The sequence below is a fragment of the Lepisosteus oculatus genome, chromosome 1, assembly GCF_040954835.1.
Source record: "Lepisosteus oculatus isolate fLepOcu1 chromosome 1, fLepOcu1.hap2, whole genome shotgun sequence".
Classification (NCBI taxonomy): domain Eukaryota; kingdom Metazoa; phylum Chordata; class Actinopteri; order Semionotiformes; family Lepisosteidae; genus Lepisosteus; species Lepisosteus oculatus.
Window position 1 is genome coordinate 68,310,903 of NC_090696.1, and position 504,045 is coordinate 68,814,947.

The following is a 504,045-nucleotide window of genomic DNA, read 5'->3' on the forward strand; positions in this document are numbered from 1 at the left end:
CGTGTGTAAGGCATTATGTGCATGCAGTATTTAACAGACCACCAGCTGGCTTTGTTAAGGTGCTGCATGTAACTTCCTTGTTTTACTGCTTAGTCTTGGTTGGCCTGTGAAACTGACAGGGAGGTGGGATAGAGGGAGACTGCTTTACTCTGGCGCAGAGCAGGCTGGAAAGCTGAGGTGCACTTGCTAGGCAGAACACGAGTAAGTAAGAGCACTTTGTAATACTTGCGCATAATCTTGAGAAGCTGCACTGCTGACTGACATTTTGCTTTTTTCACTCCTAAGTGGTCTGAGCATTCAAGTTTTGATTACAAATATATATATATGTACTTTTCACATTCCACAAAATGGCATATCTGGAAGGGGGTGGATAATAAGGCACTGTACATGCTCCCTGTGTTTAGAGAGACTCCTGGTGTTGTCCAGTGAAGATATAGTATGTCCTTGTTACTTCTGAGCATCAGGAGTGAGAGTCCCAGTGTCACTTTGCTTATTGTTGTGATTTAAACTCAATTCTGTTCACATACAGCTGCTACTTCATGATTTATGACACTTGTACCCATCGTGACACGCTTCCTTTTACTGTTTCTGTGGTCAGCAACACCACCTGAAAGGTCTTAACCATGGCAAGTCGACAGCCTGCATAAATAAGTTCAAAGGAGGTTCGATGCAGCATAAAGGATCCATCTGCTTGTTGGTCCTAATGCACAAAGGTTTTGCAGTAACGCTAAATCGCTGCAAATGAGGAGTGAGCTGGCTGGTAGGCCTTCATCAGACGTGAGTCTTGTGAAAACCCAAGATCGTCCTCACTCTCGAGTCGCACCGCAGCACTGCTGGTGTTGGGGTGTTTGTCGGTGCTTCACGGACAGGTAAAGGGTGATGATGGGTGGGAAGAGGCCATCAGCTTGGACCTGGCCTTTCCAGTGACTGACAAGTGTCGAAAGGAAAGGGTGCCTCTTGGTTGTAGGTTCTTGGCTCTTCAGATGGGTTTGCCTCCAACAATATAATTAAGTATTCTACTGGCGTGGATCACAACCCACATGCCTTTGTATCTGTCGGTATGTGGAAATTGAGCTGGATGGTTTCTGATTTGCTTTATAATAATAAACTTTATTTTATATAGTGCCTTTAAAGGTGGCTTCTCAAAGCGCTTTACAGGATGACAATAACAATAAATAAGAAGACCACAACAATAAATAAGATTTCACAAGATGAGACACAATTACAATTAAAACAATACAACAATAACAATAGAGGAGACCGTGGAAGATGGTATTAAGAAGAGCAGAGGGGTGAAGAATGGAACCAGTTAAGTAAAGGCTTTTCTGAAGAAGAAGAAGAAGGTTTTGAGTCTGGATTTGAAGGAGTTGAGAGAAGGTGACTCTCCGATACACTTGGGCAAAGAGTTCCAGGGCTTGGGGGCATAGCAGGAGAAGGCCCTGTCGCCCATACAATGTAGACGGGCTTTGTACTGTAAGTATACGTTTCCTTCTATTACAACCCCCCCCCCCCCCCCATAGTTTTTACAACAGGAAATCCTAACAGTACACTCCTTCATCCTCCCGTTAAAACATCAAAAGCATTTGCTTTATATCAAATGTTCAGGAGCTGTATCACCTTATAGTCCCGAGTACAGATGTGCTTCTCGAACCTTAAAAGGGGGAGAATACAGAATCGAACTGGGTTTAGAACGCTCCTGTAAGCACAGGAGTGAACTGTAGGTAATAGGTGGTATGTTGAGTTTGCTAGTCCGCTCCACTTCGTCTCATCACCTTTTCATCAGCATTTAACAAAATTAATGTAACTCAGGTGTTGGTTCTAGGAGGGATACTTCAGTAAAAAAAAAATTAAATACCAGTAAACTTATTACAATAATATGGCAATTTTAGTTGCTTTCCTGATTTGCAATTAAGGGCCTGTGCTTTGCAATAAATATATATATATAGAGAGAGAAACACTTTGGACAGTCTCTGCTTCTCAACTTATTTTAACATATAGCTATCCAAAAGATGCTTGGAGAACTACAGAACATTTTCTTAGCCTACTGATCTTTTCCTTCCTTGCAGCATTTATTGCTACCAATGTAATCAATCCACCCGTACACAAGAGGTCACAGATTTGTTTTATTTGAAATCTGAGTTGTTGCTACATGTTGTACACACCACATGCATTTTCAATCAATGGTGCTTCAGACGACGTGGAGAACTCCTGTAAGCTGGACAGTGCCAGTTGTAAGTCTATGCCGTAACCCGACTGGCCCAAAGATTGTTCAATCAGCATGACTGTGTGCGGCCCGAGTCTCGTCCTTGGTCTAGACCCTGTGGGGCTGCAGTGCTCAGTGCAGACAGCACCTGATCAGTTCAGGCACGGCTCTGGGTCCATGGGACTTGACAGTGAACCCTCTTCATCTGGGGGTGACATCGGGGCTTTTCAAGTCAAGTCGAGTTGGTGGACAAATTACAATCCCAACTGGGCCATGTATTTAAAAAAGGAAAACGAATGGGCTTTTCATTAAGTCAATATAAATCCCAGTATATACATCAGCATATGTATTGGCCACCTGAATCTGTAATGGTTGTTGACCAATTCATTGAATGATCAACTGCTGTTCATACGAGATACAAGCTACTATCTGAACTTTCTCATTCAGCACTGTAATGGTGGAGGGTCAATACTTTCTTAACGATGAGGGATTCCAACGGCTGCCTACTGCTTGTGTAGAAGTACAGCATTCAAACAACAGCGCTACAACCTCCTTTGGCTGCTACGGCAACCTTATTGTTTCTCCTAGTATTTAATACTTCATTGCTGGAAAAGGGAGGAAAAAAAAAACCTATACAGCACCATCACAAATGTGTTTTAATGTGAAGATCATATCTGATGCGTGACTAAAACTTGAGGCAATGGACAACAGAAATCATCCGATCATACCAGGTCAGCTAGATTAACACCTTTTTTTGCTTTGACACTGAATAGCATTGACAAAATATTAAGCCAAAGTTAAAATTGTATAGTTTTTGGTGGACATGTTTTCATCTCGGGCAATGAGGCTTAATCCCCTTTCAAAAATGCTGAATGCAAGACATCCCAGTGAAAACGGACTTGTTCTAAAAATGTTTCAATTGCCTCAGCTTCAGCACTTCCTTAAAACACATCCCTCCTCTTATTACAAGTATTTAATTTTTGGCTTTTGCAAGTGTTATGGATCTCCACAGAACCTAGCTTCTGCTGCGGTCGCACCTTTGTGTAAATGACATCATAAATTTTCTATAAAGGAGCTGTGTAGCTCACCAAAGAGGAGAAAAAAAAAGTATTTTGCTGAAGTGTGGCCTTTCTCTTATTCTTTTAACCAGAAATATGAGTTTGACAAGAACCATGCAGTGCTGCTGCCTTTAATTGGACTTTGAAGAAGACAGGAGAGTCAAACACCATTTTCAGCTCTTTTCTTTACTGAAAAGCAGAGTGGAAAAGAGTCAACTTCATACCTGTGAAACAGCAACCATTTTCGTGCAATATTGATCATACCAAAATACAACAGGAACAAGAGAAAAATCATTTTCATTTTTTTTTTACAAAAAATAACTGCAGCCATCAATAGTGCATTCTAAGATGAAATGTCATTTTAATATGAAACGTGTGTGGCTGTATGTACAAGAGAAATAGGGAATCTTTTTTTTTTTGCTGAAATAGCAGAACTGTGGCCAATAGCAATTGTCTGTGCATTAGATCTTAAAGTATATACAGGTGAAGTAACAGCATCATCACAACCCTCCCAGAGTGCAAGAAAGAAAGGAGATGAGACCAAGCAAAATGACAAACATGTACCTGATAAGCAAACCCCACTTCAATTTCTCAACTAGAGCTAATTGGGATCAACTGAAGGTTATGAAGTCCTTGAGTGTGTCGTAGTACGTGGCGGAAGGAGACAACTAAAACAGGGATAGTCTCTGTATTAAATCTTGAGAGAGAGAAGTGTTTTATAACAGAAGAGCTGGTTAGACTTGGCTAAAATTGAAAGTTTACCTTGTAAAATACACACTGGATACTTACAGTGTGAGCGCAACTAACATTTTCTCATTTAACATAAAAAATATCAATCTGTAGGATGGGTGAACTACAACTGCAGAGCTGTCGTCTGGCTCTTCCTACTGTCCTACTAGGCTGTGAAGGAATGGTGGCTTCCTTACAGCTGGCAATTTAGCTGTAAATGTCCAGTCCAATACAACGCATTTGGGGGAAAAAAGTGGTTAGTAAGCCCATCACCCCTCCAGGAATCTCAGGATATTCTGTACTTCTGGAGGGAACAGGGATCTGCAGAGCTGGATGAGGTGGGTCCCATTCTATTTGGGATGAAAAGCGCTGTGTAGATGCCACAAATTAGTAGCTCAATTAAATGTTCCCCTTTCCCCCTGACTGCATGCCTGCATTGTACCATGCATGCTGCTGGGAAACAAAGCAGCTTTAACGCAAGAACTTGGGAGTCGCAGATTCCGCATGATTTTGCAGGATATTTCACCGATTGGCACCTTCTGGTGTGTCACTCTTTTTGAGTTACCCTGAATGTTGTGAAACAAGTCCAACTCCAGGGTTGTGTTCTCAACAACGAGTCCCGAGTACCCTCCCTGTCAGTCTGACGCGTGATCGAGTAGTTTAATACCCACATGGCTGCACACAGTACCATACTGGCGTCCTCACTTATATGAAGATGTAAGATTTACCACATAAAGCAGTATAGGTTTTAAAATCAGGTGCTGGTTAGACCACAACTTCCGACTGGCAGACAGATCAAGAGCCTGATGTGGTGCAACATTTGGCTTTGTGCAATGTAAGACGACTTTTTGTTTTTGACAAACCATTTATCGAGGTCCTTGGCGATATTAAAACCCCAGAGCAGAGTACCTCCTGGGTCAAGGATCCAGTCTATGTGACCTCAACACATGATCTGCGCTATTCCACCAATTTGCTATGTGAGTCAATTCAAAACAGGCTACTGCTACAGAACTAACAGTTAAGGATCCACAGTGATAACACCGTGGAGATCAGCTACCAGCGAAGAGACAGGAGTAAATCTATGACACATTCAATACATACCTGTTGAAAAATAGCAGTACATTGCAGTTCTGGAAAGCAAAAGGAAATTGAGAAATACTCTTACAAGTATTGGTCACATTGTCTTTACATACATATAAAAAAAAACTATAGGGTTAGTTATCTCAACCGTAACCACAGTTCAAATTTATAGTGATTCTTTACAATATTACGTAAGAAAAAAATTAAAAGTATTTCCCCGGTTTTAATTTACACAGACTTTAATAGCTTTATTTACAGAGCAATTTGCGTTTTTTTTAAGTTTTGTCTTTTTCCAGTCTCAACTTGCAGCTAGTTAGCATTATCAGGAATTACACAGTGCCGTGTTCTTTTTAAAAGGGAACCTAGATGTTATACTAAAAGAAAAAAAAAAAAGAAAAAACGAGGGCAGATGGGCCAGTTCGAAGGAGGGATGGGGGGAAGGGCAAGCCTACAGGAGCAGCCTTCATGAATTGCTCAGTTACTCAGAAGTAGCTCTGTCGCACTCTCCACATCCCATGATTTCGAAGACAAGGCCACTATTACTGCGTTCTGTGGGGAGAAAAATAGAAGAGGCAGGAGTTATAGCACTAGTACTGCAAACACTACAAGGTTATTTTTTCTACCAGTGCCAAAAGTGCCGTTCGCCCCGAGTTGTTTCTAACCCATCCTGGAGGGGGCGATAAAGAAACTACCCCAAGCCCTACAGGACCCCAGTGAATTTGGGCGGACATGTTTGAGGGACCCCAGGACCCAGGGAGATACAGGAAATGCAAAAAAGGATGTATGACATTACAAAAGTAGCTCAGAGGGTGCAGAGCATAACGCTAAACAGTGACTTGTCTGCAATTTTATTTTTAGAATCACCCATTATTTGCCTTTGTACACATTTCTCCATTTTGGAAATGGAGAATTTCTACTCAATGAGGTTTTCTGCTGCCAACAGGAGACAGTTAAGAGCAAGAGTGGGCAGTCCTGGTCCGGATGGGCCCCCGTGCCAGCGGGTGTTCATTCTAACTCGGGTCTTAACGAGCTCAATCAGTTCATTACTGGGTTAATGAGACCTCTTTTAACACCCCTTTCCAGCCCTTCAAGTGTTGGTGCTTTCAAGAGCCCTAGGAATCCCACAGGCACCTCGCGGGAAGGACAGGTGCACAGGAACGGCACTGGAAGCAAACTGGCCCAGTCACTGGGGTTCACTGGTGCTCAATCAGGCTGACGACAGGCTGGTCAGCTTCAGAACCAGCCCAGCCCCACCAGCTGTGTGGTGAGAATGTCCACAGCGTTTCTGTCATTCTTCGATTACCGAGATTCTTTTTCAACAAAGGTCAGGGAGCATTGCCGCACGTTGTGCTTACTTTATCGAAGCCCATTGCACACAGTTTGTCTATTTTTCGGGTGTATTCGGGACTGGAGACAGGCGCCCCAGCGTACACGTGCGCCCAGAGTCGTGCCGTCTGTTTAAACATTTCTGGATTTTGCTTGTACTGTGAAAAGAGCAAGAGTGTTCATTAAATACCAAGGAGAACTGTGAAAGCTGACAGACAGGAGGGGAGGGTACTGCATGCACAGCACTCTCTATATCCCACATAGCAAATCCTGTTTTTGGTGTTTGTGTGTCTTTAGCAGAACGTTTGGAAAATGTTGACATTTTTTTTTTTCATTAAAAGTCACGCAGACCTCAATCATACAAAATCTGAGTCTGGAATCGCACCCAGACAACAGGGGGGAGGGGAGGTGGGGAACAGGGACAGAAACACAAAGCCTGAGGCAGGGCAAGACCGAGATGGCAGGAGATGAGGACATGGACAGGGAGGGAGAGGGTGACCACAACGGAGGCGGAGAAAGGGACAGAGAGAGGCTGGATGGGCGAGGGAGGAGGACGAGATCACTGGTGGGTACAGAGAGACAGAGAGACCAGGGACGGACAGAGAGACAGAGCCCGAGAGCCCTACCTGGTTCGCCACCACTGCGTCTTGTGGATCGTCTGGCTCTGCCGCCGCAAGCAAGGCTTGTAACGATAATAACACTGTCCTGAGGGTCATTGCAGCTGCCCTGAAGGGGTCAGAGCAAAGCATTTGACACAGGTCACTTCGCAGCCACTCCTACTCTATTCCTCATCATCCTTACCTCATATAATAAAAGGAAGAAAAATGGGCAGCATCTGAAGTTTTGAGAGAAGTATGGAATCACTTGAGTGCAATACTACTAAAACCACACAACACACCAGTAGATCTGCATCTAGACCACTCATCACTGCGTTACAAGCTGCCATCTTGAAAAGATTTCTTATGACGGTAACAGGAAACGGTTCCTGTTGTCAAAGGAAGATCACCCACAGATCGGTTAAAGGAACTGGTATCCCTTCAACAGAGAAGACCGCAAGGGGCTTTGATTCAAGTACTCAAAGTCCTGGAAGGTGCTGACAGGGCATGGGGACCACTTCAGGCTTCACAATAAAATAAAATCTGACACGAGGTCGCAATTTCTAAATTAAGAAAACATGCGTTGAAGGCGGAACTACTGTGGTATTTTTGTATTGCAGGGTTAGAAAGAATCATGAGTAAATTTCGAACCACAATAAAAGTCAAATGTACACAGAAACATGTAAAAAAACCTCCAATTGACAACACAAAATAGATTCAATTTCCTGTTACTTGCAGCCTGCGACTCAGAATGAGGCAACAAAACCTCCGGTGAAGTGAGGCAGCCTTATTACGTTGTGAACAAGCAGGCTTGTGAAAACATCCCTTTTAATCCAACAGAAATATTGCTCTCGACTTCAAGACAGTTTTGCTGACAAATACTACTTGCTTGTTAACTCTGCATACAGATCACCTTTGTGGGGCGAAATGTTTGCTGCACAACCTGTGCTCATTTATTCGTACATCACGTTACATTAGTCATGACAGGGACTAGTGAGCAGGAAGGGCCGCACCACGTCACGGGTCATGCGAACTCTCGCTCTCACCGTGGCAAAACCAGTGGCTTGCGACAATAGAGGTGATTGTACAGTACTGTCACAAACTTAATTTTGTGCTAAATTCAAAATTTGTGAACATTTTCTATACCATCAATGATTTTATTTTGTTATGAGATTGAACAACCATCCCTTTAAGGGAAGACAACACACCGTCATGATGCCTATAACAAACTGCACTACCTTCAGCTTGTACAAAGAGCTTCACATGATCTTTGCCAAAAAAAAAAAATGAAACCAGAGAAAGCAGCTTGTCCCACCTTATACTCGGTGAAAGCTTGCTTTAGTTTTGCTCCAGAGACTACTCAGTAAAATGTCCTGCGGGAATTCTTTGGGCAATCGTGGTCATTCTGAGCTCCCTCCCATACTAATTATTCTGTAATTTGGGTTTCACAGAGGTTTAAAAACAAGATTTAAGGTATCAAAAGACAATCAAAGGTCCATCTGATCAGACATGTCAAGAGAAAATGGTTAAACAAACCAAAACAACCGTAGAATTGCTCAGCTAATGCAAAGAAGTTGATCTTTTTCTGAATTCATTTGCCTCCTAGAGAATTTTATGGAGCTGTGTGAACGTTTTTTTTTCCCAAAACAAACTTTGTTTGAACATAGTACACCAGGGTACAAAGGTGAAAAGTGAAGTGGTGCAGATTGAAAGAGCTCTCTTTTTCTTTAAAAATCCAGACCACAACCAGATTTCACGGGCTCCTACAATACTGCCCAGTTATTCTGCATTAACCTAACAGTCACAGAACAACACAGCTATTGCTGCTACGCTGAAAAGGGATTCATGAGAGGCTCTTGATTTCTGGGATTGTGGCCAAGGAACCCTGCTGATAATCAATTACAATTCCAGGGTGATCCCCAATGAAAACCTACAGAGGAACGTACAGCGAGAGAGTTACAACTATATCCAAACAGATCCCCTGTAACTGATATGTTAATAGCTAACGGGGAAAGGAAATTAATACCAGCAAGTAAAGGCTAGAGTTATTTTTCCATGCTATAAAAATATCTTCCAAAAGAAGATCTTAAATATGTTCTAGGAACTTACCATTGATCTTTTAGAATGTCCAAGCATATTGCACCAGTGACCGAGCTAATATTTGGATGCCATATTTTAGTGATAAATCGAACCTGAAACACAAGGAAAGACAGTTACACAGTCATATGTACAAAAAGTCCATTGACATTGAAATGCACAGATCTGACTGTGGAAGACGTAAGATGTACAGTACTGCACTGACGTTTAACTTTCATAAATGAACTGGTCCTCAGCTGTCCATAACGCAGACAGCTTTCAGGCTACAAATGCAGCTAAAAACACTACTTGCAAAGTGTCTGATATGGACTTAACCCACATAGTTTTTGGAAGAGGGTAAATCAGTCAGCTGCCCAAAGACACAAAACGTGTCTCTCCTAAGTTGAAGGTGTTGCTTTAACTAGACTGTCCAGACACTATTTTCTGTTCAGTCAGTGTAGTTTAATTATGTTCCATGGTAGTTTAATCATTTCTGATTGCCGGTGCTCTGTGTCTTAGCTGCAGAGTCAGGCCTCACATAGAGCAGGCTGGCCACACTCCTAGAGGATACAAGCGGTGATTTCAGAACATACGATTTTGGGGTTCCCCCTATACTGTACGTGCAATAAGCAAACTTCAATTCTCTTACATCTGGGCCAAAAAAACTTACAAGCATCAGAAAAAGCGTAATACCTTAGGTGACAGTGTGAATAATCACCACTGCAAGCTGCAACAGACAGCCTGCAAAGTGACTTAAACCCTCACATGACCGGGACTGGCTGAACAGGACATACTCTGTATTTACACCTACCTTTGGAGGATTAAATGGATATGTTTCTGGAATTTTTATTTCTAGCTGATATCTACCACCTGTCGAAAAAGCACAAGAGAAAGGGGAGGTTCGGTTAATGCACGCAGCTATAACCCCTATGCATTCTCAAAAAAAAAGAATTCATGATGTATAAAAATGTTGCTTAACATATAACCACCCTGCCACCACATTACAACCTCATCGGATCAAAGAAGCTCAGCAAGGCTGGGCCTAGTCAAGTTCACTTTGATTATTGCTGTAAATGGCACTGTTAGAAGCAGTACGTCCTTCCTTTTAGACTAAAATAGGTGTCTCCAACTCCTGGTGTCCTGGAGAGTCTCAGTGCAGTTCTTCTTACAGGTCACCCTAGATCCCCTGTTATTTCAAAGACTGGGAACACTTGTTTAAGCAACTGATCAATTCACAAGAAATGTTTCAATGAAGAAAACACCAGTCCTTGAGGCTGAACAAGTTCCAATTACATGTAAGGTTCTCAAAACAATTCTTGGACCAAACTTTTGGATCAACTATGAAAAAGTATATCCTTGGGAACACTCCACATGGATTTAGAAAAGGAAGGTCATCCCTAACCAACCTGCCACGGGTTCTTTAAACAAGCAACAACAGCAATGGATACCCACAGGGCATATGATGTGGTTTATTTCGATTTTTGGAAGGCTTTTGAGAAAGTTAATCCTTAACAAGGAATTGTCAAACTACGGAGAACAGACATTCAGGGAATTGAGAGTATCTGGATTGAGAATGAATTAGTAGAAAATGGATAAGGTCATGATTAGGAATGAATATGAAGTTAGTGGAGTACCACAGGGATCTATCATTGGGTCTGCTGCTTGACCCAATGATCTAGATTCTGATACAGTTAATAAACTAGTCAGATACCAAATTAGCAGGATTAGCAAACATTATAGGAGCAGGAAATTAAATTTGAAAGGACTCTGATAAAATCCAAACCTGGGAAAACATTTGGAAGATGATATTTAATACAGACATGTGCAGATTTGTGCTTGCAGGCAGCAAAAATATTAACATAAAAATACATCATTTACATATTTTAGACAATGTTGGGAAACAAACAGGCAAGCAAAATATTGTAATATGTAGTTAAACATCTTCATTTGGAATACTGTGCATTTTTGTGGTCGACAAGCTTTAGAAAATATATTGCTTTTCTTGAATTAGTCCAGATACACTGCAGGATTTAGGAACGTCCTACACTGACTGGCTGAAGGAACTGAATGTTTTTAGTTTCGGGACGATGATGGACGGACGTGATACAAGTATTTAAAATCCTCAAAGACACTTAGAAAATCAACCCAGATTTCTTGAGACTGTGCAAGGGAACACAAACCTGAGGACAGATGTGGAGACGCAGTAAAAAAAGTGTCGTTTCCATTGAATCACCTCAGAAAACACAACCTACACCGAGTGAAACCTGCGCATGATACCTAGAAGGATTTGGTTGAATTTCAACACGGGTTACAGACAAACGCCTCAGTGTGGCACTGAACATTTTTTCAGTAAGTGCTTCCAGTCTGTGGGACTATTTCTCAGTACGTGTCTGGTCTGGACAGCTGGAATTTCCTCATTCTTATTTATCATCCAGGGCACACCTTAACATAAAACAAACATTTATACAATGTTATGTTAGAAATATAAATAACTCTAAATATAATAATGCTAATATATCACAAAGAGTGTGCTTCTCACGCTTAACGTCTTATTCTGTGGTTCCTAGCACTTTCTATGATGTTCTGTATTTCACTCTACCTTCTTAATTTGTCTGGCCTGCTGACAAATTTCAACGCAGTCCTTGACAGCAGGCGCGTTGTATTATTCTGAAGAGTACTGTGACAACATCGGTGTCAACACACATCAAATGGAGGACGGAGATCAGATGGACACAGCCAGCTTTCCCCAGTTCACCACCACGCCGCCTTGACTGAAGCAGGGTCCAGTCCGAGACACAAGGGGGCGCCAATCCCACCTGCAGCTACACGTGTCGCCCAGAACAAGGAAGTCGAGAAGAAACCTGCCCTCCCCGACTACTACGTGAAGCAGGCAACCACAAAAAAAAAAAAAGGCAAAATGGTTAACAGGAAACCTCTGTCCGTGTTCACCCGGACATCAAGAGACGCAGAGCTGATGTCGGAGCTGGCTCGGGACACGGGACAGAGCAAGTCGTGTTTCTGCTCTGCAGGAACTGGCCCGTCTTGGGGGGGGATCTCTGCAGCCCCCTGGTTGGAACTGACTGTGAGGACTGAAGGCTCCAGCACAATAAGATAAGATCACTTTATTAGCCACATACAATTTCTTGTATTAGGACTTAGTCTTTTCGCATACCCCAGCTTGCTCTCCATGAGACACACAGACAGGGAGAGAGAAGCTTGGGGTCAGAGCGCAGGGTCAGCCATTGTACAGCGCCCCTGGAGCAGTTGGGGTTAAGGGCCTTGCTCAGGGGCCCAACGGAGTAGGATTCCTCTGCCGGCCGTGGGATATGAACCGGCAACCTTCCAAACACAGGTACAGATCCTGAGCCACAGAGCCCCCGCTCCGCCCCAGTGGAATAAATGTGCACTGCAAGCCGTGGGGGGTGCATTGCTGTGGGCACTGACCGAGCCCCATATTCACCTTTCTGCCTGAGTGATCACCACTAAAACGCCCCACTGTCCAATCACAAATGAATTTGGACAACGTGACTTTCAAACACACTGCAGTTAGTTTTTAGAGAGCAATGGCGTTAATTACTAGTCACAAACTAAGTCACCTGTTTGAAGAACACATTTAGAATAGTTAAAAAACGAATTGCCCGGCAGATCAGGTGGAGAAACGAGAAAGTGCCCCACCGACTGAATTAAAGGGAAACATTACCCAGGCCAGACTGTTCAACCCTGAGAGTTAACACGTATTCTCCTTCAGCACGTCCCCAGTCCCCACGCTGGTCTGGAAACACAGGCTCAAATGGAAGAGTGCCACCTACTGGTTCCCCTTATTGTAGCAGCCCGGTTTTCTTTACAAATCCCCATCCTGTCTTGTGAGGCCATGCTGAAGGTTGAAGGTTCAAATACAAAGCAAGGCACTGCTGTAGCTCCCTTGAGCAAGATACGTCCCTGCTCAAGCAATGCGGCCACCATCTCAAGAATAGCATGGGCGCAGCAATACAACTTCCATATGCACAGCACCCAAGGGCGTCGGACCGGATCTTCCCTGTGTTGCCTCTATTTACAGCTGCCACACGAAGCGGAAAGCTGGGGTGTCCACAAACCCCTTCCAATCTACTGTTTTAAACTTCTCTGTTCGGGGAGGAGGCTTCAAAACATCAAATGCAGTCTTGCTCGGGGCCGAAATAGCACCTATCAAGAAGAGGCCATCAAGCGCCTGAGTATGTTGTATGTGTAGGTGTGATGCGTTACGTATCCTGTGTGTCAGTGTGATCTGTGTTGTTTTGATCTGGGCTGCACTGGAGCAAATTCCAAACAACTTTGTTGACATGGCAATAAAACATTGAAATAAAATACCTAGCTGTATAAATGGTCCAAACACAAGTTGCTCTTGGATAAAAGTGTCAGCCACATCATAATTCAGGCTTGCTTAGCTTCTGAAATCTGAAGGAGAAGACTAGGCACCAAGAAGGTAATGCTGCTGTGCCAAACGTTTTGAAATTCTTGTTCTGTTACTGCTGTAACTTTTACTGCTAGTGGTATTTAAGATGCGACCTTTAAGCAGTTATCGTCAGTGCTGCTGGTTTGTCATAATACTTGTCGGCTCTCGGCCTCAAAGGTTGTAAAGTGAATTTAGTCTCTACTCTTGTGGGGGCCTCTCATCTGATGAGGTAGCCCTGACCCCGTGCAAATTCACCAACAATCTTATCTCCTTTCATCCAGACATTCCCATCATTCTGGCAGTATGGCAGCTCAGGAGAAATAATCAATACGGATATCCAGTGTGCCAAACAGAACAGAAACAATATTTCTGTAAAGCACATCGTGTGGCAATACTGTCTTGTATTCAATTGCCACTTCGCTACATTTCTATTGCATCATGGACAGCGAATAAAAAGTCAAAACAAAAGTGAAAATATGCAAAATGTTTTTATTACAATCTTCTACGGTTTCAATATCGACACATCATTTCTGGGACTTAAGTGTAAGCTTGTAAAAAAACGTGTCTCTTCTCACCAACACTTAATCTGCAGTCAGTGCATTAAAATCACATAACAGTCGAAAGACTGTGAGCACATATTCTGTTCATCACTACTTATCCACTAAGCTAGTATCTACTGTTAAGCCATATTTAATATTTAAAATGATGCAAGAATTTCATACTCTTACATGACTTTAGGCCACCACTTTAACACATTAATGAAATCCCATTAATCCTCTAAACAGTGACATTTTGAAAAACGAGGTGTTGGTGACGGGGTGCTCTCGTTCTTAAAATGTCTCCCTGGTTAAAGCGCAAAGCATCTTCCACAGAAGAGACAGCTCATTCGTCCACTACAGGCCTACACAGGTCGCCTGGAGAAAAGTACTGCTGATGTTGCTTCTACTGGACACATCACTTCACAACCCAAGAGTCGGCCCGGCGAACTAGCAGCCCGAGAGCACGGTAGGTAAGTTTAATCAAGGAGGGAAAACACCGATTTTCATCTGCATTCGAACACAGGAAAACGTTTTCAATGAGTTACGGTGTGATAGATGACCGTCTGTCTGCTGGGGCCTTATACCATGTTCACGAACCTTTCTGCAAACCTTGCAAATCGCAAACTCAATATCTGAATACTCAGCCCTTTAAAGCTAAGAATATTTGGGTACCTCATTGTGTGAACCTCCTTCATCGAGTGGAAAGAATTAAAAAGTCGGAACTCTGTTTGAGACAGATGTTTCTTTTCCTTTGTAATCCGCCCGTTCCGTGTTCCTGCTCCAGCCCTGTGACTGCTCTCTGCTGTCCAAGCTGTGATGAGCATTCCTCCGCAGAAGAACGTCAACAGAGCCGCACCGCAGGAGAACAGTTACATTTTAACTTTCATCTCCCATGGAAAGTATTCGCAAAACACACATGAAGCAAACAAAAGGCTATTATTTCCATTCTTTTCCACTGAGAATAACCGATTACTGCAACCTTTAAAGCTCGGTTCTCAGACAACCTCCTTCCTTATTCACACAGCCCGCAGGTATGGAACGGAGATGCAGGGTGTCCGAGGAAGGACAGCACACTTCAAAACAGCTCACACAGGCCGGGCAATCCATGAGAGTCACTGCTGCACAGCAAGCAAAGAAAAACCCAGCCAAGTCTACACCCGGTTAACCAAACAGATCATAGCCAGGCAGAACCACCGATGTCCGAACCACACAGACCTATCAACCGTGCTTCGAAATGTGCTCCTTCACTGCTGAGCCTCTCGCCACGAACATTTCCAGACACAGGCGTCTGCAGAGAGAGAGAGGGCGCTTACCTTCATAAGGTGTGTCAGGGGGTCCTGCGATTTCTCCCCGGAGTTCTGTGAAATTCTCATCTACAAGATCGACCTTTATCTGATTCTTGCTCGTCTGCAAGAGAACATTGAAAAGATGAAATGATTTTTCTGTTTGTATCCAACTTGCATTCCCGGACTCTGGGGAGCACTGTGTATGTCTCTTTTCTGATGCAGACATCCCTGGTCCTGTTCAGCCAGACCGCAAACTATACTGGCAAGGTTCTTACTATATTGCATTGTTACAGCCATTCAAAGAGTGCACCACATGGGCAGACTATGGCACAGTCTTCCAAAAACACGGTTCAGCAGATTATATTGCTACAATAACATTTTCCACTCTTTCACCTGTTTCCTCTGATCATTCTACCATAATGTCTTCATATGGCCCCAGTGAACTTTTTGTTTCCTTATAGGAAAACCACACAATGGGTTCTGACATATTTCACATTTTAGAGTATGGACTGAAAAGTCCCTATGAAGTCTATGCCCCCTGAAGAACCTCTATCCGTCATGGTTTGTAGGAGTCTTAAAAGAGCTGCTGAAGATCACTTTGACTAATCTGGAAAGTAAATGGCTTAAATTCTTGAGAGCTGAGCTAGAACAAAACGAAAAAACAGAAAACACTGTGGCTCTCCAGGACCAAAGCCACCATTTGAATTTTTAATTGCAGTTTTTTTTTTTTGCAGTGTCTGCCAAGTCTCAGTTTGAGAATACTCAATCTGATCTGATCTCAAGGTTAATTCCGAGATCAAACCAGCGCATGTTTGTACTGAATCAGAGACTCCTATCGTTCCTGCATTTCTGGAAGCCCAGTGGGTCAGTAAAGCCCTTCAGCAGCTAACTCAACTATCACAACGCCTGCAGTGGTATCGGCACAGCAATCACTACTGAGTTTCTGGAATTTTAAATGACCACGAGACGTCATCATATCCATGGCTGACTCTTTCCGATGATGCACAGATGACCGGGAGCTCTGCGCGGCCTACACCTAACTCTTACTGGGGATCCAAGATCTTCATTCTTCCACACCTCAGTGCAGCCGTCGACTGCAGGCAGGTGGCTTTTAAGGATGTCAATTCACTGGCAAAGCAAGTCCGCCCTGCTTTGTCCATTCAGGCTCTCCGTCACTTTCCATAAATGGAATCTCCTTCTTTCCTCCCCAGCTAGAGGCCGAGACCTTTCAGAACAAAATAACTCTGCAGTCCCTGGAAACTGGCAACAATCAGCTCTCAAGCCTTGCAGTCAGTTAACTCTTAATCTGTGTTGAATACACTTTTCTCCTTGACTCAAGAGTGAGGACTTCGATCTGCTGGTTGAGCTTTAAGATTTTTCTTCCTCGTGGTCAGTGGTTCTGAATTAGGCTTTCTATTACAAATTCAATTACAACTATTACTCGTTGTTATTAATTAAGGCCGATTGCCTGTATCCACTATCTTGATATATGTGATCAGTGGAGATTTTAGAATTCTATGCATTCTAGATGTTTTTATCCTAGACGTTTTACTGGATATTTAATACTATTATTGTTTGATCTTCCAGTCACAATTTTCTTTGCCCAGTTATTTTTTTGTCATGTTTTTTTCAAGCGTTTAGGTACGTACTTTTTGTACATTAGCGATAGCTACATTGGGAAACATCCTATAGCACCGTAATCTTATTTTTTCTTGTTTGTACCCTTGATGCAGACTTTGGCTTTATTCAGACTTTTCTAAACGTACATTTTAAGGGGGAGTTGAGGTAGAGACTTTCACTGTTGGCATATGATGAAAGCCTCCAATGCCATCATTGATGAACTGCCATTTTCTTGATGTTTCCCCAGATCTCAATGCTTTTGTTTTAGAATACTTTTTTTTTACTATTCTGTAACAAGTGGAAAAGAAATTACACAGAAACACTGTATGATGAAAATGTGTTTCTAACATGGCCCAGTTGAACTATCGGAGCTTTTTAAAGCTTTAAACACAAACAAGAAGAAATATGATAAAACAACAAATTACGCCTGCCTGTCCTGATGCACACTGATATGTGCAAGAAAAAAACGTTTGAACCCAAGCCCACGATGGATCCATGGATCCAATCAGCACACTGCTCTTCTTTTTTTCAGTACCTAACCGATTCTGCTGGGACTCACATCAGAATCTGTTCAATACAGTCAAACAGTGAAGCCCTGACCATCAGTCTTGTTTCAGAGATTATACTGATCTCTCAAAGACAGTCTAAACTTGATGAATATTCATTCATCCTAGAAAGCCATAATTCACGGATCACAGGATCAAACTATTGGGCAACGGGGTCCGATTTGCTTTCCCATGCTGCAATAACGGGAAAAAACGGATCATATAGGAGCACCAGCATAATGCACACTGTGCTTCCTACTTGTACTGGATGGAGGACATTTCTGCTACGAATAAAAATCAAGAAAAAGGTTTTACTGCAAGATGTGTTGTCTGCTGAATGTGAATATGTCACTGGAAATGTTCGTCCTCTCTGTGTTGCATGTCCTTGCTGGTGATCGCCGAGCTAAATTAAGATCAACCCCAAGACTAAAAGTGGTTGTTCAGAGATCCAGCAACCAAGACATTCCTAAGGAGGTTTGCTTCGGGAAGGGAAGAATCAGCCTAACGCAGGCTGTTAACTCCTAGCTGCCTGTGGAAAGTCACATCCTGAAGCTGGCATCACACCTATGAGAATTTGGGACCTTCACACGCACAGTAGTAAAGAACTGTCTTCGTCACTTTCTTATTTTGTCCGAGACGGCTTCTCAGCCAGAAAAACAAACCTCCCAAATCGTGACAAAATCACTTTATTGTAAAGAGTGTTTGTTCAATGCATGCTCTCAGATGGTATGTGTCAGCTCATGGTAGCATACACGAGATACTCCAAACCCCTTTTCTAAAAGAGTAATGTATTGCAATTTTCTTTTTTAAGTGATCTTTAAACAAATAAAATCTATTTCCATCTGAAAACTGGCGACTAAAGCTGAAGGTAAATACAGGCCAGCGCTCCTGACTGCCTCACAAAATAGTCACAGAGTAGATGTTGGCACAACAACCATGATGGAAAATGTGTCTATAGAAAGAAAAAACAGACTAAAGAAAAACAGGGTCACACTGGAGAATATGGAATTTAAAACCCTTCCTGCAATTATAGGATTCAGAAAAGAAACCATCCAAGGCAAAAGAAATGATTAAATCAAAATAATAAGGGGATTTTATTCAACCAGACAATTGTTAGAAAATTGAGATCTGAAGCAGATTTGAGAGGTGTATTTTCTAAATTTTTGTCTATTTCAGAAGCAAAATCACTTCAACAAAAGTGATGGCCTGGAAAAGAGGCTTCAAGCAATCACATCAGGATTTATGGAATACAGCGAATGCTTGAGGAAAGACAGTGAAGGTTTTGTTGCAAAACTGCTCAAAGAAGAGGGGGATCAAACGGAGAGACCCTCAACACAATTCAGACATAACAAGCTCTCTTCCCTGAAACCAATGATCCCAGAGCCCAGCCCAGATCACTGACGGTGTAGCTCCTGAACACCAGCACCAGACAAATGGTCCTGTAAGCAGTTTAGGCAAAGAAGGAAACTAGACAGAAGGCACCAAGATCGATTTTAACCAGCGCTTTTCTGCAATTACAAAAGGAGCCGAGCCTCTACAAAGTGATGTGAAAACAAATCAAGCACGATCACATTCAATCCTGAATTTCAACTGCTGTAATTAAATAGAATATAATTATATCCTGTCCAGAAGACAAGATGTAAATGTACAAGAACCCTAGATCATCAGCAAAGGGCCTGGATGAATTGACAAGATGAATTCACAATTCACCTTGACCAAGCCAGTGATTAGGGAGGACACAGGGAGGAACAGTGCTGGTTTTGATTTAACCTCTGAGAAAATGTATTTCAAAGCTCACTAATCTGTGTAATGAGCATATTTTCAACGTTTACCGTGTGTTTTGGTAGAATTCTTTTGAAGTTAAACAAAGAATCTGAGTTCTTCTGTTTGATGTCACTATACTATATTATAATATTATTATATTATAGTGTATCGTTGTTGTTAGCAATATGAGGGACTGGATATCCACTGAGAAAATAAGTAGAAAAGGCTTTGAAAAGTTTACATTTGCTGAATGTGTGTAACACACCAGAAGATGCACAGAACGTGTGTAATGTTACAAAACTATTACATGGTGAAACTAAAGAGGTAGGTCCATAACTATTTTAACTGGAGGTTTGAACTTAGTAATGGTCTTGAAATTAGATACCCAATGCTATGTAAAACACAAATCAGATAAAACAGCGGCCAAAACAGGATAAAAAATTAGACAGTAAACTATTTTGGCTGCCTCCCACAAGGAGATTTCCCTTCTGAATCGTTTAAATGTACAAAGCACTTTCCAGAGTAGGGAGAAAAATCATATGGGATATTTAAAAAAGTAAGAGGAATAAAAAGACCGGCGTCAGACAGATAATGGCTCTCCAGAAGACGCATAACACCAAGGGAAAGGAAATGAAAAGGCAGGGGATAGAAGGCAGCTTCACAGGTGCCATCAGCATTGAGAGCACCCTGGTATTTGCCAGACACAGAAATGTTATTAATGTGAGCCAAAGACCTCCAACCTTTCAGCTTTCAGGCTCAAAGAAGACAAATCCCCTATTCCAAAACCAGATAAAAAAAAAGAGCGTGCAAATTTCACCAGGGAGACGTCAAATTTCATCCCGAATTCTACAGCACACATGGCGTGGAGGATACATTTTCAAAAAACTAAATTCACCTGAAGTGACAAAGGAGCAACGTTAACGAACGTGCCTGGCTGCAAACTGAAGGCAAATTGAGAAAAATATTTACACAGCTCACAACAGAGAAACATTCCGTTTCAAGTGACAGATACACTAACGGATTCAATACTCTGCCTGAAGTGTCTAGTTGGTCTTTAGCAACTGAAGCCACGGGCTTATAACAAACAGACCATTATCTAATAAGACCTGATGTACACCTGATTTTATTAAGCACTCATTTGGCTGGTTCAAGGCTTCTTAACACTCCAAAGACTTCACATTGTACATTATGAGACCAAGGTTTTTTAGTATCGTCCCTCGACTTTGGAATATTCTTCTGACCATATTAAAAATGCAGTTTCTTTTGACGTTTTTAACGTCTTACAATCTTAATCTTTTGCTTTAGTGTCTCAATTATATATGATTTTATTGTATGTTCTGTACACTGTACTGATGTTTCTGGTCTACTTTCTGTAAAGTGGCTTGAGAATGCTCTGTATTGAAAGGCACTATATAGGTATAAAACTGATTGATCACTATTGCCAGAGCTAGAGAGGGAGTTCCTATAACAGAGGAATCACATAAGGACACTTGGTCTGCAGGCAATCTTGTTAGATATACCTAACACCCAACAAAATCTGCATCTCTCCTTTTGACTGTTATTACACAATACAGTACATTGTCAGGAAGCACACTAAAGGAAAAACACAAGCAACGGCCAGAGAACCTATACCAGAGGAGATTAAAAACAAATTCCGGTTAGAATTATGGGACGGGGTAAAATATTTTAAGTAACACAATACCGCAACATGTGGAAGATGTAAATAAGTGCAATTGTGATGAGCCAGAAAATCAAGAGAAGAAAGACTGAAAGAGATGGCAACAGATATTGCTCTTGGTCAAGGGAAGGGCTGAACCAATAAGAATGAACATACAGCAGTTATCACCAAAAGATTTAGTTCTCTTCTGAAACGTGACAGTGGTGTGCTGTTGGGTGAAGTTCACAGCCACCCAGCCTAGCTTCATAACATCAAAGAGACAAACGTTGCAAAAGACTGAAATCTGACTGTAACAACCTTACAATTAAACAGCACAGTACACTAATTAGCATGACTGGCTCAAATTGCCAGTCAGCACTGAGGGGTAGAAAGGGTAGTTAACCAGGGAAAGATTCGGAAAACATGATTTCGGAGCCCGATTTCGGGATTTGTTCAAACTGAGAGGGTCTACACACTTGTCTTTGGGGAACAAATGTCGTGTACTTTTAATGTTCTGCAGTGCGGAATTTCATCTCTTCCTACTACACTAATAAAAGAAGAACAGACTGTCCGCAGAACGTCCACTGGTATCCTGGGACATCTCCTCTAACAAATGGCGGAACGGAGAAAAGCAGGAGTATGCTCAACGCCCCTTAACACAAGGAAACTTCGGCAGTCATACCTCTGTTGTCTCGAAGACCCTGCTTAAGTATAAAAGTGTTCAATATCACGAGCTAGCTCAAGTATTCCAAATGTGGGAAACGACAGGAATTCTTTCTCGGGTTGTTTTTTTCCCAATCTTGAAATCCCGAAGTGCCACATCTGGGACTTCAAATGTCTTCTGCCTGAACTGAGTCTTCCTGAGGTAGAACAGGAGACCCAGGCAACAACACTGACAGGACACGTGGTAGCACAATGGCACACCTTTAGCAAAGATGCTCAAAACATGGTATAATAGCTTAACACACGTCTCATTTCAACAGCACCATTCATACAGTATGTGGATAAGAATTTATGACACGTCTGCAGATTCATGTCTATCGAGGATTGTAGTCTGAATCTGAATTGGAGCAGACACACAAAAGCTGCAGAATTCTAGCTTCTTTTTAACTTTTCATTCTCAGTCCTGTACAATCATGACCTCGAGACTCAATAATACTGCATCATTTACACTGCATTTACTGCAGCAACTTCAATCAAGTACCTTTGCTCAAAGATACAACAGCATCCTTCCAGTCTTGAACCCAGAGCCCAGACCACTGCTCTGCATCGCTGCCTTATTAAACTTATTAATTGCTTAAGGATTCATTTTAGATTCTTACCGAGCAGGTTGAGGTGGAATCACTGACGTACAGTTTTACCTCGAGTCTAAAGAAATGCACTACCTTGCGGTGGCTCAGCTTTCATTTAGCTTTATTACAGAAGTACATTCAATCATAAAGCAAGACACTTTTAAAATGTCTATGATTTGTAGAATGGTGACTCTCAGATGCACCATAACTGAGGCGACAATGTTTCAGGCTGTAAAACAAATTATTCTCCAAACAGTGGCTGCTGACTTCAGACAATAAAAGATGGATATTGGATAGCTGGATTTCGATTCATAAGAAGATATTTTTTTACATGATACGGAAGCATATTCTGACATTGAAGTCTCAAAGCTCTTCTCTCCCTAACAAAAGGAGGACGCAAATCTTTATACGCACTGAAACAGCGGAGAAATAACCGGCGGTAATAAAACGGTAGTACGAAAAGGTTCAGGCTGATTAATAACGTGTTCAGGGTAGCACAATGATGCTGAGTGCCTGATCCGTACAGTGAGACAGGCCCCTTCTCTGTGCTCTACTTTCAATACGTCTGTATGCACTCAACACACATGGCGTTGTCGGCAGAGCTGCAGTTCAAAATGTGTGAATGAGAAAGGGATGACACCTCTGCAACAGCTGTTACAGTCTTTACGATCGTGCTTTCTCAACATTCAAACCCAATATCGATGAGCTTCGTAAAAAATCCCCGATAACCACAATAAAGGAACCAGCTTCTGTGTTTAGCTAAGGAAGCCGCTTCGCGATCGCTGGATTCGTCCGCTTTGTTACATAACTTTGTGGCAGTGAGGATGTGGGTTTGTCCAGAACCGGATCAGGATTGGAGATCACGATCGGGTAGTTAACTGGGACAGAAATGGAGCTCCCGTCTTAATGACAGCCACATTTTGAGTTCTGGTGCAGGACCACGCTCCCCTTTCACGCCAACCTGAATTTCTACAAAGTGATCCAGGACATCTTTTTTTCCCCCGAAACCGAGAGAGGAAGCATGTCACTTTGGCTTAGTTTACAAAATCCACTACCCCCGTCACACTGGAATTTTTATTTTTTTTAAAAAACCACTATACCGTATAAGCGAAAAGGCTTTCACAAACACAGGGAAGTCCAATCCCACTGACTGGGCTCTTATTTTTAATTTTACTCCCTGCACTCGGCCTAACCTCCTTCCTGATCCCCGGTATTTCCTGAACCCCTCCCCGGCCGTCTCCGTCAGCCCTAGGAGCTGCCCCCTCTGGACGGCCCCGGTCGGGATGACATTAACTTCCCCTTCCCGGGGCCTCGGTAGCCCTTTTTCAACTGTTAAATTACTCTCTATTTTTTTCTTATCTGAGTGTCGTGTACGTGGCTCAAGCGTTCAGAGAAGCAAGAATGGCTAACCTCTTCGCTTTTAAGGACCTCTTTGAACTCTCGTTTGATCCTCTGCACTGCGATGTTGGCCATGGCTTTGCCGTCTCCTCTCTGTCGCTGTTTGCTGATACAGGCCTACAGCTGCAGCGTCGCTCTGCTCCTCTTTTTTTTTTACAACAAAAACAGACACCCCCCCCCCCTACCCGCACACAAATGGCGATCCGCGGAGTCTGCGCACTGTGCCAAAAGAACAATATGTTACAAACTGGAATAAAACAACTTCCTTCAGGGATATGCTAGGTATTCTGAGATGTAATATGTGTCATGTTTTTACGGATTCCGAGGAGAGGAGCTCTGCTTAATGGCGTTTTCCCATTCCGGGGCTACACAGTCAAAGCTAGGCGTTTTATTATAATAATGTCACTACTCAACTGAAATAGGTGCTGGAGCATAACCTGCTTAGCTTATTTTTGTAATCGATTTGTTTTTTTCCTTCCAGGTGTGATGTTCGAGATAGGGCCCATCTTTTGCACATATTTAATTTTGTGCTTTTTATATTTGTATTTTATTTACATTTTATCTACGTTTCCACCCACTACATACACGAACATGAAATTCAGTGAACGATATTTTTGCCGAATGATTAACCGAGTGTGTGGCAATATGTACTACAAACGGAGGAACGCGGGACCATTTTAGTTGTAAAAAAGTGCTGTACGAAATGTTAATGTGACAAGTACAGAGGGGCCTATGAAAAGTCTCATTTGAAAGATTTCGATCTTTACAGCACCTTGCCCTCTCATCTAATAGGGAAGAGTGCCACCTACTGATGTACCAAAACAAGTTCTGTCAGCCATCTAATTTTCCTTTTACTGACGAGGCCAAGTCTTGCTTAGCTTCTGACATGTGACAAGATCCAGTTTTAAAGTGTCATAAAGCAAAAACATAATCAATGTGACTCATATTTGTCAGAACCGTGGTTCAATTAAGTACCTAAGAAGAGTTCCAATACTATAACTGAATAACGTTTATGACTGGATAAAAAAAAAACAGAAATACTGCTAACTACCTCAGACTTAATTCATGTCTCATTAGGTCTACATAGAACAATTCTAGATTGCTGTTTTTACCACTCCGAATAACCACTCCAAACTACTCCCCAAAACATCTCTCTGAAATCTAGGCCTCCAGGAAGTAACAATGGGCTAGAGATTAGTGGTGCAGCATATTCAGCAGTCCATCAGTGAAGCACTGACCTTTTGACCTTGTGCAGTACTGATACACAACACAAAATGGATAACAAAGAGTACAGCAGGGCAAGTAAGAGAGAACCACCGAGAAGACAGTTGCCAATAATACAACCCCGAGCGCCATATTTATTTATTGTATCCTGAAAATTTCATATGAGCATACAGAATGTGACAGAATAGCCCTGAAGTTCAAACCCTTTAACAATGCTACACAAGTACGGCCCAATCCAAAGTTAATCACAGAGGAATCCAGAATAGTCTCCACGCTGCACACAAGATATGATTCACAAAAGCGACATGCAAACAATGATCATTATTTAACAATGTTACAGAAAAAGCTAACATCTTTCTGTTTTGTTCCTAAGGTTTTGTGTGAGAGCTTCGCTTTGGATGCTGACATTCCCTGTCAGAGCCCGAATTATTACACTTAATAAAGAGTATGTCTGGTCAGATGGCAATGATATCATTTGAGTGCTGCATTGGACCCACACTAAACTCCTTTGATTGAATGTAAAGTTGAAAAGATCATGATTACGAGGAGGAGGCCCAAGAATATGTCCACAGGGGCTTTGGGGAGACCCCAAAAGTTCCGCTCTTTAGATTGTTTCTGTTACTCACGAAAAAAAGGATTTGCTGTTGTGTCTCCTTAACGGCTCAAAAAAAAAAAAACACGGAAGAGCAATTCCTTTGAGAATTATTTTGGAATTTAAAAGTTTAAATTCCAGAATCAAAATCAGCTTTTTTTTTAAACATAGAGTCGGGGAAACTAGTCTCCTATGCAAAGCCGGCACTTATTTGCATGTGTGGGTCTATGCAGGTCATGTTTTAAGCGAAAGCTGCAGTCTGAACTGCAGGCATACTTCCTCATTGCAGAAGAAAAAGGCTTGTTAACGATCTCATGGTTATCTCACAGAAGCCAAGTCAGCAGTAATGCCTCCATATTTACATGTACATTATAGCTCCATACTAAATGTGAAAAGAACAAATGTTGATTTCTCACAACACCATCTTGGCCCCTGAATTCACCTTGCTTCATCTGAGTCAACTCTGTAATATTCACAAAGAATTTCAAAGTACACCTTGAAAACCCAAACTTTGACAAAGTGACTCGTTTGGAAAGTGGCTCGAGTCCATATACACCTGTTTTTGTGTTTTATATTATTTTCTCTTTAAAACAGTTACTACCATTTAAGTCCCTGTTGCTTAGTCTGTATTTTAAAAACCAGATTGCAGCTTAGGAAAGTTGCATCACCCCTGTTTAGACAATACAATGGGCATCAAATTTTTCTACTTCAAATTAACTTATACATACATACATATACTTATATACAGCTGTTGCACCTGTGGTGAGAGTGAAACCATCCACCTAACAGCTCTGGAGTTTCAGCTGTAAATACTATACTCTTATTTTGTTAATGTCACATTCAAATAACTTTATTGGTGTGACTTTTGAAATGCCCTGCTGCCAAGCAATATCAATTAGTAAACATTAACACACATTCCGGACAATGATATAATATTGTATTGAAACTTTCTCTTAGTTCCTCAGACTGTGACAGGAGATTACATATTGGGATACCAGCTCTATTGAATTTCATCCCCCCCTTCCCTAGTTGTTTAGGGTGAATGGAGATGTGCATGCAAGTTCATTCGGTGAGGAAGCACAGAAAATAACATGCCATACTTTTCTCTGGAATGACAGGTCAGGAAAACCAAAAATTATGGAAAAAGCAAGTCAAGTGGAGAAAAAGAGCTTAAATAAAAAATGTCCCTCAGGGGAATAATAATAAATAAAAATCTTATCTTAAACCTACATAAATGGCTGACTCTGTGCTCTGACCCCAAGCTTCTCTCCCTGTCTGTGTGTCGCATGAAGAGGTACAGTATGTTCAAGCTGAGGTATGTGAAAAGACAAATTCATAATATAAGAAAATGTATTTGGCCATCAAAGTGATCTCTTATGTCACAGCTGGCTGGGACACGGCCCTGAGCAGAACTTGCAACAACTTGAAGATCATGGAGAAGCCCAGCCAAAAACAAGACTTTAAACACTAGGACAATGCTGGCAAGAGAAAAAGTGTTCCTTTTCACTGTCCAACCTTCTTCTCTTTGACTAATAAGCCCGAAGGGGCTATGGACCTGTGCCACACCAGCTTCTCAATTGTATGTGACCTGCAATAAATAATAAAAAGGCTGCATGAGCTAAAATCCTGCAAAAGAATGGCTTGATGGATCTTATTTTATTATCCCCGCAGAGGTGACTCACAGAGGTCTTGACCAATGAAAGATCGCTGCATTAAACTTATGTTTTTTATTCAGATTTCCCAAATTATCCACTTTGTTTTTATTTTGCTTTTCAGTGTCATACATTCATACGTCTTCCTGTCTTCTCTCTATTTATAATAATAATAATAATAATAATAATAATAATTGCTTAAACTTATATAGTGTTTTTCTGGACACTCCACTCAAAGCGCTTTACAGGTAATGGGGATCCCCTCCACCACCACCAATGTGCAACATCCACCTGGATGATGCGACGGCAGCCATAGTGCGCCAGAACGCTCACCACACACCAGCTATCAGTGGGGAGGAGAGCCGAGTAATGAAGCCAATTCACAGAGGGGGATTATTACGAGGCCATGATTGGTAAGGGCCAATGGGAAATTTGGCCAGGACGCCGGGGTTACATCCCTACTCTTTTCGAGAAACGCTCTGGGATTTTTAATGACCACAGAGAGTCAGGACCTCGGTTTTACGTCTCATCCGGAGGATGTACAGACGCTACTGTACTTTTAAAATGGTTGCCTGAGAACCCTCTGGTCATGAGGAATTTTAAGTAATCCAGATTGAAAACTCCAGCCAATAATTAATTTGCAAGGTCTCAGTCAGATTTTAACTAAATACCTCCGGGGGGGGCGGGGGGTCGCTACGACTACTGTCTCTGTTCCTCTGTCCTCATTTTCGTTTGTCAAAATTTAAAAACAAAAGCACCTGCTCAGAAAGGTGTTTCCTCACAAGTATGCAAAGCAATTCCGGAAAGATGAAGCATGTGACAATGTCTTCTGTCAAGTTCATCGTCATACTTGGAACAATTTGAAAAAAAAAACACAATGAATGAAGCTTTGTTAGAATTTCGATATTAAGTGATTGGTAAGCGTCATTACCATATTCTTCATAATAACACGCTACAAGAAAATGTAAAAAGGATTGATCACAAAGTAGCAGTACTGGTACTGCAGGTCTCAGTGGCCCAATACGTGCCGATCCGCAATGCTCTGTAATAATTCAGCCTCCGCGATTTTTCTTTACACGTTTCGTCCTCGTATCAGCAAGACACGTAAAAGAACTTAACTGTTACGTGTGGGTTTTTTTTAAAAAAATTCCACCTTTTTAAGATACTTTATTTGAATAAAAGCACCCTGTGAGAAGGAGAGCAAATATTTGCATCCCTCAGCGCCACCCAAGCCTCCAGCGCCTGCACATCTGTATCTGTAGGACCAACGGATCTTTAATCTACGCATCAGCGGCTATGCTCAGCGTTACGAGGCCGTGCGAGACGCCACTTGCAGGTCAACAGACAGCTAAAAATACGCAGACCGGACGCTTGGGTTACTGTCGGGGCTTTTCCCACTATTTTCATGAACAGATCCGCCTGGCCGCGCAGCGCAGCCCGACGCGGCTGTAGGCGGCCGCCTGCGAGGAGGCGTCTTGCGTGAAACCCGGATCTCTCGCGTTACAGGAGTGACGTGGACGATTGTATCCAAACAAGACTGCAGCTGCGGGGTGTGCAACAGCAGCAGCAGCTGGGTCCTTTCCTGGTTTGGGGATCGCCGGTGCTGGGAAGAAAAAGTGGATTGTCTGCTAATTTTAACGACTCACCCACCCTTCGTAGTCTCGGGCGTCACTCGTCGTTTTTCGTAAGTTGTCAGTTTTTCCTCGGGTATGTTTCTGTTTTGTTTTTTTCTCTCTCCCCCCTTAATCCGTCCGGGTTCATTGGAGTTCCTGGAACGAGTTTGTATCCGATGTCAGGAATGCAGATACACAAACAACACATTGTTGCAAAAGCCGGGCTTCTATTTTACTGGAGAGTGAGGAATGGTTTTGTGTTCGTACTTCCAGACTATGCATGCGCATAGAGCTGTGCTTGTTTACCTTTGTAAACGCATTCATCAAAGCTAAGAAACACGCGTTAATCGTGATTTTTAGTTAGGAATCCGTAGTTTTAAGATTGATTGCGAACAAAGTTGTGCTTAACCATTGCAGAGATAATTATCAGCAGATTGGCTTTTTACCACGAAAATACTTCAGACGCCGGTTCCCATAATGAGCCGTCCAAAATGTAAAGTTTAAAGTTCTGTTTGTTTTCGAGGCCGTGCTACGAAGCTTAGTGCATCTGTTTTGTTAACCAACGAAAAATACTATCTTTGGCAAAAAACAAATATATTAACTCGATGTAGAATTGCGCAATTGTATTCTAAATAATACGTTTAGCGTCAGTAAACTATGCAGCCTTCACTAAAAATCAAGAGTTGGGTTCAGATTATTTTTTACGTGGTCATTTACACTTAAGTGGATTGTTTAAAATGATACAAATACTGTGCGGTTATGATTTGAAGAGTATGTATACAGTAGATTTAGTTTTTATTTTTCATTGGTCTTTGAACTGTTGAAGTCGGCGTTGTCCAATCCTGGTTTTGGATCTCCAGTATCTCATCAGGTTTTCTTTAAAGCAGCGGCAGAACCAGGAAAATGCATTACACCTGATCCAATCAAGACGATAATGACTGACCTACTCCAGATCCCAGCGGAGCTCAAAACCAGTATAGTACAGATACCAGCCTTCCAGGACCAGAACTGGGGACCTCCGATCTGAAGCATGTCCAAACATGAGCCAATCCAGCTAGTTTTAGAGGTTACCATTAAATCATAAATTACTAAAGATGTGGAACTATCTAATGGTGGTGGGTTAGGCAGCACGTTCAGTAGTTGAGATCATTTGGAACCAACGTTAAGGTTTCAGTCTTCAAGGAAAATAATTCAATTGTTTGGATAATGTGTTGGTTTTGAATTGTTCCTAGTCCTTACACATCTGTAATATCAGATGCCCTTTATGGTTTACTGGATATGTACTCTCCAGAACAATATTGGAAACTCCTTTGAAGTCTCTGGTCCAGAGCTTTCATGTTTATGTTTAATGAAATGGACATGTTGCATTTGTTAATGGACAAAATTTCCAGTACCAAAAAAATCATGAACATCCTCAAAATCATAACTGGACACTGCGGTCAAAAAAGGCTGGTAACCCTTACCTTTCTCCAAGTCTTGACATTGTAGCTGAGGGTCTCACTTCATCTTAGCCCTCGATTACTGAAGTCTATTAATGTCCTCATGTACTGGATGTCGTTTTAAAAAGCCCTTCAGGCTCCACGAGCTTTAAGCAGAAAGCTAAGTGGCCTCTTTTCAGTGGGTTAGTAAACAATTTGAAGAACAAGACCAATTGGATAAGAAACATGTCAACAGGAAAATCACTTTTTTTGTGCAACAAAACCGCTGGGGAGTTCAGTGCTGTTGAAATCCCAAAAGGCCGATGTAGGCATCACAGCTTGGGTTTTCGGGTAAAATGTGAAGTATTCTACCTCAGTTGCACTGTTTTTCTTGGTTTCCTGAGCCGAGTGGTCTGGGCAAACATAAATGTGTGCCTACATTTTCTTAGCTGTAGCTGAACAAGGATATTTTTTTAACCCTGTAGGACTATTGGGGAAAAATGCTGCAAAAATATGAGATAAAATGATTTTTGTTCTGGATCATCAACTAAACGTCAGTCGATGACCCAAGTTTTTTTTCCCCACCTCACAGTACTGTTCCTTTACGGTTTACAACAGAGTGCAATGATCTTAACCTCATTGAATTGCTTTGTCCTGCATGGACAAAAAAGCAGTTATACAGAAGTCGCGCCCCCACCTTTCTTTAAAAAATAATTCTCATAGGAAGGCAATTAACTATTGGGTGCTGGAAGATTCATTTTTCCCGTATCCAGCCACAGAGTTCATGCACAGCCCCACAGTTATAATCAAACACATTTTAACTGAAGGGAAAAAAAGTAGGGCGTTAGTTTGCAGGTGACCCTTCTACTCACTCAAGGTCCCTTCACGTTGTTTCTGTTTTAATGACATGGTGCAAATCAAGATTTTATACCGCTTTTGAAATGCAGTATAAAATCCCACTGAAAGTTGTTTCAAAGGAGAAATTAATTTGGACAAATTCTGAGGCACGTAATGCATTTCTTGTTTTGAAGAGAATGTCCTGGAAGAGAGATGGCTCAGGCTGAGCTTTGTTCATGCAGTGAAACCAGCGGGGAGCAGTGAAATATATGAACATTCAGTAATACTGACTGAAACAGAGTAAGATGTTCATAGCGCTCACCCGCTGATCAAAATGGCGTTATTCTAAAGGCAGAGTCTTAAGACTTATTTGGTTTGGAGGTGAGTTTCAGTTTTTATTGTCTCTTGTCAAAACTGCCAAGAGAGAAGAGAAAGTTTCTCCGAAAAGAGTTGGCTGAGTGAAAGACAGGTTCGGGGAAACTGAGCCAGTCAGGCATGGGGTGCAGCTGAGCTGTGGCGGAAATGAGGCCTTGTCTCCCACTGCTCTGTAATATTGTAGCTTTTGTTTAGGAGAAATGGCTAACGTTCCCAGACAACAGTTAAACTTGAAACTGCTGAAAAGCTCTTTGTAATGCAGTCAAGATAATGTGTCCATTATTATTAACTGGAATGCTCTAGTTTTTCAGTATGGTCTCAATAGGGAGCATTTTGAAGGGCCTGGGCAGGCCAGGTAGTTGAAGCACAGCTCCGATATTTTTGGGGTTCGTATTCAATCCTGAGTCCCTCTGAGGAAAGAAGATGGGCACTCCAACATACTGTTTGCCTGTCACTCTAGTCTCTTCTCCATGGTCTGAACAGGTTAATGGCTGGTCATATGTTACACAAGTAAATAACATTTACAGTTAGCATCGCTGCCTTGCCACACTGGAGCTCTGGGTTCAATTCCTGGGGTGCTATCTGCTTGGAGTTTGTATGTTCTCCCCGTGTGCCTGTGGGTTTCTGCCAGGTGATCTGAGTTGGCTTCTGGGAAAATTGGCCCTGGAGATTGAATGTGTATGTTTGTGTCTTTGTGTCTGCCCTGCAATGGATTGGTGTCCCGTCCAGGATGGGTCCAGCCTTATGCCTGTTGCTTGCTGGGGTAGGCTCTGGCTCTCCCAGGACGCTGTATTGTGTAAAGTGGTTAGAAAACAGACGGATGGGTTCCTGTAACAAATATGTGCGCTGTTGCAAATATTAGAAGCGCCATCGTCCATTCGACAGCTTTAGAGAAGGTTTGTGTACCTGAAAGAAATAGAGAATGAGCAGCATTATAGTAAAGATGGTTACACTGAGAGATCGTGGCACTGAATCTGGACTGTTTGCAGTTTGTCACATTTATTTGAATATTTTTCTGTTACTTTAGGGTGTTTTGTGTGCTGCTCTTAAATCACTTGCCTGACCTTCCATTTCCTTTATGAAAGCGATCAATATTAAAAGTAAAGTAATAAACACTTTAGAAATATTATATACTGAAAAGCATGTGTGTGTTGTATTTGGTCAAATTTAAGATTTGTTTATTAGCTTTTTGGACAAAGAGCTAGGCGTTCAAACTAATAAATGTCAAGAATAAGTACCTCAAGAACCCATGTGTAAAGCTGTATACCTAGAAAGGCTGCTGCCATCCCGTATCTCCACCTTGCATCCAGACACCTGCTGTGTTTTGCTGTTTAGCCAACGTATGATTTAGAGTCTCTGTTCTTCACAGCGTCCCTGCCAAGGCATGTAATTTTCTTCAGCTGCGCGTGAAATGCCCTGCTCACCCATCTGCTGAGTAATAGATACCACGTACTTCTTCAAACTGGAAACACTCCCTGGGGTCTTCAGGAAAGTATTCACAATCTGGTGGCTTCCTCCTCTTCAGATTTTTCTCTCACTGTTTCTTTTTTGTTTTCTGTTCTTTATGGGGTCACTTTCTCCCCCGCCCCCCTCCCCCCCCCACTTACAGTGTGTATCCCCTCCCCCTCTCATTTTACTGGCTCTTTAAGATTGTGTGTACAGTTTCCTACTTGGGCCATGACTGCCTATTCCACTAATTTGCCAGGCAATCCATCTAATTCATCTGCTGTGCTGTGGGTAGCTTGTGCTAAACGTGGAGCTCAGGGCAGATTGGATAACAATAGTATTTTTTCCTTATAAGAAATGATTTCATTCCTTGCTATATGGCTGGAATCTGTTCCCACCCTCATAAATGCAGTTTCTGTCCTGAGGGTGTTGTTTTCCTGGCGAGAGACTGAATCTGAATCTGTATCTGAACGGCAGTAGAGTGTCAGAAGTTTCGGTCCTTTGCTAGCTCTCAAAGTAAACAGGCCCTCAGCCTGGGAGTGTGATGGAGCCCCAGCAACGAGAAACTTTAGGCCCATTGGTCTGTGCCTCACCACTGGAGAGGGGCTTCATTATCTTTAACTAGCTTTTCTCCAGAGGGTAGCAAATCCTGCCGTCTCTTTGCAGATACTTGCGATTCGGTGTTTTAGTTCCGATTGTACAGTACCTTCCTCTGTCTCTTCCCGACTACCCCACTTACTGTTTTCCTTAAAGCTCACCTTAATGGAAGGAAGCCAATCAGCAGCAGAGTGCAGGTCATATGCCCCTCCGCGTCTGTGTCCTCACCTCACAAAGCTCTTTTCCTTTGACTTCTGCCATTTTTCTTTGCGGATCAATCAGGCACCTGTGCTACAAGTATTCTTTCAGTCTGTGTTATGACGGCACCTCTCCCTGCCTGGATTCGATCCTGGTTGCTCACAGGCTTCAACCCTGCACACAGCAGCACTCCCTATACAACAGATAGCTCCACCAAACCAAAAGACTGCTTCTGTTTCACTGTCCACAAATCTGAGAGGGGTGACATTACTTCTGTGGCTTGCCCAGTGCCCTGAGCCCTGTTACAGTTGCTCTGTGATGAGGACCTTTGGTTACTGTGTGTAAATTGCTAGCTCCAGAAACACTCTTCAGATGAATTTGTTCTTTGAGACTGAGCATCAGATGTTGATTAATGTTAAAACGCGGAACAGAAAACTGAATTCGTCTGGTGGCTTTTCATCGGCTGATCTTGTTGGGGGCTGGACAGGGATGTGCCTGATAATTTGTCTGAAGGCACATCAGCTCTCTCAGCTGACTTTTCACTGGATTGTGCGTGTGGAGAGACTTGATCAAGTGTCCAGCAATGCTGAGAGGCACATATTGGTACTTTCATTTGTTTTTGCATGTTTTGGGGATTGGAGAACTCGCGTGTACCATTCAAATGCTTCCTACTGTATCTGTTTTCGCTTTTTTTATAGCATTTGGCAGCATGTTATAAAAGTTGTGCATATGCTTTACATCCTTTTTTTTCCCACAGATTATTCAGTTATATTTATTCACTGTCCTGTTTTAATGCATTACAAATAATTGTGTAGAGGCTAATTGACAATAAGTCCACCACTGGGCTTCAGTTCCTGCAGTTCTAAACATTCCATTAAAAAGTGTTTAGCTTAATCAGCTTTGTTGTTATGGCTTAACACTGTGGAGGGGGAAGAACTTAAAAAAAACCTTTCTCTCTGAAATGAGACTACAGTGAAATGCGGTCATGACAGTTTCAGGATTAAAACTGTTTACTTTGAAAAGTAAAAAAGATCATTGGATCGTTATCACTCTTCCTTCCCATCACACCAGTGAAACTATTAAAAGCTGCATCATTCTGAAACAGGGAACATTAAAAGCTTTGGTTTTGTTTCTGTGCTTAAAAAAAGTACAGAGGAAGAAGAATCCTTATTTTTTAAACCAAAAAAAGGTTAGGAAAACAATTCATAAAAGCACCAGAAAGCATGGAAACAAAGGTGACAAAAATAGTACTATAGAACTAACTTACACAATATAATGAAACGGTGATGAAATCTGTGGAAATGAACAGGTATTAGTGAGATGCATTTTGTTACCTGGGATAGAATGAATATTTAACCAAATATGTAAATTCTTGTGTTAAGTGATATCAGCTCTTGTTAGCAACAAGGGTCTGTAGTTGCAAGCTTTATTTTCTAAAATGTTTTGCTTTCCTACTTTGCCTGTAGATCCTTGCACAAATGACTTTATAAAAGTAAGCCTTAGTACCTAAAAAACAAAGTCTGCAATGCAGTTCATGCACTAATATAAATAATTCAGAATATACTCAAGTGATCCTCAAGACACTATAATTTAATTTATATTATATATAGTATCTATAAATTGTAAACTATAGTTTATAGGAACCCATCTGACAATAGGAATCGTGCTTAGGGTATGCAGTTGCCTAAACAAAGGGATTGATTACAAAATACTGTACTGAAAGGTTCTGCATAAAGCTGTTGTTAATTATTTTCTCTTATGCAAAAAATTAAATGATCACTTAACTTTATTGGCCATATACAATTTCTTGCATTAGGACTTTGTCTTTTTGCATACCCCAACTTGCTCTCCATGAGACACACAGACAGGGAGAGAAGCTTGGGGTCAGAGCGCAGGGTCAGCCATTTATATGGCGCCCCTGGAGCACTTGGGGCTAAGGGCCTTGCTTGGGGCACCAACGGAGTAGGATTCCTCTGCCAGCAGCAGGATACAAACCGGAAACCTTCCAGCCACAAGCGCAGATCCTTAGCCACAGAGCCACTGCACCGCCCAAATGTAGAATGGAGCTGCGTGTGACCTCCACAATGAAACCTATCTTTCTTGCTTTAGGTATTTGAAGACCAAAAGCCTCAAAGAGCAAAGTCAAAATCGAATTCCAGAGCTTGTAAAACCTCAAAGAACAAAGTCAAAATCGAATTCCAGACCTGTTACCTGTTTCTGATCTTGGGTAACTGAAGCAGTTGTTTTCCTTCTTTTCTAGGAGCGATTCTGGAGCCATGGCAGAAGGAGGATTTGACCCCTGTGAGTGCATCTGTTCCCATGAGCATGCCATGAGAAGACTCATCAACCTGGTATGGCTGATCTTCCTTCACTGACCCTTCCTTCTGGGGATTTACTGTATGAGTATCTGTAGCAGTACATTTCTCCGTGTTTGCAATGGTGATCTATGTATAGGTTAGGACATAGGTCGCCATTAATCATCATTTGTCACCAAAAGTCCCCATTTGTAGGTTATTCATGTCTGTTTAAAGCAGCAGCACCTGAAGAGCTGGGAGAAGCAGTTTAACTGGTCCAGTTAAGCCAAAATCGTGTGGATTCACATCTTTACAAGCTGAAAACTTAGAACCACACCAGCCCTCCAGGATCTCTGAGTTAGGACGTTTTGTGGAGCAATTTGAGTGAAAACCACACTATTGCAGCTGGAATTCGGACCCAGGGCACTCCAGTCTGGAGTCCACAGCCCTATCTGTCCCTCTATACTGCATTCTCAACCCTGAGGAATAAGGACACTCTCACAATCCTGACTCTCAGTGCTAAACCTTGGTGCAGGGAAAGACCTGAGCTGTGAGCTCTTGTTGTCAAAGGTATTCGCACTAGGAATCTTCATTAAATCAATTCACCCGCATGTCTTAGGTATTCCTCACCAGGGTGGGCGAATTTTCTGTACGTGTAGAAGAGACATTGCTGCCAAATAGGGTTAATACAACAAACTATATTTATTACACTTGACAAAATAGTGAAACGTGTTGCATATAGGAGCCTGGAAGTGCGTGTGAAAGCTGTAACTGGAGTAATTAACTGGGCAGTTAAGTCTCCACCACAGCAGGCAGGAGTTCCTTGTGAATGAGAGTGTTTACAGCAGAAGTAAATCCTTCTGGCTTCCAGTAGGCAGAAGGATGTTATTCCAATTCACTTCAATTTTTGTTTGGAATAGAGCCCTGTGCAGCATATTGTTAATCAGGACAGTACATCGCAGTAGCCAGAACCTCCATTATGTGTGGAAGAGAGAAAAAGAAACAAAATCTCGCAAAGGAAAAAATGAATAAATCTCTAGGGATCAAAGATTTACTGGTTTGCCTTCCCACCAGTTTCCTGTTTAAGGTTCTTAACTGTCGGTGTTTTGATACCGGGCTTAGTCGGTGTATTATGTTTATTTAATGAAATGGGTTTCTGGAAAGGTTTGGTATATATATATAAAAAACATTTCTTCACTACCATCTTTCAAAGCTGATCGATGTGGTACGTGGGACTGTTAGATACGGCTGTTGTAAATATCAGATTTTGTATTTCAAAGGTGTCTGTAGGAAGGAGAGGTCTTGGGAGTTTTCAGCCTCCTGACTTCAGACGTCTTCTGAGAGCAGTGGTTTAACAAGCTCACACTCGCAGCTTCTGGACTGGTCTGTGCTAGTTCCCATTGTCAAGTATATTTATGACACAGCGGGTGGCTGTCTCCTTCATTATATGGGTGTCATACGCCTCACCGTCATTACAGGGTAAGGGTAACAGTTCATCTCTTAAATCTGTTTTCTGACCCCTAGACGGGGAGTCGCTTTGGGGTCCTGTGACATAGTCAAGTTTCAGTATTGGGTATCTTTTGTTATGCCAAGGGATCCAAGAATAACGAATATTCTTTTTAGTGTCACAAGTGATGGTAGTTATTTTTTGTGCATCTGAAGAGCTGGCAAAATTCTAAACCGCTCCAGTTAAGCCTATAATGAGGCTGGTTCTGGTTAAGGTCTTTGTTGAAATAAATACCTGCGGGCTTGTGACCCTCTTGCTTAATCAGATTCTGGTTCTTTTTTTTTTTTTTACCTCAAAATACCTTTTAACACCTTCCCCTTTCACTCGACTCGTGTGATGCCGGAAGTGGGTTCTTTAGTGGGGCTGGCCGAGCACCGGCGTGGAGTCGTCACAGGTGCTTCCTGTTAATTGCGAGAGGTGTCTGAGGGTTTGAGGGAGGGCCATTCTTCCCCTTTTCACCTCTGTAGAGTAGCTCTCCCTGTGGTGCCTGTTCCACTAGGGTGCGGTTGTCTGGTTCCAGTATGAGGAACAACTGCAAGGCCATAGAGCTGCAGTACTCTTGGCCAGGCTGCTCGCCATTGACAGTACATACAGAATTAGGAGGACTCGGAGGAAACAGAAACAGCCGTTTCAACCGTGGATTAAACATTTCACCATTCCTGACAGTCTCGATCATTCTCCCGTTAGCATTTCCCCTCTAGATCCTGAACAGTAGCATCCAAAAACCCATCCGTCCGGTCGATGCCTCGTTGAATGTGTTAAAAACGGCACCAGAAGTTTAAAAAAGTCATCTTCAGGAAGTTCTAGTAGCATTGGTGATGGTTGTGTCAGTGGGTGGAGTAAATAAAATGTTGAAGACAATCTTTGATAGGATGAGTTAATTGAACCTTAGTGTAGCTGTTCCTGTGGTACTGTACTTCAGTCTCGACCTCTTCTTTTTGGAATCCTTTAACCAGTGCGTTTAACTTACCTGCATGAGAGTGAGGAGCTGTTTAAGGTTTGAGCACTGTGCTTCACCTGGGCCAGCGGAGAATTTGCCCTCCTGTTCGGAAACCCTTCACCGGCTTCAGGCCAGACTGCGACAAGCTGGAAGTTCGGAAGAGTGCAAGCTAACCTGGAATTTGAAACAAAAGCATTAGGCTAAAACGGACACCCAGAGCATTTGTGGCCTCTGGGATCCGGGATCCACGAGCTGATGTTAGACGCCGTTGACTCATTGTGTGTGAAAGCAGCAGCTGTTCAGTTACGTTGGCAAACAGATGTTTACGTAGTTAGCCGGTATGCCGTATAGATGTGTGGGGATCTAATTGGTTGACTTTGCAGTAATGTTTCTGAAGGATATGGCTATAAACCTTTGTGTGCACAGCACTTCTCGATAGAGACAAGCAGGGGTGGCTCTGAAGTGGTGTAGGCACTCCCCACTAACCAGCATTTGTTTTCCACGGAGCAAGAGTTTGCACATTATGTGAGTCACCTGTGTCCTTATCCAGCCTGTATAGGATGTGCTGTCTGTACAGCACGGTAAGAAACCCTGATGGGCACTGACATCCTCTTTTGTCATGAATGGAGTTGGTACTTTCCAGTGCTGGGACCTTACAATCGGCACACCCAGTAAACTATGAATACATTTTTTGTGCTGAAAACATGCAGCGCCTAACTGGTTACTTTGGTCTACTTCAAATCATTTTTTTTAATTTCTGTAATTCCCCATGTTCTTGATGGGGGGTTGTCTCCAGGTTCCACCTCCCAGAAACAAGGCGGTTAGGGTAAATATCTCTACAAGTGTACAAGCGCTCTGTGATTGACAGGCATCCGGCCCAGCATGTAGATCTGCCTTGCGCCCTAGTATAGACTCTGAATTGCTGAAATTCTTACCACAAATACGCTCCTTTCTGATACTCAACAGATGTATCTCCCCATTCTTTAATATTGCCTAGTTGTTCTTAACTTCCCGTAGATTAGGCTGGTCCTGAGAATCGTGGGGTGATTTGCTTAAATTGTGATGTTTGGCATGGTCTCCCACCACGTCGGCTCATTTCCACTGGCCACGCGCGGGACACCTGCCTGCCCTGAATCAAAGAAACATTTCCGCTGGTCCTCCGCCACAGGGACAGGACACAAAAGAAAGTGCTGCTGGGAAGAGGAAGCCACAGCACAGCCCCTCAAATCGACATCCCACACCAGCTAGCTGCCAGCTCATTGTTTGAGCAAATCTGCCTGCTCCAAACTAGGAATCCGAGAACTTGAGCGAGGGAGTTCAACAGAGGCAGCCTTATTCGATCTGCAGGAAGGGAGGTGGCATAGCGACCAGGTCTGCAAGCGCACACAAACCATTCTTCCCTTTTATTGCATCGCAAAAGCGTGTTAATTTAGCAAAAGGCTGTTCCTCCTAACAGGTGTTTTTACTGTTCATCTCAGGAGCCCAGTCAAGCGCATTCTGTCCTCTGCCTCCCAGTTACACTTCTTTTATTTTTCCTTTCCTGCGTCTCTCGTGTGGTTCTCGTTAGTACGTCTTTCTCACGCTAGTTAGTGTGCTCGGCTTCAAGGTTGCACGTTCGGCCTGCACACCCCCAAGCCTTTCAAATATTCCGTCCTACGAGGTAGTGGTCTAAGAACAGGTGGCTTAACATTTTGGTCAAAGGTTTGGCTTTTTTCATTACCATTTGTACATGTCAAACTAAACAAATGTGATATTTAACATAACTATTTGCTGTGATACAATCTACCCCATCAAAGCAATGCCCTCTTAACTAAACATGCTGCAGTCATTTGTGAAACCAAACAAGAGTACAAGTATATGTATGTCTTATTATATTGGACATACTATGTGTAAGTAGTAATATTCTGACACGGCTATCCTTATCTAAAACAAATCCCTGATCACATGATTGAGACTACAGACAAGTCATCCAGCTAAGTCATCATGATTATCTGTATGGTTCTTCAGAATCTGATGGAAGGGAATAATTAAAATGTAGCACCGTGTCCACATAAACATTAATTCTAAATTATGAACACAACAACAGGGCAATATTTAAATCCCTTGTTAAGCATTGAAATGAAGCTGCCTAAATGATCAAGTTTCTTTCCACAATTAACCAAATTATTAACGTAGTACAGCGATTTTCTGCATGTATCCAAGTATCACTGTAAGATGTTAAAGAAAATCAAACCCCTAAATGCTCTTGACCTCTCAATTGCAGCCATCCATGCAGTCTCCAAGACCAGTGCAGTTTTTGATTAAATGTGTATTTTTTCCCCATTGAGGTGTTTAATTTGAGCATTCAGTAGTATTCACTCAAAGAGAATACATTATTTGCAATTCGGGGAAGATGAGACGACATTGGAAGGGGTGAATTCTTGTGTTGACTGTCTGTTTTGACTGACTGAATGCCCTTTTGGCACAAATTATTTTATTACATTATTCCTTCCTATATAACACTATAGTGTTATTTTTACACAGAAGTACAGATTAATAAATATGTGAATCATGCTTATTCTGCTTTCATTTACTCTTTGGCTAGTACCACCACCTGTATAAACAAACATTTTTTGCATTTATGAGTGAAAACAGTGTTGTACACATGGGCTTTGACAGACATTTGTCAAAATATAGCACAGAAACCTGCAGCACTGTCTGTAGCTGATGTGATGGTAAGTCCTGGAAATTGCAAAAACCACTATTGTTGAGTGTATCTACAAGCTGCTCTTGTAGGAAAGGAGAAGGGGTGATTTCTGAAGCACAGCACTGTGAAAGCGAGAATCTGAATACCCCTAGTTCTTTTTTTTCTCGCATTTTTATAATGTTTCACTGGAAAATCCTCAGTTCCTTTATCGAGGAGGACGTTTTTGTAAATGGAATAAAAGGCTCGTTCACTTCTTTCAGGTAAAGCTGGTGCGTCACAAGTGGTCTGTTGTGTGTCTGGTGCTGGATGGATGTTCCTAATGGAGCCGCCTGTTAACACAGCCAGTCTTGTTGTGTTCATGGAAGCCCAGAACCAGCAGGTGGCAGCACTGAGCAGAGCAGGGGACTCTATAGTGAACCTGCGAGCTCTGGGACACAAATTCACGTGGCTCTATCCTGTTATAGCAGGTGCCTCCACCCGTTTGTGGGCTGAAATTAATGAGATTACGCTTTTGAATGTATCCTGCAGAACAAGGTTTGGACAGCAGTGGTGTTTCTCTTCAATGAAGCGATAACCAGGTGCATCAACACTCTTTTCTCGACTTTAGAAGCTTGGCTTCGGAAAGGAATAAAAAGCAGTAGTTGAGTTGTAGGCAGGAAAGATGCATTATCGTTTTTCATCTCCAGTCCAAGGCCACAGGGTTTTCTGGTTTTTAATTCCACCCTTTATATTAAATGAGCTTATTCAGCTAAGGAGTTGGTTAAGTCCCTGTAATTCTTCCCCCGGGACTAAAGCAGGTGTTGTTGTAGAGAGAACTATAAATACTGCCAGACCTGAAGAACCGTGTTGTCATGAAGCTCATTTGTGTGAAATATTTGGGAAATTATAAGGCTGGGTTGATCATCTGGTTATCTTTTTTGTTTATCTTAGTTCTAACAATTAAGTAAGTGTCCAGTACTGCTATCTGCTCACCAGAGCTCCCATGGAATAAGATTGGCTAATGAAGAGGTGTTAGTGGGGCCAGCAGGGGTGCTTACCCTGCAGTCTGTACAGCTCCTAATGCCCCAGTAAAGGGATGGGGACACTATATTGTAAAAAAGCGCCATCCTTCAGATGAGATGTAGAAGTGAGGACTTGACTCGCCATAGTCAATAAAAAATCCCAGGGCGTTTCTAGAAAACAGTAGGCATTTGAACTCTGGGGTCCTTGGCAAATTTCCCGCTGGCCTTTACCAATCATGGCCTCCTGATAATCCCCATCTATGAACTGGCTTCATCGCTCTGCTCTCCTCCCCACTGCTAGCTGGTGTGTGGTGAGCGTGAACCACCATTCAGAAACTTCCAGTGCTACATTTTTTAAAATCCTCCTTTACCACACAAGTAACAGCGCGTTTCAGAAAAAGAGGGTCTCTTTTCTCCAGTTTGCTTTTTTGTTGGTTTTCCACATGCGGAGTCGCCAGTCCTTTTTCTTAACTGCCTCCTCAAGTTTGGAATCGCAATCTCAGTTTCTGTATTCCAATCTGCTCTGCCGCAGAACAGACGAGGGCTCGTCTGTGAAGTGGGCAGTGGGCATTGCTTTTCACTCCTAAAGCTTGGCTCCGTCTGCAGGCGACACAGCTCTTCCTGAGAGCCTCCCGAGAGCAGAGGAGACTAGCAGGTTGCAGAGCGTGCTGATGGAAGACCGAAGAAGGAAGCTGTGCATCTCAGGGCCTGTACACTGCTGCCTGCTGAATCCCTGGGGGCTAAAACTGTAGCCCTGGTTCAAACTGGTGGAGGCTGGACTGTAGAGCTCAGCATTTGTTTCTCGCAAGATGCCAACTAATGTTTCTATGTCACCACTTGGAAATGGTGACCGCCACACTTCTGAGACAGAGATGGCGGTCACCAAGTGTCTAAGCTGCCTTGAAAACTAAATGAAGAAGATTAGGATGTTGGTATTACGTTGCAGTAAAACAATATCATTTCTTGTGCTGTCTGCTTCCAAAAAAATGTCCAAAAGGAGCATGATTCAGTATAATCCTATGTGATTTTTTTTTCCCCTGCATTCCTAATGCTTATTTTAAAGACTTATATTGTCTTTGTCAAAATGATCCTTTTATAACCCTGATGGTTTCCAAATGGTACAGTTCTTCAATTAAAGATGCAGACCTTGTGATTTCCAATGATGCTTTTTATAAGTTTTTTGCAAAAAAAATGTCCATGCAGTTTGTCCATCTTCTCACACAATTTCCTTTTGTTTTTCATCCATTTCTAGCTAAGACAGTCCCAGTCCTACTGCACAGACACGGAATGCCTGCAAGAAAGTATGTATGATCATTCTTTCATTATCATCTAACCAAACCTAAGAATTTGAGGATCCTTTCCCATTTAAATAATTTGGGCAAACCAGTCTTGAATTCTTATCATCATGGCCAGATAGCTAGAACCCAACCTGCAGAGGAAAGCTGATGGTGAGGTACAGTACTCGCTTTCCCGAAAGAGCGATTGACTGGTCCTCCACATCAGATGTGTGCTGCGAGCCCAAAGTACCAGAGAGTGTGAGAGCTGGTGCTTGATTCTCGACGCGGTGTGAGTGAGGTGAAACTAGGACTTTGATACAGCAGGAGCAGGTGATGAAGATTTAGTGGACTGGGTACTATAGGCATAAGTCTATAAGTCAGCGCTTAGAAATAAATTTCACAACAGTGCAGATTTTCATTTCAGTGGTACGTTCTAGGCATTCACTTGGATTTCCGACTTCCACGTCTTTCTCTAAACATTTAGAAACCGTGCTTCACGCCCGATGAGAGAAACGTACAGGTCTCGTGAAGAGTTCTGATTAAAGTTTGCCGATTGACCTTTTTCTTTCCACAGTGCCGGGACCCAGTCCATCGAGCAGTGGTGACCTGACGGTGCCCATGATCATGATGGCCTGGGTTGTGATTGCCCTGGTACTGTTTCTCCTGAGGCCAGCCAGCATGAGGGGGCCTGGGGCCGCAGGCAAACCTCCTGGTCCACACAATGTAAGAGAGAGGGCAGTTGAAGCTAAGCTTGAACTTTATTGCCATATGTAACCGGTACATGTACTGGTACAATGGAATTCTAACTTGCAGAAAGTCTCTCGATTTGTTAAAAAAACCCAACATTAACACAAAGTGGAGGCAGCGCATTTAGACAATAAACAAGCAAACGGTAGGCAAAATACAACTAAACAGTTCCGATGTAAACAATGCAGACACATAAACCATGACTCCAGATGTGCAATAATTACATTACAGTGAGGTAGATGGTGTAGGTGTGGTCCGAGGGGCATGGCCAAGTGTGTTCGCCAACTGCACCGCTTGTGGGTAGAAGCTATTGAGGAATCTGGTGGTGAGTGTCCGTATGCTCTTGTATCTCCTGCCTGAGGGCAGTGGGGTGAAGAGTTCATGCCCGGGGGTGGTGACTGTCCTCTGGAGAATATCTGACTAGGTGGGCAACAGCTGTCTTATGAGTCACTTGACTACGAAGCCGCCATCATTGTTGCACATCTATAGTTATGTCAGAGTGTGGCTTCACCTTTTATACCGGTGTCCCAGTATTCCCATGGAGGAGTGCTTCTCTTGCCAGCTTCTGCAGAGTCACAGCCTCCCAGAAAACCACAACTCCTCAAAGATCTGTAATTTGGACAATTGATAACTGACTTTTTTGGCTGCTTTGCTTTGGAACACTGTACTCCCGGCCTGCCCGAGCAAGGCGGTCACCAACATGTCTAAAGAGAATCGGATCATTGCCAAAACTCTGGTCCCCTACTGATTACACACTGATATGCAGTGCCACATTTATGATAACTTTTTCTAATAAATTATTTATTGCAAATGCATGTATACATGATATAAATAAAATCTGTTGTTTTTGGACAATATATTTAGACACAATATAAACGTTGGAACCATCCATCCATTTTCCAAAGGCTTCTTCCAGTTCAGGGTTACACTCTGGATGGGGTGCCAGTCCATCACAGGGTACATTAACACGAACACGGATGTGCATTCACAACAGGGCCAGTTTTCCCAGCAGCCAGTTAACCTACCACTATGATTTTGGACTGTGGGGAGGATACTAGATCCCCCCATGAACACAGAGAGAACAAGCTCCATGCACCCCAGTTGAATTAAAACCCAGGACCCCATCACTGTGAGGCAGCAGTGCTAACCACTGTGCCATCGGGGTGCCCTCAGTTAAACCCAAAAGAACGAAAATCCCTCCAGCTCCATGAGGTCCCTGTCCTTCCTAAGAAAATGCGTGCGCTGAAATTTCCATCTCTGGCCTTTTCTGAAACACTAGAACTCCTCCTCTTTTACATTTTTAGTAGGTTGTGAAATGTCTTTTTACACACAAAAAAAAGCAGGTTCAAGCCTCCTAGAAATGTCTTTCTACGGATGGGTTTTGCAGCAAGGTTTTATAGGAGAGTGTGGCACGGCTGTAGACTGACCTCACCGGTTGACGGCGGCTTTGTTTCTCCAGAACCACGGCCGAGAACCCCCGGCGCCCCCTGTGGATTAGACCTGCCTCGGAGCGGGTTTCGGCAGCCAAGGATTCCTACGACCAAACCAGCTACTGTGACCTGGACGAGCCTTGGGAATGTTTTCGTCTCCATCGGGCCCATTTGGTGTTTTGTTTCTTTTCTCATCCTAGTCCTGTCCTCAGCCGGCCATTTTCTCGCCTCTCCTTCCCTCTTTCGGGCCGGCACACCTGCAGAGGGCCGTGATAACTGGGGGGGTTGGCAGTTGGGCAGGGGGGGTGAGGATATTTGATTGGACGGCGTGAGGGCAGGTGCCCCTTCATTTTGGTGTGTTGAGCCCCCCCCCGTCAACCCGTTTGAAACTCGGCAAGGCAATGTCCAACGTGTTTTTGCCCATTATTTTGTCAAATCAAAATGTAGAAATTGGAAAGCTGAGATATAGAAAGAGGCATGGAAACTAAGAAATGTATCCAGTACTTCCTCACTGTAGTACCACCAAATTTGTTTGGTTGTGTTGCCAGTTTTAGGTCTCATGTGAGTCTGCACCAATATCTCAACATTCCTCTTTATTTTGCCTCCTTTGTATTATAATCCTGATTTCTACCAGACACTCACATTGCCAGTTTAAGTGCCAGACTTGGAGGAAGAAGTAGGGAGGACAGTGCCATTTTCAGTTAAATTTTGTGAAAACTCACTGGAGTTCACTTACAGAAAAAAATACTTTAAGAAACTGTAACAGGAGTGTGTAACCCCACCAACACCAAAAGAAAAATGTGCTGATTTACATTTAGCTGTGAGCAGGCTTACATTGCTCACAGTTCAGTTACTGAATAACTTGCCAAGTCTCCCAGTACAGACCTGTCACTACAAATCACAGGCATGTAAACACCCTGCCCCCACAGCCCCTACCAGCTCTGGATGTGCTTAGAAGAAAGACTTCCTTGAGGCTTTAATAAACCCATATAATATAATTACAGAATTTCTTCTTAAGGTCTTTTTTTGTGAATAAATGGCTGTACTCGGGTGCTAACGATAAAGCTCCTGTTAAAAACCCAAAGCATATGTGTTGTCAGGGGGCTCTAATATCCATATCTGATGATGGAATTGAAGGAGGGAGATGTTTATTCAGCTTGCCTCCAAGTCAAATTCTGATCTTCCTGCGGCACGCTTCTTTTTTTTTTTAGCCATATTTTAGCAGCCGTTCTGTTTTCAGACCTGCTCCTCCCTAAGAGACACAGCTGTGGGGAAGAGAGTCTGAGGTGTTGTGGGTACTAAATCCTTCTGACAGGAAGATCTCAGTACAAAGCACAGTGTGACCGGCGCAGAGCCTCCACTGCCATCTCAAAAGACACTGAGGGGGAAACATCGGGCTTTTTTAGTGCCTTCTCTTCACTTCCCAGAAAAAAAACAGTGGTTAGTTACCCAACGGAGATCATAATGCTGTCATTATGGAGTGCAACTTACTGGATTCCCTTCTGATTTGTGTGTCTCCACTCTATCTATGGTGTATAAATAGGCCCATAACTCAAGCAGGTCATTTCTTTTATGTTATTGTCAAAGTTGTAAGGGCCTATCGCCTGGCATCTTTGTCTTCACAGATTGAGCCTTAAGAACAGTAACAAAATTTGCCAAAGTCAAAATCAAACAAATGTATTTTCTTAGGCCCTAGTTCTTAAAGAGTGACTCGAGGGACAAATATATTTCGTTTGCGTATTGTCTCGGTGTGCACCACCCATCTGCCAATCCATGAAACCCCCTCTCTTCCCCCTCCCCTCAATTCACGTGCCATTTCTATTTTCATTAGTCTTTCACTTGCTAAAATGGTGGTGCGAATTTGGGTTCGCTGAGAACGTTAGTACACAGCCACCTCTCTGTACTTCAGCAGCGTTACATGTGTTCTTAGTCTCTTTAAAAACTCGCGCCAGACATGGAGTGGGCATGTTTGGTCACTGCACTCTTTTCCACCCTTGGGTAGAGCTTAATTTTTTTGCATGATCTCCATTGCATTATGTAGCACTTTTGATGACCAGTGCAATAGGATAAACTTTGTAGGACGTACTTCTGTTGGTTCCATGTTGGGCCGATAGTTATCCCGCTCTGAAAAGAGAGTGGGATGTTGTACTTAGTTCCCGATCACGAATGTTTATCCTTGCAGGATATGGTTGGACAACATTTACCCTTCCTTAATTTACTCGAGCACTTAGAATAATTACAGCCAAGGTCCTTATCTCTCAGCTGGGTGGAAACCCTTTGCGCTTGTTGTTTGCAAGTTTCCAGTCTTAACCATTTTGCCAGTTGAGATCTTCATGGAGTGAGATTAATGAAAGGTGAGAGAAACATTTCTCGACTAGTTTTACAGGGGGGAAAAGTTGGTTCATGATCTTCATTTTGTTCTTATTAAAAATGAAGGGATTGTAAATATGCCAAATTTGTGGATGTTTTATTTTCTGTCTGTAGTGTCATTTGTGGCATTATCTAACACTGTAACTTGGTTGTAATATTGAGATAAAGGGCTTACACTATGCACTTTCTTAACTATTAAATAAATGAGTAGCTCACTGCTATACAGTCTGGTTAAATATCAGTGTGTCTGTGTGCATCTCTGCAGAGCTGTGAATTGAATAGTACTAAATCACTGTTAAAGCTTGATTCTGGTACCACCGACAGGGGGCGATTAAGATCAGTGTCTGTACCTGGAAAGGCGGGCTCTGTGTATCAAGCTGTCAGCTGTCAAAGGTCTGTGACTGTTTAGCCCTCTGGTGTCTCAGTCAAAGTCACACAATCACACCAGCCTCAATTTTCCCAATACCCAGTTAACCTACCAGTAGGTCTGTGGACTGTGGAAGGAAACCAGAGCCCCCAGAGAAAACCCATACAAACACATGGAGAAATGACAAACTCCAGCCAGAGCACACTGGAAATTGAACCCAGGGCCCCAGAGCTATGGAACAGGAAGATAAGATCACTTTGTTGGCCATATACAATTTCTTGTATTAGGAATTTGTCTTTTCACATTCCCCAACTTGCTCACCATGAGACACACAGACAGGGAGAGAAGCTGGGGGTCAGAGCGCTGGCTCAGCCACCCCTGGAGCAGTTGGGGTTAAGGGCCTTGCTCAGGGGCCCACCGGAGTAGGATTTCTCTGCCACCCACGGGATACGAACCAGCAACCTTCCAGATCCTTAGCCACAGAGCCAGCACACTGCCCTTATGATGCCCTGTTGGCCAATCATCTATGCTTCAAATCAAGAAATTGTAGAAATTGTCATCACTTTACATTTTTGTTCTGGGAAACTAAATGCATTCTGGGGTCAAAGGAGCTAAACCTTTTCATTCTGAACAGAGAAGATTATGAGGTGAACTGATTCAAAATATTCAAGATCCACCCAGACTGGGGCAAAGGAGAATCAAAAGAGACTTCCCCAGACCCCACACTGAAACACGAATCAAGGAAGATGAGTGGAAAATGACAGGAAGTGTATTCCTTATACATAGCCAGCAGCCATATCACCCTGCATCTCACAACTGGCAGCTCACTGAAGCTCAGTGGGTGTGAGCCTGGCCAGTACCTGGATGAGAGACCTCTGGGGAAAAACTAAGGTTGCTGCTGGAAGAGGTGTTAGTGGGGCCAGCAGGGGGCGCTCACCCTGTGGTCCATGTGGGTCCTAATGACCCAGTATAGTGACGGGGACACTATACTGTAAATAAGTGCCGTCCTTCGGATGAGACGTAAAACCCAGGTCCTGACTCTGAGGTCATTAAAAATCTCAGGGTGTTTCTCAAAAAGAGTAAGGGTGTAACCACGGTGTCCTGGCCAAATTTCCCATTGGCCTTTACCAATCATGGCCTCCTAATAATCCCCATCTATGAATTGGCTTCATTACTCTGCTCTCCTCCCGTCTGATAGCTGGTGTGTGGTGAGTGTTCTGGTACACTATGGCTGCCGTCGCATCATCCAGGTGGATGCTGCACATTGGTGGTGGTGGAGGGGTGTCCCCATTACCTGTAAAGCGCTTTGTAAGTCTAAGCAATTATTATTATTATTATTATTAATTACACGTATCACTTTAGTAACTAACAGACAAATATAGTTAGAACGAATCAAACAGTAAAGTGACTGTCCATTTCTTTAGAAATTTTTGGTTCATCCGCAAAAGGATTTTCCATGTTTAAAGCGCCTTTAGTATTTATAGGGTTAATCGAGAAAACGTCACAGGTGTACCCAAGGAGTGTGACGTAGCGGACTGCAATTGGCTGCTGCTGTGCTCCTGCCTCAAGCAGCGCTGTGCCCAGGAAGGGCGCATTTCGGCGTGACTCTTCAGAGCTGGTGCTGTTGACTGAGGTATGGTGACAGATTTCGTGTTTTTATTAACGGGAGAAATAGCTCGGGTCGCTCATTTCCATGAAAGTGCAAGAGCGGATAGCAGATGCAACATACGTGACTGACACGCCTGGAAAAAAAAAAGCTATTAATTATCCTGAGGTCTCAGCATTCTTATCTCTGTATTGGGTTCGTGTTTTAAGACGCGTGGTATTTCTGCCACTCATACTATTATTTCTTGTAATTTTGGGAGGTTTATTTCTAGTCTAGGAATCGTCCAGGTTATTCTAAGGATTCAGTGTGTTATGTTGGAAACGCAAGAAGTTTGAAGTGGTGAGCCTGCTTGGTTAAAAGTTTGAAACAACCCAGAGTTGCATTGACAGGTATTATGACTACTTTTTACCCTGTCCCAAACGTGTAAGATTTATTTTCATGAATCGAAAGCTGGGACTCTTGTTGCACGTCAGTGCTAAGAAAATGGGAGGGGAGGAAAATCTTTTCGACAATAGGCAAAGTTATTGCGAAACATCTAATGGGTTGTTGCAAAACTTTATCCAGAACCTGTTTTAGAAATCGCGTGCATTCCATAATTATTATTTCTACATGAGTACGTCCTCCATTCACGCCTGTTCATCACATTAGTGCAGTATCACCTGATTTATGTATATAGCAACAGATTTAACACACGTGCCGTTCTTATCAGAAACAAAGATAGGTGGAGATTAGGTTTTACGGTATGTTTAATAGACACAAAAGCTAATTTCTGTAATTTACCTGCCCACACCCACTCTGCTCTCCAGGCGTTGGCCTTTCTGTCTTTCTGTGAAAGTTTTTTTTTTACTTTAGACGCCAGAGTTCCACGTTCCTGTCAGCTGAGGACCCACTTTCAGTGAATATAGCGGTGCAAACGTGAGAAAATCAAAATCCTTCCTGCTTCCTCCAAAAATTAAAAGGTTCCGGCTTTACCATCAAGAGTTTTAGACGGCCAGATTAATTATTGAGTTAGCAAAGGTGATTATTGTGTGAGAATTGTTCTAGGGATGCTTTGTACTGGGCGGAAGGTGTGAGGTTAAAGACTGCAGTCTAAGGTTGTATTGATGTAAGATTTCTCTTCGCAGAACTGCAATGTTTAAAATTAAGAAGATCTGCTGTATCGGAGCTGGGTATGTTGGCGGGCCGACCTGCAGTGTCATTGCCCACATGTGCCCAGAGATCCAAGTGACAGTGGTGGACGTCAACGAGTCCCGAATAAAAGCCTGGAACTCTGAGACACTGCCCATTTATGAGGTAAGAGTGGGGAAAAAACCCTCAAAAGTTTGGTTTATATACTGGGATTTAACCCCTTGATGAACGAAGAGGCCTTTATAGAGAGTGCCTGTAATTTGCTTGAGACCTTAGATTAATTTTTTATCTTGAATTGAAGTCCAAACGGCTGAATGTATACTAAAATGAAATTAAGAAAGCACAGCAAATGTAAAGTACTTGACTTGACTTAAGTATTTTTTTATGAAGCCAGAAAGCTAGACATAATCTTTCTGTTTTCCTTAGCATCTGATACATGTTACCATAATCCACTTGGAAATGAACAAGCAAACAGTTTTTCTTAGTGATAAACTGTAGAAGTTCAAGATCAAACATTGTACAGATCCACAGTGCAAGTCTGACTGTTGTGTGTGCCACCAGTTCACCTTGTGAAATGCAGTCTTGAAGCTAATGTCGTAAGCCTTAAATGCACAGAAGTAACCCCTGCCTCTCAGTGTGTGGAACAGTAGACCGGGCCGGATTTTCAGCTAAAGTGTATGTGTCCTCCCTAGCCTGGTCTAAAGGAGGTGGTAGAGTCCTGCAGAGGAAAGAATCTCTTCTTTTCGACGGATATCGACGCTGGCATCAGAGACGCGGACCTCGTTTTCATTTCTGTGAGTCTTCACGCTGCTGTTTGCCGCTAGTGTTCCCAGGAAAGGACAGAGGTCAGGTCCTCAGTGGCCAAAGGCAGTCCTCGTAGTCTGACCTACCTGCTGAGCCTATAATGAGCCTCACTGGAGTCGTTTTCAATTAACGATTGAATAAGAGCCATCACATCAGCTAGAGGGACAATAATAAGCAGTACAGAAAACATTCTGTTGTTGTTGATGTTGGTAACATCTTTTTTTCCCCCGCTAGTGATCAAAAGTGTTGCTTTACAGTATCACTACAAGTCTGTCCTAAGTTTCTGTCTGACCACCACTGTTCCCGTTTGTGTACAGGAACAGAGCAAAGTGACAATGCAGGTCGGGAATTGGGACAGTGTTTTTGAAAGCCTGTAGCCTTTGTTTAAAGCTTGGAAAAGGTGGATACTGGCATTTAATTTGTGCTCCTGAACTATAGTTTTGAGTCTGTCGGACACATTTCCTGCAAACAAAATCAGCACAGTTTGAAACTGCCATGAGCCCAGTAGGGATGTGATGTGAGTCATATCAGCTCTGAAAGATGTGATGTGACAGTGTGTTGAAATGGGTTAGACTATTGTTATTTGTACGTCTTATGATCACGAAGGAGGACAAGTTAACACACATCGTCTGAGCAAGGCCTGTCACGCCTTATTTCTAGAACGGACCTGTTTCACCAACTTGACCTGTTTGAAAGATATCTCTGGCTATATTAAATGGATGCCTTCCGATGGCCGTGAAACTTAGCGAGCTTCTGAGTTGCACCAGGAGGTGCTGCCACAAAACGACCACTGAGCTTCAGCGGCTGTGCTCAGCAGTGGGTTATTTTCTCCTTGCTCTTCCAGGTCAATACCCCGACAAAGACTTACGGGATGGGCAAAGGCCGGGCGGCCGACCTGAAGTTCATCGAAGCTTGCGCCCGCCGGATAGTGGAGGTGTCGGATGGCTACAAGATCGTGACGGAGAAGAGCACTGTGCCGGTGCGGGCAGCCGAGAGCATACGGAGAATCTTCGACGCCAACACCAAGCCGAATCTGAACCTGCAGGTGAGCGGCAAAGGCTACTTTTGTGAACAAAGCAACATGATCAGATACATCACTTGGCATGAAAAGACAGCCCATCTGGTCCATTATTATGCTTAGCAACCAGTCTCTATGAACCCACACCACTTAGTTACCCCACCCCAAAACTGCTTCCCTGTGTCTCTACTCCCAGCTTATCCTAATAGCTCCACCACCGTCTCAGAGGTGGCCCCCATCAAAATTAGAGTTGAAGATGCAGCCTTGCAGAGGAGAGTCCCATAGGAGTCATGTCTTTCGGTGCAAACATGCATAGAAATCCGGTGTCTGCAGGACAACAGCTGAGCTCCATCTGTGGCAGCGATATTTCAGATCTGCTCTGCCCACGGTTTTACCTCTGTAGTCTCAGGTTGTTTTTGAATTGGGTCTCATTAAGAATTTAGCCTGTGACTGAACGGAACATGCTTGGTAATCAGTAAGAGCTGTGGCAGGTGCTGTCCAACCCTGAGTTCCTGGCAGAAGGCACCGCGGTGAGAGACTTGAAGAACCCAGACCGTGTGCTGATCGGAGGGGATGAGACGCCGGAGGGTCAGAGGGCAATCCAGGCTCTGTGCGCTGTGTACGAACACTGGGTGCCCCGGAACAAGATCATCACCACCAACACCTGGTCCTCTGAGCTGTCCAAACTGGTTAGAACATTCCTCGAGTCATTGTCCAAGACTTAGAAACCAGAATGCAAGTATCAGTGGATACTAAGTTGCATTAATGGCCTGTTATGAATTAATACTACATCACATTGCTTCCCTTAGTGTTTAGTGTCGATTTTCCTTGAGTTGTGTACAAATAGGCTTAGTTCAGTTCATGCGCTTTACTGTCAACGTTAGTGGCTTGGCGCTGAAGCGAAGACGTGCCTTCCCCTATTGTTTGCTGAACAGAAGGAAAAAAGGCAGAACTGCATCGGCAGTGTAAATTTCACAGGCCGTCCGCGGGACAGGCTGTAGTCTGGTGGAGTGGGTGAAAACACCATCAGTCACTGTCTCTGCCTGTCTTCTCCTGCAGGCGGCCAACGCGTTCCTGGCTCAGAGGATCAGCAGCATCAACTCCATCAGCGCGCTGTGCGAGGCCACTGGCGCGGACGTGGAGGAAGTGGCCAAGGCCATTGGGATGGACCAGAGGATTGGGAGTAAATTCCTGAAGGCCAGCGTGGGTGAGCCGCTGTCCCAACTGAGCTCCCTCGCTTCTTGAGCAAGTCGTTCGCTTTGTGTGACCTGTGTGTTTGTTTTCTAGCACTAATCCAGCTGGAGAGGTCCCGTTAAGTGACGTTTTTAAATTTCTTTCAAAAGACTAGTCGCAAAATCTTTCTTTTAAAGCTCGGTACGAGCTCAGACTCTTAAAAGGGTCTGAGGAAGCAAATCACTGCTCCATTTTCCAGGATCCCTGCTCTAATTTCAAGGCTGCTTTCAAATGACTTGTGCTGCAGTACAGGTGCAAATAGGTTCATCTGCTCAGTAATGAAGCTGTGTCCTGTCGTCTGCCTTATAGCACCTTGACAAATGATGTACTATATGGCCGACAAGCTGAGAGTGTTTTCAGTATTATGATATTACCATCTTATACAGATTCATAAAATTTAAAATAAAAAAGGTTTAGAAAAATGGCAGAATTTCTGCACCTCATGAATTATACAAGTCAAGCCACAAAATTTCATAGCTTAAAATACACAGGGATGTATGATATTCAGTTGATTTTTATAACAGGTAGATGGACATTCTAGAGGTTGTTTACCAGGTTAATATTACCTAACCTGGCTTACAAGCTGAGGCGTTTGTAAAACCTCTTCTTCAGGGTTTGGTGGTAGCTGTTTTCAGAAGGATGTCCTCAACCTGGTGTATCTCTGTGAGGCGCTGAATCTACCTGAAGTGGCCATGTATTGGCAGCAGGTACCGTCTTGAACGTTCTCAACTTCATGAGGTCTTTGTGCTATGTGTGATGTGCCCCAGTTTATTTTGCACGGACAGACTGTTTTAGTGTTAGACATGCTTTTAGGCTGAGGATGCAAAAATAGCAAAGCTACACTGCCGGCAGGTCTAACATTATTATGATTAGCCTTTACTTAACTGGTTCCATTCTTCAACCCTCTGCTCTTCTTAGTACCACCTTCCACGGTCTCCTCTATTGTTATTGTTGTAATTGTAATTGTGTCTTATCTTGTGTATTCTTCTTATTTATTTTTTTATTCTTATTTATTGTTATTGTCATCCTGTAAAGTGCTTTGAGAAGCAACCTTTAAAGGCGCTATATAACATAAAGTTTATTATTATTATTATTATTATTATGATTAAGTAATAGGTTTATTCCATGCTGAAAAGAGAAGCAAAGAAAACATGTTTTCTATCACTTGTTCCTTTGCAGCCTACGCGTGCTGACGCAGCTACCCACCTCAATTATGATGATTCGTTTTTTTTTCGATATTTTTTAAAAAGTCCAATGAAGTTTGATGGCTTTACCATAAGCTAAGTTTCGACATTGTAATGCTTATAGAAGAGAATGATTGTTTGCGTTTTGTGAGTTTCTTGAGTTTGGATATGGATCCCATTCCAGTTACCTGAGGTCTCCATTTCCTTCAGGCAGCGCCTTTTGTCACTTTGCCTGCATTACACATTTGCGGTGATGCATCGGGGCCTTGTAGATGATCTCTCTCTCTGTGTTTTCAGGTAATAGACATGAACGAGTACCAGCGTCGGCGGTTTGCCTGCCGTATTATCGACTGCCTGTTTAATACCATCACCGGGAAGAAGATCGCTCTTCTGGGGTTTTCGTTCAAGAAAGACACAGGGGACACACGGTACCTGCCGCGATCTCTTCATCTCTCGCTGCTCCTTCCTCGCTCTGAGCTCCTCTTTGTCCCATTGCTCTTTGGTCTTCATTGCCCTGGTTAATCCTTAACTCCCTGCGCAGTGGAACTGGAGACGAGGGTTCGTTCAAATGTGTATCCTGCACAAGCCATTCTGGTGCCTGTTTTATTCACAGGGCGAGCTGTGATTGAATGTGCCTTTCAGTTTGGCCGAGCCCTTTCATGTCTCTGTGTGATAACGCAATTGTCACCGTCTTTTCTGGCCACTTCTCACTGGTCCCTTGTGTTCGGATTTGACCATGGGGCTGGGGAAACAGTTCACTGCTTAACTACACTCTGAGGGGGGGAAAAAGATACAACTGTCCTATATCTGCTTTTTTAAGTCTTCCGTTTATACCGTTTTATTTAAAGAGTTACTCTGCTGTTCCATCTCCAAGTAATATCCTGAGTGGTGTGTTTTTGGAAGTGAGAATTGCTCTTCTGGGGAGGGGTATTTGGTTGTGGCACACAGTTTAAACAATATCTGCAACACTGTGTGTGTGCTGTTGGACCTACCATTACCTCTGCCCTATACCACAGAGAACAGTATCGTGCCAGCAGCAAATTGTCACCTGTGCATGAGTCAGCACTGACTTGCATTTCTTCACAGCACTGCCCACAGCAAGAGCTTGGCTAAAGGCTTCCTGTACAACCAAGCGAAAGTGAGGCTTTTCAGCGTCACAGGGAAAAGGCAACTTACAATCTTCTATAGTTAAAGACGAGGATTATTTTAGACCAACTAAATTAAACGTTGATTGAATTAAGTAATTTAAAAGCCGTGGATTGCAGAATAAATTAGATGAGTCCTTGTACAGTGCAAGAACTTAGTTCCTATTCTGCAGCACAGCAGAAACAATAGTGTTTGATCTTTGACCTGTGAAGACATTTCCAGCTCCCCCATGCAATGTTCTGCCAAGTGTTCCCATTGGCTAATGTGAAACACTGATGTCTCTTTCAGAGAATCCTCAAGTATCTACATCTCCAAGTACTTGATGGATGAAGGGGCTAAGCTGCAGATCTTTGACCCCAAGGTGCTGAAGGAACAGATCATCCAGGACCTGTCTCATCCCAGCATTTCGGAGGACAACCCTGAAAGAGGTAGAGACCATTGGGATTTTACTGCAGGGATTATTTCATCTACACATCCCAGCAATCCCAGGATCCCATTGCCACTGTCAGAAATGAGATGGAAACTATCTATTAATTTCTTCATTTCAAAGGTAAACCAAAAAGAGAAGTGTTCACGTCCCAAGAAAGTACTTTTCTTTTTTTCCCTCTTATCTGCTATGCACCCTTCCAGTGAAGAAGGAATCTCGGTGTTGGGGATGCTGATCACATCAGTTTTATTTTGATCGATACTGACTGTATTAGTTTTGTACTGATCACTGATTCAGATGGACAGCGGTGCATTGGAGTACTGAAGTGAAGTAGCTCGGAAGAGCTGCAGGTTGAGTGGCCCGCTTTACACAGTGTTGGCGAGGCTTATGTCAACTTACCAAATCGCTAGTGAAATGCTTTCTTATTTTTTACAGTTGTGCACAGGACCGATTTTACTATATTTGACTAATCTCAGCGTGTGTTCACAAGCCTGGTCTCAGGATCTGAGGGCAAGACCAGACCTAAGACTGATTGTGTAGATCAGCAAAATCCCTGAGTTCCTCCCTGATTCTGAATTCTGAGTTCAAGGAGGCGTGTCTTTCTCCTTATGGAGGAGGAGGTGAAACCAGGACGTGCACCTGCTTTACACTAAGGGTTGTGAGGTGGGAAACAAACCTCCCAGCGATGTTATTGAAACGGGTTCTCTCTTCGGCAGTAAACAGCTGGTTAAGATCCTTTGATCAATAAGCTGTTGGCAGCCCAATCAGGACAGACGAAAAGTCTTCTTTAATTCAACTTTATTTGTCATTATACTTACACGGGCGCATAGTATAGTGAAAAGTGTTTCTCATGAGTCTCTCAGGTGCAGTATATAAATAGAACCGCAGACAAGACAATAGACAGAAATACAGTAACAACAACAGTGTGAACACCAGTATGGTGCCAGTGCCAAATTGTGCAAATACGCCAACAGCGAAAAGTATACAAACAGGACAAAAACAGTGCAAAAGTAATACGGCGAACAGTGCAAAAATAATATGGCGATTAATAAATCGTACAACTAGTACAGTTTTAAGTATGATTTCGGCTTGCGTTCAGTTGTCGTGTCTGTAGTGGTGTAGGAGTACAGGATGAAGTGAGGAGAGATCATATTCTTGGCCGTGACATCTGTTCTTCTGGTTGGGCCTGGTTATGTTTGGGTTCTTGCATTTTCCAATGATGGCTGAAATGGCTGAGAGAGTCAGAAAGGAATTCGATTCCAGCAGTAGTGGCGACGGGCGTCGAACCTGACGTTCTATCCTGGGTTCTTGGTTTCAGTGTCTCAGCTGGTGACGGTCACAAAAGATCCCTATGAAGCTTGTCACGGAGCCCACGCCCTGGTGATCTGCACGGAGTGGGACATGTTCAAGGTCGGTTTCCCCTCCTCTTTGCCCAGTGTACATGGCCAATGTTTTCTTATTCCAGCTTTTCTCCTGCGACTTTGGAGAATATATTTCAATTCTAAGGTTCAAAATATTTGGAAAATGGTCATTTTCTTAGCTTAAAATATATATATTTTTGTATATTTTTTAAATAACAAGCCACTGGCTGCTACCCTCCTTGTTCAGAGGTGTATATTAATCCCACAAGTATTTTTTCCTGCATTTCTATAAAATGTGGTAACCTACTGATTCAGATACCTTCTGCTTTTTATGTTCCCACCTCAGTCACAAAATAATGATAAATCGCGTTGTAACAAAAGATGCAGATGTGTGTTGGATTTGTCTGTCCCAGGGAACATTTTAAATGTGGTTTGTGCTTCAGCAGAAATGCATATAGGCCCCATGGAGCAGTATATCTTGGGCAAGTTGCCAGATGTTGTTTTATGTGCTGGATTTTTCATCTTTAAAATTTTGTCAGATTTGCAACTTATTGCTTTAAAATGGGGATGTTAAAAAAAAGTAATATAAATATTTAATATAGACTCATGGGGTTAATATGAATGCACTCATCTAGACTATCCACGCACAACTCCAGTCCTACAGGGCATTTTACTCCATCCTAGGCTTTTAACTATTTCATTATTGACCAGTTTAAAACCCATCTCAAGTGCTGGAGATGCAACGTGACCTACAGTAGAAGCCCTGCTGAGCTGTTGCCCTCCTGGACTTGGTTTGTATCCTCTGATAGAGGTAGAGGGTCTGTCTAATCATTTTGCAGGGGATAGACTGTGAGCAGCTGACTGTCCCACCCGCGCCTCTCAGCCAGAATCAGAGGAAAGACCAACAGGCTGCTCAGGGGGCCGAAAGATCCCGAGCTCAGCGGAGTTTTCCTTCATCCTTACATTTTTCCGTTATTTGATGCACAGGAGCTGGACTTCGAGAGAATCTATCGCACCATGCTCAAACCAGCCTTCATCTTTGATGGTAGAAGGGTCCTGGACGATCTCCACACCGCTCTACACAATATCGGATTCCAGGTAAAGAGATTGCAAGGCGGTTTCTAGCCTCTCTCTGTGTCGGGGGGACTGGAGGGTGAGAGCTGTTGGAACTGCTGGTAAGATGGCAGCATTTGTGATATGATTTTGTTCCCAGTACGGATGTGGAGATCACCAGGACACTAGCCAGTGTATTCACGCACGACACATTTAGGGTTTTCCTCAAGTATCCCGTTGCAGAGTGACAATGTGACAAGCGGTGGCTCAGAGGTGCGTTTTCAGTTTTGGTGGAACAAAGTGGGGGTCCTGCTCTTCAGACACCCCATGTTCTCACTGTTGCCTCCAGTTTTCCTCTCCAAGTCTGTCTGCGCGTCATTTCCTGTGTACACAGCAGCTCCACATACCCGTGTTGATCACGTCTGTATGTCGCTAGATTTCCAGGACTGGTCTTGCGCCCCTCGTGACGATTTGCCTTCCGTTTCGCCCCCTTTTCTCTCGCAGATTGAGACGATCGGGAAGAAGGTGACCACCCCCAGAATCCCCTTCACCCCCCCAGCCGGCGTCCCCCGCGTCAGTCTCAACGACCCCCCGGCCAAGAAGGCGAAAGTCTGAGAGCTCCCTGGCGCTCGGGGCCGTGCCGCCGCTGAAGCGCGAGTGTGTCTCGTCTCTCGGCGGCAGAGCCAGGGGGCTGCCAGTTCGGTGTTCTCGTTTCGTTCCACTGCAGGACCAGGGCCGCCGGGTGCAGTGCATCTCCGCCAGCACAAGCATTGCAGGTGGCACCCTAGACCTAGAAATCGCTGGTCCGTATCTGGGCTCTGGGGATGGGCCTGAGTGACCCGGTTCCCCCCAAGCAGTGGTGTCCAATTATCCCAATGTCACTAGGGTTGGGTTGGGAGGAGTTGTGGGGGGCGGGGTGTGTTCAAGTTAGATAGGGAATCATCACCAGCAGTAACCCCTATGGATGTTCCATTGTGGGAGCCCTGATTAACAGGGTGGTGCTATCAGATAATCGTTTGTCCTCCTGCTGGCTGAAGGCCTGGAGAGCGAACGTTCCAGGAGAAACGCACCTGTTGTCTGGGGGGTCTGTCCGGCGTTGGAGAGAGGACTCGGGCAGTGGTTCCCTCCCGCCTTCATGAGATCCCTGAAGCCTGACTATTGACCTAAGAAGAAGTTGCCTCCGTTGAATATTTGCATTTTGTTTCTAGTCGCCAGTTTGGGATTTTATTCCACTGACAAAAATACGCCAACGGGTTTCAGGGATGGGAACAAACAATTCCGGTGAATCTTGTTATCATTGAGCCAGTGAATGGTTTGGTGGTGTAACTGAGGGCTTGCCTGGGACAAAAACCCAACAGGTGTGGGGCTCAGCCGGACCGGGAATTGGAACCACTGGCTTACACAGGGAGCCGGGTTGATGTAGAATCTTGGGCACAGAAAACGGCTTAAACAGGTCTTGCAATGGAATGAAAGAGATGAGGCTGCTCGTCTCTGGTCTAACACAGCCCTGGGGCTGGCAGAATTGATCAATTTCAATCTTTTCCCCTTTCACCAGCACAAACTATTTCTGTCTAAAAAATTGTTCACGGTTAACTCTTTGTGAGCTTCTCAAAGCATTATAGAAATGCTGCATATAAACGTTTATTACAGTGATTCCTTTTATACAGTTTGTACATTTGGTAACTGTAGACTGTATACGTGCAGTATTGGTTCGTAACGTGTTTGTTTACAGCTGAATACACAAGTTGTCTCTCCTTTAGCTGTGTGAATGCCGAGTCATATGTGTAGAGTACTTAAATTGTATTTTTTAAACCACTTTCTCAGCCCTAGTTGGATTTTCCGAGTCTTATACCTTGCTCGTTCTACAGCTGTCGTGACAGTTTCCCAGTGAAACAAAAATGTTTTTTCCCCCAAGCTGAATCGCCACTTTTTTCTTATTCCCAGCCAGTTGGGAATAACCAGCTGTGTGGTTTCCAAATCTCAGCTCCCACAACCGCAGGAGAGAATGAGGACATGGAAACGGACTCCTCAGCCCCCACACCACTCATCCCTTAGCACATTAGAGGCAGTTTATCCCTGCAGCAGATGTTCAGCGCTGATTCGTGGACAGGCATGACCACCCAGGCTTGAACCCTGTGATCACAGAGCTCATCCTGCTCTTTGGCAAGCACTTTAGCTGGATGTCCCTCTCTCGAGGTCCTCACCTGAGGCACAGTTCAGTCGGGAAGCAATCGAAGGTTCAGTTTTCTCTGCAGACATGCAGAGTAGTTTACCCAAGACTTTTAGTTTGCACAGGTATTTGTTTCCTTGTTTCTTCATAAAGCCCAATTACTTGAAAATATACACATTTCACAGTCCTATTTTTTTAGTGCCTTTTAAAGTGTTTCCTGTATGTATTTTTGCTCCAAGGTGTTGACACTTTTGGAGCGATTAAAATTGTTCCAGGCACGATTTAAAACCTTTTGAAAACTGGTCACTTGCTTTGTTGTTCCCAGATGGGAAATGTGCTATGCAAGCAGGTAAAAGACAAAGCACAATACCCAGCATGAACCCATTAACAAGTAAAAGACATAAACAAATAGGTTTGTGTGTGCTGTTCACAAGGTACATAAAGATTTGGATTGAATTATGTTTGAAATCTAACCTAGTGTGTCCCATGTTTTTCCTTGGGCGTTGTGGTGGAGTGGTTGTGACTACTGCTACCTCACAGCTCTTTGGTCCGGGTTTGATTCTGGACTGGGGACCCTTCAGTGTAGTTTCTGGTTTCCTCCTACTTCCCAGAAATGCCTCTGAACTGAAGTGATGTGCTTCCGTAAAGTTAAACCCTTCGTGTTCTGGACAGGCTGTGGGCTTCTGTGACCTTTTCCAGGGCTAACTCTTTCTGAATACAAGTGGCTGGGTGTGTTGTATCAAGATCTTGGATCCGTGTTATAAAACTTGTCTATTTTTACCTGTATGCATTTACAATGGTTTGTAATCCATTGTGCCCAATGCTCAAAAGCTTTGTAAGCACAGTAAATGTGTGGTAGAAATAACATCACTTTAAACCACTTTTCAGATGAATTAACCTTTTTCTCCAAAAATGTATTTTTTCTATTGTACAGAATTTTAAAATTTAGCAATAAAGAATGTTTCACCAATACTCTCCATTTTCCCTTTCAAACAGAGGAAAAAGGACCATTAACTTCCACAGGCATGTTTTGTGCTCACCGCCACAAGAGCTTACTTGGTTATTTTTTGTCTCTGATGTTTCTGTACCTCAACTGAACCCATAATTTGAATGGTCAACTGCTCATTGAATCAGTTGAGTTTTAAATCTCCTGAGCTGTCCAAATGTCAAATTACTGCAAAACCCTGTGAATCATATGGCACCATTAATTTTTTATGAGTATTAAAGTGTACATTTTTTTTTAAATCAGCCCTTTGATTGGCTCTATACCATAAAACCCTGAGAGCTCAGGCTTCCTAGATAATTGTATGTTTTGTAAATTGTAATGCTTTTTCTGTTATGGTGCTGCTAAGTTACTCCACAGGAGAACCCATCATGATGGCAGTACCTGTTCATACTGTGGGGTCATAGACTGGTACTGTATCTCCAGGCACTTCGGCTCCCAAACCCAGCCTGTGTGATCGTTGTTGTTGTTTTTTTCCTCATGACTGCACTACAGCTGTACGCTAACATTAAAACCGAGTGGTTTCAAGTAACAATACTGGGGCAGGAGAGGGATTGGGGGAAAAATGACAAATACAACTCCATTATTTTGTATGAAGAGACTTAATTTATTTAGATAAATTACCAATAATTTGCACAGTTGGAATACAGGTGATTGTATGCTGTTCAGTGATGAATATGTGCTGTAGATGGAGTTTCCAGACACATTTCTTGACCACAAGGCCACTGTGGTTCAGTGTTCACTAGATCAGCTTAATAGGAAACTACCACTGCCCAAAGCAAACAAAAGAACAACATTTACAGACTTCAAAGTGATAGTTCTCTCACCTGCAAGTAGCATGTTCAGTATTATTTGTGTCACTTCTATGAATTGTCAGGAGAACATTTTGGAAAAAACAACAGTTGTGGTTAATTCAGTCAAGATGTGAATCCCCAGTTTCAAACAGTTCTGACTGAAAACAGCTAGTTTTCACCACCAAGCTGATTAAAGAACAGCTGCATGAACTGTAGGTTAAGCCAGATGTATTTTTGAGAAAAGTGCCCCACCAGTTGACTTTTAGTATATTTTACCTTAACAGGAAGCAAGAAGCCACTGAGTTCACAACTATAATGCAGTCACCCAATGTAAAAGGAAATTTGGAAGGAAATTTTGTTCTACTTTGCCTTTGATGTATGAAGCCCAGTTTCTGCTGAAGCACCACAATGAAGCAGGACACTGTTTTTAATTGTCAGTCATTAAGCAAGATATTCCGACCAAGCAGAAAGCTTGAATTGCTTTCCTAGTGTCTCTTCAAAACCTCTAACCAGGATGGAAACAGCCTAAGACATTCTGATCAGTAGCTAACCATGCGGAAAATAAGGTGTGCCCTCAAACTCAAAGTTGATTTAATTCCCTGGAAGCTCAGATCAATGGACAATTGTTCTCAAAGACTGGGAAGCTGACATTCACCCACAGAATGGACTTGATTAGGTGTTACATTCCACTCTCTGATGGAGTTTCCAAGGTGGTGAACAAGTGATGCACAAGAGATAACAGCAGAGTGGAAAGGCATGTCCTAGCTGCCCTGGTCATCCTTTCTCACAGACTTGATCAGGTTCTTCAGGAAGAATTCACCTATTAGAGAGACAACAAGCTGCCATTAACAAAAGTATCAAATTAGACGGTAGAAACTTCCAAAGTCACCAAAGCATTTTATCACTAGTTCATGTTTGATCAAAAAGCACTTTCTGTGTTTCAGAAAGAAACCCCCTTTTCAGGGAAGAGACAGGACAAAAACAGGTCTTCATTTCATCAATGTTAAATAACTTTTCTCACCTTAAAATACGGTCTATGGGCTTAAGCCTGACGTACGTTCTTTCTGTTTTAAAGTAGGAGGAGTTAAAAGTAAAAGGAAGTACAAAAACTTGGACCTAATTTTGTTCTTTGTATCTCTGCTCGGGTGTTCGTAAAGACTGAGGGGTCAGTCTGTGGCACATACCCACTGTAATTTTGGGAAAGTCTTTTATACCACTGCATTTCTTTATATTCACTGTGAATGACATATTTGAGATCATATTAACTAGATCCATGCAATAATGAACGCTGTCGGCATATCGGCACACCTGCTTTATAGGAAGAGCGCACTAGGGGCCCACTGGCTGTGTACATGAAGCCCAGCTCTTTCCCAATGTTTTCCCAGTGCCGGAACTTCTCCGGAGTCACATACTCCTCCACCTGTGGAGACAAAGCCATCGTTGGCAGGGGGAGACAAACAGAAGCGTGCAGAGTGGGAACGCGTCTGGGAGTCAAGACAAGAAAGTTAATTCGCTCTTTAATGTCTTTTACAACAGGACAGAGGATTAGGAACTGTCTTACACACCTTGCTTTTCAGCTTTTTGAAGACCTATTTTTTCCCCCCGAGCTAGCTCTTGACTGTGAGCCGTGATCTCCCCAGTCACGTGGCTACATTTACTGGTTGAGTCCCACTCTGTGCTTTTTGTATGACAGGTTGTCGGAGTGCTAGAATTTCTCCTTTTGGTTGCAGTGAATCTGCTTTTACAGGGGAGGCCTGACACACAATAAAATGCAGACCGCGCATCTCCCAGCTGAATCTTTACTGCAGCACTGAGTGAAATGACTAAGACCGCTGTGTGTGTTAACTGGAATATCCACCACCGAGGTCTCCAGCCCTGGTCCTGGAGGGCCCCAGTCCAGCAGGTTTTCTAACAGGTGCCCTGGAAGACTAACTGGACTGGGGCCATTCAGGACCAGAGTGGGGGGAACGCTGATCTAGATTTACAGCTAAGGCTTCCATTGGGGATGTTAGTGGCAGCCTACTTGAATGCGATACAGGAAGTCTGACCTTGAGGTGGCGTTTCGTTGGCTGCATGTACTGTCCTAAAGTGAGACAGTCCACTCCAGACTCCCGCAGCTCTGTGTGGGGACACACGCACAAACAAACAAACAACACTTTAGAACATCCGATCTTGAAAACCACAAGGCTTGCTAACTTTACAATTAGTAGCCTTTTCATCTCAAAGAAAAACATCTCTTTTAGATGGCAGCACTGGACAATTCTTCCTATACACTGGGGAAAGAGCTGTTTGATTGGTGAGGCTCTTGGAATTGCAACACAAAAACAAGCTCACATTTATACACTGGGAAACCCCCTTGAGTGAATTCTGAATTCTATTTGTTACAAGTTATACATTACCCCTCTATATACTGACCATCAAAAAGAAACTTCAATCTGTTCATGCATGTATTCTTTTAGAAAAGTATTGGGATTTTGGATCTTAAATACTTTTACCATCATTTTGATTCCAGTGTCTTTTGTACTACCAATATTGTAAATGAAGTCTTACTTGCGCATTGCACAATATGTGTTCTTCAATAGTCAGCATTAGAACAACATTATGGATAAACATATGCACAAGACTGGAAAAGATTGCTTCTGTCCTGTTCTCCCCAAATCAGGCTCTGTTTAGAACAGGAGAAAGGTTACAGATGACAGAAGGCCATTCTGCCCAGGTAGTTCATCGGGTTGCTAATAGCTGATTGATCTGAAGGTCTCTTCCAGCTGTACAGTATGTTGAAAGAATCCAGGGTTTCGTTTGCTCCAGACTCTCAGGCTTCCTTCAAGAAAAGTCTAGTTGAGGATCATTTTCATCACTAAACCTTTGAAGTTTACCACATCGTGTCATGCAAATAGAGATATTTCATAAGCAGGAATCTAGATATATACTGAACTTGAACTTCATATGGACAGAATAACTGAAATAAAAATGGTGGTTTTGTCTCCTTCTCCAAATTCCTCAACAATGAGACTGACCCTGACAATCGATTTCAAAGATCGGCTCTTCGGGAGGGCAGGCCAAGCTGGTGTAAAATGTCACCGTTGTTCATACTGGGGTTCCGAGACTGGGGGGCCCGCCCAGTCCTCTCTCTCAGCTGTAGCTGCTGGGGGGGGGGTCTCACCTTTCATGGCCGCGTACACCTGCCCATCCGTCTCCCCCAGGCCCAGCATGATGGAGGTCTTCGACAGCAGTGAGGGCTTCACTTTCTTGGCGTGCTTCAGGACGCTCAGGGACTGGTCGAAATTGGCCCGCGGGTCACGAACCAGCCTGCAAGCAAAGCAGATCGCGTCACCTTGACGTTACACTACCCACACCCCGAGGACTTGATGACCATCTGATGGCGACACTGCCAGAATCACAAAATCCTGAAAATTGGCCTCAAAGAGATTGGTTTTAGGAGAGCTGATTGTGCCCGAGTTCTTACATAAAGTCCTCATACAGCGTTAAATATACAAAAATAAAGAATAAAACGAGGTCTCAGACCATCGTATCATAAATGTCCCTTCAGTGGGGTTTGTAAGTCTTCTCAGAAAGCCGGGTAGGTGTTCTGAGAGGATTCTCCCCACCTGCTGGGCTCGACTGGTTCTGCAGCCTCAAGACAAAGGGAGTGAGAGCAGCGTTCGGCGTACCGCTGCCCTTTTTTTCTGGAAGTTTCACTGTCTCATCCGAATTTTTTTCTTCTCCCCGAGTCGCTGGCGCCCTCTGGTGGTCTCAGGGACACATTGGCAAAAAAGAGACGCTTAACGCGACCTACTTTTTTTTTTGTGTGGCGGGTGCGCACCCACCCGACTAGAAAAAAATAGACTAAAATCTCCTCACAAGTGCCTATGACGGTATCAGGGATAGCTACACACTCTGCGCCTCACTCTCATAAGAACAGCTAGGAGCTAGGATTATATCTATAAGGGAATATGCGGTTCCTATTTTAAACACAGCGAAGTGTGTTTCCGACAGCTAAAAGCGAGTTATTCTAAACCTATTTAGTTTAGAATAAAGTCACTAAGCATGAACTTCTGAAGTGGTTCTAGTCTCATATTAATCTAATGTAGCACAGACACAGATTTATACTTGCTGTACTTAATTAGGGGGTCACTAGCCCCAAACCCCGGTACACTTCTGCTTTCAGATAGCTTCCACTGAAAGGGTAATCCACAACTCGGAACTCATCTCCCAACCCAGACACTTTAAAGCCCATCATTTATGCCTGTTTTGGTTTCTCCGTGTAAGGCAATTATGCTCTACAGGGATTAAAAGACGCAGAGTTACGTGGAACACGGGCCTCATCTGAGAGATAATGAAGTATTATACAGTATGTCCTGGTACGGAAAAAGATGCCTGCAGTTGTTCATGTTGAAACAATATTATATAGTCAGGATCTCTAACTTGACTTGACTTGCTATCAGATAAAACAGACAAGCAAATGTAGAAATCAGGAGTCAGGTCAAGCAGGACATCTGACCTTTGTAATTCTCTGACAGTTTCCACATTGTGGGCGTACACGTCTAACCCAGACAGCGCCACCTTCTCCACAGCCTGCAGGTCTCCGCGGAAGTCTGGAGTCAGGCACTCCACCAGGATTTGAGGATTCCTGAGAAAAATGCATCACAGAGAAGACATCAGCCTTTTCTATGTGAGTCACCTGGCAACTATGGTATGGTGATGTAGCCTCCTAGCGCTGATTTCTTCTGTGACAGGAGGATGACCTGTTTCTTGGGATTACTGGGATTTTTTCTAGATCCGCAGCTCCCCAGCAAGACAAGGAGCAGCTCCTGAATCTATCAGGGGAATCCAAGAACCGATGTCATGGTTAATTCCGACTGTTTCCCAGATGACAATGTGGTACTGCCACCCCAGGACCAAATATCAGTGGGAAAACTGGTCTTTTATCACAAGAGCTTAAAACGTCTGCACAGGAGAGAGTGCAAAAAATCTAACTATGGTAATTCTGGTACACAATGGTATGTCATACACTGCGAGGTTAAACTAAAGTACTTCCTGCAGCATGAATCAGAAACATACTGCTGAGAGGTCGTCTATGAGGAAAGAAAATTAACCTTTGTTTCAGGTATGCCCACAAGCAAAAGGTAATTGTGTCATTCATGGGTCACTCCATCTAATTAATTAAAAATGGAACAACTTTGTAATTGTCTGTGCAAAATGAATTTCAAAACAGCAGTACAAAACAATAGGACTACTGTCCCAGAAAAAGACAACTATTACAAAGCTGTCAGCTCCACACGCGTGACTAAATTTCAAGGTCTCAGAGCAAATTAAAAAATTTCACATTAACGGCATCGAGTCCCTTCAGCCCACAACTGAAAGGGGGAAGTCGGCAAAGAAAAAGGAAGAAAACACTGAAATCTCACCTCTCCTTCAAGTGGGACACCGTCATCGCAAAGTGTTCTGCACCTCCGTCTGCAAGATCTGATTGAAAAAAGGACAGAGGCACATAACGACTAAGTATTTCGACTGGCTGCACTGTAACACTTGTGCCGTCACTTCACACTGGCCATCTAGTAGTCTCATAAGATGGTGTTAGAATGAAGTGAATCTTCAGAAGTGAACACAAGGTCACTATGGAGTCTTCTACTACAGAAGAACAGGCCTGATCCTCCTGAGTGACATGTCCTGACACTCTTTCAGGGCCCTCAGGCACGTCAGCTCCTTACCGTCTCTGTCCACGGATGTCAGCACCACGTAGTCCAGGCCCCAGTCCGCGATGGCCTGGGCGGTGCTGAACGGCTCCTTGGGGTCAGGGGGCGGGGGCTTCCTGGCCGTCTTCACCGAGCAGAATCTGCAGCCTCTCGTACACGTGTCGCCCATCAGCTGGAGGGAGAGGGGGAGAGGGGGAGGGAGGGAGGGAGAGGGCTCTTACAGTGATGGCAGGTCAATGACCACTCCCTCCTCCATCTGATGTCATCTGACTCCGTGAAAGGATTGACGGGGTGAGTGTGAGCCAGCCCATTAGCGACGGCTTTTAAAATCACGAGCAAACAGCCACTGCACATCCTCGGACCAGGAGAGGGGAGGATAACCTGGCTCTCTGGTGGCATCCACCACCGTTTCTCTGAAAACATCACCGATAGACTCATGTAGACCCTACACCTTGCTTCTCTATTTTGCAGCTGCTGACGGATTGTCCTTGCTGCCAAAATCTTATTTCAGGTCCCATTTAAGATGCATCAGCCTGTGCTGGTGCATCATACTGTGCGTATCTCCTGGCTCTCTGGGGTAACCTCTCGAGGTCTTCAACTCTAGCACATCATTTCTGTATCCTGACTTCAGAAAGACCACCACTGCTTAGGTAACAAAGATGGCGTTTCCTAAGTAAGACTGATGACTCAGCATGGTGGAGTAAACTGGAAGACTATTTTGGAGAACGTAGGTAACAGACAACCGGGTGCTGTAACGGCCTGTCTCGCCACACTGAGCGACGTTGGTTGGTGTTTACTCACCATGATGGTGGCTGTAGCAGTGGAATACTCTCCCCCACCCCAGCACTCCCCAATATTGGGACATTTCGCCTCTTCACAAACCTGTGAACACAAGACAGCAGGGAAGCAACAGACTACAGTGACAGAAACATAACCTTTAAACTGCAACCTTTTCATGGACTACAGTGTATAATAGGCATGACCATAAAACGTTTGTCAATTAGAAGAATCCACTAGACCATCTCTAGTATCTAACTATAGACATTTAAATAGGATTTACAGATAGCTATTGGTTCATTTCAGCTTAATGCTTCAGTTCATCTTTAAAAATCCGTTATTGAGGACTAAATCACATCCACTCTGCAGGTCTGTTACCACTGCTTATTTGTCTACATATTCACACAGAGATCAGCTGAAACACTGATTTCACCAATTTTGGGATTCTATGGACCTAACATAGGCACAGGACGCTGATATATGAAACTTATCAAGCTCCAGATAGTCGAAGAGTTTTTCAGAACAGTTTTGGTTATCGCTGTGTTCAGTTTACTGCAGTTTAACCTTACTGGAATGGCCTTGGACTGAATAAAAGAACAATAACAACACAGCTGGTTTAAAGTACAGGAGTAATTCAGTGGGTATCTTACTGTGTGCAGGTTTAAATTCCGCAAAGTGTTTTTCAGCTTGTTGTAGTTTTTCCCAATGGGAATCTCGGTCTTCAGCCAAGGGGGCAGCCTTAACCTGAGACAGAAACAGAACAGGTGACTCTCCTATTTCCTAAAGCCATCAGAACTAAAAAAAAAACAGTCTGCCTAACAGCAATTGCTTCGTTTTTAGACAGAAGCCATATCAACCTGTAACTCAAAGCTGGCAGCCCACTGAAGCTCAGCAGGTGTGAGCCTGGTCAGTACCTGGATGGGAGACCTCCTGGGAAAAACTAAGGTTGCTGCTGGAAGAGGTGTTAGTGGGACCAGGAGGGGGTGCTCACCCTGTGGTCTGTGTGGGTCCTAATGCCCCAGTGTAGTGACAGGGACACTATACTGTAAAAAGGCAGTTTTAAAACTGAGGTCCTGACTCTCTGTGGTCATTAAAAATCCCAGGACATTTCTCAAAAAGAGTAGGGGTGTAACCCCGGCATCCTGGCCAAATATCCCACTGGCCTTTACCAATCATGGCCTCCTTATAATCCCCATCTATAAACTGGCTTCATCGCTCTGTTCTCCTCCCCACTGATAGCTGGTGTGTGGGGAGTGTACTGGCGCACTATGGCTGCCGTCGCATCATCCAGGTGGGGCGGAACACTGGTGGTGGTGGAGGGGATCCCCATTACCTGTAAAGTGCTTTGAGTGGAGTGTCCAGAAAAGCGCTAATAGAAGTGTAAGCAATTATTATGATTCACACAGATCTTGGCAGTACTGCCTCTCCTTCGGAAACGGGCAACAACGGGTTTGTTTCTGGCCTTCCTTCATCGTACCTCTCTCCTTTCTGCCGTTTCAGGCTGCCTTTGTACTCGGCCCATTTGCTCTTCTCGGATAGCTCTCCAGATATGAAGTCCTGCAGTCCTGGTCCGTGATCTAGCAAATCCCTCTTTCCGTCGGTCGCAGTAGAGGACGTGGCACCTGCTGGAGTCGTCAGGCTGTTCGCACAGACCTGCCAGGGAGATGATGCACCCACAGGCCTCAACCCACATGCCGAGTCCTGACTTACACGCTAAGACCAGGCTGGGGGTAAGACAGTGGTTCTCTCAGTGGGACTCTGCTGGTCACCGTTACAAATGGGCACTTAATCTTCACTGTTAACTGATGTATAAAACTCATTTGTTTGCTTCCTAAGGTTTCTTTTCACCCTCAGGCCTTGATTATGTCATTAACGCATCACCATTTAAGCAACAACTTTAGCATGCAGAACTTTATGCAGTGTCTCATTCAACTTGCTAACATTTAATGTGCTTTCTTTTTTCCAACAAAGATATCTAAGTGATCAATTTATGACGGAAAAACCATCAGTAGGAAGTGTATCTGTATCAACCACTCTTTGCCCTGGGAGTGTTTTCTTCTCCTTAGGTCCCAAACCGGAAAAAACAACAGGAAATTGAAATAAATTGATCTGCCATTTAAAAACTTAACCGGAGAAGATTAAGTTTAAACAAAGAATATACAGGATTGAGAACTACTGCCTTGATGGATCTATAGGCAACTTAATTTCAGAGTTCACTGTCAGGTTATGTACAGTTTACGCAATGTGTCGCGAAATAACATCACACTTTTGATTACAAAAGTACAAGTATCCATCTCAACCTTCCTTTGCCGTACATATTTACCCAGACAAAACCAGTTTTTTTCGTTCAGAAGATCAGTTCTATAGAAAAATATCGGTTCCCTTTTCTGATATTTCTTTACAAACAACTACACTGTACACAAATCACAACAGAAAATGCACTTTGGTGCCGAGGAGTCTTGACGCGCAATGCCAGCTGGGACGGGAAGCTGAACGTTTTGATGTTGCGACATTCTGACTTTTCATAATTTCATATTTTGAAACACACATATTTTGTAACGACACATTTGTGTTACAACTGCATTACAACTCTTGCAAACGTTCGTGTTCATTATACAACTCTCAGGGGAAAAAGAGACCTTCTAAACATTATGCTAAAGTTAAAAGGCTCGTCCTGGCTCACCAAAACTCTGCAGAAGTCCGAAGGTTATTCTGAGTTTCACTACAATCAAACGCCTCACTGCCATTATCCACATTGTATATATACTTCAACGCCATATTTAAAACGTAAGAACCAAATCATTAGTCAAAGTTGAGAGAAAAGAGGGTCAATCCAGAGAAATCATGTAGCATCAAGCACAAGGATAACCTTGGTCCTCTGGTGAAAACACTCATCTGTCCATATTCCCGAGTACAGTAGCAGTGAATATGAAAACACTTACACGGATCACATCGAGACCAGTCGTTTTAAAGCCAAAACGGGAGCTGGAGACGCGGCTAAACAGCCTTGTGTGCGCAATTAACGCCATGTCCTCACAACTCTGCAACAGCAGCACAGCACACAACACACATCAGCGGCGCTGACATCAACTGCTCGTGACTGGTGACGGCAGCGCTCCTGGAGAAATGGGAAGATTCAGCGTTAACTGAGTTGTGTTACATGTTATGTTTTCAAGTTACATGATACACCGAACTATTACTTGTAGTTATTCGATTTGCAGTCATTACGAGGTGTGCTTAAAAACTGCACGCAAATTTTATACTGACACTTTATCATTCTCACTGCTTTAACCTCTCGGAGACTTTACAATCTGCAAGTGATGTCTGGGAATAGAAGCGCCCTGACCTTATGACGTAGCACGCTACGAGGGTACAACTGCGTGATGACGTCCTTCCTTCTTCCTTTCCTCTACCAGCACCAAGGTAAGGAGAGTGAGAATGATTTCAGATGCATTGAAATCTTTTTTAATCTAAGCACTGTGGGCAATATACAAATATACGAGAGCCCGTAAAGCGTTCCAGAACTCTCCTTCGATGTATTTTGATGTGTATTAGGGTGATTAAGCACAGATGAAACGGACAAAAGTGATGTTTAAAGTGCCCGTCGGGTTTCTTTCTGTGCATGATAAGTAACAGTAGGGCCTTTCCCTCCTACCCGGGAATATTCCGACCTTTTGACGTTTTAGTCGCGGGACTGCATTCGCCTTCTCACGATGCATGGTTTATATTTTTCCTCAAAGTGTGTTTTCCCTAACGGACAAGATTTGTCGGGATCGCTAGAGACGTTAGACGTTAAGAACTAAGTTATAACTCCTGATCGTCGCTTCCCTGACTCGTTGAAGTGTTTTGGAGTCGCATTAGGTACACAAGTATAAAACTTCTTAACCCCTTAATTTTTACATTTTAAGATATGCTTGGACAGAGGGGAGCACACTCGCCCTACTGTTGCTTAAAATGACATTCTAACTGAAGAAACGTGTTCTTGTTTTATTGGACGCGTATGAAGTGGGTTTTTTTTTAAAGCGGATACATCGCAATTATTTTGTTTGCGTTATTGTGAGAGTGAGGATTGTCCAGGCCAGGTCCTGGGCTGTAACTCCAGTGGGTCTGTTTTCTGAAGGCACCTGTTCAGCTGTTGCACCTCTGAGCTGTGTTCCCCTCAGCTTGTTGAGAAAACCCCTTTCTGTACTGTACTGTACCCTTGCAAAGAGCTTTAAAGATGCTGATGGAAATTGTATCCGGAAACGCTCCCATCCAAAATGTCAGTTCTGGAGTCGACTGCTCCAGAAAGGAAACCCATAATGATGTTGAGCTAAAACTCGGGTCTTGACACAGAACCAATATGAATGTCTAACCTACCCTTGTGACTTTGTTTTTCCAAAGGAATTTGGTTAGAAATCTAAAATCCGGTTCTAGAGAGTAGCTGGTTTGTAGTAGTAGCAGCTTAGTGTTTTAGTTTCCAGGTGGACTAAAATCCGGGTGAAAGCATCTTGTAGCTCTGTGGGTTGTGGAGCCTTGTTGTAAAAGTTTTGAAGTTCAGCCACAGAGTGACCTTTAAGTGGCGAATAACAAACAGGACTACGACACCTCCTGCACTGTGGCTCTTGAGCTGGGGTGTGTGTGTGTTTCTGCACAGTGTACAGGCTAGGAGTTTTATTCCTTGAGGAGCGGAAGGCGCTACAGTAGTTTTGCAGTTCATGCAGACGTGTAGTGAAATGTTCATGTTGTCGTTTCCTCTCAGAATGAAGACCATCCTCAGCAACCAGACCGTCGACATTCCCGACAACGGTAAGCAGTGGTAAACCTTTGTCTATGATGGAAAAGAGACGAACTGCAGAGGCTCCAGAGAGTACAGCCTTCGTATGTGAAGTATGGTGCAGGCAATGTCATGGTTGACCTCCTGTGAAACTGGCTCGCTTGTATTTATTAGTTGTTTAACTCGTGATGGCAGTGGCAGAGTGAATTCTGAAGTTTTCTGAAGTCTCCTTTTCCGAAGAGGAAAAAAGGTGGACCATCTTAGACTGATCAGATCAAATCAATCTCCATTCTGGAATCCAGATGAGCATGCTGATGGGGGGGAGTAAATTAGTGATCATGCCAGTAAAGGCAAGATCTCAATTTGGCTTGGCAGAGCACCTCAAATGATTACTCGAAGGGTGTTTGGTGTGCCCAGTGAGCCACAGACTAACCCGGCCTCTCCGGTTGTGTCCGCAGTCGACGTGACGTTGAAGGGAAGGACCGTGATCGTGAAGGGACCCCGCGGGACTCTGCGGCGGGAGTTCAACCACATCAACCTGGAGCTGAGCCTGCTGGGCAAGAAGCACAAGAAGGTGAGGGGCTGGGCTGGGGGAGCGTGCTGGTACCTTGTTAACCCCTAGGATGTCTTCCAGCTGTTTTGAAATCAAGGCAGTGAACGTCTTCGGGATAAACTGCAGAACAAGATGCCGAGGACACAAGTGAAAACTAGCATAGAAGTGCATTCACAACTGAGAATGGGAGCCATTTACGCAAAGAGTTGTGGGAGTGTGGAACATGTTAACCAGCTATGTTTAAGATGATACCCAGGCTTTTGTCAAATAACAGCTGGATGAAATCCATGGATCAATGACCTACTGTGTAACGGACTGCATGGGCCAAATGGCTTCCCCTTGATTATGAACTGTTCTTGTTTCCTGAAAAATCTCATGGGATCTTTTTCAGCCACTTGGCTGGGTGACTTGTTCCAGGCACTCACCACCTTGTTGAGTTAAAGGGATGTTCTGGAGAGCTGGTGTGTCAGCAGACTTTTTATGTCTTCTTAAACTCGTGGCTGAAGAGCTAGGAGAAATTAAACAGTTCTATTATTGGTTGAAAGGGCCAAACGTGATGCATCAAGGGCTGTGTTAGAATGAGAACTTGCAAAGACACCAGATCTTCAGTTCCACGATTGACCATCACTTCTTTTACGGACTTAATAAGGGAGCACCTGCAAGAGATGCAGGAAAATAATGTGCTCTCCAGCGCTTGCATGAGTATTTCTTTAGTATTGTATTCTAATGGCACGCTGTGTTTGACTGCTTCTGCCTACATTTATTGCGCTAAGCAACATGTAACACACAAGTGCCTTTTAAAATTGCTGTGTGTTGGGAAGCATAAAGTACAACAAAGTTTTTTGTTTGGATTGTTAATCATTTACTTAAGTCGCTAATCTGTTCGGCTGTAAATGTACTAAGCTATTTATCTCTTCAAGGCTGTAGTACTTCTCAGTAGACTTTCAGGTATTAAGCAGAGTTTCAGAGTGATGGTTGCAGGGGTCTGCAAGATTTTATTAATGCGCTTAACCTTGAACAGTTTTAGTTTTCTGGGGGTTGTTCATTTGAAGTTACCCCTGATTTGTCTTGTGGTGTGCTTTTGTTGATACTAACAAAGTGGAATGGTTGGTGGTTAAGGAACAAATCTAGTTGTTTTAAATCTCTGAAAGAATTGAATGTATTGAAGTCCATTGATGTGTTCAACAAACAGTTAAATTTAACAAATGACATCTGGGTTCTAGTACATGTCTCATAATTGTCAGATTTGGACTGAAACCACAGTGCACTTAACAGTCATGTGACTGTTTAACATTTTAATTAATCTGTTAGTGTTGAACAAGTGTGATAGGATAAGGCTCTGTCCAATATTGTGTGATTTTGGTATTCTGTTTAATGTCAGGGAGGCACCTGATATTTCACACTATAGGTTGACTTACCGTGGACTTGCAACTAAATTACTGCTCCTCTCTTCTCCAGCTTCGAGTCGACAAATGGTGGGGCAACAGAAAAGAGCTGGCTACAGTCCGAACCATCTGCAGCCACGTGCAGAACATGATCAAGGGCGTGACGCTGGTGAGTTTTTGCTGACCCTTCCTGTAGCACAGTGAGGAGAATTAGATCAGCTGACAGTGGTGGATTGGGGGAAATGTATTCGAGTTGTTTGTCTGACAGTCAGTCAAAAATAGGTCAGCGGTGTTCTCTTAGGAACAAGCTTTCCTGTGACCTGAAGAAATAGTTTGGAAAGTTGTGCGTCTGTAAATGCTTTCGCATGCAGTAGGACATATGAGCAGGCCACAGAGCTAGCTACTGGGTGTATCTGGCAGCACAGTTAGAGTCTGAACTCTGAATCTGGTAAGAAGACCTGTCCTTCACCAGTATACCAGCAGGTCCCTTTAACTTGAGGACTCATCTGTCCCAGCCAACAACAACACCCCACACACTGGGTGCGCTAAGCTAAATGTTGATAAGATGGAGGCTGAGCGTCTTGTTCCTTGCGCAGGGTTTCCGGTACAAGATGAGGTCTGTGTACGCTCACTTCCCCATCAACGTGGTGATGCAGGAGAGTGGAAGCCTGGTGGAGATCAGAAACTTCCTGGGCGAGAAGTACATCCGCAGAGTGCGCATGAGGCAAGGTGTGTGCTTTGTATTGAGCTGTGGGATTTTTTTTTTAATTTCATAAAGAATTGCCCTATAGTATTTGATTTTGGAAAGGATAGCTGGACTAGTGAATGACCCTTTTGATATTTGAGGTGTATCTGTAATTTATTGTGAAGTGGAGTTTAACTTAGAGCAAGTGAATCCTACTGTCTGCATGCAGCTCTTGAGTGTAAAGAACTGCATCTGGATCTTCCTGATTATCAGCTACTTAAATATAGCTGCTACTTTGTTGTTTCTAAAGAAGTTCTTAACCGTAGAAATTTCTTCTTAAAATCCTTGGAAGAAATAGATCTAAGTGCATGTCAATTCACATTGATGTTTTGTGGAAACTTGCTGTGAGGTTTGTCTTTTCCCTGTGGTACAATTTTTCGGAGTACACTGCCCTATAGTTTTGATGTATCCTTGTCAATTTAAAATGAGCTGCTGCTGCCTCTGAGGAGGCATACAGGTGACCTGTCCTGAACTCTTTCCTGTTGCTCAGGTGTGTCATGCACAGTCTCCCAGGCACAGAAAGACGAGCTGGTCCTGGAGGGAAATGACATCGAGCTCGTGTCCAACTCAGGTCAGTGCGCTGTCTGGGGGTCTCTGGTCATTTGTGGTTTTAGACTTGATCATTTTGTTTGACTCTTTTGCAGCCCTGCAACAGCTCAGTGCCAAAGTGTTTGTGTTTGCAGTGACAGTGGAGGATTTGTTGGATGAATTAACAATAGTGTTGGCTGAAGGTTCCCATTTCCAAGTGCAGCAATAAGTGTGATCTGCTGTCTTCATGAGTGGATTGTATTTTGGTGTTACTAACCTTTTTTAAGCATACTCCTCTTGCTGTAATCCTGGATATTACCGTGTGGAGTATGGCTTTGGATAGAACCAGACGAGTGTTAAACCAATGCTGGGCTTAGTTTTGGTGAAAAACCCTCGGACAGCATGCTCCTCCAGGGTATTCTGCCATATCTGTGGAAGGGAAATTCCAGGCTCCTCCTTGGATCAACTGGACTTAAATTGCGAACATTCATGTGCATACTAAGTATAATTGGTTATTTACTATTTAGTATCTTCCTTATAAATGGCAGAACATCAATGTGCAGAGTGCAAATCAGATATTTGTACTGTACATCCATCATTATTCTTACACTTTCATGTTTCAGAATTTGAACCTGTTATGGTGTTTTAGGCAGGTTTCTGAAAGTTTTTACTTTAAGCCATGATCTTCAGGTAAAAAAAAAAAGAATTTTGTCACAGAAAAAACACAGTACACAAAATAAATGGCCACTAGGAGCAGCAATTGCTGGCCAGATGCTGCAGTGCAAAACATGCCTGGCTCTTAAAAACCAGGTACCTTCTGGGTAGATCTGAGGAGAGCAGGTTGCTTCTCAAACTCTTAAGTCAGTTTTCCTGTGAATGCACCATGGAACATAAGTTGCCTTTCTTTGCTATTTCTTTGCTGGTTTGGGATGAAACAGGAATTTATTGTACTGTATTTCAGAATCCTCGGTCTTGTGTTTTTCTATGATGCCATGGCTGCATGTTCTGTTTGACTGACCTGAATATTGTATTTTCCAGCGGCTTTGATCCAGCAGGCAACCACAGTCAAAAACAAGGATATCAGGAAATTCCTGGATGGCATTTATGTCTCGGAGAAGGGAACAGTTGTGGAACCAGAGCAATAAACCTCTAAGGTTAGAATGTGCTTTATTACCAAAGCTTTTTTTTTTTCCTTGCCCTTTTGAGCAATTAAGTGCCAAGTGTGTCCTTGGTAATTTGTGCCACATTATGTGATGTGCAACACTCCAGGTGTATATTCAAAATATTATCTGGGAAAACAGGTCCAGTGCGTGCAAAAAACTAGAATATATGCAAGATTTCAAAGAAAAGTCAGGAGAAATATAAGCACCAGAGTATTTGTTAGTTGTTCTTGGATAACTGTTGAGTGTAAAATGTTTGGAATTGGAAAGCTTGAATTTTTTTCCTGGCTTCAAGATGAATTTTTGATTGGTACCTCAGAATTTAAATGCTTTTTGCCAGCTCTAGTCCCGGAGAGCCGAAGCTGAGCTTAATTAACTGAGGTTGACACCTTGCTCACTGTTCTTTTTAGGCTCCTTGTAAAACCTGAAGAAGATTCCATGGGCAAAACGTCTGCTTTTTATTTTTCAGTGTGGTATTAACATTTATATTTCTAAAACCCACAGGAAGATATTTCTCACACCTGGGTTTAACACTTCTTAGTTTAGACAGTATAAACATTAGGGTTAAAAGGTAATAAATTGTCAGACTTTCAGAATTGTGGTGTAAAACTGAGATAGATTGCTGCTGGGTTTTCTGTGTTGGTAATCTGTGCTTCTCCTGTACAGCTGCCCTGATCCAACAAGCTACAACAGTGAAGAAGAAGGATATCCGAAAATTCCTGGATGGCATTTATGTGAACAAGAAGACAACTGTTATTGATTTGCACAGCGAGTAAAATCTGTCCTCTTTGAGACAATAAAACCATCTTTTTTGCCACCAGATGATGCAGAGAGTTTGTTTTCTAAGGAATACACTTTCTTGTGTAGTGAAATGTGGGAGTGTTCAGGCAGACCTTTCTGAACTGTTTATCGAGGATGCTCATATAAGAGCTTACGGATTACATTTTGGCCCATCTTGTGAACATCCAGTGTTGGGTAGCTCAATATTCAAGTGGTATGAAGAACAAACAACATTGACAAAGTCAACGCAGTGGATGTCATCTGAACCAGAACCAGATTAGACAAGTGAAAATGTAGGCGCATTTAAATGAAAACTGATACCGTTTCCTTTATAAATGACACAAAGTATTGTAGGAACACAGACCAAATTACCCATCCAAGTTGTTGACACCAGCATGCTGTGGCTGTCCTTCTGTACTTGCCTTACTAAAAAAACCGAAGTAGATTCCAGCTTCAAATTGTTTTGAGCTCAGCTGCACAACTCCAGTCCTTGAGGGTTTTGGGGGCTGCTTTGTACCTGGGTTTTCAAATACCCAATTGATCTAATTGCTATAAATTGCCCTGTTGCAACGCCTGTTTCCCAAATACTTCAAGCACTGGAGATGGAAATCTAGCTATAAGAACTGAAACAAAACCAGAATCGTGCACATTCCATGTCTGGGTGTCCTCTGAAACAGGGGAGTAAGTAAAGGACATTCTTGAGCAATTTACTCCCAGGGGACTATTGGGACAATTCATTTTTGAACATGGAACCCAAGGGTCCCATCTCATTCATTTGGTAGGAAATTACTTTTACCTGTGTGGCTGGATATTTTGTTCAAGTGGTCTTGGGGAATGCATTTGCTGGTACAATTTATTTTGAATATTGGTTCCAAGTGTACAGTAGTCCTTAAATTCTTCCTAACATTTCATCTGGTCTGGCATGAGGATACTGATGTGAAATGAAATTTTTAAAAAATTCCTTTAACACATGGGGAACTGCACTTAATTATTACACATCTTGGGAATAATATGCGGTTTAAATAATCCAGTTCTCTGTTGTATAGTAGTGTTCGCAACATATCTTTATTAATATTTATTCTCGCAGCAGAACATTTCTGGATTTGGTCATTTCCCTGCATCTTGAGCGCCTACAATGCTGTCTGCTGAAGATATCACAGATAAAAAATGTCTCCTTTTAGTCTCTAAAATTAAATAAGTCACCATGAGAAGAAACTACACAAGTTTGTACAGAAGTGTAGTTCAGAGTTAGGACTGGAGTGGAAATACTTCAGTTTACTTGCATTCAGCTCGATACACGTTTCCTTGGGTCTGAAAAAAGTTGCTTTCAAATTTGATTAAAAAGTTTCTCTTAAGTGCTCAGATTGACCCCCTGTAATTAATTTCTAAAACCATTAGATTGAAAGCAAAAATGTAAAACTGAATTTTATTTGGTTCATAGTAATTTTATCACCTTGGGTAACGCCCCAAAGTAACTTAAAACCTTTTTAGATGTCGACAGGTTCGAAGATGTGTTTCTACAGCAGCGGAATTGATCCCCCAGAAACATTTAGAAATAATAGTTGATATCTTGGTAAAAACAATGTCTGAATAATTAGTCCAGTATTTCCACTTTAAGTACAAAGTGAAAAACATTCGGCATATTAACCAGAGCTGAATACGTTCTGAAGGTCTTTCCTTAATGCGTACAGTACCTACCGAATAAATATACACGTTAGGTATCCACCGTCTTGGATGACACGTCCCTAAAACAGGATTAAAACGCCCGTCAATTCGTCACGGATTAGTTCTTCCTGAAGCAGCTCTGCTTCACGTTGCTCCCGAGCTGGAGCAGGGTCGCTCTCTCCCACCTGGAACGCGCCCGGGATCTGCGTTTCGGCTTCCTTCTCCTCCTCCTGGCGACGGCGAGCACTGTGGTGAGCAGACTCAGAGTGACGAAGAGGCAGATCCCGAAGAAGAAGAAGGGCTTCCTCTCCAGGACGAAGGCACAGACTGAACAGCTGCGCCCTTCCTCTTCCTCACAAGACACTCCCAGCTGCCCCGAGGCGGGGAAGCCCCTGTTGGCGATCAGTTCTCTGTACGTATTGACGGAGGACCGGGCAGTTGATTGGAAGAGCTGGGAGTTGAAGAGCCCAAACTGAGGGATATGTTTGTCCTGGAGCTTCCACACGTAGTACCCTTTCACATTCACGTGATCAAGCTGATGGGCTGAAAGGCACAAGAGGAACGAGTTTCATTTAGTTCACTGAATGAGCTGAACATGTAGAGACTAGAGACGTGTAGATTACAGTATGGATTTGGCACTTCTACACCTTTTTAAATACAGGGGCCTTTATACGATGTCCCAGCGATGAAAAACGTAACGTGTCGGTAATGATCGTTTTAGGTTTCCAAAAAAAAAGCACCTGTAAAAACCTTTTAACATCGGGGTTGAGCTTCTGGCTGCTCCAATGTACAGTGTTCCAGGTCAGATGATTCTCGTTGCCCCAAGTGAAACTTGCAGGCTGATTCATTCTGAACATGAGGCTGACACTGACCTTCCAGATGATCACACCCAGTCACTAGCTGGACACATTTTACTGGGGGTTCACTGTTCTGCATGATTTTGAGATCAAAGGTATAGGTACACAATAAAACCCACTAGTAATTCATTAAACTAGATTAAACCCGTATAAATGGCTGACCCTGCGCTTTGACCCCAAGCTTCTCCCTGTCTGTGTGTCTCATGGAGAGCATGTTGGGGTATGCAAATATTGAGATTAGAGGAGATAATTATTGTGTTTAACTGCAATATGTTTTTCTCCGTGGCACTATTAGGCTACCAATAAGAGATTTCAGTACCCAAAATCAATTAAATGCAAGTTAAATGTTAAGAAGAACTAAAAAAAGTGTATGTGGGACTATGTACACATCCCTGCATGAGAATGCTCCTTATAGACCCGGCAAAGCTAGCTAAAATGTTAATGGATAGGTTGTATAAGATTCCAACTTGAGGCTTCAAGATTATCTTTCTACAGTGATAAACTGTGAGTGGTAAAATACCTGTTTGGAGCGCACATTCACAGAAGTCTTGTGACTGACAGAAAATTAAGACTGACTAGCAGAGAAATACTGTTGTTTCAGTAATGATGCTCTCACTCTGTGAAATGGTATCTCATTGGTATCTGCTTCGGGTTCTAACTATGAATAGTACAGTCGGCTGCAACAGTAGAGTGTTTGTCCAGACAGCAATCTTCCCTCTGCAAGAAACTGATTGACAAGGCTCTGCACGCTGTCGGTTGCTGCCAACTATAGCCACAGGGCTACACCCAGGGTCTCACCTTTCAGCACTTCCTGCAGGTAGCTCCTCATGTAGTACTGTCTCACCACGTCGTTGTCCCGGGACCGCTCGTCCACGCCGTTGGCCGTGATGTAAATCTCCACCTCCTCCCCGTACCGTTCCCTGACCCAGGCCAGAACTCTGCGGACCCCCCAGGGCACCACAGAGAGGCCCAGCTGGGAGGCAGGAAAGGTGATGTCGGACATCAGCTCGCAGTCCCGGTCATCCAAGTTCCGGCTGCCGTTGGCGCGCCGGTGGGTCACCAGGCGCGTGGTGAAGTGGTTGAGGGCCACAAAGTCCAGGGCGCCCCGGAAGGCCTCCCTCTCCTCCGGGGTGACATCCGGGAGGGCAGAACGGGAGAGGCCGGCCCCGGTCTTCTCCCGCAGGTAGCGGCGCAGGGGTGCCGGGTAGTCGCCGGGGCCGAGGAGCGGATCGAGGAAGTAGGCCAGCTCGAAGAGCAGGAAGCGGCGGGCGGCGGACGCGTGGGAGTCCAGGTAGGGGTTGGCGGGCTCCGCCCAGTCAGCGTGCAGAGAGAGGGACACCCGGCCCCCCTGCCGGGCCCGGTACTCCCGGTCGTAGAGGCGCCAGGCCGCCGCATGCGCCAGGAGCAGGTGGTGCGCGGCGGTGTAGGCGTCGCTGCCGCTGGCGTTGTAGGCGTGGCTCAGGCGGTTGGGCTCGTTGAGGGTGATCCAGTGCTTCACCCACGGGCCCAGTTCTCGGAAGCAGAGGGCGGCGTAGTCCCGGAACGCCTCAATGGTGGTCCGGTTCAGCCAGCCTCCAGCCTTGTGTAGGGGGGCGGGGAGGCCAAGCTGGTGATGGAACGTAGGGTAGTACAAGGTCAACATCGTCCGGACCCCGCGTTTCCGCAGCTCGGTCACCACGCACCTGTAGTACCGCACAGCCTCTCGGTTGACGGCGGACAGGTCGCCGCTGGGCAGAAGAAGGGACCAGTTCAGCGCGAACCTGTAGTGGTCGGCCCCAGACATCTGGACCAGCTGGAGATGCTTCGGGATGGCCAGGAAGTCTGTGCACTGGGGGCCGCGAGTTTCCATCCGGATCCCGGAGATCGGACGCAGGGCTCCATCTCCCGTGACATTCCACAGGTACAGGTTCGGATCCAGGAACTGTGGGGACGAGGGGCTGAACCGCACCTGCAGAGAAATGGGACCCAGGGACTCCAATGAGTAAGTGATGTTCCTGTATTCATTTTTTTGATTTAGAAGTCTGCACTTTTCATTGTAAGAAGGATTTTTTCTGTCTTTAGTGCAGCGGTATACATGGATAACTGCAATTTATGGAATTCTAAACAGCCATTAGACTGCCTTTTCTGATTACTGAGTCTTTTGCTGATCTCTGCCTTGTTGTTCATTGTACTATGGGTCAGCTAAGCTATAATCAGCATGGCAGAGAAGATCAAACAATCAAAAACGAAGGAAAAGGTCAGAACGTAATATTGTGATATTGACAGAATATAAGAACACCCTTAAATTTCCTCTTGAGCACAACTGTTTGAATTGTTTCTCATGTCTACTTTAATTCAGAAGAAATTGTGAGAAATGTCTCAGTCTGTAAGATCACAAAAAAGGCTACAAATGAAGAGGAGGTAAAAAACAACAACATTTAGCTCATTTGATTGCTAACAGTTTGATCTCAGGATCTCCTCTGTCTGTTTCCAGACTCAAACAGCCTTTTGTCTGCAAATGTCACCTATTCTCTTAAGTGTTAAATCCACTTCCCCCTAGTTTTCACTATTATCATTAGGTTCATGTTTCTCTGTTGTAGTTAGTGAGAAATAAAAGAAACGTATTTTTAATGGTGAATAACCTGCTCTTCATCACAAGGGTTCACTGGAATCTTTTTTTACATCAATACATAAGTAATTCTCTCAATTACTTATTTTTATTTCCATGTGCGTGAGATCAGTATCTCCTGGCAGGACATCTTTTTTTGCATGAAACCGTGTCATCAGCAGGTCATCTGTTGATTGAGAATGAAGTGGCAGGAGCTCTTTGTCAAGAATAATCACACTGGTTTTGATCTTTGCTGTTACAGCTGCTGCTGAAAGTTGGCTTCCTGTATCTGACGTGAATCCACTGCATTATGAAATTAACAGAGCACTGATTTCATCCAAGTATGAAATTTAGGGGCTCTGGTATAAACACTAAAGACCTGTATGAGGGCTTATTTATGTTGTTTTTGTGAAAGTTGAACTGTCTTGAGAAAAACCTGAAGCTGAAGACATGCTAGCTTAGAATTCAAGTAAAACGACTTCACCCATGCCCTGAAGATTTTAGTTTCTATCGTACGTAACAAGGCTCAGTGCACTGAAAGAGTCCCATGAAATCTAGACAGTGTAGAGTTCTCCAGCTGTAGGTGAGATGCTGGTCTAGCATAGAGGAGTTATCTGCTGATAACTGATTGTCCATTGTATGTGACTCAAGCAGGCGAAAGCGAACGGAGATCCGGTCATCACTCTTACACCACAGAAAAGCCTAACTGTCAACATTTTAAAAATTGGGTTTAAACTTTCACGGTTAACCCTGAACCTAAATATCAGTGTCCCCACCTTTTCAATATTTACAGACGCAGGGCAATACAGCACAATATTTGGTAAATGCGATAAAAAAATGACACACACACACATGTACATTGCTGCAAATTGTTAATATAACTGTTTCCAGACAGTCTTACACTGTCCAAGTACAAGTTCCTAAGACAAGTACTTGTTTTATGTGGGTGCTTGGCCTAATCCAGTAGCAGTTCATCATTTTGGGGAGAACACTATACAGCACACAGAAATGCAAATATCCAAAACACTTGATTTGCAGGCGCTGTTACTTGGCGATGTGAAGATCATACATCAGAATTTGCTCTCCATGACACACTTATGGAAGTATCTGGTAGCATCGACGTCATGGTTTTCTTTTTGGTGAAGCGTGCTGCACTGTATCATGAGATCTACTGTATCTTGCATCGCCGCACAAGTGCATGAAGACGGCAATGATGCTGTGTCAGACCCAGTGCGTACTCGGTGCAAAGTGGGTTGCTGGCATATCTTGCAATGCTTGAGCCGTAAGGCGGGAGCACTAGGACCTTTGCTTTATTACAAGTTACCCCCTGATTATTCCCAGAGAAGTGCACATTGTCTCCTCCTGCCCTTTTCACTTGCCTGCAGTACGGAGTCGGAGACGCCCCAGTGAAAGTCGCAGGGGAACTGGCCCTGGACAGCCTCGTCCCCCTCCCTTCCAGGGAAGCCCCCGTCTTTGATGACCTGTTTGTAGAAAGCAGCTGATGTCTTGGGGATTCTTGCTTTGTCTTTGCTGTTGGGGTCCACGTAGAACAGCCCTCTCCTGACTGAATAGCCGTAATTCCACTCAAAACCATCCACCAGAGACCACAAGGTATAACCCAGGACTTGCACACCATCGTGTAGCATTGCTGAAAGATAAAGACAAAGCCGAAACATGAAGCTTGGCGTTCTTCTCTGTAAGGTTGTTAAAGGCTCACCTCTCCCTGATAAAGTGAAGTGCACATCAAGTACCTGTACATCTGACAATAATGCAGTTATAATAAGTCTAACTTTTATTAAATACCTGTGCTTTCCTAAAATACTCTATCAGTTTCTGGAAGAGTTGAAACAGCAACACAATCCTTCACACAGATTATGGTTCTGAAACTTACACAAAAAATGAATTGTGGAAACGATATTACCGACCAAGTCATGAACAGCAGCACCCAGCAGGACCCTACACCTAATACTCACCCTGCAGAACTTGGTTTATGAACTTTTTCATCACGTAGATGGCCACAGTGTCTTCCGTAGTCACGCTGGTGTCTGAGAACCACCCATTCTCCAGAATGAGAATTCTGGGATTGTTGTATTGAAGTTTAATCCAGTTCAGCACCTGTCTCAGGCTCAGTGACACGTGTTGGCCAAACCTCACTGAACTGTGTACTAGCCTTAGGCTGTTGGGCCCAAACGAAAAAGCGAAGAAGTCTGCAGTCCCCTTAATGTTGTCCTTCTCTTCTGCAGTGAAGGCAGGGAGGAGGCCATGTGTGCTGTTTTTCAGGAGGGTCGGGTAGTCCCCTTGTCCGTATATGGGCTCTGCAAACCAGCCCAGAACAGCCTCCATAGACTCCTGGCATTTTTCCACGTTGAATGGGCTGGCTTTCCCTCCCTCCGGCTCTATCCAGTGAGATCCCAGAGCTATGGACACCTGTCCGTGCTGGAGTTTTCGAAATCTCCTGTCGTACGTGTGCCACGCTTTTGCATGGGCCTAAGACGAAACAGGCAATCAAAAGAGCAAGAAGAAGCATCAGTGTTTCAATCGTCAAGGATTGAGTTTTTTTTTAAATAGCCTTTTAAGGAAAAAGAACACATTTTTGTTCAATTTGAGGGTCATCACAAATAGAAATTATTTATTATTCAGAAGCATTAGCGATCCACTCAAGTGGAATTTCATTACACAACACAGGGTCACAGGTGAGATTCTTTAACAGAAAATGTTCTAATAAAAGGCTACTAGAAAAACCTTTCAAGCCCTCTGCTGTACACCTGACTTTTCCAGAAACTCGGGGCTCAGCAAGGGGTCCCCGTGCTGTCAATCATGACCTACCCTGTCATCGCAGTTTTCAAAACTAACGCTAGATGGCAGCTTTTTATTTTGCTAGAGGCTGCTTCCTGCGTAACGGAAACCTGTCAGAGCCTGGGTTTGTAATCACGAGTCAACTCTTACAGAAATATAGTATCATATCAGCGCTTTTCATTTTCCCCCCTGTGAAATCAGAATTGTCATTCATCAGTATCTTTTCATCGTGCCCAAAAATGATATATTTTTCTTACTCGAAATCTATTATATATCTCAAGTAATTTAAGACTGTCATAATTCCCGGACTTTAATTCCTGTTTTTAAATCTCATTTCTTCACTTACGTGTCATTTAAGTGGTGTGCCTTTTCTGGTGTGGGCATAGTACAACACGAGAAAGCAGTAAAAGAGTCACTGCAAAATGGCAGTTGAAAGAATTGGAAGTAATTGTTGCTGGTTATGTATTAAGTAAAGATTTTGATAGGTACTCAAACTCTAAACAGGCTGCTTTGGAAAATCTGAACAATGTTTAATATAACCATGTTTTTGAGGCACATGACAACAGCAGGTTATTCCTTGCAGGTTATATTTATATATAAAATACAGGAAATTAGTTTTTAGGATTATTCTGAGACTCCTAATTCTGTCTTTGTCAGGGTGAGAAAATGAAGCCAGCAGTGTGGGCTGATGTTGTTTCATTCAGACACGCGGCAAGTTTTAAATGAGTTTTGTTTTAGCACGAGCTTTAAAAACTACAGTGATCTGTGTTTGTCAAGCTATCACTATTATACAAGATGAAGTTGGGCTGTTGCTGCAAAATGCAGGAAACAGGGGAATTGAGGTTTAAAGAACAATTCTAAAAACAAATGGAAAAGAACTGAACTCTTCAGAATCCTCCCCTATGGATTTCATTACCTCTCGGTGTCTGAACCAAAAGACCAAAGTCCTGACTATCATGATAAATAAATCATAGGCGCTGGAGAAGTGTATGCTATGCTGTCTGTGCATTCCCTTCCCCATTCTCCACTGAGCCTTAAATAAATAATCATTATGACTGACCCGTAGAGCAGACTATGCAGTGCACATAACAAAAAGGCAACCGCAGCAGCTTCACTTGAGAAACAAAGTCAGGCTTTGTGTGAGAGCGACTGGGTCCTTGAATGAATGATGCCAGGCTGCAGATAGATCAGGCACGGAAAAAAAAAACCCATTACGTCTTATCAGCCGCGCTACCTCACCTTGATTAGATTGTGAGCCACAGCAAAGACAGCTGTGAGGTTCCCTCTCTCTCCGGGGGCATGCACGCCTGTCCCATAGCCGTGCCAGGCCACCGCGTAGGGGTTGTGCATTGTCACCCAGTACTTGACGCGATCCCCGAAGCTCTGGAAGCAGAAGGCGGCATAGCTCTCGAAGTCATCCACCAGGGCGTCGCTGTGCCACCCGCTGTGGCGCTGCTGGAGTGCCAGGGGCAGGTCCCAGTGGTAGAGGGTGACCACGGGCTCGATGCCCTCCTGCTTCAGCCGGTCAATCAGCAGATTGTAGTGCTCCACCCCCGGCAGGTTGGGGGCCCCGCCGGTCCCGTTGGGGAACAGCCGGGGCCACGAAATGGAGAAACTGTAGGTCCGCACCCCTAGGTGCTTCAGCAGCTCCACGTCCTGCTCCCACAGCCTGTAGCTGTCGCTGGAGGTGCCAGACCCCGGAGCCTGCTGGGAGCGAGTGAAGTGATCCCAAATGGAGGGGCCCTTGCCGTCCTGGTCCCAGGCTCCCTCGCTCGGAAAAGCGGCGCTCCCGGCTCCCCAGAGGAAGTCCTGGGGGAACGTGCCGTGCAGGAACAGCTGGCTGGCGTCCACGGGGGTTGAGCTGGACTGCGCTCTCCACACGGCTCGTCCATCTCCTGGCAGGCAGACCACGGCCCCCCGGCTACACAGGAGCAGCACAAACAGGCTTTTTAAAGCAAGGGGACCCATCCTGTGCTCCCCTGGGACTCAGATCCAGCCCAAACCGAGGGAGACGAGCATGACGGCTGGAGCAGAGGACAGGGAAAGCACACGAGAGCTCAGCCAAGCTGAGCTGGGGCCATCTGAAGACCTGAGCTGCTGGACTGCCTTATCGTGCCAGTGGGAAAAAAAAACACAACAATCTTCTGTTGCAAGTTGGACCTCTGTCAATGATTAGCCTGAACTGTGATCCCAAGGATGAGTTAGGAGGGAGAAGTGTGCTCCGGGAAGGCAGCTCGGCGGCTCCTAGCACGCTCTGCCCTGGGAGACTGCTCAGACACACACACACTTGCAGCACAACGGAATAAAGACACACAGGCTGAGCAGGCAGAGCACTGTATGTGCACACACGGTGCACAGAGACTGCATGCCATCTGAGAGACCCCCTTCACTGCAGGTGTTGAGCAAATATCGGCGTTCACTGGAGACTGGCAAGAAGCAGCCAGTGAAAATGACAGGATTTAAAAAAACAATTTGGAGTGGAAGAGCAGCAAGCTTGGACCACCACTGGAAGGGTCTCACCTTCTTTTCTGTGCAAATACTTCTTGCACAGAGGATGTCATCTTTTGGGTAATGTCAAATGACTGGTTTAACATAAATGTTTAAACCACGTGACAAGCCAATCATTTACCTCATCAGCTATGAACAGATATTACATTGTCCTACAAAAGCAATATTGTTTTGCTAAGACCACATTGCTTTATCCAATGTGGATGTGGATATAATACAATATATTGGTAGGTGGTAATTTTACCATATATACATAATAAGTCAATTGTAAATATTTTGCCTTCTTCTCACATTGTACCAAAACATTCAAAAACTGATTATTTGTTGTCAATTGTTTTTTTAACTCTTTACAGATTTTTCAGGGACACTGAATCAATCTCTCACTCAGATTAGAAACAGATACAATTTATTTTTCGAGTGATGAGCTACAAATACAGTATTTCTCCTGGGAATATATTTAAATGTTCTGTACTAATTTCATGGGCCATACTGTGTGAATTCAGACTTTGTCTAAGCCTAGGGGATATTTGATCATTTTTCTTTCATCGCCCTTTCAGGGCTATGTGAAAAGAATTAAAGGGATATTTGGAAAAAAATCTCGTCTGGCTCTTTCTTCTTCCAGAAGATAGATTAAATGTGACTTGCAGGAGAGGGCATCGTAAATTTCAGATGAAACAGGACTCATTTAAACTCATTGACAGTGTCCAGACCCTCCTAATTAGAGCTCACATTTGATTTCAGTGTTTTGCCATCAGTTATTTCTTTAATTGAAGTTTCATTTGCTGTTTATGCTGGCAAGAGCAGATAATGAAATATGACAATTTAAAAATTCAAATTAAAACTCTGTGTAAACAATTACAGACTACAGACAATAAAACTACTATTTTATAATACTAAAATGTGTGATGTACAGTATATATGTAAAACTATATAAAAATATTTCCACTGTGTACCATTCTGAAAGTACTATTACTGCCAATAATTATTCCTTACACTTATATGTACACTTTTCTAGAAACTCCACTCAAAGTGTATTACAGGTAATGGAGACTCCCCTCCACTACCACCAATAAGGAGCCCCAGCTGGATGATGCGACAGCAGCCACAGTGCACCAGTACGCTCCCCACACACCAGTTCTCAGTGGGGAGGAGAACAGAGCGATGAACACAGTTTATTAATGGGGATTATTAGGAGGCCATGACTGGTAAAGGCCAGGGGGAAATTTGGCCAGGACTGGGAGAATATAATTAGAGACCTAAACAGGATATGATCAAAATAGATTCTAGCGGAAAGGTACAACTTGTTAGAGTTCTTTGAACAAGCAACAACACTAATGGATATGTCAGCACACTGTTTGGTATATTTAGATTTTTGGAGGGCTTTTGATGAATTTCCTCCTGCCAGATTAATACTCAAATTGCAGGTGTCAGACATTCAATGAACTGTGTGTACCTGGATTGTGAGCTGGCTAATAGACAGAAAACTGGGTACTGATAAGGGGTGAATACTCAAATTGGTGTTATTTGTTAATTTATTAATTATTAATTATATGCCCACTGGGATTTGTATAATGATTACTGCTCCTCCAAACACCTCTAACTATTATGGAAAACTAGTCGAGTTTGCAAAATTAGAGTCTCCTACAACATGATGGTATTAAGCGTGAAATTGGATACAGCATTGGTTAATAGAAAATTGAGAGCACAGATGAGCTGTGCAGCAAAAGCTACATTTCGGGAGATATAGGTGTCTGTTCTTCCTAAATCATTTAAATGAACTAATCAAGTTTGAAAATGATACCAGATCGGCATAGTACATGGAAAGGAACTTAAAAAAATGCACCGCAGCTGGATGAACATAGGTCAAAGGGCATTCAATACTGGCACGCCAAAAATGTTGCAGTATATTGACAGCTATATACTAATATCAGGAGAACTGAAAAGACCATTGGCCATGTCTAAAACTACAATAACACAAACGCTGTTGTGCACATGGCAATAGGGTGCATGTCCAGCACGCGCGCTGCACCTGTCCGTCTGCGGCGCGCTCCTCCGCAGCTTCAGGGCCGCACTGCGCAGGCACCCTCGGCCCGCCTCGCGCTGACAGCGGCCGCGGCTTGCGTCATTTCTCAGCGACCTGGGAGGAATGCACTTGGCGCCAAGCTGGAAGAGCACTGGAGGTGCACACTGGCTTTAAACATTCAAGAAATCGTATATAATATACGATGGTGAGTATAACTTGCGGCGTTCGTGGCTTTGCAAGCACTGTTACAGCTGCAAGTTTCGAAATGTGCCATTTCGCTTACAGAGAAGTACGTTTGACTTGGAAGTAGCTCTGGCTTAAACCGAGATTTAAATTAAAGTGGTGGGGTAGTACTTTATTCACACCTTTTGCAAAAATGCCTTATTTTTGCAAGCATCTAACACACACATTTTTTCTTAGAGTTGGCACTTAACATGAATGCGTAGTTCTCATGCACTAAAAGAGGTGTGCGCTTGCAGAAACAGAGACTAATCGCATTAAGACGTTCGAGAAACGTGCTCAATGTAATACTGTTTTTCTGAACGCATACGGATTCGCAAAGTACATTTCGATTTAGAATGTACATTGCGCTTACTAAAAATATCGTGCGCTGCAGATCTGCGATCTGTCGTTTGACTGGAACGATGTTTTGATTCGGTAGAGTTATCACAGCTGTGACGAATTTATAATTCAATAATTGCTTTCAAAATCAATTCTGTTAAATGCTGCACGTTTCAAAACCCCTTAGCTGGAAAACTGAGAGATACGGGAGAGTCAATTACCAAAGCTCTGGGTACGCGGGAGGGGAAATTGCAGATGTGCACATATGTTCTTCCTGTCCACATGTCAAAGACGAGTGAACTGCAGGGGCTGATTGTAACAGTTAAGTAATTGGGGGTTGTGTAGAAGACTGTAGCCTTCCGGGACCCGTGTTGGACATCCCTAGTTTTCACATATGCAGATCCTTTTGGGTTCAACCTTACAGTAGCTGCATCCACATGAATCCCGTGGCTGTTTCTCACCTCATTACAGGATGCTCATAAAGCATTTGTATTGAGAGAACTTGTTGAGTATTTCCTAATGTAAAACAGATCAAATACAAATTTCCCTATCGTGTACAGATCTTTTTTTTAAAAAAAACCAACATTGTCCCACTCTCGCATTCAGCCAGGTTGGAAAGTCCAGCTCTCATGACGGGGGACCAACTGACACGTTATTTTGGTTCGGAGTGCTAACCTTGCGTGGCCGTGTGTATCGTTTGCAGGACATAAGAAAGTATTTCCAGTCTCAGTTGCAAAACCAAGCTGGGGAGAAGGAGAGGCTGACAAAGAACAGGTCCTCCAAAGCTGAGGGTGATGTGAAGGTGAAAAAGTCTGGATCCAAGGTCAGTGCTTGACAGGAAACTGATAGAGAGAGCGGTCACCTGTCTGGGCCAGCGTGTCCCAGAGGTCTTCGTGTATGTCCGCAAGGCATGGCACGCAGGCCTGGATTCAATGAAAGAGCTCTGGACTCGCCCACAGGTCGCTGCAGCCAGGCCCGGTTCTGAATCATGATTCTGTTGGGGGGTGTTTGGCATTTACCCCACATAAATCAAACAGCAAATCTGGGGTAGGGAAATTGGGCTTGGAGGGTGGGTCCCAGCTGCGTTCTAGTCTGGGTCCCGTCTAGTCCAGATTGTAATGTGGACAACAATAACATCTTGGTGTTGGCAAGTCCTTAAAGGGGAACTTCAACACTGTTTTTATAGTTCCGTGGTTCAAAAGAATCACTTGGGTGAGTGCATTTCCAACCACAGTAAAAGTAGTTTGCAAAAATTTTGTTACACCACAATATAGATGAAATTTCCAAGTATCCACGGCGCTGAGTCCTGCGATTCAGAATGAGACAACAAAACTTCCGGTGACGTGATGCAGCTTTTTACATTGTAAACAAACAGGCTTTTGAATCCAATTTTAATCCAGTAGAAATATTGCTCTCGATTTTGTGACGGTTTTGCTGACAAATGCTACTTATTTGTTAGCTCTGCACGCAGATGACATTGGAACATTTCTGAGGTGAAATAGCTGCGGTACAACCTGTACTTATTTGCTCATACATCGCACTACATTAGTCATTATAGTGACTAGTGAGCAGGAAGGGCAACATCACGTCTCAATTAGTGGGAACTCGAATGCGAGTTTGTGACAACATTGAGACTTAGTGCTTTCTAGAAAGTTCACAATTGTATGCTTAATTTGGAATTTGTAAATCTTTTTATAAAGTCAATGCATTTATTTTGTTACTGAGATCTAATAACCAGTATGAGAAATTGGGAGTGCAGTTCCCCTTTCAGCACGAAATACGTGTTAAAACACAATAACAGGCACTGAATGGTGCAAATCAGCGTTGAGAAACTACTTGAGCAAGCTTACAAACCAGGGGTCACCATTCTAGCCTGTATAGAAAGTGACAGGTTCCGAAATCTGCATGGTTGTCTCAAAGATGTTTTTGTTTTGTTTTTTAGCAGTTCCTATAGATCCTTTCATTGATCTCAGGTGAAAATTGACAGTGTTCATTTTAAAGGGAAATTGTCCCCATCCATTGGGATGGACCTCATCTTTAAGGGAACGCATCACTTCTGTTACAAAACAGTTTGACAGGTTTCAACAGCTGTAGGTCACTACTAAAGCCAGAAAGCAGTGTGTTTCATTAGTAGTATTGCAGTACTGGGTGTACAAATGTACTGTATAAGGTAAATTAAATTAATAAACCTGAACATCTCAGCATCTGTGGATGTTGGGATTCTTGATGATCATGCAGTTCATCAACCAGAAATGGGTCAGACTGCAGTGCATTGAGAACCTTATCTGTTTCCTCATCTGCATCTGTGTTGTGTGTTTCAGGGGAAGAGTCCCAAAAGTGATGATAAGTCATCGGTAAAGCGAAGGAAACGTAACATCATCAACTCAGGTGTGTCCGCTTGAAGTCCCCTCCTGACATGGCAGACGGATGGCTCTGATGATGGCCCACACTCTGGTCTCGCACATTTCCTCTATTAATGGCAGAATTGAATTTCTGTGATGTGGGTCAGCTGGAGTTTAGGCCTTCAGGCCAGCGTGCTGATACTTATTGTTTCTTGGAAAAGCTGATGAACGCCCTCTGAGTGGGTGTCAGATTGGAAGCAAAAGATCATAATGTTTCCTGGGCAAAATTGCTTTTTTTATCACTTTCTTCCACCATCGTAGTCTTCATGACTTTCAAATATGAGTACAAATGGGTTGACAAGCTGTGTTGTTCTGTTGCCTGGCCAGCATAATAGTAGGCAATAACGTGGCCCCCTTACATATAGCCTGAAGCTCTAGAGAGATGGTCCTTGGGGTGAAATCCCTGGATTTTAGAAGCACTAAAAGTAAATGGCTTGATAAGCACCTTCTCTGTTGACGAGTTTTGTATGAATGATATAAACAAGTGTCACGTAGAGGCATTGGTAATTCAATTCAGTGAGTGTTGAGAGAATGGTTCGAAACAGTGCTCACTTTTGCAGTTGAAACTGAAGCAAAAGAGAGATGCTTTCTCTATCGCTGACATTTCTCAATATTGTTGCAGATAAAAAAGACAGCTGCATTTTCATTTTTACGCATTATTCAGGATTGCACATCACAATGTGCCATTATTCATGAGTAAGTTATGTTAAGAAAATATTAATTATTTATCAAGGGCCAAAAGATCTTAAATGCAGTGTGCTTATCCTGTTTTTCTGCTAAGAACAACTGCTGCTGATCGCTGCAAACAAGTACTAAATACTGAGGGTTTATGCATAGATTACACCACAACAAGGCACTCATTCATTCATCTGATACCTGCTCGTAATATACTAAAACATAATCTGTATTTATGGAAAAAATAGACATAAAATGATTTTTCTTGTAATATATATTTTGCATGTAGAAGGTATTGAAATGTAGGACTATGTTATTTAGCCACTTCCTAACTTAACTTGCACTGCAAATTGTAGCATTGCGATGAATTAAATAATAATGTTAAAAATATGTGAGTATGCCAGTAAGGAAGTACTGGTGATCCCTACGTAATATTCCATGGGATTCAGCTCTAGGGCGAGCTTAGTAAGTGATCTATCTGGAGACCGAAACTGCCAGAAAATAATTCACAACCTTTGGAAGGGCTGCTTCAGCTCTGTATCTTTATCTAAACTAGAAACGTGACTAAAAACCTTCATAGAGCTTAATAGATGCAGTCGAGCTGACCCTGCCTCATACATACTTTTTGCATGTAAAGGCAAATTGAGAATATTGTGGTAGTGATGTTCTTGAAGGTCTAGGCCTGATTCTGTTTGACACAGATGTCAGAGCAGGAGAGCTTGCATCTGCTGGTACACGACAAGAGTTAAGGGACTCATTGGTGAGGTTAGAAATAGATAAAGAACACAGCAGCTAGGTCCGGACAGGGGCATAGGACTAGTGTTCGAAATGCAGTCAGTAAGTCCCATTTTACTCCCATCTCAGTCACATATGTATCACACGCAGCAGTGACACTGAGAGAAGCCTAAACCTGTGACAGCAGGAGTGGGTGTTGTTGTCATGACTGCTGTGTGTCATCTTGTGCAGGAATTGCAAGTGTGCCACAGTTTGAGCAGTGGGAGCAAAGGAGGACTTACTAGCTTGTAGGACAACTGTGACCTCTCTCACAAAAATCGGAATAGGAGGAGGAAATTGTTATTTTTGTTTCCCACTGAGTTGTGCCATTTACCCGAAGTGCATTTTCTACAACTTGTAAGTCAGAGTGTGCCCGGACCAGTAGTATGAAAATTGGGAATGGTGTACATGAAGATCTTTATCCTGCCTTTTGAGTGTTTGCTCAGTTGGCAGTGTGTTTTATGTGTTGCCCTGTTCTGCTCTTGGTATGTATTGTCAACTGCAGATTCAGAAGAAGAAGTGCCAGACAAGAAGCCAAAGATATCCTCGAAAGAGATCAAGAAACCTGCAGCCACCCCCAAAAAGGATCCTGTGGAATATGTGTCAGATACAGGTAAAAAGCAGTGTTTTCTAAACTAAAACAGATGCTCTTATTTAGCTAAATGATGTACACAAAGCTCAAGTGCATTGAAAACATCCTGAGAAGTTACTGAATTGCATGGTTATACAGGCACAGACAAAAACTGCTATGTGTAGCCAAGGTAAATGTAGATGGCACACTGAATTGGTCAAGATTAGATTTTTACATAGTTTACTGTAAAAAAAAAAAAAGTATAGTTAAAGATTTGGTGCTTTTTATAAGTTTACTTTTGATTTTTACAAGAATAGTTTTGATTTTTTGCAGATTCAAGCTGATAAAACTCTAGCACTATTTTGCTGTCTTTTGTGCTGTGCCTAAATGATTAAAATAGGATTCGGAGGAATTAAAAAATGAAATCTCACAATTTAAACCAATTCTGCTGTATATGATTGGGTGATTTCTGACTTAATTGGTTCCTCATTGAAATATTTGCATTACTGCATATTTTGAGTACAGCTAGCTCTTTAAATCTAAATATTAAATAATACTAGTTGTGTAGTGAGCTGTCTTTGTGACATTTGTTCTATTTGCTTAAGTGCTGTCTTCAGACAGAAGATCTAAAAGAATCAACTACTGAGTGTGGAGAGAGATTATAATTACATCTGAGAGGGTGTTTATACAGTAAGCAGTTTATTTCAGATCTATCCTATTTTCAATGCAGGTAATAGAAAATATGTATTTTAAATGGAAAATGGGTGACCCTGAGCTTGAGGACTTACAGCTGAATTTGGGCTTATGTAAAACCCTTAATGTACTCCCCAAGGAAATATGGTGATACAATAAAAAAGGCTAATTAAATGGCAATCTGTATTGCTAAATGAGTAGAATTAAGGTTAGGGGAAGTTTTAGGTTAAAACTATGCAATACATGATTAAAACCTCGTTTAAAATATTGTGTATACAATTAAGGTCCCAATTTTACAACGCATCACTTTGCTGCCGTGTTTAAATATTGCCCTTAAAGGCGTGTCTTAGCTAAGTTATAAAACTGAATCTCTTTAGTCTTGAATGGTGATGAGGGGTGTGTGTATAGCGCAAGTGTTTAAACTCCCGAGGTGGTATTGTCAAAGTGAACTCGGAGCAAGTGCAAAACAAGAACCCCGAAGATGCAAGTGGAAACTACAGGAAAGCGGATTTAGGATGTAATCCAGGGATTCGCAGAGGGCTATGAGGGTCTGGGGTCATTGCCGAAGAGGATTCTCCGCTGTTGTTTACGCTGGAGGAGGTCCCTGGACTAATACAAGATGGGAGCAAGATGGGATACATGACCTTTTCTCATTTGTAGTCTATCTGTTTTCATTGTTTATGCACTTTGCCAACTGCAGATTCAGAAGAAGCAACAGACAAGAAACCTGATACACCTGCAAGCGAGGCCAAGAAATCTGCAGCACCTGCCAAGAAGGAGGCGGTGGAATACGTGTCAGGCACAGGTAAAAGACACTGCCTGGAGACCAAAACACATTTCTTTTCCTGGGTGGTGTACGCATTGGAGATTCTATTCAAAATATTTCTTCTTCTTGTCAATTTTAAATTTTGGATGATAGGTTATGGATTATGATACTCGTGGCCACTGTTTTTGTTTCAAACTTTTGATTTGATGAAAGCCCCCTAATTGAAATATGGCTTTTAAAATAGTTTAAAAAATCCAACTGAATTTGGGCTGTTCAGAATTTTTTAATTTTGTGGATAAATTGCCTCCTATTGTTCTATGAACGTGTTTCATGTATGGGTTTTTTAATTGCTGTAATGGTCACCTAACAGTATAAGTGTTCAGAAGAAGTGCAGTTTTCTGTTTGTTTCTTAAAGGAAGGCACTATACAGACGTACTATGGTAAAAACTTAACTTGAACTGACAATTCTGTTAATTCCTATAAGTAAACATCTATACTGTGTCCCTAAACAAATTGAGTATAAGTGTACCAAAGTGTGTGCCACATGTGATGGAATTGTAACTTTTAAGAACCCCAGAAATGCATCTTTAGTCTGCACTTTCACAATTTGTAACCCCCATTAATTTTTTTCTGGAGACAATACATGATCCACCTGTGGAAGGCTTGTGGGATACAGTTATTGGGGAGGGAATCCGCTACTCCGATGTAGATAAATTCTCAAGAAACGTGTTAATCTGAACTAATGTCACCTCTTACTTTAAACTTAATGGCCATAACAAAGTTCACCAGGGCTTTGTGAGCGGACTTTTCCCCCTTGCCAATCTTCCTGATTCTGAACACCTTATCTGTGTCTCTGTTGCTTTAGGGCACACTGATTGTATCTATGTGCAGGTAGTGCATGGCTGTGGTGGTTGTTAGTGTGTTACACATTACAGCAGTGATCAATAGAAAAACGCCAGTACCTTTGGAAACCACGACTTGGTGATGTAAGTTATGATTATTAAAAATCCAAGCAGGCTTAATGTAACTCGTACAGCAGTGAAAGGAAATGCAAAATTAACTGAGCTACAAGTCAGATGTGTGTAAAACAATATAAAAGGCAGAGCATGGTGCTCTGCACACAGTATACTGTACTCAGTGTCAGATTCTGAAGCTCCTTCAGGCAGATGAAACTATTAGGTACACACAGCACCACGCAGTGATGGGAGTCTGCTATGCTTTCCTGATTTCATAAGTGTCCAGAGTACTTGGCATGACACGAGTTCCTCCAGACAGGACTGAAGTTAAGTTTGGTCTCTTATCTGTTTTGTTTGAATTGTTCAGCTGTTTAGCAAGGTGGTTTTTGTATGATTTCACTGAAATCATGAGAGCACTATTTGTGAGTAATGGTGACTCTTAATTGAATTCATTCTAACAGAACTGTAGGATTTGCACACACAAATCTTGTGTAAGATGCAGAATATGAAGCTATTAAGTGATTCACACCTGCTAAAAAATGATATTTTTTATCTAGTACCTTTAAAAGTTGCTTCTCAGTGTGCTTTGCAGTTCGAAAAAAGGTGCACAATATTACTACACCATTTCAGTAAGGGTTTGGAGTACAGTAGGAAAGCAAAAGAACAGACACAAATAATACATTTAACACAAACATTGAGCCATCTGGTATATATTTGTGATGGACATGTCTGGCCTTGATTGGTGTGTTAGGGTTTTGGGTCTGTTGACCAAGGAGCAGTTGTTCCTTATCTAACCAATACTTGGTTATTCAGTATACTAAGAAGAAATAGCTCCAAGGTTACTGTTTTTAACAGCACAGTGAAGTTGCCGTGAATCATGGAGATGTAAGAATAATAAATATTTTGACAAAGCGGCATTAGAACCTCTCAGCTTAAAGCATTCATAGCTAGTTATTGCTCATGCATTATTTCAGCAGGGATAAAAACACTTGCAGGAGTGTTTCAAGGGCTTCTGCTTCACGCCGGCTTGAGACGTAGTCATAGCTTTGTCTTCTCTTCAGCCAGGTCTTAATAGTTATAATTGCTTACACTTGTATAGTGCTTTTCTGGACACTCCGCTCAAAGCACTTTACAGGTAATGGGGACTCCCCTCCACCACCACTAATGTGCGGCGTCCACCTGGATGATGCGACAGCAGCCATAGTGCACCAGTGCTCTCGCCACACACCAGCTATCAGTGGGGAGGAGAATGGAGTGATGAAGCCAGTTCATAGATGGGGATTATTAGGAGGCCATGATTGGTAAGGGCCAATGGTAAATTTGGCCAGAACGCTGGGGTTATACCCCTACTCTTTTCGAGAAACACCCCAGGATTTTTAATGACCACAGAGAGTCAGGGCCTCGGTTTTACGACTCATCCAAAGGATGGCGCCTTTTTACAGTATAGTGTCCCCGTCACTATACTGGGGCATTAGGACCCACATGGACTGCAGGATGAGTGCCCCCTCTAACAGCTCTTCCAGCAGCAACCTTAGTTTTTCCCAGGAGTCTCCCATCCAGGTGCTGACCAGGCTCACACCTGCTGAGCTCCAGTAGGCTGCCAAGTTGTGAGCTGCAGAGTGATATGACCGCTGGCATCAACAGGTCTTGATACCGTCGGCGCGGCTTTCCTCCTCTCTGCTGCGGGAAGAACTGCAGGCTGTAAAGCCGAGCTCAGCTCCCAGTGCGGTTCTCCACTGCTTCCCTAGGATTTTCCGGGCAGGGTGTATTATTCCCGGAGCTAGGTCGCATCCGCAGCTCTGAGAGCGCGTTGTCTGTGCTCTCCGTTCAGACGAAGAAGACGTCTTTGTGTCCCTGAAGACGCGCCAGAAGCCCAAGGGGAACAGCGTGTCGTCCGCGGGGCGCCCAGGCAGCGGGGAGAAGAAGGTGGCAGGGAAGCTGCTGGCGAGCCCCCCGACCCCGAAACCCCTGGCCGTGGCCAAGCTCACCCCCACCTGCGCGCAGGACTTCTTCGGAAGTGGCAGCGTGCAGAGGTCCAGCGAGAAGCTGGTGGCCAGCCGCAAGAGGAAAGCAGTGAGTGGGCCTCCCCTAGTAAATCCACCAGTGAGGACATAAGGGGTGCAAGGGAGAGGAGGACATTTAGCCCTACCTGTCTAGGCTGTTTGGTTGTCTTCTTAGGGCACCATCATAGATAATTGCAGGTCAGCATCTGCAAAAAACATCCCAGCTCCTCTTAAAGTCTTATGTCATCTCACAAGTAGGCAAGCGGCAGATCTGAGTCTCCCAGGTGATGAATTGCTCAACGCAGCATGTGTGGGGGTTATTCATTGCATAGCTTTTCTTGTCGAAGTCATTTTGACGTGCGCTAGGATGATCAGCCGGATGGTAGTAGCGATGTTAATTTCTCTTCTCCCAGGTCTCGCAGGACCCCGACGACTTCACTGCAAGTGATGAGGCCATTGCGTGGCAGCTGCACGTCGACGACCAGGAGGTGAGCGCTGATGTCTGTCCTGCTGTGAAAGGCTTAGGCCCGCTTGTACACACCCGTTCACTATTCCTAAGGCCTATGAAGCTCAAACGTGCTACAGAGAATCTCTATTATAGATTGATCGTCCTGATTATGAAGTAGGACGGGATGAGATGTCCCGCGTTATTGCTCCGTGTCAAAAGATGGCATTTTTCTGGGAAAATTTGAATTATACTTTAGGAGTGCACTGCGATAAGAGCACTTTTCTCGATTGACTGAATGCGTTCTGTACGTGAAGAGCCTGCAGATGAGTAGCGTTAACAAGCGCTTCTGAAAGTGCTCAGAGATCTTGCTTCTGCCACCCAGTCTTCAAGGAGTCTTCACATCACTTTGGTTAAAAAGTGTTGATGTTATTTTAGAATCGGAGGAGTTGTTGCCTACGGAAATTGAAGTGATTTGTATTACAGACAGTTTACAGATGTTGCTGGGTCTTGAAGGTTTTGAAGATTTTTTTCGTTGATGGCCTTGTTTTTGTCAATGGCAGGTCCTCAGACCCTCTGAGAAATGCGCGCAATGCCGAATTATCAGGCCTTCTGCGAGTTACAAAAGGAGGCCTGAATGGCAGAAATGGGGCCTGGCACGACATGCTTGATGGCACGTCTTTACAGCAGACCAGTGCTCCCAGCTTGTCACGCAGGGTCTGGTTGTTTAAGCTGAAGCATTGTCATTGTGCAGATCACCGCGTCAGACATTAGTGGGATTGATGTAGGTGCCCTCCCCCTTTCCCTGCTGTGGCAGTGTCACTCTTAGATCACGAAGCTGGGTAATTCCTGATCCTCTCGTCCTACAGTTCATTGGAAATACTCAGCACCACAGAACCTACACGTGTGTACCTCTTAGTCTGCTCTCTGCTGGGGTGTGTATTCAAGCCGAGTTTCTGTGGGGTTTTTCTCCAGAAAGTGAAAGTGACATCGATTTCCTCTCTGTTATTTCCTTGGAGGCAGGTGTTGTATCAATGGTTTCAGACTAGGATGAGTATCAAAGACGTCCTCCCTTGTGCACTGCAGGCATTGGGACATTTTGAGAGAAATTATAGTGGACGTACGAGCTTGCAAGAGAACTGTATGAGGGAAGAGAAGAACAGGTAACGGGCACAATGCTTTTTAAGAGAATGTTTAAAAACCAAAGAGACCAGGCAGGACTAGTGATCATTTTTTCAGAGGGTTGGAAGGATGAATTTAAGAGTGATTCCTGGGCCAGGCCAAAATGCTGCATTTGTAGCCTGTGAAGAAATAATAATGTTCACAGCCCAACAGCAGTATGCTCAGGGAGAGATAATCTGATAATGCAAGTCAGAAAACATGCTCTCTCCTGAATGTTTGTGGTGTCAAAGACAGCAGAGGTGTGATCTGGCTAATCTAGCTCTGAATTGCAGAGCTATTTAGAGCAGCAGACTTAAAAAGCATGATTTTCATCTCTCTATGGTGTTCCAAAAACCAAATAATAAGCAATAAGACATGAGAGGGTGTTAATTTTGCTGGAAACGTTTTTGAGATGTTCACAACGACTTTCTCGTTGACCGGAGAGCTCCAGTTAGCTGCTCTCGGAGTAGTGTGGAAAGGAAACGCGAGGATGGATTGTAGAATCTCAAGCTGCAACATAATGAAGCCACAAAAGACGTCACAAAAGGCACACGGAGACTTTTGCAACTGGTCGATTTAGATCTGCCAATCTAACGTAAACCTGAAAAAGATCGTAATGCCATACCTGAGTCGCACTGAAGGGGTCAGCACAGGTACGTGTAGAGAAGTCGTTACTCTAGTGTTGTCTGTGCTTTAATCTCCCCCAGCCTGCCTTGCTGTTGATATTATCACTTAAAGCAGAGATAAGGTGCACACAAAGTTTTATGATGAGCTTTGTTGTAATGTAACTACTGCGGAAACCCATCTAAAAGTTGACCTTTGATTTTTTTAGTTTGTTGTTAATCTTTTTATTTCCCCTGTTATCACAGAGATTTGGATTAAATGTTGGGTTACCAGAGTCACTGTGATGTTTTTCTGTGCTGACAATGTTTATTATTGCCTGTAATTCTGTGATTGGGCTATGGTAGTCCTGTCTCCCTGTCTGCTTATGGTGTCCTGTATTCACAGCCCTGCTACTTCCTGATAACTGTGCCTCAAAGGCTGTGTGACTTCAGGAAAGCACAGATTCCTATGTGCACAAATTCAATAAAAATGCACATTCACGTACGAGGGAAAAAATATTTGAAATAAAGATCTATAGAAAAATACACAAAAGGTTCTTGTTTGAAATTGAAATTGTCTCTTTACTCCTACTCTATCCAGAAGGATCAAGCAGCATTCAATAAACCTTGTGTAGCAATATTTAAAGGAGGAGAGTTCGATAAGAATATGGAGCTAATGAATTTGTGAATTACTATTTCATAACTTTTTTTGTTCCTGTGAATTGACTAAGCCTGATTGGGAAAAATAAACTGTTTTTTTTAGGTCATATGGGTACGTAGGTTCACGTAGGTTAAGAAAAAACAAAGTGTAAAAATGTTAGCATGACTGGTTGAAGTGTTTTGTCGTGTTTGACACTTTAATTCTGCCGTTAGAAACAGGCACACGAAGATGAGATGTTTGCGAGAACGCTGGCCATGATGGACGAGCCCACCAGACCCAAAAAGGTAACCCAAGAGGGAAAGAGTTCCGCAGAGATCTCGCATCACAGTCTCATATTCTCTTTCTGCTCGCCTCTCTCCTGGTGGCTATAAGCGGGTACGACCGTGTCCTCGTCAAGTTCTCCTGATTCTTTTCATTTCCATTGTCGCTATAGCAAAAAATCCTGCTGTAGTTATTTATGAGTTTTCGTTTGTTTTGTAAAAAAGAACAAAAGAGTGGAACACAGCAGAAACCCTCTCAACCTCCCTCTCCCTGATATCAGTTTTCCTCTTGAAGACCCCTTAGGCATGAATTACACCACTACAGTACTTTCTGCTGCTCCGAGAGGCCAAGATCCATGAGGTATTTAAAGTACAAATACATGCTTATTATAGAAATGGTTCAATAATAGTGTCTACGGGGAGTCCAGTACATTTTGTGAATACAATGGAAGCCATGATCATTGTTCTTCTCCTCGATGTGACATAGAGAGCCCTTTAGATTGAATGTGCTTCCTTAGTTAAAGCAAGCAGACTGTCTGCCAGTACGGAGGACTGTGGGCACTGCCGGATACAACAGGAAGGGCTTAGTGACTTCCTCTTTCCTGCAAAAGGCCCTGTGCCCTGGGCTGCAGTCCAGGTAAGATTGCAGCACAGATGCCCTCAGCTGTCAAAGATGACCGCCCTGGCTGCCTTTTGGGTGATGGAGCAGACAAAGAAGAGTGCACTAGGCCTTTTTCCTTTTCCGTGCCATCTCCGAAGGCTTGGCAGCACGAATGTAATATACAAAAAGCCGAGGGGGATAATGAAAAGAGGTGGAGCCGAGACAGAAACGCTAAACAGTAGAACACTAGTGTGCAGATATTCCTTTGTCACATACTGTGGTTCTCAGCTCTGACAGATCCCCTGCGGACAAGTTTGTATTCTCAGAAAGAAAAGAACTGAGCACCCACAGGGCAGCATACTGGAATAGACACCGTATATACTTTTCCTCTCCTTGTGTTCTTTTTTACCGTAACGCTGAACAGATAGTATGCAAGCACAGCTACAAATAAACTTCATGTACACTTCCAGTCAAGTCAGTGGAGCTCCAGAGAAATGTGGAGTTTCCCTATGGAATCGACCTGTCCATTGGGGCCTTGTCGGCTTCACAATTTGAGTTTGTGACCATCCAGCTGATACGGCATCTTCCACAGGTCCGGAAGGACTCAGTAGAGCAGCACCCCCCTGTGACTACAGCGAATAACAGCAGTCCAAGCACACCGCAGAAAAGCACTGAGAGACGAGCAGGTGAGAGCAGTTGCCAGTAAATAGAAGTGGAATGATATTGGATGTGGAAGTCTGAGGAATGATAATAGTAATGGGATAACGTGTCACAAGCCTTATTTTATTATAGAGTCTTTATTAGTAAGTACTCTGAAGTGTTACGTAAGAGTGTACACCATAGACTGCCACTAAGAAAAAGAAATTGTTTTCAGAGAAAGAATGAAAAAAGGCCTGTTTTCAAAGGACAAACATACTAGACATGTGGGATTCGACAGTGAATCTCAGTAGAGTCTGCAGTGTTTGGTGAATTGAATAGTTTCTCTTCCCTCTTCTTTCTCCCTGAAGCTCTCAGTTCACCGCACAACGGAAAGGAAGAGAAGCAGAGACCACAGGGCCAGGAGAGTCGTTCACACAGCCTCAGCTCCAAGGAGCCGTCTCCTCAGAAACCTTTGCCACAGAAGACCAGCTCCAAGCTGGCCCTCATGAAGAGAAAAGAGGAGACGATCAAGAGGGATGTCCCCGCGGAGCCTCCTTCGGAGAAACAGGCTGCAACGACACCCAGATCTGACAAGCCTCCCGTGAAGAAAGAGGCCGAAACGTCGCAAAGAAGTGACCAGATCTCGCCCATGAAAAAAACCGTGACAACACCGCCCAAAACCGACAAGGTCTCGCCAAAGACAAAACCCGTAACCACGCAGAGAAGTGATAAAATTTCTCCCTCAAAATCTGAGGTAAAAACAAGCTGGGCCTGATTTTTTTGTTTTGTTTTGTTTTACCTGGGTGTCTCTTCTTCATGTCATGTTCAACAAGAAACTAGTTTTAAACAGTTTATGTAGAGAAACGTGGGCGTTCTTCTGCCAGTGCGGTTGCTAAAACCAGATTCATCTATTTTGGTTCCTCCTGCAACCAGTCGACAAGCCCTGAAGAGTCGGAGAAGAAGCGGCTGAACTCTCAGGCCTATCGCAACTTCTTGAACAGGGAAGGGCCTCGAGCGCTCGGATCGAAGGAAATCCCCCAGGTAAAACGTTATGCGGACTCCCTTCCTGGGCGCGTTGTTTTCGCCCTCTGCTAGGATTCCTGAGTGTCCCTTCCTCTGGCGGGCAGGGTGCGGAGAACTGCCTGGAGGGCCTGACGTTTGTGCTGACCGGAGTCCTGGAGTCCATGGAACGCGAGGACGCCAAGTCTCTCATCGAGCGCTATGGCGGCAAGGTCACTGGCAGCATCAGCAAGAAGACCAGCTACCTAGTGCTGGGCAGGGACAGCGGGGCCTCCAAAACCGAGAAGGTTGGTATGCGGCTTGGAGTTTTTGTTGTTTTATGAAGGTTTATTTGAAACAATGCGTAGGAAAGAAGTATTCTTCCTCTTCTGTACCTACCAAATTAGAATCGTTCTGTCTTTATGATGTACCCTGGGTAATCTGTTTCAAAGTTGTGTTCTCTCTAGAAAGGGTTTTGTGCCAATGTGTCGCTACTGATGCCTGTATAACTCCAGTCTAGCTTGGGGGGCTAAACCAGGCGAGGCTGTGTTTGAAAAAAAAAATCCCTTTTTCGCTTGATGCTTTCAGTGTGGTCTTGGCTGTCATTTCCTCTGTCGTTTTTAATCAGGCTCACAGCTTGGGCACTAAAATCCTTGATGAAGACGGCTTGTTGGATCTTATCCGCACCAAGCCAGGCAAGAGGTCCAAATACGAGCTTGCAGCTGAGGCCGAGGTGAGAAACGAAGGGGATCCTTGGTGCCCTGGGTGACCCCAGACAGCTCCTACCCCATGCGGACCTCAATTTTGTGTGATTTTTCAGCACAAGAAACCAAACTCAAAAGGCCCAGATAGACCTGTGAAGGCCCAGACCCCGCAGAAGGTGGCCACCCCAGGGAAGAAGACCCCCACTCCCCAGAAGGAGCAAAGAGGGGCGCCGGCGTCATCGCCCAGCACGGCGAGGGGCTCGGCGGAGAGGGGCGAGGTTAAGAAGAGCCTGTCCTTCCAGCGCGAGCCGGCTGGGGTGAAAGCGCCACAGCCAGCCCGGCAAGAGAGCAGTGGAGGGGGCCTGCTGTGGGTGGACAAGTACCGGCCCCGCTCTCTGAAGGGCCTGATTGGGCAGCAGGGCGAGCAGAGCTGTGCCAACAAGCTGCTGCGCTGGATGCGCAACTGGCACCACAACAACGCCAGAGGCAGGGAAGCCCCAGGTACGCAGTTTTCCACACTGCCAGCAGAGGGAGACGCTGCCCTTCAGGTTCCAAGACCTTGTCTTGATCTTTTTACCCGACCGCTGTGCTCGGAGGCCCTGATCTCACAGATCGTCAAGTTGACGTAGGCCCTAAAGAGAGATGAGTATTTTCTTTGCATTTGGAGAATAGTACTTATTGTTAAATGTCCTAATTTCGGTTACAGCAACTAAGTCTAAAAAACGATCCAGTTTTTCTAATGTTTTTTCCACGGTTGTGTCAGGACTGCGTTTGTAGCTCAGGCTGCCGGTTCTCCTGACCTGGTCTCGGTTTCCGTGTCAGTTTTATTTACGAAGTCTCCTCAGCCTCCAAAACCCGGCCTTCCAAGTGTTTCCCTGTGTTTGTGTGCAGCGGCGAAGTTCAGTAAGTTTGGGGGGAAGGACGATGGCTCTGCCTTCAAGGCCGCCCTGCTGTCGGGGCCCCCGGGGGTGGGCAAGACGACCACCGCTGCGCTGGTCTGCGAGGTCAGTGAAAACGGGGGATGCTGGGAGCTGCCGACGCCATGGCCACCATGCTGGTCATTGTGTTCGGCACCCAGGGTGGAGCCATGCTTGTTTTCCTTTTTGTCTGACTTAATCGTGGGATGTGTAGTCAGATCACACTCGTGTTGTCGTCGTCTGCCAAGATTTCAGATGAAGAGGTTCTGGCTGTTGCCTCGTATACTTCCAACTGCTTCGATGTCAAAACTGACACGAGAGATTCGGAGCTCTGTCCTCTGGTCTCTTCTTTTGTCTGTTGACCCTAGTTCAGCGTGAGATGTTGTGGGAGGAGAGTTTTATTCACATTGTCAGTCATTTTGTTTGCGGGAAGAAAGTGAAGTGCATCTGTGCGACTGGGTACATTTGTGAGAAACGTGAAACTTTGATACCAAATATTCCAGCGGAAGGCTAGGGGTCTTCGTTGAAAGAGTCTCATTTCCCTTGTGTCCAGATACCTGGCTGCCTTGGGGTCAGTGTTTGATCAGTGCTTGTTTCTGTGTTCAGGAGCTGGGCTACAGCTATGTGGAGATGAATGCCAGCTCTACCCGAAGTAAGAACAGTCTGAAAGAAGTGATTGCAGAGTCCCTCAACAACACCAGCATCAAGAACTTTTACACAGGTAAAGTATTTGGCCTTTATTTATTTATTTTTCCTTGAGGACCACAGTTTTCACACACGACTGGACATCTTACACAAGCTGTAGAAAAGAACCTTCTGTAACAGAACAGTCAAAGAACAATGTGGCTGAGGTGGAAAGGTGGTTGTCGGAGTCAAAGCCTATCCGTCTTTCGTGAAATGTGGAGTCACTTCTGATTGTGTGCTGTTCGTTTTGCCAGTGAGAATAGTATTGGTAGCAGCCTGTGCGCGAGTCTGGCAAAAGGAAGCAACAGTGAGGGCCTGAGTGCGAGTGGGCTGTCAGCATGCTAATGACCTCTTACCTTCCCAGGCACCTCTCAGACAGTCAGCAGCAAACACGTCCTCATCATGGATGAGGTGGATGGGATGGCTGGAAACGAAGACAGGGGCGGCATGCAGGTATCAAAACACTGATCCTAGAGAAGAGAGGCTTGGTGTTCGGTTACTTCAGGAGCTCACACTGAACACAGCTGGCTGTATAGTTTTCACCAGCTTCTAGCTTAATATTTAAGTCATCTACTGTGTAGCTGCCAGCTTAAGAAATGGCCCCATGTGTCTGACAAATGGTTATTTACTAATTTATTAAGTGGCATAATTGCTATATCCTACCATGTCAGTGATATCTTTTATGCTTATGTAACTCTCTTTTTATTCCTTCTTAAAATGTGTATTCACATTTTCACATTAATGATAATTCACTTAAAAGTGAATTATCTAACTGAAAATACTGGGAGCCGATACCAATACTTGTCTGTAACTGTGTAACTGAAACAACCTCTAACCCCCTTCTCATGTCAGTAGAGGGAAAGGGATTGGATCACGTTGCAACCTTCGACCTTAGACCTGTGACCTTTCAGACCTACCTGTGCTTTAAATGCAAAAATGTACGCGGTGGTGTCTTTAAGTCCTGATGACTAAAGCCATGCGACCTAAGTCTCCAAAGTAAAAGTCAGTTTTCTCTTGTGTAGGATGCAGACTTGATTATTCATAGTTTTAGGGGTTCGTTTATATGTTGCCGAGCCTCGTAGCATGACCTCGGCGTACCCCTGCTTTCGTGGTCGCGATTTGGAAGATGTCTGCTCAGTGGGGGGGAGCAGGGCTGCAGCCTAACCCCAGCGTGTGTTTGTGTCACCCAGGAGCTAATTGGGCTCATAAAGCAAACGAAGATCCCCATCATCTGCATGTGCAACGACCGGAACCACCAGAAGATCCGCTCTCTTGCGAACTACTGCTTCGACCTGCGCTTCCAGCGGCCGCGGGTGGAGCAGATCAAGGTGCAAGCCCGGGCTGTGTGCCGCAGTCGCCACCGAAGGGCGATGATTTCTTCCAGATTTCCTCCGCGCAGGTCTCGCTTAATAAGAATGGGCTTAATAATAATAATAATAATAATAATTCCTTACACTTATATAGCGCTTTTCTGGACACTCCACTCAAAGTGCTTTACAGGTAATGGGGACTCCCCTCCACCACCACCAATGTGCAGCCCCACCTGGATGATGTGACGGCAGCCATAGTGCGCCAGAACGCTCCTCACCACACATCAGCTATCAGTGTGGAGGAGAGCAGAGTAATGAAGCCAATTCATAGAGGGGGATTGTTAGGAGGCCATGATTGATAAAGGCAGATGGGAAATTTGGCCAGGACGCCGGGGTTACACCCCTACAGATGGGGTTGTCTGGAAACAACCCCATCTGGCTTGTTTCCAGACCTCCGAGATGCATTTCTGAGAGGCGTTTTCGTTTGTTTCTAATTTACCCCCTGCCGTTAATGTACCGAAGTGTCGTTTCTGCTGTCAGCTCTTCGCGTTCTGAAGTTTTGCGGATGACGAAACTAATGTGAGAGTAGCCAGCTTCAGGGGAGCCTTTGCAAAATGACTGGGAGCACTGTGCTGGCAGCCCTCCTGATGCCTGTAAACCACTGAAGGACAACCGGGCTTCCTGTCAGAATTAGCACTGGCCTGCAGGAGTCCACGAGCTGGGCTGTAATCCAGGCCCTTCAGAAAAGACATGTCATATTTATTCATCATCTTAACGCCCCCATGCTGTGAAAAGTACACCAGTGGATAGAGACTCCTGCGGTCGTTGCCAGAAAATGTTTTTTGAGATTCTCTGCAAGAACTTTTGCCATCTGCAGAAAGAAAGTGAAGGCCTTTCCCTTGATGGAGTAGGACAGTATTTCCTTCAAGAGCATTTATATCATTTTCTAACATCTGACGTGGCTCTGGCTTTCCTTTTTAGACACGTGATGTGCAGATTCATTTTCTGCCTGGTGCCATTAACTGTGCTTGTGTTTTAAAATGAATCATACGCAGTAACTATTCACTCTTTATTGCCTTCTCACTATACCATTACTACACACTAGAGCCTGTGGATTTCTTTGAAATAGAGTCAGTCTTATGCATTAACCCTTTTTTAATACAAAATGCTAAATAACTGAACCGAATTAGGAAACAGATTTTAGTGCCTCCTGCTGCTTGATGGGCAGGCAGTGTATAAATATATAGGGGATGGGATCTCACATGAATCTCTGCCCTGTGTTTGATCTGTAGCTTGTAAATGTATCATTTAGATTTGTACAGTTTTCTAGAGAAATTTGGTATTGAGTTTTCCAAACTTTTCGTTGGAAGTAATCCGATATTGAAAAATATTTGTTCTTGGCATCACGCTCCGGGTCTCTTTCTTCTTGCAATACAACGTCCTGCCCCGTCAGCTGTGTCCTCTGACGCAGCAGTACCATGGGCAGGGCTAGCGCGTTCTGCCATCTCCTTCAGGGTGCCATGATGTCGGTCGCATTCAAGGAAGGTCTGAAGGTGCCTCCTCCCGCGATGAATGAAATCATTCTGGGGGCCAATCAGGACATCAGACAGGTGAGCGAGCCTGCTGGAGACTTCACTCTGTGCCCGCGGTGTCTGCGAAGTTCTCCCCGTGAAGTAACTGCGCCCCCCCTCTTTATCCTTAATCCGCAGGTCCTGCACAACCTTAGCATGTGGTCGGCCCGGGACAAAGTGATGACCTACGATCAGGCCAAGGCTGATGCCAACAGTGCCAAGAAAGACATTAAAATGGTGAGGGTTTTTAACGTTATAAGAAACTGCTGGATGAGATGCTCAACTCGGATTTTGGCACCACCTGCGACTTAGTCCTAATGACTGAACAATACGGGCCAAATGGCCATCTTTTGTTTCGTACAGTAGCTCTGCTGGTATTTTTCAGCTCATTGCACCTCTGCAATCATTTTAATCCAGATGTATCGACTGTCTTTGGCGTTTGATTTTGCTGGCGGAGCTGGGTCTAGATCCAGGCACCCCCAGGTTGACAAGTCGCGTGCCTGGACCCAGTTCGCCTGGTTTTAAAGGCTCTGCTTCAGTTTGTCCCACAGGGCTACTGGCAGGCTTGCTGGGTGCTTTGCAGTGCCCCGTGCTGCAGTAGCACCGTTACTTAACCAGCCATCCGGTTTCAGGGGCCCTTTGACGTGTGTCGGAAGGTGTTCACGGCCGGGGAGGAAACGGCTCACATGTCCCTGATCGATAAGACGGAGCTTTTTTTCCACGACTACTCCCTGGCGCCCCTTTTTGTCCAGGAGAACTACATCCACGTCAAGCCGGCCGCCGCGGGGTAAGAGAGCTCGGGCAGCAGCTGTCAGACATTGCTTCAGGGTTATATTCACTTGGGAGGCCGAGTCCCGGGCAGCTGTGGTGAGAAGGTGGTGAGAAATTCCAGTATACGCTACCAGAATAAATGCGGCGTCGCAGTAGGGTATGAGGTCCTATCACTGCTGCTTAAAGACGTCAGTGTTCACAGTGTTTGGTCTGCGATTGAAGAAACTGGATGGCGGGTGGCCTGTCAGTTTGGGAAGAATATTGACAGGGCTGGGCGTTGCCGTGGAGAACGGCAGGGAAAACCCCTGTTCTTAAGGACGCCGGGCGCTGTGAAAGGTCTCGTCGGCGCAACAACGTCCCCTCTTGCATTTCAGCGCGTGTGCGGCTCATCCGCTGCTCGGGGAGGCAGCGCTCCAGCCGAGCCTCAGTGTGCGTGCTGTCGCCCCTCTCCGCAGGAACAACGTCAAGAACCACCTGACGCTGCTGAGTAAGACGGCCGACAGTATTTGCGATGGCGACCTGGTGGACCGGCAGGTTCGCTCTCGACAGATGTGGTCCCTGCTGCCCACACAGGTAAGAGCCGCCTTCCGGTGCCCCTGAGCATCCTCAAGATGACACTCATCCTCAGAGGTGTGAAGATCTGGGAGGCCCCTAAAGAGTCTTAACAGGAGTCATTTTTTCCTCTTACTCTGTTGCCTATGCTTCATTCAAACCTAAGCACATAATGTAGATTTAAGATTACAGACGATGCACTGTATTGCACGATTGTATTGGTTTTATCGAGGTCTATTTTTATGTGTAACTGTCCTGCCACTGTGTATGGAGCAGAGGATGGACAGATCTTGTGACACATGACATTTTTAAGCCCTTTTCTTAGGGGTAGGCAATATATTTCAATCTATTCATGCAGTGTCGATTAATATAATCAATATAATAAGCAGTTTTCATTCAGAATGATAAATGCTTGGAAAAGACATCAACACTGACATAACCTTAGGCTGGTGTTATAAAGAGGGCACCACATGTACTGTAGGGACTCATACATCACCGCAGAACCTCTCCGAAAGAAAGGCTTTTTATGTGAAGCCAGCATTATAAAGGGCAAAAAACGTTTCATTATAAAGGGCAAAAAATCTATTTCGATCTTCTGGCTTTCAAAACGTTCATTCAATTTATTTTATACACTATAGGTTGTTTTCATGGTTTGGACACAGTACTTACTAGTGCAGCAGAGGAATAATGTATCAGGTCAGTTGAAAGCGATAAAGCAGAAACTATTTTTAATAGGTTTTCAGCCTATGCCTCAACCATTTCCCAGGATTATTTTTGCACAAGATATTACTAAAGTCAAGAGAAATAGCACATAATTTAAATCATCTTTATCTCTCAACCCTGCTTCAAGAAACAGGATCAAGCCTTTGATGGCTTAAGCTTGTTCACTAGCTTGTTATTGTCAGTGAGACAAACCCCCTCTCCTGGTGTCCTGCTGTGTTTCAGGCTGTCTATGCCAGCGTGCTGCCAGGGGAGCTGATGAGAGGCTACATGAGCCAGTTCCCCAGCTTCCCCGTCTGGCTGGGCAAGTACTCGTCGACGGGGAAACACGACCGCATAGTCCAGGAGCTCGCGACGCACATGAGCCTCAGGTGAGATTTTTTTTTTTGCGAGAGACGGCCCGAGCGCTTCGGCCGAGGGGTTTAATTTTTTGTTTCGGAGAATCCACTGTGACGGTGTTTCTTCCCCGCCTCTCAGCTTGGCACCTTGACCGCAGCCGTTACCCTCCCGACACGCACTCGCGAGGCCTTTCGTCATTAACATCCCTTCCAAATTTCCGAAAAGGCTTTCCGGATCGTTGCGGGGGAGAAATGAGCCGCAGTAGAGGCCCCGGCTGGGTACGTGGTTGTGACTTTCCTTTTCGACCCGTCTCAAGCTGACCCGAATGTGCCCTGACAGGACCCACGCCAGCAAGCAGGCGGTGAATATGGAGTACCTGCCCTTCCTCCGGGACGCCCTGGTGGCACCCATGCAGCAGCGCGGGACGGAGGGGGTCGCCCAGGCTGTGCAGCGCGTGGACGACTATGACCTCATCAAGGAGGACGTGGACAACATCATGGAGATCAGCTGCTGGGGAGGGAGGCCTGACCCCTTTTCCAAACTGGACCCCAAGGTGACCCGACAACCCTGGGTGCTCTATACCCCAGCCCGTTCTCGTTTTGCTTTTCAGGCGGGGAAACGCATTCCAAGTTTCCCTCTGGACCGGATAGAGATTTATGTCAAGAAAGCAGGCAGTCCACCTGTCTTGTCTTGTGACTGTGGCAGTGAGGGGTCTTTATCAGTTCACTTGAGTTTTTGTCGTACGTGCATGTGAAATGAAATGCTTAATGCTTATATATTTATGCTCTGGGGAGATATGAGATAACTTGACATTGCAGTGTCTGCCTTTTTAAGGTCCTTTCCGTACTGACATTTGTTTCAAATGTATCCGTGTTCTAGCGCAGGTTTTTCTTTATAAGGAAACGCAAAAGGCATACAGAAGTGGCTGTGTTTTTGAGCGAAGGACTGAGGATATGATGGTGTCTCTCTGCCCAGCACTCTGGAGGGCCTGTCGTAACAAACATATTTCAGGACTACGCCGAAGAGTGCTGTGACTTTTATTCCTACGGATGCTTTTTGTATTGCAGGGAGCAGACGGAAGGATAGTTGAAGGAGTTGATCTGGAGTTAAGGATTCTGTAAGGCAAGCAACCTGAGCATTACAGTCTCGGATCCTACAAGTGCAGTCGGAGTAGGGGAGTTTAGAGGAGTGAAAATGATGAGTAACCACATTGTAAAGGTGTTTGCTGGAGGAGTCTGAAGGGAGCTCACTGAAGATGAGAAACTCCTCTCAAATCTTGTGAGCATTATTTTCCCATTGTCTCCGAAGGTTAAAGCTGCCTTTACCCGCACTTACAACAAGGAGGTCCACCTCACCCCCTACTCCCTGCAGACTGTGAAGAAGGGCCGACGTGCCACAGTCACGAGCTTCGACCCCGAGCTGGGAGACGGGCCCGGCAACGAAGAGGACAATGAGGAGGAGGATACCATGGACACGGACGCCATGATTAAGGTACGCAGGGAAAGGGTCCTGTCTAAGATGTGCAGTCAGAGTCAGGAAGGAATCAGAAAAGTTTCCGGCTCATCAGGGCGGAGGTAGTGTATCTGAGTGATTAGGATGGCAGTGTGCTTCGCCTGTATCTTATTTCATCTGTGCGCTGCTGGTGGATAAGGTCCCTGTATCTCTCTGACCCCCCTGTGCTGTATACCTAGGAAATGTCTGTTTTAAAGTTTACACAATTTCTTTCTTCAGGTTGTTATTGAATTACTGTATATGTATATGTCATTTGTGGATATTAGGATGGAAGACAACATCAGTCAGCGAAGCCTAGTGGGTTTAATCTGTCTGAAGTGAGTAATATGTCACACTGTAGTAACATTAGGGGAATACTGTGTGTCACTAAACGGTTCGGTCTGACGTCTAGCACACGAGCTTAAAACTCATGTAGCCTGTGGCAACAAAAGAATCTCGGTAATCATGAATTTAAAACTTCAGAATGAAGCAGTTCGAGTAGAATTACAGGACCTTTCCAGATAAATGTGGTTATGCTGCCTACTGCATCATGCCCGCAGTGTGAATATTGCCACGTGACACTTGTTGTGTATGAAATGTCCCTTTGCTCTGACAGAAGAAGAAGGTGAAAGTCTCAAAGGAAGCAAAGCAGGAAGGTCCCGCAGACTCTGGGAAGCGCAAGGCGAAAGGAAAAGGAAAAGGCAAGGGCAAGTGAGAGGAGGGGGGGGCGGGGGTGTATCCGACAAAGTCCCCCAGGACACGAGGGACACCTGGAACGTGGGCAAGGCTGCAAACGGGCACTCTGAGGCCACGACCGGGCTCAGAAGCTGGTGACGATTCAAAAACTTCCTTTCCTGCTGGTGTGCTGGAAGGAGCACCTTATATGCAAGTAATCGAAATCTGGTAACCACATTAAAAATAGCTTCCGCTCTGCATATCACTAATGTGACGTGTTATACAAACATGTACCGACAGGTTCTGTAGATGTTGGTAGAGATGTAAAGCTGCACACACTGTCTTACTTGGTGGTTTTCACTGGAGCCTGTTTTTCACTCTTCCTAGCCATGTGGAGAAGTTGTTTTACGAACTACAAGGACTCAAATCTTAAAGGCTTAACTCAGACTTTTTTGCCAGTATTTATATTTCCCAGCTGCTCATATCTTTAGAGTAGTGTTGATGTCATGATGACTGGTGATAGAGATGCTTTCACTGGATCGAGTTGTAAATATGAAGTGTACTATTTTTTCCCCCCTAAGTTACTCTTTGCTGGACTGAAAATGAAGTGGTAAAGTATTGTTTACCGTCAATAAAAAGACTGATGTTTTCTTACTTGTCTGTCAGTTTGAACTGAGAATTCTCATGTCCTGCATTTATTGCTGTAAAGGTTTTTGTATAATTTGCAAAGTTTTGAAGAAATAAAAAGATAACATACTTGAAATGGTTACATAGTTGTTTTTTTTCGGAAAATGGAGATGGTTTCAGGATATCGGCCCAGAGGGGTGAAAGAGATGATGGCTATCCCAGACAGTGATATGCACATTCGTGTACTATCGGTGAGAAAGTGAAAAAACAGATCTGTGGGAGAGGTGTGATTAAGAATACGCTCCTTGGTTCTCCTGAGCCTTAGATTCGTGCCACCTCACTCTCATTCATGCCTGAACAAGGCTCAACAGCTTCTTGTGTTTCAGGCTAGTTTTTGTGTTGAGTTACCCCCATCTTTCTTATTGGTCTTAGTTAATTGGGTGGAGGGTCCAGAGTTTGTCGCCATAGGATCTCATGATCTCGTTGCGCATCTGTAAGCATCAGTATGGTAAATGTCCGGCCGCTCCCCAAAAGTCCTTTGTGCTACAGTTGTACTCTTTATACGCACGTATAAAATGAAGAAAATAATTACCTTTTAAATGAGAAAATGGATCACCAAATACTTTTTTGTACAAGAAATGTTTAAATTTCCATCAAAGATTTAAAGCATTTTAAGACGACCTGGAAAGAAGAAACTTCAAATAGACATTGAAAACATTTTATTGAGTAGAGATATTGCAACAATATTTTAGATAAAAATAGTGATCCAGTCCTATTTTACATGTACATAAACATTCAGATAAGAAGTAGGAAAAGCATATTATAGTACTAGTTAAACATTCTATAATAGATTGCTATTTTGTCTAGTCCTGAAATAGAACAGCTTTTATGTATTCATTTGTCCCCAGCATGAAAGACAGATTTATTTTTAGAAAAAAAATATTTTAAGAACTTGAGATGTGTACTGTCACACAGCCTGCAGGTTTCAAAGGATTAAAGAGTTTCTGCATCTGAAAAGAGAAGAAAGGCTTTACATATCAAAAGTCAGTACATCCTATACAGACAGCAGTACATTTTGTCCGTCTTCCTTTATTTTAGAAATTCCATTGATTTAATCCTTGATGTGACTAGCACTGAAGATCTGATGTTGATTCCAGATGATTCGTGCATTGTTATGCCTTATTCATTTAAATTTTTGCCACAATCTGTTTCAGGTTATATCACCATCAGGTCCTGACTATTCTGTGCAAGAACTAATCACAGTCATACAATATTATTTGAACTCGATTTGTACTGAAGTCATTGTAAGTGTGTTAGTACTATTATTTTTGACAGTGCCTCATTTCCCGTTTTCTTCTAATATTCTTTCTTGTAAAAAGGTAGTAAGCTGCCTGTTCTACACATTATAGCAACAGCTGAATAAGTCAGATTTGTGTGCTTTAATGTCGCAAGCGAAATCGTACAATGAGGTGTAGTAGCGTGTGTTGCAGGTAATACCTCATTTGTTAGGTTGAACACTATATGCACAACTGAGAAAGCAGAAATTCACACCCATTCCATGTTTACCCAAGACTGAACCAATTTTTCACAAGCATTAACCATTGCCAAGTTGCTTGACATAATTCAGGCCCCTGGAATTTCTATTTCTATTAAAACTGAGTGTCCTCAGTGTAGGTTAGCTCAAGGTTAACACAAGACAACCTGGTCTAAAAAAATTCAGTTCTTGCATTCTACCTTAGTAAGATTAGTTGTTTTTTAATTGGCCCAATGCTGCCTAGATACAACAAAAATGAGACATTAATTGTTAAATACAGAGTTTATGGTTCAAATTCCCAGGGAGAAAATCTGAGTACCTGTCCAGGACAACACCGGTCATTGCTCAACTTCCTCCGGCTTTAGGTAGTTGGTGCAGTCAGTAATCTTCTGCAGCTGACTGGCACTCAGGCTTTCTGAGCACATAGGACACACAGTCTCCGTCTCCAGCAAACTAGCAGAGACAAAAATAAGGACATATTATATGGTTAATGAGACAGACATCCTTCCCCTAAACCCCATTTACATCATCTGATTATAATAATATATATTTTATATTTCTATGGTTACTCTTCATATACTATACAGACACCTAAGAAGCAATGATGAAAATAATAAGAGTTTACTTTGATTTCGAAACTGTACATATTGGTCATACCGTATATCTTCTTTAAGGACAAATAAACGCAAACCTCTAAAGATCTGACAGAAGGATGGCCTAAACTGGTCAGTATAGTGAGCAACTATGTAATTAGAGAGGTATATGCGAATCATCTGACATGTCTGGGAGCTCTGCTTTTTTAAAGCTGCAGATATGGTGAGGGATAAAAACATTTGAAGGAAAGACCGGCATCATTTTTTTTTTCTTTTGAAGCCTGGGAGGTGGGTGTGATGTAACCCAATACTTACACGAGGAACTGGGAGTACAGAGCAGGGAAGTTGCAGTGTGGGCAGACTGTCCAGTCATCCTTCATCATATGGCGACCCTGTGGACCACAGCATCACTTTATTCAAGTCCACTCATATTTCTTACCCCTTTTCCTAATGTTTTGATTGTTCAATGCCAGTCGGTCTCTCCTCATTTTCATTGATTTTCTTTATGAAGCCTGATAAATGTTGGATTTAATAATGAAACAATGTCTACTTAGGAACTGGTCCCTCATGCTGCTATTTTGGATGGAAACGTTCTTCTTGGGGAACACTGAATGTAACAGTGACTGAGACTCCAAAGAGTCATAATGCTGTTGAGTATCATTCTGTCAGCAGAGACTGAGATGTACAGTAAGACTGACACAGCCTCCCTCCTGAACATTTACATGGGTAAATGTGTACAGTATTATCACCTTTGCCTTAGTTTTACATGATTTCTAATAGTAGTTTAGTATGTTTTTACCATTTATTCACTGTTATACTGTGGTTTTAACATTGTACAGTATACCAGTTATTTATAAAGGCTGTGGCACATCATTTATTAAAATATTGAATGTGCAAAGAGAATGGCCAATAATAGCATTTGCAGCTGTTAATTGTAATTAGATGTCCCGAATGAACCAGAAAAATATTATGCAAAACAACTCATTTTGCATTTCCAAATCCTTCTGATGTGCATTAAGCGCAGGAGCATAAGGAAGGTGACGAATGAGAGGCGGCCACTGGCCCACTGGTTCAGCAGGCTGGAGGTGTGGGCTGGGCTCTACTCACTGTGGCGATGCAGTAGGGCAAGGTATTTTTGCAGCCAGGGCAGAGCAGCTCACAGTCGGGGAGCTGGAAGCTGCAGTACGGACAGGGGCTCGTCTCCTCCTCCAGCTCGGAGGTATCAGGGCGCCTGCAGAATAAGAGACCGATATGACCCAGCCACCCAGAAACCTCTCCCGATCCTGTGTTCGGCGTGACTCTCGGCAGATAGATTAAAAAAGCTGTGCTCACTGAAAAGGGTATCAAGTGCTCTATAACTCTTATGTTGTTGTTTTTAACAAGAAGCACTTAATGGTTTACTGCTAGAGAGAGAATACAGTAGCACATCCGGAGACCTAGGAAAACACACTTGCCTTCCTTAATAATAATGTTAATATAATTAATCTACTTTATGATACACATCGCAACCCAAATGAACCCTATAATAACTGACTGAAAATAAACTAATGGAAACGACACAATTAGATAAAAAGGCAACAGAGCAAATGGAAAGGTTTCAGCCACATTTCAAAATGCTTAAAGGCACAATTAATACTCCGTACACCTTTGGTATCAACACACTGAACCAAAGGGCATTATGGGGGAAGTGCATTGAAATATGAGAACAGGGGACACTTTTTAACACAAAGGGTTGTGGACGTATGGAACAAGCTATCCAGCCATGTTGCTGAAGCACAAATCTTGGCTTCTTTCAAGCAACAGTCCTTGGATCTAGTAAAAACGAATTATCGAATGACCCCTTTGTTCCTTACATCTCTTGTTAGGAAACCACTTTCCCAGCAAGTAAAGATAAGATAGGCAGGAAGAAATGTTCTGTAATAATGCCCTGGTCTGAAAATACTGATATGATCCAGTTTCCAAAGAGAGATGTCCAAGGAGGAAAGTTCCCTGAGTGGCTAACAGGAAGTCTAGTCAGAGAGAGAAATGACTGTCTCCAGGGCACCAAAGGGAAAAAAAACCCTTAACCCTTAACCATTACAGAACCTTTCAGAACATGAAACATTCAGAGCACCTTGTATTCATCACAACAAAATGTGTATCCTTATTTTGGTTAAAGCAGTTAAGCCAATAGTGGTGTAGACATTAAACTCTGAGGACAATGTGCTTCGAATCTGTTCATCCCTTTTCTCATCTTTCATCGATGACACTGCAGGGAACCAGGCGATCAACAATCTCGTACCGCACCATGGCTTCGATCTTCTTCTTGTACTTCAGGTCGATCCTGTTTCGGTACTCCGGCCTCATCAGCATGGCCGCGAAGCTGAAGGAGGAGTTCCTCAGCCCCGCCCTGTGGCACTCGATCACAGCCGATGTCAAGATGGGTACAATGTCTGAGGACGCAAAAACTTACAGTAGTAGAGCTGATCGCTGCCCAGGCAGAGGCAGGAACCTCCAATGAAAAAGGAAAATCGCACTTGCAGCTGGAAAGTCTGCGAATCGAGGTTCGGCACAAGGCAAAGCCAAAAAATTGCTGTCGGAATCAAATTTGTCAAAAACCACAATCGGAGAAAACTTCGGAATCGATATTAAAGCTCGCAACCAGCTACTGCTAAATATATAAACTGATATCAGGTATGACACTAGTTCCTTTATTGGGAATTGGAGGATGTTGCTGAATAATTCTAATAGAATCGTTCTAATATTCCCCATAATAATGGTCATTCCCCATAGAAGCCTGGATTCATCTTCCCAGGAGAGGCAGGGTGTTGACTCACACTCCCCACTTAATGACCAGTTCTACTCATGGACCTATCGACTATCTTGGTAGAGGTTATTAAGGATTTACTACCACCTACATGTTTGCAACATCTCATGATCGCAAACAGCATGTTAACTACAGACTCAAGTTTGAACCTGATTGGGTGTCCCTGCTAGGATTAATGCCTCTAACCATCTGTATTCCAGTCAGGAAATGTAGTTTCTCAGGCAGATTCTGACGTCAGGAAAACTGTAAGTCAGCACTTACGAGAGGGGAACTTGCTGATGTTGTTCGAGACCCGAATCAGCATGCGGGCCCCTTTTAGGTGGTCCCCTCGTTTGACATGAATCTGGAGAGAAAACAGCACCCTGAGGATTACTGAGCATCAAGCATGCTTTAACAATGAAGAGTAATACAAGGCTGTCACCAATTCACACTGTGGAATAATAATGAATTTCAAAACTAGCTTTATGGTAATGTATTCTTAACTCTTTTGAAGTTATCAGTGTGAATCACCACAGGCTTTTATCACTGAAACAATAACCGACTCTTGAATGTACAAAGAGTGAGAATAGGACAATTTCAAGCCTGAGGCACTATAATCAATGGAGAGAAATCATTGTGATAAGGCTCATTTAACGCAGGGACTGTCAATCCCAAGAGGAGGGTAAAATGGAAAAAAAGGACAATCAACAAGACCTGCGGACAGAAAAGAAGGAGACCAGTAGGTTTCTGGCTCTGTAACAAAATGAACAAAACTACTAAATACGTTAAAGAGAAATACTGGGAAAAGCAGCGTTAAGCAGAAGCACAGGGAAAGTATTGATTTATTTCAGATCATCCTCATTAAACCCTGCAGTTCACACAGATGTACTGGGGTGAAGAGATCCTTCTTCATAACGCCAGTAGTTTTCACTAGGTTTTAAAACATGTACAGTAGTTTATTACTCCTGTCCTGTGAAATGGCCACCCTGGGCTGCCAATGAATGCTACACAATGCACTGAGATCACGCTCAGCATGAAAAGGTGCCAAATAATTCCAAGCTGACTGATGCTACACGCGGTCGACATCTCCGGATTTGCAAATTTCACTTGGCAGCAAATTGTTTTAATGCTGCATTAGCTAGAGGAAGATCAAATAAATAAATCTCACAGCCCATACACCATGGTTTTTTAAATCTCTTCCACATAAAACTGCTTCACTGCTCAGAAAACCCAGCTGTCATAGTTGTAGTTTTTAAAAAGGACACACAGTGAAGGGAGCATAGCCTTTTATCCTCAAGCATGCTTACTTGACACAATTTTGCTCACCTTGTCAATCAGTGATACACTAGGTTCATACAGGAGTGAGCCTGGTCAGTACCTGGATGGGAGACCTCCTGGGGAAGCCAAGATTGCTGCTGGAAGAGGTGTTAGTGGGGCCAGTAGGGGGCGCTCACCCTGCAGTCTGCGTGGGTCCTAATACCCCAGTATAGTGAAGGGGACACCATACTGTAAAAAGGCGCCATCCTTTGAATGAGATGTAAAACCAAGTTCCTGACTCTCCTTGGTCATTAAAAATCCCGGGGGTGTTTCTTGAAAAGAGTACGGGTTTTACCCCAGTGTCCTGGCCAAATTTCCCGCTGGCCTTTACCAATTATGGCCTCCTAATAATCCCCTAATATGAATTGGCTTCATCACTCTGTTCTCCTCCCCACTGATAGCCGGTGTGTGGTGAGCGTACTGGTGCACTATGGCTGCCGTCACATCATCCAGGTGGGGCTACACACAGCGCTTTGTGTCCAGGAATGCACTAAGAAGTGTAAGAAATTATTATCATCATCCTAGTATGAGCAGGTGATGTTGAGAATACCTTGACTAGTATGTAGCTGTGAAGGATCATCAGGTTGGTAGCCATCTCAGCTGGGATCTTGATCTTCTGGGTCTGCAGCTCCGTGTACATGCTGAAGAGCACGTCATGGGCGTTCCTGTAGTTACCTGGAGCACAGACAGACACGTGTGTACAGGGGTCTGCTGCAGGTCAGCCTTTAACATAAAAGTATCTTCCACTGTCTTCCTGAGGAAAAAACAATGTGCTTTTGCAAACAATGTGACAATTTCTTCTCTGCAATATGAGCGAATTCTATGATACTCATGATTGTAGAAGTCGTAAAATGTTTTCACTTCCAGGAAAAAAACAATCTCAAGGTTTAAAGAAGTTTTAAGAGGAACTATTACATCAACACAGAGAGTAGTCAGTTTTTAGAAGAAATCCCCTGTGTCCTTTGGTATAACACACCACACATACCAGCAGACTGTTCCTCTCTGGCAATTATAATGGCTGTTCTGGCTGCTTCTCTGTACTGCTTAAGAGCCATGTACAACCGGAAGAGATACTTGGCATCCTGAAAAAAATAGGAAAAAGTACAGTATATACAGTATATTAAACAGGCTGCACATTTATGCCTTAAAATATCTATATTAAAATGACATAAGCAATTCAACAGCTTAATAATCACAGAACACACAACCAACAGAGATGTTCCCCTTCACTGAATGGAAAACTATGAATATCTAAAGATAGTTAATCCTCCTTCGATATATAGTCTGTTTCATTTCTCAAATAATATTGCCAGAAATAAACAGCTGAAAAAAGTGAAAACTCTCTGGAGCCTGGGTTAGGATTCTAGATTTCTTATTCTCTCTTAAACTGAGATTCAGCAGTTACTAATGGTTAATTGTTGTATATAGAGAAAAAATGAAACTTTGTTTCTGATGTGAAATTTAGTATATCTTTTCCAAATTCTGGAAGCTTGTAATTAAGAATTACTACTGTAAATTGCACTGAGTAAAAACATATAAAAGGTAGGATTTCAAGCACTAGAGGCTGGAACACACACATTAACACATTTTGTAAAGCATAAAATCTCCCCATGTTTACCAGACTGCAGACCAGACCAGATCAGAGAGCTAAGATCTCAGTGAAGTTCAGATTCTTGCTAACACTGTCAGCTTTAGCACAAAACCCCAGAAGAGCAGGTATGGAATTCTTGTGTTGTAATTACTCACAGAGAGAGACTAGGAACACAGCACAGTGAAAGATGGATGATAAGCAGCAGGAGAAACAAATAAACCAGAGTCAGATTCATGGAAAAAGCCACAAAGCAAAACAAATCATGGTTTCAAAATGAATCTCTGATCTAATAGATCTACACAGCAATTTTAGGACTACAAACTCATTGTTAGTGGTCAGTGGTCAGCTTCATTGTGATTACTAGTCTTATGAAAGAGACGTGTCTTGTACTGAGAGGTGTTTCGGAAGTTGCAGACAGGTTTAAACATACAGTATATGCAATAAAGAGTTACATTATATCGATCACATGTGTCCTCAAACAGAACAAACACGGGTACATTTTAAATTCTATAATTTAAGAAACCAAGCTCCTTAGATCCACGATGGGGCTGTTAAAAGTGTTAAGCAATCTTTTTGCTTTTTTGTTTGAGAAAACCAAAAATGGAAACAGCGAGGATGTCCTCTCATCCTCTCTGTATATTTCTGAACCGCAACCCCAGAAACAGAACTCCAGGGACCTCTGCTGCATTACAGAGTCTCTTGGGCTGAGGAAGGCTACTGCTACTGCAGGTAACAGGAAAGCTGCTCTCGTTCACACCAGGATGAAGACATCCCAAGAAAACAGCAGCTCAGGTCACAGAAGGCGTGATTCGTACCTTGGGCATTCCGTCACTCTCTCCCATCAAGTAATCGATCAGCTGATTAGTGAGAGCTTCATCCTTGGCTTGTCCGACCTGTGTAGTAGCCATCATCTTCATCAACAGCAGAACAAAATGCATAGTGTATCCATTTTATCTTAAAATACTGATTCATGGGATACCGGGATATAAGATTTCAAATTAATTTATAGCTAAAACTAATGGCAACAGATTTGTGCATCAATCAGTACTTAGTGTATAAGAGCCACAAGGCAGCTTGCAGTTCAAAATCTCTCCATGTCACCCTGTCCAGTTGCAGAGGGAACCTTACTGTTTCTATGGCCATTTCAATCGCTAGGTTATCTTCTGTATTGGGACACTTCAGGAAGTGCTTCAGGGCCTAAAATAGAGAGCAGAGAAATGTGAACAATTTCAATGTGTCTCAAGACCTGCACTGGTTACATTATTTTTTTTCAGAGAATTTCAGACCCTCAGCATGTAGAGTGTACAGAACTCAAACTCCCTTCCTTTTCCTACTTCTGCATTTTCTCCCACAATTCGAGTTCATCTTGGAGTCTCTCTTTCCCCTTCCCTGCTCCCATGGATCCAGTGATGAGAGTGAATCTTAGGATATACTATACTATAGATATAGAATCTTAGGATATACTATATACTATAGTGCTGAACACGTGAAACAAACTTGTTATGTTGACACTATTGAGCTCACAGTGACAATGTTGACACTTTTGACAATCCTTACATAAGTAAGGATTTACAAACCGTGCTACTGGAAACTTGGTGTATCTGGTGAAGACCGTGAAATAATTCCTGGTAAAGACTGTGCTGTAAACGGTGTATTGAACATAAATACTTAATTTAATTAATATAATCCTGAGCTAGGACGGTTTTCAAAAATGTAAGAATAATAGTCAACATTTTTTGGCCCTTATACATGAACTGTACAAAACACAAGAATGCTATGTCCAGAACACTGCCAAAAAATAATGGCACTGGGACAAACTCATTCTTTTGCGGCTGGTCTGTTTTCAAGACTAATTTCTATAAAATATCTCAAATGTACAGACAGACGCCTCTTGCTTCCAGTTTAATGAATTCAGATAGATGCTTCACAGAGTTATGCTCTGTGCTGTGCTGTTCTTATGGGATCCAAGAGAGCTTTACGGAGCCTCACTGAATGCGAGCACCTACTGTACGTCGGGGAAGTGATCAGTGGGCTCCAGCACTCACCCTGGCATGTTGCCCACAGAGCTGAAAGAACTTCCCAGCTTGCAGGTGCTTCTTTTCTCCTTCGAAGTACAGAGCAATGCTCTGATAATCCTCCATAGTAGCGTCAGACCCTGCAACACATCGTCACAGACTGACATTCTTGACAAACTGCAAGACTTCCACAGACCGAGTATACATGTATACCGTATTTAAAACCAGTTTAATTTTAAAGCAAACTTACAAACCTTTATGCAAAAACTGCACATAAGACAATGTTTGAAACCATTTGACGAGAAAAAATTGGCACCCCGTTCTTTGCATTGGTTTGACAGTTTGACTGGAAAGCTACAAAAATATTGCTTTCTACTGGAAATACTTAAGATTCTTGAGACTTAAGGGGGAAACTGAGGTTGGCCATTTTGAGAAGCTCAAATTGGAATTTAGTTGGGAGTCTTCTTTGGTGCCACAAGATATTTGATGATCACTCAGGGACACCCGTCCCTGTCCAGGATCTGAATATAAGCTCCAGATGACTCCTTTCTAGTCCACTCCGCAGTTTCCCTGCTGAAACCTTGTGGCAAAAATGATCTGGGCTGCCCTGTGTCCTGACGGCTACATGGGTCTGTATTTCCAGTTATCATGGGACAGGGCAGTGACCAAGTGATGCCAAATAAGTTGAAAGGAAAGGGAGGGGAAAAGGAGGTGACTCAAACGTACTAAAAAGAAACAGAAAACCATGCCTCACTTCTAAACACCTACGCGCTGCGGGGGTTGTGATGCAGACAACTTGAAGAAAAAAGTTTTTTTGGGGGGGTTGTAGTTTTAGAAAGGAAAGGCCTCACCTATGATGTCTGCGTACACCTCCATCTGCCCATGCTGCTGAGCCAGCTGGAAGGCCTCATCGTTACACTTGGACATCACCAGGAACTGGATGGCAGAGCCGTAGTCATTTAGGCGCAGGAAAAACCTGAAGGAAACAAGGGCTTTGACTGAGCTGGGCCTCACCCAGAGCTACTGATTCCCAATACGTTCAGTCCAATTTCCAGAAGAATCTGCAGTTGTTTTTCCCCAAATTTCCCATCTAGCCACTTTATTACATTTTCTTTGGATTTAAAAGAATAACAAGATAAAATGGTTTGATTAATACGTTCACTAATTCCAGGTTTTAAAGGGAACATTGTTAATATTATCAAGTACTTCACATAAAAGGTCTGCTTGTCAACCACATTTGTTTCAGCTCTGGACAGCATGGTAGCTACAGCAGTTTAAAGAGGCGTTACCTAGCAACCATCTTGGCCCCATCAATGGACTGCATGTCCCTGACGATGCGCACAGCCTCCTCCGGGTTGTTCAGGTGGTCCAGCTGAATCCGGATGACATTGTCCCAGTCCTTCGCATTCTCATAAGCCATTGCGGCCTCCTTAAACCTTGACCAAGACATACGTCACCCCGTCGGGAATGTGAACTGAGGTACTGTGCGTGGCTGGTGAAACAGTGCAACTTCTTTATAAGATTTATATCATAGTGGCTAACATGTTCCTTGCATAAGCCATAACTTATATTGGCTGCATGAAGTCCTTCTTCTGTAAATGACAACTAAAATACTTTTACCTTTGGTTGTGACAATAGACAATAGTGCACAATAGTAGACATCAGACAATAGTCACAATAGTGACAATGCTTTGCTGTCATTGCCCTCAAAAGCCCGTGCATAACTGCTTTTCTGCAACAAATTGGTTTTTCGTAATGTAATATTTGGAAGACCCCTTGAATAAAACCACTAGTCAGATACTGCTAGTGCTACCACAACTCCAGTTTTTTTTATAGATAATGGCAAAATGACATATTACTTTTTTCAATGAATGTATGAGATGTTTCATAAGTTAAATCAGGAATATACCGTAGCAATATTATATATCGGCATAAGGTCTGGTTTATTGCACTACCTTAGGATTCCCTGCTTTCTTTTTGCAAGAACATGCTGATAATGTCTTTGCCCATCTCACTTTCTGCTGCTGTAGGGTTTAACAGGCTCTTTGTATGTGAGGAAATGACACTGTGCTGAACCCAACATTTACTGAGCACATTTCAGAGCCACTTAATAACGACCCAGCAAGACAACAATAAAGGCCATTTGAACAAAAAGACTTACCTTGCACTAAATGGCCAAAAAGAAGCATTTTTTCATTGTCAGTTGCACACTGAGGGGAATTAATGCCCCTTGTGTCAGTGAATTCAGTACATAATGACTTTCTTCTGCAGACTTGTGCAACAATACCACCAGAGCTAATGGAAATGGATTCATTAGGAGTTGGAGCACAACAATAAAAAAGTAAAATAAAAAAGCTATTTTCACTGATGTTGCAGACTGACAGAGCCTTTTGGAAAAGGACAAGGCTTTCACCCTTTGAGAACCTGTTTAATGGCTAACCAGCCCTGAATGACCTCACACACAACAGGGCAAGCCCCCAGGTCTCGAATGAGATGACGTGAAAGGATAAGGCTGAAACAAGTGACTGCTCTGAGCTCGGGGGTCACACATTTCTCTCTCTGCTCGTCGGAAGACAAAGAAAGCGAGCCGTGCGGATCACTGGCTGGCCAGAATTTCTTTCTGCTTTGAAAGACACAAGTCCGAGCCCCCAGAAACCTAGGCCTGCCAGGTTTGATTCTGAAGAGAGGTCCTGAGCTGTGTGTGACTGCAGTGCCAGTGTGTGGTAAAGAGTGAGGGCAGGGTGATATGAACTGACTGCTTTCTGAATCTCATTTGAATCTCGACTACTGAACTACGACTTTTATTTCACATTACATACGCTGGCAAAATGGGACCTAGTCTCAGAATTATACGGTATTTCCTGCAGGATAGTTATTTAAAAATACAATTACATTTACAGGGCTATTTTATTTACATACAACATATACATACATATATTCATAGCATTTATCATTATACATTGTATTAAGTATATTGCCCTTGACGACTGGAGTTGGGCACACCTGTCATAAGCATTAGATGACACATTTATCACATTATTTGAATTCTAACATAACTACACCTCCACGTTACATAAAATCAAATTGTTCAGCTGTGGACCTGGGGTGCTATCTGTGTGGAGTTTGTATGTTCTCCCAGTGGTTTCGTCACGATTCTCTGGTTTCCTTCCACAGTCCAAAGACACACTGGCAGGTTAACTGCTGGTTTTGGGGAAGACTGGCCCTGGTGTGAGTGTGTACGTGTCTGTGTGTGTCCTGTGATGGACTAGAGTCTGCGTCCTGCCTTTCACCCACTGCATGGTGGGATAGGCTCTGGCTCCCCTCCAACCCTGAATTGGATGAGCTGTTAGAAAATGGATGGATGGGCGGAATATTAATGACCGAATGTATATTAAAGGAATTTTAACAGAAGAATGTTAAGAAAGGCCTGTGTAGAATGGAAGGAAAATAATGGAATCTGCATTATTGAATTGGAATCGGTCACTTACCTGCCATCAGCCTCTCTTGCCTTGGCGTACTGAAGGTGTATCTTGGGAGAGGACACATGAGGCAGCAGCTCTCCAACCTTGGCCCTGACAGAAAACACAACACACAGTTCTGCAGCTCCCTGGCCAGTGCTCTCCCTTACACACACTCACTTACAGACTCCACTGAGATGCCATCACCAGACATACAGTATGACACATTACTCTAATCTGCTTGCATGGTACACAGCACAGACGTACTGTGGAAAACAGAGCAGAGGAAACTCAAAAATGCTTCTAAGTGTTGAAGCAAATATTAACATTAAAAAACAACAAAAACTGTACTCAACAGTATTTGGACAGATTGATTTTTACTATTTAAATCTGGGTTATATTGTCCCTCTGCAGGAAAAAGTGTGGCTATATGTAAATCTTGGGATAAATAGTTTGGTGAATTTACAGTTTGTAATCTTTTTCCAAAAAAAAATATATATATATATTTTTGGAAGTCCTTTAGCCTGCTGAGAATCTATACAGTATTCAGATAATATGTCATACAAAATAATGATATGATATGAAAATATATGAAAATAATCAGAATTTATACATGGAGCCTAGTAGGCTTATAAAGAAAATATCGGAAAGCACTGTTGATTAAAGAGGTCAGAGACTCTGAAAGTCTCCACACAATCAAAACATGCATCTACTGAGCTGTTTATTACAGATATTCTTATTGCCAAGATTTTTACAAATGAGCAAATTTTATTACTTGGATGATGTTCAAGAAGCACTTGTCTCAATTAAAGCCTGAGTTTAATTCATCATCTTCAGTTAATTTAAAGCATAAAACATGCAAATTGGAAACCACAGTTCATTTCCTGTAGTCACTTTATGCGCATGCAAGTAAAATATTGCTTCCAATGAATTACATATCGGTTTTTCACTGCTGGTCCAGACAGGCTATAATCTTACCAGTTTTTACAGCGAATGTACACAGAAGCAGCTTTGTCGTAGTACTGCCCCTTCTCATACAGCTGAGCAGCTTCAGAAAATTGCTGCAAAAACAGAGAAAGACCAGATCAGCGACAAACGATTAACTGGCTATTCAAACAACGCATCAAAATATTATTATAGTACTAAAACCACAGTGCTGCGCTTAACTGCACCTACTGTGGTCCTACATTGAGGGTTTAACTGTATACTCCTGCATTCTACTACTTTCACAGTGATTTCTGCTACTGTGCTATTGATACCTAATCAGACCTCAGCTATATCCTTTCAATTTTTTATATCATACTGGCTATTTTCAACTTGTTGCACGCAAGCAGCTCTATATTCATTTCAAAACATTATTTATAGAATAATCATATTAAGACCTACAGCACAAATTTGAGAGGTACTCAGAGATGTACAGCACATGTAATCTGAATTAAGGCGCAGAGAAGAAGGACAAGGCAGGACTTTTCCTGTAGCTTCGGGCTCTACCTTCATGCTCTCCAGAATCGCTCCGCAGTCCTTCTTCAGCAGCCTGCTGGGGTGCTTGATGGCCTGGTTCACACCCCGGCGAATGTCTCCCATTCGGATGGACATGCGGGCCACCCCAGCCTGGCAGGCCTCGTCGTGCTCCTGGTGCTTGAAGCAGATCACAGCTCAGCTGTCTGCACAGCAGCGAGCAATAACTCCACTCCTCTCGGCCGCTGAGCTGCTACACTTTTACAACGCAACACTACAAAGTTTCAATCGGGATACAGCAGCTAAGAAATATTTGATGTGCCGTACAAAAACTGAAAATACATAAGGCAGCAAGTTGTTTTCCTGTTTTGCATTCACCTTTCATTGAAATATATTGTGTAATAAATGAAGGAACTGGAAATTAAATCTACATGGAGATTGTTAGATTACAGTTTTGCCAGTAAGACAAATTTGCTTCTCAAAATTTAAGAAGGAAATGTATTTCCACAGCCACAAAGGCAAACTTAGGACGATCTTTTTGTCTTGCTAGCTTGAGGTCTCTATACACGTCAGATGAGACTAAACTGATGACATAACGATGGACACACAGACTGTGAAATACCTTACCTTATTGTCCCCTGTTACTCCCTTCTCATAATGGGCCAGGGCATTCACATAGTCACCACTGAGAAAGGATATCACAGGAAAGAAAAAAAACTCTCAGGGTTTGTGGAAGAATTGAAACCAAAAGGTGTAAGTGTTCTACACAAGTTCCTACTTATTGTAATATTATTGTTTTACTTGATGTACTTGATACCCAAGATGTTTTTGCGAGCGCTACAAAGTGTTATGCCTTAAGTCAGACACAACAGAGTCAACAGACTGTGTAAAAATGTGCAACGGAGACTACAGAATTGTGGAGACCTGCCATTTATATTGTAAAGGATGAGAAAGATGAAAGAAATGGATCTATAATCATGAAGTGCGCTGCTGCTATGTATGATACAGGCTGTGAGAAAGGTTTTTCTCTCTTGTGTTATGTCCTGCTTTACCAAGGGTGCTTGGATTTGAAGACAGTGAAACACTCGGCTGTACTGCAGTGACACTACTTTACAGGAGCACAGCAGTTACAATAAGTATAATGTAAAGCAAACTTTTCCATAGTGTTTCCACAGTGTTAGCTTTTTCAATATTGAGCTGAATTAAAGATACAGTAGATCCCTTCAATACCACTGACTTGGTTTTATTCCTGCGATGCACACTGCTGTGTCTGACTACATACAGTACATTTACGATGTACGATGTGCCCTGCCTCACTAGGCAACAACACTCAGAAGTCCAGCACACATTCAGTTCATACTCTGAGAGGGAAAGCCAACCAGAGCACCGAGACACCCAAGACTCAACCCTGTCTGAGCTAGCAAGCAGTACAGAAACAGCTATGAAAGTCGTTTTAAGAAGCTCCATACATGAACTCCAGCTGAATGGCGTACTCCTTGGATATGAAAGCAATCTGGGCTGGGGCCAGTCGTTTAGCCAGCTGGAGAGCACTGTCCCAGTGCTGCAGGTCTCTTCTCATCTGCAACAGCCCAGAGGCCTCATGTCAGACATCACCCTCAGCCCAACTACAGAAAGGTCATTTCCCTCTTCAAAGACAAAATGATTTCATATGAAGTTCCAGTATTTTGACCTGTCCTTTTCTCTTTGGATTCTGCATGCATCCTGCTGTTTATATAAATATACATTTCTGAATAAGACTTGTAATGTTCAGACAACCACGCCAGAGCTGCAGAGCTCATCCGGGGTTCTGTAACATTGAAGTGGACTAGATTGCACATGACTCCAGTCTTGAACAGGACACTGGTTGACTGCATGGGTCATGCCCCAGCAATGTTGGATAGCACATCTGGATCGAATGGAGGAACTGGGGAAAAGCAGCTCCCTCAGTATGCAACAGCAGTGTTGGCAGTGTAGCCCTAAACCCACAATCTGCCAGTTGTAATCTTTCAAAGGGTTATATACTTAGCTGTGCTGCCTCACTTTTAGCTTTCCATTAGGCAATAAAAATGCGAATGATGAATCACAAACAGACATTGTACCTCCAGTGCTGCTACAGGGCAGCTTGAGGCCAGGTAGAGGTCTTGGGCCTGGTTGAAGTCATTGGTGAACATGGCCAGGTGGCCAGCCAGGAGGTTGTGATCTTCGATCCCCTGGTGAGAACAGACAGGAGCACGTGAGAAGATTCACCAACAGGCCAGCCAGCCTGACCAGGAGAATGAGGATTACTGCATGCAAGTCTACAGCAAGATCACGGGTCCTGATTCAGGACAGTTTATGAAAAGCAAGGAGTTTTGAAATCGTGGTTTGGGGTAGGCCGAAATAACTGTTGGAAGGTCAGCCCGTTTCTTTCAGAAATATGCCAGTTATTACTTTTCGGTGTTAGTTTTCTAGTTTTGATTTCTGGAATGGATCATGGAAATAGATATAAATGCCGTAGCACATTATGAAAAATATTCTGACGCAAAAAAACAAATCATTTTCAAACAAGCAGCAGAAAATCAAGTAACCTGCAGCTGTGCTTGAACAGCTGGAGAACTCTGAGGTGTCTTGACAATCACAGAGAAACACTGCCCTCCAGTGTTTACTCTAAACACACCTCACATGACTGTGATGTCAACTCCTGCAGACTTGGGACTCTTCTCTATAAAAAGGCTTTGGAACACATAGTAGAATTCTGTGCTGTGGACACCCACTACTTTGACTCCTAAAACTTAATTTTCATACTTTAATTTATGGAAAACATGAGATTTGTTTAAAGATGCATTTCTCTTCAAAACTGAGAAATTCTGAGACACAGGGAAGTTTCCCATGGTTATTAGAAAAAAAGGAAAAAGGCACAACTTAAAGTCCCTTGACATGTCATGATCGGCGCACTTTAAGTGCTGCTTACCTCATAATTAAAATATAACTGCTCTTGGGGGCGGCATAGTGGCACAGTGGTGAGGATTCCTGCCCTACACAGGTCAACTATGGAGCTAGGGTACTGTGCTGTCTGTGTGGAGTTCGTATGTTCTTCCCATGATCGTGTGGGTTTCCTCCATGTGCTCCCACAGCTTTCTCCCACAGTCCAACAACATCTGATGTGAGTGTGTTTTTATGTCTATGTGTCTGCCCTGCGATAGACTGGCATCCCATCCAGGGTGTACCCTGCCGTTGCTTGTCAGGTAAGGCCCCCATGGCCCAGAACAGTACAAAGACGTTGGAAGAAGTTGTCAGAAAATAAACGGATGGATATAACTGCTCTTATGGAGACATCTGCAAGACTACGTGAAGCTGGAATAGCAATGGTCTCTGGCGGTCTGCTCTACACTGAACTCTGAACGTTTTACACAACGCGCACAGATTCCGTCAGAAAGAGACCCGTACTTTAATCTCCTCCAGGGACATGACCATGCCCACGTTCTTCATGTTGCGGTACACGCGGATGCCCAGGTCCACCTCCATGTGGTGCAGACAGGCCCTGCCCAGCTCGTTCCAGGCAGAGGGCTCCTTCAGGACTTTACACAGCTCCCAGGCCTCACTGAACCTGCAGAACAGAAACACACTCTGGTGAGCGAGGCCAAAGTAAAACGCCAGAGTTTGATTTCAGTATACCAGTGGGCATACAAGTGGGCGAGCTAACGATGGTGCCTCCATTTCTTTTCACTGCAGAAATTTCCATCATAAACTTAATCCTTTAATAAGAAACACACTATTGCACATCTCCAGTCATTGTTTACACATCTGTATTGTTTACATTCAAACTGTCTACATGTTTACTTGCACATTGTCTATTGTTTGTTTGTACATTGTCTTGATGCACTGTTTGCACTTTGTCTTGTTTTTTACACTTGTTTTACAATCGAGAGACTTTCTGTGAGTAAGAATTCCATTGTACCAGTACCGGTTACATATGGCAATAAAGTTCAAGTTCAAGTTCAAGAAGATCTCTTGAGTAACTGAAAAAATGGAATCTCGCAATCCACACTTACTGCATTAGTTGACTGATAACAGTCAAATAGCTACCACAAAAGAAAAGTTTCAATATCAATATCTATATAGTAGCTTAATTTGTGTGGCAGTGTTCAATGATACCAACTAATGTACCCACAGAGGACTGCCTTGTACAGGTAAGCTGGACCCCAGAGTGGGAGGGAGCACACTGGACTCCTACCTCTTGAGCATGAGGGCCTGGGTGAGAAAGTGGCTCAGCTCGCTGGGGCCGCTGTCCTTGGGGCTGCTGAGGAAGGAGTGGGTGCTCAGGACCACGGTGTTGGTCTTGCCGCTCTGTGTCTGACAGGTCAGCTCTCCGTTGTACAGCAGCAGGGGCTTGTGAGAGTACGGCAACTTAGTTCCTCCGGCTAGGATCACTTTGGAACCTGCAGTGGAAGAAATGAGGCTCAGCCTACTCTGAGTGTACTATTTTGCTTGTAAACAAATATAAATTTAGAAAAGTACAGTGGTTATTATGATCTACAACCTTGCTTTACAATCTACAGATCAAATCTGCAATACCAATATCCCTCTTGAGCTTTTTCTTATTTTTCTTACTAGAGCTTTTCACAACCTTATTCTTATTTCCTCAATTTAAGACTCATCACGCTTCAGAAAAAGGGGGGGATTTTTAAGGAGATATTTGGCATATGGCTGTGTATTATTTCAATCTGGATTTTTCAATTATAATAAAAGAAACATGTCTACATGACTCACTAGTATCCCTGTTCCAACGGCCTTTTCAAGACATTTCCCAAAGGATGTTTGGCATGAGTCTTGTTCTTTGAGTTATAAACCACTCAGAACTTTAATTTGGAACAAAGAAATGTGCATCAGCCAAATATGATACACCATCAAATGTAAGAACTCACATCAGAATAAAATTTACTTTTTTTGTGCTGGTGGTGGGGTATCCATTATTCCTTGAAGAACCATTAAAATATCCAGCATTTCTGACTAAGCTAAACAGGAATTTGAGCTTGAGAGAAACTGGCCTACATAAACCAGAATGTGCCAGTGTCTTTAGCTCCAGAGATACACGTATGAGAGGGACTGAGGGTTAGTTACTATGAAATGGTACCTTGGATGGTGTCCTTGTGGAAGACATAGGTATACACTTTATCATCGTCATAGGCAATAAACACACCCTTGTCCATGGGCCAGTTTTCCCACAGAACTCCTTTGATGGTAGGAGAAAAATTGGGGATTTCAAAGACTGTATCATTCACCTAGGAAAATGAGAGGTAGGTCAGTAACCAATATGGATGGTATACACACAGTAGGCTGTATGATTCTGGTGGTGTTTTCAGAATAATCTACACTATCAGCTTCTAGTTCAGTCAATGTTAATTATCTTCTAACAAGCGATGGTGTGTTTAATACCAGCAGATACAACCTTTGTATATATTTCAGGTTACAGAATGAAAGGACAACTGGTATCATTTAAGGTGTTCAGGATATAGGAAAAATTGAACTGTTTTGTTAGCTTCAACAAAAGAAAATTAGTTCATTCTTACAGTCACAAAAAGCCTAATATTATAAATAACAAGCAATATGATATCATGACAAGTGAGAATCTATATATCTGACACACAGAAGAGACGTGATAAAAGTAAGTCTCAGAACCCTATAAAACTCTTACAGGACAATAGATAAAACCATCACTCTTGTCATCGATGAGCACTAGTCTGGTCCCATTGGGGTCTGGGAAGATTTTCCTTATGCCCACTGGGTGTCGATATTCATTGACATACTGCCAGTCTTCAATGTAAAAACATTTAATTACACCAGTCTGGAAAATCAAAACAAATCAAGAAGATTTCTAATGTACTTGAAGTAAAAGCACACATTATATCTTAGTAAACCAGTAATTGTTATACTATAAAATGTTCATTTGTAATGTATAACTTTCATTGTTTTCTGACTTTGACTAGACTTTGATGATAAGGCAATTTACTACAATAAATGGTTATAGGGGCTGTGTGATACTACAGATACTACATATAAATAGCAGTATTATCATAATCCAGAGGAGTCAAACCCAGATGAAACACAGGTAAACACACTGAATATAATGTAAATCTGTACGGAGAAAAACTAAAGGAATTTGAACTAATCAAATTTATCCTGGTAAGAAAAGACTAAGAAAATGATCAAATCCAAGAAGAAATGCACTACATTGTGGCTACAAATTACCTCAGTCTCTACATCTGATTTACTACAGATCAGCTGTTTCCTGTTGTAAAACTCTGGATATATTTAAAGATATAGAAGAATTTACTGTATATTTGAAGATACACAAATACATGCCTGAACCTAAAGCCTTCTATTAATTTTTATGCATGATGTGTTTTCTTATCAAATCATTCTTCATATTGCTAACACCTTGCCAAAATGTATAAAATTGTCCATGTATTGTTATTTTAAAAGAACAGAAATGAAGGTGACGGTTCAGAGTGTCTTACATCTGTTCCGTAAAAGAGGAAGTCTGCAGTCAGGGCGTGAGACAGAATGCGACACTTGTCGTCTCGTCCCGGGAAGAGACGTGTCTGCCTGTCCTCCTGGGTGTCCTGGTCTTCACTCTCAATCTGTAATACATTCTAGTCATGGTGCTGCAAATGCTACACGACAGCTGGACGTAAAGGAAAATGGTGAAAAAATAGCAACACCCAGAGTCTGAATTATGCCATGTATTCACAGCAAACAGAGAATTCCATCTGTACCCTTCAGACTACACAAATTCAGATTCACTGATAAGAAGCAACATTTACAGTCTCAGGATTTCAAAACGTAAAACCTCTATATTTCATAGTATATACGGTACGTAGTGGATATAATGGATGGGTGTGTCATGAGATTGAAGATTGCACACCATGTTCAGGCCAGTATCAGCAGAGAAGTGACATGTGTGCTGATCACTGCCTCTATTAGCCCATTCTGACTGCTGGTGCTCCAGAGATGTGCAAGACTGCATGTGTGGTGTGATTTCCTCCTATACATACACACAGAGGCTTGGCATAAGCAAACAAGGTGCTAAATTGGATAAGTAAATGTGTTAATTCTGGAATCTTGCACAGCCAGGAGTTTTTCTTTGCCTTCTGTGAGCCATGACCTTGCACATTGTGTGGATGAGACAACCGATTCCAGTGAGGGTTACTGCAACCCAAACTAGCACTAATCCTGGCAGGTCCTTTACAGACTGTAGTAGTTGGTTGGTCTAGCGTAACTCATAGAATCTCAATGAAAGACACGTTTTGTTTTGGTTTGTAATTCAGGCCGACGGAATCGCCATAGCTAATTGACTGCGAAAAAGCTATCACTTCTGTCCAATACCTCTGATCTTTTTAAGAGGACTTGGGTCAGTCTGGATCTTTACTGGCAAACACAGTAATACATACAAAATTAAGTGCTGGCATCAGTTACAGCATTTATATAACTAAATGCTTTTGAAAGACATTCCAATTTAGGAATCAGAAAGTTTTTCTTTCACTTTCTTAGTCTCTTTGATTCTCGATAATCTTTTGTGCACGTTTATGAAAGCAGGATATATTTGAGTTTAGGTTTACCATAAAGTTCTTCTTTTACCAAAAATGAATCTTTTAAATACACAGAATGTTTAGAGTCATGTCATAATTAACAGTCAATAGTACTAATAACTGTAATAAATGAAGTGCTCCATTGCTAAAAACAGTGAGACCAAATATGTCATAAACTAATTTCATTTCAGAGTTATATTTGATAGGGATCTTGAGAAACAACCCAGAGGCATTTTGTTTTGACGGTCTTATTTTTTCTCCCTCTATGAGTTATTCCCTGACCTTCTGAAAACCTCAAAAAAATTAATTTCCTGGGCTGCTGGAAAAGAGCAACTCAAAATAGAGGATGAAACTCCTAAGGCTTTTTAACATCACTGCTCTCCCTAATATTATACTTCCTACACTGTACCTGTTCAACATTCCTAAACTCAACGTTGGCGATGATCTACAGAATAAAAGAACAAAGTTAGCTTTGGGAAAATTGTATGTATCTTAAAAAGTGAAAAGGAAGCATTGATTACAACCTGATCTAGATGTAAGGGTTAATTTATTGTACACAAAACCTTGGGAAACAGATTAAAAAACAACTTAATCCCTTAAAATTAATAAATGTAATGCTTTTGAATTATTACTTAATTCAAAAAATCATGCGGCTGTTTTCTCATGAGATTTGAAAGCTGCTGTCTGTGCCTCTGTTCCAGTGGCCTCTTGTAACCTGCATGGGGCTTGCTTTTTGATCTGATAACCACAGCCTACAAACTGTTAAGTTACATGGACTGAAACATTAGCCAAGTCTGCCAACCTCATGTCTCTTGTGGAGTCACATCGACTCCATAAACATAAATATTTTATTTCCCCACTTAGCAATGCATATTAAGAAAAATACCTGGTCGGTTACTATTTCATAACCCACAGGACTCAAAGGTCATACCACATGAGGGGTCATCTGCACTATTTTAGACAGAAAAGGTCACTACGTTGGAACACATCATACTCTATTAATGCGGCAGTGTAGTGTACAGTACTTGGATGTGCATTTATATTTTAGATCTGCATAGGAGTCTAGATTCTATTAAGACAGAAGACCGGATGAATTCTTACCATGTGCAACTGCACCTTTCCCTCGAAAAGTACAGCAGTGTAATCGGAGTTGAGATACATGCTTACTACTGATCCAAGGTATTCCACATCTTTCAGTTTTTCTATCCCTGTAAACAAACAGGCATGTACTGTATAAAGTGCTACAGAAATATGGCTACCTGCTGTGATGCAGAAGTAGAAATAAGGCAGACTTTGCCACTCAGTGTAGGCAAAAACATTGTACACTCCCTGAGTTAAGGCTGTGAGCATACTGAAAGCAGATTCAACAGGAACTGTGAGCAATCTATCTTAAGAACAAAGACGGCAAAGGTAAACGATATGAATGAGTTGAAATCATTCGGCTTAAATGTAACTTCAGTCATGGCAAAAATTAAAGACAGCAAATAACGTTAAACAGCCCTTTCATTTAAGACTCATGTGTCACCTACTTTCTTCTGCAAGGGCGTAAAACCAGGCTCGGTTGTTCATTCCCACAGCGATGTGAAAGGGGCCCACGGCGATAAAACTGGGCTCCACCTCCACTGACACGGCGATAGCCGGCTCCTTTGAACAGGCAGAGAGACAGCAAGTCAGGCACTGCAGCTCACACAGCCTGCGACAGGGAACACACCCTTCTCCCTTCGAACCCATTGCCAGGGTCACTCCTCTCTGGGGCACTGTTAGCCTAAACTGGAAATTTGCCTACCCGCATGACTGAGATTAAGTGTAACTGAACGTAACTTGAATAATCAGTAATAATAATCATTTCAAATGCGCTTTGCTCATGGACTGTAGGTAGCTTCTGTAAAGCCCCTCCCTCATCAGTTTTGACAGTTAGGCCAGCTGAGAAGTATTTACTGCCCTAGGTATGGCCGCTGCTCAATTTTTGCCTCAAATTCAGACGATTCATTTTCCCTCGAAAAATCAAAACGCTTCAATATGTACTCGTGCAAACCCTGTTGTGGTAGCGCTTGCTCTGGAAGGAGCTCCATGATGGAGAGGAGGAAAGATCTGAATTCAGATGAAGAGAAAGGTCTGAGAGGGCAATAAAGCTCCGGAAAGAGTCCTAAAGAAACAGAGAAGGCAGGACAGATCGACCCTCTCACCCCTTCCACAGGATTGGCCACTGTGACCTCCAGTAAGGAGGTGAGGTAGGCAAGCCGGGTCCCACAGGTGTCACCCAGGATGGGCAGTTTGGTCAGGAACACGTGAAGTGTGCCGCGCTGGGTGGAAACAGCCAGCAGCTGCCCATCGTCCGTCCAGGACAGGTAATCCAAACCTGTGAATTTGATAGGACCACTCAAACCGGGTGAGGATGGAAAGAGAAATGAACAAAACCGCACGAACACCAGTAAAGATGATGTAGAGAAAAGACAAATCATAATTCAGATCTAACCCTTACTGTCATAGTAATAAAATCTAACTGCATTTTAGTTTTTGTTTTGTCATATATTCATGACTCTATAGTGACAGGTATTCATAAATAACCCTATAAACTGTTTTAATTGTTTAATAATATCTAATTAAATCAATTCCATTCCACTTCATAGAATTACTTGTTGGAAGAGTGCTTCAAGATGTACTGCTGCTGACACTACACAAATTCACACTGTGTTTCTGTAGTGTGTCATGCATTCAGACCCTACCTTATTGCCTCAGATAATAATTCCGTCTATTTCTGAAGTCAATCTTGTCATGGTTTGCAATGGGAATACAATTAAATAGCTCACAATTGCAAATTGCAATTGTCATGATTTTATTTAGGAGAAGTATTCCAGAAATTAAAATTAAACTCCGTACTTGAAACTTTGGATTATAAGGTATACGACACCTATCTGAAAATTCACAATGTCCAGGGGAGCTCTGGTTTATTGGAGATACAAAAACATTTTATTTTACAGTGCACAATGGCACACTACCAACCAAAGTCCTAGTTCTTATTAGTTTTTTTCAGTTTCTGTTGTTGCCTTTTTTGGCTTACTGCACATTATTATCTACAAAAATGGCACGATGGCAACACCAACAAATATGGGGGTATATTCAGCAAGTGGGCTTCAATCTCTAAACTTCAAAGTTCTGAGTGCAATCAGATAGGAAAATCAATCATTCTCCTATATGCCAAACACAATTTAATTTTCCCGTACACCATACCCCGTAAAATGTTAGGGCTTAAGATAAAAAAGCCCAAACCACCTGTCACAAGCAGCCACCTGTGCTGACAGAATCACATAATCAAGCAGGGATCAAAACCTGAAGTGCTGAGTTTTTACAGGATCTAGGCTTTTCTACCACAGTCGTTTCTAATGGTGAGAAAGGAGGTGAGACTTTGTCCACTTTTCCCTCTTGATTATGAGGGAGTGAATTAATACCTGTATCAAGCTGAAGTTTCTCAGTGTTTATCACGCATCTGGGCTGTATCACGGACACAGGGCAAAGACATAAAGGAACGTCTAACCTCAACGCTGAAGTACAGAAGTGTTGTGTCACAGACACTGTCTCAGCTCCCCTGCCTGTGCCTGGTAGCAGATGACAGGGAAGGAGGCAGGCACACCTCCTCCTCCTCCACAGGAGCTCCTACATCGCGCTCACCTTTGGTCTCGTCATCCAGATTAATGATGGCATACATCTCCTTCAGCTCCGCCAGGTCATGGATTTTGATGCTGAAAAGTGAAAACGACACCAATGTTAACCAAAACAAGGGAGACTGAAACCTCAATGAGAAAATAGCATCTCCAAAAATAACCATCAGGAGGAAAGCTCATCTGTCGATGTTTCAATAAAAACATAGCAACACATCATTAGCAAGCAGTTTGTAAATTAGCCAATGCATTTTTGTTGCCGAAACGCGTCTGAATGATTTAACTTCTCCAGAAAAGCAAAAGTAAATTCGGCAGTTAAAACTGTTTACGGATATTTTAAAAAGCTTATTCTTTTTCTTTAACAAACGTTTTTTTTACAGCCTTCATTAGCAGTATGGCAACTACACTGCACATTTTTCAGTGATTCATAAATATGCATAATGCCTCTTTAAACGAAGTATATTTAAATGAGCAAACTGCTCAAAGATACTGTCTGGAATCTGAATCCTCACTTCATCTCTGGCTTGCATCTCCCTCTGCTGTCTCTTCATAGCACAAAATGTGAAATGGATTTCATCAGAGATTAACTGATTTACATACTGAGCACAAGATGGCTTATTAATAATTTGTGTTCAATTAATTTCCATTCTCTGTTGAGAAGACACCACAATGCCTTTTCGCTCCCTTCCTCTCATTCTGTATTTTGTTGAATGACAGACGATGTAGACACTATGTACAGTGAATATTTGTATTAAAAAATTTAACACTCAAGTTCACTGAACGCTTCAAAGATGTTTGAATGCCCAAATAAGAGTGAAAGAAGCTAAATGTCAGCACAAATTGCGAAAATTAAAAACTAAAATATGTTCAGTGTATACAGTAAGTACAGTATTCAGCACAAAGTGCCAATATTGGTCGAAGCACTTTTGGCACAATTACAGCTGCAGAATATGTCTCTACCAACTAAATATGCAAGCAGTGCAATATTCATCCCACATTTTCATCCCATTGCTCCTCCCAAATTTACTTAAACTTTGTCAAGTTGCTTTTTGTTGAGTCAATAAGTTTCATCATACCACAGATTTCCTGTCGGATGCAACTTTTGACAGGGCATCTCAACGACATTCACTTATTCTTAAGCCACTCCCAGCTCTGGAATTGTGCTTTTCGTTACAGTCCTACCGAAAGATGGATTGCCATCCCAGATTTACGTCTTTGGCAGACTGAAGTAGGTTTTCCTGTTAAGATTAGCCCTTCCTTTGCTCCATCCCTTTTCCCTCAATCTTGAAAGACTTCCCACTCCATGCCAAAGAGAAGCAGCCCCACACAACAACGCTTCCACCAGCCTACTTAACCATTTGTCTGATCACACAAAACCTTTTGCTACATGTTGGCAGTATCGTTATCTGATAGCTGAGTCTCTGCTATAAATTCACTATGTGGCTGAGGCACCTTACAGAGATAGGTGCAGAAATGTATTATTTATTGTCAAAGTAATTGTGTATACCTGAACTAAATTAGATTTGTAACAGCAAAAGGATGAGTACTTAAGGTGTAATCAACCAGTTTTAGTTTTTGACTTTTATTTTGCTGAACATTTACACTGAACATTTAACTTCTTTCACATATAAACATGTTCCACTGCAGCATTTCAGTACTGGTTTTAAAAACGCGTACATATCATCTGCAATTCAACACATTAAGACGTCCCTGAAAGACGATAAACACACTTGCAAAACAGCGAGGTACTAGCTTTTCTGACACACTTTTTCTTTTGACTTGTGCTGCTTAAGACAGTGCCGAGCTCTGGTACCGGATGGTTTTTCAGCAGGAATTGCCCCTCTCTGGCTCTGTCCTGTGAAAGAGGAGATAAAATGACCCGTGGTCCCTCTTACCAGTTGTCTCCACAGGAGGCAGCCTTGTTGAGCGACTGGGAGATGGCGATGCTGGTCAGACTGTCCTTGTGGTTGTGTGCTTGGAAGAGCTCCTGACCGATTTCGCGGATGTGTGTGGAAATCACCACAAAGTACCCTTGGGAGAAGCCAATCATAATGTATCCATCCCCATACCTTTGGAAGCGGAGCAAAGAGTTAGACACATTTCAAAACATATTTGCTTTAAAAATAACTAGAAATGGTATTAAAGGTTCCTATATTCTTGTCTTCATTTGCATGCAGTTTTCCTAGAGCTATTATAATATCTATATCCCAACAGTTTTTCTCACTCCTCCTTGACATTTTATTTATAAAGAAATCTTTCAATATTTTGCTAAAAAATGCAGGCCTCTCACTACCCAACATCAGCATCCTTTGCATTTTTTCCAGCTGCAGGCTTGAGTAATAATAGCGTTTAATATTGTTTGGCCTTGTTATCTGATTAAGCAAATTTCAAAAATTAAAATAAGATAACTCTTAACATCTCTAGGACCTGGAGCTGGCTTATACAAGTGACTCATCAAATACGAAATGGATCAGACTGCTGCTTGATGGCAATCTGATCTATAGCTCTGCAGGTCTGACTTTTATGTTACAGATACACCTGTCCCTGAGACCTAATTAAAATAAGAAAAGATGAAAACAGTAAAGGCATTACCACCGGTATGCAATTATGGTACCATAGCGCTGCTGGAAGGCCAGTTCAATGGGGTTATCAGGGTCGTTGAGATTAAAAAGAAATAAGGTTTTCCTCCCCACCACCACACTGGCCTAGAGAGAGAATATGCCAATTTAGAACAACAGGCAAGAGGACTGGATAAGAAGTCATGTATACAATAACAGTTACAGGCTAACCATGCTTCCCATAAAACTCGGATTACTAGATTTTGGAAGGTCATAATCTGTGGATAATAAAAATGTTATGTTTCATATTATATCACACAAGCCGAAGAGGATGGAAGGAAGTGATTGAAGTTTTTGTGTTTTTCTTTTAAGTTCCTATTTTTCTGTTGAACCAAGTGTGTCAAACTCAGTACCCGGAGGGCAATTAGATCGTTGTGTTCCAATTTAACCTCTCAATTAACTGATCTCAAAATTGGCACAGATAGCCATATTTTTTGTTTTCAAGCTCATTATAGTTGATGATGTAAAAGAACGCTTTACTGAAGCCAACAAAGCAATGATTTCTTTCATATCTGGATAGAAAAGTTAGAAATGTTCCAGTCAATCAAACATTCTGCCAGAGACAGTGCAGAGTGGAACAGAAGCCAGAAGATCATGATGATCTCCCAGGAGTCTGAGATTGATAGCCCTGTGCTGGAACATCATTCCACAACTAATCAGTTCCTTCCCACCTGAGCGCAGACAGAATCTCACAAATCTTTTCCAAGTGCCTGCCTGCTCAATTGGTATTAGCATGGCTGAGAGTTTGAGCTGCCCCATTTTTTGTTTCCTAAATTTCAAAAATCCCAATGATCAAGTTACATTCAGCTATGTGCTGTGAACAAAAATACTGGGCGGGGACAGTCGAGGTCAGGAGTCTGCAGTTCGAGTGAACTGAACATAATTTAATACGCCGATTCACAAAATAGACACTGTCTGCCAACAGCTCTGATGAATAACTAACACACACAACTACACAAATGCATAAAGGGCACTGTTCAACATGTAATGAATAAAGGATGTTGTAATGCACCATTGTCTTTCTGTCTCAATATGTACCGAGCACTAAACAAAACTCATCACAATCATCGGCTCTCTTTTAACCAGAATTTTTTTTAAAAAATCCACCTTAAGGACTTTCAAGGCCAGCCCAAGAGAACAAATACAGACAGATAATGAACTTCTCCAGCAGTTAAGCCAATGAGATGTGCCACTATGAACTTCACACTTCCAGGGAGAGGCGAGTCTAGGAGACATCAGAGGTTTGCTGAATAACTGCCTGGAAGCTGCCTGTGGCTTGTGTTGAGAGAGGGTGAAACTCACAGTGCTCTCGCCCATGCTGGCTCGCTCATCTGTCTTCATCACAGAGAACTGAATATCAGCAGGCTCTGCACGGACTGTTGTCTGGAAATGGGAAAGCCAGGACATAGGGCTGAAGAACAGGCGATCATTGCCACATTCTTCACTGCATATTCGTACTATTAAAATGACTGCTTAGAAACAAAACGTCGATATATATTTCTTAGATTTCTTGGCCTTAGAGAAGCATGCACTTCATGCTATTCATTGTAAAGACATACAGAAACTGCAAGGAACATAGCAACAACAGTTCCCAAAAAAGCACTCACTATAAAATGTATGTTCAAGGATATTTCTTTAATTCATACTATCAGTCTGTTGGTCCTTGTAACTGACTGAAAACCTTATGACAAATTACTAAAGTGTTTCCATAGCAATGGCCTTGAGAGTGAATCTACAGGGGTAATATAAGACCAGATTTGACAACCTGATTTTGCATAATCGTACTGTTATGTGTTAAGGGTATGAAAACCTTTAAAGTTCACATTTTACAGCACCCCATTCTTTAAGGTAAGATAATGACAATGTTTGAGCATTTGCCTGGCTGTCCTTATCTCATCTTGTTGCTTGACCAAGGGGCTAAGCTGTTTTCCTCATTATTAACAGTGATCACAAGATCACTCTTAGTGAGGTCGTTAAATTACTATAAGAAGACAGTATAAAAATCAATATGGAAATCAGACAGAAAGAATATAAACAAGGAACAGAGCAGAGATAGGAAGACAAACTACAGAGAAGAGATTAAAAGAGAGAAGAAGATTAAACATTTTGAGAAGGTACTGTACCTCTTCTATAAACCAGACTACAAATCTTTTAGGTATATTGAGCATTGAAGAGACCGGCTCCAGGATTTACACCAGGGACAGGTGACTTATATTACTGGAAATACTGATTTTCCATTTGTGGTATTGAAAAGACTGGAGAAACTTGAGTGATACATTATTTGGAATAGAGAAAAAAGTTCCCATTAATTTAGTATGTTTTATAGAGTACTGTAACCCTGAATATAGCTGTTTTATTCTAGAAAAAATGTTCCCTCTTTACCCTATAAGATAGTTGTACCTTAGCTGCAGGGTAGATTTCTGCTTCCCTATGTCAGTAAAAGACAGGACCCTGGTGCTCACAGCTTTTTTAAATGTCTGGATAAAATAGTTGTAGATGTTTTGTGTTGGTGTCTGTAATTTATTTAAGATTTTTTTGTCTTCTTATGTTGGTATACATACTAGCTGTGCCCTCACTGGCACTTCATTCTGAGAACTTGCCACTTGTCTCCCTGAAGACAAAGTGATCACCTGTCTTATAGTGTCTCCTTCGTGGTTGCTCACAGTTACTGTCTTGTCTTCACTCCCCAAAGCCAGCAGATTTTGAGAACTCCAGCAGCCACAGGTAATCCTCTTTGTGTGCTTTCCTAAACAAAAACGACAAGGGTTGACATTTTTTAGCTCCATATTCACTGAGCCAGGAACATCACTATGAACAGCTGAAGAATCACATCATCTTCAGCAGGAATATAATCCTGAATTTTCAGTGAACACAGTAATATACAGAAATATTAGTCGTGCTCAACATGCACTGGGGAAGAAAAGAAGGGTAGTTTAGTACTGCTTCTAATAATAGTCTTTACATTAATTTTATTCTTATTACTTATGAAAAAGACTTAGATTATGTTTATGTAAACACATCATCGACATCTTGTAGACAATGTTGGGAGTCAATTAAGATGCAAACTGTTGTGATATAAAGTCAAATGTTGATTAAAATAAAGAGATGTCATATCAAAATTGTGTAATGCAATAGAAAGACCTTATTTAGCAAACTGCATACTGATACCCTGAATGGTAAGAAAGTAAAGACTTAGGATTAAATGGTAAAAAACAGAAAAGCATAAATTCAAATAAATTAAGAAAAATATTTTAACTAGTCTAACACAACAGTACCGTTAGACAAAAATGCAATGCCCAATGATAAATGCAGTTACCGAGGATTGGAATCTTGCGGGAGGTCTGCTGGTTGTAAATGAGAAGGTTCCCCTTGGCAGTCCCCACAGCCAGTAAGCATCCTGCTTTTGACCACTGCAGGAAGGACATCTGGTCCCTGTGGGCAAGAGGGATCACAGGTAGTTAACACAGAAGAGACAGACGTCTGAAGCACCATCTACCACAGAAGCAATGAGATGCATTTTAATGAAGACTGTTGATCAAATAAAACCTAGATATTTTTAGTCTTTACGCCCCCAAACAAGACAAGAACTGTTTTCATTAAATATATTCACATCCTTCATTGGGAAATAGTGACAGGTTACCTTTTCTGCTAAAAGAACCAGCAGTCTTCTATGCTTGTTGGAGTCTCTTCTTTTCAAAGACTGAGTTCTATTGACCTTATACTTCCACACTGTAACAACACCCCATGTAATGCAAATTTTATACATAAAAAAGAAAGGAGTCTTAATCTGATTCTGTTTCCACATAACCTAGTCCCACAAAGTCCAAGCCTTCCCGAACTACAAGCCTAAACATCACCTGTGGCACTGTAGATGGCCACAATATCTATTTCATATACTTAATCTAAACTTAGCTAAATAAGTGTCACTGGTTCCCATGAAAAAGAGAAAGAGTTATGTTTCTACATCTCTGTCAGTCTACAGTTCGTCGTACACAGGCAAAGATTTCACAAAATACCCTTTACATTTGAGCCCATTTGCTGGTAAGAATATGACTTCCTGGAAAAATGAGTGGAGAATGAAGAAATGATTAATTATTAGTGAAATATTCTCCTGGTGTGCCTACTGATGGTGATTCTGATATACAGTACCTCTTTGTGGTAGGATATCAAAGCTTTTGGTTAAACAAGGTTTAAAAATTGAGTTATAATCTGTTAAAATCTAGACACCGTTGCGCCCTCATCAAATAGTTTAAAATCATAACCTCTTTGAACTGAAATATGATGGATAAGAAGAAAACGAATCCAAAAATAGCCTCCCATTCCTTAAGACTTGTATTCAAATCAGATTTGGTCTTACTGGGTTAGTCAAACAAAAAAAACTATAATCGATATTCAAGACAGTCTGACCACATCACATTTATTCTCTATACTTAGCAAAGTCAAGCTGAAAAACAGCTCCTATGGGAAACAAAAATCCAGTTAATCGATGATCCAAAAGACTGGCGCTGCAAGCAGGGCTCTCAGATCCTCACTACCCACCTCATGCCACTGTCCAGCTGGCTGATCTTGTTGGTGTTGGCGTCCCATAGATAGACAGAGCTGGACTTATCTGCAATCACTGCCAGGATGTCTCCATCTTTATCCCAGTCCATTCCCACACACTTACTAAACAGTGACAAAGTCAGTGTTAACACAAAAACGCCTCACTGTGTGCGTGGTGCCCTGCTTTTGTTTTAACAACAGATACTGGTTTAAAGGTTTGACAAAACCACAGGGAAGGAAAAAGAAATCAGATATAAATGCGTATCTAGAGTGACCTAGCCAGCAGTTAATATTACCTGGATGCACAAATTCTGGGCACTCAACAGAATAGGGATTGAGAGGTCCAGGGAAGAAGCTAGCAGTGCTTTGTATGGAGGGTGTTCTGGGAGTACTCTACAAAGCACTTTGGCCAGGAGCCTGTATCCAAGACTGCTAGCAAGAAGGATTTCCATTTGCAAATGTGTTCACTTCCAACTCTATGTTAACAGCATAATAATGGTTGACCTGAAGATCAGAATACTCAAATAGACAGCAGTGTTTTTCTTTTAGATCAGTTAGATATAGGCTGCTTGGTGGTTTATCAATAGATTATTTCCCCACTGAATATGTGAATGTCTAACCCATGGTGTCATACTAAAGGGGTGTCTGCATACAAAGTGTGTGTCTATCTGCAGGTGTGGCTATAGTAACTCAATTTTATTGATTCAATTTTATATATTTTTCTCAAAGCTCTGGTCTCCCTTAGTCCAACTGTAATCTGAGATAAACATTGGATTGCAATGTGAAATGAACAATTAACAAATAAAAAGCAAAGATTAGAAAACAGCCTAACATTAGCTACACGTAGCCATATACTAACCCTGGAAGGTTGAGTTCATTCCTCTGCTCTCCATGACGATCGAAGATTTTTACGGTTTGGTCAGGTCTTCAGAAAAAGAAAGTCATTTTTAACACACGCTTTTCAGCACATTTTTAAAAACACACATTACCGCGGTGTAGGAACAAAACATCCTATTGTTAGCAGACTGAAAAAAAGACAACGCGTCTTCTAACATGGAGAGAGAGCCAGGATGTTGTTCTTCTGTCAATGTTTGCGCACACAGTGTCTCACTGTCCTCTTGGCCCAACTCCTGTTGATCAGTGTGAAAAGTCAGGAGCTCTTCCACCTACCCAGCGACAGCGAGATAACTCCCCAGAGTCCTCTGCCACTTGTACTGCAGACAGCAGCCCTGCCAGGCCCTGTCGGAGAGGGTGAACACTCGCTGGGGGAGAAGACGAAGATGCTGTGTAACTACAATGATCATATTCCTCATTCTGGCAGCGAAAGAGAGGTTTCAGACTCAGTGGTTTGCATTTCTGTTATTTCTATTTATGCGTTAGATACGTTTTCAGTTTATCGTCGTTGCCTCTATACTTTTATACTCAAGACTTCACAACAGAGAAACATTTTTTTTTATTTTCACCATTCTTATCCCTTGCAACTGAGATTGATTACTAATCGTTATTATATGTTTACATCTTAAAACCAGCGTCGACGAAAACATCCATTTACGATATGAACTGTAAACACTCTGGGAAAATCTCATACAGTGCATGTTTTGGCGATAATTAGCGACTATTTCTGCAATCTATAAATTGCCTCTTTGATGACAGTATTCAATGATTATGTATTTTAATAAGTGTGTAAACTTAAAATGTATAAACAAAAATGAAAAGCAGGAAAGCGTTAATAAGATCGATGTCTAAAGTGAAAAGCACAGAATCATAATAAAGATTAATCTTTCAAAGAGCTTCAATGAAATTGTTATTTTGCACGGCGATTGAAACTGCCGGTCTTTTCGACAGAATAGAAATATGTAACTTTGTTTAACACGTGCCTTTTTCATATGATCGCGATCGGAATTAGAAACTACAGTCATAAAATAATGTTTTGATACCTTCATAATTTATTTTTCGCCATCAGGAGAGAACTTCACCATTTCAGCTTTTGCTCGCCCCAGAATGCATCCCTCCACAGCGTCCGCGTCACCCATAGCGACCCGCTGCCGCAACCAATCAAATCACCTCGAAACCAACCGCAAAATCGCGGCTCTCAAGGCATTCTGGGACGTGAAGTCCAAGAGCCGCTTGTAGGCCTGGAGGCACTCCTCTTTCCTTTCCTCGGGGCTCATTGAACTGCTGCTATGCAAGCATCGCATTTCTCCGTTTCTCTGGCGCATTGTGCTATGTTCACAGCGAAGAAAACGTCCCGAATGTATTATTTGGTTTTGACGTTTAACAAGTAAAAAAAAAATATTTCGTGGTATCACAAAAACATGCAGTAGTTCAGTCTGGTATAGGTTCATAAAGTTTATACTTTGCATTTGTATCCTTAGTTTTTGATTATGAAGGCAACATTCTGGACATACGATCAACTCTAGCGGCTCTGGTGAGATTGACTGGCCGGGCAGATTGAAGCAATCGACAGGCAGGTCACGTTGGCATGGTTTCCTCTCTGCCCAGAGGTAGCGATTTCTGCTGAACAGTTGCATGAAACTCACAATGTTCAGATCAGAGGAACGACATTCCATGCAATTACAGGATAGAGGACATACACACAAAACCGTTAATCCCACTTTCGCGGGTAGAATCTAACAAGTACAATTTTAAATCCCCATTTTGCATTTTAGCATCTCTCCGTGCAGTTAGTTGATTGTCCTTCCTTATCATATTCATGTACAAGAGAACTTCTGTCAGGTGATGGATTAAACAGTCTTGAATGATTTTATAACTGAATTGATTACTGAATCAAATGACAGTCGTTACATTTTGCCGGTTTGATCACATCCGACTAATTTAGCAAGTATCTGTGCCCTATCTGTGCTCAGCTAATTAACTAATGCTCGAATACACCGGAATATACAACCTGTGCCGCTGAAGTTAACCAAAAGTGATTAATCTGGGACTAAAGATGTATTTACACGGTCAAGATGAACCATGTACCAAGTAGCAGAGTCATCTGATGCCCTCTTCCTGATATCTTCGTTACTAGTAACAGCTGGATTTGTCAAAACCGCATTGATATTACATACTCAGAACAAACCTGGATTGAAGTTGTCGATTATTTATATTGTATATTTTGATTATTGATAGTACTATCAAAAAAGGCAAAGAATCTAACACTTAAATTATCCCATCTATACTCTATATCTTGCCTTTACAATCTTGCTTTAAAGGGATAATAATAAATATCTTCACTTCAAAATAAAATATAATTTTGTGTACAATATATAGAGATACATATGCATTTATATGTAAGTATAAACGCATAAGGCAGAGAAATACCACATTTACATAAATATATAATTTAGACATTAGCATTTAAATAGCTACAGGGTTTTGGTTGCCGTGTAATTTATTTGCATTTTTTGTCTCGTTTGACTCACCTCGGTGCAGTACGGGAAAATACATTATCTCTTTAAACGTAAGATTTTTCACATCGTGAAACGTAATTTTGTATTGAAAAAAAAATCCCCTTTGCAGACAAGCACATTCGGCACACATGAAGAAATTAAAGAGCCCTGGGCTTTCTGGACGCAGTGGGGCTTCACAGCGGTGGCCTCAGTCTGAACGTATTTACTATTCTGTAGAGGAAACCTCATTGGACTGCACTCTGTACACTACCTGTCCCAGGAGGGTCCAGACAGCAGCGGGGGATGGGAGAAATTATATTATCTGACATGTCAAACATAAAGACCCCCAGGCAGTTTTTCGCAGTACGAGAAACGTTACACAAAATCCTAATGAGAGAAAATTTCCAAGTGACCCTTGAAGTTCCTGCCTACACGAGGGATCGCTAACCCCCCCAGCCATCACGTCAGTCACCGTGTGGGGCCGAAGGTCCCGGCAGTAACAACCCAGACAAATTCACAGAAGATTCCAGAAGGTTTCTGAACAGTCAGGCTGAGCATCTGAAATAACTGCCGCACAAAACCAAGAAAAAAAGAACAATGACATGGTCTCCTAAAATGAGACTCTTATAAGGTTCATAGATAATAATTTGAGGTCATATACTGTACCTGTGGCAAGTTCAAGTTCACCTTGATACACCTGAGAGCAGGGTGCTATAACACAGATGTTTTACTGGCAGGTCTGGGGGAAGTAGACACACAACAATAACTGCCAGGGAAAAAAATACCATGAGGTATTCGAGAGCAAGAGCCTTAATCCTAGGGAATAAATCATCCGAAGGGAGGAGAGCTTACTCTTTGATCACTAATAACTAATAATGTCAGTGCAAGCCTGCCCTTCAAATGTGTTGCTTAACTGCTGGTATTCCATGAAAAAACAAAGGCTAGGAAACAAACATTTTCTGGACTTCATCAATTATCCTTACAATGCCATCCGTTGATCTGTAAATAATGTTAAATCCTGTCACACACCATCAGATGAAGAATGGTGATGTCCTCAGATGTCCTACTGAGAGAAGGAAACAAACAACTCACAGGATTTCCTTTGACAGCCGTTAAACCAACTGATTGAAGTCTGTGCCGTTCAGCAAATAAAACCATAGCTGATCCAGATAAAACAGTTTGTCATCTGCCAGAGAGAGTGAGGATCTGAGCTTCCCCAGGTGTGTCTGGACTGTTCCAGGTGCATAGTGGCAGTTAACCCATGAATTAACTGCACGCTGCACAAACAGTGCATCTGTACACAGTACAACAGTGCTTCAATCCATGTTACATTTTTAACAGCCTCCCCAAATTAAGTTTCTTCATCATTAAATTTAGACTTCATGTTGCCAACAAGCTGCTGCTTCATGGCTCATCCTGTCCAAATGTTTCCCTATTCATTTTCAAAACCGGGTGATTGTCTGAATCCTTATGGTAACTGACATTTCGAGAAGAGGTTCCTGGGTTTCCGTGGCCAAGGTGATTCTCTTTTCTGGTGTACACTGAATTATAAACAATGTCTTCTCTTATTACAGGTGATGGCAGAGAAAAGACCTATAGATCCTGTAGGTTCTGCTTGTCCAAAACCGCTGTGCGTGTCCAGCATAAAGAAGGAAGGATTTATTAAGGTCAATAAAGGAGAAGCTTAAAATTTTCTGTTTCATGAACAGAAATAGCAAAAGCCACAGTCAATCAAATATAACCAACATGTCCAGCATCTAACCAACATAAAGCCAGCAGCTATAGCACCCTGCAAAGGATGCTGCTGGAAGAGGTGTCAGTGGGACCAGTGGTGGGCGCTCACCCTGCAGTCTGTGTGGGTCTTAATGCCCCAGTATAGTGACGGGGATGCTATACTATAAACAGGCGCTGTCCTTCAGTTGAGATGTAAGACCGGTCCTGACTCTCTGTGGTCATTAAAAACCCCAGGGTGTTCCTCAAAAAAAGTAGAGCTGTTGTCCTGGCCAAATCTTTCCTTGGCCTTTATTAATTATGGCCAACTAATAATCCCCATCTATTAACAGGCTTCCTCTTCCTTCTAGTCTCCTCCTCACTGGTAGTGTGTGGTGAGCGTTCTGGCGCACTATGGCTGCCGTCACATCATCCAGGTGGGGCTGCACATTGGTGGTGGAGGAGGGAAGTCCCCATTACCTGTAAAGCATTTTAAGTCCACTTTGACACTTTGTGTCCAGAAAAGCGCTATATAAGTGTAAGGAATTATTATGATGTCTTAATCCTTAAAACAAGGATTTTAAATCTCAGGATTATGATCTAGATCTGTGGGCTGAAGCCCTGGTCCAGGAGAATTTCAGGATCTTCTGGTTTTCTTTCCAAATTCAAGATTCATACTACTGAATGGAACCACTCGGGTACTTAATTAGCCAAGATTAACATGATCTCTAGCCAGTGATACTGTAGATTAAGTTTTCAAAACCTGAAGGACTCTCCTGGACCATGACGGGCACCGATATATCCTCATACAGTTACACATGGCTCACATGAAGGAAAGAGACCAAGCCAATCTGTTAAAATAACAGAAACACAGTTAATAAAAATGCACTGGACACACCAGTTTCTTCTTCCAATATTTTAATATAAAAAAGTGCACAGAAAAGCAGATTGAATGGAGAATAAACAAGGCATGCAGTAAACTATTTAAAAAAAATCAAAGTTGCTAAATAATAAAGTCATATATTTAAATAAATATTTTTCCCTTTCGAAAAACAAATATATAAAACATTTCACTTAAATACCACACACAGGGTGAGAACATCACACAGGAGGGCCTGGGACCAGAATGGGGGAGCTGGAAGCTCATGCTTGTCTGTCGGAACTCTGGGGTGACAAAGACAGTGCCCTGTGATTTGTAATATCCTACTCTCCATTAAGGCAACAGAAGGTCAAAACACGGGTTCAAAGCAGTTTGTCACCCCCAACAGATGGACACAAAGGATTCTAGAACAGACATGCACACTTCCAGCAGGAATGCAGTTCACAGGTTTGAATGAAGGAATGTAGGAATCCTGTTTACTTATATCGCAGTCTGGGTGGAGCAATGTTTACAGTGGGGGCTCGTTCATGCCAAGGGCAACAGGGAACTGAAATCTGCTAACATCTGTCCCCCTTGTCCGCCATTGTCGTCTCAGGTTGTTGAGCAGAAGAAATTTCCTTCAGAAATGTACTACTCTTTTGAATGAGAACCCAGGAGTTTCACCCCTTCCTTCCACTGAACCACAGAACACCACAGCTCTACATCAACAGTAAAGAAAAGCCCCCCAAAAATGGCATCTGCATTTGAAGGAACGGAAAAAAAGGAAAGTATTAAGACTTCCTAAAGATAAGTAAAATCTGCAGTATCTGCTTTTTAAAGGCAGTTTAGGTTGCTGCTAATATCCTGTCCCAAGAAACTGTTCTTAACAGATCATGTTCAAAAACTACTGCTGCTGCCTCTTCCAGGCATTGAACTGGAACTACTGTACTGTACAACTTTGACCTGTGGAACTTATCCAGTCAAAGCCTCAGTCCAGCCATGCAGAATGGATCCAATGCAAGTCTACCAACTGTGCACCCACAATGTGGACTATCATATAATATGATATCTTCCATTCAATATAGATAATATTGGTTTATATTACATTAATATTCAGAGGAATACCTTCTTAATTTGACCATTAACACACCCCCATCGTGTAACAATGAAAATACAATTGAAATGAGAAGAAAAATGTAGGCACATACAGTATAGTATAAAAGCAAATCAAGCTTTAAACATCTCCAAATAATTAAAAACATAAAATATTGCCCTATTTGTCCAAGCAATCTATAAACTGTATTACAGACACTTCATTTTATACCAAGTGGGGACAGACTTTATAAGACCACTATCAAAGTTCCAGCTCTGGCCAGCACTCATCACATGCTCAGGATGTTACCCTATAAACAACCTTCTCTCTGTTCTGTTGGAATGTTTCTATTGTTTGGCTAAAAAAAAAATCAGAAAATATTATATAGATTATAATAATTATATAATACAGTACAATACATATATAATATCACATAGATTTTTCTGGAATTTTGAGAAGGAGAACATGAGAATGGGAACATTGAATAATTTTGATTAAAATATCAGAGAATGCAACAGGGTGTTTATTCAACCAAGACCTTTTCCAACCACCTGTTCTTCCACCACCTCCCCCCTCCCGCCCCAGAGTTTGAAATGAAGGCTTTCCCTCCTAAAACTCAGGAGGTATCAGGTGGAGGAATCCACAAGGCTTCATTTTCACACGTGGACTTACGGATCTCTGCTCTGAATTTCTTTGTAGAGACTCCAGATCCCTTCTCTGAAGTGGAAATGTGTTTTTAAAGTCAAAGGGCTGCACTGAGATGGAGCTACAGTCTGCGTTACGCCATTCGCTTCAAAAGTGCATGCAACAAAATCCCACTTAACTGATCAGTGGTGCTGTGAATACTAAGAAGAGAAAAAATACATTCATGAATTTGAAATGATGTACTGCTGAATGTCCTCAAAGTTAGAGTCTCCCTGTCTCAATGTGGGTCACTATTATTTTTTACTGTATGTGACGATTGTTCTCTTATCTAAAACTACAATTTTGTGTCTTGCTCAAATACGGAGTGAAAGTCATAAGACAATACGATAAAGAACTAAACTGCCACTTTAGTCACTCAGATAATTTGAGCAGTCCACTTTTTTTGATCCCGCAATACCAGGAGTTTAATTTAGCATTTTATTATGTGCAAAAACAGGCAATAAGCTTGGAATGGCAGGAAAGGCCTTTGAAAATAGCCCAGATGTTTGCCTACTTTGATGGCTACTTTTAAAAAGATATTTAAAAAATGGAATGTCTAGTAAGGAGACTTAAAGAACAGAAACAAACAGTGATGTCTAATTACCCTGTATGTCTTCAGAAATAGCAATGGATGTCTATCACCAAACAACACACACCCTGTGCTCTTCCTCCACTGCTGCCTGAGCAGTGTGCAGGACAGCCTGTCTCAGGCCTGTACTGTCATTGGTGAAAGAACACTGATGCTCAGTGAGATGCATCCATTACAGCACCAGGGGAAAATGGGAGTATGTGCAGTTCAATCACTGTGCTATTAAATTCAGCTCCGGTAAAATCCCAATTTCTCACTATGTCCCCAAAAATGCAATTTGTAACCTGTCAGGAGGAAGAGAAATGATACATGGTTCTTTTTTCATTTTCTAAAGTGAGAATGTCTTTTGTCTGGATCAGTAACAGAGGGAACATCCCCTCCCCCCACCAGCCTCCGATGCGTTTCAGGAGCAGAAGTATCTTCTAGCACAGTGAGGTCTGTGACGATGGCATAACACGCCTCAGACTCCAACCTTTCTCCATATACTGTTCCCTGTGGTACAATCAACCCTATCCAAAATCAAACTGGGAATCAGCACATTAAACTGGACAAGGGCCAAACTGTAATTTAGAAAGACTGTGAGTTTCAGCCCAGCTGATTAAAAAACTCCACAGAGGCTACATGCTGTACATCATGCTGGGCTGTTATCTAATGATTGACACAGCGCAGTTAAATGAGCAAAGTTTCCAATACACAGCAGAATGGAAATAGATATTAAATTCTTCCTTGGTAGAATCCCTTTTAAGTAGTTCTTTGGGACAGAAGAAAAAAAAAATGCCGCGGATTTTGACAAAGAGAATAAGAACTGTAATGATGTCTGGGGAGAAGGAGACGCTGGGTTATAACTTCACTGCCACAACACAGGCTCCTGCCCTCCCAAGGCACAACGGTGCAACCTGCAAAAGATCACAAGGAATAACCCAGTGAACCAGCTGCCCACACCATCCGGCACACACCTCATGAAAAAGTTTCAGTTCCTGCATGTTAAAAATGTCATTTTCCATGTGTGTGATTAACATGTTCTCTGACAGTTTTGTTGAATGTGTTTTAGAAAAGGGAGATTTCTGGGCAGCACATATGCTCTGCTATTTACTTGGCTACCAAGTATGAAGAGTCCTGTGTTTTTAATCTTCTGTACTATCCGTTGCATGCTATAGTGCTTTGTTGTACTTTCATTATTTATTCTTATTTGTTCAAAAAGAACGGCACAAATATGAATCTCAATTTAAAATATGGCAAATGAACTCCTTTCTCTCTTTGCTCTGGTCTGCATAGAAAGAGAGAGAGAGACAGCATACAACTCCAGGAGAGGCCATGAATGACACAAAGTGATCTGGAGGAGACGTGTTGCTAGGCATTTTACTCAGGACTGACACTGTTATTTTCTTTAAACTAGAACAGCAATTAAAAAAATATACAGTATATGACACAAAATAACACAACATATGACACATACATTGTTTTGTTATTTTTAAATTGAATTCAAGGCATTGACATCTGAACTTTTCTTTTTTCTATTAGGCAGTCAACTGATATTTAAACTTTTCACTCAAAAGCACAGCCTGTCTGTATGTGTCACCGTGTTGAGTATGACATTCCTTCTGAATTGCCACCTTTCAGTTTGGTGGCCTTGACCTGTCTTTTTTTCTGTACAATAATCCTGAATGTAGTAATTCAATATTCAATACTACAGAGTTTACAGGACATTTCCCATTTACCACCCTACCAGCTTTCGACATTGTGACTTTATTAAAAATGCTTCAATCTTGCTCAGTTTATAGCAATATCTATAAAATGTTCTCATGCTGTCCTCTACATTGTTACAATGAAAAGACATTAAACGAGTTTTGTAAAAGAAATATAAACTATTCCAACATACAAATGTGGGAAGACTGCCTATGTCTATGGTGGGTTTGTGGCAATTAACATTTTAATATGTAATTACATTTACACACACATATTCCATTGTTCAAATATGAAAGTCTCTTCTTGAGCAGGGATTGTCAGCCAGAATACATTACACCCCTGCAGGCAGAAAACCTTTTACTCTAACTCTTTATGAAAACTGAAACTTCTAAATAGGACACCTTTTTTTTTTAATGAACATTGACCGATATGAGCCAACCACTCAGATAAACACAAGCACACAGCTAAACACACAGATAAACTCAACCACTAAATGCAGCTGCTAAGAGAATAGATTGAGCTCTGTGGCCTAGTAACTGGTTACCAGTGAGAGGAACTAGGATTCCCCAAACTGGCAGAATGGAGCCATGAAGAGAGTTGCAATTCGTCGACAACAGAGACTCCTGCTACTTAGGGGGTGTCTGTCGGCTCGGGGAGATTTCAGTGAGAGATGCTCTGCTTCTTCGGTCAAGGCTAATTCTCCTGACATGCTGTGTAGAACTTTCAACCTGTCACATTTCTGAAGGGCTCTGCAGGTGGTAATGTCAGAGAAGCCTGTCCACGTGTCTCATTCTTTAGTGAACAGGAACAGGGGCCGTAACTAGACAACTGAATCTTAAAAATATAGAAATTCCTCACCGAGAGGGAAAAAAAGAATGTCGCTAAGCAGACTAAAATAAATAAAAGACTTTCAGTATTACCACAGCAAAATATATTCATGTTCGGAAAGAAAAACGGGGAAACATTTAGGTGATGAAAGGGAAACATGATATATTAAATAAATATTTTAGTTCACTTAGTCGTTTATCACAAAATAGTAACACAAAATGTGCCACTGGCTGAGCAAAAACAAAATTCTAAATTAAATAGCTTTAGTATAGAAGTGGTAGAAGTGGGGTTTTTTGTATTAGAAGTACTTAAACATCTCTCCAGGACCTGATGGCATTTTACCTTGTGTATGTACTGTAAAGAAACGAAAAGGTTAACCAAAGATTGATAGATCACCATATCTTTATTATATCATAGGTAAGGTTATGGGAATGAGAATAATAACCAAACTACTACTACTCCCCACCTCGCAATCTTCGCTCCTCTAATTCTGGTCTCCTATCTGTCCCCCAAGCCCATCTACATTCTATGGGTGACAGGGCCTTGTCCTGTTAAGCCCCAAAGCTCTGGAACTCTCTCCCCAAGGATATCAGAGAGTCACCTTCTCTAAACTCCTTCAAATCCAGACTCAAAACCTTCTTTAGAAGAGCCTTTACTTAACTGGTTCCATTCTTCACCCCTCTGCTTTTCTTAGTAGCACCATCCACGGTCTGCTCTGTATATTGTAATTGTGTTTTATCTTGTGTATTCTTTTAATTTATTGTTGTTGTCATTCTGTAAAGCGCTTTGAGAAGCCACTTTTAAAGGCGCTATATAAAATAAAGTTTTTTATTATTATTATTGTAACTATTGGATCAATCTTTAGAATTCTTCCATGGAACATTCAGTACGGTTTATAAACATATATATATATTCCTGCTTAACTAATTAGACATTTTGAATCCACAGTATTAAGGGCTTAAAAAGAGACATTTGATAAATTTCGATTTTCATAAAGCTTTTTATAGTTTTTCTCATTAAAGATTAATTCGCAGACGGCAGGCATTCAAAGTGATGTATCACTTTGGGTTGACAGCTGGTTAACAGACTAGATAAATAATAGATCTTATTTAATGGCTAATAGATAATATTTAATGTAAACAGGGCAATTATAGTATATTTAGTTAAACGTACAGAATTTAAATCAAGTGATTTTAAAATTTTACAATGGACCAGCAGGACCTCAGCGAGAAAACAGTGCACAATTTTGATCACCCTGATACAAACAGCTATAGCTGCTCTGGAATCAGGATAGAGAAATCAGAAACCAGGTGACCAGGGACTCAACTGGGCTTAAGGGAATGTTGTCCACTGACAGGCTGAACGGACTGAGCCCTTCTCATCTTGAACAGAGACGACTGCAAGCAGCCCTGAATGAAGTATCTGAAATCCTCAAAAGTCACTGACTAAGCCAGTTCAGTGGACTATTTCAGAATGGACTGGGAAACACGAACCGAAGAATAAACTAGAAATTCACGACACATACTGTATTATTAAAAAGGAGAACAGGTGGAGCTTTTCACATAAAAAGCTGTGAGGTCTGGAACAAGCTACTCAGCCGGCGAAGGGGATGCCCTCTACTTCTTTCAAGAAGCAGCTGGCCGAGGTCCAGGGGTCAACTGAATGAGTTATCTGGGCTGAGTGGCCTTTCTCTAGCTTGTAACCTTTCTTACATTTTAATGATGAGCCTGGCCTCAACAAAGGAATTCCGCATTGTGGGTTCCATTAAGAGATATCACCACACTGCCACACTGCTCAAGGATCCAGTTCCTCAGCTAATTCATTGCTGACAAAATCGAATCCGGGCAAAATGTGATGAGGGTGATGAGGATGAAGGGGGGCAGTAAAGCCGGGTCTGACCTGTGTCCACTCATTGGTCTGGGGGTCGTAGGCTTCAACGGCATTCAAATAGACCTGTCCATCGTACCCCCCAACGGCGTACAGGCGATCCCCCATCAGGCACACCCCTACAGCGTCTCTGCTGATGCTCATCGGGGCCACCGCTGTCCACGTGTCTGTCTTAGGGTCATACCTGTCGATGCCCAAACAGCCGGTCGTTAGGCAAACAGCTCAGAGGGGCTCTGCCTCCATCTGGGTACTCTGACCGAGCAGGCCGGCACGTTACCTCTCCACACAGTCTGACAGCCGCGACGTCAGGCTGGAGGCTGGGGCATCGTGGCCCCCGATGGCGTAGAGGAATCCATTCCAGGTGGCAACGCCTACCCCTCCTCTCCTCTTGGCCATCTGCGCGCAGTGGACCCATTTGTTGGTGTGGGGGTCAAAACACTCCACTGACTTCAGGCAGGAGCTGCCATCCCGACCCCCGACTGCATAAAGCCTAAAAATAACGAAAAAGAAAGAGCAAGCTTTAAGGAACGATTGCTTTAAGAATCTTTAAGATTTCCTTGTTTGCCCACAGTGCTCAGGCTGGCTCTGTCCCAGGGTGAGCATCGACTGTAACACTTTAATTGAGAGCGACGTGATGCAATTCCTAACAAATTCCACTGCACACAGGCGTGGTGATGTAGCTTCTGCTGGTGGGAAGTCAGTCACGCCATTACATATTCTAGCCAGTTGTTCATTAAATTAAATTGGTGTGGAGAATTAAATTTTAGTCTGGGGATTAATTTCCATCTTCAGACAAAGAAAAAAAAAACCAAATTGAATTCACCAAGGAGCGTTCTCAATCTGTGATATGGAGACAAATGTACGATGTTTGAGATGAAACAAAGTAAGATTTCCCCTTTTTCCTTTTCTGACAGAACAGATTCTGCTTTCCGCATCATTAAGGGCAACAATTGGATTTTAGAGGTGTTATTACCATTTCAACAATTTAAGACCTGAAAATAAGATTACGCCGGTTCAAACGATGTAAGAACTTGATCAATTAGGTAATGAAGAGCACAGGCAGCAGAGAAAACCACAGAGAAACCTTTGTGAGCACTGGGGTTAGAAGTGCTCATTTAAATTAGTCCAGTGTCATTGATAACCAGGAGCTCTGAAACCAGCCCTGGGTGTGAAATACATACAGTAGTGCTCTCTTTAACCTGGTATAATTTTTGGATTAACTGGAAAAAATTGCCAAAGCTTGTTTAATGACTACAGCACTTTGAAGTACAGTTATCAAAATCATACGGTTTTAAAAGTCCTTAAAATTATTAAATACAATCAGCATTTAATAATATGTCAGTATCGAGATCACCGATGTGAATAGTTTTAGGATGAAAAGCAGTTCTGAAACCAAATAATTTTGGGCTTTCATCTACTTGTGGCTGTGCAGATGCCTCTTCCATCTTAAACTGGAACTGAAGCTCAGGCCTGAGAAAGATCCTGATTGGCTCCTGATCTCCGACCATGTTTAACTTTTCATGGCCACTGTTGTGTATCGCAGCCTCCGTTGCATTTCAGCAACCTTCATTCTTTTCAGTGTAAGACACCTGAATGCAAAGGATGAAATGATCAGCATCAAGATGCTCGAGAATGTAGGTTGGAGCCCAGAGGAGACCACTCAATACATGATGCCTGCTTGGTTGCTTGTAGTTTAAAATCTTTATGAATCAGAAAACCACTCTCTTAGCCCAGGAGACAACAAACAGTTTGGTCTTGATCAGGATGCAGAGGTGACCCAATATCTATGAAATCTGATATAAGATCAGGCGTAAGCTGACAGATGAAAGAGGCAAACTGCAAGACCAGTGTAACTTACTTTCCACTGAGAACGGCGACCCCCACTGTGCTCCTGGGGGTGGACATGCTTGCCACAAAGCTCCACTGCCGCGCCTGGGGGTCCCACCGTTCCACCGTGTTCAGATAACTCCAGCCATCGTGGCCCCCCACAGCATACATGGGGCCCTCCAGCACCGCCACACCTACACGTGAACATCAAGGATTGAGAGTCAGCCCCTGGGGGCCCCTCTTTCATAAAACTATGAAACCAAACTTCTTTCTGAGCACATATGTATATGAAGGCTGGAAACCCCTTTCAGGGTGTCGGTTCTGTGGAGCAGATCCAGTATGTGTTGCTGTTCTTATTGAGCTCAATAAATCTGAATCTGCACAAGACTGTGACCTGCTCCTCTGATGAAGAATATCCCACAACAGTGAGTATTGCATTTAGAGGGTCACTCAGCGCTGTATGGGAGAACTGTCCTGCTCTTCACCACAAGCTTGCTGCAGGATTAGAGCAGTAGTTGGACATTTTGATGTAGTTTGACACTTACTCCTTGTTGACAGGAGGCACATATTTAACTACATAATGAAGAACATTCCCCAAGACCAGCTGCAGTAAAGAATATATAGAAAGAATATCAGTCTCCAGAATATGGACACTCAAATACCTATTGGCATTCTTTGAATACTTTCCCATGTGCCGATACGGTATTTGTCAGTACTGTTTCAACTATGACCATTATAGTTAGAACAGGTTTATAAAGGAGGTCAAAGCAAACAGCCAAGAGCTACAGTTTGCTGTCGGTAGTTTTGAGATTACAGCAGATGCTGTAATCTCTGTTTATGGGGTCTGTTATCATGAATATACAAAGCATGGTGAGTTTTGTTTTACTTCCGTAAGCCCATTGTCCAATACTGTGGTATCAGCTGTAACCAAACCCTTTTAAAAGTACTGTTGCACACAAAGCCTAACTACATATCACGCAGCATTTCAACGGTGGTGCCTGGGGCCAGATTGAGCAGAACATTTCTGAGCCCGGTTCTCGAGATTAGCTATGTAGACGGCGTCGGAAATACTCCAGGGTGGAGCTCTGCGTATTGAGAGAGGACAGGACAGGACAGGACTTCTATCTATCAGGCATCTGACTCATCCACGGTGCGACAGGGAGCGCTACAGGAGGTCATTCTTGTCTTCTGCCATAAGACTGTACAACGCATCCACCTTGCGTCTGGGCAGAGGCAACATTGACAGGGACCTGTTTCTGGACTAAACACATCTACACATCTACTGCTACATCTGTTCTCTTTCTTTTTCTTTTTCTTTTTCCCCGTTTACAACCATTTTTTGTGCAATATATGCCAGGGACCTGTGCAATACATTTATATTTATATCTATGGTTACATCTATATTTATATTCATATGTGTGATACGATTTTCTGTGTACTGTTCTGTTCTAGTTTGTTCTTGTGTGTCCGGACTGTGAGTAACTCTTGTATTGTATTGTATGTATTGTACTATTATTATATAATTCGTTACACTGTGGCTGTGTTGTGTGTGTTAAGCTGCTGTTGCACTGCAATTTCCCTCACAGGATCAATAAAGTATCTATCTGCATGCAGGAGGCTGTGAACACGGCTTGGATTACAAGTCAGTTCCTGCCGGTGAAGAACAAGGCGATACTGCAGCCAGGTGAATGGGATTGCTAGGGGGAAGGTCAAGAAAAGTTCCAGAGCAGCCACTGACTCCCTGAGTGCCTCCCTGAGGAGGTGGCTGAACCTTCTAGTGCTCCTCCCTTCAGCTGAGGTCCTACTGTCAGAGATTGGCAATCCGCCACTTCGGGGCCCCCTCTATTTGACTTGGGTGGCTGCCAGCCTCAGAGAAACCCAAGTCAGGTCTCGTTACCCAGGCCGTGTCTGTGAGTGGACATGGGTGGCATCACGCTCCAGGTCTTGTTCTTTGGGTTGTAGCACTCGACGGTGTTGAGGGTCTTCAGGCCGTCCCTCCCCCCGACCACGTACAGCTTGTCGTCCAGCACGGCCACGCCGAACTGCAGCCGCCTGCCGTTCATGTTGGCCACGTGCGTCCACGTGTTGGTGCGCAGCTCGTACCTCTCGATACTAGTGGCACCTGGAGCGAGGAGGCGAGAGAGGACCCCGTTCAGACATACAAACCCACGACAATAACCTCACCTTCTTTGGCGGTCACGGGCCGGTTCCGGAGGGCGCAATTTGGGGAAATGGTGAGTGAAAGCAGCGAGCGGAGGAGCTGGCAATCAGGTCCGATTTTGATTTCGCGTTCTCGGACGTCCGTCGTGGCTGTGAAGGGCCCCAAAAGAAAAAGCCCACGTGCGTCGCGCTAAAGTATATTCAATCCCTCACTCAGCAAAATGAAAGTTAAACTGGACAGTGCCCAAAGACAAAGGAAATGCCCACAGGAATTACTTAAAGTTGTCTGTGTTCCCTGATGTGGTGACAAGTGAGTAAAATTATTATTTAGAATTATAAACCCTGTAGTAACATCGGGGAGATAAAGACGACACACATATGTCCTTCAAAAAGGTGTGAGTCTCCAGTCATCTGCTTCTTATTCACACCGTGAGCTGGCGCTGGCACTGCGAGAACAAGGGCAACACTGCTAGGCCACAGGGGCTGCTGGTGTGTGGCAGCTCTAGAATCCTATAGCCGACACACAACCAGCCAGTCCTGGAAACCACCTCCCACTCTACTGGCTTGGAAATCCTGACCACAGTTTGCTTTGGACATTCCCAGACTGGAGCCAGGAATCTCCCAGCTACAGGGCTCTACGGAGCTCCGCTCAATCATTTGAACGTCCTCTACTAATCCTATTTACTGTGACAAATGGGGCTTTTGTACATCAGACCAGAGCACATGGCAGTGCGGGGGACCTCAGTGTAAGACACGGGACCTTTGGTGGCGTCCATGCCCCCTACTGCAAACAGCACCCCCACAGTGGACTTCCTGGGCCTGGTCCGCGGGCTCTGCAGCAAGGGCCTGCGCTCAGGCAGCAGGTGGTACTTCATGGCCTCCATGATCAGTCGGTGACATTCGATGTTGTCCCGGAAAAGGGGATTGTTCTCCATGTCGGCCAGGAACTAGGAAAGGAAAAGGAATTCCTGATCACCCAGGGATCAGAGCTCAAAGAACAGCCTATACAAATAAAGGTGCGTCCAACATATTATAATTGCTTAAACTTATATAGAGCTTTTCTGAACATTCCACTCAACCATAGTGCCTATCAATGGGGAGGAGAGCAGAGTAATGAAGCCAATTCATAGATGGGGATTATTAGGAGGCCATGATTGGTAAAGGCCAATGGGAAATTTGGCCAGGACTCTCTTTTCGAGAAAGCCCTGGGATTTCTAATTACCACAGAGAGTCAGGACCTCAGTTTTATGTCTCATCCGAAGGACGGCGCCTATTTACAGTATAGTGTCCCTGTCACTATACTGGGGCATTAGGACCCACATGGACCGCAGGGTGAGCGCCCCCTGCTGGTCCCACTAAGACCTCTTCCAGCAGCAATCTTAGTTTTTCCCAGGAGGTCTCCCATCCAGGTACTGACCAGGCTCACAACTGCTGAGCTTCAGTGGGTTGCCAGTTGTGAGCTGCAGAGTGATATGGCTGCTGGCTACTCTGTAGCTACTATTGCTACTCCTGCAGAACCAAATACTAGTATATTAAGTCAAGACAGGACTGGCTTTACGGCAGTTGTTTATTACACATAAAGCCTCTTGGTGTACTATTATTTTGACTGACAGAGTATTATTAACAGGTAACACAGGTGCTGGCCTTCAATGTACGTATAACACAGGCAACAAAAATGAAATTGTCAAAAATGAGGAATTAATTGAATTCAATTAGAGATGAGGTAATTGAATCACGCACCAGTGTGGTCCTGAAAGGTCTGGTGTTGCAATACCCTGGATTACAGGAAGAGGCTGTTATCCTCATGGCAGTATCTTGCCACATATCCAGCTCTGTCACTTTGGTGGCAGAGAAGATAATTGAAATTCGAAAAATGACGGCAGGTTGGTCAATTAAAACTGTTAAAAAAAATCAGGAAATGCAATGGGACATAATGAAATATTCACTGCACAATGATATTCATTGGAGATATTATTGGTTGTTAAAATCTTCATCAGGTGATCAGAATAAAATCCATTAGGGACTGAGGAGCAGAGTATAATTTAGCATTTCCTTAAAATGCCCTTTTCCCCTCCTGCGAAGAATTAATATGGAAAATTACGTTCATTCTCTTAATATAGTTATGCTTGGTGCTGATTTATTCTCATTTATTTTCCCTCTGAACATCGTGCTGTTACTCTCTGTGTATACTGTATATGTTTTTAATTAGGCACAGTAGTAACAGAGAGGCTGACTAATTGCCTTAATCAGTTCAATTACTACTGACGCAAGTGCAGATTTTTCATTTGCTAATTACTTGACAAATTCCCCCGGATGACTTTGCCACCTGTTTCTCTACAGCATCACATCCATGTGTTCTGCTGGCTGCAGATTCACAGTTCGCTCCTGAACCGAGACACGTGATACAGTAACGTATCACAGACTCTAAACTAGCCTGACTGCTGACGAGAGTGGATAGTTGCCCTTACATTTTAAGTGACCATGTTTAAAAGTGCGAAAAAAGATGAAAAGCACAATGCTGGATTGCGGTTTTGCTTATATCATAAGCGTTCTGTGTGAGTTTTTAATAGTTTCACACTTAAGCAAATTAGCCTTGCATTCCGCAGCCCGGTGAGAGTACGTCTGATGATGGAGAGAGAAACGCACTAATTGAATCATTTTGACTACCGTAGTCTAATGGCGCTGGAGAACATAAGTGAACTGACACTGTAGCTGTTCCATAACCTTTTTAAATTTACATTACCATATATCGTTTGGTGCAAGACGGATATTATCTACTCACTGGACACATGAGCAGCAGGTCAACAGCCTATACATTTGTATTAGGCCGCTTGAGGGAGCTAGGGAATGTTATCAGTGTTGCACAGGCTCTGGTGTTGGTTTTTGTCCATTTGCTTTCAGAGGGTGTAACAGTTCCAGGGCAGAGCAATTCAGTCCTAGAAAAACTGCATTTCATTCCGGGCATCCTTAAAATTGACTGAACTGACCTAACTATTTACTATACTTGGCTGATAAAAGGTGGACCAACTGACTGTGAAAATGCAAATGTTTCCAAAGTCTTTATTTAATGCCCGGCAGACTGGACTGGTCAGCCCTGACTCAGTGGCAGGAGTAGTCATAATACAATTTTAGATAACTAAAAGGAGAAAATGTACAAGGAGACAAACACATGCAAGTGATTCATAGTCAGTAGAAACTCTGAACACACCCATGTTCTGAATAAGATTGCAAAGACACAAGAATGAAATACCAAACAATCCATGACTAAAATAACCGCAACGCTAAAGTCTGCAAGAAGGATGCAGCACTCATTAGCATTACTCTTCATATCTCAATTAATTGAGACATCAGCCTCTCTAGCTGAGTGAGACGGATGTCTGTGTTTATTAAAGAAATCCAGCACAGTCCTTTCTGCAACCTATATTGTGTTACATGTGGACTGAGTCAAAACGAGAACTGAAAAACTAAACTTAAAAGATAAAACCCTTGATCAGAAATCAAAGGCTTCTCTGCAAAGCTGGTGAATCTGTCTGCTCAGAGACGGACTGTCTCCTCCAGCGCAGCGCACTGAGTTACCCAATTTACTTTGGTAACAACCACTAATATTTCAGTAAAGAAAGAATCACCAACGGAAAGAGAGCAATGAATTTCTATTCTGTCCCCTGGCACTTGCTCTGGGCTTAACGTACTTTCAATGGAATTAGAAAAAAACATGAATGTGGATTGTACGGACTTCTTAAACACAGTATACCTAACATCCAGCTGAGTCTTTCAAACTCCAGCAATAATAAAGATTATGACACATTACTGATCCTACTACTTTTGCAACAAATAAAAAAACAACTCCAAATACCTTTCAGAAGCTACTGCATTCAAAAGCTAGAGCTGGATAACTAAATACCCTGTGGTTTTCTCATAAAAGGGTTTCCTTCACCTCCATTTACAGGATTAAAGGATTACTTACTATTGTGCAGACAATAGCTGCAATATCTGATCTTGCCGAGATTCTCAATCCATAATTATCTGCCAAGCTAGCTTTATTTTAGTAAATAGCTTATCTGCCCGAAAGGCAATAGCAAATTGACATTCAACAAGAAATGATTTACATTTTTATTCCCTTTCGGCAGCACGTTCTGCACTCGTGAGCTGACAGCCGCGATCTCGGAATCTAGGAAATGAGAATGTTTTTTTCTCTTCCCCGCTCTACACTTCAATACCTGCGATGTGAACAGCGTGCTCTCTGAGGATTGTCGTGGAGGGGCTGAAAACAATCATTTACATTTAGATAACCTGAGCTAATGCTGCAGGACTTTCCTGTGTGTTTCAGATTGAACAGAATGACTTCAATAAAAAGAAGAAGGGATGCTGCCTGTGAACCTCTGAGGGGTTGTTTTCAGGTGGATAAATGAGCAAGTGGGGAAAGGGCCCATCAGTGTCACTGTTGATTCGGCTATGGAGCTGTGAGGAGATTGAAGCACAGACTATTTAATTATTCAACGTGGAAAGAAATGGGAAAAAAAACCCACATTTTGCTATTTTGCTTATGTTTTTCAAAATAATACTCAAATAAAACAAGCTGGGCAATAGTGACCCACTGTTAAGTAGATTTATATTATCCTTAAGGATGTAGGGTATTGTTTGCCTTGGTCAAGTACAGTACATGTATAGGTTTTAGTGCTGAATTCAGCTACATGAAAATAACTTAGAGGGTGTTACAATGTAAACTGAAGACCACTTGTGAAGCTCTGTATTGAACAATGCTAAATCTTTTAAGACAAGCCAAACTGTTTTAAAATCACATGGTAATCTTTGGCTTGATTGCATCACAACTACGAACCTGAAAACTGATACACAACAAGAACCACACAAGCCAGGTCCAGTCAATCATTTTGAATACCTGCTCGTAAAATTATTCTGAAATCAGCTCTGATGCTTGCGTTAAGAGTGCTGGAACCACAGGCTCCCCACCCCAGATAGGACAATCGGGGTCGTTTGCAGGTTAAGCCCCAGGACTGCCTTGAACCCCTCCATATTGCAGCCAAGAATACAACAGTTGTGATGTGGGTACTGGGCACCTGAACGTCCAATGCCTGGTACACCTTTTGAACGTGGTGGTGAAAATGCTTTGGAAATACGGTCTTCTGCAAAGTGAAAAGAACAGTTCCGATGAGCAGACAAAATGTCTTGAAATCATGACTTCACTGTTCCACCCAGAACGTGTGCTGCACATCATGTCTGCAGCAGACCTGGTTCTTTTCATTCATATGCTACAGGAAGACAGCACGCAAAAACACTATTATACAGCTGATTAAAAGCAGAGCTCAAGTTCATAATCAGCGAACCACTTACAAATGTTAAAATTGGTGATTTCAAGCCTCACTTGATTAAATCAGTTAAATCTTGAATGACTGGCAGGATGTGCCTGTGTCTGATGTACTGACGGGGACACCGTCAGGGTCGTCAGGGTACAAACAGACCTGTGGGGCCAGGAGAGGCAGTCTGATGAAGGCCAGCAGCTTGCTGAGCTCGCCCTGCCTGCACCCGACGTCGTGGTGCACCCAGCTCAGCAAGGCGTTCAGGACCGTCTCCTCGTCGGGGACGTTCATGTCATCAGAGGCCATGAGCTTCAGTACCTCGCCGGCTGGCAGCAGCAGGAACTCCTGGTTCCTGATCACCTCCAGGAAGTGCTCCTGTCAACAGCAACAAAACGGCAAAATCTTTGAGGACCTTGATGGTCTACTGTAGCCAACCCGGTGCTGCCCTGGAGTCAGTGTGATGCAGATTTGTTGTGAGGAGAAGTAGTAGGAACTGCACCGTTGGCCTGGCCAGGAGTGGGCTATTCTCAACCTTTCTGTCATTTTACCACATCATACAGTGGTGACCCTTGTGTTTCCCAGTACAGGTCATGTGGAGCTGCAGGAAGACTGAACCCCACTCTGGTCTTGTACAACCCAGACTCTTTAAAGGCTCTGCCACATTACCCGATTCAAACAGCTAGTATATAGCCCGGTTGTTTACAGAGGACAGAGCTAGTCATGGGACAGATAGTTAGAAGCCCAAAGAGCAACCACTGGATTGACACCAGAACGAAAAGGGAGTATAGAGACTTCCCCCTCTGCTTTTTGGAAAAAGGAAAGAGGCCTCTCCTTCTCTCTTTTTCCCTGTCAAGGCTTCAAGAGGAAAAAGTGAGCCTGGACAGGGGAAAAGGCAGAGGTCAGGATACAGTCTGATGACAAGAGGTACGGAATACTACAACATACAAACGCATAAAGTTCTATATTTATAGGAAGGATCACAGCAGCTGAGAGCCTATCTTGGAATTTTAGGATACAAGTTGAAACTTCACCCTGGAGGGGGTGGTAGTCTATCATCAGACTTGCACACATACACACAAAGGGACCATTTAGAGATACCAAGTAACCTCACCAGCATGACTCTGTAAGGTATAGGCAATGTGGCAAACCATTGAAATCATCCCAGATCCCGGGAACTTGTCATAATACAATTGTGAAAGTTTCCATCTGTATTTTCCTACCAAAACCAAAGTACTTCCTCACTTCCTGGTAAAGCTGAGAGCTAGGCAAATATCACCCCCATCTAAAGCGACACAGCTGGTTTTCACAGAGCCCAGTATGGAAATGTGCCAGCTTGCGGTGGAGATGGGCTACACTGGTAGTCGAGTAACATTATTTTTAGCCTGCGGTCAGAGCAACTCCACTTCTACTGTAATTAGAGATCTAGTTCTGAAAGGAACACAGAAATATAGAGGCCAAAAAGGAGAAACCATTATGCAGCGGCCTGGCACTGGAAAAAAAAAAAAGATGCATCTCATAAAAACAGGCTCTCAAGCACACATCCAGATGTGGAGTGAATCACTAGTGATTCCAATAAACAGGTGAAGCCGGCTTCAGCATCGAATTGTACAGAAATAGTAAAACAGGACTAAATGACCAAAACTATTCGGTATTGAATATGAGTAACAGGAGAAGCTGAGAGTGCAGCTTCTCAAGAAAACCCAGTGATTCAAAGCACAGAGCTGTGTGTGATCTGGACTCTTCATACGGATGTCTCTACTGAAATACAACAAGATTATTCCCCTCGGGCATGTACAGGAACACTCTGCCATAAAGTAAAACACTGCAGCTTTTCTCCACTGATTGCTTCTTCTCTACTCAGCATTCTGGAGTGAAGCAATCACTTTTACTTAGGCATCTCTGTCTTTGTAAAGACTGCTATTGTTATAAATAGAGTTTTGTACAGTCAACAAAGTTCTGAAGTTTTTTTGGAGATACTTCAGAAGGGCGACCTAGTTTGCAGCACTGTTATCAGGAGGATGCAAAGCTAGATCTCAGATGGGGTGTCTCAACCCCAGTTCATCAGCTCTCACTACAAGTGCATTGACTCCTTTGAATGAACCCATCAGATGAAATATAGACATATATTAAAACTCAACAAGCTGTGAATGGTTGTGCTTAATATGTAAAGCATGTTCACCTCCGAGTGGGCATTTACATGCACAGGGATCTTTTCTGCAGGGCGTTGATAGTTTATTGCATGCACATCCTGTAAATGTCTCCTAGTGTGACTGTCATAATGAAAGGGCATTCAATTTAATTCCCTGTTCTTGTGGATGACAGAAGAAATGACCATAGTCCTAACATTTAATGCATGTATCACTCAGCTCTAAGCCAATAACGTTTAAATTTTCTCTGCAGCCAACACATAAACTGTGACCGATGGACAAAAAAATGCTTCACTGTTCGACAACATCTGTCCGCTACTTATCTTTAATTGTGAAGCTCTGTTGTGGCTGCATGGGATCTGACTTGCTTTGTTTATAATCTCGGCTGGCAGTACAGTGTATTAATTCCACGCCAGGCCTCCCCTCAAGCTCTCTAATGGACTCTCTCTGTGACACATAAAGGCTATTACAAGAGCTGTGATTGCACAGATTAGCCAGCGATGGAGGAAATAATTACCGGAGAAAGCCTGTTTGATAGAAAGCTCTAGTGGTATCGGTAATCTCAGGGAGAATGTAGTCCTTTTCATTTCCTTATCAAACAGTCTGCATTCCATGTATAAGCCAACAGCTTGGAGCTGGGCTGTCACTGTCAATCAGACACACACCGTCACAGGCATACTCATGCTTACAGACAGGCGATCTGCATGACAAAAGGCCATATTATTCTGCTTTTGGTCGTCTTAAAGGTGACCAGACAAAACTAGATCCCCATTTTAAACTCATCAATTGAGATACAGTAACAGGATAATACAGTAATGGTAGAGTGCAGGGGGTAAAGAGTGAGGACACACAGTTTAGTGCAAGTGTGTACATTTCTTTTGGACAGCTGTAGCCCTGGAGCTCACTGTGAAATGTCCTATGAACGTGTTTAAACCCTATGCACTCAGGTATCCCTGTTGACTGACTCTCATCCTACAGGCTTTTTATTGTTGCTGGCTTTCCTGGCACCTTTAAAAAATGTGTGACTCAAGAAACCAACCATAAAGAGATACATCTACCTCATTACAACAACAACTAGTTCAATTTCAAGACTTTGTTCTAATAATCGTCTACCACTGTACAGCAGCACAATATTTTTTAGATTTTCCCATGGTATTTACTTTACTTTTTCAATACTCTAGTGCTGGGGCATAAGAGTAAGCTTCTCTAAGCTTTACCGTGGATTAAACCATGACATCACTGACAGCTCATTTCTTGTGCCACTGGGCAGATATTTAAACCTTTTTTTTCCCAGCAGGAGTTAGACTGTGTAGCCACACATTATACAGTACAACAACAATTCTAAACAATTACATTTAATTCCAACTATGATTACAAAGGAAGACAGAGGAAGGGGAAAAGAAATTAATATAACAGCAAAGCTAAAAACAATACAGAAGATCAGAGTATAAAGCATATTCACCTACACACTGGTCAGCAATGGGGTACAGAATTATACACCTGTCCACTAAGCCACAATAAACTACATTTTTTAAACCACTATGATTAAACTATAATACGAATCCTGTTTATCCTTCACCGATTTATACAACGCAGTTATAGTATGTTACAGCTTTATAAACAAGTTAATGGCTTCTGGATTATGGCTTATTAATAATTATACAGAAAAAAACAGTGTCTTTTTATAGACAGTTTCTATGACAACCTAAAGTGAGAACAGAGGCACTGCCTCAGTGAATTATCCATTATTACCACAGTGAAATTGGAGTCCCAGTTGTAACCCAATAAAATCAAACATAATAAAGGAAGTAAAGCCATCCATCTGGCATGACTAATTAATTACAAGGGTTGTATTTTGTTCTTGCCTTCAAATTCAATCACTTCAAACCCACACAAAGTGAGAAGCAGAACATAGATTGAGAAAGAGAATTGAGCTGAGCATCATTGTTCTGTTAAAAAAAAAACTACTTCAAACTATTGGTCCTGTTGTGAGATGAAAATCTTAAACACCCCTGAACTATCGGCGCCGAGGAGATTAGGCTGTCCAACTCCCAAATAAACAAACTTCAAAACCACTAGTTTTGTTGTTTTAGAAAAAGCTTTCTGTCTGACTCTTAGATTCCAGTCCTGTCTATATAAAATCTTTAGCCTGCAAACTTCAGATCCAGATGTTAAGCTCAGATCCACATCTTATACTGGTTTCGGCAAGGTTGCAGTGAAACCCTAAGCCTAATTGGGATAAATAAGTACATTAGCAACAACAACATCTGCAACTCATAGTGTCTTACAGTCACAACTGTAGGCCTCTTCTCTGGCAAAGGCCTTTTTTGCACAAGGACTTGTTTCCCCAGCTAATGGACCTTCAAGTGGAGAACACGACCCTGAAGACACAAATGGAAATTAAGAGCACTGACATTCAGGGCTAAACATCAGGAGGCACTTGTAACACGTAAGGAGTCATGGATTCCCCCAAAGAACTACACATCCATGCATATTGAAACACGGCGTCCTTAAATAAATAAATTAGCCCCCAGCGCGCCAGCAAAAGATCACTTAACCAAAGCATGTAAACTGAATTAGAGAGTTAGGAAATCACAGAAGGTTCCACTCTCATTCCAACAGCTGTTTAATGAATCTGACCTTTTAGATAACCAAAAGTGGTGCCTTCTAGGTTTTGCAAAGTGCTTCTCGGAAATGAGCCCTTCAGAGTCTTTTTTTCCCATCACTAGACAGTTTGTGCAGGAGTGCCCGCGGGAGGCTGGAAGGTGCCCTAGCAGGTGCCCACCATGGTGTAGTTGTGCGCCACCCGGTGCAGGTCGGTGCAGCCCTGGGCATCGGCGAAGGAGCGGATTCCCAGGCAGTTGGAGGGGTGGAGCTGCTTCATGAGGAAGCGACAGCAGGCCTCCACCACGGGGGACAGCTGCAGCAGGCAGGCTGTGGACAGCAGGCTCTCGATGGTCTCCTCTCGCAGCTCCAGACGACCTGCGGAAAGGGCACAGACTTGTATAGACTTCACAAATGGGTCACAAGTGGCTGTGCGTCACACGGGCTTCACAATGTACCACACTGACAGTGTAGAACACAACACACAGGCCTCACAGTTAACCAAACTAACAGCGGACCACATAACACAGACAGGCGTCACAGTTAACCAAACTAACAGCGGACCACATAACACAGACAGGCGTCACAGTGACAGTGTGTCACACAAAGCACATGTGTCACAATGTACCACACTGACAGTGTATAACACAACACACAGGCCTCACAGTTAACCAAACTAACAGCGGACCACATAACACACACAGGCGTCACAGTGACAGTGTGTCACACAAAGCACATGTGTCACAATGTACCACACTGACAGTGTATAACACAACACACAGGCCTCACAGTTAACCAAACTAACAGCGGACCACATAACACACACAGGCGTCACAGTGACAGTGTGTCACACAAAGCACATGTGTCACAATGTACCACACTGACAGTGTATAACACAACACACAGGCCTCACAGTTAACCAAACTAACAGCGGACCACATAACACACACAGGCGTCACAGTGACAGTGTGTCACACAAAGCACATGTGTCACAATGTACCACACTGACAATGTGTAACACAACACACACAGGCGTCATAATGTCCCAATGTCCCACACTGACAGTGTGTCACACAAAGCACAGGCGTTACAATGTAGCACTCTCACAGTGCATAAAAAAATGCACGGGTGTCACCGCACTGGCAGTGTGGAACAACACACACAAGGCGTCACAATGTTCATCAGTGACAGTGTGTCACACAACACACAAGTGTCACAATGTACCACAGTGACAGTATTTCAAACATCCACGTGCCAGAATGAGCTCAGTTACCAGTCCGCCACTAGAACACACAGCAGTCAGGTAAGTCAAATGAATGAGCAATGGCAGCAGCATGATTGGCATGTTTTTCACCCAAAATGTATGAGGTTTTCTTTTCTGTTGCTGCTTTATTTAATTCACCTCGACAGTATAATACCTCAAAGCTGTGCTGCAAATGCGCAATGCGAGGTGAAGGCAAGAGAAGTCATGTGACCTTATTATCCAATCACATTCCCAGAAAGACCCTATTGATCTGTGAATCAAAGTCTGAGCCATAGAGAGCAGAAAAAACACTTTGGAAGTCTATGTGTACAGTCTGATAGACAGAAGCCAGATGAAAAACATCATACATTTAACCATGTCAACATGATATCATATCTTGCCAACAAGATGAAGCAGAAACATTCTAGGAACAGAACTACAGAAGGAGCATTTATTTTTAAATGATACCGTTACCGCCAAATGTATTTTAGCAAACGTAGAGAGATACTTATGATCCGTGATATCTGAATAACTGCTGTGTGACTCTGTTTTTCACATATCAGACAGGGGGACAAGACCCTGAGCAACAGGAAAACTAGTTCACACTGTAAACGAGCGAAAACTAGATGTTTAAATGGCTGTAAAAGTGGTATATCCTGTAAGTGTTTCAGCACCTTCTGCGCTGGGTTACAATCAATCTTGTGTCTGGCACTGTGCAGGAGAGTATAGCCCTTCTCCCTCTCTTAGTACCTGTGTAGGCGTACTGTACCAGAGCCCACAGCGCACTGGGTTCCACACCCTCCATCTTGACTTCCTCTTGTTTCGCCTCCCGGACGTCACTGGTGAACATGGCCGCAAAGTAGTCCGAGACCGAGGACAGGACCAGCCTGGCAGGGGCAGAAAGGTCGCAAGGAAAGAGGGTGAGCCGGGCCCCGTTTCTGTCTGTCCTTTCTTATTGTGGGCTTGTCATATTGCCCTTTGAGGTGTCAGTGAGACGAGAGAAGCTCTGCCAGTTCCACTGGCTCCCTCTCCGCATGAATTATAGATTCAGGCTTACTCAAGAAATTCCTTCACCGCTCCCAAGTCTGACTCCTGTGAGGCCACACAGAAGCAGGTATGGTTTTACAGAAAAATAGTTCAAGCATGAGAAAACTTTCACCTGCACAGGGTAAGTTCCTCCTCCAGTGTGTACATTGCTACCGTCACCTCAGACAAGGCTCTGTTCATTACCCCAACTGCTTCAGTCTGTTAGCAGTACTGATTGTCATCAGCATTACTGGGGTGTCAACCTGCTAACAGGATGGACTAGTGTACAAGTCCAGAACCTTGTCTCAAATTACTTTCCACTGCACATGGTGATACAAACCAAATTAAATCAGCACTGCCACTTTTTCAAATCTTTATTTTAATTTCCACGAACATCCCCTCCGGTTTTCTCTTCTGCACTGGGAACAAGTGAAGCCATCCTGAGAAAGCACTTTGTACGGTTTCCGTAACACAACGGAAAGAGGAAATTCTCTGCTCAAAGCGGAGTGGAAACTCCCTGGTGTCTATAAAAATACACGCTGACTTCTTTTACAGTCCAGCAGTGTATCCATATACTGTAGAATCTGGCAGATAGCTCTACAGACAGTATTTAAATATTTACACAAATACTGTGTGCTCTGCATTTTTCAGCATTATGCCTCTGATGTACTTTATCAATAATTTAAATGATTTTAGATGGCTTAAGCCAGCTCAAGTGTCAACAAGGGACCACCATTGTATTTCTTGTATCATAGCTAGAAGGTTACTCATTTTTTACCAAACATCTCTGCAGTTAACTGAGTTTTGTGTTTTTTGGTTTCATACTGTCTAGTTTTGCAATTTGACATTACTGGGCAGTATCCAGTGTGTTGATTCGCAATGGTGGGATTTTCAATCAAATCTCTCCATGGCCTCCAAGAAGACGAAACCCAATGACCAATTACGATGACCAGTACTTACAACAGTTTCCTTGACTTTCCTCACTCTCCCATCTGGTAAAACAGGTGGCTGCAGCACAGACTCGATTACAGGGGAATGCAGCCTCAAAAGCGAGATCATTTAGGCACAATCTATTTTGCTACAAGCTGTTCTAACCAAATGTCCTCTGAATTTGTAAAAAAAAAAGCGTAGCAATAGCTACTAATTATGTCAGTTTTCAATCTGGACTCATTTCTAAAGGATCTGATTTAAAAGCTAGCGTTTTTTTTATTTGATACGTCTCTGGAACCTGCCACTGCGCTGGTGTTACAGCCACCGTGAAGCGAGAGTTTGCAACTGTTGACTTCACTGTGCCTTCTGACCAGTGTACAGGCACAATCCAGAACGAGCAGGTTCTAGCCTGCTCTGTCTTCATTTCAGCTAAGCAGAAAACAATTACATCAATGACTCTTGGGGCAGGGTGTTTCACTCTAATCAGAAATCACTGGAATTGAGTAATCCTGAGTGACCAGTCAACCGGTTAAGGTTAAGTTAAGGCTCTCACTGGGCTCCAAATACACTACTAGTTTGAATCTCTAGCTTGGCACACCAATTGCTGAGCAACAACAGCGGTTGGTTGGCTTGCAGTTGGCTGAGCTGTGCTCTGCTGTGAACGTGCGGCGTTGTGGTCAGCCTGCCAGATCATTGGAGATTCTAAATAAGGAGCAGCATTAAAAGAAAATAACAGTGGTTCTAAGTTAAGAAAAAGGAAAATTAAAGTGACAGGTGGACTGGCTCAATTTAAGCACAAACCGTTACCCACTGGCACAGTGGCTGCTCAGCACATTAGTATTTGAGTTATAATAGCTATCACAAACGAGCATGGAATTCATATTATATAGAAAATCATTATATTAAACAACTACACAGCTGTGATAAGAATTTATTGTGTGGGATGTGATGGTGAAATTATTACTAATCGATTGACTAATTGATTTGGTCTTATTTGAAGCAATACACTTGGCACTCTAAAGACAGTGGGAACTGTGTGGCTGTGGGAAACCTGATCAGATTCTTCATGCCCGTTACAGACTTCGCAGGCTGGTAAAGGTCAGCACTGTCAGTATTTAGAGGCTGTACATCCAGCGCCCTCTAGATTTATTCACAACGTGGATGAAATATGAACAAAAACATCAAAGAGAAAGAGCAATGGACTTGATAAATCGTCGCGCTTAAAGAGATTCTAAAAAGGTTACACTGTAACTGCAACAGTATTGCGCAGCGCAAGTCATAAGATAAACAGTCAGGGACAACAATGTGTCATCCTTGGGAGTTCCTGACCCAGGGTAGCCGGCTGAGGTAAAACGGGACACTAATGAAGCAAAACACCAGGTTATTAAATCTTCTGTGGCTACAAATTCAATAAAAGTAAGGTAGAAGCATCCCTGTGCTGACTTTGATACAAGACCTCGCAGCTAGGAAAACACAGATAAGAATCACACTGTGCCGTCAGAGTCTTGTGTGGTACAATACTCCCATTATATTCTTGTTTCATCACCAAGTCAACAGCGTCACCGAACAACAAAACAAACCTACTTGAGGGTGTGACAGAATTTATTAGGATTCCATGATATAGACAGATGTCTGACAGGCTCATCTTTTTTGGTTCTTTTCAGCTCATTTACACAACAGCTCAACTTCAACTTCTCTTTTCCAGACTTCTTTCTCCACTTGCCACTAGAGATGATGACCCGGGAGAGTTGGGAGTGGGGTTTGGATTCAACACAAACATTTTCTTCTCCCAAAGCACATGAAACTTGAAGCTGAATACAGTGGCATGATGTAACGAAAGCGCAGGAATTCCAAGGCAGCTTGAGGTGCTGTAGGGCAACCTCACATAAACTAGTTAACTAGCAACCTCACATAAACTAGGTAGTAACAGAAAAGCAGCTCACACACTGCAGGCCAACTGCAGAAAAAAACAGGACAGGCCTTGATGGAACAAAGTCAACTAAATCTCTGCTGCTGTTAAAGCACATAAAAAAATACTGGTTGAAAAAATGCAAGAAAAAGCTGCATGCCCACTGAAAACTCGAAGGTTTTCCTTTGTACTTCATATTTTCAGATATACAGTACAAAATTGAAATACTGACACAAGAACATTTCACATACTGATGCACACAGCAAATAATGGGGGAAAATGCCCATAGGAGCTAAGGGATGACGTAGCAAATACTCCACAGAGACCTTGTGGATAAATAAGTGTCCTATTCTCTCCTTCCTACAGGCTAGGTGGACCTTAATTTTGGAAAGGTGAACCGTTTCAAGGGTTTTATTTTTGGTTTGATGGATGCAGAAAACATAGTCCCCTTTGGCAACATTTCACAAAACCGCTAAATCCTCTGAGAATTAAAAGAAAGAGTGCTGGGATTCCTTCCAACAGACAGTTCTCCTAACCAGAACAAGGTACTACAGAAGCATGGTTTTGACACCACATCCCCGGTCTTAAAAAGGACACAGCTAAGAAAGCAATGATCCACACATGTACACAGCAATCACACAGTACTCGGCTTATATACTAAGAGATTTCAGTTAAGTGAAAGGCCTTCCATTAAAACATCACAAACCTTTTTGGGGCATGATGCAAGTCCCTATAAATGTATGAAGGCCACAAATCATAGCGCAGCAGTTGGATATGCACACAGTAATGAGAGGACCTACTTAGCTTGTCATCGGACCATGGTAAATATACACAGCCATTTCTGCAGTTTAGTCCAGTGTGGCATTTAGTCTCTTTATTTGCATTATTTTTCATTTACCATCATGATCACGTCTTTATGTTTACCAATGTTTCACAATTTTCTGTGTTCTCCCTATGGTACAGCAGATAATATCCAAAACTCTCTGTTTTCCATAATGAAGCTCTCACTGTGTAGTGAATAAAGCAACTGCTGAGACCACACGGCAGATAAGACGATGCCACTTATCTTATATGATAGGATGGGAAAGACTGTTGGGCCCTTATTATAAGGGATTCCACAGTGAATCAGCAGTCTGACAGATACACGGGCTTTGATGTGGCCTGAGAGAGATTAACAAGCAGGATGCAATTATACTAAGAATACTTCTCTCCGTTCAAGCAGTGTGCAGTAGCCTTCAAGTTCTATTCAATGCTGCGCTCTCCAGTGCAGAATATTTCAATACAGATTTCAGCTCATCCATGTACAGTAAGAAGACCTGCTCTCTTCTCTATTAAAGGAATTGTTAATTATGGTTTGAGTTGTTTCTTTACTGAAGCATTAAGATTCATATCAAACCCCCAAGACTATTTACATGACTATTATGAGGAAAACCGTGTTCCCTGATCATTTAAGGAAGATGTGGGAGTGTCTTTCAAGACTCTTAATTACAGCGCTGAGCTTCTAAGAATTTTATTTGATGATGATGATGATAATAATAAAAATAAGAAGAAGGTTTATACAGTACCTTTAAAAATAGAACCTGAAAGCGCTTAACAGTAGGTGTAAAATCAAACAAAATAGTAGGTGCAAAAAAACAACAACATTAAAACAGAAGGACTGCGAATGACAAAATAAACACATTTAAGAAAGAAGAGTAGTATGTAGCAGAAGATACTGTACATGGTCATTGGAAAATGGAGCACACGCAGACAAAAATTATGTGAAATTGCAACCGTTCTTGAGTGCTACTAGTTCTTTCTAGCATTGTTTCTCCCAGTTTGAGACGACAAATTAAGACATATTCTGACCAACTGTCATGGGTGAGGTCATCGAAACGCAGGATTTCAACACAGTATCCCAAAACCAGAACTGACCACATCCTGGAGTCCAGAAGTGAGAACATCAGCCTCAAGGATATTGTTATAGCTTAGTTCATGCTCAATTTGTTTATTGGTTTTTCAGGGAAAAGAAAGAATATTACATGGCACCATATACAATAATGAACACGTCTGAACAATCATCATGGCACGAAACAGTTGGTACCTAAACAGTGTAAACCCAACCAATAATATAAAAACAGGAATAAAGGGGTAGGAAAAAGGAATTTGGAGATTGGGAAGAGAAAAGCAAAGGAGAAAGAGAAAAGAAAAAAAAGTAGGTAGAGACAAAACAGAAAAGGGAAGCCACAGTCTTCAAGACTTACTTGACTGTTTATTTTCTTTCCATCCTGCTCCTCAGACGCGGTTTACAGCTGGTCCACATCTGCAGTGTGGACACCTGTAACGTGCACAGAGCTGCCCTCACCTGTGAGCGGGGATCCTGCGCTCGCCCGCCACCAGCACCACGTCGCACAGCTGCTTGTGTCTCAGGTAGCTCTCCATCTTCCTGAAGGTGAGCTCAGCGTGGTTCAAGGCCTGGAAGAATTCCTCAGAAGCACAGGTCTCCATAGTGTGGCATGAAGACACCGTGTGGCAGCTATTGGAGGTCCTGCACGAGAAACACATGACAGATTCTGGCATTGGCTCTTATGAAAGTGCTCCAGGGTTTGGCACAAATCTTGCTCCCAAAAATTGAAATTGTTTTGCACGTTTTTCTCCCTCAGCAGTTTTTACTCTATTGAAGTCACGCACAGACCCTTCTACAGCCTGGCGTTTCATGGTGTATCAATGCGTTTACCTTTTTCAATAATTTCCCATGACCTCACTGTGGTTTGTTTACTCCCTTACTTTACTCTTTTGCTATTTTTACTATGGTATCCTTGGTTTTACCATGGTTGTATTGTAGGTAGGAAGTGTATAACCCCTCTTCTATAGTTTGATACCTTACTGCACAGTGACCCCTTCGAATGTTGCAGGTATGAGCTGCTTTTGATACCTTGAGTTCCCAGAGTTGCATTTTACCTCAAGCAGATTCTCAGTAGAGCTCTCAGACACTTTTCCCCACAATCAAGGCTGCTTCAGTGTATATGACATGAAAGAGTCTTATAACTGATACAAGAAATTATCTGTGGCCAGTAAAGTGATCTTCTCTTATCTTATAGGAAAAAGAGATTTTTCGTATTTCAAACATCTATCCAATGTAGTTGCTGAAAACATGGAATAAAGATGCATGGAGGAAAAGTTACAATGTTACAAATGCTTCTCGCAGATGAGCAAACATAAATAGATGCATACATGCAGCTCCAACAGTGGGGGACTCTCTGGTCTAATATAGAGGAAGAAATATAGCTCTGACTTCTTTGAGAAGCTGTTTAATCCTTCTAATGCGGGAAAGATGGTTGAATCTTAAACTTTTAGGGCTCCTCCTTCAAAGTCGGTTTTAATTAGGCACATCAGCTTTGGTCTGTCACCACCACATTTTTCCTCCAAAAAAGTATCCCAAAAGAGGACAAGTTACCCGATTATGTTTCCTCGGATATGGAATTAATTGGGTCTTGCGTTAGTCATCAGCCGATGTGAATCCACATCTTGTCCTTAACATTGTAGAAGAAAGATGTCACTTCAAATGAGTTAAAAAGATATAAATAACGAGAATATCGGCATAGAGAACAAAGTGATCAGAGTAATCAGAGCATGACTGATACAAACTTTGCAGTTTGTGGTACGCTCTCGAGAGTCACAGCATAATGAATGCATGGAACTACCGAGTCTCCTACTGTTGTGGAAAATAGTGTTCATCATGCTCACACTGATAACAAGAGAGAATGACATGTCCTAATGTCTGTACTGCCTGAGGCGGTGACCAGGCTCAGGCAGAAATGATGATGAACCCGAAGTGAAAAATATAATGAGAAACTACAGGATGTATCTGGGCACTGTTACAGGATGTACACACAGCAGCCCAGCAAACACACAAAAAAAATATTCAGAGCTACTGCTGCTTCGTTTTAGGACTGAACCCACAGTTTCCTAATTTAATCTGTTGCCCTGTCCCGAGAAAAAGACTCCTTTGTGTCTTTGATATGTAAATTTCCTTATGTATCTTATTTTCAAAAGTACAGGTACATCACATTTTTGCTCTCTAGCTCAATTTATTCAAAATCACTCTATTAATCTTGCCTTCACGTGCAGATTTATTTTGCATTTTGACTTTTGTTCGCTCTGCTTTGAGGTGAAACTTGCTAATTTGCTTAATCTGCCCTGACAGGTCCTTCCTTTCACAAAGAAGGGGAAATTCTGTAGAAACGCTGCTATGTTTGCATTAACATATGTGGTTCCTCCCTTTTGTTTGAGATGTGTTTCGAATGAAATAGAAATCCTGCCATTAGCACTAAACTTTATGTTTAAGTTCCTTTCCCAACTAATTCACACCAAATTGTATAAACATACCCTGACAAGGAGTTCAGAATATGCAGCATTAGTGAATGAGCGGGATAAGCCTGCCTTTGAAGTTCTCTGTGTGCATCTCTCACTGCAGCTCCTTGTGGCTGTGAGGCTCTCTGCTGGAACAGCCAAACCGTGGCTCCCTGCTTCCTCAGGGCTGAGCGGATTCTGCTGTGTGCAACTTTGGCCGAGTTAGATCTAAATAAAGACAGCTTGTCTTTTTTTTTTCCCCCAACGTGTGGTACCACCTCACTTTAGAAAACCAAGCTCTCCTGGAGCCCGGGGTATTGTGTCACAGCACATATCTGCAGTGCAGATTCACAGATCCCTAGGACTTCAAAGGAATGGGTTGTGAACAAATGAAATGAAAAAAAAAAACAATGAAAAGAACCCCCCCCCCAAAAAAATGGCAGCTGGTTTATTTTTAAGTACTTTTAATTTTCTTAAGTGTGATGTTTAGATTGACGGACTTACTAGCCTCTGAAAGACCTCTGAAGAGCATATTAAAAGGAAACGCAAGAACGGGAACTACCGCATATTTATTGCTATGGCCAGCAGTAATATACATTCAATATTAATAAAGTACAGACACAGTTCCATACAGCAGAATGCTCCTTCATTTATCATCAGCATCACAGCGTGTGCATTCCGAATCATCCTGTCCCTTCTTCTTGAGCAACATATGCCTGATCCACCCCTTCTTTAGTAACTATCATGCAATTAGTTGTATTTTCTCAAACCTCCCTATCTCACTGAGTCCCACAGGCCTGTAAACCATACCATTCCATTACCGGGAGGAGTGCTCTCTCTCACCTCCCTGCTGGAGCTTGTAAACAGACGGCCATCTTGGCTCAAGGCCACACCACAGGGCCTGAGTTTTGAGCCCAGATGGTGGCTCTCTCACAAAGCCCCCCTCTCACTTCATCACAGTGCCTTTTAACTCTGGAACTAATGTGGAAGACTGGCACATAATGAGGAGATCTAGTAATACACCGGAGCACAATGAGGACAACAACATTAGAAATGCATTTGTGGTCAGAGGAAACAAAACAGATGCAAATTAAACAAATTCTTAAGGCTGTTCTAGCAAAATGCAGGAATAAAAAACACTACAAAGAACCTAGCCCAAGGTCAGGCCAAAGCATGAGCACTTGAAAACTCAAAATATTACAATGGAATAAAACTATGCAACAATGCAAGCCAATTGTCGTACCAACAACTAAATCTCTTGACTTAGCTTTGCAAAGGAGGGTTAGGGAATAGTGTAAGTCGTGCAAAGATAACTCAAGAAAGACATTGCTGTCCTTAAATCATAGGTCACATCAAAAAGCCTGACGGGCTCTCTGTACTAATTTAAATGCACTTCCTGCACATCTACTATGCAGGCTTTGAAGATCTTATTTCCTGTGTTTGAGTGAAGACATCAAAAATAATAATAAAGTGTCATTTACGTTCTGTTTTATCTGTGTTCTAGGGCACTTTACCCTGACACAAACAGAGTGAAGCAACACAATTTGAGCAATTAAAAATGGGGGGCATGTTCATCCTAAATTCCTTCTACACCCATGGTTTGGAGAAAGATACTAGTGAGTTGTATTGTATCTTTCTCCAAACCATGGGTGTCATGTAGTACTCGTTTCTTAACAAGGTTTGGTCTGTTTGTGTAAAATGTAAAACATTTTACTTGTGCAAAATATAATGTTACACATGGTCCAAAAATGTGCACCATACTGCACTATACACCAAAAACATCCATGCTTTAAACTGAGAAGAAATTGAAATGTAAAGAGAAAAAAATTGAATACCAACATAGTGTGTCACCCATACTGTTAACCTCGGTACAAACGGTACAAAACACTCTTTCCTCCATACGCTACCTGCCTTGAAATCCAGCAAGCGTAGTCTGCATATTTTAATAAACAATCAGTCATGCCATTGCTTAAGTCATGACTTAAAAAAAACTCTAGTGAGAGAAACTAAGAACTCCTAAAGGAAAACACAGCAGGCTGAAACTGTGTTAACTAGATTGATCTCTGCATAAGAAGCTTGTAGTATTGTCATATCCCTTTTGGATAAATGCAATTACAATTCAGCACAATCTAAGAAGATTAGCTGCATTTGAATAGCAACAGACAATGTCAGGAAACACAAGCTCCAGAAGAAATGACTGTTTTATTGGCGAGCAAGAATTTTAATGAATTGTGCATGAGAGTTAAGATATAAACTACTAAATATTTAAATTAACATACAGTCTGCAGGACAATAAAGCAGGCTGGGTTTCTTGGGTTCATGTTCAATTAAATGATCATGAGTACCGGAGCTGGCAGAATTTGGCAAATGTCATCATTTGTGAGAGAAGGCAAATTCATGGCACGGTGAACCTTTTTCTGTCACTGTGTGACAGCGCTGTAGTAGCACAGAGCCCTGACTGGTGGCATCAAGTCGTCCAGCCATGAGCACTAATCTTTCTAGGCGACTTGATTGTTATGAAACATAAACACGACTGTGAATGAGTCATGGGCAAACATTTTGTCTTAAGACAAAGGAAATGTCCAAACAAGGACAAGGAAACCATGTTATTCACTGATGGGTGCTCTGAGTCAAACGCATCATTAAGTGATGAGCACGATGAGGGCAGCTGCTTTTCATTCTGTTTTGAAAACCGAGTGCTTAAAATGAAGCATTCTGACATTTCAGATTGCACTGAAAAGGTTGGCCCAAACTCAAAAGACCGTATGAAAGATTACAAACAACAGGAAGCCATCTGACACATTTATTGCTAGTGTACTTTATTGCTAGTAGCTAATTGATCTGCAATAAAAATCTCATCCGGCCACTTCTTAAAATAGGCTAGGGTATTGACTTCAACGCTGTTAAGCCTGAAGAAGGCTCTGTTGAAGAAAACTCAACATTTATGCAATTCAGAGTGGAATTAACATTAGTACTCATTATTGTATTTAAATAAGGCCTAGAACACCTTCAGGAACAGGTCTGGCCTGCACTCAGTACTATTGTCTAGTTCACCTCCTCTTACTGCAAGTGACCAAAAATAAAAAAGTCAACAGAAATACTTCCTAAGAAATCTCCCCTCCTTCTCCGTCCCTTTCTCCATGACTATAGGGACTAATAGGGAAGGCAAGTTCTACACGGGCAGCAAGTCACAAAATACAACATTCTTAATATCACAATACCCTCCTTCTTGTTAAAACAAGTAAAAAACAGAAAAAACAGTTTTCTGCTACAACTTACAGCAGAGTTCTAGGTTTTGTCAGAATGCATTTTATAATCACATTACTCACGTATTAAACACAAAATGGTAATGTTAAGACATTTAAATATGACCTACTTTCAAGACAAGGCAAATAAAAGGTACTTGTGTGTGATCTCAGTACTGCAGAACAGAACACAGGCTGTCAGTGCTAGAGGTGGGGGGTATAAACGTGCTGCACAGAGCGCTACACTTCGGAGCCTTGTGCCACACTGCTTCCTTCCCCTACAGCTCTTCTCCACCTGAGGCTGTTTGCAGAGGAGCAACCAGCGCAGTGAACAGCCCCAAATCCGAGAGGGAACGGCCCAGCGGAAACCGCCACGTCAAGGCGGTGAGGAAGTAACCTGGGCTGAAATCTTAAGCTTTCATTTAAAACAAAATGACACCTGTGCAGTTTTCACTTGCGCTGCGTCTTACAAGAAACGTGTCGTCGCTGCTTAGCTGACTGACGTCACCCCCAGCAGGGCCACTTAAGGGAGTGTTCTTAATTGAACTGGCATTGTACTGTACTTGTGCTGTTCGGGTGAGCTGTTAAACAGAGAGCCCTGAGTGTCAAGGCACCATTCAGAAGAGCTGGGGTGTTGTCCCTGGCTAGGAGCAGGTGGCGCTGCACCGCACTAGTGGACGAAGCGGATCTTCTCCTACATGTAAAGCTCTGTTGGATCCACTTGGATGAAAAGTGCATGTTGTTGCCCGTTTTGTATTATTATTACTACTATTAGGTGGGGTGCATGCAATTATTAATTGACATCCAGTAATTTAGGTCCTCTTGGTCTACCTAATATCAGACGTCATGCAATGAGCAACAGAGCGAAATTCATGCAACGCCACAATTGTGGAACTCACTGTTTAAATCCGTTAGAAGATTTTAAGAGTTTTAAGTTATCAATTTAATTTGCCCCTGGTTTTAGTTAGTTAATTTCCTGAGTGATTCTTTTTTTCAGCTCTGTGTTCTACTGTACAATTGCACAGTGTTTTATGCCTTCTTTACAAGTGCCGATTCCGAAGGATGCAATATTACAGTGGCTTTATGGATTGATCAGAAATCCTCAATTTCTAAACGCTTTGAACACATAAGCAGGTGATTTGTTCAATTAAGTTATTTATCGGTTATCTGAAATGAAAACACCAACAGCCTGTAGCTCTTGAGGATCGTAAGTGGACATTCATGACTTAATTGAACCAATTAAGGAGATGTCATTTATCAAAACCTACATGTTTCTAAGCCCCTACAAACTGATGAATTCTGAGTGTGGCGCTCCGGGGACCACAGGGATGTAGACATTCCATACTCTTTGTTTAGAGGAACTATAAAGTGCATCGCAAATTTAAATGACTTGTTTAAAAACCTAAAGACCATCCAGAAGGGCCCATGCAGACGTCAGACTCATCTCTAGAGAAAAGCGCGTTGGATAAATGGTTAAGAGTTTCTCGCATGTGAATGCAGCAGCAGCACTGCTTCATGCCCTTGTGAAATGAGACACATCTGTCTTGAAAGTCTGTAACTAAGTTAACGGGAGCATGGCAGACGTAATTCATCTTGTTAGCACGCAACTCCTTCAGCATAGACAGAAGTATTGATGGAGTGGAAAAGGGGAAGGTCTGCACAGCTCATAGATCACACAGAGGGACTGGAGCGTGTAGCGGTCAGCTTTCAGCGCAGCTCTGATGGAGGAGTCGCTCGCTGCATTGCTCATCATCTGCTCAGCTGCACTTTACAAGAGTCCCGATAAGAGCCCGGTTATCGGCAGACAGTAATTAATTCCCACTTTAACGAGGGATGGCTTCATCAGGACCACAATTTATAGCACCGAGTAACAAAAAGAAAGAAAAAAGAGAACGAGCCGAGGCAACTAAAGCGTTGTGGCGGGACGCTGGAAAGCAGCTGCTGTGTTTTCACGGCAAGATGTTTTCTCTGTAAGGCGTTCCTGTCCGCAACGTGATGCTAATCTGCGTCTCGATGGCGCAGAAAGTCGTGAATTACGGGATACAGGCTCCGAACCTCCAATCAAACCGGCAAGAGGAATTATAACATCTGCACAGACGTACACACCCATACTTACTCTGGATTATAGCTATGCCATCACATCACGTGAGGCACCAACAAATCCAAATAAACAAAGATGTTCTAATGGCCCTGTGATCCAACGGATATATAACAGTCTGCACAAACTTACGCCTGCAAGCAAGTACACATTACCTTTATAAGTTACAGGACAGGAGAGCAAAACAAAACAATATATTTCCAATTCATCTTGAGGCATTGCTTAGAAACGAAAATGATTTAATGGGATGACATAGATGCATAATCCTTTGACATTGCATAACAGCGTAAACCATCCTCAATCAGTCCTTCATTGCAAATTCCTTTGATGAAAAAAATATCTTAAAAAATTGTTTGCAGGTTGCTAAAAACATTTTTTTTATTAGCCAGCTTTAAAACAGCTTCTGGAATACATACTACTAGTGTAGGGCAAGCTGTGAGTGATTAGCAACACCACATTTACCCAAGCAAAGCACATCTTCAGTAGACAATTTCTGAACACAAAACTGTAACGACATTCGTACAAAGAAGTAAAAGAAGTGCATCTAATGACAAAGACAAAAAGTACTTCTGAATCCTACCACCACTCACAGAAATAATCGAGTTTTCACTTTTAAATGTTACAGAATTCAAGCCTCACGGCAAAAAAAAACACCTACTCCTTCTGCTCTGTGAGCTGTCGAGAGGATCAGTTTCTTGCTTGGCTTCTTAGTACAGAAAAGTTTCTCTCCAATTTCGAAAGTGACAGCTCCCGGCCCATCTAATACAAACCCCTCCCCCCCTGCTCTTGAACAGCCGAGTTGTCACTACTGGGAAAGAGCCACAGAGGGACACCTGCTGCCCCAGTACCTGCAGGAGCTGCTGTCGGAGTCGTTCTCCTCCTCCTCGCTCCCTCCGGCGTCCTCTGTCTCGGGACCGTCAGGGGCCTGTGCCCCCTGGCAACCCTCCGCTGTGAACTCCAGGCAGGGCACCTCCAAAGGAGCAGCCCCGGGATGGAGTGAAGGGCTGGCACAGTCCCGCTGGCTGGTGGGGTGAGGGCAGCCCATCGCGGCCAAGGGCAGCGGTACGTTCCCGGGCTCCAAAAACTTTCTACCACTGCTGCTGCCGGCGGGGGCCCCACCGTTAGAGGGGTGACCCCCAGTTCCCCTGAACCAGAATTCCCCTGGCTGCTCTTCCTCGGCCAGGCCGGTTGGTGGCGGGGACGTGGGATGGCCGAACCACCGCCATCTGATTCGCAAGATCTGCTTCACGTCAAACTCCTTCCTGGAGCCAGACATTCCCTCTACCGGGAGCCAGCGATCGTCTAGGCAACGGCACAAACAGCACTGTGAGAGGCTCCTTTCTGTTGTCCGAGTGAGCACTCTCTCTCTGTCGCTGCCTTCCTCTCTCTCTCAGTTGCGCTTGCTAACGCACACCCAGAATCTCACACACACACACTCCCAGACACTTACTCGCACAGAAGATGCATGCTTGTTTTATCTCCTTCTAAACAACTGGCTTATATATATATTTAATATAAAACAGGCTCTTTTTCCTAGCAAATGACTGACTATACAACTAAACAAAAAATCTTCTTTTCATCTAAAGACATCAGAACTTCCAGACTCAGATGAGCGCTGAGAGGAGAGTTCAGTTGACAGCTGAGCTAAAGAGGTCCATGTAACAAGGGCTGACCCTACCACAGGGGCTCAGGGTCAGTGCCCCAGCTTCCCACGAAAAGCATTCCAGGTGCCTTTTGAGGAGGCCCTCCCTACCCATTCCTGGACCGTGAGCTCTCACAGACACTGCCAGCCTTCGTCAAGCCCTTTCGAACGGGAACAGCAAAGCGCACACATCACCCACCCCCTCCTTGGAAACCACAAATGACAGAGACAGACAGCGGCTCTGATGCAGCATCGCAGCTCAGCTGCTCCTGCTGCCGTTAACCCTGTGAACGCCACTGGGTGATCACGTGCACCTCCAGCTCAGAAGGAGCTTCAGGACGCCTGCTTGAATACAGCTATTCCAGCGCAACAAGACCGCTCCCGCGCCTCACTGACAGCCAGGGCATGGCCAGAGCACAAGCATATCAGGGGCTCTTCCAAGAATTCGATACGCTATTTCAGAAACAAAAGAGCACTGGTTTTGGGGAGGGGGGGGGACATCTTAATAGGAAAAAAGGGGATATTTTGTTTTACTTGGACTGGCTATGTCAGAAAAAAAGGGATCTCCAGCCAGTCCGTGGGGGGGGGAACCACAGAAAGCCAGACTCTGCAATGCACCACTCCCTGGAAATCATCTTTAAATGTTTGCAAACCTCTACGGACATCCTCACTCAGACAAATGCAGTCAATACTGCTCCAAACACTGAAGTATCGGCTTTCCTCTTAGCAAGGGCTGTGGCCACAATCTCCCCAGTCCAGTGGAGGGAGAGAAAAAATTAAAACACGGTGTACAACATAGTGTTGAATTGTGGCTTTCATGAAAAATACATCAGAACTGGATCAATAGAGCGCTGTGATATCCTGCACGTGGTGCTCTGATGCTCCTAAAAATAGCAATGACAATAGGCAGGATTCTGTGCTCCTGTACAGGCCTCCTCTAACAGACCGAAGGAGGCTTCGTATTTTCCAAGTTTCATATGCCTGTTTCTTGAATTCAGACTTTAAATGATTTGCTTTTTGAGTGGTAAGGACACAGTAAATTGAAGGTTATCAATCTCTATCCTTACGAAGTACTGATACAGAAACACCCTATTATGTGACTCACGGTCCCATTTTTACCCTAGGGACAGACATGGGCAAGTAACACACAACAACTCCTCCAGCTTTTCTTTCGGAACCATCAGTTCAGCTAGGTGACCAAAGTTAAAGGATCACTGCAGCTTTAAGAAAATCATAACAGGAAACAAAAGAAGAGAAAGCAGTTGCTAGCAGATTAACTTTTTTTTCCCCCAGAATAATTACCTGGCTAAAAATGTCTACTGCTTTCGAAGACTAGCATACAGCGATTCTTAACACGCTAAACTATCTTGCATTTAGGAGGAGGAAAGCAGAAAGGGCAAGCAGCCCACAGGAGCACTCACAACTTAAGAGGAATAATGGAGAAAAGCAAACTTATATCCCACAAGGCCCCATAAAGACACAGATTGCAATCGAACTGTAAGGGGGTGGATGAGGGTTGGCGGGAGGGTTCATGTTGTTAATTAAACGAAAGATCAATGTCGGAGATCAAACAACGCAACATAAAGAGAGACAGTCGAGTTTTTTTTCAATAAAATGACTTTCTGAAGCATGCGAAAGCATGAGTGGACTTACTCCCACACAAGTGCATAAGAAGGGTTTGCAAACATAACTAAGAGATCTCAGACACTCCACTGCTTCTTAACAGAAGCCACGGTACCAGCTTTGGTGTAGGTAGCTGGATAGCTTGTTCCATATACCCACAGGCCCTTGCATAAAAAAGCGATTAATGTTCTCAGTTCAAAACGTACATTACAGTGCTTCCACATAGTCTCCGTTCGTGACCTGTGCCTTGTGGTTTACTCCTGATTCTGAAGAAGTCCACAGGGTGCCTTTTGGTTCCCCTTCGACCCTTTCAAAGCCCGAACCAGGTCCCTGTCCATCTTTTTTGTTCAAGACAATTGTTCAACACATTGTTGCTTTAGCTTTCAGAGCTGCATGTTCTTTTAATCCAGGGAAGTTATCTAGTTGCGATTCGCTGGATTGATTCCGGAGCCGCAATATCTGTGAGGCAACACGATGACCAAAATTGTAAACAGTATTCACAATGAGGTTCTACTAGTGCACTGTATCATTCTAACATTACCATACCCTTCAATTAAGTAAATTCCTGTTAAATATATTTTATCCTATTTAGTACTTCATGTTGCTTCCACACATTGTCCAGACGTTGGAAACGAGTGTCAAATTAAAAACCTACTATGTATTTTTCACTAGCAGCTTTTTTTGCCATTTCTGCTTTTGTCCCATTCTTATCCATAGTTTTCGTATCTTCAAATGTTTGATATTTCACACACTAAACATAATCCAGGTGTTTGTCTACTCTTTTATAAATTAAGTTTTTCCCAGCAAATTCAAAAAAACAGTAAGTGTTGGTTTATTTTAAAAAAGGCGTATTTCGATTAAGACGTCAAGGCAATAAGGAAAGAGGATTTGTGAATTATCCTCCAAATACTGTACATGCTTCTCTTGTGGAGAAGACTTATAGACTCATCTATACAAACAGACTCATGTATACATGTCTGTCAGCTGGTTCACAGGGATCTGAATGTTCTCCTGATCAAATGCTGCAGAATGTTCCCTCAGTGTCTCCTGCACTGCCACTGCTAATTCACCGTCATTACTGAAGTTCAGGCCTTGAGAAGCCTCCTTTCTTATTTTAATCCCATTTAGCAAACATAGTTTTAGAACCAGCACTACGTTTTCACAACAAATTGAAAAACAAGAGTTTCATACTGTACCTCTTGGTACTGATAGGAGAATTGAACAAGGCAGCAAAACTGACATTATACCATGACACTAGGACATTTCATTTCACAGGTTTCTGAATTCTTTCAGGACACTGGCTTGCAATATGGAAAACAAGGACAAACCTGGGACATGAAGTCTTGCTCCAAAAAATAATTTGGGAGAATACACTGATATGGAGCAACGTTTCTATTTTTACAGGTTTTTGTGCTGGAAATTAGAGAGAGGGGAACATCCAAGTATTCAGGACTAGATGCCATGTAATGCAAACACGCATATTGCATGATTGTTAAGTGTACAATATCTAACCCTAGGCCAGTCCTAATCCCTCAGTGCTCATGTGAATTTGGCAATTTCCATATCTGAGCAGCAGCACCTTACTGGATCAGAACTCATTCAGGTTTGCATGGTGTTAAATGGATGAAAGCACAGTGGACTTCACTGTAGAAAGGGATTCTATTCCATTGCAGAGATTATTTCCTAGCACAGCTAGGTGGCGTAACTGCTGGGAGCAGTTGGCATAAAGCATCTCACTCAAGGTACAACAGCAGATGTGCTGCAGGAACGGGAACCCACAATATCAGTTATCAGACCAGTGATTTTCCCACTGTCCTATGATGCCCCCACTCATTTTTATTACAAAAGATATGAGTAAAGCATTTCGTGCAGCTTTAAGGCTCTATTGTGAAGAACAACAACAAACATTAAATGGAAACAATTCAAACAGACACATCCAAACTTCCTAACGGGGCTCTGAAACTAAGATTACTTCCTTGTGCTGTTTTCTTATCAAGAAAAAGCAGCTGTAATCTCATTGAGGGGTTCAGGCTTTATGACTGACGTTTTCCTTAAGCTTTCCACAGAGGGGATGATGAGGTGATAAGAATTCTTATGAGCAGTTATTATTTCCACTTCTCCTACTGCTCCAATAGGTTGTTGGGCTCTGGGGAGGGCGTGTTCTCATCTACAACGCAGACAGACACGTCTCAGCCTGGCACCATTACTGTGCCTTCTGTGAACACAGAGGACTCCGCAGGGACTGGGCCTCAGTGCTCAGGAAAAAAAGGCAGTTCTACATAATGCCACTCCCACAAAGGTGAAGTGTACATCTCTTAATCCTAGTTATTTCCATCTCTTTGTGTGGATACACTCCCAAGTTGACCGGCAAAGCAATACAGGAAACAACATGAACATATCTGTCTTCCTTCCTTTAACCCCGGTTAATCTTTCACACACATACTTCTCCCACAACAAAAACAAAAAACATAATTAAACAAGTAAGAATGTAGCTGTATGGTTGCTCCACCTCTAACTGAACTACAGCTAAAATACTGAAGTTGATCATTTTCTTTTTTGTTATTGCTGCTTCAGATGTGACACTAGAAGATTAAGCCTAACAGTACACATAATTTAATCGCCATGGAAGAATTCACAGTGGGGATCCTAATTTTGTGAGAACTGAAACATTTTGCCTCTCATAATGGCTGATCACTGCAAGAAACGCAATGCATTCTAAACCAATTCAAACCATCTGTTTAAAATTCAGAAGACATTGTGCGGCTGTTGAAATACTTATCAGAGGTCCTACACTCAGAACTGGAGGAGAGCTACCTGGCAACTTCATTACACAAAACACAATGGTGTGGGTGCATGTAGCACAAGTACTTCGTACACAGGGCTATTTGTACCCTCGTTCACACAATTTGTATTAGGTACACTGAATAATTTATAATGCAGAGTTTGGCTGTAATAACAATGAACACAGTAATCAACATTGCCAAGGCAAGATACATTTAAATTATGTGATGTCTTAAATGTGACATAAACTACTGTTCTTTAAAATATAATTGTTTTGTGTTTATTGCAAAAAATGACAAATTCAATAGTGCCAAGACAGGTTATCTTCCGTTCTGAAATTTAGCGAGACATCCTGTTCTGAACCTGTACTCTTAGAACTTCTTTAGAACAAACTGAATCTGAAAAATACCCCTTTTTTGACTCCTATGAATTATTTTCATTTCACTGACAGAAAGTAGAATTGTGAAAACCAACTTTATCCAAAACAATGCTCTATCAAATGTTGTATCAATATCACTCTGTAGATATAGCCTGGGAGACTGAAAAACTGCATCATTTTTATTTGCAGCAATTTGTTCCAACCCTATACCGTACAAGCGGATATAACCCCAAGCCACTTCTAGCAATAAAGTTGAAACACCATCTTAATGTTTGACCTATATATTATTTTGCTCTTACTCTCGGACGGTCTACTTTAAACTACAACTACATTAAACTGACATATTTTTATGCCATTTTAGAAATGTTGTAGACATCAGTCCCTTGTGTGATACCACCTACCAGCACAGCAGACCAGAATTGCACTATATCACTATGTCATACCAGAATGTGCAAAAGGACATTCTTTGTAAATCAGTGTCAACTGTCCTCATTTGAGCTGAAACTAGCCTTTGCGACATCAACTCCATGAAGAACAACCACCTTGAGCCTACTAGGTATGTTTACTACCGTTGTGAGCCTACTGGGAGGGAACAATAGGTTTTAAACTATTTAAAAGGGGTTCATGCTTTACGACCATGTTTCCTGTAATCTTTCCACAGAGGTGATAATGAAATGATAGGAGTTCTTATCCTCCCTTTTCACCCTCACAACTTGCCTATTTCCAGGGTTTTCAAACAAAATGCCCTCCAGACGGATCCTCTTTTCCATACGCAAAATTGTCTCGTACAGCCAGTCATCTCTAACCCATACAGCCATCTTTTAACCAGAGCTGCTGTATCACCGGTAAATACACATCCAGCAGTACACACACATCCTCAGGCCAGTCAACCAGAGAGCATCATGTTTGTAGAAAAGTCTTGTCATTCACAGCAGGAAAAACTGGATGACCATTTCAAAGAACACATTAGAGGAGTGAAAGTCGAGCATCTCTCCAAGATGGCAGACCACCAAGTTTCAGCTTGCAACATGGATTCTACCTCTACTTGTTCCTTAGTAGCTTGCACGCCAACACAACTGCCAGATCAAAACCTCTTCTATCAAAGCACTCATAAACAGATGGTGTTTTTACCCTGTTCCCAAAGCAGAGGAACAGGGTAAAACACCACCAGATTCTAGAAAGTCATCATTTCTGACATTCAGGAACTTTGGGTTATAACCAAGAAGGGAAGAAGGGTTGTATTTCTTAAAGGTAAAGTACAATGTACAGTATTACTTTAAAAAGAATGTACTGCCTTGTCAAAAAGCTTTATAGTGAAAAGTATAGCAAAAGTTATAGTATAAAGCTGGGAAATCCCAGAGCTGTCCTGCTGAAATTATGTCTGTTCCCAATGTCACATCATTGCACCAGTGCAGGAGAGTTCTGTCTCTCAGTTCTTCCCCCTTCTGGTAGTAATCAAATGTTCTGTCTTCTTCACTCCAAATTGCTCATACCGGGAATCTGCACTGTCTCTCTTATGACCAGGAGGATGACAGAATCTCAGCTTGTCTTCAAGAGGAGCTACCATGCCCAGTCAATTTCTGATAAAAACATCACTGTGTAATTTGAAGTGAAAAACCAAAGAGCGCGTGTTGCATTGAAATAAATGCAAGTACTGCTGCTGCATGTCAAGCATGCTCCCGCAGAGCGAACAACAGCACGTTTCCTTTCATCATTTTGTGGAGTGTGGAATTAGAAATTGAATAAAACTCTGGGAACGGCGAGTGGATTTTTGAAAGGAGAGCTGCTCGTCACTTGTGCCACTGCTGAAGTTCCAATCATGCTCTACAGCTCAGGTATCCCTAGGCAACCCCTCATCATTGCCACAGAAACCTCTGACGGCAAGCAAACAGCTATCATAGACATTCATGCTATCAGCAGCCTACATGGGGTCATGCTTTGACACAGCTTTGGAAATGGAAGGAGAAATTCAAGAGGGTGTGAGGAAGCCAAAGAAGACATTATTCAGAAGGATCTGTTTTCTAATCATCCTTCCACACATTGTAAGTGGACCTGCAGTGAGATTATATTCACACATTTGGAATAATCTCTGTCTTAAACAAATGCCAACTGAAGTATATTCAAATCAACATACCTAAAGGCACTTGCATGTTTAACATGCGTATGTGTTAAACAGTACAACCCCTTATGCCAACAGTGCATATGACAAGTATGGTTCTCTGAAAAAAGAATTATTTGGCTCTCATTACAAAGGGATCTCACTGGTTATAAATGAGCAGGACTTTGACATATAGGCTTTCATGCATGGAAGCCTATAGTTAATGTATTACTTCTTCCCAGATTTCATATGTACCACAAGACAGTGTAATTCTACCCTTGGCAAGTATCGTGGTGAAAATAGGAAAATTGTTATGTGACAAAGCTGTCAACCAATTTGGTCCTAACTCGGGCAATGAAAAAAAACCTTTCACGATCATCTTCCTGGGAACCATAGCAAAAACATGAACTGAATCGTGGCACATTTTGGCAACACTCAATCCTGCTTCAGATTTCCTCCTCACAGGCTGCTGTAGTGATTTCAGCACTGGGGCTGGCTAATCTATTTCTCGTCGAAACGCAGCCCGTACTGGAAAGTGATCCTTTTCAAAACCCATTTGAACAATTAACTACAAACTTAGCAGGTACTGTTTTAGTGACTATACAATCAGGCTACAGTGAAATGAAATCCTATAAAAATCAAGATGGTCGTCTATCCAACACTTTGCTCAAAAACTGTTTAGCTAGTTACAATAAGTTTAAATTTGATCTGAGGAAAAATTAATAAGTACTATGCAACAGTGGTTCAGTATAACTGAAAATGGCTGCCTGGCTGGTCACTGTGTGAGTGTATTCTACATAGTCAACATATTCAAAGTGCTTATGGCTTATGGTTGAGAACTATCTAAATTGTCAGGTAATATCCCATGGACTTGCTTATTGACATGTGACAGCAATATTGATGCTGTGTCAATCGAGGTGCCAGCACAAGTTAAGATTTCAAAACCCTTTTCTGAAACTAGGTTTCAGAACCAGCAATCAGCCAGAGGAATTATAATGTGACAAATACCAGCAATCTACATCGATTGCTACACGACTCAGCATCTGAGTCACCTGACTGTTAAAAATCTGTTTAGCCAACTAATGACAAACCTGGAAACATAATGACACAGTGTAATAAAATATATAAAACATTGTTTCTACATTTTATCTTCCCTAATTATAAAGCAAACACATTGATAACATAGTGCGATATTATTATAACCATAAGATACCGCTGTCCTGTTGCAGTTGTAATAGAAGTGTAGTAGCCTTTTAATAATCATACAGTACATTACTCCTCTGGTCAACATTTTCAAACTGTTTACACAGTCACAGCAAAACTGTTTCTTACTTGAACAGCAACATTTTGATTATTTTTTTTCTGTACTTGGCTAAAGTCAGTGTGATCAAGGTAGCATTACTATAGTTATATACCATCACAATACTGGTTAGTGGCCTTGGCGTTAAGCAAATAGACACTTCTTGCAACTAATTATTTGAATTCTAAGGCCGAAGCAATTCAATCAGAAGTATAAATGACTTTGTTGAGTGTTTTATGTTATCTGAATATAATACCGATCCACAAAGTTTATTAAACTCAGTTACTTTGAAAAAGTGAAGAAAAACAAGCTCTCAAAGCTGAAATCACAGAGGAGGAAATAAGGGATACAATAAAAACGGTATGGATATAGGAAGACCCTGGGGTAGGATGGATTTCTGATTTTATTCTACTTTTTGGAAATTTAATGAAAATGATAAGACACAAGATAAAAATGTGAATGACCAAACTCAATGTACCAAACAGTAATATCTGTCATTCTTAAGCCAGGTACTGTAGGGTCAGGTAAATCGCCATTTGATTACAGACCTATAAGTCTGATAAATTGTGATTGTAAAATAATATCAAACTCAGTAATATAACTGCAAAAGTACTTCCAGATTTGATCCATTGCAATATAACTGGCAGGAGATGTAGAGAAAGGATGGAAGGATATTTACAAATAGTCGTCTTCATGGTTAATTTAAGTTAGAAAGAGGGACTAGAGTCCACTAGAGCACCAGTGGCCCTTGGCAGAGAAAATGTGTCAATAAAAGGAAGTGCCTGGAATACAGGTTGGAGACCAACAACACAAATTATTATTCACTGATGGCCACATTCTACATCTTACTAATATGGACAAATCTGTCTCACTTGGACAAATTGTGCATTATAACATAATTTTAAAAATAGCAATTATTTAATTAATAGCAATTAGTAAAAAGAAAGCTACAATCTTTACAAAAATGTCTCATAACCTCATATGTTAAATAAGCTCTTATAAAAAGCAATTATATAAAATATATATTTCTATTTTATTGTTAAATCATATGAGGCAAGATTTTGAAAGATGGAATAATCTACCTATAAATATCACAGGAAGAATTAATCTCTTTAGAATGGTATAGTAACCAATGTTTTTGTTTGTTTTTTCAATGAGCCCAGTAACTCCTCCAAAAATATTTAAAAAAAACAGCCTATTCAATTATCATTGATTTTAAAAGGATTAAAAGTTCTCATAGATTCAGAAGGCACTTCTTCTACACTTCCCAAAATCAGCAAGGGAGTTAAATCTGCCTGATCGAGAACTATCAGACACAAGGTCTTAATAGCATACATTTTTATGCTCTAAAGAAGAGCAATAGGTTAATAAATGTACAAGTTTATTCTCCGAATTTATTTCTTTGTTTATTATCAAGAGCACAAACAATTTTATTATTAATAATACAGTTAGATTATGGCTTAAAATGAAACAAGTGGTTAAAGAGCCCATTATAATTCTGGGCAACACTGTGTTATAGAGTAACCCTGTGGATGAAAAAACTTCATGGCCAAAATTGGTGGTATACAATTCATACAGGACTTAACCTTATCACATCTTTTTTAGCCAAATAAATAACAGGTTTGGATTCCCAAAGTAAGACTAAAGTTACAGTGGAGATAAGTTGTATAAAGCATTAAGCTGTATAAAGCAAAAATCATATTCTAAAAGTTCATTTCTGGAAAATATAAGAAAAAAGAATAATTAAAAGGAATGAAGATTCAGGCAGAAGTAATGTGGCAGAATCATGGAATAAATGCTTGGTTCTGACATATGATATTCCTACTAATGAAACTTTATCTATGGTTAATTCAATATAAAATCATGACATCATGAGTGTATTTATACTAGAAATAAAATTAATCAGTTTGATGTTAAAACATCAGATATATGCACTAAATATAACATAACATGATTCTATGATTCATTTCTTTTGGGAATGCTGGAAAGGTCATTCAATTAGAGAGCTGGCTATCCTCTCAGATGTAATACTGTTTTAACCCCATCACTAAACCTATTCCAAACCTACATTGCATGACCACCCTTTGAGTATACGACAGTCCCATTGGGTTGGATTGTGATAAGATCAGAAATCTTATTGAGAACTGGAAAACACTGGGCAGTGGAAAGATGACAATTTCAAAGAATATGGAAAGATGTAATGCACACTTTGGATGAAATTTGAATGTATTGATTTGATTAGGAAATAGAGGAAGACATTAATTGTATTGTGGTTATCGTTGTGATATTCTTATTATGTCTTTTTTGTGTATTTTGTGATGTCATTATAGAGTATTTGTATATGTTTTTCGTCCTAACTATTTAAAAATAATAAAAAAGTTCTACAACCTAACTGCCATTTTGCTTTTCTGCACTATTTGAAAATAGTGACAACTGTTGGTGCATCATGCTTTTCTGATTGATGGACACAAGTCATTTTTATACATTCAATCTTTGAATCTTACAATCAACCTTCGTGAAAAATTGTATTACTATAGTATTTTATTGCAGTGAAAATTGTTTTGATGTTTCTGAATATTGTGCAAACGTGGATCCTAAGAATATTCTAACTGACCAAGAAAAAATATGTTTAAGATTCTACCCTAATTCAAAACTCTATGAAGGAAATCTGGATTGCAGCTTGTTTTCATTCCTGAAACAATTCCTTTGATCTAACTCAGATATTCTTCACTTCCAGTTACTTCCTAAAAAATAAACAGACCCCCTCTATGACAACAACAACAAAAAAAATCATATGAACACCATACTTTCTCACATGAGCACTTTGTGATATTCAATCCACAATTACCTTTCTAGACTGAAAATGAACTTGTCCTTGACAAACTGGAATAGGATTTGTCCAGCCAAGCAAATAATTGCTTCTCCTTTTTTTCCCTGGGAATGTGCAAAAGGCCACAATAATTGAACGATCTTGCAGTACAATATTTTGCTGTAGAGTTAATTTCAGGCGCTGAAGTGAAAAAGAAACCTCACAAAGCGGGCTACAAGGTTGAATCTTAAGGGACATGGACTCTGAAGAAGAAGCCCAGCCCGTCCACAGAAAGACAGGCTCACAGATTTCTCAGGCTTCCATTCTCCTCACCCTGATGGTCGGTACTATGTCAGACTATAGCATGGGTTCAGAAAAGTCAATCAATTAAATACTACAGTAAAAATCAAATATTATAGCAATCTGATCTATTAGGCATACAAAGTAATGAAAGATTCTTTGTAGAGCACTCGATGAATTTCAGATTACTCTCATTTTAGTTTTTCAATTGATTTAATTGTATAGATTAATTCTATCAACTTTGATTTATATTTAATTAACTGACAAAGCTTGAAAACGAGATTTTTTTTATTCAGAACATACTGTAATTACCTAACAGTAAAAATATAAATACAGTACAGTGGTATAACAGTTTGGAAACAACAACATACTTCTGTGTAAGTTACACAGAAATCAAAGCAAACCAAGAAAACAGCAACTACAGTGGTTAACGTGAAGGATTCCAGACATAACAGAATAACGTAGCAATAAAAGTCAAATTTAAAAGTATAACAAAATGAACCGACTGGTTTAATTCTTTTTGACATTCAAAACACACTAGGTTAAAACAAACGAGTTTGATTACTTCAATATTGTAACCCGTTACAAATGACCTATAGCATTATTTGAACAGCGAATGTCATGTAATACATTACTCCACTTCAATGTCCAATTGTTGAATAACCTCCATAGCAGAACAATCAGTGGTTAATAATGATTTCAATAATTACAATAATGATGATATAACAATCCGAAGTGTGCCACTAAAAACACCTGATCATCAGAGGATACATTAAAATTAGTAGGATGCATTTAACCCCACAAAACGAAAAATAATGCGTCTGATTTCCCTAGTGTAGCAGGGGTGTAGTGTGAAATTTCTTTCGCCAGCTGTGGGAATGTCCTGAGGCCCACCTGTGCTGGAACGAAATGTGTTCCTCTTTATCTGAGACGCGAAAGAGAGAAATAACCTGTGTTCGCTACAGTTGCTTTTTATTGAACGATGATTTATCGTTGAGATTGTCTGGATAGAGCTGCCAAAATAACGATTGCACTGCGTGGGCTGACGTCTGGTGCTCTCCCATGGCTTCGATGGGCCTTTTTGTCTTTTCGGACATTTTATTTCTGGAACTTTCCACAGCCTGTTTTCACGGTGCCAAGACAATTAGATAATGAGAATCAGAAATAGCTTTGCCACAGTAAAATCATTGTTTTAGCTTTACTTATATTTTTAGATATTGTTGCCCTCCTACATGTTTTTCTCTGTAAGTCTGGGTTGCTGCTCTTTTCCTCTGTTTTTTCATGAGTCTTTTTTTATTGTGTATTGTTTACAAAAAAAATAAAAATTGTTTAATAAAAAAACAATAATACCCAGATGTATACTGGGGATTGGCAGGGGTTATTTGTTATAAACTCCAATTATTAACTTCTTGGAATGGCCAAATAGAAGAAAAAAAATCTGTTTTCTCAACCTTTTAACTCTTGAACAGAGAAAACTACAGCAGGATCTGATATAAGTATTCACAATTCTCAAAGGCTTTGACAAATTCAACCCAGCAGATTTCTTAAGGACAAACCGTGAAACACGAACCAGAAGACACGAGTGGAATCTGTGTGAAAGTGCATTTAAAACACAGGAGACAAATCTCTATGCAAAGGGCGGTGGGGAAAAAGCTACTCTGCCTATTGGTTCAAGTCAATACCTTGGCTTCCTTCAAAAAACAAATGGATGAGATTTTTGGATTAATAAGCCTTTCTTTTCTCCCAGTTCACTCGTAACGGAACCAAAATAAAATCGACCCTTTAAGAATGCATTAACACTGCTCCTGTAGGGTGTGAACAGGTAATAGATTTTGAATGAACTGATAAAATAATGTAGGATATATGATGTATGGTTTTCAAGTAGCCTGCAGTGGCCCTCTGACTTTCAGGTTTTAAAAACATATAAAACTGGAGCAGTTAACACCAGCTGAATGTCAGCTGCTTTTTAAAATCACTTCATGGTGGATACACGGACAAAACCAAGCAGCACTTTAACAATTAACCATTTAAAAAAAAACTAAAGCACATCCCACACACATTATACACACATTACGCAGGGACAGCTGAGGATTCTTGGCGACATTAACTCGTGCGAAGAAATAACCAATTTAATTCAGTGATTCTTTCCAGAAACTTTAAAAAATGCATCATGTAACAAACCAAGCACTGGATTCCTATCTCTCTTAAATGCAGATGGTCCAACATACCTAAGCATACTCATAGGCTTTCAAAAAATATTAAAAAGCTACACTGAGCAGCTGCAAGCTAGCAGTTGAATTTAATGTAGCTGAAAACAATGCATGAGACTCATACGCTACAGACAACACCGGATTGTGAAAGGTGACTGCACAATGAGGGATATCTGAAGAAAAAAGCCAGATTTCTGAAGAGAAAGACAGATGCCATGGTGGTATTCAGAGTCCTGTAAGTGGGGGTTCTCCCGATATTCCACTCTGAAAGGAATAGTCAGATCTTGTTTCCCTCATGGTGGGTTTGCTGAACCCACATATTTTCCCATCAGTGTCGTCATCAGGCCAGCTGGGCTGTAGCCTAATTCTAACTGGCAGCTGCACAATCCAGGGCAACGCATTTCCTACATACATGAGTCATGCTACAGCACATGCAGCAGCAGGCATCAGAGACATGTACCATACCTGCTCCGCCCCGCTGAAAACCATCTGCCCCGTCAAGTGTTCTACAACGTACACCATGCTGGAAAGAAAGGAGGAGAAACAAAAACATGCAATTAACAGAGGACCAGGACCATTAATTATGCTGCCTAGAGCTGCTGTTCTGCATCACAGCGTGCCACAGGGGAGGAACATGGATCACAGCTCCAATTCGAGCTCCATTCCCCTCATTCCCAGCCGTAAACGGAGAACCGACATAGTGATGGAGCTAACAGGTACTGCGCTGTTTGCAGGAACTCCTTTTTGTAGGTGGCGTTGCGGGTATACGCCTTGGTCGAGATCAGTCACATAATGCAGCTCTGTGATTAACTTCCTTTGAACGTGTAAAGACACGACAGGGGCCATTTCTAACACGACAGGTATTCAGCATGACAACACAAAAAGTTGCACCCAAAAGATGCCATCAACAGCCTGCACGTTTAAAAAAATAGAGGCATTTGTCGAAGACCTCTGGGGTGTTCATTTCTTACCAGCCTCTGATTAAACACAAAAATCCTCTTCATTTTGTGTGAAGAAACAAGCGTTACTGTACAATAATACAAATATATAAACTAGATCAGTATCAAGTGTGGCTATTCCACCTTTACAACATCTTGATCTCTGTAAACACAGGTAGAGACAGCTGACTCAGATCTTGCGCTTTCTGTATAAACTACACACTATACTGCCATTTCTAGTTCAATCCCATTGACTTATGGTATAAATGGCTCATAAGTTCTAAAACATTGCTTTATGGATTTTCCATTCATCCGCATCATCATCTCCCCAGCAATCTACAGCAAAGCATGGGGTTTCAAAGCTGCTGTTTCCAGTGACACTGGTGAAGGGGTTCTTGTGTGTGGAGAGGCTGCCCCTTCCAACTGGGCATTAACACTACCCAGCTGTGCTGTTCTGTTTAATGCATTCTCATTGAAAACCAACTTGTTTCTGATACGGAACAGGAGAGTATGCCAGGTGTCATTCACTCTGTTCCTAAAAAATACACAGGAATAAGCAAAGGAAAGGTCAATATTGATCCTGGAATGCTGATACTTTATTTTTATTCAAACAGAGCAAGGTGCTGACACATATTTCAGATCTAATTTCTTTCAAGATAGAAATTCTATTTGTAGTACATGGTAGGTTTCAGTTTCCTCTGTGGATCACTTTGTGGTTAATCAGCATTAAATTTCACTTGCCAAGTGTCTTCCCAAACCACGATTTTGTCCAATTAATTTTGTATGTATTTCTATAATTCTCTTGCTGCTGTGTCTGTGTTTGCTACAGAACTTGCCTTATTTTTGTAACAGATTTTTTCTGAATATTTAACTAGCTTGCTAACTATATCAGCATCTTGATAACTGATATAGATCAGGAAGGGCAATGGACACAAAATGGATCCCTGTGGTACACTAATCTGCTCTATTACTGGTTATGCCTTAAAGACAATATTTTTGTTAACCAGTTCTCCATCCATGTGCACAGATTACACTGTAAAACATTTATAAAGTATTTCAGAATTGATTGAGAGGTAATATTTATATATATCATGGATTTCAAAAGTAGTTTTGAACTAACACTGCTTTGTTCAAGGGCCCTTTTGAGTATCTTAAATTTGAAAGAGGACAAACAGACCATATCATATGCTTAATGTTATTAAAATTACTTGTTGCTTGTACTGTGATCAATGTGAACAGAGACAATGTTTTAACAATCACTGCAATTAATTGTTTACAATCTTAAAGAGCAGGTTATTTTCCTCAAAGTTTAACAAGGGGACTTTTGAACTCTTCAGCTTGTTTTCACATTGAACAAAACCAGATGAATCTTTCAAAACAGTTTTACATCTGTGGACATTTTGCTTCATTCTCTGCATCTACATCAGTGTTTTCAAACTTTGTAAAAAAAACAAAAAAGTGTGAGATCAAGATATACCAGAACTGATGAACATGACTAATCTATTTGCAAAAACACTAAAAGTTAAAACACCAAACACACAAATCATCAACAGGTCTACATTTTCCTTCTGACTTGGACTATGATGTTTTTTTGCACTACCAGATATTTATTGTTCTCTACAATAATCTGGCTGGTATTATTTATTGTAATACATTGTAATGTATTAGCTTCATTGTGTGGTGCTGTCTGTTGTATACTGTGCATCTCCTCAGAGATCAGTGCAAATAAGAATGTAGATGTTTGTATGGCAATAAACTCCCCTAACTCTACCTCTTTACCTTAATTTACTTTAAATGACTTGATGGTACTGTATACTAGGGGCCTATTTTTCAAAAACAAAAAATCAGAACAAAAATGTCCTAATCATTTTTAAAGGCTCCTTCCCTGTTTTCCTAAAAACTGTATTCTGTATTTAATATTGTCCCATTCAGTTATTCTAAATAGCACTTTATATTGCAAAATTAATGAGTATTAATATTTTTCATTCTGTGGTGTCATTTTGTAACATTCACATGCTCAGAGCTGAGGAAACGAGCAGTTCCTGTAGATTTGTGCACATTTATTTGTTGTTGGGCAGTAGATTAGAGAGATGAAAATAAAGTGAGCACCAATGGGAATATTTATGGGTTCAGTGATCGAGGATCTGAGAGTTGGGCTGGCAAGTGAAGTGGAAAAAAATGCACTCAGCACGTCAGCCCACTTTCAGCCAATCCATTTCAAAGACCATTCGAATGGCATTAAATACCATTTCATGAGTAAATTACCAAACACACAATCTTCCAACAGATGCGGATTTCACCGTCATTTTAGACTTTACAAGTATGAAGAAATATCAGTACTACCTGGCTTGACTGTGTAATTGTGGACTATTTTTCTTTCAAATAAAACCAGGCAAATAGAAAAAAAAAGGTCTTAAAAAGTTTCAGTGTCTTAGTACTGCACCACTTGCGGTGGTATTTCAAGATATTTAAAACCAGGGAGAATAATCAAATCATAACTGACACTAATCTGATGCTGCACATCCCTGAAGGCAAACAGTACAAACCGCTAAAGAGCTGGTGCAACAAATAGAAATAAGGATTAGTCTGCAAGTAACGTGGCAGGTGATTCACTCTATCTGCTCTCAGAAGAAATGGGCAGAAGTCAGTAAAAAACACAAAACAAACATTACAAACAACCAGCTTCTGTGTATATGACCAATACACTTTGCTATTAGATCTGGTCATACTGTACATGTCCATGTTCACAAGTGCATCATTTTATGATGATTCAGAACCCCCTGAGCACTATTAATTAAAAACATTACAGTTTTTACAGTTATTTCTGGAAAAGGTTAAACGATAATACTGTATTCCATGAATATTTTAATTCAAGGAGTTTTAATTTATGCTTTTTAACAAAGACCATTTCTTAGCCAGCAGCCATATCACCCTGCAACTCACAGCTGGCAGCCCACTGAAGGTCAGCAGGTGTGAGCCTGGCCAGTACTTGGATGGGAGACCTCCTGGGAAAAACTAAGGCTGCTGCTGGAAGAGGTGTTAGTGGGGCCAGCAGGGGGCGCTCACCTTGTGGTCCATGGGGGTCATAATGCCCCAGTATAGTGACGGGAACACTATACTGTAAACAGGCGCCATCCTTTGGATGAGACGTAAAACCGAGGTCCTGACTCTCCGTGGTCATTAGAAATCCCAGGGCGTTTCTCGAAAAGAGTAGGGGTGTAACCCCGGTGTCATGGCCAAATTTCCTATTGGCCCTTACCAATCATGGCCTCCTAATAATCCCCCTCTATGAATGGGCTTCATTACTCTGCTCTCCTCCCCACTGAGAGCTGATGTGTGGTGAGCGTTCTGGTGCACTATGGCTGCCGTCGCATCATCCAGGTGGATGCTGCACATTGGTGGTGGTGGAGGAGAGTCCCCATTACCTGTAAAGCGCTTTGAGTGGAGTGTCCAGAAAAGCGCTATATAAGTGTAAGCAACTATTATTAATAGTAGTTTTACACAACCTGCAATGGGACACTGAACGTATAAACTTTCAACTTTGTACTTCAGTCTCAAGGACAGTAAAGTCAGGCTAGGCAATTATTTGCTAAGGTGGAAAATTGTCCTTCATAAATTTACTCCATCACAATAGGTCACAATGAACAAAACTTTATGTGAAGAATAACTGCATTGATGACTTTATAGATCTTTAGTTTCAGCATCAGCAATCAGCATAATCTATTATAGAAGGTCATAGCTAACAAAAACTCCCTGGAGAGGCAGGTATATCTTTCTGGGAAGAAAATGGGACACTGTGATGCTGAAGCTGAAAGCACCTGGGAAGAAAGTGATAGTGGGGCTTACTATCCTTACTATCCTTACTATCCTATCCTGGCTCTGCCCTTGCAGAAGCTAGAGTCTCCTCCAAAAGTGAAAACAGATTTATTAATCTGCACCTGGCTGCTGAATTCCCCTGGGAAGAGAATTCAGCACAGTAGTGAAAAATGTGAAAAACAGCATTATCTTGCAATTTGACCTCCTGTCTCCTGAATGAAATTGGGTTCTTCCACTCTTGGTTTAACAAAAGACAAGCATCTTTCCAATGTACTAGGTCAGTAGATTGGGCATTCAAAGATCTGAGACTTCCCTAAAATTCAGGATTTAAAAACACTGAAACTCTGCCAAGATGTCTTGATCTTCATTTTATCTGCCCTATTACTGTATCCCTTCAATGTTAGAACTAAATACTGCTTTCTGCAGAAATTGCTTGTTCCCACCATTACAAATTGATGACAATAATAAAACTATTCTAGGTTTATCAGCTGTTTTATGGTCCCTCATGATTTGCAACCTTAACTTTAGTATAATTTGAGTGTTATTATGAGGCTTGTTATTATCATGAATGATCAAAATAGACTCATTTATTGCTTTTTATTTAGAAGTGGCCTGCATAATGTTTTTGAAGAACTTTTCTTTGGGTGTCCTTGTGAAGGACACCACTCACCCCTGGGGACCTGTTAATCAATACATGCAATGGATCAGCACTGCCTTGGAGGCAATGAACAAGGAATAGTCTTTCTCCGAACAGGCCCTTAATATTGATTTTGTTTTCCATGTTTCCTTTGAGCGCTCATAAAAAGTATCCGCATTAATATTACTGCCTGTGCATCAATTTCAAAGGATTTTTGTTTCATTCGAGAATAATAATCATAATGACCAGATGGCACTATATCAAGCCTTTTGGATAATAAACCCATAACTTTTTAATATCAATATACTTGTATTATCAGCATGACAGCATCATACCCAGCACACAGTAAAGTCTGTCTGAAGCCTCCTCATTTATTAGACTCTTGTACTGAAGCCCACACAAAGGTCTCACTCCAGAGAGTGATGTGCTGCTATTCACTTTACACAGCAGCCTTCATGGCAGATCTTTTGAGCATTGTGACTGCTAAAGAGTTGTAAATACTGGAGGGTTTTATAGATGCTTTGATGTAAAGAGAAGCAGCTCATTAATCAGACTTCAAGCCACCCACTAGATTATGTTCCACACTAAAAACCCCGTGGGCTAGGATACTTATAACAAGCAATGATAGAGATGTTACAGAAAGGACTCAGCTAAAATAAATGTTACCTTAATAAGAAAATGAATCCCCCAAAAGGAAAATTAAAGAAAACAGATCCTATTTAAAAATGATAGTCTTCTTAAAAAAGCATTTCCCCAAGAGCGTTCTTTTTTATGTTTTTTGCATATATTTGTAAACTGCATATTCTCCCAAGATCATTTAAAACCCGAGATGTGACGTAGAGAAGGCTCTACAAGGAAAACTGCTTGCATATTTCTAATTTGTTTCCAATTTTATCCCTGGAAAGAAAGTGAAAGATGACAATGCATTTTAAAATTACTGTAAAAACGTTTGTTTGGGCCCTGTTACTAGATTAACTTTATATTGTTCTTGGCTCTGTCTCAGTTCTGATTCCTGGCACATAACTTCTTTCATGATGTGACCACTGACTTCCTTCTTTTTTGAATGTGGCTAACTCCTGTAAACTCGACCAAGAATCAAAATAAACTTAGCACTCAATATCGGCATGCACATTCTTTAAGAAAAACAAATAATACAGACTTAGGACAAGGGATAAACGTTTTTACCTGGACCTTGATTAAGTTAATACTCATGATTTGACTGTGATCAGAACAAATACTGATACAGCCAGTTGAACACTTGAGAAAGAAAAGAACCTTAAAGGAACCAATATCTCACATTCCAAGCCTTCATGTCATTGTAATGGGGGATTAAATCACCAGTGGGGCAGTCAAGTCCTCTTGATGGAAGCTTTGTGCTGACCACCCTGATGGGTATTAATGTATCTGAAGAATGATATATGAATTGTTGCATCCAGAAGACCAGGTGATAGGGAGGTCAGATTGTGATGGTCTGGGCCAGAGTATCTAGTTGCTTGCAGAACCTGATTGCACAGCACTGTACTGGACAAGACCTGTATCTAATTAACTGCCCTCCTTGCAGGCTCAGAGACGAGGAATGGGACAGGATCCCATGAGACAGCTGTGTAAATCCTCCAGTGGTGGCCACACTCACTAATGGCCCGCAACGTTCACTGTAGACCCCTTGTTGATGACAAATGTTAATCAGCACAGTGCATTTAGCCATGTCATGTCTGTTTAATAAAATGTCAGTGCCCCTGCTACAAACTATCATTTTCTTGGTAAGACTGTGAACATGTTACAGCTTCTTTTGATACTCTTTCTGAAACACTCGCTTTTCAGTCTTCTGAACTATAAGGCCGCGTCGGGTCTGAATATAAAATGAATACAAGCACGCAGCTTTTCTTTTGTGATAATCTAATAGAGAAAACTGGGAGAAAGAGGTTCTTCTTCTGAATTCATGACACGGCACAAGAGACACTTGTAATTCAACTGCTCTCTCACAACGGGTCCAACTGGTGGTATTAATCTCATTAAGACCCAGCTGGTGAAATCAAACAGATTGCTGAATTAGCCTGCTCTGGAGATGTTTGTTAAATTAATCCCAAAGGCCTCGACTTTTGATTTCAGTTCCAGGAAGTGGACGTGCCAAAAGTCATACCTTCACATCACATCAAATTGCACATCAGTTTGTTTTCTGATGAGCATCATCTTGTATCTGTCGGGCCGGTATATTGCCATGTCAGTAGCACCTTTACCCACTGATCTTGACAGTTCAGAGTGCAGGCCATGCGGATACCACAGCCAGCAGAATTGGGAGGGTTTACCCAGAGTTCGTTAAAACTTCAGGAATGTCAGATTTCACTGGGGCTGTTACATTCAGAGCTTGCATCCACTTTCAATCTCCCCTCGGTGTTACAAAGTAAACTTTGGTCTTCAAAATCCATCAAAAGCTCCTTTCTCAGGCCAATTAAATTAAATTAACTGAATCCGATTCAGTGTGGAAGCACAAGCCTCTAGCACAAGGACTTATCACATAAGCCAGCCTCTCAACTCTTTCCTCTAACATCTAACTCTATTATCAGACAACTGTCAGACTGACATTTGCTCTCTCCTTGACGATATACCCACTGTTTTCAGATTTGAGAAGGTAACATTAAATAGGACTGTACATCAAGCGAGCTTAATAGCTGCCAAAGTCTCCAGTACCACTGGACAGCTGTCAATTTTTGTCTCATTTTGTCAGATCTCAAAACGTAAGTGAGGTTGGCCCTGGTCTTTTCTGAGATGGAAGATTACGAAGGGAAAGAAAGGTGCTGAAAACCAGCAGGTGGCACCTTTTCCTCTGGGTTAGAACTTTTTAAGCACTGCCCCAACATGGTGAGTGTGGACAATGTGTTGTAGGAGATTACGTCTTTCTGATGAGATGGTAGACTGAGATCCTTACTATATGGACATTAAAGATCCCATGGTGCTGTGCATGTTCGTATTAACCCCAATAGCCTGGCGGTTCTGTGGCTAAGGATCTGCGCCTGTGGCTGGAAGGTTGCCGGTTCAAATCCCGCAGCTGACAGAGGAATCCTACTCCATTGGGCCCCTGAGCAAGGCCCTTAACCCCAACTGCTCCAGGGGCGCTGCACAATGGCCGACCCTGCACTCTGACCCCAAGCTTCTCTCCCTGTCTGTGTGTCTGTGTCTCATGGAGAGCAAGCTGGGGTATGCGAAAAGACAAATTCCTAATGCAAGAAATTGTATAGGGCCAATAAAAAGTGATGTTATGATGTTATATTATGTTAAATTGCAGTTTAGTTTTGCACATCTGAACTCCCCACATTTTGAGTGCTTAGAAAGGGCTTTTACACCTCAAGGGAAGGATAGTAAAAGGTTGAACAACTGCACTGGGAAAAATAACACAGAATTCCCAAAGAAGCCTCTCCAGGAGAAGTCACATAGATTTATAGATTTTCGAAAGCTGCTCACCATCAGTGTATTCATATGCAATGCACTTACAAGCCCCAAAGTCAAGTCCTCACTGCCTGTAGGGGATCTCACAGCTACAGTACATAACCTAAGCTTTTAACTGCTGAGTGCATGTGCAGTGCATGTGTCATTTCACAGAGTTAAACCACATCTCTAATAAAATCAATGCAAAATCAGGGCTGATGACTTGAGGAAGTTGAGGACCTTTCCTAAAAAATAACTTGAAAAATTGACTAAATGTGGTGCCTACATTTCCTCATTCCCCTGTGTGGTCACAGGGTTGACATCTGCCAACCAAGACATGAAAAAATAACCCCTGGCTATCATCCCCAATTCATGTACCTCAATTCATGGTATAGCAATAATTGTTCAAATATTTATATAAATTTATATACTGCAATTTACAAAATTCTAACTGTTTTATCCAATTCAGGGCCACAGTTGAGCCAGGTCCTATCCCAGCAAGCAATGGGTACAAGGCTGGGTACACCCTGGGCAGGACGCTGGTCCACTGTAGGACACAGCACAAACACAAACACACCAGTGACAATTTTCCCAGAAGACAATTAACTTGGTAGTATGTCTTTGGACTGAGGAGGATGAGGGGATACAATATAAACTCCATGCATTAGGCATCCCAGGAATTGATCCCAGGGCCCCAGTACTGTGAGGCACCAATACTAACTAACAGTATTCAAGTTAAAGTGAGAAAAGGTTAGCTTTGTGCCTAACAGTAAGAAAATAAAAGATCCAGGTTTTCAGCTCAGGTCGTTCTCTTAGAAGCAACAGCTCATCATCTCTACATAGGCTTTATGTACTGCATCTGGTAAACATTTAACACATTAAAAGTTTAATACAATGCATTTACTTTTCCAAGGTTACTCAGGATTTGTAACATACTTCATTGTAACTTCAGTGCTTTACCGAGATTTCACCGTACTTTAATGTAATTTATTTTCATTTTATTATATCATTTAGCTCATTCAGCAGTTAACAGCTAATTGATCCAAGCATCTCATCCAGCCCTTTCTTGAAAGAAGAATCAGCAAAATGACTAGGTTGTTCATTCCTTAGTCGCACAGCTCTTGGGTATTATCTCCTGACCTCAGTTTTAAATGCGTTTCCGTGTAACCTTCATTGCAGGATTTCATGTTTTTTCATACGCACCAGAATGTGAAGACAATCTTTGGTGCTGTACTGCTTCACAGCACAGATCTCCCACTGCTTCAAAGACTGAGAACTAATGGGACCACGTAGATCAGAGAGCCATCTCTCCCTGAGAAAACAAAGAGAGAAGAAAATGAGAGGTCTAGCAAGCAAACGAGTCATTTAAGAATTACTGCACACATATACAATAAAGCTAGATAACCTTCCAGTATAAATACAGTTAGCTAAGGGTTCTGAGAAATGCTTTTAAGTGACTGGAGCTTTAATATGAAAGTAGGGATAACTGGGAACAGAGGTTTGAGGACTAAAACCACTTAAGTACTTGCAGTATATTAAATTTATCCTCGCTTTACTTGGGTATTGAGTTCACTGTGCTCAGTTGCTCCATGCAACACCCTTAAACCTGAATGCAGACCTCCAGAGGTGATGGACAGGTCTCTGCTACAGTGTTTAGCAAACTAATGTCACTACAACCTTTGACCCCATTGAGACAATGCAGAGCAGCCCCGATGAAACATGTACTTCTAAAATTGTAAATCACTCATTCACAGGGACCACAGACCATAATAATCCTTAAAGACGAATTTGCTTAAACACTTGTAAAATGTATTTATACAGGATGGGCTCACAGATACAGTCTGTCATTAAAGCTGAGTGACTGTTAACAGATTTGGTGTGTTTCAGAATGCCCTAGGACTCCATCATGCCCGGTGAATTACTGTATATTGGTTAAGTAGTGTGAACTGGACATATCCTGCAACTCAAGAGAGACTGCCCAATACCTCAATAAAATCAGGATGAAAAAAAAAACCCTCATCTTCTGTGAAACAGGCAAGGTTAGACATTGATTATATAATAAAATGAAATGAAAGCAGGTGTTTTGTGCATGACATGAATTACAGGTTATGAACGCTAGGTTGAATGCAATTTTTCCACCCCCTGAGGGACAAGAAAGCGATCTCCCGCACATCTGCTGCACAAACAGCTAAGAGCGTTGGGGTGGGCTGAGTCAGTGATATTTCTGCCTACGTATATTATTGCCGCAATAAATAAATCCATGATTTTTTAGGAGTCGGTCACTCCCTTTACCCTCGACTGCAGCAGGAGAAGGTGCTAACTACACAAGACACAACTGGGTGAGGGGTACAGTCTCGCCTGAGCCTTCAGTGCTAACCAGACAGACTGAACTGTGCCAGGGCCCATGAAACTTTCTACCCCAACACAACTGTTGTGTTGAATCCATGACTATTTGTCAAACCCAGCTAAAGGTATACTTTTGTCATGTCTTTTAGTTATGAGTCATCCCTTTTTGTTTGGACATTAGGTTAGGTGAGATAAACAGTGTTTCACAAAGACTGATTGACTAATTGCTAGCAATTAAAAGGGTGTTTGTTGTCTTCTAAAACTAACAACTCAGCTGCAACCCATTAAGAATGGAAAACCTGCAAGTGACTGTAACTAAATTATATGATTAAAGGCAGTTTTATTTTTTAGCATTAATAAGAGAAAAATGCATACAGTTATTGTCTGCCATCAAAGGAACAAGTAAAGGTTTATGGCTCAAAAGAGAAAAAAAGAAACACAACTGTGTTTTCAACTGTGGCTGTGGAGTTCAAAAGTTAAAAAAAACCTAAAACACTGGCTTTCTTTTTCCATTACTTTGGAATATAGTGTTTAAATATAAAGCATATATATAAACCTGAACATACAGAAATTCCCAGTGCTTGCACTGTTTCCTTCACAATATTAATTTGTGTATTTCAGGTAATAGCCAGTTGATTTTATCTTATCCTCTTGTGGAGACGCAAAGTCGATGTGTATGTGAATAGCTCAAATGCAGTACAAACTGAATAATACTGCAGCTGCTTTCATTACCTATTCTGAAAGGGAACTAATTTCGGTAGACCCCGCTACAGACGCAATGTTTAAAATAGCCCTTTTCAAATACTGCTTTTGATTCCAGTAGAAGATCATCACATAATATAGCAAACTACTAGTGTATTGTTATTTCTAGGAAATGCTGGACACTTAAACAGCTTTGTTATTTGCATCTCACACTGGGAAACATTATTCTTCAAATATATTAACTTTGTGCAGTAGGTTGGAGACAGCATTAACAAGTTTAAATTATTGATGCCAGAGATAAATCAAGACCTTTTTGTCCCATCCAGAATTGTTCGAGCATGGAATAAATTGTCTTTTATTTTCTTGGTAAAAAGTGTTCAATCAGCACTTTTTTTTTCTTGTATCCCACTGTTTGGAACTATTCCTTGACCCAACGCTGAACATTCATCTCTTTATTTCAGTTCTGCAATTCTGAATAGGACAAAGAGCACTGGGTACCCACTGGAGGACACACACTTTGGTCACTGCTGTGTGGTGTGATTAGGATCACCCAGCTGACCCCAATGACACTTACTCAATTTTCTGTGTGACTGTGGGTGGCACAGCCTGGAGTTGAACCCGTGAGCACTGGGGCTGGAGTTAAAACGTTCATGTTCACATATTAGTTGAGGCGCTTTCTGCCAACAACACAGGATTGATTTCCAATAAAATCTTACAAGCTGCAATATACTAAGCTTTACCATGGGTGAATGAACTAAACTATCTCCTGTCAGAAGGCAGTAAAGCAGGTCAGTGACTGCATGCTTTTGATGGGACTCATCAGTGCCCAGCAGTAATGTTTTTACAGGTGGACAGATACATTGAGAGCTGCAGCATTTCTGGGAGATATCACTGACTATTTCAATGTGCGTGGAGAAAATTGTTTGATATACATAAAATGATAGAAATGAATGACTGGCTGACTGAACACACAGAGTTGAGTATTTACAAAACCTATAAACACAGAGTGCCTTTCTCAAAAGGCTCTTAAGGAAAATTGTACATTAATGATGAGGTTCAGCGGCTCCAGAACACTGTAGTACGCTGGTCATGCATTGCAAACGCTACCTTTCCAAATTTATTTCCATCTGGTGGAGAGAGGATTTCTGACACTGAACCTTGACAGTACATTTACAAGGCTTTCATTAGCATTTAAATTGTAAAAATTGCTTCTAATAAAAGGAGTGGAAAACCTCAGCGACTGCAATGGCAAGAGAAATAGCTGCTTGAAAGCATTTAAACAAGAGCCAAAATATACACAGAGAGAAATGCACAAAAACAAAGTGCCTTGCCTGCTCTTGTAAATCTCTTTGAAGTTTAATTTTCTAATGTATGCTTATTTAAGAATTGTGAAGTCTCAGCTATGTTCAGTGTTTAGCCCTGGCTCAAGACCTTGGTGATTCTATATTCACATTCAGCCCAGTATAATTTAATGATGAAGGTTTCAAGTCACATAAGTCTCCCCTGGTACCACTGCAGGCATGAAGTTCCATGACAATACAGAAAGACCTTGTCAGCATTTTGGAGAAGTAATTGGAGCACTGCACACACCTACAGAAAATCAGCCTCTTGTTATTTAAGGCTGTGACCTCCATAGCAGACTACATTCTGATATACTGACCTGATAACTGATGGGCTTTTATCCACAACATAAAACAATTCTATGAATGCGTTTAAGAAAACATCAATGGATTGTTCATTCTTTTTTTTCATTTAACACATTCTTTGACAACTGATATGGTTTCCAGTTACTCGCAGAATTGGAAATAAAATTAAAATGAATATCTTGTACGGTGGTTATTCATAAGGCGGGTTAATAAGGTTTGCTGTCTCCAGGCAAATGACATTGATTGCCCTAATAATTTGCCCTAATACATCCTTACACACAAGGATTCTTCTATTTCTTAGGATTCCCGAAAATTGAACTTTGCATATTAACATAATGGCATTGAATGGATGTCCACAGCACACAATCAATGCGAAAGGCACAAATATATTTCATTATAATGTGGGCAATTAATGCCAGTTTTTAATAGTGAGATTCTAAAATGGGTTTAACGGCCTTATCTTCCTGTTCTTCCATTTAATCTTGTGTGTGGGGTAGGGATATGGTTCTGAAACTGCTGGGCTCTACACTCTAATCCGGTCTTCACTGGCAACCCAGTTTGCAGCTGGTGACTTCAATCGGGAAGCACACAGGAGCAGCACCTTAGTGGACAAGAGCTGCTGGGGTTGGGTGGGTTTTGTAATTGGTCAGTTGCTTCCTCTTGACTCTCAATAGTGGCCGGCTATGTGCCCGTGAATTAGCTGACAGAATTTTCACTGAGAGCTGCATCTGCCCTCCCTCTGGTGCCTGAGTATCTTGATTGGCTCCATTCCATGAGCAAGGAGCAGAAGGCCTGACATCCCAGCGGAGGACACAAGCACATGGTCTCCTTATCTCCTCTGCTGGTAAAAGGCTTGCGGCAAAGAGCCAGGCTGGTTAACAGATGGCAGCTTGAGACTGAGAGGGGGTATAAAAATAATCGCTCACTGCATATTTTAAAAAGAAATCGAAAGATGTGCTCATAAGCTGTACCAGCAGCGATATCACCCTGCAGCTGGCAACCCAGCAGGTGTGAGCCTGGTCAGTACCTGGATGGGAGACCTCCTGGGAAAAACTAAGGTTGCTGCCGGAAGAGGTGTTAGTGGGGCCAGCAGGGGGCGCTCACCCTGCGGTCCACGTGGGTCCTAATGCCCCAGTATAGTGATGGGGACACTATACTGTTAACAGGCGCCGTCCTTTGGATGAGTCGTAAAACCGAGGTCCTGTCAATAAAAATCCCAGGGCGTTTCTCGAAAAGAGTAGGGGTGTAACCCCGGTGCCCTGGCCAAATTTCCCTTGGCCCTTACCAATCATGGCCTCCTAATAATAATCCCCATCTCTGAATTGGCTTCATCACTGTGCTCTCCTCCACACTGGAGTCCCCATTACCTGTAAAGCACTTTGAGTGGTAGAGTTAGTTGAGTTATTATTATTATAAGTCCTTTAAAATATACAGCACTGTATGCCATGTTTTCAGCAACCCTGAACATTTGTACCTCAATTACTGTGTGCAGAACTACAGGAATTTCTCTAGGTGTTTTTCAGTTCATTACTTGTAAGGTCTCCTAGCAAAAGAAGGCAGTGCCAAGCAACAATTGGCAGGAACACTGGAGAAGTGCCCGAGGTGCTGAAACTCACTCTTCTTCCTTCCAGACACATTGGCCGCTGTGCTCTATCTCAAGGAAACAGGTATTCTCAGCATGCAGTCATGTCTGCCTGCACAACAAAAAGCACATCATGGGCACTCTTCCTGGACGGTTTCCATTTAAACTAAAAAGTTTGACATGTTTTTCAGACAAAAGTATGAGCTGCGAAACAGAAAGTTCTGTGATGCGACTACCCAAGCGAGAAGCTTACTGTGCTGTACAAAACACGCACTTCACACAGAGCAGGAGAAGGACAGCATTCCAGGAGGCGGCCGAGCACCAAACCTCCCATCATCTCCTCCCAGCGCAAACCACAGGGCTCCTCTCTTCAATGGGCACCCCCGCACGCCCGCAATCTCATTTATTATTTACACTGCATCACTTATTCATGGCTTTGTTTTAATCACACAGGCTTGTGTCCTCCGAAAAGGGGATTTTTGTATCATTATTCCATTCAGCACTGCAACAGGGACAAGCTGTGAAGTTATTTCAGCATCTGTACCAGCACAGATGCAAAGGTGGTTGTGGACAGTTGCTCGGAATGACAAAAAAAAGATGGATTAAGCAGTAAACCACCTAAGACGCGAGTGTCACCACGAGAGCCAAAAGGCACTTAGAGCAGTAGGGTCTTGACGTTCCTGTTTTTCCGAAGCAGCAGCAGTGCAGTCTAGATTACAACTCTTAAAGCTAAGCAGGACTAATGGTAAACGTCATGGTCTCCATCTCAGCATCAGCAAAATGCAGACACCGTCACACTGTCGAGACCGAGAAAGCGTTGCTTTTTGGATGCAAATGGAGTCAAAAACACAACAGCGGCAGCCTAGAAAATAAGTATTGTTTTCCGTGAGTATTGATTCTGTAGTTGTCATACATTGTGCAGATAACACCTCAAAGACGGTAGGGGGTAAGAAAAATGTTTAACTACTTTTTGGTACAATTTTAATGTGCCACCCAATTAATTCATATAAATAGAAATACAAATGTAGTAAAAAAAAACATCATCTGAAATTTGTAAGGACTTTTTCAAAAAAGGTCAGAGTCAATGAAATTGAATAGTTAGTAATTTTAAGCCTGTATATATTCTCTATAAGTCATCATTACAATACAGAAAAAAATCTTCACATTGCACAATTATTTTTGTGAATGCAACCAATATAAGGAGTTAAACAATTTTAAAATGTAAAACTAAAAATATTGTTGTATGCAGAGGAATCTGTATATTCCTGACAGTTCATTTTTTAAATGTCTATACTGGGTGCAAAGTGCTGTCTTTCAGAGGCTCTGTAAAGGAATAAACATAATCGATTATATTCATCTAAGACTTAATCACGAAAATCCAGAGAAAGCTCACTACATGAGACATCCTGGCTATTTATTTAAATGTAGGATATGCTGCAAATCATCAGGGAAAAATATAAAAAATAATTGAGATGCTGCTCCTCAGCATAAAGCATCATAATCATTTAATCAACAAGCTGTGATGAGATGCTGTTCTGTCTAAATAGCATGCCTGTGCCTGCCAGCAGACTAATCATAAGATTTTTTCTTTATTCTCCACCCATTAAAATGCCAGTTTCAGAATATCCATGCAGCAGAATCCAGTTCTTACAGAGATAACACTTCACAGGAAAGATAATCTCGTTTCCTCCTGGTGTTATATGAGAGAACTCTGTCAATACAGCACAAGTAACACATCTGCTGAAGAGAATTACAACAGAGGATCAGCAGGGAGAGCAGACATTCCAGAGCACAGAGGAAAAGAACACAGATTGTCTTCTGAAAATACCACCCTATTATTTCTTCTATGTGGTGCAATCTCTGCATTTCATTGTACTGTATAAGGAAGAGGGAGTCAGGAAGAGGTTTTGTTAATTAATAGAAGTCATTTACAGTACGTTTCACATTAACTTTGAGCTCGGCGGATCAACTTTATATGTCTCTTTATATTTTTATAAACTGCTTACCATAGTATGTTCTCATACCACTATATGAACTCGACTTCAGGTCACACACTTAAGAATGAATCACTGTTAAAGTTCTGAACGTTTCAATTAGAGATAATTGCTTAATATATTTAAGGAGGTATAACCACCTTAAAGCTTTGGGTGAGATGAAACTGGGTAAGAGTTGACTTCTGCTTCCCATTAAGTAAATGTTTTTATTTTGCACCATGCAAATCAGCCCAATTTACAGATTAGTGCACTGAGATTGATACTTGGAGCTGTATCACACTTTCTGTGCAAAGAAACTTTCCACATAAAGAAATCTCAAGGCAAGAACTTCCAGTGGCTCACTAAAGAGAAGTAGCAGCGCACTGAAGATTCTTTCACACTCTGCACACATTGTCTTAACATTTTATTGCAATACCCCATAATAAAAGGCCCTGAAACACCAGGCTCATCACCAATGGAGCTGGCAAAGGATCAGAAAGCCAGGAAGAAGCTTCTTACTTCACAGACCAGAACAGCTGACACCACAAATTCCTGTGATGACCTAGTGGGGCAACTACCACGAGTCTCTGAAATCTAATCGCCTAGCCGATGTTAAAGCTGTCTACACCACTCCAGGGACCATCAACTCTCACCTTGAGCAGTTAAAGGAGAGACTGCAGCTGTTCTGTCATCAGTCGACAAAGAAAGTAAGCAGCTGGATATGCTGCAGCCTTCACACCGACAGAAAGATGTCAGTGTCATGTCAGAAAGTTGGAGGAGATAATCAGGTTTAAATCCCATCTCAAAACTAGAGCACAAGAGTATGGAGCTACACATCTAGCTTGCATACAGTTACCTTGCTGAAGCAAGAGAAAAATGTTAATCTAAACAGAAAATGAGACTGACCCCATACATGTATCCTTATTGTTAAACTCCCTCACTCTACTGATCGACAGCTTATCCTTCAGGCAGACAGGAAATTAGATGTACTGTACCACCTTTGGTATAACAGGAGTTTTACATCTGTTCATCTGGAATCGTTTCACTCTCACAGTACGGGGGATAAAAGTTTGGAAAGCCGATCTTTTCCTTTACCTTTTCCTCTACGTTATCCACGGTGGCTATCTGATACAGCAAATGAAGCACAAAGATTTAGGTCTGTAGAAAAGCAAAGTCTAGTTTACTGACTACACCTGGTGCTTAACGTTTAGACTGCAGGTGGATCTGTTTTTGTTTCTGACTGCACTTTCTTTTGTTGATAATCTTGTTGCAGCAGTGCATTTTTTTAACGAGGGGCACCTCAGCGACTTTCAGCGTAATTTATAAACTACATACTTTTTGTCTATGTGATTGTAGTGGAAAGTGGAAAGTAGTGGAAAGGCTTGCAAAGACCATTTTCTCCAGACAAATGTCATGCTTGACTGCAATTGCAAGTGAAAAACTGACTGGGTTGTTGGAATTGGTTTAATTTGCCTACTTGTCCCTGTTTTAGGTGTGCATTTTAAAGCATTTTTGCAAAATGAATGCGAAAGTCATAAGAAAAACCCAATGCAAAACAGAATGGCAAAAGTATTGTCATGTGCAACTAGAGAGCCCTTAATCCTTATACTGTAGGTATCACTGTGATAGAGCTCCTTGTGGGATCCACCTGTCTCTCATTGAAGATGACAATCCCTACCCACATGAAATAATGATCCTCACTCACAGCAATCAGGAAGATTATCTGCAAGAAGATGTCATACCCTTAGCCCTGTTAAGCTCAGCAGTATATTCAGAAGTAAACAACACCTCTGTAGGAGCAACTCCACACCCTTCTCCAAAAATGGGTTCCACCTTCACTAAACAGTGTGCTGCACGGAAAGCACTGTTCACGTGCCGCTGTATTTTAACACAAGGTGCAGTGCCACTGCAAACACAGGGGGACTAACGATGAGAAAGGGATGCAGGACTCTTGACTTGTCACAGGTGCTTTGCAGGCTACAATGCCTTCTGTTGTTGTCATACCATAATTAACGTCCTTATGTACAATGTATCCCTATACGCATAACTTTCATTAGGTTACATTAACACAATCAGTCATTCAATAAATGGCAGGTTTATGGTATGAAATTAGAGAGTACTTAAAAATCCTGATCCCTGGCAAAAGCTGACTAGTGAAATGTAGGCGCTCTCCTGAATGTCATTGAAGGTTTTACTGGGAGACTGTAGAGCACGGTGTGCATACAGATCACAGCTCAGCCAGCCTGGCTGAGATACACTCACACAGAGGCTTTTGTGTTGCCCTTTACTGAAACCCTGTGAAAATTATTTATCAGTGTTATTGGTGGACTATGGACTACACCCACCACAAGAATGAAAACACCCTGTCATGCAAATACTGCAATTTTAACTAACTGTATAGTAGTAGTTAATGTAAGCATAGGCTTCCGTATCTTAAAATAGTTCTCTACAACTGTGCATGTTAATACGAATGACTATTCAATAAATGTAGAAGATACTGTATGCCATAGACATAATCAATTATATTTATTACACTTAACTGGGTGAAAACATTTGTTCCAGAAGCTGGGTGTCAAGACGGCTCTCATATATTCTGTGCAATAAAGTAAAAATGTTGTTTGATTAAAAAAACAGTTGTGCCATTACTCTCGCCAAACAGTAAATCCTGAAACAATAAGAAAAATATTTCTCCTCTCTCACCGAGTGAATTACTTTCAATACTTAACACACAGAGCCAATTCAATCTATAGTTTCAGAGCTGTTCTTCAGTCTTTAACTTTAATCACCTCCTGCTGCAAAACCATTTCAATTAAATGTCCCCTGGCTGCCAGCACACTCCCGTCAATGAGAGCAGAAAGCCCAAAGCTCAATTAGCAAATGAATGACAAATATCTGAATATAGTTTGCAAACAGCAATTGAGTTTTAAAACGTCCAGGGTTCAGGAACAATTACCACCTCAAAACACGTCCATTACTTCAGCGAGGGAGTTTTGTCATCAAGAACTCATCCAGAATACGAAGGAGAAACAAAGAACACCTTGCATAATTACCTGGTTAGCAAGACACGCTTTCGAGAAAAGAATTAATTATAGTACCGAGAACAGGCTTCCCTGTTTTCGGATGTAGAGGAACAACAGATCAAGCCGGAAAGGGAAATATAGCTCAGCTTGAAGCACACATGAACTGGAGGAACAGAATTTATGAGGAAACGATCAAATCTTTCTTCTAGACAGAAGGGACCAGGCTTTCACTGGAGCATATGTTTATTAATTGCAGCCTATCATCATTTAAGGATAATTACAAATCATAATTAACCAAACAGGCCTTAACATTAAATGCAAAAAGAAAAACAGACTGCAGCATATTGGGTGAAGGGCTTTCCTAAATGAGGAGCACCTGTTGTGGTAAATCTCTCTGAGGTAAAGTGTGGTTCTGCTGGCACCTGTTGCAGAGAAGCAAAAAATGCATAACATCACCCCTCTCCCTTTAGACAGGTCTGACTCTTTCCTGAAGCTGCAGTGTGCTGTCGCCTACAGTTCAGATCCGATCCCTGGGCTACAGACAATCAGGGATATATCTCTGCTACATCCCTGCCAGGTGTATAGTATATGTAAAATAATACTACATAAACCATACATACAGTCATTTATATTGCTGCTCTATAGTACATATAAAAAGTAAATATGTACCTTCGGATGAGACGTAAAACCGAGGTCCTGACTCTCTGTGGTCATTAAAAATCCCAGGGCGTTTCTCGAAAAGAGTAGGGGTGTAACCCCGGCGTCCTGGCCAAATTTCCCATTGGCCCTTACCAATCATGGCCTCCTAATAATCCCCATCTATGAATTGGCTACATCACTCTGCTCTCCTCCCCACTGAGAGCTGATGTGTGGTGAGTGTTCTGGCGCACTATGGCTGCCGTCGCATCATCCAGGTGGGGCTGCACAGGTGGGGTGGAGGGGGGTCCGAATTGCCTGTAAAGCGCTTTGAGTGGAGTGTCCAGAAAAAGCGCTATATAAGTGTAAACAATTAATTGATTAATTAAAGTTTTTTTGTAATTTTGAAATTAGTTTCCATTTTTATTTCCATTACCAAAACACCTTGTGTTGAAAGTTTGTGTTAGAATGTTGAGTTTAATAACATTTCACACAAATGTTTCATACTGGCTTTTGTGTTACAATAATCAGTAGTATAGCACAATCAATTGGGATTACCACTCAATAAAACACCTCTGAAATTCCTTGTGTAACACAATTATAACTGGTTATGCGTCATGTGTACAAGCTCTCTGCAAAAGAAAAACTGGAGCATCTTCCAAGCAACAAGTCTGTTTTAGTCTGCTTAAGACTTCAATAAAGAGAGAAAATACGGAATGCTTTTAGAAGCATGCCCAGTCATGACTGGAAAGTCATTCTTTTGTCTGACACTTGTCTACAATATGACTTGAAAGGGTTACAGCTGTTGGAAAACTGCATTCAGAAAAACATGATTCACGAGGCTACAATGCTGGTCAAAGATGACTGCGATTGTGTGTATTGTGCAATACAAGATTTAATGATGCAAGACAGAAATGCAGAATAATAAAAGTATACTCTATATAACTGATTCACCTCAGTTATTTGCATGAAAGTTATATTACATGAGATGTAATAAAAGTGAGAATAAAGGGCTCTGACTGGTTGTTCCAGATCAATCTCCAATAACAGCAACCTTGTTTCATTTTGAGTAGAGTTCTCATGCATGTCTGATTTTGGGAGATATGGCTACAATGCAAATATTAGGCCTGTTCATAAGATACAGCCTATCCAAGGCGACCTGTTTTTTTACCTCTCATAATAAGACTTACTATAGCCATAACTTCTGCTGATCTGATGCAGAAAGCTGGCTTTGTGTCATTCCAAACCTTACAAATATGGCTTTCTTTTCATTCTATTAATAACTATTATTACTGTACATGCACCACTGGTAATGACAAATGTTACAGTATATGCACACAATTCAATGTTGATTTACAGTATATTTATAGAATCAAATTGCATGATTATGCAATACAGCACCTCTGAGACTGACCAGCATTTGTTTTAGTTGACTGTGTTCAAAGGGCACCTTGATTAATTTAGTAACAACTGTACCGCTGTTTCACATTAAGCAGACCACCACAACTTCAATTAAACAGGAGAATATACGTCATTACTAATTCCTGAAAGTGGATGGATGTATTAGATGGATGTCCAATTGCTTTACTCAGAACACTGATGTGACACACCATTTTCCAATCTGTGCTGTGTTTCAACCAATGGCAGGCACAAAATGAACCTTTCATGAAGTGTAAATAAGGGTGAAGAGTATAGTAATACAATACAATACAGTAATACAACAGCAAGGCAGGCTTATTTACAAGTTTTTGGCTTCAAAAACACTAATTTTGCATCGGTAATAGGACAGGTTATAGTCAAAAGTCTGATGGGTAGTCAAAAAGGCAAACATGTAGGGACATTTCTCACAAAATCAGAAGAGGTGAAGTCAGAAATGACCTTTCTTGATTGATTCCCCACAGAATGAGCCTGACACCAACACAGCCCTATATCAGACATGTGCATCTCACAGCTCCTGACTGGTGTTTTGTATCCGTTCTCCCCTTAAACACTGGTCCAGCTTCCCAGAGTGTTTCATTTAATAATAATTGCTTACACTTATATAGCGCTTTTCTGGACACTCCACTCAAAGCGCTTTACAGGTAATGGGGACTCCCCTCCACCACCACCAATGTGCAGCATCCACCTGGATGATGCGACGGCAGCCATAGTGCGCCAGAACGCTCACCACACATCAGCTCTCAGTGGGGAGGAGAGCAGAGTAATGTAGCCAATTCATAAATGGGGATTATTAGGATGTCATGACTGGTAAGGGCCAATGGGAAATCTGGCCAGGACGCCGGGGTTACACCCCTACTCTTTTGGAGAAACGCCCTGGGATTTTTAATGACCACAGAGAGTCAGGACCTCGGTTTTACGACTCATCCGAAGGACAGCGCCTGTTTACAGTATAGTGTCCCCGTCTCTATACTGGGGCATTAAGACCCACATGGACCGCAGAGTGAGCGCCCCCTGCTGGCCCCACTAACACCTCTTCCAGCAGAAACCTTAGTTTTTCCCAGGAAGTCTCCCACCCAGATACTGACCAGGCTCACACCTGCGTAGCTTCAGTGGGCTGCCTGTTGTGAGTACAGGGTGATATGGCTGCTGGCGGTTTTTAACCATTTTTTGGAGGTTAAAAGGTGGTATAACACAGCTTTCACCCAAGCCGTGCAGCTCCTCACATTCTGAAGCTACAACAACTGTTACAAACGATGAAGTAACTGAGGAACTGGAGACAGACCAGTCGGCTTGCTGATTAAGACGCAATGCAGCGTGAGGCTCTGGTCCAGACAGGAACTCCTCCGCCAGATTTGTCTTCTGACTTACAACAGAACAGCACCTCACTCCCAAACACTCCCTTCTCAGGGCCGGATCCCCCAACGGCAGCTGCGCTCAGCGAAACCAGCACCAGCGCTGCTGTCCAACTGGTGACTGAACGAAAACATGCGGCAGAAGACACTGACCAACAGGCTGTCAAGGTCGTCATCCCTCCTCTAGAGGGCGCTCCGACCTTTTTGTACTATCTTTAGTTTAAGTACCTTCACCTGTGTCTTGTCCTCCTTTCTGTTATTTAGGTCCAGCGTCTCCGCAGTTCCGGGCTCAGCTTTGGAAGACGGACGTCTGAAGGCCCGTCTACCACCGGGCTCAGGAGCAGCCCGAGGGCACAGGCCTTTTCCCCGGACGTCCTGACCTCTGCGTCCGGGGCTCGGAGCGCCTTGTCCCGTTATGTTTTTAATCTTCCCTGTTGCTGGTTCCACTTCTCCGTTCCCAGATTTTAACTGTCTCCGTCATGGATGGACCTTCCGGGCTTTTTGGATTTTGGACTGCGCCCTGATTACCCCTATTGGACTTCCTTGGACTCGTTTGCCTACACCATGCCCCCCGAGCCCCAGATAAGTGCAGTCACCACCTCTTGTCTGTCTACCCGACCTGGTCCTGCTGCGTCTTCCCCGGTGTCCTTCTCCAGACACTTCCAGATTATACCGTCATTCATAGGGTCTTTACCAACGCACTCCGCGGGGGTCTGACCTGGCTACTGTGACACGGGCCTGTTTATAACTAGAGAGACAGGCTGGGGGGAAGATCCCAGAACACACTGGGTGGGTGAATCCATTTTTAACCGACAGGACTCAGTTGTTATTTGCACAACTGAGTCACATATCAAGACACAAGAGGTGTTAAGTCATCAAACCTAATGTGCGCATTGATTCCCTCCTGACGCACTGATAAACAGCTTAAAGGTAGGCCAGATTCATGTTGGATCATGAAATTTTAATGCCTCACTTCATTTATTCTCTCCAGTAAAAAATGCAATTAGCCACTATTCTGAATGTACAGTAACCTTTCCAAGGCACATTTCCATCAACCGTCTACAATTTAACAGAATAATAAATTACAGGGCCATCATGACACACGCTGTCCATACCCAGGCAATGCATTAGTGCACATGAACCCATTAGATGAAAAATGCTGACTGGAAATAAGGTAAATGTAGTACAGAAAAGGACGACAGGTAATGAATGCAACGGAGATTTAAGAACATTACAGCAGTATCTACAGGTACAGTATATCATGGTGACTGACGCGGCAGCAAGGAATTATTCACAAAATGACCCTTGTTAAGTTTGTAAAAATCTGTACAGACACTGTTCTATTTTTAACAACTTTCTGTTTGTCAGACATTTTGAAATCAAGACCAATAAACGGAAAATGCAATATAACAATAAATGTCAGATGTGATCAGGTTACTGGCTTTCAATAGGAATTTCCAAATGACATTAAACCAAAATACTGTATTTATAATAATAAAGTACTCTCACCATAGAAGCAGGTATAATCTTTAATAAGCTTCCCTCCTCTCGGAATGCGGAACAATTGCTTAAAAGGTATTCAAAATTCAAGCCTTGTTTTCAATAGTATTATTACAATGTAGCTCTTCTTGCTAAGAATCACACATATAGCATCTCAATCCAGTTCAGGTCTTGCGTGTTGCAATTCAGAGCTACAAAATAAAATGTGAAAAAATACAACCCGTTTATGTTCACAGGTAGGAAATGGTTCTGGGAAACCAAAGAACTAGCAGGATATCTTGTTAATTAAAGTGTCTTGAAGAACCTGACAGGAACACTGCAAAAACACAAAAGCAGTGTCATGACAGTTCATTGCAGGCTTGTCCGTATTTTCTTTGCTCTCTCCATCCCAAGGGAGGCTTTGGAAGAGCTGTGAGAAGCTGAAGTTTCCCCTTTATTAGACATTATGGACATTTTCAGTAAAGCCTTTTGAGTAGGATGGCTTTAAAATGACTAAACTATTCCATGCTCTCAAAATTCCATTCACATACTCACAGTGCAAAGCAAGTTAATGACATTAGATGTGGATACAATCCCTGAGATCTGTTACAGTGTGTGTTGCGTTATCAAGAAACCCTGCATCCAGTTTCATCAATTCAGCAGGACTGCTGTACCAACTATTGATTTCTTTCCTAAAGAGTGTTATTTACTGAAACTGGTTACCACACGTGTATCACGCTGTGCCGTAAGAGGAGGAATCCCTGTTCTTTCTCAAACCTATTGCCTCACCAGCAGTAGGCACACAAGTCACGTATTTCTTTCAGCATTCACCTCCTCCCCTAAGGACCTGACAAGCTAGAAAGCAGTTGGGACGTTGCCTAAAGCTAACCCAGTGCGTTGGATGGTTAATGTTCAGTGCTTATGCCAACTATAATTTGTGCCACAAACTTTTTACAAATACAAAAATCTTCACTTGTGTCAATCTTTTGATGAGCTTTATGAGACCGATTTACAGGGAAAATATAACGAAAATGGTTCTAAGTGTTACAATTCGATGAGACCATACTGTAGTAACAGGAGGAGGTGTGGTTCAGTAACTTCCTGGAATGGCATGAAGTGTAGGCCTATTGTTTTATTTCCAATGCTATCAGGGCTGCTAAATGAACTAAAAGCTGCAATGAAGTCGTGACTGAGAAACAAGAACCTTCTGGAAGAATTTATGGGTGCCAAACAATAAACTACATTTTTAGCCTAATAATAAAACCACTCTGTTTTCACTATATTTACTGGGCACAATCTGACATTTATGCTAGTGTAACTCACGGCCCCCATGAGTTCCTCTTCTACAGCGAAGGCCTCCACCCTGATTACAGGAGTCTCACGGTTTGGGGGCTAATAAGTCGAGCATTAACAAAAGGAGGAATAACTGACTACACCGCAGTCATTAAACACGTAACACTAAAGCCGAGGAGTTTTTCTGCTCCCTTTTGAATTGAAAGAACGACGTTAAGCTCGCGGCTTATGGTTTTAATAACGATCAGTCCTAAAAGCTACACACGGCATGGCATTCCCCACAAAACTCACTTTATGACATTTTAAAACAGAATAAAAGCTGAACTGAAAAGTACTGACTTCCTGTGGATTCAATCTGTGTGATTCCCCCCACAATTCTCTGTTCTCCTGACTGAGCCCTGTTCCAAGGCAGAGTCCCATCTCCTTGCCTAATATACCTTAGCTTTGGTGCTTTTTAGCACTATTCACCTGACTTCCAATCCATCAGAAATCGATGCATGAGTTCTAAGCAAAAGTAAGTCAACAGTATGTAAACTGGGTAAGCTCTCAAACCCCTGTAGACTTTTACAAACGTGAAGGTGAATGTGAAGGCAGAGTTCTGCTTTATTATGCAACAAAACATAATTACCTGTACCAAATGCTTCAGAAAGTCTCTAGATTCATTTAAAATATCTACAGATTTAGTGGGTTGTTTTACAGAAAAAATGAAAACAGAGCAGTGCTATCTCAGGCTTTATTAAAATCCACTATTAGGAGATGCTCTTTGTCAAAGTTCAAGACAGGAAGATCTTAGTGGTCTAAAAATACAAGGGTATGCAATTTTAATACCCTCAGACCAGCACAATAAAACCATAACTGACTGAGCACTTTTTAATTAGATGACTCCAAAATTAAAAAGATCCGAAGACACTGTAATTAAAATGCTAGTGAGTCTACACAAAACATAACAGTCTATTACTGATTAACTAATGGTTAAGTCAAGCTGCAATATAAATCCAGAGAATCAAAATAAAAACAGCACTGGTAATGAATTTATTAAATATATGAGAGTGGGGGGACTAGGGTGTACAGATTTGTCATGAAACCACTTTTTTAATAAGAAATGGATTTCCCCTTGCTCAGACAAATCACTTTGCACCAACATGATCATTATTCAAGACCAAGATGTGCTTGCCTTACAGTGGAAAACAACAGGACCCAGAAAAATAGGAATCAATACATTACATTAAAAATTAATAATGACAGAAGTGTAAGGCTGTTCACAGTAAAAATGGCTTAAATTAATTAGCTCAGAACAAAGACATTACACAGCCATTTTTCTTCCTTGACATCAGGCGAGTCAGAGATGTTAAATATACTGTACACACAGCACTGTCTTCACTCTTCAGCTTGCCAAATTAGACCTTATTGATGGTCAGCAGTAAAGGGGCTGTTCTCTTTTTGGACTAGGAGACTTGGGTAGTTCAAGGCCAAAGTATACTTTGGAAAATCCTGAGGATGCATACATTTTTATAGGGCACAACAACAAAAGAACACCTCAGAAATGCATTTCCGATTTCCCATGACACCTTGACAGGGATCTGATATACAGATACCGTTTATATAAAGATACAGTTTTTGTTTTTCATAGTGGACTAATAAACTGGTCACATTTTAGAACGGCAGTGCGATAAAGGGCTCTTTTGGTAGAAAGCTATTTGATACTTTTCTCAAGATAACAAAGTATTATTTTAAATAAAAATCCATGTCTAACATATTTAGCAACAGCAGTAATGAAACCCAATAAACTGCTCTAAGAACAATTAGTTTGCAAAATAAGAGCCTTATGTGTCTTTCTGGATGGTTTTGTGAAAACCCTGATTAACATTTCAGGAACAGCTAAGGCAGTTTACAAACCACACTGCATTAGAGTGCGTTCCCTTTTAACTACAATAACATCACAACAAACGTAAACGTGGGAACTGTAGCACTACCCTGTTAACTTTCTGTTGGAAAGTTGCAATTATAACTTTTAACATAGGAACAGAGTTCAGTGTAATTTGCTTTTGCTTTCATAGAAGCCTGTGCACTTCATACGGTCTCATAATAGCGATGGTCTGGCTTCTTATCGGTTAATAAGAGGATACTTTAGGAATACCTACAATATGTAGACAATTTATCAAGTTTCCTTGCTGTTTCCAGACTAAAGAATCAGATTTTAAAAACACGTACAGTACAGTACACACTCTAACGTAGGCACATGAAATAATGAAGAACACGTTTCCGGACTGTAATTTAATAATTAATGACAGCTCAGCAATGGTGGCAGTCCCTTCTTTTCCAGGTGAGAAGAGAAACTAAGAATTATCCGGAGACACAAAGGCATCCTAAAACCTTTTTGTAGTTTTCGTTATCCCGTGTTGAACACAAGATACGAATGCAAGTATTCGATAGCTAACCTAGTTTACTAGCGATTAACTCCGTTATCTGAAGAAACATAAAAGCACACGAACAAGTAACAACATCATCCAGATATGATCTGTACATTTTTCGTTAAAAATGCAGCACATTCCCTGTTCAACTCGCCTTTGTCGCAGCTGAGGGGCACGAAACATAGAAATCAATAACGAACATGGGATGTGAACGAAATCTATTGTCACTTTCCATTTCGAAGTTTTTGACAGGGCGAAACAAAGACAACCCATGAGTGAATTAATCTTTTTGTATATTAGATATGATCCCCGTTATAACACAATGATGCGATGCGTCCGCGTAACATTCAGTATAACAGAATCCTAAGATATTTTCGAAACGTACTTTTTTTTTTTTATTTCCGCAGACAAGTGACACGGTCTGCTTCAACGACAGTCCTCAGCTGCCGCGAACACGCCGAGCAAACGGATCAAAAGTGAGGCAGCGGCACACAAAGCTAGTCTTCTGTGCAGGGGGGCACCTAATAGTCGACGACCAACTTTTTCCTCTTTTTTTTTTCAGCTCGGCGGTACAAAACGAGAAAGTGTGTGGCGCCGACGCTAAAAATGTAGCTAGCCCCGCGTTTCATGAAGTTGCTTCGGAGCACTTAGGCCGTCTGCCAGACCCGCCGCTTTCTTCCTCAGCTCTCCCCGCCCTGCTCCGCGTCCCAGTAGGGCGCTCAGACTCTCCATCAACGGCTTCAAACTCGCCAAACTTTCCTCTGGAGCACCAGCGCCTGGATAATGCGGATTTAAACGATCTTCTTACCTTCTCAAGAGGCAGGCGCGTTGGGGTTTAATGAATGACGGTGTTTTCTGGATTTGACAGAGTTCATACGTTCGGCGTTAACGAAAACTAGTGGGTAGATCTTCCCGCTGGTTCAACACATTTATTTTTCCCCAAACAGGCGTCTGTGGTGCTCTGCATAGTCACAGGCAGGAACACTCTGGCCATGTGGCAAAGTTTACAAACTAAGGGCACCTGATGCAGAGCTGATCGTGCAAACGGCGTACACCGCAATGCGAGAAAAGGGAAAAGCTGCATGAAACAGCTATTTAAATGACACTTTTCAGTATTACATTGAAATTTGCTGTTTTGCGGTGCTGTAACCGTATATTTCAGGACTAAAAGAATTATGTTTGCTTTCAGGCTATAAAACGAAGCATACTGTACCCACCCTCACCCCCCAATAAGTGGAAATATTGATTTGTTCATTTAAAGGTTAATAATCACACTGGCAATGTCCTCCTGTCTGAGGAATCACCACTTACAGTATGTTTTAGGTCAAGTGAACCATTCTTTTTTTAATTGAGGAGAATTACCGAGCTTAGTGTCTAAAAAAATCTAAAAAGTATGAAAAGATTTATCCTTCGATACATCTACATTGTCAGATGAAAGCAATAAAGGATACATTTTCTCACAGTACATTTATTATTGTAAGACTTATAACATGTAAAATGCAATGTGAACCTAATGATACTGATACAGAAATGATCAATATGGTATAGGTATAATTCTTTGAATGGGAACACTGTAGCTATAAGGCCTCTCATCAGATTTCAGAAATGTCACTTTAATTTGGAATTTCAGCAAGAGATATTTCAGTAAGTGAAGTTCTCTCTATGGCTTCACTAAATAATTATTTCTGTTTCGTCTTGAGTGCATAATCTAGAGATACAGACATTTCAGGGCTGAATGAACTCACTTCTCTGCCTCTGCCAAGAAAAGCCCATTACAGATTCCCCTTGCGTGCTCAAAGGCAAATGATGCTGTTTATCTTGTATGCCACAGAAAGGTGAGTCACTTTACAGGAAAATATGCATTTCTTAATATCGCACCTTTCAATTTCTGTTCGAGCAAATCGCTATGCAGTGGGTGGCACCACCACAGGAAGCTCAATTGCACAATATGCCTGCAACATTTTGAGTATCACCTGAAAAAGAGCCCTTTCTAGCCCACTCAGAACAAAAAAAAGCAAAGTTTTAGAAATGTGGCAGATAGTATCTCCAGCACAGCCCTGTAAAGAGTATGGCAACTCTGCCTTTCCACTCCAGATCTTTAACAACTACAGTAATATGCATAGGCGAGGAACATGCAGGAAATTGGCGGTTTAAAAACAATTAATTGTTCATAATATCATTTTCTTGGTTCACTGTGCAAATATCTTATTACCAAGTAGCTTTGAGGTAGGCAAGATACCTAGGCTATACACACCTTTTCTAGCCAACGGAAGAACACAGTGGCTGGTTGTCTAAGAATGAAAAAAAAAATGGTAGCTCAGGACTCGAGGCAATGAGCAGTGAACCAACCATATTGTCCTTTTCCACCACTCCTATTAGACACCTTTTGGGTTTCCTGACCTTTTAAAGATACTGTAGCTGAATTAATTATGTGCTTGATTGAACCGATTTAACCCTCTGCCGCATATAATGATTTAAAGAAACCTGTAAATCTTTCTGTATGCCTTCTGGCCAACCAAGATTAGGTGTTTGATAAAACTCTGAACATAAGAATGTAAGGCAGGTTGAAAACACATGGAGGAAATTTGTCCCATCTTGCTCATTTGGGTGAAAATCCTCTAATGAGATCACGATAAACCTTTATTTATAGAATAAACCTTTGTCTATGATGGAAAAGTAAAAGTGTGAGGAAAGATATGAACTGCAGAGGCTCCAGGGAGTACAGCCTTCGTATGTGAAGTATGGTGCAGGCAATGTCATGGTTGACCTCCTGTGGAACGGGCTCGCTTGTATTTATTAGTTGTTTAACTTATGATGGCAGTGGCAGAGTGAATTCTGAAGTTTTCTGAAGTCTCCTTTTCCGAAGGGGAAAAAAGGTGAACCATCTTAGACTGATCAGATAAAATCAATCTCCATTCTGGAATCCAGATGAGCATGCTGATGGAAAAAAAAAGTACATTCGGGAACATGCCAGGAAAAGCAAGATCTCAATTTGGCTTGGCAGAACACCTCAAATGATTACTCGAAGAGTGTTTGGTGTGCCCAGTGAGTCACAGACTTGATGCACTTCTTGCCTCAAATAGATATCCAACCCAATACTGGTTTTTACCTTTGAAATGTACTTAGAAATAATGTGTCTCAAAGCCTGGATTGCCTGACTCCAGGACTTCAGAGGAGAGATAATGGTAAGTCAAACTATTGGCAAAACTGGATATTTCCCCTGTAGCGTAAGGGCAACAAAGAGTTAGACAGCAAGAAGAGAAGGGTTTGTGTCAAAACCCTGAACTCTAAATAGTTCAAACCTGTATTTGAGTCCTCAGTTAACCTGAGTTTAGCCTCCCCAGTGTAAATAGAGTAGGGCATTAAAGTTAGGTTCTCTGCAGACTGGTGTGTTTTAGATTTAGTTCATTACAAATTGCTATGTCTTTGCTGTACCCATATGTTTGTAGGGCAGTGTGTATGTTTAGATTTAGTGCTTGAAGAAAGTGTGAGCTTTTTCATCTGGTAACAGTTCTCCATTGAGTCTGAAACCTCTTTTTCAAGTCGGATCTGGGGACTGTAGATAAGGCAACAAACAGGTTTGAAGCCCAATTAGGGGTTTACTGTTGCAAGAGATAGGGGGACCTGAAGACAGGCCAGATTTGTCTTTTTGGCCCTGATAAATGAGTTAACATTTGTGAAAAGCTCCTTGGGGTCTTTCTTATCCACAGTGTTTACAGGAAGGTGACTTGATGTCCCCACCAAGAAGACAGTACCTGTCACCATTCTTGGAAGGCAAGAGTACCACCTACTGGTCCATTACTTCTAGAAGCAACCTGATTTTCCTCTGCTGTCTCCCATCTCTAGACTGACCAGGCATTCAAAGCTTCTGTTTACCTACTTAACAAATTCCCCTCCTGTTCAAAAGATCACGGATGTACTGTACAAATTCTTGCTGCATGTATGAATTTAGTAATATTGTTACAGAAGAGGCACAGTCGTTTAGCGAGGTATCATACAGCCACTGGCATTATGCAAAAAACAATTACTGAGTTCTTGTGTTATGTTGAGTAAGGGAGGCACAGGAGATGCAATCGCAGATCCCACTGCTGCCATTAGTAAAATTCATTTACTGAGCTATGAGTGAAAGAAGTAATTTCATTACGTACCCAGATTACACTTCTCTCTTTTGTAATCTGCCTGAAGCCACCGGACGTCCTGGTATTAAGGAATCGACGAAAAAGGTGCTGTTTATGTAATCTCTATTTAGGATAGAAGAAGAACAACGGCAAAAAATCTATGAGCCATGAGATAACCAAGCAGTGCAGTCTCAAAATGCAAAAATTCAAATATGACTAAGAGGAAAAATAAGGTAAACATTTAGTGATTTTCCACATAAGATAATATTTAAAAAGGCTACACCTTTCTAGTGTCTTCATTTTAGTAGGCTGTGGGTGAAGAGGATAATAATTAATAATCTGGACATTTTAATTGCATATCATGGGCCGTATACACAGAACTAGTTTTCCCAGGTTTTCTTGAGTCTTAGGTCTGAGAGTGCTCTGAGAACTCAAAACAATCTGGTTTCATCAGAGGATTCCTCACTCTTAGCTTTGGTGGTAGGGGTGAATGAAGTAGTTCATTAATTTCTTCATCACTCGTTTACCTGTGTGCAGCAACAGCGCTGAAAAGTGAAAAGGGGCAATACTCAGAGTCCTGCCCAATATAGCTGATGCAGCAAAAGAGTTTCACACAGCTGCCTCTCAATCATAAGGGTTACTCAGCTTTGACAGAGAAAGGTCATAGCCTTAAAACGTTCACTTATAATCTTTCATCAGTTTTACTCACTGTTTATCTTTTAAAAGAGGAAATACAAACTCCTACTGTTGCAAAATGAAAATGACACATTTCTTTAGCAGCTCTGTAATTTTAGGATTTCTGTCATTTTTTTAAACTTTTTACTAGGGCTTACTCATTAGGAAAAGTCTGTAGTGTAGTAAAAGGTTTATGTATTCAGCCCAAAGTGCTTATTATTTCAACTCGGGCATTTGCATGAAATCATAATAGGATATGTGCTTGCTTGTAATTAGTGTAGTGATAATTACACTACCTTATTACAGGAATCCTTACGCATACTGCTGTATCAAGGGATGCGGATGCCTGCTACAAGCTAGATTTGGTCAAAACCGATACCTTGGCTTTTTTTTAAAAAACTGCTTGATGAGATTCTAGCAACTGTATGATTAAATGGGCCTCCTAACTTGTACGGTCTTCCTTATGTTACTATATAAATTGATCCTAGTTTTTCTGCTGCAGGTGAGAAATAAAGTTCCCAAATTGTGTGGGTGATGCCTGCATGCCATGGCAGAAGAGCAACCCTTTGTTTCTAAACCTTTTACTTGTTAAACACCATCAGCCCTTTCTTCCAGTTTCTCTTCCTGTTGGTCTGGTGCCTGTCTACAGATTCCGTGCGACAGATGCTGTGCTGCTCCTTTGTCTCGCTCTCTTACAAACCTCTACATCTTGGCTCCTGCTCATGCCTGAATTAAAGCCTCACTCAGCGGAGGATAAACTGCTGGCATTTTTAAGTGTTATCTTTCAGTCCAATTTCATATGGTCGCCTGCTCCATCCATCCACTTTCTAACCGTTTGATCCAATTCAGGGTCGCGGGGGGAGCCTAAACCTATCCCAGCAAGCAACAGACGCAAGTTGGGGTACACCCTGGACGCGACACTAGTCCATCGCTTGGCACACACAGACATCCACACACTCACACTGGGGCCAATTTTTTCCCAGAAGCCAGTTACCACACCAGTATGTTTTGGGACTGTGGGAAACCAGAGCATCTGGAGAAACCTGCATGAACACGGGGAGTACATACCAACTCCATGCAGATAACCCCACAGGTGTGGGATTGAACCAGCGCTGTGAGGCAGCAATGCTAACTACTCTGCCAGAGTTTCTCCCTGGATGCCTGTTCTAACAGGTAGATATGTGGAGGGGGATTCATGTGTGAATGTAATGGATATGTTTTCTCTCTGTTAATGTCTAGTGTTTTGTGGACCTCGTTTTCGCTGAGGCTCTAATTGTGCAGCGTTATGAGACAATGTTTTGGTAATCGGCTTAAGAACAGTCGTTATCAACCATGCAAAGCTTAAAAAGAAAGTGAAAGCAACTCCAAACACTCCCCAGCGCTGAACCAGTGCAGTGAGGCAAAGAGCCACACCAGTTTTGTATCACACAAACGTCTTGAGACTTATTCCGGCAGTTGTTCTGTCGCCATTTTTTGTCTGCGGCATCAAACCTCCTTAATCAGAGAAGGTTTTAAATGTCTTTCATTTAATCTTGATGAGCTCGTGATATGGGAATGGGGTTAGATGGATTCAGTCAAGCGCATACTGTAATGACATGAAAACAGCAATTATGAGCGCAGGTGGAACAGAAGCCAAAATATCCTACAGTTTCTCCGACTGGATTTGGGTACCCCTGAACCAGGACAAGGTTTGCCCTCATCTAGAACCAGTTACTTCATAGGTGGGCAATCATTAGTGACTTCATCCATTTTAATGATACATTAGGTCAGGCTGGGCCATTCTGTTGAGCTAGTATGTCTGCAGGTTTTCATTCTAGCTAATCCAGCTCATTACTGGCTTAACTGTACCAATTTAAACAGCTTCTACCTGCTCTTTAGGTGCTGGTGTTTTAAAGACACTTAGAAAACCTGAAGGCACACTAAAGTTCCAGGATCAGGACTGCACCACCCTGCTTCAGAGCCACTTGTCTTGAAGGGTGTTAGCTGACCTTCCAATCAGGCATATTGCTGCTGTTTACTTCCACTGACTCCTTCATTGTTTAACTGATAATGATAACGGTACAACCAATAAAAGTGTATTTCCTGGTAGTGTATTATAGTGGATTGGAAGAGCTGCACATTTAATGGCACCTGTAACCTAGATTTCTGTCAATTAAATTTCAGCAGTTGATGTCGGTTGACTTGAAAGATGAAACATGACAGTGGAAGAATTAAAATGACAGAGGGGTTTAACTTCAGATAAAATAAATGACTGAGTTTATTGTAATGCAAAGAGGTCCATTCACGATTCCAGAGGACCACAGTTCAGTGGGATTTATAAGCCTGTTCAGATGAGCAACAATATAATAAGGATTAAATCGGTCCACTTAGGCCAATGATTTATGTCTTGGTCAGTTCAATACGGAGCTGGAATGAGAAGCTGTAGACACAGTGGTCCCCTAGTAACAGATTCAGCATCTGTGGTGTAGCAGATACCTGTTTTTTCTTTCCACAACACTATCTAATGAAACTCATTTCACATACTGTAAGTTTTGCTGTACATGCGGTATAATTTGCATCACTCTGGTGACTATCTTCTTCTAACAAATACAGTACACACACAGAGTATTGAATCTGTTTTACGGTTATAGAAAACAACAGAAGAATAATCACCAAGGACAAGCACTATTAGGCTATAGGAAGATGTTAAAATCTTTAGTATGTGATCTTCTTGAGACTGCTTTTTTTGTCACTTTCTTGGGGCAAACATTTCTTTTCCCCCTTGATTTTTATATGGTTGGAAACTAATACTAACCCTGTGTAGTAAGATCCTGTAATGTGGACAATGACTTCATCTTTTCAAAAGATACCTATACCCAGTGATTTATAGTAGTTATTTGCCGTTATTGTAGGTCTCTTCTTCTGGATTGATCTAGTGGACGAACAATGCTTTCTTCCAAAGCACGAAGAGCGAGGGTTACCACTAGGGTTGGGTTGGTTTCCTGTAGTAACCGGTGCCATCCAATACTCAAAACAAAAAAGGTGTCGTACTGACAGGCCACCACACAGGGGCACTTTATAGTTCATTCATAAAAACTCTTCATGTTGTTATGTGGTCTCACTGAGCAGACATCTGAAAACATCCCTTCTGATACAACTGAACGTTTCACAATGGTGAGCTGCTAATGATTTGTAATTAGCCCAACTCAGCTTGGTGAAGGCTCTGATGCACATTAAGTCATGACACAAGGAAGTTACACAGGAAGTGGACGGGAACGGTGGTTTGCGTCTGTGAACAAAAAATAACTGTCTTATAGCCGTCTACCAGCGGCTGAAGCAACACAACGAGCCACTTACAAAACTCATAGCTTTTTCCTCCAAGTGGAACAGAGAAAAGGAGCTTTGCGCAACTCAGGATCACACAAAAGCCCCTGAGAAGCAGGAAGCAGCCAGCAGAAGAAGCCATGCCCGTGTGCCTGTCCATGTGTCATTAGAATGACAAAGGCAGCTCTCGCCAAGCTCCTCATATTAATTTTGGTCGTTCTTGTCATGTGTCTCCCAGAGTTTTTCACCGCACCTGAAGGTGAGTATCACAGGTCACTGTGTATGTAATCTTAGAAGACTTTCAGGGTGTTTGAATAAAAAAACAGGATCTTTTACAGTATACTGCTTTCCCTGCTGTGTGTTCAATTGTTCAATTGTTAATGAAAGTAAAGCCAGGTAAAGCCTTTTTATCTCAGAAGCAGATCATGTTTCTTAGATCTATGATTATGATCTATGAATCTTAGATCTTAGATGAGAAAAACTTTCATTTTTTAAGGGAAAATTCAATTTCATATTGCCATCCTGTATTACAACTTCAATACAAATAATAACGAGCTATTTTTAGAGGCATTAGTAATAATTCATTATATTACAAGACCGGTAAGTTGAAAACAAATTCTCATTTTCAATAGCAGTCTGGACAAGAGCTTCTTACCAGTACAGAAGACAAAGCAGAAAAAGACAGAAAAGAACAATCTGTATTGTAAAATAATACGAAGTGGAAATGTCAATAGGTGCAGGTGTCAGGCAGAAGGAATCTAATAAGGAAATTGAAAAACATGAAGGTGTTTCAAATTCAAAGGCAGACATTTTCTGCTCACTTTACAGATTGTTACAGTCATTGATGGTGGCAAATTGGAATACCTCTTGGCAAACTTTGTAGCTGCTCTTGCGGGGGATTCAATCTGATGAAGTACTACCTTAAAGTGTAAGATGGCATGGAGAATGGCCATAAATTATGAAGACGGGGAAGTGCATCTCTAATGAAATATTTGTAAATGAACTTACACGTGCGATAAATCCGATGGGTGAATAGAATAAGGGCATCATGTTTCCGAAGAACGGCTCTTAGATGTCTTTTTTTAAACATCACCACGGTCCATGCCTGGGAGTACAACCTCTTGTGGTGAAGGAAACCAGTTTTAAACTTGAATTTACTGTAGCTTGGAATTTATTAATAGTGGGTTTGAAAATAAAAGCACTATCATACCAGATTCTTGAATGTTTAAGATTTAAAATTATTAAAATGTATTTGAGATCAAATCAGAGGATGAAGATTCTCTTTCATGCTGTTGCTAACATGCTATGAAACAGCTGAAGTTCTTACATAATACAGCTGACTGGTTCTTGATAGGGGAGTTTGTGAGTGTGATGTCAAAGTTGATTTATTTGGTGATTTAGAATCAATTTCAAGAGGCCAAATTATAATCTGAAAGAGGTTTAAAGAAATTCAAATTGGCTTTTAAAGATGTCAGTAGGTTTTAACATATCCCCATTAAATCTCCCTGTAATATAACATAAGAGCTCAAGTAAGGAGCAACCTCTTTAATAAATAAGAGGAGCAAACTGGTCTGTAGCAGCCTGTGGCTATCAGACATTTTCATTTTCGAGAGCTCAGTTTTAATTCTGACTGGATTAGGTTATTTAGGGATTCATAAACAAGAAAGCATTGTTAATTATCTTAAAGATAAATGGTAACCCCACCTCCCCCTAGACATTTTTACCCATTAGGTACACTTGATTTTCAGTATTATTTCTTGACCAAGTTGCCAAAATTACTAGCATGCCAGCAGAAGAGCTAAATGCCTATACCCGGAGTTGATTACATTTAGGCTATGTCTGTTATATAAGTAGGCTATGTCTGTTAAAATGAAGAAAATCTACACATCAAAGATCTTTCCAAGACAACAATTGCGGAGAAAGTTATTACTCAAGGGCCCAGGCTAAGAATTTAAACCAGCTCCAGTACAGCCGTAGCACTGAAATATGTGACATGAACGACTCTCTGCAAAATAAAGGTTATTATTCTATTTTTGCTAAACTACCAATGATAAGGATAAAATAATAGTAAGATTCATGGATTTGAAAATACTGAGAAGCTACTTCAAAGAATTTTCTAGAATAGTGACATTACAGAAGCAATGTTACTTAAAGCAATTACAACACCAAAATAAGTACCTGATCCTGGGTCCTACACATCTTGTCTTTAAAAGCTAAGGGGTGACTGTTTTTTCTTTGTGTTTTACAATATTTACTTTGCTGCCACTGCACTTGTGTTTTTATCATCTTGTCACTGTGTGTTACTTCCTTAGGCTGTAATTATGCTGTGATCTGGCTGAGTCATTTCTTCTAAAGGCCAAAGGCAGAAGGTCATGGTACCTACTGTACAGTGGGGATCTGTCACAGTAGGTCTGTTGACTGAGCTCAATTATTCTATGGGATAGGAACCTGCAGACTTCAAGTCATTTGATATAATAAAAACACCAAGTGGGTTGTTTTAGGTATCTCATCCTTCGGATGAGACGTAAAACCGAGGTCCTGACTCTCTGTGGTCATTAAAAATCCCAGGGAGTTTCTCGAAAAGAGTAGGGGTGTAACCCCGGCGTCCTGGCCAAATTTCCCATTGGCCTTAACCAATCATGGCCTCCTAATAATCCCCATCTATGAATTGGCTTCATTACTCTCTGCTCTCCTCCCCACTAATAGCTGATGTGTGGTGAGCGTTCTGGCGCACTATGGCTGCTGTCGCATCATCCAGGTGGATGCTGCACATTGGTGGTGGTGGAGGGGAGACCCCATTACCTGTAAAGGGCTTTGAGTGTCCAGAAAAAGCGCTATATAAGTGTAAGCAATTATTATTAATTATTATTATTATTATTGATGTATTGGCAAATTTTGTTAGGAATCTGTATAAAAAGCTATTTCAAATGACATGGTTATCATTTTTGCAAGAAAAGGCATGACCTGCCTAAATATCAAAGTTCACCTGGTTGCTGCTGGGACGATTTTTTTGCACTTTTTCGGCGCCCTTTTTCAGTTCAAATGTTTTCTCTGGAACTCTCTGGAGAATGAGATGTTCTGCTGTAGCCGTCAGCAGACTAGTTCAAAGAAACCAGAAACCAGCTCTGTAAGGGACAGGCCATATTCTGAAAGCCCACCACACCAGCCCAGGACTGTGACTTCCATCTGTATAATAATTTTCAAACTGCAGCGGCTACAGCATTAGATATTCCAGGAAGAAAAACACAATCAGCACCTTGGCACAATGACCGCAGCTCCCAATCAGCACGAAGATTATGTACATACTCAGAGGCGGTTCAGGAGAAAAGCTGATAGATAAGAGATAAAATTACCTGATTCTGTGAGCCAAGGCGGTAGAGGGGATGCTGGAGTGTTTAATTCACTAATATATGCAGTTTCGCTCTGGGCATCCCTGATGGAATACATTACATGGGGATATCGTGGTGAGCATCATGCTGCCAGTTATGTTAGTCAAAGTAGCACAGAGAGTGGTGGAGGTGCAGTGATGCTGGAAGGCATCTCCTCTATCACATCAATGTTTCTGGTGCAAATTGAGGACAACTTTACTCTTGAGCGATGTACTGACAAAGTCTTCGAGCCAACAGTTTTGCCTTTCCTACAAGCCAATTCGGAAGTCTCATTTTTCCAGATTAAAGATAAAATGAAACAGGGCTAGAAGTACAAGGACAGAGCTTCTAGAAAACAATATCAGGGTCTTGCCTTGGCCAGCTTGTTCTCCTGACCTGAATCGGCTCAGCAATGTCATCAGCAGGAGACAACGACGGCCAGCTAACCTTTGTCAGCCGGCTGCTGCTGCTCAGGAAGTGTGTCAGAACGGCAATATCTGATGTAATTACAGTGCAGGAACTATTGCTTTGTAATCACTGAATAAAACACTATTTTAGATTTTGAGCTCACTGTTAATGCTCATAAATACTGTAACGCTAGATCATGTCGTAGATGTCTCAGCCACTTGGGCTGCAGTTCATACAGTATCTCAGAATTCATTCTGCCATTTGTGTCGAAAGCTGTATCTTTCTGTCAAGAGCAGTTTCTTTTTCCTTTTTGTCTTGCAACTGTTGCAAACAGACATAAGCGAGATTACCTGAGCAGTTCAGAGATTGATAAAAGCTTAACAAGGGTTTCTGCAACAGCATGATAGCTGAGAGTGAAGAGGCTCCTGATGGGAAAATAATGACTTTAGCTTGATATCTCTATTTTGCTGACAAATCATAATCAAGAATGCATTGCACGATCACACTCTTTCTCACTCTGTAATATTAACCTGAGTTCTTCGAGAAGAACTACTCAGAGTGTACAAGATGTCTTTATATGTTTGGCCCGAGGCTGAAAAAGACAAGCTCTTCAGTTCAGCACCATGTGCCTTCTATTACAAAAACAACTGATAATCTGTTGCAATTGTATAATGCTTTTCATCTTGAAGGATCCCAAAGCACTTTACATACAGGAAGCGACCTACTTCATCCACCACTGAAGTATAGCACCAACATCTCCACTACACAACATATCAGATGGTAAAATCTGAAACTGCTTCACTAATTGAATTAAGGGAGAAATTTTGGTAGGCCAGGCTTTACCAAGAGATTTGATGAGATCCTTGGATTTACTAGTGGCCATTGGATGGTCTAGGTGGGCCAAATGTTCTTCCCTCATGTGTTCCTGTTCTTATGTTATCTGTTGTTGTTTTTCTGTTGGACTGTTGCTGACCCGGGACACGTTTCCAGGGTCAGCAGAAACTGGCTCTCCCTGCCATTTCATGAAAGGAGCCAAGTTTTTAGCTTCAAGTGCCTCTTGTCCCTGGTTGTTAATCCAGAACTGTGGAGTTCCTTGCTTCGTGTTTCTAATGTGAATAATGTAGGTGAAATTAGTTTGTCGTAGGTAATAACTGCAGAGTGAGGGATTCACCTTGCGCTTTTAAAACTGGTGGTGCATCTATTTGCACAAACATAAAATTCCGGGCTTGGTCATTTTGCTTATTTAAGGTGATCTCCAAAGCTTCAGAGTCACTGGCATGGATGTAAATAATCTTGCTGTTTACATCTGTTATGAAGCTGTAGTCATTTCCTTTCAAGACGCTGCTGCCTTTGCAAATGTGGTTGTGTGGCATCATGCAGTGAAACCTTACCTTAATAAGGTCTCAATTGCAATGAATCTCAGCTTTCAAGAAAGCCTCCAAGTGTGCACTAAAAATTGCAATTGCATTGCAATGAAAATCAAGTGATTAAAGATGCCCCCTTTGTTCACAATATTGTGGTCTAAATAAAACTACCAGATGCTTTTGATGAAGTCACAGTTACCCATTGATTACAGTGAACTGATTATGCCACAGGGTTAAACTATATAAACTTGATGAAGAGCAAAATACATGAAATTGAGATTGCTAACATCCATCAGGAGGTATAAAAGTCAATGGCATTACATGCGATCTGGAAAATCATGTTCAATAGTGTCCTCAAGGTCCTTTCAATGAAATTGTAAAGTTAATGGTTTGAATGATCACATGTTCATTAAATAATAAAAAAAAATCTTCTTTGAAAGAGCTTGGGCATTTTTGTGGCTTCCTCTCAGAAAAGAACAGCCAGCAGCAAGAATGGAATAGCTCAACATCATTTCTAATGCCATGCAAGCATGTGGGGAAAGTATTTTGTTAATAATTAAATGTATTCTATTTCATGACAGGATGCAACATCAAGAGATCAATATTCTTAATTCAAAAAGGCAGCAGAAATATTCCATACACTATAACACTGAAGTATAATTCTCATGAACTGGGCTAATATCTGCTTGGTTGTGGGATCAAGTCCCTGATTCAGACACTTTTGTTGAACTTTGCGTGAGACACTTTAAAATGGGTTGTTTGACCCTCCCTTGACTTCATTTTTATCAATCTTTTCCACAACTTTTTTCACAACTTTTTTAGGAACTGCGGCATTATATCGTGTTATGATCTCAGACCAAGCATCTGAATGTTCCATTTTCTGCTCCCTTCCACCTTTCTCATGTCAGTTTTGACTAATTCGGTAGTTTGTGATCAGTGGAGAAGTTATGAGCTCAGCCTCCAAGCATGTTTTTTTATAACTGATTAACCAGAAGTTTTTACACCTTTTACATTTTGATGTCATATCTGGCATCTGTCATGACGTTTGCATGAAATGTGTAGTTATACTTTTATCATTTAAAAGCATTTCTCAGTATGTCAAAGAGGAATGTAGTAACCTCTTTGTGTATTTCTTGTTTCAGATTAATTTCAATTAGTAGTATGACCCCAATTCCTTTATTGGCATACCATTTTTTCACACCCCTTGTTGTTTTAAATCTTCTGTTATTTATCAATTTAACAGCAACTACAAACTAGAAACATTATTTTTCTCATTGATCTTCAGAAATGTAATGGATAGGTTTGTCAATGCCCTCTATCCGAGATATGTAAAAAAAAGATCTCAGGATCAATCAGGGATCTGATGGATAAGATCTTGTTGACCTTAACATGAGAAAAACCCACTTCAACATAGATGTAGAGAAAAGGTCCAAGCTATACTCATGCCTTGCTTAATAAACACAACAGAAAAAAAAGGTTTCTCAAAATAAACTTTCCAAAGCATCAACAAAAAAATCTTCTGCCCAGTCTCCCTTTTGATCTCTCTGACATATCTTTTTCAAATCTGAAGGCTGTTTTAACTGTGTCCTCTAGTGGTAGTTCTATGGTTATTGCAGGCCATTGTGGGATTGTGGGATACCCTGCCACACTCACAAACGCCTTGCTGGGGCTGAAAACCTGACTGATGCCACTCAACAGGACGGAAACTCAAATAGAGCAGTGTAGGATTTCAACCCATGCCACACACATAGGTACCAACTATGTGCAACACACACACACATGATTGGGGCTTACCAAGGGAAACCGTAGAAATTTAACAGAAGAAATGTTTAATGTTTTAACATAACTGAAGAAATGTTTGTTTTTTAAATGTATTTAGAACTATTTATTATTTGCTGCATTACACCTTTACTGTTACAAAATAGGGAAAACTAAATACTATGCAATTCACTGCAGTCAAAGTTATGACAAAGTCACAGTAGGTATTGGCTAATAATACATTACCCGACACCCTCCCATGGCTGACAGAAGACCAGTTTTTTATTTTCTGTGCAGTGTCACGAAACGTTTTTCAGGACCCTATGCAGACGATAAAATCCGGAAGGGAGTTCAACAAACACAGGGGAAAAAAAAAACTGGGAGGCGTGTCAACAGTGCGCTGGTGCTCGGGGGGGCGTGGTCCAAGGCAAACAAGTCCGAAGGGAGTCCATAGGAAAATCGGGGGAATGCAAATGTCCGGAGCCAGGTGATCCTTCCATGACAAAGACATAACAAAGTTAAAAGCCGGAGGGGGATCTGTTTTCGTCGGGGGAATAAAAAGGGGTTTAGGGGCCAGGCGCTCCCAGCCCCGGACCCAGATGGTCAGGACGCCGTTGCGAAGCCTATGCCGTCGAGCCTCTCCTGGACTTGTGGGTAGACGGGTGTCCATCTTCCAAAGCCGAGCCTGGAATGGTGGGAGCGTCTGGCTTTTAAAGGGAAGGGCTGGAACAGGATCAGGTGCAGGAAAATCAGTACAAACAAGAAAGGGCTGGAGTGCCCTTAAGAGGAGGGACTTGCGATCGTGACATTAACCACACAAAGAAGGTGGAGGTGTGTCAGTTGAACTATTTTGGACAGAAACCCCCCAAAATCCCTACTCTTAAACAATAGAACACCATGTTTCATGACCTCTTTCACATTTTTGTTTATGTGAGGAAGCTATTAAACTTGCTGAAACTAGAAACTAGATAAAGTGGAAACTTTAACAAAACAGTGATTAATACATCATTTTTTTAAATGACTTTTGAGGAAGTTTTCAACCATGAAAATAAATTGAGCTTTGTTACTGGACTCAGAGAAACTCAGTTATTTTCCCCCAGTCTATTAACTATGAAGGCAAGATTCCTTTTCTTAGCCCAGGTGAGTGTTCTATCTTCTGTGACAGAGGCAGATAGTGCTGCTTATAAATCATGGCTAGACCCCTAAGACCCACTGATAAATATAGCCCTGGATGACACGGAACTCTTTCAACTTTTGTTTCACTCTCTCACAGGAGTCAAGATATCTTTTACATGCACAGCAATGTGTCCATCCTCTGATGATGAGATGCAACAGTTAATTTTCCTCAACATTTCCCAAACTCACTTGAAGGAAACCATCCTAGAAGTCTGCACGAGCTTCCTAAACATGAGCTCTGAGAGAGAGACATTTGAGCGCAGAGAGAGTGGGACACCAGATGACCTTCAGTCGGCATGGTTTATATGCGAGACAGAAAGTGACCTGCACACTATGTATCAGAGCATCTCAGCATCAGGTACGCAGCACACCCTATTAAAGATTTCAATGCTTTCCCTTGTTTCTCATATTTGAATTAAAAGTTACCTTATTCATTGTTCTGTCTTGCTAAGTTATTTTTCTGAAAAATAAACTCATATACTGGAGAAACGTTTGAACACATGCATTAGGTAACATTTATTTTTTTCAGCAACACTATTAATTCATTATTTCTGATGTCTAATACTATATGTATAGAATGTAATATACAGTACATTGTAATAATCATTGTAATAATATACATTATAATATAGTACCTGGACATTAAAACATTAAGAGCTAAAGGCATTACTGCACTCATTTTTATTTTCCACTCTCCGTATAAAATAAAGGTTATCATTGAACTGCAGGTATGTTGACTACATGTGTGGTATAACTCTTCTGAAGAGTGGTTAGGACTCTGGCCTAGAAGGTTGTGGGTTCAAATCACAGGCTGGTCACTTGAGCAAATTACTTCACTCCGATTGCTTCAGTAAAATATACAGGTGTATAACTGGGTATAAATGTGAAGCGCTTTAGTTAAAAGAATTGGGAAATAAAAATGTTTATATGACAATTGGATGGCCAGTAACCACAGTTAACAGTTAACAAAGTAACTTTATTTCCCAGTGAGCTGCAACATCATACTATCAGGGTGATACCATACAGTAGCTCAGAAAACAAACCACCCTATAAGAGGGAAATTTGAAGCTTACTTCAGTAAAGGAAGGAAGTGGTAGGGTGATGTTTAAAGTAACTGTGTTTAACTGTGAATCCACTGTTTCTTATGCACTGAAACACAACAAAAAGAGCTACTTGTATAGTAGCTAGATCTTCATTTTTATCCAGGTAAAGATCCTTTTGATAAGTTTACTGTAGACAGCTTCAGAACATAACAGGTAAAGAGATACAATGCCAACAGAAGGCTTTAGGACAGACAAAGCAGAACAATTTTTAAAACTTTTTACTACAGTAAAAATTACTCAGAACTACAACTGTGAATGTTAATCTTTTGAACAAACTGAACAATTGTGTTCTCTTGTATTGTTCTTACTATTCATGGTCATAGTATTAATATTTCTATTTTTGTTGTAGAATATGTAAATAAACCCTATTCTTTGGGTTTCCTACAGAATTAATGATCGCAGAGTAATGGGAAAAGATGACTTGCTTGTTGTGTAAATTAGAGCCAACTTTAATGTTTAGAACATTTACAAAGCCAGTGAGGGAAAACCTCCTCTTTGGAACCAGTTTGTATTTTCTGACTATGTTCTCTGACCTACAATGATATTTGTGTTTCCAGGGTCACCTGCCAGGGGGTCTTTGTTGAATCCAGAACCGGGGTCTGTGACACAGGCTGTCACAGTGACAAGGTGTTTAAACACCAGCTTGTGCCACGGAGTGGACACGGGACAAAGTGCTTTTTATTTCCTGACAGAAGACCTGTCCAGTCAAAGGACCCAACCTCCTTCCTCAAACCACACCTACTGTATTGCTTACATGGAAGGGAAGAATATCACAGACATGAATGCTACAGTGCATGTCAACACCATGTATGACGGTAATGCTGTTCTTTGTCTTGAAGAGTTCAATATTAAGTTGAAAATAACAGTTACAATTTCACTGCCTAGGAGTGTCCAGGCATGGTGCTTGAGGGTCTGTGTGTGTCTGCAGGTCTCTTCTCCTGAAAAATGTGAAAAAAACCTCTTAAATCAATCCAATTAAGTCAGGGACCATGACTGCTCCTCCCTGATAGGGCTTATAGTACACAGATTGAATAGTTTTACTGACTAAAACTTTATGAGGAAAGTCATCAAGTATATCAACGTTTTTTATGTGATTGATTCAAGAAGGGGAGCTTTTGTTTAAACACTAATGCCTACCGATAATCAGGGCACCACGTGCCACAGAGCTGACCTCACAAACATGTATTGCTCTGAGGCTGGAATGTGCGTGCTGCTCACCGGACTTGTGTAATTTTATAACTGCTGTTAAGAGAGCAATTTCATGTACCGGTGGACTTTGTACGCATTACCCTTTAGGCTTTATTTTATTGGAGTGTGTTTACAGCCAGGTACAAAATTGATTGCTATAAACCAACTCTATTAAATTGCTTAAAAAATATAAAAATAAATTGCTTGTGTTTTACTGCTGGTAATGTGGCCGAGAAACCTTGGGTGAAACGGAGCGACTGTCAATTATAGAGACTCTGAGAGCTGCTCCGTCCTCAGGGATGGTAGCAGCTTTCCTCACTGTGACAGTTTCACTGTTTTCCATTTAACTCTTTACCGATACCGCCGCAGAGCAGAAGTGACCTGAATTCTGGTGTGGGGGAATGCAGCCAGCAGGCTCTTTTCAAAGCGAATAGAGGATGCACTTGAACAGGAAATACGACAGTTTCGTTAAGTTGATCATTATTGTCTGGCAAAAGGGGCTTGCAAGGCAAAAAGAAGGGCAGGGATTTGGCACAAGGTGAGAAATTGTTAGCACAGAGCTTAGCCACTCCCTGTGTTGATGTAAATAAGTATATAGAAAGGAACAGCAGTGCTTGTCACTGCCAAGGATCAAAGGATTCACATTTGAAGGGATCACTCTTTGATAGTAAGATCCTGCTATGGAGCTCTGGAAAACTGAAGCACACCAAAGCATGGCTGTCTTTGGAATGTATGTGCTGTGGGTCTCCACACCTGTCTGTGTACTTTTCTAACGATCAAGGAACTTGTCCCATCAGAGCTCTGGTGCCTACAGAGAAGCTGTTCGTTATGAGAGCATTTCATGCTTAAAACTTTATTTCGAGAATGAAGGGGATTTTTTTCCAAATCCTATTTCCACGATTTGGATTACGTGTCCAAATCTTTCTCTTTCTTGAAACACAAAACAAAAGAACACTACCTGCTTAGAGAATGGCACCCGACCAAAAAGTTAGAGCTCTCTTCCACTGCCCAGGCTGGTCATATGACCAAGCACAGCTGTACAGTAGCTTAAAAAATGAATTCCCTGTTACACCTCTTGATTCATACGTTTTTTTTTAAATTTATAGTAATTAAAGTTTTTCTAAAAGCGCCGAGATATGATAGTTGTATTAAAAATGATTTGTCTTTTGTGCCTCTGATAAAGAGACTCATCGGAAGCCGGATCAGAAAGAAATATTCTCTTGGGTTGACAGAGATAACAGAAGAGATCAAATCATAGAAATTCACAATTTATTTCACTTATAATGTGAGAAATGTCAGTTTTTAGTAGTGTGATTCCTTATTAAATTCCCCCGATATATACACTGCTAATTGAAGGGTGATTAGTGTGTTTAAAAAAAACAATATGAACTGAAAATTAGAATCAAATGGATTGGAACACTTTTAATGATCTAGAAAATAGTTTTTTTCTCAAGAAGAAAAGCTTTGTCCAGGGTGCATTCCCTGTGCTCACTTGCAGTGATGAAGCCTGGTTTCCAGAACAAGAATGTTTTGGAAAATAAAAGGAGCACAGCAAAACATGGAAGGCAAATGCTGGGAATACAAATATAGGACAAAAAAAGGGAATGAATGGTTAAGACCGTATAGGAGTTTGTGACTTTGCTGGAAAAGTGAAGGAACCGAAATGGTAACAGACCAGATGAACAACAAGAAGAATGGATCCACACTGGGCAAACTTCTCACACAGATCCCAAGAGTATAGTTTCAAAAAGCAAGGAGGCCTCTAGGGGGAAATGGGAAGATGAATTTACCCTGAAGCGCAAACAGTATATCCCTTGATTGAGCTGTGAAGCAGCCACCAGACTCTAATGAATTGCATTGTGAAAACCACAAGGTGAAGAGCTCACTGACTGAGAGGGATAGGCTATGAGGTTATTTGTAAATGAATAGTAATGAATGAGTGTTCATTATTATTTCATGATATACTGTATAGAAGTGTGGGCTATTTGCACGTTTGCTTCTTGCCAGTGACTTTAGCTGTTCAATATTCTACATATCCTTATAGCTCAGATTGTGTTGAACAGTATTAACAGTTATTCTTTCTGTCATTTGTCATTGTGTTTGTCTGGGACACTAAACCCTATGTTTGAACAATTTCTCTTTCTTTACAGATTGGTCATGTAAGGTTCGAATCTTTTGGCTGACCTTGATATTAACAGTTGTCTTGCTGGTGCTTACCGTTGTACTGTGTCAAATATACTGGAAGACACGCACCTGCAGGAGTGAGTATTATTCCTGTTGGAATCTGTTTGCTGAATTGTTGTGTTGCGAATTGGGAGGAGGGGTGTCGTGAATCTCGTGCTCCTGCAGAGTAAAGAAGATTTGCTCTGTGATCAGGCACAAACAGTTATCCTCCTGGGATCTGGAGGCACTTTCAGCCTACCAGTCTGTATTTAGGCACTTCAGACCTGAAACCTCATTAACAGCCACTGCAAAGCAAAAACAAAAGAGAAAATTACTGTACATGAGAGCGAATCTCTGCTGCAAAAATTGTGGTAAATAACCATGGCATTGCTGGAGTTGTTCACAGAGAACAGTATTCACTATATGTTCTCAAACTCGCTCACAGCTCGCTGACTCAAACAGGCACGTACTGTAAGTGAGCCCAAGCCAGCTCTAGACAGAGCCCTACCTCTTTCTCCTTCCCAACAGATCCTGTTTGGTCAGGTTTCCTCCTCCAGAACACTGGGATGCTTGACGCAGAACAGCCAGTTTGATGTCCTTCTCTGGAGTCTAGTCCAAAACCGAATATCTCTCTTCAGGCTGCTCTGTTATAAGCTTCCTAATTACCGATGGGTGCAGCTAATTCCACAGAGATCCTATCCTAACAGCCGCTTTCCCTGTGATTCCAGGGCTCTTCCCCACCCCCCCATTGGGCCTGGTGGAGCCAAGATGGTTCCAACTTTCACTAGATCACAATGCTTTAGTACATTTGGTCCGAATAAGAAACGTCTTGACAACGTCTTGTTTAGTAGTAGAGGATTACACAAGAAGAAGTGAGATATCACTGCTGTAGTTGTTGCTTATGGAAGCAGATATCAGTTGCATGGAACAACTTCTAATTGTATTTGTAGACATTTCAAAAGTACTAAAGAAAAACAGTAGCTAATCCCCAAATTTTCCCATTCAAAGTCATAATTGTGTCACCTGCTGTACTCTGGTGCACGGCTGACAGGGATTATAAGCACAGCAGTGAAACCAGGAACACAGCAGAAAGATTTCATTGGTCTCGAAATAATTGGGATGCTTCTTTGATACCATGAAACTGTGTAAAAGAAACTGTGAAGAATAGTCCTTTCTCTATGCTATTGAAATGGTACAAATGAGCTCTTTTTTTTTCCCCTCCAGGAAAACCACCATTATCAAACCAGAATTGGGAATATCAAAATGTTCTCAGCAACATGTTAAGAGGTAAGAAAGAATCTGGTATGATCTTAAATTATATTAATGTTGTTAATTATATTAAACTTTGTTTTTCTGTGAGTGCCCTTGGTTTGTTTAAAATTTTAAATTCAATGTAATAAATTACTAAATGAGAAATTCTCTGAAAAAATAAAATGAATACCCTTACATTTTAACAGTATTTATAAAGAAGTGTTGCATTGGCTCACTGCCCAATGTTTTAATAAATGGACTTTTTGAATTTAAGGGAAGAAAGCAGCTGTAATGATTTAAGTTCAGTGAACAGAAAACATACAGTATTGGTATTATAACCCTTAACCAATTACTTCCACTATGAAAAGATGACTAAAATTAATATTAGATGGTCCTGTATGTCTAATAATAAGATATTATTAATAAGATAAAATTAAACCTTTTTAATTCATCTAAATATTTTTTTTAAACTTTAGTTTGATGTCATGCTTTTCACAGGGGAGGCAAATCAGCAGAATCTGTCAAATCCAACACGAAGATCAGGTAACAACCTGTTTATTATCCTGTCCAAACCCAGGTCTTTTTACACATTTTACTCTCTAGTCACCTTTTCCTTGTCTTTTTCCTTATCCCTTTTTCAAATCAGATATTAAATAGATTATTTCCATCACCAGATACTATTTTTAAACAGTTCCATATTCAATCATGAATTTTCAGATTACCTTGTTGTAGTAGAATGTTTTAAATAAATTCCTGTATTTAATTTGTAGCTATGGGTTAAAAATAACAACAATGTACAGGTAAAGGCAGGAATCACATACAGTCCACCCATCATAAGTGTACTTAGTTTTGCAGAAAATTAATTGCATTGAATTCCAGCTGCCATTTCCTTGAAACAATGTGCCAAGCTGGGGGAATCTGTTGGGCCCAGCGCTTGGTACAAAGTAAATTGAAATTGCTAACCTCCTCTGGCTGTTTATGTTAAAAAAGAGGTCAGGAATCTTGTGTATCTTGACAAGTAAATAACTTCCCCAGCAGTTAGCTGAGCTCAACAGGCTGTAAGCTTTATGCACTTGTCTCAGAGCACTGTGCAACCAAATACTTAAAAAAAAGGTTATATATTTTTTTAATTAAATGCTGTCAACATTTTCAGGACATTTTCTATGCCACAATTTAGAGATTTTAATAAGAAAAGAGGGACATAGAAATAGAATGGGTGTGTGTCCAGCTCATCTTGAATTTCCCTGGGCAGCACCTCAACAACTTAGGTTGTTTTTCCTTTTTTTGAAATTGTAGTTAAGCCATGAACTGTAGTGTATCTGTTCTTCCAGTGCTGCTGAATCGCATACTCTGTAGCTGTGGTAAAACAAACAAACAGGAATTAAATTAGTGGAAGACATTGAACAGTCTTTGATGTATCCATTTTGTTAAATGTTAAAATTTACTTTTCTTACAGCAATTGATAGGCCGTTAACTCCAATTCCCGAACAAGAATCAGGTAATGACCTGCTTGTTGTTTTGGTCAAACTCAGCTGTACGTCATCAATATAATTCATTGAAGCGAATGTCATAGTGACTGAACAGGCAAACACAGGATAGGTCATAGCCATACAGTCTGTATAGTCAGGTTGAATTAAATCTTACGATCCCAGGGTTGTCTAATTTCTGTACCAGCTTCACTTTCAGTTTCTGAGTAGAATTTAAAATGAGCAAGAAATGTCCTTAGTTAGGTCTTTGTAATTGCATCCAATTGAATTTTTTCAAACGTCTATTTTCATTTATCTAATGTAAAAGATTGCAAAAACGTAACTTGAAATCTTAAAGTAACTTGGCATTCATTGTTTTTGTAGAAGAGGATCAACCTATTTATCAGAATGAAGGTTTTTTAGAAGGTAAGAAACTTGTGTTCAAAGAACTCATTGACGTTTTTCCATATTTTGATAATGCAGTAATTAGAGGCCCAAGAAGCCTAAAAATAGAGCCTAAATGAATTGAACAATTTAATTAGACTCTATTGATCCTGCATTGCTGGATGTTAAATATAAAGTCTAAGTATAACACCCACAGTGTACTTGTGTTTATGGGCTTTAAAACGCAATTTAAAATGCAATTTTGTAAAGTACTTTGGGATAACTGTTTGAGGACAACTAAAGTACAACAATAAATTTATAATTTTATTGAGCGCTTAGAAGAAATGCAAATTAGAGGATGCTGCAGCTCTTGTGAGCAACAAATCATTTTTGAAATCAGTATTTACTAAGGGTTTGTCAATGTTTCCAAAATGAACATTGGCAGCTTTAAAGTTCTGTTGCATTTGTAAAACATTTTTCTGTCAAAAGCTGTTGAACTTGGTATCTTTGTTTGAAGTAAAGTGACAGCTCTTTTAATTTATCTGTACTGGATATTCAAATACTAAAAAATCTGTAAAAATAACTGCAAGCTATTATAAATTTTCTATTACGTAAACCTCTTTGAGGTTAGTATTTTTGAAAGTGCAATATAAATGTAGTATATTATTAATGGCACTACTATCGATGCTCTGTAATGAAACTGAATGTAGGACAAGGTAATGAGGTTATCACCATGACAGAATTCAAAGATATCCTTCAGGCCTATAATTAGCATAAAATCATATCCTGGGGTTTATTTTAAACTTGTTTATTTAAATGAAAATAAGGTTCTTCACATCGGTTAAACTGAGAGAACGGGGAGAGCTTAAGCCTTCTTATTTTACAGTATATGCAAGTCAGACAATACAGTAAATGAAAAACAATCCATTAGAGAGAGTAGTGTAATAGCTTGCTGTAGTGTTTTTATTGGAGGGAACATTTTAATATGGAGGTATTTCGAAGAAAATAATGCATTTTCAGTCCTGTAGTTTCTCTGCCGTGAAAGAACGTACTGGTATCAACCCAGACGTTCACAATGGAACAAGGCAGGTCATGCACAGTTTGGTTAAGGGTGTTCTCAATGAGTTTAGATAGCTCATAGTGAAAATTCGCACTGGCTCACAAAAGACAAGCTGGCAAGCTTACACAACCCTGAGCCACAGCAACTGATATGTGGGATGGAAATAATGCCTGATGGCAATGCAGCCCCAAGTGAATGATGTTTGATATTTTCTTACAGAAACTGAGGATGCATATGCTAATGAACACTATATATAAAGAGGTAAAACACAATTTCAGTCCTTGATTCCCAGATGCTAAGCCAATGTCAAACTATTAACTCTTTGAGTGTGATTTGTACTGTACGTGGTTTTATCTGGACTGTGCATTACTTTAGAGCTTTGTGGGTTTTCTAATTTGGGAAAATAACAATAAATGTGCAGTACATGGTGACTGAGAACTGCGACTTAGACACAGCATCAAATAAGAACCTGCACTTAGATAAATGCATTTACAGAGGACGTTGATGTTTAGCTGTTCAACTTTAAAGCTAGATGATGGATGTTCAGAGAAATTACTGAGCTGCTTAAGCTAGGACCTAAGGTACATGGAAGAGCCTTAAAGGCCTCATTGACATTAACATACTAATGTGAGCCTCTCTTTTCTCCCGAAGTGGTTTAGGTGGACAGGAACAGATGACAGCTCAACTGAATGTAACTCCTGCTATGCAGATACTAAGATACTACACTTGGCACTGGTTCTGACATTCAGGGTCAGCACCCGCAGTCACCCCAGAGGACCAATGTGTAAGAAACTGTCAAAACAGAACTTCAGGAACATAGATATATGGAATATTTTTATTTTTATTAGACTGTATTTTTATACTTATTTATGAGAGGTTTATTTTTTCATTTGTTAATATGCTGAAATGTAAAGCCTGTGTCAGATAATTTATGGTTAAGAATAAACTTTTTAAACAGTTCCAGCGCTTGCATGTTTTTGTCTTTAGTGTGCTTCTCCTACAAAACAACTAGTTTTTGGAGAATACATTTTAAAATATGGGTCCCAAGAGGAAACATTCACAGACTAATCACGTATTCTGATGGTTTCAGAGTGTTTCGTGTCTGGGGGAAATCCGAGTACAACACCATTAACGAGCTCACTGCCGTTATAAAATACAGACAATGCTTATCATATTCGCAAATTTGTGTTACAAAATGGGGGATTTTTTTGGTCAAACGAGTATTGCTTTAATCTTACAAAAACATGGTGGCAAACAAACAGGGCCTGGTGTTGGAACTTATAAAATTCTATCCATTCATTGAACACCAATCAACTTTTCCATTATATCCCCATTAAGTGTGGAAAAATAAGTAAACATTATCATCCAGTGTGGCCAAATTTCCAACGATATTTGAAGTTGGGAGACAGCTGCTGGTAAAAGATGTCAAGTGTTATTTATTTTCCAGGCCTTTGTGCTCGACTCTGGGTTATCCTAACATCAGAAGAGCCATGTACTGTACAGTGGAAGGATTACAGAAAGCACACAACAGCAAAACTCAAGACTGCATAGATACATGAATGAAAACAAATATAGTAAAATACTTGTCCAATTGGATCTTTGAATTCTACACCATACAATCAAGAGGTTTAAAAGAAGAGCTTAACTCATGACAATTGATCCCATACTATACATTGACCACAGTTGCTCTTTTCATTTCCTGGCACTGAACTTTTTACCACATTCAGAAACACAATGGATGCTTTTACATATACTGTATTAATGTATTATATACACAATGTGTAATGTTTGTAAAGCAGAATCACTCTGCTACACCAATAACAGCTTAAGCATATGTTAACTACTTAATAAAAAGACTTGCAGTAGATTTTATTTAAGACAGAAAATATTTATTTTGTACATTGCAACACCCCATAGTGACAAAAGCATTACCTTATTTCTTAGGATTTGAATAGGTTACAGACTTGTTTTTTAAACCCTTAAGTATTATATTAATTTAACAAATTTTAGTTTTAATGGTAGTTTTCTGAAAACGGGAAGGTATAAGTACAAAATAAAACACAAGAGTGTCTCAGCACTGGCTGTTCCCAGTGGAATGTTTGATTAAAAAAAGACACAGTTCTGAACTTTTATTTGTTGGATCCACGAGACTTTTAGGAAGATTTAGTGTTAGGACTTTTGTTCTTGCTCAACCACACATTCTGCAAAGCAAGACAACTTAATCACGTGAGTGAAATGGAAATAAAAAAAAAGTTTAAGTAACCTCCTGGTTAAGTCAATAAAGATGTCTGAATTGTCATGAACCAGAAAATTGACGCTGACCACTCAGTTTCTTTTCCCTGTGCAAGCTTGAGATCATCATCTACAAATTCTCAATATATAATTCACTTGAAGTGAAATCTAGCTCCACTTCCAAAGGCAAAAACACTACTTTATATTGTTTAGCTACTGTGAAGTTCACTGTAGTGAAGACGACAGTAGGATCCCATCATTGTTATGAACATGAAAACTGCGTTCAAATCCTAAAGACCAGGAGCTGCTGCAGATATAATTCAACAAATGGGTTTCAGAAATATCGTTTTTAAAATTCAGCAAAAGAGATTGTGAACACATGGCATAAATAAATATAAATACAGATATATTCAGGTCTGAACAGGAGGCACCCCTTCACACACAGAGCTGTCAGTGTGCAAAGTGTGAAACTGACTATTCTAAATATCCTCTCTAAATATTCAAAATACTTCTAAACTTCTTCAGAAGTTTTAACGTGTAGTTCTTGTGGTGTAGAATTTAGCATTTTACAGTGCTTCATAATTTTCATTTAACTATTTAGCTGCTGCACTTAAGGACAGGCAGCAAAATGATTATAAGCCTTTACATTACTTTCCCTTAGTTAATACATTGTAAAACATGTCAAACTCAGTCATTCACTCCTGTCACAGATAACCTAATGACTACAGCGCACAGAAATGATGCAGAAACACAGGCTGGGAGGCTGCTTGGCACTAGACTGGAGGACTAGCTAGTTAAGAGAAGGGACTGGAACCAGTCCACGAGGTGGAGGCCAGAGGAGTGACTGGGGTACCTGCACTATGGGCAGGAACGCAGAACCGGAAGATGGAGGATAATGGCCTAAAACAGGATGGGACAGACAGGTTAAAGACGACCCGGACATCAACGTTGAGAGTTTCCTGGGTTCCACTCTGGCTTTCTATACTAAGCTCGTCCTCTTCTACCTGCTTGCCGAGGTTTTGACACACCTCAAAGCAAGGCAGCCAGGACAATGGAAAAGCACATTCATAAACTATGTATATTAACACAGTTCACCCCCACAAGCTAGAAAAAAATCGATGCCGCCTTTGACTGATGGACAGGGTGATGTGAAGATGGACTCCGCTTGAAAAGAGTGTTGGACAGATTAAAGAACAGTGTAAAAGTCTCCGTTTAAAAACTACTGAATGAAATTTTGTGGCAAAACTGGCAGACGCACACAGTGCCAACCTTGTCCTTTGTTCAACTCAGGTACTCCTGTATCAGTCAGGTAAGATCTCTCTTTGGTATTCACCATATACAACACACATAGATTCTCTATTTTGGAATATGTGACAAAATTCTTCACAGGTGAAAAGACATTTTTCAACCTACAAGATCATGCTTTGTTTTCATCCCTTTAAGCTTTCCACGAGACTGTTTATCAAACTCATTAATTGCTTAGGAACAATTAACAAGTAATGCACTAATTTACCAACTTCCAGCTTGTCTTCAATCTTCTCATAAACGGTGTTAATAAACAGCAACTTTGACAACACACTGCCAGAGTGTTCCAAATATTCTTAAATTAATTACTTTCAAGCCGTAAACTTTAGTGTATTTTAGGACACAGGTATTTTTTCAGTACTTTTTCATGTTTACAATGACAAGTTAATTACATGTTAATTCTATTTAAAACTAAGCAGCAGCTCAGATGCTTTAATCTTTATATCAGTTTTAACTCCCATGAGTTAAAAGTAGTGGAACAGGCATATTTTCGCACAAGTCCAGGAAACCTAGAGGTCTGTGTCTGGCTTGGTTTTTGTCATCTGTATATGGGAGACCTGCAACACTGGAAGAAGCAGCTGAAACGCATTTTGAATGTAGGTGGTGCTGTTTGATCCCTGCAAAAAACAAACAGGACATTTTTGAGAAAGGTTTACAAAGTGCTAAATATGGAACACTGAAAAGACTTACATAACTTTGACTGAGAACTTTCATGTGATAAACATGCAATTCATTTAATATAATGAATTTAATGTAGCAATGAGGAAAAGCTTCCCTGACATACATTTTGAAATGCTTGTTTTTGTCTTCAAAAAAGTTTTCATTGAAAAACAAAATAAAATTCTGTCAGGGATATTGAGAATGTACACCCACACAATGCCTGGAATATCATTTGTATTTGATGACAAAAATTGAATTATTAATGGAACTTCACACATAGGTTTATTTTTAGCTTTGAATTCATTTTTTACACGAATTGCATCTAATTTTTTAATAAATGAACACTTAGTACAGGGGTCTCCAACGTTGTCCAGGATAAGCCTTTTAAAAAAAGATTAGAAACACTATACTTATTGTTCAGTCTGGAAAGTAATTTCAATTTGTTCAGTTAAGAACACTGGTCATTTATAGCAGGAAAATCACTTGAGGCAACTTCTGCTCCACTTTGGAATAGGAGATACTCTTATGCATGTCTTACTCCATTATTATTGAAAAACATCTTGCTGAGTGACACTGCCATACTAATAATAGTACTGTATATGCCATACTAGTGGAGCATGAAGGTTATGTGTTAATTATTACTGATGTACCTGGCCATATAAAGCTTTTATACAGGGGTTGTCCAAAATGTATTAAGTGCTATATTATCATTCATCTAGCAGTGGTTAGAAAGATGCTACTCCTACTGACAATGATAACAGAGGTATAAAACGTCACCGTGCTACTAGTGTAACTGGGAAACTCTTGAGAAAATTCAATTAAAATGTTACCTTGTTGGAATAATCTACCAGTCAGAAGTCAGAGGGCTGCTCATTATTTTAAGAGCACAATCCATCAAAGAGACTGAGTCCACTACATGTCTGGCTGACTTACCTCTAACAAAACACTGTTCACCATGGGGTTCAGCTCTTCAGCCTTCCTCTTGCTCTGCAGTCATTAAAAAACAAAGGGTGACAGTATTAAAAATACAGTTATCCATGTATCCATATCCAGTACTGACAGAAAGAGTCTGGAACGGAACACAAAATCTTTTATGAATCAGACTGTTACTGTCAGTATCTTAAGAAATGGTGAAGGTTAAAGTTGTTTCCCTCATAACAGGAGGTTATAATATCCTTATCTTAAAGAAACCACCATCAAATGTTGTTGTCTTGTAGCATTTTTGTATCAGAAAACCCTTTGAGGCCAATACTCACACAACAATGTTCAATGGTGAAATATTATAGCTTAACCATCGAAATCTAATAAACCTTCAGTGCTTCAATTTTTTAAGTTTAACACCTAAGGGGATACAAGGTAATTTATCTTAATAAAACACCCCTGAAATGTGTGATGTCTTTCCTGTGGTAGTTTAATACCTGTCCCAAAGCTAACAGCTCCTGTTTTAATCCAATCTGTTAGTGCTTCACTGTATTCTCTACTGTAAATTACAGAAAAACCCACAGATCCTCCTAGGCAAAACAGCCAGAATTATTACTAAATGTTAAACCAATGTAGCATAATAGACGGTAAAGGAAAAAAAAAAGATACTTGTAATTGTGAATTGAAACTGAAAAACCTTACAATATATACAATACTGGTTCTATTCACTCTGCTGGAAAAGATTAAACTTACATACTGTATGCTTTACAGAAACGCACCACTGGTATTCCTCCTAAATCCTGGATAAATTATATATTGACAAGTGGATTCAATAATAGAGGTCTTTAAAATTCCAGTGTGTTTAACCAGACCGTATACAAGCTATGGTTGAATTCCCTGAATGTGTCTGAAGATCTAGACTTGAGATTCGGCTTGAGGCTGCTTGACCTTGATCACAGCACATAGGAGACGTCTGACCGATATCCATGTTCACAGTCAGTCAGTCTTGAAATACGGGAGTGAGGATATCCGCAGATGTGCTCACTGTTTACTCAACAGACCTGCCTGTCAGATCATCTCTGGGTAAAACAGAGATGATTTAGTCCAGTTCTTACCCCTGCGGCCACCAGCGTGTCTGTGAACTTCTTAGACAGACAGCGTACCTCCCTGCACATGGCACTCGTCAGCCTGACAAAGACACAAAACAATTATCTAAATGTGCACCTCCAATGCAAACATCTTAGACATTCTGCACTGGTTTTTATGATCAGTGGACTTCCTTTTAGGGTACCATGTAGAAGTTGTGTCAACTTCTTCACTTAGAGATTCACTGAAGCATACAACTTAACCAGAGGTGCCCAAACTTTTGTACTAACTGTATAACCATAATTACAAACCTGATATTCCCTTCATGGAAAGTTAATCAATTGCAGATCATATACACTATATATTATATTTGTATATTACATTCCATTTCATTGTTATACTTGCTGTATACCCCAAAATATACTTTTTTGGTTCACAATGGATTCAACAAACAGGGATGACTAAGTGATAACACAGCTGTTAAAAATCTTGCAGATTCTTAGGATTTCTGCAGGTCTTTTAACAGCGGTGTTAAAAGCATCTCCTAGCTGGAACTTTCCAAATCTCATGATATAAGCAAGGACAGTATCAAGGTTCTGGGTAGGTATCCCAGTACATCACTAGGCTGCTGACATGAACAATGTTGGTTGGCCATTAGGGGGCACTCTTTCTTCGTGAGCAGAATTTCAAACCCACCCCAATGACTGGGGACACGGTGAGGTAGGAAACGCGATCTGTTGAAGGAAGACTCTACACAAAGGTCATTAAAGAGCACATGGCACTGTCTATATGAGCAGGGGTGCTACCCCTTACATCCTGGCTACATTTCTCTTTGGGCTTCAATCTTGCCTGCCTAACTGTATCCTTTCAACTCAGTTGGAGACGTAATTTCTCCAGCTGTCCTGCTGTGTAGTCTGTGAGGCTGCTGCCGCACATCACCAAGGAGGGTAGAACACATTGATGCATCAGGCGGGTCCCCTCCACAGTAAAGTACTTTGACAAAACTTATAATCAAGAAATTGTAAAAAAATCTTTCAAGCAAAAAACTAAGATATACTGCATAAACAAAACATAGAGTGGTAATACAACAACGTTTGTAGATAATTAATCACTTACATACAAGAAACATCTGCTGAGGCACAAGATTGTAGAGTAAGAGTGGTTAATTGAGCAGATAAACCCTATATATTTCCAGGAGTGTCTTTTATTTCTTATATAAATAAGTTTTCCTTCAAACACCCCTTTTCAGAAGAGGTGTACAACCCCAGACCCTTATACACAAAGCTAGAGTTGCAAAAGGCTGTTGACCTGGGAAACCACTGATGATCAAACTAAATGAAAAGTAACACTACAGTCACGCCGGACAGACTCCGCTCTCACTTGGTCAGGATGTGGGCCTGGTCTCTGCCTGACTTCTCCACCTCTTGTCCATGGAGAATCAGTTCTGCAACCTTGTGGAGCTGCTCGATACTGCGGGCTGTTACCTCTGCCAGGCTCTTAATTGAAGACGTGTAGATATCCTGCAGCACAGGGACAAGGTGACGGGGTTGACAATGCTATTTTTATGAGGGCATTTCAAACCACAACAAAAGGAAAATGTACACAATAACTTGCAAAACCTGCAATTCACACCACAAAATAGACAGAATTTCCAGGTAGGTGCAGCACCATGTTCTGCAATTGAGAATGAGGCATCAAAACGTCCTGTGACATGATGTAGCCATATTACACTGTAAACAAGCAGGATTGTGAATACACCTCTTTTAATCCAACAGAAATATTGCTCTCGATTTCGAGATGGTTTTGCCAACAAAACTGCTTACTTGTTAACTCTGCATGCAGATCACATTGGAACATTTCTGCAGTGAAATGTCCACTGCAGAACCTGTACTTATTTGCTCGAATTATCGCATTAAATTAATCACAGGGACTAGTGAGCAGGAAGGGCTGCACCACATTGCAGTTTTGTGGGAACTCAAATAAGAGTTTGCGACAACATGGTGACTTACTGTACAATACTTCACGATTTTGTGCTTAATTCGGAATTTGTAAAATTATTCTACAACATCAATTAATTTATTTTGTTACTGAGATTTAATAACCGGTCTGAGAAACTGGGACTGCAGTTCCCCTTTAAAATCTTCAGTGTCCAGACTAGGTTCTTTGGCAGCCTCATCCACAATCCCATTCGGCTTGTTCTCAAACTCATAAATCACTTGAGGCTTGCTGATGTCTCATCATATGCTGACACTACTATGGCTTTTACAGTATGCTTCCTTTCTGTGATTCTGGAGGAACTTTATTGTATAGCTTTAATCTTTAAAAATGTAACAGATGTAGCATGATGGTGCAAACTATACTGCACAACCTTTTTATTTGATCTTACCTGCCAACTCACCGTGCTCTGGGTGAATCTCTACTTTGAAATATATCCTCACCTCCACTGACTTTACACTGCTGTCCTCCGGATGGTCGTCTTCTCCCTGTTCTTCAGTCCCAATATCTTTTCTTTCTTCTTCTTCCGTCACAGAAGGTTCGTCTTTGGAAGGTTCTACTTCTTTTATCCAGTCATGAGCTCTTTTTTGTGCCTTGAAGTAATACCAGAGGACATTCATGGATACGTACTGTAACGTTACGACAAGCACTGCCTTAATAAGATTGAAGCAGGGTTTGGCTATCAATGTTGAGCATCAAAAGAAACGTCTCACTTAAAAATTCAATGAATTCACGAAGTTATTATCAGGAAAATGCTCATATGTTTTTTTGTAATGGATTCACTAATATTTTATTGAACAGACATGACAATGGTAAATTCATTATGTTGATCAAATATTGTCATCAACTGGGCTGATCAACACAAAGCCTACATTGAAAGACACAGGCTAACAGACCACTGATGGAAGCAATAAAAGCTGTATATCTGAAACATGTGCTTTGCACAAGGTTGCAGATGCTGCCTTGGGGGATTCTGTCTGATTTCTCAATACATAAATGGCACCAAGGCATCTCTTGATAAGGGGAGCCTTTTCATATATTTTTTATACTTAGTTTTCACTTTCCCAAGCTTGACAATCTACAGGTTAAATTACTCATCAGCTGTGCTTAATCAACTCACTAACAAAGTCATTTAATGCTTATGCAACAAAATAACTCAAGTGCTGTGAGTAATTAGCAATCAATCACAGCAATGACAAAACTCCACAATTTGTGATAGGAAAACAATAGTTTTTTTATCTGTATCTGAAGCACCGCATACAGTATAATATAGTTACACACAGTGTAAGCCACATATGATTCCTGTATTTATTATTCCTGTAAGTCTACCCCATATTCTGTGACAAGTATAATAGTAACACTGCAATGAAATCCTGATATTATCTGATTGATGGCGCAAACTATACTCTCTGACTTTACCTTGTTGAGTTTATCAGGAGTGGCAGCAACATGTAACTCAAAGAGCAGCTCAGTGAGAACACTGACAAACTCTTCTCCTGCGCCACCTGTAGGCATGAAAAACACGCATTGAAAAATAATTAATCCACACCCGTCCCAGCTAAAACCATTTACACCGTGTAAAAAGATTCCCTTACATAGCACAACAGTGCAGTAATAGATGTTTCGCAAGGAAATACTTCAACCTGAAATCTTAAGATAAGAAAATAAAAGGGAACTGACTGCAGATAAAATAATAATAATAATAATAATAATAATAATAATAATAATAATAATTGCTTACACTTATATAGCGCTTTTCTGGACACTCCACTCAAAGTGCTTTACAGGTAATGGGGACTCCCCTCCACCACCACCAATGTGCAGCATCCACATGGATGATGCGACGGCAGCCATAGTGCGCCAGAACGCTCACCACACATCAGCGATCAGTGGGGAGGAGAGCAGATTAATGAAGCCAATTTATAGAGGGGGATTGTTAGGAGGCCATGATTGATAAAGGCCAATGGGAAATTTGGCCAGGACGCCGGGGTTACACCCCTACTCTTTTCGAGAAACACCCTGGGATTTTTAATGACCACAGAGAGTCAGGACCTCGGTTTTACGTCTCATCCAAAGGACGGCGCCCGTTTACAGTATAGTGTCCCCGTCACTACACCGGGGCATTAGGACCCACATGAGCCGCAGGGTGAGCGCCCCCTGCTGGCCCCACTAACACCTCTTCCAGCAGCAACCTTAGTTTTTCCCAGGAAAAACCATACCTGGGTAAAAGACTAAGAGGCACCATATTAATGATTTTGTACTAATATTCGTTTTAAGAAATACAAAAAAGGACACGAAATGGAGGCTGTGCACTGTCAGACAGCAGTGCTCAGCTCGGGAGAACTGTAATAATCAGCTGATGGTCTCATTCCCTGTACAAATATGAAAACCAAGCTGGAGAATTCCTTACGGACTACATTGTGATAATATAAGCCAATGCACAGTATTCATCAAACATCACAAAGGGAAACAAGTAAAATCCGCACTGCAAAGCAGAAAGACAAACATTGTGTTCCTTCCTTCTATTTTTGGGTGTGAGCACCTCACTCCTGAAGATAACTCAGCAGCCAGAGTTTTTTCCTACTTTCCTGTGCAACCCTGAACTTCACATGTTCCTTCGCAGCCAACAGACACTGAGGGAGCTCCCCCCTTGAACCTCATGAAACCCGCTCCACGTGCAGTTTTGAAAGAAACAAATACAATTCCACAACAAGATTCAGGGCAAATAACACTTACCCTTTTCTTCTTCCTCTTCGTTATCAAAGTCCTTCTCCAAGAAGATGTCCTTAATAGCAATCAGATCCTTCTTTAAAGAGTCCAACTCGTCTTCCTCTAAGGACATTAAGATTGCCTGAACCTGCAAACGGAGGGTCAGAGAAAACAAGAAAGATTACGTACAGATCCCAGCGCAACAGAAAATGCAAGACGAGGTTTGTTCCCAGTAGTGGAGACATCGGTGGTACAATTACACTGAGGCCCTCACATTTAAGGGGTGCCAATGGAGTGGAAGATTTAAGTATTTACATTATCGATATATAAATCTTTCCGGTTATACAATTTTCACAACAAATAGTAATGCAGACAGAAAACAAAATCATACTGATTGGAGTTTGCATTTGATTGACGTTTGCTATCTTCAGTCCTATATTTGACATGGGTAGCAAAGCAATGTTAAAACTATAGGTGAGGACACACACTCCAATCGTCGTGACATGGGCATAAATGTGGAGAGTAAGCAATGTGGTTAACAACTTGTTAGGTTGACAAGAAAAACATTGACGGAGTATCTCATTGGGAATTGATTCATCGTCTTCTGAACCAGAATGGCAGTAAATTCAAAAGAGAACACAGGTGTAATATATATTTTTACATAAAGGCAGGTGAATGCTCAGTTTGTACACTGCTTTAGCACATCAGAATGTTATGCCACCAACGACCTTTTGAAGCCTCTCACATTTTATAACAACATCTCCGCACAGAGCACTTGCCTTTGCCTCACTTTCGTTGGAGAGGATCTCCAGTGCCTCCAGATGCGACAGTCCCTGGAAGTCGTCAAACAGAATTCCGTAGTGGGCTGTGGGCTCAGTCACCAGTTGGCTGCTCATCCTCTGCCTCTCTTTCTCTTTAGCTTCCCGCAGCATCTAGACAAACAGGGCAAACCGAGACTCACAGTCCTGCCTGCTTCACACCTGCACCGTCAAATGGAAGAAGACCGTTGGATGCCACTGGCTTATGGCTGTTCAGGGAATTTCAGTCACTTGTGACCTTGGTGTTTAGCTTCTGTACCACTTGGGCTTATCTACCTATTTACTAAGCTGATGCTTTTCCCCCCAAAGTGACCTAGTTTTACGTAGCTGGATATTTTAGTGGAACAACTTGAGGGAAGTACCATGATCCGGGGGACAACAGTATTCTCTTGAAAGGGATTTGAACCCACAACCCTTCAGTTTGGAGTCCAGAACCCTAACCACTGTCAACATTGTGAAAATAATAAGAAAATAATTTTTCAAATAACAAAATGCAGATAGCTATTAAGGTATTTTGTCAATCTAAACACTTCTTACTGTGATAGTCATTTCTTCTTCCTCTAATTGCAACATACCGTACGAGCAACTTATGCATGTGTTGTTATGCAACCATAATATACCTGTGAGAGAGAAACAGTCCTCTGCATTAATATTTTGGTCTTCTTAAAGCCAGGGTCACTCTCTGCAAGGACATTCATTGTCTTCCTACCAATAAATTCCAGCGCATCCAGACCCCCAGTTATGACCGACTTACCCTGCAAGAAAAAAACAAACAGCTCTCACAATTAAGAACACTGACTTCATTCTTCAAAATACACTATTCAAAAACTGGAGAATGCAGAACTCCCTCTCCAAATGCAGGTTCTACCACTGGGGCAGTGCTCCAGTCTTCGTTTCATCGATATCAGCTCAGAGGAACATGACTGGTTTCGAGACGCTTTTGCAACTCCTAAGTCAACCTGTTGCCTGTGTGGAAAAGCTGAACACTTGATTCATTTGATCTCCAGCTACTGGAGCTGAAATACTACCAAGTACTAATGTTAATGAACTTCTCAGAATTGACATTGCAGATCGAGGTTGCTGCTGTGAGAGGTGTTTGTGGATCAAAGCCTGGCACTTTGAACTCTGTGGGCCTCCAAATCTCTGAATCCCCAAGCCCCAGTATGAAAACCATGGAGACTGCAGTTGCAGCTGTGATCTTTTAAACGGGACATTAAACCGAGGTCCTGACAACAGGATCCCTTGTGTGCTTGTATGCCAGCTGAAGAGGTGAGATTCTTAGCGATTACAATTGATTTTTTTAATGAACCTTCTGTACCAAATATACTGTATGTGATGAGGCAAAGCAGTCCATGTAAAATAAAAACCTTTTGCATCAATTTCTTTGCTGCACTGCACAACAGATAACTTCTGCTTCGATAATCAGCTGACTAGTCCAGAAAAATCAAGAAAGTGGACTTGACTGAAAGGGGACTGGAAAGCTGGACTGGAAAGGGTCTGAACCACCGAAGATCAATAATTCTGAACCTATCAGATTTCCGAATAGCAGCAAGATGAACGTTTTCAGAATTGTTTTGCGACGACGCTGGCGGCGCAATTTATGTTGACATCAAAATCCATTCTCAACTGGTATAAACGGTATAGCCAAATCCATATCATGGCACATACTGTGTTTCTACCGGTCAACAGTCTATACTGGTTATACCGCCCGCCCCTAGGTGAAACCATAGGAAACCACAGTAAGTTTGCTCTGACTTACTGTGTTCTGAACAGCATTGGTGATGGTCGACAGAACCCCACGTGAGCCAGAGGACAGGGAAGAGGGAGAAGAGTCTGTCGGCCATTCGCAAACCTCTATCGTCAACAGAACAGATAACCAAGAACATAATTATTGTGGAAAAGGTGGTCAGAAAATTGATCGATAATAAAAACAAAGATAATGACATTATTTCTCTTTATCCAAACATTTCTCTTTAAAGGTGAAGTGATCGTGACTCTTCTTCAACACGGCGTATATTCCTTACTTTTGAACAGTGTCACCAGATGAACAAATACAGGATATACATACAGTACCTGAATATAACACTGAATTGTTATAGTCGCATTACAGTGCTAACCAATTAATCGTACCTTTAATTGCAAGAATGGTCTGCTAATAAAAGCGTCAAATACATACTTTGGATGTATTTTAGCTCTGTAAACGTCGCTCACATAAAAATTCTGCAGGGCATTTGGAGTCGATCTGCAATGTTATCTGTAAAATGCACACTCGCATCTATCCGTCAATGTTATCTTAATGTTATTCATGCATTCCAAAGCTTGTAATTTGTTTATAGGAGAAATTTCAGAACCTCTTCGTGCTCAACTCCTACAGGTCGAGCATGTATCGAGCTGCTACAAGCAAACGCGTGCACTGCCCCTTGCGTTTCAGAAACACTTGTATTCGGGAAGCCAGGCTGTACTCCTTAAAACCCAAGATGCCAGTAGCATCTCATGTGTCTTATTTGTTTCGGGCCTGGTCTGATTATCTACCGGCGGCTTTTTGAAAAACGTTGATAAATGCATTTTTTTTTGCCATGTTGGCTAATAAACCAAAAAACCTGGCGCTAGATAACTCCAAGAGCGTCTGACAACAACGGTAGCCCATTAGGCTACGGCTACGCATGAACCTCCCCACTGCATTTACATAATTTTCTTATTGGTCACAAAAGATACAGCGAGCCAATAGCAAATCACACATGATGAAAAAAATCTAACAAGTAACATTAAAAACACATAATGCAAACAAGGGGAAAAACATCTTAAATTACTTTGGACTGATTGGGTAGGCCTGATATCAATCAGCCGCCCAGGCCCACCCGTGGCTACACCCCTGCTGTACAGTTAATATTTTGTTTTTATAGAAAACGGACTAGCTCAAAAGAGGCACTTTTTTATCCTCCATTTGCAGTTGCTTTGACCTGCGTTTGAAAGTGTTTTTTCTATTTTTATTCTATGCGTATTCGCCCGTGCGGGCTGGGGGCAATACGCTGCTGTAGACAGCTTTCGGGAATACCTGTGGCTTCTTCAACGGGAGACCCTGCATCCTTGGGCTCCTCTGACCCAGACGTCCTGTGTATTCTTAAAGTGACTCCTGCCTTTTCCTTCACAGCACTGAGTCCTTGGCCTGAACAGTACAGGAGAATCTTTACAGTGATAGCATGCATGTGCATGCGTGTGTCTAGATACATACAGTATGAATGCTTCATAGTATCTGAACCACAGCAAAGGAGCAAATAGGAGCAATAATGTTACCTTCTGTTAGCTCTTACTGTTACATTCACAAAGGTTACTTTTGGGTAAACAGACTGTCTAGTTAGGCTTATTAAACAGGGACAGGGCACAGCTCTTGAGCTGCACCAGAGCTAGCTAAAAAGCTCATTTACATCTGAAGCCCTTGGTCAGGACACAACCAACAAGATACAAAACACAGACATATAAAAACACAAAAATTAAGACACACAGCATCATATGGTAATGTACAGTAGATATTACAAATAGTAAAGTGCACAAAATAACAGCATGTTAAATTAACAGATATATCTAAAGTTTCACATTTGCAAAAAAAATCTGAAATTTGTGAGATTGTATCTAACCATATTTACAATCTTTTTCACACTGTTCTTGAATGTAAGATTTAAATCAATGATCCCAAGATATTTAAAATGAGACAACTTTAAAATGCTCATCATTTACAACAGTATTAGGATGATGTGCCTTCTTCTTTTTGATAGAGAATTACAGACTGTCTTGCTTACATTTAATGAAAGGCATGAATTTGAAAGCCAGTCTTTAATTTGCTCATAGCTGAGGTTAGTTTATGAGCTACTTGTAATGAACCTAAATGTACTGTATGGCCTGACTCTATGTAAATTACTTCCATTGGAGAGAAAGAAAAACAAGAGGTTTTGAAATTGATGTGTTGCTCTATCCAGCTTTACTTACTGAAATGTGTCAGCAGAATATTCAAAAAGGAGTAGAAAACAAGAGAACAGGAAGAAGAATGATCTAGAAGATTATTAACTGAACAACAGAACATCATACAGTGTACAGTATGTAATAAAAATGTCCCCTGATTTTCATGTCTGTATACAGTATGGTAGTCGTATCTTTACAAATTAAAATACATTTGTGGAAATCCTTTCTAAAACACAAGAAAAGGTATTAAAAACAGTCTAAAAATAAAAGCCCTGCTGTGAAGGTGCTGCCTCTCAATAAAAATATTCCTCACCCACTGAGCGCCTTCAAACATCAACCAATTCCCTCCAGCCTTTGAAGTTTCCAATATCACGAAAAAACCTTTTACTGTGACATGTACATATTTTCCGACATTGGGCTTTTTTACATACAAGTATACAGTGTATAATTTTGCGAGTTTGAAAGTTTCAAATTTGAATTTTTTAAAAATGTTTGTCTCTGCCTTCTGTGTACAAACTACGACTGACTGTCAAAAGTCTTCATCTTTTCAGTGTCATTAAAAGGTTTGGCAGGGCAGTGGCACAGTGGCTAGCAATGCTGCCTCAGCACTAGGGCCCTGGGTTCGATTCCTGGATTCTGGTGTGGGTTTTCACCAGGTGCTCCAGTGTGCTCCCACAGTCCAAAGACATACAGTACTGGGATGTTTACTGGCCACTGGGAAAAACGGCCAGGGATCGAGTGTGTATGTGTGTCCTGCGTGGTATCCTGCCTTGCTCCCGTTGCTTGCTGGGTTAGGGTCTGGCTCCCCCACAACCCTGGACTGGATGAAGTGGTTGGAAAGCAGATGGATGGCTAAAATGTTTGGAAATTGCACATGACTATTCCAAACATCTCAGCCACGGAGAGAACAGTCATTGAAGGCAACATTCCTCGCACGCCTTCAGTCCGACAACCTCCAGTCCAATAACATACAGACATCTCTTCTTTAACAATACGCTACAGTGCAGCCGAGGAAACCGTCTCATACTGCATGTGAAATGTGTGCCTTCATCCAAGGTGAGCTGTACAGCTCTTGAGGGCGTGTGCTGCCCGATAAACAATCTATTGCGTATCATTGACCTTTAATCAATACTGAACCAGCAAGACTTCTGGGAGGAAGCGTGCGCTACAAATCCGCTTAACACTACAGACATCATGATATACTCTAACAATGTAGTGGTACAAGTTAAGGTTTATTCCGTGCTGAAAAGAGAAGTAAAGAAACACACCATTCGGGCTGTGGAAATGTTGTGTGTCTTTTCTTCTCTTTTCGGCAAGGAATAAACCTTTACTTGTTCCTTTGCAGCCTACGCATGCTGAGGCAGCACCCTACTTGATCTAACTCTAACAATATAAGGTGCTTAAGCCCATGCACAGATTCTAACTCCATGCTAAGCTCCCTTCCTTCCCTAAGTGACCCTTTGAACTGCCGGTTTTCACTTCTGTGATTCTGAATGGCAGACCTGTTGGCAGACTTACCCACGGTAGAGGTGGCGCTGGTCAAGAGAGACTTCCCCCACGATCCCCAGCCGCCCCAACTCTTGGCCGTCCCGGGGGAGGAGGACTCCTGTGTGAACGAAGCAGGAGAGATCACCTCTGCTGCGCTATCCCAGAGGAGGCTTTCAGGCCCAGCGTTAAAGCACGAAAGCTCGAGTGTTACACGGACAGCTGCAAGTGCTTGTATCAAACCATGAAGAGACACAGGCGTGCGACATTGGAGGGGTGTTAAGAGTTTCACATTATGAAAGATTTATGCTAAATTCTGATGAGAGCAAGTCACAGGGAATCCCACAATGACTGGGAATGAGGTGCAGGAATTTTGGGCAAGAGGTCGCATTTGTCAGATTCTGAAGAATGAGCTAGTTGTCTGGAAGACTCCTGGGAAATAACAGTAGATAATCGACATATTCGGTATCCTGACCAGCTATGAAATAACAATGATCGTTTTCTTGCCCGTTCTGTAACTCAAAGTTACTAATGATGCAGAAGTGAAAACAACAGAACTGACGCTACCGATTTCTTTCCTGTCCATTGGTTCTTCTCAGCAATTGGCAGTTGGCATCACAAAAACATGGATAGTTTGGATATTCTGATCTAGCGGATAAAATGTCATGTTAAATCTTTCAAACAAATAAAAACAGACTTCCTGTGTAATAATGTAATGTAATGTTTCTTTATTAGCCCTATACAATTTCTTGCATTAGGAATGTGTCTTTTCGCATACCCCAGCTTTTCTCCATGGAGACACAGACACACAGACAGGGAGAGAAGCTTGGGGTCAGAGCGCAGGGTCAGCCATTGTACGGCGCCCCTGGAGCAGTTGGGGTTAAGGGCCTTGCTCAGGGGCTCAACGGAGTAGGATTCCTCTGCCGGCCGCGGGATATGAACCAGCAACCTTCCAGTCACAGGCGCAGATCCTTAGCCACAGAGCCACCGCTCCGCCCATAGTAGGTCACTTAGCACTGTAATGGAATGCATTCATTTCTTTTCATTGATAAGCTCTTTTCATGCCATTGATAGTGTTGGACTACTTTTGGACAACGTAACATTGTGTATCCTTCTTAACTGTTCCGGCTAAGAGGCCTAGGTCTCCACACAGCCGTCTTCCCTAATTCACGGACCAAAATCTGTGACAGCAAGTGCTGGGAAGAAAGCGAAAAGCTCATTTTGTGGATTTCAGCCCCCGAGTGTGCGACGCGGCAAAGACAACACTACCTGCTCACTGTCCCCCTCAGGTCCCGCGTGGTCTCCGGCCGTGTCCGGCTCCAGACTCACTGACTCGTGACACTCTGAGGGCTGGCCGCCATCTCCTTCCTCCCCCATCAGAGCTGAGCTCGGGACACCGTCTCCGGCAGCGCACTCTGAGGTCTGCACTCCCTCCTCCACTGGGGGCTCGGCAACGCCACCGCTTGGCCCCTCCCTCCCAGCGCCTCCCGCACTGGCCTGGCGGTCTGGCCTCTCACTCTCTGTGTGTCCCGGAGCCTCCGTCGGCCGTCCCGAAGACTCTTCCGGCGAGTCGGCGGCTTTCGGACAGGACGCGGCGTCCGTGTGAGGATCCAGGAGAGGCTGTCCAAGTTCAGCAGCCTTGCTGCCACCCACCCCTCCCTGTGACATTGTGCTTCTGTGGTTGGAACACAGGGACATCAGAACAGACCCAGTCTGGACCCTGCTGCGGCCCACATTCACCAACACTGCAACCTAAATTGATCTTTATGACACTGAACAATGGTTAAGAGCCGGCCATTAGCTATTTCACTGACTGACACTGGAAACTGCACAAATTGAATACAAAAATGTAATAAATAACAAGTTAAAATCCGTTGTAATGCATCTGTGCTGCATTTCTTGTCATTAAACAGCTCCACATATGGCAAGACAATAGATCAATGGACAAGCCTCACCGATCTTTTTTGCCAAAGGCTGTTACATCTCTTGTTACGAATTGTCTGTCACAGACTTTTGCGTGCCACAAATGAGGTGCTTTTAAGATAGCAAGGGGGTGAGGAAAACAAAAAGGCAACAGTACGCAAAAAGTCATATGCAGTTGTCAGAATGTCACATTTTGCCATATCTTTTTCTGTCACAGAGTAGGCGGAATAATGATTCACGAATGAGGATGAAACCACATCTGACAAAAAGATGAAAGAGGAGAATTTCATACGCCAAGAAAAGTCCCCAAATGCACTTGCAAACATGTCAATGTAGTTTTCATTACATACTGTATAAAAAGTTTATTTATTAAAAAAAGGATCGATTTCTATGTGCTCTGAGCCCACTAAATTACAGATCTTGATGTTTTCTTGACGTTTTCAGAGTACGGGAGGAGTTCACAATGATAACTTTGTTTTCTACGACTCACTTAAGCAATGAAGTAAAAAGTCCAACACAAAAGCCCTTTCAAGTCGATTCAGTTTTACACACGCCTAAAGAGTGACATCGTGTGGCTGTTTCGTTTCAAACGCCAGTACTGTAGATGGTAAACTTTAAAAAGTACATTAGTATTCTGAATTTATAAAGGGAGAAGTTTGTATAACGAATGCATTAGAAGAAAAAAGAAATAAAAACCGATAGCCTTCATTTATCTTAATTGCTCACATTAATAATGCTTGAATGCTGTGAATTTTACAGGGAAAGAGCTGTTTTTTAGCTGTTATTTATGTAAAATATATAATTTGCACTAAAACTCTCTAAAACGTTTATGACAATTTGTACTGATACTTTATTGTACCTTTACCAGCTTATTGGAGAAAATCTGCACAATTAACTTTAGAGAAAAGAAAACCCTTTTTTTCCCCACAAGACTTTAGTCATCAGCTACGCAGTCATTGTATGCTTAATGACTCGTTTTTAATAACGTAGCCTTTTTCAAGTGCCCAGAATTCGTGGCACCTGTTTTCAACGCGATTAAAACGCAAGCATTAATTTTGAAATAGTTCAGTATCTCACCCGTCGCGCTGTCAGCCGGCTGGTCCACTCTCCTTCCTCCCCTCCCTCGTCTCCGCCACGTCGGCAGGCAGCCCTTGTTGGGGGTGACGTCACCGTGAACTCTGCTCCGGGCTGCAGCGCCCCTGGTAGCCGAGCGATGGCGGCGTTGGGCGCTGCTGGATGTAAGATTCTCATTGCTCCATCAGTTTTGCGAGAGCCCACCGAGACATGTATCTGTGTAAATGCGGACATAAGTACTGGCAACCTACGTCCACCGGCGTTACTAATTTATTAAGAGAATTGCGTTTGATACATTCCATCTATTCAAAGACTGTTAAAGACAAGGCCTCACTATGAAGCGATAGTTAACACACTTTCTTGTAAATCGTTCCGAAAGGGCTACCGATTTTAACAGTGCAAGATTTTAAATATTAACAATATCCACTTTGTGTGTTTATTAACGGTGCTATCATCAGGTGCGTCGTGGGCAGGGAATGTTAAGAATTGCCCAGCGTTTTGGATAAAGAGCAATTTTTGAAACTGATGCAGGCTGTTAAGTGGTTGAATTAGTCTACACTACTTGTTTCAGTCTGTGTAAATGGTAGTATACAGTACATGGCCGTGGTAGGATCTCCATGCCCTTGCTGGACTGGCTGATGTGGATGATGATGAGGAGAAACCATAGGCTGGAGGAGGAAGTGTAACTCGGGTCGACAATTTGGATCCCCAAGGTGGTGCTATAATAATATTGCACAGGGCTAGAATAGAGCAACCCCACTGCATTTGTTAATCCGAGTCCGCATGAGCGCATTAGATTCTATTAGAACTACAGATGCAGCCACTCAGATCGCGCGGTAATACGCAATACCACGTTGAATGTGTTGCCGCAAGGTGCGTTGCACTTCGACTATGTGTCGCTGGCCAAAGACGATCGAGAGGTGGTGCGTTAGATGTTAGCGAAACGATTGCTTCGTTTAATCTGTTTCCCTACTTAGTCCACTTAACATATAATATTAAAATGGAATTATGTAACTAAAGAGACATTTTGTTATCTGAAAATAAGCATAACAGAAATATGTCATCTCTAAACGTCACAATCAATATCAATTTATAAATATATATTACACAAACTGTATATACAGCAGCTGGCAGCTGTATTCCACCTTCTTCATAAACAGTTTCTACATCAAAGTCTTTAACTCGGTCACTTTGACATGCTTATTCTATCTTGCTTGTTTTATCTACTATAATGTTTTGACTTTTTCTATGAATACTTGCTGTCATTATTTTGGTAAAAACGTCATATTAATTTGCTTAAAAAACCTAATATCAAATATTAATATGGAATCATGCAACTAAAGCAAATTGTGGTAGCTCAAAATAAAAATAAGTTCTGATAATCAAGGTTCCTATTGTTAATAGGGTCATTAACGATATTCATTTATATATTTATATAGCTGGTAGAAGGCTCATAAAGCCTTGCATGCTCTGAGTGGCTGCATCAGTATATTATGTCCTCTTCTTCATTTTATTTTGTTGTGGCATTTTATGTCTGTCAGATACAGTATTTACTGTGGGTGTTACAGTACACCATGATATGATGCTGCACAGCCATGAAGGGGAAATTCAAGTGTGACGTTTTAGACTTTGTCCAAGTGAAAAAGAGGTTTTCATTTTTGGGATCCCACTTTAACCACAAAACAGAACTGGGGCATTGGCTATATGTCGGAGGAGAACGCTGCGTTTGTATAAAGGTTAAGGGCAGATCAAAGGCTTGTGACAGGGAAGCTCACTAGGTGACAGTGTCATAGTTCAGCACAATCCATAATTTGTCTGGGGAACATCTGGCAGCTCAAATCTTTTTCTCTCTGATCTATTGTGTGGCGGTTTTCTCTCTGAACTGCATGATTGCTTCTCCTGATGTCTGCTGCAGCACAAGTCAGCAGTACTAAAGTAAATGTAGCCATTTAAAACAAAAGTATTAAGCCTAATAAAATGCTTGAGGTCGCATTTAAGATGGGATCTTTGAGAGAAATTCTTAAAGAGGATGGAGACTGTGTAGAGCTTCAACAGCCAAGAGGTAGAAATGATGTCCTGAAGGAAGGCTGACTTGAAGGATACAAGTATAAACGTGGCCATAAAGAGACTGAACCACCATGAAATGCCCAGAATTCCCAAAAATGGTCTTCCAACACAAGAGTGAAGGTGCCATTCAACACAACCTGCCTGGCCCTGAGAGAGAAGTTCTGCCTCAGAGTTTGGAGCAGAGATAGGCCACATTAATACTGTATCTCCATAGAGGTAAACCACCCAAAGAGAACATCTTTCTTCATTCCAGATCGTACCAGGAGCTGATGCCCAGAGCTTTGGAAAGGCAAGCCCTCCTCAGTGGTCTACAAACCTCACCCTCAATGCTATAATACCTGTCCTGACAAGTACACCTCAGGGCAGCGTTTCGATGTCACATTGCCTGAAGCCTCTACAGTGTATAGAATATGACAAGGTCATAATTAGGCTTGCCCACGAGGGTAGTAATGTTCCCGGAAATCAAAACTGATATTATGACTGTTGTATTTGAGTTTTGGAAAGGTGATCCCACTCGATGCAGTTATGCAGTCAATAAAAGGTGAGACAGACCCCGCTCTTGGTTAGAGGTGTCCTATGGATCTGAACACGCAAAAGCGCACACTGACTAGACTCATGAAGGCCTGAGAAGCTTTATTTCCGAGTTCATCCTCATTTTCCAGATTATTCACAGGCTTGTCAGCCAACCCCCATCAGTACCATGCACACCACTTGTATACCAAACACACTACTGGTTATATCTTCTTCACAACCTCCAGTGGCAGGTCAGCTGTTCTTGCAGTCTGTTCTTAGGCTGGCCTGTCACAGGCACCTTTTCTATTCTGGTTCCCATGAGCAGCGAGCAGAGTAGATCTGGAAGAGGACCTCTCAGTCAGAATTACCCCTGCCAAAAAACACTCTTGCCCTGCCTAGGTGGGCAGCCTTCTTGTAATTGCTACCTTTGTGCCAGTTCACAAGCAGAAGCTTCCATAGCTCACAGTCCTGCTCTTGTCTCTATTCGTTTGTCCTATTGTGTTCATCTATTTTAATATTTATCAATAAAAAATTGGCATCGGTAAAGAACTCCTACAGTGTGTCACTAGTTTCAAACATTGTAATTGGCACCTGTAGATCTTGCGTTAATTTTTTATATTTAAATAATACTTTATTTATTTTATTTTAATTTTTTGTGTCTTTACGAAGAGTGTCCAGACCAGTTCCATGAGAAAGGTGCTATCAAGGAAAGAGATAATCAATATAATAGGAATTTAGCACTGTTGGGAATACTGTGCTTTTGGTTTTTAATTACAAAACATACAGTGCATACATTCAATTTAGGGGGAATGCCAGGATTTTTACCATTGAATAATATGGAAATAATACATGTTGTAAATTATTGCTAGGAAACAGGGTCTGAAGGCAATTTGTCACCAGTAGTCATATCTTAGTAAGTAAAATACTGTTTTGGGAACTTTAGATAAAAGCCTCTGTGGCTTCTGTTTAAAAAAAGCCTTACAAATACACAGCTAATTAATTCATAACATTCCTGTCGTGCTTTCTTGATACATGAAAGAGGGGGGTAATTAGGACTAGCTTTAATGAAGCATCTGTACATCAGCTTTGTTCAACTGTTCAATAAATGGCATCTGAGGTTCTTAATCTAATTGCATTTCAGGGTCCGAGTCTAAAATGCCTTAAGGCCCTTCACTTTGTCCTTTCCCCCCATGTCTCTCCTATCTAAATTCCTGATACAAGCACTCAGATGAAACATGAGCACAGCTACCAAATATAGATGCCAGAGTGAAGTCTGTTGCAGAGGACAGATGTAACTTGCAGGGTACACAGAACACCCTGCTTGCTGTGGACTGCTAACAGTCATAGACCTGACTAGTAGCAGTCACAAAATTTAATAGAGAGTGGTGTCTTTCCAGCCCTTCCACTGGAATTGCTTAACTTTGAATACAGTCTTTCAAACTGGAAGGTAACGTATTATCATTTTCATTTGCTTAATGTACTGTTTAGAAAAACTATTACATTTCTGTATTATATTCTGTGTATATTAGAAGTTTGAAATCCAATAGATTTGTTCTAAATACATGGTACTGTTGGCAATGAATAGAAAAAATAATATGTTAATAAAGCACTTGTCTCTATTAACATACTTATTTTAATGTATTGTGTTTCATTGCTAAGAGTGCACAGACCAGTTAAATGAGCACAAGTACCACCAAGTGGACTGATATATTAGGAGCATTTTTTACTTTTGGGAATATAGAAAAATGAGCTTTTTTTTTAACTGCAGCAGAGAAAATGAAACTTCAGATACATAGTGTGCTTCCATTCATACATTACATTTGGAAAGTTTTCCAGTACCATTTAAATCAATTATCACAACTGATCAAGGCCATAAGGTGGTGGCAAATCACCAGTATTCATATCTTGGCTATACAGTGTTGCCAGTATAAACAGTGTACTGTAAGTCAATAAATGTACTGTATGATTCTACAAGAAATGGATACATGTCATGGTATCCATTTTTTAAGGTTTATAATTACATACATTTAATTCTAAATTATTCAGGAGTGAAATAGTTCAAGTTTTCAATTTTCAATAAATATATCTTATATTATGATTAGTACTAGAAATAATAATAATTTTAATAATACTTTAACACTGCATGGTGACACATTCTGTCAAAGTTAAATTCTTTAAGTACAATTTGGTTGCTGTCGTATGCCATACGCCAGGTAACGCGTTTCTTAACGTGAAGGACAATAAATAGAAAATATTTAATTTTTCAAAAAGTATATGAATATTTCAATACCTTTTGTCGCTTCATCTTTGACACAAATTGTTCCCTGCCAGCTTGGTGAACAAAGGTATTATGAAAAAAATAGTGAACAACTTCTTTTCTGTTTCCACATCAATAATTTAACACTTTCTCTGAACAGCACATTACATCGTACATAACAGGAAGGCCATGAAACAAGCCTGTGTTGCATGCCTGCAATTAGTCTTAAAAATAACAACAGCTGGTATATGTGACACTGCACAAGAAGAATGTAAAGCTCAGACACTCGCCCTCTCAATATTGGAACTTTCCAGACTTCCTTACTTCATTACAAAGCGTGAAAGCAACGCTTGTTGTGTTTGTGTTTTTGTTACATCTTAGTAATACAGCAGGTAGGAGAATTAGGAAGTTACACACTGTCATCAACTAGGTAGGATGGCAGATCCTTTTTATTGGACAAGAAAGAAATCATTTAAGTTAAAAAAAATTGTGTGCAGTCCAACACAAAGATTAAATTTAATGTTATGCTATGTTTATTTTTATGTTAACAACATGTTTGGCTTGAATTTGGAATTTTGTTAACGGATTTATTAGTCATCAGGTTTTAATATCGTTTCTTACTCAGACTCTACTAAAAAAGGTTCATTTTAAATAGATAACGTACAAAATGATTTACACGGATGTAAACTTTCAGAATTCGTTATTTTCAAGGGATGTGCGATTTGGGTTTTGTGTTTTTCTTTAGAGTCTTTTTTCTGACATTTGGTCATTCAGGTTTTGATTAAGAATAATCACTTCACTCTAAAAAAATATGTATGCGTTTGTAAATAAACACAATGGGACATCACTGGAAGGTGATACTTTTGAGAGGCACTGTGCATGATAGTCTGAATTGTACCAAGGGTATTGAAATAAGTGCACCAACGTTCTCAACATCAATACTAGCAATCCACTATGTTGTCTGTTGTACCTTAGCTTTGTCATTCACAATCACTAATTCTACCCTTGGATACTGTACATGTAGAGTGAAATGTCATTATGAAGATTTCTTATTTAAGCATAAAAGCTTCCTTTATGCTTATTACAGTAGTAAGTTTAGTTGTTTCATCTACCAAAGCAATTTCTTATCACATACTATACGCTTTGCAGAATTCTCTGCTTCTTTTTGTTGAATTTGCTTTGCCTCAGACAACCTAAAACGCTGTAATGGAAACCATTACTATGTATGATGCAGTCCGACCTATTAGCCTTTTCAATTGTAAAAGTACCTGTAAAACCACCCCGGAAAGCAAAGTCTTCATCGTCCATCAAGTAAAGTGGTCTGATGTGTCTGCGTTGTGTCCTAGGATGCAGGATGGGAGCGGTGATCACACTGTCCCTTTGTCTCAGATGTTAAAGGAGGCATACTCTGCAGAGAGGAGGCAACAGGAGGATGTCAGTGACAGTGCTGTGCTGTCGGAGGACTCCTCACACAGTGAACATTACTTTGATTCTTTAGCGGAGATGGGAGACACCGATGGAGACTTCTCTGTGCTTTCGGCTTTTCTCAACCAGGACGAGATCAATAAAAGCCTTGATCTTGCTCGAGAGGCATTTGCTGCTGAAAGCCCCCAAGAACCAAGCCACGAGCAGCAGTTTTCCTATTTCTTTAACACCCCTTTTCTTAATACGACTGAAAACGCCTCGCTCCCAGAGACCAAAACCCCTCCTTTTGTGGATATAAAACCTTCTCAGGACACACTTCTGGACTCTCCTCAGACCAGAAGTCCTGCTTTGGATAATTATGATTTACACAAGGACACCAGCAGTCAGAGGCCCCAGACGCAAACAAACACGGACAACCAACTTCAAGCGCCGAACGACGATTCTGCGCCAGAAAAAAAGTCGATCCTTTCCGAATACAAAAGGGACAAACCGAAACTTGTTCACCAGGAGCTGTACCACAGTGACGCGGGGTCCAAGAATGAGTTTTGCAGTCGAGCGGCTTCTTTCATTGAGGAGCTGTCAGCCATGTTTAGGGGCTCTACGAAGCCAGAGAGGTGTGCGGACGACGACTCCTCATCACCAGACAGCGGGTACCTGTCTCCTAAGGATCACAGTTTGCCACCCTGCGTATCGGCAGAGCCGCTGGGCAGAGATCTTCATCAGCAGGTGCCAGAGGGGCAAAACCTACCCTTTCTGACATCAGAGGCCCCAGGTGGAAGCACTCAAGAAGACAGCAACACACTCACTTGCCCTCCTGGTCCACCACACTTCACCCAGAAACTCAGGAGCCAGGAAGTGGCAGAAGGGAGCTGCGTCCAACTGGAGTGCCGAGCTGCAGGAAATCCCGAACCGCTGGTCAAGTAGGTGGCTGTTGGACACTGTCTTGTGGAGTTAAGCCTTGGGTCTTAAAGCATTATCTTTAGATTGAACTGTGAAGCCCTGGAGCTTGAGCATCACTGTGTACTTTATCTGAAGATTGTTTTAGAAAAGCTTAGCTGAGATTGCTTTAAATAACGACAGAGGTCTCACATAAGTGTTGTGGGACCTCGCTATGTGCTAATGTTTTTATTTATAACTTCGGAATGTGCTACACCGTTATAGAACATAGGGGTTTTATTTTAAAAGATACCATTGTTAATGATATCAGCAATCACAAATAAATTCCATACCCAATTACAGAATTTCATTAGATAAAAGCAGGAGGCCCCTGACGTAAGCAGGTTTTGGCAGTTGGACAATTGAAATTGTGATTTAATTCCGGCCTTTATCACACAACACTAGCATTACCTTGCTCAAAGAGTGTTGAATGGGGCTACATCCCTAAGGTGCAAGAACACTTTTTAATTGATATGGTCCCACTGCTAGATGAACAAACACATTAATACAGTGAATTCACTTGCTGGCTATTAAACTATCAAATTATTCACAGCTTTTTTCACTTCGTTATAAGCCATGTTAGATGTTCATTTCACTTGTTCGTGATTGAGTTTGAAACTGGTAGGTGGTTGAATGCAATCAATTCACTGACAAATTTGATTTCTGCACATTTACGGTGATATGTAGTTAAACATATCCTGAGAGTCAGTTTGTTGGATGGATATCCAGCGAAAATAGCAGCCTCTGTTAGAAAAGGCTGACTGAATTCTAAGAACACTTTTTATTAGGCCTCAGTGAGATATCCCTAGACACAGTGACATTTTCCAGGCCAGTTCTGCAGATAACACTTCGGAGGGAGACCACAGAAAAACAGGGAAGCTGATAGGCAGGCAGTATGTGACACCTGCTGTGGGCCGTGTTGTTTGTCAGGATCTAGACTAGGTGACAGGAAGACCATGTTTAGCAGCTGAACAAAATGGAGGAATGATAGCTATACTCAAATGCGCTTTAGGAAGGATCTGCTGCAATGAAGCAAGGGGCAGCTTCTTTGATATAAATAGGCATCCGTCAGCAAGACCCCAGCAAGGAATGCGATGATGCAGGATTTTCAGAGCACACTGTTGCTGCCTTGTCTTGAATATCTAGGTATGCCTTGTCTTAAGGAAACAGTTCAATTTTCACATCTCAAAACCAGCTTACAGTACAGTATGTGTCCTAGACACTGACTGGATCTGTTACTTCACAGCAGGGGTCTCAAGCTCAGTTCCTGGAGGACCAAGTGTCTTCTGGGTTTTGCTTTGCCTACATTACCATGTTATTTAGCAAGTCGAATTATTTAATTAGAGTCATAACAGTAATATTTCAGACCAGGCTCTTGGGTGATTTTTAGGCAGTGGTACCTTGTGTGAACAAGTGTAAAAGACCTTAAGCAAAACTCCTACATGTGTCTAATTTAGAAAACATTTAGCTGAATTGGTGAATTGACTGCGCAGGTTTGAACAAACACCAGAAGTCACAAGGCATTCCCGGAGAGGGGTTTGATGTCCCAGCTTTAGTGGCACTTCAAAGCAAACCAAAAAAGAACCTTTTCTTGACCTTGTTTGGCTTTTTGCACTTCTGGAGTCTTCAACATGCAAACATGATTTTATTTTTAGATTTCTGTGTCTTTTAAAAGAGAAGTGTCATCTGGGGAATCTCGGATGTTAAAAGGTAGTGCTAATGTTCTCCATGTAAAAACGTTCTGTGACACAGTCCTGAAGTATGAATCCTCAGGGAAAATGTTGGACATTATAAGCACTATTTTGGCAGACGAGAGATTTATGATAAGGGCCTTGTATCAAAAGGTTTTAAACAATAGCTGCAATGTTTGAAATTGGACATCGTCATGGGAAAGTGATTTAACTGTGAGCAGTTAGGGCAAAGGTTAGTGTTGACGGTCAAGGTTACTCATTCTTTTCATTTTCATGGCTGTTTTATGGAAAAGCTCAGCTTCAACTGGCTGAAATCATCTCTTGAAAGCCATAGGATTTTCAGGTTTAGTGGTCTGGTATTTCGGAATGGAAACAAGAACCACAACATGGTTAAGGGTGAATATTACTATAAATCTTATCAAAACTATTAAGACTTCTTAGAAAGCCGTGAACAACCTTACATACAGTACTTGTATGAAACATGAAAAATCTGAAGAAGTCTGTCAGAGGCATCAATTTCTTCAACAGAATGAAAATGCCCTGGTCCAGGTCCCATCTTTGCATACTAAACAAACGCAAAATATACTGGTAAAAAACTCCTGGATCAAAAGCGCATGTGTTTAGTCATGTTCAGCTGTTTTATGATGCACAATAGCAGAAACAGCTGTGTGCATTCCTGCAGGGTCGGTAAACAATGACCCTTACAAGGAAACAAGGTTATTCTAGTTATCAAACTTAACAGATAGATTTTCAATTTCATACAAAAGTGCGTGGACATACACGTTCATGGTCATGAGTAGATGCAACTCACTCTGTCCCGAAGGTCTTCAGCAGGACTCCTCATCAGCCATGGGTGTCAGAGCCCACAGGAACGCCAGGGGGCAGCACAGGATGTGAAATGAAATGTTCAGCACAAACAAAATCACAGAATCCAGACCTCACTGTTGGTAAAATACATCTGTTGCGAAGGTTTGACATGGAAATAGTTCGGGAACATTGATTATTATCAAAAGTTTAAGTTATGGGAAAGTGCAAGGTACCGTTGTGCAGCTACTAAAAGGTAGGTCCTTGCGCACACCTATCCTGTGAAATGCTTTTGCTTAGATGTGGAACACAATGCCCGTGGTTTCTTTTACGTCTCAAAACCAGTGAGAAAAAACATTTTCCTTGCAGTCTGGTTTTGAACATGCTTTTAATTTCAATGAAATAAATACCTTTCGAGATTGCACAGCAGAGTAAATAGATGACATTAATTTGATTCTAATTTAACTTCTAGACCGCTTTCCCTGTAGAGTTATCGAGGTTTCAAATTTAAAAGAAGTGAAGTGAAGGAGATTGGTGGCTATTTTTAAGAGCCGCCACCCATGGACCAGCAACAAGATAAGTATAATGTTTTCAACTAGTGTACAGCTGGAAAACCTGTTGTAAGCTCCTGCTTTAAGAGACACCACCTGCTTTAAGAGAATGAAATATATTGCAGTACAGTACTGTATATCGGAGCTGTGCGCCCATGTCACTAAATATAATTTAAGCGTACAGTAAATTAGGTTCAAAATATGAAAATATTTTCAAAAATTAAACGTTGAATTTAATCCATACCTTTTTTACCAAATGTCACGGACGTCCGTGAAATACATTGTTCTACATTTTATATTGGAACATACTGTCTTTTAGGTGTTGGTCTACACTTATTCCCTTCAACACCTAACAATTCTGATGAATAATTGTCCGTGTTAGATGAACCTTGTTGATTTTTTAAACTACTTTAGGACATAAGAAATTTTTCTGAACGAATGGAGGCCAATCGTCCTGTCTACTGAAGCTTGTTCAGTAGTTAGTAGCTAAGTGATCTCAAAATACCCAGCTGATGTGATATCCAGAGTACCAACCTGCATCAGCAACCAGAGAAGTCAAAGTCAAAAACACAGCTGGGCATCCTGTTTCATATCCCCACAATCCTTTATGTAAAGACATGATTCCTGTTCTCTGTTTTTAATGGACTTCCACATAGGTTCCACTTTTATCTCCTGCTTTGTGTTTCATTGTTTATTCTGAAAAGGTCCACTTTGTCAGTGCCTTTGAAGGCATTTCGAATGCAAGTATCAGATCACCTTACTTAAGTATTAAGTAGCATTAAACATTTGAAAATACTTAGAAAACTTGTAAATTGCTACATTATCAGGGTAATTCAAATTAAAATAATAAAGATCATTAGGGCAATTACGTACAACAGCATCAGTCCTGATTATGTTTTTTTCATTGTTGTTTTAATCTAGACTTCATACAGAATTTATTTCCATTAATTCTGTTCCTGTTCCTGAAAGCATTCTGAAAACATGATACATGTTACTAATACAAAATTAAACCTGATTTATCATTCAGCTGAGCCATTAAAAACATAGAAATAACTTTGCATGTTTTTCTCAGTTTTTTTTTAACTGCCCAAATACTTTGGCCTGGGACTAGGAGTTTATTTTCCCTATGGGAATAATAATTTAATATGGAATGAGTCACTTCCCAACAGGGAAACAGGTCCTGCATGAGTGAACAAGGGTTATAGGTCTATGTTAAGTTTCTGATCATTAATTCCCTTTTTTACTTTCTGATATGTGAACATATGGGCAGACTGCCCGTGACTTGACAGCTCCCATCAATTTGCGTTTTTACCCAGTTTGATGGGTTTTTTTGCACACAGTTGCCAAAGGCTTCAAATGACAAACCATCACCACAGGAACGAAACAAAGATTGTTTTGTTCTCAGATGGTTTAACACACCATCTGAGATCTGCTGGCATTCCAAGGCAAGTGGCGTTCTTGTCATTGACCGAAGTGAATTAAAGATGATTTTATTTCATGACTAAAGTTTAGCTAGAAGAGCATTTATGTCACGCTGATGACTGCCTGGTATTTGTAAATGTTTACTGAAGACTTTGTTTGCCAAGTTGTACAAAGGGGCTCATTGAAATTCTGTTTTCGAAAAGATCACTGCGTAAACAAAAAACAAAACCCGATAGTGCCTTTAGAGGCCCTGACATTATTTTTTTTAAGAACAATGACATTCATGAAGGCCAGGCACTGGAAAGGCCTCGAGGCTGAATGGACAACTTTAATTAGGGAAATTTCTTTAAAAAAAAAAAGATGTGTAATTATGTAACATTCTTTTTATTCAGACCTCTGACCTTTTGTGTGTCTACAAAGCACAGTTTTTCACAATTTATCCTTCCATTCTTTCAAACGACGAATTTCAAATCACTTTACTACAGGATCATGGAGGATTTGCATTTTTCTCCTTAAAATGTGTTGTCTCAGACCTTACTTCGAATGATGGGGTGAAGTAATGATGAGGTCCATCAAATATTTATTTTTTTCCTGAGAATTCAAGGGAAGTGATGTTAAGATTACACAATGAGTTAATGAGTCTTGTTTTGGGCACCACTATACAAAAAAGATTGCTGCTCTAGAGGCCAAATTGAAAGGAGTACAGTACCTATGCAAATACCAGGTCTGAAGAGTACATGGACAGATATTGGCAACCTTTTTATCCTGGAACAGAGATTAAGTGCGGACCAGATTCAAGAATTCAAAATCGTAAAGATGCAAAACCCATACAATGGTCTTGGGACACCTTTAAATTCATGCACTAAGCGAGACAGGGGCTCATTACACGGAGAATTGTGTGATTTAGGATCCTCGGGGAAAAAAAGCCACAAAGACAGTGTAAAACAAGTACACAAAATAAAATGCTAGCTCTGTTTAAGATCTAAATAAAGTACTCCTGGGGCCCCTCTCTAAACATGGTTTAGTGGCTAGCTAGCATAAACTCTCTCTGAAAGCGGGTGTGGAGTTGGTGTAGGGAGTGAGTCCAGGAACCTTTCATTTTTTCATCAGTTCTGAAACTCTACATAGTCATTTTTTATTTGTGTTAAATTAGGGAAAATGTAGCTTTGTTTTTTCTGTTCTTCTGGCAATAACACTGTGATGGTATCTTTGTTGGATGGAGTGATGCTGTCCACCCACCCAGGTCTTTTCAAGCGTGCACTGGTGAGCATCAGTCAGTTATAGAGAAGTAGGTCAGTAAGCTTCTAGGATGAACAAAGCGTTCGTTGTGTTTTTAAAGAAGAAAGCTTTAAAGGGGAACTGCGATGCTGTTGTTACATTTTGTAGTTATAATCAGCATTAATGTGTGCATTTCAAACCACAATGAAAGTGAAATGTACACAGTAACATGTAAAACCTCCAATTTACATCACAAAATCAATAACATTTCCAGGTATGCTCAACGCCATATTGCCGTCTTTGTCAGCAATTAAGAATGAGGCAACAAAATGTCCGACAACTTGAGGGGTCCCTGTTATATTGTACTATATTATGTATAGTGCATCTCTTTTAATGCAGTAGAACTATTGTTGCTGACAAATACTACTTACTTGTTAACTCTGTGGTGAAATATCTGCTGCACAACCTATACTTATTCCCTCATACATCGCATTACATTAGTCACTACAGTGACTAATGAGCAGGAAGGGCCGTTTCACGTCACAGTTTCCTCAAACTCTCGCTCTCGCCCTTGGTGAGACCAGCGGTTTGGAACAGCATGGCAACTGTACAGCACTTTCACAAAGTTCCTGATTTTGTGGTTAATTCGGGAATTTGTTAACGTTTGCGATATGGGCAATTCATTTTGTTACTGAGACTTAATAACTGGTCAGAGAAATTGGGACTGCCTCTCTTTTAATTGCCGCAGGCAATACAGAATACTTGAGGCTGACAATGAGCTGATGCCAGTGAACCCAACGTCTTTGCCAGTGGTGAATATAGTTCTTTGAAGTGTTCTGCCCTTTATTAGAAGCGAGCGACTCAAAAATGAAATAAAACAGTTTGGAAAACGAGCAGCGGTCATTATAGTGATATTGTCGCTTAGTAAAAAACTGAACAGAATTTCCCTTTTAGAAGATATTTAAATTTATATTTGAAATGTAAATGTAAAATGAGATAGAATACTGTAATCGTGAATGAGTGCAGAATTCCGGGTGTAAGAGGGTGGTAGTTTCAGTCACGATGGCAATTCTTGCCTCAAACACATTCACTTTAAGTAAATTTCAGTGTAAATATCACTTTTAGGTTGCATATACAGTACCTTTTGAAGCACTAACCAAATTCCTTCTGTAACCCTTCACCAAACTCATTTAAGATGCGTATATGTTATCACACTGTATACTGTACTGTACGTCATCTCCAGCCTCTTGGACATATATTTTTTCTTCTAAAGACATTTTGTATTCTCGCAGGTAAATGTGGGATTAACAATAATTAATCAATAAAGCTATTGTTGAGATTGCATTAGGACAAGGGTTGAATTTCGGGGAAAGGTGGGGTTAGGTTTACAAATACCATTAAACATTGATCTCAATTTTTGTTACAGTTATATTGTGAATACTTCTTTTGAGACTTCATTATTGATCCATTATTATTATTATTGTTGGGGTACTACGTGTTAAGACAGATAGTAATTCTATATGAATTTTGATCAAAAGTATGATTAAAATGGCACTAAGTTAATAATTTATTCCTAGTGGTCAAATATTAATTGCTTTTTTTTAATCTCTAGCATTAATAGAACTTTAATCCTAGACCAGACCTAAATCAATAATGTTTTTTCTTATATTTTATATCTCTGTCAACCTACAGTTCAGTGCTTTTTATGAATGTAAACATCTTTAAGACTTTTTCTGTTTTTCTTTTATTCCTCTGCCATTGTTCAAACTTTGTTTTATCGCATATTTGACTTCATTTGTTTTTGCCCAATTGTATTTCATTCTTAAGATAAAGTGCATTTTAATGTATCTTCACTCTTAAACCTTCATTTAAAATGAAAGTAAACCCTTTTACAGTATTTATACTTATGCAGACTTAAGTCTCAAAAATTCTTATTTTAATGAATACTTTATTTCCTTAAATGCCCTTAATGTATAGTTAGTGTATAATGTAATAGTATTCCTTTGTCACTAAATGATCATTTTAGTCTTCCTTAATCATTTAATTTCTGTTTCTATTAATCGCATGCTGAAGTGGGTTTTGAAACTTCATTTTCATGAAGATTACAAATGCCTGTACAGTCAACATATTCCTTCAGCTACTCCATTTTTAAAGCCTCATTTTTTAATTAAAACGCTTTAAGAAACTTCACTAACCAGTCGCCATAACCCCTCAAACATTCTCATCTGATCTGATAATTTCCTCAACACACTACAAACCTGTATTCTGTCAAGACAGTTGTCTAACCTTGAAGGGAAAAGAATAGTGACCAACAAGAACCACGACACTGCGTGAAAAATCGTGAAAACGGAATGAAACAGGTGTGCACGTGTCATCTTCTGACTGGCAGGCAGGGTGTCAAATCCGTCATTCAAATGCCGTTACTGGTAACGTCACCAAATTTCATACCTAGGTGAGAAAAGGGTGCTGCATTCCTACTGACTTGGGTGTCAAAACTACTAGATGACTAGTAAAAATGATCATTTCCAGCATGCATTTTCAATGTGTTTACGTGTACAGTTCAGTCATTATTTTGAACCACATTTATTATCATCAACACATTCTGCTACATCCCTTCAGACTGGCACAAAACAGTTACAAACGAGAAGCAGCCCTAAACCTTGTATAATGCCAAGTCACGCTTCAAGGAGGCCTGTAGATGGATATTGGTCTATTCTGTCCCAGTCAGGGTCGCAGGGCAGGTGGAGCCTGTCCTGGCAAGCAGTAAGCACAGGGCAAGGACAAACCCTGGACAGGATTCTAGTCCATGGCAGGGCGCACACAGACACAAACACACACTCACATAAGGGCCATTTTCCCCAGACTCCAGTTAACCTACCAGTTTGTCTTTGTGCAGCGGGAGGAAACCTACCGTACATGAACATCATACGGAGAGAACATGTGAAATCCAGCAGACCACTAGGCCACCAGAAGTATGTGTGTTAGAGTCTGCATTTGCCCTGGGCTGGACTGGCATCCCATCCAGGGTGTACTCTGTCCTGCCCCCATTGCTTGCTGGGATAGGTTCTGGCTACCCCGAGACCCTGTATTGGGTAAAGCAGTTTGGAAATGGATGGATGTAGAAAAGTCATTATTTTTTATCTGAACAGGAGTCAAAATGACTGTGCGAATGATAAATAGTCCTGCTGTGAGTCATATCATTAAGCAAGTAAAGACATTGTAACATTAGTCTTTCTGCAGACGAAAAGATACCATATAGCCAGAGAACACTACACTACGCCACAGCGCTTACACTCCTTTAAGCTACCTTTCTGTTACAGTAGGCTCTTGTTGTAACAGGCCTGTGCTTAGTTTTCAAAGAAAAAGAAAAGTTTTGCCCATAGTTAGTTTTACATTGCGATACCATCATATTACCCTTGCATGTGTACTGACTGCTTTCTCATTTTCAATTTAAAGTCCAGTATTCAGGATTTCATTACTAACCAAGGAGTAAGTCATGTATTCCAATAGTGGAATTTCTTTATACCAGTGCCTAATGACTGAGGTTTTAGGGTATGTGTTTTAGAATGTTAGGCATGCCATGTGTATGTGGGAATCTCCCAATCCATGTGTGAGACATTACAGTAGACACATGAGTTATGAACCATGGAACTGTAAGAAAATGACCACGTCTTTGTGTAACCATACATTCCTAAAGATTTATACTTTACTACCACTATGAATTGTGGTAATGTACTAAAATATATGTGCTTTTCCATTTTCATTAAGGTCTTGTAGAGCTTCCAATTAATAAGTTTTGAAAATGACTGAAAGCGTCATTATTTCTTCATACTGTATATGATATTCTTTTAATATGATCAGAATTACAGTCATTATAAGGACTGCTCATTCTAAAACTTACCCGGATACTCAGCTGAAAGGCTGTAAAGTAGAATTGAGATAATGTGTAAAAAGGTTTAACTGAGAAATATCGATGGCATCATTTACACGTCCAGATACTCGCTGTACCAACCTGACATTGACCTGCAATGTTTATTCCGAAACCAAATCAATTTGAAATTTCTCTGAAGTGGCTTACGTTTTTATTATTTTATTGAATATCACAGTAACGCAGTTTTAAAACCTGAGTATCCATTAGATAATTGTTTGAACATTTACTATTTATTGGCAGGCTTCTTGCAGGTGTCTAGACAGATTAAATTTTATCCTGTATTGCTATTTGGCAAAAAAATATCAGACAGATAACAAAAACAGATAATATGGATAGCTCAAAGATTTATGGCTTAGCTGCCTCTTATCTCAGCACTAAAAAAATGTGGGGTTAAGGTATTGATTGAATTATGTAAAATATATAATTATTTTGCCTGTGGCATAATAAAACTAGTTTCCAGCCACACTCAAAATATGGAAATTGGAGCACATCCATTTCAATTTAATTGTACAAAAACTCTTCTAACTGAAATCATGAGCTTTAAATTTTTTTTTCTTGCTTTTGGAAATCATCCAACACAGGAAATGTTATTAAAACAAATGATCAAATAACACAAAAGGGACTTTGTGCTGAAGTGGATAAAGGTTTATTGATTGTATTAGTCTTTCTTCTGAGAACCTTTCAGTTGAAAGACAAGCAATATGATATAGAAGATATAGAATTACAATATAATGCCTTTTGAAGGTATACACTATATCTATATCAATTTTGCAGTCCTTTTAAATATAGAAAAAATTATTCAAAGTGGAACCTATGCTCTTGTTAACAGCTGAGAGTACTGTAAATATTAATTCTGTTTGCTCTTCAGGTAATGCAAATATATAATCACTACATAATGCCACTGTGACACATTAAATTAATTCTAATGTATTCAGTCGAATCTTTATGATAACATGCAAGCTAGAAAAATGCAGGGTTCAGATTAATCCCATGATAACATTCAATTTAAGTTACTTTTTGATTTTGTGTTGAAGGAATCCATATTCTCATGTACTGTAGTAATGTAATCAATTAATTGGTTAGAAGGAACATCCTTTCAGGTTATGAAGCATATTAAGCAATGTAATGAGAGGTTGTACTGTAGCACTGTGATAAGAAAGAGAGTTAATTAATATTTATACCCATATATAGTATTCAGTTTGAGCAATCACAGTTTGTTTTAAAATATTCACTTTAAAGAACATGCACATTTGCAGTGCTGATCCCTTTCTTTTCCCCTGTTTTCTGCATGTTTGCAACCAGTTTGAGTGAAAGAAGCCTACTCTTCCTTGTGCTCACAAGAATGTGGGCTTTGCATGCTTTCAGAGCGCGGTGATGTCATCAGGTACTCTTGGAAACTGCTGATTACTGGCTCACATGGAAAAGCCATTGTGATCCCCAGCTATCAAAACCGGTTTCATAGAAATGCTCCCCCAGTACTTCTATGAAAACCAGGAAGGCACTGTTTAAACCTGAGGTATTCCCATGGTTGTGATTAAGCATAAAAAAACACTCTGTTTGCATGCACAACTAGTGTTTAAACTAGATTTTACAATTGTATAGACTGTGACTCGGGAGATCCATTTTAGATAACTTTTCCTACTTTTTATTTTCAAGGTCAGGGGTGTGGAAACCGATACCTTTATACATGGTGAAGCACTATTCCTGCTTGCCTCCAACATTTTATGTCTTTATTTCAGTAGTTTTTGGAAGAACCCATCGACTTCCTCAGGTAATTCCTCCATCAGTACTTCTAACAATATTGCGTTTGTTCTCAGTTCATTAGCAAATGCGCACAGAAGGCACTCGTCTCATATTGAAGGATAAAAAGTCAAGTATTCACTTGCAGACTGTTACTGCTTGCGTCTGTGTGATCTGGTTGCTTCTGGTGAGCTTCTGTTTTTGCTTCATGGGTGTAAGGTAGGACAATGGTAGAGGCTCTTGCAGGTGAAACACAATCACAGTTCTGCTTATGGCTGCCTGCGGTGTACTGTATGCCACTGGGTTTGCTTTTCTCTATATTCTCTTTTAGTTCATTTTAATGTAAATGTTGGCAATAATTTGCATTTGTGTTAATGGATGAACTGTTACCTAAAGCAGCTGCTTTATCTGTTGGTGAGCTGTTCTTCTGAGTGCTTTCAGACTGTTAAATCAGGGGTGAATATGGGGATCTGAAAAAAAAACAGAGCATGCTCATTGAGAAGAGATCGGGATAGAGACAGAAAGCCATGTGATTATTATTTATAGTATGCCACAGCATCAGGAGGAATGTACATATATTATTTTACATTAAAATAAATCCCCTGTGTGGCAGAAATTAAATTCTGCCACAAAGATATTGTCACAAATGTTACATGTATGACCTCAAGGGAAGTGTTCTGGCAGAGGTATTTTCAGCTTTACATAGCCTGAAGAGGGCCAAGTCACAAATTTCTTTTACACATTTGCACATTGTTCTGCTTCCCAATCACCATTTCACAAGGAATAGTGACACCCAAGAATAAGATGCTTTTGTGGATGTTTATTGAGTATCTGTAGCATAATACCTTATGGGGTGGAGGAGGATGCAAGAGAGGAAATGTGAAAAGAGGAGTTAGTGTATGACAGATGATATATATATATAGTACAGCTATTAGAAATGACATCAGGAATGATTATGACTTAGAACAGCTGGGCCAAATTACTTGTCATCCCTACTGTTAAGAGCTTCCATTAACACACACTGAAGTTCGAGGAATTAAATAGCAATCAACAGAGATAAAGTGCTTGTTGGAAGGGAGGTACAGCTTGCATTTACACTGTAGCTACCTCATCTGTTTTTATTTTTTCTGCAGAGTGGTTTGCTGATTATTTCTGGTATCATCCTAGCGGTGCCTTTGTCATTGCTTTCAAAAGCTTGAAATGTCAGAGATATTAGCTTTGTCACATCTGAACGTCACCTTGATGTGTGATTGAGTCGTTTTTATTTGACAGCACTGGAAAAAGGGGACTGCTGTTCCTCGGCACTAGACAAAAAGGCGGAGCAGATTTCGCACGAGAGAAGAAAGGCTAATCATGGCGTGCATTTGTTAACAGGAAGGAGTGTTTTTCCTTTATTTTTTTGTAGAAAGGTGTCTTAATGCTAACTTTCCTGGGCTGATAAGTTCACTGTGAAGTCCTTACAAATGGCAGAAAAACAATAGACCTCCTTATCATCACACTTCAATCAAACAGTTGTCAGGCTTATCGACAAGATGCAGGTTCACTTGCATTGATTTAGCTGTTTGGCAGCCTTTCTCAATCACATAGCAACCGACTAAATATTGTTCTTTTCAAACTCAGGAAGCCAATCAGAAATAAGGTGTGAACAGTTCTAGACTTAAGTATTTCATTAACAGCAAAAAGAGGATGTACATCTAACCCAGTGGGAGTTTTGGAAAAGTTTCTCACAGTGCTAATGGCCATAAGGTCTTGAATATAGAACCAGAGTAATTTTATTATTTTACATCTTATTCACATTCCTTAAATTAGTCTTTCAGCACTGGAATTTGTATGATAAATTCTAGAATCTTGTTAAGTCTAACTTGAAGTCAATAGTTTCACTATTTATAATATGTTTTTTATGGACAGTTTTTATACTAATATCAAGAGGATGAGGGCTTGATATTTGACGGATTTTGAAGCAATTTTCACTTTTAAGCAAAGAGATAAAAATGCCATTATCTCTGAGTCATTTCAAACACATACACAGTAAAAGTCTCATATATTTTATTGTACAAGAGAAGACAAGCCCTTCCATTATTATTACACAATTCCCTAGTTTGGGGTTCCTGATCTAGCACGTTTTGGAGGGTATTCATTTTAGCAGTTAACTAACTCAATGAAACAGCAACTGCTGTTCTGAAACTGTGCTTGTCATTTGGCACATTCTCTGTATTATAGTTCCCATTTATTTGGATTAACTAGTAAATGGACACCCTGTCTTTGAAATTCTCTACAAGCCACCTTCAGATGGAATGGTAATAATATTTGTCCATAACCTAGATACGTTTCAGCAAGTGATGTGACAGCTTGGCCATTCATCAGATCATTAAGTTCTGTGACTGAATTGAATTAACCTTTATTGTCTTGATTACCTGAGGGAACTTGTCTTTGATGAGCATATCAAGAGGTCATAACATATTAAATATATGACAGTATTACAATACACTCAATATTACAATTAACTCAATCCAGTACCATAATATTAATAACAAACAATTACACAGAGTAAAAGCAGTTATAATGAATCAATTGACATTTGTACTTATTTAGGAAGCTTAAACATAGTTTCTGTTGTGCTTGACAAATTGCAAACCGGAAACTTCTGAAACCCACATGATCTTGATAACCTGTTGTAACGGCTCAAGTTTATTTGATTGCTATTTAATTTGTATTCTGCATAAGCATTCTAAAGCTGTCAACAAAATCCAGCATATTCTCCTTTGTAAAGAAAATTTTAATCATCATGACATATATTATGAGGTGGGGGGTTTCTTGAGAAATATCAAACTGTACAAGGATTTGAGTAGAGCTATGTCATATTTTAAGAAATGCTGATGCAGTATGTGCTAAATACACTTGAAATAATTACGTATTCCATGAGAACTGTGCTGTATTTTGAAAATTCCAATGTAATCAGCTAGGAAGGAGAATAATTTACAGTATCTTGAAATGATTAAGGCAAATGTCAAGCGTTTGTTTTTGCAGATACCAAAGAGCAGCCAGTGATTAAGTAATGCATTACGTCCTAAATTGAATCCTTCCATGCACTTGTTTCGGAGTGCGGATGCCGATATTGTGCAAGGTTTCCAGTCAGTTCCATTGGATTCTGGTTATGATCTATTTTTCCAGCTTGTATGCTAACATTTAGCTGAAAAAGTTACACCTTGTCAAAGCAAATTTCACACTTGCATGGGGATAAGGGAATGCACAGAACAATAATTCAAGTCGAAGCGAGTGGAGAAGGCCCAGTGAGGTGTGTGTGAAACAGCCAAGGAGTGGCAGGAGCTTAAATAATCATCATCTCTGGCATTAACAGTTCGGCTTCGAATGAGAGGAATGTGTGGTGAAGAGATTTGAGTGGCTCATTGGGTACTATGCGATGACTTGTTCCGTCATGGGGAGGTCTGTTTTCCATGTTTTCCATCTTTGTTGTGCCTGTGTTTGCCTCACTGTGGTACATTCTACATAATTTAAGAGCCGCCTTCTAGGAAACATGTAAAGTATGTTTCAGCTGGGGTGGCACAGTGGCCAGGATTGCTGCCTTGCAGTGCTGGGTTCCTGGGTTCAATTCCAGACCTGGGATGCTATAAAGGAAGTGTGGAGTTTTAATGTTCTCCCTGTGTTTTCCTGTTTTTTTTTCTCCAGATGCTCAGCCTCCTCATCCTATAGCCCTAGTAGCTTAAGACAAATCTCACTATTTCTAAATAGTCAATAGACGTCCTCAAAAGCATCTAATTACAATTTCCTGGAAGTCCGATGTTGAGAAAGAACATAGATATGTTTTAGCAGGCCCTTCTTATTGTACCTAAATGAATTAAATGTAAGTGCAGTCAAGCTGAATAATAATAATGGCTAATTTTGAAAAATAAAATACGAACGCCAGGTAAATTAGAATTATATTAGACCTGCAAGATTACTGTTGCACTTAAAAATGGATTGTTCTAAATAATAATTAATAAAGTTTAAAAAGTTTATAGAGTTATAAACATGAGTGAGACTGAAAAAAAAGACCTCGATTTTAAAGGACAATTGAAATTGCCGGTTAGACAAAAAAAAAAAGTTTGGGTTTCCACAGCTTGAGTTTACATAACCATTTACATTTTGTTTAAAATTCCTGATACAATTAAGATAAATATTGCAGATTTGATCAAATTCGTTGATTTTGAATTGATCAAGTTAACGGTGATAGACTAGTTTCGTGTGAGATGTAAAAAGGATGGAAAATGTTTTGTAATTTTTCTTTGCTTACACAGTATTTTTAAACAAATTAAGTGAAAGGCTTTTTTTTAACTGTTTTTTCTTTAAATAAAACAATTCTTGATCCACAGTTCTTTATCATGGCACATTGTGACCTGAATCACATTGCCAAACGTTTCAAACTAGGTCTTGCTCAACCGGCAAGAAGCCTAAGCAGCTTACAGCTGCAGTTTCAGGAACCGCTGTGTTTAGTTGAGTGCGTGGATTCTGCACTAAGTAGGGACTGGGTGAGGCGCTGGGAGGAGGCCAGGGTGCCTACTGCTGACACAACATTTACAAATGACCACATGCACTGGCCTGCGTTAGCTGGGTTTGGCTTGTTCGGATCTCACTTTGTGATTATAGGACCCTGATGTCAAGTGATTTAGTAGCAGATGCGTGCTTGTAACTGTGGAGAGCGTTCTCTAAAGAGAACAGACAGGCTAGGGGTAAGTTACACAATGCATGATCTTAATATGGGCACTGGATATCAGTCTCATGTATTCTGGTTATATTAATCACTGTAGGTTTTATCTAAAGAGGACCATGTGAAGAAAATGACTTTTATTTCCTTTACATAAATTATGCATGAATCTATTATCCAGCTTTCACTAGCCCCCACCCCACACAAAAGTGCATTTCAGCTCAGTGAATTGAATTGAAAGGTTTAATGAGTTCTATGAATTCAGTGTACGGTTGGTAAAAAATTCACAAGCAACAGATTCAGTTTCTGAACAAGCTCAGAAAGAGCGGGCTTTCATTGCATTTCTGGGTTCTGGGGCACCTTACCAACAAGGTCTTGGTATTGATCAAGGGAAGGGTTAATTTACAATTATGCATAGATATTTGGAATATAAAAATGACAGCACCACTCACCACTGCTGCAGATCAGATTCTTCTGCGTAGGCAACTGAGGTTGAACACATGGGAAAAGATCAAATGAACTGAAAAAAACATTGAAACCACAACAAAAGCAAGTACTGGACTCCATAGTACTCCTTTAATTGGAATGCATCTGAGCACATATGTCAAATTGAGCTAAGTAAAGATTTCAAAACTGAACTAAGGCTGCACTATGACATTCTTAAAGTAACACTAAACCAGGTATTTCACTGGCAGCTTTTAATATCGGCTCCTGCTAAGCCAGTTTGTGTGAGAAACCTCTGTTCTCCCCATTCCTACCCGTTACCATTGACAAAAGGCCTCTGCTTCTAGCTTAACCTATGACCGCGTGCTCAAAGCCAAACCAGATGCCCGGCGTTCATTCATAAGTATGTAATAGAACATGTGTGAAATGTGACAGCAGTGCAAGGCCTTGGGTTCATGCTTCATCTTCACGAAGGATTAGGTGGTGCTGCACTGGAAGACTAAAAGTATTCTGTCTTCTGAAGTGAGAATCTACCTGTCAAATATTGTCATGTTTAGACAATAGATAGACAATGGACCATTAGATCTCCAAATGTGTTGATTATAGCTTTGTCACCTTACACACGACCTGGAGAGAATTCTTTAACATTCAGAGCTGATTAATTTGAAGCAAGCTTCAGACAAACCTTTTTTTCTGAATTGATTTAATATGGACTTGGTGAGAGTCAACATGGACAAGGCGAGTCTAGGAGTTGGAGTTGTGCCCGGTTGAAAACAGTTTCTTTATTGTGAATGAAAGAATTACTATACACCCCCCCCACACACACACAAACTTTAATATGACATAAAATTAGAACGTAATTTGCTTGCTTCAGCTGAAAAATTTGGTGATTTTATTTTTTCTCATTTCTCATTTGAAAATATTTGAACATTTCAGATCAAAACAATTGACAGGTAACTATATATTTCAAGTCACTCGTAAAATGGAGAAGTACAGATATTCAGAAATGTTAATCAGTATTAACTTAAAATATAAGCAGGTGGCAGAACGATAAAGTGAGCATGTTACTTGATTGCTTTTGCCAAAGATGGTCTATAGAAAGATATTGAGTGAGTAGTATATAATAAGGGTGGTCAAACGTTTTCAAAAGTAAACTTGTGGTTTGGTTGTTGCAGTAAGAGAAGACCTCAGAAGACCTTATCAAAGGGACCAGTGTGTGGTGTGTAACTCTTGAAAGCTGCCTGAAGACGAGACTGAAGATATCCAAGTGATTAAAATGTGTCAGAAAAAGACATAGAGAGATTTTAGTGGCTAGGTCCATTTACAGTCACAATCATGCAAGCATTTTTCATTTGATTTATATTTTACACGAACTGAGTGATAAATAAATACAAGAGGGGCATAAGTTATACTGACTGAGTACTGTACAACCGTGTTTGAGCAAGGACAATCCCAAAGATCTGCATACCCAAAAACTCAGGACAGCCAACAAAGTCAAGTCCAGGAGGCTCTGTTACAGGCCTTTTCAGAATATACAACATAAGACCATTCAAAAACACATCCCTGCATAGGCCCTTTTGATATCAAAAGCATAATTTCACCCATGTGAGATTGTGCAGACCCTTCACCAGTAATGCCATAATTAGGTAATTAACACCCAGTGAGGCTATTTACAATAATTAGAGGACTCTAGTAGCAGACCTTCTGTAACTGCAGCCCCTTCTTCATCCAACCTGCAACAAACTGCTAAGGGGTCCGGAAAGTGACTAATGAAGTGAGGGTCCTATTTAAACATTAAGCAAATTGTAGTAAATTCTCTATCTGTAAAGTTGATTGAACACTTATGGTACAGTACATATCTATGGGTGCTGGAACTTTAATCAGCAAAATAAATGTATCTGTGGCTCTGAGTTGAAAAGAAACAGAATCTAAGCTGTTATTTTTCAGAGTATAGGTGAAATGATATGCTTTGCTTCTTATATTCACAGCCATTTATCAAAGCAAAAGTGATTGATGAGCTGCTAATACAGTATGTGTCCGGCATACCTAAACAGACAGACATGACAACAGACTCATGAAGATGAAAAATTAAACAATGCAAGTTGAATAAAATAGTTTATTTTCAGATATCCAATGTGTGAGTGCTTTTAGGTCATATTTAAAACACAAATGATAAAAATGAAAAATTAAAAAGCATTATAAATGCTCTTATCACTTGGCCGTAATGGAAAAAAACAGTGTAGGACTATTAGTAGTAAAACATATCGGTCATCAAACTTAACTTCTGAGCAGTACTGCTGTAGACAACAGAAGCATTTAAGATCTAACACATTTATGAGTGGTGATAAATCGATCTAGTTGTCAGTTTGACTTTAGATACTATGAATTTACAGCAAATTAAAATTGAACTCCTTGCTGGCTTAGAACTGTAGGAATCTGTTTCCTCTGGGGACTTTGAATCATATTGAATAGCATGATCTACGCCAAGAATTATATTAAAGTCAGCAGTGATTAAAGATGTAAAATTCCATAAAGTGTGAACCTTACCTGAAGTGTGAAACCTTTGATCTTGATGAATAGGCTGCAGTTGAGGAGTGGAACATTTCACTGCTGTTGTACCCATGCATGTTTATGAAGAAAAAAAAACATTTTAAAAAGCCTGCACTCTCTATAGTCTCATCACTGAGACAGGGCACCTCTAAAAACATTAGAATTATGGAGGGATTTTCATTGTCACAAAATGTTACCTATTACTATTAGCTGTTAGGCAAATAAAGACATGGAAGGCTTTGCTGTATAGAGAACCCCTCAACCTTTAGAAATCACAGCGGTTGGTTAAAATAACAGACTTTACAGCCAGATTCATTGTAAAACGGCCATGGTCTATGCAAAGCATGTCTTGTTTTGGAAAAAAAAGAGAATATATTACAAACACATTTTGCAGATACCACCGTGTCTGTTGCTGAGAGTTGTATATGTTCGTTTTATGAGAAGAAGATCATATGGTGTCCATAAAAACTTCAAAACCTGCACATCTATATTTTTTCACATGTGACATGGCTACAGCCAAGGGTATTAAACTGTCACTGCTAAAGAAATAAGAACCATATTTGATATCTGGGCGGTGATAACTTTGAATATAAAAGGTTTTCATTCTGAACGGGCTTAAAATTTAGCAATAAATGGTCTTTTTATGATGAAACCATGGCTGTAAAACTAGCAATTCATGGACTTAAGCTTTAAGGTCTATTAATGAAGGAGATAAGGACATGTTTAACAGAAAGGCGAAGAAGCTCACTGGGCTGTGGTCAGGGCAGTTTAGGGAGTATGTGATGAAGACACTTAAGATTACCGCTTAAACAGAAAAACAGAAATGACATGACCAGATAAGAAAGACTGGTCATGTAATTACATTGCATTCCAGTTAGAGGTTACTTATCTCTATTACCATGCCAATCACAATGACTCCAATTAACAAATAAAGATAGACAAAAATAGAATTTAAGACAAGTAAGAACATAGGAAAGGTTACAAACACAAGGAAGCCAGTCGGTACCTGTAGCCTATTTGGTACTCAGTAGCTGATCAATCCGTGGGTCTCATCCATTTGTTTCTTCAAAGAAGCAAAAGCACATAGGCTTCAATAAAATGGCTGAGTAGCTTGTTTCATACAACTTCAACTCCGTTTTATTGTCTTAAATGCACTTCCACATACAGTCCAGTAGTTCCCACTTGTGTCCTTTAGATCACGTTTTCTGTTTATTCTGAAGACGTCCACTGGGTGGACTTTCTTAATAGCTTTGAAATATTTTGAGCACTTGATTCTGTCTCTTCCCTCATCTTCTCTTTACTACAGGACAGTACTCTAAGCCCAGGAATGTCTTCTGGTTGCTCTGAACTGATGATTGAGCAAAATAAAATGTTTGTAATATTGTGACAGAAATTGTGCATAGTGTCTGAAATAAGGTCTTAATTGTACATTTTATAAATTTAGCTTAACATCACTTGTTTAAAATTCTACACTTACAACTATTCAATATGCACTAACATTTTATTTGCATGTTATTGATTCCCCACATAAACACAGTAAATGGCTTTTAATTTGAGATTTTTTTTACCGTTTTACTACCAGTAACACTTCACTTGTCTAAATGTCACAAAGTTTAAGTTGAATTATATCTAAATTATTTTGAATATCGTTTACTGAATCTATATTGTTTTGCTAATTCTCCTATGTTGGTATAATATACAAATATAACTGGTTTACTTATCTTTATCAGAATCTAGATAACTGCTATAAATAGGAAGACCAATGGTCCTAGTACAGATTTGTGGTACTCCACTACATACTTTTTAGCAATTACCCTTTATTGGTCAAAAAACTTGAACAAGCTGGTTATGCAGCCTTTTCTAAATTCATGTGAACTACCTCCTGGAACCTTATTTTCATATATGCGATCCTGTAGTAATTCTCATTATTGTTTCTATAACCTTACATTTAACATAACTCAGTCTTAATCACCAAGTGATGGAATAATGGTTAAATAGGTTAAATAACTCCAGTATACTGTACATTTAATTGAGTTACAAATATGCCCTTTTCATTCTTTTAAATGATTTAAAATAGTCAAATATTTTTAAGTGTCCATCTACTTTAAATTACTCTGATGTTTTGACATTATTCAAAGGCAAACAGATTATCGAAGGAATGTTGTCTTTTTTTCCACTTCAATAATCTAAAACCAATATATTGTGTACGATCAAACTCAAGTCCACTGTCTCAAGCAGATGGTGACTTGGTTTTACATTTCTTGGATTACATGTCCTCACAAGAGGACAATTTCAGAATGTGGTTTAGACATCTGTAATTAGAGGCTCTAAATAAAAGCGTGCTGTGCACAGGCCAGTTTATAATTTACTTACTAGTGCCCACTATACTTCCTGAGCTGCTGCACTACTTCAAAGTCATATGAGCTTTTTTATAGAAGAAAACCGGGTGATATCATGCTTTTTAGTTTGGTATTGTGATCCAGACACTGGTGAGGTTCAGGACAGGTTCTAAACGTTATGAAGTAGTAGGGTACTCCAGTTCCCAATATGGTAGTTGTATCCACTATGGTATGGTAGTAGTATATAGCTACTGTATTTACAATATGATATATTCAGTATGTGCTGTACTTCATTTTCTGTACATTTGTGTTCAATAGCAGTAGTCCAGTAGCAGTAGTATATAGCCATGCACAATATGTTATATTTAATATGTACTATACTTCTCCATCGACATTTGCGTTCGCTAACAGTGGTCCAATAGCAGATTTTTCCATTTGGCTTATTGTAGAATTATGGCACCACCAAACTCGAATTACTGCTTGATTAACTCTTACTTAAATTAGTAACTATAGTTATTTATGCAACTGCAGGAGTACTGAAGACCAGCACAGGAATAGATTAAAATTGTTTCCACCCCAATAGGGCCCATTCAGCTTTTTTAATACTTGGTAGCAGTTTGGATGGATCATGTAGTGAACTATCTATGCAACCATCCACATTCTAACTGCTTTATCCAATACAGGGTCACAGGAGGATACTCTCTGGATGGGATGCCAGTCCTTCACAGGGCACACACAGACACAAACACACACACACACACATTCACTCTAGAATCAATTTCCCAGAAGCTAATTAACCTACTAGTATGGCTTTGGACTGTGGGAGGAAACCAGAGCAACCGGCAAAAATCCACACAAACACAAGGAAAATATTCAATATGCCACTGCGCCACCATGCTCCTCTGTATTGACCTAGTTATAGAAAAAAAAACATTCACAGGAAAAGACGCTTCTTAAATGTCAAAATCTGTTTGATATTTTAGAAAAGAGAGCTTTGCTTGATCAAGGTTTTTTTACAGTCTCGAAAGACAAAAAACACAGCACCTGGAGCATGAGTGAGGATTAAATTCCTGCGAGTCGTGATCTCAAAGAGTCAATTCCTAAATAAAAAGAAAACAACAAAAAGAATAGCTAAAGTTAACTATTGCAAGTTTTTTTCCACACATTACCCACACTGAGGAAAAAGAAAGATTGAACTAAAGACGTTTTTGTTTTGTTTTTGACACTGCGAGCAGGTATGATATACAGAAGGTGATTGTGTGAGGTAATAAAATTCAGCGTAAAGACCATATAAAGGCTTTGCCTCTGACACACTCCAAAGAAGGATGTGCAGATCTTGTGTATTGAGAATTTATAGCTGACCTCTTTTATCTGACTCCATATACATTAATTGGATAAAGTGGATTTCCTCAGCTGCCAAAAATCATGTAGAAAGAGGACTTCAGGCACGTTTTGCTCATTTTGTTTTGGCTTAACTGTCACTTTCCTTAAAAAGAAATCTCTTATCTTCAGAAGATTAGTGTGGCAGAATAACTGAATGAAAGGGCTACATTTTGTAGGATGCTGTCTAAGAATTAGATGCGGCACATTTGTTAACTTCCTGTCATTGTGGTGCCTGCTGAATGTGCTTGTACACAACATCCCAGAAAAGATTTAAGCCTTCATTTGGACAGCTGGACTGTTTAAGACAGGGAAGCAGGAAGGGGGCTGCGGTTGTTCAATAAATTTTACAGAGGACTTCTCTGGGGGATGCTTATATCTGTGTAATGCATTTGGAGACGTCCTGTTACATGCATTATCGGTTTTCATTGTAAATCATGACTGTGCTACATGCTTTAGGAGTCATTTCGCTCACAACTCGTCCATTTTTCTTCTAGTGCAACTTCACATTTTATTTCTGTAATACAGTAAGGGATGATCTAACCCTGCAAGCGACCTCAACAGTAATCTGCATATGGCTCCACCACTGCGGGTATAGTTTCATCTGAGCCTTTGAACTATGTACCAGTTATGGTTCTCTTAAATATTACTGCAGTGCATTTGTCAAAAATGTTATTCTAATAATAATAATTTCTTACATTCATATGGGGCTCTTTAGTCCAAAGGATGCCAAAATGCTTTATAAATAGGATAGCACCCTCATCATCCACCCATGAAGCCACTTGGGTGATGCAGAGCCGTCAAAGTGTGTCAGCAGCCCCTCTACACATCAGCACATGTGTAGCACTGCAGGCAGAGCGATGAGGAACTGCTCCACCAGCTGAGTGAAGGGCGATCCTCAGGGAAGCCAGACTGTGCAGTCCCATAGAGGGATTTAGCCCGGACACCAAAGGAAAAACTTGCTCTCTTTCAAAACATTTAATGTTTCAACCCATCCGAAGGATGCCCATTCACCACTAAAAGCAAGAGGAAGCAATTTCAGTTTGTTTCAATACATGGTCCTGCTAATATGGTTGATAAAAATGAAAACCTTTATCTTTGGAGATCAGCAATCAAAGGATACGCAAAGGGCTCAGGATTGTGATGCAAAGGTTCTACTAAAGGTCAGCTTTTCATTGAAAGAGTGTATTTTGAAAGAAATATACATGCATTCATTATTAGATAATCTAAAGCAGGGTTTTGTCTTTTTCTTTGGTGTGGGTGGTGCAGCCCTTTTAGAAGTGGAATGGTAATGAATCAGAGATTGTAATTACAAAGAACTATGCTGAGCGAGCACATTTTTTTTTCTTTACATTAACTTCAAATGGATCCTTTTTAATTCAAAGGTTATTGGAAGTCTGTTTTATCGTGCCTTGAAGGTAAAGTGCTACAGTATATGGATTTGATTTTTTCAGATGTGTTTACCATTAAAAAAAAAAAAAGAAAATCGTCAGCTTTAAGTCCTGGGCAGCTGACATTATTTGTTATATACAGTATATGTGATATTGATAGAAATACATTTGATCAATATACAGTAGGCTGGCAGAGTGGTTCCACAGGATCTGTTACCAGTGAGGTTGTGGGTTCACCTCCAAGGTATGGGTAAACACCTTTTGTACCCACGAAGAAGGTACTTCATTCAAATTGTTTCAGCAAAATATGCAGCTGTAAAAATGCCAGCAGGTGCAAGTTATTTTGGATAAAAACATTAGCCCAATGAATTAGTTGAAGTATTTGTCTGTTTGCTTTGACAATCAAGTCTGAATTTATGGTTCATTGAATTAAAAGAAGGGGCACCATTTTCAAAGACAAACTGGTGCTGAACATCCTTTTCTGCCCGATTCTTAGAAACAGCCTAGAGTTTCTTATGAGAAGTCTTCTCTTGGAAGTAAATAGTGGAAAGTGCAGTATTTTACAGCTGTGAGGACACAAATCAGTAAGGTGTTTTTATCAAGGGGATTTATTGTCCTCTCTTCTGATGATATATACACAAAGGCCTAAATGTCCAGAGTTATTGGTTCGTTGGAGTATGACCTCTCACGACTTCTGTGTTTGGCTTCCTTTTCCTATATTCAATAATAAAAGCAATTCGGACCAAATGTAAGTCCTAAGCTTGTGTTTCTTTAACAAAAGACTTTGCAAGCCAGTGTTTTAAGACGAGGGGTGCAATAAAAGTCAAGTTCTTTATGGTATTGCAGAGGAGGCCTCTGATATACAGCAATAATGGGGATGACATCATGGCAGGGTCTGAGTCTTCTTTATTTAGAGTGGATGTACAGTATTTTCTTACATGGGTACCAAGAAACCTCTTCTGTGATGGTTGATTTCATTATGGCACCCTAAAGCAAGATAACATATGAGGTAGAGTGAGTTACATAGTGAATCACACAGCACAAACCAGTGTTTTCTGTCTTGTCAATAAGCCATGACCTGAGATGTTTCAGGTGTACAACTACAGAATCCCGTGAAATCAATGTCTTGGTGTACATGTATATAGTATCATATTCTAGCATACCACACTAGACTGTCCTTCTATCTTCTCACGAAAGAGAGAAGCCAATATTATGGGTTAAACTCTCTGAAATAGTGGCCTAAAAGCGTGGGAATTGTCCGGGCATGACATTTAACCCTTTCACATGACCGAACTAGATATTAGTTCACACAAGCACACAAACACACAAGCTGCTGTTTTATTTTAAGGTCCTTTTTCTCTTACCTATTGAGATTTCTATTTTTTACCTTTCAGTGATTTCTTAAAAAAACAGAACTTATTTTTTGTTCACCTATCGTTAAAAGCAGGTTTTTCTAGTTTTTTTACTGGATCACTCCGTCATGACACTTTCCATCTCTGTTACCCTGTGCCACTGACCCACAGCTGCAGATCCACTCAAGTTTTCCTCAGGAGATTTTGAATCTCTTCCTGGTAAGATGACTATTTAGTCCCATCAGTAACACTTTGGACACTTTGAGACAGGACGTTTTTTTAAGGTAATTTAAGCTAAAGATGTTTAAACTAAAAGAAATAAACCTTTCAGTGTAACTTTTTCGAGATCGTGATCATGATGCCTCACACGGCTTTAAAGCAAGAATTCAACTTAGCAAAGGTATAATCATTGGACACACTGATTTGTTTAAAGCATGTTTTATAAAGTAATGACTCGCCTTAAAGTGTTCTGTGAGTTGTGGACCTCCCTACTTTCCGATATGTTATGCTTTTTTTTGTGTGAAAGGAGATTTATTGTCTTCACATTTTTGTGTAATGCATCTAGTCAAAGGAACTGACTTAATGTTGAGTAGGATTAAGTTTACAGTATTCTGAACTATAAATTTCAAGCCCCCCCTGAACTCTTACAGACAGTGAGGTTTTATACCTCCCCATGGGACAGGAGGCTTTGAGCGAACAGAGAACTGGCCGCAGACTGGGAATGTAGCCCACAGTCCTGTCAGCCTGTGGCCAGGTGCTTAGACAGAAGGGGTTATTTTTAACTCGTAGGGTGAAGTGCTAGAGGTCCCCCCCCCGCCGATGAAGACACGCATTTGGTACACTAACCTATTGGTACACTATGGGGCGGAGCGGTGGCTCTGTGGCTAAGGATCTGCGCCTGTGACTTGAAGGTTGCCGGTTCAAATCCCGTGGGCCCCTGAGCAAGGCCCTTAACCCCAACTGCTCCAGGGGCGCCGTACAATGGCTGACCCTGCGCTCTGACCCCAAGCTTCTCCCTGTCTGTGTGTCTGTGTCTCCATGGAGAAAAGATGGGGTATGCAAAAAGACGAATTCCTAATGCAAGAAATTGTATAGGGCTAATAAAGAAATATTATTATTATTATTATTATTATTATTATTATTATTATTATTATTATTATTATTATTATTATTATTATTCAACCGCTGTGGCACCGCCACCACCTCTCTCCTCACCTTGTGGGTACTCCAGATTTGATGTTACAGAGTATTCCACTGATCAGCAGACGTGGATTGTCTTGTCTGGTCAGCTGGTCTCTCATGTGTTGTGAGGGGTGGACAACAAACTATGCAGCCATGCTATTGAAGACGAACCTCCCCGGCTTATTTCAGGAAAGGGCGTGGTTCTCGGATCGATTAGCTTCTAGCATCCAGACTTGCAAGATGCGCCGAAAGGCCCCCTCTTCGTTTTCTATACTCTGTTAGTGAGGACCGTTTAAGCTGGCGATGCCGGAGAATTTGAGAGGGCTGCAGACTTTTCTCTGGATAAACATATGGCTTCAGTTACTTGAAGAATAAGTGAATCAGGGAAGTGCCGTTATGAAGAAGTAAAAAGGGAAAGGATTATTTTGGAACAAGCCTTTGAAGAAGATACTGGACTTTTATTAAATAACAGCCACTTGTTAACATGGTGTATTAAAAAGGCCTGAAAAGGGCAGCAATTTTTTTTCTCATAGAAAGTCATAATTTACTCATTTTAGTGTCTTTTTTAGTGTCATAAGCTAAAATTGGCAGTTGTGCTGCAGCATAATGTACTTTAGCAGCACAGAGCAAAAAAGCTCTCCTCCTATCCACGACAAAATAAGTTTCTTCACTGAACCTAAACTAACCCCCTCCCCCTCTGCCCCCCACCCTTCCCACACACACAATCCAGTCCCTTGATTTTCTGCTGTTTCAGTAGTCTCTGTTTGACTTTCAGGAAGCATTAGTCAGTTTTCTTACACGTTTGAAGTTATGTATTTTTTTCCTCTCACGTAAGCCAGTTTATTCTCAAAAGCAGGGATTAAGTTGAGCTCCCCTCTGCTTTCTTTCAATCTCCTTCGTCATCCAGCCAACACTGTTGCTGTTTCTGTAATGGAGTCAAGTGCTGTGGCTTCTGTGCCACTGCAGAAGCACTCTTGGAAACTCACACAGGCAGGTTCTCCAAGTTTGCACTTTGCTTAGTTCATGTTTAAGCGTATTTGCTGAGGATTGAAGTGTTTTAAGGTAAATATTCAATCTATTTCAAACGCTCAAGCATTACTGACATTTTCAACATAGCTTTGGTTAATTATTTCTTCCCTGTAGTTTTTCAGACCCCGTGCTAACCCATTTGAACCTGTATAATGAACACTGATGCATGTATATGCATAAGAAAGTCACCATGTGGACCTTGTTATAAAGGTCCTAATTTGTTGAAATTCTAGCACCACAGGGAAAACTGTTATCATATTCTGTGTCAGAGGAAAGAGCCCACTAGTAATGTATTAAGTGTCTACAGATTTCCCTGAGGTTTTCTGGCACATTAAATGTGAAGGCTATCACGGTTAAGAACACAAATGGAGCTCCTTCAATACCTGCTCTGAAAAGGGGACAAATTCCACACACTGCTAGGTTCTTTACCTTCTCTCTCTCAGGACTTTCTCCCAGTACGCTGATAAGCCTGATATGCCTGTGAGTCTGCTGGCAGGCAGCGTGCTGGTAGAAGGCGGATCCCCAAGCTCTTGTCATCAGTTTTATTTTGGGATACTATCAGTGCCCCCATAAAGCAATAGGAGAAGCAGAAACAGCAGCAGCTGAAGCAGAGCCAGGAGGTTAAAGTCTGTCTCCCTGGGTCACAGAAACCTTTGTTTTTCCAACCAGCCTTCGGCTAATTTTCTCGCTGTTTGGAACTTGGCAGCTCTGTCTGCTCTCTCTCTCTCTCCCGCACTCTTTCTCCGCTCAGTCTTCTGTGCTGTGTTGCACTTAAAGCCAGACAGCAGATCCCTGTGGTTCAACTTGAGCCGTGTAGGTAGGCAAAGATTGAGATATGCAGGAGCGCTTTCTCCATGGAATCTGAGTCTTGGTAAGTGCAGAAAGCTCATTCTGTAGTTTGAAATGCTTGTCTGGAGAGGCTTTATTATTTTCCATATATTGTATGTGAACCTGCCAATGAACTATTATTAATTGTTTAGGTCTGTGTAGCTTAACTGACTATGCAAAGCAAGGTTAACCACAATGACTGTTCCAAAGGGAGTATAGAGAAATACCAGCAAATCCTTAGTGTTTCTTTGTTGCTTTTTGACTGGACTGGATCAACAGTCAAGTTACATACAAATGTCTGCATTAATCAAAACTCCAGGTTTAAATAGTTGCACAGCTAGTGAAGATGCCAGTGGTTCAAGAGCAAGTATTTAACTTTTATTTTCAGACCCCATTGTTCACATGTGTGACAATCAGCCTATAAAAATGAAACATAAATGCTATATGGCAACACATATTACTATGCTTACATTATCTGAAAGGACTGTTTATACAGAAGAAGTGTCTTGAGGAGTTTTGTGGTGGTACTGGATGACGTAGCTTTTCATTGCTTTTTGGTTTTTGTTTTTTTCACAATGAAAGAGTAGTATACTATGTTGTTTACTATGATAGTAATTAACCTTTTTAGAGCTGGAACTTTGTTTAAAAAACATGTCCAAAATAAATATATTTTTATACAGAATAGCATTCTGCTTTTTGACAGAGGTTTTTTGTTAGTTTATTGGCTCTGGCTAGGTTTCTGGACTTGAAAGTGAAACCTGGGAAAATACCTTCCAGTAAAATACTTAGCTGTGCAAATATTTGTCCCCTTTTGGATTACAGCATCAGGCAAATATATTAGTAATTAGATAACAGGCCAACCACATAGCTGCTCACTAAAATCTCTGGCTGCCAGCTGCTTATTATGGCTTGTGTAAGGTTAGCCACAGGTTTTATTGTCTTTTTAATTTTAATGGACATTACATTACGGAACCACAGAGCATGGATAACTACAGATACTTAAATGCATCTCATGGAAAGCAATCCATCTCATTGAAAGCAACTGAAACATGAGATGTATTTTCTTCAAATGTCAACACATCTGACCCTAAGGTCTTTGTCATCTGCGCTTGTAACAACAGTGGTTTAGAAATTAACTAGGATCAATCATCACTTTAGTTAACCCACTGTCTTGCATGGTGTTGTGCAGTGTTGTTTCATAGATTTCTTGGTTTCGTAGGTTTACTGATGGCTCATTCTCAGTGTGTCAGAATATATGTTTTATTGTAGCTTCCTACGGGCAGGGTGTGATTTCAATTATCTCCAAAAGGTGGGGGTCATAACTACGGGATTTAGCCTTACATTAAAGGCTTTTAGAACTTTAGAAAATGATACTCTACCTTTATTCTGCCAAGACTCCTTTTGTTCCATTGTTGCATATACTCAGAAACAATTGGATGTGTTTGCAAGAGGGATTTTGAAAGCATGTACAGTTGCCAAATGCTGTTAAATGATAAAACTGCCTGTTTATGAAGACATAAAGGGTTTATATAAATAACAAAAATCGACAATGGGATTGTATAATTCAGGCATTTTACAAAAGCTGACACTTATAAAACTAGTGTAAATATAGCTAGCAATCCCCAAATACTTTATCTTTAGGTATTTTATCCCAGAAAACTTTGTCTAATGTGAAATATGTCCCTTTGATAAATATGCATTTGAAGGTTTTCTGTCTCACTTCATTTAAAATTGTGTGTGTATAACATTCTGTACAGGCTGATTATTCTCAGGGAGTGATGTACTACTCTCTGGAAAAAAATGTTAATTGCCATAGTTTAGCTTTACGATGGATTTATTGAGAAGATTTTTTTTATTACAGTCTTCTGGTGCCATTTCTGTTATTATTCTGCATTTGTTCTTACTGGTGTTTTATCTGTTGCCTGCTGATGACTGACGAAGAACAATTTTGAAGGAATAAGTAAAGACCACCACAATGCTGAAAAGTAGAAAGAAAAACAATGTTTTAGCTGCTGAGACTTCTTCAGGTGTTAATACACATAATTGTAATTCCAACTAAAGTGTAATAATTCCTTACACTTATATTGCACTTTTCTGGACACTCCACTCAAAGCGCTTTACAGGTAATGGGGATCCCCTCCACCACCAGTGTGCAGCCCCACCTGGATGATGCAACGGCAGCCATAGTGCGCCAGTACGCTCACCACACACCAGCTATTAGCGGGGAGGAAAACAGAGTGATGATGCCAATTCATAGATGGGGATTATTAGGAGGCAATGACTGGTATGGACCAATTGGAAATTTGGCCAGGACACTGGGGTAACACCCCCATGTTTTTCGGGAAACACCCTGGGATTTTTAATGACTGGAGAGAGTCAGGATCTCGGTTACATGTCTCATCCGAAGGATGGCTCTTTTGCACAGTAGTAGCAGTGTCCCAGTCATTACTACTAGTAGTAGTAGTGTCCCAGTTATTATATTGGGGCATTAGGACCCACAGAGACCACAGGGTGAGTGCCCCCTACTGGCCCCACTAACACCTTTTTCAGCAGAAACTTAGTCTCCCATCCAGGTACTGACCAGGCTCACACCTGCTGAGCTTCAGTCAGTTGCCAGTTGTGAGCTGCAGGGTGACGTGGCTTCTACTCCAACCTCAGCAAGATTTTGGTCCCAAATGTCTTTATTGCAGGGGTCACTGAGGCAGCCTTACAATATTGTGATCAGCCACTTGGGGAATCCCAATCACAGCCAGTTAATGACATGACTGGGGCCCAAAACCGTGATCATAACACTCAGATTGCATGCATGACTGTAGCAGTGGAGCCCCTTGAGCAGGTATTCATCTTCACTTCGCATATCACAGAGACTCTGCCTAATTAAATGCTTCCTCTGTGTGATCATAGCTGGAGAAAGCCTGCCAGTATTATTTATCTGACCAGGGAGGGGATGTTCAGATTGGGGCAATGCATTATTTATACCACAATGATAAAGTTGTATTACAGTAAATTATACCATTGCATTGCGGTCAGTATTACTAATATCAGTATCAGCTCTGTAGTACTTTAATGTACTTTACAGAACTGAAAATGCTTCAGTCTGTGTTCTTGAAAAATGTTTAATACCAGGAAAGATAGCAGACCTTTCTCTTCTGGACCGTGTTCCCTTAATGTTATAAAACTGGCAAGCCAGTAGTACAGCAGCTCTTCATTTGCCGCGCGTCTGAACATATGCTTCGGAACAGGAGAGCGGTTTTGTGAAATCTTGGCTTTGCAGAACCTCTCCTCTTTGTGGGTTTCGTTTGTTCTGCAGCAGCTGCAGTTTTTTGAGAATGATTTACTCGTGATGTCACTTGCCAGTTTCCTCCCCTTTCTGAAGTGGAAGAGTTCGGCTGGAGGCGGTGTTTCTGGCTTCCTGGCCTAGCCTCCACGAGCGCTCCTCAGCGACTTCCCGTCTGCTGCAGCGCATTCCATGGCATAAAGTTGCAGCCGCTAAAAGCGTTTGTGGTCCGGGTGATTCAGACCCAGCTAGGGCTGATTTAATGGCGAAACAGTGGGTTTCTGTACCCTACTGTGTTAGAATAAGTATTCTGGGGTTGGGTGGTCAAGCCAAGCTTCCACTAGCTTAATGACTTGGATGCATGCGAGTTTACAGATGAATGCATTTATTTGTATTGTGACAAAAGGCTTCATCGATTGTCTGCCAAGTTCCTGTGATGCCAAGAAATGGCTCGTTAATTTTTAGATATTCAGTAAGCATTGTAATTAAGCAAAAAGGATAGGAAGTACACAGTCTTCTTTATAGTGCTTGGTATTTTTAGTATTTCAGTCCAGCCCAAATTCCCTGTTACAATTAAAGATGGGACCTAAACTTTATAAAGCAGTTGTTGAGATTCCTGTGGTTCCTGTATCGGTGTGGCCTGGCAGACTTTCAAAGCTTAATATGAGTATTTGGATGTCACTTGGAGAGAGGCAACATAACATTAAAGCAGCATTCTGCGTGTTTAACCATAAGGTTATCTGGTCTTGTATGCATACTTTCATGTTTCCGGAAGTTCAAATCATGAATGTGCGTCAAAACGTTTCTTAAAAGACAAAACATAATAGTTCGTTGACGACAAATCTTGCTCTCATCTGGATGTGATCATTTTCTTCTCCTCGTTTGTGGTGAAATTGTACCTTAGTCAATGACTGTTTCCATCAAACAAGCAAGTAATGCAGGGTCAAGCAAGGTTATGTTAATTCAGAAGGAGAACTAAAAGCTAATTCAGTGGTATGTGGACTTAAATAGAAAAATGCAGTCAGCCTTGTCTTGATCAGAGGTGTACGCAAAAGTAATGCTTTGTTTAACATAGAAAACATAATTATTTTTTACAACACCGCAGTTTTATTTAATGTATAATAACATCCTATCCATAAACAGGAATTTTGTATTTCATGTACAGTGTTATTTGATTCCTCTCCTGGTTGTTAGGAAACCAGGTAACTGCTTCTGTCTAATATTAATTTACACTTACTTTACGCAATGCTTGACAGCAGAACCGCCTTTATAGACTTCTAACTCTGTTTTGGCAAATATGAAGTTGAAGTTAGCAGCCACAGACAGTTTTATAATGTCTATGAGATTTCAGTTCCCAAAGCACCATTAACTATTTACTCAATGCATGTGCTTTTTGAAGAGGAAACATTTCCATAGCGATTGGCTCTTAAAACAAACAAACAAACCTGAGAGGTCTTCCTCACAAAGCTACCTACTTGGCATCTTGTTTCTGACAGAAAAGGAGAAGGCGATTGCTTTGCTGGAGTCGGTATCAATTCAAGTTGAGTCCGGTGGGCTGAGGCCTGCGGAAGAGCCCTGTAGTACAAAGAGAGACAGAAGTGGCCGAGCCAGCAGGACAAGGGGGAAAGAAGAGAGCCCTGCTGGAACTGAAACCCCCTACGGGGCACTGCATACAGACACAGAGACGCCATCGGCCACCACGCTGACTGCACCAGACGTTGATTCCAAAGAGGACAAGAGCAGCAGGAGGCAGGAGAGGCTCCTGGAAGAAGAATCGCGGAGGCCGCCCCGGAGGAGGACGCCTACAAATCCCCGGACAAGCCAGAGGGGCAGATGGAAGGATCAGACTGCTGGGTTGGAATGTTTTTCCCCGTTTCACCTGCGAGACTGGGAGCAAGTCCAAAATACTCCCTGCAGGCCCCAAACAATGAGGAACTACATTTAAGGAGAAATGAATGCCTCATGGACGTACATTAAATTTCTTGGGAGCTTAAAACATATGTTTTCCTAAGAAGAAGTACTCCTTAGGGATGAAAGCGTATTCTCTTAAGTGGAAAAGAGGGAGTTCATGCTGGAGCACGGGAGGAAAAGACAGGAAAGACTTGGCGGAACTCTAGAAGAGCTGCATCTTGTGCTCTCTTCCTGCTAACTTGTAATTCACAGTGGTGTCACCGGTTTGGTTTTCGGATGTGCCAGTTTGGCTGAAGTGGCAAATGCCACCTGCTGGCTTTTAGCTGGGGCTGTTGGAAGCTAAACTGGAGGTACTAGAGGAAGAAGGAAGCTTGCTGCAAAAAGTTGTCCAAGGTGCACCGTGTGAGCTGGACTGACCTAAAGGGTACAAGGCACAGTAGTGGAATGATTGGAGGTATTGAAAGTGAAGCTCAAGGCCTTGGCTCAAAGCTGCTACAGGCAAAAGCGAGAGAAAAGACGGATCTAGAAAAACAGCTGAAGAGGGTCTGCAAAAGTGGCAAACACCTGAAAGAGCCGTTGACGTGGCTGGAGCTCCAAAGTCAAAAAAGGCAAAGTCATTCCTATTCAAGGTTCAAAGATAACGGTTGAAAAAAATGAGATTGACTCTTCCTGTTTCCTCCTATTTCTTTACTCAGGTAAGAAGAGTGCAGAAAAAGAGAATCATGCACAGCCTAAGAGGGAGATGGGGGGTGACTTGGATGCCCACATCACAGTGGTGGAGATGAACAAAGCATCTTGGTTAATAAAGAGTGGTAAAATACTGGGACCAGAGGAATTCTACATACTTATGGAATACCTTTGCAGCTGCTCACAGTTGGAAAACCTGCAACATACTGTAGACTAAAGAAGGTAGCAGAGTCTATGGCAACAGACACCTGGGAAATTTAATTCCATAAGAAGCCTTAGTGAGCCCCTTCTCCCCCTTGTTATAAGCTGTGTTTCATAGCCCTTAGCAGAGGCAGTAAAGACCCAAACTCATGTGGAGTTCGGCTGCCCAGGGCAACTGGAGAAAACCAAAGATCTTTGTAAATGACGCAACGCTGTTCCTAAGCTTGGAAAGGAGCTTGCAGAGAGTACTACCAGTCATGGATCAGTTCTCTTAGGTCTTATGTTCTAACCCGGATCTAATTCAGCAGCCATTGCCAGGCATTGTAATACCCAGTCAGACCCAAGTTCCAACCCTTTGAAAGCGGTTCTTATTACCCATGAGACACCTGATCCAATAGTTGTATACTGGACCAAACCCAAAGAAACATGGATTCTGTATGCAGTAATAGTGATTTCAGAATAAGTATGTCTGTCTCTGTAACATTCCTTGGCCAGGTAACAATTTCAAGCAAATATTCAACTCTGGAAACCACAGGGCTTTCAGAACAACAACAAAGTGGTAAAGTGATATAAAGGCATTGATTAGGAGAAGAGTCTATAAGCATTACTCATGTCTTTCAGCATGATGAAGTTAATCATTAAGCAGTGGGAGGCACACAGGCATAGCCAAGATCATGCTGTTCTTCCAGACCAGTTTGAAAGAGTAATACAAGACTCCAAGTGAATCAAAGCCCAGTAGCTCTTTGAGGACCAAAGATGGAAACTACTAATGGCATTCCTATTTCTACATGACACTCTGAAGCTGAAAACTCAAGAAATTACAGAAATAGTCAGATATTTGTATCACACTTGATGGAAATGCTCATTGAATTATTGGTTATTCCATTAACTTAGGGCCTCTCAATCGACAAAGCTATAACTGAAATTATTGAATGGACTAATAAAAGTTTGTAATTTATAAACTGTGAGCTTTAGCGCTGTGATTATTAAGTTACATTTTTTATCATGAGTGCTTGAGAATGTTATAAAAGATATAGGTTGTTCCATCATGTTTGTTCGAAACAGAGAATCAAGGCCACATCTGTTTCTGTAAATGCTGCAAGGTTTTGAAATAGTGGAGCTGCCATGAGCTGATTCCTGTTTATTTTGGAAACCGGAGAAAATTATGGGCTATCTAATTTGTTGCCATGATAATTATGCATAATACCAGATCATTATGGCCTGATTAATATAAAGTTTTATAGACATAAAATTGCTTGAAAGAGATGAATACATTATCTTTATGATACTGGCAGCTGTTTGGTCTTTATTTCTCAGAGGTACATTGTGCTCGTTTCCTGCTCATGAGCACCTCTGTTTTTTCCCCTCATGTTCTTTTCCCTGGCTGTGATTTGCCTTTTTTTTAAGTTTCTATGTTTTTTTTAGAACACTGGGATATATGCATCTGTAACTACTGCAGTACAATGCATCTAAATTGCAATAAACAAGTTGCATTCCACCAAAGTCCGAAGTGAATTTATGAACATAAAAAAGGTCATAAATGGGGAGGAGTCAGTTCAGCCCACTTCACTCCTCCTACCATTTCTAGCAGGGCCACGAGGAGTCAGCCTCAACAGCATGGCTGTGTAATCTGTTCCCATCACCCATGACTAGTTTATTCCCAAACTTCTTCCTCATAACTTCAGCTTAAGCCAGTGAATACGTCTTTAATTGTTCATCCTAAATCAGCTGATTGGTTTGACAAAATTGGATACTTGCATCATTTAAATCCTTGAAGACTAAAGTTATTCCTTTATGACCTGCTTTGGAGACCAACAATTATCCTGATTATCTTTGTTTTTATCTGACAGCCCTTTATAATGCAGTGACCGAAACCGATACAATGTAAAATGCTAATATGACTTTCTTCTGTTTCAGTTGTGCATTGTTTCACTATGTATCCTTTAGGCATTTGCTCCTGTTAATACAGCAATCGAACAAGTTCTTTAATTACATGATGTCTTTTCTAATTCCATGCTTATCCTCATAGAAGCCTGCTTTTACACAAACGGCTTAACTCTAATTAATCTAAAACTTCATAGGCTCCAGACGTAAGAGTTTTTGGTCTGCAGTTACATTACATAGTTTTGTCCTACTTTTTTTTTAATAGTAGACAATCACAATTCTCCAATCAGTGTGTACAATTTCTTCTTGATTAACCAGTGCAATATTGAACTTAGCAGTCCATGAATTGCATCCCTTAGTGTTTTGACAGCTACAGAAAGAATGTCATCAGGTATTTGTGATGTATTTAATTGCTTCTAGCCTCTTGTATAGCTGGGCTTCTGTTTTGTTGAGGCTGTGCAACAGTAAAATAGATTATTTCAGCACAAGGTATATTATTAAAATGTTCACTGAATACAGTTTTTCTTTTTATCCATTATTTCATTAGCATATTTTATTTTTTATTCTGAGTTCTGAAATGTTTCACCTAAGACAGAAGCATTTCATATACCTCCCAAAAAAGAGTTATCACATGCTGTATAAATCTTCTGAGGCATGTATTTTAGGGTTATAGATCTTAAAGCTGTAATAATAATTGTGCTTACACAAAATCCAAAACCTGCTTCTTTGAGGCCAGTCTGGAAGTACCAGTTGCTTTTTGCAGCTATGATTCTTGAAGCACCATGACTGCAAATGGTCAGAACTTGCTTTCCTCATAAGCTTACAGTCGTCCGAGTCATCCGATGTTATTCATAATACAAGTCCCGCAGTATTTTGCTACAAGGTAGCGTCTCGCTCCTCTAACTTTTTAAAACACGTCTCTAGGGTCAGCGCTGCGCGGTAAACTGATACAGACTGGTGCTTGGACACTCATGTGCTGATAGTTGTGAAATCCTGGCCACAGCCTGCTTAGGTCACAACACAGACTCAAACCAGTGGCGTACATAACGAGAGCGACTCTTTAAAACAAGTCGTGTTCAGTCTGTTTTGAAACATAATACAACCTGGTGTGAATGACAGTCAGCTGGGAGGCGCGTTATGTATTAGAGGTTAAACATCCCCATTTTGTTTTCTTACATATTTATGTGACAGCAAGTTGTTCCCATTTTGATAGTCATTCATTTTGTGCGATAACATTCAAATAAAGTTACAGATACTCTAACGTAAACATTTGCAAATCTTCTACAGAATCGTTACTTACTGTATATCATGAACTCAAAGTGCCTTTTCTTCCCCCTGGCTGCCTCATTTTCCCTTTAACTGTTTTTATTAAATCAGTCCCAATAAGTAGTCTTCTCTGAGGCCAGTGGAGTGTGAAATTGTTTTAAAAACTCATGTGTGGCCTTTAAATTGGTTTCAGATGTGAACAGTGATAGTATATACACAGGTGAACTAATTAATTACATCTCCCTGTCTGTTTTCAATTAAAAGTATCCACCACTGTTAGTCAGTCAAACCATCTCCTACAGAATCAACAGTGTAGTGAGTTAAAGATGGTGAAAAAAAGGGTTCAGATTCACTAGGTACACCTTGTGTAACAGAACAAAGTTCGAGAAACCACGCCCATGAATAAGTGAAAGTTAAGAAAAGTGAAAGGGATATCCCCCGTTACGCTGGATTTTCCTTCTGGTGTAAATGCCTTGAATCATTGCCTTCTTGTGGCATCAATGTGGTGTTGTGGTTCGGGCTTTAGACCTGTAATCAGAAAGTTGTGGTTTCAAATCTTGGGTAGGAATGTTATTGTTAGGTTCACAAGCAAAGTACTTAACTTAAGATTGCTGCCCAGCTCTACAAAAGGTCCAATGCAAGCTGCCATTAGTCAAAGTGTCATTCAGATTAATTAATATGTAATAATTAATGTTGCCTAAAGGCTGAAACAGTGCGGGGAACACTATACAGGGTGAAGCACTTCCAACACAACAGTGGATTAACTAGTCCTTCTTTGGAGAGGGAAAGCTATTAAAAAGCAGATTTCAAGAATACACAACTAAATATTGGAATGTTTGTTTTCTTGAAATGGCCATAATGGTGTTGCCATGACAAAAGGAAAGGGGAAAACTCTTGAATATAGAGTATCAATTCATTCATTTTCTAACAGCTTCTTCCAATTCAGGGTCACAGGGGAGCTGGAGCGTATCACAGTTAGCAATGGGTACATGGCAGGGTACGCCCTGGGCAGGATGCCAGTCCATTGCAGGGCATACACATGCATGCATACACTGACAAAAGCCAATTAACCTATCAGTAGGGTTTTTTTTGGACTGTGGGAGAAACCCATTGTAATCCCACAGAAACATGGGAAGAGCATATCCAAACCCCACGCAGATAGCAGCCCTGTTCCAAAAATTAACCTACAGATCCACCACTGCAAGGCACCAATACTAACCAATAGTAATACTGGAGGTATCAATAGAAGCATGATTATTTATTAAGGTTGTCATTGTGATTATTACTGTACACTTTGTATCTTGCACATCTTTTCTTAGCTGCATAAGAATCTGGATCTTAATTTCAGATCAAGAATGGGCAATATCTGCACTCTAGTGCCTGAGGATTCTTGTTTGTGTTGCATCTATTTTTTTTTGTATTACTGTAGGTCCCTTCTGTTGGGTGTTATATAATGAAATATTAAACTTAGAAAAAAGAAAACAGAGTCTTAGTAAATGAGCTGTTGGTAGATTTTCAGACTGGAGAAGAATTAGTTGGAGAAAACCTTCAAAAGGAACCTTTTGTGGTTCTTGGCAACCTTCAACACAAGTACAACAACCTATACATATATTTTATAAAACAAATTTTCTCTACACTCATAGCTTTGTTTAGAACCAGTGTGAGATGTGCAGGGTGATCATATACTTCATATGTTAGGAATATAAAAACAAACACTTGTCCTCTAACATAGAATAATAGTTTTTTTATGATGAGCTAAGGAAAAACTACTTAAGAAATCATAGCTCATCACTAAGTAAAGGACAGGAAATCTTTTATGTTGATGGTTTGTAATTTAGAACAAATTGTGCACAGCTCGTGTGAAACAATAAAAGAAGTTGAATGTTTTTTTTGTCATTACCAGAAAGCTGTGTTCTAACCACACAAACATGCTGACTTTGTCAAACAATCAAGGCTTTCAACAACTGAAATGCTTTTGAAGAAAGTTTCTTCTCATTTTTAAAATCTTTCTTCTTTCTTCTCATTTTTAAAACTCTTCTCAAGTTTAAAAATGGATCTGAATTTGTGTAAGTCAGCTGAATATTCTTTTTTTAACTGTTTATTAACTTTTCTTCTTTCATAACAACACATATACAAAATAAACAGTGACAAAAACAAATAGAGAACAAGAAAAGATCATGTACTCATGGGTTCCTTTTACAGATACAGAACACATGGCATCAGGAGACAGACATATACATCAAAGATACAGGCTAGCTTATTACATCATGTGAATCCTCTCATCGGTATGACTGAGAGGTCTGGAACAATGTGTGCCAAGAAAGGTTCCCACATTTTATAAAAAAATAAAACATTAGGTTTCGAGTGTAATAGACAAGTTAAGTGATTTAAAGGGACATACTCCCGTATATGTCAGCTTGCTATAGTAGGCATCACATCTGATCTCTGTCCACAGCAAAAAGATAGTTTCCCACAGAATGTTAGCATATTTTCTTAGTATTATTACTTAAATGTCTATTGTGAATGCCAAGTGAGAAAGACAACACAGGATCATAGAGGACCATAGACATAGGACCTTTTTGTGCTGAAGACACAGTGGAGAGAAACCTGTTCTGAATTTGTTTTAATGACTGGGGGATATACAGTGTGTACTCTGTGTATTATCATAAGTTGACCAGTTTTTGTCCTGTTACAGATAATTATTTCTCCGGTGTTGGCCAGAACTCTTCCCACATCTCCTCTGTTATCCCTACTGTACATCCCTACAGCGTTCTCCCAGATTCCCCTCAGGCCCTGAGAACTGGTATTAGAGTACTTGTTCAGTATATCATAAAATAACTCATGGAGCTGTGCCATTTTGTGAGCAAGACCTGAGAAAGAATCTGTACTTAATGAAGTTTTTTTCCTTTACAAAGTCCCTTATCAGTCCCCCCATCATCAAACAAATTACTACAATTAACAATCCCTCTTGACATCTGCAGTGTAAAACTAGAATCCAAAATGCCTGACAAGAAGTCAGGGTTGACAAAAATAGTGCAGGAGCAACACATTCTGTAAAAGGCATTTTGATTGTGAGGTTTCAGTACTAATCCAATCTGAGGCTGGATGATTGTGTATCCAGTCAGCTATACTTAGCTGAATAGTATTGCATAGAATGGGAGAGAATATAATGGGAATCAGTTGATTAGGATAAAGAAATCGAAGGAGGACATTTGTATTTAGCCAGGATTGGGGAGTGCATCATTCAAGGTCCTGCCTGATTTCTTTCAAAGAGGACAATGGAGTTAGCCTTAAACATTAACATCTGACTAAATCTGGATGTGTCAAATATACCTAAATAAACAAATCCTGAAGGTGACTAAATACAATACAGCTGGAGGGGGGTTATTAGTTATCATGTTATCTTCATTAGTTGTAATTAGTTGCAACATGTACTGCAACTACATTGTAGCAGGCTAATTAGTGGCTCGGCATCAGATTTAGCAAAGTTTTTTTATTGCCAGAGAAGGTACCAGACAGATTATATTAATTAAATTGGGTTTTGACAGAAATAAGAGAACATTGTCTGAGTCAAATGTGATTTTATGCTGTTTCATGCTTATACTGTATCTAGGCCAGATATGGCAGAATCCCTCCTGATTGCTTCAGCCAATGGTTCTATTGCTATTGGCTCTAATGGTTCTATTGCTATTGCTAATGTAAACAAGGGCAGCCATAACAGAGAGCAATAGTGAGCTTTGATTGTAAGATTCAAGGTTTTTCGCCTCTTACTGACCACATACAGTAAGCCATAATCAAACCTCTTGCACAGGCCTTGGTAAGTTTGCAGACAAAAATGACTTAAGCTCTGAAGAGATATATAGAAGTAAAATTATGATCTTTGTACTGTGGGATTAAGTCTCCAAAGTCTAGATTGTACTGAAGGGCTCTGAGGTCTTATGGTGAGATACCCTGCTGCATGGTCTGATATAATTATGTTTCCAATCGAGCTAGTGTAACAGAGTGTAGCATCATTTTTTGTAGTAAAAAAATAATCAATTCTCATGTGGCATTTATGAGGATTAGGAAAGAAGGTCTACACACTCTGCGGGCTACTGTAGAGCTCTGCATACATAAGGAGTTATGAAAATGCTGAAAAGCAAAATAATAGTCAAGGCTTTTCTCTGGAGCTCAAGAAAATGTAGATATAATTATCCACGAAACAACGCTTTGAGGAACACCAATTTACATTCTACTATATAATCTATAGATTAAAGAGAAAGAACAGAAAGTGGGTGAAATAAACATAAAACCCATGATTATCATACTCTTTAATGGTAGGGTAACACACAGGTACTGTAGATTTACAGACAGACCTGTCAGGCAGAAGCTATCTGAGTAAATTGGGTAAGGAGAGCAGCACTATGCAGCTGTTTATCCTAGCATATAGATTAATTCAATAACTAAAGCATGACTGTCATAGTTTTGCTGGTCATAGTTTGGAGGTGTACAGTACCTCCACCAACTAAAAGCCAAATGTAGCAGTAGTGTGACTCAGTGTTTAGGGTTCAGGACACGTAACTGGAAGGCTGTGGGTTCAAGTCCCAAGTGTAGAACTGTTCTTTCACTTTTGAGCCAGGTAATTTACTCAAATTGCTCCGGTAAAACACCCAGCTGTATAAGTGGATGCAGATGTAAGTTGCTTTCAATAAATGTGTCAGCCAAATATGTCGATTATTGCGTTAATGACAATTATTTTGTTGTAAAGCAGATACTTGAAGCTCCTTCATACAAGTGAGCAATCTCTCACTGAGTTCTTCCAGCCGCAGAAAGGAATTCAATCTATTTATTACACACTTGGTTCGAAAGGGCTTTAAATGAAGCCATATTTGGGTTAATAGATATTCTGGCTGCTGCCATGTATACAGAGACTTGTGCCTCAGTCCTCTGTAAGAAGAGCTTAGATAGACGTTTTTCAGTTCCAGCCCCAATGTTCAGAGGCCATTTTGGCTGCAGCACCTGAGCTGCACAGAGCAGTTGAATAATGTCTTAGTTACACAAGTGTACATGGAAGGTTTGGAGATGTTTCTAAGTCCTCCTTAAGCCCAATAAGTTAAGGAAAGGACTCAGGGTATCTGCCAACTGCAAATACATACAGTTCCCCAGGAGGACAGCCTGTTATTTTTAAACTGCTGGATAGAGCTGAATCATTGATAGATAGAGGAGATGCAGACAGCAGATGATCAGTTAGTTAGTACTGGCTATTTTCCGCGGATTAACTGTCATGTTCTTATGTCTTTCCAGCAATAAACAAAAATTAACTGTGTTGCTGGCAGTGTCTGTAGAATATATGCAGGGTATTTAAAAAGTTTTGTAACTGAGGTATATAGAAACTTGTAAAGGTGAATTTCACACCAAAAGTAGAAAGAAGGAACAGCATTTCAGCTGTTGAGCCTCCTTCAGGTGTGACGAAGCATGGGGGATTCTTAACTGAGTTACTTTGCAGTGAGAGAAAGTTAACACAGCTCCCTACTCAAACTGATGTACCGTATTTGTCAATGTAATCAACCTTCTTTTCAATGCAGGTCAAGGCACTTAGGAAGCTTGTCCTTCAAACTAAAGCACTCCCTGAATAATAAAACTATTGTGGTTGGTTTAATCACACCTGAATGAGATTCTTCAGCATTTCATAATCCTAAAACTGTGCGTCCATGCAGCACAAAGTTCAGATGTAGGAAAGCAAAGCTTTTTGAATTCCCCTTTAAATGCAGGGTTTAGAATGGGAAAATAACTTGCTTTGTCAAATAAGAATTTAAAAATGACAGATTTAGGGGTTTTTAAAGGGAACCTTAATCCAGATTCTCAAGTCTTTACAGCACCCAAATGCCACAAGAAAATGTTTCTCGGTAGCAGTGCTTCACAGACTGGGTAGAAGAGACGGGACCAGACATTGTGTCAGATTTGCTCCGGAATCAGAAGAGATCGTGATTAAAAAGCGTGGATTGGAAGCTTTTTAACTTTTTCCAAAATTTAACCACATATTAAACTACATTCATTAAAAAAGCTAAAATTTCACGTTGAAATGTTAGTAAAAAGTGAAGTCAAATATTTCTCATTAGGTCTGTATTTTTGTGTGAAATAAATGTCATTTACTTCAAGATTAGTGCTATTTGAAAATCATTTGATGTGCTGCAAAAAGTTTGGAATTTTTAGTTGTGTAGAAGTGAGCTGTGAAAAAGTTGAAAATTGAAAAAGCTGAACCCTACACTAAATGTCCTGGTATTGAGAAACCACAGTTCAGTTAATATTCTTAGGTGCTTCTGTTATTTGTTATTCTGTTATTTGTAGTCATTTGAAGTGCACTTGAAAAGATAGTCTGCAAAGTAACAGAGGGCACTTGTTTTAAAATAAACAAAAACTATAAAACATTGATATCTTCAATGAGAGACATTGACCTAAAAGAAAGAAAAAAACTATTTTGTGGAGGACTGTTCCTTGGCAAGAATATGTTATTGTTTTGTGAGAGCTGGTGCTACTTTAACAGCTTACTCACATTTGAGAAACGACAAACAATGTGATTTCTGCTGTTTGACTCGATATGTGTTGAACTGCTTTTTAAGAAAATGAAACAGGGGATTCAGGGGATTGTCTTCATTTTCCAACTCCATCAGTTTACCAAATAACCAGCTTCCACCATAAACAGGGTGATAACACTGCTCTGTCCCCAACAATCCCAGTCACAGAGACCAGCAGCTTTGTACTGTAGTACTGTGCTATATTTTGTTCACTATATGCTATATTACAATGCATTACCACAGTATACTATACAGTATATAGAGTATATGTATATTATAGTATCAAATACAAGTCGTATAGCACTATACTATAAAGACTATACTGTATATTAGCTCATGTAGTACATACACAGGGATACAAGCAGAGACAAGCATCTGCATTGCATCTCTTTCCCTTGGGATATTTATCCCCTACCAAGGGCAAAATACAGACCATCTGGGCTGCAGTTCCCTTCTCAGTAAACAAATGCAGCTTCATTGGAAAACCCAGGGGGATGGCTTTGACAGCGAAGGGAGACTTTGTTTATTGTTTTAAATTAACAGGACTGAGTTGCCTCAAATCTATTTGCCTGCAGGGCCCTGTTACTTACCCTGGCTATGCAGCAGACCAGTGTGCTCTGCGGCCCTGGATGTTAGTGCTGTTTTCTTCTTCAGTGTTAGAGGTAAACAGGACTGGCATCCAGTCGACTCTCAGGCGCCAGGGAACATTATTCCCTTGTAGCACTCCAAGAGCCAGGCAGAAGAATTAACATGTTTTACCTGTGAGTATTCACTGACTCTGCACAGTGTCTGCTATTCATGAAGTACAGTAAAAGGATGAAATAAGACTACAAAATAAAGAGCTGGAATAGGAGTGCCTGGGGCATTACTTTCAAAATGTTCTAATAAAACATGAGTATTAATCATCAGTACAAAAAGTGATACTCTTACAAGTTAAGGGTGTGATAAAATTCCTAAAAGGGGATCTTATCAAATTATAATAAAAGATTAGACATTTTACCCCTTAAGGTCAGGGATTACCGAGCATTATATAGCACATGTGTTCTTTTATTCTTAAGATAAGCTCGATATTTAAGTAATGAAAAGGCTCAAACTTTCTCAAGACAAAGATTTATTAATAATACAGTTAATTAACACACCAGTTACACTATGCATAGATATTTGCAATTCAGTAAGTTTTAAAGCCATACTGTCTGTAGACATTGAAAGTCCAGGATGCTATGCTTTTATTCTAAAGGCATAAACCACCTTAAGAGTCTACAGAGAGAACCTGTGTCCAAGTTCATTGGGACAAAGTCTCTCTCTCTAAACAGATGCTCACAAAATATATGAGAACCATTTTTGTCCTATTCTACACGTCTATCACTAAAATGGAGGAGACATTTTTAGCCTGCAAATGCTGCAATGAGGGAAATAATAATTTCCAAACAAACGAAAAGACAGAAATTGCCCTTCTGTAATAAATCTCTGAGCTTGGAATTCTTTCAGCCCTCAGACTACCTGGCCAAAATTTGTTTCAAGTCTATAATTTCTCCCTCTCACGGCACAAACGTTTGAAGAAATGGAGGATGATGGATGAAAATGTGTCTTCTTTGCTTCTGTTCTCCTCTTCCTTGACTTGTTGGCCTGTCTGTTCTAATATTTATGCTATGGTCCATTCCTGTGGAGACTGTCTTAATGACCTCAGTAGGAATGGCCTACTGGCCTGGCCTAGTCACTGTTGCAAATCGCAGTCTCAGTGATTTAACAGTTATGTTGTTTAATTTATTAGGACTCAGATTTGATCACCTGAGCCTTCCTGGGTGTTTAAGTGCCTCATGACCTAAGGACAGCTATGTTAATACATCAACGCACTATCCTTTGTTCCAGACCTTCAGAATAAGGACATCAATCTGTGAGGAGCAAGTAAGTTTATCCCATTTGAAACTCAGATGCCCCCTCCACTCAGTCTCAAAAACATGCACTGTAGCAAATTTTGAGTTCCCTTTTGACTATGTATGTGAAAACCTTGTTCTGGAAATTCCTCTCTGGCTGAAGAGTGGTATTGGACTGGAATTGCACAGTTACCTGCAGCTGACACTAAAGAAAATGTTATGCATTACATGATCATGTGAAATATTTTTCATCGGGTTATTTTCTGGTTGACAGAGTATATATACCCATTTGCGGAAAAACGGTCTGCTTTTTTGAAGCAGTATTAAGCTCTCTTTTGCATTCTATCATATTGAATGAATGGGCTCACCCAATTTACAATGCTTTTTACATCTTTAACCAAGCTCCTGCTACATTTGCACGGACATTATAGTCAGTAAACATAATTATGCTATCTTTAAGGTGAATCATATTGTCTTTTAATTTCAATTATCCCATTCTCTTCTACCCTAATTACTCAGTGAAGGAATGATTTAAGATTCATCACATGGAGTTCTCTGTTATATTTGGGTCCTGGAATGTGAGGAATCTTTATAAGCTGACTAAAATAGGAGAAATGGCCTTAGGTTGATGGCTAAAAACAGCTGTACCCAAAGCTGCCCAATCAACCGGCTGAATTCATCTGAACCCATCACTCAGAGAGATGGATGACCATGTTCCTTCTTTACTCCTGCTCTTCTCCTCTTCCTAGCCTTGTTGGCTTGTCTGTTCTAATATTTATGCTGTGGTCCATTCCTATGGAGATCGTCTTAATGACCTCAGTAGGAATGGCCTGGTCTCTGTTGCACATTGCCATCTCAGTGATGTGGGTAATACATACTGTACAAGTGCTCACATCACTTTGTAAACGGGGAAGCACACTGTCCTTGATCTGTTGCACCCTACTTTGAAGTGGTTTTGGTGTCGGCACAAAGGGTAATGAAAAAAAATGTGCAATCAATCTGACATTTAACCAGTTGTCTCAGTTAAGACGTGATGCACAGCTGTAAGACTCCCCTGGCGCAGGTCCCAGTAGATTCCAGTCATGGTGAATCATGTGTCTGCAGACAAAGTCATGGCAGTTCATAGTTCTACCACCTTTGTTCACTTACGTATACCTCACACCGAGGTAAGAAATGAGCCCCAGGGGATCGTCACTGTTTCCCATAAATTATGCTTCACTGACGCCCAAAGGGAGCGTGGAGGTGTGCTGAGCAGGTAAACTTCAAAAGGAAGATTCACGGAAAATGAATATCTAGGGGCTTCCACCATCGTCCAGACGGATGTGACACAAATGGAATGTGACTGATCCATTAATGTCTCAAACAGTGCTGATGGCAGAGCTTTGTTTTGAGGGACACCTCTAAATAATCTCCTTGGTGATGGTCCGAAGCTCGGTTTAGCTGCTTTCCTCACATCTGTGAATTATATGTGCTGTCTGGGTCAAGTAGAGACACCCAGTGAGTTGGCACAAGGATGGTTCTTGACACTTACAGTACTAATGCGATACTTAAGTTTACTTGAATTGTCAGGGAGTGATTAGGTGCATATGCTTATGTTTAATAAAGTTGTTCATAGCAGATTGAGCTATTTGCAGTTAAACAAGGATGAAGTCATAAACTATAATGTTATACTTTAAGAGGACATTTTTAACACTCTAAAGTTCAGAGATTCAGTGTATTCAGGATGTGGTTAATACATATACTGTAAGTGTTCACATGGACTCAGAAGAAGGTGGTAAGGATTTTAGTTCTTTGCACACGTGTTGAGAAAACTCTGCACTAGTTTTGCAGCTCCATCATCAGGCTATGTGCAGCCAAACAGCAGTTCATGCCCACACACATTCACTAAGACACTGGTACAGTGGTACCACCCTGCTAAGCACTACATTTAGTAGCTCAGTAGGAGGGCACCTCCCAGTTGTAGTCTCTTGTATTCAACAGCAACTTTAATAACAGTACATGAGAACTAGACAAACAAACACCAGAGCAACAGCACAATAAACAGACACTAATTACAGTGATAGTCGGCATGCCCTTATGCAAATCACTGCCAAAATCCCATGGTGTCACTGTCTGTGTATTGGCTGTCTCAGAATGAGAGGTTTAAATGTGTTAGCATTCTGATTACGTCAGTATTATACTAAGTTAAACTCTTGAACCGGCATGTGCATCTTGTAAAATAAAACATTTAATTAAAAAAATAGGTTTTAACTTCACACATCACTACAAAGTGCAATTTGCCAGTTTATGCTATGAGTTTATGGGGATTATCTGTCACTGCATAATTAGTGTACGGTATATATTGGGTTAAAGTTTATAAACAGCAGTCTAGGTGGAAGTGACTGCTTTTTGTGACAGTAATGAATTTACAACTGTGCTGTTCTGCCTTCACTTCAGACAACTCAGAGATAACATAGTTCTGTGTTTTTCTTCCACACATAGCTTGTTTTCCAAACATGCTCTGCAGTGGAACATAAATTAATTTCAATGTTTATTTCAAATCTAAATAAAGAGCACGTGCTTAATGTGTGCAGTTAGGCCCTGGATTAGAACCAATATTTGAGTTATCCATTCATGTGCACAGCACAGACAAAATGCCAAATCACTCCATCACTACGGACTTCTCTGGGGTAAATTTGAATGATCTTGAGAAATCTGGTTAAATGGAATCACTGTTACACTAATGTTTACTCTGTGCTACCTATTGCATCTTTAGTTTTTCTGAGAACAGTAATGAATGCTTTTAGAAGCAACATTCCTTGCTGTGCTGGTATGCAAATAATACTCTTTTCAAGGCGAAAGCTGTGCAGCTCATTTTTTAACATGACCCAAAGTTCTGAAACAATAGCTACCAAAAACACTCGTGAGAATAATACATTGGTGAATCTTTTTTCTGTCTGGCTTTTTTTTTTTTTTTGATTGTTTCAGTCAATGAATGCTTGCCATTCCTTCTTTTAAAAGAAGCATTTGGAAATAGTACAGTACCTATCAGGAGTGTTTCAAAGGCAAATTACTGTACCACCCATACATTGAACTGTTGATCTTTGAACGCATCTGATCTTTTTCAGTACCAGCTACTGAGGGTCTACTTACAGTACCATCATGGATTTAATTGCGTAGTCCAGTGTTAGTTTTGAGGCTATAACATTAGCTGCTCATTTTTTCATAAAACGCATTGTGAACCTCATCAGTGTTCACATTCATTCTTCCATAGACCTTAGCTTGAAACCTCATCATGACCCGTGTTACAAAAACTGTAACTAATGCTACAGTACATCTGAGCTACATAAAAAATACATTGCCCACCTGTGTACCACACGCAGTCAAACTGCCCTTCATTTTTTTACAATGAGCAAAATGTGTTCAAATGTCATTAACAAGGGAAAGATTAAATGTGATTAAAAAATACTCTATACCTCATACACCATCCTAGATATACTGTACCTCTTAATTCAAGTGCAAACCCTATGCATTAATAAGAGTTTAAGATTATTTCATATTTTGTTCCCAGGTACTTTGTAATGTTTTTAGGAACTCACACACAAAGGCAGTGAAAGCAAAGGGCAGCCGAGTGAGTCATACTTTAAATATCTTTTTTACCTTTAATGCAGGTGGTAGTTATACAGAATTCACAGTCCTGAAGCCCAAGCTTCGCCTTTTAGACAAAAAAGCAAAGTTGCAATTTTTATTTTTCTCCAAATGGGTCTCTTTTCTCTTCATATTGAATAGTCAAATTACTTAAGAGACTACTTGGATCAGTAGTCTTTTTTTACATAACTAAATTAAAATTTAGTGCACAAAAGCTACTGAAAGAATGCCATAAATTCTGCAAAATACAAAAACCACAGTAGATTAATAATAAATACTTCCATGGTGATAAAATGTTAGGCCAATTGTAGGCAATAATCATATAATTAGTCCTAGGGAATACCTAATAACCACATAGTGGTTGTTGAAAAGTAAAACAGTGGCAGGAAAGTAATCTGTGTAGTGATGAAACCAATAATCAAATTGCATTCTTTAGCCTTTAGGTAATGTCTTTGACACAGTTAAGAGAATCTCATTAAGGAAGAGACAGAGAACTAAGTGGATTTTCAAGCAGATTGAGAAATAAGCCTTTTATCTCAGTCACCAGTTAAATTCCACCAGAGAATGTTGTGATGATCTATGTGCCATGACTACTGCTGGGGTGCTTTTAGGTCGTTGGGATTCTGTTCCATCCATAATGACAATTGATTAGCATTCCTTAGCAGTCTGATATTTGAATGGGATAGAAACTCTTCTCTGAGGGGGATTATGTCCTACATCGTACTGTTCAGAGATACGTATGTGGACAGACACAAGGGGTTCTTCATTCATAAATGCAAGATTGGAGCAGCAGCCACTGCAGATGTAGCTAAAAGGCTAGCAGGAAGTGTACTTTTTCTGCTGCCTGCATTTCTGTTCAAGGATTGCTGGGTTTTGCGCTGTTCATAGAGGTGTTTTCTATTTTAAAACGAAGTCTGAAGAAATTGTCTTTCATTTGGTATTATTTCCACTTTTCGTAAAAACATACTGGAGGAAATGATCAGTTGAGATCGTTATTTTAAGTACTGCCCATACCGTTTTCTAGTTTTTAGGTAATTTTCTTCTAGATTTTAACAAAACAGATGAAAAGAAGTTTCAGGGAAAGTCATGTCAGGATAATAGTTTCAAGCACTGCATTTATGTCTTGAAGATAGTAGCAGCTGACAAATATATTAAGTTTCCATGCGTAACACCTCCATAGAGGATACAGAGAGAATATAACATACGTTTGTTTCAGAGGCCTTTCGTTGTTCTCTGCTGTGACCTCATTAAAAGTCGTACTTTAAAATATATAGGATACTGCCAGAAACCCTATAGCACGTCTCCGCTCCATTCTCACAGCGGAGTTTTTGGCAGTGCTGTACTAAATGCTTTTTCATGTGCACAAGCTGCTTTTCAAAAGACACAGACAGGAACTCAGCTGATGGTCAATGAATGATGAATCTGTGCTGTTATAGCACCAGTGTGGGGAAAAGGAAGTGTCAGGATCAGGTCAGGAAATTTGGGCACCCTTATGCAGACTCTGCTGAAAGGCAAAACAGGGTGAGCCTCCTATAACAATAAAGACAGGTAGACACACTGGAAGTAAGATTTTTTTTTTTACTTTTGGCAGATGTGGCTCGTCTTTTATGTGATAAATGAGGCAGCATGAACCAGCGTTTGAAGTGTCGTATTCAGAGAAAGGGAAGCCGGCTGTACACTGAGTCTGTGTCTAAAAGGCTTGTCTGTACCACTTACACTCTCTTTCTCTGACTAATCTTCAGATGGTACTGTGAGGGCAAAGAGCTGCACAATTCGCCAGACATTCAGATCTCTCAGGATGTGGATCTTCACACGTTAGTCATCACTGAAGCTTTTGAGGACGACACCGGGCGCTACACTTGTGTGGCTTCAAACTCTTTTGGATCAGATAATACATCAGCTGAAGTTTATATTGAAGGTATGTGGTTCGGTTTCTCTTTCTGGTCACGTTTGCTCTTCATTTTTTACATTACTTGTTAGTATACAGATGTATTTTCCTTTTCGGTACCAGCTCTTTTAAATATGTTTTTCAGAGGTGTACAGTAATTCTCTAAATGTGTTTGCAGTGCACATTTCGAAAGTATTATACAGTACATACTGTATGGCATATCATGGGGTAAAAGGTGAATAGGAAGAGATGCAGAGTATTCTCTGCAACTCCTATCTAAAAGTAAAAATCATACTTGTTAAAGGTAATAATCACCAATGCAGACAATCTTATGACTTTTTTATTCTTTAAATTCTAATGCAGTTCCTCTTGTTCTTTCATCAGCTACTATGGTTGTTTGAGTTGGGTTCTCTCAGGGGTCATATAAACATATTCAATGACTGTTACAAGAATTCTCCAGATGATCTGATAGCAAATATTACATCAAAATCATGTAATGAAATTTACTGTTGCAGAATATATTCTTGTTGATAAAGGCCTGCATTACAAGAATAAAGGTCTGACTCTCAAGTGTATACTGTACATAAGCAGGTAGATATGCCACCTGTTGACTGTTTTTGAACTGTATTTTACTTTTATGCTAATTATTTGACACTGATTTCTCCTCTAAGTTTGTTGTGGGCATTCATCCCAGAAAGTGGTGTTAAGGGTTTTGTGGGAATGTGTCTTGATTTTAAAAGTTACAGAATATCAGTCTGTTTAATTTCTGTTTAATTTAGTTCCCAGTGTGTATCTGGTGTAGTGGTGTACTGTACTGTACAGGACTGGAAAGGCCTCATATTGAAAATCCTTCCTGCTCTATGTTGCTTCTTTAACTTTCTAATATAAATGCCTTTTCATTATTTAAAAAAAAATCTGTAATACAAGAGGAATATCATGTCTTTAGAAAATTAAATTGAAAACAAACCAAATCTTCTCTTCTTAAATGGAACCCATGCAGGCAAGCAACATGAAGAACATGTTCCAAGACTAAACTAGTCAGAGATAATCTAATTACTGTCAAAAACACAATTACAAAAGCTGCATCTTGCTTTAATTAGTTTTAAGGCTTTAGTCTGGGTATTCAAGTAGAATTTTTTTTTTATACCAAGAGAACTTTTCTTTCATTACTCTCCTGCTTTCCTCTCCCGCTCCATGGATGTAGGGGCATCGTCCTCCGATTCGGAAGGGGAAGGATCCACACTGAACGCCCACACAGGAGGAATGCCGCAGTACGTGTGTCTCAGCACAGCGCCAGTCCGTGCCACTGCTCGGTCTTTCACAGCACAGCTCATGCTAACATGGCTGTCAAAGGACGTTTGCAGGCGGTTGTCATTGAGCTAAGCCTCAATTTCTTATTTCTCTCTAATCCGTTGTTTTGGTTAGAACACGATAGGTCTCTAACCTGGTTAGTATAGTATATAGTTGCTATATACATTACACCCCACTCTAATCTCTGATATTTCTATGACTACTCTTTTTTGCTCTGTTAATTTTTTTGTCTCTTTTCCTTTTACCATCTTACTTTGGTAGCAATGACAGGTTTTCTTATGTTCTTATTAGTTGCTTAACAGGCTATTCAAAAAGATCCAGACATTATAAGCTCTGAGATTAGGTCCGTTTACCATCAAACACTCAATTTAATGCTGTTACTCGCTGGAGGTTTGGGCCTCGCTTTACGAAACAAAGAATTCTGATTGTTTTTATTAGGTGGCGTGCAAAGAAGGTCTGAGCCTCTGTAATCCATGTCATTTTAGGGCGCAGAAAAAAACCACGTCTGTGTCTCTCACAATCAGCTCTCCCACAGCCAAGAGTCCAGAGGTTCCTCCACATCGCTCGACCCTCATCCAGCCTCTCTCTGCTCCTGCCCAGCGGGTAACGACTGCTCCTGCAGGCTTACATGACATACGGTGGCTATCAAAAGTATTCACCCTCCCTGGACTTTATGGAATGTATCTGGGATTTTTTTCAGCATTGATCAACACAGAACACTCTGTAATGTCAAATTGAAAACAGAATTCTACAGAAATTAATTGTAAATACAAAACAGAAAATAAGTGATTGCAGAAGCATTCACCCCCCCAACTCTATTTCAATATTTGGTTGAGGCAGGTTTGGGAGAAATTACAGCCATGAGTCACCTTGGTTAAGTTTCTACCAGCCTCGCACATTTGGACGACACAGGTTTTTGCCCATCGTCTCTGCAAATTTGCTCAAACTCCCTCAGGTTCGTTTGGCGGTCCAACGCTTGGCTAGCTTGGCTAGCAGGCAACCAGGCAACCATAAAACAGACAACTTTGACACAACTGTCTTCCCATTCAGACCTTTTCTTTCAAGCAGCAGGTCGTTTCTGTACGAGGTTTCAGAGCAAAGGAGCACAAGGCCCATACTTTGTACTCGTACAAATCACACCCATTTTCTGCTCATTGTCTGGCTCTTTTGACACCATTAATACGTCTTTACAGGCAATGCATAATTAAGGTTCATGGGAAGGCCTTGGAACATTTAAGTCGGTTTTTCTCTAGCTGAATAACAGCGGTGATGAGGAAACCCAGGAAACCCCTTCGGTATGGCCTCTGTGGAAGTGACAATATTTAATGTGTGGAGGAAGTGGTTGGAGTATTCTGCCCACATTAATGCTTAATCAGGATCCATGAAGCTCCCCAGATGCCCTTTCTATCATGTGTTCTTGTTTAAAGTATTCCTCTGATGCTCCTTCTTTAAAAAGTGCGGGAAGTAGTTTTTCAGGTCTAATATACTGTATATGCATACAGTGAAAGCACAAGCTATCTTTAAAAACAAAAGTAGATTCCTCAAATCTCAATTAAAAAAACATACTCCTGTCTTATGATTTGTATAATGCTGTCTTCCTACTTTCTTTCTCCTACTAAGGAACGACAAGCAGCATTAATATCAATACTCATTTAGAAATGATAAGTGTACAGATGAATAGGAAATATAATTTAAACAAGATTACCATTATGCGGCACCATAGGGTTCATCCATTCATCACTTAACATTTCTTCTGGCTCCTACCAACAAAAAGTAGAAGATAAAATGCCATTTAAAGGTTATTGCTAAGTTATGGCATTATTTTGGAGGGGGGATTTCTTTTGAAGTGTAACTTTTTTTTAAATGCTAAAGGAAATAAATGCATTAAGCTGCTGTGACCGATTGTACAGCATTAGAAACATACTTGCCTAAAGGGATTTTTAGACTGCATATTACTTTTTCTTACATGGCTAGGTGCAGAGTCCAGTTTCTTCACTCTCTGGACAAGATGGACCTATTGCAGTATCTCCAGTTTTCACTAAGGTACGTTACAATTAATAAGCTTTCACCATTGATTCACTATTACAATCATTAATTGCCAACTTAAATGTCATTGAGATAATGGAAACAGAAGCCTAATTACAAAGGCATTCCATAATTAAACCTCAACCCCAAAAACTGATTTATTTAATGAACGCATTATACTGTACATTCAATCAGCTCCTACCCAACTGTAAACAATTATTTATAAATAAGTTTATATTTGTGTGATAGTGGTCACGACAATATTAGATTAGCATGTGAATATCCATACAAAACTAAAAAGTAAAGATGAACTTCTTTTTATTCCACAATGAGTGGAAACCTAGCAGTATAACAACTCGTTTTGAGCTTTTGTTTGCTCATGCTTCTGGATCTAGAAAGTAAACCAAAATATTTACTGACCAACTAAAAGTTAACAGATTGACAACTTACAGGAAATAGCCAGAGAGATTGATGTCTGTTTTGTGGAGGAAACATATATTTTGTGCACTGCGGAGTGTCAGCTAAGCGTAGTCAGTCACACGATTGAAAAGGCTGATACGTACAGCATGTTATGGATCCAAGTTGCATGTGTCCTTTGTGGGAATTTTTCAATCGCCTTGCACTTTGGTGGGGCAGCTGCTTTGTCAGGGACTATATTTTGACAGAAATGTCGAGCAGTGAAAAGTCTTTTCATGACACCATATAGTTTAGCATCTGCATAATTCCATTATTGAATGAGTGAATCCTTAATAATGAATGAATCGTGCAAATTATATTTCAATTTTAATTGTGATTTCCAGTATGAATTTGTACTCTAAGGAGTAGGAGACACCAAGGAGCTCCTGCAAATGGGTAATGTGGCTTAAAAGAACTGCATTAAGAATACTGGTGTGAATGAGCCATTGAGCCTTTAACTGCTCATTCTCTGTGATGAAACTAGAAGGTTATTAGCAATGTTTAGGCACAACATCATTTTAGAAGCCCAAAAAATTAATAGTTGAGTGGATAGTGAAAGTCCCTTAAATTGCACCCAGGATTCCTTTCCAGAAACTGATAGGAAATGTAGTCTTTACATGAGAAATAAGGGAAGGTCACATTTTTACAAAATCTATGAGAATGTGATCAGATACTATCTTTAATATATTTTCTTCTTTGAGCTCCTGTTTTTAGATGTTTTGTGTTATTGTTTTTTGCTAGGAAAGGAAATGCTTGCTAACGTACGCCGTAAAAAAAACTTCAGTAAAGTGCAGGAATGCTCTGCTATAAACCCAAGGCTGTCAGGTTACATTAAATCAGGAATACATTATATTAATGTGTCCCTGACTGTATTTGACAAATATGGCACTGCAATCCATCAGTCTTGTTCTGAAGTAGCTAAACTACTGTTCATTATCATAATCGTTATCTAGTAATCAGATTTCATTGGGATGAACGGAAGTTCATCTGTGTCATCTGGCAACGTCTTTGCTCTGCAAAAAGATGTTCGAATGTTTTTGGAATCACCCACAAAGAAGATGATTTCATTTTCACCGCACTTACATTTGTGTGAATGAAAGGGATGAATAACAGCTTGGGTTACATATTGCTTCAATTTATATTTTTATTTTGTTGAAATAAATGCTGATACTTGGACCTTACCCCTTGTCACTGTATGGGAAGAGTAACAGATGTCATCCAGACTTAAAAACAAATGTTGTATGGCCCTTTTGCCTGTATAGTTCTAGAAATGTTAGAACCAAAAAGTATATTTTTAGTTGTTTTCTACTGTACTGTACGTTGACTTGTCTGACATTTTTTGGATTTGCTCATCAGTTGGGTACAAATACAGTATATACAGTAGGCTCTAACTGACACTTTTACTAAGATCGACGACCTAGTAATACTGTAAATGTATAGTACCTTGTCTATAAATAATGCTATAAAATGAGACTCTTTGTGGCTTTGATGAGATGCGAAGAAACACAGAGATGTAGATGATATCTTTCTGATCTCATTCCAGCCGCTGCAAGATGCCACAGCATCAGAGGGCCAAGTCGTTGTCCTGGAGTGCCGAGTGAAGGGCACCCCCCCACTGCGTGTGCAGTGGTACAGGCAGGGAGAGGAGATACAAGACTCTCCGGACTTCCGCATCCTGCAGAAAAGTGAGCCCGCCAAACACAAAGCTGCACACTCTCCGGATTGTCCTCCTCCCACTGACACCAATATGAGGGGCGCACAAAAGCTTCTTCAGCTCACATTCTTGGGGCGTTGCTGTTGTGCTGTTAATAAGCATTATAGAAAGATACAGTGCAGATGCATGCGTACAGTATAGAGAGCTCATGCCTGGTTTTATGTTCATATTCCTGAGTGTGCCTGACTCATCCCATTATGTTCTTTCCAAGCCTGGTTGAATGACAGTTCAAAGCCAAAAGATCATGTGGTCATCACATTTGTGTGCAAGGAAGGATGCACTGCAAAGTGTATCCTTGGATGCACGGGTTCTGTGTTAAGGGAAGCTGTTCCTGATTGTCTGGTTGACTCTCTTCGGCTTCTATAACATATGAAAAATGGATAGAGAAGAAGGTCATGCCAGGTCGCATTGAAATCACGGATCACATCGCAAAAGAGTTGGATTATAAGCAATTATCCATGGCACGCTCAAAACGTCTACCCGATGCATTCCCAGAACCTCCGTTTGATAACCAAGACTGCCACCAGAAAGTGGAGTCTAATGCTAAAACACAGCAGGAGCTTTTTTTCCTGTCTGGCTGCTGGTGATCAAATAAGCATTCACCACTATGATACTGAGACCAAAACAGAATTAATAGAATGAAAAACCCCTTCATTATCCACCCTTGAAGAAAACCCTCACCTCACCTTTAGAGGCAAGATTAAGGCCAGCATCTTCTGGAATTCGAACCTGTACTTAATGGATAACGTACCACACAAAACTACCATCACTGGTTAATAGTGTGCTGACCTGCTAGCCCAGTTTCATGTGACAGATGTTCAGGCATTATTTTCTTCCGCGACTCAATTTGCAAGACCAGGATTTCACAGAGTGTGATTTATTAACGAGTGTTTGAGCCCCAAACCCCAGATTTACTCCTGATTGACTATTATTTACTTTGGCATATGGAATCTGCTGTTAATGCTCTTAAAAGAAATGACTGATTTTGTTATTAATAAATCACAAATCTGAAGGACAAATGAGCTAAATATGCTGAGATGAGTTGCAAAGCTTTTTGAATTTGCCTTATAAACACAAGTGTATTGTAAAGCAAGACAAATCACTTGGTGCACAAATATAAATATTTAACCTAGTATTAAGAAAGGAATTCTAAAAATGCTTATTTATCAATAGAGTACAGAAAAAAAGTCATAGGTCATGTACTTTTACCAGTCTTACCAGCTGTTTGGTCAGACAGCTGCTTACAGGAGTTCAAAGTGATTTGTAACAGTCAAGAAATGAAGCTGCAAATATAGAATAAAACTGTAAAAAAGATATGAACTACAAAAGTCTTTTTCCTTTATCACTAGTAGTTCATGAGCTCTCCAACAATAGTCTGAGTGAACATGAAATTTACTTTATTTATAGTGGTTTTTATTAACTACTTAATAACTGTTTCAGTTATACTGTAGCTCCGAATATACTGTATTATTTTAAATAAAAAGTTTGTGTAACATGTCTACATTTGTACATTTCATTCCTCAACATTTACTTTCTTCTTTTCCTTAGAGCCTCGATCTGCTGCAGAACCTGGTAAGAGTCATCTTATTTTTCTGTTCTTTCCATCAAAAAAGACTTGTGAATTAGTAGTTTCCTTACCTTTTGAAGTGGTACTTTCATATCACTAAACTCTGTGGATCTGTCTTTGTAAAGTTGTGTATCGTTTACTTGAAAATACAGTCATGCTTTAAAATTAGTTTACTACTTTAATACAATTCTACTTGCTTTCAAGCTCAAAAGAAATTGCTAATTATCTTGTTGTTTCTAATGTGAAGATTATTCTTTAATTAAATAAAAAAATATTTTTATCTAATCAAATGACAAGAGTAATTTAAGATGACATTCCAAATATCATTTACGAGAGATACGTACATTTCTTTTAGCACACAATAATAAAATACAGACATTCACCTTGGGAAAACCAATATTCAACAGTGGAAAACAATGTAGAAGGAGATTTCAGATCCCAGAGACTAAGCAATTGCAAGGCTGGTAGGGTGACTAACAGGGAAAACCAGGTGTTAAAAGAACTGCTGTCGCTAAATCCTTCCCTTCTTCTGTGTGTCTGAGAAATATATTATATGACTCATGAAAAGGCACTGGATACTCAAGAATGAATAATACTTTTACATTATTGAGAGTCTTGCTTCAGGCCAAAATGGGTTTTATGATGTTGGAGTGATCCAATTCCTGCTTTGTTTTTTGTACAATATAAGCAGTTCTGTAGAAACTGGAATGTATAATTTTGTTTCTGAGCTTTCAAAATTAACTTCAGCCTTTTTTGTCCAGATAGTACCAGTGATATGCCCTTTTTATAATCGTTATTATTATTAAGTTATTAGTGTTTTATTCTTATATGGGAAACTGATTTTTGTGGTCTGGTCTGTCACAGATAATTTGTCTTGGTAGAACCCAGATCATCATTGTTCTTTTAGATAGAAAACACCCCACAAAGATCTGTCTGCTGAACATGAATCAGTGTGCTTACTGCCACTGCCTTTTCAGTTTACGTAACTGTCTGGATGTATATTTGTTATTAGCATGACAAAATGACCAGATTTATGAGATGGAGGAAAGCAACATTAATAAAACACATATTTCTGTATGCCAGATCTCTTGAATTAATTTACATTTGATGGAGTTGATATGTCTGAAGGATGTCTGTGTAATAAACATTCAGTAAGGGGAGCTGGCTCACCCTGTGTTTGTGAAAGTGCTCTTGACAAATTTTAACCCATTAAGTAGTCAATTAATTAATCTTTTGCCTTGATTGTTTTTAGATACTTCTTATCTGAAGTGTAACGACTAGTCATAGAAGCCATCTGTTGCAGCCCATGTTTGAAATCATCTACTAAATCTCTCAGAAACTGATAACCTGCCCTATTTATTTGAAAGCAAATTCTTATCATTACACAATTCAGTTTATCCAGCAGTTTAAAAGTAGAGGGAACCCAAGAAAGGATTTTATGAATTTGAATATACAGCAAAAAAAAAAATTGGACCTCTTTATCGTATACTATAACTTTAACAATCAGTTTAAAGTTACAGAGGTTGAATTTAAAATGGGGGAGAAATTAACTTGCATCTGTTCGTCTAAGAATTTATACCTCTCCATTGGCACTACGGAAAATACACAATCAGGGTGGGAGGTAAAATGTATTTTAGCAGTCGACATTTCTTCAAAAACTGGAAGAAAAATACAACATACAACAATAGAAAGTACAAAAAAAGAAATACTAGGGCCATCTGAGAAATTGCTCATGGCTGCACCATAAGTGGAATTCAAATAGATTTGGTATTAATTCTGTGTTGTATTTTTTTTTCCCTTTTACAGAGGAGATCTGTACGCTGGTGATTGCTGAGACCTTCCCTGAAGATGGAGGTGTTTTCAGATGCACAGCCAGTAACAGGTTTGGCTCAGTGAGCTGCTCCGCTCAGCTGGCCGTGTACTCAGGTGAGGGACAAGCCAGTGCACTGCTGGCTTCATTAACATTCCTCACAAACGAGCCCATTTATTGAAGAATGCTCAAATCCCTCTCCTTGTGACATTCTTAGGCTACCGTCCAAAGTTACGCAATTTTGCTCGGCCTATTTAACCTTCCAGGATGTTAAAATATTCTGGTTTGGGGTTGGTGCTGTTATTGTTTTTTATTGTTGTGACCTCAGGTTTAGATTTGTATCTAGCTGCACTCACTGAAGGACTGCTTCTGTCATCTAAAAAGACGTTATGGCTGGAGTGTTCCTGGAGGATGCTGCAGGAGAATGTATTATCGATGTCATCCTACTGCAAGATTTTTATTCCTATTGACCAAATCTTCCATTATGCATGTTGCTTTCTCAAAATGGAGATGAAATCACAAATTGATCGTTTTTTCGAATTGACAAACATCTTTAATGAGCATTATTTAATGCAGGAAATAACTAGTGAGGTTTGTTGTGATAGGTACTCGTCGATCCATCATTTGTATTGATTATTGTTGGAGGCAGGAGAAGTGGCATGATGGTTAGCTCTGCTGCCGCACAGCCCTTGCGTCCTGGGTCTGATTCAGGACATGGGGTGTCTCCCCTGTGTGGAGTTTATATGTGTACCTCACATCTGTGTGGGTTTTCTCCAGGTGCTCCGGTTACCTTGGTCTTGCTGTCCAAGTTAACCTGCGTGTCGAAATTGCCCCCCATGTGCATGTTTGTGTGTGTGTGCCCAGCGTTTGATAGGCATCCCCTGTGGTGTCAGCTCGTCTTTCACCCTGTTCTGAATTCATTGATAATGTATCTTTTATGGTAAATTAAAAACCAGAACGGTAGAATGACATTTCATTATTTTGGAGGTGAATGACACACATAATGTGGTAAGTTAGCAGGGTAAATACAGCAAAACAAAATCAGACATAGGAGGGAAAGCCTGAAGAACACGTACTTGCTGAGTGACAGAAATGAAAAGGCGACACTTGAACATTTTGGATACAGAAACAAGTATAAATTCTAAATAAAAAGGAAATACTTGGTGATTCTTGAGGGAGCCAATCCGGCTCAGTTAACAATGACAGTATCCAGTTTTTATTTCCCCTTCTGATCCTGAGGCGGTGGTTCACCATCGCCAACACCCCAAACCCAAAGTGGGAGATAAATGTCTTTCCATCGCTCTTTCTTGCCGAACAGTTACCGAAGAGCCCTCTAGCAATGGAGTTTCGGCTGAAGACTCTGCTTTGGAAGACGTACAGTCCTTCCCGCCACCTCCGCCCCCCTCAGAAATCAGCTCTCTGGTGCTCCCGCCAAAGTGCTCCTCTGGAGAGGGTCTTCATGTCAACGAGCTGGAGATCTGGCCCAGCGTGGGGGCTCTAAAAGTGCAGCGCTTCAGCCTAGGGGAGGAGAAGACCAATGGGGTCCACAGTAACCAGCAGGCCGTTGGGGTTCCCAAGGCGATGAATGCCTCCTTCCAGTCTGCTCCAGTCACCCCTTCCGCTGTGAAGGAGCTGCCCCTGGCAACCAAGCCCAAGCCCAAACTGTAAGTACCTCAGCTCCTCCTGAGAATAGTCTCACAGGGTCCGCACACAGAAATGCCGGGCATCTGAAGGTTGTCTCAGAAAGAAGAAAAGTCTTAAATGTTTGTGAATTGGAACGTTCGTATCAAATCATGTTTACATCTCATTTCTTTAGAGAACTAGCGCTAAGCCCAAGTTGTCTGGTCCAAACAGAAAACTTATGATAAGATTAAGATCCAAAAAAAACCAATGTTTTATGTCATATCTGAGACGTTTTATTGAAATTAAGTTAGTTTCTATTGTCTCGGTTGTTTTCAGGGGTGTAAGTTATGCAATTAGTAAATCAACATACAGTGTATACAGTTCATACAATATTAAGAATATGTTGCAGTAGGGCTAGCAGAACAGAGCTGAATTTGAGAATTCTGAAGGGGCATTTTGGACAGACAGGCTTACAGCAGTTATGACTAAATAGATTGCACTCTGAAACTTCTATATACAGTATAGGAAATCTCTCCTGACCTTATTCAAAATGCTTAACTGATATGTCATGAATAATTTATGAGAAGCAACAATTGTATGATAAAAACAGCCATCTTATAAATAATAATTTAATAAATAATAAATTATTGTTTGAATTCTTGGCAAGAACTTCAAAACAAACTACAGAATTTCTTGAATTATAATCTACATTATACAGAGAAAATGTAAAATGATCATATTTTTTCACAATAAGACAAATAAGTGTCAGTGAAAGAGTTACCTACAGTACATACTGTGCAGGTCTTTCAGCCTAAAGCTATCAGTCTTATTTCTGATATTTATGGTTACCAAACCATTTCCTTAATATAAAATCAGCTGTATGCAATAGTACCACTGCATGATTGCCTTGTTTAATTTGGGTATTTTCAGTATCAAAATCTGGGAGATTAGCACCTTCCTCTATGTTTTATATCTTTGAAATGCATGAATCACAGTATCACTAAGTTGACAGCCATTGGCTGATTATTAACATGCATAGCAGAGCAGGTGTATTTCAGAAACATACAATGTGGGTGTCAAATCCTGCCTGCCACTAATTCATACATATTTATGATGTTTTGGTAAGTTGAATAGAAATGTCCCGTGCACTTCAAACTAATATAAATTTATTTAGAATTTTTTATTTGGAAAAGTGTTTTTACAGTATGTTCTATTCCCATTTTATGAAATAATTAAAGTTTTACCAGTACATGACTCCCTGCATGAAAACATACAGGCCTTTTACTAATTTATTAAACAACAGTTACTGCATTGTGTGCACGATACCAAATAAAACTTGCATATAAATCGGTATATATCCATTCCAGCTCCCTTTAAACATGCAGTTATGGGGGCTTTTAAAATATTACTTAAAATGTCAAATGTAATGTAAGTAAAATTTTACAGTAAAATGTAAAAGCTGAAATGTAATTTTAAAGAACACAAAGATTCGAGCCATTAACGCCTGAAACGGTTAATTTTGCCATTGAATTAGAAACGAATTCAACACAGTTTTCAAAAATGACACCATTTAGTGTGACAATGACAAACTTCTTTGGGTAATTGTTTTTTACACTCCCTTCCCTCTTATGAATCTACAGTAAAGTTTAATTTTCTATACTAGTATACAAAATACTAGTTTAGTATCAAAACATAAATATTATTTAGAGGAAAAATAGCAAATCAGGCAAAAAATAAAAAGAAAAGAACATATATTTTAGACTCTTCCATGTTACAGGCCTTCCATGGTACATTAAAACTGTACTGCTTTTTATTCACATGCAAACGTAGCCTTGATGCAATGATTTTAGAAAGGGTTGGATCTTCTTATTGTTTGCTGGAAATAGACAGTGTTCCCAGTATCAGATTTTAAACGGTCTGGGCCTGCAAATGCTCACACAGACCTCTGATAGTAAGCGAGAAGTGTTCTATGTCATATCAGCTTTATTTCATTTCAAAGTAAGGACAGACATGGCTGCAGTTTGTACAATGAGGGCAGTACTGCTGTTATTAGGAAAAGGGAGTCAGGTTGGTGTCTCATTTGTAGACAAATGAAAGAATGAAAGGAAGCTGAGCACATTCCAGCCGTGTGAATTCTCTCTACAATAGCAGACAGATAGAACATGCAGGATAGGATTTCCACCTAGTGTTGAAAGACTCTTTACTTCCCAAGTTAAAATCAATAAATATCACCTCATAACCTCAGGGTGTGACCCTGGTGGCATGTGTTTTTCCAAGACCTTGAAGAAAATAAAACATTTAAAAAATTTGGACTTAATACTGAGCAGACGAGAGCCAAAATTAGAGTCCTCCACCTCTTACTCTTTCTACGAACAGCTGAGCAGTTGAAACTCTGTGGGAGCAGCTGTTGTCTTCCTGTGTTGTCAAGCTGTGTCAATTTTTACCCTAATTCTAAATTAAGATTAATTAAAACACCATTAATGTTTGGTATGGTAAATATTTATGGTATTTATCAAAGCATAAAACATTCTGCATGCAAATATTTGTAAATTATATGTGCAGTTTACATGAGGCACTGTGTAGCTGCAAATAAATTGATGTGGAGCTTTCTTTTTAAATGGAAAAAATATGTGAATGAGGAACAAGTAAAGGTTTGTTCCATGCTGAAACAAACCCCAAGAACTGTGACCCGAAGATGGCTCCACAGCCGAAATGTTGTGTTTCTATTGTTCTCTTTTCAGCATGGAATAAACCTTTATTTGTTGCTTTGCAGCCTACGCATACTGATGCAGCTACTTGAACTACAAAGTTATATTTTGCTTTGTTAATATGACATTGTCATGAGTTATGTTTAGGATCTACTTAAGGTGGATACATGTTAAGTCACTTTTAAGATTTTTTTGTATTAATGCTTTCCTTAAAACATCTATCAAAATAAAATTGTACACAAACGTATGAGGATCACCGTTACTGAGCTGCATCTGAAAGGAGTCCTTGTCAGCTCTAAAGTCTGTAATTGTGTCTCTCATTATTTCCACCTGACTTCTCTCTACCTGGAGGTCTCCTCTTAATTTACAGCAGAAACAATGTCTCATTATGAATCATTGCACCTGTGATGTCATTTTCACAGGTGGTTTTATGCTTGTGGTTTAGGATTTAGGATTATGCTTGTGGTTATATCATGTTGTGCAGTGTTTATGAAACAGTTATGATGGAGTTTTTGAACCTCATTCTAAGTAACACATTAAGTAAAAGGTATATCAGTGTTCTTACAAAAACCTCAGAATTGCATTATGTTAATTACTTGGTCAAAATATACTGATGGTTAAAAAAGAAACGTAACACCTCCTCCTCCACACTCTGGCCCTCCTGTCTGCGTGGAACAGGCTGAAGAGTGACTCAACCGATAAGAGGACCTGATGCCACTGCTGACGAGTCCACCGCAGCCTCTGTCTGGCCCAAGCCAGGCAGGTATGATGTCTAGGAGGTGTGAGCACAGGGCCTCTGACAGGTCGCCTTGCTCTAAGGTCAGCAGGATGGAGCCTCCCTGTCCTGTCACTGATGTGGGCATTGTGTCTGCCGGCTGTTTCAGCAGCAGTACGGGTGGCAGATCTGAAACGTTCTCTCAGATGGACCAGTCTGATGTGTCGGTCCTGCTCTGGTGTGGTCACTCAGGGGCGACCGGGTCTTGGATGGTCCTCTGTCCTGCCGGTCTGCTGAAACCTTCTCTGCAGAAGTTACACAGTGGAGCGGCTCACTCCATAGTGTCTGGCAACGCTGGCACATGACATGCCTGCCTGCAGCATGCCAATGGCCCTCTCCCTTGCTTCTGGTGACACTCGAGGCATTATTGAATGCACAGTAAACTGACTAGGTGTGGCTTTTTTCTTGCAGTGACCTAAGCTTTGAATTAAGGCCTTTTTAAAGGGAACCTGAACAGGCAAATGCTCCACCTGGACCTCGTTGGGTAAAAGTGCACCTATCGAGCTTTCGTGTCATTGGCAAGTTGCAATGCCTCACTGCACAAGTTGTATTGCAGGTCAGAGGGCTTAAAACAAATTGACAACTTTTTGTGAAAGTACATAAGCTATAACTATAGTATTCTCATTCCTGAAAATGTTGCCTTTCTTTTTTCCATCAGTATATAATGAGTTATTTCTAACTCCAATCAGGAAATTCATTGTAATATCTTACGCAGACAGTTTGCCTGGATGTTGAATAATAAGTCACTGTTTGTGTTTCAAATACAGTTAGGAAACTTTACTGTGTTGTATCAGTAGTTTATGGTTGTAGTGGTCTGGGCTTATCAGCTGTTGGTTACTTTGGCTGCTATAGGTGTGCTTGGGGATTCAGGTACCAGCTGTGACAAACACTTGAGTTTGACACTGCTGAACAAAGAGTATGTTTTATTTATGGCAGCAATATGATTTATGGACCTTCAGTGTAACAGAAAGAGCGGAAATCAAGTTCCAATCAAGAGTGTGCTGAATGTCAAGATGTGTGAGAATGATTTACTATGACCCATTGGCAGCAGATCAGTCAGCCGTCGTGAGCGAAGCAAAATACAGTATAAGGTCACAGAAAACAACACTGTTTCCGCTACCTCTATCAGCAAAGGGCTTCTAACTGAGGTTATACATATTGCAAAGCAAGACAGTGCAGAATACAAAGGCTAGCAAGTATATATATATCAACTAGACTAGTTTATATCGCACAATAAGCTCTTCCATTGCACATACAGTATGAATACAGCACAGAGTGTAATTCAGTGCAATAGACAGGACTATGATGGATGCACACAGGAGGCCACAGGGAATGCTGTTATGCTATAAATAATAATTATGGATTGCTTCACTGCTGATTACTACAACTCATCATGAGGTCACAAACACGTCATTCTGAATTTTAGAAGATGCCCAATATCATATTAACCCTTTTGAGAAGGGGCGATTAACACTGGATCACTGCAATAATTTGTGTACTGCCTACAAACAACAACAGAAAGATAACTAAAAAAAGGGAACTGACACCTTTCAGAAGACACACAAACAGACACACAGTTAATCTAGTCTATCCTCCTCATCAGCATTATTGCCCTCACAGCTGTCCTGTAAGCTGCAGTGTTCTCAGGGTTAAAGATGTGTTTGCCTGTAGTCTGAACCTCTCACCAAGGACTAAACTACGTGGAGCTATGTATTGTAAAAGCACTGTAGTGTTTTTTTTACATATTTTATTTATGTCTAATTCCACCAGGGCTACAGTAAATCAGGGGTCAGCCTATCCATTTTTTACAAAACTGCAGTGTCTCTTCCTAGAGAGGCAGTGTATACTGTATTTTATATAAATTGTGTGGAGTTTGTACCCTCTTATATATCTTTAACAGGGGGAAATAATTTTTGGGAGCATTATTGTTTCTGGAAAAAAACATTTTATTTCTCCGTGGCTCTGTCTGTGGAATGTGCCCTTGGCTGAGTCAACATCATTCGCCAGCCCTGGCATCCTCCCAGATCTGACCTTACTAGGTGGAGCTGACACACTGCACATCCTGCCTGTATAACAGCTAATCAAGAGCTCATTAGACACTGGTCCACACACCCACCCCTTCAGGATCTTACCCAGCCTGCTACAACTTAAACTGACCTGCAGTACAGCACATGCTGCTAGCAAGTGCTGTTCTGACAACTGGCAGTTTAAAGATCTGGTAAAAGTTAAATGATTGTCTGAGATGGACCTGAAGGCCAAGCAGGCTTTTAAGGTTGCGATTGATCCAGAATCTGACAGAAAGTGTGATATGTAAGGAGTTACAAGGTAGTTTTTAAATTCTCTAATTGTGGTAACTATCACGGTACCTGATACAGGATATAGGATATAGTTTGTATAGAAAACATTACCAGTTCTAGGGTGAGGTTTTTTAAAGAAACACAACAACTGTTGGATATATTATAGATAACATTTGCATGATGTTTATTTTCAAATCAAAACCTGTTATTATCCTTACTTTTCTGCAGTGGACAGACCCAAAAAAGACCAAATAAATGTGAAACCTTAGTGTGATTGTACAAATATGTTTCCTTCTTGAAGATCTTACATTCCTGATGGAGTCCATAGGTATTTCCATCAGTATACACTATAGGATGACAGCACACATTTTTCAAGACTTTATTGATATTCCACTATCTCAAAGTCAAGCTTTTTTTATATTTGATATTTAGCCAAGTATAATTTTTAAATATGAAGAAATGTGCTAAAAATACAAACTGCTTTACAAATGAAGTAATACATTATTTGGTATGGAATTTGTGTGAAATGCATATGACGCTGTGATGTATTCACGAGTTATTTGAATAAGGAAAGTAACATAACATAGAGCAATGATGAACAGCCACACATGATAAAGTACTGCACTAAAGCTGTCCTAAAGGATACAGGAAGAAATCACTAAGTGAAATTTAATTTGCTCTACTTTGTAAATTGAAAATCGCATTGAATAAAATGGATTGTTTCATGGATTCAATGCCTATGCTTTCATTGTCACTTCACTAATTACAAATCAATTTACTTCAGTAATATCCTTCCTGCTAAGGGTGATGATGCAATGCCTATTGAAGACAAAAAGGAAAAAACATCATAAACATGTGTAAACATGCCTGTACCTGGTAACCTGAGCTTACATCAGCAGTCTGAGTAAATCAGGTCCCCAGGAGTGGGCAGGTGTACTGTGGGAAAAATGAGACAGACCTATGGGTTTTGCAAAGCTCATTTTCATGTGTCAGTCTGGAATCTTTCTCACAGAGCTGTAAAATCAAGCCTTTTTAACGTTAGGAATACACTAGGCTTAAGCAAGAAAAAGGAAAACAAAGCTATAACAATAGAGGAGTCCTGCCTGCATGTTTACTCTTGGGTAATTACTCCTCTAATAAGTGGTTTTTATTAAGGTGCTCCTGTATACTGGAACCTCTTTTCTTTTCACTTAGGCTGCTTAATGCCTTACCATTTCTACTGCAGTTGTCATCTTAAATGGATGAAGTAGCATACAATAGTATTTGATTACAGGTTGCATAAATCTGTTAGGAGAAAGTGAAGTATTTGGGGGTGTAATAACGATTAGCGTCAGACCGTTAAATATTTTAATTGTGCTTTCCTAAGCACGAGTATTATGTTTTGCATGTGAAAATGGCTCAGTGTTCCTTTCCCACATATTGTTATTCTTTTCCACCTCTGGGCTCTGAAGCTTTGAGCGCTCTAAAAAGGTTCTGTGACGGGAAATAATGAACTTAGAAGTCAAGGCTCTCTTATGTTCTCTAGGCTCAACACTCACTTAAGAGTAATAATAATTATTTTATATAATACCATTATGAAAACAACTGTCTCAAAGCACATTTCACGATGAAATAAAGTCACAAATCGGGGAAAAAAACAAGGCGGATGTCACAAAATGCCTCTCTTATATTGTACATTTTCAGGCTAAATTTTAAAGCACACAATATTGCTGTGAATAAACGAGACGGAGAATTTGTGCGTTGTACACCAACATACGAAATACCAGTCCCTGTGCTTATTATGTTTTGTTGTTTTCTGCTGTATTATGCCATCAGATGAACGAAAACACCATCTGTGGTTTAAAGAGCAGTAAAAGAGAGCATCCTTTCAGCCCAGTTTTTCGCATTCAATCCCAAATTAATATTTGAATTATATCCTGCACATATTGTTAATCTAAAAAATAATATGTATTAATTTTAGCAATATTTTAGTGCTTCATAGTTGTTTATCTTATAAGGGATATTATTTTATCCAGCAATACCAATTGTGGAGTTAAGCTAAGTGGTGAAATCTGAAAAGCCCTGTTAAGCATTTTAAACTCCAGGGCACGCTGAAAAAGTAACATTTGCTTTCTGGGCTTAAATCATCTGGTGCAGATAGCGATGTGAACCCCACAAGGTGCACAGATGTATTTCAGTGAAACTAGACAAGCCTGTAGGTCTGTGGCTCAATTGTTACCACAGGTGCACACAAGTTTTTCATTAATGCACGAAGTCTGTCATGTTTTTTCCTGGCCTACTGTCCCAACATCTTCCTTCTGTCAGAAGCCAACATATTGAATTGAAAAAAAATCCTTGCTCTTTCTCTTTTGTATATTCACCTAGTTGAAAAATTGTTTTTTCCAAATTATTAAAAAAAAAAATGACTACCATTTAAAATAATGAACTTGTAATAACACAAGTCATGATTTAGAACTTACAGAAATTGAGTGGGTTGTTTCACCCAGGCTTAAGAATGCTTCCACTTCAAGGTACTAAAGACTTTTGGCAGCAGACAAACTAGTCCATGGATGTATTATCAATCAAGCCAAGCTATGTGGGTGAAAGCTTTGTAATCCACAGAGCTACAATACGTTGCTCAGAGTGCATATCTTACTGAGAGGATCACACTTCTCAAAACAAAGCAGTTTAATGAATATACAGTACTTAAATGCCTGGCCTTTTAAAGGAACAAGGAAAAAATAGAGAAAATTCCTGAAAATCGCTTTTTGGGAATCAGATAATTTATCCCAAATGGCACCCTGAGCTTTGATGGGTGTTTTCTGGAGACCAACCGAGAAAGCATTTATCATTTATCATTTATCGATCCAAAGACCTTGTAAAGATAGGACAAAAGATGCAAAGATGAGAAGCAGGAATCTGCTGTTAGGATTTTGCAAAGGAAATCTCTAGAAAGGGACATCTTGGCCACTCTTCTTCTGTTTTGTCAGAGAAAATAAAAACCAATTCACATGATTTTTAAAACTCTCTGAAGGTGTTTGGTGGTTTCACAAAGAACATTAAACTGCGGCTGATGGGAATGTGGGGTTTCTCGTCTCTGTCTCAGTGGTTTGCACAAATTGTTGTAATGCTTCTAAAAGCTAGCAGGACTGATCAGAGCACAGCAGTGATGTTCTTTTTCCTAGCTCCATGTTCAGATTTACTGTATTGTATTTGCGCTTTCGATCTGGGTGAAGATGTCATGTCTTTGACATCCTTCGGGCCTCTTGATGACATTGGCTGTGCAGCAAAACGTCATTTTGTATTTGATATTTAATCTGTAACTCTATACAATTTTCAGTTGTTCTTGATTTACCTCAACCACATTTTCGAGACATCTACTAGCAAAAACCAGCAGAGCAACGCTTAGCTAGTTTGCTTGCAATTTGTCACTTCATGTGTTATTTATTAGGGTAAAGAATTGCTGCAGCATTCTTATGAGCAGCTCCTAACCAGTAAATCCCCAGTACATATACACTACTATTAGTATGTACTAGCCCAGAGGAATCAGACCTCTCTGACTGGCCTGTTTCTTGGCTGTATAGGACTACCTGATCCAGCAAGACTGGGTAAAAGTTTGTCAGTAAGCTCTGTAAACAAAATGGATCCCTTTTTGTGAGAATATATACAGTATAATTGAACAATTCAAGGAGAAAAAAGTCTTTGCTGTAGGTTTCCTTAGATTATTGAGCTTTTTGTAACAAAGGGAGAATGCCTTAAACTTCACTTCTATGTCTGAAAGACAACTTCAATGTAGCATTCTTACAGAGAACAAGCCTAACCTGTGGACATGCTACAGTAGTACTCCATACATGGAATAAAACACATTTTTTACCCATTAGTCTGCGGCATTCATCTACAGGAGTCCTGATGGATACCATGTAGTAACTGTAGAATATCATGTAGTTTCATGGCAACTGTTCCTTTTCACTGCATCTCTCATCAGTTAAAAACATTACTTATTTTGCAGTAAATGGAATTGCAAAAAGCTATTATGTGGAACATAAGTGTGAACTTGAAAGTGCATGATAAACATGAGATGTGAATGGATTCAATTTTAAAACACCGTGCTGTGAGCCACAGTGTAGTTCCTCCACTGTAAAACAAGGTTTCTTGCTAGCTTGCTAAAATTAGACAGGTGTTTTGTAAACCAGTTATTTCACATCATGGGAACCACAAGAAATTAAAATAAGTCAACAAGCTGGTCAAAGTGATTTTTAACACAGAGGTTGAACTGATGTATCCATTTTGTTACTGCATGATAAAGAAACGTTTTCATTTTAGGGCCTCAGACTTTAGAGTGAGGGGTATTCTTTGCAAGATTAAAATCTCCCGCCTGACCAATCAATAAAAATGTAAAGGTCAACTCTCGTTTAAACTCCCTGATATTGTCTCAATAGCAGTGTAAAGAAGGCCCACAGCAGTTTGCTTAACTAGTATGTCTACTGCACTGCATCTGTGGGTGGAAGGAGAAAAAAACAGAGAGATTAAAATTTGGAACTAATTAGCTGGAGATATTGAAAACAAAAAAAATGAACTATATCCAAGCCTTTGATGTACAGTCAACAGCAGATTTTATCTCAGTGCTGACAGCCAGACCCAGAGTGTGCTTGATGAACCTCTTCAAACAGCTTGTGCTTGCTATTGTAATTGAATGTAAATAGGACAAGCTGAATTTAACCCCCAGAAATCCCCAGTCCAGGACACAGCAAAGTATCCGTAGTTCCTAAAATCAATTCAAGCTTGCTCTAGACACATGTGGGCTATTTGAACAGATTAAGACATGGCTTGGACTTCAGAGGACGGTTCAGAATATCCTAGAGAGCAGTATTAAAACCTTCTTTTTTGGTCAGGCTTGAGTGAACCATTAATGCAGAGCACATCTCCTCTCCCCTCTGTCACAATGTAGCGACCTTCAACAGCAGCAGGATGACAGCTGCACGCTTCCACAGAATTTAACTGCCTGCTGTATTGAATGCACTAGATTCATTTGCTAGCACTGCAGTGTCAAATAAGAAAGCACATTTATGTGTTCAAAACATACTTTAATATATGACCTTAAGAAAATGCAGTCTAATTGTATTTGTAAAAATCTGTTAAAAATCTTTTATTCTGTTGAGAAATGTTGACAGTTTTGTGCATTGGCAAAGGCAAATGGAAACGGTTCATAGTCCTAAATTAAATGCAGCACATATTTTGTCTTAAATACACAGTAGTATGGCAGCCAGCACTGCTGACTCACAGTTGGGGTATCTTCCATGTGCGGTTTGCGTTTCCCTCTAGATTCCTCAGACCTGGATTAATTAATCCTGCTGGCTGTGTTAATTGCTGTCTGCAAATTGCTCTGTGTATATGTGTGCATGTGTCCTGTGATGAATTTGCTTGCTGTCCAGGGTGTGGTCCTGTCTTGCACCCTGTGTTTTGGATAATCTCCTGGATTCTGCTGGCATACCTGGGAACAAGCAGCTTACTGATAATTGTTGGATGGGCATGCCTGTACATTCAGGAAAACGAAATTCAATTATCTTTTTTTATATAAAATGTCTTTCATTATCCGGCCATTTATATTAAAAAAATCCCCTGTCGATTCTCTAGAAAATATTGCATGTCAGAAGATAAATAGCATTTCAGGAAATAACTAGTCTAGTTACATTTTAATAAATAATGTCATTACCTTTGAAGAAATTTAATATGAGCACAAAAAAGCATATAGCTTTGATTGTTTTTCTTTCATTAAACATCTGAATGAATGGTTTTAAGTATTAACCACAAGATCTATGAAAGGTTTTCTTTTCTTTGTGCTTAAACAGAGACTTCCCAGACATGAAGGTGGTTAGAATGTGGTGAAAGGAATTCATGCTATAATCACATATAATTTATTGCTCAATACCTTTGAATCACACATGAAGGTTAACATATAGTTGAGGGTGCTAATTGTCTTGCCTACATACACACACGTCTTCTGAAGCGTTTCAGTCAACGGTTACATTTTGGTAAACAAGTTATTACAGCTGCGTTTAAGGATTCCCAACACTGAGATTATGTCAAAAGTTGAGCAGTCGAGTTTCTTGGGCACTGCTCAACGGATCATTCTGACTGGAGGAACCTCAAAAACTCCTCAGTGTCACGGATGTCGGAAAGGCATGCCTTAGTGGCCAGGAGAGCAAAAAAGACCCTATGCGTAGCGGCAAAATGGGGGTTAGTCGCGGCCCAGCAGGTCAGACAATGTCGGGTAGAAACCTACGCCCTCAGGCCGCAGAAGAGACGATCTGGTACAAGGCGGGTCTCAAGACATCCAAACCCTCCATGCTGAGTGAGGAGGCAAGGGTGACCCGGAAATATATAGCCCCACACAAAGACACACCGGAAGGACAAGCGAAGCACAGGGAAACTAGGGATAGGACAGAGTAGGAGCGCCCTCTAGCTGTAGAGGGTGTGACACTCAGGGTTACATCTCTTTGAGGGTGCCCTGCAAAGTCTGACGAAAGCTTGCCAGACAATGCAAATAAATTCTGGAAGATGCTGTTACTAACAGAGCTTTGAGAAAGTTCTACGTCGCCATCTGTTCAGAATGGCCTGCATCAGGTACCATAAAACGCGAACAACCAGACAACCAGACTTTAATCATGAAATGTCAAGGAAAAGTGTGCTCTGTGTGAACACAATCAGCGAGAGTAATCCTGGGAGAAGGATCTAAAAAAGATACAGCATATATTAAATGGGCATTTTAACTTACAGTAAACGAAATCAGTTTTCATTGTTCGTTTCCTTTAATTTGCAAGGTTGAATTAGTTCAAACAAAGTCATAGTCGTAGAGTAGAAGTCACAGTCATAGATTTTGGAAAAGAAGACTAGTCGTAAATGTATAATTCAACCGGTAGGATTCTGCTGGGTGATTGATGTGTTCCAATATACTTCAGAAAAGGACCCAATTTAGTAGGCTGGGTAGATTAATCATTATAGATAAAAGGCTGAAGTCAAACACTCATGTTACAGTACTCCCACAGGAAGTCAGAGTCGTTACTGACAGCTGCTGTGGACTTGGAACAGTATTTCTAGACGGGATGGCATAGTACAGAGTGAGCCACAACAAACTAACCTTAGTTTTCGTTTTTGCAGAGTGAAAAGGAAAATCCAAAACAAGTGTCTCTTTACTCCTGACATCTTTCAATCATTTTATATTCTGCATTTTCCTTGTCCTTCATTATAAAATTGAAGAGCCATCAAAGCCATCCACATTCTTGCGAGATTAGCTGGGGATTTCTCGACCAGATACTTGAGGTATAACATTTGATGTCTCATTCTTTAGCAGGTCTTCTGGAAAGAGATAATTGCTGATTGCTTTTCAGAGATGTCTGGCTTTATTTAAAAGCTCTGCTTGTCTTTCATGGTTTTCCCTAAGGGAATATGAGGTCTGGCATCCGTTCTTATCAGTTTCGGAGAAATAAGCAAATAGAAAAAGCAAGTAACAAACATTGCTCTCCATCTCCCATCTTCATCCAGCCCATCAAGCATGCTTGCTCTTGTGAGAAAAAAAGTGCACCACAATTACACCATTCAGACTTTGTTTGTCCATTTGTAAAATTAGTCCTCTCCTGGAGCAGAGCGGAAGGCAGGACAACCGATTCATAGTCACCACCACAGGAGAAAGTGGAACATTTTCTCACTGGCGGAAACCACTCTTATTCATTTTCCATGGAATACAGACTAATTTACCACTACATTGCAGTTGTTTAATGAAATAAAGAATGAACACTTTTAAACACATTTGGTTTGAGAAGTACTAGTAGCCTACTTGAATAAATTACTTAATTGTTACGTTTTGGTGTTCTAGCGTTCCAGTTTCTAAGTATCTAAGTGAGTGACTACTTTGCTTGCACTCATAAAAAGCTGGATCATTGCGTTTCATTATCTTCTTATACATGTAAATGACTGGTGATCAATGCTGAACTTTCAAACACTACTCTGCATGTCAATGGAAAGGAGATTTTGTAACAAAGACATTTTTCTTTTCAGCATTATTTTTAACTAGTCGGGCAGTGAGGGAGTACAGTAGGTTCTTGAGAGATTTTCCATGGCCTCTGTAGTTTCTGGAGGGCTGTAAATAAATTGATGTTGTAAAGCAAGGGGGTCCTGTTGGGACTATACTTGGCCAAGCTCTTGCTCTGTTTCATGAGACTCTGGGACAGACTTCTGACTGCGTATAAAAATGAGAAGTGGACACACTCCAGGACAAGAATGTGTGTTTGATTTTCTCATTTCACGACTGAGGTCTCTTACTGATTCTCTACCAAAACAGTGATTGTAAAGAGGAAAACATATTTTAACATACAACCTTCATGCTGTGAAAATAGTGATTTTTTTGTCATAGGTTATCTAGTGTATGTATGTTTTAGGGAAGTGATTCCTAGCTTCCAGAATTTCCATTTCTAGGCACTCCACTGAGCTCTAAATCCACAGCTCTAGAACTTCAGTGGTTAGCTTATTTCTGCACTCAGTCCTGAGTTTCAAAAATACTGTCATATAAGGATACTGTTTCCAATAAGTTTGGCATACAGAACTTTAAGTAACCTCTAATTTTCATGCTTAAACATATTTCTGAATGAATAGCTCTAGATAGATGATCAATTTAAATTGAACAGACACAGATGGCAATGACAGACAATGTATCAAACACTCCTGCAATGAGTTTTGTGTCCTTCCAATAAACCTCCAGCTGGTTACATTTTAGATGACACACCAGAATGACAGCAGTTTGAAGCTCACATATTGGTACGGGGTTGAAGCAATTACTTCAAACTATTTGACTTTTTAAGAGCTGAAAGCAAATTAAAACTGCTGCCCCCAAAAAGAAAATTAGAATCAATTAGCCTGAGAAAAAAGCCTCGAGCAAAAACGCATTTTCCCCAGGACCAGAGGTGGAAACCACAAAATAAAAGATCAATAAAATAGCAGGAAACTGCCTTATATTTTGAATACTTCAAGTCACTTATCAACAATCTGCGCTGATAGTACTTAAAAGCACATTAATGTGCACACTGTAGTTTTGTTGATATAGTATTACTAGCAGAATACAAGAATGAATATGGAAAAAATGTTAATGCTTAGAATTACTGCAGTGAGTACTGTACATTTATAGGTTTTTGGGTTTGTGCAATTTTCCCTGCAAAAAAAAAAATGTTACAATCTGTTCTTTAACCAGGGTCACCAATTTCCTCTGCAAATTCCCAAACATATCTACGGTACAGACAAATCCTTTTCAAATGACCTCAGACTTGAACCCATGTTTTATGAGCTGATGAAGCCTTTGCTTGCTGCTCGTAAATGGGATGGGTGAAGGGGCCTCTGAGAAAAATACAGCATGGTTTTTATGGACAGTTTCCTGAATGGCTGTTAGCTTATTAATTTGCTCCAAGATACTAAATCTTAGCATATCTGTATTAACGGGATACTGTTGTTTGCACGAGCCATATAATTTCAATTCAGTTCAACATAAACCAGAACAATAATAGTAGAGGTGCTACATAAAGTTCTTGCTGACTTAAAAGTTTTTCTGCTTTTATGGTCTAAAACAGCAGTAATAAAATGCCAGACCTACCAATACATTCTCATACCTGATTTGTGTACAGAAATCAAATCAAATTGGTTGATTTCCATACCAATTTAACTAGAACATCAAGCCGTTTGACTACATCCAAGCACGTTCCATTGTCAAACATTACAGTAGTTTTGTGGCATAACTTGTGTTACAGATGTTAAAAGCAAAGAATGAAGACATAAGAAATATTTGTGTTTTCATGATGCTATCACTGAGATCTGGATCATTTGTACGGCTAATTGAATGGGCGGTGGCCTCAGAAGTGAAATAATTTGCAACTTTTTTGTTGCAAAAGATGCATCTGCTTAATGCAGGGGACACTAACCGTTACTTTACATAGTCTGCAGTTTTGCACTGGTGTTCAACTTTCGTACTACTACGTTAACTACACTAATATTAACCACGTTAAATCATCGGTCTGTGTAGAACACACGCAGCTTAATTTTCTGCCCACATCCTGGAGTTTAACGGCCACCATTTTGATCTTAAAGTTTTATATCATAGCCTCATGGGAGTAGCATATGTTACTGGTGTTTTCAAATCAGTTGAAATGAAAAACTAATCTCCTACACAGTGTTTGACCACAAGCAGTCTGGGTGTTCAGAACAGAATGGCACAAATACCAATGGCTGTCAGACATTCATTTTGGTTCACATACTAGTACCACATATACTGTAGTATTGTGTAATGTAATACTGTGAACATTGTAACCAATATCATTTTTGTATTTTTCTTAGTATTTTGTATCTGTCTCAGTATATTTTAATAATGTTCTGAACACTTTGAAAAAAGCTGTTTGACATTTACGATGCGATTAATCCGTTTTGAGGCTATCATTTTGTTAAGTAGGATAACAGGTTTGAAAAAACATCATCTTAGTTTGGAGGTGTTACTTGTTGAATTTATTAACTAATGAAACAGTTGTTATTTGTCACGGAAGAAGTTTGAATTTTAAACTGAAAAAAGGAATATGCAGAAATTAATTCCCATTAAATGAAAATAGTGTTGCATTGGTACAAGAAAAATATCTGGAAAGTCTAGAGAATGCCAAACTGTTGAAAATGGACCGTTTACAATATATACTTAATTCTTGCCAAGTTATAGTAAGAATTTAATGACCCAGTGTGGGCATACAAATGACTGTAGCAACTTGTGATGTTTAAATCTGAGGCGTGTTTGGGCGTTGATCTGTAAGGTTATATTTCTATGGGTACAGTGGTTCCCAAAATGATTTTGAAAGCCTTTTTTGAAAACATGGATCGTGTCGGCCATCTTGGCAGAGCACCACGTTTTTTGTCTGCGCCAGGACACCTGGCAAGTTTGGTGCTGATTGGCTACATTAGGGGCTGACAACTTTTCAGACGGGGTGTGACAAGAATTAGCTCATGCACTTGTTTTTCAGTATTTGCATGCCATTGATATTTTATAAATGTCAATAAAAGCCCTACATATGTTTTGATTAATACATATTTAATATAAAAATATATAAAATTTATAAATGTATATGCAGATCTTACCATTTAGTATGAACTTCTTTCCTTGCCCTTGATGAGGTCAGTTGTCAACCAGCTATGGGAGGGATGCAGAACCAACGTCATGTGTGAAGATCTGTGAGTAGTTTAAAATCTGTGTATTTTCCTCACATAGCAATTAACATCTTGAAACATTGTGTCTCAAAAATAAACAGGCATTTAAATGATCAACTGAAAGTTGTGGAAATAAATCAAAAAACACCCTCTACAAAATGCAAGACGTCTGAAATCTCTAGTTGGTTTCATTAAGACACTACAAAAATTCCCAAAGAATTTCAAGCTACCTTCACTGTGGTGGGTCTCAAAATCCTCAACACACACTGAAAGACAGAAAAAACATTGAAAAACCTGAAATTCAGTTCAGTCAGTTCTCACACGTACACTCCAAACACAATTGTGCAGTGTTTTGAAAGTTCTTTAAGCTGTTGTCAATAGTGGAAAGTTGAGATGTCAATATCCTGAAAGAACTTTCAAGTTTTGCACGAAATGTCTTCTAAGGTTCAAAAGGACCCAGACCAATGTCAACTAGAAGCAATACTTTTGTACTGTAATTCATTCTTCACCGTGTGGTTCCTTATTCAACATAGAGCACAAACAGCATGGTCTTTATGATGAACAAACCCATAATTCATCTCTCCAAAGGGCCTGAAATGAGTGAACATGTAACTTTGCTGTCTTAGCAACCACAATTTTGTCCAGAATGTGTTACAGTACTTTACACTTTAGTGTGAATCAGTGGCACGGATTGCAAGCTTTCCTGTGAAAATAATATTTGCCTCGGTTAAAAATAATGCAGTAAATAAACAAAGTGAATGTATTTCTACGTTAAAGAGCTTTCAGTGGGAAGCATTGTAGAGAGCCATAGCTTTTATTTTTTTAACTTTCTGCCTTTTTAAACTGTTATTGCATATCCACTTGTGTGCCAATATTGGCATGCATGTCGTAGGTTGCAAACTCCTAGGCGACATGGTGTTTGAGTGCCAGTGCTAGACTGAAATTTAGGAAGAAAAGTTAAAACAGAAAACTGCAAGAGAGTGTTGAGGCACATAACCATTTACACTGTATTTTAACATTGAAATGCTATCAGCTAAGAGGAAACTAAAATAACACCTACACATTTTGGAGATTGTTCAGCAAAAAACTTTTTGAGAAGGGCAGTCAGTGTTATGAATTACATAGCCTTTATGGCTCTATAAAGGACATGCAAAACCCACAAGGTGCAATTCTGAAGTTCCCATTTGAAGATGGTTAACAATTGGGCTCTCAGGGGCTCATTGTGATTTATGTTGGAGGACAGTTGCTCCATATTTTAACCGGACTAGAATAATACCTTCCATGTCTAGAACTGCTTTTCCAAACAGTCCTTGAACATTAGCAATTTGTAGAAGGCCACTTTTCACCAAGAAGCTGGTGACTGCTGGAAAAATTAGGTTCAAAATCATCATAGCAACATGTGAGGTACAAATCAGAAACAGGTTTGGTTGTCCATGAAAAAGTTCCATGTTAGAATGATCACATTTGCAGTTATTAAGCCAAACACATCTTAAACAGTAGGAGTTAGTGTTACAGACCACATATTGACAACAAAGAAAAATACTTGTGAGAAAACTGTATTAAAAATCATTCATCATGTTGGTACTAGAATTCTACTCGTGAAGTGTGGAATGTATTGGCAAAATAGTTCTTGAGAATGTACTGTATATATCGCATGAAGTACTATTTTTCAAAAAATTGTTTATGTCCACATGCAGGTGCAAAACATTTTCAGGTGCACATTTCCAAGGCTTTGGTTGTTGAAGAGGTTTGTCAGGTTCCCATTCAACGAGAGCAATAGTTCTTAGGATGATTTGAATGGGCTTCCTAAAACATGAAGATTAATTAACACAAGAACTTATCACCTTCAACAATCAAGTTAATAGTTGATCTGTCCTAGAATTTACTAGCTTGCCTGATCTCAAAATAATTGGGAGCCTAACTATGTAATTAAGCTGTTGGTTTTGCAGACATTTGTACTGAAATAAGTGGTAAAATTCTGTATTTAACTATTCCTAATCTGAACAAATCTGATGTATTAACTGCTGTGATAAAGTTATTTGAGGTGCTAATAATGTTACTGTAATCCTGACTACATTAGCAGGCAAAAAAATCTGGTCATATGAGAAAGGGCCTCATTATTATTATTATTATTATTATTATTATTATTATTATTATTATTATTATTATTATTAAATAAAACTATAAAGACTATAGTAGTTTGCACTGCTATATTATTATAGGTAGGTTCTATGGTAATATTGGTACCTACCATCATAAGGACATGTACATGGGACACGACAATGCTTTTTGGAGACAGAATATTATACTAAGCTTGTATTTTCATTGTCTTGAAGTTGCATTTCAAGTTAAAAAGGCAACACAGTTTAAGACTGTATGACACAACTGACAAAGGCAATTTAGACTATATTCAGAGTCATCTTGAATTCTGCCATTAAATACATGCAAGTAACTTGATGTATATTGTATATTCTAATTAATAAGAGATACAGCAAATGAGATTTTATTCCTAGTACTGTACAGTATGTACCGGTTTTTTATAGACTCTCCCATAACCTCTTTCCATTGAAGTTGACTGTCTCCTGGGCAGGGGAAACATGTGTTATTCGTCAGCATTGTGGTTAAAACATTTTGTTTTGGTAATTTACCATATATGAGGCACTTCTGTCTCCTCCCAGCCTGTGTTTGTATATCGTATACTGAGCCCCCTCCTGGACAGAACATTTTAAGAAATACAGTTGGCATGGTCATGTTTAAAGATCTTGCTTACAAATCTGCAAATAAGGCATTAACCCCTTAGATGTCTGTCTTTCTAGCAGGGGGTTGGAAGATGAAATGCTCAGCCCTGATAGGAATCATTTTGACCTTCACATTACAAAGCTTCTTGAGAGTATTCAATGTTCACATGCTCATGGTTAAACTTCATCTAAAAAATGAGATGTATAATTGAGACTCTACAGTCTCATGACACAACACTATATATGACATGATTGCCTGTGTGTAAAGACAAAGAGGAAACAACCAATAAGAGAAAGTTTTCCTTTAAGCCTGTCTCAGTTAGAGGCAGGGGCTTCTGGAGCTTAATGATAATCTCTCTCAGTGCCGTCAAATCCTATTCAGTCTCATTGAATGAAATGTTGTAGCTTACTATGTACCTCAGCACAATCTGGCTCATTACTAAGCCAAGACAAAAGTAATTCCAATAGGATCAATAGTGCAGCTCAAGGACACATTCTCCTCTAAGTCCGATTTGAAACAAAAAACTCAAATATTTACATTATGAGAAAAATCATCATATGCCACAGTACATCTGTGAGCAGTGCGTTTTAAAGAGTCTGGTGTCTGTTATAAATTTCTTTGTCTGCTAGCATGTCAGCAATTCCCCAGTAGTTCAATTGCCAGATTTATAGGCATAGCTGGCCTGTGACTCAGGAATGTATAAGAGAGCAACAGCAGTGTTTATTTGGTTTAACCAATGAAATACCATATAGCCATATTAATAACTTTCAAGATGTGTGGCTGATCAAATGTGCACGTCCAGTGCATTGGGAGAAAAAGCTCCAGTTCCAACATGTAAATCTGTGTCCAAAACTGGTTTATCATCTGATCTCCAATCTACTTTTATATTTAGAAAGATGGAGAAAGTTTTTCAATACAATGTGTTCTTAACCATAGCTATTATTTTTTAAGTCTGATAATGAACCCACATTGTTTTAAGTCACTTCGAAGACTACAAATGACATTCTTTATCACTTCTGTAACTGAGTTCTGTTTCATATACTGTATATTGTCATTCAATCAATAGCAGAAGGGGTGAAAACTTTTGCACATCACTGTTTATCCAAATCCTGAAATATGTATTTTTTCTATATTATCAGTATCTATTCAAACTAGAATGAGTCAAATTCTTCTATTACTATAGGATATTCTATTTCTATTCTATTACTGATTTTGTCAGAAAGTCTCCTCCTTTTGCCTGATGAAGGGCGAAAACTTGTTCTAGTGAAACACAAGCAGAAAAACTGAACACAATTTTTTTATTAACCATTTTTGTACCTTAGCTGATCTATGATTATCACATGGGATGTGTTAAAGAACCGTGCAAAGACTGTTCAGTTTCTAACCACATGTCAGTGGGCAATTTTTAAACAGGGGAAGCACGCAACCCCAGGGACAGAAGCAATTATGTGAAATAGATGTTCTGTACTGACCTGCGGGGCAGCAGAGAAGATAATTTTCCTTAGAGAGCGAACAGGGGAACAACAAAAAATCTGTGACCTTAGAACTCATATAAGGGAAGGCACTCCTTAAAAGGACATAACCAGAACATGATTGGCCGGTGGAAAACAAGGGAGGCTGAGTCAGACTGACCTCCTGAAGCCAGTCTGGGGGGATTGAGCAAACTCTTTCAGCGAGATGAAGAACAGCACCAGCTTCCAAATAAGGAAGTGTGCGCTGTGCAAAATTTCAGAATACAAGTGTGTTTGGAACACAAAGAGGAGGGAGTTTTCCATGTACTGTAGCTCAAGCTGAAAGTATGGAAACACAGAATCCATTTTCTAATACACCAGACTAGCTTCCTATAACAACAATAACTCCGGGTTCTTTTCAAGGATAGCGTTTAAAATAATAGTCTCTCGCTGGATTGAACATTGGTTTAGGATTCAGAAAGTTGTGAAATTGCACTTCCGCAGAATAACAACTGAACAAAAATTCTTGAAGTGTTCTTTCATGGTTATTTATGCATATTTTATTTATTTTGTTGAATGATTTTTTTTGTATTAAAGCTAATAACTCTTTGAGTGTAGTGCTTAAACATATTACCCGTGGCTTTTAGCATGCATGAAAAGTGATGGATTACCTTCACAAAAGAATGACAAGTTACAAAAGGCCCCAGTAATTTTTATTTTACATACTGTACACAGATACATAATACAGTAACGGTATATGTAATCCTTTCTATGTTCAGAACAATTCAAAAAGAGACAGGGACGCCTTAAGTTCAGCAGTATCCCCAGTTTGAGATATACCAAATGTTGATAGGTTTTAGTAGAAACAAAAACCAAAGATCACACCTGCATTATAAACCATAAATACAATTTTTTAAAGAGCTCTAAATCTAGTTTCATAACTTTAAAAGAGATAGCATCATTTATTTTCAACATCTATTATTTGTGAGTCATTACACAGGCTTAGAGACAAAGGTCAGTGAAATGGGCTGAAGAATATCCATAGCTACTAAGAATAGACATGAGATAGAAAACAGACACTCAGATGTACAGTATCCAGGCTATCCAAACAAACAAGACAATGGAGATATTCTAATGAGCAGGCTATATACTCCATAGAGGTTTAAATAACATTTGAAGTGGGGTTCAATACCCTAGTAATAATTACTTCTAGCACAGTATTCTATTTTTAACCAATACTAAAGTAAAAAAAGTTGCTTTTTAAAAGTAGCTGTCTAGTGATTCCATTGTCTTTTAAAAGACCATGGACATGGTGATTATCTCTGAAGGTGTGGAATTTGGTCCAAATAAGCTCTTTCATCAGCTTAATTTCCACAGACCCACATGGACAACTACTGGTGGGTGTTTCAGTGTGTATCCACAGCCCTGGTGATGTCCTTAAAGGTCAGATTGCTGTGTTGTCAAACACAGTTATTTAGGTTGAGATCTTTCAACAACAAAAGAAACTGATAAGCAGCTAAAAAAAGCAGGTAAAGTCCAAGGGTGATAGTCTGAACAGAGAGCAGTGCTTATCTGTGTCCTCACAGAGTTTCCCCATCTCTGTTTTTAAACAGCTTTAATTCTCTCTAACTGCACAGTGTGAGAATATTTCTTACCGGTATGCTGTTTTAACACTGTGAAGCAGGCTGTTTTAAATTCAAAAGTGAGCATTTAAAACCACATGTATTCTAATTGAGATTTTGTAGGGCTGTATCAGGCACTCATAAAAACTACATAAAGTGGTAGTTATAATGTTCTTCTCTACATCAAAGACAGTCAAACAACTGTTAAATTCCCTTTAGAAATGAAGAATTGGAATGATTGGAATTGAAAGTGTATTCCAATTCACCAAAGGCAATGTATAGTAAACACCTTTTAAATGAACTTACTTCTGGTTCAAATTTTAATAAATCTGGAGCACATTATTTAGACGGAGGAGATACATTTATACTGATATAACATTTTTGCAGAAGTTCCAGTATTATACAGTACTGTGACAAAATAAGCAAATCCACAAACATATGTTCTGTATATGATTTTAAAAGCTCTTTCAATATGAAAGACACTTAATGTTCAGTGTTATAATACAATCAGTAAAGACTTGTGTATTTTGTTTCGAAGTCCTGTCACCATTTCTGCTCATGTTGCTTCACATCTGGAAAATTGAACCATAGCGAGCTGATTTTCATCCACATAAAGGTATTCACCAGACAGATCGGTTCTGTATTGTTCGATTCTTTATGTTATGACATCGAGGCACGTCATTAAAAGGAAAATTAGCTGCAGACTCTTAGTTCAGTTATGATATGTCAAATGCCTGAGTAATGTCCCATTTCATTTGTGAAAGTGGATACTGCATCATCAACAGGTCTTTTTAACCTGAAAATTAGAAACGCCTCCTCTTACTCAGATGTTCAGACAGCCTGGGCAGTTCGTTTTTTTTTCTTCCCTTAGGAATTTCAGTAAGACCTAAGGCCTTTTATTGTGAAAGGGTAGTCTAAAAAAAAAACTGCTGTGCTGGAGCTGAGCTTCACTGAGTCATGAAGCAGTTCTCTTGTCATTCCCTGACTAATCTGTATATATTCACTGCTACCTGCTGGTGTGTCTAGCAATCCCTAGACAACAGCAGAAGTGTCTGTCTCTCAGAATCTTCACAAGGGAGAAACTGTATCACTCTGCTGTTAGGATATCACCCAGGGAGAACAACAGGTAAACCATTCACAGCTTTGCTCTTTTGGCTGTTTTTTAGTTTTATTGAATTTGCTTACATTCAATTTAAGAAAGCGAGCTTGTCAAAGAAACAGAGAACAATTGCATGTCTTTTGTGTCTGCAAATTCGTTAAGTAGTTAAGGACATGGGGTCTGCGACAGGATCACGGGCACGTCCTCTGACCATTAATACAGTGTGGTGGAATAGTTTTATGGGTGATTTTGATTGCCAGATTCTGTGTAAGAAGTGTGATGCACATCTGTAATGTTATAGGCGTACATTTTGATTAAAATGTAGCTCTGTCTCACAGGAAGTATCATAATTAATAACATATTTAGGTGGGGATCTAGAGAAGGCTTGCTCTAAAGAGTCCGTACTTGCTGGGGATAAAGCTATGCTGTGCTCTGTAAGAAGATGAGTAATTACAATAAGCTACAGTACTTTATCCACAGCAGTGTCAAGCTGAGCTTTACAAAAGTCATTCCAGTTTGTAAAAGTAATTCTTGTATAATGAGGAAGCTGGCTCAGATGTTGCCACACAAACTACAGCACCAGAGATATTGAATGCTAAATGTACTGTAAGAAATAGGTATAACGCAACAGATTTCATGTTTGTGGGGGTAGGGGGGGGTTAAATCTGGATATATTTAAAGTGGGTATGCATGCAATTAGAAAGCTCAGTAGGGGAATGTGAATTTTGCCCTCTATTGAAATGTTTATGGAAACTTGGACAGCTTAATATGGGTACTGGCCATAGAACAGTTTCAGCAGCTGCTTTAGGGAGCTGTTTTTGGATACACATCAGGGCATAAACTGGGCAACTTGGTGCACAGATGTGAAGAAGAATGTAAGTTTGAGTCAACCAAGGCAAATCCAGGAACTAGCTGCAGAAGTGCAGCTGATCTATAAATGGGGATGACTGCGGCTTTTTCCAAAAGAAAGGCACATATCTCTTGACACACATACGCCCAGCTTTTAAATACTGCTAAGTGAGACAGAAGGAAGCCGTACCCTGACAGATGTTTTTTTCACTTAATGTATTGTGATTCTGGGTTAGAATAAGGGATAAAAAAAAAGTTTTGCTTAAACAATTGGAAAGTGAATGTGTTAAATATAGAATAATTGTGTCATTTCTATGAGATGCAAAACTGTGGCCTTTATAACTGAGCAGAATTGCAATGATTATCACTCATGGCACAAACTATTGCTGATTTCTGTGCATTTGATGAAGCAGCTGCTTCAGCATTTTGCTCTGTTTCAGTTAGTACACACAATCTGGTCTAATACTGATCTTACAAAAAAGGTTCAAAAGTAGAAATTACTGATCTTACCACACTGCCATTCCTTCACATCTAACAGATGCCTACAGTATTTTTTCAATGTACCACAAGCAAATTTGACTCACTTGAAAAGAACTGTGGAGAATTTGGGGAGTATTACCATCATCAAGCAGACGGTCAAATCAATTCATCATTTTTTAAGTTCATGACATGTTTTCATAAGATCCGAGGAAGTCAATCAAGTTTTTGAATGTTTAAAGATTCCTGACATTCTGGGTCTGCATTAAAGCAAATCTCTTGACTTCTCATTCAGAGTCAGTGTATCACAGCATCGAGCATCTAATTTCTAGTGCAGCAGATGTAGAAATTGGAACTTGTCACAGACAGCTTCCAAAGGCATGTTTTATCAGCTGGTTGTGTTAAAATATGGTTTCTTATACCATTTTACAAACTTTCTTTTGTTTATATTTGAAATATCTATTTCTATTGCTACTTTTGTCTGACATGATGTGTAAAGTATTGAAAAGAATGCAGCATCTGTCAGGTGTTGTCTATATTTTTCCTTGTTCCAGACACTCTAGAAGCTGTAGATTTATGCATACAGTAATGACTACATACAGGATACAGATTCCTTTCTGTACTCTCCTTGGGTGCACCCTACTGTTACTGTCATACAATGGCAGAAATAGCTTTTGTACATTCTGCAGCAGATCAGACAGCTTTGTGTGTCAAATTTTCTCTACATTTTGCCTGCACAGTTTGTGTAGGTCAGAGAGTGGTTCGCCTTTATGCAGCACAATTCTCGAGAATATCTATCCCAACACAGGCATTGTTTTTAATAAGGAACATAAATGGGAGAAAACGCAAAATACGAAGTTGCAAAAAAGTCTCTCAGTACCTATTCAGCGGAGTGTAATCAAAGAGAGTTTTCACATACATGTACAGTATGTGATCATATCACAACATGAATAGTTTTGAAGAATGAGCGAAACTTTGGCTGGCCAGGTAAATAATTACATACAGTAATAGGAGCTGTATTACACTGTAGGTTATTACATACTGTATATATATTATCTAACTTGTGGACATGTGGGTCTAAAGCATTGTTAGGTACTGTAAGTCACAACCACATCTGGAAATATGTTTCGAAACTCCCCATCTCAGTCACATAAAGTATACCCTACCGGTAATTAGTTTGACTTGGACATTAACAGTTAAAGCTTGAATCCAAAATCATGAAAAAATAACTTTCATTCCAAATTTGCATGAAAGTAATGTATTCAGTCATTTTCGTGGGCTAACAGTGTTACTTTACATTAGATCTATGATGTCTTTCATGCTCAGCATTTTGCCCTTAAGGTGAAGAATTCCGTGTAGAGAACGACTCTATTTTTTTAATGTCATAATTTGGGGTTTTCAGAACACCCTAGTAATCACAATTCGGCATTTCTTTGTTTCACACTTGTCTGGATGGATTTCTTTTTAGAGTTCAATAGGATTTTCCTTAAGCAATACCTGAGACATCACAGATGTTCAGCTCTAAGGAAAACCAATTGTATAGTCGCATTACCAACTTCCTAGCTGGCAAGAACTCTTAGACACAAACTGGAATAAATGTGTTTCCCATACTACTGAGTCCTTGAGTGACCACGGTTTCTGTCTGGTGTGGCTGCAGAATTCACTGAATTGCTATGCTAAAGAAATTAGTCTACTTTATGTCTAGACATAAAGATCAAATAGCTAAATCAAGATCAGTGTTTTCATTTTGAGGTGCTGGCAGACATTGTCAGACACAGAAGTCTTTTCAAATATCAGCTATCACTCCTAAGAGCAGTAACTGCACATTTTGTCTGTGGTGTATCATACAGTATTTATATATATAATGGAATATGTGTCCTTTATCAGCATTATTGTTTACAAAGCACATTTCCCCAGTAAGATCTGTAACTTAGCCCTTTGTCTTTGGAAAATGCTAAAAAGGCTTTATCCTAAATTTTTCTAATCAGAAAACATTTATGAAATATATCACCATTAAGCTAAAGAGAAGAGAAAATTTCTGATGCAGTGCATAGAATCAGGCAATGACCTTCAAGTACAAAAGATTTAAGATCACAAAAGATACTAGTACTTTAGATACTTGTACACATGTACAGTACTTTAGAAAACGTTGGGCGTGTAAACTTTTATCCTTTTCAAAAACACATCATTTTGTAACGTAACTAACCTAATATGAACAAATGCTTTTGTTAACTACATCCAGTTTATTGATATTCTGTTCTGTGAAACAGAGAGATTTCTTGCCACATGTTGTATTCGACCACAAAGAGAGATTTCTGCTGTTTTTAAAACAAAATTGTCCACTCATTTTTTCATTTCTGCTTAATAAGCTGAATGTAGGCCTGATGATTTGAACATACCGAATGATCCAAAACGGTTAATTTATTCGTTCATACTTTTTTTACCCCTTTAAGAGTTTTGACTTTTATTCTTTTATTTAGCTTTCTTGACATTGGGCAGTTAATGGGTCAGCAAATATACCATAAAAAAGACAATTAAGAGCTGGCAGAGTTAGCTAATAGAAAAGGTTAACAGTTTAACATATAGTAGTGTGAGGAGTAGTGTGAGTTTTGCTGTAAAAGCTCTTTATAGTGCTCACAATATTTACTTTTAGTTCCAAACCCATTACTCCACCTATTTCTCACACATTCTTCATAGTGAATACTCCTCAACACCCCTGCCTTAGTGTGAATTTAAACTATCTAAGTGGAGCAGTGGTTAGCACTCTAGACGAACTGGCAGGTTGTGGACTCAAAATGTGTGTGGGAACTGGATGACTGTTGTGCCCTTGAGCACATATTCCACTCTGACTGCTTTAGGAAAATGAACATCTGTATAAATGGGTACAAATGTACATTTCTTGCTAGAAACCAAACAAACTAGATGAGCCAAACAGCCTTATCTCATTTGTAACCCTTTGTTTATACTGTACCAGCAAATGTGCACTCTGCTCTTTTAATAAATGAAGGGGTGAACTGTCACATATCTTGCCACCACAGCACAGCTAGACTTCTGTCCACGCAAGAAACATGTTGATGGAGCAAAGTCGTTGTTTTAATAAAGCCTTAAAATGACTGAAGATCAAAGCTATGGATTCTACCAAAGAGCTTATTCTTGTGTGTTTTGCATAGCCTGGTTTTAAGCATGTGCATATAGACATGAAGTCTTAATCTTGCCCCCCTAAAAATATTTGTAGCCCAAAAGAGAAGAAGGATTTATCAATGACGTTATTTTTTCCACGGTGATTTATGAGAAGATGTTCAGTGCTCAACAATCCCACATTCTCTGTCCTTTTTTTTGTTTAGTTTTTTCTGTCATATTCATTTATTTAAAGGCTTTGGTTGCCAAGGATCTGTTATTAGTGAAGGTAATCTTGCAATGATAATCCAGTTCTGTGTGCCTAACCATTCCTTTTTGTGAGTTACTAAATTCTGAATAGTCGCAACCTGTTTAAGCCCTCATCCTTTGAGAACAGATAAATGGCTTCTTTGGTACATCCTTTGTGAATCATGAGGACAATCACTAAAAGCATACTAATGAATCATGTCCCTATAACAATCAACAACTAAAACAAGCAACAACAAGCAACAACAAAATGCACGCATTTTTCATTAAAAAATTGAAAGCTATTCTTGCATTTTAAGAAATAGACAAACATTTGCAAAATCCATGCAAATGCAAATATGTACATTATAATCTTCATGATAAAAAACTTGTGGAGCATGACTTATATGCATTTCACATCAAGCTGCTTGTATCTCTTCTTTGATATTGGAAAATGCATTTTACGTTTCTTTTACTGTATATTATTTTACAGGCATTAATATGCCTGTTTTAGAATGAAGGTGGACTGTTTCAGATTTTTACCTCAATTAAATTAAAAAAAAGATATTTAGCATTGCAAGCATGTCATGTACAGTATAATTCAATCTATTTTTATCCATGATATTTAATGGCATGTCAGCAGCATGATCTCTGGAAGTCACACGTCAGTTGTGCACGGTTTTGCTGAAACCAAACATACTGTACCCGTGCAATACACAACAGCAGCAAACATCCCTTCACAGCGCAGCATGAAAAGCACGTTGTGCTGGAGGTACTGCTGGGAAGGGCGGGTCCACTTCTGCAGCGCATGAGCTGAGATAAGTCTGCCAGGCAGGATGAGAGGGCTTGGACCAGCCCCTGTTTGGAAGGTTCACAGCATTAAAGCAACAAGGCCAAAGACGAATATTCAATCCGATCACTCTGCTTTGGCCACTATTTAGAAACTTACAGAACAGTAAATAAAAATCACCGTACCTAATCCAAAATGTTTTATACGGTATGTTGCATGACCTAGATTTAGACCTCGTGCCAGAATGCACCACGAAGGGTAATTACAGATTCTTCAGATCTGTGTTTAATCTCTGCTGAGCGACTTTATAAACAAGGTATCCGTCTTTGAGGTACGCCTCTTATCGAAAGCAGATGAAACCGGGGAGTCAGGCAATGTCATAACCGTCTCTTCATGGCACACGAGCTCGCCAGGTAAAAGGAGAGGGGAGACAGGTCTCAAGCAGCGTCTTTTTTTCACGTATCTTATGGAGCAGCGTAAGCAAGCAGACTCTCATTAGGATCTATTTCCACGCTATAATTTCCTGTCTTGTTGTGGTTTTGCTTCTCTGTTGCCACAGGGGAGCTTGCTTGCGGAGAACATGAAAGTCCCTCTTGTTAGTTACAGAGCTGAGGGTTTTAAAAGATGTCAACTTTATATAAACAGCAGCTTAAATGGGAGGCTATAAAATTAAATATTTCTAAGCACTTTACTGGGAGTCTTCTTGCAAAGGGGATCTGAGACGTGGAAAGTGCAAAGTCAAGCTGGTAATGAAAAGGGAAATTCCTTAAAAATGACTTGCATTAAGAGACTCGCTTTTCCTGTTATAAAATCGTATGATATAATGTTTGAAAAGTAAAAGGAGGAAGGGAAATGAAATTTAAGGAGGATAATTTTCTTTTTTTTTCCCTTAAAAATAATATATTTTTTTTGCATTAGGGGCTACAAGTGATCTTCAATGTGTAATACAGATTTGTATTACACATTAGCTATTTGATGATGAAATGTACATTTATGTGGACAAAAACAACTCATACATGCAAAAACCAACACAAAACCTTTAGTCAGGCAATTTACACAAAGATTACACCATTAGCACATATTGCATTGACTTTTTATACAGTTGTATGCTCCTGACATTTGTAAAGAGATCATTTAGCACTGGGAGTATAAGTTTGTTTTTACTGACCAGTACATTGTGTTGCCTGAATTGTCTTGGAGCATGACTTATATGACCAGTACATTGTGTTGCCTGAATTGTCTTGGAGCATGACTTATATGACCAGTACATTGTGTTGCCTGAATTGTCTTGAACTCTCTCTCTTGTGGTTGATTCACCACTGCATCTCTAATTGTCTTGTCCAGATTGAAAAGTGCACAGTTGTGTGCATCAGAGTAGGGAGTAAGAGCTGAGGGGACACAATGGACACTTCTAATGTGTGAGTTACGTTTCAGGAGTGTGGCATTTATCTAGTTGGTTTCGTATTTGAAGAACTCTACAGTATGTTGTTTATGTACCCTTTCCACACATCGTCTCTACCTTTGCCACAATGCTGGGTTTTTGTCTGATTAATTTGTTGGTTTTATTTATTCTTACGCTGTAAATATTCTTGTGGCATATATGTATTCCCCTCCCCCTCCAGAGATCAGTCAGTTTTTTTTTTTTCATTATGACCCCCACGCTACCAGAACAGTTGCCACTGACCCATAAGTTTGGGAAATGAAGGCTTTGTAACAACAGCAACACTTGACCTTAACTCTTTGACTTGCAGCTTGGAGACAACGTTAGTCCTGAAGCCTTGAAGTCAGCTCTGTACCTTCATTATAGGAAGAGACCTGGTGTACAACCAGTCAGTGTCTCCTGCCTAACATCTCAGCCATAACAGTGTATCAGCAGTTTTACAGAAGAAATGGAGGGAGGAGGAATAAGGAGTGTTTTTCATCTATTCATTTAATCTTCTTAAATGATTATAAGCAGCTGAATGATTTCCTTAAATGCTTAGATCTAGCTGTCACAACCTTTGACTCCAATGGGAGGAATTTCTTACGTAATGGAACATGTTTTGTGAAATGCAGCTCCTTTTGATGGGTGGAAACACTGCAAGTAACTTCACTGAGACACCCGCAGCAGATGTTAAAACTAAAACACTGTAGCATGACAGTGTATAACAAACTTGCGAATCTTCGAATGTGATTTCATACATAAAGCGCAAGAATGAAATGACGGACAAAAAAGGTGTTCTGAAACTCGATGCGCTTGTTCATTCAGTGACCTGTTAGGAATGATTAAACCGCTTGAATATTTTCCAGATGTTTCATTTATATTCATCTTGATTTCAGTATGAAACTAGTTGGTTAGATTCGTGTTCAGAAATACATTAAGATTTGGGTCATGTTTTTATTATTTGTTTTCTGTGCAAAATTCTGTACAGCATATGTGTGCTATTCTGTCTCTTCTGTTTCTCCAATAACTTGATAGGAAGTCTCTGGTCCACCAATTTATAAACTGATTTGTCTTCTGTCTCTATCACACTGCTGTGTTGGATTCCCAATAACTACTAGCCGGGTTCGCAGTTTAGGAGTTTAGGAGACTCATCTTTCAGAACGTTTACATGGTCTGAATACTTCCAATCTGGAGTCAGTTTCATAACCCTCCACAGTTCTTTTTTCAAAACAGCGTAGGACTTGTCCATTAAAGAAAAACAAGTTTGTCTGCCAATAGCAACAATAAGAAGGATAACTGCAGCCCTGAAGGAATGTATCAAGAAAGGCTTCTATGAATAGGTTTTTTGAGTTCTGCAGGCTTTTGTCAAAACCTCCCCTTAAAATAAACCATTGCTGATTTTCAGTAGGTGTTTCGATAGGTGTCTGCGCACATTTATAAGGTAAATGCTGATGTACCTCTTCCAAAGTTCACCAACACTTTCATCTGTTGAATCATAAGTGTAGTGTAGGTGCCTAGATTACACTTCATTTCTGCATAAGCAGATTTGTTTGTAAATACAGTACTGTATGTCACTATCAGTTCTGAAGGACTTGGTGATCTGTAGCATATACAATTACTTCATTTGATATAATGTGGGTCTGTTGACATGTCATATTCTGCATGTTCGTTAAACCAGCCAAGCCTTCCAGCCACACTAGAATTTCACACAGCAGATAAGACATTTTATATAGTATTTTTCACACGTTTTTCTTAAATGTAGAGCTCTGTCAAGACATATTGGGTTTCTGTCCATAACACTTTGATCTTTTATTTTTGGAAAATGTAATAACATAAAAATAATACAACATCATAAAAATACATCTAACCCATCTAGCTTCTTTGTAATTGATTCAAGGGCTACATTACATCCAGCCACTTCTTTGAAAACCCAGGGTTTGTTGGGTTCAACAACATGGATAGGTAGCTTGTTTCATACTCCCACAACCATTTGGGGAAAGGAGTTTCTCCTTTTCTCTGATTTAAATGTACTTACATGTAGTTTCCACTTCTGACCTGTAGTTTGTGTTTCACTGTTGATACTAAGGAAGTTGACTGGATTGACTTTGTAAACAATTCATTTTCCAATAAGCAATAGAATGTAAAGGAAAAAAATAGCAAGACAAGAATCAGTTCTTAATATCAATCCAAAACCTTACTGTCTTAACAAAAAAAAGTGATCAGTTCTGAAAAGCAAATATGAATTCAACAAATCAATCATTTGGCAGGTCAAAACAATCATTTGCCATAGGCAGGTTTTTTGACACTGCTTTTTTAAATACAGCCCTTCCCCATTCATTTTTAAAACGTTAAACGTGAGTAGTATTTGTTAAGAGCAATACATTGAAATGAATAACATGAAAAATCTGGAGCTTTATATTATTAAATCTATGTGAAATACTAAGCTAGGAGAGCTGTGAAGACGTTTCTCATTCAGAAATGAATGGGCATGTTTGTTTGAATGTAGCTGTTCTATTTAGAGAAAGATCACCATTTAAGGAAGAATGATGTAAGTTTCACTGGAAAACGTCCAGTCGTCCTCAATTATTTATACAAGCAACATTCCTGAAAAAAAAACTTTCAGATATATTTAGCAAACGTAGCTAGGGTTTAATACAATGTGAAGCTTATGTGGGATGGAAACAATTAAGAAAACCTTTTATGCTAAAGAGCTGAATTTGGAGAACATCACATAACTCCCTGACATACATCAACAGTAAACAGGGCTGTTTGAAATAATGAGCAAATAGAAGCAATGAAGTAATAAAGTGACCATTTGGTTGGAGCGAGCACATAAAAATAGAACCCAAAAAGGGGAAAACTCATTGCAGGAGGTTACCGATGTTCTTTCAAGTGATTCCAAGGTATTCCTATAAAAGCGTTCATAGTATTTACTTCCAAATGTCAGTGGTAGCTGTAACAACAAAGAATGCAAAAAATGCACCAACAGGAGCAGGGCATTACTGGTGGTTGTACATATTGTACAGACAAACAAATGTGAAAAATTCAAGTAACTGACCTCTGCTACATATTTATCCAGACAGCAGAAGGTGTGAGAAGTTTTGAAATAATTGTATTGATAAATACTGTAATGAAAAGAAGTCATTGGCATGAATTGCTTAAGAATGCATATTATCCCTCAAGAAAGGATACTCCCACATAAGAAATATTCTCAATCTCAAACTCTAACAGATTTCCACCTTAAGCCAAAAACAGCACCCATTAAAAAAGTTATGCATTTCCTTGTGTTTGTTTTGTTTGAGTAGGTACTGTATGGACGATATGCTTGTCAAATATTGATCTTACTAACATACTCCTAAAACCAAAAATAAGCATCCTGGAAATACAGTAGTCATACTGATTGGTATTAGGGTTTCAACAGAAGCTTTCTCAGTATGTGCATATGTTTTAAAAAATGAAGCTGCATTTTGCTTGATAATCCTACTGTTTAAAACCTGTGCAGTTTTAATTACATGTTTAAAGTATGGGGTGTATGTAGGATTTCCCTGTACTTTCTAGATGAAACTTCATCCTTGTTTATCAACACATGGAACCAATTTAATCGCACCCTGTATTTTGAAAAATCTGCAGGGTTAAAACTAGAGACTTTTTAAGTGACATCGGCATAACCTTTCATGAAATACCTGTCAGATCTATTTGACTTTAGAGGCCAAAAAGCACATTCCTCTCATTTGGTTTTTTAATGAGTAGCCACGTGTGGATTATAACACATTCCACAGTAAGTAACATGCTTTTTCAATGGAATTTAAATTAAACCATAACATAAATGTATGCCTTTAAATATCTGATATAGTGGAGAGCAACTCACCCAGTAATGCAGAATGCTGATAAACTCAAATATATATCACCTATCAAGATAACACACATACAGTAGTATGTACTATATTACTTTAGGCATGCAATTAGCAATATTAAAAGCAGCAGGTACTTTTATGGAAGTATTTATTTAATAGAAATTTTATAGAAAGGACATTCTGTGGAAAGGAATCGAATCTTCAAGACCTTTCATCTGATTATTACATTTTTATGTCACCACTATCAAGAGACAAAGCTCCCAGTTGTAACTTGCAGAAATAAGTTAATATCAAATCAGTGCACCATGCTCTTGCTATGGATGGTGGCCAGTGCACTATATTGAGTGCTCATATAGCATACCATTTTGTTTTTCCATACTCACACAAGAACTGACTCTGATATGACAGGCTAACCGTCGTACAGGAAAAAGGAGTTAATGATGCCAAAACTAAATATATCATTATAAAATGTCTGAAACCTGTATAGATTGAAATATCAGTATTTCAATTAGAAACAAAGAGCCCACATGTAATGGTTTTATGTACTATTGTGATCAAACAGCATTAGGCATTCATACAGGATATGTTTGCTTGTAAACAGTTTAAAGCTGGAAGATTACCTACAGTATTGTCAAATAATGTGTAACACTCTGGGTGTCTGGGAAAATAGTTATGGTCTGGAAAAAACTCTGTTGAGGTTTCCATACTTAAAAGCTTTTGTCCACGTAGCTGAATTGCAAAAGTTTGAATGTTTTTTCATGTCGAGTTAAATATTCAATACTATCCTGCATCATCTTTAGCTCTCAAGCTCAAATTCTATTAAAAAGTATTCACGTATTCTGGAGGATTCTGAGTTTCACATCGATGTAGAAAAACTGTCCTGCACTATAATGTGCACCATCTAGAGTACCTGTAAATTGAGATAAATAGTAATCATATTAATCGGCAATATTTTTCTGAAAATTCACTCACTAACTAATGCATTTTAGAATTAAGAGGGTTATCACTTTAGCCTGGTCTCTTGGTCTGCTAACTGCTGATGTACTTAGAACTGAAAGCATTTTTTACAAATGGAAACCAGTTTTTACCATTCTGTCTAGTCAGTTCCCAACAGAACACTAAGACGTCGCTGGAATTCCCGTGGTATTCTAAATATTTATATTGAGGTGTATCACTGTAGTTACTATTTCTGAAACATGTTTTTGTGTGGGTAGGGAAAGGAAGGGGGTGACGGAGGAAGGAGGGGTTTCAGAATGATTTTCCATGTCCAAGTTGGAGCAAAAAAAATGTAATCTGAGACAGAGGTAGTCTCTGCTACCAGTGTGCGAAAGATAGCCATGTTTAAAAGGTAGCTGCTTGTACGGATTTATGTGAAGCTATTATGAAATTCTTACAGTTATGATTCGTCAAGACCTGACCATTCAGCAGGACTGATGACGTTAAAAGATAAAGCAGACAAGAGTCCTGTTCATCCTTGTGCTGTAAAGTAGCTTGCTAATGAGAACTTCAGTTGGAGATTCTATTACAATATAAATGTCAATATCAATATCACGCATTGTTTCTCTGTCACACATCACTCTCGCTCTCACATATGACACATCTGACACCAACACACAGGAGGATCCCTCCGCTGCCCTCCTTACGTCACTGGACACAACGCACTCCTGACAATTTGTATTACAGACCCTCCACTCCATCCTCTTCCCCCTACACACCATGCAGACTCCACACTGGAACACAGGGAGTCATTGCACTTCATCTTTTGTGCCAAGTTTCACTGCTTCCTTGCCAGGCATTGCCCCACTCCTTTGGGTGCCAACACCTCCTGTTAGCCCTGGTGCAGCAAGCCAAGTTGTTCCTCAGTAGCATGCACCTACTGAGGGCTACACACACAACTATCTAGTCTAAGACCTAGGTGCCTCAGTATCTCGTATCCCTCTGAGGCCCTCAGCCCTGTTAGCCAGCCTACTAGACCACCTATCTCTCTCTGCTTCCCTGCTGAAACCTAGACAAGATCTCAATTATTCCTCAGATGGATTGATCAGGATTCTTATTAATCTCAGAGATGTGGCTACTTCCAACCGACCCTACCCTGATAGTTCTGTTCCCTCATGTGGGATTCTACTTCTTCTGAGTGCAAAAGACTCAAATCCGGCCAGCTGCGTTGAATTCTGCTGTTCTTCTCAATTATCAGGTGGCCATCTTGGCTTAAGGCCATACCGTGGAGCATTGGGTTTTGAGCCAAGATGGTGTCTTCCCAAAAAGCTGTTTTTTCCACTATATTACAACGCAAATTGAAAGCTCAGTTTGGTCTTATTCATTTTAATAATGGCTTTCAGCCCAAAATGAATTTAGTATACTCTTCCAAACCTTAATTATTGGTCTCTGAGATAAATTTGTGGGTTTGTAATGTATTTTCAGATAATAAAAGTAGCAAATTCTAACACCAGGTGTTATTCAATATTTTAGCTGCTGTTCTTTTAATAAATATAATTACTTATTATTGTCATAGAGCCTTTTCATACAAGAAACAAATGTCGTCCTAAGGATTCACACTGATTTTTTTTAGATCTTCAATGGTTACCAAATAAGTAATACTTGCACAACATATCCTGTGGGTTTAAGAAGAATTGTTTCAATATGCCACAGTCATGACTGGATTTGCAGTTCTCCTGACTTCCCGAATCAAAGTGACAATGGAATCAAAAGTGCTCATATGATTGCATAAAAACAAGCTTTCACATCATCTACTCTGAGGCACCTGCATCATGCAAATGATGTTCAATGCAGTATCTTTATTTTAAAAAACAAGGCACCTAAATAAAACATTTAGAAATGCTGGTATTGGATCAGCATGCACTGTTGTAAAACAACGGTGCATTCCTGCTGTTTAGCTCTGATCTTTTTAGTGAAATTAAACCTTGTTAATCCATCCACCCATCCATTATCAAACACTTACTTCTGCAAACCCAGAGCCTAGCCCAGAAGTGCAGGGTACAAAGCAGGATGCTTTCCCACCACGAAAAATTATATAGTTTGTGGGATCAGTCTGTACTAAACAGTGTTATTTGCACATACTGGAGGAGTGAAAATTAGGGTATAATAACATATTTAGATCGCAGTTGTAACAAAAGTGATTTTGCAATTCAGGCTCTGACTTAACACATGCTGATGCGTTCTCTGAAGGACCACAAAGGAGGAAAAAATGAGTCTTTGTCACTGAAATAGTTTTATTTTCTGCTTGAGCTGATGATAAAACATTGGTGTCTTGTGTCATCTCTTCAAGGCTTTTCCACTCTTCCCTGTGCCAGGTGCAGCCAATGGGTCTGTCCTTGTCAGACCTGGGGTCATAATCAATTTCCCTTCATAAACTGTATATGTATAATCCCATGGCTTGTAGCAAAACCCAGCTAATGAGAGAGACATTTCATTTACGTTTACATAAGGCTAAACAAAAAAAAAGACTACCGCTAATCCCACAAAGAGCCAGTGTGCGCTCTGTTCCAATGAAAAAACAAGACTGTAAATTTTTCTGTCTGAAACTAGAGACAGCTTTTAGTCGTGCCACGTTTTTAAAGAGCATACTGTTACCACCCAGGCATTTGGGTTTCATATCCAGATGCAGGAGACGTGTTAGCTTGCAGATCTCTGCAAGAACACTGATAACATGAGGAGTAAGACGCAGGGGCTTCGTTTGTACTCAGTTGCCTGATTACCCTTGTCAAAAGAAGGACTGACAAGGGTGGAAACAGCTAACCAGCTCAGAGCTTCTCGTTAGCCTGTCAACAGCCTTTGCACGTACTTGTTCGGTACAATTACTTATCTTGCTTCTTCCACACCAGCAATATTTCCTTTATATGTAAAGAATAGTTCAATACCCTGTCTGCTCAACAAACGAGTTTCGGAAATCTATTTTGATCTGTGTGTTCTTTATCCTGGACAAGAAAAAAAAGGACAGGAACTATGGAAAAAAAACACCTTTTTTGACACAACCTCTCCTTGTTGCAAATTAATCCAGACCATCTACTGCTGAACACGCCGCCAGCCATTAGCACTGTTGCCCTCTCATCAGCATTGGTAATAAAGACTTCAATTAGTATCCACTGGTACAGCTGGTGTGGTCTTTTCACTAACAAATAACATGATCGTTTCGAATGAATGCAAATTTCCTTGTTTGTGTCTAAATCTGAAAATACACTGGATCATTTCGAAAGTTGGAGGATTTCAGTGCATTTCGGGTTAATAGACTACAACCTGACCCTAGGCAAAGGATCGTATGGCCTACACTTTTAGTACGGGATATTTATAAGATCTCAGCAACTCCAGTTTCCATGCTCCCACAAGGCGACAAGATTAGATGCGTCTTGAATGGCATTACATGGGGCTGCAGAAGATTAACATTCATATACAGTAGGTTAATGACCACGGTGTTATTTGGGACTGTAACGAAATCATGGTTGAAAGCAATAGTTCCTTAACAGACAATAATTACTAGCCTATTAATACTTAGAAGACATTTTTACTATTATTTTTTATTCTAGAATGGATATCATGGAAACTAAAATGTTTTAAAGAAATAAGATGAAGGCAGCACGGTGGCGCAGTGGTTAGTTCCTGCCTCACAGCCCTGCGGCCCTGTGTTCAGCTCTGGACCTGGGTACTGTCTGTGTGGAGTTTGTATATCCTTCCTGTATTGGCATGGGTTTCCTCCAGGTGCTCCTGTTTCCTCCCACAGTCCGAAAACTGGTAGGTTAATTGGCTTCTGGGAAAATTGACACTGTGTGTCTGTCCCTGCCCGCCTTGCGATGGACTGGCGTCCCGTCCATGGCGTCCCCTGTCCTGCACCAGTTGCTCTGTGTTCCCTCGTCACCCTGAATTGGAATATCTGATAAGAAAATGGAAACTGATGTATGAATTTAGATCAGATTCAACCTGGTTTGTGACCCCTAGATGTAGCTTAGTGCGGAGTATTTCATGCACAGAGCAAAAAAGTCAAATACAGTATATATAGGAAATGGGAAACACTTGAGTTTGAATAGGTTACAGACAGGTATTTATGCTGACACATTGTCTTCTAGACAACGCAGTGAGGCAATAAGAAACAAAAGGATATGTTATAATACACAGTTGAAAGTGCAGCATTTAAATCCGGAGATTTTGTTAAAATTGTGCAATGCACTAATCAGGTCTCATTTAGAATACTGTGTACAGTTTGGTTGCTTGCAACAAAAAATATATTGCTGCTCTGGGATTAGTCTTGTGAAGACCAGGAAAACAACCAGATACATTCTGGGGCTTAAAGGAATGCCCCGCACTGACGGGCAATAAGAGATGTCCTAGTCTTCTTTGGAACAAAAAGTTCACAAGGAGACCTGATTGAAGTATTCAAAATACTCAAAGGGCTGGATAGTGATTCCTGATTTAGTTAGGAATTTAATTTCTGGTTGAAGACCTTTGCACTGTACTGAAGGCCTGGATACACAGTAAGGCTTATCAAAATAGAAAGAAGTAGATCTGTTAATTCGTTTCAGAATGGTTCTCCACTGAGGAAGTGCATATCATGTACAATTTATGCCTGACATGGAAATCGGCAAACTCCATGTGAATCATTTACTTTTCCAAAAAGACTATCATTCGTCAAATAAACTTGCTTTTGTTCAGTTCACGGCCATAAAATACTACGTTTTGTACTACATTTACATCCATGCAAACAATTAGTTACTTAGTTTTAAGTCATTTTTTTAAAAAGCCTTTTGTATAGTTATGGAATACGACCCAAAACTAGTCACATTTTATTCTTGTACTCTGACAGCACGTATCTCTTGCTTTCCACAGAGGCCCAGAGCAACTGAAGCACCTGCAGAACCAGATCCTCCAGGAGCAGCAAGAGGCCGCTCATCCGCGGCAGCCACCGGAAGTCCCGCCTCCGCCGCCGCCGGCCCCACCTCCCTCTCCTCCACTTCCGCCTCCTCCCTCCTTCCAGGAGCTGGAGAGCAGCCAGCAGGCCCCCGCCCCCATGAGCCTCGTCAACTCGCACGGCCCGGCCAACAGCATGCAGAGCAGCAGCACCTTCAACTACGCGCGGCCCAAGCAGTTCATCGCGGCCCAGACGGCGGGGGGCTCTTCCTCGGGGTACATGACCCCTTCCTCTGGCTCATCCGGCTCCAGCCTGCCCTCTCCGCTCTCCCCGCCGAGCCCTCACAAGCAGCTGAACAAAGTCAGCCTGCCTCCCTTCCAGCATTCGTACCCCTACAAAAGCGACAGCATCGGCTCGCCGGTGTCGCCCTCCTTCCCTCCCCCTCCTCCGCCGTTCCTGGGCTCCCCGACCTCCTTGGCTGCTCCGGACAACTTTCCCCTGCCTCCTCCACCCCCTCCTCCTCTGCCTGTCGTCAGCCCCGCAACGGCCCCCTCCTCTGAGGAAAGAAGTTCCCCCTTCTCTCCGCAGCAGACCTCGGCCGTCTTCCTCAGCTCCATGCTTCCCTCCCAGCCTCCCCCACCGCCTCCAGTCAATGCCCTGGGCCTCCCCAAGGGAAACAGCCCCATGTGAGTATAAACCTGTCGGCACTCTGCTATCCAAGCAGTGCCTCAACGCGAACCGCACGCGTTGTCGGAGCCCTCATTCGTCCTCGATACTAAGCTGCTCAGCACAAAGGCACAGCCGTTTACAGCTTGACGCACACAACGTTTTTACCCCCACCCCCCCCGAAATCGCCATATTCCTCTCATAAACATTTACATTGATATAGTTACAGGGAGTCGGCCATTAAAAAAAAAGAAAACACTTCTCTTATAATACAGACAACACTGTGCTTTAGATACGCTGAGGCACCATACTGTAGAACTAATGGATTCAATCAGATAATTCAAACACAGATTCATATACCCAATGATTAACTGATGTAAAAGTCCTGTTGGAATATTATTATTAGTGTTATCAGTATGCAAGCGTTTTACACATACTAGGTAGGTAACGTCAAGGGAGAAGCAGCCTAACTGCTTAAAGGCCTCGGTAGAAAAGACAGATCTGCTAAAATGAAATTTCCTCTCGAATCCAGGGAGTCTGTTGCAACCACCCTTAGGTTTTACATTTTGTGATTATGATACAGATGTTTGAAGATGGTTTTGAAAGCATGTTTTAGGTTCATGTAAACACAGGGATGCTACGCATTCTATTAGATGCTAAGCCTAGATTTGTGGTTTAATTTATTGGCCTAGAAGGGCAACGGTGCAGATAAGTCTGAAAAATAACATTTTGTAAAAAAAATAAGGCAGGGGATACTTTCATATAGCGCAATTCATATAAACCTTTTTTTAAAAAACTTCAGTGATAGCGCTACTTAGCGTGGCACCCTGAATGAAGCAGACCTTGTTGCATGAATTGGGAGGCTGAATTCAATACTATTCAGGCACAACACTAAATTGCTCTTCCATTTAGATAATAATAATAATAATAATAATAATAATAATAATAATAATAATTGCTTACACTTATATAGCGCTTTTCTGGACACTCCACTCAAAGCGCTTTACAGGTAATGGGGACTCCCCTCCACCACCACCAATGTGCAGCATCCACCATTTTGAAATCACTGTTTTCCTGTTATGTGATGAACATTTTATCAGGCCAGGCTTCAGTGTAAAGTAAGAACGATACGTTTTCAAAAGATGTTGGCTCATACCCCCTTGTTTTTCATCATGGAGTGATTCAGCCCTGCTGCTTTGCATCTTTGCAGTGCCTCACATTCTTGCGCCCAAGAGCTGAGATAATGTATCGCACCGAATCTGTCAGCAAATAGGAACAAGAAAATGCCAAGATAGCAGGGTCAAAGTTGGAGGGATTAGAGCAAAAAAAAGACAAGAAGGAGGTTAGACATTCAGACAATTTAAGGACAGGCCCTCTCTGATGTTAATGGTCATCTCCAAGCAGATACATTCAGTCGAAACCCCTATCAGAAAGAATCTTATTCCTGGTAAAGGTCACGGAAACTCAAAGCCTCTCCCATTACTGTGCAACTGAACACAGCCAAGCACAGGCAGGGGCCATTTAGAGCCGAGGAACACCACTTCAGTCCTCAAGGGCTGGAATCCAGCAGGTTTTCTAGTTCTCTCTAAATTGTCAACAGCTGAAGAAATGTGCTACACTGACAGTACATTAGGCTAATGATTAGTTCAGCTACAGCATGCAGAAGCGGAATGCCATCCTGAACACGCTGCAGTTCTCCGGGGCGTGAAGATCTACCCCACTGATTTAGAGAGATAAACCAACCTAGACATCATGTCTTTGGGGGGGGGGGGGACGGAACATCCCAAGAAGTCCCCCAAAACCCAGGGAGAGCGTACAAACATCATACAGGAGGTGCTTCAGTTTAGAATCTTATCCAAAACAGTAGAGTGACCTGCCACTGCACGTCAAAACAAAAGGAATAAAACTACAGCCTTTCAGTTCATTCTAAGTCACTTTAAGAACAAGAGCAAATAGCCTGAGAACTGCAAACATGTCTGCAGTCACGTCAGGGGCAAGTATACAGTACTGTATATGGGCAAATTTTCAATTAGCTTGTCAGTTGGAGCTGACAAGTGATTAAGGTCCACTTGTCTTTTCTGACAGCCTGAAGAGCCTGACTGTCGGTGGAGCTCCTGAATGCCAGTTTCACAGCTCCTTGGTGTGGGGCTCAGCATTAAAAACAACTTTACATATTAATGGAAATTGAAAAATTTTATTATGACTTAATAATCCTAAAAATCATTATACAGTATGTTGTCTAGAATCTAGAAAGGCTTACCATGAGATTAAGAACATTATTTAAACGTAATGTATACCGTGTATGTTATATGTATATTACAAGTAATAGGTTTATTCCATGCTGAAAAAAAGAAGAAAGAGAACACAACGTTTCGGCCGTGGAGCCTTCTTCAGGTGTCGACTGCACGTCAAAACAAAAGGAATAAACACCTGAAGAAGGCTCCACGGCCGAAACGTTGTGTTCTCTTTCTTCTTTTTTTCAGCATGGAATAAACCTATTACTTGTTCCTTTGCAGCCTACGCATGCTGACGCAGCTACCCACCTGAACTATATGTATATTACTGTTTGTATATTATGAGGCTTGTAAAAATGTATATAAAGAGTTAACATTTATATTTTATATGTAACAAAAATTAAATTTATACTACTGTGCTGACTTATATTTTTCTATGGTCTATACAGTGCATCTTTGAAATAAAGCATTAGCCAACAAAATGTAATAAGGGATTTAAAAGACCAGATAGGGAGTTAAAAAAGCAACAGAAACTTTTTTATTCACAAGAACACTCGAGACTTTGCAATAAATCTCAGATGTGTTCTGAGAATTAAGGTCAATATTGTCTAAACTCTTATGGATCTGTTTGTTATAGGGGATTCTCAAAGAAGGCTGTCAGGACTTCACGGATTGCTTCCGACTCTGAGATTCAGGGCACCAAGGATGCTGTCATTCAAGATCTTGAGAGAAAACTGCGCTTTAAAGAGGAACGTTTAAGCAATGGACAGCAGGTGATCTTGTACTCACAAAAAATAAAGGCATTAACGAGCCATTAACTTGTATTAACAAGCAGATGCTTCATAACTGTACCCTGTAGGCGCACTGATGCTTTAAGAAAAAATCACATGACATTTATATCAATAGCATCCTGATGTCATAATGTTACTAAATATCTGACAGATAACACATAATCCCACAAAATGACTTGTCATAAGACCTGAAACAAAATGACTCAGTATGTGTTCATTTACATCCCATTGCACAGCACAGGATGTTGCTTTAGGCTTACTTGGAAATTCTATAGTTTAGAAATCATCAGATTTCAATGGAAGGCAGATGGGTCACATCCCTCCTTTAGTAATTGGTGACACTGATAAGCAACGTGATGCCAGAAAATGGTTACAGAGCATCGTGTAATTTCAATAAAACACAATGAGGGTGACATGCCATGGAAAGGGACCTATAAGGTCTTCCTTTTCACACTTTTGCTTCGATATAAAGTTCAGTAGTTCAGTTACACCCTAATAAAGGTGTAATAAAGATTGAGAAGAGGTGGGAGTCCAGTAGCAAGATTTATTGGGATGATGCACCTGGCTGAGGAGAATCAAAAACCATCTATCACTATAAGTTGATGAAAACCCCTCCCTTTTCTCAGGGAATTTGCCAAGGAGCTGCTGCACTGGTAAATATAGGCGGACACAATCCTACAACTGAGTCAGCAAGAAACACAATATTAATTTGTAGTGGAAGTGGACAGGATTAGGGTGTGCACTTTGGTTTTAAGCTCCCTTAAAAAACTCATTTCAATTCCCGTTACTTTACTTGCTGTTTCTCTTTGGGGATCTTTGGGTCATAGAGAGTAATTTTTTGCATTTCCTAGTTTGAATAATTATGCTCATTACTGTATCTGCTTAAAAACATTTAAAATACTATTTGTACTATGAAAAAACGTAGACAGCAATAGCCATTTTATACATCATAAAATAATAGTAAAAGTGAAATAAATAAATGAAATGGGTGTAAACACTTGAAATCAATAACAGAACACAACACTTACCCATGCAGAACTCAGAACAACTTTTTAATAAATGTTGTTGTCATGGACAACCTTCTGGTGAGGTTCAGCTCACCAGAAGGAACTGGGTTATATGGGTTAAAAGAAAATGTAACTCAAAAGGGTTACATATGAATCTGTTAGAGGAAAATATATAACTACCTTTAACTACCTTTAAGCGAGGTGGCTTCTATTTTTATAAGTTTTCTGTATTCCCTTAAGCCTTCTAGTAAAAGGAATCCAGCTTTAGTGAAAAAAAATAATCAATTTTATGTAAATAATGATATCAAATTTATAATAAACCTAATTCTGGTTAAAGGGGACTGGTACCTGTAAAAAAAAATATTATAGGACCATGAAAAGCTTACTTTTTTAGCATGGCTTAGCTAAAGCAAATGTGCTTTTAAATACTCTGAGGTTTACAGTGTTACAGGGAGTGCAGGACAGCACTGGTACTTATCCACTAACTGAACGCTGACACACATTAATACTTGCTTTCAGAGATTAACATATGAGGAGAAGATGGCTCGTCGCCTGCTGGGCGCTGACAATGCTGCCACTGTCTTTAATGTACAGGAAGCAGAAGAAGAGCCCACCACACAGGTAGGATCAGCTTCAGAGGGGAAGTCATGACAGATATACTGTGGCAGCAGCTCTATCACCCCGCTGCTCACAGCTGGCAGCCTACTGAAGCTCAGCAGGTGTGAGCCTGGTCAGTACCCAGGTGGGAGACCTCCTGGAAAAGCTAAGGTTCCTGCTGGAAGAGGTGTTAGTGGGACCAGTAGGGGACGCTCACCCTGTGGCCTCCTACGGATGAGATGTAAACTGAGATCCTGACTCTGGGTGCAATTAAAAATCCCAGGACATTTCTCAAAAAGAGAAGTCCTGTCCAAATTTCCCCCTGGCCTTTACCAATTTTTGCTTTCTGATAATCCCCATCTATGAATTGGCTTCATCGCACGGTTCTCCTCCCCACTGATAGCTGGTGTGTGGGGAGTGTACTGGCGCACTATGGCTGCCATCGCATCATCCAGGTGGATGCTGCACATTGGTGGTGGTGGAAGGGTGTCCCCATTACTTGTAAGGTACTTTTGAGTGGAGTGTCAAGAAAAGTGCCATATCAGTGTAAGGAATTATTAAATTATTATTGTTATTATTACAAATGCGGTGAAACACAAGCTGTCAGCTATGCATAACATAAACTAAAGCGGAGCAGCATTTAATTGCAACTGTAATCCCACCAAAACAGTGCAGACTACAGCTGCATGCATAGCCTGAATGCACTTATCTGGAACAAGGCTTTTTCCGACAGGGGGGGTTTCTTCATTCCCGACACATTTTAGAAAGTGTCTTCCTCCTCTCTTTTCGTGGGGGTACGACATTTGAAAAGGGAGCCCCATCCTGCGTAGCCTGACTCATGTGACTGCTTTTTTTTGGTGGTGTGGGTGGTGGTGATGATGATGATAAATACATCTGTGTGAGTGAGTTTCATTAGCTCCCATATTTTGAGTGAGAAGATTATTTATTTTTACCTTGAGCTCCTGGGGGTGGAAGTTCTTTGGTCCTCTTGGAAATCAAGGAGTTTGCACACAAAAACAGCCTGTTCCCCACGGCTGGTTCCCATTTCTGTATCAGTTGTATTGTTTGATGTTATTTTATAGGGATTTAATACTTATTTTCACATTGCATGTTTTCTTGTTCCTTTGTTTTATTCATGCAGCCTCACATAAACACCCAATACTGAAAAAGCAATGATAAGATGTAAATATGTAAATTAAACGTTTGGTCCCTGATTGTGATTTCTATTTGCTAGTGTTTTATAAATAAGAACCTCTATGTAACAAATAGAATATATTATATACGTATTTCAGTATAGTGTACAGTATGTAAGACTTCTTTATACCCAAAGAAAACATGCTAGAAAAGTCCATGTCCATAAATGTTCACAACAGAGTTCAGAAGGGATGATAGTGGCCAAGTTCAATTTTGCCTCAGCTGTCCTAACTTGTAATCGTTGCTGATATCATTTCCTAAATAAAAAAAACCCTATAAATACAATATATGAGCCTTTCCCCCTTCACATTTATCTTCTGCATCCCTCTTGGACCTCCTCATGGGGGTCCCAGTGTTTTTGTCTTATGGCCAGTAGGTTGGCTCTCAGCCAAGAGGCTCTGGCCAGATTTCATATTCTTATTGCAATGTGTTGACAAGATATTTTAACTCCATCACTGCTACCATAACAGACAATGATATGGGGTGCTGGCATCATTACTCAGGTGGAGCACTTTCTGGTGTGCAATGTGCAGTTCAGTGGGCTGAATGTAAGACGAGTGACTTAGGGAGCAGTTTGCTGGTGCTTGTGTGGTGAATATTGCCCAACTCAAGTTGTGGGTGCCATGTTTTGAGGAAATGTGCAGAACTTTCATGTCTAGTGAGCCAGGACAAACTCGTTACCTCTCCAAGGTTTCTTTGAACAAAAGCAAAAGCTGAGAGGACAGGCTTTAGCAATATAAATAATCTGTGTATTGGCACAAAGTAACATTTGATTTTAAATGATTATGTCTGAACTGTGTATATTGAAACTGTGTATATCTGTATTATATCTTATATTATTCTTCAATAACTATTGTATTGTGGTCGGAGTATATTCTATAGGGTAATTATATGGAGTATATAGAATGTATTGTATTGTATGGGGTGCACAGAATGTGTTGTTGTTACAGTATGTACCTTATCGAAATTAGTCTTGTAGTCTGTAGTTTGTCCATCTATGTTTGTCCTTTGTCTTTACTGAAGCTGAATTTTCTTTGGACCAGAAATATTACATAAATATGTTTCTGATCTGAGTTTAAAACAGCAACGGAGATAAACATTTGCTATTTCTAACTATCAGGTACAATTAACCTTTTCCATACATTGAGCTGCCTGTGGACACCCAAATAATCAACCTCATACTTCCTGACACTGATGACACTGACATTGATGTCAGCTTGTAATTGAAAAGTTATGTTACACGTGAAGGCCTTTCCAGATGATTCCTAGCTATTATTATGACAACAAAGAATTCTGAATTTATTGGGCGTCTTTTTTCATTACTTTGAGACTCTCCTTGTGCCTTATATACAGTATTAACAACTTAAAAAAAACAATTCTGTAAAAATTGGGTGAGGCATTGCTAAGCTTTGAGTGCATTTTTATGAGCCATTAGCATCTGTGTTTTGCATATATCACCAATTTGTGATTATCCATGGTTGAATGCATGCAATAGTTTCTTTACGCTCATAAAATAAGGGGAGTTGGTCTGAGAGAACGAGAAGCACAGTTGTATTTTGAAGGGAAAGGGACCAAAATAGCGTAGGGAGATTATTGTTCTCATTCTCTTGCTGTTAAGCAGCCACATGTTGAGTCGTTTTCTGTTCCGTGCGGAGTGAGAGTGAGAGGAGTGTTGCTGGAAGTGTGCTCTCGTGTTGTGTGTTGCAGGAGTACAAGGTGTCGAGCTTTGAGCAGCGTCTAATCAGCGAGATCGAATTCCGCCTGGAGCGCTCCCCAGTCGAAGAGTCTGATGATGAAGTGCAGCACGATGAAGGGAGCTCACCTGGCCAGCAGGTGGCTCCCTTCTTTGACCAAAAGCTCAAGCATTACAAGGTCTTTGAGGGCATGCCTGTCACTTTCGTCTGCAAAGTCATCGGAGACCCTAAGCCAAAGGTAATGGGCAAGTCAGTGAGTAAACACGCAGCACGCTGAAACACACATCACTTTGAATATGCTGTATTGTCCCTGATGATGAGCATGAAGATACATAAATACAAAATTCTGCACACACATGCTACTCAATCTGATTTTGTGTGAGCAAGTATCCGCTCTGCTCTTAATGTCTCCCATATTTTGCGTGAGAAGTTTATTTAATTTAACTTAATTCAATTTAGGTTTGTTTAATTTTACCTTGAGCTCCTGGTGAAGGTCCTTTTGTTCTCTTGGAAAATCAAGACGTTTAAACAGAAGAGCAGCCTGTTCCCAAGGCTTGGTCTCCATTTCTGTGTTAGACATCTTGCTTGATGTTATTTTACTCTTTTGCAGGCTGGGATTTAATACCTATTGGAAAAGATTTTGAATATGCTGTATTGTAACTCTGGATATGATATGTGTTTTGAGACCTAAATTCTGTTGGGATCCTCAACAATACAATGCACATACTTTCTGCTGGAAAGTCCATGACATTGTCTTATGATTAGGCCTCATAACTAAACAGTTATTATCCAAGAATTTGGGACTTGCGTAATGTGGTAATTTTGTACTGCCTGTCTTTGGCAGATTTACTGGTTTAAAGATGGCAAGCAGATCTCCAAAAGGAGTGAGCACTACAGGATCAGCAGGGAGCCAGATGGTACCTGCTCTCTGCACACTGCTGCTGCCTCCCTTGATGACGATGGGAATTATACAATCATGGCAGCCAATCCAGAGGTAAGCCATACCAACAACACCCAACAGTAAAGCTTTTTTGTTTGTTTGTTTGTTTTGGCAATTCGAGAATTTCTAACTTTCATAAGTGCTTCAGCTTCAATAATTTAAACCATGGAAGCAGGGCTAACTTTTATCTTGAAAATATTATACATGCAAGGGTGCAGATTTCGAAAGCTAGGCAGGGAAGCTGTACTGGGAAGGAAGATCTCGAAGGAAAACCAGGCTTCTGCTCTAAGTGATGAGGAGATGCTCTTCTCTCTAGACCAAAAATTACAATTCACTGAATTGCACCATCTTCCTGAGTGATACTCATAAGCTTTATGAGTTGGCAGCATAGGATGTGTGATTAATGAATAGTCAGGACCCCTGTTTTCTCTGATCACCATACCTGGATATAGGATGTATCAGATCTTTTTCTAAAGCTTTGGGATGAAAACCCATTATATACAGTAGTTGCAAAGAATTATAATTACCTACGTCCAATCTACGTATAAATATAGGTGTGCATACAGTTTATAAATGACCTTTCATGTTTCATGCTCTTTGATTCAGTTATAAAAGTACATTTCTCTTACACTGACAAATAAAACTTCACGATCACATGCAGTTGAAAAGCTAGTGGTGAGAGCAATGGGGAATGACTAAAGGATTGCAGGAAGGTCATGCACTCAAGCTGCTCCAGTTTTACCAGTCAGTATTACTCACAGTACTTATTCAAGGCTGTCTGAAGAAAGCACCCACAGAGTAATAGATAGGAGCATGTAAATTGTGTATGTGTAAAACTAGGCTGTAAACGTCTTGTGCTAATCCCCTACACACCCAATTTTCAGGGGTTTGTCTTCCTGTTTTGATGCCATATAAGCTGTAATGTGGCTGTGGTTTCCATCGTCTTGTGGTTACAGTGGCTGCAGTAGTGAAGGTTTGTCTGGAAAAGTTCAGATTTTTCCATACCACCATTGCATAGAAGATACGTTTAATGGCTTTCACTAAGCCCTTACTTTCTAATTAGAAAGCCACCAACGGGAATTGTTCTGCGTGTTTGCAGTTTGTTTCTGACTTTTGGTACTCTGGTTTCGGGATGTTTCAACACGCCTGAAATTTGAAATCCTGCAGAATAGTTGGGAATTAACACAACTAGTGGCAAATTTAGATTTTAAAAAAAGTATTGTAGGTAGTGACATGAAAATCTTTTAAGCTAGGTAAAGCTCGCCAAAGCTCAGTGGAAAGTAAAAAATGGTCTATTTCAGAAAATGTCTTGCTGTTTAACTGTTTGCCCAGACTGGGCCAAAGTATGTTCTAAAACAGAGCAGATAAATATGGGATGGAAAAAACACAATTTTACCACTATCAAGGGAAGCCTGCATGCTTTTATGCAGTATGGTTATTTATTGTTTATCATGTAGTACTCTAAAGATAAAAGTGGAAGCTTAATGGCAGACCACATACTGTGAAGTAGCTTCAGAGGCAATTGTGGTCTGTATCATATGCCCAGGAGCCTGTTGAACAAAATGGCTAATAACTCTTAATAGGTTGTTGACAGCATAGTGTTAATATGATACCAAAGTTTGTTACCATTTATCAGTTTCAAGAGCCTTTGTTTGTTTATAAATCATGTCTGGCTGTGAAGGCAGGGTTTAATTATCAAGATTGTCATCCTCTCTGGCACATAACAAGACAGTCATTTGTTATGTTTCCTCAACTGAAGCCAATTCAGAAAACCATCTGAAAAACTAACCAATTTTTAACTATTCTGAAAAAAAGGAAAACAACATTGAACATAGAAGGGACCAACTTTAGCTTTTCTGGATAGTTAACTTTAAGAAAGAAGAAATCAGGCAATTAGGCTGTATGTTTCTTCAGAGAATTATTAATCCAGTTTATAGTGTTACTCACGACAGGAAGCACAGCAATGTTGTCAGCAAGAACTCAAAACAAGTCAAAACAAGATAAGCTGATGACATTACATCCCTAGAGAATTCAATGTTTTAACAACACCAACAAACTTAAACCCAAGTTTCTAGCATCTGTTTTGACTGAGCACATAACCTTTTATTTTCCAGTAGACTTCCCTCAGATTGCGTTCTGCTATGCAAAACAACTGCTCATGAAACCCGTAAAGAATGTTATTAGGAACAAGTACGCTATTATTGATGTGCAAGTTGACCACACTTGGATAACTTTTTTTTTCTAGCAAAACCTAAATTTACAGAACACGTTAAAGTTAAACACATTAAAGTCTTTAAAGAAGTTTAAAAAAAAATGCTGTAAAACTGTAATTGTTCCCTCTTTTATTGTGAAGTGTTCCCTGAAGCAACGCTCAGGAGCCCAAAGTTAGTGTCAGTACTGCTGACCTGATGAAACTCCACGATAAAGCTAGCTGTGGTTGACGTTTCCCATCAGCCTCCTCAGTCAGTTCACGGCCCCATTGGCAGAGCAGCTCATGGGAGAGGGCTTGTGGGTTTTGGGATCCTGACTCTTGGTGTCTCTCCGGCTCTCTCTGGCTCAGGGCAGGACAAGCTGCACGGGCCGGATGATGGTGCAGGCGGTCAACCAGAGGGGCAGGAGCACTCGTTCCCCTCCAGGACACACCAGGAGGTGGGTGATTGAGGAGTGGGGGGGGGGAGACACGTTCCTGAGGCTTGCTGTAAAAGTGGAACTCAGAAACGGGCATCCTCTTTGTGGCTGTCAAAGGAATGTGATTGTTGTACTGCTGTCAAGATTCTCCACAGGGTGAAAGCTTTTGAGGGGCGAAGGACCAGGGGGAAAGACTTACAGATTTGGAACCACCACCCACCCCACCAATCCTTCGAGATTCATTCTCCTTCCAATTACCCGATCATTCTTTTTGGTTTAAACAGCAGCCCAATCAATCAACTTCACTCTGCAATTTTCAAGAGTTTTCAGAGCGGGGGTCATCACAGGGTTACACCAAACCCCCCCCCTTCTTTTAACATGACATCAGCTGCATACTTTACAGTAAGTGGTAAGGAGCCAGATTTGAAGCCAACAACATATTAGCCCCAAAGCCTTTCTGCCCTGTAGGTCTCAAAATGCAAAAATGTTTTTTTCAAAACAGCTTTCCAAGCCGGTTTAAAATTCCTCACTTTCCACAAATGTTTTTTAAGTTTGTGTTTGATTTTCTGGAAATGCTGGGATAGGATTACATTTTCCCCAACCCGAAAGACGTTTGCCATTATTTTAACTGGTTTCATGTTCTGGTTTCAAGATGGTTACAATTGATGTTTAGTTATGTGGTGAAACGGAATAACATTTTGCTTATTTTTCTAAAATGTTGCTTTATTAACATTTTGTACTGTAGGCATACAGTTAGCAGGCAGTTATTATGGGTGACTACCTGGAGATTTTTTATAAGCGTATTAACATTTTTCAAGAAGAGGTAATTGGATATTTTCAGTTGGGTAATAATAAAGGTAGCTAAAACTCTCCAAACAACCTCAAATGACGGGAACTAGGAGGCCGATAATGAAACAATGTCTAGAAAGTGTCAGACTGGCTAAATTAAGGAAAAATTAAAGACATTTAAAGCAATTTTTTTTAAAAAATAGAAGGACTGGTTTGGTAAGTCGTGTCTTCTTCAAATATTTTTCGAAGAACTTACTGTTGAGATTATTAATAAGACAGTATTTGCCTTTGAAAAATAATGGATTGCTTCCATAGGAAAAGACTGCTTTAACATACAGTATATTATACATGTGATCTATTAGTTTACTGCATGTTGAAGCAAGGCTAAGGATTGAATCCTTTTCGCAAATGTTCCTTACCAACAACTGGAAAGTAGACAATGGAATACAAACACATGTGTGACTGAAAGCAAAGCACATCCTTGTGAGAGCATTTGCATTCCAAGAAATTGAGCATAAGAGGAAGGTTTATAGTATTATTATTATTATTGTTGTTGTTGTTGTTATTATTATGAGGTATTAGCAGAAAAACTGGCTGTAGCAGGAAGAGGAGGAAGAAAAGTACTCAATGAATGTGCAGAAACTACCGTTTGTCTCCTAAAACTAGAAGCCTTCAAATGCAAGCCTAGGAGTGCTTTAGCAGGGTGTACCTCAGTAGGTAGACACAGGATTGCAGTTATCTCTTCAGCATCTTTCACCACCACTACCACAAAACCAAAATAAAGAAAAAACCTTTAGCAGGCTCCATAATCTTCCTCTCTTTTTTACTACCAGGGCGTAACAGCTTGCGAGGTGTGAAAGGGAGGAGGGAGCATTAGGTCACCTCTTGGAAAGCTTTCCATTAACAAGTTCTTGTGGTTTGTGCGGTATCTCAAAAAAACGTTTACGGGACTTCTGACAGGTCACCTGAGATAAGACTACACATGAATGACGTATGCCGTCTGACAGGTCACCTGGGATAAGACTACATGAATCACACATTGGTCTACTTTGCAAATAGATTACTCTGAAATACCTTTGTGGAGTAAAACCCACATGCTTTGTTTCATCCTGTCTAAATGATTTGCCTCTTAAAACTTTTCAGAATATACAGAGGTCAAAGAACATGATCTGTTAAAAGTACAACTTTTTTTTTATAGCAGTGGATTTATCCATCTCACGAAAACAGATGTACCCCTTCTAAATTTGGAGAATTAAAAATAACTCTAAAGGCTTAAGGTCATCTAAATAGTAAAAAAGTAAATAGAACATGACAGACTTAAGGGGCAACGTCTTATGAACATTGTGAACAGTGTTTTTTACTCCCCAGAGCATGTAACTGTTTTTTTTCTTATAGTGCAGACTTGTGTCAACTAGCCAAAATGATTTTCCTGCAGTTGTCTGCCTTTTATGATCAAGTCATGGCATTTGACCTAGAGGACTTCATTTAATATTTGTGTAAAACAAAAGCCTCAAAATAGAGAACTGCAATAATTTAATGAGTACAAACACAGTCTGTCTAATACACTTTGTATACCCAGAAACCATATCAAAAAGGGCAACAGCAAACGATGCCACTGTATCAGTTTTCCTTGACTAGCTGCTTGCAGTAATTAACTAGTGAGAATGGGTGGGCTTCACAAGAAATCTGTTCTTATAAGGCAGAATTGCAAGATGGAAGTTAATGTGGCACACCCTTGGTTTGCAAATGGAGTTACTTACTGAAAGGATTGACTTCTCCAGCGAAATCACCCGTTCCATCTGACATTAACGTGTAGCTTGACGTGAGCTGATGATGTCCGAAGTGCCATAGCACCGGTGAGGCCAAATGAGGTCCACAAGCCTCAAAAACGATGAACGGTCTGATGAAGCACACGTTTTGTGATGTTAGGTATCGGGGAATTCCGAAAGGCACTGTGAGACTTGCGGCTCATCTGTGGTAATCACTCAGAGGCTGTGTTCTGTCTCAGACCTAGGTCACGGTCCCGGGACAGCGGGGAAGAGAATGACAACATCCAGGAACGTCATTTCCGACCACATTTCCTGCAGGCACCCGGGGACCTGATTGTCCAGGAGGGCAAGCTCTGTCGGATGGACTGCAAGGTGACGTCACGGCTCTCTGCTGTTTGACTTTGGACTTTAATCATGAAAGGAAAGGGAGAAAACATTAGCTATAATACTGTATGTGTGTGCACTTATGATCTGGCTTCAGTAAAACACTTCCTCTTAGCATGTTTCATGGCCAAATGGGATCTTCAAAATCAGTCTATCTCACAGTTTTAGATAAGAACTGTTCTGACATGTTTTTGCTGATCACAAAAAACCTGCCTAGTAACAAAATGTGACTCCTCAAATTCCGTTTTAAGTTCTATTGCTCGAGAGAAGAAAGAAAACGAGGAATCATGTGCATTGTTGACATGTTGGAGAAAAAAGCCATTTTCAATTTACTTTGGGCCTTTACTTGTTCTTAAACAGCAATGCAAGAAAAATCAAAATATCAAAACAGACACTTTTTTTAAAATGGAAGTCTACAGTATATGTCTATTGCGAGCCTTTAAAACTTGTGTTTGTTTTCCCATTACAAATCTTGCAAAGGCTGGCTTCTCAAAGGAGTAGTTAAGCATTGATTGCTGTCTGTCAGGAACGATGGAAGTTGTATTGACAGAATTTGTCAAGATTAGTATGTACTTTCAAATCTATTTATTATTTTTTTACATCAATTTAATTCTTAGAAATCTTTCAGTAAAACGCCGTTGGCAACATGAACTCGAATTTCTTGTCATCGTTATTGTTTTAGTATCAACAAGCTTAAGCAACAGGAATTATGTTTTAACTGTTGACCTTTTTCTCAAACTTTCATGAGGAAAAAATGTTTTATGATAAGACTTTGTTATTTGTAATTTCAGCTTAAAACGTGTGGCTGTAGCCAAAACCAACGTAATTTCATACCATGTTTTTGTAATTCTGTACGGTACTGTATTTAATGTAAACAAATTCACATGCATAGAATATAGTACAATATTACATCATTAGGAATATGTCCAGAAATACTGAACTGCTGGCAGTACTGCATTCCATTGATAAAAGCTTCACATGTATAGGGGTAAATTATACAAGAAAAGCCAACACTCAGCTCTGAGTGTTCATGAACCTAGCCTTATCCTTCTAGAGGTTTCTAGGCTGAAACCTCTATTAGTTAACATCATAAGAGGAGGCAGCAGCAATCTGGGTCTGTCATGCCTGGTTCATGTGGCTGGAGTGCTGTCTCTCTTGGCCTGTTTACTTGACTGATTGACATGCATAGCACTGTAGGAATAGGCCTTGTCACAGATGACATGAGCAACAGCCTCCAGCCAATAAGAAGCTCCACCGTTTGAATTAGACTGTTTAAAATAAAAGTAACCCCAGTCTGCAGAGCTTTGTTCTACTACTGGGCTATCTGGGCTACAACTCATGATTTGAGTTAAGTCTCCTTTGTGGACACAGCTGTTACATTCTTGAGCAATACACTTTATCTTGAGTGCTTCAGTCTGCCCTTTACCTCCATAACTGGGTACCAGCTTTCAAAAACCTGCGATGGATGATCTAGAATGAGTCTTGTCTTCTCAGTTCACACCCCAGCCCTACAAGCCGTTAAAGTCTTGTAAGGGACTTTACTTTTTCTATCTGAAATGATCTATTAGTAATTTGACTGTATACCTTGTAAGCATTAAGCATGATGAAAATATAACGTTATGAACTGTTTCAGATTTGGCAGTGCTTTAAGCAAACCTATCATGCCTTAGTTGTGAGGCATGGATGGATGTTCAGTTCTTTGTGCAGGAGCACACATCGTGAAGAGCCTGTTGTGATCTCAGCCATGGCTCTGCATGCGCAGGGTATATTATACTTCAGTAATGTTCAGTTCCAGACATGAGGCTGAAACTGGACTGCCAATGCAATTTGAACTTAAATGAAGTTCCCTAGTGAATTGAAATTAGAAACAGTGGGGAGATGTTCCTGTGCCAGTGAGCACACAGAGCCAAGCAAGCTCTGAGCAGCGCTCAGCGTGCCAGCATGCCTACAGGAAACTGACTCACTTCCAGTAAGACTGAGAAATTGCTGCATTGCCTTTTTATTCCACAGCAGTTAGTGTCCAGTGAACATGTGAGAAATGTGTTGATTGCAGTGGTTACAAAACCAGCTGAAAAAATATCCAGTGTACTTCCAGGTAGCAAATATACAGTAGTTTGCTTATCATTATACAGAACAGATGACCAGTTTGAAGCAACCAAAGAACATGTATATTGTGTGTCAATGTAAAAGCTGAAGTATATGGATTAAGATATACATTGGATGAATTTTTAGTCAATTCATATCATTGTTTGGGTTTCTAAGGCTCTCAGTGCTTTCTTAAACGTGAGAAAGCTTTAGCATACTGTAAGTGGGGAAACGATGCAATTTACTACTAATTAGCCTAATGCTGTCCCTGTTCTATTTAAGTAATGTTTTTGTGCTCATAGGAATTAGTACATATACTGTATACAGGTTAGTGGACTGAGCACATTACAGTCATTATATGGCACAATTAAATGGATATTAGATACTTCCCCCTTTTTTACAGGAAAGCAAAGGAAACCTGTCTTTGGATGCAGTCCAGAATAAGCAGTTATTTAATACATCCCACAAGGACATTATTGAACTTATTAACCAATAAACAATTAAAACTGAACACACACAGCAGTGTGCATCACACCATTACAGCAGTAATGGTGAACTGGCTGTATTGGAAGGACCAAAGAGAACAAATTGCATGTTGGACGTCTTGGAAACATTTCAAAAAAGCTTTTAAATTTTCCGAACAGTGGGCTAGATTCTTCTGTATGTTTTTTTAGCAGGATGTTGTGTATTTGGTAATAAAAGAGAGCACACAGCTACAACTACTGCAAGGAAATGTATTAAAAGACATTCATAAATTCTCTACATTTTCTCTCAGAAGTTATTTTTGAGTATTATCAGGTCTGTGATGAGAACTATGTAGGCCACACACTATAAGAATATACCAGGACATTGTGTTGCTGAAAAATGTGGTTCAAACCGAATATCATTGTGAATTACACAAGTGGTCTGTATTGCTGTGCACCTGAAAGAGGTTTAAGCTTCTATGATAACTTTCAGGTATGCAAACTGTGAAAGAGAATAATTTAATCACAAGATGGCATTTCTTGTGAGAAAAAAATAGAATAATCTTTTTTCTGGTGGAATATGATACTACTGTACATATGGTTTTGTTCCACTTCTTCAAATGCTCTTAAAAATGCAGCAATTAAGATTTTTTTGTGAAATGTTTTTTTAAAAAACAATAAATGATAGTTTCTGGTATATTTTCTCTTTGTAATGTAAACCACATTAAAAAAATCACATTAACCACTGTTCCGTCATATTCAGTCAAGTATTTGTTTCACTCAGTAGAATTAATCACTGGATGTTGCTGGTCTTCTTTGCCTTCAGCAACTCCCACAACAGTACGTCTTATCCATGTGCTTTTCCTGTGGTAAATTTATTTTCCCTTTCATAATATCATGGAGTCAGGGATAAAATGACCATGCTATGCAGCAAATCAGAAATGGTGTGGTATTTTAATTTTAAAAGTCAATCATTTTTCCTTTACAAATTCCTTTTGATCTCGTACACTGTAGGGTGAATGTGCTTGTTTTCAATTGCAGGTGAGTGGATTGCCAACACCAGATCTTATTTGGCAGCTGAATGGCCAAACTATCCGGCCTGACAACTCTCACAAAATGCTGGTGAGGGAGAACGGAGTGCACTCTCTCATCATTGAGCCAGTAACCTCCAGAGACGCGGGCATCTATACCTGCATCGCAAGCAACAGAGCTGGGCAGAACTCCTTCAACCTGGAACTTATCGTCGCAGGTAAAGGCGTCACTCAAGTGGCTACAGTAGATTCACCTGGCCCAGAAGCGACCAACATATTCCGCTCTAAAACACTTTCATTGTGGTAGGATTTGAACTGCAGCAGCAAACAGATTTTAAATGATTAAATAATTAAATGCTCCACCACACTCAACCAAAAAGGAAATCTGACCATTAAATAATGTTTCGGGATTGTTAGAAGAGCAGGGCGTGGGGTGAGGGTGGAGGGGGGGTTCTTTTGTAATGTATCAGGTATTGTCATTTTCCAGAAGGTCTCAATTCCATGGAGTCTGAGGTGTCTAGATTCTAGGTGACAAAAAAACGTTTTTTTTTATCAGTGCGGAAAACCATTAAGTTAAGGGCCATTAAGGGTCATTAAGTCGGATTATAGGAAGAGACCTTCACAACAAACTGGGGCTTACATGTACTGCTCCTCAGCAAAAGCTACACAAATGCAAACATACAGTACTGTAGCTCAAATACGAAATTCCAGCCCTGTCCTGAAAGGTTGACGTTGCTAAGGAATGGATTCTGTTTTTTTTTTTGCAGCTAAAGAGATGCACAAAGCCCCCGTCTTCATTGAAAAGCTGCAAAACACAGGTGTAGCCGAGGGTTTCCCTGTACGCTTAGAGTGCCGTGTGTCCGGGGTGCCATATCCACAGATTTTCTGGAAGAAGGAGAATGAATCTCTTACTCACAATACTGATAGAATCAGGTAAGGGCATTGCAGAGTATTTCTTGCAGTGGTCCGGTCCTAAAAAACACAAATTTTATAGCTCTTTAATAGAATTTTGACAATGTTCAAAATCTAAAATACTGTAACTTCATTAAAAAAAGCTGCAGGAAAACTGTCCAACAATATAATTGTCGCTGACAAACACAGTCCTTGTAATGGTTTGCGAGTAAGCACAATGAATCCGCATCTTATGTGTTGTTTAGAGTTGTAAAAATGCACATTTTGTGCAGAATCGGTTATTTTGTATTGTGCCTTGTATTTTTTGTACACGTATTTCTGATGATAATATTGTCAATTGTTCGACCAAAAAACTCCAAATTGCATCCAGAATATTTTAGGAGTTTGTATGACAGCCTAAAGTGCTGTTCTTTCTTTCTCGGTGATTTTGAAAGATTTCAATTTTGAATAAAGCAAAACAAGACATAGCAAGTTAGCTTTAATTACTCCCCCCTCTCCACACAAGTTTCACATTGATCTATGGTGCGTTAGCTTCTCTGATTTGCTGGTGTTTTAGAAGTCTAACTTAACAACTCGTTCCCTTGAATCTCTTCAGCATGCACCAGGACAATCACGGATACATCTGTATGATAATACAGCCGGCAAAAAAGGAGGATGCTGGCTGGTACACCATATCTGCTAAGAACGAAGCTGGAATTGTCTCAAGTACTGCTAGGCTGGATGTCTACAGTAAGTTCTGGGTGTGCCAGTCACATTGTGAAGCCCTTTTCACTGTTAATTTGTGATATATACTTCTCTATCATTAATTAGCATCACAGGTAGCTCATATCTATGAAGATGTAAGAAAAAAGTCCACAGGGTCTTGCTAAAGTATTCGGCTCCTTCCAAGGTTGAACCATTTTGTTGAATTGGAAGTGATGTCTGCACTTTTGTTGATAGTGAATTTTTTTCATCACAACTTGAAATGTCAAGATGAACACATTTGTGGATTAAGCATTCAAATTTGATATGAAAACCCCCTTCACCCATCAGAGTTCCTACCTCAGGTCCCCCAGAATCCAGCACTGAAGCTTAAGAACTACAACAGGTGCTCCTACAGTGTATGTGCCACCTTAGTCACATCCGGCCACAGCCAAGCCAAATGCTCCACCCTTCTTCCCCTGTAGCTCAGTGGCAGCAGCACTCGCAGACGCCCAAGCCGAAGAAGGTGCGCCCGGCGGCCAGCCGTTACGCGGCGCTGACGGAGAAAGGACTGGACGTCAAGGCGGCCTTCTTCCCCGAGGCCAACCCCATCAGCCTGCTCACGCAGCCCGAATTGGTGGAGAGCGACGACCTCTAAAAACCAGAGTGGCGCCCCCCCCTCCACCTTCGAGTGCCGGACCCAGACCCTGCCCCGGACTCGGATTAAGGAAGAAGCCGTGCTCAAAGAGAAGATCCTGGCCTTCGAACGTGACCACGCTCATAGACCCTGCATTCACTCTCGGCTCACCGGCGGATGTGCTGGCATACAGAGTCCTGAATGAGATAATGCACTGCAAAGGTTTCAGCTCCTATTTACTTGCATCAGATTTTGATTGTTTCAAGGATACTCTACTAGACTGTAGCCACACTATCCATTAAATAAGTATTCGTATTAGTCTCATGCAACATTTAAAGTCAGGTAAATGTGCTACGTGCCAGGTTTCTATTGCATGGTTTTTGGATACAAAACTCATATTTTCTAAACAGCTGGCACAGCACAGGTAGGCTTTTTTATTTTAATATAAAGTGGCTAGAGTAGCTCAATATGTGTATCGTTTTCAGGTATCACTGCGTACACATCTTATTTTTGAATACTGAAAATAAAAAAAAAACCGAGTATACAACGCATGTACTTGCAAGTTCCCTGTTCTAGAAGAACGGGTTAGTTTTCGAGAAAAAAAAAAACAGCAATATTTACGTCACTCTATTTTTCAGGTTAGTGATGAAATAAGTGCCTTTGTGCAATTTAATGTGACGTGTATGTACATCGTAGTAATACACAGTCATATTTTTCATCAAATGTGTCGACTCACAATGCATGTTACGAGGTTGTCGTTTTTATATGAGAATCCTGAGGGTTCCACATTCTTAGTGATACAGAATAACGTGAATCACAGGGAGGGCAAGTGGAATAAACAAAATCATCCCTGCCTAGGGGACAGCGAACAAAGATGCTGAAATGGCTGTTTTTCTTCGTGGTGCCTTAAGGTGTAAAGCAGTCATTTCAGCAAGATCTTATGCAGTATACAAATACAGAACACCTTTTGTTTTTTACGTGTACCATTTTCTCATTACAGCCCACATAAACAGCTATAGGTTTTGCACAAGGTTGGGTCTCCTTTCCTTTTTTTTTTTGCTGAAGCTGTTGTGTAATTAGTAAGAGAGTTTTTGCCAAATGTTACCAGTTCCATGGAAAGCGTACTGTGGTTCCTGTGATAAGTTGAGCGAGTTAGTGCAGTAAGTTGATAAATGGATGTTGTCTGCTAGTGGGGAATGCGAGGTAAGCGCAAAGCAGAGCCCGGCAATCAAACCTGTAGATAAGTAGCTAATGTAGGGGTGGATAGGTTAAAGCAAATGTCAGACAAATGAATGAAATGGGTTAAGACATTAATACTCAAGATTGTTTGCTTTGCCTTTGTTCTTTGAGGCCTTTAGTCTTCAAATACCTAAAGCAAGAAAGATAGGTTTCATTGTGGAGGTCACACGCAGCTCCATGCTACATTTATTTTTTGCATAAGAGAAAAGAATTAACAACAGCTTTACGCAGAAACTTTCAGTACAGTATTTTGTAATCCCTTTGTTTAGGCAAATGCATACCCTAAGCATGATTCCTATTGTCAAATGGGTTCCTATAAATTATAGCAGTGCCTTGAGGATCACTTTAGCATATTTTGAATTATTTATATTTGTGCGTGAACTACATTGTAGACTTTGTTTTTTAGGTACTAAGGCTTACTTTTATAAAGTCATTTGTGCAAGGATCTACAGGCAAAGTAGGAAAGCAAAACATTTTAGAAAATAAAGCTTGCAACTACTACAGACACTTTTTGCTAACAAGAGCTAATATCTCTTAACACAAGAATTTACATATTTGGTTAAATATTCATTCTATCCCAGGTAACAAAATGCATCTCACTAATACCTGTTCATCTCCACAGATTTCATCACTGTTTCATTATATTGTGTAAGTTAGTTCTATAGTACTATTTTTGTCACCTTTTTGTTTCCATGCTTTCTGGTGCTTTTATGGATTGTTCTCCTAACTTTCTTTTGGTTTAAAAATAACAATAAACATATCTCTAAGTAAAAACTCTTGAAATGTACTTTTCTTGAAACATTTCCGAAATACGGAGGAAAGGTTACACAAAGTCCCTTTTCATCGTTGACGTGTGTATTTATTTTTTATTCTAGCCGAGTCTGTATTTACTTAAACGTAGGAATCTTCCACACATCAAACCGAAATTTGACAGAGTAGGCATGTGACATTCACATGTTTGATCAGGAATTAATTTTGGGCATAATACCTGCTAGAAATTCCACTTCTCTTTTTCCTGGGTATGAAAGTGTCCAAAGCTGTCCTGCCTCTTTGCCCTGGTTCCAGAAAAACTCTTTTAAATCTGTCCTTGAAATTAGGAGGTGGACACGAACAGGAACACCCCAGTTCAGTGTGCAGTTAGTTGAAGTAGCTATTGACTGCATGAATACATCTCTCTTGTGCAGCTACCTTTACCCTGAGGAGAAGTTCAAGTACAATGCCCTCCCACCATGGAACATTACTTTTCTGAAAGGTTCTTATATCTAGGGGTAACCCAGCTCCGCCCAATTCCCCTAGCAGAGCTTCTTGTTTGACCCTCAGTTTGGCTTATGAACCTGGTAGCTAAAAAGCTGTTAGAACAGGCAGTCAATGGTTTAGTCACAATCACTGAGCCGACAAACTGGAGTTGGCAGTGAAGTCTTGTACCAAAATGATATAATATTTTTGACATCTTTATGAGCTGCAAAAGGAATTTTGTCATCATTTGACAAAGACAGTCATGCCTTTTATGCACTTGAATCACAAAACTCTGTGTAGGAAACGGCAACAAGTCACATATTTATTCTAGGTGGTGCCGAGCCCCATGTGAAGCTTTGACTGAGCATGATAACCAATAGAGGAGACGTGTTTTGCCCCGTATGTGGCAAATAAAATATCTCCTCTATTGGTTAGAGAACAGCTTAGTACAAGAACAGATCTTTCTCTGGGAAAAAAGAATAGCACAGATTAAAACCCCCAATAAAATCCAACTCAAATAAATGAAGGGCAGGAATACAATAAGCAGGAAATGTAAAATCTAAGCCTATAAAAAATGCAAAATGCCTCAGAATTGGCCGAAACAAATCAGCATGAGAGATGTTCTCCAATTACTGGAACCACCTCATGTACACTCCCTGGGCCCTGTTCTTGAGAGGTATTTCATTCTGAGAGGGCAAATAATCTCCAGTAAGAGTCCGTAGATACAAACCTTTCTTATTCTAGCAAGAGTCACCAACAGGCCACAAGGTTAATTCCACCATTCTACAAGAAAAAATGCTTTCTAATTGGCCGTCTGTAAAGAGTTCAGGAAAACTTTTGTAAGGTTTGTCTTTACGAAACATAACAGACTTACATTGGATCCATATCGGAAAACACACTAGACCACAGGTATTTCAAATTCATACAAGATTGAATTTGTCCTGTGAAAAGCTGGACAACTGGGTCTCCATCTGTGTGTTCAGGTCCTGAAACTCGGTCAACCCGAGATCAGAGAACCTATCGAAGATAAAAAATAAAACTCGAAAAATAAAACTTAAGGTACTCTAGGTAGAAAAACAATTCTTGGTTTGCAGCAATAATTCGTTTTAAAGAAGAGAATTTCTTTCCCTTACTTTGGATCATAGAACATTAATATCTTAAATGTGGGTTTTGAAGTGAAGCTAGTAGTGTAATTATGTTGTTGTAAAAGGCAAGCAAAGCATTCATACTTAGTTGTCATGTGCTCCCAGTTTTGACATTTTTATGAGCTGCAGGACATTCTACCATAACAGAAATGTGTAGATTTATAGTGTGAGAGAGGAAATGGTCACATTTGGGATTGTTAAGACCAATTATCAACCAGAAAAAAAGACCTTTTTCAGCCACTTATAAAACAAAAATCTACATGTATACAAACCTAATACCTTATATGGCCAAAATAAAAAATCCTTGTGATGTCCACATCATCCCTTTTCTGTGCAGCCCTTTCCAATTATTTTAATGTCGCCAAAGTGCAGTCATAGACAGTAATACCAGAAAGATGCATCAATAAATTCTACAAGGAAATGAAATACACAAGATTATAGAAGAATTAAAATGATAAATGAAAAATACATCACACGTCTTACTGTCCCACTCATAAGTTATTCTGTACAAATGTACAATCAGCATGAAGAAAACAGAAGTTTTTGTATCTGCTTAAATATACAGAGAACAGTTCTATAAAAAGCTTCAAATACAGTATAAAGCAGTAAGAAAAATAAGCATCCTGGAAAAAGGTTACCAATGGAAGAGCTCTCACTGCTTCTGAAAGATGAAAGTTTTGGCACTTGACAAAAATGGTTATACAAGACCATCACTACTCAGAACAACACGGTCATTACCATCACTTTGTGATAAGACTTGGTTTTTCTCTTCATTCCATAACTGCGAAAAAAACTACATTCCTTAATCTCATTTTAACACATAACTATCTAACAACAGCTCTAGAACTTCTTTCAGTAAAATATGCACAACAATTAAACTTAAATGACCAAATAAATGACAGAATGAGATTAAATGACGTCATTCCAAAGTACAACTTGCTGGTTTTAATGTTTAATTAGTTCTTAATCACTGATGTGTCTTTCTGTTTTACTGTACAGATTTTTCCAGAACTACAGATCATGTCAGAGTAGAACATGGGGACTATTTAACCATTTCAGCCAAATCTCATCATGAAAAAGCAGCTTCTTTTATGGCTCTCCGTTGTTCGAATGACAGAACCGTGCCGTGATCAAGACATTTGTCCACAGACGAAACAGCCAGGAATTCCAGTTCACTCCCAGACACCGGGAGATACCGCTGGCTTTACATGACCAGGTGTAGCCCCCCGTCAACAACGACCACTTGGCCGGTCACATACAGGGACTCGAGGAGAAAGAGGACAGCCTGGGCCACCTCCCTAGGCTCCCCAAAACGTCCCAATGGGATCTTCTTCCTCAATTCCTCTTCCTTCAGTTCCGCTGTCATGTCCGTGTGGATGAAACCTGCGGACAACAGGAACAACAAAGTTCTTTTACAGGAAGACATCCACACAGTGGTGTATTTCACGACCCGACACAGAATGCATCCAGCTCCACACTAATCTCCATATTTTCAGAAACGTCTTAAAGAAGGGCGTGACAGCATAGTCTTTGACATCCGTTTTGATCCCTGGCTCAAGAAACCCATGATGGAAGTAAACAAAGATGATGTAAGGAAATGTATGTGAGAAAGTCTAGCGAAGAGGCTTAAATTCTCAAGAGCTTAAAACTGCATTTGAAAAAGTAAAAAAAGAAAGGCTTTCTGTTACTCTTTAAATGACAGTGGAAACAGCGTAAGATTTATTTATGGCAGCAAAGGAGAGGTAGTGATAGGAATCCTTTTGCCCCAAAAAGCACTTTAAACAATATTGAGAAAACCAAAAAATAAGTATAGAAAATATTTCAAACACCAGGTACATAATGTGACATCAGTTGAAGAAATACAACCATTACATTTGTTAAAAATTGTTCTTATAGGCCATGAGCTATGAGCATTATGAGCAGTTAAAAAGTTCAGAAAACACTAATGTCTTTTGATTACAAGAAGACGTGAATTACCTGGAGCAACCAGATTGACACGAATATTTCTTCCGGCAACTTCTTTGGCGAGAGAGCGTGTGAATCCCTCCAGTCCTGCCTTACTGGCACTGTATGCGCACTGGCCAGCATTGCCCTTTAGACCAACAACACTGCCTATAGGAAATACACAAGCTCAGGATCAACTGGGTCTTCATTAATCCCAGAGAAATTGCTCTGTAAGTATGGTCAATAGATGCTGGGAAACTACATTTGATGGTAGGGAACAGAAAACAGTCCTTCAATAAATTAACTGTAAAATGACAATCCAGAAAAATTACTGTATGAATAGATTGTTAAAAGTTTACAAGTGTCTGTTTTTATTTAAAAAAAGAAAACTAAATTGTGGACAACCAAACAGCAGGCCCTCACTTTAACCTTTTGCAAAGGTAGTTGATAAAGCCCTGTTTGCAAATATTAAGAAGAGATAGCAGTTTCTAATTATTGGCTTTCAGCACCACCTTGTGGTGCCTTTATGAAAGTTCAATGACTCAGGCTTGGATTTAGGAATCCAATACAATCTGGGAACACAAAAAACATAACCCATAAATACTACTAAGGGCCATTATACTATTAAGATTCAAATGGTAAAAAGCAATAATTTTAGACATTTTAACTAAATCAAAACATGTAGAATGGTTATTAAGTTAAAACTGTCTCTTAACTGATTCAAAATTAGTTTCTTCTCAAAAACGCACTAAAGTGTTACACACACACACACCTAGGGCCAATTTTCCCAGGAGCCAATTAATCTACCAGCATGTTTTTGGACTGTGGGAGGAAACCAGAGCGCTTGCAGGAAACCCACGTGAACATGAGGAGAATATACAAACTCCACACAGACAGCACCTCAGCAAGGCAGCAATGCTAACTACTGCAGTCCCCTATTATTCCACAAGTTGACAATTCAGTCATTGTAACAGATATTCCTTAGTCCATGTTTTAGAGGACTATGATTATTAAGGTGTTAATATATAGTGAGAAGCTCCACCAGAGTCTCTTTATTGTTGACAAAAGGGTTGAAATAGGATGTCCATGTGGTCTATCATACGGACAGTGAATACTAACCTATATTTACAATGGCACCTCCTTGGTTGTGAAGCATCCCTTTCAAAGCACTTCTGCAGGTAAGCATTGCACCTAGCAGGTTTGTGTGTAGCAGTGTGACTATGTCATCTGTCTTCATCCGTAGCAAGAGGCCATCCCTGCAACACAAGAGATACACGCTTTTCCCTCCACTTTTCTGGAAAGTTTCAGAGTAAACTAGTTTTTCAGAAAAAAAGATGTACAGGAAAAAGGACGTTAAACTCTAAGAATGTCTACTCCCTCAATATGTACCGCGCTGTGTTCAATGTGTTATATTAGTAATAATTAAAAACAATTTAATCCCACAAATTTAACAAAACATAGGTTAGCAGACTCAGGGGAAGCTTAATGATGTCTGCCATTGAATTCTAACTGAGGCAGAACAACATTTTCCAATATCATTACAATTCACATATGCATTTCACATAATAAATCACAAACTACTGAAAGACATGTACAGTGATAAAAGGCTAAAAGGCTGAAATGTCAAACGCTCACCCTGCTCCTTGAGCACAGTATGGTGTTATCGACTCACTCTGGGTGAACCGCCAACATTTACTTTCACGAATAAAAGTCTCAGACTGAATTATAGCAATTTTGACACAGGCAAAAAAAAAAAACACAAACAAACCTGTTAACACCAGCTGCATTGACCAGGTAGTTAATACTACCGCAGTGAGACTGAATCTTCTCAAATGTCTTCAAAACTTCCTGTTCCTTTGAAACATCACAACTGAGTGCAATGTGCTCATCTGGGTAAAAAATGTTAACAGTTAATATATTATACTGTAAAATATTAAACATTTAGCTTAATCCTGTATGCTACTCTGTATTAATAATCAGTGGCCTACTATATTGATACAATTCAGAAATACGTTAGCATTGTTGTTGAATGCTGAAAATGATTTTTTTCTAGAAACCAGTGTCCTAACTAGTTTCCAACCTATGTATTGAGGTGACTACTGTGTTGTCTTATTTTTGCTCCAGTCAAGTTCTTAATTACAGGCGACTTGATTCAAATTTCTTTTTAATGTGCTTTCAGATCTTAGAAGGTCAAACAGCATGTTTGAACTGCCCTTGATCAGGTGTGCTGCCTGAAACGTAACCGAGTGGACCTCTGCAGAAGGAGAAAACACTGGTTTCATTGCCGGTGTGGTTAATCCATTAACATTCCCTCCTCTGTCTAATCACCATACATTGTTCACCTATTAAATGCTGATAAGTCAGAAACATGCTGTATGTAAGCTAGCTGAGGACAGGCTGATAAAGTTCAATATCTATATTAAGCCAGCAGCCATTTCACTCTGCAATTCACAACTGGCAGCCCACTGAAGCTCAGCAGGTGTGAGCCTGGCCAGTACCTGGATGGGAGACCTCCTGGGAAAAACTAAGTTTAGTGGGGCCAGCAGGGGGCGCTCACCCTGTGGTCCGTGTGGGTCCTAATGCCCCAGTATAGTGATGGGGGCACTATACTGTAAAAAGGGCCGTCCTTCGGATGAGTAGTAAAACCGAGGTCCTGACTCTGTGGTCATTAAAAATCCCAGGGTGTTTTTCAAAAAGAGTAGGGGTGTTACCCAGGTGTCCCGGCCAAATTTCCCACTGGCCTTTACCAATAATGGCCTCCTAATAATCCCCATCTATGAACTGGCTTCATCACTCTGTTCTCCTCCCCACTGATAGCTGCCATCACACCATCCAGGTGGATGCCGCACATTGATGGTGGTGGAGGGGAGTCTCCATTACCTGTAAAGTGCTTTGAGTGGAGTGTCCAGAAAAGCTCTATATAAGTGTAATTATTATTATTATTATATGCTGATACTGTGGGAAACTGTAGCTTTGTACTAAAGTATTTTTCGAACTCAAGACTGACTGCAAAATCACATTAACAGAAAATGTGAACAAACATGCAAGTCACTTAAAATAATCAATAAGCACTGGATAAACAGTCATATAAACCAGCAGACACAGTAGTACAGGGCTTAGGAACCAGTGCCCTAAAACACGACAAGATATGAGCTTTGACTAGACCCATACAGACACCCGTGTCTGAACTCCAAGCACTGCACTGAGCTGTAACTGGTAACACTCCAAAATTACATGCATGGATATACTGGGCTTCAGTGAGGTACTTTACTTCAGTTGCTGCTGTGCAGCAGCATTGCTGGGGATGGGCTCAGTGATGGATTGGTGTTCCATTGGGAGGGGGGAGTCATGTGCTCTCTGTTCGCGTAAAGCCATGGAAACCAGGATAAGGATAAGAGCCGCTGCAGCTCAGAAATGGACATTGCCCACATACACTTCGAAAGTGAGTAAGGGCAGTGTAAACATATAAAAGGACTGCCTGAAGTACTACTCCTCAACCCAAACAACAATTTTGAAAAGGAACTTTGAAATGAATAATAATAACAAAGACATACTCCCCAGAGCAGAGGCCGTGGCCTGAGCAGCCTCCATATTTCGTGCGACGACAACGACTCTGTGCCCCTTCTCGGCAAGCAGCTGTGCCACCGCCCTCCCAATACCTCTGGATCCTCCGAACACTGCGCACACGCTGGGCATTCTTGCCTGCAGAAGACGGACACATGGATACAGGAGACTGGCCAAGGGGATCTCAGCCCTTCCCAGGGGACAAGAAAGAGGGATCACAGCCAATGTTCCCTCTAAGCTGTGCGCATGTGCGCGCGCGCACACAGGTTAGGAAATCAGCGCGCATGGGAAATTGAACTGCGCACAAAAAATTAAATAAGATCATAATAAAACAAACACAGTCGTCAATTGAAAATGCTAAACTGACCACACGAGACTGGCTGCAAGAGGCCCAACTTGGCTGTGTGCATCATTATTGCTACTCGATAATCGATATCTATGCTCTTGTAGTCTCGTACCTCACTGCTCATGCTCGCTCGACACTCAGTCTCTATGATTGGGCTTGTTGAATCGTTGTCCTGGTCTTTTGGATCTCTATGCTTCTATGAGAATGACTATATTAACAAAAAATAATTTCAGGTTTACAATTTTCAATTACCAATCAAATCAATTTCCAATCAAATTTAGTGCGCACAAGTTTTTGTCACTGGGGAACAAATTTGCACAACTTGCAATTTTTGCCCACACAGGCCATTAAAAATTAGAGGGAACATTGATCACAGCCCATTCCTGGCAACCAAGGGCTCAGAATAAATGTCTTAGCCCAAGAGTGGGCTCGGCCCCCACAATGCACTGCAACTGGTGCACGTGTACAGGTGTCGTCAAGGCAACACCATGGGTAACAATAACCACATTGGAAATGCGCTAGTGGCAACATGGGGAAACTCATTAAAAAAAAAGGTTGGGGAGTTTAAAAGTTCACAGGGATGTGGGATAAGAGGGCTTTCCATTAGCTCCAAAAAGCTTAATTCTTTGGGTATTTATTTATTTTTCAGGATAGCCCACAGGCTAAAAGTGCACATCTCACTATCAGCTATCAATCTGACAGCTATCAGCTCTCGGATTGATAGCAATCAGCTATCACTATCACTATCAATATATGTGCATTTTTTCAGGTTTTCACATTTTGGTGTATGTAGAATTTCATGCGCATTTGCAAGAATTAAAAAAAAACTGTTAATGTAAATAAAATTAAATATCACATTTCATTTACCATTTCATTATACATTGACTTCAGATCTATGGTTGACTTTTTCTCATATATATATTTTTTTGCACACTTTGGAATGTATTGGATGTACAGCAGTTACATCACCATACACCAAAAGGATTAGGACTAAAGTCAAAGTCATGTGATTAATATGAATGATATACAATACAGTATATGTTTGAGGTAATTTATTTTATGTTTTTCACAACAAAAACATATTTTGTGTTAAACATAGTGATTTTAAGAGACCAAGGATTCTGGGACATTTTCACTTTAATATTTAACTACATATGCCTTTGAGCCAATGACCGTATAAAGTCTGCTTTCCACTGAGCTCCCAGCAAACTCTGAGTAATTATTTGAGATGCTTTGCTGCTGTCACTTTTAGTTCGTGTTTTCTTGGAGTTGTGTATTCTTCTGACTTCACTTTTGCCTTCAGCATGAAAATCCTTGATCTGAATGATTGATCCAATGACAGAATTTAAATTCTGGACATTGACACTTTTAATTTCCTGTGGTGAACATCTTGGTTGCATTGGTCGGATGTGTTGTGCTCATGGTGAAGCGCTACTCAAACAGTATGGAAACATTTTCTGCTACATAAGCAGACAAAACGTGCTGTATAAACAACATTGAATTGTTGTGGTACTTGAGATTCATTTGAATTTTTCTGCAGTGAGTGGACCTTTGAACAGAACTGGATGCGTGTTTCCACTTTCATAAATAGACGAAATCAAAAGATTTCTCCTCTCGAGTCTACTTTCTCCTTCAGGCTCATTCGTACGATGTTGACCGTAACCAAGCCAGACCATGTAAACGGTTTTTATTTTTCACAAAATACATTTGCGAGGCAACGTTAGATCCAAGATCTTGAAAACTGCCCTTTTACTTTAAAAATTGTAAGCTGTATTCGGAAACTTTACTTTCAATAACAAATACAGCCTTTCGCCACAGTACAGCAAGTCTGGTGGTTATTTTGTTAAACGTAAACAGGCCTTTATGAGGAAAGAAAGGTACGCGCGTGTATTTTTAAAAGGACCCCATTTGATTTCTCTTAACCTATGTGAATGAACAAAACACGCCGCTAATATCTACAGTCTGTTACAGTTAAGCAGCTGCTGCCGACTATAAATAAAATCCCGATACACTGGATAGCTTGCATAAATACAGGAAAATGTTCCACTCACATCGACTTTAGCATCGACGTCTTGCGTTCCCAGTTCCGTTAGATTAATCTGTGCAACGTTAATTTCATTTTATTTTTCAAACTTTTAGTAATTTATTAAGTCCTCATTTTTTTAGGTCGGTCATAAATATCACCTTAAAATCGAAAGTGCTACCAGATTGAATACTACCGTACTTGCATTTGTTCTGCTAACCTGGACCTGTAGTTCTGCGGTGAACCAGAAGAGGGACCAAGTGAATCCTTGAAGAAAAGCTCTAGACAAAAATCCAGAAAATTAACCAAAAATACAATTATCTTCAATTTTTAGGATTCGGGCTCAGCTTTGTGACAGTTTAATGCTAAATCCTCATATGCAGAATGTGTTTCTCCCTGAGCGCCGTGGATGCCACTCAGCACTAACTCCACACTGAAAATTGCTTCAGGTCCCCTCCAGAGTGTGACCTTGAGATAAAAATGCTTAAAATCTCGTATCGCAGACGAGTTATGATTCAGTGCTCAAATCCACATGAGGATTGCAGTTGCTCACAATCCAGGTTTAAAAAAAAAACTTTGTCCGTGAAACATGAAGTCATGAAGTGTAACAACAGTTAAACTTCTGTAGTGGAATAAAGAGCAAAATGTACTGGTCAGTCAGTACAGTATATACTACAAAACAGGGGCACTTTATATACACTACAGCGCCATTGAAGGGTACTGTCAAAACCATCTTGTTTGTTTGATTAATAGATTATATGAATGACCATCTGGCTGGAGCAGACATTTTCACTGGAAAAGATTACCAGGGTGGTGTATCTGACAACCCCTGATGCTATTTTGGTGATCTGTAATATGGTGAACGTATCCAAGGCTTTGGTTGAACATGACTTGACGGTCGAATGTACCTTTTCTCTTTTTCGGTGCAATTATTTTAGCTCTGTTCTTGGGTTGTATTGGGGATACAATACATCTATGTGTTGTAAATCTGGAGTTTGAAATACAACAAATGCTGTAATTGAACTGTTATACGTAAAGGAAAACAAAAATAAACTGTACTATTTGAATTTCTAACAACAGCATTGCGTAATAATCGTTGGATTTGTGACTGACAGTACATTTGCTTGTCGTATTCAGAATTATTTTTGAGGAAATTTGTAATAAACTGTGAAAACTGTAGCAATTTACTTTTAAGAGTTCAATGAGTCAGAGAGCACTTTCTAAATTCTTACAATACATATTTCACTTCGAGAAGATAAGTAGACGATAAACGTGTTAATTAATCGAAACGAATGTATTCCATGCTTCTACTGTTCACCTAAACACAGTGGCGGCGGAGTTACGTCACACGGCTTGGCCAATCAGCCGCGGAGAGGCCTGGTGAAGTCCCGCCCCAGGCTGGGGGGCTGTGTTCCATCTCCCGGGAGAACGAGGAGAAGCCATGATGGCGGCGCGCGCGAGAAGAAAAGCGAAATGCAAAGTGCAGGTATATTCGAAACAGCATAAAGGAATTTTATTTAATTTTGAATAATAAAATTAAAAAAAATAATTCAATATCTCTTATAGGTATCATAAGGTTTTGAAAAATAATTAGCCTTTTTTTTGCTCCCAGCTGTCTACCTTGTAAGGAACACGCGCGTAAAGGTTATTAAATGTATAAAATTAATTTCAAGGTTGCATCCTTATGTCATTTGTACGTTTTACAGTATTAGCTGCCGTTTTTGTTCAGCATTAATTTCTATATCTACAACTAAAAAAAGCTTTCGTTAAATTCGTTTCAGTGGTAGACGAGAATACAATATACTGTTCTTGTGTTTTATATCCCCTGTTTATATATTTATGGGCGGTAAGCCGGAGAATAATCTTAGTAATTATGCGATTTTATTATTTACAGGCACAGAACTTTTCTATACCAATACCTGATATGCAGGCAGATTTACCAATGAACATAAAACGGGGGATATTTTGAAAACCCTCTCCATCCCCACCCCCTGCCCAGACAAGGCAATCGGTATCCTCTTTTTTTGATGTTCAGATATGGTAACCCTATATTTATGTGTTATTAATTTAAGAAGTAGAAACCCCAAATCCGAACTTTTTCTTAAAGATTCATGTTGCGCTGCTATATCCAGCGTCCTTTGTTTGTTTGTTTGTTTGTTTGTTTGTTTTTTCCGTTACAAAACATGACGGAGTATTTTTATAAAAATACTTGGATTAGCCATCAGTACTCGCCAGAAACAAAACAACTTCTCATGAGTTAGGTGAGCCGACACGCTTTGCATTTAAAATTGCTTCTGTTTTTCGACTTTCCTATAAACCCGTCTGCGGGGATGACATTTACTTGACCCCGGTAAAACATCTTGGAAAAATTCTGAACAAAGAAATTCAGAAAGAAAATATCAAGTAACGTGTCGGTGCGATTCAGTATACGTATTTCGAATAGCCCGAGATACTTTGTTCGAAGACAAATATGCATGGCAACACCTCTTCGCGAGAAAGAAAGGCACTGCAGAGAATGGTCAATATGGCCCAGAAGGTCTCACCGAGATTAAACAGCTCTATGAGGACCGCTGCCGTGGTAGAATTCTGGCCATCACAGAGGACAGTCACCACCCAGGGCATGAGCTCTTCACCCCACTGCCCTCAGGCAAGAGATATAAGAGCATACGGACACTGACCACCAGATTCTTCAATAGCTTCTATCCACAAGCAGTGAGACTGGCCAACACATTTAGCCATCCCCCTCGGACCACACCTACACCATCACCATCTGCCTCTTTATGATTTCTTATTTATTGCACATCTCCAGTCATTGTTTACACGTCTGTATTGTTTACATTCAAACTGTCTACATGTTTACTTGTACGTTGTCTACTGTTTGTTTGTATAATGTCTTGATGCACTGTTTGCATTTTGTTTTTTTGTTTTGGTTTTTTGTTTGTTTTTTTACACTTGTTTTACAATCGAGAGACTTTCTGTAAGTAAGAATTCCATTGTACCAGAACCGGTTACATATGGCAATAAAGTTCAAGTTCAAATACTGTTTAGCTCACCGCATGGAAGTTGTGTTTTTCCAAGGAGTCTGGGCATTTGTCATTCATAACCACCTCGTTTTCCCTGCTGCCACCGAGGAGCAAAAGAGTATTTCTTGTTATCTTCGCGAACTCGTATGGGGGGGGGTTATTATTTTTTTTAATACTGCTGCTCACTGTAATGAGATCTATTGCACTCTGGCAGTTATCAACCTTGTGAGAAGGTGTGAGATGTTCTCTGGATGTGTAAAGGGACCCTCTGGAAAAAATAAGTTCTTTCCCCATCTCGGGGAATTCTAGTTGTATCGTGCTTATATACTTCCAAGCATACCCTGATGAGTAATGTGATGATGACTTCTCTGTATATTCTCCTACAACAGAAAGCAGGAACCCTAGCTTACATTAAATATTGCACTGATTTCCTCTTATTGGTTCCAGAGGTCATCTGCTTCATTAGACATTGCTGGCAGTTATCTGTATGTAAATAATAATAATAATAATTGCTTACACTTATATAGCGCCTTTCTGGACACTCCACTCAAAGCACTTTACAGGTAATGGGGACTCCCCTCCACCACCACCAGTGTGCAGCATCCACCTGGTGATTGAAAATGAATTGTGTCCCGATATCATTCCATTGATTATTTTATTGGATTGGTTTTATTGATAGGATGTCTCTGGGATTCAGTTGGAGGTGGGTTGTGGGGTTTATGTTGCCACACAATCTTCCAACTACGTACGTGTTTTCACACTTGTTTATCCTCCTGCAGCCTGTTGGTTTCTGCTGCTCTTCAAATCTCTGGCACATATGGACGAATGAAGTGGTGTAAACGACGGTTTATTTCATTGTACATCAGTACTTCTTGGATTATTACTGCTTCTTTTTTTTTTTAGCATTGCAGAAATGTTTTGTAATAATTACAAGTCTGTTAATGGGGGGGAGGCTTGCAGTGCTGTTGGTGAGGGACAGTCGGTGCTGGATTTCTTGCACGGGGACGTGTAGCCTGTGACAAGTTAAATCTTGAGTGTCGCGGAGGTGGACTGGCTCCCTTATTCTCCCCCGTGTGGAGATGCAGGGTTCGAAGCCAAGCACTAAGATGCAAAACACACAGATGGCTCCTCCAAATCAGGAGGATTTGCCCAAAAAAATAGGTACTTGAGTATTCTAAAAGTGGGCACTTAGTATACACTGTAGCTGTGGTCATTGTCATTAATTTTTTTTACAGAGATGATGTTTTTTAGAAGTTGCTTTGCCTTTCAATGCAGACCCTAAAATAGACTTTCTTTTCAGGACTTTTACTGTTGGTAAAGCGTTTCTCTGTCTGTTTCGAGAAGGAGGTGGAATCGGTAAATGGAGACTCGAAGAGGGCCAAGCAGTGTGAGGAGTCGGCGGTGCCCAGGGCGCTTCGAGAGGAGGTCGAGAGTCTTTACAAGCTCCCAATGCCCCAAGACTTGTATCACTTCTGGGATTTCTGTCAGAAGTTAAATGCTGAAAATCCTTGTGGTAGGTAAACCAAAGTATTACAGTTTAAGCCCTCTGATGCCCAAATAACGCCCTAAACAGAAATTGCTAAGCCTCTCCAGTTGGAAGTAGTTGCTATTAATAATATAATCATTTAGCTGCTACTTCTAACCAAAGCTGCATTGCATTTGCACCCATTTATGCAAGCTGGGTATTTTACTGGAATAAGTTGGGTAGGGTCCCTTGATCAAGGGTACATTAGTGTGGCACCCAGTGAGATTTGACATTTGTTTTTGTTGTGGACGTAGCGATGGTGTAAACCATGTTTTTTTTTTTCAAATTAATGGAATCCGAGAATGTAATGTTTTGGGCACCTTTTCCTTTGTATTCTTTTACTGTGTGTCTACATAGCTTTTTCAGTGGGAGGGTCTGTAGGTTCTGGTTCACTTGGCATTTTTAAAGTAGCTGCACTTTAACTTGACACGTGAAGAAGGCTCCACGGCCGAAACGTTGTGTTCTCTTTCTTCTTTTTTTCAGCATGGAATAAACCTATTACTTGTTCCTTTGCAGCCTACGCATGCTGACGCAGCTACCCACCTGCACTTTAACTTTGCCCAGTTAAGCCAATAACTTGCTTTAGAGCTTAGTTGCAGTGAAAACCTGCAGTGGCTCTGGCCCTCCATTACTATATGTGGATAGTTGTAGATTAGAGTTTGTCCAAATCATTGTAACGGTGTACATGCTGCTCAGTGCTGATGGCTTGTTTTGTGAATTTCTAAAACATTGTGAGAATTGTTTGCACTGTGGTAAACAGTAAGGCTACTGTTGTGTGAGTGGGCAGTAAGAGGGCTTTGCTCTGTCGTAGTAAATTCAATATCCATTTTGCATGATCTGGGCAGTGGGTGGTAATTTCTCAGCATTGTTGCTAAGGACAGTAATTGTGCACAGCATCCAGGATGAGAAGATGCACTGGATGAGCACCCCTGCCTCAAGACTCTGGGGTCCTCGATTCAGTTCTGTACTGACTGTTGCATCTTCTTTCAGTTCTCTGCCCAGGCTTGTGTGGGTTTCCTCCCGCCTTCCAAAGACGTGCTAGCAGGGTTAATTGGCATCTCTAAATTGTCCATGTCTGTGCCCTTCTGTTGACTGGCTTGTCTATGGTGTATCAGGCTTGTGCCCTGTGCCTCTGGGACAGTCTCCAGGTTGCCCCAGGTCTTAATAATTAATAATAATTGCTTACACTTATATAGTGTAAGCACTCAAAGTGCTTTACAGGTAATGGGGACTCCCCTCCACCATTACCAATGTACAGCCCCATCTTGATGGTGTGATGGCAGCCATAGTGCGCCAGTGCACTCAACACACACCAGCTATCAGTGGGGAGGAGAACAGAGTGATGAAGCTGGGGTTTTTAATGACCACAGAGAGTCAGGACCTTGGTTTTATGTCTCATCTGACGGACGGCACCTTTTTACAGTACAGTGTCCCTGTCGCTATACTGGGGCATTAGGACCCAAACAGACCACAGGATGAGCGCCCCCTGCTGGCCCCACTAACACCTCTTCCAGCAGCAACCTTAGTTTTTCCCAGGAGGTCTCCCATCCAGGTACTGACCAGGCTCACACCTGCTGAGCTCCAGTGGGTTGCCAGTTGTGAGCTGCAGGGTGATATGGCTGCTGGCTCTTAAAAGAAACGAGTGGTTTCTGATGATGGGTAGAACATTTTTTCTCAACCCCTGTGCCGTTGAGACCAGGCCTGCAGTGTGGCAGTATGGGTGATCTTAGCCTTTATGTTGTTGGATGTTAACACAAAACTGAAGATGCCTGCTTGGTGCTGTTGAACACATGACATCAACATGTTTTTTCTGTACCTCTCAGATGCACTGATGAACAGCCTTGGGCTTCGGCTTGTTGGTCCCTACGACATCTTGGCGGGAAAACACAAGTGTGGGAAGAACCCAAATCCCAATTATTTTCTGCACTGGAGGCACTTCTATGACCCCCCGGAATTCCAAACCATTCTTATTGGAAGTAGTGAGACACAGTATCACATGGGGTACTACAGGTACACTACAGTTCTTGACTTTTGAGTCCTTTTACATCTTGGTTCCTTCTTTTCCTCTTGGGTACAGAGAGGTTTGGCGCTTTGAAAGCATGAATTGTTGACAAAACGTCGGCTGCTTGTCGTTTGATGTTTTATGAGTTACAGATAGCTGAACAGTGGAAAGTAATTTTGCATTTCTTAATTTGTATACGACTTTCTAGCAGTACTGTTCCAGTTCATCAGGCTACAAATTCAGGTTATGAGGCGGCAAGCATTAGGGGAATAAAATTGTTTTTGTAAATCAACTGTGACCTCTGAATTTAAGTGTTGAGAGCAGGAGTTTAGCCATGCTGACATCAGGTGTGTTAAGTGTTTATATTCCCATTTTCACAGAGTTCTGTAACTGAGATTTTTTTTTTTAATTGTAGGGACTCTTCAGATTCTTTGCCTGTGTTCATTGGTGCCAACGAAGCAAAGAAGAGCTGTTTGATAGCACAGATGGGAGACAATGTATTTGCTGCAGTCACGTGAGTTTTTGCTCAGAGATGTTTTTCCATTTGTACACGTGAGTCCATCTGATTTCTTATAGTGTTTTTAAGTCATTTTACTCCCCATGTAGTTCATGTTCAGGAAATTTAGGATGAAGTTTATTGTGCTATGTGATATTTATAAGTTTTCTTTTCTAGATATATTGTTATTTTAACGGGATTTGAATAATGTGAGCAGTGGTTCTGCCTGCGGTCAGTTACCTGATCAGGCAGATGAGCATCACCGATTTCTCACGTGTGCGTCCTTTCCAGTAGCAAGAGCAAGTGAAGTGAAGATTCTCCAAATGAAGATTGGTGATTGTGTATATAGATTATTCTGATTACCAGGACTTCTCTTGTATTCTTATAATTATAAGGACAAAATCAAGAGTACACTGGTTACAAAATATAGTACAATACCGGGGCCAGCGAAATATTTTGCTGTTCTTTGTTGGGTACGGATAAGTATTGACAGGCTGATTTATTAAAAAGTATTACATTTGATATGGTGGTTCAATCTTAGTAGACCTTTTCTTACAATATTACTTAAAGAAGGGTTCCATAAAACCCAGACAAATTATCTTCACTTGCACTGATCTTACTGTTATTAATATTATTAATTTACCTTCTGCGTTTTACTTTTTTCATGTATTCATTAACATGATACAGTGCCCACGGATTAGTTGAGATATCGGAGGCTAAACGATCTAGGACACTCGTTTTTTCCATACTGAATGGAATATACGTGGTATCTGCAAATCAACTAGTGTCTGTTAGTCTGAATTAAAACAGTGTGTGACTTTGTCCTGTAGGCTCTTCCTTACGAGAAAACTGAAAGAGAAGAGTGACAAAAAGAAGAGTGGCGCATTACAGGCGCTGCAGAAGGAGCTTGAGACTGCTGCCAAGAGGCTGGGGTTCTCCTTAGAGCAGAAAACAAAGTCCATGAAGGAACGGGACAAAAAGGTACTGTTGACGAGAGACTGGCTTCAGGTTCTCTAAGCACCTTGACGTCCAAGTTCTTTTCTTTGTCACCTGGGATCTAAAGCACAATCTGAGCGTTCACAAGTGCATCCAAGTAACTGGGCTCACTCTTCGGCTTCCTCTTCTATGTGTTAGGATAAATGGATGTGCAGTAGTACACATGGCAGCAAAGATAAAGAGTGACTGTAATACACTTTGAGAATTGGATCTCGCCGTCCATTAAAAGAGCTGAATTGGAACAGTTTTCTAGATGGGGAAAAACGTTATGAAGTGAATTTTGTAACAGATGAATACTGACGTTTTTTTTTTGTCCTTGCTTAAGGTGGTCACAAAGACATTTCATGGGGCAGGCATTGTGGTGCCTGTGGATAAAAATGATGTAGGATACAGAGAGCTTCCTGAAACAGATGGTAAGTGCAGAACCTTACGAACTTAAGATACACAAGACATTTTGAAGGTTTTTTCACGGCTTAGTAATGTACTGGTTTTTTGGTTTATTATAAAAATTTCCATTGTAGGTGTCTTATAATTTTCAGTGACATTTGTATTGTGTAGAATAAAACAAATTCAGACCCTTTCTGTACACTGGATTTTGTCTCGCTGTTTTCCTGTTTCTTAGTTTTGGTTTATATTTCTGTTAAATTAGTGTTTGGTTAGTGTTCTGTTAAATACTGACATACTGTTAGATTTTCAGGATTTATTTTCCAAAACTGTAATTATTATGAAATTTTACTTTTATTATAGTGATATTTAAAATGCATGCAAAGGCAATGTAATCTTCCAAGTGTAGTGAACAGTCGCAGGAGCCAGTGGAGAAATTGCCTGTACTGTAATGACAGAACTGGCCACTAGTGTCCGCCAGAGACCAGAAGAGGTGAAAAACGAGCATAGATTGTTAGTACTTTCGCTGATTCTGGGTCGCTGTCTGATTTAAAGGTAATGGTACACTTTGCAGTGTACCTCGGGTACCTGCCTGCTCTTGTTTTTTAAATGCTCTTCCCCTTAGTTTCCATGTTTCCTGCTGTTTGTTCTGCCCAGATCTGCTGGGTTGATTTTGATAATACCTCTGACCATTTGAAATATCAAGTCCTTTTTCTGAAACAATGTTCAAGGTCACTAGAGTGTTGCAGCATACTACGTTTGCCATGCCTTTTGGAAAAATTGTAAATGAGAGTTCAGTGACAATGGTGGTAATGGGAGCTGAAAATATATGCAGAGCTACTGAAAACCTTGAAGTGGACACTTGCTGTTACCAGCAGAACCACAAGAACAGAAACCACATAACACATAACACCAATTTTGTAGTATAATATGATCAGAAAGTTTACTGCTGGGCTAGGGACCCTTATCCACAATGAGCCAAACTTGGCATTTTCCTAACCTTTCTTCTTTTGTGTTCTGTGAAGAGATGCTATTTTGCTGTGAGTGTGCAAAGTGCCGTCTGAAAACTACCCTTGAGTGGCACTGAGCAGAATTGCTTGGAAACGCAGAGCACCTGTTAAGTCACAGAGAAAGCCATTAGCATATTCCTTATTATTTATTTTCAGCAAGCCTGCTTTTGTGGTACTTAACAGCAAAGTCTGAGCTTTGTCTCTCATATTTCTATGGCTTTGGGAGTGAAGATTCTGTTTGCCTTCCTCATGATCTGTTTTGCACAGTTTACATGCCTGGATATTTGTCTTCTGTCCATTGCTACATTCCTCTGGATTCGAGCTATACAAGGCTCTGACTGAAGAAGTACATTTCATTACTGTTACGCAATCTGTTTGTACTTCCTGCTTTCTACAATACTTTACTCCGTTTTCATGTTTTCTGTATTTTAGATGAGATGGTATTGCATTTTTGTATTTTAAATTTTGCTGTGCAAAAACGTTTATACAAACCTTGTATTTTACACTTTAAACTGGATAAGTGTTTTGGATAAATCCCCAAGATTGACTGGGAATTTCTATAAATACAGTGGTCTGTTAGATTATTAGCACTTGATTACACATTGAATATCTCAGAGAAGTCAGCTGCTATTTGGGACATTTATAGTAGTTAAGTAAAAAAAGGATGAAATTTGACTTCAGACTTCAGTTTTAAATTGCTCAGTAACTACGTTTGTTTGGCCTTGATCCAGTTCAGAGTGGGCAGAGCTGAAACCAGTGAAAATTGATCCTTTCTCTTGAATGAGAACTGTGAGGAGTCGGACATGACAGCTGGCCACAGGTCTTTCCTTGAAAACGTAGAAATATTTTAAAGGTTTTTTAAAAAAAACATAATCCCTGATTAATAACTTGAAAAACATTTGAAGTAATAGGTAAATTTAGGACGTCAATTGGATCAGAACCCAGAAGGCTTTGTTAACCCCTGAGGATCTGATTTTGTTTAGCACTTGTCTTTTTGCATTGTAATAAGATATGAAGATATGCAATAAGATCGGTTATTTGATGTTACAATGAATTTGCAGTTCTGTTTTCAGAACATTACTTACTTAATGAAATAATGTTTATTTCCAGGTGGATATCGTAGTGTACAGAGATGGAAATGTTTTGAGTATAAGAATTTCATGTTTGTTTTGTAGCTGGCCTGAAAAGGATATGCAAAGCAATTACAGATGCCAGAAATGACGACGAGCGCATGAAAGCCTTTGCCCCAATCCAAGAGATGATTACCTTTGTTCAGTTCGCTAATGATGAGTGTGACTATGGAATGGGATATGAGCTGGGAATAGACCTGTTCTGTTATGGATCACATGTGAGTATTCTTTAGCAAAGATATTTGAAATTTTAAGCAAAACATCATCGCCTTTGCCCTGTCAGCTCTCTCATTCGACTGGATTAATAAATAGGGTTCATATCGGTGCCAGTATTAAAACTATTCGGAGAGGTTCATTTTGGCAGGGGGAGTCAGGGAACCTGGATCTTCAATTTGTCAGGACATAAACTGAAATGAAAGCAATTTTATGTGCTAAACTAGTTCTCGGAAATGCAATTCTATACTACCTCTGTGGCCTACAGCCAAGAAAAGAGAAGAGATTTATGATACAATTAAACCCAAGTCAGTGTTTATTGTTGGCAGAAGAGGAAGAAACAACATTTGTTATAAAATCCTGTTTTCTGAGATGAGATCCCTGTAGCGTGTATTTAAAATATTGGCGGCTAGCATGCTTATTAGGTTGGTTTCCACAGTGTAAATTAGAAAAATATCATTTCCAGAACTTGAGAAGAGTCTGCAAGATAAAGGGGATAAAACTGCACAGATTAAACAACCAGTGTTCTGATCCTAGACGGAAACTAAAGAACGTCATGACTGTATAAAGAGATGAGTTTAATTAGGTCCTCAATTCCATATATCATATGTCGTATATTGACAGTTTGCAACTAACATTGTGGTTTTTTATAAACTTAATAAAAATGCAGATATGACCATATGTGCAAAATGTGCTCTGCCTAATACTGGCATGTATTGGTGGAACAGTAAACTGAACAGGATCTAAACGTACAGTGAACTGTGAGTTGGAGTTTGTGTAACTCCCCTTTTTGTCAGTTGTTCCCCGCCCCCCCCCCCCCCCCCCTCACAGTAGGTTTTAAATGAAATTTTGCATGGGCTGCTATGGGCCTACAGCAGTCCACAGACCGGGGCTGCTATGGGCCTACAGCAGTCCACAGACCGGGGCTGCTATGGGCCTACAGCAGTCTGCAGGCAGGCCACGCAGTTGGAGTAACCTATGCATATGATTACAGTCATGCTCAATTTAAAATCGGAATGAATAACTTCCCTGCTCACACGCTCAGTTGTATGCAAAAAGTTCAGCTTTTCATTCTGTAGTGCATCGTACTCCTTAGTTTTCCTCTCTAGCAGGTTGAGCTCATCGGGAACCTTACAACATGCCTCTCAAGAATAATGCCCGACATTCAGTATCTGCTAATGCCAATTTTGCCTTTTCAGTATTTCCATAAAGTGGTAGGCCAACTCCTACCAATGGCCTACAACCTCCTGAAGAGGAACTTGTTTGCTGAAGTTCTTGAAGCACATGTATCTTCCCGGAACAAAGAGAACCTGGACCAGTTGTCAGCGTGAGAAGATTATTCCAGATGTCTTAAGCCGTTTAGAGTTTTGCATGTGTTTTATTGTCTTTTTTTTTTGTTATTATTAGTGTACAGTTTGAAGTATTTACAAAAAAGAATGCAGATCTGTAATAAAATGTATATTTTTCACTATTGCTCTCTTTTCTTAAGTTATAACCAGCACAACAAAACATAACGTACTGTGTTACACGTGACCATTAGCAGTCAGAATCGGAATATCTGGAAATGTATCTATGATGAGGAAACTTCTGGCTCAGGTGAGGTCATGGGGTCACTTTTGACCCCAGTGCTTGAAATTGTTGGTCGTAATGTTGTGAAGACGTGTCTCTATCTTAGAGTCATCTCTCCAATCTCTTCCAGAACAGCATATGCTTGGCTGCTGTCTTTTCCACTCTTGATTATTGTAGTTAAGTGCTTGCTGATGTACCTCTATGTTCAAAATAAGCTGTGGTATGTTGAGAACTCAGCTATTTGAATTTGAACCAAAACAAAATGCATATCACCTGTTTTAAATTCTTGGCATTGGATTTTAGAATGAGTCACAATAGAGCTGCTTACTGTTAAGGGCTTGACCTATTTAATTCCTGACACCCACATGTTGTGAGTGCACTTCAGACTTGGGATTTCTTTCAGTTCCCATTATGAAGCTCTGAACACTGGAAGATCCTTTTCTGTTCTGTTGCTCCAAGAGTGTGGGAGGATTGTGGCCATATCGGATCTTGCAAGCCAGCTGCCACTTTCAAATTTTGTCTACTCGCTTTTATACTCTACCTTTCAATTATGTTCTATACTATTTTAATTTGTCTTTACTTGAATCTTGTTTTATTGTATAATTCTTGAAATGACATACTATGAAAAGAGTACTATTTCAACTCGTCGGACTTGGGTTTCCTTCACTTATTCAGTTCTCTGTAAACCGTTCTGGTCATCAGACAGTTAACACCACTCCCAGACGGTTTCTCTGACTTGAGGCTTGAATGAATTGACTTCAGATTTGATAAAAATGTGTTGAAAGCTATTACTTTTACTGCTCGTGTTACATTATCATTCTCCATCTACATCAACCATAATTGCTTTTTCAGGTCTGTCTGATAGTTGCCCCATAAATTGTTTCCTTGCTCCAGGTTGTCCTAGGAGCATACTTAGGTTGATGTTCTGTGGTTTTGAGATGAATGTTCATTTGGACTTATGCAATATACATAATTGTATAAATTTAACCTCAGCTTCTTCTGCATCTTTCTTCTGCATCCCAGACTGCTCGGATCTGCCTCAATCCTGCACTTATTTAGTGAGCTCTATATGAACCCTTATGGTCATTGAACAGACCATTTACTTTAATACCACTCATAGCTGGTTTTACATAATAGGTCAGTCATGAACCATCTCTGCCATTATAGTTTCAGATGCTGTAGTCTTATTTAGGTTTTCCCAATCAACTTGAAGGATGTTCATGCTTCCCCTATGAGTGTGGTCTCTTCCCTGCTGCAAGCATTATTTTACTGTAGTGCGATCAGGTTTGCATACAGCATTCTCCTTTTTAAAGACTTTGAACCTGACTTTCCTCCATTTAAGTTAGGTTCCTATGTTTTGAGGCTTCTATTTTGCATCCCTCTTGAACACTGAGTATCTCTATGTACTATACACCCTCTCCTTCTCATCTGCAATTCCAAGGCCTGTTTGACATTCCACACTTGCAGGTTTTTTCCTCCAGGTCGCCCCCCTCTCGTCTTTTCCCAGTGTTTGTCAGTCATACCCTGCCATTTTTTTTGGCTTTTTTCCTTTCCCACCCATGCCAAACCATAAATTGGAAAGAGCTGAAAAAAGGGACTGAACTTCACAATCATTGCCATTGGAATCACCTGTTGCTACTGTCACCACCATCATGCATGTTCATGTATGGTGCTGTAGTCTCATCACCTCTGCCTGAAGACCTCTGCACTCAGTAACTGTAAAGGTACGTGCTTTTCATTTTTGTTATATTCCTTTTTATAATTGAAAACTCAATTGTCCTAACTTTTCTTTTACTTGGGTTATTTATGTTTATATGCACTGTGTATTGGGTACTGTATATCTATGGTATACTGCATATATAGTATATAGGAAAGTGTTCTCCCAGTATGTGTTTTTTTGGTGGTTGTTGGTCAGTTCAGGAATGTATCCCCTGCAAATAGAGGACTGGGATTTATTTTCCTTATAACTCCCATAGCCCAGGTTCAGTGACTCCTATATCATGGGTACATTCTGTATGCACCTAATCGTAATATGTTTTTCACTTTTTTATATATTAAAATATAACCTACCCATTAAGCCCTTGCACCATTTAAGCTCACCAGCACATTTTCAGAAGTGTAAAAAAGTATTTCCTGATAATCTTGAAAAATCGAGTGGGCTTTTTTTACCCAAGTCCCTCTTTAATTCACACAGATCCGAATTTTTACTTGTGAGATGTAACTGTAAATTTGATTACGTCCTATTGGCTGTTTACTCAAAAGCTGTTTTGCGTCAAGAGCTAGAAAAAGAACACCTTTCACACAGCCAGGTATCTTCAAATGAATACTAATGACTTTTAAAAGTTGTGGGTTTAAAGTTAATAATTTACAGTAACTAGAATAATGAGCTATAAATAGCTATTGCTTTTTTAAAGTGAATTTCAAGTTAAAAGTAGTTTTTTTTCCCTTTCAGTAATGTAATGGGGCAGGCCACAGATGATTAGTGCAAAGTTGAATTGTATTACAATAGTCTTACATTTTCCAACATTCTTCCCGATCAGTCATTTCTTTACTTTATCATAAAGTGACAGTGAGAACAGAAATGTACTGGATATTTTGTACAATGTTTTTTTAGGTGGGCTTAAAAGGTACATGTACAGCTCGGATTATAAAGAAGGGCCATTTCAGATTTAACCCAGAATAACCATAACTGTGGTATTGTTTACGAAATAAAAGATACATATTTGTTCATTGCAGGTGTATGTAATTTGTTTGTATTATTAGGCAGAGTATGTTGTCTTTAATGTTCCAATAAAACATTTTGCAACCTGCAACATGGTGTAGAAGTGTGCATATTTTTTATCATGTATTTTAAGAAATATACACAGAAAACATAAAAATGGGCTACATGGGTAGTTGATCCATCAATTAAACCCAGTCATATATTCAAATATTTTAAAGAAAATGTATTAACCTGTTTTAAACAATCTTTACAGCAATACACAACAGCGGCAACATACAGTACCTACAAAGAGTCAGGAAAGGTGGATTTGGTTAGCTTAGTAAGTGACAGTAGCCTAGTTCTTCAGCCTGAAGAGTCATGATGCTGCTCAGTGTAACAGAACAGCCAGCAAGCGATGCAAGTAAACACTGATTCACATATTAGCAAAGCAGGACAGCCCCCATTGGTTACAGACATGCTTACTTTGCTGTATGGCCATGGAGCACAGCAAGGGTCAGTTGTTATAGGTTTTTTTATTACTGTACTTTTCAGAATATTTATTTTGCTTCGTGTAAATTATTCTCTTCCCAGCATACCTATGCATGAAACAATAACTACAAAATTAAATGAAAAGGCCACTTACCTATACATACTGTACTTCAGACATGTTCCAGGCATTAATATTTTGTCACTTCAGAGCCTTTTGTCCTCTGGGTAGTCCCGTCTTGAAAAGCCTGCAAATATTCTGATGTGCAGGAAAACCCAAGACTTGGGCCTCACGGATTTAATCAAATATTTTAATATATATCCCCAGAAAGCTTAAAAATGCAGATCAATCATGCAGGTTTCCCGAGTTCTGAAATTCACACTCAGAATATTAATACTACAAAGCTATAAGAAAACCTCCCTGAGCACCAACAATCTTAGCAGTTTCGCTGCGGTCTGCTCAGGCTCTGGATTGATTGCACTAGTATGTTGTTCTTTGTGTGGAGGTCTAGCCAGCAGGTTAATGGCTTTGGCGACTTAGGTCCTACATATCTTCTGTTGAACTCAGGGCAGAAATCGAACTGTTGTGCAACTGCTCTCCAAGCATTTGAGTCTCTCTGAAGCAGAACATATCCTGCTCAGAGCACCTTCTGTCAGAGACAGGCCACCTTCCATCGCACCAAACCAAGCAGGTATACGTCATGACTTGATTAGGACATAGTTCCAGCTTTTTTTATTGTTGTTATTCCATTAAGGTGCCCCTTGTGAATTGCTAATTATACAGACTCTTTTGTCAGTTCATTCTGGAAAATTTCAATATACAGTTTTTGTTGTTCAGTCTTTAATGCGCTGGGTTTGTCATTAGAAGGCTGGTCGTTAAAATCGCTGGGTATTGCTGCTTGTTTCCTTCAGCAATGTGTGTGGCAGGCAGATTGCGTTAGTTAAACGCCCATATTGCGAATGAGCACAAATCAAGTTAATACGGCTTAAAGCATTAATCAAATAATTAATTGACATATGTTTCTGAAATCACATAGGGCTCAGTTTGTTATCCCATAGAACATTATCCATTACGTAAAAAGTAACATGTGCCAAATGAGGTACTAATATAAAACTTTTACTTGTTTGCATCGTGCATCAGTAGAGCTCCATTTAAACTAAAAGTCTTGCTCTATCAAATGGCAATTAGCTGCACACTATTAAAAGTAATATGTATTAAGTAATAAGTCTGAAGTCACTGAAGCCAGGCTATTGCATTCCATGGTGGAACTAAATGATTTTGTACTCACTACATAAACATTAAGAATCCGCTGTTTTCATCAGCACTGACCAAGACGCGTCCCTCGCTGACTGCAGTGGACGCCTGTAAGATCCCAGGAGGCTGCAGGGGGCGCTGTTTAACGAAGAGAGCCCTTGTCAATGAATAAGCGCAACTGCTTTGTGAATCCGTGTTGCTGTTAAAGACATGACACCCAAGCCATTAAACGTGGTGTTCAACCCTACCACTTTGAGGTGTACCCTGCGTTTCCTTTTGATTTGACTACCAGGCGGCAAAATAACGACAGCTTCGTGTTTCACAACCTCTCAAGCCTAGTGTTCCCTGACACAAGTAATTTTGTGAGTCATTCCTGTGTCCTTTATTGTTTGTAGACAGAAAAAAGTTCACAACGATTTCATATTGTAGCTTAAACAAAAAAAATATTCAATTTTACATATTCGTAATGTACAATCAAACAATCAAGGTAATCAGACTTAAAATCCTTTATAATGTGCAACCCTAACACGAATATAAATAAAAAAAAACATCAATATTTGTATTAAATACAGTGTTAGGCAACACCACAGGTTAATAAAGACAATGCATTCTTTATTAACCAATAGCAGGACAGATACTGTTAGAAAGAGAACGCAAAAACACTGACCCCACGCTTTAGCTTCAGATAGCAGGTTATATTGGTAGATAAGGTGCTACGCATGTTTGCTGGAAAAACTAAGAGGAAACAGGACTCCTGGGGATACTCAAGACACACTGGATTAGTTTGTACTGGTCAAAGAGCATGATGCCAATAACTCCGGATTATTTAACAATTGGTCAGGATTCATCTCATGAACTTACTGTGCCGCATTTTTCAGGGAATCAGGTTCACTTCTCATTAAAGATGACTGACATTTACATCACTTCATTAGCTAGCTGAACTAAAGCAAGCGGAATCGCTACACTGACACTGCTCTAATCCTGCATCACGGCTCTCAGGACAACAGTGTGACAGGGACAGCGTGAAAAGCAGAAAGAAACGTCTTACGCATCGTTTACACTGACATACTGTATTTCTGATGTTCTGTTTTCAAGGATAAGATAACAAGGATAAGTGAAAATAAAAATCACCTAATAGGCTCGACTATATCCTCTGTGCAGTATCATTTATCAGTCCTTTTAGACATAAGGGTCCAGTTTTGAAAAAACAGTGCAAGTTCCCCATCTCGACATTGTTTAAAATATCAGTAGTAAGTATAGGTTTATTTATTTATTATTATCACTACAAGTAGCATTTAAAAAAAAAAAAAACAACAGGTCCAGTAACAGAGTGTACAGAGCTACCTTACTGGTTCCCCACTTCCTCTGGCTCCAGAACTTAATCACAACAATGTGGACACTACTGGAACAGGTGCGCCCCTGTCACACAGTCTCAGAGTTTGTCATTAGTTGCAGCTGCAACCTTCCTCCTCTCTAATTACAGGCAGAAACTTCCAGCTCGCCTTGGTTTTTTAACGCACTTCAAGCAGGCATGACAGTCATACACCGCATTCGTCCCATTTGATCTTTGTCACGGAAACTCCCAGAACACCCTTAAATAAGACTCAACCCTCTTTCACGATTCACAAACAGCATCTCAATATGAGAAAGGACCGCTTCAGTAGCATGATGGCCTGGCTCAATGCGCTGAAAAATGACAAGCTAGGAATGGAATGTTGAAATGCTTTGCGACGCAAGAGTTTCACAAATAATCCTTTAAGGGGGCAGCACCCTGCAGTCTGTAGTTAAGGTGGTTCAAGTCACTGGAAAGCAACGGGCCTGATAATGCCACTGTGCATAATGAACTTCAACATCACATGGGTATACATACGACACCCTTGCTCATCTGTGCATCACTCAAAGGGTGCCATCCAGACAACTGTCTTTACAGTCAAATCCACACTCTGGATTCAAGGAAGGGGTGTAGGTGGGACAAGCCAAGAGAGTTTTATCTTCTTAGGATAACACTTAAGTGCTTTATTCACGACTCCTTGACCAAAGCAGCATCTCAGGCAAACAATCCTGTAGACGTGTTTCCTTCTTTCACGTTTTATTCCGAAGTCCCTCTTCAATCGGAACCCTTGGGTCAGAGAGTTGTGCTGTTCAGCAAGTGAACTTCCTCTTCTGTCTCCTCCAGCGCAGGGTTTAGTTGAACATTATTGACTCTGGGTCGAGGTTTGCCATCTGGGCCATATGACGGAGGATGTCTTTTTTTGTTATAATGCCAAGGAGGCGCCTGAAAAACAACAAAAAGAGCACCGATACAGGTACAATTAGTCACATTAAGAGAACTCAACTTGGCAGGTAAGATCATCTTTTTGTTGGCCAAAGTAAATTAGCTCATACTGCCACAGTCGGAAACCTGGCAACATTCAGAGGCTGATGGCTGCCATCAGAGGAAGCCAAGTCTTTCTTCTGGCATTTTTTGAAAATCATTAGGGGTGTTAAACCCCGTTGTTCTGGCCAAATATGCTCCTGGCCTTTCGGAATCATGGCCTGCTAATAATCCCCATATATGAACTGGCTTTATCTCTCTGTTCCCCTCCCCACTGACAGCTGGTGTGTGGGGATGTACTGGTGCACTCTGGCTCGCCTTGGTTTAATTATACAAGGGGATCATTAATGTAATGAGCCCATCCTGACCTTGGCTCTTCACTCAAAGCATGCATGTGTGGACAGAACTCACAGCAGAATGGGGAGTGCCCTAAAAACATCAAACATTCTGGAAACAGTTCTGTTTAAATAAAGGTAAGAGGTCTTATCGACATATACAAAATATAAAAGGTTTTCTGCTACTAAAGCCAACAAAAAGATGAAAAATGTATTTCAAGGGCGGTGAAGAGGAAGTGGGTGCCAAGAAGTGATTCTAATCCCATCAAAGAAACAGTTTCATTAATAAACAGTACCCGTCTTCACATTGTATCACTATCAACCTACGCCCATTACAAACGTTTTGATTTCCCCACTTCTCTCATCTCATTGCATTCCACATTTTCAGAAGAATTCAAGAGCGTTTAGTATCTCACATATATGAATGTATTAATAAGAACTCAAAATTTGATTTTCACCCAGAACATATACCACATAGGAACTGGCTACTTTAGAAATGTGCGCAGAGTTGTGAACACTAGTTTACAACTTTGGCGACAGAAATAGCCAAATAAAACTGTCATTTCTTTATGACAGACCTCCAACTTTATTTGCTTTTTACACTTGTGCTTTTGAATTCTTTGTTGAAAAATGTAATCAGGTGTTTTAGTTCTTTGTGAGACACAGAGGTTTGGGGGGGCCAGAGACAGTAGATTTGACGTTAAAATAGAGGATCAGTTAGACAGGCTTGCTCTGCAGGGAGAAACTGGGAAAAAAGTGGGACAGATAGCAACAGCTGGGGCTGCTCTGGTTAGTACGAACACAGCAGGAAGCATGAAACGCATGTGAAACTTCGACACTAAGCCGGACTAAAGCAGTGGGAGTGGCCGATCTACTGCTACCTCTACAAGGGCAATCAAAGTCAAGTTCTTATTTCTCTAACACAGGCTCTTAAAAAGACATGGCTAGAAATTCTCTAATAGTCTACCATCTAAACCTTATCTAATAAATTACGTGCCAATCACTTAAGGCGACATCATGTTTCTGGTCAGATGTCATCAGTCTGAAATCAGCAGATGAGCCAAAACAAAAAATAAAGCATTATTTTGGATGATGCTAAGTGAACCAAGATAATGAAATGGGAGTTGGTGGAGGGTGCTGGTACACATGTACATTCTATATACACAAGATTACATATGAGGATGAGTCTCCACATATACTGAACTTCTAAGAAACTCTGTGCTTATAACTGCGACAAATTCACAAAGTTATCTGGAAGACGTCAATCTTTTTAAAGATTTGGTGACATTTTATTGACGAGACATGACACAGGTAAAAGTATTATGTATTATGACTACTAGCGTGTAAAGTAACAGCTGGTTTGCACCAGGTTACAGATTGCACAGGTTCCTCTCACAGAGATGTGACGGACATGTGCCTGATGACTGGCCTCTGAGCCCTAGTTGCCACAGCTGGTCCCAGCTCATTACACAGACGTTCAATGGGGTTGATGTCTGACAAGTAGGGCAGTCACAACACCGGAGCCACATTCTCATCTTACAAAAAAGCCCGATCACCTGTGTCAGCTCACGAATGATTAATTGCTTATGCGACTGAGTCACTGGAGTGAATCACAGTCAGTCATGAATGATCAATTAAGCGAAATCACACCAAGAACATGTAACTTATATCCAAAACTCTTATACTTTGTGTTTATAAAGACATACACTCATAAGCAGAGTGATAGGTCTCTATTGATGTTCAGTATATATAAATCCTCAGTGGTGAGGCTATGTACTGTAGCACAAGAGCAATAATGAACAATGGATTCTGGCTAAGAACTGAGAAAGTTCTGGATAAATTCCTAGTTTTATACACCTATAAAATGTAAGTACATATTTTTATACAACAGACAGTATTCAACCACTGTGTAAAGGACTTACTGACACCTACAGAAACGGATTTTCACAGTTCTACGTGGACTACTCTAAGATTGACAGGACTGCAGCTGCCCATAATTCTCAGACAGAATTGCGACATGTCAGGTTTTAAGAACGGCAAGAACTTTTCACAGGTTTCATGCATCCCTCTTTTTCTACAGGACTAAGAGGCAGATGTGGCGCTTTGAATCACCAAGGGCTCCGCGCGCTGCTTAAGTTCCTCGAGGTGTTCTAATATATTCTTCTTGGTGATGATTCCCAAGACAATCCTGAAACAGATCACGTCATGCTAATAACTGCGCTTGAAGAAAACAACAGAGAAACCGCACCAAGAAAAAAAAAAACGGATTATCCTGGAGCATTAAATGGCAATCCGATAAATGCCACTTTAAATAGACCCTTAAGCAACCGGGATATTTATATAACAAAGTTTCTATATGTTTGTTTTGAGGCATCATACAACATTCTTTGCAATTAGGAAAGTAATCCAGTGAAGCTGGGAATTTCAGTAAAGTCAAACTCCACTTAGCCGCATCTAAAAATCAAACACACAGTAGGACATTTGTTATTTTCCTCTCCCTGTACTGCTTGTGAATAGCCAAAATATTTTGATGCCTTCCTGGTTTCTATTCAGTGAAAGGCTGAATGGGCCAAGCTTACAGATTCACCTCTTTTTAAATTAAAGAGTTCCTAAGAAAATACAAAGAATTATTTTTTTGCATTTTGAAACAGAGCTGAGCTGAAATAGTGGAACAAGCCAGAAATGAATTAATCTTGTAGCTCCACTTCCCTACTGATAAAAATGGCAGATTTACGGCAGACACATAACATGTCTTCCATCTCCATCAACATTAAAGAGTATTTCCTGAATGACGACTATAAATGTAAATTCTCTAAAGCATAAATAAAAAATTAACCATCCTGAACATGAAGATTATACAATATAAGTTTCCTTCGGGACAAAATCAATCTGTTTGCTTCAGATTTAGTTATATGGTAATTTGAATACATTATTTTTACAGATTGTTTCACCACTGTCAAATGGTGCTCAAACATTTACTATGAAATGAAATAATGTGAATTGATGAAATAATAGGCTTTTACACTATAGCAATTGCAATTTACTTATTTCCTGCCTTCCTTCATACACAATGTCACAGCATCAACACAGAGGGCACCCCTTATATGTCCATTAAAGGAACTGAAATTGTGACTTATATGTTACATTGCTAAATAATGCAACTTATAGCAAAACAACTTATAAAGTGGAATTCATATCCTTAAGAAATGTTATTAGCCTGAGATACCTTTTCAACACATACAGTTCAGATGCATGTATAATGTACCTATAACTGACAAAAACAAATACATAGAAATAGGTAGGACAAGTATGATGATATTCTTACCTTGTAAATTTCTTAGGTGCTTTATTCAGAATGAGACTCAAATTAACACATGACCTCCTCCGAACAGCACCTAACTTTGTACCAGCACTTGATTTGCTGGTCATGGCTTAAGGCTTACACAACTATCCAAAGATAAAGTATGTGTTCTCGCAAAGAGCTTACTTGAAAACTTACAGTTAGAATGAGCTAAGGATTGTCATGGGATATCACAGCACACCACAGTGCCATACAGTATATGCAAAACGATGAATATCAAGTTGACTCATAAGGGGGACCCTCTGTTCTTTGAGAAACTGTGACATATTAGGGGTTTGTGCGCCAGTGATTAGATTATGATTTTACACATTCTTCTTAAAAGCATGTTTCCTTTGAACTTACTTAATTTTGTCCACATTCTAGTGGCCGAAGCAAAATGCAGTCTCTTTCAGGTCTTCAGATTTTTATTTTCTAAGTCTTAATTAATTGCTGGCAATTCCAATGGTTGTTATTTTGACAAAAATGGAATATTAACTTATATTGGAGAAAATGGACAAATGGCTGTCATTAACTGGGATCCCCCTTTTTAAGAGATCTGCACATAGCAGTGGGTTGCAGAATATAAGATCACATACACAGATCAGATGAACATACAGAATAAAATCATTAGAACCACAGATTATAATAAAGACCCGAGCAGACAAATACACATGTCCTTTGAAGCTACTCAGGATGAGATCTTTCCAGTATACAGCCTTGTTAGGCAGATTTGTAGAAACCTGTACTTTTATGTCTGCTATGAAACAGTCTTGAGCTATGACAGAGCAATTGAAAATAACTCTAATATGAAACCTACGAATGGTTCAACATTAACCATGTGAACAACAAATCACGTAATGATTGTGTAGTACCACAAGAAAGGACCTGTATGAGATCCCAACAAAATCACACAGCTCTGCGATACGCCACTACCACTACCCAACACTTGCTATCTCAACGCAATATGCTAATTACAAAAAACACTTAGAATCCCCAAGACATTTGCAGGACAAAGTGGTTTCATTGTTGAGTGATCTAAAAGGATATTTCAAATTTAATGCATTAAGTCACTGTAGCTGAGGTGTGGATAAGTAACAATCAAGAGAGAAAAAATACAATTTTCCCACATCAGCATAACAAATGCCTTTCCCTGTGTGGAAAAATTATAAATCACAATCAAACGATTAAATAGATATCATAAGGGAAGGATTAAAAAGGAACTCTGCCCTCAGAAAGGTGAGACTAAGACACCATGAGATATGTAATCAAATGAAAATAAGTTCCAGAACACGGCATTTAAAGAGGATGAGCAAAGTTTGTTTCAAAATAGAGTAAAGTGTTTTAGAGGGCAGGGGGTTCCCCACAAAACTACTGTTCCACCCCCTGCCCTCACTCCCCAAAAGCAAATAACGAGTGAAAGGGAGTTTTAATCCAATTTTAAATTAAAATCTTGTTATTTGTCCAAAAGATGTAATAAACTAAAAAGATCACAACACATGGTTCTCGTATCACATTTTTCAGGACTATACATTTGGTAAGTCCTTACTTAAAGAGATAACAATTCATCAGGATATGAACAACAAAGAAAATTTGCAAGACTACTGAAGAGCTAGAGCAACACATGGTGATTGACAGTACTAGATTATATTAATTCTAAAATATGCTTTTGACTCCATACAAATATACATCTAAAAATGTAACCTCAGCAACAGCGTTAGACAGCTCTAAGTTTTGCTGTCTTATAAACTAATGCCGCTGATTAATTTGTCAGAATACAGGCCTGAGAAGCATTCATTATGTAGTATTAACAGTCAGAAAACATTTACCTATAAACTATTTAACAAGTTAGTACCGATAATGTTTAGGTTATTGCTAGCCCTAGCAATAGGAGGGCTTCATTACTGCACTGTTTCAGGTGGGGTCTGCAATAGCAACACAAATGGCAACAAGCTGGTTGTCTTTTATTGCGTGAAAAAAAATCCATCTTCCACCTCAGTGTGTCAAGCTGGTCTTACCCGTTGTGTGTGACAAGGCACTGCCTTAACCCCAGTTTCCTGAAGATGTCCACCACAATCTCCATGGGCGTGTGGTCTGTGACAGTGAAAGGGCTCATATCCAGAATGCTTCGTAGCTTCAGAGGCCTGGGGCTGTCAGCAGGAAGAGATGGGGCATGCTGGGTGAAATAGACTCTGGACGTTCGCATAATGCCCTCTTGCTTTCGGCGAGCATTTTCTAGAAATAAAACAAAAAACAGCTTCACATATCCAGACGTGTCACAGAAAACCTGAAAACGTCAAAGTTGAAGTTAATGGTTCTGTAACTGAAACAAAATTGTTCTGAATGAATAAAAATGTTCTGAAACAAAATAAAGCATTATTGAACAGCTGAACAGTTAGTACACATTGAATTCTGCTATGCAGTATGTAAGCTCAAAACAATAAGCGTACAAAATCAAGAAATGACATACACTCAAATCGTTACACAGGTCTTTCAGATTAAAGCACACTTAAACAGTCTACACCCTACTGACTAGCGGTTTATCTTCTGAGGTAAATTTGTAATGTGCAGTTCTTTCTCAAGCTGCAGAACAGACTTCATACGTAGGACAGGTACACAGATAAATCAGACTAAACATCTGCTAAACACAGCCCTAAATCAGCATAGCCAATTACACAAACGCACAAATAACCCCTAGAGAGCTAGCGAGGGGGAGTGTACCAATGGCGATGATGATGTCTCTCCTTAACGCAAAGCCCACTAGCCTCTGCGACTCCTTGGAGACGATGACGGGAAAGCCATTGAAGCTGGTCTCGTTGATGATGCTCTCCAGGTCTTCCACAGTCAGGTCGTCCTGAGTTAGCACGGCCAGAGGCGGGCTGTTCCGGCGCGGCCGCATCACCTCCGAGGCCAGCGTGGTGTGTGTGAACTCCTCCTTGGCGTCCAGGAAGGGGTAGCCGTTGAGCCGGATGTGCGCCTCGTAGATGCCCTCCCTGCCGAAGGCGTCCCCCACCCACTTGCTGGTCATCACGGCCGCCATGAGGGGGACGATGTACTCTAGGCCGCCCGTCAGCTCAAACACGATCACCACCAGAGACACCGTCATCCGGGTCACTCCACCTGTTGGGGGGGGACAGACATCGGAACTTGTGGCCTGGCCAAATTTCCAATCCCAACCCCACTCCTACAGCATTGGCAAGAAAAAATCGAAAACCCACAGTGGACTCTTGGGAAAAGAAACAACGATGAGCTTTTTCTCTTCCACTGCTAAAAATACCATACTGTCAAAAGTTTTTTTGTCTGATAACCTTTCTGCTTTTTTCCATGTGAAGCCCTTAAAACTAGAGACTTCACTGTATGCTTATTTGTTGAAGAAATTCAGAGAACTCCCTGTGAGCTCTGCATGACTACAGTTTGCTGCTTTAGTCATTTTACCCCAAATTCAATATCAGTGTTATAAAATAGCTATAGTTTTTTTCCTGTTGTGTTCTTATTTGTTAAAAAATTAAGACAATGTCCTCTTTTCTAATATACGCACATATAAAAACAAAGATTTATTTGCAATAACCAAAATGTTTTCTAAGAACCTCTCAGACCTTCTTTGGAACAGGTACCAAGTGTTCTCTGACAGGCTGTCGGGACTACAGACAACAAAACAATCTGAGATAATGTGCACAGTCCTTATATAAAATGAACCACACAGAGTGATTTGTACCTGTTTCAGTATTCACATGGATAAACAAGCATTCATAATTTAGCTTAATCATATAAGGTTTTTCTTGTACTGGGTCTTGCCACTGGCATTGACATTTCTAGATTTAACTCCTTACTCTGTCCTTCATCTCAACATTTAAGAAACAGAACCACTTATGTAGAATGGGATAAAATAAAAAGACAAACAATACCCTCTAGTGGTTGCTAATAAAAATTATCCAAAATCCTGAATGAACACGAGAATAGTTCAGACAGTCCAGACTAAGCATGATTCTCAGGGCAATCAAGACTGCAAGTCCCAGAGCACAGTGCAATTTACAAAATGGATCCCACTGAGCAATGGAAATGCAAAGTCATAAGGAGAGTCAAACAGAATACATGTCCATAGTTTTTTATCAGAATTTGATCAATCATGAAAATGAAAGGTGAATTTCTTGCAAAATCCAATGTTTTACATGCAAAACTGTGAACCATGTCTATTTAAAAAATATATATAAATCGAGATTTATATACTGTATATGTGTACACAGACCTACTTTTCCCATTTGAATTACTTGCTGCTAAGAAGTTTCTTTTCAGTCCCCTCACTGAGATATACTTCCACTGCAGACCAGGTTTCACACTGGGATAGACTCAAATTCACGTCCATGTACTTTTGGTAACAATACGAAGTTTTATATCTGTTAACAACTTCAACTAAACAGCTGTAACAAATGGATTTCAGAATGTGCCTTATAACTCCTATTTCCTGAGGATCTGTTTTTGAACGGCTTGTCTCCAGTCATCTTTTCAACAGCCCTCTCTTCAGCAGAGTCCACCTTCATGAAACAATTTCTTCAGCTTCTCACCATGTTGTCCGATTTGCCATTCAAGGTTTTCTTCTGTCCTTTTAGCCTTCCTCACCCTCTCCTAGAGGTAATCTTTCCTTCCGCTTCTTTGAGATTACATTTTAAATTCGAGAACAAACGCTGCCCATGATACGACAAACACACGGTATTGTGAGCCCTGGTCTGCTCTTCTCGCTTCAAGATTTGCTACTCTGTTAAGGTACACCTACCCAGACATGCAGCCGCGCCAACCATGGCATAGAGCCCTGGTGTGATGCAGTCCGCCCCCACCTCACACCACTCCTTAAACAGGAACCAGTCATGGTGGTAATAGGCCAGTTGCTCTACTGCAATGCCTACAATCCTCCCAGCAATAGCTCCAATAGCCATGCTGGGAATGAAAAGCCCAGATGGCACCTGAAAGACAAGAAAACAACCATTCCAGCATGAGGCAGAGGTAACCTACATTTTACAAGCATGCCATTTTAAAGACATAGATTAAAACCCTGTCCACAATGGTCAAAGAGCTCAGGCAAGCTTTGAAGCAATCAAACCAAAACCACCCAACGTGTTTGCTGATTTCTGTATTTTTCAACAAAATCCTCAGACAAGACTTTTGTGTTTTGTGTTCTATGCTCTGCTTCAGTTACACAAGGCTACTCTTTGTTGTGCTCTCCATCTCATTTTAATATGTAGTCAAATATAAGTAGGAGGGTTTTGACATTTTAATGCATTGTTGAAATCTAGCCACATGTGAATTTTTAATTCATTTTTACCGCAAGTATTTTTTCTTGGTCTTTGCTAAAACGCAGGCAGCTGCATTCTGCAAAAGCTTTAGTTGTGGCCGATCATGACAACTACTGCCATAAAACAGTGCATTGCGATTGTCCGATGTAGATGACATAAAGGCATAAACTGATTGATTGGCATGAGTGAAATGATCTCATTTTACTAATGTTCCTCAGATGATAAAAAGACATTTACATAATCTGTTCAATCCGGTCAACCAAATATAGCCCCTAAATTCCTCACCTCGGGATTGTTTTTAGTTGCATCTATGTGCTTCTGAGAATATACAAATAAGATGTCTGCCTTATTTTCATTTAGCTGCAGTTATGCATGTGGTCACGGCAAAAACTGATTATGTGGGTGGGTACTTGTTAGAAATATTCTCATATAATTTTGATCCGCATTCATCAAGCATTTGCATTTCTTCATGCGTCAGGATAATGAAGAACGTTAATAAGAAGGATAAGAACGTCATTAACAATAGCTTCCTGCGTTATAACCACACACAGCAGTGTTATACAAAACTCGGGGGTTTTCCTTAGTGACTAAACCTGTGATGCGGCCATGTGCTGGGGTGCAGGCACTCACCTTGATGCCGAAGGTGAAGATGGTCATGATGATCTTGAAAATGAGCGCCAAGGACAGCTGCCACATGGCGGAGTACACCCCGGGCCCCGCGGGCCGATCGGACAGGTCTCCCACCACCTGGCTGCCGTTCATGCCGCTGTGGTACTGGCAGAGCTGCGAGGACTCCAGGGGCCCGCAGTCGGTGAAGAGCTCCTTGATCAGCTCGCTGGTGTTCTGGCGGGTGTAAGGATTGGGGAACGCCACGATAGCGGTGATCGCGGCCACAATGATCACTTCCAGGACGGGGTACTTCCCGAATCGCGTGGACTTGCGCCGACGGCACCAGGCGATGTTGGCGCGGATGAAGAAGGCCCCCCACAGGCCCCCGAAGACCCCAAGCAGAATGAAGGGGAAGAGTTCAAACATGTACCAGGGGGTGTGGTATTCCACGTAAAACAACACCAGCCGGCTGTTCCCAAAGGGGTTGATGGACCGCAGCACAAAGGCAGCCACCAGGGCCGCAAAGAAGGATCTCCACAGGGTCTTGAGGGGAAAGTAATAACTCACCTGTGGACAAGCACACAGAGAGTCTCATCACCAGTAAAAAAAGGAAGGCCCTGGAAAAAAGTCCAATTTTTCACCATTCCATCTAGTTGTACATTACAAGTGCTTGAGATTATCACTGGAAAAAAAAAATACCTCGCCAATTCTGTAAAATTTCAGACATTGGGTAATACAAACCTCTTCCAAGCTAAATAAGACTCCTCCAATTGGTGCACCAAAAGCAACAGAGACCCCAGCTGCAGATGCTGCTGACAGGACCTAGATGAGAAGATAAAAAACACACAAGTGTCCTGACACTGATGGCCTCAAACTAATCAATACAGCACTGAAGGCCACACATTAATCGAGACTGTGCTGAAGGCCTCACCCCAACGAAGGACTCACGCTAATCGCTACAGCCCTGAAGGCTTCACACTAATCACTACAACTCTGAAGGCCTCACCCTACTGAAGGCTTCACACTAATCGCTACAGCTCTGAAGGCCTCACCCTACTGAAGGCTTCACACTAATCGCTACAGCCCTGAAGGCCGGTCACTACACTATTATACACCAAGGTCTTGATCTTCTTTAGCTTTACAAATATGGTAGAAAAAGGAACTCACTTCTCGTTTTTTTGCCTCGTTTTTGCTGTACTTGGGGAAGAGGTAAGAGAAGATGTTGCCGCAGCAACAGGCCACATGGACCAGCGGCCCCTCTTTACCCAGACTGAGGCCTGATGCCACAGCCAGCACCAGTGTGATGGTCTTGATCATCAGCGTCCATTTCCCCAGGTACCCACGGATAATAAACCCACTCAGGATCGTCTTGATCTGGAAGAAACCAGGCGATTATGATTCCACCTCTTCCCCAATAATATCAAATCTGTTAGTAGCACTTATACTAGACAGTGGATGCAAGAGTGATACACACATCATTAAATTTACCTGTTCGGCTTAAAGCAGTGGAGGACAACTCCAGTCTTGGAGGGCCAGTGTCTGGTCCATGTTAACCACCCCACTGAGTTAATCATTAGCTTAATTGGACCAATTTAACACTTTTCAAAGGTCTTCAGCTGTTGATGATTTCTAGAGATCTCCAGAAAATGCTGGATACAGGCCCCAGAAGACTGGAGTTGCTCATCTATAGTTTGGTAGTAGACAGCTTGACAGAGAAAGCCCACCCACACACACGGGTGAAGAATACAGAAGTTTAAGAATTCATCAGAAAGTATAAACATACGAGGTAACAGATACAAAACAGATGAACGCAGTAATACCAGAAGTGTGATATATGCCACAAATCGTGGTATTTAGCAAATATCAAATCTTTGGCTACAGTGTAACTATGAGGCGTGACGCAGACGGAACCCCAAAAAAGTGTGAAAAGGGAAATAAGCAGAGTAAGGCTCACACATATTCACAATAAATGCACCAATTAGAGTTAATGCTTTAAAACAAACAGCAGCAGCTATGCATGTAGCTGAAAGAAGACAGAGAATGTAGACCTTCTGTGTAAGTTCAGAAATAAACCCGCTGGGTTTGGGGTTAAGGAATGATGTCTAGTCACACCGTTAAAGCGATCGTACAGTCAATTGAGGAAGCCAATCAACCCCCATACCCCCTACCAAACACGCACTCACGCAAACGAATTGCAGAAGTGACAATACACATGTTCAGAAATCCTAAAGTTTGGCATTAGCACTTACAACACAATGAAAGAAATTAATGACATTATAGACACCAGTAGACCCCACCACAGAATTTACTGGTCGTGGACCACGTTTGTTCTGAGGGACCATACTGAGCTGAGCCATGCTGTTGAGGTAGCTGGAACTTCCAGGGATTTTGAGCAGAATTTAAATTTTTAAAGATAAAGTCCAGGAAGGGAAGATTTTCTATTTATTGTATGAACAAATGACTAACAAAAACCTTACAAAAGCCTAGATGATCATTTGAAAAACAACTCAAATATAAAAAAAAGTTGGGTTGCACACTAATCGCTCATGGAACAAATTACCTTCGCTGGCTAAAATAAAAATAAAAACCTTTTCCACTTTAAAATGCACAAAAACCCCATAAGAAACTTTCAGGAGTACTTACCTCCGGGATACCAGAGCCACAGGCATATGGCGCAAACACTTTCACAAGACAAACAGCTAAGAAAGCAAAGGCTAAGGCCCAATATATATACATGATGTAGTTCATTATATAGGATCCCGGGCCCTGCAGAAAAAAGGAGAAAAAAAAAGACGAACTTTTAATAACAATTTCACCTCTGCACTAAATCAAAGGAGCGCATTGTCATTTTTTATTTTTTTTTCAGAACATTCATACTAAGTAGCACTTTTTTGTGTTTTATAAAATAAAGGGAAAAAATGCTGAAACAATGCCAATGTTTTTCTTCCATTTAAAAATTATATAGTGTTGAAACGCATTTTTAAATCTACACTTTGGAGCAGAAAGGGCATATTTTCTTGACCTCCGCCTGTCCGAGGATGAGTTCGGCCCAGGTCTTCCACTGCGGACATTTGTCTCTCTCCTCGAAGGTGGTCTCATTTGATCCCCAGCAGCACTGCTCGTGGTTAAACCACAGCGCGCTGAGGCACACTCCCTCCTTGAGGTCGTTCATCCAGTCCGCGGCAATGTCTATCAAGCCAGCCAGGGCGCCTAGGAAAGGGGCAGAAGCTACGAGTTAGAGCAGTGGCTGGCAAACTTCCCTTATTCACAGTGCCTTTCAAATCCAAAGCTTAAGATGGACCTCCTCACTCAGAAACACATTTACAGGCACACATTATCTACAATGGCAAGTAGCGTTAGCTAACTATACAGGTTTCCCTTGCATACTGAGGGGAAAACAAGGGCATAAGTTCCCACGGGCCACGGTCTCCCCTAAAACTACAAATACAAAACTGAGAGTTATAACACATGAGCTATAAAATACAATTAACAGGAAAAAGGTATGTTATTTACCTTGAGTCCTGAGAGTTAAAAATAGCAGAATATTTCACTATACTTTAGAGAGCTCTGACATCAGGTAGTCACGCCCATTGCGAAAGATAAACACCCACACACCTAGCTGGCTGGAGAAACATGGGAGCATGAGGGAGACGCCAGGGAGGCGAGGCGATAACACAGGGTCATGAGTTCGTGGAGAAACTGCGCAATTAATGGTTTACCATGGGCAGAATCGTGCACGAGCAAGGGTTTCCCTGCAAGGGGGAAGATTAGTACTGAATATGTAAGAGCGAATTCTGTGGTTGACAAGAACTGTAAAGAATGACCCTTAGCTAGTTACATCAATGAGATGGAAGCGCACTGAGTAAAATGGTGTTTCTTACTTTCACTGTAAGGTCACATGATAGCTTAAGCAGCACTCGTTCAACTTTTACACTTAGGGGGCAGGCTGACATAACAGTGCCGAAGGACCCCGAGACCAGTCACATCCCTCTGGGCCGAAATCCTGGAGTACAGGCTGGACTACTGCCACAGTGAAGTGAGACGAATCAAGATGATGTCACTCAGTTAACGGACACGCTGCTTGTGTGCAGCAATGCGGTAAAAAGCTGAAACACATCAGCGAGCCAAGTCTGTAATCTTGCTTTCCAGTCTGCCTGCTTTCTTCTGAAATCCAGTTATCTTGTCGCCAATCAAAATCACGCAGGTCAATGTGAAGGCTTAAGTCCTTCCTCCAGAAAATTACCACGAGAGAGCTGACGCATTTCTGAGGAGTTTATCATGCCCTGTACATTCTTGCTTGCACAGCTTTGCAAAGAAGCATGACATCCGAGGTTGGGAAACTGCAACAACTGCATTGTGTAACAACTGCATTTGAACAGTGCATGGTCAGACACGTGCCTCTTAATGCAAATTACAATGACTAGCCGTTGTATTTGGGTTCAGGGCTTAAATTCTGGTATCTATTCCATTCTGGCCGTCTGTCTTCAGGACAAATTATAAACAACTAGGACAAATAATAAACAGGCTGCTCTCATCTTAAAGTTTCCTCTTTTAAGAAATCCATCCAATAATTTGAGAGTCCAAAAGTTGACATCCTTCCTTGTAACTCCTTGAAAAACTGAAAGGTCCAATTATCCCTTTTCGTTCATAGCAAACAAAAACTCAACTGTGCCGCCATAGTTGACTTAAGCTGAATTGCATTCTGTTCTGGCAACCACCTTTCCTGAAGTTGGCATTCGGAGTCTAGATTCAGGATTTGGAGAGTCTCCTGCTCAATAGACAGGGGTGCAGCTTTCCATTTGCTAACCACATTGGCTCCTGCTATAATCTAACATATCATCACAGCCACTGGAAGCAGAAATCCCATCCAGTTGTATGGGATGTTTTACACTTTGTAATCAGAAAATCTCAGAAAATATGTAAATGAAGCTTTCAGGACCTTCCCTGGGATTTGTCATCGGGCTCTTCAGTCCATGACAATAGTCTTTCTTTGTTTTAAGAATTTCTCTGAATGCATCTATGTGCTCTGGGCTCTTTGTGTTGAAGTTTTATTTCATTTTAGTAGGATTCCTTGCCTCATAGATAGACTTTGTAAGCATAAGACACATACAGCAGCCTCCCAGCACTGAATTCCATGAAATCAAAACCAATGTGACTTCGATTTTCTGTGATTCAATTGCTTTACTATGGTTTTACTCTCCTATTTCCTTGTCTTCAGCATTACTAGCATTGGTACAGTGTAAAGACTTCAGAAATCCATTTATATACAGTATATGAATGCTTAGCAGAAGTATTAATATGCAACAATGCATGATCTGTATAGAGTGATATACAATGTTAAAAAAACGTTAATCGAAATAGTAGTAGTGCGCCTTTCTAAATCGTCGCTTACTTTGCCTGTTGTCATATCAGTAAATAATTAATCCCACTGAAGTGATGTCCTATCACAAAATGTACACTTGCCCCCGCTTTCCACTGAAGACATAACTCATCACGACTCAAATTTACACAGCGCTCATCTTAAAAGAAACAGCAGGACAAAGATAATCACCTGTTTCCTCGAAATCTTGCGAGAGCAAATCAAGATTTTTTCAACGAGATGTTCCTTTAACTACACGAGCTTCAGAAATGCTTCTGGCTTCTTAACAGCCAGCACTTTTTGAAACAAAAGAACCTTCTGCCTATCTGCCAATTCTTTTGTTTCTGTACCAGTGAAAAGCAAAGTGACTGCGAGCAAAGCAGCAAATATCAGAACAACGACTCAAGTATTTTCCTTGTAATTCTAAATCAAACGTCGCTAAAGAGAATGTACTTGAGTCAATCAATGAACAAAACTCAATGGCAGATAACACCGCAGTTGAGCAGCAATGAGAGAAGCCGGAGCAGGAGGGCTTTACCTGAAGCAAGGCCAGTGAGTGTAACAACGAGCCATCCTGACCAGGCGTCATAGAGACTCTTCGTAAACTCCCACGCCGATTCCTTCTTCTTGCTGGTGATCTAAACACGGGACACGACGCATCACTTTCAAAGACTGGCAAAAATGAATGAGCAAAACCAGCGCTTGCACAGGTGCAGCCAGTGGCACCAGATGTAGAATAACAGTGAAAAATGCTGGGGGGTTTTGTTCACAAAGAGTCATATTAAAAAGCAAGAGCTGGTGCACTACTAGACTACAAATACGGGAAAATGTAGTCCACGGATCTTTTTTCTTCAGCTGTGCTAAAAGGAAGCGTAATTTTGTAACAAACGTTTATCAAAGTTTATCAGTCATTGTCCCAAGAGCTACAGTATGCCTGCAGAAAATGTACTCCTAATGACTCATATTCTGAATTCTTCAAGTTGTGAAGTTTAGTTTTTCTTTCAGCAAATTTAAACACATTCGGTGTATGTTTTGTTTTAAATAGATTTACTTCAAAATTCATAAAAACAACCGATCCATGATGCAATTCTGGACAAATTTGTATCAGTCATCAAAAACGTTAATTGGAGTACCTTTATAAGCAAGTTTATAAACCAAAAAAATAATGGCTAAAAATACTGTATTTGATTAAAAATGTGGAGCTGTATTTCTTCCCCAATTAACTTCATTGTCAGTTTTATTGATTCATATGTGGTGATAATTAAATCACATCTTTCTAGTGATTTGCATATTGCAACAAAATTGTGAGTGCCAGTTTGTGCATATGCACAAGTTCCAGAAAAAATGCTGCCACATTTTCCTACTCACAATATTTGAATCACTTTTACTAAGCTACCTGAGAAGAACAAATTATGCAAACTGAACATCTTTACATTGATGTTGTAGGAGGCATTAGTCACAGGTAAATTACAAAGGAGCTGTGTGGGTTACTCCCAAAACAAGATGTTTCAAAACCAGATTTTTTTAAACAAATAAAGTTAAAGCAAAGTTAAATGACATCGCCACACAAAAGGGAGTACGAAAAAAAATGTTTAATGAGTGACTCGAGCATTCTTTGTGGTGCTAAATATAAATATCACATAGGTATCAAGAAAAATGTGTTTTTAGGTAGACAAGATTTTAAGGAAAGGTTAAACACTGACTTAAATTCACAAAGAACTGAAACATTAACATAACCCTTCTGGTAAAAATAGCAGAAAACCGCACATCCTCTTCAATATACAGAGACTGCCAATAAGCAAAAGCAGTTTTTTTTTTCCCCGGTGTGTGGGTAATGCAAATGAAATCAGCTTTACCTTCAAGACAGAAGAACAGCTTTTCGAGAAAACCTTCCAGAATTCACAGGAAAACATCCCGGATTTGAAAATAATTTTACATGAAGACAAAAAAGGACAACAGGGGAACGGGAGGCGAAGGTGGGGTTTGAACCAAAGACGCTAAATATTTTTTGTAAATAACATATGTATGGAGATGATTCTACAGCTCGTTACTGGACCGCACTGCTTTCCTGCGGAAACGGTCAGTACGTCAGTCATATCCCCCCTCCGACTCGTACCTTTCTGTGCCTCTCCCTGTCTTTGCACTTCTCCCTGACCCAGTCAATCGTGTGGAAGTCATCGTAGGTGCCGACGCCTGGGATGGGCTCGTCGAGAAGGTCCAGCAGGTGGGTAGAGCTGCTTATGTTCCCCCCATTCGTCATCGTATAATTAGTTCCTGGCAAAAGGATAGAAAATAAGTGGAGGTCAATGGGAGGAACTGGTAGGATGTGAAAGGAGAAGATTGGAGAATAGCTCAAACACAGCCGAAGGAGGACGTAAAAAACCTTTTCTTCATTTTTAGACACACCAAACCAGTAAGCAATCCATCTTCACTAGGGCCACGTAAACTATCCGCACGTTACCTGTCAGACCGGATAATAAGTAATGATCTCGAGCTCATAAGCACAGCATCTGAATGCTCCAAATATTGAGCACGCTCTCGACTTTGAAATTAAAACACGATTAATTCAAAAACATTTTGTTAAGAAGAAAATGGTACCATTTTTCAAGTAGATAGCGCCTTTTAGCCTTAGTGTAAGTGCAGGATTTTAACCACACCCCATGTTTTTTTTTTATATACAGTATAAGAGTACTAATCGAGGCAGACTGACAGAAGCAAAGAAACAGATTCTGATTCTTGGCTTCACCTTGACCCCAAGGATCCTCACACACATTAGGTGGGATGACCATAAGGAGCTGCTACAAGGGTGACCACAGGGTTGGCATGAGGGCAGAGAAGTGACAAACTTCTCAAGGACTGCCTTCAAAACTGCTGCTTAGGTGAGTGAAAGTGGGCGAGGTCGAGACTGTCCTTGTCCTGAACTTTTTACTACTTATATACAGTAGTCCAGCAGTTCACACAGAAGGATAGAAGCAATTCGCTAGATCTTGATTTACTGGATTAACCCGACTGGCTGAAGGAACAGTGGCCTGGCCTGTAAGGCTGAACCCCCCAAAGAAGCAAGCTGGACCCATGGTCCCAGTGCAGACCTCTTAACTGCTGAACTGAAGATCAGGTGATCAGATGTCACTAGTCCAAACAACTAGTTTTGATTGAGTGATGATCCTTGTTGAGCAGTGGACAAGGTGAAGCTGATCTAAAATGAGAGGCCAGAAAAACATTCAGCAATTCAAGCCTGCTTTTCAGATTGAAGATTGAAGTAACGGAAGAACCAAGGGCAAGAGACTACTTGCCAGTTCTAATTGATAAATAGTTGTTTGGTTTTTAATCAATGTCAATCTTCATGATTTAGTTGTAACTGGTCATATAAGTATTAATAAAGACCACTGAGAACGGAGTCTGACACACCTTGGCTGCCTGGTTGGTATTGTTTAAGCTGAAACAAAGTCATGTCATTACAGTGTCATGAAAGAACTGATGTGTGGGTGTTGAAGCAGGTGTTGGATGACGAAATATGATCAACAAAAGGAAACTGGGGAATGAAAGCAAAGGGCTTTGAGAGTTTTCCCGAGAATGAGAAAGCAACAAGGATGTGTTTAGAGACAGACGCTTTATAAAAGCAGGAATTATGGATTTCTGGAGGCCTTTTAAGGCGTAGGATAACCTGTGGACATAAAATAGTTACCTTTTAGTAACTTAAGGAAGTAATGGTGGTCAGATAACTATGCGCAACCTTTGGTTTAGAGGATATAATTACTTGAGGAAATCATACTGTAAGATGAATAAGATTGTCCTTTGTTTATTTTACTGCAGAGCAAACATGATACCAGAAAGCATGAGGGCTGATTTCATAGTCCAAGTAGATGTCCAAACAAAAGAAGCAATAAGTACAGTGCAGCTCACATAACGTAGAAAAGATATATGAAGGGGAGCTGGAATCATTTTGGAGGTCATCAGGCTGCAAACCACCTTCCTCTGTAGCATTCATCCAGCCCAAAAGAAGGAAGAGTGTATTTAACACTTAACCATAATAACTCTTCAGGAATGAAAGACCTGAAGTTATAGAAAGTAATGTTTCAACTGTGAAGGATCAATTGTGATAGCCTGATTTCCACCCTGCAGGTGGTGATACAATGGTGTAGGGAAGCCATAGCAGAGGCGACACTGAGAAAAACAAGAAGAGAACTGAAAACCAAATTTTTCCATATAAGAAAATACTTCACTTAAATTGACATAGGTAAGTTCCACATATCTCAAACCACAGATACAAAAATGCTTTCTTCCTATTCAACAATGAAGATCCACCTGAGATGTACAGAATTACTTTGATGACAGTATGTCAGGGTGCTGCCTTTCACAATATAAAGGGAATATGTAGGAGAGCAAAACAAGCTAGTGCAACGCAAGCTCTGTGCTAGGCCAAATGAAATAGTAAGATTGAAAGGGGACTACAAATAACGTGGATACTAAGCTACCATGAAGACAGCCCAATCACAGGCCAATTCTAAACACATGAGTCTTGAGCAGGTGCTGAAAGATGGTTGAGTAGTTCTGATTTCTTTAGATAGTTCAATCCAATACTGAACTAGGAACAAGGGTGGAGAACAATAGGATCTGGAAGAGGAGAAAGATGAGAAAGAGAGGATGGAGCAGGAGGAGGTGTAGGAAGAAGTTAGTATCTGAAGAGAGGCAGAAAGAGATGTTGAGGCAGTAATAGACAAAGACTAGGGTTTTGAAGCCCTACAACAGAAAGACAGAGGGTGGAACTGCAGTAGTAGAGCAGCATGAAAAATGTGAAGAAGATAGTATTAGTAGAGAGGAAGTCCAAAAGGAACTTAAAGTTGTGGGACTTAAAAGGTGCAAAACTACCAGTGCCTGGACTCACAGTTGTGTAGAACATATGGTAAAGAAGGGAAGGATTCTTAAAAAGATGTTCAAGGTGAAGTAGGACAGAGAAGAAATTCATTGGGGGACAGAAAAGAGAAGGGTCGAGACTTGCAGACCTTTGACAGAGGAAAATGAGGAAGCAAAAAGAGAGGAAAGGAAGAAAAGTAGGTCAGACATTGAGAGGCTGTTATGATTGTGAGAGTGCAATCAGGAGAAGGTGACTTTAAGGCAGAGATACAGGTGAACACCTGAGTGAGTGCTGAGTGTAAGACTGGGTAAAAGGAAAAGACAATTTGTGCACTTTCAGCATAAAAACAATCTAAAAAGCTAGGGAAGGAGATGCCCCAAGGAAATCAAGGAGCCAGCCAACAGGAGAAGATAGACATTGTTGGGATGAGGGGCCAGGGACAGAACGCTGACTGACACCTAAAGAGAAACTGTGAGGAGCAGAGGAAAGGCTTCGTGGTATGGTATAGGCAGTCTGAGCAGCACGAGGATTGTGGGTAGAGAACTTGATGATGGAGATGACAGAGACTGAAAATAGGATCGCTTGTTAAAGGGCAGGAACTGAAGAGAAGGTGGAAATGACATGAGTGATAGAGACCATAAACGGGGGCCAATTCAGAACTCTTCCATTTCTTTTCAGCTGAGCACAGCTTATTTTCTGACAGAGTTGATTACGGAGTAAAGCCAAGGATGGGAGGAGGAGGCAGTCAGCTTTATTTGATGTTAGCTGGCAGTCCAAGAGAGTTATCTTCTTACCCTCAGCAGGACGGGGCTCATCCTAAGGCACGCGATGGAACATTCTGTAGAGGTGGACATGATTTCTTAAAAGAAAATGAAAAAGGAGTGGTTCTACACTAAATCCACTTTTAGTTGTGAAGGGAATCAATAAACCTGAAGATAACTGTATATAAAAATACAGATAAATACAGGGATGCCCATTCATTCAATATCGGAGAGCCATCAGTTCCTGGCAAGGGTTGCTGAAACATGAATCTCATCCCCAGAAGTGCAGGACACAGAGATGGGACAACACTGCGCAGAATGCAAACATAAGCATCCATGGACACTTCTGGGACACCAATTAGTCTAGCCAGTACGGCTCTGAGAGATGTGAAGATCCTGGAGCTCTTGGTGAAACCAATGTGAGATCATGAGAGTGTGCAAACCACACAAAGATAGCGCCCCAGTCTGGATTAAAAACCCAGAACCCACGATCTGCGAGGCAGCAAAAACACACAAAGATCATATAACATGCGAACGGGTGTAAAAAATAATCATCTATAAGATGTTTTTTCAATACTTCAAACCAGCTACGACTATGTGCCCCGACACATTAGACATGACATATTCGAGGCCCACAGAACAGCTGAGTTGACAATGGCTTACTGTGCATTATTACCAGAAGTGCAAAGCAGATAAAAGAGGCTCAGCCCTAGCACAGCAACCTTGTGCCCCAAATGCCAGCTGAATGAACATATGACCTAAATTTGAGCACAATAAAGAAAAATACTTAAAGCTTAGACAATATCTTGGCAATTCCTTTAATCAAGCACTTTCATGCCACTTTAACGTAATGTTGTTTTAAATAATCCGTTAACATCATGGTACAGAATAAATTAAGATTTAAAGAAAGGACAACATTTGGAAGTAATTACATAGAATGGAAGCTGCTTTTACTTTTTCCCAGCTGTAAGTTGTATTAAAACAAAAATAAAAATTGTCTTACTATTAACTACCTGCAGTATCATAACTGTTCTGTCCAAAGGTATTGGTCTACAGACCTTTAATATGACTGAATTAGACTGGAGTGGATTTGACTTTTTAAAAATTAAAAATAAAATATGAGACCAAAGGAGGAAAGAAACATCTTTCCATGCTTCTTATTTTATTGCTTTCTATGACACAGGTGTAACACTACAGTGTGGCATATTTTTTCTGTTCAAAAATAAAACTGAAAAAAAATTCCGAACACGTCAGAAAAATCTGATTTGGAGCACAGAAAGGCTACAATCCTGTTCACTGAGTTCAGTAGATAAGTGGAATGGGGGAGTGGTCTTCCTTTAACACTCTCTAGAGTGGGTGGGGCGAATTGATATTAAGGCACAGTAGGCTGATCATTCACTTGCAACTGAAGATTTTCCTTTACCCAAAAAAATCCAAACACTCTCACACTCATTACATAAAACATCTCATTTTGCTGAGGATATTTTGTCACTTTTAATATAAAAAATGGGGACTGGAAATTGATATCGACACTACTTAATTCTCTACCGTAGAGTGTAACAGGGTTTTCCTGTTGAAATGCTAATGAATTATGAATGCTCGACACATGTTCGAGGTTCCTGCATTTTTCATGCAGCATTTACACCAATCTCTGCAAACTGAAAGCTAACCCGCCTGCCTGCTGCATTTTCTCCCTACAAAACACTAAAGATGGAGGCACTTGCTGCTGTCATCTGAGCACTGTTAATCTGTCCACAGAGAATACTCTTAAACACCGTCAAGCAGAGCTGAGCAAAAGGAACAAATTCATAGACAAAGGTAACACAGATATTGACTCAGCACACAAAAAAGATTAATGTACAACCTGTATTTGACTACGGAGAGCTAAGACAAGAAAAAAGCCGATGCCATTTTCCTGCACTTTACTGAAAATCTCGTCATAAAGATACAGAGGGCACCAATTCAAAACGGAGAAAGCATACCTCTTTTGTGTATCTCCTGCAGGGGTATGTTATCCCCTCCCCCATCATAGGGCAAATAGGGATCAGAAGACATGTCCATACTCCACAGCGAGAAAGGAGGGAATCTACAGCTCACAAAGCTCGCTCCATTTGTTCAACAGCAGTAAGAGCAGCAGGCAGGGGAGCTGCCATATTTGCTAGAGATCTGGACTCTGTGCAGGCTTGCTGCAGCAGCTGACTCCTAAAGGCTGATGATGTCATCACTGGGAAACATTGCAGTCTGGTTGCTAGTGGCTACAATCTACCTCTATTCAGAAGCACAATGCAAGACTTACTATCACTCACCAGCCCCAGGTTCTGAAGGTGACTATTCTTAGAACAATGGATAATGCACTGACTAGGTTTAATTATCTCAATCCATGTGTATGGGAACATAATTAAACATCTCTGTGTCTTTCCTTGCTTCAAGCATAAAACAACCTAAAATAAGTAACCATTTAATTAAGTCTCACCTGCATGGATGGAGTTTAATATAAAAATACGATGACAAATATATGGTTTCGAAGGTGTTTCTATTTAGGTAAAATGAACTGTTTAAATTGCATTTGCAAAGACTGCAAAATTGTAAGCACAGTGTTTTGTGTTTATATAATATCTGATGTCACTGTGCACTCTGGATTAAATTAGCCAGCAGCTGAATACAGTACCAGCTTGGGAGGACAGAAATGAAATGCTTTTATTCAGCTGTTATCTGATATGCACTCTCTGTCTCGTCAAATTAAAGAATCTTTATGCACTGTGTTGAACACAGCATTATGATGCATAGACACAGCATAGAAAAAAATAATGCGATTGCAGTGAAAAGTTTATTTTAAAGTGCAGTTTAATCACATATTGATCACTTATAGGGTTGACTGTGAATTACAGAGCTACAGGTTAAAGAATGCTGTAATGTAAAAGGCAAAATAAAATAAAAAATGAAACAGTGTGTAAAACAGCAACTCTTGACTTAGGCCTCCTAACTGAAGGGAATATTCACAGCAGTTCACTTTTGCTTTCTTCTTCGGTCAGTTATCTTCATGGCATCTTGTTATGTTTATAATGCTCCTGTTGTAATTCTGTATGTTTTGAAACCTAACTCCTGACAGCGGCATACCTGGTGTTCGAATCTGTGGTTGTATGGTTAAGAAATAAGCAGTACCAATATGTTTAAGGCCAATATTTGTTTGTAATTGCCACAGCTTGGAGATTACGCATCATTTTTTCAATATGCCTCAGTAATAGAAAGTTTAACTGTCTACATGTTCCCATTTATAGAACACGTAACTCATTAATTTTTCTAGTTAGTTCATTTTTCTTCTTTCGTAATGAAACAGTGCCCATGTTTTATGCAATCAGGTAGTTATGTCTGCCATTTCATTGTTCATGCTGTGCGTGTTACTTGATAATAAGAGTACACCACTCATCCGACATACACAAGGACTTCTTAAATCTTTTTTTAACGTTGTTTAGGTGTCAACTGTATCAATTTAGAAATGAAAGTGTTTATTGTCACCTACTGGTCTACTGCTACCGGTCACAACAATGAAATCGGATTGAAAATGGTGCCCAAAATCCCAGAAGAAACCACTGAATAAAAGACATTATGAAACACATTCTTAATAAAATAATGCATTAACTGTTTACCAATTTAGCTGAGCAAGCAGAACAATCCTGCTTGTGCAATTCCTGAGAAAAAGTGTGTTACAGGAACTTGACCACGAAGACAGGCGTACCTCAAAGCCCTACTAATATATCTGAGCCAAAGCAGAGATTTTAATGATGACGTCACCTATCTCTACCAGTCACTATCACATGGAAGCAAACACCTGACAAGTGTTATATGAATTCTGGACACAATTATTCCAGCTGTTCAATTTAACTCCCAGCCACAGGGGATCCCATTTAATTCTGCTAACCCTGCGGCGTCTTTACTGCAAAGCTGAAACAGTACACCTACATGGGGATACATGGTTACACAAGCAGTCCACAAAAATAGTGTGACTCACTCTACACTTAAGCAGTAATTTTCCATTCATCTACCAACACCTGTCCACTCCTGTTTTGTAAGACCTAACAGGCAAAACAGGCTGAGAAATTCAACTCTTTCAACAGACACACATTTAAAACAGAGAGCATAATCTGAACGCTTCTGAACCACTAACACATACTGTACATTAACCAAGCACGCTCTGCTTCTTTTCATAACCCAGGGCTGAATTATGATCTTTTCACACTCCTTGCATTATAACCTGTAGTCTATAATAATTTATTTTGCTATTGTGAGTCACATAATCAACACATAACATGGTGCAGGATTTCCTGTGTTTGCTAAGAGATACCACTGCTGCCCTTCTAAAATCTACTAAAAGTATGTTTCTTGTTTAATTAAAAATGAACGTCTCACTTGGTCTCCATAAATACAGAGTATGATGTGAAAGAAGACAAGTTGTTAATAACTGTTGTGGGAGCAAAACAATCTAAAACAGTGTCAAATTCCTTACTGCGTAAGGAAACAATGGCAAATGAAAATGAAGTACACACAAAAAGAAATATTTAACTACTAGATTAATTTTATTATTACCGTAGGCTAGCATACAAAACATGACGTTTAAACAAACTAGCAAACCAGGCTGGTAAAACAGGTAGAACTTTTCTGCATGGTTTGAGGCATGTCATACTTGTGTGACTCCGGGAACAGTCACTTCACAGCAGAGCACACCTGTCAAACCACAGGTTAATGTCTCCACCGCACTCAGGCTGCGGTTTATGTGCTGAATTGGTAAAAATGTTTAATGAAAGACCTAATAAAACACTGCTGTGTTTACTTTGTTACTTAGCTCATTTCTGTGTCTGCATTCTGAAACCCACCTACAGACAAAGAGCATGCCTTGTCCATATTAACCTTTTCCTTCTTTGCTACGATCTGTCTCGATGAAATTAAAATTCACTGCAAAGCTCTAAGAAAATAAAGTGCAGTATAATACATTTTAATCTCTTACTATTCTTCTGTAAATTGTCAAATGAAATTAAGACATTTATTCATGTAAAACGTTTACATACTGTAGTCGTACAAAAAGACTTTTTGAACTAAGCAACTAGAAATATTTATACATTTCTGGTAAGGCAGAATCATAACTCCAACATGTAAAGGGACATATGGGTTAGGGACATCCAAACTGGCAAACAACTACACAGTCCACAGTCTCCATTCCTCAGTCCAAACAGACATTTGGAGGTGGCACACTAGTTAAAAGGTATAAAGAACCTAGAGCAACAGCACACTTTTAAGTGCCAGAACTTCACAGAACAACACCTTGTCAGTGTCACCCATCCTGGAGCAACATGCAAACCACAGAATGAGGAAAAACTGAAATTTGTGCATTCTGGATTTTATTTATGACTGAGCTCTGAACAATGCAAAGACAATCAAACATGAGTTTTTAAAATCTGTTCAGCAGATTACATTATCCAATCTATAAATATTTATATGATGGCGTTGGTTTGAAGTATTGTTTGTTGTTAATAATTATGAGTATTGATAAAAGTTCTGGAGAGCACTTTTTTAGTTTAGGTAAAAAAAAAATCTTTTAGACACTGAATTTCAGGAATATTATAAAATAGCTTTTTTAAACAAATTCTACTCCAAAGAACAGAAAATACCATATTTGTTGATGTACAAATGAATATTGATATTCTTTTCACAACTTTTAATTACTACACTATTATTTTATACTGAACAGATATTATTTAAAAGCTATCTGTAAGCTCAAGATGAAGCAGGATGACAGCACAGACGTTTAGTAAAATCACCACTTACACGGCTGCAGAAAGCATAACATTTAACGGATAGATGGATGGATAGATAACGGATCTTAATTTCAGAAAACTGAAAATAGTAGTAGTGTTTTCATTTTTCCGAACCAGCAGCTGGTAGATCACTCTTTTACAAAGGCCAAGTTCATTTTTTGCTTAACTATCAATTTATAGTTTATAATAATAAATGATCAGATCAGATCACTTTATTGGCCATATACAATTTCTTGTATTAGGAATTTGTCTTTTCTAATACCCCCAACTTGCTCTCCATGAGACACACAGACAGGTAGAGAGAAGCTTGGGGTCAGAGCGCAGGGTCAGCCATTGTACAGCGCCCCTGGAGCAGTTGGGGTTAAGGGCCTTGCTCAGGAGCCCAACGGAGTAGGATTCCTCTGCCGGCTGCGGGATTTGAACCGGCAACCTCTCAGCCACAGGCGCAGATCCTTAGCCACAGAGCCACCACTCCGCCACAAACGATTATGTTTGTGAAGTATTCTCGACACCAATATCAGTTCACAGAGCAGGCATTCCATTTCTGACTTCAGAATAGGACAGTATTTCCATATGTGCAGAAAAACATACATGTTTTGCATCTGCCGATATTTAAAGATTTTTTACACTAGACAACGTATCTTTAGCCACAGACAGAGTGCAGTGCCAACAATTCCACATCAAATTGCACAAGCTCATCAAACACCAGAGGCACACAGATTTACTGGCAACTTCGATCATGCTCTTTCCCTTTGTAATCAGCTGGCTTTCTGCTCTTTTGCAGTGCTGCAAACACATGGGTACAGGTCTACGGCTCTGACCCCGCATCACTGAACGTTTCCGCGTGCTGGATCACTGCAATACCCGGAAACCTACTTTCTTGCGGAGAAGCACGGAAAACACGTGACAGAAACAAAAGTCTAACTCTGTTCGAAGAAGCGTCTCTTCGACGGATGTCAAATACCTGAAACCTCTCGGTGAAAAAATAGGAATCGGCACTAATTTCGATGCATTTGAGGAAAAAAAAACGATAAGCGCTTACCGTCGGCACATGCGATAGCTTGAGTGGACGAGTTCAAATGTTTCTGGATGTGGAATGAAGCACCCTTTCCCCCCCATCCCATCCCCGGAGGCCTCTGCTCTCTATGCAAATCTGAGAGACTCCCACTATTTCCAACCAGTAGTGTTTGGGTGGATGCAGCAATTATGATAAGCACGCAGTTTAACACTAAATGAAGGCACATTCAAAAGATTCATGTGCAATACATACAGATCTTAAGCAGGACACTGCTTGTCCGAATTGACTTCAGAGATAATGTTGCCCACTTTGTTGAACGAGGATGGGGAAAACAGCACTGCAAACAGATGCAGAAGACACAGCTCATCTAAATTAAAAAAAAAACATAAATCAAGTAGGATGTGTAACACAGCGAAACACCAGTGTCACGACATGAGCTGCCACTTGCACCACTCAGAACCAGGGGGAGAGAATACCTAGCAAGAGTAACTCAGTCGCAAGTTCCAATTACGGCGGCACAAATGAAGAGCGCAAAGACCGCCGAGCGGATGTAAGCCTAACTCACGCTGTAATGTTATGGTAGGAAATAAACTCAAGCCTGATTAAGGCAAGTGAATGACAGGGGCTAAAGACAAGGGTGGTTTTGTCAAGCCTAAAGATGAGTGAAGTAGTACATGTAGTACTATATAATAGTTCATAAGACAGGGGACCAGTTTAGAACTGTATAGTATGACTATATATACCCTATGGCTTTAAATAGGTGAGCCTCACTATAACCCGAACTACCCCTTACCAGAAGAAATGGGTGTTCAACAAAGTCAGACGTTATACAAGTGTAACTGAACAATACTTCTTTCTATCTATTGCCAGCAAGCCACCTATTCAGGTGAGGATCACAGCAAGCCAGAGCCAGCACTGAAAAGCCAGGAACAGTGACCTATCACTCCTGGACTGACCCCGGACAAACAGACAATAGCAGACGGCCAACCAAACCTACCCAGCATGTTGTCCGGGAAAAATCATCCCATAAAAAGACTTAATTTCCAAGGCTAGAATCGAGGCCCCGACACTGGAGTCGTAGAAAGCAACTCTATTAATTCCGTTGAACATTCCTAATAACAGAAAAGAGATTTACTGAACAACACTGGAAGAGACGTTAGCATACCAATACTCATGTCTAGGACTATGACTTTAGAATTAAAAAAAAAATCAATCAAATCAGTTCAAAGATATTTAACATGGAATAGGCACAAATGGGATATTAGCGTACAGAATACATTAAAGATAAGCTTTGCTAAAAGAATAATTTTAGGCATTATATTCTAAAAGTTCAAAAGGTAAAATTGAAAATGAGAACACTAGAGGGGATGAAAGAATCCATAGATGTCTGATCAAGCAAAGACTCATCATCGCAACAAGAAAGGCTGCTCAGAAGCTAATGCAAAAGCAGCTCAGACAATGTGATCGTCTTTGAAAAGCGCTTGAAAGAACCATTTGCTAATGAAAAATCTAATTTCAGCAGTTTATCTAGAAAAGTACGATTAAAGAAGAGGTTACTTGCCCCACAAATTATAATTGGGAGATAACACAGATTGACTATAGTGATATTATTTAACTAAAGGCCTATAAAGAAAGCATCTTAACTACAGAGCTTAAGTTTTTCATAGATTTAAAAACAACAGTAAAGGAATTCAGCCCAAACCAACACCACTACAAAATAAAAAAAATGAGAATATTTTTTAAAGACCACAAACATATATAATTATCAAACAAATTAAATATTGCACTTAACCATAAAATAATGTTCAAAACTAAAATTGTACATATGTAAAAGGACAATGTATACCTACAGTATTCTCATATTGCAAGTCGCATTAATTCATTTTCTGTCTTAACACAGGTCAACATTGTTAACAAACACCTAACATTGGAATAGCTGCAATGTAACATGAAATATTATCGCTCGCTCATTATACACTGCAGGCCATCCCAGCTATTCGATGAAACATCATAACCAAACATTTTTCATAATAAAAAATAATTAGGATGCATGAAATGACTAGGTGCAGCGCTAAGCTGTTTGTGCGTCACAACCCTGAATCAGAAAATGGATTGAAAACGACTACACATTCTTAAGCTTTCAGAGGGGCCTTCCTAAACTGATCTGGCAGTCCATGACTAGTTTAATACTCATGGAAAAGACTCTTTGATACTGTCCATAAATCTTACTTCCCCAAAACAAATTACAACACAAAAACCTTAAAGACCGCTTTTTCTTATTTCAGGATTGAAGGAGCTGAGTTATTAGAACAGATCGAGGGAACATATTCTTTTTTGAGAAAACAGGTGTGCGGACAATAAAGTTAGTTATAAAAATAAAGCTTTACATGAAATAAATACGTGGAAATAACTTTCATCTGCTCGTTCCTTACAAACTGGCACCTAGCGGCCAAAAAAACAATTAAGGTTTAGCTTTGTCGTAATTTTAATGGCCTTGCCCACTGCACAAAACTGGACTTCACTACTAAATTAAAACATCTGAATAGAACATCATAAAAATTCTACACTGAATCAACAACAGGTGTCTTAAAATACCTAATTCAATACCTAATTAAAAAACACTGTGAACAATAAATTGCTTGGTATGCATGAACAGATCTCAATAACATTATTAAACGCTCACCAAACTACATCCCTTTGGAAACTACCGGATAAGGCCCTTCAGGAAACAGTGATTTGCATTCCGGAAAAGCTCTGAATAGTACATAAAAGCTTTTATGTGGGAATATATTTTGATTTGCAAAACAGAATGTTACTCAGCAAGTTTCAGCCCATTCTAAAAATTTGCTTTGATCTTTCAAAAAAGTTACTCATATCAGTAAAACACAAAAGACTTGGCAATGTCGGACAGAAGAGACCTGCAATTTCAACAGCATTTTTCAGTGTTTTCTGAAAAAAAAAAAGCTTCGCCTATCAACATCCACAGGCTTTCAGACCATAAACTACACAAGAGTAACAAACATAAGCCCATGGCCTACAGAACCAATATGCATTAATTCAGTAGACTGCAGGCTATGCACACCAGATGGCATTAACAGCTATAGAGCCCTTCACTAACCTGCTCCATCGTGTGTCTCTCTTTATGGTCAGGCTGCCCCTTTCAGTGTCAAAGATCACAAGAGCTGAAACAGCAGCTTTGCGACCACAAAAGTTCCAAAATGTGTAAACAAAAGGAAAAACAGATGTACAGTGCATGGGACATCATATACTGTATTTTGAGTGCCGAGCTTAGAATTGATCAAACGGTGAAAGCCAAGGTTTTGAATTAGCTGGAGCCTTGATCTGTATATTTTTAAAAAATTGCTTTTAGGCTGTAGGAAAAAAATATTTTACGCAAATGTAATGATCACATTTTGCATTTTATATTCAATTAAAACAAATGACTAAAACATCCATTCATTTTCTACAGGTACATCCTGGATGGGATGCCAGTCTGCTGCAGGGCACACACAGATACAAACACACTCTCGCACACTCACACCAGGGCCAGTTTTCCCAGAAGCCAATTAATCTACCAGTATGTCTTTAGACTGTGAGAAGAAACCAGAGCACCTGTAGGTAACCCATGCAAACACAGGGAGAGCATTAATATTCCACAGAAATAGCATCACAGGTCTGAAATTGAACCCAAGGCCTCAGCACTTGATATAAAATCTTTACAGTAGTATCATGAACTTTTTCTGCTGAGCTATACACTCCTTAATCACAATATGTTTCCATGAATTTGAAAACAACAATGCAAACATTTATGGAAAACAGGTACAGAACTCAAATCAGCAATGGAGAGAGTCAATAGTTTGTCAAAATGCAGTTTTAAAGGCCCCAGTAAACTGATACAAACAAGTTACCTGGAAGCACTTTCCAAAACTCGGAGAAAACATGATTTCTATACCACAAGTCTAAACAATTTTAAACATGTATCATTCAGATATATATCTGACAAATTCGGAGCAAGATTTAAAAAATGACCATTTGTATCATAGCTTTGCTCAAACTTAAAGTGTCCTAACCAAAGAAGGTGCTCATAATGTTACAGAAAGTACACAGACAACTGAATCATTCAAAAAGTACAGAAGACCTAAGATCTACCCATCCATTTTCTAACTGCTTTATCTGATACAGGAATGCGGGGGAACTGGAGCCTATCCCAGCAAGCAGTGAGCACAAGTTACGCCCTGCACAGGGCAGACACTCACGGACACAAACTCGTGCACGTTCACACCAGGGCCAATTAATCTACCAGCATGTCTTTGGATTATGGGGTAAACTGGAGCACCTGGTGTTCACCCACATGAACACCTGTAGAACATGCACACTTCATGGCTCATAGCGTCCCAGAAATTGAACCCGGGGCCCCAGAACTGCAAGGCATCAGGGCTATCCACTGTGCCATCGTGGAGCCCTCAAGAATTGATAAAGACCTAAATAGAAGTTCAGGTGGGTAGCTGCGTCAGCATGCGTAGGCTGCAAAGGAACAAGTAATAGGTTTATTCCATGCTGAAAAAAAAGAAGAAAGAAAACACAACGTTTCGGCCATGGAGCCTTCTTCAGGCGTGAGAAATGTGTGAAAGGACTTGATCAGTGGAAAGGGGTGGCAGGTAGAGACAAGACTGCAGTTCTTATTGAACCGCATGACCAAGAAATGACCTTGGTCACCTGATCTGCTGGTGGAAGACAACTGGTTGGGGGAGAATTTAAAAACCAGGGAGCTAAGGCTTCTGGGATCAGTTAACAGCTGCTGCCTGAGAGAAGAGCAGATTCTCTGCTATGAAACTGCACCAAAGGCAAAAAGAGCGAGGAACCTTCAACCGTTCCAGCGACTGTGATAATGGTAACATTTTGAGACTTGGACTCAAAGTTTTGAGAAGAGCCCCAGACGGAAGCTTTGAGCCATTAAAACAACCAGCTTAGCTGTCCAGCTGTGCCTATAGAAAAGGCTCATGTTTTGTGACCGCTGGTTGTTTTACCTCTCACTGTAAATAATGGAACACTACCTCTTAATCTCATGGCTGTTTTGCGTATTTGTTTGACCTAAAACCACCCTTTTAAAGACCACCCTGCTTCAGGCTGATTCACAACCAGATAACACTAATAATACTAATAATAATAATAATAATAATAATAATAATAATAATTGCTCACACTTATATAGCGCTTTTCTGGACACTCCACTCAAAGCGCTTTACAGCTAATGGGGATCCCCTCCACCACCACCAATGTGCAGCATCCACCTGGATGATGGGACGGCAGCCATAGTGCGCCAGAACGCTCACCACACATCAGCTATCAGTGGGGAGGAGAGCAGAGTAATGAAGCCAATTCATAGAGGGGGATTATTAGGAGGCCATGATTGGTAAGGGCCAATGGGGAATTTGGCCAGGACGCCGGGGTTACACCCCTACTCTTTTTGAGGAACGCCCTGGAATTTTTAATGACCACAGAGAGTCAGGACCTCGGCTTTACATCTCATCCGAAGGACTGCGCCTGTTTACAGTATATTGTCCCCGTCACTATACTGGGGCATTAGGACCCACATGGACCGCAGGGTGAGCGCCCCCTGCTGGCCCCACTAACACCTCTTCCAGCAGCAACCTTAGTTTTTCCCAGGAGGTCTCCCATCCAGGTACTGACCAGGCTCACACCCGCTGAGCTTCAGTGGGCTGCCAGTTGTGAGTTGCAGGGTGATACGGCTGCTGGCGTAAAAAAAACGCTACCACATGTGCTAAGAAGAACTGCAAGAGCCTTGATAAAAAAGCCCAATGGTACACTTGGTTACATACCTGAGGAGGCATCTCCATCTAACAGGTTGTCGTCTTCCGTAGTGTGGAAATCCATGATGACTCCAGCTCCATCGAGAAGCTCTTCGTCGCTGCTGGCGCTCGTTATGCTGTTGTAACTATTGCGGTAATAGCCTCTGTTGAACAGCTGCTCTGACTCCATTTAGCCACTTGATAACCTTACAACGGCAACAACAGAAGAAAAATTCAGTAACGATACTGGTCAACGTGTGTTATTTTTTAGATTTCTAGCCAGGGAGCTTTATTCAGAGAACAGATCAAAGTCACCACGCACTCGGACACTCACGGACCACCGACAGGCTGGCAGTTCTGGGAAAAAAAAACACACGAAACGACTGCAGGGTAGTACCATTTGCGAACGGTTCAAAAAGAAAGATAGAAATACGCTAATTAAAATTGGGCAGGTGCCTCTGCAAGGCCACGCACAAAATATTCCCATTAGTTAAAGACATTAAAGATAAATCTCTCTGAGGAAACAACAACAAAATGGTGTGAAATGCCCCACCGATGAGAAAGCTGACTAAATAGTTGAATTTCTAGATTCACATTTGCAAAGACTCAGCAACTTGTGGGGGGGACAAAACAGCATGGAATAGGAAGTATGACACCTAGCAGTGAATTCGGTTACTTTCATTATAGTTTCTAGGTTCATCACTATCTTTCTTCATCACAGCTCCTTGCAAACATCTAGGCCTATAAGTAGGCCTGAATGAAAAAAGTGTCCTGACAGGATCAATGCCATAAAGAGCTTCAGAAGAACAAACGTCAGAGAACACAGTGTAAAGTACTGCAAAGCTTTACTGTGGATTTCTATTGCTTGACTTCGTTTCTTACGCACGTCAAGCAATTACAATCAAAATGCATAACTTCTAAAAGCATTCAAGTAACTTTACGAGACAAAAAAAATTCAAGCGCCATATTCTCGAATTATTGAATGCATAGCACTGAGGATTTAATCGTTAATACCAGGAATATAACATTTAGACCTCACCCTTCAGCTGAAAGACTTCAGCTCTGGGAAAAAAAGGGGAAATACGGATTTTAGCAATTCTCTACTAAATTAGGAAGAAAATGTGGAAATTCAGCATCCTGTTAAATCCTGTTTCATTTAATTACATAAACTCTTAGATTTAATATATTATGGCAGTTGAAGAAAACAAGAAGGGAAGCTTTTCAGAGAGACGCAACTCATGATACATTAGCAAAACCATGCCAATCCAAGCCTTCATTGCCCCCTCAGGCACATACACTCACTAATATCACAGTGTCACTGCACTACATCCTTAACACTTTATCCATCCTTTGATACATATGCTGTGAGTGTATGCAAAAGATGTAAGGTAATTATACTTGGAATTGTTATTGTTGGATATGTCAGTGCCAATCCAATGCACACAACCTTCCACGTGACAGAACTAACACAAAAGACAAAGACCACTCTGTCTTTTAAGTACTAGCATGCTGGAAAGGCAAAAATAAAACTCCCAAGTACAGAACATGCAATACAAAGAAACTAAGCCATTAAAGAACTTAAAATTCAACCCACAGCAGAGTTCATTAGTACTCAGGCAACAGCTTCTAAAAAGCTACTGACAATATAAGGTTCAAACAGATTCAAATGCTTTATATATACAAAGGTAAGCGCATTAAAGCCGCAAAAAACACCGTATTAGAAAACAGCTGGTTGGCCTTTACCACTCAAGACTCATGTCATGATGTTATTATGCACGTGACTAAGCTCTGAGCCTGTGGACAAGGCAGGCTTAAAATAGTACAGCCCATGGGCCATATTCATCACTAACGAGACAGGCTGATGCAGACCCTCTCGAGACCAATGATCCTGCTGCCTCCCAGGACATATGGAAGCAAAAGCTTGCTGAGCTGGGGTCGGATCCTGCAGCAGTGACGACAGGTGCAAAGAAGCGGTCTCGCCAAGCTCCCAGGGGACAAAGCTAGTGCCCTAGGGAGCCACTGAAAGGCTCCCCGTCTTCGACGAGCTTCTGCTGGCACCAGAACAGGAATACTCAAAACAGATGACCTGCTTATGGGCTTGTATTACGTCCTGCAGAGGAGCCCCCCCGAACAGGGCGAATGACAAAGAGCTTGGGTGATCGTCATCAAAACCAACTGTTTCCCCTTGGATACAGGCAGCAGATGGGCAGGAACTGAGGACCAACCCATTTCTTGTGGTGGTGCAAAGCCATCAGATATTAGTTTTGACAGTAGCTTTTCACAACTATTTCTTTCCTTGCCGGTCTTGTTCATAGCTATCACTGACAGCAACAGCTTTGAGGATGTCGGCCTGTCAAGCTGTGAGACAGGATTCCTCCTTCACATCATCAGACTATTAGCTGACTTCAAAGTCAGTTCAAGATATCGCAACTGGAATCTTACGTGTGACCAAGCTGTGGAACATTTCTTTTCATTAATTTACTGTAACCCATCTTTCACATTTAAGTCAATTCTACTAGTCAATATAGTTTATGATCTGGTGAGGAAAACGTTGAAGTAATCCTTATTGCTGGTACTGCAATGTGTTAACAGCATTTAATATTTGATCAATAGGCAGATTTTCTTAATACAATTTTATTAAGATTCGGGCGATTTAAAATACCATGAGACAAAGGCATGTTTTGCCTCTGGCATTTAAAGATCACTACACAAAATGAGAAGACATTTTGAAAGAATGTTTTTGGCAAGATCAGAACCCTATGAGAAGGAGTCTGGCTGACTTGGAACATCTCAAGCTCCCCGGCAACAGACTGGCAAACCTGGAGAAGACTTCACCAGGGAAGAAAGTTTCACTTCTAGAAAGAATCAAGGATGGAGGGAAAGAAAAAGACGGTAATAGAGATTTTGTTTTAGGGCGCTGTATTATACTTCAAGAGTTCCTCAGCAGAGGCGTCCTGGACATCGATCATTTAGTTCTCACCACTGTGAAAACATCATACTACATGAGAACGAGGGGTCACCCTCATCAGCAGCTTGCTTCCCCTCTTGAATGCAGATTCTGAGCTCCAGGGTTTCCTTTTCAGCACAGGCGTCCATTGGCTCGGTAGGGGAAGAAGAGTTGGCTTTTTCTGGAGGCAAAAGGAAAACCGGAGGAACGATTTTGCATTTGCAGTGGATATCATGGCACATCTAACTGAACCAAAGGTGAAGCTGCAAGGCAATTAAAGCTTCCCAAGTCAAATAAGCGGTTTTCAAATCGACTGCCGAGCGAAGCGCTGACTAATTTACCCACAGTGAAATACTTGGCCACTCTCACAAAAGGAGGCTCACGTGCTCTACAAACAGAGGGTGACAGCAGGAACTGGAAACTAAAAAGAAACCCATTTCGGACAGAGACTGGGAGATGCTACTTTACACACAAAGTTGTAGATATACAAAAGTTGAGGCCCAGACTTTGGGCTCCTTCAAGACACAACTTGCCGAAAATTTAGACCCCCTTGGTAGTAAACCACCAAATGAGCAACTTGGGCCTCCTCTCATTTAAATGAAGAATTTGATTTCTAATTCACCACGATGGCCTGACCATGAACATCCGCACATGAGAGAAAGGACAATTTTAAATGTAAATAACATAAGAGGATGCGATATTGTTAACAAGTCACCATGCAGAAAGGAATCAACGGTAAGCGCACAACTTACAACACCCTCAGATTACTCTAAACATCAGCAGCAACACACTGAAGGCTCAATTTGAGAAAAGTACATAAGTGTCTAAAATGACAAACGTTTTTTTTAATTCTTTGTCTATTAGCAATTTTGCAAGTCCATAAAAAAGGTGCTGCAAGCTTATACTATCTGTGTGCCACTGTTAATATTGCATATCATGTCCTCTAATCAATAAAAACCACAATGGTACCATCTTCTCACCCTTTCAATTGATTACACAAATGATTACTGAAGCACATTCTAAGGAGCAAAATGTATAGTACTGAAAGTACTATGATGACATAATATTACAAACACAATGCACAGCTTCTAGCTTCAAAATTTACAGTATCCCATTAATGTGACCCCTTTTAAAAATGTTTTTCTTGTATAAATAACCTCTTTTTTAATTATTACAATTCTCCACATTCAAATATTGTTAGATAATTATGGACAACGGTGCCACCTACTGTCATCAGAAGTATTGCTGGTAACTGGTTCCTTACCTGCAGGTGCTGCATTGGGGCGCCAGCATTCAAAGAAATCAACGCTGCATTTAGACTAATTCAAGGCAGTGATCTGCAGTCTTGTCTGGGACTTGTCTGTCCATTTTCAGATTTATATTCCTGCTCCATTTAGTGATTCAACTGAGTCACTAACTCAGTTAATCAATCATGTTTCTGTTAACTTAATATGCAGGGTTAAGAAAGTTTTGAAAAATGAAATGATCAATAAACATCAAGCCTTCACACATAACAAATCCGAGGCTGATACTTTGGAGATTTCTCTAGGCTTACTCCTAATGTTTTTCTGCCTGTGTGGTTTGTGAATGACTCAGCAGTCTGTCATATGAGACAACACTCTTCTTTTAAGTCCAGTACATTGTACTGAAAACTAAGATACTGGGCTGCCTGATTTCGTTCCTCCGTTGATACCTCATTTCAAAGCAAATATCGTTAAAGGGTTATTTCAACCTTGTGAAATACAGAACACATATAGATCAAATAATTATAACGATGGATAAAAGACTAACCTAATTTGTAAATGAAATCCTGCTTCATGGTGCTACTTTGTTTGCATGATCAAAAGCAAAGCAAGCAAAACAATCAAAACGCCTAAAAACATTTTAAGAAGAAAGGACACAAACTGACAGTCCGTTAGATTTTTCAGGACATTCAGATACGATCTGATCATGACGTCAAACGCTGTTTTAAATATAAAATGCAAAGAATTAAGAGGAATCCTGCATCAGAATGTAATCGCAAAGCCCATTCCACTTTGATAAGGGCCGTTTCACTATTGTGACAAGGAGAGATGCTCAATTCAAATTCTTAATAAATAAATGTGTGCCGTAAGTAAAGGGTCCACACTCTAATACTTGTAATGAGAATTGATTAGAAATATTCTTAACATTATTAGAGCAACAGAATATAGCGTTGATTTATTACACAGACATTTTACTATGGAAACCTTAAACTACTGAGGGACAAGCCAGAGTACTATTTACTATTTAGAATACTAGATTCAATTCTAGGTCACTCTTTCTTTAAATGTACAGTACAAATACCAATACCAGTACTCTTAACAACAATGTTACTTCAATCTACCTCTCCATAGATGGACTCAAAATATATTTTGGCCTTACAGCCTTCACAGAAGAGAGTACTCATACAGATATATCAGGTACAGTAAGTAGAGGGGGTGAACCAAGAGGACTATTTTTGCTTAGTAATGAAACAAAGACAGGGTTACAACTGGAATCTTCAAGGGAATGTATGTAGACAAGAGAACAGGACACACTTCTTCACTCGTGGGTATCTGAAACAAGCTGTCCAGCCAGGGCCCAACGCAGGATGAGTAAAAAAAACAGCTGGATGACATTTTACACTTAGCCACTGAACTACCAAATGAGCAAGTGAGGCTGGATAGCTTCCTGAAGAACGCAACTTTTCCAGCTCAACCTTTTTATCTCTGAACAGAGAAGACAATGGGGGGACCTGATTAAATTATTCAAAATCCTCGAATGGCACTGACACAGATAACCCCATGGACATCTTCAGAAACAATACTGAAACACAAAAAGAGGACCAGAACCGTGTGGAAGGACATTTAAAACTAAGAGCAGGTGGCACTTTCCTACACAAAGAGTGGGGGAGTTAAAGAAGCTACCCAGCTTTTTTTTTTCTTTTTTTTTTATAACATCACTTTATTAACCCTTTACACTTTCTTGCATTAGGAATTATCTTTTTGCACACCCCAGCTTGCTCTCCATGAGACACAGACAGGGAGAGAGCCTGGGGTGAGAGCGCAGGGTCTACCATTGTACAGCGCCCCTGAAGCAGCTGGGGTTAAGGGCCTTGCTCAGGGGCCCAACGGAGTAGGATTCCTCTGCCGGCTGCAGGATTTGAACCGGCAACCTTCCAGCCACAGGCACAGATCCTTAGCCACAGAGCCAGAAGCTACCCAGCTATGGTGGTGAAGCCAATGGTTCCTAACCTTGCTTACCTTTTAAAGAGGATATGCAATACTATGTCGAGTTTAGAAAGAATCAGTAGTGCCGAGTGCATTTCAAACCACAATAAAAGTAACACGTACACAGAAGCTTGTAAAACCTCCAGTTTGTATCACAAAAAAGACGAATTTTCATGTATGCGCAGCACCATGTTCTGTGACTTAGAATGAGGCAACACATCTTGTGGTGATGTGTGCGGCCCTACGACACTGTCAACAAGCAGGCTTGTGAATACATCTCTTTTAATCAAACAGAAATAATGCTTTTGAGTTTTTTCCAGCAAATACTCCCAACTCGTTAAGCGTGCAGATCACATTGGAACATTCCTGCGGCGAAATGTCTGCTGCACAACCTGTACTTAATTTGTTCCTAAACCATTTCTAACTAGTGACTAGTGAGCAGGAAGGGCCACATCATGGCATGATTTGTGGGAACCCGAATGCGAGTTTGCAACAACATGGCAACAAACAGTAGCTTCACAAAGTTCACAATTTTGCGCTTAATTTGAAATTCGCAACATTTTTCTTTCACGAACAAGAATTAACAACTGGTCTGAGAAATTACACATGAAAACGTTACACAAATGAAAAACTATTACACTATAACCAGCATTATTTTCTACTCCTATTCACTTGGTAATGCGACAGTATGCTGTTTCTTTGATAGGGAGCATCTAGGCAGATAAGTCAAACCAAATGAGAAAAAGTCACTTTCATTAAAGAAATATTTCAGTTATATTTTAAGAATCATAGGCTATCTAGTGATATCATGGTTTTTAATGACAGCTAGCAAAACAGAAAAAATAAAGTCAGAGCAGGTAACAAGCACTTGTATATATTTAGGCTGTTACTGAGTTGTTATATGCCATTCATGGTTTCAGAAAGTTCGTGAAAAACCCTCCTGATCAACAAGTCATTGTCATGACAGTCCGCAACAATATGCACTTGCCCTTGAACTCAGTCTGACCAGAAGTTTTTTTTTTTTCTCAACAGTGCAATAAGAGTCAGACTGTACTGGAAAAGTGGATCTGGGACAAATGAGAAAGAAGACTGTCTCATCCCTGCAAGACAGAAGATATGCAGTATTCACTGTCAGCCACAAAGGAGAATGCAGTTATGTGAAATGTTTGCTTTCTTTGTAGGGGGAACCTCTGGACACTCTGTGGTGAAAATAATGCCTATCCAGCAATATACATTTTATTATCCTGCTCTCACAAGATTTTCCACTACAAGGTGGAAAAAACCATTCTGCTGTCTTCACTTAATTTCTCAAAGAAGTAAATGCAGCTTTTCATAAGTACTTCACAACTAGCATAACTTTGTACACAGACGCAGCTTTGTGCCATCTCTGCACTTCTTAAGTGCTGCTCGTCCAGATGTAACTTCACCTTATATGACACAGCCCAGGTACAAACAGGTAGTATGCACAGTGCTGCAATGAGCCATTACAACTGTCTGCGTGAAAGGACGCTTACCAAACCCGACTGAAAAGCATTTTACGGTTCGTATAAATAAAATGTATTTCCGAAGCATTAGAGTATAGTTTTGAAAATCGAGTTGTTGTTTTTTTTTATTCACAAGAACTTCACTTTGATTTTAACATATTATTGCAGCATTATGGCTTGAGAAAGTATTCACGAACTAGCTCGATTCATCCAACATTCATTTCATTCTCATCCTCGGCTTCTCTGTTCAACCGTTCGAATACTATTGCGGATGAAAAAGAGTGAGAGGGCAGATATTCACATCCGTCTCCAGATAACACGCTCCGTTTGCACAGATTTCCTGGTGGAAGGGGGACAGTGTGCTGCCCTCAGCCTTAGACATCTTGTCAAGCTAACATCATGAAAGAGGAAGCAGCTATACATCATTGAATATAGGGGTTACAAGACGGTTCTGTCCTGAAGTTTCCCTGTGCATACTGTACCAAAACTTCAGAGACACGCTATATGAGTGCCTACTTATATAACCCGGGACAAATTTATTAAATATCACAGGACCCTCGTATTGAAAAGCAAGCATTAGCAACCAAAACAAGACGGGCCAAGATGGGCCTCCTCTGCTTTTGTAATGAAAAATGCACACATCCAAAGTAAGGGTGCAGGGTAGAAAAAAAAAGAGCTAGCTAAATAAAAAAGGCTCACACTTCCATTACACACTCCCAAAAAAAAAAATCAAAATCAACTTTGACATCTAAACCTGATCTTCATTGGGCCCGTTTCTGGGATGCAAATGCATCCGTGTTCTTTGGTTCAAGGAGAAAATAACCTTTATATATATATATTTAAAAAAACATTTATGTAAGTGGTCCAGCTGAAAAGGTGTCGCTGGGATTCACAGCTCCCGACTCCACGCTACCGAGACCCAGAGTGAGCTGGTCTGTTTTTCCATCAGCACCAACTGCAGACAGATTAAAAGGCCTAACAGTTAAGATATCAACTCATGTGCAACAGTTCAAGTAGACCTCAGCACAAAATAAAATCGGAGAGAGATGCAGTTGTGTTGGGACTACAGGAAGCCCTCACAGTGTTCGAACATGAAGTGCAATCTGTGAAGGATCAGCTACCAAACGCCTTGGGCTGAGCGCTGCAAGCTGCAGAGCTTTACATGTACACGGCACTACAGCCTTTAGCGGACTACTTTTCTTTTAAGCGGGTCCCCACTGAGACAACATAAGAGAGCCCTACCTCTCAAATGCCACAATGGCTCCTCGGATAAAACAAAACATCGTCTTCAAACACAGCTGGAGGTTTTCTTAAAATTACACATTTGACATTCCCCTCGTGATTCTGTTTTTTTCCACTCTTGCGTGCCGGTGACGTCACTTCCTGTCTCTTGCTCTCTCCCGGCTCCTCCCCCCGTCGGGAGAGGAAGAGGGGAGCAGAGCCGCGAGAGAGCGCCGCGTGTGGTGCTGGAACCTGATGGGTTAGGCTGGGGGGGTGTCAAGACAACAGTTTTGTTTTTATTGGCTTTTATGATACAAATAATCACATTTTCATCGCACTTATTTTTGATATTTTGGTACTACAGGACGTACATTTACCGTAGGTCCAGCTACTGGAAAGCAAGGTTTCCTAGTTAAATTAATTGGAAGGTTTCAGTTCTAAGGTTTAATTTCATGGTTTAAAGGTTTGAATATAATACATTTAAAATATGTTTACTGGCACGGGTTTATCCTCAGAAAAGCTTTGATGTCCGCAGGTGGCGCAGTTTGAATTATGTGCGTTTATCATTATTGCAATAAGGGACTTGTTATCACTTATTAAGAAAAAACACCAAGCCTTCAATGCGTCTGTTTTAAAACTAATGTTTCCTTGGTTCCTACTGCTAAATTAGGTATCTTCAAAAACAACCCACTATCTAGAACATTCTGTTTCAAATTGGTTTATTTGTATTACAAAGAAAGTCCTCAAAAGCATACAATTTTATCTGATTTGCACCTGAAACGGTATCAGAGAAACAGCTCCGTGAATTTGCCCCCCCTACAGACCGCACAAACGATGAAACCCACCTCATTCGTTAGTGCTATGTTTGTGCTGGTTTGTGTCGTTGAAAGTAGCGTTTGTGCTGCTTTCGTTCCCGAGATATAGCGCCTTGTTTTTCCGGTGATCAAGTGACCATACACGGTGACTTTGACCTCCTGTGACCCCGTCTGCCGAGTCCAAGCGCTCTGTTACAGTTTAGCTCGTACCCTTAACATTTTAAAGACAATCAATATCATATATGAGCCTCATTAGATGTGAATAATACTAAGACATGACGCATGCCAAAAAGTTAACCATCTGTGACATAAGCCTGTGGTTGTAATGTATGTAATATCACCGTGATTGTAAGATCTATGGGTTTTATTAAAGGCACGTTTTCCTTTTCTTTCCCTACCGGAACACGCTGTTGCCAAACGCGTAACTGTGAGATACCATCGCGACAAGACCCATGTACATAAGAGGGATCGCATGTATATTGCATGTACAGTATGTTGCGGCAGTGTATATCACGACTGGCGCCTTGCTAACATGCCACCCTGGCACTGCTGTCACAACAAAGGTCTCATATCAGGACATGATATACCCAGATAGGACGTGTTGCGATATATGGACTGTGTGTCACGACTTGGGTCAGCATATCCTGTCAGGGTATGTCCTATTGCAACATATGGACTCCATGTCGCGACATGGGGGCGGGGCCTTTTGTCGGGTTATGTCTATTGCGATATACGGGCTTCATATCGCGACATGGGCATGACGGTTTTTCGTCATATCGCGATATATAAAATGCATGTCGCGACATGGGGGGGTGGGCGTTCTGGCTGAGCATGTCATATCGCGATATGGGACCTTTCATATCGCGACATGGGGTGGGGCATTTTTGCCTGGGTATCTCATATCGCGATATGCGGACTGCATGTCGCGACATGGGGGGTGGGCGTTCTGGCTGAGCATGTCATATCGTGATATGGGACCTTTCATATCGCGACATGGGGCGGGGCATTTTTGCCAGGGTATCTCATATCGCGATATGCGGGCTCCATGTCGCGACAAGGGGGGCGGGGGAGTTTTGTCGGGGTATGTCATATCGCGATATATGGACTTAATGTTGCAACAGTGGCGCCATACCAGTGATGCGCCAGTCGCAATGGGTATTAGGATGTGATCGTGATGCGCGCACTCCTATCGTGACATGCTATCGGAGTCGCGAACAAACTGTGGATGCCATGATATTCTTTATCTGCTATTAAGTTTTGACCTCAGTGCGACTTCTCTTAGATGGATCAGTAATTAGAAACCAATGGATGTGTTACTGTATATCCAGCGTGCTCATACAGCACACACGGTACACTTCCGCTGTGGCGCTTTACCCAATCAGAGTGCCGATTCTCACTCTTCACCCAATCGCGGCCCGAGCTGTTCGGGGGGGGGGGTTTAGCCAATCACGGGCCTGAGAGCTGTTCAAGCCAGCAGCGCCAGGTGGATCGTCTTGTTTACTGTCAATGAGAATCTATTTTTAAAATGCTTTACTTATTTGCAAAATAACTACGTCGGCTTATTTTTTAACGTCTTTATTGATTCACAATTTCCCGTACTCTTCGAAATAAATACATTTGTATTTGCAATATAACTGTCTCCGCTTCTTCCTGTAATGAATACATGGTATTTGAACAATTTTAATCGTTTATTTAAGGTAGGGGAAATACCTTCTGCTTTGTACTTCAAAATGAATATAAATGTAAAGTCTATGATCATTATATTATTATTCTCGTGCTTTCAATTTTGTTTTTGTTAAATTACATCGATCTTGAAACTAATACCTAAAAATGTGAATATGGGCTCTTGTGTTGTACCAGCGGTAATTTGGAAACTGGTGTCCACAAGCAATACATTTTCGAGAAAATGGTTAAAAATTAAAACACCTAACCCAATGAACTAACATAGTAACTCCTCCCTAAATGAAAGACTGTTAATTTGTGTAAAGGCTGCAAAGCTTGGGATTAACTGATCAAAAGATCACAACTGAAAGACCTGGTGGTCGTGATTTTACTGTCTTGGACGTCACAGAGTGACGTCACAGCCAGGAAAAGAAGGCGTTATATTGAAATATATTGAAAAATACACCACACCCGACCAGACAGACTCGGAAAACAAATTGCCCCACTGTTTTCATCACAATCAGGAGTTCAAGTACCGAGTTTGCTGGTACCCGTAAACTTCCCTGTAGATAGTCACACGATTACCCGAAAAAAACAAGGCGCTATATCTCGGAAACGAAAGCAGCACAAACGCTACTTACAGCGACACAAACCGGCACAAGCGATTGCGGTGAGTTTCGTCGTTTGTGCTGTTCGACGGGCGGGTGGACAACTTCATGGAGGAGGACAAGCAAACATGTCTGGGTCATGACATTGCAGACTGCAGAAGACTCGACTTCACCTGAGGATCTAACACAGGCGCCCACACCTGTGTCTTCAGAGCGCAGGTGTGCCCTCACGCTGTATTCTACACCAAGGACTGTGAGCTCATCGCTTTACAAGACCCCTGTAAATACAAACACGGATAATGACAGTTTATTAAATAATTCAGATATATGTTCACTTCTGTTATGTGAAAATAAAAACGCTTCTTTTAACTGCACAAACCGGCACAGACACAGCACACAACGAATGAGTTGGGTTTTATCGTTTGTGCTGCGTATGGGGGGGGTACTTCACGGAGCTCAGAGAAACAGGTATTTACCTTACATATATGAAAATACGGATAAGATAAACACTGCGGTCTTCAAATCACAAAGGCTACATATTATTTAATGCCCGGTATTTTTTTAGAACATTAATAATGAAAGCATCAAGAATTGAAAATATTTAAGAATAAAACATCAATGCTCTTATATTTCTTCACAAAATATACAACCCATTTCTGTCATGTTAATATTCTTTCTACCGCTAAGATTTGCGCATCTTGTAGTTTCTGTAAAAAGTGACTTAGCTGTTTCATAACATGGTGAATTGGTGTTTCTTTCGCCCTCTAGTGTAAAAAATAAACCATTTCACCGCATAGATAACATTCTCATGTACAAGGACAGCCAGTTCATACAGGCAAACCTCGCAACGAAAATTACTATTTTCTGAACACCTTTTAGCTGTAACCATCGTATTATTACGATTTTATTATTAATAATAATACCTAGAACCCCCCAGACTCAGGAGCAACGCACACTGCCAGTCCACATACTGTATCAGAGACGATGATGAAATGTGGAAGGCAGGAGAAAAAAAAAGCAAAAACAGGATTAATTATATGAAGCTCTTGTCTTGACTTCACTACTAGACTGCTGCGATTGGAGTGGAGACTTGGCTAATGACAGAACAATTGGGTGGACAGTGACAGGAATGACATAAAGGAACTTGGGAGGAGGTAATGAAGGAGAGGCAAGTGGAGACATTGTGTTGCCAAAGGTGCAAGGAGGCATAGAATGAGCTAATGTCTTTAAGGGTATAAACACCAAGTGGCTAAGTAAGTAAGAATATCTTACAAAAACTGTTTGGTCCAAACCAGGAGAATGCCTTCTGATAAAAATTGTAATGTCATCCAAAATAATGCAATACTGCATATCCAAACGCTATAATTTCCAAGACAACTTTCATTCAGCATAACATCTGGATTATTGGTTGTGCACAGACACAATTACTTTCTTGAGTCTAAGACATACTCCACCTTTACATCACCTTGTAGAGGGTGTAGATAAAATATTGGGCAGATTGATAGGAATTATATCCCACGGTTTATATATTGTAGCACGAACATTACAATACAGTAGAACATACATAGATGCATAGAAGTCATACACCTACGCCCACAGCTGTTGAGACATAATCCTGCTCTAGTTTATTTCAAAAGCAACTTCCTACAACATAGTGGAAAACTAGCATATACATAGCAGAAAATGGTTGTGTCTCATTATATAATTATATATATAACTTTAACCTATTCTTCCTAACAAAACTGCTTTAACTGCTCCAGAGTTGTTGTCTGTCTTGCATGAAGAACTTCAGGCCTTGCTACAACATTTATATGGACATTCCTTTGACTTGGCCATTGCAACCATTGCAAAACACAACTTTTTGTTCCTCTTAATCCATTCTTTGGTAGATTCTGGAATGTTTTGGGTCATTGTCGTGCTGGAGGACCCTGTTTTCAGCCAAACCTTTACTCACAGACAGAGAGCCCGACGTTCTCCTCCAGAATATTTTGGTATGACTCTGGATTCATAATTCCTTTAATGATGGCAAGTCACCCAGGTCTTGTCAGGCAGAAAAGCAGCCCCAAACCCACGACACACCTGTCACCGTGCTTGGCAGTGGGGATAAGGTTATTTTGGAGGCAGGTTTTCATCGAACATGGCATTTTTCAGACATGGTATAGAAGATCGTTTTTCGATTCCTTCAGAGAACATTCTTCCAAATATCTACAAGATCATCCAGATGGTGTTTTGCAAACTTAAGATGTTCTTTTTTGAGAGCAGAGGTGTCATTGCTATTAAGCTTGTGTCGTATTGTTGAGATATGAACATGGACATCAGCTGCAGCAGGACAGGCCTGGAGAACCTTGGATGTGATCCTGGGGTTCTTTTGGACATCCTGTATGAGTTTTCCTGTTGCTGTGTGGGATGATTGTGAGGGATATCCACATCTAGGAAAAGTCACCGTGGTCTTCTCCATTTCTAGACTATTGGTCTTACAGGAGACTGATGAACGTTTTGCTATGATTTATAAACTACCTTTATTTTGTAGAGGGGCTCCTAAACTTTGTCTTATTGATTGGCTCTTTGATTAGTTATCCAATTACAGTACATCCAATTATACCAAGTTATCTTGGTATCCAATTATTTAAAAAATACTAAGCTTTCTAATTACTATTTTTATTGGATAATGTGCCTGTTTTTATAACTGAAACTAGTAGGGACAATAATGAAAAGAGCAGCCGACCATAATGTTTTACCTTAAAACAAACAAAAAAAACTTAATTTCTCCAAAAAGTGTTGGTCTATTCTGAATAAAACATTAGGATACTTCAAGAAATGGTAAGAATAATAAACTATTTCAATATGTACAGCGATAATGTAAAACTGACCTTGGAATTCTAATGCTACTGAACTCCCTTTAATATCATCGAACAATAGTCTTGGCTATCTTAACATTGAGATTTCTCAACCCTATTTAATTAGACTCCTGGATATACTCTGTGTACTGCTGAGTCACGTTCCATAAGTACAGTACAAGTCTTTGGAACTGTGTATATTGGTCTTGAACAACAAAGCAAGGAAAGTCACATTTTCATGTATTTCTGTTCCTCCAACAGTAAACATTCTGTACAATCCCTCCAATCTTTTATTTATTGATCTGCCTTATTTACTCCTTATAATATGCATGACTACAGTATATTCAACAGCCCCAGTCGTGCAGAATGCTGCAATTGAAGGACCGGAAATAACATTTGGGAATACAGAACGTTGCTGCATTATTTTATAATATATTTATATATATATAAATGATTTAGTGTATCCGTGGAAGTTAATGAAAAAAATAAGGATCCCAAAGTGGTTTATATACTGAGAGGCTTTAATAACATTGTAAATGGTTTTTGGAACTGATACAATTTGTTGGGTTTTTAGTATATAAAAGAGTGGACCCACTGCATTCCCCAGTGACATGTACTGTAGCAACCCCTTGGGTGATACTACATAGTCATTATGTGCCAGCAGCCTCATTACACAGAAGATCAGGTAGGGAAGTGAGAATTAATTGCTTCACTACCCAAATTAACGGGAAACTCCAGATAGACCAGATTTTCCTGTCACCATGTCACAACGTGTCAGTCTTCCCCCTGGATCAGAATTTCCACAACAATATCCCAGTATACTAATGGGAGGTGTTGTAGGAGCATGATGAGATCTACAGTACTGCTCGAGAGGTTGTGACTCCCTGCAGTGATTCTCATTGAAATCATTATTTAATCAAAACTACTGTAGTCTAGAAGAAAGGGTTTATATTCACAAATTCTATGTATTGTTTAGAGGACTTGATATATGTAATAGGAAAAGAAATTGATAAATAAGAATTAGTACATGTGCAAAAGTACAGTAAGTAAACCACAAGGTTTACTTGTTATTTTTTACTTGTTTACTTGTTATTTTTTCGTGTCTCAACACATACAGCAATTTCTACACAAACAAATGAGAAAATATACTAGAAGCCTTTGAAAATTAAATTTCCGTTCTAGTGCTGGCTCTATAATAAATCTGTGCAATGAGATCTTTGATGACTCAAACATGATTAAAACAATCAATTGAAAAGGAAAATGTTAATGATCGTGAATGCATAGCAGAAGGTATTTAATAGTAATACTGGCCTGAAATACCACTTGCAAAACTTACAAGACATTGAAAAATTATGATGTCTCATCATAACAATATACGTTTATAACTGAACGAGGAAATATATTAATAATGGAGTGGGCCTGCTACAGGATCTTTGACGAAACCTACATGTTAAATCAATAAGCAGCCTTACTGTAAAGAACCTTTAATCAGTGTGCCAGGAAAGCACTTACCTGGCACCACAATCTCACTCAGAAAGCTTAAGAAGCCCAAACAACCATAATGTTAGCTGGCTAAATTGACTACAAAAGATTTTTTGTCTTTCCTATGTACAGCATGTAGTTTGGATTTTGGAATAATATAAGATTGACTAGATTTGTGATCTGGTGGCAAAAGACTACAAAAGCTGAAAATATTGTGCATATGTATGTCAAATATAGAACTTCACAATGCCAAAGACCAAAGAATATGTGATGAAAGCTAATCTAATTAGGATTCCATAAATAATGACATACAGACATAAATGATTAGTAATAGGAATACTGAATAGGAAGTGTTTTTCAAAATTATCAGAGCACAGCACAGTAACACACATGCAATGCATATGAAAGCATGTTACACTGCATTATTCCATTGATATAGGTCATATCAGGGCTTCTGATATGGTTTATAAGGCTGCACATTTGACACAGTCTTCCTCCTTCCTCCTCCTGAGACTGAGCAACTCTAAATGGAGTGATCTCCTCCAAAAAACTATCTGAATTCGCCAAAGTACAGTAGGTAGGTCATAGTCAGTTCACTATTAATAGGATGTGAAGGGATTGCCAGGTCCAATAAAACATTCTTGCAATGAAGTTCGAACATTTGTAGGTTGGAATTTGCCAGGCCACAAGTATTGAATAAGTTTAAATTAATGGTTGTGTTTATGTATACAAAAATGTAAAATGCTTATAAACCTAAAGTATCTTTAAACATTGGCATTATCCTAGGCTTTATAGAATCTACAGTACATGCATACTGAAATCAGTAAGAATTGCATAGTGTTGTGTGTTGGGGAATATACTAGTTAGATCAATATGGATTAGGAAATAGCCATTATAACTTTCTGTACCATTCAGCAGATACAAGCCTGTAATCAAGAAGGGTACAAAGATGGCTTGATCTGGCCACCTGCTTTGTGGCCACATACTGTATGCTGAAGGTCTTTCTTAAGAGGAGGAGTAGAGAGTACAGTGCCTTGCGAAAGTATTCGGCCCCCTTGAACTTTTCAACCTTTTGCCACATTTCAGGCTTCAAACATAAAGATATAAATTTTTTATTTTATGTGAAGAATCACCAACAAGTGGGACACAATTGTGAAGTGGAACGAAATCTATTGGATTTTTGAAACTTTTTTAACTAATAAAAAAATGAAAAGTGGGGCGTGCAAAATTATTCGGCCCCTTTACTTTCAGTGCAGCAAACTCACTCCAGAAGTTCAGCGAGGATCTCTGAATGATCCAATGTTGTCCTAAATGACTGATGGTGATAAATAGAATCCACCTGTGTGTAATCAAGTCTCTGTATAAATGCACCTGCTCTGTGATAGTCTCAAGGTTCTGTTGAAAGCGCAGAGAGCATCATGAAGACCAAGGAACACACCAGGCAGGTCCGTAATACTGTTGTGCAGAAGTTTAAAGCCGGATTTGGATACAAAAAGATTTCCCAAGCTTCAAACATCCCAAGGAGCACTGTGCAAGCGATCATCTTGAAATGGAAGGAGTATCAGACCACTGCAAATCTACCAAGACCTGGCCGTCCCTCTAAACTTTCAGCTCAGACAAGGAGAAGACTGATCAGAGATGCAGCCAAGAGGCCCATGATCACTCTGGATGAACTGCAGAGAACTACAGCTGAGGTGGGAGAGTCTGTCCATAGGACAACAATCAGTCTTACACTGCACAAATCTGGCCTTTATGGAAGAGTGGCAAGAAGAAAGCCATTTCTCAAAGATATCCATAAAAAGTCTCGTCTAAAGTTTGCCACAAGCCACCTGGGAGACACCCCAAACATGTGGAAGAAGGTGCTCTGGTCAGATGAAACCAAAATCGAACTTTTTGCCCACAATGCAAAACGATATGTTTGGCGTAAAAGCAACACAGCTCATCACCCTCAACACACCATCCCCACTGTCAAACATGGTGGTGGCAGCATCATGGTTTGGGCCTGCTTTTCTTCAGCAGGGACAGGGAAGATGGTTAAAATTGAGGGGAAGATGGATGCAGCCAAATACAGGACCATTCTGGATGAAAACCTGTTGGAGTCTGCAAAAGACCTGAAACTGGGACGGAGATTTATCTTCCAACAAGACAATGATCCCAAACATACAGCAAAATCTACAAAGGAATGGTTCACAAATAAACGTATCCAGGTGTTTGAATGGCCAAGTCAAAGTCCAGACCTGAATCCAATCGAGAATCTGTGGAAAGAGCTGAAAACTGCTGTTCACAAACGCTCTCCATCCAACCTCACTGAGCTCGAGCTGTTTTGCAAGGAAGAATGGGCAAGAATTTCAGTCTCTCGATGTGCAAAACTGATAGAGACATACCCCAAGCGACTTGCAGCTGTAATCGCAGCAAAAGGTGGCTCTACAAAGTATTAACGCAAGGGGGCCGAATAATTTTGCACGCCCCACTTTTCATTTTTTTATTAGTTAAAAAAGTTTCAAAAATCCAATAGATTTCGTTCCACTTCACAATTGTGTCCCACTTGTTGGTGATTCTTCACATAAAATAAAAAATTTATATCTTTATGTTTGAAGCCTGAAATGTGGCAAAAGGTTGAAAAGTTCAAGGGGGCCGAATACTTTCGCAAGGCACTGTATATGAAAACTTATGTGAAAGATGTCCAAATAAGGCAACAAAACAAGTTAAGAGTTAGTAAGTTAAGTAAAGTAAGTTAAGAGGTGACTAGCTAGCTATAATAAACAAAAAAACATTGGACACAGCTCATGTCCTCTAGAGTTATAGAAACAGGCGAGTTCTACCTTCCTAATGCACCTAAAGCACCAGCAATTTGGACTGTTATTGGTGGACTGGAACTTGACAGGCATGTCTGAGCTTGGATGAGACTGTGAGTAAATTTAGATGTAAAGGGCTGTTTTTGAAGGAAGACATATTCCCTTTCATTACCCCCATACAGGACTTATATCTCCTGGATGCTATATCCATGTAGTAAAATGGTTCTGACAATCTGGTATCAGTTTTGGAGAGCACATTGCCCTGTGGCAGATCTTTTGTTGTTTAGAAACCATCATTATCCCCCTAAGCTGTTTCTAGTTTGCAGTAAAGTTGGTCCATTTCTGAGGGGACAAGTAAGAGTAGCTTTGCAATGTAGAAGGCCTGTGCTCAGTGACTCACTGTCTTTGTAAATAATATTTTGTGTGTTTCTGTGTTAATTGTTGTATATAAATATTTGTCTTTACAGTCTGCACTTGATTGCTTTGTCATCTCACTGTGCCAGAGAAACACAGAAACCATGTGATCCTCTTGGTTGTTCTGCACATTTTTATATTATCACAAACAGACCTGATCATCTTGTATACAATGAAGATTTAATGAAAAATGTTTCATTTTAATGAAAAATGGATTAGACAGTAGTTTAAATTAGCAAGTGCTTCCTTTACTGGACTTTCTCACAATAGACCCTTGAGCCCTGAATACTCAAGCCTGAAATTTAGAAGAAATTTTTCAAACTGCGACCTTTTGTATTAACTAAGCATTCAAAAGATGGCAAATTCTGTACAGAAATTATATTTAGACCAGCTTTTGAGTGATTAATAACTAAAGATGGAAGCATGACTAAAACTGTGAGATTGAGCAGTAGAGCCATATCTGATTGGAAGATTCATATTCAACAGCGATTAGTCATACTCTAGATTTCTGAACATTAATAAACATTGAGAATACTTATTATGTAATCATTGAGTATTAAAGACAGCAAATCCAGTAGAGAATCCTACAAAACAAAGTTTAGATTTAGAAACAGCACATTTTGCAGTTTTGGGACAATAGGGCAGATAGCCATGATCAATACCACAGCCCTCAAATGAATACTGATGTCTAGATGACTAGATAACCCTGATATTGCAGTGAGACTATATATAAACTGAGATCAGGTCAGTTTGTGATAATATGAAAATGTGCAGAATTCACAAATTATGGCAGGTATCAATTATCTTATTATGTTTAGTTACAAAGGAAATGAAGGATGATATCCCAGCAAACTTTCACTGGGGTAAGACAGAGAAGCTAGTAGCAGACTGAAAAAATGACCATGACCAGACAGCAGCGGTCGCAGCCAGCCTAGAGCAAAATGCTGAATGTGGCACAAGAGCAGTAAGGAAAACATTGGACAAAGTCAGGATATTGCTGGCTTACCAGGATCCAGCAGCATGGAGAATGGAGATATGTTGTAGCCTTAGCTAGAAATGCTAGCCATTCCAGAGCAGAGCTCCAGAGTGAACCTTGACAAAATCAGGCTGGAGTGTTATTGATAGAGCAATGGCAAAGCATGGTCTCAGCCGACCACATGCAGTCGCACGAGGGTCTTCAGCACGTAGTTGAAAGAAATGATGCATTACTTAAACCACACTTCCCAAAGGAACTCAAAAAAATTAAAAGAAGCAGTAAAGATTGAGTGAAAAAACACAAAACTATTGTTGAACAGCAACTAAAAAACACATACTGTAAACTAGAAAGATGATGCCATCACTAAACTAAAAAAACACATCTTTATTTATCAAACATAGAGCCAGCTAAGGACAAAAGCATTTAATAATTTGGTACTATACACTTTCCCGCCTACACGGTACATATTGAGGATGAGATCATCAGTTCTGGTTTATGAGCCTACAAAGCCTTTTCCTAACACTGAATCTGGAGCATATGGAACAAGCTAGATCTTAAAGCCAGTTGCATTGTACAGAACAGGTCAGGGCTCATCTTGAGCTCACCTTTCTTGCTTTCAGGCAGGATCATAGTTCGATTCTGATATTTCAGAACCAGGAAACTCGAGTACCTCTTATTAATGTAATTTACATTTAAAACCAAATAATACTGTGAAGCCAAAGAATTCTGTACAGTGTACAGTGCATAACACCACATACAACATTATTGTGGTTGTAGTAATTCAACATTAAAAATGATTTTACTGCTGGAGTGGGAGCAATAAAATACACCACTATGATAAAATAAGATACACTAGTATGATAAATACTCATATTAATGAGAATTACAAATAGCAGGTGTTTCAAAGTTATATTTATGAGACATGATGTGATGTGCAAGTTCTGCATTGTGTGTCCCGTAGGTTCTATCAATATTTTTAAAAATATTGTAAAGAAGGCAAATGTTTATCAGTAGCAACTCAATGCAGTTTTTTTCAATAGCTTTTTTTCAATTTCTGTCAAACAGAATTAATGGAACAATTCAAATGACTAATTATAAACAAAGTTCATCCACAATTTCTTTATTTTTTGTGGGGCCATCTACCCTTTTAATATACTTATATCATGGCAACGCGCTGGTTGTAAACCAGAGTCTGAAGACATAATTTCCACTCGTCCCACACAGTGTGATCACAGGATTTCTGTGATCTCATCGCCAGCCCTCTCTGTCTCCTGCCGTATGATCATTGCTATCGTATACTCTGTAGTCGCTGTGGTGCTGCAGCAAAACGCGAGCGTAGGAATTATGCCAAACAGCGGCTGCTGGTGGCGCAGCGCAAAGGGTGTCTCTCTTAACAGACGCACGTTACTTCTGGAAAGGTCATTCTGCCTTTCCACTGGTCACTTACCCCGGGCTTTGCATTGAATTATGCACCGAGGTATTGAACCTGGATTTTAAGGCCGAAGAAGAGGTCCACCCTCGGCCTGTCAGATTGTCACACGCAGAGCTACTGCACCGAGAGTGAATGCAGAAGAAACCCGAAGAAAGTGACATTAGAAGAGGCATTGACAGACTGGAACATGGCTTCCCCAACCTCCTCTTCGCCAGGAGGAGGGTCCTCTCCGACAAATCAGGATCGCATTCGCCAGGTGGGTTAAGAAAAAATATAAACAAATCTACCAGTGCTCGGGACTGCTGCATTTCCATTTTTAAAATTGTGTGCTGCGCTGCCGATTTGTGTAAATAACTCCAGGGCCCATATGCACACAGTACCTGCTGCTTATCACTCCGTCCCAGTGGTGCATACACAGGGAGGATAGTAAGGCGTTGCCCTGGTTACCAAACCTTCAAGGTGCTCCGCTGAAACGCACCTTGCTCTGGGAAAAATAAAGTTGTACTACAGTTGAAGAAAAAGAGTGGGGTTTTTGATGCTATCTTCTCTTTTAATTAGTTTCGTTACGTTTTAAAGACAAGTGCACGCCGATTTAGATCGGATTGAGATTAGACAAGACGAACTCCAGTATATAAAAGTGCGTTAAGTTTAAAAGATGAAAATAGGTGCACGATTGAAGTCGCACTGAAAAATCATATCGTTATGGTGGATGGAGGATTTTTACACGTTGGAAACAAACGCTTTAATATTTAGAGCATTTTTTGACGGCAGAAAAGTAGTGTCGAATATGTTTGAACCAGCAACTAGATTGTACGTGGTTATTACTCATCAAAAGTGGCGCATAGTCATGTTATGGATATCTGTTGCAGTTGATGTGTTGTTGGGTCCGCAAAGCAGGTGTGGTATCGGCTGTTCATCACACTACACAATTTTGGCAAGATGCCTTTTCTGATCGTCTGCCTTCCTGCGAGAGGTACTTTTTTCGGAAGGGCATTTGAGCACCAGTAGCTTTCTGACGCGCTTGTCGTGTTTAAATAAGGCAATGCAGGTACCTCGATTTTGGCATGATAGCCAGATCTTAGGGCGGCGCTGTTAGGGGTCCGAAAGATGACAGAATTGTATATTAATCGTGTTATTAATCGAGTCGCCACGCAGATATCTTCTTCATGCAGGTCCCGCCTGAAATACACAACTGCTTTCCCCAATGTCATAAATAAAATAAAAATCCGATTGTGGACAGCTTTCCTCAGAGCTGTTTCCATAGGTATTGTTTTACGTCTTTTGACTCACTCCAGCTTCTTACTGCACTTTATGGGCATGAATTCCTCACATAGTGTCATATGCAGTTTGTACCTGCATCAATGTTTGCTTAGCTTGTTTCTTGTATCGAAAGCTATCTCATTTGTGATTACCACACGTTAGCGAGCTTTTGCAGTCCTTTTTATTTTCATTTCAAAATTGCGTGTATGGTAGGAAAAATTGAACAATGTATACCAAATCACATTAGGCAAAATTAGATTACTGTAAAATCATTTTCAGATCATGTCACTGAAGCCTATAATGTAATTTAGAAACCAGAAGAGTGAATAGAGCACGGTAAAAGTTATTAATTCAGAGGTAGCCATATTTTCAGTACAGGCCAAGAAAAGGATTGTACCATTGATGTGTGCATTGATTGACTTTAGAGGACCTGTACATTCTTCATGTATGACTGAGGGGCTAAATTATCACGAAAACTGCTATAGTTCATTATGGAAGCTAGAAGACTATGTAAGTCATGAGTACTTCTGGCAATAGTATTGTATATCAAACCTAACTAAAATGAAACCACCATTTTTATACTCCTATTTTTTTAAGTTAAGCGTTTTCTTAAATCTTTTAAGTGTTTTATTTGAGTACCATCCTGATATGGTAGCTAAAGACACATTTTGTCCTGACGATACCATGGGTTTTGGAAGATTCCCAATTGTTGCAGTTCAGTCGGGAGTACAGTACGTACTGTATCTTCCCAAATCTCTTTTCTGAATTCACATTTGGATAAAACCTCTTGAGCTCGTTAGTGGTGGACATCACAGCCAGAGCTAGGAAATTTTTCCTTTTAATGCTATCATTAGAGTTATTGTAGGTCCAGATTTTTTTACCTTGGATCTTTGAACAGTTTTCTGACTTTTCCAATGATGTAAGTGGTGCTAAGTGCTTTGTGTCTGTGTTCAACCACCTTCAGTACTCAGCAGCAATCAAGTGACTTCCAGAAACATCTAGAAGCTTTCTGAGGCTTTGTGATGTCACCAGATCACTACGAAACAGAAGTAGTTCTTATTTTCAACTTATTTACAAATTGTGAATAAATGTAAACATCATATATTTAGAAAAATAGGCAATTATTATGAATATGCAATATGTCTTGCATCTGTCATGTTTTCATTTATTTATGCAACACATATTGAAGGTGCACTTTAATATTTTATTGCTTAAACAAACTTTAGATTACATTGTGTTGTTGTATAAATACATTTGAAGGTTAGTGTATGCTACCATAAGCTGCTGTATGCTAAGCCCTTCTCTAATTTTTTCTGAGCCTGTATTTTTTACAGTTCTCAGAAAAGGCACATCTGTCAAAATAGGTAATACAAAAAAATTAAACACCTTTTTAAAACACTTTAAAGTGTTTTTTAACACTTTAAAGATTACAGTATTTATGTGAAGAGTTTTGTAGATGCTCACACTACTGATACTGCAAAAGTGCAGTGAGACTATGGACATGACAGCTCTACCCTTGCCTGATTAATCAACAGACATAACTGCACAGATCACTGCAGAAACATCCCAGAAAAGCCACTTGCCTAGGACTCTGGCACATACTGTACATTCTGTGCCAGGAATGTGCGGCATTCTGCCAGTTGTGGATTGCTGATGTCTGCAAACATAGTTCATTTCCATACGGCAAAGACAAACTCCTGGAGTTTTAACCTGTTCCAGTGAAAGTCTGCACTTCATGTCGTTACATGTTCTGTTCAGCATGTATGTCTATTTACTTGTGTCACATGTCAGCACGGTGCTGCTCCATCAAGAATCCCTACTTACCCCATCTGCAAGACAGTTGGAAAGATTGAGTTACAGATTTCTGGAGGAAATAAAATAAAGGTACATAAAAAAATCATATTTTGATATAATTCTCTTATATCAAAATTATGCCTAAGAATGAAAAAGAACTGCCTCATAGCTGTTATTATTATAGTGAATAAACTGAAGAAGCATAAAAATAAATAAAGGGTTAAAGGCACTGACCTGTTCTGACGTAGCAGAAGGTTGTGTCCGGTTCAGATAAGGTCAGCTGGGAAGAATTATGACACAGTTACAGTTACGAATGGCACGTAGGTGGATATCTCTATTAGTAAAGGTCATCGGAGACATTTTCAGCTTTGCCAGATCAATTAAAGACACTGTTTGGGTGATGTTCCCATAGCAGTAGAGTTTCCACTAATTCATCTGTGGATCATTGAAAAAAAAATTGAAAGGTTGAAGAAGCTAGGGCAATACAGAATAAAAACATTTTAGTGTTTATTTTTGTGCATAGCATTTAGGTCGTTTGAGGAGGCTGTGCAGAAGGCAATATGCGAACATATCCCATTATTTTCTTTTCAGAATCCTAAACTGCTGTATTCATCTTCATTTCATATTCTACATTGCAACCTAAATCTTATATTCTGCAGTATTTTCAGTTGTTTGTGATGTTAACATGTACACCCAATGCTTATTAGAGACAACATTCCAAATTGCAGTTTGTTCACAATGTAAGTAATGTATACTGTAAACAAAATCCACCCACCTTTTGCTAACTCTTCCAGGTACAAATGTAACAAGCTTTTTAAACTTCCAAAATGTGCCACGCCTACAGTATGTATTCATCTCCATAAAAATATATTGCTTTTCCATAAGGTGAGGGAATACCCTAACAACAGCGGCCCTGGGTCCCCTAGGTAGAGATATCCATAGAGATATGATTCCATGGAGACACCAGTCAGCACACAGCAGCTACTGTATGCTGTCTATTGGCCTGTGCCAGTGATTCCAGTGGAAGCACAACAGAGGTGCCAATGGATATCCCCTTTGAGTTTTTTTGCTGAGTGTAAAATGAGGGAGTATTTCTATTTTTATTTATTGTTATTAAATAAAAATCTTGTCACAATTTCAAAAAATGAATGTAGTCAAAAGGAACAAGTTTACGTTGTGGGAACTATAGAGGCTGACTGATCCAAAATCCTTATGGTCTAGAAATGACCATTGATATTCCCACTTGAGATGTTCAAAAGCCTCCTCAGGCTCCGGTGAAAGAGTAGCATAGAAAGAAGCTTTGTAGCAACATGTATGACGTGGAGCAGGTGGCGATTGATATCACATTCAAGACATCCTTTATTACTGTGAGCCTGATTGTGGTGAACTAATTTGGTCATGTAGGCTTCCTCCTTCTCTTAAGATGACGGCACCTCAGAATACAGTTTGGTGTCTGAGAAGTCATGTGCTGGGTTTGTGATTTGCAATTGGGAGGTGGATTGAAATTTGGAGTTTCTGTACATCTTTGATATGCAAAGCTTGCTAAAACCTTACCCCTCCAATTTGTATTTGATGTGGATAATTTGCCTTATGATCTGCAGGTCTTTTCCTCTGTATGACTTGCGGATCTCTAGCTAGTTATTCAAGTATGCAGCCATATAGTCCAAGTCCTTTTTTTGGTCAGCTGATGTTCTGTATGCGAAACCTGACAAGCATGATTTAATGGCCGTGCTTTAATGGCCTCCTAAAATCAAGTGTGAAAAAGCCAGATAGCTTCTTACCTCAGAGGTCACAGCTGCTGATGAATCATGGTGCACCAGGTCAAAACAGTGGCTCTCTAATACACACCACTCCTATTGCTGAGGGAATTTATTGTGGGTCACGTCAAGGACTCTCTGAAAATCCCTTTGCTAATGTTGAAGCTATTTTTTTGCAGCTGTGCTGACCATGTAGTCTCACTTTCTGGTGTTTTAGGAAAGGTTTAGGAAAGGTTTAAGGTTTAAAGGTTTTTTGTTGACAAACACTGTTCATCCCACCATCCCATGATGCCGCAGCATCAGAAGGTCGAAGAGGGACATGTTCCCACTTAACTCCCTTCTAGCTGAGCTGGAGGATCAAAGCTGTCAGTCTGACATGTGTCTTATTGTCTTGCCAGGGGGTGCTATTGTTTGCTGCTGGAAATGAAGCTAGAAGATTTGTTTTGGAGTTCCAGAAAAGCAATCCTCAGTTCTTGCTCTAGACCCATTACTGTGTTGTTAGACACCGGAACTGGGTTGTTTTCCGTCTGTCCCCCTGTTGTTGGATTGTAATGTTGGAACTGTGTACTGTTTCATCGATTGAATATGTACTTGGAACTTTAGCATTTGGGGGTATATTGACTAATGACATACTGTATTTACTGTATATATTATGTTTATACACATTATATATATGATAAAGAAATGTCTAGGTTTTAAAGATAAGGAGCACTTTGGACATATTATATACCTGAAAGCCATGGGGTGTGTCAACATTCGTGCCAACAACAAGATAGAATGTAACTGAGAAACTCAAACCGAGAAGCACTCAGCTCTTTACTGAAGCTCTTTACTGCATTTACGTACTGCAAGTTTGGCCTTATTTATCTCCCTCGTCTGGGGTAGGCCAAAGGCTTCCCAGGCCAGTTCATCCCCTGGAGGAGCTGTGTGATAGCTGCTTGCTCACAGCTGCAGCTCTCTGGTGCCAACAGCATGCTGCGGCAGCCACACCCACCTGTGCCCATGCTGACACGCACAGAGGGGTGAACAGGGGCAGGGGGGCAGAGGCTGGTTTTATCCTGCAATGTACAATTTCAAATTGTGGACATCCCAGGATATAATATTTAAGGGCAGATTCTCTGCCCTTTATTTAAGTATAGTGGCTCTTTTAATGTACCAAAAGGTATGTAATTCCTTCTGCAAATCATGTTTTATCTAATGGATAAAACTTAATGCTGATTTTGGACTGTCCTAATCTTTTCGGCAGATATTGTAATGGGATCAATGGCATCTTACACAGAAAGTAATAACTATATATCCATTAACAGGAGTATATACTAACTATAGTGCAGGAATGATTCAGAAACTGCACGCAACATGAAGAAGCAAACGTATTAGAGGTAAATGTATTAGAAAGTAAAAAAGGATCTGTCACTATTTATTAGAACATAAAAAGGTTAGAAACAAGGCCATCTGGTTGCTAGTGGCTAGTTGATCCTTTGTTTCAAGATAAAAGTTAGGGTATCGGCTTCAACAGCATGGCTGGGTATGTGTTCCATATGCCCACAACATATCCTACATTATACAGTTATGTAAAGCAGAGCCACCTGTTCTTAGTTTAAAATGCACTTCCATGTAGTTTCCTGTAGATCATGCTTCACCCCTGATTGTGAGTCAATAGGGTTAACGTTGTCGGTGCCTTTGAAAGTTACTTTTATTGTCCCAAATGGGAAAATGTCTGGGCAGGCAACTTAGAAACATCATGCAATACACAATACATTTAACACATCATGAACCCATTTAGAATTAAGATGTTTGTTTGTTGTATGAGAAGACAGAAAAAATATGCAAAATAAAATATACAGTCAGTTGTCCTAAATTGAGCAGGTTAATGTTCAAAGCCATGAAAATAAAGGATAATTTAGTTCAATTGAACCTGAATCTGGGTGGTGTAAATCTATGCCCAGGCAGAAGGAGCTCATATTCGTTATGAATTCATGAATCAGGTCCCACTAAAGTCTTCTCTGATTAAGATCAAAAAGGTTCAGTTTAGCCTTTCATTGTAGGATCTTCCTTTAACCTTGGAATGTATCTGGATGTACTCCTCCAGACGTATTGCAGAGCAGCAGTATATATTTTTTTGTAATCGGATTGCCAAAATGGTACAAAAATTCTCATTGAAGTCTTAATGCACACAAATTGCACAGTTGGATAACGTGGATAACGAGTGAACGGATCTGTAGAGAGAACAGAGGTGGGCCAAAATATCGACCCTCACTGAGAAAATGAGATTCAGGCTATAAAAACAGAAAGCTGGGTCATAAAAACTACCAAGCCCTGCAAGAGGACATGGCATCAGTGAACAGTGCTCCCGAAAGGAATCAAGAGAACTCTGGACAGAAGATAATTAAGTCTGACATTTGACCCAAAGAATAACACTGGGCAGGTTAGGCATCTGACTTTGGAGGCAAATTAGTTACACCAAGGAGACATTGAAAATTTGAGGTCAAGGACGTGCAGCCTCCCAATAAATTAGTAAGCTGCTCCAGAGTCATTGATTACAATCTGAGCCTCTGGGTACAGGAAAAAGCCTTGTACAG

The 504,045-nt window shown here is 40.6% G+C and overlaps 15 protein-coding genes and 4 long non-coding RNA genes across 40 annotated transcripts; 8 read left to right on the top strand and 11 right to left on the bottom strand.

Annotated features, from left to right (window-relative positions):
- Positions 1–5,291: 5,291 nt before the first annotated feature.
- ube2kb (ubiquitin-conjugating enzyme E2Kb (UBC1 homolog, yeast)) lies at positions 5,292–23,771 on the bottom strand. Its single transcript, XM_006629922.3, has 7 exons — positions 23,614–23,771; positions 15,353–15,446; positions 9,880–9,938; positions 9,102–9,184; positions 7,023–7,122; positions 6,426–6,554; positions 5,292–5,619 (listed from the first exon to the last, which is right to left on the bottom strand). Exons 1-7 carry the CDS (start codon positions 23,674–23,676, stop codon positions 5,545–5,547), a joined length of 603 nt encoding a protein of 200 aa, XP_006629985.1. The 5' UTR covers positions 23,677–23,771; the 3' UTR covers positions 5,292–5,544.
- A 4,716-nt stretch (positions 23,772–28,487) lies between these two features.
- Positions 28,488–48,041, top strand: smim14 (small integral membrane protein 14). 2 transcript variants are annotated; one of them, XM_069191737.1, is made up of 5 exons: positions 28,488–28,776; positions 35,814–35,904; positions 43,234–43,282; positions 43,833–43,981; positions 45,465–48,041. In XM_069191737.1, the coding sequence occupies exons 2-5, from the start codon at positions 35,830–35,832 to the stop codon at positions 45,501–45,503; spliced, it is 312 nt and encodes a 103-aa protein (XP_069047838.1). In that variant the 5' UTR covers positions 28,488–28,776; positions 35,814–35,829; the 3' UTR covers positions 45,504–48,041. The 2 variants fall into 2 exon arrangements, with proteins under 2 accessions (XP_069047838.1, XP_069047837.1); XM_069191736.1 differs by having other exon boundaries at positions 28,494–28,753.
- On the bottom strand, positions 28,786–30,251 carry LOC138240499 (uncharacterized). The gene is made up of 2 exons (XR_011189974.1): positions 30,146–30,251; positions 28,786–28,838 (listed from the first exon to the last, which is right to left on the bottom strand). It is a non-coding gene; the product is annotated as an uncharacterized lncRNA (long non-coding RNA).
- Positions 48,042–49,715: 1,674 nt separating the features above from the next.
- ugdh (UDP-glucose 6-dehydrogenase) lies at positions 49,716–62,274 on the top strand. 4 transcript variants are annotated; one of them, XR_011189975.1, is made up of 14 exons: positions 49,716–49,805; positions 50,631–50,795; positions 50,903–51,071; positions 51,599–51,700; positions 52,555–52,755; positions 53,220–53,417; positions 53,788–53,935; positions 54,574–54,668; positions 55,443–55,573; positions 56,580–56,719; positions 58,037–58,128; positions 59,067–59,177; positions 59,637–59,908; positions 61,077–62,274. XR_011189975.1 is itself a non-coding variant. In XM_069191738.1 (13 exons), the coding sequence occupies exons 3-13, from the start codon at positions 50,910–50,912 to the stop codon at positions 59,745–59,747; spliced, it is 1,491 nt and encodes a 496-aa protein (XP_069047839.1). In that variant the 5' UTR covers positions 49,716–49,805; positions 50,631–50,795; positions 50,903–50,909; the 3' UTR covers positions 59,748–62,274. The 4 variants fall into 4 exon arrangements, 3 of the variants coding, with proteins under 3 accessions (XP_069047839.1, XP_069047840.1, XP_069047841.1); XM_069191738.1 differs by having other exon boundaries at positions 59,637–62,274; XM_069191739.1 differs by having other exon boundaries at positions 50,631–50,693; positions 59,637–62,274.
- Positions 62,275–62,888: 614 nt separating this feature from the next.
- Positions 62,889–72,885, bottom strand: lias (lipoic acid synthetase). The gene is made up of 11 exons (XM_069191742.1): positions 72,515–72,885; positions 71,050–71,225; positions 70,223–70,316; positions 69,597–69,677; positions 68,811–68,967; positions 68,508–68,565; positions 67,601–67,729; positions 66,263–66,408; positions 65,148–65,218; positions 64,408–64,519; positions 62,889–63,919 (listed from the first exon to the last, which is right to left on the bottom strand). Exons 1-11 carry the CDS (start codon positions 72,599–72,601, stop codon positions 63,861–63,863), a joined length of 1,170 nt encoding a protein of 389 aa, XP_069047843.1. The 5' UTR covers positions 72,602–72,885; the 3' UTR covers positions 62,889–63,860.
- A 1,368-nt stretch (positions 72,886–74,253) lies between these two features.
- On the top strand, positions 74,254–79,519 carry rpl9 (ribosomal protein L9). The gene is made up of 7 exons (XM_006629925.2): positions 74,254–74,360; positions 74,787–74,902; positions 76,340–76,435; positions 76,863–76,995; positions 77,502–77,582; positions 78,578–78,693; positions 79,366–79,519. Exons 1-6 carry the CDS (start codon positions 74,270–74,272, stop codon positions 78,682–78,684), a joined length of 624 nt encoding a protein of 207 aa, XP_006629988.2. The 5' UTR covers positions 74,254–74,269; the 3' UTR covers positions 78,685–78,693; positions 79,366–79,519.
- Positions 79,520–80,525: 1,006 nt separating this feature from the next.
- On the bottom strand, positions 80,526–89,560 carry klb (klotho beta). The gene is made up of 5 exons (XM_006630047.3): positions 88,624–89,560; positions 86,562–87,075; positions 85,968–86,236; positions 82,800–83,949; positions 80,526–81,687 (listed from the first exon to the last, which is right to left on the bottom strand). Exons 1-5 carry the CDS (start codon positions 89,350–89,352, stop codon positions 81,263–81,265), a joined length of 3,087 nt encoding a protein of 1,028 aa, XP_006630110.2. The 5' UTR covers positions 89,353–89,560; the 3' UTR covers positions 80,526–81,262.
- A 2,470-nt stretch (positions 89,561–92,030) lies between these two features.
- On the top strand, positions 92,031–117,181 carry rfc1 (replication factor C (activator 1) 1). Its single transcript, XM_015345938.2, has 26 exons — positions 92,031–92,120; positions 93,180–93,299; positions 94,798–94,864; positions 96,833–96,940; positions 98,292–98,396; positions 101,145–101,386; positions 101,730–101,804; positions 104,398–104,469; positions 105,639–105,732; positions 106,054–106,439; positions 106,619–106,726; positions 106,813–106,992; positions 107,313–107,417; positions 107,505–107,889; positions 108,280–108,392; positions 108,912–109,026; positions 109,354–109,442; positions 110,180–110,317; positions 111,814–111,909; positions 112,009–112,107; positions 112,503–112,657; positions 113,097–113,214; positions 114,139–114,284; positions 114,592–114,805; positions 115,561–115,743; positions 116,360–117,181. The coding sequence occupies exons 1-26, from the start codon at positions 92,118–92,120 to the stop codon at positions 116,456–116,458; spliced, it is 3,615 nt and encodes a 1,204-aa protein (XP_015201424.2). The 5' UTR covers positions 92,031–92,117; the 3' UTR covers positions 116,459–117,181.
- Positions 117,182–117,747: 566 nt separating this feature from the next.
- wdr19 (WD repeat domain 19) lies at positions 117,748–152,227 on the bottom strand. 4 transcript variants are annotated; one of them, XM_015345936.2, is made up of 38 exons: positions 152,121–152,227; positions 151,354–151,445; positions 151,043–151,108; positions 150,181–150,306; positions 148,958–149,073; positions 148,272–148,387; positions 146,944–147,024; positions 145,616–145,728; positions 144,919–145,092; positions 143,034–143,104; positions 141,551–141,723; positions 140,894–141,008; positions 140,466–140,572; positions 139,774–139,809; positions 138,294–138,416; positions 137,471–137,620; positions 136,910–137,057; positions 136,010–136,214; positions 135,223–135,382; positions 133,896–134,006; positions 133,266–133,375; positions 132,424–132,481; positions 131,830–131,970; positions 131,317–131,399; positions 130,369–130,452; positions 128,170–128,316; positions 127,732–127,856; positions 126,911–127,020; positions 125,994–126,062; positions 125,681–125,758; positions 124,260–124,356; positions 123,825–123,949; positions 122,240–122,321; positions 121,454–121,604; positions 120,280–120,403; positions 119,488–119,564; positions 118,899–119,032; positions 117,748–118,055 (listed from the first exon to the last, which is right to left on the bottom strand). In XM_015345936.2, the coding sequence occupies exons 1-37, from the start codon at positions 152,124–152,126 to the stop codon at positions 118,918–118,920; spliced, it is 4,065 nt and encodes a 1,354-aa protein (XP_015201422.1). In that variant the 5' UTR covers positions 152,127–152,227; the 3' UTR covers positions 117,748–118,055; positions 118,899–118,917. The 4 variants fall into 4 exon arrangements, with proteins under 4 accessions (XP_015201422.1, XP_015201421.1, XP_006630112.2 ...); XM_015345935.2 differs by having other exon boundaries at positions 131,830–131,976; XM_006630049.3 differs by lacking the exon at positions 139,774–139,809.
- A 5,029-nt stretch (positions 152,228–157,256) lies between these two features.
- On the bottom strand, positions 157,257–236,596 carry klhl5 (kelch-like family member 5). Of its 3 annotated transcripts, XM_069191744.1 has the most exons (14): positions 236,392–236,596; positions 216,907–217,015; positions 207,355–207,412; positions 185,509–185,584; positions 184,417–184,599; positions 178,958–179,094; positions 177,146–177,342; positions 172,376–172,588; positions 167,659–167,845; positions 166,636–166,860; positions 164,770–164,932; positions 163,189–163,401; positions 162,924–163,095; positions 157,257–159,406 (listed from the first exon to the last, which is right to left on the bottom strand). In XM_069191744.1, the coding sequence occupies exons 5-14, from the start codon at positions 184,557–184,559 to the stop codon at positions 159,350–159,352; spliced, it is 1,707 nt and encodes a 568-aa protein (XP_069047845.1). In that variant the 5' UTR covers positions 184,560–184,599; positions 185,509–185,584; positions 207,355–207,412; positions 216,907–217,015; positions 236,392–236,596; the 3' UTR covers positions 157,257–159,349. The 3 variants fall into 3 exon arrangements, with proteins under 3 accessions (XP_069047845.1, XP_015201316.2, XP_006629989.2); XM_015345830.2 differs by lacking the exon at positions 185,509–185,584; XM_006629926.3 differs by lacking the exons at positions 185,509–185,584; positions 207,355–207,412; positions 216,907–217,015; positions 236,392–236,596 and adding an exon at positions 192,596–193,566.
- Positions 235,930–237,043, top strand: LOC138240682 (uncharacterized). The gene is made up of 2 exons (XR_011189976.1): positions 235,930–236,059; positions 236,146–237,043. It is a non-coding gene; the product is annotated as an uncharacterized lncRNA (long non-coding RNA).
- A 6,563-nt stretch (positions 237,044–243,606) lies between these two features.
- On the top strand, positions 243,607–261,328 carry LOC107077139 (transmembrane protein 156). Of its 2 annotated transcripts, none has more exons than XR_001478248.2 (10): positions 243,607–243,938; positions 251,851–252,111; positions 253,414–253,671; positions 256,195–256,305; positions 256,736–257,494; positions 257,957–258,001; positions 258,915–258,956; positions 259,309–259,350; positions 260,588–260,629; positions 261,020–261,328. XR_001478248.2 is itself a non-coding variant. In XM_015345401.2 (10 exons), the coding sequence occupies exons 1-9, from the start codon at positions 243,851–243,853 to the stop codon at positions 260,623–260,625; spliced, it is 948 nt and encodes a 315-aa protein (XP_015200887.2). In that variant the 5' UTR covers positions 243,619–243,850; the 3' UTR covers positions 260,626–260,629; positions 261,020–261,328. The 2 variants fall into 2 exon arrangements, 1 of the variants encoding a protein (XP_015200887.2); XM_015345401.2 differs by having other exon boundaries at positions 243,619–243,938; positions 257,432–257,494.
- Positions 261,329–262,235: 907 nt separating this feature from the next.
- Positions 262,236–280,836, bottom strand: fam114a1 (family with sequence similarity 114 member A1). Its single transcript, XM_015345519.2, has 14 exons — positions 280,537–280,836; positions 278,806–279,211; positions 277,570–277,657; positions 275,150–275,260; positions 273,854–273,948; positions 272,715–272,849; positions 272,056–272,208; positions 271,304–271,424; positions 269,987–270,072; positions 269,011–269,160; positions 267,953–268,092; positions 266,602–266,674; positions 265,499–265,552; positions 262,236–264,522 (listed from the first exon to the last, which is right to left on the bottom strand). Exons 2-14 carry the CDS (start codon positions 279,202–279,204, stop codon positions 264,415–264,417), a joined length of 1,713 nt encoding a protein of 570 aa, XP_015201005.1. The 5' UTR covers positions 279,205–279,211; positions 280,537–280,836; the 3' UTR covers positions 262,236–264,414.
- A 2,380-nt stretch (positions 280,837–283,216) lies between these two features.
- Positions 283,217–286,721, bottom strand: LOC138240703 (uncharacterized). Its single transcript, XR_011189981.1, has 2 exons — positions 286,639–286,721; positions 283,217–283,452 (listed from the first exon to the last, which is right to left on the bottom strand). It is a non-coding gene; the product is annotated as an uncharacterized lncRNA (long non-coding RNA).
- On the top strand, positions 284,386–412,982 carry palld (palladin, cytoskeletal associated protein). Of its 2 annotated transcripts, XM_015345516.2 has the most exons (21): positions 284,386–284,560; positions 286,717–287,715; positions 339,309–339,484; positions 340,659–340,725; positions 341,251–341,368; positions 342,740–342,808; positions 344,790–344,931; positions 346,509–346,532; positions 348,334–348,453; positions 349,656–350,001; positions 390,445–391,152; positions 394,004–394,139; positions 395,684–395,785; positions 398,663–398,887; positions 399,494–399,643; positions 402,150–402,238; positions 405,015–405,147; positions 408,750–408,957; positions 409,507–409,672; positions 410,247–410,380; positions 410,818–412,982. In XM_015345516.2, the coding sequence occupies exons 2-21, from the start codon at positions 286,718–286,720 to the stop codon at positions 410,988–410,990; spliced, it is 4,284 nt and encodes a 1,427-aa protein (XP_015201002.1). In that variant the 5' UTR covers positions 284,386–284,560; position 286,717; the 3' UTR covers positions 410,991–412,982. The 2 variants fall into 2 exon arrangements, with proteins under 2 accessions (XP_015201002.1, XP_069047901.1); XM_069191800.1 differs by lacking the exon at positions 395,684–395,785.
- Positions 318,147–325,145, bottom strand: LOC138241299 (uncharacterized). Its single transcript, XR_011190528.1, has 3 exons — positions 324,950–325,145; positions 318,363–318,499; positions 318,147–318,263 (listed from the first exon to the last, which is right to left on the bottom strand). It is a non-coding gene; the product is annotated as an uncharacterized lncRNA (long non-coding RNA).
- Positions 412,983–415,525: 2,543 nt separating the features above from the next.
- On the bottom strand, positions 415,526–425,152 carry cbr4 (carbonyl reductase 4). Of its 4 annotated transcripts, XM_069191838.1 has the most exons (7): positions 425,010–425,152; positions 422,668–422,747; positions 420,088–420,235; positions 418,302–418,422; positions 417,653–417,789; positions 416,567–416,701; positions 415,526–415,972 (listed from the first exon to the last, which is right to left on the bottom strand). In XM_069191838.1, exons 1-7 carry the CDS (start codon positions 425,086–425,088, stop codon positions 415,794–415,796), a joined length of 879 nt encoding a protein of 292 aa, XP_069047939.1. In that variant the 5' UTR covers positions 425,089–425,152; the 3' UTR covers positions 415,526–415,793. The 4 variants fall into 4 exon arrangements, with proteins under 4 accessions (XP_069047939.1, XP_069047964.1, XP_015201008.2 ...); XM_069191863.1 differs by lacking the exon at positions 422,668–422,747 and having other exon boundaries at positions 425,010–425,084; XM_015345522.2 differs by lacking the exon at positions 425,010–425,152 and having other exon boundaries at positions 422,495–422,718.
- Positions 423,845–434,716, top strand: hpf1 (histone PARylation factor 1). Of its 2 annotated transcripts, none has more exons than XM_069191814.1 (8): positions 423,845–423,952; positions 426,834–427,002; positions 428,838–429,024; positions 429,432–429,530; positions 430,343–430,493; positions 430,834–430,921; positions 433,078–433,250; positions 434,445–434,716. In XM_069191814.1, exons 1-8 carry the CDS (start codon positions 423,908–423,910, stop codon positions 434,574–434,576), a joined length of 1,044 nt encoding a protein of 347 aa, XP_069047915.1. In that variant the 5' UTR covers positions 423,845–423,907; the 3' UTR covers positions 434,577–434,716. The 2 variants fall into 2 exon arrangements, with proteins under 2 accessions (XP_069047915.1, XP_069047924.1); XM_069191823.1 differs by having other exon boundaries at positions 423,895–423,952; positions 426,790–427,002.
- Positions 434,717–439,614: 4,898 nt separating this feature from the next.
- On the bottom strand, positions 439,615–483,798 carry LOC102692477 (H(+)/Cl(-) exchange transporter 3). 7 transcript variants are annotated; one of them, XM_015345776.2, is made up of 14 exons: positions 483,656–483,798; positions 474,783–474,958; positions 458,615–458,772; positions 457,037–457,136; positions 454,162–454,349; positions 453,783–453,905; positions 452,307–452,513; positions 451,881–451,961; positions 451,161–451,706; positions 450,014–450,200; positions 447,964–448,362; positions 447,261–447,477; positions 442,903–442,947; positions 439,615–441,531 (listed from the first exon to the last, which is right to left on the bottom strand). In XM_015345776.2, exons 2-14 carry the CDS (start codon positions 474,940–474,942, stop codon positions 441,441–441,443), a joined length of 2,502 nt encoding a protein of 833 aa, XP_015201262.1. In that variant the 5' UTR covers positions 474,943–474,958; positions 483,656–483,798; the 3' UTR covers positions 439,615–441,440. The 7 variants fall into 7 exon arrangements, with proteins under 7 accessions (XP_015201262.1, XP_006629993.1, XP_015201264.1 ...); XM_006629930.3 differs by lacking the exon at positions 442,903–442,947 and adding an exon at positions 444,018–444,093; XM_015345778.2 differs by lacking the exons at positions 442,903–442,947; positions 474,783–474,958 and adding an exon at positions 444,018–444,093.
- Between the last annotated feature and the right edge of the window lie 20,247 nt (positions 483,799–504,045).

Coding starts and splice junctions, on each gene's coding strand:
- cbr4 (XM_069191838.1), bottom strand. CDS start 425,088: ATGCCCTGGGTGGTGACTGTCCTCTGTGATGGCCAGAATTCTACCACG. Junction 420,236..422,667: donor GGTTAGCAGAACAAATGCAA/GTACGGTAGTAT, acceptor CGTCTTCTGCAG/GCAAGAATGCCCAGCGTGTG. Junction 415,973..416,566: donor TGTCAATCTGGTTGCTCCAG/GTAATTCACGTC, acceptor TGTTGTCCGCAG/GTTTCATCCACACGGACATG.
- wdr19 (XM_015345935.2), bottom strand. Junction 135,383..136,009: donor CAGGCCCTCATGCTCAAGAG/GTAGGAGTCCAG, acceptor TCTGTTCTGCAG/GTTCAGTGAGGCCTGGGAGC. Junction 124,357..125,680: donor AGAGTGACGGAATGCCCAAG/GTACGAATCACG, acceptor TATTTTTTTCAG/GATGCCAAGTATCTCTTCCG.
- klb (XM_006630047.3), bottom strand. CDS start 89,352: ATGGGTCCCCTTGCTTTAAAAAGCCTGTTTGTGCTGCTCCTGTGTAGC. Junction 86,237..86,561: donor CATAAACCAAGTTCTGCAGG/GTGAGTATTAGG, acceptor TTTATCTTTCAG/CAATGCTACACGATGGTGTG. Junction 83,950..85,967: donor TCTCCGACTCCGTACTGCAG/GCAAGTGAAAAG, acceptor ATTTCTCTGCAG/GTGCGGTTCAGCCCCTCGTC.
- LOC107077139 (XM_015345401.2), top strand. CDS start 243,851: ATGACAAAGGCAGCTCTCGCCAAGCTCCTCATATTAATTTTGGTCGTT. Junction 256,306..257,431: donor GAAGACACGCACCTGCAGGA/GTGAGTATTATT, acceptor TTTCCCCTCCAG/GAAAACCACCATTATCAAAC. Junction 258,957..259,308: donor AATTCCCGAACAAGAATCAG/GTAATGACCTGC, acceptor TTGTTTTTGTAG/AAGAGGATCAACCTATTTAT.
- palld (XM_015345516.2), top strand. CDS start 286,718: ATGCAGGATGGGAGCGGTGATCACACTGTCCCTTTGTCTCAGATGTTA. Junction 287,716..339,308: donor AATCCCGAACCGCTGGTCAA/GTAGGTGGCTGT, acceptor ACTAATCTTCAG/ATGGTACTGTGAGGGCAAAG. Junction 402,239..405,014: donor CCTCCAGGACACACCAGGAG/GTGGGTGATTGA, acceptor GTTCTGTCTCAG/ACCTAGGTCACGGTCCCGGG.
- rfc1 (XM_015345938.2), top strand. Junction 106,993..107,312: donor GGGCCTCCAAAACCGAGAAG/GTTGGTATGCGG, acceptor GTTTTTAATCAG/GCTCACAGCTTGGGCACTAA. Junction 109,027..109,353: donor CATCAAGAACTTTTACACAG/GTAAAGTATTTG, acceptor TTACCTTCCCAG/GCACCTCTCAGACAGTCAGC.
- lias (XM_069191742.1), bottom strand. CDS start 72,601: ATGGCGTTAATTGCGCACACAAGGCTGTTTAGCCGCGTCTCCAGCTCC. Junction 71,226..72,514: donor CTGGTCTCGATGTGATCCGT/GTAAGTGTTTTC, acceptor TCTCCCTGGCAG/GTCTGTGCGAACAGCCTGAC. Junction 66,409..67,600: donor ACTGTCAGAGAATTACAAAG/GTCAGATGTCCT, acceptor CTTTGCTTGCAG/GCTGGTTCGTGACCCGCGGG.
- rpl9 (XM_006629925.2), top strand. CDS start 74,270: ATGCAGACGTGTAGTGAAATGTTCATGTTGTCGTTTCCTCTCAGAATG. Junction 74,361..74,786: donor CGTCGACATTCCCGACAACG/GTAAGCAGTGGT, acceptor TTGTGTCCGCAG/TCGACGTGACGTTGAAGGGA. Junction 76,996..77,501: donor CAGAGTGCGCATGAGGCAAG/GTGTGTGCTTTG, acceptor CCTGTTGCTCAG/GTGTGTCATGCACAGTCTCC.
- smim14 (XM_069191737.1), top strand. CDS start 35,830: ATGGCAGAAGGAGGATTTGACCCCTGTGAGTGCATCTGTTCCCATGAG. Junction 43,283..43,832: donor CACGGAATGCCTGCAAGAAA/GTATGTATGATC, acceptor TTCTTTCCACAG/TGCCGGGACCCAGTCCATCG. Junction 43,982..45,464: donor AACCTCCTGGTCCACACAAT/GTAAGAGAGAGG, acceptor TTGTTTCTCCAG/AACCACGGCCGAGAACCCCC.
- fam114a1 (XM_015345519.2), bottom strand. CDS start 279,204: ATGTCACAGGGAGGGGTGGGTGGCAGCAAGGCTGCTGAACTTGGACAG. Junction 269,161..269,986: donor CTCCTGATAAACTCAACAAG/GTAAAGTCAGAG, acceptor TATTACTTCAAG/GCACAAAAAAGAGCTCATGA. Junction 265,553..266,601: donor ACACGCTGGTGGCCGCAGGG/GTAAGAACTGGA, acceptor TAATGACTGCAG/AGCAAGAGGAAGGCTGAAGA.
- ugdh (XM_069191738.1), top strand. CDS start 50,910: ATGTTTAAAATTAAGAAGATCTGCTGTATCGGAGCTGGGTATGTTGGC. Junction 52,756..53,219: donor AGCCGAATCTGAACCTGCAG/GTGAGCGGCAAA, acceptor GAGCTGTGGCAG/GTGCTGTCCAACCCTGAGTT. Junction 55,574..56,579: donor AAAGACACAGGGGACACACG/GTACCTGCCGCG, acceptor TGTCTCTTTCAG/AGAATCCTCAAGTATCTACA.
- ube2kb (XM_006629922.3), bottom strand. CDS start 23,676: ATGGCCAACATCGCAGTGCAGAGGATCAAACGAGAGTTCAAAGAGGTC. Junction 9,939..15,352: donor CCCTGACACACCTTATGAAG/GTAAGCGCCCTC, acceptor CTTTTTCGACAG/GTGGTAGATATCAGCTAGAA. Junction 9,185..9,879: donor ATCCATTTAATCCTCCAAAG/GTAGGTGTAAAT, acceptor CTTGTGTTTCAG/GTTCGATTTATCACTAAAAT.
- hpf1 (XM_069191823.1), top strand. Junction 429,025..429,431: donor TATCACATGGGGTACTACAG/GTACACTACAGT, acceptor TTTTAATTGTAG/GGACTCTTCAGATTCTTTGC. Junction 430,922..433,077: donor AGAGCTTCCTGAAACAGATG/GTAAGTGCAGAA, acceptor TTTGTTTTGTAG/CTGGCCTGAAAAGGATATGC.
- LOC102692477 (XM_006629930.3), bottom strand. CDS start 474,942: ATGGAGTCAGAGCAGCTGTTCAACAGAGGCTATTACCGCAATAGTTAC. Junction 457,137..458,614: donor ACAGGGAGAGGCACAGAAAG/GTACGAGTCGGA, acceptor TCCCGTGTTTAG/ATCACCAGCAAGAAGAAGGA. Junction 444,094..447,260: donor TGCCTTGTCACACACAACGG/GTAAGACCAGCT, acceptor GATCTGTTTCAG/GATTGTCTTGGGAATCATCA.
- klhl5 (XM_006629926.3), bottom strand. CDS start 193,023: ATGTCTGGCTCCAGGAAGGAGTTTGACGTGAAGCAGATCTTGCGAATC. Junction 184,600..192,595: donor TCCGACAGCAGCTCCTGCAG/GTACTGGGGCAG, acceptor TTTCTCGTGCAG/GACCTCCAATAGCTGCCACA. Junction 163,096..163,188: donor CTGTCAGACTGTGTGGAGAG/GTAACGTGCCGG, acceptor GGGCATCGACAG/GTATGACCCTAAGACAGACA.